The 557,218-nt window shown below is 46.4% G+C and overlaps 18 protein-coding genes, 4 long non-coding RNA genes, 1 other non-coding gene and 1 pseudogene across 45 annotated transcripts; 11 read left to right on the top strand and 13 right to left on the bottom strand.

Moving 5' to 3' along the window:
* The first annotated feature begins 651 nt into the window (after positions 1-651).
* On the top strand, positions 652-75,108 carry fbn3 (fibrillin 3). The gene is made up of 65 exons (XM_088621669.1): positions 652-781; positions 3,445-3,748; positions 12,375-12,457; positions 13,049-13,147; positions 19,414-19,509; positions 20,579-20,674; positions 28,383-28,580; positions 29,113-29,238; positions 33,773-33,898; positions 37,543-37,695; positions 39,117-39,308; positions 39,740-39,883; positions 40,105-40,224; positions 40,737-40,862; positions 41,633-41,755; positions 41,940-42,215; positions 42,905-42,958; positions 43,784-43,909; positions 44,105-44,230; positions 44,568-44,687; positions 45,759-45,896; positions 46,379-46,429; positions 46,850-46,975; positions 47,535-47,762; positions 47,935-48,060; positions 48,276-48,404; positions 49,013-49,138; positions 49,643-49,768; positions 50,129-50,251; positions 50,911-51,036; positions 51,588-51,713; positions 51,898-52,020; positions 52,588-52,710; positions 53,160-53,285; positions 54,303-54,425; positions 55,342-55,464; positions 55,928-56,089; positions 56,190-56,258; positions 56,662-56,787; positions 56,923-57,048; positions 57,199-57,348; positions 57,920-57,991; positions 58,287-58,412; positions 58,555-58,680; positions 59,153-59,278; positions 59,794-59,910; positions 60,075-60,203; positions 60,336-60,455; positions 60,997-61,122; positions 61,944-62,096; positions 62,452-62,517; positions 62,738-62,863; positions 63,759-63,878; positions 64,004-64,126; positions 64,303-64,434; positions 65,172-65,297; positions 65,802-66,008; positions 66,356-66,481; positions 67,259-67,381; positions 67,993-68,109; positions 68,689-68,817; positions 69,394-69,513; positions 69,850-70,081; positions 70,622-70,799; positions 71,201-75,108. Exons 2-65 carry the CDS (start codon positions 3,573-3,575, stop codon positions 71,576-71,578), a joined length of 8,634 nt encoding a protein of 2,877 aa, XP_088477795.1. The 5' UTR covers positions 652-781; positions 3,445-3,572; the 3' UTR covers positions 71,579-75,108.
* A 1,375-nt stretch (positions 75,109-76,483) lies between these two features.
* ctxn1 (cortexin 1) lies at positions 76,484-100,002 on the bottom strand. Of its 5 annotated transcripts, XM_088621675.1 has the most exons (3): positions 88,280-88,518; positions 86,125-86,208; positions 76,484-79,106 (listed from the first exon to the last, which is right to left on the bottom strand). In XM_088621675.1, the coding sequence occupies exon 3, from the start codon at positions 78,004-78,006 to the stop codon at positions 77,743-77,745; it is 264 nt and encodes an 87-aa protein (XP_088477801.1). In that variant the 5' UTR covers positions 78,007-79,106; positions 86,125-86,208; positions 88,280-88,518; the 3' UTR covers positions 76,484-77,742. The 5 variants fall into 5 exon arrangements, with proteins under 5 accessions (XP_088477801.1, XP_088477798.1, XP_088477797.1 ...); XM_088621672.1 differs by lacking the exons at positions 86,125-86,208; positions 88,280-88,518 and adding an exon at positions 99,758-100,002; XM_088621671.1 differs by lacking the exon at positions 86,125-86,208 and having other exon boundaries at positions 88,280-88,510.
* On the top strand, positions 88,936-97,996 carry LOC148639173 (uncharacterized). Its single transcript, XR_015930758.1, has 3 exons — positions 88,936-90,523; positions 90,872-91,157; positions 97,720-97,996. It is a non-coding gene; the product is annotated as an uncharacterized LOC148639173 (long non-coding RNA).
* Positions 100,003-100,220: 218 nt separating the features above from the next.
* On the top strand, positions 100,221-100,347 carry LOC148639174 (U4 spliceosomal RNA; annotated as a pseudogene).
* Positions 100,348-110,418: 10,071 nt separating this feature from the next.
* timm44 (translocase of inner mitochondrial membrane 44 homolog (yeast)) lies at positions 110,419-121,867 on the bottom strand. Its single transcript, XM_088621670.1, has 13 exons — positions 121,777-121,867; positions 120,718-120,825; positions 120,064-120,240; positions 119,481-119,561; positions 118,847-118,996; positions 118,146-118,282; positions 117,613-117,698; positions 116,010-116,102; positions 115,576-115,700; positions 115,118-115,168; positions 114,685-114,774; positions 114,346-114,456; positions 110,419-112,412 (listed from the first exon to the last, which is right to left on the bottom strand). The coding sequence occupies exons 1-13, from the start codon at positions 121,804-121,806 to the stop codon at positions 112,293-112,295; spliced, it is 1,359 nt and encodes a 452-aa protein (XP_088477796.1). The 5' UTR covers positions 121,807-121,867; the 3' UTR covers positions 110,419-112,292.
* A 1,820-nt stretch (positions 121,868-123,687) lies between these two features.
* Positions 123,688-128,399, bottom strand: LOC148639176 (heterogeneous nuclear ribonucleoprotein M-like). Its single transcript, XM_088621678.1, has 13 exons — positions 128,259-128,399; positions 128,086-128,179; positions 127,539-127,748; positions 127,117-127,270; positions 126,226-126,275; positions 126,054-126,114; positions 125,829-125,936; positions 125,678-125,719; positions 125,450-125,521; positions 125,265-125,366; positions 124,436-125,022; positions 124,213-124,264; positions 123,688-124,020 (listed from the first exon to the last, which is right to left on the bottom strand). Exons 2-13 carry the CDS (start codon positions 128,149-128,151, stop codon positions 123,857-123,859), a joined length of 1,668 nt encoding a protein of 555 aa, XP_088477804.1. The 5' UTR covers positions 128,152-128,179; positions 128,259-128,399; the 3' UTR covers positions 123,688-123,856.
* A 574-nt stretch (positions 128,400-128,973) lies between these two features.
* On the bottom strand, positions 128,974-132,861 carry LOC148639177 (heterogeneous nuclear ribonucleoprotein M-like). The gene is made up of 3 exons (XM_088621684.1): positions 132,598-132,861; positions 131,639-131,808; positions 128,974-129,149 (listed from the first exon to the last, which is right to left on the bottom strand). The coding sequence occupies exons 1-3, from the start codon at positions 132,633-132,635 to the stop codon at positions 128,974-128,976; spliced, it is 384 nt and encodes a 127-aa protein (XP_088477810.1). The 5' UTR covers positions 132,636-132,861.
* A 1,358-nt stretch (positions 132,862-134,219) lies between these two features.
* LOC148639178 (ras-related protein Rab-11B-like) lies at positions 134,220-140,521 on the top strand. Its single transcript, XM_088621679.1, has 5 exons — positions 134,220-134,419; positions 136,632-136,827; positions 137,781-137,974; positions 138,263-138,343; positions 138,679-140,521. The coding sequence occupies exons 1-5, from the start codon at positions 134,380-134,382 to the stop codon at positions 138,822-138,824; spliced, it is 657 nt and encodes a 218-aa protein (XP_088477805.1). The 5' UTR covers positions 134,220-134,379; the 3' UTR covers positions 138,825-140,521.
* Positions 140,522-141,280: 759 nt separating this feature from the next.
* On the bottom strand, positions 141,281-155,764 carry marchf2 (membrane-associated ring finger (C3HC4) 2). Its single transcript, XM_088621680.1, has 5 exons — positions 155,532-155,764; positions 151,766-152,022; positions 151,229-151,424; positions 149,673-149,882; positions 141,281-148,781 (listed from the first exon to the last, which is right to left on the bottom strand). The coding sequence occupies exons 2-5, from the start codon at positions 151,939-151,941 to the stop codon at positions 148,623-148,625; spliced, it is 741 nt and encodes a 246-aa protein (XP_088477806.1). The 5' UTR covers positions 151,942-152,022; positions 155,532-155,764; the 3' UTR covers positions 141,281-148,622.
* A 1,509-nt stretch (positions 155,765-157,273) lies between these two features.
* LOC148639180 (ras-related protein Rab-11B) lies at positions 157,274-165,455 on the bottom strand. The gene is made up of 5 exons (XM_088621683.1): positions 165,274-165,455; positions 161,521-161,716; positions 160,374-160,567; positions 160,005-160,085; positions 157,274-159,654 (listed from the first exon to the last, which is right to left on the bottom strand). The coding sequence occupies exons 1-5, from the start codon at positions 165,311-165,313 to the stop codon at positions 159,509-159,511; spliced, it is 657 nt and encodes a 218-aa protein (XP_088477809.1). The 5' UTR covers positions 165,314-165,455; the 3' UTR covers positions 157,274-159,508.
* Positions 165,456-165,508: 53 nt separating this feature from the next.
* Positions 165,509-174,649, top strand: LOC148639181 (uncharacterized). The gene is made up of 4 exons (XR_015930759.1): positions 165,509-165,726; positions 167,903-168,270; positions 168,533-168,874; positions 171,767-174,649. It is a non-coding gene; the product is annotated as an uncharacterized LOC148639181 (long non-coding RNA).
* On the bottom strand, positions 166,180-175,133 carry LOC148639182 (uncharacterized). The gene is made up of 14 exons (XM_088621677.1): positions 174,834-175,133; positions 173,520-173,610; positions 173,007-173,152; positions 172,790-172,886; positions 172,078-172,229; positions 171,822-171,918; positions 171,268-171,404; positions 170,798-170,989; positions 169,490-170,441; positions 169,114-169,222; positions 168,491-168,866; positions 167,971-168,140; positions 167,351-167,475; positions 166,180-166,489 (listed from the first exon to the last, which is right to left on the bottom strand). Exons 1-14 carry the CDS (start codon positions 174,894-174,896, stop codon positions 166,422-166,424), a joined length of 2,775 nt encoding a protein of 924 aa, XP_088477803.1. The 5' UTR covers positions 174,897-175,133; the 3' UTR covers positions 166,180-166,421.
* Positions 175,134-176,285: 1,152 nt separating this feature from the next.
* pip5k1ca (phosphatidylinositol-4-phosphate 5-kinase, type I, gamma a) lies at positions 176,286-230,064 on the bottom strand. Of its 6 annotated transcripts, XM_088622422.1 has the most exons (19): positions 229,623-230,063; positions 202,352-202,383; positions 201,928-202,020; positions 201,411-201,541; positions 200,491-200,608; positions 196,962-197,114; positions 194,300-194,599; positions 193,407-193,612; positions 193,054-193,137; positions 192,739-192,787; positions 192,258-192,342; positions 191,902-192,063; positions 191,488-191,626; positions 190,814-190,846; positions 190,494-190,592; positions 188,269-188,410; positions 185,006-185,080; positions 183,588-183,671; positions 176,286-180,655 (listed from the first exon to the last, which is right to left on the bottom strand). In XM_088622422.1, the coding sequence occupies exons 1-19, from the start codon at positions 229,753-229,755 to the stop codon at positions 180,653-180,655; spliced, it is 2,121 nt and encodes a 706-aa protein (XP_088478548.1). In that variant the 5' UTR covers positions 229,756-230,063; the 3' UTR covers positions 176,286-180,652. The 6 variants fall into 6 exon arrangements, with proteins under 6 accessions (XP_088478548.1, XP_088478549.1, XP_088478553.1 ...); XM_088622423.1 differs by lacking the exon at positions 185,006-185,080; XM_088622427.1 differs by lacking the exons at positions 183,588-183,671; positions 185,006-185,080 and having other exon boundaries at positions 229,623-230,062.
* Positions 230,065-234,338: 4,274 nt separating this feature from the next.
* tjp3 (tight junction protein 3) lies at positions 234,339-262,027 on the top strand. 3 transcript variants are annotated; one of them, XM_088621746.1, is made up of 31 exons: positions 234,339-234,505; positions 244,149-244,205; positions 245,355-245,479; positions 245,990-246,092; positions 246,606-246,882; positions 247,435-247,538; positions 247,756-247,948; positions 248,615-248,696; positions 249,217-249,317; positions 249,458-249,551; positions 249,653-249,756; positions 250,475-250,562; positions 250,867-250,970; positions 251,124-251,214; positions 251,561-251,658; positions 251,932-252,016; positions 252,473-252,558; positions 252,718-252,802; positions 253,037-253,107; positions 253,262-253,331; positions 253,547-253,703; positions 253,968-254,076; positions 254,462-254,681; positions 255,271-255,470; positions 256,458-256,553; positions 256,690-256,766; positions 257,406-257,616; positions 258,789-258,889; positions 259,342-259,872; positions 260,031-260,083; positions 260,269-262,027. In XM_088621746.1, exons 2-31 carry the CDS (start codon positions 244,158-244,160, stop codon positions 260,399-260,401), a joined length of 3,897 nt encoding a protein of 1,298 aa, XP_088477872.1. In that variant the 5' UTR covers positions 234,339-234,505; positions 244,149-244,157; the 3' UTR covers positions 260,402-262,027. The 3 variants fall into 3 exon arrangements, with proteins under 3 accessions (XP_088477872.1, XP_088477871.1, XP_088477870.1); XM_088621745.1 differs by lacking the exon at positions 234,339-234,505 and adding an exon at positions 239,815-240,132; XM_088621744.1 differs by lacking the exon at positions 234,339-234,505 and having other exon boundaries at positions 253,553-253,703.
* An 865-nt stretch (positions 262,028-262,892) lies between these two features.
* On the top strand, positions 262,893-299,906 carry arhgap45b (Rho GTPase activating protein 45b). Of its 5 annotated transcripts, XM_088621821.1 has the most exons (24): positions 263,210-264,115; positions 268,542-268,917; positions 276,775-276,918; positions 278,494-278,578; positions 282,076-282,148; positions 283,381-283,459; positions 284,116-284,250; positions 284,918-284,979; positions 285,957-286,067; positions 286,998-287,078; positions 287,874-288,050; positions 288,567-288,704; positions 289,417-289,607; positions 290,288-290,409; positions 290,633-290,734; positions 291,233-291,331; positions 291,731-291,894; positions 292,144-292,332; positions 292,770-292,907; positions 293,261-293,499; positions 294,375-294,627; positions 295,886-295,994; positions 296,858-297,252; positions 297,292-299,906. In XM_088621821.1, exons 1-24 carry the CDS (start codon positions 263,978-263,980, stop codon positions 297,331-297,333), a joined length of 3,642 nt encoding a protein of 1,213 aa, XP_088477947.1. In that variant the 5' UTR covers positions 263,210-263,977; the 3' UTR covers positions 297,334-299,906. The 5 variants fall into 5 exon arrangements, with proteins under 5 accessions (XP_088477948.1, XP_088477950.1, XP_088477947.1 ...); XM_088621822.1 differs by lacking the exon at positions 263,210-264,115 and adding an exon at positions 262,893-263,182 and having other exon boundaries at positions 296,858-299,906; XM_088621824.1 differs by lacking the exon at positions 263,210-264,115 and adding an exon at positions 262,893-263,182 and having other exon boundaries at positions 268,557-268,917; positions 296,858-299,906.
* A 3,366-nt stretch (positions 299,907-303,272) lies between these two features.
* On the bottom strand, positions 303,273-307,743 carry polr2eb (RNA polymerase II, I and III subunit E, b). Its single transcript, XM_088621825.1, has 8 exons — positions 307,575-307,743; positions 307,187-307,361; positions 306,574-306,689; positions 305,998-306,078; positions 305,182-305,240; positions 304,109-304,187; positions 303,881-303,956; positions 303,273-303,490 (listed from the first exon to the last, which is right to left on the bottom strand). The coding sequence occupies exons 1-7, from the start codon at positions 307,629-307,631 to the stop codon at positions 303,891-303,893; spliced, it is 633 nt and encodes a 210-aa protein (XP_088477951.1). The 5' UTR covers positions 307,632-307,743; the 3' UTR covers positions 303,273-303,490; positions 303,881-303,890.
* An 850-nt stretch (positions 307,744-308,593) lies between these two features.
* On the top strand, positions 308,594-318,362 carry gpx4a (glutathione peroxidase 4a). 3 transcript variants are annotated; one of them, XM_088621826.1, is made up of 7 exons: positions 308,594-308,750; positions 313,628-313,722; positions 314,363-314,507; positions 314,721-314,872; positions 315,507-315,531; positions 316,795-316,854; positions 318,050-318,362. In XM_088621826.1, the coding sequence occupies exons 1-7, from the start codon at positions 308,685-308,687 to the stop codon at positions 318,080-318,082; spliced, it is 576 nt and encodes a 191-aa protein (XP_088477952.1). In that variant the 5' UTR covers positions 308,594-308,684; the 3' UTR covers positions 318,083-318,362. The 3 variants fall into 3 exon arrangements, 2 of the variants coding, with proteins under 2 accessions (XP_088477952.1, XP_088477953.1); XM_088621827.1 differs by lacking the exon at positions 308,594-308,750 and adding an exon at positions 312,448-312,627; XR_015930777.1 differs by lacking the exon at positions 315,507-315,531 and having other exon boundaries at positions 316,770-316,854.
* Positions 318,363-319,633: 1,271 nt separating this feature from the next.
* sbno2b (strawberry notch homolog 2b) lies at positions 319,634-391,775 on the bottom strand. Of its 6 annotated transcripts, XM_088621812.1 has the most exons (32): positions 391,623-391,775; positions 372,571-372,784; positions 370,290-370,375; positions 363,983-364,082; positions 343,618-343,785; positions 342,240-342,320; positions 341,773-341,872; positions 341,511-341,671; positions 341,055-341,188; positions 340,839-340,929; positions 339,867-340,010; positions 339,419-339,536; positions 338,799-338,904; positions 338,438-338,591; positions 337,771-337,947; positions 337,251-337,348; positions 336,012-336,094; positions 335,019-335,201; positions 334,740-334,861; positions 334,503-334,634; positions 333,933-334,068; positions 332,767-332,879; positions 331,137-331,208; positions 330,686-330,794; positions 330,506-330,577; positions 329,388-329,531; positions 328,988-329,082; positions 328,067-328,159; positions 327,086-327,217; positions 326,273-326,349; positions 325,661-325,851; positions 319,634-325,263 (listed from the first exon to the last, which is right to left on the bottom strand). In XM_088621812.1, exons 2-32 carry the CDS (start codon positions 372,685-372,687, stop codon positions 324,431-324,433), a joined length of 4,422 nt encoding a protein of 1,473 aa, XP_088477938.1. In that variant the 5' UTR covers positions 372,688-372,784; positions 391,623-391,775; the 3' UTR covers positions 319,634-324,430. The 6 variants fall into 6 exon arrangements, with proteins under 6 accessions (XP_088477938.1, XP_088477941.1, XP_088477940.1 ...); XM_088621815.1 differs by lacking the exon at positions 343,618-343,785; XM_088621814.1 differs by lacking the exons at positions 370,290-370,375; positions 372,571-372,784; positions 391,623-391,775 and adding an exon at positions 365,464-365,608.
* A 4-nt stretch (positions 391,776-391,779) lies between these two features.
* On the top strand, positions 391,780-396,014 carry LOC148639189 (uncharacterized). The gene is made up of 2 exons (XR_015930779.1): positions 391,780-391,915; positions 395,370-396,014. It is a non-coding gene; the product is annotated as an uncharacterized LOC148639189 (long non-coding RNA).
* LOC148639190 (uncharacterized) lies at positions 393,983-395,374 on the bottom strand. The gene is made up of 2 exons (XR_015930778.1): positions 395,213-395,374; positions 393,983-394,594 (listed from the first exon to the last, which is right to left on the bottom strand). It is a non-coding gene; the product is annotated as an uncharacterized LOC148639190 (long non-coding RNA).
* Positions 396,015-399,218: 3,204 nt separating the features above from the next.
* On the top strand, positions 399,219-414,211 carry tm6sf2b (transmembrane 6 superfamily member 2b). The gene is made up of 10 exons (XM_088622354.1): positions 399,219-399,724; positions 404,089-404,192; positions 406,819-406,916; positions 407,340-407,443; positions 408,581-408,663; positions 408,811-408,935; positions 409,652-409,753; positions 409,980-410,072; positions 411,897-412,016; positions 413,090-414,211. The coding sequence occupies exons 1-10, from the start codon at positions 399,633-399,635 to the stop codon at positions 413,297-413,299; spliced, it is 1,131 nt and encodes a 376-aa protein (XP_088478480.1). The 5' UTR covers positions 399,219-399,632; the 3' UTR covers positions 413,300-414,211.
* A 4,751-nt stretch (positions 414,212-418,962) lies between these two features.
* trnaa-agc (transfer RNA alanine (anticodon AGC)) lies at positions 418,963-419,035 on the bottom strand. Its single transcript has one exon. It is a non-coding gene; the product is annotated as a tRNA-Ala (tRNA).
* Positions 419,036-419,444: 409 nt separating this feature from the next.
* Positions 419,445-428,934, top strand: hapln4 (hyaluronan and proteoglycan link protein 4). The gene is made up of 5 exons (XM_088622353.1): positions 419,445-420,148; positions 421,670-421,775; positions 423,033-423,395; positions 424,165-424,467; positions 426,359-428,934. Exons 1-5 carry the CDS (start codon positions 420,146-420,148, stop codon positions 426,718-426,720), a joined length of 1,137 nt encoding a protein of 378 aa, XP_088478479.1. The 5' UTR covers positions 419,445-420,145; the 3' UTR covers positions 426,721-428,934.
* Positions 428,935-433,074: 4,140 nt separating this feature from the next.
* On the bottom strand, positions 433,075-535,978 carry ncanb (neurocan b). Its single transcript, XM_088622352.1, has 15 exons — positions 535,433-535,978; positions 510,475-510,554; positions 500,681-501,052; positions 496,699-496,873; positions 495,512-495,639; positions 494,910-495,203; positions 492,212-493,522; positions 486,990-488,879; positions 474,561-474,677; positions 460,565-460,678; positions 452,562-452,720; positions 450,466-450,548; positions 449,656-449,800; positions 444,133-444,315; positions 433,075-441,814 (listed from the first exon to the last, which is right to left on the bottom strand). The coding sequence occupies exons 1-15, from the start codon at positions 535,543-535,545 to the stop codon at positions 441,696-441,698; spliced, it is 5,283 nt and encodes a 1,760-aa protein (XP_088478478.1). The 5' UTR covers positions 535,546-535,978; the 3' UTR covers positions 433,075-441,695.
* Positions 535,979-557,218: the final 21,240 nt, after the last annotated feature.

Consider the following 557,218-nt stretch of genomic DNA (forward strand, 5'->3'; position numbering starts at 1 on the left):
CCCAGCACTGAGAGGCAGTAATGCCAACCACTGCGTGATCATGCCACCCAACACTGCAGCAGTTTAAAAATGTTAAATTTAACCACCGATAATAGTTATGTGAACTACGCATAATTCCTCCACGGTTTGTACACCTAAATTCGCTCAATTGAAAATATATAATTTTAAGGTTTTAATAATTGTGTATGAGTTAAGTCTCCACGTGTCCCATTTTTACAATCTGTAGACTTATTCATGAAAAGAATACTGATGAGGAAACCAACAAAATAGCTGTGCCGAGAATTATCTTGGCCTCAACATATGTCTTTTCCTCTAACCAGCCCCGCTGGATCGGGTCTGCAGGCGAGGATGTGAACGGCGAGATGGACGCGTCGCGGTCTTGAGATGTCAGCCGCGACCCCCGCAATATCTGGGGTCACTCCTGCCGACGGTGTCTCGAGCGAAAACGAACTCTTGAACAGTTCTGCGTGGCGTGGCGTGGCGGACCAGCTCGGCCCGCGTTAACCCCATCCCCCTTCGGAATTAAAGAAATTTGGCGAGTGTGCCTGCGAGAGAGGGAGACTTGAGGAATGCGGTGGGTTTGTCCTGAAGACCGTTAGCGAACCCCCCCCCCCCACCTCCCCCCTTTCTCTCGTGCGCAGAAAAGGGACCTCCCTTCTCCCAATATGGGTAAAATGTTGCCTTTTTTCCTCACGCTGGGATGGTTTAATTCTCCTCTCTGAAGCCCATTCCCCATTACAAAAAGAGACTCATATACTCCGGACACTCCGACAATTGCAAGGTATCGTGCTCTTTTATGCAAATTCTTTAAACTTTAACTATTTTCCTCTTTTAACCTAGTTTAGCGTGTGCTCAACACAAGCATTCTTGTGCAAGATATGCAACAGTTAAATGTTTTTGGAACTTATTTGGAAAAGTCTATGGAAAATATATCTTAAGTGGCTAAAATTCCTAGTAATGAATGCGTCTCCTTCGTGGTGCTACGGTTAGCTATAGATATTGCTTAATCAGCAGATTATTTTTGCAAGAACTTCTATTTTTTCACGATCCACTCATCGAAAACGGCATACATCTGTTAAGATGATCCTATTTTTTAACCTATGATGAGATATGCTTTCGGTTTCAAGCTAATTAAATTATAGCCACCACTTACTTCTCACGATTCACACTAGTTCTATTATAAATTCCTTAACATTGAGTTAAAGTTTATCCGAGTTTATTATAAATCAGCCAGCGCTTGTGGGAGCTTATCTCTTGCAATGCCCGGAATCTATATTAAACCTTGTATCTTTAAAAAGAACCTGGAATCTTTTCCACGGTTTCCTGTCTGACGGACACGACAGAATATAATGCAGTTTCTCAAAGTTACCCTGTGATGAAAACTCTTCAATGGTGATAACCGTCGCGGGTTTTTTTTTCCACCTAGAGTATATGAACGTTTTTAGTGCGGTTTCCTAACTTTTTCTACGGTCAGTGGTGCTGGTTTCCAAAAAAAAAATAAAAATAATTGGGCAGTCAATCTGAACCTGAACCGGTTTGAAAATGACACCTTGAAAGCGGGCGGCCAGGATTGAATGCGGCGAGAGCCCTGTGCGTGTGCTTCAGTGACGTACCTGCGCCCAGCGGAGGGTCGAGTCTGTGGACTCTCCGCCCGTCCTTTGTTAGCTCGGTCCGCCCCCAGTGCAGGGGCTCAGAAACCCGAATCTATGCTCTCCGCTCCAGCCAGCTGTCAAATAAAGGCTTCACTCGCGAATGAAGACCTCTGCGTTTGAGCTGAATTCATTTAATGCGATTTGAGAACAATTTAGAGCGTTACCCAGTGGCTGGACCGTATGTTACAGTGGTCACTCTATGTGCAGAAATAGTTCAGGTCAGTAGCGATGCGTCAATTCGTTAAAAAGGCGTTAAATCTAATTGCCGACGTCTTGAAGAAATCGCACTTCCGAAAGCTACACCGCTCCAACCAAAACTTCATGCACTGTAAGATCGCGCAGGGGCCATGCCAGGCAGTTGTAAAAACTTCAGACCAAAGCACAACTGCGTGATGTGCGCTTTTGCAGTTGGTTGATCGTCCTGTTAAATAAGGTAGGAGCGTAAAATAATTCAAATAAATGAGTACATTGATGGTTTCCATTCCAGAGTAGTAAAAAGATTCCACTACAATACATATCCAGAATTTACTGACAATAGTGCGTAGCTTGGGGTGGTAAGGGAAGTTTGGACATACATTAATGAAACGGAGTCTTTCATCTGAAATTCTGTCAAACAGCTGGGTGGATCCTTCCCGACAGCCAACAGTCTCTCAGCCTCTGAAATCGTTCCCAAATATTCCTCCGTCTCTGTGGCCCCTAGTGTTGAACCCAAAATGTATCAGGGTTGTAAATCGACGGTCTGTCGGTGCAGAATCCTAATGCTTTGTTCTGAGGAGCACCAAAAACACACGCCAGTCCGTCCGAACTGCGCGTTTTTCAAGGTAATAAATCATATATATCAAAGAAGGGGGTAACTCCAAGCGAACGGTTTACTCCTGACTGTTATTGCCTTATTGCTTTGGAAACCCAGGCTGTGACAGTTGTAGTTATTAAACTTAGGTAAACAATAGTATTTAGTTGCACTTAGTCTCAAACAACCTCACGGTGCTAAACAGCGCAGAAGCCGCCTTTCCTCCACGGTGTCTGAAAGGAAGTGATAAACTCAGTGAACAGGAATGCAGACTAAAGAAAATATGAATGTAAATAAAACGGGCGCAATCCTTTCCACCCGGCTCCCCTCACACAGAAAGAGCGCTTCGGCAGGGCTCAGTTTTGGGCTGCAGCACAGCACAACCCTGCTGAAGGGGATTGGCTTTGCTGTTTGTACAGAGGCCGTGGAAAACCTGATGCTCACTGTCACCCAGCAGATGAACACGCTGACCTTCTCAAGCCCCCTGTCCAATTCTAACTCTGCTCCGAAATTTCTAACCTGAAGCCAGTTGTACCTCCGTTCAGGAATGTCGGCTGTCTGGGTCTGTAACGTGTAATGAAAGGGCACTGTCGCCGGCTCTCCTCCTGGTTCTAGATAGCCAAACCAGGGCCAAAATACCAGCCTCTCACTGCCAGGAGCTGGGGGAGTAAGAATCGCTCTTATTTTACACGATTATACTGTTATACTTTTCAGCTCTAACATCTCCAGAGCGACTGACGGGCATCAGTCTCATTGATCTGAGTCTCCTCAAACCTTGATCAGGCTTGTCTCTGAACAGCCAATCCACAAACCCTTGAAACCTCCTACTTCAATTGGCCAGCCCCTTACCTGCAGACTTGAGAGAGTCCCGGAGGAGCGATTTCCCCATACTGTAGCTGTCTCACTTTACGCTGTGAGGCCCATCGCAGGAGTTTTGCCTCCTCCCTCTGACGGAAACATCCCTTGCTTCCAGTCATCTCTTGTCTTTGGTTTTCTCTCTAGCCCCTCAAGCTGGAGTGTACCGGGACGGGAACCATCGTTAACCGCAGCGTGTTGCCGGGGGAGCAGCAGGTGGAGGAGCGCAGATTGGCGTGAGGGCACCTGGAGAGAGAGCACGCAGTAGGAAGCCAATGGCGGCTTTGCAGCTGGGGAAGCTGGTGCTGGGATGGGCCGCCGTCTGTTGGGCGGCACTCCAAACAGCGCATGGCCAGCTGGACGGGAACCTGCAGGCCAGTCGCTTCACGGGGCGGGTGGACGAGAGGGAGTCCCTGAGGGTACGAAGAAGGGGCCAGGAGTCCCTGAGAGGGTAAGCTGCCCGATTGGAAACGGTTTCCTGAACTTCGTAGAGACGTTCAGATGGGGGTGGAATTCAGCCGGGAAACTTGGGTGTTTGCTGCAAAGCCCTGTGCCCGTGTGGCATGATGGGAGTGTTGATGTGGCTGCGACAATGCGAGTAAAATCGGACTGAAATAAAATGGTTCAAATTTGTAAGCGAGTAGCCATTCTCCATTGAGCAAGGGTTTCCAAACGATCTGCGGCTCCCAGTCTTTCACTTAGGACACATAAGGGCCACTTACATTTTTTACACAAGCACTAGCAGAAGACTAACCCGAATGTGAGGCCGTGGGATATGGTAACAATATTGGATTCACACGCACAACTGCTGCAGATATCCCAGGCGGTTGGCACATTGGTGTTTCTATAGTTGATAGCTTTGAATGTTGAGAGCAGAGGAGCACAGTTCCAGTCCTGGAGCTCTTACCTAATTGATCTCCTTATTTGCTTAATGGCACAAGCTGAAGCCATGTTCTTGGGAAGCTGGAGATTTAGACAGACCTATAAAGCCTCCTGGGCAGCAGCTCTTGAGGGGCCAGAATTGGGCTCCACCATGTTAGAAGTGACCAAAGGAATGTGCTTATTTGTTCACGGCTGCTCTGAGATATGACCTCAGTATGTTTCAGCCGGTGATGTAAGCCAAGCCTGGAAGGTCCAGGGACAGGCTGCTGTAAGCTAGGGTCTGATTGAGGCCGCCTTGTCGGTGTCTGCGTAATGTTAGTGCCTGCTTGGAGTCTGTACGTTGATCGGTCACGGCATCTGTGATAGGCATCTATTGTTGCTGGACTCTTTTCCACCTTCTTGGATCACAGCCCGGCTCTTTGCCTGTGCTCTTCCGTTTCGAATCGAACGTTCGCACTGTCTGCCAAAGTGCAGCCCTTCGGGCTCACGTTTGTGTGATGGCTTGGAAGGACTCCCAGAACCTTTGGTGAAGCGAAGGACGTTCTGCCCTTCCAGCCAGCCACTTGCACCATTGTTCCTGCCAGCGTGCCAGCCGCAGCAGCTGACAGGGACACGGGGCTTTCTGTTTCCAATACATGACCCAAGGCCCCGTACACTGACCCGCGTCAGTCAGGCCACCAGTCCCACAGCTAAGAGAGATTCCTCACCGCGCATAGAGCATGGGATGAAGTATAATGAGGGACGGGGCTTTAAAGAGGTTTAATCCGAGATGGAATTGTGGTGGAAGGAGTTTAGGGGCATAAGAGTTTGTATCCTGCACTGTTGTAAGAATGGGTTTAGAGCAAACTGGTGTAGCCTGCCTGTCCCCCCTCTCCTATGTCCTGAGCAGCCAGTCCTGCTGTTTGAATCACCTGGAGAGTGTTACTCTGGAGGGCCTGCGCGGTGCTGAAATGAGTGATGTCATGCTGCAATGGTTAGAGGCTGAGGTAACATGGGGTGGGGGCTTAATTCTTTATTTCTGGGTGGTGGTGGTGGGGGGGGTTGAGTGCAGATCAACCATAGCAGAGAAACCACAAGTGCCCCCCTTTCTCTCTTCACCCCCGACATACACACACACACATCCTCCAGGGACCGAGACGGGGAGTGAGCGCTGTTTGGGGGGGGGAGGTCGCCAGCAGTCATTTTCTTTAATTTTCCCCCAAAAGAAGAAAACAAGGGATGTTTTGTTCCGCAGGCGGAGTGACTTTAACTCCAGGTTTTCTTCAGAGTCAATTATTCCAATCAGGCCCCACGTATTCCAGCATATGTCTCCCTCCTCGCACACGTCTCAGGAAATGATGTAGTCTGGCCAACAGGGGACGTTTGTTTCCAGTTCGAAAGGCGATAAAGTGCTGGAGAGATACGGCTGGCGCAGAGCTGCCACACAAAGAAAGCCCTTCATCTGCGTGCTTTCGAAGAAACAAAATGTCTGCTTCTAGGACAGGAAGAAAGGCTTGTGATCTTTGTAAAACAAAAGTGTTTTTTGAACAAATATTAGGTTGTTTAATGTAATCTCAGACAATCCACTGTCGTTCTGTGGGATGGCTTGTCATTTGGATCACATAGAGCTTCACATAGATCTCTCTGTGGAGCGATGCAGTTGTGGTAGGATATCTATTAAGTAACAGCGAAGCTCAATTTTGTCTCACCTGTTCAAACACATCAAAAGGACGTTTGGCTTTTCTTTGGTCCTCTGCTGTCTGTCATGGGTGTGATATTCAAATTTCTGGGATTGATTCAGGATAACCTATCCTAGGGTTCCTGGTGTGACAACCCCACATTTCAGCTGCAGGAATTAAAATGGAAAATGTGGTCAAAGACATCTAGAGTCCAGTCACATAGGACCGGTTTACATTAGGATATGAAACTGTCTTGCATGTGTTTAGGAACTGTGCTTCCTCAGATAAATATTGCTATTGTTTAGCCTGGTCCAAGGCGGGGTTACAATGTAGACAAAGTTTTCCCTTCAGTTTAAGTGTAATTAACAAAATTATATGGCTCGCAAGTATTTCCATCAGTTAATCTTTGTGCATTAAACAAGTGACTTTGTGCAGCCAAATTCCGCTGCTTCTGGAACCTGACCTGTGGTTCTTTTCAAGACCGTTGTTGTCAACCAATTGTTTACCAGTCTAAAGTAAATTTGCTGGTTTTTAGTCACGATCATTGTGTGTTGACGTCAGCTCTATCTGTAAAAGTAAACTGCATCTTTTTCTGCCACAGGCACTCCTGGGTAGGCATAGGTTCGGTGTCACTACAGTGTTCGAACTGTAAGTGTCTTTGTCTGACAGTCTTGGAGTCATGTTTCCAGGGCATGATAACCCTGGTTAGACTGTGTTCGATTGCTGTTCCAGCCCTCAAATTGGGAACATTGAGGAAGCCATGGACCGACATTACAGTACTTGCTTTTGCTGAGTCACCACTTTTTTTGGCTGCCCCAAATGCATTTGGCTTATTGGCGTCAAGAGCTAGGCCAAAACTGGAAGAGACGTGGCAGAAACCCAACTGCAACATTTCTGGGGACCTCCACAAATCCCATTAATAAAACCGTTGATAATTGTAAACCCGGTGGATTTTGGGAAAAAAAACCCTCATTTGTCGCGCCTAGCGGCCAGCCAGCCATTATGATTTATAAGATGTAACAGCGCTTGAAATAATAAGTGAGACTGAGTCTTTGTATCTGAAAGAGGCCCAGGCTTGTGGGTTCAGGAGCCAGCTGTGAGCTCAGGGGAAATGTTTTGGAAGTGGCTTGCCTGACTGAGTTAGTCAAGACAGAGGATTGCATTCAGCGGCTCATGTTTCTTCCAAAACCATGTCAATTCTGCTTTCTAGCCAACTGATGGGCTATTTTGGGTCCCCAATGGTTCGCCATAATGGATGTCACACATGGCTCATATGTACAAACTCCTTTTGACCTTTCTAAATCCATACCATATAAATATAGACGTATGTAAATAGTTTTTATGTTTAATGAATTTTTAAGTTAATCTGAAACAAAAATTGATGTGTTAGACATCCAGTTCTTTTTTTTTTAGATGTATCATATTTTTGTGTGTCTGCTTCTAAGCGCAGTTTTTCAGAAACCATACGGGAATTTTTCAGATCTCCACATTTCCTGGAGAGTGCTTTGTCTGATATCCCTCCTCAAACGGATTGCCGCCCCAGACATATTTTTCAGGAACATAAAATGACACCCTTTGTAACTCCTGCCCAAAACTGCAACTGGGAAGAATAAGGAATCTGTAGGATTTGTTTGAGGTTTAAGTTTATTTTTCTTTTTTTGGTCATTAAATCAAAAGCGCTTAAAGATGATCTTCATAGCAGAGAAATAAACCCTTTAAAACCAAGAACACTGACAGTGTTAATAGAACTTTTCTTTTACAAACAGGCTAGAATGAACCTTCCTTTATGAAGAGAATTTCCCATAAATACAATCAGCAGGAAATTTAATAAGCAAATTCCTGACAAGTAGGAAGTAGGAAACAGTGTATTAGTGTCTATCTGAATGGTACTGACTTTCTAGCAGTCTCATTGACCTCCAGGAATTAAGCACAGCTTATGGAGCAGCTCATTAGGCAGCCAGAGAGTGAGGTATGCTGGAGCTCTTGTCTAGACAACAGTGATGAGAAGTAAAGAGTTTGGAGCAGAACAGTGACAAAGAAAAAAAACAGGCACACGTGATCTGGAAGTCTTTCAGACTCTTTCAAGACTAAGGCACCACATCCTATTAATGTCAGCCTTGACAAAATGAGGCACAGCCGATCTCTCAGTGGAGAATTAGACAACAATCCAGGCATCGACAGGGGTCAGATGCCAATGAGTTGACCTCTGACCCTAAGCAGTGGAGGCTGTAGGGTAATGATTGCCTTGGCAGTCTGAGCTTGCCTGGGGAATTCCCAGCTGATTTTGTTTTCTGCATCAGCGGTGATTTCTTTGTCCTTTAAAGACCTGTTTTCTCACTGCCAGGGCCTGACCCCACCCAGAGCCTCTGGCACTCATCCTGTCGAGACCGGAGTTTGTTTGATCCTTACGTTTTTTCTGACTCGGAATACCGAGGAGCTTCAGCACATGTCGTGACTCATGTCATGTCATGTCAGCTGCCAAACCGCTTTGTACCAAACGGTATCGCGGGAAGCTGGAGCCTACCTGGCAAGCAACAAGTGCAAGGCAGGGTACACCAGTCCATCACGGGGCAGGTGCAATCTGCCCCCATCATACATGGGGACAATCATACATGGGGACAATTTGGAGGCCACGGTAAAGGTCGAGGGGGGAAATTTGGCCCGGACACTGGGATAACTCCCTACTCTTGTCGAGAAATGCCTGGGGATCTTTAATGACCACTGAGAGTCAGGACCTCAGTTCAACGTCTCATCCGAAAGATGGCGCCCACTACAGTATAGTGTCCCCGCCACTATACCGGGGCATTAGGACCCACACAGACTGCAGGGTTGGGCGCCCCCTGCTGGTCCCACTAACACCACTTCCAGCAGCAACCATAGCTTCCCAGGAGGTCTCCCATGCAGGTACTGACCAGGCTCAACCCTGCTGAGCTTCAGTGGGGCTGCCAGTTGAGAGCTGCAGGGTCACATGGCTGCTGGCCCAGTCAGGAATGCAGCATTTGTATTCTGATTAGTCATCAGTATCACCATGCTTTCTGTTTAAGGATCTGATCTACTATTCATCCACTTGGTACTCACTTGGATGGGTGGAGGAGGCAGTACTGGAGAAGCAAGGGCCTATCCTGGCAAGCAACCCTGAATGAGACACCAGTCCATCCCAAGGCAGACAGACACAACAGGGCCAGTGTTCCCAAAAGCTAGTTAACTTAGCATTATGGAACTGGAGCTCCCAGAGGAAACCCACATGCACATGAGGAGAACATGCAACCTACACACAGACAGCACCCCAGGATTTGAACCCAGGGCCCCCATGCTGCAAGGCAGCGGAGCTCACCGCTGTGCCACCATTCTGTCACCGTGTGCAGCCAATAGAAGAGTTTGATATCCCAGAACTGCAAGAGAAAGAGGGTGGAGTGACAATTTTTCCTCTCTCAGTTTTAGACGTTTTCACATATGTGAAAACATTTGTTATTATTGTTATTTATATTGGCGTTAATGAGAGAGACCAGCACCTGAATGGGCTTATCCAAGAGCCCAGGGAGTGACAGAAACAGGAGAGTTCAATTAGATGTTGAGAACAGTTTGTACATTGCTAAAAATCTTTCAATGTATTTTAGCCAAGGCCTGAACACACCTGCATTAGTGAATTCAAATTTGAGTCTGTATTTTAAATTATATCTCAGGCCTGTGGCCTATGATTCTGTTGTATATGAAGTCAGCACAACCGATTCATTCAATGACATGATGTGACCCTTTGTTTTTTTCATCTGCAGCTCTGTTTTGGCTGTCGTTCCCTTTCCTACTCCTTTTCTGGCTTCATCTTCCCCCTCTTCCCTCTTCCTGTCCCTTCTTTCTGTCCACTCCCTCTTCCTGTCCACTCTTTCTGTCCACTTACTCTTCCTATCCACTTTTCCTGTCTAGTCTTTCTGTCTACTTCCTGTTCCTATCCACTTCCTCTTCCTGTCCACCTTCTTTTCCCTTTCTCCCCCTTTCTGTCTGCTTTCTCTCCCTGCTTCCCATCTCTTGCTTTCTCCTCCTTTCTCCTGATTTCTCTCCAACCGTCCTCACTCCCTCTCCCCACCCCACCCCCTCACCGTCTCTCTCTCTCTCTGTCTCTCTCTCTGTTTTCCTGTTTCATCCCCTCCCGCCATCTGGTAATGTGGTTAAGTCCAGCTCCTCCTTGAAGAGTTCATCGAAAGAAAGGAGTCCTTCGGCAGCTGGGCTCTTGCTGGGCTGCATAGGCTTCAGCCACTCGTAACATTTTTAGCCTTGAGCAGAATGTCCAGAAGAGGACAGCAATTCTGAGAGAAAGGGTTCAATATCTACAGGGCACCTGAAATAAAAGCAACTTTCCTTAGCCTGAAATTCTGAAGAATGATTAATCCCATATGTAGACGTGAAGTTAACTCCCATCATTTTTCCATAGCTTAAGACACAGGTCTTCTCAGCAAGATAGCTCAGTTAGTAGTTTGGACTAACACCATCGGGTCAGTCACTTTTGGCAGGCAACTGCGTGGGCAGGCCTCACCAGTGGAGATATGGTAGATCAGCAATTTGGCAACCAATAGTCTGACATTTTCTGGCAGATCTGGCAAAAGTATACTGTACTATTTTTATAAACATGTTCTCGTTAAACAGGTACAGTACTAAAGGGAGCATATTGTACTTTGCATGGAACAAGCTGACGTAATGCACTGCACAGCCCTGTTCCTGTAATACTGTACTGTATTTGTGTTGACTCCCCACATTATTTACAACATTTTTATACAGGAAACAATTTCCAGACACTAAAAACACAAACTTTTATTACAGAATGTGCAAAAATAAGATCCTGTGACACTATGAATTTTTGACGAGACCTCTTCCCCTCCCAGATAGGCATGTAATTTATCATCAGCTGTAATTAGTCATATTGTGTTGCATCTGTTAAAATACCAAGAGCACACAACACGGAGAAAATTCATTGAAGGAGAACTTGCCCAAGAAATAGCATAGTTCTTGAGCACACGGTCTTGAAATCTTCATTTTAAATAGGTTTTCAGTACCAAGGTGCTAAAGCTTTAACCTGAAGAGGCTTGTCATAAAATGTAGAATGTCAACATATTTGATCAATGACAATGACAACGAAAATGACATTTTCAACCACTTTGGTAAGATCAGAGTAATCAAAAATAAACTTGATGCAGTTTTCTGTGCTGACAGTGAAAGGGGAAGGAACAGTTTAAGACTAATTACCTAAGTCCAGGTGAAGCTGGACTAAGGTAGTACAAATAGTGTCGTGTACCATGTGCATAAAGAATTCCAGAATGGCTTACGAAGGAGATCTTAGATTTGGGGGGGAATTAAAAGAAAAAATCAGTCACGGAGTGGTGCTTCTTTGGGAGAGAACGTGCCAAACATGCGATCAAGGGACTCTGTGTTACTGAAAATGTCAGACAAAACAGAGCCAGGGAGAGATGAAGATGTTCCCCGCGAGATGCGTGTGATCTGGAAGGGCTTTGATCTTCACAATAGGACGACCCCTGCATGTGTCAGGGGTCGGAAATTTCTCTCGCTCCGTCAGGAGGAACGGGGAGCTGGGACCGTGGGGGCATGGAGGAGGATCCCAGACTCTGTGGGACTCCAGAGTCACTGTCAGAGAGTTCCAAATATTTCCAAATTTGTTTTAAAGATCAGAGCAGAGACTAAGCCGGTATGTCCATAAATATGCCCCCTTCTGGGATCTTAGGCTATGTGGTAAGCAGACTGGAGCTTCTGCCTTAACATCCTTTTAAATGTCCCAACCTATCCCTTGAAGGGTAGCAACTGAAGGTTTTGGCTGAAATATTTGTGATACCCATTCACAAGCTGCTTTCATTACTCTGTAGTGGTGTTATAATAGTAAAAGCAGTATGGGAGGTGTTGTTTATGGACATAATGGCCAAACTGTAGACAGTGTTATATCAGCCTGCGAAAACACAGGCATCTGCTCCCTTCCTAGAGGATAACATCTACTCAAGCCGTTGCTTCCAGAGCAGAAGAAAAATTCCACCTGTACGTTGTGCCTAACTTAGGGCAAACATGTCTCAACATACAGTATCTGTCTTGCACAAAATCAGAAGCTGCAGCATCAAGCATTGGAGGAAAGGTTTAGAGACAAACTAGACTAGTGGTCAAGAGCTCTGGCAAATATTGGGAAGCATTTCAGGAATCAGTCTGGGAGAAATCCTAAAATGGCTGTTTGCTATAAACAAGGCGGCACTCCAGTTTGTCTGGGCTCATGGGAAACAGCTCTATCAAAAAATGATGTAAGGTGCAGGGAAGCAACAGCCTTCTGTGTGTCTGAAATCGGGACACTTTTCTGCTTAAAGCAAAGCATTCTGAATACAAAACCTGTTCATTACATAGTGGCTCATGGAAGTGTCCTATATGTTGCCTATAGCATTGGTGCAGAAAAGTGCAGTAAAAGGACAGTACATTGTGTTCTAGATACATAGTTTGTCAAAGCAGCACAATGAAATAGCTTTTGAGCTCACATGGCCTCTCTCTCTGACACAGGCCCAATGTGTGTGGATCTCGTTTCCATTCCTACTGCTGTCCTGGGTGGAAAACACTCCCAGGAGGAAATCAGTGCATCGTCCGTAAGTATCCCACTTTCCTTTTCCTTCAGCAGAATCTCCGCGCCTCAGGGGAGAGAGGGGTTCGTTCTGGAGCTCCACTCTCTTTCTCTCCTAGTCGGAAAGTCTCTTTTATTTTTCTCCCCGAGAGATGAAAAGAACAGATCTAGCAAAAGATGACCTAAGTGCAGCAGAATGATTTGTCCGCGTAACGTTAGAAGAACCAGCTGGAGTTTATGTGTTGAGGGGTTTCGAAATGGGAAGCACCTTTGACCCCGGAAATGTCACGGATTCTGTTTCTTGAAAAGCTCCGCGCTGCCTCGGTTGTTAAAGAGACTCATTTCCAAAATTAATAGCAGTGTTAGCAGCAGTGGAATGTTTAATGTGGAAAATTCTTAACTCTTTTTTCACTGTGACTCACGCATCAAAGCGTGCCCTGGAGCGATCGCCGAACTGTGCAGGTGTTACCGTGTCACGCTCGGCTCTGAAATACTGTCATTCCGGTAACTGCCCCCTCCACCAAGACTGCTGTTGACTGTGTTGTCTTCCTGCTTATATTTTTGCATCCGACCCCCCTTGCTTGACGTTCCTTCTCCCTCCCTCTGTCCCGTGCAGCCATCTGCAGGAATTCCTGTGGGGAAGGCTTCTGTTCACGCCCCAACATGTGCACATGTTCCAACGGACAGCTGTCCCCCGGCTGTGGGGCTACGTCAGGTGAGATCTCACTGTCCCACGATGCCCCTGGCATGGCTGGGAGACGTGGAAATGTATTTCTGTCGGTTTTGGCTCATGCCATATTGAAAAACGTTGTTCCATAAACAGTCCAAGACCCCCATATCTCCAAACACTCATTTGCAGTCCAGATGTTTTGATCTTTCATTTTTGAGATCGGCATTGTGAGTTGTGTCGAACGACGACTGATCGTCTGTCTTAAAAGCTTTTTTATGCAGGCTACCCACAATGCCGCTTTCAAGACAGTGCGTTGCATTGCTCAGCAAGTGCTGAAGCAGGCCGTTGTGTGATCTGGGGTTTCAGGAAAAGCTGCATTTCTGTGAAACCGCTGTCATTTGCGGAAGCCCCTTCACGATGCCTGCCAGGAAAAAACAAATGAACTGAGCGATGAAAACCAATTGATAGCATGACTTGGAATCTGAACAACTTTCCTGTTTGGAGAACTTTTCTGATTTGTGTTTCTGGAAGAATTACACAGGATCATAAGAAAGGTTACAGATGGGAGAGTTAAGATAATTAGTAGCTAACTGATCAAGCTGTGTCTTGAATGAAGCTAGGGTATGGACTTCAACAACCTAGCTTGCTTCATACTGCCACAATGTCTCCTACAGTGAAGGTAGGTGTGAAGGTTTTATCGTCCCAGTCTCCACAATTTATCTACAGATACTGATCGTCTAGAATTATTGAAAGAAGAAAGAGAAGAACAGTTCTAAAAATATCTGTAGCCACTAGAAAAAAATGTTTTTTTTTTAAATAAGATGGTTATTTTTCTCATTTCCCATGCAGGGTTTAACATTTCTTCATATCACTGGTAATTAGCCACTGATGTACTGTAAATTACTGTACTGTGTGTGTGGGAGTGTGCTGTTTGTATGACTGTGTGCAGTAACGGCCTGTAGGAGCATGGGTCTCTGTGCATTCCTCTCCCTTTCTGCACAGAGACACACACCTAGCCCTGCCTGGTCACACACAAGCGGACACACACATACAATTCACAGCTCTGGTTGTCTGAGCCTCTAGGGTGTAAAGAGGGACGTCTTTTACTGCCATGAAACTCGGGGGAGGCCCTGCGCAGGATTTATGTGCTGGGAAGTAGTCCATAGTCCCTGAACGGAGAGACCAGCCTTCATGCAGGTCTCTACTGTCAAAGAGGGCCTCTTTCTGGCTGGGAGCTGGAAAACCCTATGAAGTCATTTTCCAGAAGGCAACACCTCACATAGCTATGCCTAACTGACTATCCCCGATCAGCTGCCCACAGACTGTACCAAAGATGCATTTTAGATATATATTTTATATATATAGTTCAAGTAGGGAGCTGCGTCAGCGTGCGTAGACTGTGAAGGTTTATTCCTGCTGGAAAGAGAAACACAAACCTTGACACCCGAAGAAGGCTCCACAGCCAAAATGTTGTGTTTCTTTTCTTCTCTTTTCAACATGGAACAAACCTTTACTTGTTCCTCTATTTTATATATATATATATGCATTTTATATAATGCCATGCAAGCGCCTGTAATGCATCATATATAAAATGCATCTTTGGTAAAGTAAGTCTTAAACCAAAGTCAATCTAAAGTAAATCTTTACCAAACATGCATTTTATATATAATGCTCTACATGGGCTGGTTTTTGCACGACGTTTCAAGCACTAATTCCTAACCTGCCTGAAAGGCACTAGTTGATGTGCATGTGTTTGACAGACAGGAGAGCTTAATCCTCAGGTTAACTCTCCAGACACAGTGTTCCCTCTTTGTTATAGTCATCACTTTTAAACTTTCAAACACTTGTAGCAGTCCCACCAGCTCTCTTTCCCAGAACGTCGCGCACGGCATTAGGGCGTCCGTCCTTTGCCATCTTTGAGACCAGCCGCGAGGACTTTGCAGTGCAGGGACTGGCTCTGGTTGTAAACATTTCCCAAATGTGATAAACATCCTGCCGGCACGTTTATGTACCAGTTATAAACAAAACATCCAATGGACTCTATGTGGAGTTGTGGCTCAAAGAGATCTCATCACTATGGATTGATTCCCAGTTTTTGAAGAAACATCTGTGGGTTGCATTGCTTTCTGAAATTAGACTCTGGTGCACTTCTAAAACAAGGTTTCTTGGTGCGTTTAAGTAATGTTTAAGCTGCATTGTTTCCTCTGGCTCTTCTTTGGGTATTGGAATGATAGGACAGGCTACAGTTAGTTCCCTGATGTTCTGTCCAGTGCATGCAGGGAACCGTAGACTGAGGCTGTGCTTTTATTACCCAGAAGGGAAACCGGAATTAGCTCCCGAACAACAAACGCCGTGCCTCCTGTTCACTGGGCACAGCCATAAAAGACTTGCAGGGCAGAGAACGTGGACTGACTACCCCTCCTCCTCCTCCTCTCCTTCGAACTTTAATTGTCCCTGAGCTGCTGTGCGCATTAATTTTCGGTTTCTTCAAAACAGCTGTCAACAAACAGCAGTCATGTGTGTCCAATAAATACGTGGGGCTGGGGCCAGCTGGCGAGGAACAGGACCTGGAAGGGAGCACAAAGTTGTGTCAGTCCTGGGGCACTCCTTTTTGGGCTAATCCGAGACACAGTACCGCATTGTTCCTCTAGCTCTGCGGCCCGTGAGGCCTAAACATCCTTAACACATCGGCATTGTTTCTGGGCACCGCTGGAGAAACGGGGCGCTAGCTCTGCAGACGCTGTGTCGTGCTGGAATGAGAGGTGCTTACGTAGGAAGCTCAGCATCGGAGAAGCTGTATCTGCATTTAATTATTGTGAGCTCTGGGCAGTAGCCTCTTGAAAACGGCGGTTATATTGCTCCCTTCAGGCAGACAAAGTTTTAAAGAATGGCATCTGCTTAAAGGATGTAGAAATATAATATTAAATATGAAGTAGAAAATATTATAAATATAAAGGTGGATACTGCACATTGGTGGAGGAGAATCCCCATTACCTGTAAGGTGCTTTGAGTGGAGTGTCCAGGAAAGTGTAAGTGTAAGCAATTATTATTAATTATTAATTATACGTGGAGACCAGCTGAGGTGACATGCTCGTGTTTTAAGCTCTGCTGTAGCCAAGGCTTTGCTTTGTGATTTTTAAGTTTTCCGCTTCCTGGGTAAAAAGCATCATGTTTTGTGCTCCCTGGCTAAAAAGCATTGCATAAAAAAGTGTTACAGAACTGTATCACAAGGAGAAGGTTTCTTCCCCCAAAAAACATCCCGGGGCTGCGCCGTTGTGAGCAGTGCGATTGCATCCCAACTCTCCAGCGGGGACGAAGAGAATCAGGCCTTGCTAAAGCTCGCGGACTCCCCATGGAACGGTTTCCTGTTTACAGCCCGGCTGGAGAACGTGACCCCGGTGTTGCCTCTCCCTGCTAGGGGCCGTGTTCGGCCGCAGCCAATGGGAGGGCCGTGTCAGCGCCCCGGCCAGCGCCAGAGGGGTGTGAACCCGTTCTCATCCCAGTGCCTGAAGCCAGGGGCTGCAGCACTGTCTTCTTCAGCGATATTGTGTTCTAAATCATTCCCTTTCCACGGCCCTAGGGAGCCTGCCTGGTTGTGTGTTTGTTTAAAATCTAATTTTTTTTTAACCAATTGCAGGCCTTGTTATCCTGGGCGCCTGTGATTAAATTACGTTACAGCATTCCAGTGGATCTTTGCCCTGACTGAGAGCTGAGGGACAGCTTAGTCAGAGACTTAGTCATAGACTGTACTGATGCTAATGTTCTGCCTGTGCTCATGACTAAGACAAACCTGTTTGGGTCTTTAGGTGGATTAAATCCGGTTATAAATGCTGCTATCAAGTCCAGTTCTTCAATAGGAGTGAGCTGTTTTTTTAAGCCGACATCGTGATATTCTTGCTATTTAGAAACATGAGAGTGGCCTTTGCTCACGGCACTGCTAAGCAGTGAAGCGCATTGTGGTCCATCAGAAGAGCAGAGCTGCAGTCGACTGAGGCGAGCCCCAGAGAGCGCAGGCTGGGACCGGACGAGGCTCACCCAGTGAGAGGGCCTGTCGTTTTCCTTCAGTGCGCATTAATTCGCGAACCGCCGGCCCCGAGACGGAGCGGGAGCACAGTGGAAAGATGTTGATGTTAAAGAGGAAAAAGGAAAGGAAGGTGTGAATATTTTCCAGGGACATGGGTGTGATGCGGGTTCCACCCAGAATTGGGGACTCTGGAACACGTCGCTTCCTGTGCCAATTTGCATGACTCGCCAAATCTGTGAGAGGCGGGAAAAATCTCAGTTTCTCCTTTCCTGTTCAAATTGTTTTTCTTAGGGACGCAACAGGGGCATGGAGCCAATTCAGGTGTGTGCAGAAACGCCCCTGGGGTGACAGCTTCGCCAGGTGGCTTTAACAAATGTGTAAATAAAAATCCCATATTTCACTAATGGTCATAATTATAACAATGTACATGTGCCATGACCTCATATGCCATCATGTCTGCATGTCTACACTGGACATTACTCTACCGACACACCGTGACAAAACTCAAACCATTAAGTCATTTTTAAAATCCAGCTGTTCTGCTGCCTCCCCTCTCGTGATGCAATTGAATTAATTTGCTGGAGAAAGACTAGGAAAGCAGTATTTCTGGCATCACTTGAGTTTCCTACTGTTGCACGTACAGCCTGACACGGGGGAACTCCAATATATCCCATCTTACTTTGGGGATTTTATCATTTTATCTCAATTTGGACTTTGTTGAGGAGAATGACCTAACCACTGTTACACGAGCTATTTGGCAATCAATAGTGTCACCACCTTGTAGCTAGATCTCGTCATTTTCTCAGAAGCTAAGCAAGACAGGGTTCTGGTCTGTACTGGGATGGGAGATCTCTTAGGAAATCCTCCCAGTGGACCAAATTAGTGGCACTTTCACCTCTGGACCAGTTTGTCCCATCTAATTCTCTAGTATGATGACTGAGGACACTGCTGTATGAGGTGCTGTCATTTAGACAGAATGAAAACAAAGTCATTAAAGGTCCCATGGCGTTGTTCATTAAGAGCGTGGTTGTTGCTCATGCTAACATGCAGTCTTTTTGGACACTTTTTCATTTTTCATTTAGTTAAATTATGGACTCCTAGTTGTAACGTCTGCATCATGTTTTTGCTCTTGGCCTTTGTGCTACTGGTTTCAACTAAAGAGTTTTACTGTGATTAAAACTACATGTCTCCTAGAACACGCTGTTTCACTGCACGTCTTAGTCTGCACAGGTAACGGCATTAAAGGCTGCACAGACAATAAAAAGCACCATGTGTGCTTTTCTACCGATAAAATATCATATTTTAGTCTCCGGTTTTGCTTCATGTCCTTGAAAATTGGAACACTCAGTGTCCTGACGGTGTCTTGATGGAGACGAGGAAACTTGGCCCTGCATGTCAGCACAATCCCGATTTTATCGGAACCACCTTTGGCGTCTGAATTGAAATTGGGCCTCTTCCAGTAGGTGTTGGTCCACCCAGAGCATTCTTGGCTTTCCTGCATGGCTCTGACTCGAGACAAAGTTCTGCAGCTCCTGGTTTGGTTTAGGAGTCTGACTGCTTTGAACCACACCTGACCAAAACCTCCACGTTCTCCAACAGGCCCTACAGTTACGAGCCAGCTGGAAGGACATGAATGAGCAAGGAAGTACCAACCTGATTAGCAATTTAATCATTGTTAACAGTCAAATTGAAGACTTAAGGAAGCGCCAATTCAATTTTTTTTTCTTCCACGCTTTGATCTGCAACTTTCGGAATGCAAGCAGTTTGAACGCCGAGCATGAGCTTATACTTCTTGTCCCAGTAAAATATCAAAACCATAGTATGGTAGGTGTGCAGTCATTTTTTTCCCCTGTGCAATACTTTTTTAAAAAAAAAGTTGTATTTAACCTGTGGAAGTAAATGTATATACTGTATGTCTTATGCTAGCAAGTGTGTGCTGGCTTTGAACGGTTAATTCTGTGCTCAAAAACAGAAAGTAGAAACGCAACGTTCTGCTGTTCTTTGGATGAAGCCTTTCTTTGGGTTGAACCTTCTTCAGCTGAAGAAGACTCACCAGTCGAAATGCTGTGTTTTCTTCTGTCTCCTTCTTAGCGTGGAATTAACCTTTTACTTCCTCCTTAAGTCTGTTGGCTTGTTTCCTCCATTGCGAAATGAAAATCCAAGAGGATTCCCCTGCGCGCCCTGTTGTAAATGCCGACCTCTCGTCCCCCTGCCCTGTCCTGTGTGAGGCTTTGGGCCGCCGTGATGCCGACGACCTCTGACCCCTGTGTCTGTGTCCTCCCTGCAGTGCAGTCCTGCAACGTCCGGTGTATGAATGGTGGGAGCTGCAATGACGACAGCTGCCTGTGCCAGAAGGGCTACACTGGAACTCACTGCGGCCAGCGTGAGTATTTCTTGTTTTTCCTCACCGTTGTACAATTCATTAGGGTTAGGATTGGACTGCACGACAGCACGGGGGTGAGCTCTGCTGCTTCGCAGCGCTTGGGGCCCTGGGTTCAACTCCTGGGGTGCTGTCTGCATGGAGTTTGCACGCTCACCCTGTGTTTGCAAGGGTTTCCCGCCACGGTCCCACGCATAGGTTAACTGATTCCTGGGAAAATGTTCCCTGTTGTGAGTGTTTGCGCCTGTGTGTGTCCTGTGATGTATCCGGGTGTATCCAGCCTTGCTGGGATAGGCTCCAGCTCCCCGGCAACCCCGGAATGGGATAAAGTGGTTAGAGGATGGATGGATCAATGGAGTTAAAATCACATCTTATTGATAATCCCAGTCTGTGCGCCTGCCATGTTGGAGTGACCCTAAATTCCAGTTTATCGCCATGCACCCTTCTTCAAGCCTGCGTCCTCCACAAATTCTGCTTGTCCTGTTCAGAGCTCTAGATAGCGGTTTGGACGGGGCTAACACAAGTCTCTCTGTGCAGCAGCACAAGCTCGCAGGCGCCCACGTATCACCCCTAATGAGCCAGTCCTTTCGGAATCCCTTTCCCCGTTGGCATCATCGGGGCTGGCCGCAGGTTGCAGCACATCATCCTCTCGAAAGCGAGAGATTTAAGAGCCTCGTCGTATTTTCCACACACACACAAAAAAACAACAACAACCCTTTCCATTCCCTGACATCCAAAACTTAAAACCACGTTCTGTGAGAGCAGGCTACTCTCCAGTCCCATCTGTGTGCGGCCCGAATGACTAGATCCTACCCCCCCTGGTGCTAGTCTCTGGTTCATGTTGAAGGAGGCCCTACTTATTGAAAGTTATTCTGGGCAAAAAAAAAAAAGAAAGGTGGGCATAACATAAGAAAAAAACAGCACCATTACGCATTCAGAAGAGTTACAGGCCTGCAGGTAGGTTCTTAGCCCTGCAGGTGTGTGTTGTGTTGTGTTGTGGGGACCGGCGCATGGTCCGAACACGTGGTCGCTAACCCCGAGCCCCCGCGGCTCTCTCTCTCTCTCCCGGCAGCCGTCTGCGAGAACGGCTGTCAGAACGGCGGGCGCTGCATCGGCCCCAACCGCTGCGCCTGCGTGTACGGCTTCACCGGCCCGCAGTGCGAGAGAGGTAAGGTCAAAGACAGGGCTTCCCCGCCTCTGCCAGCTTCCATCCCACCGCCGGCTGAACGGAAACCTAAAGGCGATGAGCGTCGCCTGGTTATGCGTATTATGACCAAAACCAAAAAAAATGTCCGGTCCAAATCACGAAAAAGTTGGCCTGGGCGGGCTTAGTCGCCAGCTTTTGGATAAGACTCGATGACGTTGAAACCGCTCTCCGAAGTTCGGTTCTTTTTTTAAAAAAAAAAATGTCGTTTAGACCCGAAAATGCTTCGTGTTCCTTATTACTGGGCAAAGCTAACGGTATTTATAACTGACTTTATGTATCAACTTTATTTACAGACGGTAAAATGCGAGAGGAAGAATAACGGATTTAACCAGAAACGATACGGAGAAGTTTGGACGATGGAGGTTTAAGACTCCCATCGAAAGAAATGGACTTACAGTATGAGACTTTGCGCTATTGCTTAACATAGCGGTTCTCTACCGTGCAAAGTACGCAACACAAAAGTTTCTTTCCTTCTCTGGAGTCTTAAACCTTCATTGTCCAACTTCTCCGTATCGTTCCTCGTTAAATTATTTTTTCTCCCATTTAACAGCCTGTAAATAAAAACTTAGGAAGGGTTGCTGTCATATTGTTGGTTTAATAGTTTGTATTTTCACCGTTTTGATTTGTGTTGCTTCTGTATCTCTAATCGTTATTTCCTCTACTCGGTCAGAGCCACTGTTGGAGAGTTTTATACCCAACACCTAGTAAAAACCTCCACAAGATTTACAGGCTGCTTGAATTTCTCTTGTTATCCCCTGATATTAGCTAATCCCTTATGTCTTTGTACATTAGAGTTGTGCATCCAAGCACTTTGAATGCATTCAGCAGACCACTTAGTTTATCATCATTTTAAAACTGTATTAGCAGGTTAGCGGTTATCTTTGTGGAAGATTAAACGAATACAGTTGAAAGCGTACAGTACAGATAGATAAGACTTTATTGATCCCGGAGGGAAATTGATGAATTGATAAGGGATCCTAGTGTCTTGTCCACATTTCCAGACATTGCTGCTTTACCTCTGATACTGCCAGTGCTGCCAGCCGTGCCTGAAGGTGATTGATCTGAATAACCAGAGTGTGGTATTCTTATCAATAATACAGGATTTTTACAGCAGATCAATTGAAGTTGTATTGTTCAAACCCAGCGGGAAAAAAAAAAATCAAGCCCCAGATCTTCAGACGCTTCTCACCTGCGGTGTGTGTAGACATGCGTCTGCGTGACCAAACCACCGTTCTGTGTTTCGGTGCACATGGTGACTTTGCCAGTCGGTCTTTTGTTTCCCGCCCCCTGGAAGTACAATTCCTAGACAGGCCTGCTGGCGGGAGAAGGCCGCTCAGCTCAGGAAGTCGGCTCTTCTCCCTCGATGGCTGTGCCATCGCTTGTCTCCGGGAATACAGTGCAGGCTGTACCAGCCCTGTGTGTGTGTGCTTTCCTGTGCGCAGGATCACACACTGAAACCAGACGTTTCCTCTTGACTGGTGGCCTAACTCAATTTAGGGCGCGGAGTAGTAATGAAATCTTCAACTGAAACCGCGGGGGCAAAGGGGGTTACTGGAAAGTAATGAAAGGCAGAGTTTTATTGATACCAGGGCCAGAGCTTCCTTGAATGAACAGGGTCGCAGAGCCCTGCCAGGAGCAGGGAGAGACGTGGTCTGAAACCGGCTTCAGCACTCTCCAGCCCCCCCCCCCCACCCTGCCTCGCTCCCCATCCATTCTCTGGGGCTTGTTTTCTTGAAAAACACGACACTTTGAGAGAAAACGTGCAGACATCTGGCAATAAATAAAGCTCCCCAGGAGTGAGAGAGAAAGCGATTCTTTTAGCGGAGCCCTGTACATTTCCTGATGGGGATGGGGAAGGCGGAGGGGGGGTGGTGGATGTCTGAAGAAAATGGCCTCCCCAGCTGTGTACACACAGCCAGGACCAGGCTTGCACAAACAGTCTGGTCTTCATGCTGAGCCAGGACGAAAGAGAATAAAGCCCTCCACCAACCTCCCCCCCACCCAGTCCCTCCAGGCCCCACCTGCGCCCCCCCTCAATCCCCCCCCCCCCCACACAACCTACAAACAAACCAGCCCACTCGCATTTGGAACAGTCACTGTGGAAGGAGTTCAGTCAATCCCTCTTTCTTATTCTTGAGGTTTTCTTTTTGAGGCCTATTGGAACAGACTGCCCTGCAGCCTGCTTCAGAGTAGCTCTTCACCCCTCACGTATGAAACCACAAGAATGTTGCGACCAGGGGGGTTGGGTGGGGTGGAGGGGGCGTTCAGCTCTCTGTGCACCCTTGTGTCTTGAGCAGTTGTCTTTTGATGGTTCCCATGGGAGTCGGTTTTCGACACCATGCCTTGGCCATGTGGGTGACAGCTTGTGCTAAAGCTACCACACTGGCAACACTTTGAAACGGATCTGGGTTGGGAATGAAATTCTCTTTGAAGTTATATGAGGCAAATAAGAAGGGATTCAAGTGGTAATGCTGTGCAAATAACGTCACCCCCCCCTCCCCTTCCCAAGCTATTTGGGTGTTTTGTACTGTAAACAAGGCATAGGGCTTTCTTCTGTTTTTATCCTGCTCTTAGGTAAATATTGGAACACTTGACTGCTCAGTCAGTCAACAAAAGGCAATCTCCTGTGACTTAAAATAGCTTTTTTCCATTCACCTGACCCCCCTGGAGGGCTGCCCCATTGCTTCACACTGGACTGCAATGCCGCTCAAAGTGTGGATGCAGTACTACCGTTTGGGGTGCTGTTACAGCCCACACTGTAATTCATGCACACAGGCCTTTGGAGCATCGGTGGAGATGCTGTTTCCTCAACAAGTGGCAGAATCAGCCATGCTGCTGTCTAGTGCAAAGCTGAGCCACAGCATGATACCTCCATAAAGAGAGGATTACATACAGCAAATCGTTACAAACAGTATGTAATTAAAAGATGGTCTGTCGTCTTCAATTTGGGTCAAAACATTTACAGCTAGCACCTACTGATTGGGGAAGGGATCTCACGGCTATATTTGTGCATTTCAGTGTGCATACTCTTTTTTTTTTCCACACTTTTAGCTGAAACGGGAAAGCAGTAGCTTAGTGGCAGATCTCTTCCCTGCGAGGATGGCATTGTTGATGGGTTACCTCTCCACCCAGGGAGGGCTGGGGCTCAGCAATCTGCTGTTGGAGCTTGACTCAGATCGTTGCAGTAAGGCCTTGCGGTAGATGCGGGAGCTGTCCAGGTTGTCACTGCGAGTGTGGTTTTGTTTTCAATTGTCCCAGCTTATTCAAGAAAGGATGGAAAAAAAAAGAACCACATTATTGTGTTTTTCTTATTAGCTGTCCCTGAAGTCTCACAGAAAAAAAACTACAGAGCAGTACTTGCTTTAGCCACAGGGTTGACTATATTAAGTACAAAATGGAAACGAGCTAATCATCGACACGTTTTTACTTAAGGGCAGTGGGTCTGTGTGCCAGTTTCCTCAAACAAGATGGCCACGGCGCCAGAATTTGAGTCTTCGTTGCAACAACCCGTAAAAAGTCAACAATGCGTCCTGTGTACTAAGAGCATGTGTGTTCGTGCAAAGATATGCTAATTGAAACATCTGTTGCATCTCTTCGTTGGCCAAAGCATTGTTTGAGCTTTGTGATAGTTTATCAAATAGCAACAAGTGACACGTACTGTATACCACCTGAGCCTGTATGATATCGAGCACAAACTCAAGTCTCCTGGAGCAAAGTCTGTCTCACTGGGATCTCTTGGAGAAGGCAGGGAGGGAAATTCCATATTTCCTTTCTACACTTAAGTGTGGATCCTATACAGAAATATGATTTAGGATCCTTTAGAATGTAGAAATGCAATCTACTATAATTCATTATTATTACTCTATAAATACAAATACTAACATTTGTTTGATGTATAACTGTTCAAACCCCATTTGCACAAAACAACGTAGACTCTGCTCCATGCTTTTGACTTTCAAAGGTGATGTTGTAAGTTATAAGAAAAAGGTGCCAGCCACTTCAAAAAGGTGCTCCAAAAGCATGTTGCTTTCCCTGCTTGAGAGAGTTATCATATATATTGGCTGAAAATGCTCTTCCAAAACGCCCCACTTGGTGGTGGGAAGGACAGTTGTGTTGCACTGTGCTCTGATGTGAGTTGTTGAATGTTTATGCATCTAAGTCTGTATAACCAGCAAATTCTTCCCCATGTTTGTCAGCCTTGAGGAACAATTTGGTAAGGCACCACTAACAATTAGCAGAAACATTAGTGTAAGAGTATACCCAAGAACATGCACAACAGGCAAGAGGTTGCACAGCATGTGAAATAAAGGAATGGGATTAAAGACTGACATCAGCTACTAATTTTTAGTGGCTGGTCAAGAATGTGAGGCCTTTGCTCTGGCTGCCCTTGAAAAGAATACGTTCTCAGGAGGAGGTGGTGGGAGGGGGGTCATTGCTTGTCCTGTTTAGGTGTCTTATAAATCACTCTGCTTTAAGAGGCCAGGCTGTTCAATACCGGAAACATTAAACTTCTGTCAGGAAAGCCTAGGAGTTTCTAATATTTCCTTTTTGCTAGAGAGTGCCTTGACCTTTTTCTTTCAGAGCACATTCTCCCCTTCCCCACCGTGAAGAAGATAGGCTGTTGAATTTTGCTATGATATCATTTAATTTGGGGTCAAAGGTTCAAGATATTGGTGGAAAACCACACTGTTTGGCTCTTTTTCTATCTTGTGACAAGATAAAGGAGCATCCAGCTCTATTCTAACTTTTATTCTGTTTAACTTGGCACTTGTGAAACCTGCACAGAAGGCAGATACCTGACCCTTGTAGAGTATCAATACTTGATCCTGGGCATTGTCTAGAATGTTTTACCTGTGTTACAAGGACTCCTCTTGTTGCTTTAGTACAAACACCAGTTGATATTACTCCGCTTTGCAGATTTCCATTACTTTTGGAAAATATAAACCTCTTCTGATGTCCTAAAAAATTGGATGGTTAATGATGAAATATCTCTGTAGGAGGTGATTAGGTTTTGCAAGATTTTCTTGGGAAGGGATGGCATTTTTCTGTAGAGTATGGAGGAGCAGGCAGCGTAGGAAAACTAAGGATAATGGCAGGGAATGGAAAGGGAAGGGATTGGTTTGAGTGACCAAACATCCCACAGAAAGAAAGGACAACAGCAGGAGGGGTACACTGTCATCCAGTGTGATCTGTGCAGAGTGTAATAAATGTAGAAATTGCTTCCGAATGTTGCCAGCGTTCCTAAACTCCCAGTTGGCCCCTACACCACCCATTTCTAGCTCTCTGGAGTCAGAATGGGAATGTTCTCAGGCTACAGAGCTCACAGGAGTTTACCGGTTGGTTTTCCAGCTGTGTACAGAGGCTGCTTTCCTGAGCCCCTGGGGTCTGAGGCTGTGGCTTTGTAATTCCTAGTCAGCCTATTACAACCACACTCATAACTCAAGAGTCTTTTGTTTGGCGGGTGCTGTTCTGAGTGTGAGTCTCAGGGCCTGCAACCAGATCAGCTGTGCTGCCCAATGCTGGACCAGCACTTTGTGAGCTTGCTTCTTTTCCCCCTGTTTCTGCATTATTCTTGGGTCATACTTAATGAGCACAACACATTGTGCAAAGGTTTGGGAGCACACATTTCAGCATTTTTTTTTTAAGATCAAAGTATTGCAATATGGACTTTTTCCCAAATTCAAGCAGCTTTTCTTCCCATTCATGGCTCCTTTGATGCATTAGCACCGACCTGGTAGAGCTGGGTGGCCTTGCAGATCAACACTGCATGACCTTCTTATCTGTTCATTTCTGTAGGTGTTGGTTGTAATCTTGCACAGGCCAAAAACTTTTTTTTACCGTCTTAGGCTCGGTGAACTGCAATCTTTCTAGGAAACAGCATAGTCAGAAGAGGCAGTGGAGCAATCAGGAGATAGAGGAATGATTTATTCTGACTGTTAATAAAACCATATGAAAATGCCTGACTTTCTTACACTATGCTAGTCTAAGCAGTATAATACAGTAAGTATTATATTATCATGTTGGGGTGGCATCAGCCTCCAAAGCACTTAAGAGCACTGCAGCTCCCTGCAGCAAGAGAGTAGTGTTTTGGCACAGTGGGTTGGGCTCTTGTCTGTATTGTCTAGGTTGGAATAGGGGCTGACAACACAATATCCTTGATTTGAGGGCACATATCCTGTGCAGTACATCTCGCAGTGTTAAGCATGCAAGGCAATCCATGCCCAAATCAGAGTGTAGCAGAGGAGCACCAGAATCCTTCAGTGGGATTAAACAGTAATTAAATTCTGGATCCAGATGTTACAGGTACAACAGTAAGAACATAAAAAATGTCAAGTTTAAAATAGGACAAGAGGTCCCGATGTGCATAGCATTGAGATTGGTCTGGTTTACTTTAAATTAGTTAATTTGAGAGACCGGGGGGTCAGAAGGTGTGGTTGTCTGATTTTGTTTCTTGGCATTGGAGGATTGTAGTATATGGTACTGTATATGCTGGGAGATGGACAAAATCAGAGTTCCATACACGTCGGGGCACATTCAGCCTGGAGACGGTGTCTCTAGCCTCGTCTCCAGCCAGGCGGGATGATCAGTCCCAGATGTTTGTTGCTTTGCTCAGCGGGTCTTTGGGCCTCAGAGGAGATTGACATGCCTGGCCTCAAATTGGCCAGGAAGATTGTGAGGTCACGGGAGTGAGCAGGGGGAAGGGGGGTGCCCTGGGGGACTGACTGCCTCCGGCTCTCAAGTCTGTCCTAGTTTAGGTGCAGCGCCGTTTTGTTTTTCATCAACCACAAGTCAGCCACAGGTTCAGAAGGGTTTACCTGCCATTTTGAGGGAAACATTTTAGGTCATTGAGAATAGCGATCTATTACCTGCTGCAAACTTCTGTACAGACTGTACTGAGGGGGCAGAGCCATTATGCATCTGACTTTATTTTAAATGCACACATGTGGCACTTGCACATGTGCATTGCAATAGGCAGCTCAGGATAAGGTCAAATGCTTGTAATATTCCGCACCAGTTACCCACAGTTCATTAGACCACAAACAGACCTGTAGGAAATGTCTTTTTTATTTCCCCGAAAAGTTGATAGCAGGTTTGATACCCTTTTTGTGGTTATTTTACTGTTATTTTTTTCATCGCTGGTCGTTTTACTCAAAATGACCCTTATACAAAGTTTCAAGTCACTGATAAAGTTAGCAATGAAGCCGTCTGTAGGAATTTCACTTTATATGGGATTGGATGTTGGATGTTGCAAAGCACTGTTGAATTCACTGTTCACTGTTTCGCTCCTGGACTTCTGAAGTGCGGTTTACTCAATTGCATACTACTTCCCAGTAAACAGCTCAGTCAGTGGCCAATGGTCCCTCACTAATTCCTGAAAACAAAGCCACACTGGTGCTGTTTGAGCCCAGTTTGAATTGGTTCTCTCTCTGTCTCTCTCATTCACATCAATCAATTTTCTTAAAGATTTGTATAGAGTGATGCAAAATGGCCTATCGAAACTCAGATTTTTACAATTCCTTTCAGAAGCTGATCTCTGCTTTGATGCAGTGGGCTTTGTAAACCCCCCTGCAGAGACTTCTGTCAAAGGCCTTTGGTGAGCCCTTTAGTTGGATATCAGACGACCTCATTCTTTTTCTCTGATTTCTCTTGCTTTCGGTCTCTCCTCCAGATTACCGCACTGGGCCGTGCTTCACTCAGGTCAACAATCAGATGTGCCAGGGTCAGCTGAGTGGCATCGTCTGCACCAAGACCCTCTGCTGTGCTACCATTGGCCGTGCTTGGGGTCACCCGTGCGAAATGTGCCCAGCCCAGCCACACCCCTGCCGACGTGGTTTCATCCCCAACGTTCGTACGGGGGCCTGCCAGGGTGAGCCTAACATCTGCGGGTCAGCTGGGGTTCCAGTTGAATTCATCAGTCCAATACCTTTCCCTGTTTGTAGAGATATCCCTGCCTACATGTTCCCTGCATCACGGCACCATTTCGGGAGCTTTGCAAAACACTCAAACGAGTCTCTTGCAGAATGTCTTCTGGAGCATGTCTTGAAAAGGTCTTGAGCAATTCATGGCTCCTTGTGTTCTTTCTGTATCTGCTAGATCACAAAGAAAGGAACAGTAACTGTAACTCCAAAGTATTACAAATAAGATTTCCATGCTGTGTCACTTAACATTCCCAAAGCTTTTATTTCACTGAAGGTTAATGATACCACCGTGGTCAAAAGTTTAATGTACCAGAACATGAATGTGGCTTTGAAACAAAATTTTGAAGGGGTGATATTTTAAAAATATAGAGATTGGTTTTTCCTGTAATCACTGATAGCTCTGAAAATCCTTTGGCCCAGTTTGTCCACATTCCCTAAATCCCAGGCATCATGGATTCTGTCTCTGTCTCTCTCTCTCAGATGTGGACGAGTGCCAGGCCATTCCGGGGCTGTGCCAGGGTGGGAACTGCATCAACACTGTGGGGTCCTATGAGTGCAAGTGCCCTGCTGGGCACAAACAGAGCGAAGTCAACCAGAAGTGCGAGGGTGAGTGGGTGCACGGCGCGGGTTCGAGACTGAACGTTGCCCGGAATGTTTTCGACTTGTGCATTAGGTCTGTCTGGGCATGGGGGTGGCTTCAACTGGTAAACAAGCTTTTTCTCTCATGGCGCTTCCATAAGGTCATATGGTTTTATTTTAACATTCATGAGTAAAGACTGATTAAATCATTCTAAATATTTTGCTGACATATCACAATGTACACAATTAAGAGGGTTTATATCATGCCAGAAAGATTTTGTTATGTGCGCCATTCACTTCTAGGACTCTGAAGTTCTGCAGTGTTGCCAGCAACGGTTCCTCTGTATTTCCCATCCTAGACATTTGACCATTCAGACCCTAAATTGTCCTTGGACTGTTCCTGTATAAATTGCCTTTACCTTGTCACGACTCCAGTCCCAGCGGTCAAGCAAAATTGTAGAGAGTCAGACCTGGAGAATACAGCAGTCAAGATCAGAAGTGTCTTCAGTGCTTCTGTAATGATTTGAAATCACTCTGCTCTTTTATGGTAGAGAAACCATATGAAGCTCTCAAGTGGTGGCAGATATATATGAGGCAAAGCTAATTCTAACCATGAATTGTTCTGAAGGTTCTGACTTCACACTTCTTAAAGGAATAAAATGATGATTGTGTTTCTTCTTTAGTGTATTAGTCTGAAAACATACTGGTAGGTTAATGTGCGTCTGCCCTGCGATGCACTGGTGTCCCATCCATGGCGTACCCTGCCTTGCGCCCATTGCTTGCCGGGATAGGCTCTGGCTGCCCTCTGACCCTGAATTGAAAGCAGCAGTTAGAAAATGGCTGGACAGATGGATAGGCTCATGGCTAAGAACCCACAACCGCACACAGGAGAATGAGGGAGTGCAGGGTGACACCTTCCAGCCAACAATAGATGTTCGTGACGTGCCCAAAGCACCGAGTGGTGCTTACTGGAGTTTCTGTACTGTAAATTTATCCTTTACAACAGCCCAAGTGACAGTCTCAATCCATCCCATTTCAAAGCTTTCTTTCCTATTCTTTGGTCCCTTTTATAAGGCCTCCCAACAAGTGTTTGCGTTACTGTTGTGCAAATACTGACTGTAGTCCTGTGCATTGGTGTCTTATGAGCACTGATCAACGGTTCAGGTTTCAATCCCCTGTATATGTGCTGCATTCCTTGGCGCTGCTTCAGCCAGAATTTAAACAATGCAAAGTAAAAACAAACAAGGACCTTTCAAGAGTCATGGTGAAAGTTTGTATGATATCCTGCTCTTCAGGAAGATATGTGGTCTCATTCTTGTTGCTGTAGCTAAAGGAATTAGAGATTGCTTTTATTATCATGCCATTATTTATGTGTGTGTTTGTCCCACGCTAAAGGGGAGGAACATGTCCAGTACAGTGCTCTTGTGTTTCTTTTTTTGGCTTGCCGGTACTGGCCTGAGCTAAGAGATTAGACTCAAAATCCTCACGGGAAGACATGTAGAGGAAAAACTGAGGTTGTGAAGCCGTGGGTGTATTTGTGTTAAACACTGTTATGTGAAACCATCTGTGGTTGCCGGGTCTAGCTAAGCACATGTGAGGGTCATTCAGAAACCTCTGAATCTGGTGTCGAAAGAATCACGAGAGGCCATTGCTTGTGCTGCTAAAAGGACCAGGGTGGGATATTCTCTATTGCTTTGTTTTCTTCTTTGTGTTTGTAATTTTCAAATCAGACCATATCACATGCTGGAATTTTTTTTAAAAAAAGCCTTGTCCTGCATTCAGACTTCTGCGTGCATTTCAAATTTGCTTTAGCACTGTGGTCTCTAGGGCCACAAAAGACGAGGCTTGCATTTTCTTCTTTCTCCTTTGCTAGAGCGGGTCTCTGAGATAAGAGATAAGTACATGCCTATACATAGAAACACTTGGCAGATGGCGTTATCTGTATCACTCCTCCTTTCATCACCGTCCGCTGACAAAGGGGATTAGTAATGCTCAGCCTGAAGGCTTGGAAGGCTTGAAATGGTAACTTAAGCTGGGAAGAAGCTCATTGAGCGAGGCTCCAGTCAGAACTGCGTGGATCGGAATCACGTTAAGTTGCGTATCTGTCGAACTGGGAGTGGGGGTGTTCTTTTTTTTATCTTTGTGTGTGAGCATAGCTGCTTCTGAGAGTCCCTGGAAAGAGCTGATCCATGCTTTTGGGGGGGGGTGAGTCCATTCCAGACAGCTGAGGTCACCTCTTAGTAAGAGTCCAGGAGCATCCTTTAATTAAAATGTCAGGTAGCGCTTGGCTTCTGGCTCCTGAACAGCGTGTCAAGCTTGTGAAAGGGTGGGATTGTCTGAACTACAAGCTGAACGAACACTCCTTAGCCTTTGACTGCCAGAAAGGTGCTCTCTGTCCTTTGAAGCACAGTATTGCGAGTGGGGGCTGGGAAGAGGGGTGGGGGGGGGTCGAAGTGTTAATTGCGGGACAATGAGAGACTGTAGACTTAAAGCCCCTGGGCACTCAGATCCATGGCTGTTTAGTCTCCCAGCTGGGATAGCGAGGAAAAGGGCGGGAGGGAGTGGGGGAAACCTGGGTTGGTGAGATCCAAGAAAGTTTTCTGGGACGAGAAGGGCGTTGTTAACATCTCAATAAGTTTCCAAAAAAGAAGCTGGAGAAAAACCTAAAGTTCGAGGTGCAAATCATTGGGGTGAGGGGTGGGGGGAATCATAAGCTATAAATTATGTGTAGGGAATCTTTTATTTCATTTACAAATAGCTGAGGGGTTTTGGCTGATTGCCGAAAGAGTGGCACTGGAACACCAGGCTTCAAAACCCATCCCGTAGGAGGAGTGCACTTCAGTCTGATATTAGAGCATGGAGGTGTGCTAAGATTAACAATGCTTCTCCCGTGTGAATGAAATTGTGCTCCTTGGAAGCAGAAATATGTTGCATGTGGGGCAAGAGTCAAACTTTTTTTCATTTCAGTATCTTTTGATTTAATAAATCCAGTTCTCTGGTCACAGTTCCAGGTGTTAGCATCTGGACAAACCAGGGGAAAAGAATTTATGAAGGAAGAGAGAGGACCATAGGCTAAGATTTGCTTATTATTACAAGAGAACCTCTCAAAGTCCCCTGATTTACTCTCACACACACACACACACACACACACACACACACACACACACACACACACACACAGGCTTGCAGACCTGTGCAGTGGCCATTTATCCAGATGGCAGACATTTCCTTTTCAATACAGCTGTCTGTCTGCTGTGAGTAAAGTCTGGGCTTGTTCATGCGGAATGCTGACTGCAGGTTTTGTTCTGCTCTTTAACAACGTTGGACGTCGTCTTACAGAGGTTCTCAGCTGGGTCACGCAGTGCCCCCTTTACAGGAACGGCTGTTCCAGCAACAGGCTTTTTAAGTTTTTTAACCTACTGCATGCAGATGGACCCTACTGTACTTTTTGTTTATAATATGATCGAATCTCCAATGTGCCTACACCAAATCTGCATTTTAATGAGATTTACTGAGATAGAATCTTTCCTATATTATATGTATGGATGAATGTGCACAACGTTATTGAGCTTTACGTATATAATATACTGTATACATAACATCACATCCTTATCAGCCTTTTCTGATCCACCCCTGGATCAATCCCTTAGCTCCTGGCTATCCATGTCCATCCTGCTCCTCTAACCATCTGGATTTTATCACATCATCTAACAGGGGGTTGGTGTCATCTTTCAGTTGTTTTTTCTTTGCTTGTGGGATTCAGCTTAGTGTTTCCTTGGTCCAACATGTGCAACATTATAAAGGAAGACAATGGTTTTTTGTCACAAGCGGTTGGCCGACTGTTCATTCCAAACCCTCATATCTTGGGCAGGGATTTCTGGTACAGATCTCAGGGAAGCAGGGAGAGGTGGGCGTTGCAAATACACAAATCAGAAAGCAGTGTCTGCCTGCACAGGGGTGTATACCTAAGGCAGATTTTCAGTTTCCTACAGTAGATTTCTGTAGCGTCGCAGTATTTTACTGGCTTCAAGAAGAAAAACTAATTCTGCCAGCTCTGCTGTGTTCTAAACCAGTTTAACACCTAGAGTAAATGCTCCCGATGTATTAATATGATGTATTAAAAAGGTGGAAGGGATTTTAATCATAGAGGAGTCGAGATTTTACCTTGTCCTGTTTACTACAAGCAGCTCTGAAGCAATACGAAATGAGAGGGTCAAAATGAAATGCTCAAGCTGCAAGATATGAGATTTCAGGAGAGCTGATCCCTGGCTCCCAGTTAAGGCCAGAGCAGAGTTTCTCAGATGGGACAAGCCGGTGGAAGAATCCTGCAGCTGGATTCCGAGATCATGTGGTCTGGGGAAAGGATTACGCGGTAGCCTCCTCTCCCCAGCGAGGTAGCCAGGCCTTCTCCCAATCCAGCTTTCCCATGAGGCCTGGAAGGCTGACACTGCACTGAGCAATGGCTGTAGCTGTGCTGTTGTGCAGTGATGTATGTTTGCCTTGAGAGTTCTGACCGGGCCCGCCTGGCCACCTGACTGCTCTGTGCTCTGTGTGTATTCAGACATCGACGAGTGCAGCACCATCTCTGGAGTCTGTGGCGGTGGGGAGTGTACCAACACAGCGGGCAGCTACGTCTGTACTTGTCCCCGTGGCTATGTCACCAGCGCAGATGGTTCCAGATGTGTGGGTAAGTGGCTTCCTCTTGCCTTGGCTCTGAGACCTAGGCTTATGGAACATTTCATTTGCATGAAATAATTGCATTTCAGAGGCGATTGTTAAATGCCTCTCTCAGGGGGGACTTGTTGTCAAAGAACAGATAACCAGTCCAGCTTTTGTGAAGAGACTTCTTCAGCGAGCTCGTTTCTTTTTGGAACAAATGGACACTTGTAGCCCATCCTGCAGGAACTCACAAGAATCCATGCCTGTCGGGGTGATGTCATGAACATGTGGATTTGAATTAAAAGACAGGGCGTTTCCCCTGTGTGTGTGACCTTACAAGTCCACATTTAAGCATCCATCTGGACGTCATTCAAGGGGTGCCAAATTTAAGCGGGGCTTACAACAGACTAAATTATCCAATTCCATCCAATGAGAAAATCTGAACACCTTTTTCTTGGCCAGTATAGTCGGGAACTTCAATTGGAAAATCCTTCCATTGAAGAAGTTTGGAAGAGTTTCCCATGTTAACATACAAAGATTTGCTTATTCATTGTCTACACTTTGCCATTCTGACACCTGTGTGCCGTTTTTGTTGTTTGTTTATTTTGTGTGAAATGTAAATACCTGTCTTCAAAACATCAAACCAACTTGACGTTGATCTCACTTGGATCTCTTAGGCGTTCACATTGGATCATTTAGTGGTAATGTAAACGCATCTGGGATCACTTATAGGCGGAGGCGAGTGATCGAATTTGACACCAGAATAACAGAATGGGCCAGGGACATCTAGAAAATTGCGGGCTCTGAGTTTCATACAAACTGTGCCAACGATGGAAAATATTACGCTGTGGTTATAAATTTTTGTTAAATACAACAAAGAACCTGCCAGTCAGAAACGTAGGTGTAGACTGAAGGAGAACATGGCTGGAAGAAATGAGCTGTTCGGCACATTCGGGTGAGTGAGGTCTCTCTTTCAGAGCCCGGCTGGACAGCCCTCATGAACATTCACCATGGGCGATCTGCGCTGTGCGTTCACAGACATTGCCTACCTTTTCCCTGCTGTGCTATTTCCGTCCCATCGCACACGATTTTCCGAAGTTTGCGTTTCACACCTCCCTGTCCTGAGCCGATGTTGCTACGCTCGAGAGCACTTTCCTCCATTTTTACGGAGGTGGACCACAGTCGCTGCTTAAGATGCATTTTGGTTCTTTTCAATAACACAGCAGCAAACGAAGTGGGGGCGGGGCCAGGGGGAGAGAAGGGGGGGGGCTCACACACCAAAAACAACAGGGAAAGGTGGCTGGTACATGCAACACCTTATTTAAGATAAAAAAAGGCACCTGACTGCGTGCTTGTGCTGGCAGTGCTTGTGTATCGCAGTGCTTGTGCTGGCAAAAAGCATCCTACCCGTACTTCTTTCTATAAGAACGGTTTCTGCAAAAGAGACTGTCCAAGCACAGTCCAAGGGTACGTCAGTCTCTTCCTAGGGTGGCTGGGGTTTTCAAGAATGGGCTGCCTGCTCTGTGCTGTACCTCCTCAGCATACCCCTCTGTCAGTCCTAAACGCCAAAGTGGACACATCATGCAGAAGCTATTTCCCCCAGCTAACGTTTCAATATTGTTTCTGGCCGAGGGGCCGTTTTTTTTCCCTTACTGCAGGGGTCCCGCCTGCTTTCTCGCATGCCCTCCCTCTCTTTCTCCTGCTCTCTTTCTCGTCTTTCTCCTCTTCCTGGCTTTTCAGACGGCTGGATGGTCATCGGTCCCTTCCCTTGCAAACCGCAGCATCCCAGGGCGCCAATAGAAGAAAAAATAACACCCTAGAGTTAGATTAGGGTTTTTGATAGGTCCCTGTTGTTTCTGTGTCACGGCATGACTGTGCAACACCCCAGATCGCTGGGCGTGTATATGCGTTTTTGTGTTTTCACATCGCTTAAAGGATGGATAGATTTTTCTGTCTCCGAGTACTTGCTATTCTAAGGAAGGTTTCCCAATCCAGACATAGTCTTCAGTCTCCAAACTGCCCCTTGCTAATGTGACCTAGATTCTTTGAATACAATGGGGGCCCCTTAACAGCAACCCTTCCCTCACAGAGGTGAGCCAGGAATGGGGGGCCGGGGGGGGGCGCTCAGAATGCCAGTGGCTTAATATTTGGAAGGGGCCTGCTCCTGCGCTGGCTCTGAACTGTGTGTAGAACAAGCCCTGGGGGAGCTGTTCAGAGCGACACTAATCAGTTCTAATGCCCTGTCGCAATGTTAAACCTCAGTCTGTAAAAGGGTCTGCAAAATTAAAGCATGCATTTGAGAACAAGGTCTGTTTCTAATTTCTTTCATGCCCCCCCCACACACACACACTTCAAATCTCCCCCCTTTCTCTCCCTTCCTGCCCCCAGCTGGTCTACTCACAGGGGAGCAGTCCAGCACTGCTTAAAGTGTACTGCTGCAGCCCCAGACGAACAGCTTCTCATGTCCGATGTAATTGGCTGAGATTGCTCCACATGGAACTGATTAATTCCAGACTGCTGGCTCGTTTGTCTAGTTAATCACCTAGCACCCCTTCCCTCTCCCAACCAGACGCACACACCCCCCTTGTTTCATTCAACCCCACTTACCAAGAATGGACCGGGGGGGGTTCCATACACACCATCCCCAGCTGATCCCAGACTCCTGAAAAAGTCACATCTGGAATTAACCGATCTAAAAGTACATCAAATACCCATCTGTGGCCACTGGGTGCATGCTCTCCACCTTCAGAAAGAGTCCCCTATCTAAATGCCCTGGAGTTAGTTAGAATAGCCCACTTGACATGTCCCTGTTTCTTTTCTGTTATGGCTTGTAGGTTTTCCAATCAAACTACCAAGAAACAACAGCGTTCTCAAGCTTTCAGCCAAGTAACAGTCTTTCTTTGGCATTTCAAGATACTTTGCTGTAGATTTGCCTTGGGCTTCATCCCTTCATCTATCATTCCCTTCCATTACAATAAACCTGTCTGTGCTTTGGTAACTCTCATGATATGTTAGAAAATGGATTTATTCTGGGATTATCAATTTAAATCAAATTGATTCTCCTTAATATGTATAATTTGTTCTTAAACTGCACAGATTCCTCTCTGTTATGTGGTATGCTTAGGCGAGTATTATACAAAATGTGCTCACGATAAAAATATCCTATGGAGTCAGTGTTCTGTGTAGCCCTCATAGTTATTATTATTATCACGACTCTGATCGCTTAGAGGGTTAGGAAATGGATGGATGGATTAACTCCAGAAAATAAATGTGGTAACTGATGCAGGTTTCAGCTCTGTTCCTTGAAAGGAAGCATTCTTAGAAATGACAAACGCTCAGTTAGAGCTGGGCATAATCCATAATTTTTTTACTTTGTTCTGATGTTGAATGTCATGTTAAGTGTCTCGTGTGCCTCTCTGCAGGATTTTCACATGATGTACATGAGCTGTTACTGCATGCAGCTAATATTACTGCAACAACCAGGCAGTCAGCCTGATCTCAGTTTTACTGCAACAACCAGGCAGTCAGCCTGATCTCAGTTTTACTGCAACAACCAGGCAGTCAGCCTGATCTCAGTTTTACTGCAACAACCAGGCAGTCAGCCTGATCTCAGTGCTCCCGTGGGACACTCTGTTATCTGTGTGATCAGCTAACTCCTCTTCCCCTGTGCAGACCAGCGGGTGGGCACCTGTTTCTCCGCCCTGGCAGGCGGGCGCTGCGCAAGCGAGCTGACGGGACAGTACACCAAGATGCAGTGCTGCTGTGACACGGGCCGCTGCTGGGCCGTGGGGCAGATCCCCGAAATGTGTCCTGTCAGGGGTTCTGGTGAGTGTCTGCATCCCTGTCCGCACCTTTACACCAGCTTGAGAACTTTCCTAAAGACAGAGAGCGATGCCACTGCCATTGTGCAGGTGCCTTCCTGTTCCCAGAGGGAAAATGTGGGCTGTACAGATTGTTAGTCATTGCCTTTATTTCAGGGGTGCTTAGTCCTGGTCCAGGGCTGGGGTGTTTCCACATTTTTAGTTCTCTTTAAATCATCTTTTACGCCTATTTTTAACTGATTTAGCTCATCTTAACCCATTTCATCATCTTTTACGATAAAGCACCTGCCAAATAAATAAGAAAATGTATTCCTGGGAAATACTAGTGGTAATTAACACGGCCCCTCTGCCTTCACTCATCCTCCTCCGGTTCTCCCCTTGTGCGGTGCAGTCTTCAGGGCACCGGCTGGATTTTGTTCTGTTCAGTCCGTTGTGAATGTGCAGCTATAAATAGAAATGATCCGACTGTCATTTTTAATGCAAGTCCCAGTTCGTGTTTCCACAGAGTGGCCCTGCGCCTGACTGCTTCTCAGACGAGCTCCAACCCATTCGGGACAGGAAATACTGGTCTAACTAATCTGCTGAGGCCCCTGTAACGTCACCGATAGCCTGATTGCCACTCATTTTCCTGAGAAACTAAGGAAACAAGCATACATTAAAAGGATTGGGGCCACTATAATAACCCTAATGCCACTAAATTTGCCTAGAACACAAATTCCACTTTTCCCCTGGCAGTCTGAAAGAGGACTAGCTGGCCTCCTCATAATTCTCAGTGTGTGTTTAACCCCCCTGTTCCTCATCAGCAAAAGAGGCCTCTTTTAGGCTGAAGCAGACCCAGGCTGGACACTAATTCAGTGATCAGCTGGTGTGAATACCTAAAACCATTGCTGATCCTAGTAGCGATTTCAGGTTATATCCATTGCACATATTCTATATACCAGATATTTACTTTAAGTAGTAAAGGCTTTTCTCCAACCCAATCCATTACAGAGGACTCACGGAATTGTGAATTTTTACCTTAGTCACGACTCATTTCAAGATGACTAATAGAATTGATCAGATACGTCTTTTGTGTTGGATAGGGGGCAGCAGAGGTTTATAGTGAACAGTCTTTCTTTGCCTCAGTCCAGATCATAGAACACGTACATAGTAAATCATAGAAAATGAGTTTTAGTTTTAGTTTCTTTAGTGGTGTAAAAAATCTTCATGCAATGCGGGGATGGTTGCTGTAAGTCAGGGGTCTCTGATTCTCTATGGCCATAGTGACTGCAGGTCTTCATTCAGCTCCCTATTGCCTTAATTGGACCAATTTAACATTTTTCTCCCAGTGTTCAGGTGCTGCTGCTTTAAAGAGAGGCCTGCTCTAAATCAGTGTCCATGCTCTTGTGGTGCACTAGTCACTTTGTTCTCCATTCTCTGTTCTAGATGAGTACCGCCGCCTGTGTATCGCAGGGGTACCCTACGGGACAGGAAACAACGGGGGCTTCACTGGGGGGGGCATTAACTACAGACCAAACACTGGGTGGCCAACTGGCAATGGAGGTCACCACGGCAACGGAGGAGGAATTATAGGGGGCGGAGGTTTCGGAGGAAACGGTGGCCCAAGCCCTAACATCGGTGAGTGGTGCCATCACGTCGACTTGTCTTCTACCAGGGTGGCCAAAACTGTTTTGCTTTCCAGGGCATTTGGAAAAATAAATGGTCTTTTCTAAGAATCACTGTGCTTTAAAAGAAGAAAGAAATGTTTATTTGTGCTTTTCTCTATCCATCAAAGATTTTTAAAGCACTAGCTGACATTTCTTGTTGTGTTGCATCTCATTCTTCGTGAGAATTGTATTTGTGATGGTCCGAGGTCTCCATTATTTGTCAGTACTGTACCCATTCCCTGGCCGTACAATTTGCTCTTCATATGTATTTTCTTTTATCGTTCCCATATGGCTTAGAACATGGTTTTGCATGCTTGTCATTTCCTCTCAATGGTGCACACATGAGTTTGAAGTTTTTTAACAAGACTATTCTGCTGTCTTTTCACATGTGTGCCTGTGCAGGCACAGTCACACTGAACGAGACCATCGATGTGTGCAAGCATTTCACCAACCTCTGTCTGAACGGCCGCTGCATCCCCACTCACTCCAGCTACCGCTGCGAGTGCAACCTGGGCTTCCGCCAGGATGTGCGCGGGGAGTGTATCGGTAGGTGCTCCGCTGCACTGTGCCTGCTGAGGCGCTGTCTCTGCTGCCACCTTCAGGCCACTTGGAGGAACACCTTGTTTTGTCTGAGTACCAGAACTCCGGTTCTGGATTTCCTCTGCATTGTTTATTGAGCCCATAGTCGAAGTATTAGTAAAAAGCAGGAAAACAGTGGAAATGCTCACAACTCTGTTTTTTGCTCTCTCGTTTTATCCTGCCCTCAGATGTGGACGAATGTGTCAGCAATCCCTGTGTGAACGGCGACTGTGTGAACACCCCAGGATCATACCACTGCAAGTGCCACGATGGTTACCAGAGCACCTCTACCAAGCAGGCCTGTATTGGTATGTTCCTATTGTTCTGCCACAGATGGCTGAAGCTTTCTCACCCAATCAGCTCGTAGGTCAGAGATGGCTGAAACTTTCTTGCCCAATCAGCTTGTAGATCAGAGATGGCTAAAACTTTCTCAGCCAATCAGCATTTAGGCCAGACATGGCTGAAATTTTTTCTACCAGTTTGGATGTAGTGAGTGATGGTTCCCAGGGTATCAAAGTACAAGTAAAATATTAAAATCCCTTTGGTCAACCTCACTGGGATTTGTTTTAACATGGAATACATATCTATCTTATAGTAATATACAACTCAGCTATACACATTGTGTACAGCGAGTGTACTACAATTATCAACGAGAAGAGGCAGTTTGTCCCATGTAGCTCATTTGGTAGTTAATTGAGTATTGACTTCAACCACATGGCTGGGTAGCTTGTTCCACACTCCCACCCTTTGTGTAAAGAACTATGTTTTCCTGTGTCGGGCCAGCAGAGGTCACCCTTCAGGCTGCCCCTCTCTTCCTCAGATATCGACGAGTGTATTGTCAACGGCGTTATGTGCCGCAATGGCCGCTGTGTCAACACCGACGGCAGTTTCCAGTGCATCTGCAACGCCGGTTTCGAGCTCACCCCTGACGGCAAGAACTGTATAGGTGGGTACTGCTGCAGCGTCTCCACCATTGCCCTATAGCAGCAGCACTTCTGTCTCCTCTCGCTGAGGAAAATAAGTGCTGTCCTGTCGATCGTCACAGCATGCAATTGCTGACGCAATTTAACAAAGACATGCTTGGACTATTGCATGGCAGGGTGTGCCAGACTTTTGGTGTTTGTTCCCGTTTTGCTTATTTTTAAATTAACTTTTAAATTAGTCACTGCCTGGAGCCACGTCTTCATTACCGACTTGCTCTTGGCTAGTAATAACACAGGACTCTTTGCAAACGTGAACCGAGTCAATGAGCCTGCATTAAGAGTGCAGCTAAGATTTTGGCTATTCTTTGGCCAGATTTTAAAAATCTGACTAAGATCAGACTTTGTTTTAAATATTTGCAAATAAACGCATCTTCTAATGGTTTGTTGCTGTGTGTTATGTGTTTATGTGTAAGAGCGTGTGTTTGACCCGCTAAAGAAAGTATAAAATGGTAAAATTAGATATATTTCTCCTATCATAACAAAGCCACTGTTAAAATCTTCAATGTAGAACTGCAGCCTGATGAATTGTAGTTTTTCAACCCCATTTTTTGCAACAACAGAATGAAACCACGAATTAATTAAACCTGGATGTAGGATCCATTGCACAGCCATGAATGTCAGACACCACCTCTGGATGTGGCCATCTACTGTATGATACATGACTTAACAATTCCCAATTATTCACAGTAATTGATGTCATAGTTCATTTAATCTTCCCCTGTTCTTCTCTCAGACCACGATGAGTGTGCCACCACCAACATGTGTCTCAATGGGATGTGCATCAATGAAGATGGCAGCTTCAAGTGCATCTGTAAACCAGGCTTTGCCCTGGCGCCCAGTGGCCGCTACTGTACTGGTATGGGGCATTTCTTCTGCTCTTCTCCATGGTTATTTATTCATCACAGATAACGTCTTGTTGTGTTTAACGTCTGATTTCTCTGATCTTACCAACCTGGATGCCCTTTTCCTCTCTCTCTTTTCTACTTGTGCCGTCTTGCGTGCCACACGTTTCCCACAACCCCCGGGGCCGGGTTGCTCAGACATCGACGAGTGCCAGACGCCGGGGATTTGCATGAACGGGCGCTGCATCAACTCGGAGGGCTCCTACCGCTGCGAGTGTCCGCCAGGCCTGGCCATCGACGTGGACGGGCGCGTCTGCGTGGACACGCACATGCGCAGCACCTGCTACGGGGCCATCAAGATGGGCACCTGCTCCCGGCCCCTCCCCGGAGCCGTTACGAAATCAGAGTGCTGCTGCACCAGCCCCGAGCACGGCTTCGGGGAGCCCTGCCTGCCCTGCCCGGCCCGCAGCTCAGGTGATCACACTTGTATTTCACGCCTTGATGTCGGGATGTTCCTCTTGTCGTGCAATCCACCAAAATACAAAAACAAAAGACTAAGCTGCTCATTTAAGACACAGTTGTGAGTTATATCTGATGCATGGCATTGCATCGACACACAATGTCAAATGTAAGCAAAACAATAATATTTAAGGAATTCATACAGTATTGACTTGTATACAAACTGCCTGCATTTGACATCTGTACTCTATCGTTGAGGTGAGTTTACGATAAACACCTATCTTACCTGTGGATGTGGCGACATAAGAGCATGTTAGAAAGGATAAGAGCTCATTTGTCTCATTTATCACTCTGCTCTTGTGAACTTGTCCATGTTAAAAGTCTTCTACTTGTGTTGTAATTTGTCTCAGCCTCCGCCCAGGACTGAAAATGTAGTTAGCTGCTTCTCTGTTCTTCAGGAATCTGTGCACCACAGATTGTATTTCACTGCTGTTGCAAGCCCCGTGTTTGTCCTTTCAACTGTGCCTGGCTGGATTCCGCCCTTTTCTCCTGTGGTCAATAACTTGTTGCAGCAATAAAAAAAACAGTCAGGGCGAACAATTTCCTGGAGTCACTCGCTGTGCTGAAGAGTCGGGGGGCGGTAGTCGAGGACTGGGAGTGTGCGGAGCTGCTGTGTTTCACTGTCCTGCTGTTTCCTTCCGCAGCGGAATTCCAGGCTCTGTGCAGCAGTGGGATTGGGATCACGGCAGACGGCAGAGGTGAGGACACAAACACACAGCTCTTCCAAGAGAAGCTGGCAGTGTGGGGAAAATTAGTGGAGATGAGTCAATAGTGAAAGTTTTTGTGTGTGCCAGTTATCCTATAGCAATCTAGGATTATATAGCATTATGTAGTCGGTGATTTATATGTAACCTACTGTATAGCTGTAATTTGTCTCACGATTGTCAATCAAAACGTTAGGTGAAAAATCATAAAAGCACAAGTATGTGAACTGGTGATTATATATATTTTAAAATCTAGAATCGCAGCTTATATTTTTTAAACCCCACCTATTTGGAATCGCCCACTGTATGCCTTTCATGTCTCAGCTGAGAGGTGTGGACCCCACTACGTACATGGGAGAGAATGAGGAAGTGTAGGCAGAGTCCTCTGTCCTGCCCACCTTCTTCTTAACGCATCACAGGCTGCCCAGCTCAAAGACGATTGGACGAGAGGCTTGTCCCTCCCCAGCAGGAGATTGCTGTGCTGCAGGGAGAGCTCAGCCAATAGCACACTGCCGCTTGAGGAATCCCATTCAGTGGCTAGTGATGTTACCCACGCTCAAACACACAACACTCAGATCATAGAACGCAGCCTGGTCTTGGGTGAACACCTTGAGCCATTCAGGGGTCCCCTGTGATTGTTCCTCAACACAAGTTCTGTACAGGTCTCTTTCAAGTTGCATTTTGGGAGGTTAAACTGCAGTGTATGTTTGTCCACATGGCTTATGTATTTGGGAGCATTGGATGAATTGTCTTTATTATGGCATGAGGGCAGCTTGGAGAGGAGTGTTCCTAGAATAAAGTCCTTCTGCTCTTCCTCAGACATCAATGAGTGTGCCTTGGACCCGGATATCTGTCCAAATGGCATGTGCGAGAATCTGAGAGGGAGCTACCGCTGCATCTGCAACATCGGCTACGAATCTGACACCAGTGGGAAAAACTGTGTCGGTGAGTCTATAGCGCCCTCAGCAGGCAGCGGAGGGAATGAGCACACTCCTCCCTCTTCCCGCCATTCTAAATTGTAAAACTCAGGTTTTTTGATGTCTTCCTTTATGCATGTGAAGATCGAAGGTTGTTCCTGAATAAACATGTATCCCGAACATGTCTGGCCCTGTGCACTTACGCGCTCTGTCATTCCTGCAGACATCAACGAGTGTTTGGTGAATCGCTTGCTGTGCGATAATGGACTGTGCCGCAACACCCCGGGCAGCTACTCCTGCTCCTGTCCCACAGGCTTTGTCTTCAAGGCAGATTCGGAGACCTGCGAGGGTGAGTGCCCCCCTCCGTGCGCAGGGGGGATGCCATCATTGTGCGTCAAAAATAGGGGCTGTTTTTGAGAATCACCCTATTGAGAATGCACCCCCTGACCCTATTTCCCCCCTCTCCCACCCACTGTAACCACATTAACATTTGCCTATTCTTGTCAACATGGAGGTATGGTAGTTCTTTCCATTAATTAACTCAGTATTTATTAGGTACACCTGGAATGGTCCCCTTTACTAAATGATTAAACCAAAACATTCAGAGTCTCAGGTGCGAGTCTCAGGGGCTGCTGTGTGTCTCCCACTGGCCTGATCCCGTGCCCTGCTGTGTGCTTTCCTCTCAGACGTGAACGAGTGCGAGTCTAGCCCCTGCGTCAACGGAGTGTGCCGCAACACGGCGGGGTCCTTCAACTGCGAGTGTTCCCGTGGCAGCAAGCTGGACTCCACCAACACGGTCTGCGTGGGTAAGGGCTGTCTTTCCAAGTGCCTGCTTGTAAGCGTTCACAAACATTGAGCCGGGGCCTTTTCTGTGCTCTGTGAGCCCATGAGCAGCTTTTCTCCTGCGGCTGTGTCTTTTAAAAATTCTTGACTTGGTAAAGCGGCTTAAGAAAATAGCAACCAGTTTAGGTCACACTGAAAGGTATCATTGATTAAATTTCATCCCTGCTGTTCATGTCTTATTATTGGAAGTGATGTCATAGTTGCACATTTATTATGTTTGGCTGTGAACTTCGAAGTGTCTGCAGCTGGACAACCACACAGTCCAGAGAGTTGTTAAATGAGCCAAAAGAGCACCGTTTGTCACGCACAGCTTTATTTGGCTTACTTTTATAAATCGCGTTTGTCTCACTCTTCTTTTAAAGACATTTAAAATGTTATAATGCTAGACGTTTAAAGACGAGAGAGAGCACACAGCTCTCCTAATGTGAACCACATTGTGGCGTGGGTGGCCTAGCCATTTGGATAGCAGATCATTAAATTCCCTGCTTGTTACATTGCTGTTAGTCAAAATCAATAGTGAGTCTGTGAACTTCCTGTGCACACACATACTGTACATGACTAGTGAATTCATTGTTAAAACTGAAATCTTTTTGAATGCATCACAACATTTTTTTGTTTTGCTTTCCTTTCATGCTGTGTTTAACAACGTTACAGTGTTCCCACATACGTGGTCTCTCTGAGAGCAAAAATTTAACTGTAGGATGGCTGGTGCTTTTTGAAAATGTCAGCGATATTCTACGTATATCATGAAGGGACACTGTATTCCAAGAACGGACTGAGATTGAGTGCTGCGCCCTTACATACTGAACTACAGTAAGAGAGAGTACTTGTCAGAGGCAGCCACTGGAGTTGATATGTCTTAAAAGCAGATCCCTTTCCCAGGTTGTATTTAGTAAAACCTTTGAACAATTACTGTGACCTTTTATTTAATTCAGAATTTCTTTTTCTGCATACTGGAGCCTATTATTTTACTTAAGATTGCCCAGATGTAACAGTACCTGAAGGGAGTCCTTTCTTGAACTCTCTCCCTGCAGACAGCATGAAGGGCACGTGCTGGCTGAACATTCAGGATGGGCGCTGCGAGGTCAACATCAACGGTGCCACTCTGAAGTCGGAGTGCTGCTCCACCCTGGGGGCCGCCTGGGGGAGCCCGTGCGAGCGCTGTGAGATTGGTGAGTGGCGCCCTGTCGGCCCCAACAGCTTGCACCCCTTGTCCGCCCTGTGCTCCTGTCCACCTCCGCTAGGCTCCACTGACACCGTACCCCAGCTTTTCAATGTACCCAGCTTTGCTGCTTTTCTCACGTGATCCGAAGTTGTTTTGCCGCAAAGGCTGTTTTCCATATTGAGTTCTTTGCTAATAGAACCAGATTCCACCACAAGGCAGACCCACATGTTCTTTGCTTATAGGCTGCAATGTCTCCCTAACTATGAAAGATCTGTGCCTTTGTTTTTTTTTACCAAGTTTCCTTTCTCTTTCTTTCTTGCCACTTTGCCTTTTCTCTTTTTACCCTCATTCATCCAGATTAACTCAATCAATGTGTCACTGCAAAGACAAATGAAAAAGATTGTAGTGGCTGTCTAAACCATTAGTTTCAAATCAAAGGCCATTTAAAATGAACAACCGTCCCATTTTTCTCTTCCTCTTTCTCCACAGACGCAGCATGTCCCAGAGGATTTGCACGGATGAAGGGAGTCACCTGTGAAGGTAAGAATACCATCGGTCATCATCAATCCCTGCTCCTCTTTGCCAGGTGGCTGAAAATCCAGGTGGCTGAAAATTTGACTGGAGCCAAATGCATGTGTTATGCTTTGGTATCACAGAAGTATAAAAAGCAGTTGATCATGAGCTTGAAGATAAGTTAGTTAAGTGGATCTGACTCAAGTCGCTGCTATATTATCAGTATCCCTAAGTCAGACACAAGCTGCTCCGTAAGTACACACAACCCAGTCTTGCACCTCCTGGCCAGATTGAACAACACATTGCTGTAGAGTCGTGCTTTGCACAGGCAGAAGGAATTCTAAAACAACCTGTAATCCAGGGTCGAGCAGTTACTAGAATGATAAAGAAAATCTTGTTTAATTTGCCCTTAACCTTTCTTATGTTACCACCCCCCACCTTACCCAGATGTGAACGAATGCGAGGTGTTTCCCGGCGTGTGCACTAACGGGCGCTGTGTGAACACCCCGGGGTCCTTCCGCTGTGAATGCACAGAGGGACTAACCCTGGACGGGACTGGGCGCACCTGTGTGGGTAAGAGACTGAGAGACACTTTGTGCTGAAACTTAAGTGTGAAGTCGCTGTTAAGACTGGAGACTCCTGATCCAACTGCGTGCAATGTCAATGATTGGACAGTGTGTCCAGCTGTGTTTTGTGTGGGTGAGTGATCAGTGTGTCCAGCTGTGTGTGGTGTTAGTGATCGAGCAGTGTATTGTCTATGGTCAGACAGAGTGTCCAGCTGTGTGTGTGTCTGTGATCAGACAGTGTGTCCAGCTGTGTGTGTGTCTGTGATCAGACAGTGTGTCTGGGTTTGTGGTGTCAGTGATCAGTGTGTCCAGCTATGTGTGGTATAAGTGATTGATCAGTGTGTCCAGCTTTGTGTGGTATTAGTGATTGACCAATGTGTCCAGCTTTGTCTGGTATTAGTGATTGACCAGTGTGTCCAGCTTTGTGTGGTATTAGTGATTGACCAATGTGTCCAGCCGTGTGTGGTATTAGTGGTTGACCAGTGTGTCCAGCTGTGTGTGTGGTGTCACTGATCAGTGTGTCCAGCTGTTCACAGTGCCATTGATGGGAGAGTTTTGCCCTGCAGATGTTCGTAAGGAGCAGTGCTATCTGAAGTGGGATGAGGATGAGTGTGGGGAGCCCCTGCCAGGGAAGTTCCGTGTGGACATGTGCTGCTGTTCGGTGGGCTCAGCCTGGGGCGTTGACTGCGAGGAGTGTCCCAAACCTGGGACCCCTGAGTACAAGACCATCTGCCCGCGGGGCCCAGGCTTTGCCAGTCGAGGGGATTTGTTAACTGGACGGCCCTTCTACAAAGGTAACCTCCCCATACATTACACTTCTGCCCAGTCACAGATCAGTTTGTAATTGCTGATAATATTTAATGCGCTGGCATACATGCTAACGGCCCGTATCTCCTTTTTATTATGTGAATCGTCTTTGACTCATATTGCCTTTTGCTAATCTTTTCTCCAATCTTTGCTGCCCAGATGTGAACGAGTGCAAGGTGTTCCAGGGGCTGTGTTCCCATGGGACGTGCCAGAACACCATAGGCAGCTTCAAGTGCCGGTGCAACAGTGGCTTTGCCCTCAACATGGAGGAGAGAAACTGCACAGGTAAGGGTCTGGATGGAGAATGGAAACAACAGGAACCAACACAGAAGGCTTCTTTAATCAGGAAACCCTAGTAAAGCAGTACCTTGGACAAAGCACGAACGCCGTCAAATTTTAGTTTTCTCCAGTTGTTGCTTAGTATACCTCCAGGATTTGAAAAGTTTCAAACTTTTAAGTTTAGTTTTCCAACCCGCACTGTCCTCTGTCTCGCTCCACAGATATCGACGAGTGCCGGATCTCTCCAGACCTGTGTGGCCATGGGACGTGTGTGAACACGCCGGGCAGCTTCGATTGCGAGTGCTTTGAGGGTTACGAGAGTGGCTTCATGATGATGAAGAACTGCATGGGTAAGACAGCGTGACCCCCAAATCCCTCTATCCTGCATCTACCTCCAGATCCCCCCTGTCATGCCTGTCTAGTGCTTATTCCTGCGTGTGATGGATGAGTCAGTCACCTTTTTTAACATGGCAATGCTGATCCAGTTATGCACCTCTGCTTGGGGAGTCCCAGTCACAGCAGGCTTGTGATATTACCCAAGCTCGAACCCGTGACTCTGCCTTAGAGCTCCCCGCAACACGGAGGAGCATGGATCTTTGTAAGCATAACTGTCCACACAAAAGTATAGATATCTTAATTAAAAACACATCTGAAACTTTCCACTCCTTCCTTTACTAAACACGTGCCGATCTGCACTCCACAATTTGCTCATGACTGCAGTTGACTGCAGCCATCGCACAGTCAGCAGTCCCTTCCTGAGGCGACTGCAGACAGATTCGTTGGCAGTAGCGTTTCCAGTTGGGGCAGAGGACATCAGTGTGTGATGTACCACGCACTGGTCAGTGCACCCAGCTGCCATTACGCAAGAAGATGAAATCCTGCGTAGCCGGTCAGCTCTCTCATGCTTTCCCGCTGTGACTACTGTACATGTGTTTATGAACCTCTCTCCTGGTGGCAGACATCGACGAGTGTGAGCGAGACCCCCTGCTCTGTCGCGGTGGGACCTGTATCAACACTGAAGGCAGCTATGAGTGTGACTGTCCCCCCGGCCACACTCTCACCCCTGAGGGCGCAGCCTGTGTGGGTGAGTCACATGGTTCACATGTCACATGGATTTTCTCTAGAAACCTGCATGGATGTCCGCTGTCCATGACCAGGAACAGGTGTATATGAGTTTGTCTGCAGCAAGCGTTGTAGTCACAAAGTCTGAGAATTTGGCACAAAAGTTACTGTACATCTGTATTAGCCTGTAGCCTATATAACAGGTAACCTTGTAACCCTGGCGCTGGTGTTTTTTAAATTTTCCAGTTTCTAAAGGCTCGGAAAACTTGGCTTAAGATTAATTACGGGTAATGTGTTAAGTGATGTCATTTGCAGATCATTAGGAACATCATTCCTCGGCTGTCAAGGATTTGTTTCTGCATTTAATATGGTGACAGTAACAGACTATGAGAATTTTGTTCTGCTTTTTTGTACTGAGGGAATTCCAGTAATTTTGGTATAAATCGTCTAAGAGACACCAATAATCCACTGTGCAGCTGTTCCCTAGCTTCAGTGCTGACCTCTGCACATCTGTTCTCCTTGCCAGATGTGAATGAGTGTGAACTCAGTGACAACCTCTGTCGCAACGGGCGCTGTGTGAACGTTGTGGGCACCTACCAGTGTACTTGTGACACCGGATACCAGGTCACGCCGGACAGGCAAGGCTGTATAGGTATGTGCGGCCACTTACAAAATTGTGGACCTACAGTAGTCCTTAGCCATTTAGATGTATTGTATAAAAATGCTGGGCAGCAGAAAACATAGTACTTGTAGTTGCTGTATGTCTCCAGTGTGACTCCCTAACCTTAAAAAGTATGTTTTTTACTTTTTGTATTATAGTTTTAGAATTTGACACATTTTCTTTATCAGACATCAGGCATGTGTATTTTTATTAAGGATATACATATCCTTCTAGTTCATGCGTTATGGACTATGTGATCTGGAGTGAAGATTTAAAGTAACCTGTATCAGGTGGCAGACACTGTTTTTCTGCTGCAAAAGCACAGGTGTGACCTACTTTGTTCTGTTGCAGATATCGATGAGTGCACCATCATGAACGGAGGCTGTGACACCCAGTGCACCAACTCGGAGGGCAGCTATGAATGTAGCTGTTCCCAGGGCTACGCCCTCATGCCCGACCTGAGGACCTGTGCAGGTGAGACTGGGTATAGAGCAGCATTTACATGCTTTCTCTCACCAGCCGGATTACACCCCCAGACACTTTGGAACCCATAAAAATAAAACAGAAACATGTTACTTGACTCTGAATACTGCTTGTCATCCAGAAGGATTGCAATTTGACCTATTAGGGCTGGGAGGTGGGACGCACTTCGGCTGCTGCTGAAGCTCAACACCCATCTGGGTGAGAGACAGCCCGGGAATATTTAGGAAGGACAGACTAGGAGATGTGGAATTTATCCAGGATGCCCCGGTAACACACCTAATGCCAATGGATCTTTAAAAGCTCGGTTTCTATCTCATCTGGAGGACGGCACTTCTTCTGCACAATGTCACCTGCCATCATACCATAGAAGCACGCTCATAAGAAATGAAAAAGCAATAGTCCATTTTCTCCTTCTGAACTCCTTAGATCACTGGCTGCAGCTATGACATATAGGTACAGTTTAATGTAGAATATATGTTTTTAAGGTTACTTTAAAATTTTGATTACATTTTCCTTTTTCACAAAAAGAAATACGCAAGCTGTCATGACCATTCAATGTCTACTCTTGGCATTTAAAAAATGCTAACTAGCAAATGTTTTGCTAAAACAATCTGGCTTACTTTTAATCCGATTTTCTTCCTCGACGGCAGACATTGATGAGTGTGAGGAGACTCCGGATATCTGTGACGGAGGACAGTGTACAAACATCCCTGGCGAGTATCGCTGTCTCTGCTTCGATGGCTTCATGGCGTCCATGGACATGCGGACCTGTATCGGTGAGACACAGATAGATAATACCATGTTAATACTATATTAATACCAAGTCAGTAATTCCATGTTAATACAATTTCAGTAATACTATGATAATACCAAGTCAATAATGCCATGATAATACCTTGTCAATGATACCATGTTAATACCATTTCAGTAATACAATGATTATGCCATAATAATACCATGTGCGTAATATCATGATATTGCCACGTCAGTAATATCATGATGATACCATGGTAATAATTCCATACTGCACAAAGAGCATGGTATTATTGAAAATCTGAATAATAAAAGAAAGCTACTTCCCGTGGTCAAATGTTCACAAATGTAAGAGCAGATATCAGAAGGCAGTGTGACCCCTCTCTTAGTGATTTTCCTTTTTCTCTTTCCTGTTGTTCCTCCCCTCCCCTCATTTTTAGTCTTAAACACTTGTTTCACAACGTTTTCTAAAGATCACACTTCGATGCACAACTCCTGCTCAAGCGAGGCCAAGCTGACCTCTCTGTTTTTTATTTGTTTTGTTTGTTTGGTTATTCTTCACAAATATGTCCAGATGTCAATGAGTGCGACCTGAACCCCAACATCTGTCTCCATGGAGACTGTGAGAACACCAAGGGCTCCTTCATTTGTCACTGTCAGCTGGGTTACTTTGTGAAGAAGGGTTCCACAGGCTGCACAGGTAAAGCAAAACTTCCAGCTGCTATTTATGGTGTTAATGTACTACCATTATACAGTGAGAGTGACACTCTTTCTCCTCTATACTGATGATAGAGACTGATCAAACAGAGACAGACCCTTTTCAAGAGCAATGAGCATTTGGGCCCTTCATGCAGTATTCTGACTGAATTTTCTTGGGGTTCCAGACATTGATGAATGCGAGATCGGGGCACACAACTGTGACATGCATGCGGCCTGCATCAACGTACCGGGGAGCTTCAAATGTCGCTGCCGAGATGGCTGGGTGGGCGATGGAATCAAGTGCGTGGGTAAGTGTGGGGAAAAGACAGCACCAGGGTCTGAGCTTGTGTAGGTCCCGACAATGGGATCTTTATTCCTTATGAACACAGGGGCGCATTACACAGAGGTCACATCTTACCTGAGCTGTTTCTGTTAGAGGTAGAGGGTGAAATTGAGCTGTGAAGGAGGACTGTGAGACCCAGACAGGGAGCAGAGACAAGCAGATTCCTGGGTGTCAAGACGTTGTCCAGAGAAGGTCAGAGGTCAGGTCAGAGAAGCTAGAAGATGACCAAATATGGGCGTGATCTAATTACCCACCTCGAAAAAATGCAGCTTTAGCATGAATTCAAGTAAACATGAAATGCATATAATTTGTGTATAGTTACTATGTAAAGTAATATCTCTTAAAATCAGGTTTCACAAGTAATTGTGATGGATTACTTCTTAAGTATCATTCCTTAATGCTGTCTCAAAACACTAATCAATCTGGAAAAAAACCTGTGTGTGTTTTTTTGTTATTAATGCTTTAATGGAGTGTCTTCAGTGGCATGTGATGTGCACGGATTCAACTCATCATTGCCTGTGGTGCTTTGCAGACCTGGACGAGTGTGCAACGGAGGAACACAGCTGCAATTCCAACGCTAACTGCGTGAACACGCCTGGCTCCTACCGCTGCACCTGCAAGGAGGGCTTCAACGGCGACGGCTTCTCCTGCTCAGGTGAGCGATTGCAGCGTCCCGAGTTTCTGGAGAGACCCCCGCCAGCAACAAGGGTCAGTTTCTGACCAGGTTTGGGCATCGCTTCCGAACTCCGTTATTTAGGCTGTGGTGGCTTATCCCGGCAGCCATCAAATTATCACCAAAACTGCCCTACTGTACTGCCTACTATAGAAGGTTAAGTAGTATCAGGCTTTTGTTGAATTGACTGTGCTGCCACCTGCTCTTAAATTCATGATCAAGTTGGTCTGCTTTTGCCGGACACTCGGACGTCTTCTGTTAGGTGGGGAGGTGTGTGCGTTCCACATGCATCAGAAGAGCCTCCACAGCCACGGATTTTCATTTCAGCAGGCTCCTTCGTCTTGTAACGCTTGTCTATTTGAAGTGTTGTTAACCGGGATGATTCTGTCCGAACTGACCGATGGCCTGTCTGTCCTCTCCTTGTTGTGCAGACGTGGACGAGTGTGCGGACAACGTCAACCTGTGTGAGAATGGGCAGTGCCTCAACGCCCCTGGAGGGTATCGCTGCGAGTGTGAGATGGGTTTCACGCCCACAGAAGACAGTAAAGCCTGCCAGGGTACGACTGCGTCACCTGTAACGTGAATTCCTTATGTAGCAGCACTCTGAGTCTGTTTGCAACCACATAATACGAATACTGGGCCCTTCTTAGTATTAAATATATTAGATTAAATATAGATGCAAGTTAAGCAATGGGGACAGCATTGTGTAGTTGGTGAGCCTCTGGATTCCTACTTCAAAGGTTGTGGATTCGAGTCCCTGCTTGTAGTCACTGCTGTTGTACCTAGAGGGAGGGACTTCACCCCATTTTTTCTAGCCTCCTCAGCTATATAAATGGGTACCAGCACTGCCAGGGAGTCATCCCTACGACAGACTGGTGACCCATCCTGGGGGGTGCTCTCAAGTCTACCTAACAGTACAGAAAACACGGTGAACTCTGGCCCAGTGATTTGCTGTACTGTATCTCTGGTCTGGACTTTACCTTTTTTTTTACAAGGTATGCAAATTCTGTGTGCATATTGTACAGTATACGGTGTGTGTCGTGGGAGTAAAAGTTTCCATGTATAGTATTAGTATTTCACCTAACATGCAGGTCAGTACAGCAAATCAATTTTACAGCTTAAGTAATTATAGTACATCTGAAGCCACTACTTATCTGTAGACACAGATCTCCTTCATCTTGTGATAGAAATAACAAACTTTTACCACCCAGATTAATGCTCAGTCTGAATCATTTACAATTTTTTAAGGGCATTAGTCTTGGCAGTTATGTCTTTCATGACAGTTATGGATGCTACTGTGTATGATTAATTTAGATGAGCAATGTTAGATAAATTCAGGGAATTAAAACAGCTAAGTCTCTTTAAAAGGTTGTACATTTTTCACCCTTGATTTGATGAATGGCTCTTTTCATTTTCCGTGCAACGGCTTGTTACTTCTTGATGTTTTACAAGGTAAGTGGTTTTCTTTTTTTGGGGGGAAAACAGGTTTTAAAACATCTGATCTATCTGTCCTGTCCGAAGAAGGGTTGGCCGGTGCCATCCGTTCTGAAAATGTCTCTCTCTTCCCCTTCCAGACATTGACGAATGTAACTTCCAGAACATCTGCGTGTTTGGCACCTGTCAGAACTTGCCGGGCATGTTCCGCTGTGTGTGTGATGATGGTTATGAGCTTGACCGCAGCGGGGGCAACTGTACAGGTGAGTGGCCTGATGATGGGTTCTGTGAGTCCCTGAGCAAGGAAGGCAAGGCAATACAGCCAGCAAGCACCTCAAATACTGAACACATTCCATATTAAACATTTGACTTCTGAGCTCCAGGTACCTGTTTGCATCTCCTGTAAACTAAAGGGGAGTACTTAAGGGGAAGGTTTAAATTTAAGTTCGGTTTATTTGTCAAATGCACAAGTGCAAAGAAAGGGGAGAGAAAAGTGAGAAACGAGGATGACTGGTGTCCTAAGTATTACCTCCAGCATACCTGAGACAGTGAGTTGTAATAATGTCCACATTATATCTTGCATTCCTTTGTGAAACAGTGCAATTTGCTTTTATAGTTATGATCAGCATTATTTAGTGTGATATTGGGTGCTTTGAACGTTGTAGTCCATTTTCATCTTGTGCTTGACCCCATTGCTGGCTGATCTCAGAAGGATTATACCATAGCTTTAGCTACTGAACCTGCTATAGCTCTTGTGAGCAATATTGGATTAATATGTTTGTTGCACCAGTGTGTTTCTCTGCATGCCTTCTCTTCATTCTTTCTCTTTTATGTTTTGTGATGTGCATTGTGTATCTCAGAAAGAAGCATCTCGTTCTATAGCGGGGATTGGGTTTAAAAAGATAAAAATATAACAGCTGTTCAGAAGATTAAGGTGCTCATGTCAAAGACGGGGTGGAATTCTCCAGGTTTTAATATGAGTTGCAGCACCATCGCGAAGGAATTGATTGTAATTGTTTTGACAAAACCAAACAACAAAGTATGCATCTTGATAGTTTTACCCACTGTGTTATAGGTTACCCCATTCCCATCAAAAATAGAAATGTCCACCATAACAACTCAATAGTCACTCATCTCACCTGCTTTCTCTCCCACATCCCCTTGTCTGCTGCATTTCAGATGTAAATGAGTGTGCTGATCCAGTCAACTGCATAAACGGACTGTGTGTGAACACACCGGGCAGCTATCTGTGTAACTGTCCTCCAGATTTTGAGCTCAACCCCACCGGTGTGGGCTGTGTGGGTAAGTGTGCCTCCTACTGGAGTCTTTCTGTACTGCACCACTTGGTAGCTTGATCGAAGGGCTTTTCAGGATGCAAGCAGTAATTCATTTCAGGGAGATGATTATTCATTTTTTGAGAGGAGATTAAAAGTTACAGCTTTTGAAAAATGAAGGTTTTTGAATATGAAATACAGTAGTGAGCAGCAGTGAAAAAAACACAATATCACCTTTATTTCCAACATTCATAGCATTAAGTGCTTTCATTGACACTGTCAGATTTCATACTTGAGCAGATTGCATGTTTGGAATTAAAATAAACGGAAGAGAAAGATCAAAGAATGAAGCAGAAAGCAGTAAATGTTTCATAAGTTAATTTATTCTTAACAGGGGCATTACAAATTCAAGAGTAGTAAAACTTGCTGGATGGAATGGATTTTTCTGCCTGAGCCCATCTCACTCTCTCTCGCTGTCTGTCCCTGGACAGATACCCGCGTGGGCAACTGTTTTCTGGACACCCTGGCGCGGGGAGACGGGGGCATATCCTGCAGCGCGGAGATTGGCGTTGGCGTCACAAGGGCGTCCTGCTGCTGTTCGCTAGGGGGGGCCTGGGGGAACCCCTGCGAGCTGTGCCCACCTGTCAACTCCAGTACGTACCGTCGTGGAATTTCTTGTGTTGACTCAACTCTGAGCTCCGCCTCATAAGAAGTCTGGAGGCTGGAGGTAATGAAGTGTTTTCTCTCCTGTAGCGGAGTACAAGACTCTCTGTCCGGGAGGAGAGGGGTTCCGTCCAAATCCCATCACTGTCATCCTAGAAGGTAAGAGAACATGGAGGCTCCTGGTGCTTCTGAAGGCCACCTAACCACAGAGCTCTGGAGGGTTTGTTTGATGGCTGTCTTGAAATATCTTGCAGCACTAGTTTTCATGAAGTGGTAGAAGTGGGTCACAGGGTATCAGTATTGTTCATTAAAAGTATGTATTTAAAATGTGTTTTAGTATATTTTTCTTTTTTATTAGATTTTATTAACTTCCAGTGTACCACACATAGTACTGCCATCTCAACGTAGGACAGCTTCAGTATCCTACTTTCCTTTTTAAGACACCCCGCTATAGAATGATCTGACCTGAATTCAGAGCACATGGGTTGGAGGGAAACGTTGACAATATAGGGTCCCTTTTTCCTGCATGCTGAGCGCAGTCCTCCCTGTGTTTGCGCCACAGATATCGATGAGTGCCAGGAGCTGCCCGGCCTGTGCCAGGGAGGAAACTGCGTCAACACCTTTGGCAGCTTCCAGTGTGAATGCCCGCCTGGGTACTACCTCAACGAAGAGACCCGCATCTGTGAGGGTGAGTGGAAGATCCCAGATGAACTTATTCAAGAACAGGCAAACAGTGCCCTCCTCTACAACACTTTCATAGTTCCAGTCTCTGTTACGATGCCACCTGTAAGCAGAAGTTCAAGATCTAATTGTTTTCTCCCAGATATCGACGAGTGCACAGCCCATATTGGCATCTGTGGCCCTGGCACCTGTTACAACACGTTGGGCAACTACACGTGTGTCTGCCCACCAGAGTACATGCAGGTCAACGGGGGTAACAACTGCATGGGTAAGTGGCCATTATCTTGAGAAATAAATTGAGATGTTTCCTGCCCATCATTTTGGAGTGGCTGATCTAAAAGCATGATGCCAGTGATCAGTGAAACTTATCGTCCCATTTTCGGCAGTCTCACTGGTTTTTTTTTGCTGGTGCTTGCAGACATGAGGAAGAGTGTGTGCTATCGCAACTTCAACGACACCTGCGAGAACGAGCTGTCCTTCAACATGACCAAGAAGATGTGCTGCTGCGCATACAACGTGGGCAAGGCCTGGAACAAGCCCTGCGAGCCCTGCCCGACGCCTGCCACCTGTGAGTCTTCAGCTGTGTGGCCGATTTGTCCCTCATGCCAATCCAGATCTCCAGTCGGTTGGCATACTGAGGCATGCTCAAACTGGAGTTTTTTAATAGAAGTTAAATTCTACTCTTATGGTTGCTCTCTCCAACATAAATACTCGGTAGCTGCCCACTGCAAATTCGGCCAGCGCTGGTATGTCATTAGCCAGGCGACTTAACGCCAAAGTATTAAGTATGCTACCCCTTTATATGAATCAACTAATTTTGTTGTTATTGGAATTTGACTGAACTACAGAACAGCATTTGCTATCGTCAATACAGTAGGATAAATACAGTAACATAAAACAGTTTTCTAAGAATACCAGGGTGTTCCCAAGTATAGAATTAAAACCAAGTAATTGAGCCTCTGAAAAGGCTACAGTCCACTCAAGCGTTAAAAAAAAAGCTCCACAGTGCTTTTGATATTTAGCTGATCAACTGTGTAGGATGTACTTTTCTATAGTTCTGCGGCAGGAAGGATATCTTCACTCTTCACTCTTTTGAAAGTATTGCAGCTTGTGATTTCCTTCTGGTTTATTTTGTCTAGCGGAATACCAGCTTCTGTGTGGAAACCAGGCACCAGGCTTCATCATTGACATTCACACAGGAAAACCCATCGGTAAGATTAACTTACTGTACTCTGATCGGAGGCAGAAAATCCACATCTAGTGCTAGGATTAGATGTAGGATCACTTAAAGTAATGATTATTGTCAGGGTTATTGCAAGGCTTATAAGGGTTACTATATGTTTAGGGTTGGGGCTAGGTTTCAGCAAGTATTTTTAGATTAGTATTTAGCAAAAGATCTAGTTAATTTTTAAGATAGGGAACAATTAAACGTGGTTTATTTTTAAACGGGAATAAGCTCTATAAGAAAAAAAGCCCCATTCCTGAAATGCTGTGATTGTTTTCCAGATATCGACGAATGCCGCGAGATCCCTGGGATTTGTGCCAATGGTGTGTGTATCAACCAGATCGGCAGCTTCCGGTGCGAGTGTCCCATGGGATTCAGCTACAACAACATCCTGCTGATTTGTGAAGGTGCAGATTAATATGGAAACCGTCCAGTCACCTTCGTATGAGCGATGCTTCATTAGAAATAAAATCACAATATGACCGTGTTACTTTTTGAATGCGTTTTTCAAGGCTTCAACCTATCTGCTCCTTTTTTCCTCTGTTTCAGATATTGATGAGTGCAACAGTGGGGAAAACTTGTGCCAGCGTAATGCCAACTGCATCAACATCCCTGGCAGCTATCGCTGTGAATGCTCGCCCGGGTTCAAGCTTTCCCCCAGCGGAGCATGCGTAGGTCAGTGAACTCTTGTTCTTTTATCTTACAGACTACACTGTAGTAAGATCCTGACAGACCATATGGTTGCGCTGAGATTTCCCACTTCCTGGCAGAATAGCTACTTTTCTTACTGCCAAACACAAGACACTTGAGGGCTGCACAGCTTCTTGAAGGGTTATTCTTGCACTGTATGTATTAATTAAGGAGCAATCACTTTATAGCAGATGGTAAATTGCAGATCTGAACATTCCAGGTTATGCGTGCTCATGTAATTTGCTCATGTAACAGATTAATTCTCTCACTTTGAAGAATATTAATCACCTGCTCTAGCCTAAGCATTATACGTTAAAGCTACAGCGAAAGAGGCCCCTTTCTTTCGATGTTCATCCTCTCTAATCACCAAAGTTATATCTGGCCCCTCTTTGCAAGCTTTGTCCAGCAAAAGTCTCACTGGGCTCCACTCACCCCCCCCCATCCTCTTCTTCTGCAGACCGAAACGAGTGTCAGGAGATCCCCAACGTGTGCAGTCACGGAGAGTGTATTGACACGCAGGGCAGCTACCGCTGTCTCTGTCACAACGGCTTCAAGGCGACGGCCGATCAGACCATGTGCATGGGTGAGGAACCAGCCACATGTCCCGCGATCAGCTGAACATGTGTTGTGGGTAGACATGGGGTCATGTAAGAATGTAACATTGACCAACATAATCCTGTAGTTATCGCAACTGTTTGCATCCTTAATTTGTTTTTTCTTTATTCAGGGAAATTACTTCCTCTGGCTCACTGAGAGCGGCTGCTTTTTGCCACTGTATGGACATGCTCTTCATGTTGTTAGCGGTCTGAGTTTATAGAAGGTCATGTTTCATGGAAGAAACTGCACGTGGTGTTTATGTAAGAGTAGTCCCCACTAAATCTGAAATAATCTGAAATAATTGGGAATAAGATCAAGGGATATTTTGTGCACCAGTGGTGTCCTTCCCTTTAAGCAAACAAGTGGCTTTATTCAGGAAGTCAGTTGGAGAAGGCAGTATGGTGATCGTCTATGAGACCCCGCTCGTACACATAAAAGAGACTCATAGATAGAATGTCACCAGACTCATAGATAGGATGTCACCATCCTGTCTCTCCCCAGACATCGACGAGTGCGATCGTCAGCCCTGCGGAAATGGCACCTGTAAGAACACTGTGGGCTCCTACAACTGCCTCTGCTTCCCCGGATTCGAGCTCACCCACAACAATGACTGCATGGGTACGTGCACAGCTCTCTACTCCCAGTTCCTGGAATATGACGCAGTACATAACTTGGTAGGCATGCATGCAGCGCAGAGTCTTCATGAGCCGGGCTCCTCCACTGTGCCGTACGGAACAGTTTCCAGTCTATTGGGAGTCAGCGTGTTGTGTCTTTTGTTACAGATGTGGACGAATGCACGGCGCTGGTGGGCCAGGTGTGTCGGAACGGCCAGTGTGTTAACAGCCAGGGCTCTTTCCAGTGCTTGTGTCAGGAAGGCTACGAGCTCACGCTGGATGGCAAGAACTGTGTCGGTAAGTGGCCTACTGGCTTCAAGCGCCATGGCAAGAAAGCTGTGACCACTGCCTTTCATGTCCATGAGACCGCGGCTCGCAAAGGCCCTGCTAGTGGCAGTGTGTCCTAACCTGCTTCTGCTCTTCCCTCAGATGTCAATGAGTGTATAAGTTTACCTGGGACCTGCTCTCCCGGGACCTGCCAGAACCTGGATGGCTCTTTCCGCTGCATCTGTCCGTCTGGATATTCAGTGCAGAACGACCAGTGTATCGGTAATATAGTAATTTCCTCCTGCCTTTACCAATCATGGCCTCCTATTGTTCCCCATCTGTGAACTGGCTTCATCACTCTGCTCTCCTTCCCACTGAGAGCTGGTGTGGTCAGGAGTGTACTAGTGCACTATGGCTGCCATCACATCATCCATGTGGGGCTGCACACTGCTGGTGGTAGAGGGGAGTCCCCATTACCTGTAAAGCGCTTTGAGTCGAGAGTCCAGAAAAGTGCAGTTTCAGTGTAAGGAATGGTTATTATTAATTAAAAAATAAATTATAATTGCTTACATTTTTTGTACTTTAAATCCCAGAGCCCCCTACGTATAGAATGGGTTTGGATTTTTCCACCACTGAAGTGCAGCATCCACCTGGGTGATGCATGGTAGACCTCATCTACAAAGCCTGTATCTCCTTAACGGTGAACACCAGAGCAGGCTCGCCAGCCCCCAGGGGTGCTCAAAGCCACTCCCCTTCTGGGATCAGTGCAACCAGGCAAAGCTGCTAACACTAACAGCACTGTCCCTTTGCTTGCCTCCCACAGACATCAACGAGTGTGAAGTGGAGCCCAACCTCTGCCTGTTCGGTGAATGCACCAACACCCCAGGCAGCTTCCAGTGCAACTGTCAGCCAGGCTTTGTGCTGTCCGACAATGGGAGGCGCTGCTTTGGTAAGACCACAGCCTTCCTGGGCTGTCGGGGTGATGCTCATTAACCCCCTTCCCACTAATCCAGAATTAAATGGTCTCTTCTTCCTCTAATGAGATTCAGTTTTTTGCTGTTGCTGTAAACATGATATTTAGAAATCTAATATGAAGTCATAATTTGTGAGAGCTGACACTACTCTAAATACTGGCTAAACAATATTCCGGTAAAATCTTTCTGCCTTATTTCTTTGTGCAAACTCAGTGATACGCATTATTTTGTTTTACTTGGACTGGTCTCTTCATTGGAAGTGGCCTGAATGTGTTCTCCTAGTGTACACTGCCAGCTTATTTGTGGACAGCCATGGTACAAGGCAGGGTGGCTGAATTACATAGTTATATTTCTATAAATAATATACTTTAAAGGTGTCAGTGTCTAGAAATGTATAATAAAGTCTAAGTAGCTGTGTATTGCAGTGCTGTTGTAAGTAGCACAATGCATTTTCCATATAATCAATAATAGTAAATGTAAAAAAAAACATCTAGAATACTTGCAGCCATTATTGGATGTGTAAATGGAAATAAGACAAAGTATCTTCTATGTATTTCCAAGCTTTGGGTTCATTTGATTAAAATTCTAGAGTTACATTAATAATGGTGCATACTGGTACATATTTATGGAAGAAATTATATATAAAACCGACACTAACGTAGTTGCAGGGGTGTATTTTGGCTTCTGTGATTAATAGTAGTCTTTCAGAGCAGAGCCTGTCGTCTCCACGCCTGGCTGGCGTGAACCACCGTTGGCACTTCCCTCACTATGCCCCCCTGACCTCTCTTGACCTCAGATACGCGACAGAGTTTCTGCTATACCAGCTTTGAGGGCATGAAGTGCTCCGTGCCCAAAGCCTACAACACGACTAAAACCAAGTGCTGCTGCAGCATGATGCCAGGGGAGGGCTGGGGCGATCCCTGTGAGCTGTGCCCACGCGAGGGAGAAGGTGAGTGCCAACCGAGCATGACCGCATCATCACGCCATTAGTTCTCAACTTTCTGAGCCTGAGACGGCAAGAAAACTCCTGAGCCTGTTGGCTGTTCCAGCTGCCTTAGAGCCCGTGGTGGTTCCCCTTAAACTAAGTTGCAGTATTCTCAATAGTTTTGCCATTGATCCATCCTGTGTCTTTAACTGGCGTACCTGAAAGGATGCTACAATAAAATAGAAACCACTGTCCTAGCTATCTATCATGTAAATACATCGCAGAGGCTCATGTACAGGCGTCCAGCCTCGTAAGGACTTTGAATGAGGACCTTCTTGCGTTTGTAAAAGAATCATGACTCTGCTTTCCTGTTTCCCAGCCGCCTTCCTTGACCTTTGTCCCTACGGCCATGGAAGCATACCTGGCATTGGAGACACCCGTGAAGGTGAGCACAGAGAGACACCAGACAGCACGAGCGTGGCGGAGCTAGTGCCTTTTCAAACGGGGACTGTGGAGAGCCATCCCAGCCTGCGTTCTCCATCTCTGGTGCAGCCTGACTCCGAGTTTAGCAGATTAACGATTAACTATTAACACGGTGGCATGTGGGCTCCTGCACGCTGATGTGTCCTTTTCACTGCTGTCCCTGCTGCGCCTCCCTCTTCCAGACATGAACGAGTGTCAGGAAAACCCTGGGATCTGTGTGAACGGGATATGCATCAACACGGATGGCTCCTTCCGCTGCGAGTGCCCCTTCGGATACAACTTGGACTATACCGGCGTCAACTGCGTAGGTAAGGAGGGCCGCTGACCGGGAGGAGTGGACGTGGACACAAGGCAGCTCTGACTCGGAGTTTGGGGAAAGGGAATTCTGTTTAAAAAAGGGAATTGGAGGCGGGATTGTTCCCAGGCGTTCACATACTGGTATCAGGCAAAGGGACTCTAAAGGTAAATAGCTATTTAAATATTATACTTTCTGTTTTCTGTATCTCTAATTCTGTTGCACACGTAATACTGTAGTAAAATACTGACTTTTTTTAAAGTTAATTGTTTAGGGCAAGCTGACTCTGACACCTGATATTAGCTTTCACAGTCTGACCAGGAATTGGGAAGTTTTCCCATTTAAATTGTTATCTGTTGGTTATTAATGAGCTGTTTTCTGCACTATTTAAAAAAAAAATAAGACACCAAATTCGGTGACAGTGAGAGATGCTTTTCTCTATGACCTTTAAGAGGTTTTCATTAAGTTTTGCTGAACATATTTAACTTCCATGCAACAGTGCTTTGTGGTGTGTTATTAGTTATCGGTTTTAAAAGATTTTGACCAGCTAAGGACTTCTTAGGACAGTTAAATAACAGGTAAAGTAAGCAGTTCAGACTGAAAGGTCAGTGTTTTTATGTCAGACTTGCATAAAAATCTCAGAACTATGCAAGTCTGTATATAATTAATGTGGAAGCTGATACGATTGCGAAGTGCTGCAAGTAACCGAGTATTAATCTTGAGGACACCCACTGAGAGTTGGGCCCCTGCCTGCATTCTGATTCAGCTGTTCACGTTTTTCATTTTGCAGCAGAAAACGAGCTGCAGCCCCCTGGTTTTTTTTAGCGAGTCTCTGCGGCCTCAGAAACAGGGCTGCGGCGGTTTTTAATATCTCACCCCCTCCCCCTCCTCTCCCTTCTCTGTCCCAGACACGGACGAGTGCTCCATCGGGAACCCCTGCAGGAACGGGACCTGCACCAACGTGGTGGGCGGCTTCGAGTGTGCCTGTCAGGAGGGCTTCGAACCCGGGCCCATGATGACATGCGAAGGTCAGTCCATGACAGACGCACGGTTCGTCTGCACCTTTGCATTGATTGGCGCAACGGGTGACGTCTGATGCACCGATCTGCGCGGGCCCTTCAGTCCTGACCGCTGCCTGTCTCTCTGTCCTCAGATATCAACGAGTGCGCCCTCAACCCCCTGCTCTGTGCCTTCCGCTGCATCAACACCTTCGGCTCCTACGAGTGCACCTGCCCAGCAGGCTACACCCTGCGAGAGGACAACAGGATGTGCAAAGGTAGAGCGCCAAGGAGCTGGGAGCTGTGCAGCGGTAAAACCGCAGTGCCATACTTGTCATGGCAGGATGGCGAATGCTAAATATCTGCTTGCTGGGCATGTGCTTTGTATTGGTCATGCCCCTATTCTCCTCTTCTCACTGCATCCCTGTTCTCTCCTCACCCCACCCGACCCCAGACCAGGACGAGTGTGCCGAGGGGCTCCACGACTGCGAATCCCGAGGGATGACCTGCAAGAACCTCATCGGCACCTTCATGTGCATCTGCCCAGTGGGCATGCAGCGCCGGCCGGATGGGGAGGGCTGCATGGGTGAGTGCGGGCGCCGGGAGGGGGCGAGGGCGGCACTGCCGAGTCCCAGAGAGGGCGCCTGGCGGTGAGCAGGGTGGAGGAGAGAGATCCCGGAAGAATGAAGGCTCCTGCTCAGGGTATTGAGCAGATCACCAGAATTACAACAGGGACACGTTAATCAGTGTATGCATATAGCCATTATAATACAGAGATGCAGGGAAAGTCTTCCTGCTTGGAACTGTTATAATGAGATGAATAAATCAGTATTATGGCTTATTTATATATTAGAATACAAAATTAATCATTGATTAATGAACATTGTATTATACATTTTGCAAGTTATACTTCATAAGTGCATAATTAAAATACACTTGATGTATGATGTATAATGTTAAACTATACATCACCACATGCATTTGGGAGCTGTGTGCCCTTTTGTTAGTCATGTAATAAACTGATAATGCTGTAGGTCAGCTACAACCTTGTTAATGTCACTCCTGTAATACTAATACAATACATTTCTGGTTACAAAGAATTTTTCAATTCTGCTGGCAAATTCTTGTCTGAATAGCAAATAAATCCCCCATATCATTTGTCTCCACACAAAAACTAAAGTAGCTTTATCTTAGCTTTAAAAGGAGACAGGAAGAGACATGGAGAGATTATCCTACAGTCCCGTATGTCCTTGATTCTTGCCAATGTCTGACCTCCGCAATCTGCCCTCTCCTCTCCACCCTCCCCGTTTGCATCCCTGGCAGACACCAACGAGTGCCGGACCAAGCCTGGCATCTGCAAGAACGGGCAGTGTGTCAACACTGTGGGGAGCTACCGCTGCAACTGCAATGAGGGCTTCCAGGCCAGCCCCACTGGCACAGAGTGCATCGGTGAGTCTGTGACACCAGCACTGGCTCTGGCACCGCACCCTGACACCAGCCTGGCACGCAGGACTGACCCGGAGCGTTTCCTCCCTTGTTTTAGAAAATGAGCTGTCTGAAAGCAAAGGAAACCAAGAACCGGTTTATTCTCTTTTTTACCCAACTGTTTAATGCTGGAGACAAAAGATTTTATTGTGTATAAAACACTGTACGTATGAGGACAGTTGTATGAGGCTTTAGGGATCTGTGCAGTTTGCAGATGTTTTGAATAGAAGAATTTGAATTTGTTATTGTACTAGAGCATTGCAATCACCAATTGCTAAGATGAATGAGAGTTAAATAAATTAATGTTTATTTACAGAGTGATCTTTCAACATCCTAAAGACTGAACAGGTTCACAGCTTCTATTACGGCAATACTGAGTTCTGCAACCCCGTATACACACGAAGAAGATCGACCGTGTGTCTGTGGCTCTTGTATCGTTGACACGCTGTCTTCTCTCCTTCTCCACAGACAACAGGCAGGGCTTCTGTTTCACCGAGGTGTTGCAGACCATGTGCCAGCAGTCGTCCACCAACCGCAACTCCGTCACCAAGTCTGAGTGCTGCTGCAACGGAGGCCGTGGCTGGGGCTCCCACTGTGAGCTCTGCCCACTCCCCGGCACAGTCCAGTACAAGAGGATGTGTCCCCTGGGGCCGGGCTACACCACAGATGGCAGAGGTAAGCACTGCACGTTCAGAACAGTCTTCCTCTTGCCTCAGCTTTTTTGTGAGGGCGTGTCCTGCCTGTTCAATCAGGACCGTGCCAGTGAAAGAGAAAAAGAAGCTGTCCCCGCCAGACCCCGGGTTCGAATGCGAGTTCAAATAGGTTCGAAGGCCAGCCTTGCTCTTCGAGGCGAGACCTGCATGTCAACCACACATCTGCCAGACGCTGTCCAACCCGCTCGTTCAAACCCACCTGCTCAGGGCATCCTCAAACACTTCAAAACCGCCCGCTGCATGGGCTGGGGCTGATGAGAGTTGAACAGTGTGAATCTCTAAGACACCCCCTTCCGGCTGTCGTTTCAGATGTGGATGAGTGCCGGGTGCTTCCTGACCTGTGCAAGCATGGCCAGTGCATCAACACCCGCGGTTCCTACCGCTGCCACTGCAACACGGGCTACACCACGGACCTGACCAGCACCACCTGCGTCGGTAAGGACCCCTGCCTCCCTGCTCCAGCTGGCAAGCACACTCAGGGCACTGTCGCTCTAGAAAGCCCGTCAGCAAGTACAGAACAACACAGGAACAGTTACAGAGCAGAGCAGGCCAGTTTGACCCATCTGGCTAATTTCATTACTGGACTTCATTCAGTACTGTTTCTTAAAGGATCCCACAGAATCTTCTTCAATAATGTGACTGGCCAGTTTGTTTCAGACCCCCACAACCCTTTGTGTAAAGAAATGCTTACTGTCTTCAGACCTGAATACACTCCCTCTCAGCTTACACTTGTGTCCTCAGATCCTTGGTTCAGTATTGGTCTTGCAGTAGTGTTCTGTGTGAACTTGCTCAGTAACTTTCAGGATTTGAAATACTTGAATCAGACCCCCCCTGACAATCTCATCTGAAGCAGTAGAATTGTATTGCATGAGAAATGAGAAATGCTTAAGATTTTCCCAGCATTCTGTCTTAATCCTGACTTTGTTCCTAACTCCACCTTGTGTACCTTATGTTCCTACAGGAAGAAGATGATGTTTGTCATTAACGTGAAAATAAGTTTCATTTGTAGCTGCTGTAGTTCTATGCAGATATTAAGAAGATATGTTATGTCTCAAACCCCTCGGTGGCCCATATCCCAGTGTCTGAAACATCTAGCTTCACTGACATCAGACTAGTCTTTCTTTGCCCTCTTATATAGCTGCCACCCTGTTTAGTAGCTTGTCATGTCTGGTGCTTTAGCTCCCTGTTCAGTTCTGTTCCTCTGATGTGCAGATTTGGACGAGTGTTCGCAGTCCCCCAAGCCGTGTAACTTCCTGTGCAAGAACACCGAGGGCAGCTACGTGTGCTCCTGCCCCCGGGGGTACATCCTGCAGCCTGATGGCAAGACCTGCAAAGGTAGGCATCCCTGAGCTGCGAGGGTCAGTCTGGTAGGGGGTGCGGGACTAAGACCAGCGCTCGGGAAAGTAACTCTGAGGTGTGCTCAGTCTGACCAGCACAGGCCCTCACAGTAAATCAAGCTAAACCGTGTTTTTTTTTTACCATGGCAAAGTGATTTAATGTCACACTGGACCAGCACTGAGGAATTTCACTTTGTTCTCAACACCGATACTTTCATCAATCTGGCAAATGCAGAAAATCAACGCACATGAATGCAACCCCCCTCTCCTGTTCAATGCAATGCCTCCACAGAAAAAAGTTTGCAAAGAGAAAGCAGGTAGCAGTGTGGCGCAGTGGTCAGTTGTGGGTTCAAGTCCCAGTTGAGACACTATTGGAGTCCCCTTGAGAACTGATGCACTAAAATACCCTGCTGTTTGCACTAAAATGTTTGCAAATCTAAGTCGCTTTTGATAAAAGCGTCGCCAAAATAAATTAGTAAAAATGACATACTCCTGCCACACACCAAAAAAAAAACACATTAGGGTTCTCTAACTCCTAGGCTGGTCTGATGTTCTGTGCTCCAGTCTGGTTTGGTCAGATGTTGTGTTTTGTCCACCTCTTCCCTCTAGACCTTGACGAGTGCTCCACCAAGCAGCACAACTGCCAGTTCCTGTGCATCAACACCATCGGCAGCTTCACCTGCAAGTGCCCTCCTGGCTTCACCCAGCACCAGTCGGCCTGTATTGGTGAGTGAGACCTGTGGGAGAGGGGGCCTGGTTCTCCACGCTCAGCTGCAGACTGCAGTGCCCCCAGGGGGGTATTCAGACTTTGGATCAGCACAGATTGGAGAACAGCACGCTGCTCCAGAGCAGCCTGCAATAAAGATAGTCATGTCCTTGGCATGTGTCAATGGATAAGTTAGATCAATTTGGTCCTCATATTTTAGGATTTGACAGTGATACAATTGTTTTCCACCTAGTGACCCAGGTAACATAAATAGTTATTACTATTTAGCTCACTGTTCCATCCAAGGAGACTATATTCAAAACAATTGCTGAAAGGCAGAAAATGAACAGTGCAGGAACAGAGTGAAGGAAGTTTGCAAAGTAACTCGGCACAATACAGTAACTAAACCAATGCAAGACAAGGTACAAAGTATGGTCAAATACAGACGTTACAGCTCTACAGTGATGAAATGTAAGCTCTGAAGGGATAGTCTCAGTGGGTGTGTAACACCTGTGTGTTACTCATGTATTCTCACTTGCTCGAGCGAGGCGTTCTGAACGCTTGTTCTCTGAGACGTGTGTCCCGGCTCTGTCCTGCAGACAACAACGAGTGCACATCCCAGCCCAACCTGTGCGGCACCCGGGCGTCCTGCCAGAACACGCCTGGCAGCTTCAGCTGCGAGTGTCAGAAGGGCTTCTCCCTGGACGGCACGGGCCTGGACTGCGAAGGTGGGTGCCCTGCCCTGCGTGTCGCGGGTCGGCGTCTCATACTGGGGTTCTACTGCAACAGCACACCGGGTCGCCGTGGGGCCAGAGGTCAAAGCAGCGCTCTTCACTGGCTCTGCGCTTTGAACACGATTCGGGCTTCTCAGCCTAAAACTAAAACTTGATAAAAGGAAAAGCATACGTCTATAGGAACTGTAATTCCGTGTTTGTCCGGGCAGTTTTCCAAGTGGTTTCGCTTGGTCCTGGCTCAAACGTGGTTTGAAAGCCAAAGCGAACGCTTTGAAAATAAAAAAAAAAGAATATAGAAACAGAAAATAAAAAAGAATATAAGGTAATGAGAAACTCCAGCTATGCAAACAAAACTCATCTGTTGGAATGGGGTGCTTTCTTTTAATATGAATATGAAATCGATAAACATTTTAAGAAGACGAATAATAGAGAATACCAGACACATGCAGCAATAAAATCACAGCATTGCCATTCCTTTTATGATATAAATTAATGAACGGGCTTTCCAAACGAAACCGTAATAGAATATCTTCACCGGACTGACGCCCCCTTCTCCCCCTCTCTGCCCAGATGTGGACGAGTGCAGCAGCAACCACCGCTGTCAGCACGGCTGCCAGAACATGCTGGGGGGCTACCGCTGTGGCTGCCCCCAGGGCTACGTGCAGCACTACCAGTGGAACCAGTGTGTGGGTGAGCACAGCTCCGGTCCTGATCCTGCTGACTTAATTGAACTGATTTATTTGAGTGTGGAGGGCAAGTCAGGCCTCCTGTATCATGTAGATCTTAACCAACTGCTAAAGGACAGTTCCTGTAAAACATGTCCCTGGAAGGGCAGGTGTCTAGTTTCCTTTAAATTTGCATCATGTGTAGAGGCACCTCCAGGAGCAAGGGCCGGACCCCCCTTGTTTTAGAGGAGGGGTAAACTAGCTTTAGAGGTCCTTCACGGCCCCCAGACAGACGTCGGCGTGCGGCTGTCTGCGACCGTCCTCTCTGACGCGCCCCCTGCCCCCTCTTTGTCTCGCCCAGACGAGAACGAGTGTTCCAACTCCAACACCTGCGGTTCGGCCTCCTGCTACAACACCCTGGGCAGCTTCAAGTGCGTGTGCCCGTCGGGCTTCGACTTCGAGCAGAGCGCGGGCGGCTGCCAGGATGTGAACGAGTGCTCCATGGGCAGCAACCCCTGCAGCTTCGGCTGCTCCAACACGGATGGGGGATACCTGTGCGGCTGTCCTGGAGGGTACTTCCGAGCAGGGCAGGGGTGAGTGTGTGGGGCTGGGGGGATCTGAGGAATGGGCAAGACATTCCCAATTCCAGCGACGCCTTACTCGCTGGGGTATCTTAATTCCACATGGAAGAAACTTCAGTATGTCCAGAATTTGGTAGCCAGAATCCTGACCAGGTCACATGCAAGTGATCGCATTACCCCTGTCCTGGAGTCCTTGCACAGGTTTCCTATCAGGTTTTGTGTCACCTTTAAAAGCAAACTCCTATAAGGCTCTTCAGTACCTGTTCATCTGATTTTGTCCCCTAATATCTTTTACATACTATGGGTGACGGGGCCTTCTCTTGTCATGCCACATAACTCTGGAATTCTATCCCTAAGGATATCGGAGAGTCACCTATCGCGAACGCATTCTAATCCAGACTCAAAACCTTCTTCAGACAGGCTTTTAATTGAATTGGCGTCTGTGAAGGCGGTCCTGTCTCTGTGAATGCAGCTGCTCAGTTAGATGTTGAACTCGTCCTTCTCTATTTCTCTGTTCTCTCCTCTTGCGCCCCCCCCCCCACCCCTGCCCAGGCACTGCATCACCGGGCTTGGGTTTGGCCAGGGCCAGGGCCAGGGCCAGTACCTCATCCCGGAGGAGGACGACGAGAGCGCGCTGTCCCCGGAGACCTGCTACGAGTGCAAGATCAACGGCAACTACGACAAGGGCGCGCGGCACAAGCGCAGCACTGGGGACAACACGCTGCAGCAGGTACAGTACCCCTCTCCTGGGCCCAGGACACGTGGGCACTGGGTATGAAAAACTGAGCATTGCAATCTGGCATATCAGTGCCAGTCTGCTTAGGCCAGTGACAACAAGTCTTCTAATGCCTTCTTTGCCATCTTTGTTAGTGCTTCTCAGAAGCTTGCACTTAAAAATACACAGCTTCAGTTCTAAATCTCCTCAGAACTGTACAATCCACTTTACAGTCTCGGCATTCGCAATGGGATTTCTGGATCAGGGGTTAGGGTTGTTCATGGCCAAATGCCATTAATAGCAGGTTACTATAGAGTGGACTGTAGTATCACAAATGTAACCAAATTCACATTTAGCAAAGTCCTGATTTATTTCAACTGACTCCTGCCACCTTGTCGTTGGCCTTGCCTTCCCAGGAGCCCCGTGTGAGCCTGGCCAGTGTGGACACCCAGGCCGCCATTCCCATGAACCTGAGCCTGGCCATGCTGCAGAACAAGGAGCCCATCCTGGAGCTGCTGCCCGCCATCGAGCCTCTGGAGCACCACGTGCGCTACGTCATCACCCACGGCAACCAGAACGGCCACTTCCGCATCCTGGAGCGCCGCGACGGGAAGAGCGTTCTGCGCCTGGGGCGCAAGGCCCCCGCTCCCGGATCCTACCGCCTGGAGATCGCCAGCCTGCCCATCTTCGGCCCGCGCCGGCTACGCCAGCTGGAGGACGAGCACGACGCCAATTACCTCCTGGGGGAGATTGGGGACGCGCTGCGGATCAAACTGCACATCCACCTTCACTAAAGAGCCCTCCCCTGCCCCCGTTCCCCGGCCAGCTCCCTTTCTCCCCCTGCCCCGCCTCTCCCCTGCTCATCCAGGCCTCTCTTTGAAAGGAAAAGCTGAAACGTTCAGGAGCCACCTTTTGCCTCGGCGTCCCAGCGAAGAGGTTTGTGAGAAGACGCGCGCCGTTCGGGCCGCGTTTCCTCGGCAGTGCCTGGAGCCTGCGCGCACAGCAGGCTGGGGCAGTAGCGCCGGTGCTTCTCCGAGGCCCATTCCAGCGCCCTCAGCCCCTGCTCCGCGTGCCAAGATGGAAGTCTGGGAGCACGGGGGAGCTCCGGAGGCAGAACTGCAGGGTCTGGGAGAACTACAGTAAGTCCAGTCCTTGATGCTGACAGGCCAGCAGCATTGCTAGGTCTCCTTTAATCAGCAGCAGCACAAGGCCGATTGGCTACAGGCTTTAACTGAACCAATCAAACCCCCCTGCACAGGTCTGCTGCCACCTCAGAGCAGGCATGTCGAACCCGGTTCCTGCAGGGCCCGCTATCTTCTGATTTTTATTCCTCTAGAGCTCTCAGTTACAGAGCTGGCCTAATTAATTAACACTTAACCAGGCCCAAAGGTGTTTCATAGGTAACAGTTTTATCACTGCAATGAGTAGAATGAAGTGAGTAGTATAATTATACAGTATATATAGTCATGATAATACATCAATAATTATCAGTAAAAGACCTTGAGAAAACTCCATTAATTTATAAGAAAATAATTAGATTACTTTTTTTAAATTGAACACTCAGAAAGCAGAAGACACCAGGCCCTCCAGCAATCGAGGCTGAAACCTCTGTAAATGAGACCTACAACCCTAATGGTCTTTTGCTTTCCACATCAGGACTTGGAGCCCTGAGCTACAGCCTCACGAGAATTGCAGTCTTATTGTTGCCAAACCCTTTCTTTGTACAATGTAGGGCTTGCGTCTCTCCCTTTGTGTTCCAGAAGAGGACTGGGCAAATTCTCCATCCTGCAGAAAAGAGCCCCAGAGAACCCCTGTCAGTTTGTACTGTATATAATGCAATTTTGGTGAGTAGTAGAAAAACTCCCACAGCTTGTTTTAACTCTTTCCAACACCTGGATCTGGTCCATCTTTTAACTCTGTCTAATGTGTAGGATGGTACACTTCTTGTCTTCCATCTTTCCCTCTGATGCGGGGGAAATAGTAGGCATGCTAGGAGCAGGCTGGTGAAGACGATGAGGTGCCAGATTGGGGAAAGTAAAAGGCCACGAGTTTGAGTACCTCGATCCACCCGCTAACCCAGACAGCTGTGGTGCAGACTGTTGCCCACTTTCTAACACTGTCCCGGCGCTGGGGGGCAAGGGAGGGGGGGCGTCCAAACTGTGTGAAGGGTCGAGGTTCCGCTGCTGCCAGCAGTATTCTTTGTAATCGTAAATGTATCATATTGTTAAAAAAAAATTGCTCACATGAAGGACTGCAACACTCAAGCAACCTTTCAGATCTTAAGAAAAATGAAGGTACTGCGCTCAGACATGACATAACTGGCTACTAGGCTACTACTGTTGCAATCATCTCTCAATGGAGTGGGAGTTTCGGTGCACCAATGTGTTTGTGTAGGTCACAGCATGCCTCTACCTCACCCCCCCCCCCCCACCAGTAACTGTACATCTGCAACTGTTCCAACCACATGATGCCTGACTGAACCAGAAACCTGTCATGCTACTTGTGTGCAGCAGAGGGAGCTATTGGGTTAGGTGACTGGTGCGGAACTGGAATTTGGAATTAAGACCATTTACTTGTTTACACAAAAGTAGACCTCTTTCACAACTGGAGGAGGTACAATTTGAGCATGTAGCTGCATGCTTGTCACAGTTTACAATAAACGCAACTTTAAGGAGAAAAAAATGTGGGACAAAGATGACCACAGGGCCTAAGGTGCTTTACAAGGATGTTTCATCTTAATGCATCCTACTAGGTTCTTGATCCCTTGACAGGTCTTAGGGCATAGACAACCAAATAAAGCTGATATGATGGCTTCCTATTTCGGTGATTCATCACCCAGTCAAAGGACAGATTGCTATTGACAGGTTGTACACTGTTAATGCATCATTTTTTGTATACACAATACTCATGTACAAATGAAAGATGCATGCAAACACAAAGAAATCGTGCACTAAAACTCACAGCTTCGTTAAGAACACAATGTATCAGGTCTTTTACTTTTTTTATACAATGGTGCTAAACAAATCCAAAATCCATACTGTACTAGAAGTGATACCGCAGTCTCTGGGAATCTCAATTGCAGAAGAAGAGGAACTTTTTTTTATAGTAGGTACATTTGAATATTTTTGTTTTGTGTACTGTTTCAATGCTGAAAAACCCAATAACCTTAAACTCGCTTTTTTTGAAAAAATTGTATATTTTTAAGTGAAATGTAGATTTTGTTTTATTATTATTTTAAGGAGCATCAAAGGCTGTCAAACCAAATGGGATTGAAAACCTTATGTGCTGATCCAAAGAGTTTGTTCTGCTCAGTTACAGCATTAGGGCATTGATAAAGGAACAAGCCTTAGTAGCGTACCCTGCCCTCCCTGGGACTGGTTTTGATCACTGCTGCTCTGCAGTCTAACCCATATAAATATCAGCATGTAGCCCTTGTGCTCTCTCTCCTCGCTGTCTTTACATCTTCATACTGTCTGATAATGGAGGGAAGGGGGGGTTATATGTTGGAGAATGTAAAAATTCCCAGGATCCAAAGAGAGCCTGGCCTATGCTACAGAAATGGCTAATAAAAAAAACTGGTGGGGGTTAGTCTGCCAACTGGAAAAACCTATCCTTCAAATGCAGAGCTAGGAGACTTCAGAGGCAACCAAAAACCTGCAATAAAGCACAAACAGTGTCTAAAGAGCAACACAAACTGTTCTCAGTACTAAGGACCTTCAGTCACCTACCTTTTAAAAAAAAAAATCTTCTGGTGCTAAATACCCTACAGTGGTTCTGCTATCTAACCATTAGTGGATCCTACACTGTTACCAGCCTTCAGCTATATTTATGCATAACCGTTTATTTTCAGCTCTTCTAACATGTGAACGTGTATACTTTGTATCTCTTTTTGTCCTTTTGTTTTACTTGCCACTACATTGTAAAAGTAAGAATGTGTGTGTACTGTATCTCCGCTTTGGTTTCAGACTTGAAAAACACGGTTACCAGTCAGTCTGGATTTTGTTTTGTTTTGTGGAAAAACAGGCAAATCATCAAAGGTGCTGTGAGGAAGCACTGCCATTAACCCCTCAGGCCCTGGATTCTGATAAGCGGTTATACAATAATTACCTGTTGAGGCAAACCAGTTGTAAATGGGGGGTTTAATTCAGCTTGCTTCCTTAATACTCACTTAATGTTTTTGCATTGTACTGGGAAAAAAAAAAGATTGTTTGCTTAAGGTTTGGGCACATATATCTGAAAACTGTAATTTTCAGATTTGTTTTTCCACTGTTGTCTCAAACATTCATGCTAATAAAAAATATTGTGGGTTATATTTTTAAAATCATGGGCCAGTTTTCTCTTTTTGTTTTATCAAGAACAAAATAGTGGCAGAAAGCACAGAGTCTGCAACGTTGGTTCAAAGTGTCAAACCTGAGTAGCTCTAGGAAGATCCCTGCTGCCATGCAGGCTTGGGAAAGGGCTGAAACAAGTTACCCCTTTCCTGCTCTCTCTGCCCAAATTATTTTCCTACTTATTTTCTTAAGGTCTTTCACACTATTACTCGAAGATTCAGTATGTGTAAATATACTTACAAAACACCACTGAGCCTGGATAGACGTATTACTGTTAATGCAGGTAATTACCAATTAGACAGATTATGTTGTGGGGAACAAAAAAAAAACACCAGGTCCTGCACATTTGACTCAAAACTCCTGCAATGGGAGGCCAACTCAAGACATTAGCTTATAAATCCTGATCTTTGGGTTCCATATACCTGTTTTTGTATTTGTTTCATATGGAAAAATAATCTCAAACTGCGGAGGCGACATAAACCTTGTAAATATTCCAAAAGGGCATTGTGTTCTTTCAATGAATGCTTCAGGCAGTCAACCTCAGATTGAATCAAAAAACAGCAAAGGAGCACAACTGGTAAGCCCTGTCCCAGACTGTTCTCCTAGAGACACTGGTGTGCTGTGTTTGAAATAAAATGCATTTTTCTCAACCAGCAGGCCTGTGTCTATAGCCCTAATGGGTCTCTCTCCACGCTGGCCTGAAGGTGCTCGGACACAACTGGAAAATCCTCAGGATAAAAGATTATTCCTACACCTTTTAACCAGGGAACTATTACAGCTGAACACAGATGTTTTGTCACAGCTGTTTCCAATAAGCAGGGTAAAACACCAGTGCTTTGATTTCAGAGACCGTGTTTTTATGACAGCATCAGGAAAGTACTGTTGTAACGCCATATGACAGAGGAGCCCAGCTCCAGTTCAGCATGGCCAATCAAGCAATTAACGAGTTCAATCGGATATTTAAGAGATGAGGTACAAGGAAAACCAGAGAAGCTGTGCACCCCTGTCATACAGAGAGCAGATGTAAATACACATGATCTCACATGAAGAAACAGATGAAACATTCTGCTAGTAAAAAACCTTAGCAAGCTTTCAAGATGAAAAATGCATTTGGTATGACTTGTGAACATTAATGTTGTAAGGTGCAGTGTCTTGTTTTGTTTAAGACTTGAGAAATCACAAACTAGGTCAGATTCGTTTTTCTGATTCTCAAAAATGGAAGCGTGGGAAGGCCGATTCTCCTTTCTCTCTTGGCGTAAGCCAGCAAGACATGTGTACAGATTCCATAACTGTGATGATAATGACAATTAGAAATCCTGCTGTTAGTTATTCACTTCAGAGAATAACAGACTCTAAAGCAGAAGGCAATGGAAGGAAAAAAAAATCTCCTTTATTTCATAGAAGTCACCCAGCTGAATAAAACTTGTGAGGATAAAATATCCAGACTACTTAGAAATCTTCCAGTCAAAGCACAAACGTGTCCTCACCTACATCTCCCACCTCTTCTCCAAAGCTTGGTAACTCCAACAAGACTCCTTTAATAGAGTCTAAGAACTACATTAAAAAAAATAACTTTGCAAGCATTTGCAAAAAAAAAAACTGACCCATACAAAAAAATTAAATAAAAGCAGATCTAACCTTTTACATGTACACAACGCAAGGTCGCCAAGCTTTGAAGACCAAGGTAAGGTTTAAGGACCTAAACATTGATACACACACAGGTCTAGAGATATGGCTTTGAAAGACAGAGAACAGACTGTCGCAGCTTGCCAGGGTGTGCAGTGAGGACTCTCTCAGTGTAGCTAGCACTAAGGACTGTCTTTGCAAAAGGCTCTAAGGCTGTAGTAAAAGCAGAACCCTTTGGCTCTTTATAGGAGTGAGTTTGGACACAGGTGTCCAGTTGGCAGGGAAGGACTTTCAGTTCCTTGTAAGTATAAATCATTCCCTGCCAACTGGACACCTGTGTCCAAAATCACTCCTATAAAGAGCCAAAGGGTTCTGCTTTGGCTCTTTATAGGAGTATGCTCACCAAGCATTCAGACTTATTCAGCCAATCTCTGCACCCCAAAATCCCCACCTTTCACACCAACCCCCCCTTTAATAAAAAGGTATCCACCCAGACTGTCACTGGATTGATCAGTCAGTTGTTCCACGGCTCATCTTGTTTCAATAGGTCTGTCGTCACTTTAGTTTTTCCTCATCAGAAAATTAGTCAAACGTTTTGTATTTAACAGGCACAGCCTTAGAAGCCTTCACTGGGACTATCCTTCTGTAATAGGCAGAGCCAGTGTCAACCGTGCTTCGGCCAGCCAAGGGAACACAGCAGCTGCGTTCTAGATTTTGTCCAATAGTCTCGTTCCTTAACCGCTGCAGCCTTGTAACCTTGATACACGTGACACACTCAGACACGAAACGGTCCTCACCTTTCCAACCGCATGCACCTGTTAACAAAACTGGGAGCTAGCTACCTCCAATACTCCTTCTGCTGGCAAAGGATGGCGTCCACTAGGAGAGGGGCTGCAGGCTGGCCACCTTGAAGCTCTCTTGTGAACGGGGGACAACGGGACGAGAACAGGGAGGGTTTAAGGCAGAAGGGCGTCCCTGGCGCTCCCCTCTCTCTCTCCGGGCTACACCAGCGCGTAGTCGAACTGGCCCCTCTCCAGCCCCTCCTTGTGGTCGGTCCAGGAGGAGGCCGGCATGCGGCTGTAGGGGTCCAGCAGGATGCGGAAGCAGCGCACCACCAGGAAAACCAGGAAGACGAGCAGGAGGCCTACGAAGGCGAAGGCGGTCTTCTGTTCGGCGTCCCCCACCAGCGGGGGGCCCGTGGGGGGGCTGGTGAGCGGAGCCCCCGGGGAGAACAGCTCGTAGTCCAGGGTGGGGGCATCGCTCATGGTCCAGGGGGCCAGACGGCAGAACTTGCAGACCGTCTGGATGGTGGGCGTCCTGCTGAGGGCGAACAGGCTGGCTGATGGCCTGGGGACTGATCTGGCGACCGGTCAGTGGGAGTCTGTGCTTCATGCAGTGCGGTCCAGCGCTGTCTGGAACACAGTTTGCAGGGGATGCACTGTACACAGCACTCACTGCAATGCAAATCTCCTCACTATGTACAGTCTGCTTTATGAGGCAAACACCATCAGAAGTTAAAGTGAAATGTCATTACAAGTCTCCCAAAAAGCATACCTTAACTGAGAATATGCACTTTTGTTTGCACAGGTGATGGACCCAGGTTAGCCGTCATCAGACGCACAGTTTTGGAAGGGAAGTACATAACAATTACAGTCACAAAGAGCAATTTCTTAAATGAGCCGACCTGAGAGTGTGCTTTGCATTTCAGTGTATTACAGGATTATGGATTGGGCAAACAGTAAAAAAAAAAAAAAAGACATTATATATCACTTATAGAGATGGACTGTAAACTCTGCTTGTTTGTGTGTGACAGATCCTAAATAAGTGGTCGGCATTTGTGCCGACTGTGCACACTCTGGTCAGTGGGACTGTATTTATTGGCCGCTGTATTGTGGATTTAATGAGATGATTAGCAGTTTGAAAGCATTGTGTTTAATGCATGGAACGGAGTACAGCCTTTCTCATCAATCCTTTGGAGTTCTCTAGATTCACACTTTCCAGGGATGTCATCATTTCAGTCTGCAAACCCGTGCATGAAATTGTCCCCCCCCCCGCCCTTTTTATGAATAGCTTTTCCAAACCTCCTATTTGCACCGTGAAGAAAGCAACTTCCCCCAAAGTTCTTTTTGAGGTCTCCCGTCCTGCAAGTGAGTTAGGACCCCGAGTCCAGGAGTGACCGGTGCCTTCAATAGAGCACTGCCCCCCTGAGATGTGAGGGGAGGGGGAGGGCTCCTGTTTCGTGCTGCCCGGAGCCAAGCAGGGTCTCGATCACCAGTGAAACAGTGCAGTCTGCAAGAATCCTTCAGTTTTCTCGTCCCAGCTGGCTCCGCTTGATAGTCCAGGCTTAGGTGTATCAGGTGGAGCCCTGAGAAATACAGAACGACACTGTCAAATACCAGGGAATTAGCAGCTATCACTGTCTTGTCTGGCAAAGACATGATCAATATACTGTAATACAAGCGCCTCCTGTTTTGTTGAGCCAAAAGGTTAGTACAAGCACTGCTTATTCCAATGGAAATCAAACATATAGATAAAACCAGACTATAAGAAGGACCAGATAAACTACAAAAAGAAGAGGCTACTCAGCTTATCTAATTCAAAGATGCAAATTGATCCAAGAAACTCGTACAACCTGGTCTTCAACATAGCTGGGCCAGCCTGCTCCAGAGTCCCACAAATCTTTGTGTAAAAAAAAAAATGTTCTTTTTAACTTGTTCTCAGTTAAAAATATACCCTTAACTCCCCCCCACCTTGCGTAATTAACTTGGTAGCTAATGACAAAATGAATAAAAAATCAATCTAGAAGTTCAAACGTTTTGAAAGTAGAGCTAGGGCTGGCAGTATGCGTCTTGAGAAGATGAATGAGCCGGCTGGCACCAGCGATGCCCAGCCATGGTGCTGCCAGGGCCCGTTTTCATTTCTAGGAGCCTCCTAGTAATGAGTCAGAATCACAGTGGGTGCACGTCACCCGTCAGGCCAGCGGCTCTCCAGTCCCGGGGCGCAGTAAATCAGACAACTACTTCAACCCCACTTCCTCTCAGCCCAAAGAGAGCTCACAAATCGGCGCTGGCCCGGCTGGCGAGAGCTCCCAGAACCCAGGCAGAACAGCGGCTTCCAATAAATCCAAAGCATCTGTCAACAGCCCACGACAGGCGCCTGAACCAGCTGTTTCGTCGCTAGGGAATGAGTCTTCCAGAGAGGTTTGACGGAGAGGAGTCAGTGCGTGGATTACCCGCCACTACAATTATGCAAACAAGTGAAAATGACCGTTTTAATTAGAAACAAACTCCTGGGCAAACAAAGATAAGGAATAAAACAGGATCGGGGGAAGTGGTTAGGGTGCAGGACTCATTCGCTCACTCGCTGTGTGGATCAGCTTCTCTTGCCAGGTGTGCGCCGATGAATCAGAACGGAGCTGGCTTCCAATTCGAGTGTCAGTGCTGCCCCCCCGAGAGAGAACGCCACTCAGACAAGCGCACAACCGTTCCAAGGGGTCTTTCTGGTGTGTGCGCACGGCGTTCAGTGCAGCTGAGAAAACAACGCCCCCAAGGGGAGAGTCTGTGGATGACTTCACTGGGCCCACTTTCAACGAGATCACTTCGTCTCCTTTGCTCATGGCTGGGGTGCTCTCTGGCACAGCTTTGGAAGCACAGGGAGGAGGAGGGGAGGAGGGGTCAAAGAATAGGAAAATAAAATTCAGAGAGGGCATTTATAGAACAGTTCCTGCAGGACGACAGCGGCAGCGGGCTGTGCCAGGTTGATGCCAGGCAGCGTGACGGCCTCATGCCTTCTGGCCTGGACAGTGCCAGAGAGAAATCTGCTGGTGAGGGCCAGATGGCAGCGCCGCACGACTGAAAACACTATTACATCACATCGGAGCACCAAGCACCCAGGGCTGACAGGACCAAATGTCTGGTGATTGGGACTGCTACCACAGCCGTCTGCAAACCAAGGCCCAGCCCAGGCCTCTCTCTGAATACCTACAGCGTACGCAGACACGTACGGAAACAGAGGTGCCGCCCACGCGTCCACAGCACCCCGAGATCCACCAGCACACCTGCATCTTCATGCTGTACAGCTCTCCGACCCCTCCCCCCTGCGAGGCCCACCATCACAGGAGAGCCGCAGGCTGGGGTGCCCGTGGGACCCCAACCAGTTCTGCACCTGGAGCTGGATGACGGCGGCGGCACGGCTCAGCTCCCGCAGCCAAAGCCAGGAACAAGGACAAAGCCGGAGCTGCCGGTCTGATCCTCCTCTGGGAGAAGGCTCTTGCACGGGGACGCTCATTGCTGCGTGGTCAGCAGGGAACACGGACAACAAATCAGTGGACTAGTATCTCCCCCCCCCCAGCTACAACTGCCCTCCGCTCCCACCTTTCCTCGGGAAAGGAGAAAGGAGGTCCTGGGCAAACTGTACAACACTTGGCAATCCGAGAATGCAAGTCAGCAAGTCAAAACTGCAGCAAAGACGCACTGGGGTGAAGCAACGCGCACTTAAAACGAGACCGACATTCGTTCACATTGACTCTACGTACTGTGCACTGTCCAGGAAGCAGCTCTATGCGCAAAGAACAGGAAAAGATCATGTTCATATACTCTGTATACCAAGGCTGTCCAGTCCTGGTCCTGGAGGGCCAGTCTGTTCCAGCTCCACTCTTAACAACCTAAATCAGCTCACTGATGGTTTGTAGACAGGAAGCCACAGCTTCATGCTGCTCTTCAGGTGTTTCTGCTTTGAAGAGACTTAGAAAATCTGCAGATACACTGACCCCTCCAGGACCAGGACTGGACACCCTGCAGACACACTGACCCTTCAGGACGAGGACTGGACACCCTGCAGACACACTGACCCTTCCAGGACCAGGACTGGACACCCTGCAGACACGCTGACCCCAGCAGGACCAGGACTGGACACCCTGCAGACACACTGACCCTTCCAGGACCAGGACTGGACACCCTGCAGACACACTGACCCCTCCAGGACCGGGACTGGACACCCTGCAGACACACTGACCCCTCCAGGACCGGGACTGGACACCCTGCAGACACACTGACCCCTCCAGGACCGGGACTGGACACCCTGCAGACACACTGACCCCTCCAGGACCGGGACTGGACACCCTGCAGACACACTGACCCCTCCAGGACCGGGACTGGACACCCTGCAGACACACTGACCCCTCCAGGACCAGGAGTGGACACCCTGCAGACACACTGACCCCTCCAGGACCGGGACTGGACACCCTGCAGACACACTGACCCCTCCAGAACCGGGACTGGACACCCTGCAGACACACTGACCCCTCCAGGACCGGGACTGGACAACCTGCAGACACACTGACCCCTCCAGGACCGGGACTGGACAACCTGCAGACACACTGACCCCTCCAGGACCGGGACTGGACACCCTGCAGACACACTGACCCCTCCAGAACCGGGACTGGACACCCTGCAGACACACTGACCCCTCCAGGACCAGGAGTGGACACCCTGCAGACACACTGACCCCTCCAGGACCGGGACTGGACACCCTGCAGACACACTGACCCCTCCAGGACCGGGACTGGACACCCTGCAGACACACTGACCCCTCCAGGACCGGGACTGGACAACCTGCAGACACACTGACCCTCCAGATCTGGGTCCAGGGACACCCCTGCTGTATCTGAACAAATGCATCTGTGCAGCAGCGACTGAAGAGTAAGCGTATGCTCCCAGTCAGCATGCCCTGCAGTAATGGAGATTAAACTGCGTTTTTAAACATCCAGCCTTCGGGACTAAATCACTTTCTCAGCTGGCAGGACTGACAGGACTGTGACCTGCAGCAGACTGGGAAGACAGATTCAGTCTCTTTTCTTTGTTTTTGCCAAGCAGACAAGCAGATATAACCCCACACTGTTCTTTCAGCTAAAACAAATAGGAGAGCTATCCTTATCACAAAGTCACAGACACATGAAATGATGGTTGCTGAATAACTGAACTGAATGATTTCTACTCCGTATAAAGAAAAAATAACATTTTCCGACACTTCTATGTCGTCAGAAACAGACGCGATCCACCTTTGGACAGGCATTTGTTTTTGGAAAAAAATACGTAACTGTGCAGGCACTTCACATACAGTAAGCAGTACTACTGATCGATTGTTACAACCTGTTTTGTAACAGCCAGAAGAGCAATTAAAAGTATTTATTTTATATGTTGCATATATTATGGAAAGCAGTTTTCAATTAGGGAAAATGAAGTAACATAGTCCCTCAGAAATTACAACTGTACAATCACAAAATAGTTCATCAGAGTAGCGCGTGGCTGAGGCATCTTTAGTTAAATAAGCCAGGAGTGAAATGAATTGGCAATTGTATAACCATTTTCCCCATCAGCTCAAAACAGCGCTTTTCTCTCCAAGACCTCAGTGCCAGGCTCTGATTAAATGTTTTTGCAGTTTTCTCCCACTGATCCACTGTAGCGGGCCCTAAGGTAAAGAACAGCCACAGAACACTGGGGACCTGCTCTCTGCACCCCAGATTCGGTGGTGATGTGCACAGACCTTGAGCTGAACCTCCTGAGAATGTGGACTAACCCATTTCCATAGAGGGCGGGGGGGGGGGGGGGGGGGGGCTGACCATCCTACCACCATGGCAAATGGAACAGCGTGAAAGGTTTAGAAACTGAAGTATAAAATAAAGCAAATAAAATACACATTTGAAATGAAGTGAAGTTTCACCACATTAACTCTCTGTGCTTCTGTTACATACTGTACATTTATAACCCACCCCTGTTTTCATTATAGACATGCCCACCCTCCGACTGCTCCTTAGAAACCTGGGGAAGGTTTTCCTTCAACAGTAGGAAGTAACTTCAAGAACTTCCCTTCAACTCTAAAAGTGGAGACTCAGCTTTGCGGTATCGGAACAGGAGAGAAGGGGGAATAAAATATAAAAGCGGAGAGTTTTCACACAGCAGCAGTTTCCAGAGACCTGAAATTTATATTTCAAATAAAAAAAAAAATTTGAAAGAACAAACTGCTCAAATCCGCATGGGATTTGGAAGAAGGTGTTGCTCACATCTGTTACAAGCGAAAGAGCGCTCCATCACAGACTGCAGCCTTCAGGAAACCTGGCGCAGGGAGCCAAGGCTGTATTGAAGAGAAGGCAAAACCCAGTTAAAGCCTCTACAGAGAAGGCAATAAAAGAGCAGCACTAATCCTTCAAAATATTGAGGCAGGTATTCATAAAGAACTCAGATGACATAAATCAGGGGAACCTGGGAGCCAGCACATTCAGCAGAATATGGAGAAGTCAGCACGGCAAAAACTCAAATGCCAGCATATTTATATACAGCACAGGGGTCAGACTCTGGAGACAGTTTCAAGTTCCTGACTGGCACAAAATCTGACATTGCGAACCATACACGGCAAAACCGTTCGGGCGATTTCCTCCGCAGTTCCGCGGATTCAACCGCTTTCAGAGAATTCTGGGATTGGCGCAAAGCTGCCGCCAAGCTGCAAGACACCCAGTTAGATCGGTGCTGGAGGCGCAGTGCGTCAGGGTCGCACACAGGGGGCGCTGTGCGGCAACGTCAGAGGTATCGGCTCTACCACACTCCTGAGAGCTGGGTGTAGAAGATACAGAGCCAGACAGGGGGAGATACGGGTCTTTAGATTATCCTCTGGAGCATATTTACTTGTTCTCACACTGCAGAAAGACTCCCCCTGGGCTCACCCTGTCACAAGCCAGGTCCGTCTCCTCCAGAAGCCCGAAAGAGAGCGTCATGGAGGAACAGTGCTATTAATCAGCACTGACATACAACAGGACCCCCTGAAGCGAAGATAATAAGGGCAGGCAGAGATCGCCTGAGCCAGGCTCCATCTTGCTTTGTTAATAAGTGGGGACACGTTTAAAATTAAGCTGACTGTGCAGAAGGAGTAATGGCTGATGCTGACAAAGGGAAGGAGGAATGACTTGTGTGTATAGCTCCCACTCATTTGGGGACTAAAACAAGACAACAGATAATTCTAACATGCACGTAAACATCCAAAAATGCACATGGCACTGTTCCTAGAAAACCATTTTACTTACAGAGGTAAACATCAATAAATTTCACAAAAGAGATGCTGATGTGAAACTGAGGATGGAGCAATTGTCAACCAGCAAACCACTAGGAACAGAGAAGCCAGAACATTTACAACATTTTGGGCACTCAGAGTTAGCAATATGAAAAGCATCGAGTTAGTGATACGAGAAGCAGCAATTTCCAAAGCACTCAACTTAAATATTCCCATACCTCACAGATTTAATAAAACAAAATTCACTCAGCATCACATTTTACTGTTAATAGTTCCTGTCCTGAACATCTACTTTTATACTGCACAGGCATTTCAACAGCTCAGGTTTCTGGACAAGATACAGTGGTAAAAGTGCTCAAAAAGACAAGGAGAAGCCAAGATATAAAAAACATTCGGCTCTTTAGGTGTCAGGTTATCAAATGGTCTTAGGGATTATGAATATGAACAATCGAAGAGTGTTTTTTAAAGGCATTTTAATGCAGAAGTAGTTCAGAAAAGGCCATGTGATCAATTACTTTAGACAGTGGGGAGAAAAAAAAATCACAGGCTTTAGGACCTTTTTATGAACTCCAGAATTTATTTTTTTGAGAAGCTTGATAAAAAAACATATCTTTATGCTCTTCTTCTGGGGGAATCAGATCAATTGTAAGCACAATCATAGCATTTTGCCATTCTTTTAGAAGTAAGGGTAGTCAAAATGTAACAGATCAGCCAAGAAATGCTTACTGGCTGAGGAAGAGCTCCGAGACAAAAGACCGAACTTGGTTCCTGCATGAGGTTTTTATTCACTGGTATTTATGTACGTCAAACTCACATCCTGTAGTAGTGCATCACGCTTTCTGCATGAAAAAAAATGAGGCTGCATTTTACACAGATTCTGCCATTAAACCTTATTCCAACTGGCATCACTGAAAGAAAAAGTACAACAGCTACAATCGTCCAGTAAATCAACAGTAAACTACTGTGGACAGGCAGAACTCAGCCCATATGAAACAGAAATGGAAAATACAGGATTATGAATTCTATTTTTCACAGGGAATAAATAGAGGTTGGAGCAGTTTTTCCAATTCAGTTTGAAGTTTAAATTTAACCCTACGGAAATAAAACCACACACTTGAATGCACGAGACTCCTAGTCCCCCTCCCAGGTTATTTCAGTCCAGGAAACTCGGATGCTCAAGATGTTGCCATTCCGATGGCAACACTGAAGGGCAGATTGTTCCAGCTACACAGGCGACCTGCAGCCTGGGGTCTTTCAGAGGCGACCGCAAGAGTCTCCTGAGCCTTCCACACCGCACCCTGCAAACTAGAAGGGCAACTCACGTTCCCAGTGATGGATGTGGAGGATATGAAAAAGAGCCCAGAATCACCCCTTAACTGTGGCGCTTCCTAATAGATCCAGGCCTCCTGTAAAATATTTATTACAATATCACCTTGGCAAGAGCTTAGAAAAAAAAATCAATTTGGGGGAAAAATGTCAAGCATAAAGCAGGAGATATGAACCTATTCCTAATTATAGGGATGTGTGATATTTAAGATTTTTTTTTTTTAATCCTTCATCTGATCATGTCAAAACGGTGCTGGAAACCAGAATGTATTGGATACCATTTGGAAGTGGCTTCATCCATTTAAGCGTGTGCTTCACGGCATGCAACATCACATACATCACCACCATCTGCAAGGCACCCACATTTAAATATGCATATGTGCATTAATGTGTCACACATGGAGTTTTCACTTGGATGAAAATTGCGTGATCTATCAAATGCATAGAGCCTGAAGCATTTTATTCAATTTCTTTCGCCGTTTTTTGTTAAATCAATTCAAAAAAAAAATTAATGGTCCAATTTTTCTTGGTGATGTTTTTTTTTTGAACACCACAATGTTGCTACACTGTTGCGGTTTCGCAAAATGCGAGCTGAATACCAACACACGCTCCACAGTTTGGAGAGCAGGGGAAATTGCTTTGAAGTACCACAAAGGCCCTTGAAAGAAATTTGCATTAATGGAGACCTCAGTGTTAATAAACACAACACACAGAGGAGCTCCTTTTTGGAAAAACAGAAACCCTTTAAAGTGTTGCAATGTGTTTAATACAGCGCAAATGTTCTCTGCTAAAAGTACATTTCATACTCCTCAAAATATTATAACAGACCATTCATAAAGTCTTAACCACAATTAATTACATGCTTATTAGCTCATTTCAGATTATGCAGCTATGTGACTCCATTCTGATGCTATAACTGTTAATAGCTTGTTTGATCTACACGTAAAAAAGGGACAATTTTCCCAGCAAAAAAAAGTGAAACCCAAATCTTTTCAACAATTTTAGGAGCTTTCTCACTCTACTTCTGAAGATTGATCCGTCTATTTTAAGACTGTGCCCAGATTCCTTAATTAAGGAAATGCGAAAAGCGCAGCCCAGCAATCCCATTGCACTAGGAAGAACATTAAAGCTCACGGTTGCAAAGGCGTCCGATAACAACAATGACTGTAATAACTGGGCTTTATGATATTAAAATTAGAACAGAATGTACCCGAACAAGAACAATGCACAGCAGCTATTATCGCTCTCACAGAAGGTATCCGTCATCAAGAACAGAAAATGGATACACTTCTGTTTATTTTTCTTGGAACTTTTTCCCCTCAGCAATTAAAACCTAGAGTATCAGCCCTGCCTTTGGAGCTTTTCCGTCCGGAATTTGGCATAGAGACTCTGTGATTAGCTAATAGGGATTTGGCATTTTTTGGATGAGCAATTACGAGGGAAAACAACTTCAGATCAACGAGATGTATTAGTGCTGCAATATTGTTTATATTCTAGCGATTTTTTTTTGTGCGACGCAGTGATTTACAATAATCTATTGAACAGAACTAAAACACGGTAGTAGAGGAACTGGACAAATTGCGTCGTTGAATACCAAGAATGTAAGTACGGGCTAAAAAGCAGTTGCATTTTTTAAAAACAGCGGGTTATTATAGGGAATGCACAGAAGTATTTTATCTCTCGATGTGAGATATTAGTATTTGATCTCTTAGTGTGAGATAATCTACAGTAGTCAGAGTTTTAAAATGAACACAGACACAGCCGGATATATTTGCATATACATTTACAAACGAAAAAGGACGAAAAAGTATACAAAAAAAGATTACACTGAAATTTCCGAAATGTTCAAACTTTAAAAGCCTTTAAAAGTCAGTAAGACACCAAGCGACAAGCGTCTCTCCAAAATACGGCAGAAAAACGAAAACGGATTAATAACACATCACGATAAACGCCCTCCTCTCCGAATAAAATTGCATTATTGACTCTTACTCCGTACTCCGTGCCTCCCGCATCTCCGGTGCTGCCTTTCCGAAACCTGTAGCAGATTCTGCCCTCAAAAGAAATACACAAGGACTGAAACCCTAACCACGCAAAAACTTCACCTGCACCGGCAGCACATTCATAAGAGACCAGTCTGTACGCCGCACCTACCTGAGGCTCGGGGGGTTTGTAGTGGCTGGCCGTGGGGATGATTTCTCGATATCCTCAAACAGAAGTCCCAAAACTTCTCCCTGGGCAGCCCTTTATAATAGAGCTGCACTCAGCGTGCCTGCTTGGGGCGGCCATCTGCCTAACCAGAGCCCAGTCCAACAGCCAGCCTCTTAAAGCAACCCGGGCGCTTTCCACGGAGGACAAAAAAAAACCCCAACAGAATCACGGGCTGGGAGAATAAAGGAACAAATAAAAAAACAGGTTCAACCATTCTGCTGGGTTTGTACTTGACGCGCTTGGCGCTGCGCCCCTCACTGTGATAAGTACGCTGAATATGGATGGAGGGTCACAAGCTCGGTTGTGCTGTAAGAAAAAGGTCACTCCCGTGGTTAACATGGGGTAACATAATCAATAATCGGGGTTTAAGACAGACAAACCGTTACAAAGCTTCAGAAAAGTGCGTTTAAATACATTTAGTTGTTGGTGGACCAGTAGGGGGCACACTTCCCTGGGCGACTTGAATTTCCAAACCAAGACCCAATTATTATTATTATTATTATTATTATTGAACCCAGTGGTCGTGTAAATTCGGAACCTGCAGTTCACAGTGGCTGTGTACTGGAGTACCATTGGTGGGGGTGGAGGGGAGTCCCCATTACCTGTAAAGCGCTTTGAGTGGAGTGTCCAGAAAAAGCGCTATATAAGTGTAAGCAATTATTATTATTATTATTATTATTATTATTATATTACTGCCAAGTGTGAAAGGTGTAAAAGATGCAGATCTCGTCTTTACGCACTTGAATCCCAAATTCCTCTCTTTCATCCATTTTCTAACCGCTTCATCTTGTTCAGGGTCGCTGGAGAGCCTGAGCCTATCCCAGCAAGCACCGAGCGCATGACCCCTGGGCGTCGCCCGTGAATCCCAAATTCATATTTAAATAAGATCTCATATGCGCTGCAACACTGGCGTAACCAGAACTATTAAAACAGCAACATTGGGGCGCTGTCTGCTGCGTTTTCACATTTATAAACATGAGGTTTGTCCAGTCTGTACCGAGACACTTCTTTGCTGGGTCGTTCAGTCTGTATTTGGACATCTCTTTGCTGGGGAGCATTTGGTTGTTTGTTAGCACTACGTATCCTGTGCCCTTTTAAAAGTCACTATCGCTACAGTGAACAACTCTTTACTGAAAGATTCGAGTACGCTCTGTACTGTAATGAAAGCTTTATGTGAAGCACTCAGATTCACGAATCGCTGGCAACTCCAGCCCTTGTCTGGGTCTTGGACAGTGTGTCCTGCCCACACCGCTAGACAAATCAGGAATCCCAGCGCCGTCGATGTGGTCATCATCATCGTTGCTGTTGTTGTTGTTCGGCTGCCATCAACACCGTTGCTATGACTACAAAATGCACCTGCCTCGCTAATTAGAAGATAATTGATTGCGCCTCGTGGCTTTCCCGAAAACTATTCCCCTCAGTGAAACACTGGCCGGCTTTTTAATGTTTGGACCGCAGCCTGCGGTATTAGCTAATGGCTTTGTAGTAAAGGTTTGTTTTTTTGGTGGTTGTTGGTTTTTTTTTTAAGTTTGAGACATCTTTACTCGTGCAAAGTCCTGCATTCCTGATTGGCACGCTATGCGATTGTCCCGGAACGGCTGTCAAATCCAATCATAAACACATCTTTTCTCGCACACGGTTTACCAGAGTCTATACAGTAGGTGCTGAAACCTCTACAGCTGTCGCCCGCTGCGTGCTCAGCCCACGTTCCCCTGTAACCAGGGCAACAGACTCAGGCTTATAGTAAGGCTTCCTTTCATATGGTACCCCTGAAATGTGTGGCACCCTGTGCTATGTTATATCCTAGACATTCTTGCGGACTTGTTATTTTTGCCGATATAAAGGAAAGACCCCATTTGCCTGGGCGTTGGTAGTATCCCCCCGCGAGAGTGCAGAGTGGGGGGGGGTCGGCGAAAGACACGTTTAGCAGGTGGTTCCCTCTGGAGGAGAAATGAAACCAATAACAAACAAAAAACAAACAAACAAACCGGACAGCACCTGCGGTCCACGGACACGCTGCGTTACCCACTGCCCCCTGAAACGGACCGGGCTGCCCATCTGCCGGCCTGCTGCCGGGAGCCCGAGCCCCGTCCTTCCTCTCCAGCGGGATTTTGGAGGAGACGGGCGTCACCGGCTGCGAGTGACAACGACGGGATGAAGACTTGGAAATACGCCGTTGGGAGGGATGTGAGTGATTTTATTTTGCCCCCCCGAAACCGTGCAACCGTGTCTCCTCTGCCGGTGACGTCCGCTCACATCTGACCGTTTAATGAGCTGCCGCCTAGCTGACATAAATTTTTTAACAAGCCACCCAGACGTCTTGTGCTAATTATAAAAGGGAAAGTGAGGGTGGGGTGTACGTGCTTTTCGCCTAATTCCACAAATAGAAGTCAAATTGAATTTCTAATGATCGATGTAATAACCCCGCCTGGTGATGAAAACGGCCGGTCGCCTTGATCATCGTGTAGACGTGATGGTGTTTGTTTGCATAGAAAATACCGTATAATATGTAAGTGTTTTTAATCTACACACAAGGTGGAAAGACCCGAAAAAGGGCAGCAGCAGCGACCTTGACCAGAGGGCCGTGTGTTCGAAGTCTCGAGTCAGACCAGCAGAGTCCACGGCCCCTCACGCAGACGGTAATGATTCCTGCCGCACCAGACGAGAAGCCGGGCTGTATTCCTTCAATCGCCGAAGCACTTTTCAGTCCACATCGACCTCTGAAACCCTCCAAGAAACTGAGGGACGGACTGTTAGCCTGAGCAACAGCAGCGCGCAGAGCTCTTGTCTCCTTCCATCTGGACATTAAGGTACTGCCCAGGTAAGCCAATGGAAAACAAAGAAGGATACAGCCGCCACCTTTGTACGTCTTCAAGCCCCGAAAAAGCCCCCTTAATAGTCCCAGAGCAAGGACACTGACAAGTGAGCAGACGACCCGCCATCATCTCCAGCCCTGTGGAGCTGCATCACCTGCGATACTGACAGCAGGCGCTGTACGTACTGCAGCCTGCGCTGTGCCCTGTCCAAGGTGAAGCAGTGACGGGCAGCAGTTCAGGAGAGAGGCAGGAGGCAGGACAGATGGCCCGATGACCACCTGCCTCGCACAGGGGCTTACTGTGGGTGGCTCTCTGAACCCAGGCGCAGGTCCGGAGAATGAAGGAGGAGATGCACGTGGGGTGTGAATTGAAGATTTGTCGCTTGGAATTTGGAAACCATTTGTAACATGCCTATTTTTTTTTAAAAAAAGCTACAGAAATAACCCCACCAAGTCTGAAAACCGAGCACCTGGAAAGGCACAGACACGTTTATCACTGAAACAATATCGAAATAAGTGGCGTGCAGAATGTGGTGGAGGTCATGAAGATTTTATAATTAAATACATACAATAATGTATCTTACAAAAGCAACACGTAGTCCATCCAAACTCACCTTTGCCCCTCCACCCCTTTGATTTACTTGATGACACTAATGTACTAAACAAGCACAGCCTATGTGTCAGTTCACACAAGCTGCTGACAGGGGGCGCCGTTGAGCGGTCAGATGACTAACCTTCACCCAATCCTGAGGAGCGATGGCGGCAGGGTATATTAACCTCGTACATAGAGGATAATCTTAGGAAACGGGAAATGGAAGATTTCTCCAGATCAGCCTGGGCAGATGCCCTTTACAACAGCCTGTCACTTCAAGAACAAAGCGAGCTTTCTGTCCTTGGCTGCTTTTAGCCTGCTGACTCCTTTATATGTGAGCACCTGCATAACAGCAAGCGAGCACCACTGGAGCTGTATCGCCACCTGTCTGAAATTGCGCATTGTGTGCACTCTGTGCAAGAAGTACATGTGACGAGCACACCTCTCCCTGCTCCGGCCGGGACACAATCCTGGTTCCTCCCGGGCTCCGGGTTCTGGGCACACATGGCACCACTCCCAAGACAATGGATAATAATAATAATTTAATCATTGCTTACACTTATATAGCGCTTTTCTGGACATTCCACTCAAAGCGCTTTACAGGTAATGGGGATCCCCTCCACCACCAGTCTGTACCCCCCTCCACCACATCCTTGTACTCTGGATGATGCGCCAGTACGCTCCCACACACCAGCTCTCAGTGGGGAGGAGAGCAGAGTGATGAAGCCAGTTCAGAGATGGGGATTATTGGGAGGACATGACTGGTAAAGGCCAGGGGGAAATTTGGCCAGGACACCAGGGTAACACCCCTACTCTTTCTGAGAAACAGCCTGGGATTTTTAATGACCACAGAGAGTCAGGACCTCGGTTTTACGTCTCATCTGAAGGACAGCAGCTTTTTACAGCATAGTGTCCCTGTCGCTATACTGGGGCATTAGGACCCACACAGACTGCAGGGTGAGCGCCCCCTGCTGGCCCCACTAACACCTCTTCCAGCAGCAACCTTAGTTTTTCCCAGGAGGCTCCCACCCAGGTACTGACCAGGCTCACAGCTGCTGAGCCTTCAGTGGGGCTGCCAGCTGGGAGCTGCAGGGTGATATGGCTGCCGGCATGAAATTGTATCCACCACAACCCACTAGACCACCATAGACCTGGTCCCGTGTCACCGCAGAGACTTACACTGTCAAGAGTTCAGACTGGGGGTGATGTCACCCCTGTAGCTGGCTCGGCGCTCTGAGCCCTGCTACACAGGCCGTCTGCAAGCCAATTCCCCAGGCGCCGGCCCACCCACCTCTGCGCCCATTAACCAGGGAAAGCAGGTGGCCCAGTCGAGTCAGTAACCCCGATAATGAGATCCGAGAGGTGTCATTACCCCCCCCGCCGCCCTCGGGCCCTGAGCAGCTCGTCTTCCGTAAAGAGCACCGTGTCGCGCTTTGCTCTTAAAAGCAAGCGCAGCTCATTAACCTTTACAGTTTCCAAAAGACCTTCCTCCGCCTAACTTTTCTCTGCCCTCTAAGAAGAAAGGAGTTGTGGCCCTTCAAGAAGAAAATCGAGCCTGTATTTCTGGGTTAAAACTAGTTCATATAATCCTAACATCTCAAAACACAAGAATCAGGTTGATAAGATACTGTGCTTGTATATAGGATAATAATAACATCACTTTATTAACCCTTTACAATTTCTTGCATTAGGAATTGTCTTTTCGCATACCCCAGCTTGCTCTCCATGAGACACAGACAGGGAGAGGAGCTTGGGGTCAGAGCGCAGTGTCAGCCATTGTACGGCGCCCCTGGAGCAGCTGGGGTTAAGGCCCTTGCTCAGGGGCCCAACGGAGTAGGATTCCTCTGCCGTCCACGGGATTTGAACCAGCAAATTTCCAGCCACAGGCCCAGATCCTGAGCCACAGAGCCACCGCTCCACCCAGGATGTTGTACTGCAAGCCTCTTCATCCAAATACATTTTAGCCCAATAGCAATCAATCTGCCAAACTGCCTACCGCACCCTGGTGCTCTATCCCTCAGACACACTAAAAAAAGCATAGGTCCAACATTATGAGCAGCAACAGAAGCTGAGAGCCACAGAAAGCCGGTGCAATCTGCAAGTCTAAGCAGCAAGCGGTGCAACATACTGTACAGCACATAGCAAATAAAACAACATGACTAAGAAAACAACTATATAAAAAAACAGACCTTAAACCAATTATGAAAGCAACAGTGGGCAATATTTAAGGCGGCATTAAAAAGAACATGCACATTTGCATCAGGTGGAATGATCCTACAGAGATTTCGAAATTTCGGGAGTCCAAGAGACAAGGAAGCCCAACAAAACACCATGCTAATCCCCAATCAGCACAGTGCCCTTCAGAACCATGTGCTCCTTTTGTCAGAGTAGAAGAGTACAGTGGATCCACATCCCCAAAGCCACAGGGTTCTTCTTCTGCCTCCGGGGGAACGGGCTGAGCAGAAGGCAAGGAGAGGAGACAGGTTCATTTCCTCCTTGTGCCCGGCGAAGGTGATTGAGGTTGAATTCTTTCTTCCTCGGCCGTCCCGTATCAAGCACAGACACCACTGCGCTGTCGATATTTTCTCTCCTTCCATCATCCTTGCTTTTCCCTTTATTACCCCGAAAGTGAAAACCACAGCCACAGGTCTGCTCTAACTGGCTGCAATGTCACTCCAGTTTGACAAATACACAACAGTCGCTCCCCTTCCCTGAATTTAGCGCTGACACAGGAGAGATTCTCTTTCACTCACTGCGCCTCTGCTAACTCTGGCTTCAGGCACTCATTTAGGGGGAGATTAATGAGGTGTTTTGATACCCTCTGTGTTGTGGGCTACTGTCGTGCATTAGCACCAAGATGGACAAAATACACCAGAACAGGGAATCTTCAATTCTGCTCAACTAAACGTGCAGATCAAAATTCCCGTCTCAGCAGCATGCAGCAGAGTGATTTAATGCCGACTATTAGCTTTGACATCAAGGACTACCTTTGCTACGTCTCTGTACTGAACTGCAGATTCTAACTCCACCCCACTATTAACCCTTACACTCTTGCACAGTATGCACCTCACCGACACCTGCCCAGTTCATCCCCATGAGAGCAACCCAGATCATCAGGCAGCACTGGAGCCCAGCTCTCATGACACAGCTCCTTATACACCATCAGCACCAGCTAAGTGATTGTCTGCAAGGGTATTTACTCCTCCATTGGGTCACAGGTACCATCACATTTAATTTGAGCATGTTAAATCAATAGCAATTACTGCAAGAACATAGTAAAAACAGACTAAGAGCAAAACATTTGACACACTGCGATTGTGGAAAAAAATAATCCCAGCACAGAATGCTACCTTGTTAACATAGTGCTACAAAAGCCACAGGGATTCACTTAGTTCAAGCAGTACTAGTCTATTTATTCACTGCCGAGCTGGGTTCAGTTTCGGTAACTTAGTGTTTTGAGATATTGGTGGACCGAAGGCCAGAACCCAAAGGAGTATGTGGTTGTTATTTGATTTTGATCTTGTTACTATTCAGACAGACCTGTCTGATGTAAACCTTATTAATTTATCTCTGCTGCACGCAGACTGGAGTGGAGGAACCACAGTGCACCGGCACGACCTTAAGTAAAGGCACAGTTCTAGCAACACAAAAATCCAGCAATCGATAGCAGCAGTAAGGAGCGCGTGCAGTGATCCCCTTCAGAGAGGTCTGCAGATAGGAATCCGAAAACACAAAGACAGAGTGGACAGGGGGCATGTTTTCCAAAATAAATCCTGAGAGACACTTGATTAAAAATATATATGCACAAGCATTTACATAAGAGCTGTATTAAGGTAGTGGAAAAAGCTTTGGTTTACTGCAGAGTGTAATATTTATATACTGTCAGTTGTTCATAAGTAAACAGCTGTAAACAGTTACTTTATGCATGTTTACCAGAGGCTGCTGGCTGGCTGCTCAGAGGCATTTCTGCGCTCATTTAATCCTGCTAGAATAAATTACCTGTACCCTTCACTGAAGAACTATCACATCTTCCCTCTGATCATCTCGGGAATACCTCTTTTAATTGATTCCTCCCAGGAACCAAGGGAGATACACTGCCATCGAGAAATACAGTTACAGCAATAACTTAGGACTGAAGCAACCATCGGAACAACAGAAGAATGTTGACAAATAAGGAGAGGGTCTTGGACCCATCTAACTAATCGATTTGAGGATCTCCTCTGTACATTTTGTATATGGAAGCCAGCTTGGCTATCAGCTTCAGCAGCTTGAGAATGTAGGTCATTCTTTACTCCTAAACCTAGGAATGTAAAAAGATTTTAGCCGGAGAAGTAATTTTAAGAAATTCTGTAAGTTTACTGAAGTCAACCATGGATTTGGGAAGCATATTCTGATATGCCAGTTCAAACTGGAAATCCGTCTGGCTTCCAGTGTATCCTAATACTTCTACGCACATATCCTAAAGTAACTATCCAAAAGCTACCCCAGACTCTAACTTTAAGTGAATCCTAACCTAGTTTTTACAAAGCAGAGGGTGTGAATAGGCTTTCAGGATCCACAAACATAAAATTACTCCTGAAAAGAACCAAAGTGATGTTCGGATTTGTTACTTATTCCACACAAGGAGATCTTCTCAAGACAATATACCTTAATGGGGAAAGGAAGCCTGTTTTTTTCTGCTTCTTACTTAAAATACCACTCTTAATTAAAAGGCCCTCTGTGGATGATCTCAAGCATATAAACTTGGGAAGCTGTAAAATATTGAGAACAGTTCTTTTGAAAACAAAAATAAAAGTAAAAGTAAAGGCAAAGACAATTGCGCCAGAGACACAGTCTGTTATATTGCTGTAGTATATCATTTTTATCTGCTCTCATTAAAAGTGGGGATAGCAGTAACGAGAAAAAAACATTGCTTCTGTTTTCAATCAGAATCTCCATCCCCATCACTAAGCCAAGAGCCTTCGAAATTAAACCACCCAATTAGAAACTCCTTGATATCTTCTCTCTTCTGGTCTCATGGGGGAAAGTGGAGATTTAGTTCTTTGTTAACTTGAGTTACCAAATAATTATTAGGAATCTCACATTTTGCCCTTTCTAACCGCAGTGACTTAATTAAGGACAAAACTATAACTTCTCACAGACTGTTCAACAGTTTGAACTTCACCAAAAACCTCAGGAGTGTTCTGCCAGCAGGATTTACAGCTATTTAAATTAGGAAAAAACAGCACAGCTCCAACCATCAACACCTCATATAGACCTCAGGGGTTTCAGTGGATCTGAGAGCACTGTCACGCTCACACGCCAACTCCCTCAGTCACACCCACCAAACTTCCTGAAACCTGCTACCCAATTTTGCAAGCCAGGTCGAAAGCAATTATTTGGCTTCTCATTAAAATGGCACTTAAAGTAATTAAATGATACTTCTGGAGCAATTACTGCCACTTCAAATCAGGAAAGAAGAAATCAATCATCCTATTGCTCTTTAAAAGAGCAAAATAAGTACTAGGACTTGACGAAGCTAATATAGGGGGATGGGGCTCCTTTGAAACCAACTTAATTGGCTTTTAATTGATGGGCTTTTGACGAGGGCGAGATGGTGGGGCTGGAGTGAGTGCAGTTGCCTCACAGTTCTTGGGTCTTGGGGTCAATTCCAGGCGGTGCCACCTACTGTGTGGAGTTTGCATGTTCTGTTTCCGCCATGTCTTTTGGTTTCCTCCCACAGCTCAAAAAGGCGTGGTGTCGACGTTTACTGCCGTCTCTCTGAATTGGCTCCCCCCTGCTGTGCGTGCCCTGTCCAGTGCCCACGCCTCACCGTGATCAACTAAGCAGTTACTGAAAACCGATGGATGGATTGTTGCAATTACTAGCGGACAGCTCTTTGTGGAGAGGGCCTTGGGATATGGGGGCGTTCCTTTGTGCAGGCAAGATCCTTAAAATACCCAGAATGACTTTTCTTCTCCTTCCGTCCTCCTGTAGGCCAGCGCAGGCTCGCTTCCCCATTTGCACAGAGACTGGGGGTGCTGCGAGACGAATCCCACCGGCCACCGCGGCGGTAAGGCTGGGTTCGCCTGCCAGACCTGACGCTGAGCGGTGAAGGGAGCAGTGTACAACCCAGGGGAACGAAAATGAAGTTAAGCGATACGACAACACACTAATCTTCAACTAGCCTCTCCATAGAGGCAAATGCATTACAAATGCAAATTGGTTTGGATTTTTCATCACTCACCCCCCCATAATAAAATGTAGATTTTGAGATCTTGGCCCGAGTTTTAATTTCCTTGCGCTCATACGTTATCGGGACACCCCCCCATCATCTGTTTGGTTCCCTTTAACCAACCCAACCCCCCCCAGCACCTACACACACAAATCTCCGTGCCATCCATCTTCAGAGCGGGCTGTAATACGCTTTGCCGGGGAGGAAAGCTCATTTATCACTGAGCGAAACCGAGGCGCCGGCGAACTACAAATTTCACCGCCCAGTAACCAGCGCAGCGACCGGCTTCCATCGCTCTGATGCTCCCGTTAGGTCTTATCAGCTCGGATCCGCCGCTTGGTGATTTAGTCCCCACCAGCAGCTGAAAAGCAACATACCGCTGTTTTTCTATGGTAAATGAGAAACACGCCGGAGCTCAAACTACCAAAGTTACCAATGAATACTGTCCTCCATGTTAACCTAGGTCATCCCCCTGACCTGACCCTGTCTGCCGTTTGTCTCCTGCCCTCTGAACACATAAGCATTTACCGCAGCACCGCAGAAAGGGTCCATACTAGTGGCATCACTGTATGGTACGGCAGTACTATCTTACATGGCAAAATGCGCGCTACAAGGGGATTTGGCTACAGCACAGAGGACTACAGGATGCGACTTTCCATCGATTGATGAGATGCCCTCCATCCGCTGTCGCAATCAAACCCGATCCATTATTTAGGATCCCAACCACAAACTAGTTCTCCCCCCTGCGCTCTGGCCAGCGGTACCGCACTGTTAGAGCACTGAGCACTAGACTCAAGAACTGCTTCTACCCTACTGCAGTGCGCATCCTCAACAGCTAATTGTGCAGTGCCTCAGAACAGAAGCACCGCTGCGCTCTGGACTTTACACTTGGCTACAACGTATTGTTCTGTTGACTTATTGTCTGTACATGCCGTTATTATTATGTACTGTTTTGCAATGTACTGTCTACCTTGTGTGGGGTTGCCTGTTGTACTGTGCATGTCCTGGAGATCGGCGCGAATCGGAATCCCACTGTACATGTGCAAACGGCAAATAAACTACTCCCGACAGCCTGGCGATCGGTAGGAGAGACCTACAGCCGCTGCTCTTTCCTTCTCGCCCGAAGCAGATGTGCCTTTAATTTGTTAATGAATTATTTCGAGTGAAAAGACAGCCCTGGCACGCTGGGAAAAGCTGATGGATTTCTCTGACGCTTTCGGTGAGATCGGGTGCTTTGAAACGTGTCATTTTTTTGTTTTCCCGTTAGCCTTGGTGATTTCTGTGCTTCAACAGGTTTAAGACAACAGGGGCTTTAGTTGTTTTTTTCTGTTTCAGTGGCTTTTGCACACAACAGTGCAATGCCGGTACAGAACAAAAAAAAAAAGGCCGAGAGACATTCAGAGCGCACAGGACGTTCGCCTGCATTGAAATGTCCTTTGGGTGCTGGCTGAGGTCTGTGACATCGTGCCATCAGCGCTCTCTCTCTCTCTCACACACACACCGGGGTCGCCGCCACTAGTCATTCAAGCTCTACTGAGAGCGCAGCTCCAGACGCCGGCATTAAAACAACAATCACATGGGAGCACTTTTTAAGACAAAGTCTTGGCTGGCGTCTGCAATGCCCTGATCTTTGAGATGTCTGACAGCGCGTTATTACATTTCAGAGTTGTTGTTTTTTTTAGTGCCAGTGACATTTAGACATCTCATTATATCGGGTTTTGCAAACCAAAGTTCGCAACCAACAACAATAATAATAATAATGAATTAGTTTAGTTATAAGACAAAAGAAAATGCACTTACATGTGGAGAAGCTGGAAGGGGTCGACACGCCTAAATAATCATGAACAGGACAGAGGGGTGGTCCGATACATCATCTGACACCTTGTCTCATTAAAGGCAGCGTGCTTATTCCGCCCACTTCGACACTTAATGAATATATTAGTTGCTGGACGCATTAATCTCTGTTATTTAGAGCGTGATTTGCCATGCTAAACGACTGCTGCAGCAAACACTAACTTCAGGGGGAAAGATGTGTAGGCCGCCAGTCGGGGGAAGTATTTTGGTGTTGCGCAATGCTCTGAAGCTCACTGATGAAGCGCCGAGCTCAGTGTGACGCACGTGTTTCTCCAACTCAGTAACGAGCTCAGTGTGACGCTGCGATAGTTAACTGGTTAGAAGGGAATACTACATTTTGAATAGAAACAGCGATAAAGAATTAATGATTTAACTTACAATCCAAAGTGCGATACGAACCGGTGAGGAAATCAAACAGAAAGGTGGTAGTATTGTAGCCTATGGGGTGTATCCGAGGCGCGATGATTGCTAGTTGAAAACTTTTCGAAAACTTAAGAAAAGTCGCGCTATTCTTAAACTATTTAAACAAGATGAATGAAAAGTAGTACCAACATAGCAAATAAGGCTTCGATTGTAAAAGAATATTAATGTTGAATATGTAATCAGATCCTAACTTGAGATGACTGAAAATACTGAATGTAATATATGACATTAATTAAACAGAATTCTTGCCTCGGGGAAAAAAGATGAAACGATTGTATTTAATAAAGCCATGAAAGGAATCTATGATTTAATTAAATACAATAAATCAACATGGAATAAAAAGAAAACAGAATTTGGTTCTTAAGATCAAGCTACTTTAAGGAGCTAACCCACTGCTCACAAAGCAATAACCTCTCAAATAAAGGAAAACGTTTTTGTATAATAAAAGATACAAAGAAAAAAGAAAAAGCTTGACATCAGCCTACATTAAGGAAAAGCATAAAGCCTAAAATAACTCTACATATTCACAATTTTGTATGTTTTAAAGCATTTTTTTTGGTAAAAAGAGCATCTACTGAATGATAACAATTCAGTTTTTTTTATGGTGTTGTTTATTTAGAAAAAAAAACCTGTGTACTGTGGGGAAAAAAGGGTTTGTTTGAATATCTTACACCTCCTAGAGAGGGAAGCAGAGGATTTCAGCATTGTGTTCCCTTTCACACTGTAGCTTGGATCATAGAGAAAGCCCTCCCTCCTAAGTTTCTAAACCCAGCATTTTAATCACCCCTGGTCCTGATTAGCAGCAGACTGAAATGGAGGCAGGACATCCTGTGATCAGTCACTGGGCTGTCCTGTCAGCCTCCTTCTCTTCCTGCTTATTCGAAATCATTCATCGTTGCAGAATTTATCCCCCTCTCTGCCACTGCCATTACCCTGACCTCCATGAACACAGATCACAGGGCAGCTGTTCGGATCATGTCTGTCAGTTCCTCGTCCCTCCAATGACAGAATTCCAGGACACCACCACTTGGCACCCCTGAGACACGGCCCTGGCTCCCCAGATCTGCGGTGTGCGTCCCCTGACAAGAGCCTTCAGTTACATACACATAACATTGATATAATTCATGCACTTCCAATAGAGCACTACAGCCAGCTGTCGTCTGACCCACTTCATCCAATTCAGGGGGAGCTGGAGCCTATCCCAGCAAGCAATGGGCACAAGGCAGGACACACCCTGGGCGGGACACCAGACCCTTGCAAGGCACGTACAGAAACGCCCACATCAGGGTCAATTTGCCCAGAAGCCAATTCACCTACCAGCATGTCTTTAGACTTAGGGAGGAAACCCATGTGAACGCAAGCAGAACATACAAACTCCACACAGACAGCACCCCCAAGGATTGAAAAGAGAGGCCCAGCATGGCGAGGCAGAAATGCTGACCACTGTTAGTTAGCTTTTCTGTCAGCCAAAACCAACCCTGGCTGTGAACAGTCTGAAGATGTGAAGCAACTCGGTGGTGATCCATTTAGCAGCTGATTTGTTAAATAAAGGAGACATATTTTGGGAGAAAAAGATCACCCTTCAGTCCTCAAAGACCCAAGTTCTCTTCCCTGTTTATTTCAACACCTTACACATGTTCCCAGTCTTTAGGAACAGCTGATCTATAAGACTGGTGGGCCTGCAGGACCAGGGCTGCTGAGCCCACGACCTTGAACCGTAGCCTTCAGCTCACTTCTAGGAGTAGAGAGCCTCCCGCTGAGCCCAGGGATGGCACTAGTCCTCATTACAACCCCACTGATGTGCGTCACTCTGTGGAAGAACTGCACAGCTGGGACTGATGGCGGGAGACAGAAAAAGAACCGACATGCAGGTTGGCGACAGGTATTCCCAGCGGCCCTGTGACTGTTAACGGTATTGATTTACCCCGCATGAACATGGGGGCAACCAGGCACTGAAGAATTCAACATGACAGAGCGCCAGCAAGATAAAACCACAGAGGTGACGGCCGGGGGAACGCAGTCACGCCAGAGCAGCCGCGCACAGGCCCCGTTCGGGAACAGCAGCCCGGCTCTGCGCAGGGCCTGATGCAGACGCACACGCAGCAGTGCCCGAGTTTACAGAGCGGGCGGAGGAACACGGTCAATAAAAACTGCGAAGGCTTTCAGCGGAGACACTCCCTGCGTTTTCCCCCAGGGGACACACTTAAGGGTCCTGGGTCATAATGGATGGTTTTGTTCAGTCAGCCTGGGTGCTGGGGCCGTGATAACTAATAGGCTGCTGCCGCACTGCGAAGGTTAATTTAATGGGAGCTCCATCATCATTACCGTTATTGATAGAGCTCCAGGGACAGCAGGAGGCTGCCCTGCGTAATCACCAGCAGGCCCATCGCACGCTCCCTGCGCCGACCGCCGCTCATCGATGAAACGTTGCTTCCTCCCAAAACAAACAGGTGCTCGTGGGAAACAGCTGAGTCCCTGGCCTGGCTCTGGGATAACTGCTTCTTTATTCCAACAGCACAGAAAATTTGGGGGGGGGGGGTGGGAATTGATGAGATCGGCATCCCAGAGAAACAGCAGCCATTTCAGTGACCAGCATGTCTTTGGACTGTGGGGGGGAAACCCACGTGAACACGGGGAGAACATGCAAACTCCACCCAGACAGTACCCCGAGGATTGATTGCAGAGGCTGCGTCTGGGCCCAAGGGTTCAGAAAAAGGGCCAGAGCAACACAAACCAGGAGCAGGAGGAGCCTTCCCTGAATAGACCTGCCCAACTGGGCTGCGTCTGAGGGATTGAGGGGCTTGTAAATACTTGACAACAACTAACCCTAACCCTCTGGTTGGAGCGAAAATTTTTTTTGCTTGATTTGCATAAATTAGGCCATTTTTAGTCATTTGGGGGGGTAAACTTTGTATGGAATTTTTTTCGGGGGGGTCAAACCTAGTTAGTTGCTTGTAAATACTTGACAACACTCTTTTGTAACACTTCCTCCAATCTATCCCAGCAAGCAATGGGCATAAGGTGGGGTCCAGTCAATTGCAGGGTGGACATACACACACACACACACACACACACACACACACACACACACACACACACACACACACACACACACACACACACACACACACACACACACACCAGGGCCTGTTTCCCCAGGAGCCCATTACTGGCACTACTGTAAGTGTGTGACTGCAGGCTTCACTATGAAGTGTTTGGGTAACCCGATTGTGCCTTAAGGCACTACACAAAAATGTCAGCCACACACTTAGCTAGACAAGCTTAAGACCCATGCAAAAACACCCAGAGACAAATCACACAGACACTTGTTTACTTAATTCCCTCATCTTGTTTCAAATGGCTTTATGATATCACAGGCTGTAAAGAGGTATCAATCATGCAGAATTAATTTTATTTTATCTGCTCCCCGATGCCAGCCAAGCATGGCAAACCGTGGAGGGAATTGAAGAGGGAGACATCCTCCAACAAAAATAAATAAAATCTGGGAGATTAATGGCATCTTCAACAGCAGCTCATTATTGCTAAGGAGGCCGAGACACCTCTTCGTAGTGTAACGATGTACCAGCACAAGACAATCTTAAAGGTTGACAATATCAGTTACTAAAAGCAGTTTTTCTCTGTTGTGCATGTACAGTAACTGACCGGAGGCTCGAATCCCTTTTAAACCACAGATCTCCAAACTGGATCAATATAATTAGGACAAATTTACACTGTCTCTATACAAACAATCCCATCTACATTTTTCTGTTAGTTTTCCATGATGGTTTCAGGCCTGGAAACCCTCCCCAGCATCCTCGGCGAGCTCCTTTATCCTGCTGGTGGTCAGGGGAGCCAGTCCCAGAAGCAATGGCCACAAAGATGATTACCACCGCAGAGTGGACACATGGCACACAAACAGCTCAGGGACACCAATCAACCTGGGCTGCTTCCCTGTTAAAGGTGAAAGGAAAATGAAGCACCAGAGAAAACTCACAAACCTTAAGAGGAGACATGCACACTCCACACAGAATGAGCCTCAGTCCAGAATCACCCAGGATCCAAGAGCTGTGAGGTAGTGTTTTCAGTAGATTTGAGTTTTCTAGATTTTCCGGTAATAATACTAATAATTGCTTACACTTATAAATGGCTTTTCTGGACACTCCACTCAAAGCTCTTTACAGGTAATGGGGATCCCCTCCACCCCCACCAGTGTGCAGCCCCACCTGGATGATGCAACGGCAGCACAATTGCACCAGTACACTCCCCCACACACCGGTTCTCAGTGGGGAGGAGAGCAGAGTGATGAAGCCAGTTCAGAGAGGGGGATTATTAGTAGGTCATGACTGGTAAGGCCAGGGGGAAACTTGGCCAGGACACTGGGTTGGAGAGTTGGAGAGCCTGTCTGCATCTCCTCCTGCTGCCTGTGTGGGTACTGGGGTTGGAATGTAAAAGCCACAACTGGCAACTCGAAATTGCAAATTGCATGGGTATATAATAAGAAATAACTGCCGATTCTTAAATTGTAAACAAAGAAGAGGTAAGAGTCTCTTCACAGTTTTTATTCTGTATAAGATACTTACCAGTTCTTATTTTCTTGGAAAAGAGGAGTTCTTAGTAACAGCTGGATGGCTCACACAACTGTCATGGGGAAGTTAAATCCCAAATTTAAAGCCACCAAAAAATATGAAGCCTACAAATAAGCTAATATTCTCTACAGAAGGCTCATGTCAGCAGCACCTGACAGCTTTATTCCAGCAGAAAAGGTACACAGCCTTCATCCGCTGTCATTACAAATATATCACATAATATATAATCCATTTACTCTCCCACACCCCACAACCAGTCCAGGAAGAGAAATGTTCTCACTTCTACCCACTATTGAAATGACTTTGCACTAAATCTTAAAATTAATCGCTTCTCTAACCAGCGCTAACAGGGCAAGATGAGAACTGCACGTTACTCAAAATCAATATAAATGCCTTTGGTCTTTTTCAAGAAGGCGGCGGGACCACAGAGGGACTCTGCTGCCGAATACGACCCCCGCAATCAGAGGTCAGCATGCGTGCCTTCCTCCTCTGCCAGAAAAGTGGGCAATCTGATTAAAAATAATAACCGGGCCGAGAAAGCTGCTGGATGCCCAATCTATACTGTCCAGCAGTCAGTGTGATTATCAGATCAGTATTTGCAGGCTCACGTATGACTAATCTGGGCGGCTGTAAATAGCCTAGTCGCTCTCCTAATTTGCAGCTCTTGAGTAATGGGACATCAGCCTGCGCCCCCTTGTTTCCAGGAACAGATGTCACGATGTGTTAACGCAGGTGGCCAGTAGCCACTCACACTGCATTGACACAGAGCCCCTTCCACCAAGACCGAACCCAGTCCAAATACCAGAACCAGCCTGTAGTCTCTGCCCATGGTCAGATCCAAAGTGAATAACTGTATGGGTACTGTATCTTTCGGGGCGATTGGATCCCCTCACTAGAAAGTGAAATAAACCACTGGTTCTCACAAGGTACAGGTCGGTCACACACCTCTTATTTAAGTGCTTGCTAAACATTTCTTTGCATCGGGTTCTTTTCAATTTGGGGGGAAAAAAGAGGTGTTAGTGTCTTGTCAGGACCCAAGTCTTGTACAGATGAGATCTGGATTGAAGGCTGAACAAACAAGCCAAATTTAGCAAATGCAAATAGAGAAAGGGCACAGAAATGACAAGTGATGACAGAATAACATATCACTGGCAATTAGTTTCATTTTGACATGAAGCTGTTGTTACAGGAGACTTATAACAACATAAGAAAGGTTACAGACAAGAGGAGACCCTTCTGCCTTTCGAGCCTGTTTGGTAGCTAGCAGCTAATTGATCTGAGTACCTTGCCCTGTCATTTAATGAAATAATCCAGACTTCCACAACACGGCTGGGTTGCTTGGTCCATACTCACACAGCCCTGGGTGTAAACCATCTACTGTTCTCACGCATTACTTTGAATGTCTACTACCAGTAATTAAAAAAAAAAACTTTTTATAAGGGATTTTATCAAAAGCCTTCTGAGAGTCTGAATAGACTGGATGAGATGCTCTGTTCACGTCCATTGCATCTGCTGGGCAATACAAGTTAGCAAAGCAAGACAAAGCATCCTATTGTTCAGGGCTAATTATCATTTCCATAACCTTAGACAGAAAAGGAGTAAGTCTACAATTAGTCGGTTCTGTTGTCACTGTTTTATACATACGTGCGACATTAGTAATTTTCCAGTGAGTCAGAATTACCCCCCATCGCAAGTTAATTTTGGACAATGTTTGCTAACAGACAGTACAACATTTCAATTTGTTCAGTAGAATTTAGAAAATACAACACAAAAATACAAGCCACATAGACTTAATATCTAAAGTGCTTTCAATACCTGTAACACTTTTTTCTGTTCTATGCTACCATGTACAGGAACCTGAAAAATGTTTATAGATCTGGAGTCTTTGCTCAGCCATGGGCAAAGTGGCTGTTTCTTTCTTGATAAAGAAATACCAACTGAGGAATAATTCTTTTCACACAGAGCACTATCCATTTCCTTTTTATACACTTGACATCATGCACTGGCACCTTATAATGTATTAATGAAATATCCATAAAGAGAGACTGCAATTTCTTTTGATTCTTTTGACACGCAAAAGAGATTTGACTGTTTTTCAGTTTAGTGTGATTAACTGCAGTATGTATGAACTGGAAAAAGAATATCTAGCCTTGCTGTTGTAAATCCTAAGAGGATTGGAATGAGAAAATCTTGTCCTACTGCGAAGCAGTTGTTTGAACCCAAAGCACCTATCCTCCAGTGGAGGAGAGCCCACATTAAGAAGGGAGCTATTCTTGTGCAGTTCAGTCACTGTGCAGTCACCTCTTCACGCCCACCACCCCCAGAGTGTGCAGAGAACAATAGCACAAGGGTTAGGGAGCTATTCTGAGTGCGGATCTGCTTTCGTGACAAGACGCAAAAGGGTGAGATCACTCATCTCACACGCCCCTGGACATCTCCATGACCTTCCCTTTGAGGTATTCGCAGGCTACATTCACAACAGAGCGCACTAACACCGAACTAAAACTCACAGCTTAGATCTGTCCCACAACACAAAGCTTCCTTCTTATTTACTGCACTGTGAGAATACGGTATAAGATAAGATCACTTTATCGGCCATATACAATTTCTTGCATTAGGAATTTTGCATACCCCAACTTGAGCTTGGGGTCAGAGCGCAGGGTCAGCCATTTATACGGCGCCCCTGGAGCAGCTGGGGTTAAGGGCCTTGCTCAGGGGCCCAACGGAGTAGGATTCCTCTGCCGGCCGCGGGATACGAACTGGCAACCTACCAGCCACAGGTGCAGATCCTGAGCCACAGAGCCACCGCCACCCCAGTATAACTGTAAGGGCTGCAGGTTCAAGTTACCCAAACGCCCTTCCAAGGAGTCGTCAAGTTCCAAGCATTCAAAAACAAATGAAAGGCTTGGGACTCTACCATCAAAAAAATTAAAAAGAAAGCAATATACCCGAAAATCAGGGATTCCTAACATCCAAGGTGCATACAGATCGATGTAACAACTTTCTCTTTCAACTTAAAAGAAAATGAGTTGCAGGATGGGTAGGAAGGGTTGTGATCCACAGGTGGCCAATTTACCCATCTGCCCATTTTCTAACCACTTTATTCAACACAGCAGCGAGGGGGCAAGCAATGGGCACAAGATGAGGTACACCCTGGAAAGGACACCAGCCCAGCGGAAAGGACACACACACACACACAGACACACACACACCAGGGCTAATTTTCCCAGAAGCCAATTAGCCTACTAACACGTCTTTGCTCCCGGTGCTCCGGTTACCTCCCTCAGTTCGAACACAGGGAGAAGATACAAACCCCACACAGATAAAACACCCCAGGAATTGAACTCTCGGCCCCCAGCGCTGTGAGGTCATGATAACCACTGCGCCACCGTGTCTCTGAAGCAAATCGAACACCGCCATAAAAAAGGAGTAAGATAAGCAAAAAAAAAACAGTTCACTTGTTCCTGGCCTGTATTTGAACTCGGTGACTGCAGAGGAAGCACTTACGAGAATCAGTCCTAACGGCACTGTGGGCTGGGGAGAAAACACTCGGGAGCCGGGGCAATTACACAGAAGTCTCAGTGATCGCAGGGCTGACGTGAGCTGAAGGTTTTGCTATATAAAGTTTAACTAACGTCTGCACCGCCTCCGGCCCTTCAGGCTGAGCAATCTCAGCTCCTCTCTGCAAGCGGGAGATCTTCAAGCACCCAAAAGATTTCACAGCTAATACTCTCCCCAAATGTCTTCTCATTTATAAAAGCAAAGGGAATATTTTCTGTCGCTGGCGTCAGTCAGTAGATGGCCATTTATAAGTAGAGGCATCCAGTAACACAGGAGAGGAATTTAAGAGTCAATTTGAAACCAATACTGTACGCTTGCAGAGGATGCAAGGCCAGGGCATCTCCAGCTGTTTGGGCGAGCTAGTTAAGGAAAGGGATCGTGGTCTGTACAGTTAATACCCTAATTTACCCCTTAATACTTGTGTGCAACGTTTCTCCCACTTGAGGACCTACAATTTGAAACACCTCAGGAAACCCCTGAAGCGGGCACAGTAAAATAACTAATCCAGGCTCGCTCAGGCAGACTTGTGAAGGTCTCTTTGCGTGCCAGACGTTTGGAAAGTCAGGAGGATGGTGAAACACGCGAGCAGGGAGCTGTGGAGCGGCGGCGTGCAAGGGTCTGGAAAAGTCAAGAAAATACTGGAAGTCAATTCCTCAACAGAGCCAAAAGCATGGAATATAAATATAGGATTGTCCCACATCCTTCAATGAAACAAGCTGACTTGGACAATGGAAACCAAATACTGTCAATTAATTTACTGAGGCATTTTATGCATTCACTGCAACACAGAACCACAATGAGATACAGAATCTGGACAGTAAAGGACTGGCATTTGCAGAAATGATCTGATTCATAGTTTCCATGGTCACACAACAGTTTCCAGCCATGATCAGCATCAGGCCTCATATATTTGACACCTATTTATTTACAGGCCCACAAATGTTTTATGAATACAGCCCATTGTGTTCATCTGCCTACTCTCATTTCTGTTTTGACAGATATGATTTATCCTGGATTCGTTCTTTCTCATATCTGCACAGTCTAATCCCAGTGGAAAACTCTCAAGGCTTTGACTTTCCCAGTCTTCCGTGTGCACGCACAGTGTGAAAGGGCAGGGCAGCGCGGGCACAGTGAGCGATGAAGACCGCGCCAGACAGCAGGGGAAAGAGCCGGGAGGATTCATCACGCGGGACAGCCGCTGAAATGGGCTGGCTAGTCAAGGGGGAGGACGAATCAATAGGCAAGTGTTAAGCCAGTTAATTAACACCCCCAGCCCCTCCCCACCTCCCCAAGGCCTGCACTATCAATCTGGGGGCAGCCACATGGGGAGTTTCCTGCTGCAGGCTCCAGCGTGCCTGCGGATCAGCAAGGGCTCGGAAAATGGACACGTTCTGCCTCCGTCTCTTCGGTCGAGAGCAGGGGTGGTCCACTCCTTTCCTGGAGATCTACAGACCCTACAGGTCTCTCGTCACACCCGGTCTGTTCCAGGAGAGCAATTCTAACCAGTTAAGCGAATGTATTGACTTATTTCTAAAGACTTCAATGAAAGGGATGAAGGGGCGACTCTGAATAAACCGGATGAGACCCCAGGCAGGCGCTTGGCTCACAGAGGAAGGGAAGCGCAGGCTCGGAGCTGATGATTCGGGAAGCGCGGGAGGGAGATGTTGACGAGAAGGGCTGGATGAGGGGGGAGGCGGTGCGGGCTGGAGACGACAGCCGGCCGATGGGGAGAGCAGGAGCCAGAGTGGGCTCCTGCTAAGTGCCGAGAGTACCCCGAAGGATTAGGGGCTATCTGTTCGCAGGCACTTGACAGAACACACCACTGCACGCTCCCTGAGGGTCACAACTCCCATCCTCACCTTCAGGAAAGCAATCTGAAATTCTTACTTTCCCAGTGACAGAGCAATCCACGAGCTGTGAGGGCACACGGCAGCCTCTTTTTTTTTTCTTTTTACTTGCAGATGCAAAAAAGCAAAAGATTTCAATTCAAAGTTAATAACGCAATAAAATACCACAGTAAACAGACTCTAAAGGCAGTTAAAAAGACCCTTTGACTTTTATTTGACATAACTTGCATTCAGGGTGTGCATTCTCCCGTTCTAACAATACTGCTGTAATGCTTGTAGTACCCCAGATGGCCACCAGGGTGGCACAGTCCTGACTGGACTCTTACAGCTTGTCGAGATGGACAAGATGGCATGCCATTACCACTGTCCTTTTACATTTAGTGTGGTATAAACTCATCATCTCCCATCACCCACCCAATTCGATTTCTATTCCAACTAGCAATTTCAACAGGACACTCCTTCCCCTCTCTGCACTACAGAAAGGCAGAGCACGCCCACCAGATGCTGACTGTTCTTATTTCAAGGCAGAAGGGTCACCTCACGTTTCCAGCTCTCACACTGCATCTTGTTTGTGGTGTCAGAAACCGCTGCTCATTGAAACATTTAAAAGTCTCAAACAACTTATCTTAAACAACAGGAATGGTCAAAACAGAAACGGATGTTCTCCAGAACACCGCTTAAAGACAGCAGCACAGTGCAATGCCAGTCTGCACAAAGGGCTTGTTTTGACTTGGCTGCAAAAGCTGAGGTGAGAATAAAGGACATGTCGTTCCCCAAGGCTCAGTACAACACCAGCCTGGTAATCTCTGCAAAGGATGGAAGATATTTTAAAATCTTGTCTCGGCGGTGCCAGCTGAGCAGCCGTGATCTACAGCAGCTTGTCGTAAACACAGATGAGCGTCGCTATTGTTGCCATGAGTCTGTTATGAAAAAGCCCAACAGGTCAGAGTAAACATCTGAGGGGCTTCGGTTTACACCAGCGAAGACTAAAACACACAGCAGCTGGCCACAGGCAGGATTAGAGAAGCCTGCTCACTCCCCAGCAGACTGGGTGGCCTTTTCACGGAGATAGAAATGCTTCTGGGGAAGAGGTGGGTATGACTGGTAGGACCTGCCTATTCCCCAAAGCTGCATCTAAAAGCAAGTCTTCAGACGCAAGGGTGAAGTGTATCAGTTGGACTGTTTGCTACAAACAGCGCAAGATTCTTCAGGGTCCTTAGGGGTACTCCTGATGTATGATTAGTTACATAATGAGCGATTTCTTTAAATAAAAGGACAGCACGGGAAGCTGTTTTTACAAAACGTTCCTTAATTTATGAACATCTACTACACGGCATTTAATGAACTGAACAGCTCTTGCACTGGAAACTCTTGGTGGTAATTATACCCGATGGTTAAGGCAAGACATATCTGCAGCAAGTTTCCCGTTTCTCTTTTGACTTTCTGCACCATAATCACAGCGAGCGCATCCACATGCTAGAATGACCTCTGCAATTAAGAATGTCAGATGGGCTAGAATACAGGAAAAGTAAGATACCCTCCCCCAGTTTGTCAAATAAATATGTGGAGTTGTCTTCTATACTTTCCACGTATCCTTAAGATTGGTCCTTTTCACAACACAGGAGATTATGGCACTACCTGCTCTGGCCCATCGCCCAGAGAAAAATTAAAAGTCCTAGTTGATCAGATAGATTCCTGCCAGTGGTAGTGGACAGCAGAAGTGCAGTGCCCTAGATAGGAAAAGGTCTCCCTCCAAATGGCCAGTCCTTGGTCACATGTTAAAAAAAAAAAAGAAGGCAAATCTCCCTGCGCTGGTCATACCGTCCAACTTCATCCCCCTGTTCCCTGCTGCCGAAGCCGCCCTGATCCAGGGGCACTGCAGGTGACCAGAGCAGGGAGTGTGAAAAGGAAGCAGCCGAATCCCAGGTGTCCGCTGGTCTCTGTGGAGGGGGGGTGCCGAGGAATTAACTGGGCCCCACCCCCCACTTCCCCGGGGCTGCGTATGCACACCCCCCCCAACCAGTTCAGTGCTCGAGCCCATGCCCCTGCCTCTCTTGGTGCCTCTCAGAGGATCTGCTCAGTGCTGGACGCCGAGATGTCCAGGAGTCTCCAGGCTGCGTAGGGGTTGAGCTCGTCCTGATCGCGGCACAGCGCCCACACGTACATCATGCGCAGGACCTTCTCCTGCGGAGACACAGGCAGGACAGGGCCTCTTTCAGACCGACGCTCTCGAACAGCAGTTTTTAACCAAGTGTCTGGGGACTCTCGACAGACATGCACTGACAGCACCTGCAGTTCATCTGTTTACGTGCAGTTCTGCTTTCAATATTTGATGTTCAAGGACAGCACTGCTTTTTAAAAATGCATAAGCTTCAGTCTGGTTTTGTTTAAACGGGGGGCTCCCCAGCGAGGTGCATTTCAAGAAAAGACAGGCGCACTCAATCGGAGGACTGACACAATTAACATTTTTTTCTACAATTTTTAAAACGTTTTAACGATAACACCTAAATTCCACTGACACCAGTCATTCCCCTTCAATACAAGTGAATATAAATCTTTTATTTACTGTATTTAACTTCAACACAGTAAGAAGAAAGCTTTGTGTACAAACACATGCAACGAAACTGACAGGGCTGTGTCAAAGGTGAAGCCTCCTACTATAGCCCATGAGGAGGTAAAGACAGCTTTAAATGATGCACATAAAAAATTCAGCACATAAACAATACCAAAGGAGAACGGATCTGAGGATCTCACCCAGGTGTGTTTTTAAAAGAAGTCTGGGTCCCGACTTCAACATCACAGGTGGGTGACTTGTCTCAGACTCCCAAAACCCTTTGTGTCAAGGTCTCCTGCCTTTGGATTTAAATGCCCTTCCACTTAGTTACAACTGTCCTCTCCGGCTCGTGTTTCATCGTTCATTCTGAAAATCCTGAATCCTAAGGAAATTCTGAGATAAAAGCTACACAACTGCTCTGCTAAGCAGCTTCTTTCCAAATAATGCAGCTGCAGGACCAGGCACACGAGACAGCAATTTGGTCTCTTTATAGCTCCCTGAGTTTTTGCAGGGTCTCACCTTTTATGCGGAGGCCAGCATCTTCCATTCAAATGGACGGGGTCCAACTTTTTCCTACTTCTTTTAATTAGCTCAGCTCCCAGGGGTCACTGCCGCAACATGTTCAGCACAGAGCGAGCAGATTTAAGGGCCCAGCAGGGCAGGAACACAGACAGTAAATGGACTTTTATGAGCTTGCCGATAATTATCACATCAATGCGTCTACTGGCAGCGTCTGAGTGGTGTGTGGACAGCAGCCCCCTGCCCCGGGTCACCCTGCTGGTGATCAATCACACGATTACACGGCCATTACTGGAGGCGACAGGACGGGCCCAGCTCCTCCGCGAATCCTTCGCGGATAATATGAAATAAAGGGAAGGGCGTGCTTTTAAGGATCCAGATTAATCACGCTGCCTTGACACTCTTCAGCCTGCAGCCATTTCCTCCATAGCGACTTCTGTGCATTCGGCACTGGACATGACGCCGCCATCTTCCATCGCCTCACAAATCCAGGGCCACACCAACACTCTACATAATGAGTGGCTAAAACATGGCCTGGAACTGCACATTGCTGTTTAAGAATGTTCTTTGGGCGATGTGTTTAAATCAAGGGATTGGCTCGATTCCTGAATTACGGATTGTGATCAATTCGGTACGATGCGGAAAACGACCCCAGAAGGGCCAGTCACTACCAGTCGCTTCGCCGTGAAGCGCTTTCAGAGCGATGTTTCTAAAAGGAGAGCTCAACGGGGCCTTCGTTATCAAAAGGAGCAGGCCCCAAAAACAGACGTATCCGCCGCATGTCCGCGTCCACGGTGTGAGTATCAGCCCTTCACATGAGGCTCCGAGGGGGGGCTCTGCATTAAACCGAAAACCTCCGGATGCCCATGTTTGAGTCAGGTGCGTTTTGTGCTTTGTGTTATGTCCCGGCGTGATCCGGGCTGCCCGTTTTAATTCAGCCCGGGCCCCCGCGGACTCACGCCGACGTCCTCGCATCAGGGCGCGCGCGGGTTCAGTAAGACCGGACCCCCCCTGCCCTCTGCCCACCCGAACCCACTCACTCACCGGGTCCCCTTCCACCACCTCCCCCTTGGGGCTGCGGATGACCATCACGAGCTGGGCCTGGAAGGTGATGATCAGCACGGGACCCTGCTCCATCATCTTGCCCATGGCCAGCTGAAACGGAGACGGGGAGAGAGAGAGAGCACGTGAGGACCCCGGCTGCCACCTCCAAGGGGAAGAGTGGTGGGTGGCGTTGAGGGTGGAACGGGGAAGGACAGAGAAGACAAGGAGAAAGAGCGTTTTGCCGCTGCTTCGACTTAAGTCCTCTCGCCGTCCCCGCTGGAGGGCGGAGCCCGGGCACAGCGGCACAGGAGGCGGGGCGGGGCGAGGCGCGGGACTCACGTCAATGTTGTCAATATCCAGGATCTTGGAGTGGAACTGCAGCCCCATGGCTTTGGCCTGCTGGATGGGGTGCGCCAGCTGACTGTACGTCTGGAGGCCGGAAGACAAAGACATAGAAATCAGCCGGGGCTGCACCACAGCGACCCCTGCTGGCCAGGACGGTCATCTCCAAAGACCGCTATCTCAAACAGAGGATAAGGACTCAAAAGTAATAACCATTTTCCTATAAAAGTAACATTTCTATTTAAGAGGGCAGGGCTATTTTCCTTTATTGTTCTTTGACAGTGCTAATATTTTTTCCATGCACGTTTAACAATTTGAATGAGAATACCATGCATGGAGAGCCTAGTGGTAACTCTACACAGCAAACATGCAGCTTTTATTTTTTATGCAAAAACCATACAGTGGAAAAACCATTAACATGTCTACTCACAGCTTCATAGCACCAGTCCTTCAGGACCTCAAGGTCACCACGGATCATGGCCTGGATAAGGAGAATTCAGAATTTTGACCGCAGAAGAACAGGCACACATTCATTTTACTGATGTGTGGTGAAGTATTTGATCATGATCGATTCAAGTCATGAATCTATCTCCCCTCACCCAGAGATTCAATTCACAATGGCATTTAAAAATAGTTTTCCAAAGAATTAACTTTTTTAAAGATCACATTGACCTGCACATCCGGCCTAGCTTCCATTGAACTACAAGAAATAAATATTTATGAGTAGATCTGATGAAATTGTCCAGTTTATGACAAAACACCTTGAGAACTTCTAACGCGTATACCCCCATGAGCTCCCGAACAACGCAGCGACTTATTAAGAATGCAATCTGTTCGTGTACGTTTCCAATTCCACCACGGGACGTCCCACCAGGCAGACCCTCTCACCTCCAGGATGTTTGGAATGATGTCCTGCTCGCACTGCTTCAGAAAGGAATCTTTGTCAAACCCGGGATCCACCTTCAGGATTTCTGTCAGGACCTCCGACATTTCGGTTTTAGAAAACAGGCCACCTGTCCAGACAAATCGGGCGTTCAGCAAGGGGGACGGCGCAGTGGACACCCCTTTCCACTGCAGGGTCTCCATCTCTTGACAACGCAAGTTTATCTTGGGTAAAATGTGTTTTTTTTTATTGTTTCATAGCAGAGTACAGTTAGAAAACCAGTGCATGTTACTATCTTCTTATATGATAAAAACTCTGCCCCAAGAAGTGAAACTCCCCAGGGACATCAGTGTTTAAAAATTCCAGCTCAACTGGCGACAGGCTTCTCTGCCCTGCAAGGTCAGAGGTTAAAGCCAGGGGGAAGAGGCGAGGTCGTTACCGATGAGGTCAGTGACTTTGTCCGTGACGGCGCGGGAGGCTCTGATGAAGGCATTGTCGCTCTCGTCGTATTTCATCTTCATCTCAAAGAACCCTGGCGGAGAGAGGGAGAGTGACGCTATTTGAGTTCAGACACTCAAAACTGCAATTTCCAAATTCACCTGAAGCCAAATGTTGGACAATCGCACCTTTCAGTTTAAAAATGTAACCTGATCAGTATCACGGATGAAATTCACTCTTTAGATTTAGGCTAAATTACTACACCTGCTTTCTCAGGCAGTCTAACCAGCCAATATTCCCCCAGCACAGAGCACCACAGCGCTGCTTTGGGATCTGCATGGCAACCCTAATACCTGCTGGAGATGAACAGACGCTCCAGCACGCTAAAACAATTACTGAGCTAAACAGAGCTCGGAACAAGGGGCTCGGCAGTCTCCTGGTGAAAAACACTCCTCGCACTTCTGTTAAAACGATTTCCTGAATCTTTCGAGCCCCATCTACACAGACTTCCTCACAATGCAGTTAGGTGCAACTTCCAAAAAGCTATCCAATACTCATCTAGCCTAAAGGAAATGCAGAAGTGCTTTAGTTCTGTAAAATAAGCAAAAATTATTGAACTGTAAACTATAAGACATCACTTTAACTGTTTAGACTCCAGCTCCCCCATGACCCTGTATCGGATACGTGATTAGAAAATAGATGGATGGATATTTATATTGTCCATCCTTGACTGGGTTAACACTACAAACGCAGGAGATTATGCTGTTTCTGACAGACTCGTCAATTCTTTCCCTTTCCCCACCCCCAGAGACTCCCAGGGCTCTCATTACTCTGTGCTCGTTATACAGGCTCATTACCTTCAAGGTTAACGAGGTTCAAATTGGGACAAAAGACTCCGTTTGGCTCCTATCACAGTGGCCTTGCAACCTCATGGGGCTCCGGGCCTCTACTGGGATCTCCAGGGCAACTGTTTGTCTGTGGTTATTTATAGCCACCTACTCCAGTGGCTTAACAACAGCCGCCCCCACGTGCCTTAGGATCATAATGTTGCAATGGCTCCTAGCACGACTTAGTGGACAGAGGAGGTATGACACTAAACCCACTAAAGCAAACAGGATTTGGAATTCCTTTTATAAGAGGTGTAGGAAAGCTTCTCCATTTCAGTGTACTTTGCTGCATGCCTGTATTGGCTTCACGACACTACTTGAACGCTGCAGATACAGGATTGTGGGGATGTTACAGAACACAACTGTCTTAAGGAATTTCTGCGATGCAAGGTGCCGACCACTAATCCAGTTTTGATGACCCCAGTGTGAAACCTCTTCAGGGTCAGGGGGTCAAAAAGATTAGGCACTAAAAATCTAATCTGAACCCTGAATAATACTGTTTTAATCAAATTATTTTGAACAATTAAAACCTTTCCTTCTGCTTCAACTGCCATCCCAAAAACATCCCAAAGCTTTTGCTTAAAAAAGCACACCTGAAGTATGTTTCACCTCTATCTTTTTAAACTCACAGAAATATCACTGATCAAAACTGAAACGAAAGCGCCCTCTGCTGGCAACACAGGAAAAGACACCCAAAAGTGGGGAAGTTGACCTTACTGTTGAAAACCACATTGTTGTCCTTAAAGTCCTTCCACTGCTGATACCACTTAGAGTCCTTGTGCAGCACAACACCCATCGCCTCCCTGGAAGAGTAACAATGAGTCTGAACAATGAGTCACCTATCCAACCTAGAAGTAAATACAACAGTCATGTTCTCAAACTTAGTAACATCCGGCCAATCATGCTCCTAGAAGCACAATACTATAAAGAGTTACACATTAAAAAGTCAAGATGAAAATAGCCTATGAGCTCTGGTTTCCAGCATGCTGTATATGTTGTTTTTGTCCTGCAGTCCTGTTGTGAAAAAGAAAATGTGTTCAAAGAGGTTATTTTTTTTAGCATTATCATCATTTAGTGAGTATTGATTTACGCAGAGGAAACAGCCCAGCCCATAACCTGCAGGCCAGCTGTGCTGACATCGTGTGCACATGTGTGGCTCGATGTGGGGGTGTGTGGGTTCGAACAGAAGGAAACACGGTCTTAGCCATTCAAATCAGCACACTGGCCGGACAGAGGAATGGAGGACCTACTCATTGGGCTCGAACACCTTGGCCTCCATCTCCCCGCTCTTCCCCAAGAACTCGGTCCTCTTCCTCAGGCGGGGAGGGGGCCGGTAGGGACCACTCTGCCCCATGTCATCGATCTCCTTCTTCACCGTCTCTACGCCCTGCACACAGGCCAGCGCACGGAGAAAACAACGTCAGAATGGTCTGAAGGCAGGGGGAGGCCAATTTGGCCCTCCTCGGCTTCAACAACATGGCTGGGAAGCTTGCGCCACACTCCCACAGCTCTTTGTGTAAAGAAGTGGATCTTAAATACACTTCCACTTCTTCCTATGGTTTGCGTTTCACTGTTCATACTGAAGCTGTACACTGGGCTGACTGCGACAGGAAATCCTGTTGCTAAAAGAGGCCCTGATCTTTAAAGAGACGGATCCCTTTGATAGCAGAATGAGGAAACGTACTACATGACAAGCTCCCAGCCCACTGTCTTCAAGAGGACCACAGTGGAATAATGGCAGAACAGAGAGGTTTGGTAAAGCCTTCTTCAAACTGGGAGAAGACCGCAGCAATGTGAAGTAAATGACCGGGATAAGCGTGACAGAAATACTGTGTGACCTAGACAGTAGTGAAAGCTCTCAGGGATAGTGGTGACCCCCTGAACCCCCAATCAGGAATGTAAGGATAGTATGGGTCAGGGTGAGGTTTCAGGGGAGGGACGGGGTGCTCACCTGAGAGATGGCACGGAAGGCGCCGGACTTGCCCAATTTCTCCCCACTCCTGGACACGGACTCCGCGGAGTGCTTGGCCGTCTTGGTGGCCTCCTCCACTCCCTCCTTGATCTTCTTGCCCAGGTCGGAGCGGCTCACCTCCTCCAGGCCCTGCCAGCACAGAGAGAGGCCATTGGGATCTTCCGGGGCTCTCGGAGCTCACCGACATAAGCACGTGAGAAAGATTACAAAAGGAAGAGAACTTTCAGCCAATCTAGTCACATAGAAAATCTCGTCCAGCGGTTTCTTGAACTCAGCGAGGATATAACTACATAGCTGGGTAGCTTGTTCCACTCTCCTACAACTCTCTGTGTAGAGTCGCTTTCCTGTTGTTGTTTTTTTAAATGCACTTCCATGTAGTTTCCACTTGTCGGCCAGACCGATGGCATTGCCACACAACTGCCAAACCCCTTACAGCGGAACCACAGAACTGAGCCAGGAGAACATGAAACCAAGAGGACATCTAGCAATCTAGCAACACAGACAATCAATAATGCTGGCACAAAAACCAAAAAAGAAGCAAAAACCTTGCACTCTCCAGACATACAGAAACAGGAGTACAAGCCATGTGGCTTGGTTCTGTAAAAAAACCCACCTCTTTCACAGTTTCCGAAATCTCCCCAAACTTCTTCCTCAGCACTTCAGACGTCTTCACCGTTTCTGACTCAATTGTTTTCTGGACATAAGGGAGAAACAGAAATAAAACCCCCTGTGAACACCATGACCTCAGACATTCTCGGTCGGACTGACTCCCAATTAAAGTGCTCAGACCATTAGGTGCTCAGGACCAGTCCTTAAAGGTCTGTTGTCTTATTTCTCTGAGGTCCCCTTGGTAATAAAGCACTCAAATAGGAAATGATTGATATTTAGAAGATTGTTCATCACTATTGAGAGCCCCAGATTACCTACTTTTGCTGCCATGCCTTCTCAATCTAAACAACAATTATAAAAAAACAATGGTTGATATATGAAGATGGTGACAGTGGGTTAATGTTACTGCTAAAAAATGTATTGTCTTATTGAGCTCTAGCTAATGTCTGCTACAATCTCATCCTCCCTACAATCAGCTTCACTCACAACCAAGTGATCAGCACCCAGCACCTAGCGTTGGCTAATACACCAGACCCCGCAGCTTTCAAAACCTGAGAAGGATCAAACTGCTGCTCGGCGAGACTCACGTATTTCCTCCGGGCTTGTTTCAGAGCCTCCGATTCCTCCAGTTTCTTGGCCTCTTCCCGGAACTTCCTGATGTTTTCCTTCATCTCCTTGTTCTTGCTCAGCTCCTGCTTCAGGCCGTCGACGAACTCCGAGAGGAAGCCCTTCCGCCCCCCACCGCCCTGAGACGCGTACCGCACCTGGGACAGAGACGTTCGGGTCACAGCCGTGGGAAATGAGATGACCCCAGCTCCAGAGAACCAGCCATCAATTTAAACTGGCTCAGTGCAGACAGAGCCCCCCAGGGATACAGAAAAATCTCTGCTAAATACCAGCGAGGTGCCAAAATATCTTAACCATCAAACACCCTTAAAGTAGCTACAGACCATTTATATGCCTTCTTAATTACTCTGTCTGTCGAGTGTTCAGCAATCCTCGAGGCTGTTTGAGGGCCAAATATGTTGTGCGTTCATCCCTGTTTTAGATGCCCATCACATCTGCACAGCACATGACTTCACAGTAATTCTAGACCAATGCCTTTAACATCAATCCATTTAAGCTGCATTCTACACCGAAAGATCAGATGAAATACTGTATGTTGATCACAGCAGTCCTTCAAGGACTGTAGAAAATACGGGTCAGTCAAATGAACAGGTAATAATAATATTTTGAGTCACCTGTGGTGAAGCTGCAGGAGACCCACATATCCTGTACACGTAGGGTTTCTGGAACGAGGACACACAGGGTCGACTGGACAGGAGGAGCAAACTCCTTCGGGCACAAAGCTGTGAGAAACAGAAGCGAGGGAGAACGCCGTTCAAAAGAAGAGGCGATAGATCAAGGAATGTATAGATGGTCTTATAAAAACCTTTTTGGTACAGTAAAAAAGCCTCCTTTAGGCTACAAACCACCTGATTTGAAACCCAATTTAATCGCGGTAAGAAATGGTTTAACCTGCACGCATTAGGGAAGGTTCTAAGTCAGTGTGGTTAGGATTCTGTGCTAAATGTATTTTCCTTTACATTATAAGGTCAGCTGAGATATTAAAGTTGGATTTCATACTCCGAAACCGCAATAGTATTGCCCTTTAAAGCATCTTTTATTTGATTTCTGTCTGCATCATTTGGGTTCAACCCCTACATGCATGTGCAGATTGTACTCGGTACATACCTGGGAGCCGTAACCTTTTCTGATTAAAACGTACAACAGCTAAAGTGAAATAGGATGAACGTCGACTGAGAAAGGTGTCGTTTGTCTTAAACGCCTTTTCTCAAACTTTTCATTCTGATCGAGTTTCGGATTAAACATTGTATTGAATACCTGTGCGCTCGCTGGGTCATAGACCTTACCCCTCGCTTACTCAATCTCACATGCATTCGTGATAAGTCAGACTATTAACTCAGGTACCTTAAGAAATCACTCGACCGCACTGCGCTATATTCAAACACATATTGCAAGTTCTTCACTACATCTCAGAACTTAGTTACAGTTAGCTTAATCTTTTAAAAGGCCCAGTCGAAGTAACCGGCATGTTGTCATCTCTTGAAATTCATGAGCTCAGGAAAATGCTTTTTCGCGCTTACGACTTCAATCATCTTTTGCTAAAAGGCACGGCGCTTCAGCCAGCGCCGTGTTAAACACCCACTCGACTGTTTTTCCCATTTTAAAAAATCCTTTTTCAAAGAACAAAAGGTGCTAAAGAGTCAAACAAAAAAAAAAGTCTTGTCACATCTCACCCGATAACACTGACACAAGGAGGCGGCCATCTTGGATGCAATGCGTGCTACCCTTTCGGCGGCTGACCTTCGACGTCATCAAATCGCGACGGAGGAACAGAATTTCGGTCGAGTAACTCCGCCTCCCGTGACATGTCTCTTTAACTCATCTGGCAATATACCCAGGCGCGGACTTCATGCCCGACTTGAAAAATAACCTCGCTTGTTAACTGTTCCCCTAAAGTCTTAACTTGCTTTCCACGAGGTTTACGTCCAAAGAGATTCCAGGGAAATATTCACACCAGACAGACCGGGGGTAAACTCCAAAATCTCCGCAATAATCAGAAAGGGCGACTGCCCAGAAATAATCCTGTATATTTTTTTGAAGCTGAATGTCAGGGTATTGGTCTTTTGGTGCCCGGGCGTTTTACACATTTGTCAAATTCCGCGCTACACACTGTATGCAAGCAGCAACTAATTATAGAACAACCTTTAAAAAAATCCGTCAAGTATTGTGTACATCAATTGAAACTTTCAAATTATTCCATTGCATATCCATCCGGACACGGGCGTTTACCTTGTTATCCGGTTCTTAACCAATTCTGCTTATGTTGCCACAGAATTAGTCACTTTCTACGCCCTTCCTGGTCGTTTTCCAGCCCAAGATGTTCACCCACAGTAGGTCTCTCTCCAAAGTGAATTCAACAGCATGAGATACTGATGAACCGGGATTAATTCCACACAGTCCACATGTGTAAATTTTAAAAATCCCTTTTAGTTTTTCGTCTATTGCAATACAATTTTAGTGGTTTGTGCTTCTAATAGTTTTAAGAGGTGTGCCCAGACTTGAAAATAGTTACTAAATTAAGGTCTTTTCAGACTTAAAATAATTTGCATTGCTTTGAGTATACTGACCAAAATTATGACGATGCATTTAGCTTCCCATTATCAGGGTTTTCCTTTATCAAGAATACCACTGTTCATCCAAAGCTATGCCTGAGGAGACCACAATCTGGAAAAACCTAGAATTTAATGAAGACTGGAAGCAATTTTCCACAAAAACTGTGCAAAGGGATTTCTTTATGCATTCCCAGTATTTAGGGTAATATCAGAGGGTTTTCAGTGAGAGACCTTGCTCTGACTGCCCAGGAGGGAAGCAGAAGCTCTGCTATACACCCATTGCAGAGGGGATCCTGGGTTACTTTAGAATGGTCAATTCCCAGGATTTTCTTTAGGAACTTTTTGAACAAAGCTTCTGAAAACACCCTGAAAAATGTGAAGGGGTAAACACCGAAGGTACGTAATGCATGATGTTTGTTAGTCTTGCACCACCGTGAACAACGGGGGTCCTTTCATCTATCAAAGGATATTGGCATTTTCACCAATATCGGCTACATAAGGTTTTAGATTTATTCCAGAATAACTCCTCCAGGGGACCATTTAAATGGGAATACTCTTTTCGACATACTTAATGGCATTGGCACAGCCTTCCCCCGGTTAATTCAAGTCAGATAGGTCAGTATATCTGTAAAACAAGCCCAAGATGGTTGTAGATTAAAAGGACCTGCATGAAGACTTACTTTAACAGTCTGACTACCAATACCTTTATATCTTGCTTTTTACCATTTGCTCCAAGAAGGCTAGCAAAGTAGCAGCTAGGACAGACCAAACACCCCTGGCATATTCCACAACAGAAGGGAAAACGCATCCAATGTTCAGAAACTTACACACACTCTTCTATGCTGGAGAATCCATGTTTCAACACCAGTGGTCTCCCATCAACATGGAGAAGGCATTCCGTTGTATAAACTTGTTCAGAACCCTTCAAGACATTGGTTTAGGAGCCTACATTTTTTATTTAATAATCAACAGCTACAATATGCACAAATTCAGAGAAGGCTATAAGAAAAATAAAACTAGGAGAGGCACAGGTTTTATATATTGGAATTTAATTATCAAAATTCAACATAAGGCAGTGAAATTAAAAAAAAAGTTTGGTCGCTAAAATCAAAATGAGATACATAATTCTTACTCTCACGCCACCTCATTTTACAGAGAGCTAGAAGGGAACAGACTAAGTACTCCACATGAGGAGCAGAGATTATGCGTTCCTGTCAATCCTGACATCGATCTCTCTCCCATTCAGCCTGTAGCCATTCATCGTGCGACAGGCTCTCTCGGCGGTCTCTGGATTCTCAAATCGCACCACGCCACATCCCTTTGACTTGCCGTTTTCCATTTTAATGTCGGCATATTGCACATGACCTATGTAGGAACAGAAAGATGCAAAATATCAGTAGGAGCTCATGAAAGTAGCAATGAAAGCCTATACAGCCCATTTTACAAAACATAAGAAGATTAAGACTCTCTGCCTTACCAAATCCCTTTAAAACTAGTGGACAAACACCTGAGAACTAAAACGAGGGATCAAGTTAAATGTTCACAAGTAGGACTCACCACAGGAGTTGAAGGTGTCTTTCAGCATCTTCCAGGTGAAATCAAAGGGAAGCTATAAAGGAAAATAAAAATAAGATTTAAACAGTTATTTTTCTGCAGGGGTGAAAATTAAAACTACAATAGAGCAATCAACCTCAACACACACACGTACCATGAAGCCCAAAAATGCCAGATAAATCAATGACACCCTTCGGACAAGTTAAAGGATCATTGTATTACTCACATTTCTGACAAAGATCTGGCAGCCCTTCCTGGCATTCATGCCAGAGCCAGGGCCTCCTCCACCGGCTCCACCAAAAGGGGCCCCAAAGCCTCCGCGTTCCAGATCCGCAGGTCTATCGAACTGGGCTCCCACTCCACCAGAGCCCATCCGATCCAGGCTCGAGCCCATGCGGTCGAGCCCAGAGCTGGGGAAACGATCAAGGCCCGTGGACCCGAGACGATCATAGCTGGAACCCATCCTGTCCAGGCCTGAGCTCATCCTATCCATGCCCATTGGGGTCATGAAATCCATGCCGGAGCCCATCCGATCTAAATTGGACGGGCCCAGACGGTCGTACCCGGCGGGGCCAAGGCGGTCCACCTGGGAGCTCATACGGTCTAGGCCCGATCCCAACCGATCCATACTGGGACCGAGCCGGTCAAGCCCGGAGCCCATCCGGTCATAGCCAGAACCCAGCCTGTCCATGTCAGAGACACGGTCCATCCTGTCCATTCCCATCCCGACCCGGTCCATCCCTGGCATGCGGTCCATTCCAGAGCCCATGCGGTCCAGATTAGAGCTCATGCGGTCCATACCCATAGAATTACCTGTAGATGGGGGAGGAGGGGGAATCAGGCCAATATTAAAACGGTCCTTCAACTTTAATTTTACAAGTTTGCTAGCCTAAGCAAAAGCAGTGCATCCTGCACGCATCACGAGGATTCCTCAATAAAAGCACATGGAGCAATAAAGCATCGTGCCTTGTACGAAAATCTGTCCTATGTAAAAGGTGTCATGTGTTTCCAAGATGGAGAATAAAAGTACAAAGCTTTACTGAAAATATACTAACCCATTCCCCTTTCGAAGGAGTCTCCAAAACCACTGCGTGACATTCCCATCTCACTCCTGCCAAACTCTCGATCATAGCCACCTCCTAAGCCACGTTCCATCTCTGTAAAAATCATACAGGAATTAATCAAGGAATCAACTGAACAAAAAACAAACAGAATAACGGAATACGGTTATGGTACTTACCGCTCATCCTCCCCATTCCAGAAGGTCCATAGCGGTCCATGCTACTCATACCCCCCCCAAAGTTATCCATTCCTGTGGTTAAGAAAAAAATGAAAGGATGCTCACTCACTCATTCTACTGCACCCCTGGCCAGGGATGACCCCCAGAATACAGTACTCCAAGATCAATCCACGCTTTTCAAGACCAACAGGACATGCGACCAAGTTTAGATAAGCACACAATACGTACCACCCATTCTGCCCACATTGCCATAACCCATCCCATCCATTCCTGTGAAGAAAGACCGAAAAACTCCTAAGTTTATGTATCAACTTATAAAAATCAATGCACAGTCTTTAGTCCATGTGATATAAGTTATGATAAATTTGAGTGCCCTCACCTCCTGGGCCCATGTTTCCCATTCCTCCCCCACCTCCTCTGTTGAGCTGGTTGGCATCGATGGGCTGGCCACCTGGTCCCAGTCCCAGCCCAATACCACTCAGGCCACCTGGCGGGAGAAGAGTCAAACATTAACTTGCAACGTATTCTAGCTGCTCAAAATAAAGTTTCACAATTCAAAAACAAAATTCACAAGTCTAGTAACCAGGGAGGACCACCAACTTACGGGGAAGCTGTGGTGGTCTCTCTGGTGGTGGGAAGTCACCCTTCGGCAAAGACTTCTCATCCTGCAAGGAGAGAATTCACAAAATCACTGCCATGTTTATTTTATATACAGCCGGAAAAGGGTTAAGAAATGGCAAGAAAGTCTATCAAGAAAGATGAGGAAAACTACTTACCAGTTTGACGTGCATGACTCGGTTGAATAGGAGCTGTCCATTGAACATTGCTGAGTTGCCACTAAGGAAAACTGCATAGAATTGATTGCATCTGTGACCATACAAGACCAAGTCTCTAATTTGAATTAATAATAATAATAATAATTGCTTACACTTATATAGCGCTTTTCTGGACACTCCACTCAAAGCGCTTTACAGGTAATGGGGACTCCCCTCCACCACCACCAATGTGCAGCATCCACCTGGATGATGCGACGGCAGCCATAGTGCGCCAGAACGCTCACCACACATCAGCTATCAGTGGGGAGGAGAGCAGAGTAATGTAGCCAATTCATAGAAGGGGATTATTAGGAGGCCATGATTGGTAAGGGCCAATTGGAAATTTGGCCAGGACACCGGGGTTACACCCCTACTCTTTTCGAGAAGCGCCCTGGGATTTTTAATGACCACAGAGAGTCAGGACCTCGGTTTTACGTCTCATCCGAAGGACGGCGCCTGTTTACAGTATAGTGTCCCCATCACTATACTGGGGCATTAGGACCCACATGGACCACAGGGTGAGCACCCCCTGCTGGCCCCACTAACACCTCTTCCAGCAGCAACCTTAGTTTTTCCCAGGAGGTCTCCCATCCAGGTACTGACCAGGCTCACACCTGCTTAGCTTCAGTGGGTTGCCAGTTGTGAGTTGCAGGGTGATATGGCTGCTATTTGAATTCCAGGCAAATATCAACTAGGTATTATGCTGTTAAGTACTCTATATTTTACAGGAAAACAATGCAGTCCTAGACCAGACCTGCAAATTCTAAGCTATAAAAGAACCCAATCAATCAATATTTGAAACATTTTATATCTCCCCTTATCCAGACACAGACAAGTGCTTAAAAAGGATACACACAGCTTGGACAGCCTCAATGGGCAACTCAAAAGAGATTGTTCCCATTCCACGGCTTTTTCCATCCTTGTCCTCCAGGATATCAGCGCGTATAACATTCCCAGCCATTCCAAAGACCTCTTTCAGCTTCTTCCAGCCAACCTTGTAGTCAAGCTGATGAAAACAAAACGAGTATTTACTCCTAAATTGCTATTTACATTTAATCATATTGATTGACAGTCATGAAAAATTAACACCCCCATCATGTAAACCACATGCAACTCAATCACAGTCCCAAAACAAATACTCAGAGTGTGCATTCCATAAATGTTCAATCAGCTACAAGCAGTTTAAGAGAAAAGCTTTTTTCCTTTATAATGAGCTCAAACTGTCACACTGGACATTAAAAACAAAGTAGTCGCAAATCAGCCCCCCTTCTTACATTAGCGACGAAGACTGTGCTTCCTATTTTGCCAGCCTGTAGCCCATGGATGATCTCGCTGGGAATGTTTGGGTTATTCATGAGGCTGGGGGGGATATTGACCATCGACGGACCACCAGGTCCTGGGCCCATTCCCATCCCCATGCCACCAGGAGGTGGGCCACCTCCAGCTCTCTGTGCAGCACGACGAGCGAACTCCCCATCCACATCCTGGGGAGACAGGGAGGGAAGAACACCTTTTTACTCAAGTATAACTGCAATATAGGAAATGAAACCATTACACAAGTTATGAGTTAAACATTAAGGGCTAAAACCATTTAAGTTGATTAAAAACCAGAAGGCAAGCAATTCACTCACAATGCACCCAGGACTACTGCTAATCAGAGTCACCTCACATTAGAGCCATCATAGTAAGCACATTACACTGTAGGAATAAAATAGGGAAATGTTCATTCTACTTAGTGAAAAGTAGTTTAACATTAAAGACATGGAGTTGTGCAATACAGATTCTTCACTAAACTCTTTTCAACACTGCCATCAGGCTTACCTCTTTGACTTTTAGGGGGCGTCCATTCAGAACGTGCTTATTCACCTTCTCCACAGCTTTCTTCATTAGCTCTTCAGTCCTGAACTCAACAACACTGTTGAACATAGACAATGTTACTACTTTCGCCGAGGAGTTAAAAGATATAAAAAGTTTAATTTTAAAAGGATACTTACGCACAGCCCTTTTGACCACAGGAGAGGCCATTGAAAGGGGCAATGGGAAAAGGAGAAAAAACAAAATTAGACAGTGAAACAAATCTACCGACCCTGGAAAAAAAGCAGTAAAATGTGGAGCATGTTCATTTCATTTTAACCACATACCCTAGAGGTAACCATGCACAAAGTCCCCTGAAGCCACTACCTATTTGCATAAACGTGTCCCTTTTTGAGGAATGACATCCTCAATGTCTTGCCATTTGAGTACAAAAAGAGCTGAACCAAATTTCAGAACCAAGCCTTGCCCAAGCCAGCAGCATTTCATAAATGCAAGGAAGGCATCTTACTCTACCTTGAGAGCCTAACATTTCACCTTTGCCACATCGAGTACAAAAGCACCCAGGGTAAACTCGACCCTAGAATGCTTGAATCAAAGAGTGGGACACATGCATGGGCGTACCTTCAAAGTATTTCGACAGCACCATACGATAAAGCCATTTAACCACCCAACTGAAGGGTGTCAACTGCTTTAAGGAGATACGGACGCGCTAAAACTCCGCCAGATCCAATCCAACGAGAGAAACTGTGCCAGTTGCCAAATTCACAACTCCCACAGGACTGGCAGTTCAAAGCCCACATTCTCAAATGGATACATTCCCCACAAAACTCAGCATTGATCAAGACTACATTACAGAGAAGAATTTCACCTTCTTTCACCCTGGTGAACAGGGCCTTATTCACCAGTGACAAGTTTTTTCTTCTTTTCAAAGATAAACCCGTGATTTCCACAAGTCTGAACATCCAAACATTGACAAAAGAACTCAAGCTTACGAACAAATGTTCGTCTCTCACTTACCCTCGACTTGCCTTCTGCGTCCATTAAGTGTTCCACGTATGTTACCTCACCCACTACAAATCAGATTCCAGACGACACACACCAAGGGAGAGAAGCCAAGAAAACAATGGGGGTTTAGAACAAACAGACAACCGTGCGATGACCGTGAGCTGGGTTATCAAATTCAGAGCTTCCCAGTCCCTTAACCACAACACTGCTGGTACAGGTGTACAAAGTAAATGTGCTTTTAAATGCCTTCTTAACTTTTCCTTGACAAAGTAGTCCTCAACCACCTGAAATCAATCCGGACCAACTGAAGACCGGTTGCACTCAGGGCTTTAAAAAAAAAAACTATCCAATTTCGTAATACCACCACCATTTTAAGCTAACAGCAGGGGATTCTTCATGGGAAGAATATACAAATCTGAGAACAAAGCCATGAAGATCCACGACATTTATGATCAACCAGTTTACTGCTCACAATCCTGCTGTATTGCAACCTGTACAACTTCAGAAGAAACGCATATCTAGCATTAACAACTCCTATTTGACTCCTATCCACATGTCAAGAGCTTTAAATGTGCAACTCCCCAAGATCTTATAAATGGCCGTCACCAGTTCAGCTGGTTGCAGTGCAATTCCTCTCAACTAATTTAACGTGCCAATTTAAAGAATACCTTTGGGTAGTCAAAGAGACGAAGTTGGTCGATGAACAAACAACTTGAACACCCCAGCACGGTCCAATCCATCTTTATGCTTGGACAACATTCCTACAGTTCCCTACAGCGGCCCAACCACAAAGAGCCCATCAAATTAACAAACAAGCGTTAGCCAGACCTGAACCATCCAAGGCTGAAACAAGGATAAGTTTAAGAAGCAGCTTTACTTTGTAGACCTGTACCCCCAACAAATCCCTAACATGCGTCTGGACATGTACAACGTGACATCTGAAGAACATCTCTGCTCTGCGACATCAGCCAGTAACCACACACTGTGGTAAACCTAAAAAAAGAAAACGCAATTTAATACTACACAGAATGATTACAGTTTTACGCCTTTGGTAGGATCTTTGTGCTGCACAGATTTGTCCCAACAGCATGGCAATGAGATTTCAACATCTGCATCACAGAAAATGGACAAGAAAAAAAACCACAGTGGACCTCCTCCTCTATTATGGCTTGGATAAAGGATCTAATCCAAGAGAACCCAAGCTGATTTTACAAAGGTTGCTTAAAGAATTTGGGCAATCACAAAACTTTGACAACCTTAAATACAAATGACATTTTCAAGAGATCCACATCAGAGGTTGCCCGGGTTCCAAAAAGCCTTTTATAGAAGGCCAAATGTATTTCCTAACCACATTCACTTGGTCATTTTCTTGATGAAAGCCAATTAATAGAAAACCACCAACTTAAACAACTGAATCATAAGAGTGATCTAAAGGCTCACTGAAGATTCAGCGTAGCTTTTGAAAATTTGTAAAACATCAAAATCGCCAACCTGACTTCCAATAACCCAGTCGATCGACAAAAAGCCTGCACCTTCAAGAGAGCAGACTGTGATGCTGACCCCTGCCGATAGTCGACGCACACTTAAGTGTGATTTCCCATTATGGAATACCTGCTATAAAACTTAAGGTAAACAGTGAATTTCAATATAGAATTTAGGCCTCTCAATCTGCTTTCCAACTACAGAAAGTTGAAAGCTAACATCTCATCTCCGAAACACTCCATTTCCATGCGAGAAAACCAAGGACGTCTCTTAAATGGAATTCTCAACTGCCTTCAACTTGTTGAAACAAGATGGTTCCAACTCATAGCAATATCAAAGCAGTCTTCAAACAACAAACCAGCGTTTTCCTTGAACCAAGTTCAAGATCTTAACCAAATCAGGTTGGGAGCACAACAAATCACTGCTGGTAAAGCTTTTAGAGCAGTCCAAAGCTTTGAACAATGTGTGCATCAGGCTCTTGGCCGCTAACCTTTTGCAGCTTCTGCAAAGCACCAGAAAGTAAGTTCTTTTGAGGCATCAGATTTTACATTTGATTTAAAAGTTTGATGCTGCATGCTTAGGTTTCGAAGAATAACCAGCATATGCAAAATCACCACTTGCAAAACTCCCTGTGCAAATCAGTCGATCCAGGAATGTCCACAAAGATCCTACTACATGCGCATAACAAAGCACGTCTAGTAAAACAAGACGCCCAACACACACAGGAATGATCCTTAATGTTCCAGGTGGGGGAAGGATACGTTTTCAAACATCACCCTCCTTAAACAATGGGTGCCCAACAACAGTCCATTACAAAACCGAAACGAGAAACGCCGGACTCCAGGAAGTTACGTGGCTGTGGTACCACCTTCACAAAGACGCCCGCGGTGTGGAGCCTTATGTTAAACTTTCTTTTGAGTGGGGGAGAAGGGGGAGTGCAGGAGATGTGACCACAACACCCGTAGCATGCCGTCCAGCGATAGCTCTTCAAGCACGGCTTTCTGGGGGGGTGGGTGTAAAAAAAAAAAAGACTATCCACCCCCGTGCTCCTTACCGGTTCAATAAAAATTACCTTTCTCCTTCATGAGGTCCTTCAGCGCCTGCCACTTCACGTCAAAGGGGATGTTGCTGACGAACACCCGGTATCGCTTGGAACTCCCATAGGGCTCAAAGCGACTGCCGCCGCCCCGCTTCTGCGGCCTCTCCTTCCGGCTCTCGTGGGTGGGCTTCCCGTTGATCTCGCTGCGGGGAGTCGAGAGGGAGAACTGGGGTTGGAAACAGTCGCTCGGGTGGCAGCAAACCAAACTCGCGTGGAGAACCGACAACGAAGGGACGACTGCACGTCTTCGATTGGCGGGGGACAATGTCTCTAGGGCAGACACCCCCCTCCCTTTGCCCCCTCGTGTCTGTTGCTAAGGGCAATGGGCCGACAAGGGCGATATTACTCGGGGTGAACATAAAGCCCCTGACCCCCCAAAATGGCGCTCAATTCAAGCGGAGTCCAAAGCAAACGCAGATGCGGGCTACTTCTGAATCACACTGGAAAAAAACGCCGGCTTGTTAAATATTTCGACACCCATTCGTCTTGGGCCCAGTTAAAAAAAACAGCGGCGGAGTTTGAAAGCAGATAATCGCCCACGTTGCGGCCTAGCTCCACTCTGCAGCCACCAATACAGATACCCCCCCCGCCGGCCTCGTTTTCTCTGCTTCTCGCGAAAAAAAAGCTAAATTTACAGGGGGAGAAAAGCTATTTTCACTGCAGTTTCATAACGCTGTCTTCGCGGCTTTTAGGAGGGAAAAAAACTCGCCGGATACATTTCCACCGATCGGCACAACGCGAACAGCAACCTTCCGGCTAACTGCGTGACAGGGCTTTAACGTGGCTTAAGATTATAACGCAACGCGCATCACTTTCAATCACGACTGAAGATCAATCCCTCTCCTCACATTACACAGGGCTAGTCCGAGATGCATAAAAATCACCACCGGCTAAGAAGAACAACAAAAAAAAAACAACAAGAAAGTACTTACGCCTGGGCTGGCTTTTCAGTTGGCGTTTCAGTCGACATTTTGGCGCAGTCAAGTTTTACACGTTGCTTTTCGGAAAACAAATGGGAAAACTGCACCCGGAGAAGAAAAGGGCAAATACAAGCTGTTTTTTAAATACGATGCCTTTCGATGTTGAGCTAATAAAACCTGGATTCGTAGTTTTATTTTACAGTTGCCCCCTGCTTAACCATTAGCACACACCACACTCGATCTCCTCCACTACTGAAATGGCGGCGGGCGAAGCCAGTCTATGTAGCAACGCGGAGCATGCCGGGAAAGCCTTTGTGTTTTTATTGTTCAATTTTTTTCTTCCGTTAAATATCTATTTTTTTTTAAAACAGAAATGAAATCGCAAACCAGCCGCCTCTAAAATAAATAAAACCTCGTTGTGGCGAAAGAATGGAAAAAATAATAATAATCTGCAGTGGTTTCGTCAAAACAAAACCTAAAGGACTGTTACCATAACAACGACAACTTTGCCTCTTCGCTTGCCTCAAAACAACCGCGCCTGACCCCATGTCTCAATTTCTCATCTTCTAGAACTGAAACCATCAGTTTTTCTTTTTCATTTCATGTTTCGGTAACCCCTACCTATGCTAAATAATTAAAAAGGTGTATTATGGCCTACTTTCGATACATTTTTAGCAAGTGGAATAAAGATTTATTGATCGTGCAATAAAGGTTTATTGAACTAGAGATGGTGTAAAGGTTGTGTGCAACATACATGGCTCTATCTGTCGTGGAGTGGCACGTCTCACAGCCATGAAATGCAATTTTATCTCAATAACTCTCTTGCGGTTGAATTGCTACATTAGGACCGTAGACAAATATCAGCACGTGTGTTACAGAACCCAGCCTACAAACAAGCACGAAGCACCACCTCTTTGCCCCTTTCGTGCCAACAATAAAGCACAAGAGCTTCAATTTGCCTTAAAATTTTCCAGCCGTGAAAGCGTGCTTTTCAAACACGAAGTAGCTTTGACGCAGGAAGAAAGGTTCGGTACTGACGGTTAGGGAAACTATGGAAATACAATTTACTGAGCTAAAATGAAGACAGTATTTTTCCCTGGTGCAAACTGCACGTGTTATTCTATAATCTAAAACACACATTTTTGCACTCGTCGCTCCAGGCGTTGCTAGCGTCAGAGACTCACCCGACACTCCCAATACAGATATACACTAAGGTTAGGGGTTACCATTATTCCTGAAATAAAAAAGAGGACACTCCGCCCGACGGGGAATTAGGAGGAGAGGTGGGGTCGGTGGCGCCGATAACATCTGTATCTATTATATTTATGCTTATTTGATTATTTTACATATATACGGTTATTATATCTATGTATTTGTATAGGCACGAAAAAAGGCCACCCCGTCCTCCCATAATTCCTAAGGGACGGAGATTTGAGGAGCAAATATGAAGACACGTCCGGGAAAATCCGGTGTGGTAACCCCGATAGACAGTATATCCCACGGCCCCACAGCCCGCTCGATTTTATGTCTCCCGTATCTCCTACGGAAAGTGAGGGGGCACCATCGTGTACAGTACGGGATGGGATGGGAGAGGAGGAACTCCTCCCCTTCTGCAGAGTCAGGCAAATCCCTTCTTCCTGCGGTCGGCTCTGTGACAGCCAGCCAGCCAGCCAGCGCATTGTCTCCTGCCCGAGTTCGGCTCCACTCGCACCCGGCATCGCTGCGGAGCCCACACCGCCACACCGCACGCCTGCGCCGCGACGGGGGTCGGAGCAGCCCCGCGTGTCTCTTAACATGGGGAACAGAGACGACGAGTACGATTTCTTGTTCAAAGGTAGAAATCTGATTTCTTCTGTGCGATTCCGACATCCCCTCCCCTTGTGCTAACCCCCCGCCTCTCACACCGTGTGCGGCTAATGTGCGCTATGTATTGTTTGCAGGGTGTCCTGTAAAAAAACAACGGCGAGCCACTGCTTTTATTGATTAGCGACGCCTACCAAGAACGGTCTTGGGCCCTAAAAAAGAGTGTATAAAGTCCTCTGTTTGCGGCATTTGTTTAAGCAACGCATATATATAACGTAATTGCAAGCCCCACCAAAGAGCTGTGTCTGTATTGAATCACCCGTTCGCTTAAGAGACAGCTTATCACGTACAGTAGCGTTGAGCACCAAAGCGTAAATATTTTGTAATATTTTCATCAAGGCCTGAAAAGAGCTTTGAGACGGAGCCGTTCCTGGGTGTTTAGCGATATTGTCTATGTTTGCGGAGGAACAGCCATTAAATGTAGCGGTGATTTCCCAGATATCGGCTGTGCCACATGTTGTACGATGGCGCATTCGTTTTTTAAAATCCTTTTTTTTTGCACCGCAATGAAATATATTCTAAGGAAACCGAATTGTGATGGCAAAAAAACAGCGGTGAAGTGAGTAGGAAAATAAAAGATTTGCTAGAGACTTAAGTGACAAAAGGTGGATTTTTCTATTTGACATGGCTGATGATATCGCAGGAACCTGGCAGCAGTGCTGTCATTGCAGATGCCTGTACTGTATTATCCTGCTAGGATACCAGGATACCAACCTTGGACTTTCCAATATCTGGCATCCTCTTTCGTGGCCTTGAATTATGACATCATTTACATTAATTCAAGAATACAGACGTTAGCATGCTTCGAAATGCAGTATTTGTATTTGATCTAATCTGCACATATTCATTAATAGAATATCACACTGTCCCGCTTTTGTTTGTCGATTGTTTGGTGAAAGGCGCAGGTCTGAAATATCACAATTCTGTTGCTATAGTCAGGCATATCGGTTCAAACGCGCTTTCGAAATTGCAGGGATCTCTAACCCCCCCCTCGCCTCCTTCTTTGATAAACTCCCTGGAAACAGGAAAGAGGCCCAATACTGTCGTTTCAGATTTCCCATTGACCAGGTTATCAGCTTCCTGCAGCGTGATAGAACAGGGACCGTTTCCTGTCAAGAGCAATGAACAATGAGAGCTTATTCTTACTGCAAAACTGCAGTTCAAGCTTAGACCAGCTCCTCTGCAGCCGGGTTTTCAGGTTGGCGATCCTGCAGATTTTCATTTTGAAAAATACCACAATGTGCCTGAAGTACCGCTGAGGCACAGTTTCAGAGTGACACCTGACCATACAGCTGGCGTTGCTGGTCTTCGAGCAAACTCTGCTGTCGAAATGGAGGGGGTTCATTTCACATACATGTTTAAACTGGCATACACTGACCCCATGGAAATCAAACAGGAGGTCACACGCCAGCCCCGTGTGGCACAGCATCATTTAAAACGTTGTCAGACTTCAGTGCATTTGGTTCCAGTATACTTGTTACTGAGAGCACACTGTGTGACGTGTGTCAGTAATTTCCAAACTGAACAGGACTAAACTAAACTCAGGAGCTCCTAAGCTTTATTTCACCTTCAAGTTTATGTACCCATGTACAATGAGATGCTTACTTGCCTGACGTAAAAGATGACATAACGTTGACACAGAAGGAGACACCACAAGTGACATCGCAGTCCCTGGAGACAGGAACAGGGGGAGCAGCTATCATTTTTAACCACCATTTAGATAGCAGCTGTGTGCAAAATTCAGTAGTGGCAGTATTTTGAGTTCAGCGCAAACACAGAGGGGTGTACGTGGGGGAGGTTTGAAGAGGTGGAGTCTTAGGGTTGTGGGGTAGAAGCTTTCTTTGAACCTAGGGGTCCGGGATTTGCTTGGATTCTTGTTCTCAAGGGGTTAAAACACACAGCCACTTGCTCAAAGACACACATTTGCTCACCAGCACAAATGTTCTACTGTCTGTGCTGTCCTACAGCTCCAGTAACACATCCGCCCCCCCAGCCCGGCACAGGGAACCTTTGTTCTTTCATTCCATGTGCAAATCTGGTAGTCTTTAAGCATTTAATTGATCTCCAGGAGGCTGATCGGTTTAGCTAATCGAGCCAATCGAGCAGTAGACAGGGAGGTCCTGGGAGCTGCGTGAAGCAGGGTGCACCAGGGTGGCCTCTGACCGTGTCTGTGTTGGCGGCAGTGGTGCTGATCGGCGACTCCGGCGTGGGCAAGAGCAACCTGCTGTCCCGCTTCACCCGCAACGAGTTCAACCTGGAGAGCAAGAGCACCATCGGCGTGGAGTTCGCCACCCGCAGCATCCAGGTGGACGGCAAGACGATAAAGGCCCAGATCTGGGACACCGCCGGGCAGGAGCGCTACCGGGCCATCACCTCCGCGTGAGTGTGGGGCCTGGGGGTGGGGGGAGGGGGGTCAGACAGCCACGGCTTCCTGCGGGAGCCACTTCTGGAGCAGCTCCGCAGTGCGGCTCCCTGTGGGCTTTGAGGAGACTGGCGGAGAAGTTGGCGACGGGCTTGTTGTCATATTGGACTGGGGACGTCATCGTTGTGTAGTGTGTTCCTTAGTGATGGAAACATCAGGCTGCTGTAGGGTCCTTTCCACCCCGAGGCCTTAGTTCAAGACTGTGGGATCTCAGGAATGCGAGGTATGTGATCCAGGACCTACCAGGAATTCCAAGTGAATGTTCATCCTGGTTTTTAACTTCCACGGAAAATGATAAAGCTGGGAAGTGTTTTTCTCATTCAGGGCTTTCATTTGTTGGAGTTTTCAAAGAACTTAGAGTTACAGTATATTTCCCAAATAATACAGACATCGCTCAGTTTATGAGCAACCGATTTGGGAATTTTCACTGCTGATTCTGTGCAAATTTATATTGGACCCATTTTATGAAATGCAAAGCTGTTTTTAATGTCCAGAGCATAATTTCTGTAAACATCATTTCACATCTTGAAAGTGTTAGGTGAACTTGGCTTTAATGGTGAGTAATGAACAACAAGTGATACTGTTATACCTGTAATGTCTCTGTGATGCTTTTGTGCTACATAAAAATAAGTTTGAAAATGATTGTGATGTTTCTGAAACTTTGGGAATCAATCAAATTTGCCAATAGGAGTTTTTGATTTACAAAGGTTCACTTTTATGAGCACTTTTCATGCAGTGAGTTACGTTCAGAAATCGGGGCGGGCCTGTGCTGTGGTATTTGGGTGCGAGTGTGACCGGAGACGTGATGTTTTGTCTGACGCACCTGAGCTTCAGGAGCCCCCCGCGCTGGGCCTGGGGAGGGTCCTCGAGTGCTGGTCCTCTGACCTCTGACCTGCCCTCTGTGTTCCAGGTACTACCGAGGGGCCGTGGGGGCCCTGCTGGTGTACGACATCGCCAAGCACCTGACCTACGAGAACGTGGAGCGCTGGCTGAAGGAGCTGCGGGACCACGCGGACAACAACATCGTCATCATGCTGGTGGGCAACAAGAGCGACCTGCGCCACCTGAGGGCGGTGCCCACTGACGAAGCTCGAGCGTTCGCAGGTAGGCACGTCCCTGGCACACTGGGAGCTATGGGAGGGATCCTGGGACAGACTGGAGGCAGGGTGTCTGTCCTGAGCTCTGTGTGGAAGGTGCGAGTGGCGAATGACCCCGGAGTGTCGGTTCTCAGAACTCATGAGCTCCTGAACGAGGCCAGGCCGCATGGTGGCGCCTCTCTTCTGAAGATGAATTAATTGGCGGGGGGCTCTTCGCAGTGCTGCAGGGCACTCCTGCATTTTACTTCCCCGTCTCTCAAAGACTTCATGGCTTCTGTCCTTTTCTTGTCCACAGAGAAGAATAACTTATCATTTATTGAAACATCTGCCTTGGACTCAACCAACGTAGAAGAGGCTTTCAAAAACATCCTCACAGGTGAGAGCTGTCCCGTAAAAGAAGCAGCATGCTCGCTGTCTGCTGTTCTCTTACAGCACATTCGGGGAGGAACTGCATGAATTCAGGAGCTGTAGTTTGTTTCATGTTTAGAACTCATAAATATTGAGTTTGAGGTGGAGCGTGTGCTGGATCGTCTGTTAGTCATTCAGTCTTCAAGAGCTTTTCCTGGTCTTGACACAAATGTTTTAGGGAATCACACTTGACCTGTCCAGTAGTGTCCGTCTCTCCCAGGATGTCCAGGTGGAAGAACTGTGTGCTGGCCTGGAGGAGTATAATTCTCCTTTCTAGTGACTGTTCCCCTTTCTCCCCCACAGAGATTTACCGGATTGTATCACAGAAGCAGATCGCTGACCGGTCAGCACATGACGAGTCTCCAGGCAACAATGTGGTGGACATCAGTGTGCCCCCCACCACTGACGGGCAGAGACCCAGCAAACTGCAGTGCTGCCAGAACCTGTGACCTCCGATCTCTGCGGGACCCCCCCTCCCCATCCCACTTTCTCCAGCCTTCGTCTCCGCTTTTGGCCCCCGAGTGTCGTGCAGCTGCTGTCCCGTATTCCCTGTAATTTCCGTGGAATGTTTATATTGTTTTCTGTTCTCGTTCTCAGCTGTTTTCTTCTGCCATGTAATTCTTTAGCAGTATTTCTTTCAATCTGTTACGTCCTGGACTGAACTCTCCCTCCTGCAGTGCAGGAACCCGTGGAGTAGTTATGAGATCCATTCCTGCTACTATAGCGCGTTAGTGGGTATGTAGTTTCACATAATGTCCACTAGATGGTGCTCTGTATATAACCACCTACAGTAGCTCTAAAAGAAACATCCAGAAAATAACAAAACAGTATTAGTTCTGCTGGCTTCAAGCATGGTTATCAGAGGTCAGATTTTTATCCTTTGTTATTGGTCCTAAAACTAGCTAGACTGTTTATGAATTTTAATTTTATTTAAATTATACTGGTATAAAACATTGAATATATAACCTTTCAGTTTTAGATTCACGTTTTGGATGTTTTTTAAAGTTCTATGTAAAAAAAAAACACTGACTGACCTTTGAATAAGCCTAGGCATCACAGTTTCATTCAGTTAATTTTTGTTTTTTAAAAATGTTTGCTCGTGTTACGTCAACAGAAGTTGCTGTTCTCTGCTGCGTGGAGCTCAGAAGGGTTTGGTAGAAATCTTTAATTCAAGGGCTTGACTTGAACCGATGTTCCTGCACAAGCCCACAGAGGAGTTTGTAGGTTCTTTTGCTTGATGTTTTACGTTAGGGAAACTCCAGAATTTGCGAGGAATAAAAAATAAAAAAATATGCATGGTAGAGTCTGGCCCAACACTAACCTTAGGCTGTCAGCAGCTGGAGATCGTTGCAGGAGAAATGCACTTATGAGCCCAGAAGTTGAGAGAAAAGAGAGTAGACAACTATTACTGGGGAATACTTAATGGGTGTAGAAACCGATGGATCGTTGCATGATGTCTGACCACCACTATTCTCAGAACTAAAAAGTGAGGCTATTGGGTGGCATTGTATCTAGATCTCTGTCCCATGTTGGAAAAAAAACGCCTCTGGATCACAAATGCTGGCTTCTCATTGGCTGGTGAACCAGGTGGGCGGGGCAACAGCTTATCTACAGCACCAGGAATGATGCAAACTTTCTTTTCCACAGCTGTAAAATAACATTTTGTGTATTTCTTAACTTGGAGGTCTGTGCTGCTTCATTAGCCATCTGCAACCTTAAGCAGACACGTTTCGTCTGAGGCTGCATTACCTTAAATGCTGCTACTTAGTCCCATACATAAAGTACATGCATGCAACGTTCAGCCTGGTTTTGCCAAATATGTAGACAACTCCTATGGAGATATTTCAAGGCTAATTACCAATGAGAATATCGAATCACATTAATATGCATTGTTCCCCGGCTGGTACACTAGATGCTGCCCCCTTCGCGTGCAGAGCTTTCTCTTCAGCCCACTTCCAGTGGGGGAATTTGGCGCTCGCTGGATACGTCGGGCTTCAGCCTGTGGGTTCTCACGATGACCTGCTGCGCTCGGACCCCCGGGGCTAGAATCTCGAACCACTGCCTCCCTTTCTTCCACTGCTCTCCACCGCACGCCACACAGAGAGGCAGACTTTAAAGGCCAGTAATAAACATCCTTTCAAAACAAGGGAACTGAATGTGCGTGTTCTTTAACATTCACACAAACACGGCGGCATTGACACAAATGGCTTTAGCACAAACAACCTAGCTGGTTCAGGCAGCTCTACCATGTGTAGTGCCAGCACTGAGTTTATGATTCCATTGGTCTTTGGTTTTAGCGTCCATTGAGAAACATCTGACTTTTTTGGGTCACTTCAGTTGGGGGTACTGGCTGGGAAACGGCCATGGGTGGAATCACACCATGATTCACCCTGTCACAGGGTAGTTTTACACCCCCACAGTGCAAACGTGCACCTCCAGGGGAAACCCAACCACACTGAATTGTCCTGCGACACACTGATCAGTCTTCTGCCACACTGCATCATGGGGCTAGCGTGCACCTGGAGAATCGGGCTCGAACCCCAGCTGGGGACCAGCAGCGCACTACGGCAGCCTTTACTGCTTTTGCAAAGAGAGGGGAACGGAAAACGCATTTCAATGCATGTGATGCGCAATCAAGATCTTTAAAACGGCAGCACTGGAAAAGCTTTACTCTGTAGCCATGGTACCATCAGTTCACGAATGAGCGACCGGTAGCTGTTCAGAGCTTATAAAAACCACAGGGTCCTCGAGCCTGGTCTACACACGCTGTTTGGGTACACTGATGAAGACAATTAGGGAAGAGCACAAAGAGGAAGAGGAAGTCTGGAGTTTGAGTGTAGGGGTGGGTGAATTGTTAACAAACGCATATAATAGGAATAAAAAATAAAGGAAAAATGTACAACAGTTTAAGGGGACATTTAAGTGACTTTATTAAATACCATTCCCATCACAGCCCCCTCCCCAGACCAACCAACCCCACACACGTCAGGTAAGGTCATGGCCGTACTGTCTCTTGGGCACGCTGGCACGCGCCCATGGCTAGGTTTAGTCCCACAGGAGTCCGTGGTGGCTGATCATCGCGAACTCTTGTCTTCCACCACAACCATGCATCTAGGAATGAGCGGCTTGCTGTGAGTGCACAAGGCCTGGCAGCAACAGGGACAGAAAAAAGCCAGGCAGGAGGGGAGCGACAGGCTTTTGCATACGATGGCTAATACAGGAGACAGGCCTTTTTTTTTTTTGGGAGGTTCCTGTTCAGTTCAGGCTGCGTCACAGCTGTCAGTGTTACTGCTCATTAGATGCGTCACCTGCAGGTGACACAGTGCACCTCCGCTGCTGAGCAAAGGGCAGCCTTCTCTGCGTGACAAACATGCAAGCTCCCCCAACAAGCCCCCTGCTCAGTGCACAATAAATTAAGAGCACAGCCTTCCAGAGAACAAGACGCACCTTTTACGATGCCATGAATTTCTAAGAATTCCCACTTTAAATACAATCTGCTTCTTCAAAGCCTGTGGGGAAAGCAGCAAAAGCAAACCCTCATTTCCCTCTCCTCCACGGAAAGCCACACAATGTTGCAATAAACACAGATGCTGCATATGTATTTTACGTGGATCGTGAGATACCCATTTTTGTGACCCGTTGTTCCTAAACCCTTTTAACAATAGTAATTAATTCGGACAAGTTTAAGGTTTTTTTGCAGCTCTTTAGAAAGTTGCGGACGACACTGGGATCCGAGACCCACCATTCTCCAATTTTTTGGAGTGATGCGTTGCTCAGGAATGCCGGACAACCAGCGGTCATTTTTACCAAGACAAGGAAATAACCACTGAACAACAGGATCCTGCCGGAAAAGAACTGCGCTGGAGCTCACGAGAGGAAGAGGGAATTTCCTATATGGAATGCTTCATTAGCTAGTTTTATCTCCCCAGTGTGTGATCTTTCTGCCCGGTTTTCACTAGACCTCCTCTACATTTACTAAGAGTGTTGCAGACACAACATTCATTCTCTTCTACCGCACATCGATAACACAGCCAAGTATGTCGCAGTCTTTCCTCTGCGATTTCCAATGTGCCTGGCCTCTGTGAGCCGAACTGCTTAGAATCACACAGTTAAAACCACGAGATCTGTGAACCCCCCACCCCCCAAAAAAAAGAAATTCCATAAAAATGATGTCATTTATTCCTTTTACAACAACAGAAAAACAACTTTGCATCAGTCAAGGATTGGGAAGCTTGGTTTGCACGTTACACACTTCACATTAACGCGTGACAGAACGACCTTCTAAAATCCACTATGCACTTCCATTGAAAAATCAAAGACTAATAAAAGATTTAGAAAAGGAATCCCTTGTAAGGTTTGGATTATGAATTTAACAAGCATCTGGACTTTTTTTTAAGTCTTAATAAAAGTGCCATAGGTATAAGAACATTAAAAAAAAACATGCACAATTCTTTGGAAATAAATACCTATCCTAACTAATATAGCCTCTCGTAATACTGAAGATTAGAGTCTGCTCACCTGGAGTCTGAACCACTACAATCTCTGTCAGCCACAGGGACAGAGGTGAAAGTTATTGGCAACAGGCCCTGTGCAGTGCATTAGCACAAATGCAAGTAAACACTTTGGTTTATACCTGAAAGCACAAGCTTACAATACAGATGGATGACCCTGTACTTCACACACTTAGGGTGCTTAAAATCTCCACAGGAAGCAACAGGGATTTAGGCACCTAAGTGCTCTGATACATAGCCAGGAGAATGTATTTCAATTGACTTGCCTAGTCTGCTTATATCTTGGACACACTTAAGCACATAAAATATTTTTTTCTTTCTAAAGCATTATCTTAGTGTTTTGTTTTTTAAATAAAATAATATTATAGGCATTCATTGTTTTAATAACAAATGCACGAGAAGCTACAGCCTACTTTGCAGTTTTGGCTACACATCAATGTGAAATCAGGTTATTAAGCACAACCCATATCATTATATCGGTTATGGGTTCGAGGACAGAATAGTATTGAATACTGTACTGTATATAGTGTACAATATATAGTATTGATATATTAAAGGAAAAATCTGACTGACACTCTCCAAGGTACTGAGTGTGCGTCATCAGCAGACAACCAGAAATAATTTAGGGTTTGTTCCTCAACAGTCTGTATTCTACACCCGTCATCGTTCAGCAACAACAACAAAAAAGAAAGAAACACACCCTAAGCAAGGAAAGATAAACAAAATTTGCAGAAAGCAAGATGACAATGCCTTTTAGTCGAGTATTTTCTATGAGTGCTCTCAAAATATTTGCAGGAAATATTCTGACGCACGCATCTGTCCATCTTCAGCAGGTTTACCCAATATCAACGAGCAGTTTACCATGTAATACCACTCCACAAGCCCCAGGATGTCTATCCTGACAGGATACAGCCCTGCTCTGCCAAACGCCAGGTGCCACTACAGATGCCCATCACAGCTTCATCAGCGCCAGGGGACTGATGACCAAGACATTGGTAGTTCCTCTCAGGTGTGGTTTTGCACCCTAGTAAATGAATCTTTGAGTCAACATCTCTGCTTTCTAATTTGTACAACAGGTGGATTTACCAAATGCCTTTTTCCTATTCAAACTGTACTGCCTATATTTTTTTTACAGTCAAGTGATATTTTTTTAAACTAACTGACATCCGAGACCTGAAACTACTGTTCTGGAGCCAATAAAACTCCAGACCTATGGCTCAGGCACCAGCAAGAAGGATTCTCTCTCCCCAGGGCACTGTGTCTATGCCAACCCTGCAAGCATCGGTGCTATCCCTGGCAAAAACTGCTGGCACAGACAAAGGGCAGCAGCTTTCTGGTGATCACGGGGCATCCCTAAATATGCATGCACACAGGCCAACCTTTCAGACATTATCAATCAATCTCCTATTTGCGGCCGAGCACATCACAGATTTGTATAGGAGTGGATGGTATTGCACAGACACCGCTGACCAGGTGGGTGGAGAGAGAAAGAAAGCACAAACTCCCTGTAGAAATCAACAATCACTGGGGGTTCCAGGCCCGATGGTTGCCCTGTGTCTAGGTAATGGATTTGTGTGGCACCGATTGCAGTGGATTGTGCAGAATCTCTGCAAGGGATCATGTGTGTGTCATCGGGGTTATCTCAAGGAAGCAGCTGAGCCTTCCTGCGTCTGCCATCCTGGATCCAGGTTCGAATGTCACAGGCAGCCAGGACAAGCATGCCCGGCATCAGATCCCAGTGCCAGGACCTGGGCAAAAATACTGTGCCAGGACACAGTACGGTACGGCAATACTACCATAATAGTTTCTGCTACTGAAACTATTTGGAAAAAAAAAAGTTTTTCCTCTGTGAAACTACATTAGAGTGAAATTAAAAACAAAGAAAACAATTAGGGAGGAATAGTTATAATTCCTCCTATTGCTACTCCCCATCTGCTGAAATTAAAAGGTAGTTTCTTTTAAAAACTTGACTCTGGAGGTTATTTCGTGCTTTTGACCTATTTACACGCATAAAATCCAACATGTTTGTGGAGACACATATCACCCAAAGTCACGGACAATTATCTGTACACTGGAATTGAGGGGGAATACACAGTAAGTGCTAAAAAGGAATGCCAGAATTTGAGTCTCTCTGCATCCAGTTCTAATTGCACTGGACCACAGTAATTGGGATGCACTGCTAATATTCTTTTGATTGAACTGAATTCAATATAATCTAACTGTCCACGCTGACTTAGATCAATGCACCGCTGTGTCTGCATTATGCAACAAAATTACTCAGGCAGACAGATCTGACCGTGGAGACTCAAAGACAAACAGGACCCCTGTGCAGCCTTGTGGAGTTTGAATATCTGTATAAGAGGCAACGGGATCACAAACAAAGAGCCCAGAAAGTGTAACAACAGAGCCCTATCAAAACACAAACAAACTGCTTTCAAAACCATTTCTTCCATCCCAGTGAAAGTTGTCACAAACTTAACTTGTTTACCGTCAAGATGAACAGCGGTTTTCACACAGATTAACACCCCCCTCTATTATTATTAGAATTAATTAATAGAATGAAGGGTCAGCAGATTGCTCATTTTGCATAGCTGATACAGGGAGATGGACAGTATTCTCCATGATGGCAGTAAGATCTGTGTGCATGAGAAGACAATAACGGAGGGATTTACTTGCACTAGTAACTGGTTTACACATCCAATAAACTCCAAGGACTTATCCTTCAGAAAATGGGATAATAATGTTTTATAAAATTAACACCCCCACCAGTAGTAATACTAGTAGAACAGAATGCTGGTATTATTGAACAAATTCCAATGGGAAAGACTTATAGAGCCCCCCCACACACAAAGCCTATATTTTTTATTTACAGTGCGTACAAGGATTCAGGAATTTCAAATTAAAGTGCTAGATGAATCACTTGTTTTGAACGGAGGAAACATTAATGCTTTCATTATGTGAAACCCTTCCATGCAGGTGAAGTTTGAGAGTTTGAAGCCTGTTTTACAAATTGCATGTTGCTTCCCATCATCTCTGTATTGGCTAAGGGAGTCAGTAGCCACAGAACACCTCAAACAAAACTGATGACGAAAAGACAAGATGTGCAACTGCTCAGCTCAAAACAGACCGGATGGGGATGAGTCTTGATTTAGAAAACAAAAAAACATAAATTCCGTTAAGGTTCAGTTTACCCACAGAAATACTCCGACAGGATGAGCTCGCAATTTCACAGAGAAAGCAGAAACAACAGCACACTGAAATCTGGCATTCTCCCGCTTATTGTAGAAAGACTAAAAAGCAGACCTGATAACTGTCTCAGACTGAAAGGCCAGTTTACTTGTCTCTCCAAGGTACGCGAGTTTTGAACCCTGCAATGTGAAGGAGCTTCTTGCTCATGTTTGGCCACTGCCCATGTTTTGATGCACCTCTAGAAAATACGTCAAAGTATACAGCAGAATCCTGTTATAAGCCCTCGATTTCAGGAACCTGGGCGAAACTCTGCGTCGATGAAAACGAATCACGAGCCAGCGTTTCAGGGCTCACTTTTCACCCCTTCAAAATAAAACAAAAAAAAACCAGCGAGAAATATTAGCAGAGCCAAATGCTTTCTTCGACAGTACTCCAGCAGCACCAAAAGCACATTCCAGCACTCTGGCGAGTACAGCAGAGTGTGGCTGACTGCTCAGGAGTTTGGCTATAGGTTCTTTGCAGATACATACATACCTAGCCCACAACATGACATCTATAGCCTACAACAATTCCATCCCTGTTGGGTTAACTGCCTGCTTAGATTCTGCAAAGCTGGAACGCCACAGAGACGCACTTGTTTCTGACACTTCTTGTCAAACAGCAATTCCACCTTTTGAATTCTTCATGCATGACTGCCCCTGGCTGTTAATCACATGCCCAAGTCACGCCGGGCATTTGTGCTGAACTTAAACATCAACAGGGTTCACTGATTATTCAGTTTATGCAGTGCAGGACGGACACACAGGGGTTGCCCAAGCAATGCCAAACTTCAATGGCACCTTTGCCACCCACAGTACCAATATTAACAATGGGCCAGCTGCCCACCACCAGCGTATTTCTGTCCGGCGGAAAACAATTCTAATTGAAATGGATGTCATTAGATTTAGAAAGGTATACATAAATATATAGATATCCAGGCCTATATTTAATATTTGTCATCTAGACGCTTACAAAAGCTTTTATAGTTTTGTCCCACATTTCGAACTCAAAGCCTGTGGCAGACCCGGTTACAAACGAATGAAATTAACAAGCTTACATTTCCCGCGCTTGTATTATGGCCGAGCAGCATGGCAACGAGAGCGTTGCTGCCACATTGCGCTGGGACCCTGGGTCCGATTCCAGGCCTGCGGCACTGTCTGTGTGGAGTTTGCGTGTTCTCCCCGTGTATGTATGGGTGTTCTCTGGGAGCCCCGGTTTCCTCCTTCAGTCCAAAGACATGTTGGTAGGTTAATTGGCTTCTGGGAAAACTTGCCCTGGTGTGAGTGTATGTATGTATGTTTATATGCGCCCTGTGAGGGACTGGTGTCCCTCCCAGGCTGTACCCTGCCTTGTGCTCATTGCTTGCTGGAATAGGCTCTGGCTCCCCAGCAACCCTGTACTGGCTAAACGGAATAGAAATTGATGGATGGATGGCTGGTATGGCCATCGTGACAATACGCCAGAACCGCTAGAAAATGGTAGCACCTCCGTGTTAAGAGCGAGTAAGAAACTCCACCTTCAAGGCCTCTCCATCTTGCCCCCTGGCTCTGTGCGTCTTCATGGTGGAGACAGGCTGCCTTCCTTCCAGCTCTCCTTTGTTTTCCGGTAAGTCACGGGTAAGATGCCGTCGTTGGCCATTTGTTTCTTATCTTTTTTTTTCCATTCTTCGTTTCATTTTTTCCTCCAATCCCCACCGACCAAAAATAAAAGTAACAAAAGAACCCCCCCCCCAAAATAAAATGCTTTCTGTGCATGCATGCAAAAACTGCGTGATGCGTGTGTCCCATTGCACACCGTAAGAAGGACACAGAAGGTCCCCAAGTGTCTTTTTTATTGCACACTGTCACTCCTGCTTTCAGAGGAGGGTAGGGGGTGGGGGCAGAACTCTTTTTTTATCCCGCAAAAATCCTTGGCTAATCTGTCTCCTCATTGTTGTTCTCCCCACCCGGTTGGTTCTGCAAAACAACAGCAGAGATCATCTTCAGCTGTTCCGAATCAAGCGACGTGGCGGATAAGCTTCTGTTCGGCTTTGGGTACAGCAGGTTCCACACTTTCGTACTGTTCCAAGACTGCCGAAACCACTGTCCACGGCTGGCCGGCCCGATGGAAAGAAGCCTCTCAGAAACACATCCTGCCTCGTTTGACGATAGCTTCGTGGATAATGAAGAGCTGCTCCTTTCTTCTGATGCAAGTAACACAGCCCCTCATAGCTCAATCACGAGCTGGCCTGGGCTCTCAGACATGACTGTTCCATATCCTTGAGACCCACAAGGAGGCTCAGCACTGCAGTCCAGCTCCTTTGGATATTTGCTGGATTTGTTTCTAAAGGCAATGACAGGGTAATAACAGTAAAGGGATTTGTAAAACGACTTAAAAGAGGTGGGAAGGTTTGGTACTTGAACGCATCCAGAATCTTTTCATTGTTCAAGACTCGGTGACAGTGGAGATGTCCCCTTCCCCCAAAATAAAAACCAAAATTCCCCCTTAAACCCTCCCCTTTCACGTAACTCATACAATGGTCTCGTCGGCCGTTTTCTTCATCAGCTTCGTGGAGAGCAAGGAATGCTGGGTAGAGTGCACGCCCTTGGCATCGGGAATCAGCAGGCGGACTTTCTGATTGGTTCTCCTCCACTCCGAGTAGAGCTGGCAGTGGTAACGGAATGAAACCTTGGGGAAGAGAGATTCAGACAGAGAGGAACATCACCCTCTGGCCCTGTCAAAATTTTCAAAACATATTCAAAACTATATATATATAAAAAAAAACATTTGCACTCCTCATGCCCTCACTTTATAATAAAGACACTCTAAAAAAAGTAGAGTCGACTTGCAATTTAACGTGGGGGATAGGGATTTTGAGTAGCACGTAAAGCCAAATGTGAATATAGTCAGATTTTACCCTCCACTCACAGCGCTTTACAGGTCATGGGGATCCCCTCCACCACCACTAGTGTGTACCCCCACCTGGACGATGCACCAGTCCGCTCCCCACACACTGGCTCTCAGTGGGGAGGAGAGCAGAGTGATGAAGCCAGTTCAGAGATGGGGATTATTAGGAGGCCATGATTGGTAAAGGCCAGGGGGGACATTTGCCCAGGACCCCAGAGTAACACCCCTATACTGTTCAGTGCCCCCGCTTCATACATAGGTAGGTAGGTCCCCTTTTCAGGCCATAAAGGCCCATGGGGAATGGGGGGGCAAGATCCACCATTTTTCTTGACCATCCGACACTGGAGGTGGAGGTGATGCGTCATAGGCTTGCAATGAACGTTCTGTTGCCTTGTTCTGAATTGCAGAACAAAGTGCTGCATATCCCTGGAAACGGAATCTATTTTGTGATGTAAATTGGAGGTTTTGCACGATACTGTGCGCATTTTACTTTCATTGACAAGTGTATGAAACGCGCTCATCGACGCCGATTCTTTCTCACTGAAATAAGAAAACTGAGCCGCAGTTCCCCTGTCAGTGCGCGAGCAGAAGAAAGGCCGCCTCGCGCCGCTGGTGGCGGTGGCAGCGAGGTAGGGAGCGTGGGCGCGCGCGGGCGGGCGGGCGGGCGGTTACCAGGGTCCAGAGGACGTAGATGGTGAAGAGCGCGATGGTGAGGGCGATGAGGCCCACGGCCTCCAGCCGGCTGTTGAAGTGCAGGTGGTCCTGGGCGCCCCGCAGACACAGCCAGCCCGAGATCGCGGCCAGCGGGGTGATGAAGAGGAAGCACACCATGTCGCAGAAGAGCGTGCGCTTCTCGTTGCGGGGCCCCGGGTCCCGCAGCCACTGCGGGGGCAGAGAGAGGGAGAGCGGTCGGCGGGCCCGGTCCTGCTCGGCCCCCGTGAGGAGGAACAGGCCCCAGTGAGCGCTCAGGGCCGAGACCCCCCCCCCCAGGGCACCCAGGAATGGCTGGTTTTAAGGTTCCTGCTCTTACAACCAGGCAGGGCTCCTGCACACAGCGAGGCTGCGAGCTGGCCTTTGTCCTGGGTCAGCGTATAGCCGTTTCCCCCGGAGTCTCCAGATGAGACAGTAAAGGACACTGGCCATGTGGGAGAGGACAGTTCACAAACGCCACTCCCGGCAGCTCCTGTCGCCCCAGTTAAACTCGTTTTGTTAAATAACCTGGAAAACAGGACGTTTTCAGCAGATCTGATCCGACCGGGGATTTAACGGACCCCAGTGGCATTCGGGCTCCGCTGTGCCCCGCAGGGACAGCTGAGGTGCTGGGAGACGCAGCGCCACCCGCAGGCACCAGTGTGATGTGGAGGTGCGGGTGTGGAAATTTTAACACTTCCACTGAGTTTCCTACAGGGCTCCAGAACACTCGAATACCATGGGCGACGCTTGACCTTTCAATAAAGCAAGCAAGGATCACTTTAAAAGTACATATACATCCATTTTCCAATCCACTTTTTGTAGTACATGGTTGGGGGGGAGCCAGAGCCTAATCTGCCAAGTGCCGGGCAAAAGGCAGGGTACACCCTGGATGGGACACCAGTCCATCACGGGGCACACACAGACACACACACACCCACACCAGGGCTGGTTAAACTACCACTATGTCTCTGGACTGTGGACCAAAGCACCCAGAAAAAACCAATGCAAACCAGGGAAGAGCATGCAAACTCCACACAGACAGCACTCCAGCTCCGGAACTGAACCCGGGGCCCAGGCGCTGCAAGGCAGCAATGCTCACCACTGGGTTTCACATGCATATACGCAAAAAGTCAACTTATTTACATTAAAAAGGACATGCACACACAGGTTTGCACTATGATACAAGCCCCACATGACAATGAATCATAACGGATACGTCTCAGTTTATCTTATCTTGAAGAATTATTGCCTCCTCATAAAACATTTTTCTTCGTGAACCGTTTCACCTACTGGAGAGCTCAAGGAGCTGTCATACCGCAGCACGCTTTTTGCGGTCAAGAGGATTACTGGAAAGGGACAAGGGTATGATTCCATACAGGTATGGAGTCACAGCAAACATCTTTTTCGGGGACAAAAAAAAAAATGTTTTCACAGCTTGGACAGGCCGGCAAAGGAAGAGGCGTCCTGCCGAGCCCCACAGAAGAGAAACGGGAAAAAAAAACGAGCCCCCCCTGCAGGACGAGGCGGGGGGGTACCTCTGTCAGGGGCCTCGGGCGGCGCTCCACGGTGAACTCGGTGTGGCACAGCTCGCAGTAGCTGGTGTTGGAGGAGGAGAGCCACTTCTCCAGGCAGCTCTTGTGGACGGTGCCCAGGGTGCCCGTGCAGTCGCAGGGGGAGAGCAGACCCTCGCCGCTGCCCCCCTCGTGGCAGATGCGGCAGATGGGCCCGTCGCTACGGAAACACGGCAGAGCACCCAGTCAGGCCGGCCACCCAGAATGCACGGCGGGTCCCAAACCCCCCAAACAGGTCGGATAACGACTTCACGACTGTCGCAAACTCCCGAGCCAATCGGTTGCCCCTTTTTCTGGGGGCGGAGTCTCACTGAAGACCTGGAAAGAGGAGCTTTTGAGATCGTTTCATGAGCACTTTCCGGCTTGACGGAGTAAACGATTCGGAGGGACGACCCCTCCCAGCTTAGGAGGGTCTGTTCCTGTCCCCGGGACAAACACCCTGCCGGCTCCAGGACGGGCTAAGAGGAAAGAAGGCAGGACTCGGCCGGAGAGCGGACTGACCTCTGCGCCCCCAGAGCCTTGATCACAGTGGACAGAAGGCGGCCATCCTTCGCGGTGACCTGGGTGATGTACTGCGCCCGCTGGATGTCCGACTCCTCCACCGTCTTGGAGAGGGCGGCGTTGCCCGCGCAGTCGCACAGCGACCCCGGCAGGTGGCAGCACTCCCCCGTTGTCATGGCGACGCCCGGGCGCGGCAAAGGTGGGGCCAAGTCAGCTCCCTCTAGACACCGAACCCAGAGGTCAGGCGTGACCTAGGACTGGACACACCGCCAGGCCGTTAGCACCCGCGCGAGGAGGCCGGGACCCGACGTCGCTGCCGCTTGCAGATGAAACCATCCACAGAGAGAATTTACAGTCGTTAGCTTTTCAGGACCCTCGTGCATTTTTCTCCTGAACCTGAAATCCCCACCGCCAGGAACACGATCGCAGCTTGTGACGCCGGGCACATCGCCCAGCACACCCACACCAGCTTCTTAGGAAAAAAAACAACAAAAACTTCTGAGTCATTAATGATAGTTACGAAGGAACACTTGGATCACAAATATGTATACGAACTGCCAGGCATTTTTTAACACAAAAGGCCGAGCCGGTATAACAAAAGCAATGGATTTAACAATACCACAGCTCCACTTTTACATGCAACTCTCCCCACGCCACAGAAGGTGGTTATGCGGATTTGTATGGGTTTCTTTTCCTCCAAAACTAAAGTAAGAGACATGATTGCGTTACAACTGTCAAGTAAAAGAAGTGGTAAACAGGATCACCCGAGCCATGCAGTTGAGTCCGGGGTATAAATATAGGCAGGCAAACAATAAGAGACCGTTGGGCCCCCTCTCTTGTTTAGTTCAACCCTGGTTTTTATCTCATTTTGAGAGCTCTATCGGTGTCCGAGCAGACACAGCAGGACTATCAGGAAGTCTGCGTGCTTGTGCAGTAAAACAGAAACAAATGACTGAGCTGCTCTGAGATCTCACAAGAAGACACCGGGCTTATCTGTGCTGATTAGCGTTTCAATCTTTATTTCATTCCATGAGGCCAGGAGACATAGTCAGCCTTCTCAGCGTCGAACAAAACCATAAGCAGTTCGAGAAATAAAAACTGTCTGAGTTGGTTTTCACAAACTCTGGGGGGGGGGGAGTGGAGGAAGTGGGGGGTGTAATTGACTATCCCTTCCCTGAAATTCTGCCAAAACCAATTCTTCACTGTAGCTGCAGGAGAGACAGGAAGAGGAAAGAGGGGATTCTACTTTGCTCAATGGAAAAAAAAACACACACAGACCAGAGCCTTTTCTGGATCCAGGTCCAACCATTTTCTGACTGCCTTATCCAGCTCAGGAGCCTGAGGTAGCCAGAGCCTATCCCAGCAAGCAGCGGGTGCAAGGCAGGATACACCCTGGACAGGACGCCAGCCCATCGCAGGACACACACAGACACAGACACATCCAATTGTCCCAGAAGCCAATTAACCTACCAGCTTGAATTCTGACTGTGGGAGGAAACCCACACAAACAAGGGGAGAACATGCAAGCTCCATACAAATGGAGCATTATAGGAGCATAAAGGCACGTACGTCCAGGTTCAGAGAGAGTTTCTTCCCACAAGCTGTCAGATTACTGAACTACACCGCAGTATGTCCAAAATTCAGCAGCCAGAATCCTGACCAGGTCTAGTGCAAGTGTTCACATTACTTCTATCCTGGAGTCCTTGCACTGGCTTCCGGTCAAATTCCGCATAGACTTTAAAATCCTCATGCTCACCTATAAGGCTTTACATGGCTTGGCACCTCAATACCTGTCTGAACTTTTATCGCCCTACTCCCCACCTCGCAACCTCCGCTCTTCAAATTCTGCCCTCCTTACTGTCCCCCAAGCCCGTCTACATTGTATGGGCGACAGGGCCTTCTCCTGTTATGCCCCCAAGCTCTGGAACTCTTTGCCCAAGGATATTAGAGAGTCACCTTCTCTAAACTCCTTCAAATCCAGACTCAAAACCTTCTTCTTCAGAAAAGCCTTTACTTAACTGGTTCCACTCTTCACCCCTCTGCTCTTCTTAATACCACCTTCCACGGTCTCCTCTATTGTTATTGTTGTAATTATAATTGTGTCCTATCTTGTGAAATCTTCTTATTTATTGTTGTAGTCTTCTTATTTATTGTTATTGTCATCCTGTAAAGCGCTTTGAGAAGCCACCTTTAAAGGCGCTATATAAAATAAAGTTTATTATTATTATTATTATTATTATTATTATTATTATTATTATTATTACCACTGGCTCACACTGATGTGTTTTCTTCTAAGATGTATGTTAATTTAACTTCTTGTTGCTGCTGCTGCTGGTCTGTGTTCGTTTTTGGTGTTCCCTTAATGTGTTCTCTGTATTGGAGCAGACATGCAAATACACATTTCATTGCACTTGTGCGTATGACAATAAACTTAACTGAACTGAAATGGAGTTACTTCAAACATGTTGGAACACAGCTGGAACTCACTGCGAGAGTGTCTGAGAGCCCCATCACTCCCACCAGCGTCAGTTCAGAATAAACTGATCATCCACCGAGAGCCGTCTACCCAGAAACAGACTGCTCAAGTTGAGGAGAGAACACACGCTCGGTATGTTGAAGTAGAATATTTTTTTAAAAACCGATTTGCGTAGCGTAGGACACAGGGAGGAGTGACATGGGTAGACAAGAGGCTACACCAGTAAGCAGATCAATTAAAGACATCAGCTAGTGTCAGTTCACTTGAAACAAAAACCAGAAGACAAAGCAGTCACCCAGGACCAGTATTCAGAGCCACAGCTGTAGAGAATGGGACATTCCTGCAGATAAACTAGCTTATTTTCATACGGGGATGCTCCTTATTTGGGAGTTGTAATGATTTCCACCTTTCAAAGAAAGGGGCCAGCAAGTCTTTGGAAATTAGGAGAGAACTGGATCACAGAACAGATCCGAACCCAGAACCCAGAACAGAAATGAACCCAGGACCCAAGAACAGCGCTAACGCCACACATCGACCCCACATCAGTAAAGGAAACAAAACCTCCCGTGCCGAAAACAGGAGCCAACGCAAAAACCCCTCACGATTTAAGGCGCTTTGTGGTGGAAGAACATGTGATTGATACCAACCCACTGCTTCGGCATTTTCTGCTCCCGACTATTCAGCAGAGCGGCGAACTCCAGTGTTAATCAAATATTATCCCGCCGATGGCGTCTCTTGTTGCTTTGCTTTGCACGTTTCTGTATTGCAAAAACCCCACGTATAGCGCAGAGTCGCGCAATATTTCATTGTTTCACTACAGTGAAGCCGAATGGAGCAAACGGTAGCAGAAACAGCTGTAACAGTGCCTGCCTCACGCCAACACAGAGACACATTACAGAGCCCATGGCGGCCTGTTTGAACACCACAGGCGTCTCTGCCCCAGACACGACTCGTCCCGGTCCACCTCATTCGGGGGGTGACATCGGTTCAACGCAGTGCTACTTAAAGGTCAGAGTGGACGTGAATGTGCGTCCAGGCACCAGAGTCAGCTCGATGGTTGTGACGGGACGCTGTCACCCCCTACAGCCCACCCACCCCGAAATCGTCCCCACGGGCCGTGTGGTTCAGTATTGATGTTGGCAATGCTGGCTCAGCCTTTTCAGCTGTTTCGGGGAAACATTTTAGCGCAGGGCTGGCGTGCGTGACCCTGCGCCGATCTTAACAGGCACACATATCTGTCGCTACGCGAATCATATGCTCCAGGAAACACATCTAAAATTGATAGCTCACCGCTTTTCCCCCTTTTCATCTTTCGCCGACGTCATCTACCGCGATATCAAAGGCAGGGGCACACGACATGAGTCTTTCGAAATCCACTGGTGGCTGGAAATTGAGTAACTCTCGCCGTTCCGCCTGCCTTGACGCTTTTATTCTTCTTATCGTTTCAGACGACAACAGCCTTCTCCTGCCGTTTGCAACCATCAAGCGGCCTACGCTGTTGCCGCAATTTACCACCCTTCACACAGAGGGTGGACAGCACATTGTTCGTAACCGCGTTGGAGAATCCCAGTATTTGGCGTATCCGACGGAGTCCCCCTGCGAGCGGTCTATGACGGAGTAGCCAATCAGTAATCAAGAAATCGAAATTGACGTTACCCTTGACCAATCAAATGGCAGTAGGCGAAACCTTTGTCCCGAGCAAACGGGAACACTGAGCCGATTTTCCGTCTTCATACTAGGCATTAAAATGTCCATTTGGTAAGATTGTTGCCATCTGTTTAAAAGACAGTGTGGCCGTGCTATTAACTTGCTAAACTGCGCCTCCGGAGGACGAGCGCCGATTTAAAATATGTGCCGGTATGCTTTTGTCAACAAAGTTAATTTGTTAATAGCTTGCACGGAAAAAGGGAAAATACGACTCTTTACTGTGATTAACGGGAAGTGTAATTAACACTTCATTTTAAGCCACATCCTCAAATGCAAGGAGGGACGGGAAACTAATTTTTGCCCAGTGGACACACGGCAAGCTGGTTTTGGAAGAAAAAGGTGTCCAGCCCAAGCGAAATTTGAGCACTGCATATTTAAGACACAACGAAAGGTTATTTCGAGCTCGGCTACGCTGGTATGAATGCAGAAGGTCTCTGTACGTCTCTGACACGGTAAACATCATCACCGTGGAATACCCGTATGTCATCATCTGGCTGTGCATCTTTGGAGCAGGATGCACATTTAAGATAAATCTGGATTACTGTGCAACAGAGCAGGCTGCATGGTGGCACAGTGGTTTCTACCTGGCAGTGCTGGGGCCCAGGATGGCACCCCAACTCCAGAACTGAACCCATAATTCCAGCCTTGGGGTGCCATCTTCATGAAGTTTGTATATTCTCCCTATGTCCACATGGGGTTCCTCCCACAGTCCGAGGACATGAGGTTCATGGGATTCTGGGGAAACTGACCCCGGTATGAGTGTGCCCCGTGATGGGCTGGTGTCCTGTCCAGGGTGAACCCCAGCTTGTCTGGAAGGCTCCAGCTTCCCTGTAACCCTGGACTGGAAAGAGCAGTTAGAAAACAGATGGATAGAATCCTGAACCTAAACACGTGGTGGAAGCACTTCTTAAAATACTGTGGGAACCACTGGGAGGTAAAGTTCACTTTATTGGCCCTATACAATTTCTTCTATTACAAATTTGTCTATTCGCATACCCCAACTTGCTCTCCATGAGACACACAGACAGGGAGAGAAGCTGGGGGTCAGAGTGCAGGGTCAGCCATTTATACGACGCCCCTGGAGCAGCTGGGGTTAAGGGCCTTGCTCAGGGGCCCAACAGAGTAGGATTCCTCTGCCGGCCGTGGGATATGAACCAGCAACCTTCCAGCCACAGGTGCAGATCCTGAGCCACAGAGCCACCACAGGACTGAGGACTGAGGAGGTGATGCAGGACTAGAGGGTTTTCACACAGCTGAATAATAACGTAATGACGTTAAATGTGCATGCAAGTAGAGGGAGTAAATAAACACACCGACACAGTATCTTTACTTAGGTTTGGCAACATATTTATGCACCATACATATTATCCATGCAGAAATTAAGTGACGCATATATATTTACATAGTGGATTGCACTTAACAGAAATACATAAACAACTGCAGATAAAGGGAGTGAATGAAATCTAGCAAACATAAAAACTGTCATGACTCACTTTCCAGTGTTATAGATGAGAATTTCAAATCTAGATCTTCAAATGCACTTCAGACTTCATTTAGTATCGCGATACCATTAAGCACTAGGTCGAAGATGCCAGGTATAAATACAAGGAACGTGATTGATTGAAAAGAAAATTCATTAAAAAATTGTGGTGGTGCTCAACTAAACTGTTCATTACGATATGCTGTAAATACAAGATTTGAATCCACAGACACTCAGTTTAGACTTGCGTTCTAAATGGTTTAATGTTTTAACTACTTTAACACCCCAAAAAGCGTAGAATGTCTGAAGAAGTCAGTTTGTGTTGCATATGAACATAGCTTCTCCTATCACATTACATTTTCAGGTCTTCTTTTATGTTCTATTTAAAAAAACTGTTTTAAATAAAAACACTTGTGGCTTTTTCTAAGGCAACACCAAGACCATGGAAGCCTGGAACAGTGGTTGCAATGCCACTAGTCGTCACTTTGGGAAAACATGACAAAAGTCAGACCCTCAAGGACAAGAGAAACAATGCCATTTGTTTACAAAGCTGTAAATAGTCAGAAGATTTGAGGTTATATACATGATGGGTATTGCTTCTATATTAAATCTCTAACATGTCTAAGATTATACTTTACAAGGAATAAAGTAAGAGCACTGACATGCAAAAACTGAAAGGGTCAACCAGTCACCCCCATTGTCCACTGATCAAAGGCCATCGATAGGAAGATACAGTCTATCGCTGTGAGCCGTTGTAAATGCAAGCGTTACAGAGCGTGAAATTTTGCATTGTCCGATGCAAAGCCACAGGGCTTCAGAGAGGATTAAGTCATTATGTAAACATCTGGGTTGTCACATGGAGCAAATTGTTTTTAGTGTATTTTGTCTACTTGTTTCTTGAGCAGAAAATCAGCTGTAACCAAGACAGACAATGCTAGTAGACAAGATAGTTAAGAAGATGATATGAAACGTCCTGGTATTACCAGGTTTAATGAGCCAAAAGGGGGAGTATAACTGAAGGCTGCTGTAAGGCCTTTTCTTCTCACTTCGAAGGAACGTTTTATGGTATTTTATGAAATGCAATTAAAACACCTTTCAAGTGACAAGAAAGGCAACCAGAGTTGACTAACCATCAGCAGGATTCAATCCAGGTAATTTTGCAACCAATGAAGCTTAAGCCAACCCAGATATCTTGCCATTAGGTTCACCATCTCTGTTCTCCAATACAGAACAGAACTTGCAAAAAGCTCCTCTTCACAAAAGCTGCTTTTTAAAATACATTTCGTACGATACCAAATGCATTGCTGCGGTATATAATTAACTTTATTGACTTTATTACGAAGTTTGATTGGCGAAACAATCCGCCATACAGTGCAGGAGAAAACATTTAAAAAGCACATTCACAAATTCTCAGGAGCACTGGTGAAGACTGCTAGACTTGAGGACAGTGTACTTAAATGTCATGATCACACCCAGTATTACCAGTGCACCACTGGCAAACAGTACATAACTGTACTGCTCTGGTAACTTGGTCCTCACAATTAAGGCTGCCAGTAAAGCTAAACTCCTGCCTCCTTTCTGGTGCCGTCACAACCTTATTACATGATCCACTTGAAAGCATCTTTTGAAAGACCTTTGTACAGGTAAATTTATGGAAAGATTCCATTGAGATTCCTGCTACACTTGCTCATTTCATGCCCTGCTTGGAACAGGGAACCCGAGGAACTGACTTCAAGAGAGGCAGCACCTGACAAGACTGATCCCTCACCATCCCTTCACCAGGAGTGGGTCACGTGATCAGTGCAGAATTTCCCTGGACTGAATAATCTTGTTACAGTAAAAGGGGGAAATTCAGAGGCTCGAGGAATAATGGGGAGGGGAGAAAAAAGGAAAGTGAAAAATAAGGAAAAGACGACAAAAAGGAATGTTAGCATTAAAGTTACAGCTTTGAGAGATGAAGGAGATCCACGGAAATCACAGGGAATACGGGACAGCAGCTGCACGACACTCGGGGGCCAAAAGCGGAGACGAAGGCTGGAGAAAGTGGGATGGGGAGGGGGGGTCCCGCAGAGATCGGAGGTCACAGGTTCTGGCAGCACTGCAGTTTGCTGGGTCTCTGCCCGTCAGTGGTGGGGGGCACACTGATGTCCACCACATTGTTGCCTGGAGACTCGTCATGTGCCGACCGGTCAGCGATCTGCTTCTGTGATACAATCCGGTAAATCTCTGCGGGGGAGAAAGGGGAACAGTCACTAGAAAGGAGAATTATACTCCTCCAGGCCAGCACACAGTTCTTCCACCTGGACATCAACAATTCAGAAATCCTGGGAGAGACGGACACTACTGGACAGGTCAAGTGTGATTCCCTAAAACATTTGTGTCAAGACCAGGAAAAGCTCTTGAAGACTGAATGACTAACAGACGATCCAGCACACGCTCCACCTCAAACTCAATATTTATGAGTTCTAAACATGAAACAGACTACAGCTCCTGAATTCATGCAGTTCCTCCCCGAATGTGCTGTAAGAGAACAGCAGACAGCGAGCATGCTGCTTCTTTTACGGGACAGCTCTCACCTGTGAGGATGTTTTTGAAAGCCTCTTCTACGTTGGTCGAGTCCAAGGCAGATGTTTCAATAAATGATAAGTTATTCTTCTCTGTGGACAAGAAAAGGACAGAAGCCATTAAGTCTTTGAGAGACGGGGAAGTAAAATGCAGGATTGCCCTGCAGCACTGCGAAGAGCCCCCCGCCAATCAATTCATCTTCAGAAGAGAGGCGCCACCATGCGGCCTGGCCTCGTTCAGGAGCTCATGAGTTCTGAGAACCGACACTCCGGGGTCATTCGCCACTCGCACCTTCCACACAGAGCTCAGGACAGACACCCTGCCTCCAGTCTGTCCCAGGATCCCTCCCATAGCTCCCAGTGTGCCAGGGACGTGCCTACCTGCGAACGCTCGAGCTTCGTCAGTGGGCACTGCCCTCAGGTGGCGCAGGTCGCTCTTGTTGCCCACCAGCATGATGACGATGTTGTTGTCCGCATGGTCCCGCAGCTCCTTCAGCCAGCGCTCCACGTTCTCGTAGGTCAGGTGCTTGGCGATGTCGTACACCAGCAGGGCCCCCACGGCCCCTCGGTAGTACCTGGAACACAGAGGGCAGGTCAGAGGTCAGAGGACCAGCACTCGAGGACCCTCCCCAGGCCCAGCGCGGGGGGCTCCTGAAGCTCAGGTGCGTCAGACAAAACATCACGTCTCCGGTCACACTCGCACCCAAATACCACAGCACAGGCCCGCCCCGATTTCTGAACGTAACTCACTGCATGAAAAGTGCTCATAAAAGTGAACCTTTGTAAATCAAAAACTCCTATTGGCAAATTTGATTGATTCCCAAAGTTTCAGAAACATCACAATCATTTTCAAACTTATTTTTATGTAGCACAAAAGCATCACAGAGACATTACAGGTATAACAGTATCACTTGTTGTTCATTACTCACCATTAAAGCCAAGTTAATCTAACACTTTCAAGATGTGAAATGATGTTTACAGAAATTATGCTCAGGACATTATAAACAGGTTTGCATTTCATAAAATGGGTCCAATATAAATTTGCACAGAATCAGCAGTGAAAATTCACAAATCGGTTGCTCATAAACTGATTGATATCTGTATTATTTGGGAAATATACTGTAACTCTAAGTTCTTTGAAAACTCCAACAAATGAAACCCCTGAATGAGAAAAACACTTCCCAGCTTTATCATTTTCCGTGGAAGTTAAAAACCAGGATGAACATTCACTTGGAATTCCTGGTAGGTCCTGGATCACATACCTCGCATTCCTGAGATCCCACAGTCTTGAACTAAGGCCTCAGGGTGGAAAGGACCCTACAGCAGCCTGATGTTTCCATCACTAAGGAACACACTACACAACGATGACGTCCCCAGTCCAATACGACAACAAGCCCGTCGCCAACTTCTCCGCCAGTCTCCTCAAAGCCCACAGGGAGCCGCACCGCGGAGCTGCTCCAGAAGTGGCTCCCGCAGGAAGCCGTGGCTGTCTGACCCCCCTCCCCCCACCCCCAGGCCCCACACTCACGCGGAGGTGATGGCCCGGTAGCGCTCCTGCCCGGCGGTGTCCCAGATCTGGGCCTTTATCGTCTTGCCGTCCACCTGGATGCTGCGGGTGGCGAACTCCACGCCGATGGTGCTCTTGCTCTCCAGGTTGAACTCGTTGCGGGTGAAGCGGGACAGCAGGTTGCTCTTGCCCACGCCGGAGTCGCCGATCAGCACCACTGCCGCCAACACAGACACGGTCAGAGGCCACCCTGGTGCACCCTGCTTCACGCAGCTCCCAGGAGCTCCCTGTCTACTGCTCGATTGGCTCGATTAGTTAAACCGATCAGGCTCCTGGAGATCAATTAAATACCTCAATTTCTTCTTCTTTGGCTTTTATAATCTCTTTTCTGTTCTCCCTTCATTTACGTCAACTATTTTTTTTATCACAGAAAAAAAATTAATACATTAATTCATAAAACAGTCAGTGAGAGACTCAAATACTTAGCTTTAAAAAAAAAAACAGAACTTTCACGTGTAAGTAAATCTACAATAAAAATGTTCTCACCTGCTAACATTTCAAAACAGAACACTGATCCTTTTAACACGAGCAGAAGGAAGTGGTTCACTACTTAAGCAAATAGCAAAACATTATATTCAGGGTTAAATGCACATTAGGCAAAAAATACTTGGATAAATCCCACACTTTTATTGTTGTTATTTTCGAAGGGTGATTGAAATTTTAATTCAGTATTGATTTATTTTTGTTATAGCCAGATGATTTGTAATAAGCACTTGAATAGCGGACATCTCCACTCGGGGGTATGAACCCCATGACTGCAGAAGGCAGAGGAAGCAGAAGTGCAAGCAGACTGCTACAGCTCACTCATCTTTTGAGACATCACAGCCCCATACTGGAAGACAGGTGCACCCCCCCACCAGCAGGGGTCACTGCGACGCTGAGAGCACCCTGGCGGACTAACCAGCACTCCACCAAGCACACAGCACCCCGTCCCTTAGAGAATCTCCACCAGTCAACTGGTGACATGACCCAGCCTCGAACCCATGATCACAGAACTCAACCTGAACTTGAACCACCGGGTAGGTCTTGAGGTTCCATGAACAGAAACCGCAGTAAGCGCTCAGTTCAACCACAATAAAATAGAAGTCAAAGAATACACAAAAACATCTCCACCAAAAATTAAAAATGGTATTTTTACCTTTAAAATAAAGTATTTACAAATAATAAATCAGGATGGCCCGCTCTGCAACGCTACTGAATACACTCGCCGCACGATTCGCTGAAAATTCCCTTCTTTCCAAATGGGAAATTTGGAGAAAGAAAATCAGAGACACCCTCCACTTCTGCTTTTAGCCATTAGTCATTAAAAAAAAAAAATCACTGACATTGTGACTGAAAGTCCCTTCGGAAATGATCTCAGCCTGTTTGGCAGATTTTGGTTTACAGAAGAAGTCTGTCAGTCCAAGGCCAAGAAAACACTTGGACTAGTACTGTTATGCTCTGAAACTCAGGACGCAGTGAGCTTTACTCGCTTAGTCAAAACAGCTGAGCCAGCACAGTCCACGAGTTGTTATTCCAATGCCATCTCACACCTCTCTCCCCCTCATCTTCCCAGCGTTCGGTTTGTATCGGCTCTCGACACAGCCCTCTCTCTCCTCTTTAAAAACCCAATTTGTTCTTTTCAGGAGATTACCAGCTGTCGAGAAGACCTGAAGCCCACTGCTTAAAGGCAGCAAAGAAATTAGTATGTATTTGGGTTAGCAGGAGATTTACTGAACCATGAACTCCCCCCCATGCTTCTATCAAATCTTAAAAGTTCAATCAAACGATGGGTTGTCAGATCGGTTCACTCTGTGGTATCATTCAACAGGAGAAGCACGACTCCTTCACCGTTAATACATTTAAATGTGTTGACACTGCTAGAGGAAAGTGATTATTTTTTTTTAGATGTCACAGATTATTCACAATTTCGACTCATGACAGAGACTCCTGTTAGTCTACATTTCTAAAGAGCAGGTTGCACGAAAGGGGAAGCCAAGAGGGTAAAAGTCTTGCAAAGGCAGGAGAGACCTGACCTTTGAGCTCCACTCAGCATTTTTACTGCCGTCTCAACATGCTTACAGCATTTTTATTTATTTTTTTAAATTCCAATATCACTCCCCCACTACCACCACGGCAACAGCATAACATAAGACCTTTTTTTATATTAAAACAGCAGATACCAACTTCAGGGTTAAAAGGGAGAAATAACTGCAGCTCAATTATATTTCCCCTATTCTGTTTCTCGCTCTGAATGGGTTGTTGCCGCAAAGAAAAACAGGATGTTCTTTTCAGGCTGTGTGTAAAAGGCACCGATTTAAAAGGCTTCCCACAAGGCACAATGCTCCTATCTGAAATCTCCAAGCATGCTCTCTGAAAAGCAAAGGTGCCTTGAATCTCCTCACCAGCCCTGAAGTTTCTACGCTACAGCAGACGGAAAAGCACACTGACGGCGTCAGGTTGGTTGTTTTTTGATGGGGTCCTGTAACACGACACGCCAGGAGACCGCAAGGGGAATTAAAACCTTCAGATCGGTGGCTCCGAAAACGGACGCAGACTGCAGGAGGCGATGGTTTGCGCGAAACCAGGTCCCCAAATCGGCGCTGCTACCTCCAGCGACTGAGACACCTGCGCAAAACGCCGAGTCCGCGGGCAATTCAAAAACCGTTTAATTCTACAGACTGGAGCAGATGTGTGAGATTGCGCTTAAAAACGGTATTTCCGAGCCACCGACGACACCCTCCCCGCTTCTCCACTGTAAACTTCGTTCCAAGATCCTTGTATAAACAGCAACGATCTCCTATCGTCCATTTATATTTGTCCTGAAACTAAAGTGATAGCAACATGCAAGGGGGTAAAATGCACGTTCATCAAAAATTCAAAAGCAAAGGATGAAATAAAAACACACGCACAAGTTTGCCTCTAACACTCATATGTGATCTTTAAAACCCAAACTTCATTCTGAACATTTAATTCATTTATTTTTATTGGGGGGGGACGGACGGACATACGCAAGGTAACGGCTATGTCTTCTGCCCTGCAGGTATATTTGAGGGAACTTCTGTGTTTCCCCGACGCATCTGCACCAATCCTTTCGGACCAAAATAAAAAAAAATTAAATTAAACCACAGACGGCCGACTGGGTTTCAAGGCTGTTTCAACACTTGAGAACCTCTTGCTGGCGCCGAGAGCGCCGCTGTTGTGAAAAGGGTGCGCCGGGCTCGGCTTAATCATCATGCCCGGCTCCAGAGAAGAAAAACACCCGGCGACATCTCTCGGCTTTCTGAACGCAAACCGTGCCCTACACGACCAAACCCGCACCTCACAGCAAACGCTCACGGCGCCGTCCACCAGATGCACAAAGCACGTCGCCCTTTTTTGTTTGTTTCTTGTAACAGACTCCTTCAAGGCACATGACCGTCTCCGGGGTCGTTCATGCCGCTAAAAAGCGGAATTACGGCGTGCCCGCCGCCTCCCCAGCCACGTCGTGTCCGACAGGACGGCACAGGCCGGGAAGGAACGAGCCGGCCAGGCGCTCCCCCCCTCCCCGGGCCCCGGGCGCAGATTCCCGGCTGGGCGTTCGGGGCAAACCCGAGGCTTCGAGGGCCGCGGCGGGGGAGGCTGGTACAGTGCGGCTGCAATGGTCGACCGACTCCGCTTCCTCCTCGGAACCAGCCCCCCGGGTCCCCGCACAGAAACACAGTCCTTACCCCCCCACGGACGACACGCACTTACCCTTAAATAAATAATCGTACTCGTCGTCTCGGGTTCCCATGGTGTTGTGCTTTGTATTTCTCGCTGATCGTTTTTAACACGGTTTCTCTCTCTCTTTTTTTTTTTAAATTATGCTCTTCCTTTCCTCCACCGCCGCCACCACGGACAGAGACGCTCGCCCCAACCGGCAGGAAACCGAACGGCTCCCAGCGCTGACAGCGAGCACAGACACGTGAGGCGAGTGACAGGCCCGGCGGCCAATGGGAGGCGAGTGACTGACTCGGCGGCCAATGGAAAGCGCGCATTTCACAGCCGGGGCCGCCGGGGCCATTCCCACCCAGATTGATCGCTCGCTGACCAATAGCGACTCATAAAGCCAGGCGATGGGTCACCGAATAAATAAGAAATGTATAAAGTAGGGATTGAATTGTGTGGAGATGGTAGATGTGCGGGTGATAAAACTGAGGGGGAAAGGTAGCGGGAGCCAGACTGATTTGTATGCTCAAGGAGGGGACTTTTTCTTGCGTTTGTTGAATGGCTGTTCAAACTCTGACCGGGCTGAAGTCCTGACAACTTTATGATTTTTACCTTACTGACGACTCAAACTGTTCGCTGTGCTTTGCTTCCGTTATTACAAAGCTAAAAATGAATGTACTCCTGTCTATGATACTGTTATAAGCCGTTATGTCGACGCGCTACTTGAAAACTTCTTACTTTTTAGAGTCGTTCTGATGCATGGATATTCACTTTACAAAAATGTTAATTCTTTTATGCATTTTTAGTATGTATATATGCATTAAACCGCAAACAGTCGAAATATGGATCGTCTGTGCTTCAAGCACTGTAACCAAAGGCTAGATCATGCATAATACATTAAACTACGTCCAAATTGCTTCATAATTTTTCATTTAATGACGGAAAACAAGACGACTTGTTATGAAGTATTTATTAACACAAAGACTTCAAACACCATGCGTGAAATAATAGCCACAAAGCAATACAGGAATGCATTCAAAACAGATAATTACGTTAATTTTGAAATTGTAATTCAAATTCCACAAAATAAAAGATGATGAGGACATTTTCCTCCATTTCAGAATTAAGCTTCCAGTGTTGTAGCGATTTCAGCGCCTTGAAACAGTGTATGTTGATGTGAAGTGCATCACCGCTCAGCATATTCCCTTGGCGTTCAGCCGGGACACTCCAAGAACGTCCTTGACACTGTTCTGAAAATTAACTGACAAAATAAATAAAAGAAAGCAAATACTGATTTAATATACAAAATCACCACCACACAGATAGTCAAAATAATCTTACCAGTTTGAATTGGGACTGTTCAAGATGCAAAGTATCTGAGACAATGTTTAGAAACAAGTAACTTGAGCTGTGCTCAATAAAAAGGTCTACAGTTACAAGGCTGGTATAAAACTGCAGCTTATTGGTTATCATTTAATCTTGGTTTTCATCTAACGATTTAAATATGTTCTGTCATTACGAGGTAATTTTGATGCATTCCTGTGTAAAACACACAAAACAATAATGTAATGTTTAAAAGGATATTTACAAAAGAACTGTTAACCAGTGTCAGCAAAATTCAATTACACTAATACACAGACTGACACATGGCTTGAAAGACGTTTCTAAGAATGTCTTTCTACTGAAATACAAGCAAAACACCAGCAGCCAGTGCTGGTGTTCAGCATATTCCTCTTACATTCTTTGATTGTATTACCAAGGTATAAAGTATGTTTCAGGAGGAAAAATAACTGACTAAACACTTAATTAAATGCAATCTAATGAATGTGTTGTGTTTGACTTGTGAGAAGCTTTCAAACTACACTTACAGCCAATTACATAATTATGAGTATATTGACTTCAGTGTTTTGTTACGTACTGATGCTTTCAAAAGCACTACTTTTGTGTATCAGCATCATTCCAAGAGTCTGAAAATGTACTCATCGTCTGTTGAAATGTTGGTGGTAGTGATGAAAGAATGATGAAATCCTGATGAAATCACAGAGAGCCAGATTTCTGTTCTCCAGTTCATTCTTGGGTTTACAACCGACAAGACTAGTAGCTCCTTGCAGGCTGTTCCTACCTGACTGTAGTCCTTTTATCCTTTTCTGGACAGTCAGTAAATGCTGGATGTAGTCAGGCTGTGGCTGTTTGTAGGCAGATGCTGTCAATGCTACAGGCTTGCTGCTGTCTTGGGAATGTCTGAGCCTGCAACAAATGAAGGCAATTGAAGTTAGACTACTAGAAACACCAGCTGATCTTGCTTATATATGCATCTAGTTTTTGGGATGGCATCTTTCAGTAGAACGTAAAGAAAGAAAAATATTTTGTTACTAAGTGGCAGTACTGACAAATTACTTTTATTGTACTTCTGCAATTTGCATAATATATGGACTATCATGAAATGAAGAAAGAATATGAAAACTCATTTTCTATTTTATTTTACCAAAATATTACTTTGATATATATGTTAAAGGAGAAAATAAGCTTTAAAGGTCAAAGATTTTTCTCTTGATATTCCTCAATTCAGATTATCCAATTTGTGAGTCAGGTGACTGTAGGTGACTGTTTTTTTTCAGTATTTAAAACATTTTTGGTATTAAAAGTTTTACATTTTTATTTTGTGCTGTTTTAGGATACCAAAGAAGGAGAATCAATATCTTTAGTTCCCCTAGAGGTATGGTGGCTGGAGTGCACGTCTACCTGTGGTGAGACTGGGAGCTGGACAGCTGGGATTGGGCAAGGGGAACTCGGTTGGACGCTGAAGTGTCCCGGGACGGAGGGGAAAAGGATCCCACAGTCCAGGAGCGCTCTCTTTCACTGCCCGTTACCTCGGAAACCTGACAACACTGCTTAGAATCCAGACCTTCCACCTAAAATTTTATAACAGAACAGGAATGAAAGAAGTCATCATGGGGGAAAGGAAGAATGGCTAAGAAGTGAATTAACATCATAATCTCATTTCTTCTTATCTATAGATGTTTGGAGATGTAAAGAAAACAGGTAAGGCTTAAACAGTAAGCAAATGAAAAATATCAAACTGCATAGTATAAAACTTCAATTTGCATTTTGCTGTTTACTTTATTTCAAAAACAGTTCAGAAACCCTGAAATTTGCTGCTTCCCTACTGTGCTGTTTACAGTTTGAAGCAGAAGAGGAATAACAAACATGAATTTGCCTAAGCTGCTGGTTCGCCGTAGGCTTCACGTTTTGGGGCCCTCACCAATTTCACTGCCTTTCTCTCCCACTCCTCTGTTTTCTCCAGGAGCTTCCTCCAGCCATGCCTCCTCTGCTCCTCTCGGTCCCCCTCGCTCTCCATCAGGGAGCGCAGGCTGCTCCGCAGATCCAGGTACTCCTCCCTCAGCCTGGCTCTGTGTTGGTACTCTTTTCCCATTGATGGGAGAGGCTGCTCTGGCTGATTCTGCTCCGGGGGGCCCGTGTTTGCGGCAGCTGCTCCCAGCCGCTCAGGCAGAGTCTCCTGGCTGCACCTCTGGGTGTCAGCCTGTAGGTGGCAGTGGATGTCCTTCTGCTCCTGCTGCTTCTGCCTGAGAGTTTCCAAAGCGATCTCAAGCTGCTCCCTCTGATTCTTCAGTATGATCCTAACAGGGTGAGAAAAATATCAATAAAACATTTCAGTGAATTCAGTGTATGCTTCTGATGTGCAAATTGATTTTTCAAGGCAGTTAGTGCTAGTGTAACTGTTCCAAAAGCACTGATTATGGGTATTGTTGCTTCCATCGTCCATAACTCTATATAAATATTGGCAAAACAATTACAGTACAGTCATAATAATAATGTGGTTGTCTAAAATCTGCAGATGAGTGTGTGGAGGGAATTAAGCAGTACCTCAGATTTCTGATATCTTCCTGCATCTCCTTTTCAGACGCCACAGATTTTCTCAGCTCTTCGTTAGACTTAGACTTCTCTTGCAGAAGCTTAGTTTTCAGAGATATGACTAAAACAAGAATCACACGGACGTATTAAACAATGAACGCCTACACAGAACTTTCTTTTTCTGAGTGTTTTAAGGCAATAAAGAAATAAAAAGGAAAAGACAGCAAAGAAACTACATACAATTATATAATGCCTTTAAAAAAATCCAGGAATTTGTTTTATGGACATTATGTAGATCATCACTCAAAAAAGTGTTTTCCCATTTTCCCTATTGTTTTGCTCCTCAAAGTGAGAGCAGAGTCTTGCCTGTTTAAAATCTTTCTCTCACCTTGAGTACGGAGTTCCTGCTCCTTTGTGGCTCCCTGCTGCATGGCTCTGTCCAGCGTCTGCTGCACGTTCTGCATTTCCTGCTCGTGTTTCATCTCACACTTATCCAGGGTCTCCTGCAAAGCTTGCAGCTTATCCTGAGAAGCCTCCAGTGTCTGCTGCAGTCCACCCATTTCCCTCTGGTATTCCATCTCCCGTTTGTCAAGGGCTTCCTGCAGGGCTCGGACCTTCTCCTGAGAATGCTCTGAAGTCTGCTGCACCACGAGCATTTCCTCGTTGTGCTTTGCCTTGAACGTGTCAAGAATTTCCTGCAAAGCTTGGACTTTCTTCTGAGAAGCCTCCAGTGCCTGCTGCATTTTCTGCATTTCCCTCAGGTGCTTCACCTCGTACGTTTCCAGGGTCTCCTGGAAAACCTGGACTTTTTCCTGAGAACACTCCAGCATCTGCTGCAGTCCCAGCTCTTTCTCCTTGTGCTCCTCCCTAGACTTCTTTAGGGCCTGTATCAACGTCTTGACCTTCCTGCGGTGCTCCTTCTGATAATCTGTCAGCGCATGCTGGAGCTTCTGTACGGTGGCCTTGCTCTTGGCCTCCGACGCTTCTAGGGTCTTCTGAAGTGCTTTCACTTTGTCCCGAGAAGACTTCAGTGTTTGATGTAGAGCTACCATCGTGTTCTTGCACTCATCTTGTGCAGTGTCCAAGGCTAGCTGGAGACCCTTCATCTTCTCATCATGCTGGAACTGAGAGTTTCTCAGATCTGTCTTGAGTTGATCAATCTCTGACAGCAGGCATTTCCTACTAGTCTGCTCCTCCTGGGCGGTCTTCAAAGACTGCTGAAGACTTTCCACAGTGTCTTGATGCTGAAGTTGCACATTTCTCATTTCAGTCTTAAGGTTCTCAATCTCTGACAGAAGGCTGTTTCTGTCGGTGCTGATCAGGTAGCTCTGCAGTTCCTCCTATTGTAGGTAAATCCAACACATTATAAGACAGAAAAAGATTTTGCAATGTTAATTAACATGCATAATTAAATGCTATTATTTCGAATCCATTTGGTTGACTGAGTCATGATAAGCATCATGTCCCAGCTCCATGTAACAACACTACACATTGAAAGAAAAGTGGAAGAGCAGGAAATATTTATAACAAGCCTGACACAGGTAGAAGGAAAAATAAAATTATATTTTATTGCAAATGTAATTTATCCTCTTAAATTACTAACTGTAGTTAGTTACTTTTTTGTCAGGTGAAATTGGCTTCACTAATGCTAGCCTTACAAAAATGAAAAACAGATACATCACTGTTGAACACGTACCATGTTCTTATCAAAAACCAGTTTGGAAACCAGTTCCTTTAAGGAGTGAATCGCATGAAACAGTGCTTGTCTGTCCTTCTGACAGCTTTCCCCATGGGAGCAAGCTTCAGTGCGAAGAGCTGTATGGGAGATAAAGCGCTTCGAAAGACCCAGTATTCTGGACACCTCATTGGAAAGGCCTTCCAATAAAGCCTAGCATGAGAAGGGAGATTTCAAAAGATCATTTTCATATCTAGACATTTTTTTAAAATGCATAAAACATGTAGATGCATTATAAGTTACAGGAGTTACAGAAGGAGCTGCATATTTAATCAGGGATTTTGTTAAATCTCTAAATATTTAAGGAAATTTCTGATTAAATATTTAGGTGTTTCATGAAGTTCCTGGCTTCACATTCTTTTTGTTACCTTGTTACTATATATACATACTCCTTAAATGTCTACAAAAAGAGCAAGAGCCAAAAAGAGTACCTTTAGTGAAGGTGACACCACTTCCTGCCCGGCGACTGACTCTGATTGGTCCTCTGGGTCTTCAGAAGTCAGCTGACTAAGGTGCTCACACTGTTTCACTTCATGGAGCAGCTGAGCCCACAGATGACTGTCAGTTTCTGAAAAAAGAATGCAACAGGCAAATAAGTGGACTTTTATTAGTTATTGTTTTTGTTTGAAGGACAATCATCGATTATGCCAATAAATGTCTTTGAATTTGACGTAGGATTAGGAAATATACGCCTTCCAAATGTTTTACTGTTGTTGTCAGCAAATGTTAAAGTTTATTGGTTTTTACTTTTCTAATGGAAATGATTGCTTTGTTAATAGTTACAGAAAAACAGCCCTGAAGTACCCTTGAGTCTTTATCATACAAGGTGCATCAACACTCTCAAGCTTTGTTTCTTAAACATCAGTCATGATTACAATGTGGGAGTACTGTCAGGAAATCTTATTTTTGTTTTGTTTTTGCATCTCAAAGCTAACCCAGCCCAGTTCAGACCTTCGACGGGAAGGAATAAGTCCCCTGTTCTTACCAAAGGTGTGGCTGCTGTCAAATCCACCGCTGAGCAGCTCAGAAGATGGAGTAGATGCTCGGCAGTCTTCTTCAGGACTCTGGCTTCTAACACAACCCTGAGACAAAACAAACCCAGCATTGAAAGTGCAGTATTCATATTTATAAACACCAGTTTGAAATAATGTCTCAGTTATTACACATAGTATTGCTGCACATCAAGTGTATAATTGATAAAATATAAATTCATGGCTTAGCTTTCGGAATGGTAAACTCACCCCTGGTTCAGCTGGGAGCACACCTACACCCAGGGCTCCTGACCCAGAAACAGGCAGATTGAGCTGAAGGAGGTAGTTCCTTAACCTGGAGTCCAGGTGTTCAGATCTCTCTATCTCACAGTGCAGCTGAGCCCACAGATCACTGCTGTCTCCTAAAAAAGAACATGTAGCATGTAGCAGGTAGGCCATTATGTCTAGAAAGAAAGACAGCAGTATTGTACTTATTCCTGCCATCTACTATCTTGTTACTGTTTTTTGTTTGTTTGTATGGGAAAGCAGTCAAATGCTTTGTTTGAGCTATTGATGTTAATTGAAATACCACACTTAAAAGTTACCAGGGAATTCTCTGACTTACAAAACTCCTATCTTCTTACTTACCAGTCTCCATATTCTCAAGTTTGTGTGTTTTTCTTTGAACTGCAGCATATTGGTAATAGTCATGAAGTTGGAAGAAAGTCAGGAAAACATTCTGTTTCTCCCAGGTGAGTAAATTCAGTTTACAAAACTGAGAACAACAGGATCATCTTGCAAAGGTGCAGAAAATATGAATACACAAGAAGCTGGCATCAGTCCTGGCAATTTGGGTTGGTTGCTGAAAAGATATTCATTCAAGGACCCCTGCAGGATTATAGCAGATCAAGGTCTTCCTATTAGTGGGAATCGGGGAAAGACTCGGCACTGGTTTGGGAAGGAATGAGTCTCCTATTCTTACCACAGGTGCAGCTGCTGTCGTGTCCATCGCTGAGCAGCCCAGAGTGTGGCGTGGGTGCTTGGGTACCTGCATCAGGGCTCTGGCTTCTGACACTGTCCTAAGACAAAATGAAATCAACAGTGGAAGTGCAGTTTTAGTTTTTATACATAAATACGTGAAGTGCAAAGCCTCATCTTCAGCCATCAGGCGTCTCTGGTTCAGCTGGGAGTGCACCTACCCCCAGGGCTCCTGGCTCAGACTCTTTTTCTGCATTGCCAGAAACAGGCAGATTGAGCTGAAGGAGGCAGTTCTTTAACCTGGAGTCCAGGTGTTCAGATCTCTCTATCTCACAGTGCAGCTGAGCCCACAGATCACTGTTGGCTTCTAAAAAAGAACACAAAGCAATTAAGTGGGTGGCTGGGGTTACAGATCTGATTTGACTATAAATCATACTTCCAATGTATTCTGTCTCATTGTTTTGCTATAATGCACAGAACCTAATACTATGATAAAAAACTAAGCCCTGCACTAAGACCTACATGTTCATGACCAACAAAGCTTTGTTTCTTAATACATTCAACCAAGATGATTCCTCATTTTGTTAAAAAATACAAGTTGTAAGATGTAAGACAGAGATCTTTGGCCTTTCAGATTGATATGGCATCTTATTACACCAAGTGATCTTTTTGTGGATTAAAGCAAATTTGCATCTACAACAAGAACTGATACTCTAGTCTATTGAGATGCTTACCAGTACTGGTGCTGCTCTCATACCCATTACTTAGATCAGAAAAAGGAGTGGACACTCGGGTGCCTGCTTCTGAAAGCTGGCTCCTGACACACTTTTGAAAACAAAAGAAAATCAAAACTGATACTGAAGAATGGAGTTTTATTTTAAATATCAACTACTGCACAAAAGAAACACAATACTGAGGTCAAGTGGATTTAATCCTAATCATTAAACACTTATTCAACATGAAATCAAATCAACACAAACTGTGGACAAGCAGAAATCATAGAGTAATGATAGTGTACTGATAGAATTATCCTTTTGAAATGTGGTATACTGTCAAAATGAAAACATTATACAGTCATAGAATATGGCCTCCTTGAGCATCCTGATCAGCTTTTGGACAGACTGCTGTGGGCTGTAAGACTGTAATCTTGTGCACTCCTGGGTTGTCTGGCAGGGAAATTTGATCATTTCAGATTGGCTTGCTGGATACTTGGTACTTTGTTGACATATCACTGAACACCGTTTGCCTTGCCTCAGTCAGATGGTCGTGTATTAAAGAAGAGTCCTCTCTCCATCTTCACTCCTGTTGCCTTGAACAATGCAGCAGTCAAAATAACGATCACCATGGATCTTCACAAAGGCTTTTCTTAGTCATGCCCATTAAGGGCAAATCAGCTCAATTTTTGAGATTCTTCAACACTTTATCAGCTCAGATTGTACTGGCCTGCACAAGATGTCAATTTTGTTTCTCATCTGTGAATGTTACTCCTTAACAGTCTGCAGGCATGAAGATATTTTTTAAGTAGGCAGTGATCCACAGTCATTGTGTTGCTGAGCCGTTGGATGTCTTCATGAAATTTCCTGTACAGCAGCTAATGCAACCTGAAACAAGATATGCCCTGCTGGTGGATCAGATGGATTTGTCCATCTTGGGCCAAGAGGTGGTCTGTCCTGGACTTCACTGATCGTTGAATTCAGATTTGTTATCAGCTCCGGTTTTGAGTTGTTTTAACATACCAAACAGATACCAAACATTGAGCACCTGGAGTTTTTAGCACATCACAAATTCTTGATCATATTGTGATTTCAAGAAAAAAACACTATCTGCTGATAGTATCTTATAAACTGATATTATCAGTTCTAAATGTGGGTGTTGTGTTTTCATTGTATATCAAGTATGTATCAGATTTCTACATCTCAGTTCCAGTTTGTACAAACTACACTTTTGGATGTGATACACAACGGCTTTTATAACCAACCCTGAGCCTACTTTCATCATTAACAAAAACGGGAAGAATTTATTTCAAGCTGTAAATTTTTAAATTGTACCTGCTTGGGTAGCTCCTCCCACATCCGGTCACAGGAGTCCTTTTCCTGCTCCGTGGGAGCCATGTTTGGAAATGGTTTCGATGTAGATTTTGTCAATTTTGTAGACTTTAACGGCCTGATCCTATTTTCCTCTATGTCATTTACTGGTAGTGACAATTTCGGAATAAAAAAACTATACTACAGAATTACAGTTAATTATATTTAACTTGAAACTGTTGGGGAGCTCACGTATTTTCGTTAAGTAAGATGGCGCCTGGTTTCCACGCGGAGCTGCAGCGCGTTGGTGTCACGATGGCAACCAAAGGCCGTCTCCAAGGAAACAGCGGAACGTCTACGTAAAGCGCTAAATCGGATAAAGGTTTCGCAGCCCTGTACGCATAAATTAAACATGATTTACTCTGTTTTATTTAAATACCTGCGGATTACGTGCGAATTTTAAAGTTTATGTAAATATATATAGTTATATTAAGGGAAAACGATTTTAAAATCTGACAAAAAATAAGGATTTTCTTGATTTATAAACTGCATCTAAATTGATCGATTTAAATTACTAGTCAGATGACGTCACAGATATACTCGCATATAGCACCAGGCCCACAGGGAAAACTAATAGAACAAACACACAAAGTGTAAACAAAAAAGAATAAGGAATATGTCAAACCCACTAGGCAAAGCAATACGAAATATTTTAGCTATGTTCTGCTGACATGCGGGTCACGCACAAACTACTAAACTGCATCCGCATTTTCAAGTTTTAAAGTGTAACTTTTTGTCGTTACACTTCATGTCCACTAGAGGGCACTCAATTCAATTCAAGGTGCTTTATTAGCATGACCGATGGGTACAATCAGTGTTGCCAGAGCAAATAAAATAATGAAATTCACATGAAACAAAACAAAAAATAAAATAAAATCTACAGACATATTACAACAAAGACATATTATAAAATGTTGACATATACTGTAGACAGAAGGAGCATTATTGGGAGACAGGCTCACTGTTCCTCAGGCTGTGACAGGAGATCACATACTGGGCTGCCAGTTCCACTGAGTTCCCTCCTCCCTCTCCCAGTAGGATTGGGACCTGTTGTGATTCTGCACTCTCTCTCTCCGAGGAGAAAAGCGATTCTGTCACTGAAGGGTGTTGTGCTACAGCGGCATTGCAGGTCTGAGATCTATGATGTTTGCGAGCGTAACAGCGTGAACGGTAACAAAATTGAGAGAAAACCGATCGAGAGAGATGCCTTTGGTGGGGTTGCGGGCGGCAGATACTAGTTTATTTTTCTCTTGAATTTGTAAAAGTGTTAATTTTTAATATTACTAAACAAAACTGAGCAAGTGGTCATGTTGCAACCCACTTTTATATTTTAAATGTCCCTTCTGTCCGCTCATTCCTGAATTATGGCTACAGTAACTCGCGGTGGATGTAAATAAAAGGCGAACACTTCAGCCATTCCATTTAATATTTTTATTCTTTTTTTCCATTTATATTTTAAATGTACATTATACAGACACTTTATTCAGAGATAAAGTCACAAACTTACATCTTTCATTTCAGAACTTAAAATGATCCTTCCCAGTCAACAGAGAAGACCGGTTAAATCACGGATTCTTTCAAAGATAATAAATAAATAATATAGAGTGAAGTCACTTTTACTAGTTTGCAATCTGAACCGTCAGCTGCTGCTACAATGTTTCGTTTACAGAAAAAGGAGCTGACCCGATGGCATTAAGAGAAAATGAAAAAAATAATTTAAAAAAATCAGAGCTATTCCTTCCTGCTTAATGCCCCATTAACACAAACTTTAATCTTACAAAGAAGTGAAATACATGATATTCAAAAGAGATAACAGTGATTTCATATAGTACAAAAGCTTAGATGATATACCCAGCTACAATATGGCAATAAACGTCACACATCCGAGCTACTGTAACCTCAAGACTTATGCAGGGGAAGGTTCATGTGATCCCAGTAATCTGGACAATCGAACTATATCACTCCTTGAGTTTGACCAGTGCATGATGTGCAATCAGCAGTGAGCAATGATGACAAACAGAAAGGACTTCATCTGGATCTCATGCATTCACATTGCTTTGACACCCAGCTACGGTTTGTTAGTGTAGTGTGATTTTTAATATTCCTGCGTTATTGCATACCCTTTTAATACAGAGTAGGCAGGCTTACACAAACCTCAAGCAGAGGTAATGTACAGTACATACAAGAGCCTCATTGATACAGCAACCTCCACCCTCTGGTCTCATTTCCAATGGCCTTGTGACTGGACACCCCATGAAGGGGGCCAAAGGCAACTGGGCACAGAAGAGTACCCCAAGATTGTTGAGCCAGGTAAACCCACACCTGAGACACACACTTTGTACAGGACCCCAGTAGATCTGGGCGGTTTCCCAAAGGAAACAGTTTCCCAGCTACCAGCTCTGTCAGGCATGTCGTTTTCATCAAGGGCAAAACAGATTGTGGTGTATACCTCACATTGCACACAAGCAAAATGCTTATTTCTCTGTATGTCACACCCCAAGCACACAATTCTATGTATGTATTACACATACATAAAGATGCACAAGATGAATGCACAGAACCCTGTGGTATTAAAAGGAATCAGTGAAGCAGCCCCACATTGTCCCCAAAACACTTTCACACTGGTGGAATGAATTAAATGTCTGATCCCATGCGAGTGCTCACAATAGGTCACAGCAGTACTCTTACTTCAACGCAGTAGGGTTCAAATTATACACCGACATCGGGGTGCATTTATTTACATTGAAAACACGCTACTTCTTAAGGAAATGTATTAGCAGCAATTAAAAAAAAAACCTGGGCAAAAGTCACAAACAGGATGCACAGTTCCTGCACCTAGGATCGTGAACAGTATGACTGTACATCTCTGTCCCAGGCGTGCTCCCTCTAACCTTTTAACTCCAAAACAGCTCCGATTTTCAGACAAATCAAAGATCATTGCAAGCATCACTCCGATATCAGCATGAAGTACAGTAGATCAGATATGGTTTATAAATCATGTCTCACTAGCAGCCTACCAAAAATAAAATAAAAAATATTCTCCAATTCAAATGGAAAATATATTTATATATTTATGTACACGTCTCAGGAACTGAATCATGGAACCTTCAAATAAATAGAATCATCACTACACTGGAAACCTAACAATGCTTTTATGTGTCAATTCTCAATAAGGCATTCAAATATCAAGTAGCTACACATTATAAATACATTGCTGTCAACACCTTTTTGTTAATTCCAGCAACTAATTATAACTGGCCACCGCACATGGGAGCAGTTAAAAATAATTTATCTTTCCTCTTTGAACACCCCCCCACCATCACCACCACTCTTTTATGGAAGGACACAAACGGAACAACGAAAGAATGAAAATAATTACTGAGAAGCTGAGGGAGCTCATTACCGTCCCCTCTCCTCCGGAAGTATCTTGTTATTACGAACATGTCACACTACACAGCATTGTACAAAACAGACAGTCATGTGCTTATGAAAAATAACTTGATTGTGAAAGTGCTTTCCCTATATACACACACGAGGGGGGAGGGCTCACTGTCTGAACGTTTCAATGGCATTCCTATTAAACCCACAGATGCAATGGGACTGTCCCGTTTCACAAATCGTTTCTCCCTTTGGGATCTCACCTGTGAGGTTTCCTATTGGCTTGCCTAAACCACTCCCTGTTCCTTAGCCCCAGCCCAGCCTCAGCCTTGCCAACCAATCAGCTTCTCTCTATGAGAAGTGAACAGCCAATCGTCTTCTGGCGGAGCCTGGAGGTTCCCTGGCGCAAGGCAGTCTGGGACATCCGGGGGGGGGGGGGTCACGGACTGGTATGGCCCAGTAGTGTGCCCTGCTATGATATTTTCCCACGTGCCGACACGGGCGATCTAAGACGGACGTCGAGGTGACTGGAAAAGGACAGAGCACACAGAAAATACGACACGCGAGCTTCGAGCCGTGCTTTCATACAGAGGCCGAGGAGAAAACGGAGAAGGGGGCCACACCTCCTAAGCAGAAGAAGCCAAGTTTGCTTGATAGAAATACGCAGGCAGGCTGCCCAGTTGTGGATACAAAGCAGGACACACTATAAGGACCCCTGAAGCCACAAAGAGGGTTCCCTGCATGGCTGCAGGAATCTAGAACTAACAGTTACACCCCTGAAATAATCACCCATTGAGCAGCAAGCCATCCTCCAATGATGGATACTACACAGAACATCTATCGGGGGATCTATTTTTATCTAGTTTTATTGCGTTAATAACATTCCTTCAAAGGTCAGACAAGTTTTGCTGGACTTCTCCCTCCTATTCCCTCAGCTCTTTAGATGGATAATGCAGTTTCAGTGGAATATTAAGTACCCGGTTTGCTCTTGCATTGTCCTGCTACAGAAGCAGACCAAGGTGACCACATGTTCCGTTCTTACTTAGTGGTCAAGTGCATCGCCCACGTCAATGAGTGCCCTGCATGTCCCAGTCAATCACAGTGTCTGCAGCCCGTCTTCATTATCTCCGGGCCCCGGGTCAGCTGCGAGCGAGCACAGACACCTCCCATCAAGCCTCCTGCAGAGCTACAGCTTGACCTCAAGAACCCCTGACCGGCGCCCCTTGCTACACCCACTGCGTCACCGCAGACGGGACGGTTTCTGTCCCGACCGCGGGCGGCAGGATCGCCGAAACGTAGCGAACTCCAGCGAGCAATGGAGCAGTAAGCATGGTCAAGCAAACAAAGACATCGAAAGCAAAGAATGTTCACAAACTAACACGGTATAGCAAAGGACTGGGCCAAGTTATCAACAAAATCTGTCCTGATTGAAAACCCAAATAAGTTAAAATATGATTCTAAGAAAAGCTGTAAAGAATCCCGTTAGAAATAATGAACACTAGATTTCCCCCATGTGAAGCTCCATGTCACCTCCATGCTACGCCTGTGCTGGAGTGGCTCTGATCAGACGGCTGGTCAGAGATATTTCTTGCCTCGTCCCCTGCTGAACGGGTGTCATCGCATCAGCAGGGGGGGTTAAAGGGGAAGCCGAAAGTAAATCTGGGGCCCTGACAGAAGACAAGGGGAGACTGTAGCTGAACCCCCCAGCTGAGCAGCGCGAGCAGCACCAGGGAACGAGCAGATCACAGGCCTTGGCCTCAGGGGGTTCATCTTTCTTTTCTTTTTAGCAAAGAAACGGCTACGACACCAAAAGAAAAGAACAAATGACCGTTTGGACCAAACGGAGGAACAGACCATAAAACGAACAAAACGGCAGCAACTACCTGTAGCGTGCCCTACGCTGTGATTTTTTTTCTTCTCTCTCTCTACGGAACGCTAAGCAAAAGTGAACAAAACCAGTTTCACAGTATTTAAAAGGGTTTTAAAAAGTGCAATAAAAACATAAAAAGACAAAACGATCCACACGTAAAGACTGAAACGTTAGAACTTTAGTTCGCTCTTTTCCAACGAAGTTCCTTTCCACCGCCATCCCTCTCCTTCGGCCCAAACTGGGGCTCACGCGTCTTCAGTCTGTGAGGTGCCTTTCTCCGTTGGAGGGTTTCTGCGTTGCGTGGGGGAGAGTGGATGGAGGCTGACGACAGGGCGAAGGGGGGACCTGCCGATGAGAAGGAGGCCCTTCTGCCTGGGGTCGCCCCAGTTTGTGGGTCTGGACACTCATCCTCATCCTGCTGGGCAGGGAACTCTCCGATGCCACATACTCCATCAGAGGGGAACCCCAAAAAAATCAATATAGCCCCAATGCTCTCCACTCCTCTCCTCTCTTCTTGTTCCGGCTTGCATAGAGTTTACTGCAGGGAGGAAAGAGAGGCAGGATTAGAGGATGGCGTTATCTCGTCTAGAAACCAGCAAGTGCAGACTGCTGTTAACAGAGGCTATTCTGTAGCACAGCTTGTACACTGCAGTGTGTGAGGAGTACAAACTAATGTGCTTCACTGCATTGGACTGACTCACAAGGGGCAAAGACGCAAGGCAATCTGAGATACTTCGTTGGTATGGAGAGCGGTATAGAAATATAGGCTATATACAGGATACTAGAGAAATATGAAACAATTATATACTAGCAAATGTCCTCCTCTCTTTTGTACCCTTTCTTTATGTTCTAATATGAAACAGTCACAATGATGTTATTTAAGATGGAGAAATTGAGATTCTCTATATCCTCAAAGTGGGTTTGACTATGTCTCCTCTCATCCAGGTGAGTTTCACACTACAATGAGTTTCAGTAAGTCAAAAGAGCATCTTGCATCTGATTCTCTGAAATGCTCTGGATCAGGCCCTGTAAAAAATATATATATAATTCAGCTCTACTTCCTGGGTTTAATACCAGCTGCGTCTGGGTTGCCACTGATTGGAAGGATAGTTATTGATCTTAATTTACTATCGTTACTGAATTCGTCAGCTGATTCCAATTAAGAAAAATCCAGACCATCATTACTGAATTCATCACCTGATTCCAATAAAAAAAAACTCCAGATCACACTTCATCTTCACACAGTTACTGATCCACCCTGGACAACGAAAATCTACTCTCCTCCTTCCTAGGCAGGAAAGCTGCTGTCCTCAGCTAACAGCACTTATACCAGGATACTGGAGGGGGCACGGACTGCAAATTGCATGACTCAATCCCATGAAGTACACCTCTCCATGGGGCGGGGCGGTGGCTGTGTGGCTCAGGATCTGCGCCTGTGGCTGGAAGGTTGCCGGTTCAAATCCTGCAGCCGGCAGAGGAATCCTACTCCATTGGGCCCCTGAGCAAGGCCCTTAACCCCAACTGCTCCAGGGTCGCCGTATAAATGGCTGACCCTGCGCTCTGACCCCAAACTTCTCTCCCTGTCTGTGTGTCTCATGGAGAGCAAGCTGGGGTCTGCGAAAATACAAATTCCTACTGCAGGAAATTGTATACAGCCAACAAAGTAATCTTATCTTATCAGGCAACCCTTCAGAAGAGCTCCACTCCATTGTGCTCCCACAGCCCTGATTGCAACCAAAGTGCAGTTCTGTATGACAATCGGACAAGCTATCGGGTCCTTCCTGCAAAGATTTCACTTGTAGCCATTCAGGGAAGTGACAGATGTGATTGTGCAGCTTTTTAAAAATAGAACCCATTTCATAAGCTTCTTCGTATTTATGTGAAAGAATCAAACCTTTCCCCTTGAGCTGCTGATGACTGGCAACAGCTGCTCAGTCACTGTGGCAGGAGACACCTTCAGTCGGTGCTTTCCAGAATTCCTTAAGCTTGTATCCCAGATCTGAATGTCGTAATGCAATGCACTCATTCACCCTGTAGTTTTTACTCTTAAAACAGCCCTCAGTTTGAAACAGCAAATTGCTTTGCATCTCAGTGAAGTTTCCCCATGGACTCCAATGTGGTCTTGGGCAGATGGTCAGTGTTCTACCAGACATCTACCTAAAACCTACAGGAGGACAGAAGAGACATGAAAGAGAGCAGCTACAGCTCATAGCACCCAGACAGCTGGAGCTGAGCTATAACCCTGTGTTACCCTACCACACACCTCCAATGACTCTATAACACCCCAACACACGATTCCTGAAAAGAGTTAAATGAGTTTGCAATCTGGAAACTGCCCCCACCTCCAGGAAGCAAGATTACTCTGACAACTGGACAGAAAAAAAGCCGTTCATTTTCTCTAAAGCCAGGACAGATATCTTCGGGAGCCAGGAGTGAGGCGTTCCTGAAGTCTGTTCCAGGTGTCCCATACACACCTGCGGCTTCAAAATGCAACCCATTACCATCGAGACCAGGCTGGGCCAAGAAATGGAATCATGTATCACTGCATCAGTTAAAATGAAAGAATGAGCAGCTGCTCCTGTCAGCCTAACAGCGGCTAAAACTGCAGAGGTAAGATAATTCCCCCCCCCCCCCCCCAAAAAAAAAGAGCCTTTTCTCTGCTCAGGTTTACGTGGACTGAAATACGTGCACCAAAATTCTTTTTTTTGGGGGGAAAAGAACAAAGTGCAATAAGAATAGTGTCCTCAAAGACACAGGGAACAAGACAGGCTTTCACAGGGCGGATCTCATGAGAAGCTCTGGGGTCAAACTACCCACAGAGCAAAACTGGGGAATTTGCTAGCTCAACACTACAGAGCACACCACGCCAGGGCTCCCACAATGCTACACGGACTGTTCAGACCGGGAATTTCAGCAGGTTTCCCCGGCAGATTGCTCTCATATAAGCGTCGACTGCACGGGATGTCAGGACATTCAGCTTTCTACAACCGCAGGAGCTCCAGGACCTGTGGGAACCCTGTGCTGTTAATAATGATAATTATTAATAATAATTGCTTACACTTCTATAGCGCCTTTCTGGACACTCCATTCAAAGCACTTTACAGGTCATGGGGATCCCCTCCACCACCACCAGTGTGTACCCCCACCTGGATGATGCGCCAGTCCACTCCCCACACACCAGCTCTCAGTGGGGAGGAGAGCAGAGGGATGAAGCCAGTTCAGAGAGGGGGATTATTAGGAGGCCATGACTGGTAAAGGCCAATGGGATATTTGGCCAGGACGCCGGGGTAACACCCCTACTCTTTTCGAGAAACGCCCTGAGATTTTTAAGGACCACAGAGAGTCAGGTCCTCGGTTTCACGTCTCATCCGAAGGACGGCGCCTGTTTCGCAAACTGCAGCCCAAAACCACGGAAGGCGGGAGGAGGGGTGGGGTTGGGGGGTGGGGGGGCGTGGATATCTGTCACTTACGGTTTCGCTCTCCCCGTCTGACACGGAGGGGGGCGGGGTCCCATAGTGCAGAGGGGAGTACACCCAGCTCCTGTCCTCGGGAGGCTGTTATAATACGAGAAGCCACCAGGGGGCGCAGCAGATTAGCCACAGACGGAAAGACAGCCCAGAAAGACAGGAAAGAGAAAAGAGAGACCTGCATGAAAAAAGGGCTCATGAAAGAATAAAAAAGGCGGAAAGGAGAGCAAAACCTCCAAAGAGGAGTGAAAATATGGAATTCACCACTTGCCTCCTATATACCTCTGTTAAGAGCAAGCCCAATACCATTGACATTTGCTTTTATTTCCCTGCCCAAGGGTACATCCTCCCTACCAGGGCAAAACATTTCACAAGACCCAACAACCACCTGATGGGATTTTCAGCTCTCTTATGCTCAGCAACTGCACTGAAAAACTAGATTTTTTTAGGTTGGAAAATAATGCAGACAGTCCTCCCTTTTTTCTGTCTCCCTTTTCTTTCAAAAAACACTCCCCGACATCTTGTGTGAATGTGAAATGAGACGGAGCTGAATTATTGAACCGGACCCCTCTGGGCAGGAGCAGAACCCCGGGGCAGTTCTGGAACAGCGGTCCACTTCGGGGCACTGGAGGAGCCTGTTGGTCTCATGAGCATGCCACCAGAAATGGGCCTCTCCTGATTAAAGCACTCCACAGGGCTGAAGACAAGGAGAGGACATCTCTTACAGCACCATGTGAGTGGCTGAGGTCTGTTTACCATGGGATCTGCTTTTCCTACAAGATATTAAGAAACTGCTGCTCTGATGCCATGACAATCAGTGCAGTACAGTACCACCCAGAGGTGTCTACAGCTATTCCCTGTTTCTGATGTCCATTTCCACCACAGCTGAAGGCTTAATAAAGTATTAAGCTGGGCAGGCATGAAGTGTCATGTCTTCTCCTGCACATCTGCCTTGGAAACTGCAGCTCTTATGGGTCTACATAATTGACGATGCAACGGTCTTCACACTACTGTGCCGCCCTCGAATCTGAATGAATCTTTACCGCCCCTAGGGGAATCGTGTCTTTCACATCAAGAGCTCATCAACACAAAATGTACACAAGAAGATTGCAATACAACAACAGTACCAAACTATGATACAAAACAGCACTGGTCAAGATTAGAACTCTTCAAGGAGCTTCAGATTAAAAAAAAAATACAGGCAATTAGTTGCCCTTACTTGCTCCTTTGCCCCCCTGCCTTGCTGTTAGATCTGAGAAGCTAGGAGGCTATTTTTGGTGGAATAGGCCGCCAGCGTGGCTCAATCGCTCTCCGACAAGGAACATCTAGGAATGGCAAGCATGACAGGATGGGGTGCGAGCTAGATCTTTAAGGGACCTAGAACGGGCAGGGGTTCGAGAACTGTTTCCCTCGGAACTTACGCTAGAGGCGCTGCCCGCCTGGCGCCTGGCACGGCGCAGCACGGGGGAGTACACCCAGCACCCGCCGTCCGAGAACTGACGGCGCCGCAGAGCGAGAGGAGGAGGAGGATGAGAGAGAAGCAGAAAGACACAAACACAAAATGAAACACAGCATGAACGGAGCAGGGGCACGGAAGCAAACCAGGAAATGAATTAAATTAAGAGATGAATGAATGAATGAATGAATGAATGAATGAATGAATGACAGGTTAGCTGCCCGTCCCAGCCTGCAAACCTGCACCATCTCCCCAAGGGTCCTCTAGGACGCACCTGCCCCAGCCACCATTAGGGGGCGCTGTGGTTAGAGCCGAAGAAAAGGTTGGATCAGGGAAGAAATGAATAAATGCAGTGGAGGAAACAGAGCTGTGATGCAGGCATGGGTGCCCCTGGAGAGCCTGGTGTTCCGCACAAGAGGCTGATTATGCTCATTTTGATTATGCTAATGGCACAACGAGGCTCTTAACGAAGCTTGCCTTCTCCCCGCCATTCCCTTCCTGCTGCTCAATGAGCCCGACCGGAGAGTCCTGGATCCTGCCTACGACACACCTTGGGGGAGCAACACATGGAAACGTTTCAGCAGCACTCAATCTAAAGCACTGCAAAATGCCGATACAAGAACACTATTCCAAACCCTCAGATCCAGCGGGCTTCTTCAAAATGAGCAGCAGACACACCAGCCAGGGGACACAAGTGGAAACTACAGGGGAGTGTATTTAAAACGAAGAACCGAAGCTACTTCACCCGAAGGGGGGAGTGTGGAACAAGCTACCCAGCCATGTGCTTGAAGCCGATCTGCTGCATCCTTCAGGAAACGGCTGAATGAGATTCTCGGCTCAGTTAGCTACTGACTATCAAACAGGGTAGATGGGCAGAGTGGATCTCGGATCACTGTTTGTAGCTGGATCATTATTCAATGAATGTATCTCAGTAATGATCCTTGAAAAACTCTACATCAGAATGATTAACATATTCCACACAGGAGCAGAGAGACTTCCTGTCTCCTTTCTGGTAAATATCGTTGGGCGCCAATGAAAAAATGTCCGTGTTATCTTTCTACCAAAGGATGCATTCCTATAATATGAGCACATCTTAGTTTTTTTAACAAAAAAAAAACAAAATTCAGGCCGTAAAGAGTTTAAATGGGAAGAGGGGACAAGGAACATGAGTGTATTTTGGGGGGACTGTGGTCTCACAACTGACTAGTCTAACCGGAAATCTGTAAAACAAATTGAAGATCCCATACAGGCCCTTTATTTGTATCTGCAAGGATGGATAACCGTGGTCCTAGAGACAAAATCCAGCAAGTCTTTATAGGTTGTTATTATTCTGTTGATTTCTAAGTGCTTGGAACGATGGAGGCAGAAGGTGAAAGAGCTGCCATCTTTCTAAAAGCCACTGGCCTTGAAGGAAGACATCACTTCCTCGTCTACAATGTCACTTCCTGTTCAAAACCATCTTCACGTTCTCTGCCTCCACAGTGCGAAAATTAGGAACATTTTCCCCTGTTACACCTGGGGGCGGGGGAATGGAGGGCAGCTGCAGTGTAACCAGGTGGATGTGCAGAGTTACACACATTTAGATCTTAAGTCAACAAAGGAAATTACATTAGAACAACACAAAACTGCCCTCAAGACAGAACTTAGCACAGGTTTGCTGGCTTTACAAAGAACCAAAAAACACAAGGCATTCTGGAGCATTTCAGTACCCGTAGACATAACCTCAGCCAAAACCACTAGACGGCTGTTTCTAAACAGGTGTCTACATTCAAAAAAGAAAACATGCAAGAGAAAAAGCATCCACACAACCACAACAGAGCAGGGTAAAGGGGCATGCTGTGAGCGCACTGCATTGCAACATGCTGTCTGTCTACAGCTTCCCTCTTTCAGCCTGTGCCTTTGAAGCACTTTGTTTCCGTGACACCTCGGCTGTGCCCAGCCTAGAGCGAGCGTCTGCGTTTGTTTCTGCAGCTCGACTCACAGGGGCCCAGATAGCACCTTTATTTTCAGTGCACGGAAGCTGAAGAAAGACAAGCCTTGAGCAGCCCTGAGTCCAGGCTGAAGTTAAAGAGGAGAGCGGAAAGGTAAAGGAATTATTCTGGGGTTAACTAGGATTCTAGTCGCCATCTATGCACAAGACAGAGAAATAGAAATCCATACAAGAAACTGCACACTGTCGGTCAAACACGCAGTTTTCTCACCCTACAGCTCCACAGACTCATCCAGACAGCTGCCCTGAAGAACAGCCAAGTGTTTATCCTCTGATACACAGCCAGACAGCCGCCCCCAGAGCTACAGGTATCTTTACAGAGGGCTCTTCTGGGATACCGAAGAGGAAACAGTGAGTTTACCCGCCCCTACCTTGTCAGAGAGGGCTCATTCACTACCCTCCACCTCACGGTCTGATCTCTGCACCACTGTTAAATAATTTAAAATAATTCATATCTGTCTTGCAAGAGTGGAGAGGTTTCTGCTAAGACCTAACATCTCAGCATCTCTGTTCAGCATGGAAAAAATGAAGACATTGCATATGTTTCTTGAAACCCTAGCAAAGAAGTCTTCAACACAAACATGGACCTTGTCCTGTTGTGTGGCTTATTTAAAAGAACATTCCAGAACCTCGTGCCTGCAAGACCCAAGACTCCTGTGTCAACTCTGACATGTGGCTGTTTGTTTCTGAAGAGCAGGTCTTAGTCCATATTCCACACAGCCTGAGCTCTCTTAAAACAGTCACAGAACACAGCTGTGTCGCAGTGCTGTGTTTTGCGAGTGGTGTATCAGTGCCCTTGAATCAGTTAACCCAGTCTCTTGTCCTCAGAGGACTATAGGGTTCTCTGGTGAAACCCATTAATGAACTCAACCAAATCCTGATTATTTTAATTACTCAGGCAAGTAAGAAATGCCTAAAGGTTCTGAGGCTCAATTCCAAGATTGCCTCAAAGAAGGACTTTTTTTTTAAATCCAACCGAGCTGTGGAAAAAATCTTCTCTGTAAAAAAAACTAGGAGCCTTATGCCAAAGACTTGTACAAGCCCTCCTCTCCTGCACCCTCAAAGACATTTTGGCGATAGAGAAATGCAGCAGCTTTGAAAAACTGCAGTTCCTTTTCAACATGGATGACCTACATTTTTTTCAAACTGAATGCGTAGTTGCAGGGTCTTTCAGTGGATAGGAGGGGGGACAGTTAAAATCAAGTACAGATCAGGCCTGTGTTAAGACCCGGGCTTACAAAGTAGATGTCGGTGATTGGCACGTCCTCTTCATCTTCTACAGAAGCGTGGCTGGTGGACTCAGACAGCTGGCTCGAAGCATCGGGCTCCACCACCACCTTCGGACTGGGCGGCACGGAGGACGAGGCTTCTGGGATATAACTGGAGACAAAGACACACAGGAAGACATGGACATTAGACATCCAAACTCCAGGGGGGCGCTGTGGTGTCACTGAAGTATTCCACTCTCAGCCAAGGGGAACACAAATGTCCTTCCAGGTCTTCCCACAATCACTAAATCTCCATTTTCCTCTTTCCTTCTTGAACTTTCCCCCCCTATTCCTTGGTAAGAGAGACATTCTGATGGTATTTAAAGATTTTCTTGTTTAAATTTAGGATAATGCAGATTTTGGCCTACTTCAGAACATTGTAGCCTATGGATGAAGTGGTCACAGTGAAAGAAAGAGTTGGGGAATGCTGGAGCCGAATTATAGGAAGCTGCACGTTGATGAGCATTCTGGTTTGCCGCAGACATTAACCTTCTTTTGTAAATTACCCAGTAGGCTAACACTCAGGCGACGAGTTTCAGAGATGGAGCAGGACAGAGTTTCAGCGAGAAGGAAGCAGAGCTCTTTCGTGCCTACTCATGCCTAGGCCTCTCCGGCGCCCAGCGCCAGTGCAGATGGCTCTCCAGGCCTGGGAAGCAGGAGCTCGGCCCCGAGGCAACCCTCCAGACTCTCACTCCCTCACTCAACCACCTCAAGCCTCGCATATCCCCGACTGTCTCTCGTAACCTCGCCGTGACTTGAATCTGTTTGCTTTCAGCAGCGCCACCCCAAACCCCAGGCTCTTAACCTAATCGCGTCGCTACTCCAGATACAGTCGTCTTAGCTGACAGCAATCCTTGGAATAATGGGTCAGCAGACGGTGGACTGGTGGGATGTAGAGTAGTGGGATTGGCATTTGGAGTCATAATAATAATAATTCCTTACACTTATATAGCGCTCTTCTGGACACTCCACTCAAAGAGCGTTACAGGTACTGGGGACTCCCCTCCACCAGTGTGCAGCCCCACCTGGATGTTGCGACAGCAGCCATAGTGGGCCAGTACTCTCCCCACACACCAGCTATTAGTGGGGAGGAGAGCAGAGTGATGAAGCCAGTTCAGAGATGGGGATTATTAGGAGGCCATGATTGGTAAAGGCCAGGGGGAAATTTGGCCAGGACGCCGGGGTAACACCCCTACTCTTTTTGAGAAACACCCTGGGATTTTTAGTAACCACAGAGAGTCAGGACCTTGGTTTTACGTCTCATCTGAAGGACAGCGGCTTTTTACAGAATAGTGTCCCCGTCACTATACTGGGGCATTAGGACCCACATGGACCGCAGGGTGAGTACTCCCTGCAGGCCCCTCTAATATATCTTCCAGCAGCAGCCTTAGCTTTCCCAGGAGGTCTCCCATCCAGGTACTGACCTGCTGAGCTTCAGTGGGGCTGTCAATTGTGAGTTGCAGGGTGATATGGTTGCTGGCAAGTAGCGACTGACAGTTTGTGGGTTCGAATACCTGCTGCAGACACTGCTGTTGTACCCATCCTAGACATTTGCTCTCTAGCCCGCCTAACCCTACAGAAACCAGGATGAGCTCTGGCCCACTGATTCACTGTATCTCTGGTCTGGACTCAGAAGTCACTCAGAATCCTGTGCTGCACACAAACAGGATGGATGTTTCAAGTGTGTACGTGCTTCATATTTACACAGGAAGGAAGCTTCTAAAGACAGCTGGCATAACTGAGCAACGGGACGCTGGTACAGATGCAAACAGCATCATGGGGAGCATGACCGGCGCTGGCTGACAGGAGACACCAGGGGGCACTGCACTGGCCTAGGCTCATCTCTGTGTCCGTGATGGTTGTGCATGTGTGAAAGCACCTGGGTTTAAGCTGTATGGCACACCTCAGTGTCCACGGCTGCTGTCCACAGGGGTACGTGCCGCAAAGTCAGTTTTGCGCGTGTTCTACCATGTTTTGCCACAAGGTTGCCCGAAAAGGCCAGTCAGCTTTGTATGCAGCCTTTGTTTCGAAACGGCACCAGCAGCTGCGTACTGCCTGCGGTGAAAAACGGGTTTTGACACGTGCTGAGGTTTCCGAGGATGGCGCCGTCAAAGCGTGTCGCGGGAGGGCTGTGGGCTTGCGCCAGGCCCGGGCGGGCGGGCGGGCGGGGAGCTGGTGAGGCGGTGAGGGGGTACCTCCTCTCCAGGGAGGGCCGGGGGACGACGGCGGGCTCGCTGTCGTGTCTCTTCAGCTCCACCTCCACCGTGATTGTCTGCAGGTCCTCATCGTGGGATCTACGTGGATAAAAAAAAAACCCTCACAGCGCTGTTTTCACCAGCCCTGCGCCCTCATTTTTCACACTGGAACTGACAAGGGGAGCCTGCCCAGGCTAACCCTGAGCCTGAGGAGGACACAGCAGCACGTCCCTGGAGGTCTGGAGGCGAAGGGGGTTTATTTTTTCGGTTTATTTTTTCATTCGGTTGTTAAAAGTCTGGTTTTCTGTGCTCGTGCTCACCTGCCCGCGTGTCCACATGACTGGGTGTGTCTCCTGGAAAGAGAGAACAAGCCCAGTCACCATGTCGAACTGCAGCCACACCGCCTCGAGTACAACACTTTAATACCTGGGCCCGCTTGCTCCCTGCATGAAACACACATGTCTGTGCTGCTCAAGTCTCAAGGTGCACCTGCAGGTTCCTCAACCATACAGGCATTACTCCGCCCTCTAACCCTGAGCCAACCCTAGCCCTACCCCTCATGGGAAGTGCAGGGCTAACACAATGAAACAGCTGGCCATCTGATGCTAATTTCACCCGAATCCAAGTGTCACCCCAAAACTCCTGGAGTTGACAGTGTTTATGTTGACAAGACATTTCCATCTCCTGAACAATGTGGGGGAACCAGTTCAAATGGCAAACAGATTGCTAGAATATACAGTTAAAAGTGCAGAATCTAACCCAAGGGATGCTCAAACTGTAAAAGGTTTCAAGTGTTCTGACAACCCTCTATTATAGTCTGGTGTGGGAGCTTGCAAAAAATTGGTGGCTGTGAACTCCCTTCTAGCTCATCTCTCTACTCAAGCTGCACCTCCAAATCGTGCCAAGAAAATCATCTCAGACCCCCCTCACCCAGCTCATTGGTTAACTGTTGGGGTGCCCTATGGCCCGTATTGGGGGTTTGTGCTGAGGTTACCTGTAGCGTGGGTGCTCGGAGGAGTCCGAAGGGGAGCGCTCCGGGATGGACAGCGAAGTCGAGGAGAGCGTCGTTGCTATGGACGCCGTGGTCGCTTCTTCGAAGGAGGGAGGAGTGCAGGGCAGGTGGTCCGGCCGACCTGCAGGAGGCGACAGAGAACGGAAGCTCGGCAGAGTTCGGCGCGCAGCTTTCAGACTTCGAATGACGTGCCGCTACCTAGCCACGCCGCCCAACAACGACGCCAAAGAGCATGCTGGGAAAAACGAAATGTTCCTGCACCCCGTGGTTTTCAGAATCAAACACGGACATTTGTGGACATTTCTCCGCGACATTTTGCTTTTCTATTATTATTGCCAGCCAGTTCCTAGCCAGGACCAGAGGCCTGGCCTGAGCGGTCAGGGCCTGCACGGTTACCCTCGTCGTCCAGAGTGGGGAAGCTCCTGGCCCCTCGCAGGTCGTAGATGTTCTCATCCCTCTCGGAGGGCAGCTGGCTGGCAGAGAAGGCGGCTCCCGGGCCAGTGTACTTGGGCACAGTGAGGGGCCCGCGGATCTTCTTGGAGGGTGAAGACTTCAAGGCTACAGTCAGAGAGGACAGATCGACAGAGGAAAGGCAGTAGGGTTCAGTCTCTGGAGCCAAACTGAAAAACACACCTCCGGCCCAATTTTAGGATGCCTCAACCAGATTTCTACGGTTTTACTTTACAAAACCAAAGTTGTGCTCAGAATACAGGGCACATCCACCCGCCCACCTCGTGCAGAGAGACACTCACAGGAGTTCTTTCTGAAGACAGTGGTGCTCATGAATTTGAAGAATCTGTCAGCATAGAAGCTGGGCCTGTGGACTGATACCGTGTCCTGAAACAAAACACAACAGCAGGGACGCAGTGTGAAGATCGCAAAAAGAAAGAAACCCCAGGATTAAATCTGATATATTTGCCCTGACTACTTTTAAAAATGGGTGTTTGTTGCCTTTTTTCCCCTCATGAAGGGAGACTGGGGAAATTACAGAAGCCCTGAATTCAAAGTGTAACCAGACTTGGGGTCAGACCGATGACGCCCTGGCACACAGCCTGTGTTAAATAATTCAGTTTAGCTGGATCGACTCCTCTCCCAGGTTGTAACGATCTGACCTCGTTTCCAGTGTGGCAGCTATCTGCGGCCTACATACTGCCCAGCAGGAAAGCTGTGAAAGGAGGGTAGCATTCATCACAAAATATAGCACTACTGAAGTACAGAAAACGTTTTACTCACTCCATCGTGAACTAGAGCTTTCCAGGTGTGCTCCAATTTTTTGATTAGCCTGTGAGGGGGGGGGAGAAAAGATACCCCTTTAGAAAATCAGACAGACTATATGGGCTATATACAGACTTTATTAATTATTAACTTGCATGAGTGAGTTACAGAGCCAGCTCTATAATGTCTACAAACACAGAGAAAAAATGAAAAGCTGTACAGTCATATCACATAACCGGGTATGACCACTCAATGCCATTTTTACAACAGTGCTCAAGAGGCAGTAAAACTGGACTGAGAGCAGTAAAGCGCATGAAGTTACTGCCATCCTACCTGTATGACTGCAGGATGTCTATGATTCCAATGTAGAGTAAAAGACGTTCCCCTTTCCCATTTACGGCTGGGATACCTCCCATCCTGCCAGGAGAGGGAAAAACAATCGCCACCACGTTAACAGAGTCGCACACAACCTGACCCTCTCTGCCACTGTGAACTGCAGCCGGTCCTCGTCTCTGACCAAGGATCTATTTGGGTTTGTTCTACACACCAGACCTGGCGTTGACAGCTCTGTCTGTGCTCGGCACTTGTGCCAGGAGCATTATGGGTACGAGGGTGGAGCAGACAGCGGGCAGCTCGCTTGTGCGTCGGACAGCGGCGCGGCGGCGTGCTCGGGGCGGGGCTCTTACATGTCGTCCGTGTCGATGGACTCCCCGCAGGCGGCGCCGCCCTGGATGGACTCCATGGCGGTGGAATATAGCGCCTTCTGAGCCACCGGCCTCTTCTCGTCGCTGGAGCCCCCGGGTCCCTCTGTCTGGCGTTCCCGCTCCGCCTGGTCCAGGTTGTGCACCCCCAGCAGCAGGCTGTAGTCCATGATCTTGAAACTCTCCAGCACCTGCGCCAAGCAGGAAACACGGCAACGGCCCGAGAGAACATCAGCCGCCACCTGCACCACACCTAACTTCAGGCAGCGTCGAAAACAACAGTCACACCCCAGGGGCCAATCAGCTTCCCTCATCTTAAAACACACGTGCGTGGCTATTGTGCGCAGTTACCTAAAGCCGAGACCAGAGCAATTTTGCTTGTCACCCTCAAAAAGCACTTGGGAAACTTCGAAGTTATTGCCCTTGGCAGCTCTGAATATTCTTCAGACAGATCACAGAATGAGGTCAGCACACAGCTGTCCACGCTACTAAGGGAAGAGGGGTTTACTGTATAATGGAGTTGATCATTCCCAGCTCGCAGCTGAACTGCTTTGGAGGCAGAAGCAAAAAATGCGAGCAAGAGAGGAAGTTCCCTCTGGGCACTTCTAGTTTGTAGTTCGCTGCCTTTAAACACACATTGTGTCCAGGTCTGAGCGGGGAGCCGCGCCAGATTGTGATGGCTGCAAAGGAACAGGTAAAGGTTAATTTCACGCTGAAAGGAAGTAAGGACACTGAAGGTGGCTGAACAGCAGTTCCTTATTTCTGCTTTTAAGTGTGAAACTAACCCTTACTTGCCAAATCGCGCCCCGCCAATCAAGATCGAGGTCACGGCACAAGGAAGCATTTTGATCGCTCAGCCTGAACCCCCCCGTGCTCACCAGGCAGTCCCTCTGCAGGGTCTTCACCAGGGCGTTGTAGGTGTCGATGTCCAGCATCAGCCCGTCCTGAAGGTCCTGCATGAAGTCCAGGTCCTTGAAGGTGGGGCTGGACTTCTCCCGCTCCTTCTTGGAGGCCCGCCGCTTGTAGGTGGAGCCCTTGAGGTCGTACTTGAGGTGCATCCTCACCACGCGGGGAAGCACATTGTTCATCACCACCATGCGGATGTTCTTCCCCCCCGACTGGACGCAGTACAGCCCATAGAACTTGGGCAGCAGGGTGCGCGGGTTCTGGTTCAGGTTCTGTTCGTTAGCAGGTGCCGGGAACGAGAGAATGCAAGAGGAGGCCAGCACGGGTCAGCAGGATCGTTATAGTGCGATACGGTCAAGGCACAGGCTGCAGTAGTTATGCAGTTGCACGACTGCAGTTATGCACGCTATCCTTTACAGCTAGGGGGGCCAGCAATGCAAAGCTACTGACCACACTTGCAATACATCCAATAAATCCATGAAGTGAACTGGAAGTGATCTATTCTGTTTGCTATAAAACCCTGTCAAAGTAAAGTATTTGATTGACTACTTGCAACAACGGCAATGGCGCTCTGCGGTACAGATCGCTCTGCTGCAGGTGCATTCAGAAAGAAAACAGCCTGGGAGAACAGAGACAGCAGTTACATAAGTATATCTGATAGCATCTATGTAGGAAGTTCTTTCTTCTCCTTACTGAAAATCCATTTCCCGTCATTGACAGCTGACTTAATGTGAAAACACACTTTCAGAAGTATGGATTTAATCACCTCTGAGTGGCCTGCAGATACGAGGCAATGCACGTATGTGCGCAGGAAGATAAAATTATACTTGGTTGTTATATTAAAAGGCGCACCAAAAATAAAATTTCAGCAGATCACGCATTCACGAAAAATCAGTAACATTTGTGCTCTGTGAACGAAGATGCGATGGCTGGCTGAGTGGTGCGAGGGTTCATGGCAATTTAGCACAAACAGGATGCAAGAGACACAGCCTCTGACTGCACAGTGCATTCAAGCAGCACGCTGGAGGTGAGTTAAAGAAGGTTCAAGACAAAAGGGTTGCATGCTGATAGTTTAGCATTCCTAAAACAGAAAGAGAGCTAGCACAGCCATGTCCACTGCAATCTGGACACCGAGTTCAACCCGTAGGGAGGTCAAAGGTCAAAGGCCTTTGCATAATAACTACCCAGACTCCCTCACGGGGTCACCTCAGGACTGAAGTTTCTGAAACCCTCCCACCAGCTAACATGGCACCCTTCGGCAATAACACAAACCGAAATGGTATTTTCCAAAAAATGTAACATTTTCAGGAATCCCACTGTACTCTTGAGCAAGGGCACCAGATATGGGTAACAGATTTTGTGTGTTAAAAATGGGAAAGTAACTCCACTGCAGCACAACGTCAATCTTAATCATTTACTCTTTCCTATCTCCTCTTCGCCACTTCCAATGTTGTTCATGTTCGCTCTGCAGAATGGTTTCCAGTGGTGGCCCCCTGCCCTCGAACCCTGGACTGCCTGTGCAGCTGCCCCCTACTGGCAAGCCGTCGAATCGGTGAGACCTGCTGCCGCTCTCCTTGTGAGAGCAGAGCTGGAGAGGCCCGATCGCCATCGCAGCCTGCCTGCAGGACTTGCTCCCCTCAACAGCCGGCGCCTGATGAGAACGGCCTCGGCTCACCAGCCCGCTGTGGAAGGCTTTCGAAAAGCCACCGTTCCTGTTGCACGTGCTTCCTGTTTTTCATGCATGCTCCAAGCGGGTTGATGGCGGTCTCAGAGCCAGCTTTCCGAGATTACGGCCCCCAGGGCATAGCTGGGACTGAAATAGCAAGCTGGATTTGCATGGTAATACTGCTGTTCGCTCTTCCTTCCTCTTTTGCTTCTGGGCTGACATTAAGCGTACAGTGAAATGAAACCATGCTTCGGCAGTTCTCAGATCTCTCCTGCGCTCCTGTGACCATTTTCTCTTGAGCCGGGCTGTAGGCTAACCCGTCGAAAAGCTGCACATTTGTGCAGCCTGTAGCTCCGTGGTGGAGAAGAAAAGGAGAGCAGAAGGACGCTTTACTTAACCAGGACCACAGGGGCAAAACTACCAAACAGCAATTACAGGCCCGTGCCTCATAAGCTCTTGTGCACCAACACAGTGGAGCAACCTGTGTTTGTGCCACATTTGATTCCAGGTAACCTTGATTCGGCTGAAAAGTCTGCAAAAGCTGTCGCAGGACTGAAAGCAGAGATCGGATCCTGAGTCACTGGCTAGGGCAGGACCTTGGCAAACACTGGGAATCGGAACAGGGTGTAAGCGCAGGAAGGCAAACATGCATTTAAATCGGTGGATTTGTTAACCTGTTAATTGGTGTCCCTTACTTTTGCCCTGCATGTCTGAGTCTGTGTCAGCAAGGATCAGTTCCAATGGTGCTATTGGTTCTATTAGTGTGAACTCAGTGTTCTCCAGCCCTGGGTCTGAAGAATCACTTAAGCCTTCTGGTTCAGGCTAAAACCTAGCTCTCAGCTACTTAACTGAACCAGTTACTTGCTTATTTAATCCACAATGACCCCAGTCTATGGCTACTGATTGAGGGCGCATTCAAAAACCTGAAAGGCTCTCCAGGACCAGGGCTGGAGCAGTTGTGGGCTCACCATGTAGTATCCTGGCAGCAGCTTCTGCAAGAACTCAGCCTCCTTGTGCATGACAGTCTTGATGATGAACTCGTCGTCCCGGGTGACGTAAAAGAGGGACCCACTGGCACCAGGGTTGGACAGCTCGATCAGGGGCTCGTTACACAGGGAGTACTGCAGGAGCAAAGAGAGACAGCCACCGTGTAACTGTGTGTCCTTCAAACCTCCCCCCACAACAACTCCTAACACACACTTTTTACCATCTCCTGCATTTTCATGCTTTATGAGAGACAAAGGGCTTACTGTTTTTTTTAAATACATTTATGGGGTCCTTTTTTCAAACCAGGAAAAATAAATGGGGTACAGAAACACTGTGACAAAGGTCAGAAATGTCATCACTACTTTCATGTGACACCCAGGGCACAGATTAGTGCTAAAAGGGACTATAAGTTAAAGCTTTTGGTAGATAAAACCACACGCTGAATTTGGACTTAATAATAACCCAGTGCAGGCTATGACAGAGCTGAAATACCAACAGATGCATGTTTTTTTAAACTGTTTCGAATCTTATTATTTCTGTGAATTTGCCCAGAATAAGACACCAAGCATGAAACATCCAGCATTTGCAGACAGCATATTAAAAAAAGTGACAATAGCTTTTATATTCTGAAAGGCACTACACTGCCACACAGCATGGAGTCTTCTTTGTATTCCGGCTGTCTTGTATCTTGAAGCCAAACTGCCGTGCAAAACCATGAAGGCAACACAAGACTCAGCACAGGCGCGAGCCTTCGGAACAGCGCACTGCAGCTCGCGACAAGCCAGAAACGGACCAGCAGGAGTCTGCCACTGCACCCCTTCAGCACCTCGCAAAAGTGTGACTCCTCTGCAGCAGGGCAGAATAGCAACACAATAACCGCCCTCCTGTTAAAAGCAGCTATCTGCACAGCCATCTGCTCTGTGGTTATGCTGTTGAGGACAGAGGAGCCTTGTCACGCTAAGCTGAAGGCGCGCCTGTTGTAGCTCCGGGCGGCTCCTGAGAAGCACAAAATCCAGGGTCCATCAAGCGTGATTCCATGTGGAAAGCAAGGATCGTTGCTGCTTTTGCTTGCTATAGAATCTTCTGTTTAGTACACTGTATCCCATTACTGTCACGTCAATGTCAATGCTAAATGTTCTCTTCAGCTTGCAATGGTATACACACCACCAGTGGCTCAAAACTGAAAAGTTACTAACAACACACTAAAATCCATTAACATCCTTCAGTGCAGTACCAGATATTTGGAGCTGACACGAGAAGTGGCGAGTCCCTCCCTTCCAGAACTGCAAGGTCCCAGGAGGCCACAGGGGGCGCTGTTACGCCAGGAGCCCCCAGATTTCTTCACTGCTTCTGCTCTACAGCGTTGTGATCGAAGCAGCTCCAACACACTTGCGCTCAGATTCTTGAAAGAGCCTAGGTTTTAACAATGCCATTACATGACAGACAAAGTATCTGTCATGATACACGCACCAGCCCCGACCCAGAGATAATACAACTGCAACCACGAGCAGGCACAAGCATTCCCGATCACGCTGCTCGGCATCAGCAGGAGCTGATGCAGACGGTCAGGCAGAAACGCTGACGTTCACACTGTTGGCGCTGCTGAAAAACTGCAAACCCCCTTTGTAGGGGAACACTTGCTTGTTTTAACGAGGCAATAATAAATAATAATAAACTATTTTATACAGCGCCTTTGAAGGTGGCTTCTCAAAGCGCTAATGGCTGTTAGCTAACGATTCTCTGCCTTGCATCCTCTGATATGCATCTGTGTTACAGCAATGTGAAGCCCTTTTCCGAAGGGGACACACGTGCCCATCGTCAGTGCCCACGATTTTCTCTTCCTTTCCTTCTCTTCGTGCTCGGGCCAGCTGGTGTCACGACCGGAGTTTCCTGGTCGCAGAGGACAACACACAGCCTGTGGCAGCCCCACGAGAGACCGGGCCAGCAGTCGCTCTCGGCTCCGAGCTCAATTAGGAGAGCATTAGACGGTAATCTTCTTCTGGAGGAGGAGGCAGGAAGCCTGAGGCTTAACAGGAGGGCTACTGTATCAGCCTGATCGTGACAGGCGGCAGAGGGCTGCCACTGTACCAGCACTACAGATGAGCGATGTAAAAATAGACACGGCTCACACACTGCTCTGCGCCTTCGCACCAACGTACGTGCGGCTCAGCCCTCGTTCTCCTGAAATGAGAACGGGTGCTTTTTTTTCTGCAGTCAAGCAGGGGTTTTATTTTTGACAACTGTTGGTTTCACTTTAAAAAAAAAAAAAACGAAGCGATATCAGCAGAACCTGGCTCAAATGAAAGGCTTGAAAAGCACGCTGCGAGAGCGCTCGTCTAGGCGAGGCGGGGGCCAGGCTCAGAGAGCGGGCTCGGCCACAGCAGCAGTTAAACAGCCCGGAGTCCGCAGTGCAGACGGGAGGCCATTCTTGGTTCGTTTTTTTTTGCAGACTTTCTCCTGTGATTCCCGGCAGGTCTGGAACGCACCGGGGCTGCTCTTCCTGGATCACACGTGGGCGGCGGGGTTTATTTTTGACCAGATTGAGCAGATCTCCAGCCCAAGGACCTGCTCAGTCAGGCCTGATGTGGGACACCAGTAGACTGTATTAAACACAGGTGTCAGGATAGCAAGCAAGCAGAAGTGTACTGCAGCAGCTAATGAGAAACCACACACTCATCAGTATTTGAGGCACTGCCCATCAAGACTGCTGACCTCACTCACGCACACACAGGTGCAGTGATGACCTCTGACCTTGTTCCCCACATGACCTAACCTTCCCACCCACTGGTCTGTCCTACTCTGAAGTGAGTTTCAGTTGGGCCAGTTTAGAGCTGGTGTCCCTGTGATCTGCAGCCCCAACTGTAGAAAGACTAAGCATGGGATCTGGAACCATCTGAACCTCAGAAGCTGAAGTCTGACCAGTATAACACTGACTTTTTTTTTGTTGGCAAAGGGAAAAGTGCTTAACAAAACCATCTCCCCTCCCGGCTGCCATGTCATTTTTATGGTTGCATGAAGTTCTCAGTTCTCTTTTTTTAATTTTATAATTGCCAGTTATTTATTACATACCACCCAATCTGGAATAGCCAAGTGGGTCTCGGCTCACAGCTAAAAACCCTGCAAACGCACACGGGAGAATGAGGAAGCGCAGGCAGACTCCTACTACTTGGCCACCTGTAGATGTTTGTCCTTCCCAGGCAGCACCAGAGGGGGCGCTGTTTTCCCGAGAGCCCTGACTGACAAATCCCACCCCACCCTAGCCACGTAGTGCTCCGCCACCCGGGGGATCCCAGTCCCAGTCAGCTAGTGACACGACCCAGGTTCGAATCCATGATGTCTTGATCGGGGAGCCCTGTGCTCGGGCAAGTGGGGTCACCTGGGAGCCACCCCCTCCCCTTCCTTCCCGTTTTGATTTTAAGAGGAAAACGTGCAAAAGGATCCTTCCATGGGGATCCCCGAATCCCTCCCTGCTCGGCCGCCAGGGCGCACCCCGGGCCGGCCTAGCCTTACCAGGTAGTCGTCGGGCCGGATGCCGAAGAGCTCGCGGAAGTAGCGGAAGGCGACGGGAGCGTAGGTCTTGAAGCGGAAGTCGGGGAAGTGATGGGCCGGAGTGAGGTTGCTGCCTTCGCTGTGGCGGGGAAAGCGGAGGGGAACAGGAAGGAAGGCTATATTATTCCTGGCTGCGTCTGACACAACGACAGAGAGAGCACAGCCATTTTCACACGAGACACCCGAGAAAACCCCTGCAGATGAACCGTATTTAAAGACCGAATTGCCTTCAGGTACGTACAGTATACACAGGCAGGTCGATGAAGTGGTTCGGGGCTCCAGAGGAGCTGTTTTCCCTCACCTCTATTCTTAACAGCCTACAGTAAGTGAGCTTTATTAGTCCATTAGCTTAATTGGACCCATTAATTTTTTATTTCATCTCCACAGAATTTGGAATTACCGATTGCGTCATTATATATCAAAGCGATGACCCACTACAATCTATATAGGGAGAACGAGGAAGCACAGACGGGCTCCTCCATTCTGCCCTTTGTCTTGTGACACTCTGTGAGTTCCACTGGAACAGGCAGGAGGTTCGGCGCTGATTGGATGTCACTCACTGATGACACCATGAGCCCCAGACAGCGAATCCTAACTCTACACCACCTGGATGAGGTATAGGGTGAAGAAGGGGAAGGGGACCCAAAGGGGAAGAATCGCAGTCACAGTCGTCTAGTAACACAACTCACAGGCCTCGTCAAATACACAACCTGCGCTCAGAACGCGAAGCCCTTTAACAGCCCAACCGCATCTGAACACTTTTCAAGGCACTGTTGATCGGAAAAGACCCCGATACAATGACCGGATTGCACCCCCGAAGGACCAGAGTCTCGCACCCGCGCTCTAGGAGAAGCAGCCCCCACGGCCCCAGCCGTCCTCACCTGGGGAAGAAGATGCTTTCGACCACGTAGAAGTCCTGCATGAGCACGTCCCTCTCGGGCTTGGAGCTCAGATTGCCGACCGTGTAGCCAATCCCCAGCTGGATGGCGCCCTTCAGCGCCGAGGACGTGGTCTGCGGGGAGAGACGGACGAGAAAGAGAGAAGGGGGGATGGGACGGAGGTGGAGAGAGGCGACGCGGCAGGGAGGAGACACGACCAGGACAGGGACCGGACTCTCCACACACGACACAACACAGTACTACTGTAGGCCACCATGCGCCCACGCTCACTTCCACACCGTGCTGGCCAAACGTGCTACATTAACTGCCTCTAATTTAGCAAGGGACTAAATTACGGGGTCCGGACAGCCAACGTGACTTGTCGTTCCGGCAATCGGAGACGCGGAGATCCTGGAATATCCTGCAGGACTGTGGCTCTCCAGAAGCAGGATCGACCCACTCCCGGATTCGGTCTCCGTGACCGGGAGCTGGGGTGCATGGAGGCTCTGGATGCGTGTACCTTCTTGTAGGTGGTTTCTCCGGAGGCGTCCACTCCCCTGTGGCCGATCTTCTTCCCTGGGCCTGAGCCCGGCTGTCCGGAGGAGGAGGGCATCTGGGGAAAGGAGGATTAACCGGATGGAAGAAGACCGACAACGTAACCATCTCCCATGGGTGTTTCGGGAATGCCACGGATCTCGTGACCATGCAATTCTTGCCTCTCTGTCCCCTCTCTGCGGTGGCAAAAACATTTCAACAACTCCGGAGGGGGGGGAGAAAAAAAATTAATATTGATCGGATTGGTCAGTCCTGCTGTGAAGAGGGAATGGAAGAGGAAGGAGGATTCCACAGGGAAGGAGGGAACTCGGAGACCCACATGCAGGAACAGCCTGAGACTTGGGGAGTCGGCAGGATTAAGGGGGGAGGGAGGCGACACCAGCTCTTACCTCGGTGATGAACGCTTTCTTTAAGTCGGCTTCTGAAAGAGACGGGAAAAAGGAGGAGGTGTCACATGGAGTCCCCACTGTACAACCTCGGCTCTCAAAAGAAGAGCTTCACATAAGCCCCATTAACAGCATTAGTGTTATTGTTTAAAAGAATTAAACGTTACAACAAATAGGCTTTTGTTGCAACAGTAGACCATTTGAAGAAAATGCTAGTAGGACTAGACTAGTAATTATAGTCCAGGATTGCGTCCTTAAAATTATCCCGCTCATGCATTTATTGAAAGCAATTTAAATAAGACATACAGTAACAGGAGACACAGTGATGTAGGAACTTCTGAACTTTTAAGTGACACATTAAACTTAGGTCCTGACTTCTTGCTCATTAACAATCCTATGGCGCTGTTCCCAGGAACAGGAGTGAGAACTTCAGAGTCCTGCTTAAACTCCACTCAGTTCTCATTTTTCTACCTGCACTGCTGTGCAGAATGGCCACTGTGTGTCTCCCAGGTGGGGCTGCTGGTGCAGAATGGCCACTGTGTGTCTCCCAGGTGGGGCTGCTGGTGCAGAATGTCAGCTGTGTGTCTCCCAAATGGGGCTGCTGGTGCAGAATGTCAGATGTGTGTCTCCCAGGTGGGGCTGCTGGTGCAGAATGTCAGATGTGTGTCTCCCAGGTGGGGCTGCTGGTGCAGAATGTCAGCTATGTTTCTCCCAGGTGGGGCTGCTGGTGCAGAATGTCAGCTGTGTGTCTCCCAAATGGGGCTGCTGGTGCAGAATGTCAGCTGTGTGTCTCCCAGGTGGGGCTGCTGGTGCAGAATGTCAGCTGTGTGTCTCCCAGGTGGGGCTGCTGGTGCAGAATGTCAGCTGTGTGTCTCCCAGGTGGGGCTGCTGGTGCAGAATGTCAGCTGTGTGTCTCCCAGGTGGGGCTGCTGGTGCAGAATGTCAGCTGTGTGTCTCCCAGATGGGGCTGCTGGTGCAGAATGTCAGCTGTGTGTCTCCCAAATGGGGCTGCTGGTGCAGAATGTCAGCTGTGTGTCTCCCAAATGGGGCTGCTGGTGCAGAATGTCAGCTGTGTGTCTCCCAGGTGGGGCTGCTGGTGCAGAATGTCAGCTGTGTGTCTCCCAGGTGGGGCTGCTGGTGCAGAATGTCAGCTGTGTGTCTCCCAGGTGGGGCTAATGGTGCAGAATGTCAGCTTTGTGTCGCCCAGGTGGGAGGTGGGTCCCCTTCTATAAGAAAGTGCACAGAAGTGTGCAAATGATTATTAAAATAAATCTTTGGTACCATAACGGACAAAGAATCAAGCATAAAAAATAAAGGCAAATAAGTCTAAAGTAAGCCAGTTCTGAAACACTGTCCTGGAAATGATTGTATTATGTTATTACTGAAACACGGCCAGCAGGAACCCGTGCTGAACAATCGACAGGGGGTCGTGAGCAGAAAACGGGATTCTTGGAACAGCCGACGGTGTGAACGACGGCCCCACCCCCTCCGGAGGCTCCGGGTGAGCGGGAAGGGGAAACGCACAGCGCAGACAAAGAGACAGAAACGAACGAGCTCTTTCTTTTTTACACCGACAACATCCTCCCCTATAAAAGAGAGAGACGGAGAAAATCACTTCCCCCTTTTCTTTCCCCTACATCCCTTTCCCTCGGGTGCCAAACAGGGCGAGCCAGTTTAAATTTTAACGCAGCACAAGAGTCAATAAATGCAAGAGGTCACGGTTTTTATTCTCCAGAGCTGAAAATAGCCATTTAATTGCGGAGCACTTTCCACACTCCACATAATGATGGACTGGATGAGGTTTAAGCACCAGACCATGATTAATGTCCTGACAGAGGACAGGACTGTACTGAAGGCCAGGCATGGCTGCAAAGGGCCTACATACGTTCAGGGTGCACACCGCGCCATCAGGTGTCCATTAACATACCATCGACCCCCCCACGCCCCCTCCATCTGGACAGCAGTGGGCAGCACCAACAAGAGAATCTTGCAATGACCTGCTATGATGTCATTCAAAGTTCTAAAAAGCCACAGCTCTGGAACTCTCTCCCCAAGGATATCAGAGAGCCCCCTTCTCTAAACTCAAAACCTTTATTTAACTGGTAAAGGCTCTTCTAAACTTCTTTACCCCTTGCTCCTACTGTATTTAGCCCCCCCCATCTACCATCTATCGCATTGTGCATTTGTTATTGTTGTCATTATTCTGTAAAACACTTCGAGAGGCCACCTTTAAAGGCGCTATAGAAAATAGTTTATTAGTCATATTTTACACAGCCTAAAATATTAGAACCCTTCCCTGCATTGAACAGAGATCAACTCCGTCGTGTGCAACAACAGCTCCCGTCCCCCATTAAGAAACACCAGCCGCGGACGGTTCTGACCACTTCCTGCACGAAGGGAAATGTAAAACGGTAACAACTCAAGCCAGTGCGATCTGCAACAGCAGCTTCAACAGGTGGGCCACATCCCGAGTCCCACAGAGGATTTTCGGAAAGATCGGCAGCCCCAGCCCCATCCTGTTTTTCTAACGGGATCACCTCCGGCAGCACCTCTGACCTGACTGACCTGCAGAGTCGTTCCTCAAGCCCAGTCACTCATTGTAACTTCAGCTGGGGACTAGGAGCAGGCCTCTGGTGTTTTGGTCAGTGAGTACTTACTGTGCACTGTATTTGTATACAATACTCAGCTCACCAGAAGGGAATCAGGCAAAATTAGGGGGTCCTCTATGCCTCCCCTCGTGCTTTGCAACCCCAGTCTCTTGCAACCTGGCCTGAACTTCACTTCTCAGCTGAAGGGCAGAAGCACAAGGAAGCTCACAAACTCTCTCAGCGGGGTGCATGTTGCACCAGCGGATTTGAGCTGGGAACCCCCTGGACAGGGACAAGTCCTAGTCATTATCAGTGGGCGCAGATATAGGAAGCTTTTGCTCAACCACAGACAGAACAGCTTTCGCAAGTCAGGATTTTGCAGTCTGTCTGGGTGTGTGGATACAACGATTTTTCTGCCCAGGAGGCCCTAAAAGTCTCTCTCTCTCCCCCCCCCTACATCCTGACGGGCTGCGGACCCCCGCAGGACTAAACCCAGCGAAAAGCCCCACCTGTCCCCCCTCGCCACCTGCCCCAGCCCGCCAGCCCCCACGCCACTCTCTGACGCAGTCAGCGATACCCAGAGTGAGAAAGCGAAAATTAATCCTTGCGAAGGTGAGAAAGGAGAAGGAAAAAAAGCTTGTCTCTCCCCACCCCACTCTGCCGTCGGTTTGAAAGGTGGCGATGAGAAATGGCGAGAATCCTTCCTCTCTTAGCGGGTTTCAAAATGCAGCGAGCTAGGCTTCAGGATCAGAGCAGCTCCTCTGCGGTCTCGCGGGGATCAACACAGGTCTTCCATTTCATTTCCTAGCCCGAGTCCTCGTGCTTGCCAAGCTCGGGCATCTCCTCAAACACAAGCACATCAGCCAGCTCCCCTCCAAGACCACAGGAAGTGCGATTACTCGAAAGCAGAGATGAAGTGGGAAAGACTTCCGTTATCTGACCCGCACCCCCGGGGCACCCCAGGGCACTCCCGGTGAACAGCCTGCTTCCTCTCCTCGGCTCGCCCGACCGGTCGCTTCAGCTCGCGCTGGCTCAGGTGCAGAGGAGGTTATAATAACCTCCCCCATTAAGAAACACCAGCCACGGTTCTGACCACTTCCTGCACGAAGGGAAATGTAAAACGGTAACAACTCAAGCCAAAGAAAAGTGGAAGGGACCTCCCTTCTGCCATCTGGTTCTGATGTCGGCGGTTTCCGTGCCGAGAGCCCACAGGGGGCGACTGACGGCCGAGCGCGGCGTGCAGGAGGAGTCAGGTCTGCCGGGCCACGAACCGCATGGTTATCTGCAGCTAGGTACAGCCACCGGCCAAAATATTAGAGCCTCCCCCTACACTCAGCAGAGTTCACCTTTGGTCAAGTGGAAGAACAGGTGGGCCACATTACAGTGCAGGTTCATGACAGCACCGTAAGTTACTGATAAGTGCTGGATACCTCATGTGCATCTCACAGGAACAGAGCTACAGAGCTAAACCTGCACTAGAAATACAGATGGCCCCAAAACTGTATGCGTACAAGTGAACTGCATCGACGATGGTCTTATTAGCACAAAACTGACAAGGGAGAGGGTTTAAAGTCATTATTTCCATGAACTGACATTCCATTACGAATCATTTATTACGAGGGATGGATACCTGCAGTGCTCAAGGTGTGCATTATAATCATTTCAATTGTGATCTGAATTACCCAACTGAGCTCATTTAGAGAAGCCACATCACCGGCTGCATCTCCAAGGACTAAAGCTGACAATCCCTGCTCTCAATACCTCATTTTCAGAGCTTGTTTTCTGAGCTTGGCTGCTGATGCACAGTCCACTGAGGTGCATGATTCACATGCTGACTAATGATGGGACATCCACCCCTGTGCAGCTGTCCTGTCTGCTCCAGTACTGGCCCCTTCACTCTGGCTGCAGCCCCTCCCTCCTCCCGGTTGGCATGATGACGCGGCTGCGTCCACTATTTATTATTCACGTGCTGATGGACTCAACAGGCAGGCAGGTCGGCGCACAGGCGAGAAAGGACCCCTTGCTGGACACAAGCAGAAGAAAACCGTCAAGCGGCAGGCAAACTATGCTGACAAAACGCGGCGCAGGAAATGAGCCCCATTCAGCGGGGAGGTCGTTCATGCCACACCTGGAATTAAACCTGCCTGGCTCATGTGCACGAGGCAACTTGGCCTTCCTGACCCTTTCCAGGAGTAAACAACAACGCAGCGTTAAGGCTGCATCCCAGTTTGCTCTCCTAACACTGGTTTAGCTTCTTTTCACGACCGCTGAAACGTCCAAGACTCTTCTCAATGCAACACCTAGCTGTGCAGTGGAGCAGCTGCAGCATGAGAAATTGCAAGCCAGGACCACACTTTAGCCTATATTCTTTTTGCCTGGCTTCTCTTAGATTGACACAAAAGCTGACAACGGAGATAGCCTTGCTCTTTAAACCCAAACCAATGCGCCACCTTACACTACTCCAGGCAGAAGCACTGGGCCTCAGGAGGCACAATGCCAGAAAACGCCAGCTGGACAACAGAAGGCCATAGTATTAGCTAGGGCCAGAGGGGAAGTCGTCATTCTTGACAGCACTCTCACTGCTCTGGTGCAGAGCTCAGTGTTCATGCTGCAGGGCGTACAATCTCTGCAAACGAGAGAAAGACGACTTTCACCGAGCGAAATGCCAGGCAAAACCTTTTAAACTCTTCCAAATAAGAGATATACTTCTGCGCCTATTGCAGAGTTTTTCCCACCAGAAGACGATAACGCATGCAATACTGCTGTCCCAGTGGGAAGGAAAGAGCACCTCAAGTTTTCTTAAAAAATAATCTTTTATTTTGCATTGTGGTGCACATACCCTTGCCCATGAGTCAGAGGGAAGAAGTGGCCCACCTTCATCCAGGCTTTGTGCAAGTGGGCAATGTTTGAGCTTCTTCTCCTACATGTGCCAAGATAACCCAGTACAACTTCAGCCAACCAGCAGCAGGCTGTGCTCCAAGCTGGAATGAAGGCCTGTGGCATTGAGTATTGTCTGCTGGCGGTTTGTTCACGACTGTCCGTCTCGCTCTCTCTTTTATTTCAGACCAACCAAACAACCAAACCTGTCATTTAGGACCCAAAAACAACGGGAAAAAAACCCCACAATTTCAAAACCTACTCAGCTGAAACCAGCAAAATACCCACCTTCCCCAACCATACAAATCAAAAGTAGACACTGTCCAGGACCTTCGGCAGAAATAATGGCTATATTTTCCAAAACACTCTTTAAGGAATCTCAAAATAGCGACGTGCTGCTGTGAGGAATCTAATGTGACTGGATTAGCCGCTTTTCTGCATTTTTTTTTAAAAGAAGGAAATTACTCAAAATAACATCAGATGTTTATGACCTAGTCAATTAAACTGAAGGCTGGACACCAGGAATGACCACAGTGGATCAGAACCTCTGGATTTCTGGATGCAAAGTACTTCCTTATGTAAGATGCTAGTATTGGAAAAACAGGTGAGAACCAGATTTATAATCTGTGAATCACACTCTGCCAACTAGAGCTTTTCTGTTTGCCATCTTGAGATTCATTACCCGAGCTGAAAACTGAAGTGCAAGTTAACGCGTTTGAATTCACAGACATGCTCTCCGACATCTGATTTGATTTAACATCTGTGCTTTGGGGAGAAAAAAAAAACACAGCATTTTGCATTTAACAATCCCTCCTCACTGCAGCATTTATTTTACAAGGGAATGGGAGGACGGAGGATTCATTATTCTCTAATAGGATTTAGTTTCCTTCACTTTGGAGTGCAGAAGAATCAATTAGAAAAAGCTTTTAGCTACCCCAGAAAGCCAGCGAATGTGAGTTTGAGGCCCTTTAATCAGCTAAATGCATTAAACAATCAGCCCACTGTTTCAAACTGAAATGCAGATATGAATAAACCCATATCAAACATAGAGGAAAAGAATGCAGAGTAAAAAATAGCCCTTTTCAAGTGGAAAAAGTCAATCCACATAAAAATGAAATATTGTGGAGCTTAAGTCTGACCTCATCTATAGAATATTTCTAGGCAGAAGACGCTACTCTGTAAGTTCTATCCAGCGTATCAATACACAATTAAATATGACATATTGAGAGAGACAATATTCTAGCTCAGTGAAACCCACAGAAGAATTAAAAGAGAGAAAGAGAAATGTCACCCACTGGCGGAGTTCAGAGCTTCCGAACCACGCAGAGCAGGAAATGCTCTTCCTTTGGAGAGGGATGGCGAGAAACTTCAGGCGAGAAAAACGCCAAGAGGGAGTCCAATCAGACAGCAGCCTCTCGCCGACACCGGTAGGCCCCTGCGACTTGTGGAGAGCTCAGTCCTGAGAGAACAACCTGGGGTGGACCGGCTTGAATCCCTGCGAGCTGCAGCTACCCCTCCGTCCAGCCCCTCGACAAGCTCTCACTAAGCCATGCTGAGCCCGCGGCCCCGAGCCAATCAAAACCCAGTCGGTCAGTCAGGGGGGTTCTGATTGGACCGGCAGGGCTGAGACGCGCACTGTGCCAAGCACACTGAAGGACAAGGGCTCAGTGCAAGGCAAGGACCTGGAAGAGAAATAAGCCCACTCTACTTTAGCCCTTCGAGCCACCCCAAGTGCAGTAAGGGCCTGCAAAATACTTGTATTTAAGATTATCAGAAAATGGACAGATTCCCACCTGATTCTGTGTGAAGCAGCATAGGCAGGGTTGTCTAGAAAATAATATGCAAACGCAACAGTATTTGCTTTCCTGTTGCACCGTGGAAAAAGGGGCTGCAACTGGCGAAATCCAACTTGGATCAAAGTGCTATGTAACTGAGGTCTGGAGACAAAGGGAATAAACCTGTGAAGAGTATGGGAGATCAACTGATAAATTGTGTGTCCAGATTTTGTCGTCTTAAAATCTGCAAGATGTTTTGTTTTTTGCTTTTGTTAGGATTTAGAACTGTGCATGCCAATCTAGAGTGTTGCGGAAATGGACAAGTAAGATGGATTTTCTGCAAGACCTGCAGTCGTTAAAAGAAATAGAGTGTCTTATTGCACAGTTCTAAGGGGGTCAGGGCCACTGATCAATTTTGCATATCAAGGTACTAAGGCCCTGAAATAAAGATTTACTTTACTATCCGGTTTACAGACTGGGTTATCGGATACTGGTTGTCTAGCTTCAGGTACGAACAGGGAATGCAATCCTTTCGATAAGACCTAAGAGATCCGTTAAGCAACCCTGCTTGCAAAGATCACGGCGCCATTAAGAGTTTGGTTTCTGCTTCTCCGAAGCGAGGCGCAAACTGTGCTTCACCGTGCAGACGAGATGCAGAGACACCCTGGGCTTGGCTCCATTAACACCTCCACACTCCAGTCAACTCGCTCATTCGCACCCCAACCCTGAGTCTATTTAAAGCTCGTCCAGAGAAAATGTCATCTGTAACGCGCAGTAACCACAGCCAGCGTGGAGATACAGAGGTGCAAAGCAGGGAGATAAAAAAAAATATGTTTTCCCCCAGCGGTTTTATGAGATGAACACCGACAGCAGCTACCAAGAACAATCAAATCCATAAAATCAATTTGTTGTGGAGCTGCCTTTGTGAAGAAATAAAAAAGAATAACCATTTCCTTAGCACTCCTCCTATTTTGTGCACAACGGCATGATTGACATCTTAGTATTTCAAGATTAGATAAAAATAAATAAGGGAAAGAATACAGAGGAGGAACAAACCTAAAATGAAAAGAAAAAAACAAATGCAGGGGGCTATTTTGACTACATTTTGAAAACTGAAGAAGATCTCTGTCCGGGCTGCCCTTTCCCACTCTAGAAGAATATACAGAGTGTAGAAGCTCATTCAGTGGTTTAATGAATTCATTCTAGAAACGAGTGCAACCATGTGAGATGTAATGGGATCTTGGGCTCGGCCCAGGCCTGCATGATACACGGACTGCGACGAGACCCACCCGCAAGAGGTACAGCACAGCTGGGTGGGAGCAGTCTGGTAAAGATTCCAGGCTCTGGTTCCAGTGTTCTCCGGATCAACATCCCAGATGGGGTCGAAAATCTTAGAACGTCAACCCTCCGCCCAAACACTATAACGTCCTTCATGGTTGTAATCAATTTGTAGTTTTTGGCCACTCACATGGCGGAACCTTAAAGAGTGTTTCTGCAGTGGAATGGACAGAAAACAGCCCAACTCGCAAACCTGAGGAACAAGCTTTCCCAAACGCTGCCGAGGTATCTGCGGAGGGTGTCCCCATGCTGGTGGAGCCCTCAGCCGCACAGGAGAGATGTGGGAACACCTGTGGCCCGGATCCAGCCAGACAAGAATCCCGGGAAATCTTTTCAGGAATGCAAAAAATGCAACACTGGGAAAGAGGGGACACGACCACGCGAAAGTGAAAGGAACGCTTTTCAAGCCCCAACGCGGCTGGGTTCTGGGAAGACTGGCATTTCCGTCTGTGCTACTGAAGAAAGGACAGAGTTACACGCCCAGTAGTCAGCAGTCACTCGCCAGTAGATGCAGTAGCAGTAGGAGTAGCTGTAGCAGCAGGAATAGGAGCAGTAGGTTAAGCAGTAGGAGCAGTAGCTGTAGAAATAGGAGTAGCAGGCATAGCAGTAGGAGCAGTAGCAGTAGGGGCAGGAATAGGAGTAGCAGGAGGAGCAGTAGGAGCAGTAGCAGTAGGGGCAGGAATAGGAGTAGGAGTAGGAGTAGCTATAGTAGCAGTAGGGGCAGGAATAGGAGTAGGAGTAGGAGCAGTAGCAGTAGGAGCAGGAATAGGAGTAGGAGCAGTAGCAGTAGGGGCAGGAATAGGAGTAGGAGTAGCAGTAGGAGCAGTAGCAGTAGGGGCAGGAATAGGAGTAGCAGTAGGAGCAGTAGGAGCAGGAGTAGCAGTAGGAGCAGTAGGAGCAGGAGGAGCAGGAGGAGCAGGAGGAGCAGTAGGGGCAGGAATAGGACTAGCAGTAGGAGCAGTAGCAGTAGGGGCAGGAATAGGAGTAGCAGGAGTAGCAGTAGTCACTGTACTAGTCAGAACAGTGGAGCACCAGAGGATTCCAGACTCCAGACACTCAGCCCACTGGATTGAAGACTCTTCTGGAAGCCCGCAGGTGAAGAGGACACACAACTGCGTTTCCGAGGCCCAGATGTACACATGATGAAGACCCAGCACTGTCGCGTCAACTCACACCCAGCGCAGCGCCGATCAGCTCCCACGCTGGGCGCGGGGCTTCCAGCTGCCGTTTTCCTGATGAAAGCGCGCGTGGGTCAGCCGAGCCCCCCCCCCCCCCAGCAGGGATCACGCGCAGCTGAGGGGGCCCCCGGCCAGCACTGTGGCCCAGCCGTCTGGACGGCCTCGTGCTCCCGCCGAGAACAAAGGGCCGTTTCAGGGCCGATGGCGGCGTGGAGGGGGGCAGCCAAAAGGGAAGCAGGCCCCACCAAAACACGGGAGGGTGTCCACAAGACACCAAACGCAGCTTTCCGTCATCAACCATTCCATATCCCGCTTTTTTATTTGGAGAGGCAGAGGGCTTTAGCATTTTTTCCCAAATTTGTTCTCCCAAAGTTATATCCTAAAATCTCTCATACGTTTAAGAACCGGATTTGAGAAAAAAACAGACAGATTCCCATGGGGGGTAGATGTGTGGTACTGTCAGTACTGGAGATGAGGCCCTACTGAAAGGGTTCTGGGAGTCTGGAAGAAACGGTCAAGTTGTCCGGAAAAATCAAAAGAAGTCTTGATGGGATTGTGGGATCCTAGTGGTGATCAACACTTCACTTTATCTGGAGCCTTTCTTTACTGTATGTTCTATGTTCAGAGATGTCAGAGAACAGGTGCAGCTTTCTGTATTAGTCCATACCGTGAGGTCAGACAGTCCTGAACTCCAGCATCATGTGTGATCCGTGCGTGACTGATTCAGACCCACAGATCACCGTGGTCAGACCACTACAACTCAAACGCTTGCTCATTTCTGTTCACTTCAGAGGGCACTTGTTTCTAAATAGCACCCTTTAGGCTCCTGTTGGGTCTGAAGTCGGTACCCATCAGGACTTGAAACAGGTTCGCGTGGGGATCTGTGTTATCACAGTACAGGCTGTAGGAAACAAGTAATTCAGGTGGAGAAGGCTCAACCCTTGAAATGCTGCATTACACCTTTCTGCTTGTCAGCATGGAATTAACCTTTACTTGTTTCCCTGCAGGAAATGGCTATATTAAGACCACTCATAGCCTCCTCTGTTCAAGACTGAAGAGATGAGAAATAATCGAACTTAACGCATCCTTAACGCAACAGTTCAGTGATTTTAGCTATTTAGCACACAAAAAAGAAAAAATCTCTTGCTGTCCATCTAGGTAGGTGCACACTCCTGTGCTTGGCTGTCCTTGTTTTTCCTTAACTGAGGTTGTCTAGGACTCTAAACTGGCTGTATGATGTTATTAGTTGCATCTGACCCAGCTGTCAGAGAATCAGGCTCCAGGCACACGGTTTTAAGGACAGAAGATGTTTTGCTCCAGAACTGACAGGTGCAATTTAATCAAATCGATTTAGAAGTCGTTCAAAAGCTGCCTTCTAAAACACAAACGTTTGAAAACCGATTGAGATGTATTAAATGAGAAAGCTGTGGGATACAGCCTTAAACACTCAAAAACTATTTTTTTAAAAAAAAGAGCTAACAAGAAGGGCATTCTATTCTTTATATAATATATCTTTATATAATAGCAAAATGCTTCTTGTGTCCTTGTAACAGGCATTTCAGAAACCTTGCGGGGGAGGAGCAGCTGGAGGAAATTGAAGACGACAATGTGCAGTCAGATCAGGGGCCTCTGTGTTTGTGTGCCTGTGGGGCCGTGTGCTTCCCTACAGCCCCTCAGAGCGGCACACACACTCAAACAGACACTGGGGGAGCACCTGTTTCCCCCAACAGCATAGCGACCCACAGCAGCAGCCATGAGCCTGACACACACGTCTGCACAGCTCCTATTTTCTACGCTGTTGAAAACCCACTGAAATCACATCACCCCCACACACACACTCTCAATGCCATCATGCTTTCAGCAAACAAGGATCTGACAGGACTTCAGAGAGCAATGACTCTCGCCCATTCCACTGTAAAGACCGCAAATTGGAAGGTTGCGGGTTCAGATCTTAAGTGGGGCACAGCTGTTGCACCCCTGAGCAAGGTACCACCATCACATTGCTGTTATGATTTTACTGGAAAAGAGACAAAAATACAATTTTCTTTATGCGAGCTTTTCAAGAACCTCAGAGCACAGTACAACAGCATGGATCTAATGCACAAGAGAAGCAAAAGGTCTGATGGGGAGGTCTCCATGAATCTGACAGACAGGTCTTTTAAGCACGCTGTGAAGGTTCTGGCAATCGCAGAGTCTCTGCTGGATTTAAGAGCCGAGTTCCATGGATGTAGAGTTGGAGATCAGAAGAATGGCGCCCACCGTATGGATCCTAGACTTCGGCAGAGAAAAAGGTCCTGGATCAGCAGATCTCAGATTAAGAACTGGACTTGAATTGCTGAAGTAATCCTTCAGATAAACCAGAGCTAGGTAGTACCTCAAGTGTGAGCAGGGGAACGTTAAAGTCCACTCTGTTTCAGCAGAAGGCAGTGAAATTCCCGGAGGGTGGGAGTTATGAGCTGATGTATAGCACTTCCAGTTAGAACGCAAGAATTCTGAACATACCGAGGCCTACTTGTACCTTAGAAAATACCCCAGGAACTAAGGCATTGCAGTCATCTAATCTTGATTGCTGTAATCAGTAGTCAGTTATTATAACGGTAAGCTCTGAATTTGGTCTGCAAGTAAATCAGGGTCATCAACATAACACTGAAACCCAAATCAGCAATGATGAATGATTTCAGGAGGAGTTGACATTTGAACAATAAACACATTTCAACAATAAAGGCACCAACACAGAGCCCTGCGGAACACCCTGAGAAAATAGGACATCGGGTTTAAAACTGTCAGTACTTATAATCAGGCTCCTGGTTGTCAAATTAGTGCCAAAGGAAATAAATTCCCAGTGACAATTTTCCATGTGCTCCTGTAGGATGCTATAACCAACAACAAAAAAACTGCATGCAATCTAAAAGGAGATTTTTTGGAAATTTGTAAAAAAAAAAAAAAAAGAATTTGTTCTCATGTGATATCCCTGGTTGAATAAAAGTTTATTATACTGTCCAAAATCCTTGTTTATGCAATTGAGCTGCAGCTAATCTGGCAAAAATTGCCACCCAGCAATTTCATCTAGTTCTCCAAACACTCCTCTGTCTTTGGTGTAGTATAGAGACGAAACAACAACAGGCCACATTCTACTTCCTTAGTTTAAAACCTTCTGCAACAGCCAGTTATTGTCTGGGCTGGCAGGGGATAGCAGCTCTCGGCTGCCGTGGGAACTCCCCACATTCCCACAACCGACCGCAATTGTCCTGGGGCCATCAGAATACAATCAGGCCGTTGATCAGTGCCCCCATCACCAATGAGTTACCCCATTTCAGTCCCCTCATGTACACCAGTTAATGCCCCTGGAACAGTGCTCCGTCATTGAGCTACCTCTGGTAGCGCTACGCTCAGTTCTGATCCGAGAGGAACTCCAGCCCGAAACTCGAAGCCCAGAAACCTGAAACCTGACGAATTCCTGGTTATCAGCACTGATCCAGTGGTGTCTTTCCCTGCCACTGTCCACCTGTCTGCATCGGTTGCCTTCCGCGTAACTCTGACTCCTGCCTAACTTTACTCCTCGCTGTCTCTGCTCCTCTCTGGCTGTTTTCGGTGAGCCCCCAGCTTTCCCTGCCTGCCCCTGAAGATCACCGAGACACCGCTGTGTAACACTCTCAACGGGGCAGAATGGACAGCTGGTGCCCATTGAACTTTTCTCCCCACCAAGAGACACTCATACATGGTCACAATTGACTCCCACTGTCTCCGTGATGGCGTTGAGTTCACAACAGGGCTTCACTAGAAGACCTACTGCACCTCAAAGAGGGAGCAGGGACTCTCAGTGCTACTCTGGAGAGAAGAGTAACCCCTGTCCTTATCACTCTTTAGCTCTTGAAACACGTCCTTGCGTCACGTTTCATGTTGCAATAACGTTTTTGTGCACATTTTCACAGCCTATATTTGTGCAAGGAAATACAGATTCACCTTTCCCAAAGGTGATGGATATATAGGATGCTAACAGAACAGAGGTTCCTTTCCCTAGAATACCTGGAGGAAATTGAACTGTGTTTGTGTGCCTGTGGGGCCGTGTGCTACTGTCCACCTGGTGGAATTTATTCCGGCACTGTGGAAAGATCTAGAAATGTGTGGTACAGCCCAACAGCCTCTGGGCGGCAAAAGTCATCCTTCAACCCACCCGACACAGATACAGATTCTCATTTACAACAGCGGCCTCGCCCAGGGGGCACAGAGAGAGAAAGATATGAACAGTCAATAAAGCTGTTATAGGACGTGGCAGTGATACCGAGTGTCCGATTTGGACACACAACTGAAAACACCTTCAGACACAAAGGTGGGCAGCTCCAGCTGACTCTGCAGAGTGTTCTCCAGTCCGAACGGAGGAGCTGAAGGTTAGACGGGCTGTGCTATGCTCTGGCCCTAATCCCTGCAGACACTGGAACAGACGTGGCACTCAGACATCAGCCCCCCCACGTGCACCCAGGCTTTCACTGGGCCAGGATTAGGGTCAACAGGTAGTGCTGCCCTTCTCTGCCAGGTCCTGTAATACCCAGGCATCTTAACAAAGACAAACCAAACAAAATTGTCAAAAAAAACAACAACAACAGCAACAAAAGCCAAAGAGGAATTACTCTGCAATCACATTAGTCAAACATTACAGGATAAACACCGGTTCTGTCTGTGCACCGCTGGGGAGGAGATTAAATCGCTAGCCGTGCTGCTAGTATCACTTGCGTTGGGAAGGCTGTCGCCTGCCTGCTCGGTGGTTTGAAATTCCTCTTCTGACTCTTTCGCATTCGAATTGTCCCCCTCTGAACGACTGAAAGCTTGCTCGTCCGGTTTTGCTTCCCCATACGAGGTCACGACACTTGAAGGGCCGCAGGCCTGGGGTCACCACGGGAACGCCAGGACAAACCCGTTCCCAGGCCATGGCTCTGGAGCGACAGCCTGCATAGCACGATCAAAGAGGAAAAAAAACTACTAATCCACAGGCCACTTTCCCCACATCTAAGAATCTCCCTGTAAACATTACTGGCTCACCCAGGACGCTTTGTAATAAGTACCTAATTAATCCCAGGATCTCTTCTGGCTGGTGTTTGCAAGAAGCCAGGGTATCGGATTGAACAACATGGCTGGGCAGCTTGTTCCACACTCCCACTGCTCTTTGTGTAAAGAGGTCCCTCCTGTTTTCAATTTTAAGCACACTGAAAGCCCACACAGATTACGAGACCTCGATTCAGCTCTGCTATGTTCTCAATCTCATCACACTTCCTTGCCGAGGGGGGGGGTGGGGGGTGGGAGGACGTTCTCTGAGGCGCTGAGGGCCTGTGCAAGCTCTTGGGTTCGCCCTGGCACGTGTCCAGACATCACATGGCACGATGCCAGAGCCCTGCCCAGAAAGGGCACTGCGTTTCGCCTGACTGCTGTTTCCATTAGCTCGATTTAGTGTATCAACAGCCCACCACCCTTCCTTTGTCTATCGCAGAGGCAGATTCAGGCCAACCGCGATCCAAGCCAGTATTAACCTGGGGCCAAAACTATGCCGACGAAATAGAAACACAGGAAAAACAAAAAGCGCAACGAGTCTAGACGAGCTGCAGGTCAGCCCTCTTTAATCCTGCAGCCAGCAAAACCGTGTCAAGAACTCTTTTATTTCCCAGTCTGCCTGTTGCATACGATCTGCAGATCCAGGTAATCAGTGTTCATACTCTTGCCACCTATACAAGTGTTGGACCTAAACAAGTGAATAAGATGTTTTAATGCCGCTGCTCTGTTTTTTTTCAGTCCATGCTAGTGCATCAGATCAGCCCCGATACATGGCATATGGCTGCAGAGGAAGAAAAGCATCAGAGCTCAGCATGGCCTGGGATTTAAAGCTGATGTCAACAAAAAAAATCATGAGAGGCTCGATGGTGAACCGTGCTGGGGATTTATAACTGTAATTGCGAAGCTAGCGCTCTCAGTCAAGAGTACTTTTTTTGCATTGCCCATCTAGTGCCATGGTCGTCTCAGTCTGTGCTGAGGCTCAGCTCCCCCCCGTCATTCTGTCCCTGGGGCCTCGGCGGATCCTCCAGTGATTGTGGTCGGATTCTCTCCAACGCCGTGATTAGCGTTCTTTTCCAAGACGCCGGCCAGCCAGCGCAGGGAACTTGTTGTTCCAAAAAAAAAAAATCGGGGACTTTAAGATCCTGCCGTTTCTGTTCATTTAGAAACCAAACCCCTGCAGGACTCGTGTCCGCTCAGACGAATCTCGCTCCCAGCTCGCAGCAGCCGAAGCAATTTTTCAGGTCAGGTCTCTCACCCGTACCTTGGGTAGACTGCGCAGGTACAGGGCAAACAGACGACCTGCGAAACTCCATTTCCAAGCACACCGGAGAGTGCAATTAGAAGTCAAAGCTCCTAAATAGAAGCTTAAGACCTGTGTGTTTCATGCATGATCACTCATTTTTTTCCCCCTGTCTTTCCAAACAGTAGGCGCCGGGCAGGACATCCAGGAAAGAAACTGTCGATTCGAGACAAGGCAGTGCTGCACTGAAGCAGAGGCAGGCAGATTGCGAGTGGTTGCTATGGCATCATCGTGAGGGCGATCTGCACGTCCCCCAGGGCCTGCCAGGGTCCCTCTGCCACTCCTCCCCTGCAGGGGCAGCACCATCTGGGGCAGGAGTCCAACTCAAGCTCCATGCCTCTAGGCCGCAGTTTCGAGCCGCACTGATGTCGCATCACATCATCTGTTTTTCTCAGCTTTCTGGCAAGGGGCCGCCGCACACACAACACATTGTTTTTTCAAGATTTTTTTCTAAAGGAAAAAACAAGAGAAGTCTGCATTTTGGATCTTCTCAAAGGACAGTTAGTCTGACATCCTCAAGAGACTTGAAAGGCCACTGTGAACCCTAGGCTCCCCCCCCCCCCACGCACTCCCACACAATTAAAACTTCCACTGGGTCCCTATATAACAACCCAGTAAAAATGACATTCCGCCAGTGCTGGTTGTCATGGTATTTCCAACATGGAGGTCAAGAACTCCAAAGGTCAGGTCATGTGACAATGTCATCATTAATCTCAGGTCATGTGACGTTGTGTTGTTTAATTCCTGTCTGAGAAGGCATATTGAGGACTAATAAATGCACGGTTAAGAAGTCACTCGGAGACAAAACACTCCAAGCCATAAAATACACAGCGAAAATAATCTTCTCTTCCCCCTTTACTTATGTAATAAGCTATAATGTGACAGTTATATAACATCCAGCATATCCAGGGGGATACAGGGGCTGCCAAGCTGCTGTCCACAACAGTTCCTAACATAGAAAAATAACATTTGATGCTACTGGGCAGAATCCGCACCGTGCACTGAACTTGTCATCAGAAATGACATCAGCCGTGCAGCTCCCTGAAAGAAAGGAGTCTCTAATGAGAAGCCCAGTGCGCCAACGCCAGGCTGAACTCCAGACAGGATCCTCACGTACAAAGCGAATCCCAGCAGGCCGGAATTAACAGGACTGTTCACTTGTTTGCTTGGTCCTGTCGGATGTCTGTTTGGGTTTATGAGGTGGGATGGGCGAGAGAGAGCTGGCTGGACAGTGCTTGGGAAGAACCGCCTCCTTTGGGTCTCCACAGCTGGGATTCTGGGTAAAAGGGCCGATCTCTCAACCAATCTGCCCCTCTGCGCTCACCCATCTCAAGCTTCACCGATGGCTACAGCTTTCAGTAACCACAGGCCGCGGTCTCAGGTAACCTTGGCTCTTTCCTTGCAGTAACAAAAGCAGGCAGAGCCTATTGAACAACGGGATTATACTCCCACTGCTTCCCTGCCCCAGACAATTACATTTTAAATAGGCATCCTCTTCTGACGCAGTGTGACTCACACTGGCTTAAGCCATTTCTGCCAAAGGGGCCGATTTAGCAGGCTTGATCTATAGCAGGCAGGTGAGACGCTGATTAACAAGTGGAGGCAAGAGGCCACACCGAGCTGTTCGCATCGGAGTGAGAACCCAGTTTAGCGAACACACAAACGCGGCTTGGGCTTTGTTTCACTCCAATGTGCCCAAACTCTTCTCTCTCATCACGGTTAGGATTTTTGCATGGCTCCTTACCTGACGCCTCAAGATACCCGATGACGGCTTCTTAACTTTTTGTTTTAAAGCAAGAATCTAACTTCCAGCTACCCAGCTTGCGTTTTCCCTGGGTCTCCTCTTTCTGCTTTTAGATATTAGATGGACCTAATATTCTCATCTGTAAACGCTGTTGTATTAGCACACAATTTGCGAATCCACATCGGATGGACAGAATATATATTATAGATGGATATATTTAGATGAGCTCACTGAGTCATTTTAATGCTGTTGCTTCGGCGATTTTCAAAAGAAGAGCACTTCAATGCCCAAGGACAGAGAGACTGCAATTCATCTGGCAATCCAGTCACTGACAGCAGGGCTGTCAGGAATCGATCCGCAGAGATGTGCAATTGCGATCAGGTCCGCAAAGGAAGGCTGTAGTACTTCATCGAGCCAGGCGGAGGAACGGAGGCAGAGAAAAGGCAGCCATGTAACTGTGGAGTGACAGAGATGACTCCTGAGCCCTTCTCGCTGCTTAATCAATGCGGCTGCCTGCGCACATCTCAGTGGGATAATATTTGTAAATTGTGATAGAAAAAAAGAAGACAAAAAGCTTAGTAATTGTTCCCATGGGTTATTACTATCAGAACTGAAGACTGCACCTTTGGTTATAACTAGAATAAACCTATCAATGTCTTTGCAAGAAGGAAATGCACTGCTTTGCAAACCCAGAGGCATGATGATATCAGCTCCGCCCCCCCCCCCCACACACACACACACACCACCATCAAAGGTTAAAGGTCAAGACAGATTAAGTAACAGGACGGATGATCAAGAGATGGGTCTTAAATTTTGCAGTTAACCACTGGGCCTTTAATCTTTGGTTAACGCCCAGTACAGCAGACTGGTGCCCAGTTCACAAGTGGGGCACACCTGCTGGCCGTTATCAGCTGAAAGAGGAATGAGGAAAATAACCCATTTTGGTGAACCGCTGCAATCTAAAGTTCTTCGAAAAGGGAAAATAACCAAGAAACTCGAAAGTAAAAGCATTACAGTGCAGCATGCAATGCAGCAGTCAGATTCCTGCGCCAAACAGCCACGAGCTCCAGCCATCAGGAACACCTTGTGCAGCCCAGAGGAATAAAACAGGTTGTTGTTTTTTTTAAACCTGCTCCCAGAACAGGAAAGCACCAGATCCCCATCTCGTTTCCGGAGAAATTTGTTTAGTCTTGTTCCCACTGTATAAACAGCTAAAGATAAAACACAAAGAACAGGCACAGACAGTTCCTGTCATTCACACACACACACCCATGACCACAATCACCCGCAGGTACACGCTCACAGCTCCCCATCACGTGGTGCAGAAGAAGAAAAAGGAAAAAGACAGTCTTGCTTTGTTACAGTACAGGAAGAAGGAGAGACAGCTCAGTCCATGTGAGTTAGGATAGACTGGCATAAGGCAGGAGGAAGGTTACTTTTACCCTGCTGATGATGTGATGTGTGACTGCAGCAGTGATCTTGCTCATTATAAGAAGAACCGCAGGTGTCTGTGCTTGGCTGCGGAGCTCTCATCTGCTGGGATGCGGCTGAACGCCTTAAAGTCACAATCCTCCTGAAAATTGTGGTCAAAAGCGCAGATCTGACCACTGGCCTCTCTGGTGGCCCTGCTGAAAGGGTCAGAGGTCACCAAGCGGACATCACGCTGCCCCAGACATTTTCCCCCAGGCCCCTCTCAGCCAGGTACTGCAAAATTACCACCCACATGGAAATCGCTTTCTAGCTTCCGATCGCTGTCTTCCCCCTCGCAATTTCTCAACACCGCCTCTAGAGCCAGATCAAAATACACCACCGCCAAACAGCCCATGCCGTTTACCAGGGGGACCCCGAGTTGTGTCAGAGCCGTCCCGTGCCTGTCACTGCTGCTGCTGTTGCCGGGAGAGATCGATCCCCAATTACGACGCACGGCAGTTTCTGCCCTGCTCAGCACTTTCGGCGGGTGTGGAAGGGGGGTGGAATGACCGCCAGCTTCATGGGAGCGTGCACGCATAGAGATAAGGCAGGGGAATTCTGGGAAGCTTGACGGGGAGGTGTTGGGCATCATTCTGAAAGGGGGCATCTCGGGCGACGGATCTCGATGGTGCAAAAAGAGCCTGGAAGCACACTCATTTGTGCATTCACAAATGTGTGTAAAATATCAGCCCTGCTGGGTTTCACAAACATTGTTTCAAGAACGCTCCTGGTTAAAGGAGGATGAGCTCTTTCTTTGCATCTCAGATCTCACCTTTTGAATGCATTTCATCTTCATCGACATCCTCACACTATTGCTGGTTTTGGCACTGATGTGACTGTGTATTTCAGAGACGGCTGAGCTTTTTCCCATTTTGCGGACAGAAAAATGAGCCTTTTGCTTTTATGCAATTCTGATATTCATGTCAACCCAGATTCTTGTTTGATGGGCAGAGGATGTGTGAATACTTGAGACTGCCTGGGCTGTACAGAACATGCTAATGTCCCCACCCAGATAGCCCTTTCTATCCGAGCTGGCCTTCTCAGCCTTCATTGTACTGCACCTGGCCCTGGCTGACAGCCTGTTACGTGCCGATTTCCCACTAAACTTTGTTAAATCCACAAGTAAGATTGCTTTCAGAAATGAAATCCCTTACATTAAGAGTGGCTCTCAAAGACAACTTTGCAGCCATGTCTTTGCAAATCAAAGTTCTTTCTCACCGACTGTCAGAATTTCAGTACGTTAGAGCACCTACGAATACGCACTGGGAAAACCACAAGACCCCAGCTATACAGCCTTCACCAGCGTCGACACTAAAGAAATAGAGCCCCCCCCACTTACGGAAAATTCTCTCAGGCTGTTTGAACTGGTGAACTCCAGTGGGCCGAAGCCACTCCACCGCCATTGTGCGGCCTGGTCTCTGCATGCATCCCGACCGCCCTGCGACGCTTCGACAGAGGGAGGGTGACGCCCGCGGTCTCTTCCTCGCCCCCCCCCCCCCCAACGACAGCCCGATTCACGCAGGGCGCTTGATGCAGGCCGGCCCCCTCCGCTCTGCGGGTTTCGGCGAGGTGGGCTGCTGCCAGGTCGCGAATGGGCACGAGGAGGGAAGGCACGAACGCCCCCCCACTGGTGTCCCGCCTCACAGAGGGCAGCAGGATAAAAAACAAAAGACGACAGCAATGTGCACGCGCCCAGAATGGGCCACAGACCAAGCCATCACACACACCCATCTTTAGAGTCAGAGCAGGCTCAGCTCCCTGAAATGCAAGGCTACAGCTGAGGGGAGGCCATTCGGATCTTGTCCAGCGTGAAGCCAATGTATCGGCACCAACGCTACTGGCTGGGCCTTCCGCCCAAGAAATCATTTTTCCGTAGACGGAAAACGGAACGGGCGACATAAATCTTCTCGAGCGGGCTGTGCGCTCTCCATGTGGCTGTTCTCCTGTAGACTTTCAAACAAAGAGATGGCTATGCCTCATGGGGCACGGAGGCATATTCAGAGGGTAGACGATGCAAAATAACTAGAGACCCCGAGGCGTTTGAAAGAGAAAACAAAACCCAGCCTCTATGTCACCAGCCACACCCAAGCGATCAGGAAAAGCAGAACAGCACACACTCACAATAGGAAGTTGTGCACTGACACAGGAAACCTGCACAGTTTCTTTTCACAGTGTGTTCTTGTTTCTTCTGGGGTTTTATTTTTTGTTTCAAAGAGAGAGAGAGATAGAATCTAAAGACCTTCAGTTATTTCTGTAAAGCTAAACAGTAAGATCAAAACCATAGTAACCACACAGTGAAAGGGAGTTCTACAATTAGTCACTATTTACACACCCACAGTGTTACCGTCTTGGCCTCCAGGCCGAATCAGCATCTTCCCCACAAATTACATAATTACAAATTATTTCATTCAGTTGACTCATGTCTTTCGCCAGCCAGCACGTTGTACAGTGTTATGTGCAGCAGACAGGTAGGTGACTATAGGACAATTTCCAAAACTAGTCCAAAGACATAGAGAGCATCAATGCATAACCTCTCTGATGTGGGAATGGTTTTAGAAATGTCAAGGAAAGGAGACAATATGTCCCCCTTTTCGTACTGTCCAGCAATTTTCTCATTTCCCGTTTTTGCCGTGAGCCATGGGGAACCAAACCAGTTTGTTTTTTTTTAAACTTTTTTCTGTTGGTTACGGTCCAGTTTCCCCACACTGTGAGGCACAAACCTTCACGAGCAAGATGCAGATCTGGCGTCTCACCGCCAGAATGTCTCCCACACGGCACCCGGCGAGCAGCGCGTTGGAGCAGGCCGAGCGAAAAACAGAACGATCTGGAGCCAACGCACAAACCCCCCCCCCCCCCAGTGCGCTCACACAGCACGGGATTCTGGGACTCACAAGCCTCTGATAAAGAACAGAGAGGTCCCGGGGGGTGAGCTCGCTTACTGAAACAGCCATTCATTACCAAGCTCGGATTTCTAAACCAGCACACAAAGGATCAGTTCATCTTCCTCATGCACCCCTGTTCAGTGGATTTTGGCAGTACAGTGGGGGCTGCAGAACAGACACTTGAGATATTTGATGAATTTATTCAATAACAGCGGGAACAAATACTAATAACGTAAGACCTGATCTTGACAACTTCACCATGTAGCCTATAGCTAAAGGCAAACACAGCCCCGGTCATGAATCTCTTCAAATATGTTAACTAATCAACTGCACATGTATAATCACGCTTGGAAAACATTAACTGATGCTGCCTGCAGTGCAGAAGCTCATATACAGTCCCCAGACTTTACCACCCTATTATCCATGGAAACACCAGAGCAACACGGGCAAGGACAGCAAACAATCCTTTAGCAGTGCGATCCATTTTTACATTTTACCAGGCACAGGCTTTTAAACACTGCGGGCAAAAGAGCACAATATATAATATAGAACGATATATGCAAAACCAGATCATGAACTTGAAAGCTCCAGCACGTGGATCTGTTCATCAATCTTCTGCTCATACAACCTGAAAAGGCTTGCAGTGCCAATCAATGGCAGTTTGATTAGCTTCCCTGTTGTAGCACTGCTCCAACAGAAGTTCTTTTATTGTTCCCAGCACAACGGTCTCACAACACATCTCGCTTTGAGCCCAGTCGCAACGCAGAAGCCATCAACACGGACTCTCCCAGCCAACAGGTGAAGCACTTGAGACGGAAAGAAAAAAAATCAAGGGAGGCTGATCGATCAATCGCTCGATCAATCTACACAGCCGGGTTCAGCATCTGCCTTCCTTCTCTGTTCTCAAGGCAGCACTGTGTGGGCTCCCAGGCAGAGCTCTCTGGGAAAGACCAGTCCCACAGCCGTGCCTGAGGAGGCCCGTGGAATTTCTCTCCAGCTGGCTGGACAGAATTCACCTGGGCCTCGCTTCAGTGAGCTTTGTTTCCCTTGACCGGGGGCAGGTAGCTCCGCTGTAACACGAACCCCCACTCCCTCCCCAAACCGACCAGCTGATGAAAGACTCTTGTTTGGATGAGCCCTCTCGCTCAGTCATCTTTTCTTTACCCCCCAGTGTCATGGCACTGCCCAGCACCAATGTGCTTGGCGCACATTAACGCGGACCCATGACTGGTCTAGAAACACCAGCCACCAGAATGGCCTGAGAGATCACCGGCGTGCAGCTCTCCCTGCTGTGATCCGATCTTCAGCCGGGGCACAGTCCCTAGCAGGCCCAGAGCCACGCGGCACCAAGACCGCGAGGAATTCCACAAGAACGGATCCTCTGTTGCTGCCAAGTTCTACACTGTCTAGATTTCGGAGGGCGGTGATGTCACTCCCGTAACTAGCTTAGGCTGCTGAGCCCGCCACACATGAACTGTACAAGCGCCCAATTTGTTAATGAAACCCCCCGACGCGAAGCAGAGTCCTGATGCTCGTGTCTGTAGAGCATGCTCCATACTGCGCTCGCTCTATAGGACGAGCCCAGAACTGAACTGTGCTCAGGGCTCTGGACTCCAAACCAAACACAGTGTAGTTTCAAGACGCCATTATGGACAGTACTGGTGGACCACGTTTGACTCCCGCTCTCCACCCAGATGTAGAAACAGCTGTCGCAGCGCTGTGGGGAGCTAGCACCCATACAGAGGGACAGTCCTGTACTCTGTCTGCTTAATGTTACTGAAACTGGGATAAACACTGAGACGACGAGCCACTAGTCCTCAGTGTGGACTTTTATTTCGGCTTTTTACTTGCTTCACACAAAGGAAGCGCAGAAGCACAGTAACAAACCTTTAGAAACAGTAAAATCGATAATTAATAACGTTAATCAACTCAATATGGAAAAGGTCCCAGAGGAGAAGGATGCGATGTTATCACACTGAGGGGAACAGGTGTCTCTCCCTCACTCACTCTGTCCCTTCCAGCCTCTTTAACAGCTATCATCATCAGAACAAAAATAACTTTCCAAGAGCCCATTTGGAGTCCCTATTCGAGCGCCCTTGACCTAGGCACCATCACAAAAACGTTAAATTAAACTACTCATTGCAGAGATAATTAATCGGCTTTCTGATACTTCGGTCCAAAAGCACTGAATAAATAAGGAGCTACTGCGGTCGGGCCTAAGTGCCTGGCAAAACAAAACACTGGAAGAGATCCTGGCGTCGTGCGAGTTTTATTCAGAGGGCAGCCAAGAAGCCGGCTCCCTCTATCTTTCTCTTCTTCACCCTCGTAAAACGACAAACCGCGGCACACAGCTTCCACGCCGGGCTGGACCGCGGGAGTTTTTGCAGAAGAGGGCGGCGTCGATCAAGAAAAGAGCGAACAAAAAGGCGGATCGGGGGGCCACCCGGGTGTCCGCCGCTCTGCGCCGATATACTGTATGTGTGCACTGATTCATCCCTGCTGCAGGGGCGCTCCTGGGGGACCCGGACATCACACTCCCCGATAATTACACGGTGCGCAAATAGCACATGCATTACGGTTCAAGCCCCCGGCCAGTTTGAAGCGCCGCAAGAGGCTGGAGCACGTTTAATGACCCAGGAACGAGCCCGCTGGTGGAGCCAAAAGCCCACTATCGCGCAGAAACCGACTCGATGTCAGGCAAACGCTTTCCTCCTCTGCTCGGCCTCCCCTCTGGCTCCACAGCGCACTTCGAGAGCTAGGGTCTCTGCGGGACCCTCCTGCTCCAGTTGAACTGGTGCATCCTACTGTAGCTGAAGGGTTCGGAAGCAGAGGAGTCCCAGGCACACACAGAGGGCAGACGGGAAACAAACTCATCTGGATATATGGATGAAAAAACCTAAAGAGGGAACCCCCTCGAACTGCAGTAATCTGAGCCCAGATCTCTCCGACAGGAGTATTTGCCCCGTCAACAGAAATCAGAAGGAACCAGCCATGTCATCCAGTGGTGATCTGGTGATTATAATAATTAATATTTAAATCCCTTATTCTTTCACAGTCCTTTTCTGGACACTCCACTCAAAGTGCTTGACAGGTAATGCTGATCCCCTCCACCAACACCAGTGTGCAGCCCAACCTGGATGATGCACCAGTCCGCTCCCCACACACCAGCTCTCAGTGGGGAGGAGAGCAGAGTGATGAAGCCAGTTCAGAGATGGGGATTATTAGGAGGCCATGACTGGTAAAGACCAGGGGGAAATGTGGCCAGGACACTTCTCGAGAAACACCCTGGGATTGTTAATGACCACAGAGAGTCAGGACCTGGGTTTTACATCTCCGTTCCCAGGTCCTGTCAGTAGGTTATTGGCTACTGGAGGTTGCCAGCTTCTTCCAGCGCGCCGCTGGTTCTGCGGACAACAGCGATGGCCCACTACTGACCAGACCACAGCAGGGAGTCCCCTGTATTCACACCAGACACGAGTCCGGGCTGTACTGCACACCCAGGCCTGAATGCAACTTAACCCCTCGGAACAAGAGCAGACTCCCAAGAACCGCAACAGGTCAGGGGCTGCACTGTGTCAGGGAGGACAGCGGTCACTCGGCGTGGCTGTCTGGCTCCATCATCACGGCTTCTGTATCAGGGACCACACACGTCACCTCGTTTCGTAAAACACTGCACAACCGACGTTACGCGCAGTGAAGTCAGCCATCCGAACAGCTGCCTGCGAAAAAGCAGCGAGGCTGCTGGGTTTTTTTTTTTAAAGGCGGATTTTTGAACGAGACTGATGGTTAATATCGAAATATCTGCCCCGGATCTGTAGTGTCTTGCTAAAAAAAACAACCTCTAGTCTCGGCCAGTTTCTAGACGTGCGATTTCACAAAGATGAGCTTTGATTTATCGTCATGAAACTCAAAAATTGTTTTTTTTGGGGGGGGGGGGAGGGGGGGTCCGTGCGACTCGACTGAGTTTTCCCGTCGCGCGGAGAAACGGGGGTTACAACGCACCCCCCCCTCAATTTCCGTGAGCCCCCAAAAGTGCCGACCCAACCAACAGCTGTCTTCATTTAAAATACAATAATCAAGGAGCTGAATCAGCAGTTCCGAAGCCACTGTAACTAACGCGATGGAGATCCGCACTAACTTATCTTGCACAAAAAAATGACCTTAGTGAAGGTTAACCAGAGAACCGTGGAAGAACGAATTTCATATTAACGTGCAATTCTCCAATTTACCAGGGCTCCAGAAAAAACACAACAACAGATAAAGACGACGGTAAATGAGCCCTAATTCCGGTATGCACTTCACACCACAACAAGCCTTCCCTTTCGGCACCATCGCTCCCAGTAACTCGGCTTTTACCGGCTGCCATAGCTATTTGTGCGAGTTGTCACCGCGTTAACCCCAGTTAATAACATCACATCACGCGTTTATTTCAGGACGCCAGACGGCAAGCGCTGCACCTCGCGTTTCTCCACGGGTGAAGAGCTGCAGACGCCGCCGAAGACGAGCCTCTCTTGGTTTTTTTTTGTGACATTTGCAACGAGCGGGACCGCTTATTCAGTCACCTCAGACGGCCACAGCTGTGGGCTGGGGAACTGGGGGGGCTGTGCCGATATTATTTCTGACCCCCCCCAGGCAGGCAGCTCGGAAGCGATCAAGCCGGGGGAGAGGGCGATTAGCGCACGGATTAAGCTCCAGCAACATCTGGGCGGAAAACTCCGGGCAGCATCGCAGGACACCCCGTCCCATCTTCTATAAACAAGCGAGGCTCCGGACAGATGCTTTCCTTTCAATTCGGTATCGGGTGGGCTAAAATCATAATCCCCACCCCCTCTTACTCGCTGTGCACATAGCGTTAACAAAATACGAGCCTCAGCTGCAGTCAAATGACATTTAATCCAATTAAGACGTCCCGAGTTAACCGCTGCAACGATCGTAACGCACAGCCCCAGAAAGGAGTCGTCACATCGGTGATTAACATCGTTGCCTTTTTTTTTTTAAAAAAAAAGGAAATTCACCCCCCAAAGCAACCCCTCCGGGCGTCGAGCTGACAGCTCCGCAGAAAACGAGCGGCACCCCTACCGGTGTCCCCGGCGTCCATGCCGCAGCTGACCCCGATGACCGCCTCCGTCTCCTCCGGCGCCACAGCCCCGGAGATCGGCTTCCCTTCCCCGGCCTCGGCGAGGCTCGTAGCTCCCTCCGCCCCGGCGTCCATTCAGGATCCCGACACAGCCGAGCAGAGCAGAGTAGCCCCCCCTCCAACTGAGACGATGGCCGTAGAGGCAGCCTTTCTGAAATCTCTCTAAAAATGAAGGGGAAGGGGGACTTGGAGAGTTCCCACGCGTACGGCAGATGGGGGACACGGGGAATGAGACATAAGACGCGAGCCTCCCGAGGTGCTGTTGTACAGGTCTTCTACATAAACCCGACGCCAGCCGTGCAAAACAGTACCATCAGCGCCGGGTGCTGCTGTTTGTGTCTCTCCTCCACTAGTCTGATTCTCCCCCCACTGCACTCCATGGGCTGCACGTCACGTATTCCTGGGTAGGCAAAGCCTGTGTGCAGCGATGACGTTGCGCGGCGTCTTTGTGATGACGTCACAAAGCCTGTTCGCTCGATGATTTTCCAAACGCTTTAGAAATGTTAAAAACGAAAGGCTGGGTGTATAGTTATTAGGTTTATTTTGAGTTCGAACAACGACTAGTACTACTACTAGTAGTAATATTTGGCTATCACGTAGTTATTTTCTTGTGTGTTTATTGTTCTGTACTACCGGTTGCTTCAATGTTCATTTATTGTCATTCTTTTATAGGACAATTTTTCCACATTACTTCACAGAAATAGCACATTACTTCACACCAGTTCTCAGGGGGGAGGAGAGCAGAGTGATGAAGCCAGTTCAGAGATGGGGGTTATTAGGTGGCCATGATGGGTAAAGGCTCTGGGGAAATTTGGTTAGGATGCCAGGGTTACACCCCTACTCTTTTCGAGAAACCCTGGGATTTTTAATGACCATGGAAAGTCAGGACCTCGATTTTATGTCTCATCCTAAGGACGGCGCCTTTTTTACAGTATAGTGTCCCCCTCACTATACTGGGGCATTAGGACCCACAGAGACCGCAGGGTGAGCGCCCCCTGCTGGCCCCACTAACACCTGTCTCTTTCGACCCATGTGTTATAATCTCTGCTATATTTGAGTGAAGGGGTTCCGTTAGTGTTAAGAACTGACCTGAGCCAGCAGTCCGGTCAGTACCTGCTTATCGTCTATCCAGCTCTCTTCTAAACCACTTTATCTGATAGAGGGTTACAGGGGAGCCAGGGCCCATTCCAGTAAGCCTTGGGCACAAGGCGGGGTTCACCCTGGGTGAGACACCCATCCATCAGGGCACACAGACACACCCACTCACACCGGGGCCAATTTTCTCCGAAGCCAGTTAACCTACTAGCATGTTTATGGCCTGCAGGAGGAAAATGGGGAGAACATGCAAACTCCACACAGATAGCAGTGGTTACCATTGTGGCCACGCAGCACTGGGGCCCTGGGTTCAAGTCAGGACCTGGAGCCTTCCTGTATCTTGATGGGTGTTATTCTGTGGAGCCGGGATGGGCTACCTAACTCCTCGGGGCTATACACCAGTACTATAATCTCTGTATGGGTCTGGATGGGTTGATAGTCCATTTCAGGCATGTCCCCAGCATAGCCAGGGCCGATTTACTGTACACAGCTGGATGACTGCGATAAAGCCCCAAGCTCAAGACTGTCAGCAGTATCTGCACGGCAAGGCTTGGAGTTGTTTTAAATTACCATCCGATTAAGCGATTGGAGTGCTTCTCCACATAATTAGCTCAGGAAGGTACAGTAATTAAGATCAGAGATGGAATAGAAATCAGAGGATCCTGAGCCCCACGTGGACTGGAGTTGAACATCTGTACTGTAGAGGTTGAACAATTAACTACCCGACACTTGGCAATTAAGTCTGTTGAATGAGAAACACTCGTATTAAGGGTCTCTGATGAGAGTAAAAAAAAAAGTCCTGACGTCTCTTGAAACGCCAGTGTGCACTTATTAAGCACATCCAGGTGGAAACCACGTGAGTATAAAGGTACAAGCTCACACATTGATTTCGTTTCTCTTTCTCTTACCGCCGGGAGACGCCTTGAGCGGCTGGTATTGTTTGGCGCAGTGACAGTTTCACATGTGAGGCCGCCCTCGTTTGTAATCCCGGCACGGACCAGCCCCGGTTTCGGGCTGACAGCTCATCAAAACCCCTGACGTGATCAGGAGGAAGGGCAGCCAGGCTAATGCCAAAGTATAGTGACGGGGACACTATACTGTAAACACGCGCCGTCCTTCGGATGAGACGTAAAACCGAGGTCCTGACTCTCTGTGCTAATTTAAAATCCCGGGGTGTTTCTCGAAAAGAGTAGGGGTGTTACCCCGGTGTCCTGGCCAAATTTCCCCCTGGTCTTTAACAATCATGGCCTCCTAATAAGCCGCATCTCTGAACTGGCTTCATCACTCTGCTCTCCTCCCCACTGAGAGCTGGTGTGTGGTGAGCGTTCTGGCGCACTATGGCTGCCATCGCATCATCCAGGTGGGGCTGCACACTGGTGGTGGTGGAGAGGATCCCCATTACCTGTAAAGCACTTTGAGTGGAGTGCCCAGAAAAGCGCTATATATGTGTAAGGAATTATTATAATTGTCTTGTGGCTTCACAATAAATAGGGCTATAGGTTTCCCCTTTCCGCTCCCTGCAGACTGCAATAGTCTGACAGCATAAAATCAATAGCAGTGGAATTGAGGTCGCAGACTGCGGCGCAGTGCTCTCGTTGGGATAGAGACTCGCACGGGCTCAGCGCGTATGGGCAAGGTGAATCTCATTGATCCTCCTGAAGCCTAAATGAACATCGATCTGGTCGGAACACACAGATGCGGTTGATACTGGATTGCGAGTCCATTTTCACAGTCCTGTGAAGCGATTTAGAGCGCGTGAAAAATAATTGCTTTTAAGCTACTTAATTTAATTTGAACGTCATAAGCATAAGTGACGCAGCGACGAGCGGACAACATCATCCGTTTCTACACCCTCATTGTAGCGTGTTCTAAAACTGGCAGAGAGAAAACTACCTTATCTTTCCAGCAGAGGGTGCTGTTGGGATGTTTTCTTCAGAGCCGTGCGCGTTTCTCTCTCATGTCGCTGTCTGCGATTCTGTTATTCCAAGAATGCGTTTAGTCTCGCCAGGGTGTACCTTGGCAGTACCATGTTTTTTCATTACATTACAGCTAATCCTTATCTAAAACTGAGAATGAAGAGGCAAAATGTTTGAGATGAATGAGAAAATACATATAGTATTACATAATAATACATTATACAAAAATACATTATTTATATTTATACGTTTAGCTGGCTATATTCCCGTTGGTGTTCTAATGTCATAGGTGCTAAAACGTGCACCTATGGGACAAAAGTGAGAAATAACATCCAAATTAAAACCTGCGCAGAACAGCGATACGTGAAGGTGCAGTACGTTAACCTCTATTGCAATACATTTATATTTATATTTATATTTATATCTATATTTACATCTATATTTATATTCATATGTGCAATACGATTTTTCTGCGTACTGTTCTGTTCTAGTTTGTTCTTTGTGTGTCCGGACTGTGAGTAACTCTTTTAGTGCACCCCTCACCGTACTGATTGTATTGTATGTATTGTATTATTATTATTATTGTATCATTTGTTACACTGTGGCTGTGTTGTCTGTGTTAAGCTGCTGTTGCACTGCAATTTCCCTCACGGGGTCAATAAAGTATCTATTACATTACTAAGGTGCAGAGATGTACAACAGGTTGACTAGATTCATTCTGGAGACACTACTCCGGATATTGCGCCATAACTAGGCCCAGCCCTTGTGTGGGACAAAGGAGCTCGTAAACCTTAATTCCACGGTGAAAAGTAGGAGGAGAAACACTTTTTAAGACGCGAGAAAGCCCAACAGACGAAATTCTGCGTCTTTTTAAAATAATGAACACAACTGGGGTTGTCTGAAGTTGGCATTTATACAGTATCTGACGCACCCATCTTGACATTTTAATCTCCCTGAATATAACAAGGACGACTTTTGTCAACTGAAAGCCTTATCCGCGTCTCACGTTTTTCTTTTCGTGCGAGTATTCACAGGAGAAAGAAAACTCCCACAATGCCGTTTTTACGCCCACTCTTTTCATTTCTGGGTGGATGTGGTTCTAATTCACTTTGAATGAGATCATTCTTCCCCGAGCTCACTCCTGGGCTCGTAGCACACTATCTATGGAGTTTGCATGTTCTGCTCGTGTCTGGCTGGACTTTCTACGGTCTCTTCCCACGCCCAAAAGACGTGCTGGCTATGTGAACTGGTGTCACTAAATTCTGTGTCCCTAGAAGGGAACAGTGTCCGTCCGGGGTATAGCCCCAGTTTGCGCCCTGTGTTTATGTCCTGTATAACGTTCCCGGCACGGATGGTTAGTCCCGCTCCTGTATAACATTTTTTACATTTTTACATTGGTGGTGGTGGACGGGAGACCCCATTACCTGTAAAGCGCTTTGAGTGGAGTGTCCAGAAAAGCGCTATATAAGTGTAAGCAATTATTATTATTATTATTATTATTATTATTATTATTATTATTATTATTACTCCGTGCCTGAAGAGTTAATTCTTTCCACGCCTCAAACGTGTGTGTGTGTGTGTGTTTTTTCCTTTCCCGACATTAATGATTGGCCACCTGTAAGGAAATGCAAACACGAAGGTCTTGGATACCTGGCAGCTTTAAAACCTCCCCTTTAAGGATTCCACTCGCTCGCTCAGTCGATTGAAAGGGTCACGGGAGACGGATTTCGGAGTTTCTCCACGGGTGATCCTTGCCCCGCGAGCGGGATTGAGTGTTTATTTACCTGCGCACCTCGCGGCCACGCACCACACAGGTGAGTTTACTTACTTTGTTATTTTTGTTCCGAGTAACTTACCTTTTTTTTTCCCCAGTTGTTTTGTCTGTCGTTTCGCCCTCCGTGCGAAACCTGGGTAGATTCGGTACACCCGAAACGCCATACCAGCACTGCATGTGTGTATGTGTAAATATCCGCAGGGAAAACTATCCGGTATCACTCCTGTGCCTTAGCCGAGGTATTTGTTTTCTTTCTCAAGCGCCGTTTCAGTACTTTGTTCGCGATTAACTGCTTTTATGAGTTTACAACCCCCGTGCGATTAATAGACCTGGGCAGTTTATGGTGTGTGTGTGTTGATAACGCACTGGGGTTTCGTGTCGTGGGTGTCGAAGTATTCCTGAGTTGTCGCTCTGAGGGTGATTTCCTCGGGGTGTTTCTTGTGGACCAAGGCGTCCTTACAGTTTAGGGAGTTTGTCCAACAGCAACAAACGCAGACTTGGGTACTTTATGAAGGTGATTCAGATCAACACGGCGCTTGCCGTGAAAGTTCCACGGGAGTATGAAATGTTCTCCACAACGTTTACAGCAGTAAGTCACCTTATAAATGCGACACGCTAAAATCTCGCCTAATCTATTAAAGTGCGAGGATATGAACCTGCTTAATCTGGGCAACTGTATATTTTACTTTTGTGTTTTTGTCTTTCTCATCATACGTGACCGTCTCTTATTTGTTAATAGTTGGGTTTGTGTTGTGAAGGTACAGTATTGTCTTACTGGCCTGCAAAGCAAATTTCCCATCAGGGACAATAAAAGTCAGTTTCACAGGCTTTTTTTTCTTCTTTTGAGGAGATGTCTTGGCACATCTGCAGCCGGTGTGAAAGTAGAAATGAAGGTTGAAGGCGGTGCATCATGTGGCCAGTCACACTCCGGGGCTTGTTCACTGACCAGCCCTGGACAGAGTGTTGTCGTGGGAGGTGAGGGTGGTTCAGTCTGCAGCTGTAGGCCAGCGCTGGGACCAGACTAGCTGTCGTACCTGCCGCCAGAGGCCAGAGTGCTGGCCGTCGCCTGCACCCTGACGAGGTGAAGGTGAAAGTGGACATGGAAATGGAGAGGCAGCCCTATGGCAATGTCCTCTGGACCCCCTGTTGTTGGATACCAGGGGCTGTTCCCCCCTGTGTGAGTCACGGCCTTGGGCTTCTGCTTTCCATTTGTGCCGATGGTTCTATCCCATGATGCTCGTGACGCCCTGCTGGGCTCGCAGGCTGCCGGCACAGACGGCCCTGTGCTGGGGTAAAGACCTGCCCCAGACAGCACGCTGCTCAGCGGGCAGGATGCTGACTGCCGAGCTGGGAATCCTGGGTGTGGGTTGTGCCTTGTACTGCGTCTGCTGTCTCCAGCACCCCGTCTCTTTCATGTCTGTTTCTGTCGTGAGTGCACGGCAGTGTTTTCCGAGACTCGCATTTTAAGAGCCACTAAACCCTTCACCACCACCACCCCCACCATTGCCTGAGGCTCCTGTACTGAAATCTCAGATTGGGGAGGTTCAGGATATGTCGTAAACAGATTCTTGCATAACGCAAATCTTCTTGCCTCGCCGAGTTCTTACCCCTCACTGACCTGTTGTCTCCAATGAGCCACCGACAAGGGGACTGGGGTCAAAATGCTTTTGTAGTCGCCGTTTCCGATGGTTGAAACATTTTGTCACGAAGAGGGGACCTGTCTGTCTCGCATCTGCCTGGCAGCATCCATCGCAGCCCATAGGTCTCTCCTGTCGGGATATTCCCAGCCACCCGAAACTGCCGAGTGCAATCCGGGACTGGCGAGTTGGAGTGGAATGGACGGCTTTTATGTTGAGTTGTGATTAGCAGGTTTCTGTTATAATTAGGAATACATCGTTAAAACTATTTGTACATTTGCAAATGCATGAGAACAACCAGTTGGCTACGGGTGCCAGGTTTTGGTGTTTAAAAACAGGATTTTGAGACGCACTCCTTCACACACACACCCTTTGATTCCATCAGCTTTGTTTTTTTTTTTAATTGTGAGATGACACACACTCGCCCCAATCTTTAGAATGAATTAGGCCGGAGGCTGAAGGGAAACCGGTCTCCAAATTCTCATCGTCTCGTTGCCCCAACCTTTGACACAGTCGTGTCTCCCCCTTGTTTTTCTCCTGGCTCGCCCTGCTGTGGGTCCGAGAGAGGGGCTGGGGCGTCCTGCTCGCGGTCCGGGAGCAGGGAACGTGGAGCTGGTCGCCGACTCGCATTCTCCTGGACTCGTCCTACTGGTTCTGCTGCTACAGCAGGTTCCCACCTGCCCGCGTGCCAACGACTCTCGCTTTCAGCTCAGTTTCGGCTCAGAAATCCCCTGAAGTGCATTTTTTTCCCCCCTCCTTCTTCTTCAGCTTTAAATATACGTTTCTGCTTTCAGCGTTGTCCTAAGTCTGGTTTTGTTCTTGGTGAAAAGGTTTAAAGCCCTGTTAAAAAAACAAAACAAACACCCCAACCAGCCCCAGACCGATGCTGTAATTGAAGAGGAGGCTAGTCTCTGAGGCTCTAGTGCTCTGAACACCGAGGACTGGCGCACTTCTGACCTGGAAACTGAGCGAGGTCTCGGGTTCACATCCTGTCGACTGTGCAAATACCTCTCGTCATTCCTGAGCAGCGGTGAGGGCCAGGGGGCCTGATTTCAGTTCCCAGGTGACTCTGTGCTTGTGCACCGCCCTTAGACTTAAATTGCGCTGGAAACAAATGGCCAGAAATTGCCATATAAATGGACAGCACTGACTGAAATCGTTTTCAACTGACTCACCTGCCTGTATAAGGGATTGAAGAAAAATTAAGGGGGAAGACCGATGCGCAGAGGAGGTTGGAATCTGTCTTAGCGGGGGTTGTAGCCCCTGGATGTTTTGTTCCGAGTCGGATGCATTTCACTTCTTTGGAAGTAGAGGCTCGGAGACCGGGGAAAGTGTAATTGTAGCCTCGGGCTGGTCTTGGGAGTACGGGGGAGACTGCTTGGGAAAATACCAAGGGACTGTTGACAGTGTATTTTAATACCGCCCGGAACTGAAAACCAGGAAGAACGGGCATCTCAGGATTTGCAATCAGTCGAAAACCGGCATCAGTCCTATCCCAGGATTCACAGCAAGTAAGAGATTTGCTAAGAAGGTGGGGAATTCTGCCTCGGGCACCTCTTTATATACAAACGATAGGAAAAAAGAAACTATATCGGAGTTTTTATCTTGAGATAGGAGGTTGGCGCACCTTGGCTATCTGCTGATGAGTGTTTACACTTGGCTATGCCCTGCCTGCATTTGTCCATTCTGTTATTTTGTGCCAAGTTATCTCTAATTGATTGGTTTTCAAGGTTTTCGTTACTTCCTGGTGTAACTGATTTCTCTGCTTTTGTTCTGTATCCAATATGTTCCTGTAGAACGTTACAGATTAAGTTGGCCTTTGCATTTTTACAGGATCTTTCTGTGTTTTGTGTGTCTCTAATAAACAGAAATATAGAGCTGCAAATTCAGAGCTTTCTGGAGTGCATAAAGACATAAATTTAATATATAAATTCACGACCGGGAATCACAACCTGTATATGACAGTGAAAGCAGTTCTTTTATGAGAAGCGGTGACTTCTGTCTCTTGTTAATTGTGACTCTCTTGTTAATTATTTATCAGTACTGAATAACGGTTATTTAAATAATTGAGGAACTGCTGGCAGACATTCTTTTAAAATAGTTTATTGTACCTGCACTGCTTTCTTACTGCAGCGAAACCTTTCAGAGCCACATTGCAGAGCAGGTTTCACTATTAATTCCAGGAGTTCCAGCCTCCGACTAATCTGCATTATTTCATTTGGTTTGAAATGGTTAAATCTGTGAATGCAGTCTTTTTTTCTGTCTCTCCATTTTAAGATATTGCAGGTTATTCTTTGCTGCTGTTGTAGTTTATTCCCGTTTGCTGAGTCAGTTTTGACAGCAAAACCTACCAAACAGGCTGTTGCAATGGTGAAACCATTCACATGAACCATCAGTGATTCGGACCATCATGGATATGCTGTATGGGTGATACTCCTCCAGCAAGCTATGTAAGGTAGTGTGTGAGTGTTTATGTGAGAGAGAGAATAGTGAGCAGTAATGACTCTAGTTACTGAAGGGGGACAATTGGAGGTGGTTTCAGTGTGTTTATTGTGGGTACGCTGAGTACGCCAAAACTGGCACAGTCCCAGCCTCCCTCTCTTGGAGTCTGTCCAGTGCAGTCTGGATCACGAGGAGACATCATGGCAGTATGCGATTTTTCACCATTTCCGCACGAGAAAGCTTGTGAAAGAAGGAGTAGCGTTGAGTGTCGTAATCCAATTCCTGTAGAGCGTCAAGATCAAGGTTTCCAGGTGAAACAAAATCCATCCCCCCATTTTGTTGGGGAACCCAGAGCCTATCCTGGCAAGCAATGGGCACAAGGCAGGGTATGCCCTGAAAGGGACACCAGTCTATCACGGGGCAGAGGGACACAAACGCCCACACACTCGCACCAGACCCATTTTCCCAGAAGCCAGTTAACCCACCAGCGTGTCTTTGGATTGTGGGAGGAAACCCATGTGAACAAGAGAACATGCACACTCTACACGGATAACATCCTGGGAGTTGAACCCGGTGCTCCAGCACTGTGAGGCGGTGATGCTGACCTTTGCACCCCTGAAACAGAATGTTTTGGGGGTGGGGGAATGCAGCTATGCTCAGTCTTGGAGGCTCAAGTGTGCATAAGTGGTGGAAATCCCAGTTCCCCCCAGCAGGTGTCGCAATAGCACCACCTCGATGCAACATTCAGAATACCCCACAGAGCATTACAGCCTGAGATAGGGTGCTGCTTTTCTCTGAAGGACAGTACTTGGCTGTTTGACATCGTAGCTCTTTTCTTGATTTATATAGAACCTGATTCTTGCTCAATTGTTTCGTCCATCTGTAATAAGCTTTATTTTTATTTTTTTTGCTTCTTTATTCATTGATGTTCAGATTAAGAGGGCTGATGACTAGATCAGCGGTCTGTGTCCCTTCAGGTTTTTAGGTTAAGGACCTGGCCATTAGTCCCGGGTAATGATTATCCAGCATTCTGAAGCCTGGAATTCCCTTGTGAATGGCCAGTGTTAATTAGTTATGTCCAGCCCCTCTCTATATACCATATTAGTTATACCTGACTTTTCTTAAGGTGGCAGTGCTTTTCCATGAGGCACTGAAGCTGTGGCTTATGCCCAGGTGAGTTACCTCCACCTTAAAACTTCCGCAAACAACTATCAGTGTATGAACAATACAGGGAGGAGCTCAGGGCCTGGAGGAGAGAATTTATTTCCCCCAGGCGAGTGCTTGGTAAACGCAGTGGGCTTTCACATCTTTCACCTTTTACTCCCAGCAAACTCGGAAGACCCCCTTTACACCCTGGCGTGGCTGGCGCAGTCCAGCGGACGTGGACAAGGACTCGGGAATGAGCTCTCCAGCTTGCTTGCAGGCTCAGGGGGAGTAGTTGTTGGGAGTTTGTTTTTGAGGATGTAGTTTTAAAGACTTTTACAAACGGAATATGGCATTCCGGTGAAAACTGGCCCACATTTAGAGGGGGCGACAGCTTGATGAAAAAGGAACTAACCCCAGGATGGCGGTGAGGTTCAAGGATGTGGTGAGTGTATTTTGTCTGTAATTGTCTGTGTTTCTACTCATTCTTTAAAGCAAATAATTCACTTGTTGGGGGAATCGGAGGAATCCTACTCCGTTGGGCCCCTGAGCAAGGCCCTTAACCCCAGCTGCTCCAGGGGTGCTGTATAAATGGTTGGCCCTGTGCTCTGACCCCAGGCGTCTCTCCCCATCCGTGTGTCATGGAGCTGGGGTCTGCGAAAAGACAAATTCCTAATACAAGAAATTGTATATGGCCGATAATCTATTAAAGTGAGACAAGGGGTGTGGAGAAGGAGCTCCTGGTACCGTAGGTCTCCTAGCGCTGGCTGGTGTCTGTTTCCTTGGATATCTGTTCTTTCAGTCTCTGATCTCCAAACACTCCGTCATATGTGTGCGTTTCACTTCGGAGATACAAGCAAAGATGATTCGGAACCAGATGCTTCCTGCACCTGGACAAAGCATTCCTTGCAGGCAGAACAAAGGAAAAAGGTCCCCTGTTATTGGAGGACAAGCAGCAGGCAATGGGAGTTACTAATGGGAGTTATGTGACTCCTGTTATCTGGGCCTTGTGTACATTCCAGGCTTGCCTTTGCTTCTCAGTCCCAGATTTTCCATTGTAGTGCAAATATTTACAAGCTCTCAACCATGAAGCTGTCAGCCTTTGGAGGAGAACCTCTGAATGGCTACAACTATGACCCTGGTGTATTTGTCCTATGAAAACCTCTTTTAGTACATATAGGTCATGAAATGAAGTCATTCTGGAAACTGTTGTGTATTCAATTTGACTGGAAAGATTCGTTCCACGTCGGGGTTGGGCTCCTGTGTGTTGAATTGTTTTTGGTAAATGGCGGAACTTTGTTTCCGAGCTGGTGTCGTTCCTGCCTGGCACAATCTGGAGGTAAAAGGCTTTCAGCCCTGAGCAGGTGCAGTGAAATTACATGTGTAATCCATCTGTCTGCTGATCGCAGGTGTCTCTTTAGTTTTTAGATCTCCCATTCATGGGCATGTACGAAGTCTTTTCAATGTGACTGTGAAGGTAAAACTGACCTTGGCCCTTCCATTGTCTCTTTTCCGGATGTCCATGATTCTTCGATGAGCACCGATGGTCGATTTCTCATGTGCAGCTGCTGATCTGTGTTCTGGACTTGGTCTGGCATTGCCTTAGCTTTTTTTAAAAAGACCTTAAGAGATCAAGACATCGTGTGCGTCTTCTTCCCTTAAGTGGTCTGTTGTGCGACTGAGCTTTTTGGGAAAGGTGACAGTAAGAGGAATCTTCTGCAGAGTGCTCCGGAAAGGGAGCTGTGTTTATGCGTGCAGTCTGCTTCATCCTTCATCCTTCGGCTGGTCTGCCCGTCACAGACATGGCTTCTTGTGAACGAGCTCAGTGCCAAAATGTTTTGCATTGCAAATGGGGAGCAGTAAAGAGGATTTTCACATTACTCTTAATAGTGGCGGCAAGTATTCAAGTCCAGCCCTGGTCTGATGGGGATGAACCTCCATATCCTTGTGTTATGGGTGAGCTTGTAAAAAAACCCAGCTCATTTCAGTTTCATTCCCCCCTCCCCCTGCCAGAGGTACATTCGAATCCTGTGCCTCTCGGTTTAGAGTGTTATTTGGAAATACTGCCACATCTGGGTATTTAACGAGCAGGAAGAATATAGAATATATACAGAATAAATACATTTGGCTTGCAAATGAATCCCCGATTGCTCCCCTAAGCAGGAAGTATACTGTTGTTCTCTGTGGCATTAAAACCCATTTTTCCCTGTAGCAGAGAGTAAAAATAAAAGAATTACCTTCATAAAACAACAGGCACACAGCAAAGGCATGGTTGGAATTGGTGGTGTGCTATGTCTTGAAAAACAGAAGGAATCTGGTGGTGAGGTTATTCTGGGGCACAAACACTGTCGTTCTGACTACAAGTCCTTGAGGATCTGCCCCTGTGCTCCAAGGACAGGCCTGCTTTCCTGTAGCACCGATCTCCCCGCTGCAGTCTCGGGTAGAACTGGGTGGGCTTGCCCCCCCGTGCCAGGCGAGCTCCTGGGCTTCTGGCCTGCGCCTGCCCTCGCTCGGGAGATGGGCAGCAGGCGCGAAGGTAGAAGCTTTGATGTGAAACCGAGCTGCGGCGAAGGTGGAACAGCCCACTTATATCTGAGCCCAAACTGGGTGGGAAGCATCGTGTAGTTTGTCACACTGGATTTCGGTGCAGTAAGTGTCTAAGTGAGCAATTGACTATAGGAGCAATAAAGCATAGGGAACTCATTCAGAACTTTTAAACAACAATAAACTACACAGAACTATGAAAGCTTGAGGTTTGTGTCCTTCAGTCTCCCCTCCTCCTCCCTGGTGCTGGAGGGCACAGAGGTCTGTGTTCTCCACCTGCACGCTTTCCGTCTCGCCAATAGCTGAAAAACAGAGATTGGAAGAAACTGGCTGCGCAAGGTAAAATTCCTGACGCAAGGCTCTGACTAAACTGTGTGCTCATTGCCATGTTGCCATGGCAAAGGGCGGTCTGTTTTGAGGAAAAACAAAGTCCTGAACAACTCTGGGCGAAACTCATTCTTTCAGAACAGCAGTGCTCCCGGATGAGTCTTGTTATTTACCTGTAGGCTATATAGCCTTGGTTGTGGAAGCTCTCCTAAACCATTGAGTGACTGTGCACGAAGGGCAGCACTTTCTCTTCTGCTTTTATGATTCTGCTTCATTGTAGCTTTGCATCCCAGGTTATTTGCAAGCGGAATTGAGTTCATCCTGGCTTTCCAGGCTACAGATGGCAGAGTAACAGGGATGGGGACCACGTGCATCCTTTGTATAGACTATTGTGAATGAATGAGGGCATGAGAGCTCACACTTTGTTTATAGAGTGCCCACTCCACTTGAGATAGTTGCTTAGGTGAACTTCGGTACACAGTGGCTTAAGTAGCTGTTATTCGTTTAGCTTTGGCAATGAATACATTTTCTGATATGTATTCTGATAAACAATCCTGATACAGGATGGTTTCTAAAAAGCTGGAGCTTAACTCTAACAGTAATGGGCTAAATAGCCCCAGCTCAACTGATACTTTATGAGTGCATGTGTCTCCAAAAGCTAGGTGCACCCTTAAGGGACACATCCATTGGAATGTTTCTGCATTATATTCTGATGCAACAGTGAGACTTTAAACAAAATGTAATGACATCTGGTGAAAGGTATCTGTGGTATGTTGTAGTGAAACATGGGTTGCAATTATAATGTTATTTTGTTTGCTTACAAAATGAGTTGCGTATTAGTAATGTGATCAGTCAGTAAAATGGAGCTGTCGCTTTGTGAATGGATTCTAGGAGTTTGAAATGTACTGATGGCTCTGCTTAATGTGAAAGAGAAAGCATGCCTAGCCTTACACCAGTATAAAAACAGCAGTTTCAAAAAGCAAAATGTCGAATATTATGGGCTTAACATGACTGTTCTTTAGGCTAGGCCTGCGTACTGTATAAAATCAGTGTAGAAGTTGACTTCATTATCTAAGCAGGGGATTTTGGGTAAGAGCCCTGCACTAACAAATATGGTTGATTTCGATTGGGTGCTGAGAAATGTGCAGTTCTTGCATTTCCCCTACAGGTGCATTTACCCCCCCCATACTGCTTGGCTGGGCATTTAGTGTTCGACTTAGACAGGCGAAGATCTGGTCAATTTTCCACATGGCTGCATGAACTCTAGAATGTTTTACACAAGTTAAGTACTCCTGTTTTTCAAAAAGTTATTTCTCCGTGCTGCCTTTCACCACGGGACATGGGACACCACGGGTGTGTTTCAGTACGTCCACCGAGGTGGAGCAGTACAGGCCTCTTCTCCACTGTTTGAGCAATCTCTGTTCAGTGAAAGAGCAGTACTGTGTGCACAGCTACTCTGCGCTTGCTTATCTTAACTAACCTCCCAGCCTGTTTTTTTTGGTTTATCAGGAATGCTTCACCGTACCATACTGTACAGGGAAAGGCACGTTTTAAATCTTTTTTTTTTTTCCTCTCCTTCTTATTTTGTAGAACCCAGAGATGGAGGAGATGACAATATGGGAGCAGTATACTATCACAGTGAACAAGGTGAGTCTGCTGCAGTCTCCCTTCAGAAGGAGCAACAGGACACTGTTTATAGAGACGGCCTTTACTGACGCTTGCTATCCTTGAGCTGATCAGCTGCCCCTGTTTCACCTTCAAGGATACTGAGCTTGTGGGTGCATGTTCATTCTGAGCCGTGTGGTGACTTTGTAAAGCTAAAGACATGTTTCCACTTTACACCACTGGGTGGTCAACATCCACCCATCTCTGCTGCAGTGCTACCCTGATGGAAATTCCTTTTTTAAAGAAAGCAGTGCCGAAGCTCGGAGCCCCAGCATTTCTCAGCTTTCCAAATAAAACCATAAGCGACTTGGTTTAATGGTAAATGTTAAGACACAAACTGGAGGCGATGGGTAGTGTATTTAAAATGCAGAGCAGGAGGCACATCCTTACGCAAACAGTGGTGAGAGTGTGGAACAAGCCACCCAGCCATGTTGGTGTTAACCAGTACCCTGACTTCTCTCAAGAAAGGGTTGGATTAGATCTTCAGATCGGTTAACTGCTAATGACCAAAAATGTGTGTAATGGCCTCCTTTTGTTTGTAAATGTCGTGTTTTTTCACTTGGGCAAAATGCTTGCAGTTTTGCCATTTTGTGTTGTATGAACAATTGGCTGCCCAATTCCGAACTGTTGTAGTGGTACGCAGCTCTGGTCCAGCAGTATGCAGGAATTTCTCTTTTAAGTAGATGGACTGCAGTGGAGTGCGGCGCTGTGGTGAAGTTAAGCTCCAGACCTGGAGTGCGGTCTGTGTGGAGTTTGTGTGGGTTTCCTTCTGGTGCTCCAGTTTCCTCCCACAGTCCAAAGATGTTGGTAGGTTAGTTGGCTTCTGGGAAAACTGGCTCTAGTGTCTGTGTCGGTGTCTGTTGGCCCTGCGATGGACTGGCGTCCTGCCCAGGATGTGCCCTGCCTTGTGCCCGTTGCTTGCCAGGATAGGCTCTGGCCCCCTACTGGGCCCTTAACTGGATAAAGCAGTTTAGAAGATGGATGGAAGAACTGCAGTGGAATAAAAGACCCTATTACCCTCCTGCCTTGGGGACCTGAGTCTGGTCTGCTGTAACGTCCTCGTGTGCAGTACAGACCCTTGGGCCACACCTGCGTGTTTGCATAGTATATCCGGCTTCCCTGTTTTTCCAGGATTCCCGGATGGGCTTCGGACTGGCCATATCCGGGGGGCGCGACAAGCCGAACCCCATGACCGGCGACACGGCGGTGCTGATTTCGGACGTGGTGAGGAACGGGCCAGCAGCGGGGAGGCTACAGTGAGTGCTGTTGCAGAAGCTGCCTTTATCCGATTTTCTTTTTTTAAGTGACGCTGAAAGAGTGAAGAAGACCTTGGGACCTCCGTGCGCCCATCGGGGTGCCAGGCTTGCAGGCAGCCCACGGAGCCTGAGCACGTTGGCGGGGTGGGGGGGGGGACATGATAGAAAGTAGAAATGCCATATGCACAAATGAAAAAGCCTACTCTAAACAACCCAACGGCAACTACCACCATGATTCCCTTTATATGCTTAAGTTGTCTAAATTAATCCCAAGAGAGAATGTGGGTCTCAGCCCTTCCTCATCTAATCTAATTAATTAATTCACCTCGTGTCACCCAGTGTACAAACAGCAGAGGCCTCGATGACCTCTAATGCTAGCTCATCTGCAATGGGTTACCGCCAACCTGCCTCTACCTGCTGTCGCACGTGCCCGTCGGAAGAACGGCGATGCCCGCCTTGTTAGACTGCCGCCCGCCCCTGACCGCTCGTTTCTCTCCCCACCCCGTTTAGAACCCGGGATCGTATCGTCATGGTCAACGGCATCGCCATGGAGAACGTCACCTCCAGCTACGCCATCCAGCAGCTCAAGACCTGCGGCAGGACAGCCAACATCGTGAGTCTGACCAGCACAGCCGCACGGGGAGGAAGGGACTGGAAAACGGACCACGCCGTTCCCAATTATCTACTCGTTACCCAACATGCTCGGCAGCCTCGTCTCGCTAGTACCTGTTCTTAGGTTTTCGTTCCCCACCTGTGGCAGATCCCTCCTCCTGTCCGTTTGGCGGATCTGTCTTTCCGGTGGGCGTGGCCGACGGCCCTTTTCCGTTTTATAGTTTCCGTTTCCGAAGCTCGAATGGGAAAAGACCTCGGATTTGGAATTGGGAAGGCGCGGGGTCAGCCTGCGTGTTCCTGCTTCGTTCTCGGGACATTCTCGAATCGCGTTTTTTTGTACGAAATCGTGCTTTTTTTTACCTCCCTTCTGATTATTGGTTGGTTGACAACAACCGTTCAGCCCCAATTCAGCCCAAGTTTCTGATCTCTACACCCCAGACACCGAGGGCCTGGGCCTGGCAGTGACTGGCGTTTCTCTCTCTCTCTCTCTCTCTCTCTCTCTCTCTCCTTCCAGACGGTGAAGAGGCCTCGCACCATCCAGATGCCCGTCGCCGCCCACAAGGCCCCGCTGTCCCGCGCCGCCTCGCGGGGCACCCAGCTCTCGGACTCCGGCAGCGAGGGCAACTACTACGGGCGGAGCCAGGGGAGGCGGGAGCGCGAGGCCCGCAGCGCCACGCCGGACCGCAACGGGCACGCTCTGCCCCTGATGTCCGGCATGAAGAGGCTGCCCAGCCAGGACGGCCCGTACAGGCCCATCCGGGCCACGCTGCTGAAGAAGAGAGCCACAGACGGTGAGCTGGCAGGACCAGCTTATTTACCCAAACTAAGGACTCTGGCCTCCTGAAATGGGGATTATAGAGTCATATAGAGTCTCTACGCTGGATAATAAATGCCTGGATTTTTAAATATTAAGGACCAGTTTCCCAAGCTGACTTTCGCTCGCTCATTTCCTGGTAGAGATGGCGACGAGGAGGGAAGGATTTGAAACTGTGGCAGGAAGTCACCCAGGGGCGAGGCGGAGAAAGGTTGGGCTGGCTTTGGAGCGGAGTTTGGGGAAAGCCGGCTCGTGTGTTTTTTTCTCCTCCCGCTGGAGTCTGGCGGGTCGTGTCGAGGACGCGAGCCGCTCCAAAACCACCAACCGCAGCCACAGCTGGCTCGCAAATCCAGCAGGGACCGAGTCGCCAAGGAGACCGCATCAGAGCAGCTGAGCGCGTCTCCTTGGAGCTCAGCCCCGGGCAGGGGTGTGGGCCATGAGAGCTCTCCAGAGAGGCGGTGTCTCAGCCTGTATGTGCTTTAGGGAAATACTAATACAGTATCTTTGTTTATTTTTCACCTCCTACCAGAATACGGCCTGAAGTTGGGCAGTCAGATTTTCGTCAAACACATGACCCCCACTGGACTGGCAGCAAAGGAAGGGACCCTGCAAGAAGGAGACCTTATCCTGAAGGTCCGTGTGTGTTTGTCTGGAGCTTTTAACACATTTTCTGATGGTCTTTTCTGGTCCCATTGATGAAGTGGGACCCGATGCTTTGCACCCGAGTAGATTTAGTGCAGGGTATACATAGCGTTATGTCCTGGGATGGCCCTTCCAATCCCACGAGGCTTTGCTGCACTTGACAAACCCAGCAGTCGTGCCTGACCTTTGACCCGCACCCTGTCCACAGATCAATGGGATGGCCACCGAGAACCTCTCCCTGTTGGACACCAAGCACCTGGTGGAGAGGTCGGAGGGCAAGCTGTCCCTAGTGGTGCTGCGCGATGACCGTCAGTTCCTGGTCAGCATCCCAGACATTGAGGACAGTGAGCCCAACAGCGACAATGATGAAGGCAGTCGCGGCGACAGCTCTGGGATGGACGGTAACAAATTTAACGGCATTAGCAGAACAAGTGGTTAGCAGGGAGTTTTACCCTTGATGTGAGCACCTCAGATTTGTTTTGTTCTTATTGACCTTGCCTATGCCGGGACTGTTGTATCAGGGTCCCTGGTGTCTTATTTGCAATGTTGAGTTGCAAAGTCGCCATTCTAACTGCAAAGATAGCATCTCACCCAAGGCTTGACCCCCATAGACCAGAGTACAGGGCCCTACCTACTGTTCTACACTTACAGAAATAAAATGCATTTCTCTATCAATATCTTTCGGCGGGTTTTCCAATTACCCCTCATTTTCCAGGGACATGCTGGCTCATCAAGTTCTCTGAATTGTCCCCACATCCCATCCAGGGTCGTGTTCCCTGGCCTGTGCTTCTGGGAATGCCACAGTGAGCGTTGTTGTAAAAATCAAGTTCAGGGTTGCCATGACCCTTGACCCTAGGAAGAGGTGGCTTTCTGATAAAGAATGAATTGCTGCTTTGCTGACTAAAGGCTGGAACAAAGACTTTGAGATTTTGTTTCCTTTTTCTTCTCAAAAGGGAAAAAAAAAAACAACTCTTAAGAATCCTTGCAGTATGTCTGGTCCAGAAATCACCGAATCAAATCCCACGACTAGTGGTTCTGTGTCCGATTCTTGCGTCTCTTCCATCCAGATATTTCGGATCTGGAGTCGGAGCCCCCCTCCTCCACCAGGAGAAGGAAGATCTCGGGAAGAAAGGAGAGACGAACCGGAAGGTGAGCCCACCTCACCAGAGCAGTTTATTCCACTTGTAGTGGCACAACAGCACAGTGGATAGCATTGCTGTCTCGCTGTGCGAGAGCCCTGGGTTCAATTCCTGGGGTGCTATCTGCTTGGAGTTCTTATTTTCTCCACTGCTGCAGATCCTGCCTTGCGCCCATTGCTTGCCAAAATAGGCTCTGGCTTCCCTCCTTCTATATTGGATGAAGCAGTCAGAAAACAGATGTATTCAAGAACCCACAGCACAGAAGTGTATATATCATATCTGGCCACCCTTATTGTGTTTGTGTTTGAATGCAGTGTGTTTTTTTTTTATAATAGCCCTTCATGCACCCAGTCCTTGTTCTTCTTCACCTCCTACAGGACAAGACCCCCCACTACTGTCCTCATCCAGCTCGTGCCCTAACCTGCACTCTGCTGTCCTTTCTAAAACAACCGCTTGTGTTTGGCATTGCTGCCTGCTGCATCCTGTTTCTTCCACGTCATCTCTCCCTCTCTCTGTCTCCGTCTCTGCAGGAATCACAAGCCCAGCTCCACTCCGCCCGTCTCCCAGGACTTGACCCCCCTGCAGGTAGTGTCTCTGAAGTCCTCTGTGCAAGCTGCCCCTCTTCAGAGAGGTGAGTCTGGGATCTGTGCCTGCCTCTGTGCACGCTGTCACCACTGCACTCAATCTAGTGTAAAAGAGGACAATACGGATGATTCGAAAGTCTCATCTCTTTTTTTTTTTTCCCCTGCCCATCTTTTCTCTCGTATCCAGAGCCATCGGATACGGATTCGGACCACGGCTCTCTTCCTCCTCCTCCTCCAAGGCTAGACACTCCCGACAGCAGAGCGCCAAGGAGCCAGTACAGGTAGAGCCCGGGACTAACCCGGGATTGCAGACGGCACAGGGATGATATTCCAGTTGGTTAGACTTGCTCCGATGTAATTCTTATCCCTCTCTCCCCACCAGGGTCTTTCCCGAAGCCATTCCTGCCAAGACCCGCTCGTCTCCCCTCGCTCCCAGGCATGACTCTCCTCAGTGGAGCCCCCCTTCCTCCAGGCCGTCTCTCCGAGGTGAGTGCTGTGGCGAGGAGGGGGTTCTCCTGCGGATATGATTGCCGACCTGCTGCAGGACAAGCGCAGGCTGTGCTCCACAGCGAAGGGCTCAGAATAACCTTGATTTGTCTATAAAATAAGAGGCCGATTTTGTCTTTTCTAGGATCAAAAAGACTGATTTGATCGTCATTTCTCCCTCATATTAAACCAATTTTAACTAAAGCTTCGCTTCCTGTGCCAATTTCCTTGTAGTGACACATCCACAAAAAAACTTTAAACCAAAATGTATTTAACATTAAATAAGTAATTAGATTGGTGCTGTTGCTGCACAGCATGTGGGTACAGGGGTTTGGGTTCGAATCCAGCCTGGAGCTAGGTTGTTGTTTTCTGTTTTGGTGCTCTGGTTTCTGCTCAGCTTGCAGAGCTGGCTTGTTCAAACTGGCAATTTGAAATCATCCCTGTGTGGTTGTGCTCCTGGGATGAGCTGGCCTGCTCTCCAGAATGTCACATCAACCTTGAGCACTATCCCGCATTCAGGAGGAGCTCTGGATACTTACCAGGAACATGGAACTTTTTGTTGAAATATTGTTTTGTAGCTTAAAACAGATATCCCATGAAGAGCAGTGCTTGTGGTTTGAAGAAAAGCAGAATCCTTAGCTGCTGATATGATGACACCACAGCATCAGCCTCTCCAGAAATCCTCCTCACTCCTGCTCTTTGTCCGTTTTTTTTCCAGGGGATTTGGAATCCGAGTCGGACCGCAGCCTGTCGCCCCCCTCCCTACAGGACAGTCCAAGTGTGACAAGCCAGTCAAGCAGATACAGGTACGGGGTCACGGGTCAAAGGTCAAAGTGTGAGGGGGAGGCTGAGGGCAGTGATGTAAAGACGCAAGCGACACATCGTCGGACTCTCACTCCGTGCTGGACTGAGCTGCATTGCGCTCGGAACCAGATGGGTGTTCATGGTTAAAACGGAGCATCTTCATGTTCTCTTCCCATCCGATTGAGCGTTTCGGCCAAGTCTGAGTCTTCTGCAAGGGGAAGTTTATGGGTCAGGTGATTCTAACAAGGGGCTCAGCTCAATTGGACGGTTCTACTTTGCTCTTTCTCGTTTTGGCTCGTCTTCCAGAGTTCTTCCCGAGGTGACCCAGCCTGCTCTCCGGGCGTCGCCCCTCGCTCTCAGGCAGGACCCCCCCCGGCGGGGGCACTCCCCAGGTGCACCCCCTCCTCGAGGTCAGTCCGCCAGCCGCGAACGCCCCGAACTCGGTGTCAAAGGGGGGGGAAAGTACTATTGCGTTTCTGGGGGCCGTTTCTTTTCAACACCCTCCTAAGAGACGGAGTGGGGCAGTGGCCGTCACCAATCGGTCTCGTCCCTCTGTCCTGCAGGACCCTCCGACTCGGAGTCGGACCACAGCTCCCCTGTCCCCTCCAGGTGGACGGACACTAGCCACAGCATCGAGCCCAGGAACAGATACCGGTACGTCGGAGGAGGTGCCCGTCCACAGAGCTCTTCGCGATAATTCGATCTTGGCCTGGTGCGGCTGAACTCTGCAGTCGCTCGTTGTGCCCTGCAAATTGGGCCCAATCCACTTGCCCTTTATAGGAACGCTCATGCATGAACAAGACCGTCTCCTGTCCGTTTAAAATGTGCAGGTGGTGATGTGATGCATGTGGTTGTTCTTATTTTCTTGTTATTCGTATGGTTCCCATCGTTGTTCTGCACAGTGGATTGCTGGAAAGCTGCTGAATGAGATGCTGCATTGTATCTTCTTTTGAAACTCTTCTTTTGAAACTCTTTTTGTCTTCCCGTTCCTCTCCTCCAGGTTGCTTTCTGACGTCTCTCAGCCCAGAAGCCACGAGCCCCCCCCGTCTCTTGAGCCCCCTCGCTGGGTCGCGCCCACAGTCCAGCCCTCACTCCGAGGTGGGCCTAACTCTGCCTGTTCTCCCTGCCCCCCATCTTTTTCCCCACAGTTGATCACAGCTGCTTGTGTGAGGGGGGAAATGCAGTGATGAGCAGCTGGTTGCCACGTTCTGGGTCAGCAAAAGCTTTTAGGAGAGAGAATTCTGGAAATAAGACGACCGGGAGCTATAAAGATTGTACCGAATCAAACTGGCTCAAGGAAAGTCTTTTGTACTCCTAAAAAAAAAAAAAGAGGTTTCCTGAAATTCGCCTTCCCTGTCTTTTCTCGCTCAGCCCCCGAGTCCGACTCCGAGTCAGAGGTCAACTCCTCCATTCCCCCGAGACATGATGATGCCCCCGACGGCAGGGGCAAATACAGGTAAGATCGCTCGGATGCAGGAGAGGGGTATAGGACGGAGACAGTGTGAGATTTCGGGCATTTCCTCATCGATCGCTTCAAGGTTGGTGGAAGGCCAGTAACAAAAAGTGCTGCTTAGGTAGAAGTCAGCTAGACACGAGTTACACTGTGCTACGCCTGCCGAAAGGTGTCCTATGAACTCTCAAAGCTTTTGGCGTCTCTGACACAAGCGAAAAGTGCAGTTTTATTTTGTTTGAAAGTGCAAGTGCAGGGTTTGCGTTGCAACATGCTGCGTGCCTCTCGGATTTCATTGGCATGCGGATTACAAACCCGCATGATGACTGCAGTGATTCGCTGCTGTCGTGCTGATGGGCTCGGCAGTGAAGTGAGTGGCGCGCTGCAGAGGTGTGTGTCCGCTTGGATCAGGGGGATTTAACTCTTGCTTTGACTGCGATTTATTCCCTCTGCTCTTCCCAGAGCTTTCCCCGACGTGGGCCAGCCCGTCGGCCCCGGACAGGACTCCCCGCCCCGAGGCCACTCTCCCATCAGACCCCCTCCCGAAGGTGAGGCTCCTCTCGCCACCCCTCTTTCAGGGCTCCCCCTGGTGGACGAATCTTTAATATTATCGGGGTCTGGCAGAGAAGAGGCCGAGATTCACCAGGCTGGCAGAGGAGGATAAATTCCCAGCTCATCTTTCCCTTCCTCTCCGCCCTCTTTCTCAGACTTTTCCGACTCGGAGACAGAGAGCATCCCTTCGCCACCCAGGAGATACGAGAGCAAGGGATACTGGGAACAGAACAGCCGGGGGTAGGATAATTATTCTCATTGAGAGACCAGTCAACCACTTTAAAGGGGTTTGTGCTTGCCTGGAGAGATGAGAAGGAGAGGGTAAGAATCGCAGGGTGGAAGTCAAAAGAGTTTACCTAGAAATCACTTTGCAGTACTGCAGGACTAATATCTTAACCCTGCCATTACCACTGCGCCAACACATGTCTCAAGGGTACTGTCCCTGACCTGCTGTTCTTGGTCTCTGAATTACAGCAGCATAATACCGCCCAGTAATGGCATGATCCGTCCTGGAGTGCCAATGGAGGATGTCTCCGAGGTGCACAGTAAGTACATAGTTTCACCTCTGAATTGATTTTGTACCATTTAGTTCACTGGCGTGATGCAATAGTCAGTGGAAGAGGGCGAGGTGTGTAAGCTGTAGTGCAATAGCGACACCTTGTGGATGCTGGAGGAAGTTTCACGGTTTGCTTCTTCCAGGCAGGGCAAGCGAAGAGCCCATCTATTCAGTCCCCCCGGATTCCCCTCGTGTGAGGAGAGCAAATTCAGGGTAAGTTCATTTTCTCAAAAAATCGCACACCTTCTGGAATCCTGTACGTACACTTTATACACTACTGAGAGTTTTTGGCAGTTTTCTATTCAGATCCACAAAAACCCACATGTCTCGTGGTTGGCCGTGCTGTGTTTGAGAATGGCAGACCTCTGCTCGCTTTGTCAGTGCTGGTAAAAGAACAGGTTCCTCCCCCCCCCTCCCTCTGCGGACAGCTACAGCTCGGACCTGCGGACGGTGGACTTCGTGAAGGACGGCAGCGTGGGCCTCCGGCTGGTGGGCGGCAACGACGTGGGCATCTTCGTGGGCGGGGTGCAGCCTCAGAGCCAGGCCCACCAGCAGGGCATGAGGGAGGGCGATCAGATCCTGCAGGTGAGGCGTCAGGGCGCAGGTCACAGTGGGGGGGGGGGGGGCTGGGCACTTTTACTGCGAAATGTGCAAAACGAGCGGTAAACGCCAATTGAATGATGTCAATTGACATGATACACTTTAAACTACTGTACCGACTGGGGCATCCGCATGCAGCTGGTGCCTAGTGGTCATAGAGCTCCAGGGCTCCCAGGCACCCCAGGGAGTTCGGGCTGTGCTGTGCTGGGGGGTGTGCTCTGATGGGGCTGTGCCCTCTGGTGCCGGCAGGTGAACGGAGTCGATTTCGGCCACTTCACCAGGGAGGAGGCGGCCATGTTCCTGCTCAACATCCGCAGCGGGGAGCAGGTCGTCATAGAGACGCAGAACAAGATGGACAGTAAGTGCTGCCGGGGAGGTGGTTCAAAAAGACCGGGTGAAAGGTGTGTGTGGGTGTGGGGGGTCTTCTAAAACGACTCATGGGTTATATTCTCTTTCCTAATTCACCGAAACTGGGAAACAAACAGCAAATAAACATATTGTACCTTTCCTACCTCTGGGAGGTTTTTTTAAGACTACTGCTGTATTCCCATTACCAGCGAAAGCGACAAATTGCACTGGTCAAGTGCACCTTTCATGGTGTTTGCCATCTTGATCTCCCCCTGCCTCTTGTGTCTCTGGACCAGTGACCCTTGAGCTGACCGATCACCGCCGCGTGAGCTGACCAGTACAGGTCTCGCCACCACAAAGCACAGCTCTGCCAGAGCCTCCTTCTTGAATTTCAGTCTACAGGAAGATTATGCAGTCCAACCTGGGAGACTCTTTCTTCATCCGGACGCACTTTGACCAGGTGGCAGAGGGGTCCCACGGGCTCAATTTCACGCGGGGGGAGGTCTTCCGCGTGGTGGACACCATGCATCACGGGAAGCTGGGCACCTGGCTGGCAGTGCGCATGGGCAACGACCTGCACGAGCTGGACAAGGGCACCATCCCCAACTTCAAGAGGTCAGCGTGGTGGTCCTGGGCGGAAGGGGGGCTATTGACAGTGACCTGGTCAGTTAGCCGGTCAATGTCAAACAGGCTTGCAGACTAAGCAAGGTTGCCAGTTCTCCTGGTAGGCAATTAACCTACCAGGTTGGAGGAAGCCCTAACCCAACGTGGGGAGAACATGCAAACTCCACACAGATAGCCTCAGTCTGGAGATAACCCGGGTCTCTAGTGCTGCAAGACCGCAATGCCACTGTGCTTCCTCTTGTCCCTATTTTTCTTTTCTTTTACTCGTAATTTTAAAATATAGATTGTATAACAAAGATGGCAATATTAGGCATTAATTAGACAATACGACATTCTTGCATAAGTACACCATCTCAGTAGAGAGTCATTAAAGCTATAAAAAAGCAGATTCTTAAGGCACTTAAGAATTAATGTAACTTGGTGGCCCAGACTGTGATTATCTAATTATTACTTGAAGCTACAGAGAAAGCGAGTAAGTTGCAGTTGCATTCTGAATCCTAAATCTCTTTGGATGACCGTGGACCTGCGCGTTAAATTGCCGTCTCCGTCTTCTCTGGCGCCCTCTCTGCGCCCCTCTCAGGGCGGAGGTGATAGCCAATATGGAGAAGGCTCAGAAGAGCAGCGCCGCGTCCTCTCAGGTCCCGGGGCCCCGGGCCGAATTCTGGAAGCTGCGGGGCCTCCGGGGGGCCAAGAAGAACGTGCGCCGGAGCCGGGACGACCTGCTGCAGCTCACCATCCAGGCCAAGTACCCCGCCTACGAGAAGGTCCTGCTGCGAGAGGGTGAGAGGGCGGGGCTCTGCCTGCACTCTGGCACAGCTGGCCGTCAGTCATTAGAGGCGTTATTAGTTAACCTCCTTGCGCTTTTCCGGACCCTCCACTCAAAGGCCTTTACAGGTCATGGGGAATCCCACTGCCGCCACCAGTGTGCAGCCCCACCTGGAGGATGCGCCAGTCCGCTCCCCAGACACCAGCTCTGAGTGGGGAGGAGAGTGGAGTGATGAAGCCAGTTCAGAGAGGGGGTTATCAGGAGGCTATGATGGGTAAAGGCCAGGGGGGAAATTTGGCCAGGACACTGGGGTTACACCCCTTCTCTTTTCAAGAAACATCCTGGAATTTTTAATGACCGCAAAGAGTTAGGACCTCGTTTTTATGTCTTATCCGAAGGATGGTGCCTTTTTTTTTTTTTTACAGTATAGTACTGTGTAATGCTCCAATATACTGGGGCATTAGGACCCACATTGACCACAGGGTGAACAGAGATAGGACCCAACAGCTGGAGAATTGTGCTATTGAAAATAGAGATATGTGGCCTACTGGTCCCACTAACACCTCTTACAGCAGGAACCTGATTCTCCCAGGTTGCACTGCTTTCCCAGCATGTCTCCCATCCAGATACTGGGCGGGCTCACACCTACTGAGCTTCAGTGAGGCTGGAGGTGTGAGTTGCAGGGTGATGTAGCTGCTTTTTATAGCTTAGCACTATTAGACCAGATTACACATAACCCTTTAAATCTTTCCTTCCGCCATTTTAAAATATGGCCGTCGGCGCACTCGTATTTTGTTTAGTTAACGTCTGGAATGTTTATGGTTACTTGTCTGAGGGTATGTGCTTCTCTTATTCTTTTTAAGTCTACCATCATTCACACCCCTCAACTTAATCTCTTTCCTGGTGTTATACACACAGTGTGTTGCCCCCAGACTCCACAGGTGTTCACGGGGCTGTGTATCTCCTCCCTCACACAGCCTCCTGCCAATTCTCTCTTCCAGCTAGTTTCAAACGCCCCATCGCCATCCTGGGTCCTCTGAACGATGTGGCCATGGAGAAGCTGGCTAGAGAAATGCCCGAAGAGTTTGAAGTGGCCCGTAAGTCAAGCGCAGTCGGACCCGGCCTGCACTGGGCTAAGAATTTCATACTTTACTGGGATGATCTGAGCTATGATGTTGGATCTAGGTAACTTTTTCTCTCTCTCCCGTCCCCCTCTCGCCCTTCTGTACACAGAGATGGTCCCCCGCAGTGGAGGAGAAGGTTCCTCTTCAGTGATCAAACTGGAGGCCGTGAAGCAGATTTCAGAGCAGGTGAGGAGGTGTGGCAGGGCAACACGAGAATTTCGTGCGATCGGCAAGATGGAGTGGCTTTGTAAAACTTTGTGGGGCGTCTGTGTGGCTTGATCAGAAAAGACGCTGGTTTGGGCCTGAGTGTAAATTGGTACCACCTGTGTAACTGGGATTTCCAGAGGTGCAGTGCACAGTGGCTGGGATGAAGATGGGGGAATTTTATCTCCTGTGTCTCACTCCCTGGGACTCGTCGGATGTCTGTGGTCTTGCAGTATTGTCCCCAAGAAGCACAGCGCTCCTGTAAGCTTGCAATACGTCCGTGAATCCTTGACCTCTGACCCCTTCTACTACAGAAAGGGCTCGGCAGATGTAAACCGAGAGGCTTCCATTTACTAGGATCTGAGCTGCTTCCTAGGTGGTTATTTGGAAAAAGTAGTTCCTTTTGGAAGTAGACGGCCAGACGTTCAGCTGACCAGTTGAAATCAATCGTCTGGCCCAGAACCGTTAAAGCTGGTTTGCTGTAGTTGTGTGAAGACGGGCAGGGAAGAGAACAAGGTTTTGTAATAGTTGGACGGAGCTGTCCGTCGCAGCCCGATCTCGGAGCTGTCGATTCTGGGGCTCGGCGGACCCTCTCATGTCCTCCCTCTTCCCTTCCCTCAGGACAAGCACCCCCTGCTGGACATCACGCCCACCGCGGTGGAGCGGCTCAACTACATCCAGTACCACCCCCTGGTGCTCTTCCTGGACCCCCACAGCCGCAAGGACGTCAAGGCCATGAGGAAGAGGCTGTGCCCAGACTCCAAGAAGAGCTCGCGCCGTCTCTACGCGCAGGCCCTGAAGACCCGCAAGTACTTCGCCCACCTCTTCTCCGGTAGGCGCCCGGCGTGAGCTCTCCCTTTCCACGGCAGGCTCCGTCGCAGAGCGGGGCTGAGAACCGAGAAAACGCGATTCATGCAAGGTCCTTCGTCACCATACAGCAACGGCGCCTTTACTTCCTCAGACGGTCGAGAGAATTTGGTCCGTCTTCAACGGTCCTTGCCACGTTTTACAGGAGCGCTATTGAGAGCATGCTCATGTGTGCTATTTCAGTGTGGTTTGGCAGCAGCTCGTCGTCTGACTGGAAGGCGTTGCAGGGGGTGGTCAGGTCAGCCCAGTCCATCACTGGAGTACAGCTCCCCTCTATCTTTACACCTCACTGTCTCAGGAAGGCTGGAATTATTGCTAAGGATTCCAGTCATCCTGGTAGCTACATAAAGGCACGAACCTCCAGATTGAGGGAAAGTTTCTTCCCACAGGCTGTCGGATTACTAAACTCTACCCATACCACTGACTCATGCTGAAGGGGGTTTTTTTTCTTCTCTTCTCAAACTGCTGGTCTTGACTTATTCCGTTATAAGTTGCATGTTATTTAACTTGTTACTGCTGCTGTTTGGGGTTTGTTTTTGGTTTTGATTCCTTAATGTCTTTGTATCGGCCCATACATGTATGCAAATAAGCATTTCTTTGCACTTGTGCATATGACATCTGAACTGAGCAGGATGGCCAAACGGCTAGAAAGTAACCTGTTGTTCCATGCCCTGCCGTTTAAAACCTCGAATGAGTTGCTCGTGGTTGAAGGTTTCTTTGTCACTCCCTATATCTGGCTGGAACTCCATTCCTGGAGCTGTAAAGACAGTTTAAATGGAGGATAAGATAAGATCACTTTATTTGCCCTATACAATTTCTTGCATTAGGAATTTGTCTTTTCGCATACCCCAGCTTGCTCTCCGTGAGACACACAGACAGGGAGAGAAGCTGGGGGTCAGAGCGCAGGGTCAGCAATTTATACTTGAGCAGCTGGGGCCTTGCTTAGAGGCCCAACGGTAGTAGGATCCCTCTGCCGGCTGCGAGATACGTACCGGCAACCTTCCAGCCACAGGCGCAGATCCTGAGCCACAGAGCCACCGCTCGGCCCTAGGATGTGGAAAAGGAATCCAAGACGCTGGAAACCTGGCGAGTGGCTCCCAGGTGCCCCAGCTGAACTGCGCCTCTCCCCTTTTTCAGCTCGCATTGAGCTCCAGCCCGGCTCGGACATGTGGTACGAGGTCCTGAAGGACCGGATCTGCAGCCTGCAGACCAAGCCCGTCTGGGTGTCCGAAGTGACGGTAAGGAAGCTCTTGTGCGCCAGCGGAAAAGCTAGCAAGGGAGGAACGTTCAGGGCCCTGTAATCCTTTTCAATCCCATAATCCTCCATAGAGGTTTTGTCTTTTCCTGATCCGCGCGAATGTTTCACTTGCCCTGAACTCGATGAATACTATTCATTCCAGGTTTTTTCCACCAATTTCTTTTAACCCATAAACACATCCCTGGGCAGTATATGGTGGGACATGGAGATCTGATGGAAGACTTCTGACATTGTAAAATGCTTAAAACTAAAATACCTTTGCCTATAGTGCTACATCTGCAACACCTGTTGTGTAAATATGATGTTTATCTGGGATCGTCTGCATCAGGCCCCGCTGTTACAAGCAGCCATGTTCCTGCGTGCTCCTCTCTTGTGTCCGGCGCAGCTCTGTTATTTCCCGGGTTTGTGATTCTCCCGCCTGGCGTTCCGCAGCTGGAGAGCGGCGGAGAGGAAGAGCTGGACGCCCTGAGCCGCTCCCACTCCTCCGACTACCTGAGCTGCGACAGCCGGGCCACGAGCGACTACGAGGACACGGACGGCGAGGCCTACACGGACGGCGAGGCCTACACGGACGAAGACCTGGACGAGCCCTACAGCGGCCGGGAGGCGCCGCGGCACGTGGGGGTTTCCCTCGCCCGCTCTTCGGAGCCCGCCGCCGGGGAGGAGGGGCCCCCCGGGTTCGTGCCGGATGACCCCAGGGCCTCCCGGCGCCGGCCGCCCCTCCTGCACGTGCCCGAGCCCCGGTCCCGTCGCCAGGACGACCCCGGGGAGCCGTCCCCCACCAGCTTCTCGGAGGATGACCCCTCCCGTTTTGGAACCCCCGAAGCGTCGGCTCCGCGCCCCCGGTTGGAAAGCCCCCCAAATCTCAGGGCTTCGGATTCCCTTCACTCTCTCCCAGACCCACCCCCTCACGTGACCCCCCCCGGGGGCAGCCATCCGGAAATCCAGGAGGAAGCCAGTCGGGTAAGTTGGATCTCCGGGGATGGCACTACTTGCTTGGAAGACCAGGATGTTTGTGTGGATTTTCCTCCTCTCACAGCTGAATCGCCTTGTTTTTATTTCTTTCTGTGAGTTTCTGGATGGGTGAGACGTAGCTAACGGCGGTACTGTGTGTCTTGCAGGCTGTCGTGGCTGAGCCTGAGGAAAAGAAGCCCCCGCAGCCCAAATTTGTGGTGTAAGTAGAGAACCGTTAAACCTGAGCGCCGCTCGTTAGAGAGAGCGGACTTGTTCTCCCTGACGTCCCAGCAAGAGCAGGAAGTGACTCCAGGGGAAGCTCGTGCCTGGTTTCCGGGGGGCGCTGCTGGGCGCCAGTTTCCAGCCCCCCCCCCCACCCCCGTTCTCTCTCTCTGTGCCCGGCAGGCTGGCGCATCACCAGGCACTCCAGTGGAGGCGCTCTCAGATCCAGGGCAGCGACAGCTCCGACGACCACGCGGAGAACGCCGTTGCCGCCGCCGACGACGACGACGAGTGGGGCCCAGCCACTGAGCTCTGAGCCCCCCCAGAGCAGTGGGTGGGGGGGGCGGGCGAGGAGAGGAGGTGAAGATCGCAACGGGGCCTCTTCTGGGACACGCGGCCACACGGAGACCCCTGTGGCCCCCCTGCCTCTGGCCAGCTCAGGTGGTCTTCCTGGCTCCTGCTGAAATCCCCCCCCGGAACGACGCGGACAGGGGGGCCGTTGTCGGACCCCAGTGGCTCTGCAGGTGTCGCAGAGCTGTTGGAGTGCGTTAGTTCGTGTGTTTTTTTTTTTTGTTTTGTTTTGAAGGGCCAGAAAAATATTAGTTCTGGAAACAAAAGTCTCAGGACTTTTTTTTTTAATTTGTCAATGTTTTTTTTAGATTTTTTTTTTTTACTTGCTTTCAAGAGGATTGCGTCCGGCGCAGGTACCTGTGGTGCGCAGGTAGTTTGGCGTGGAGTCCGGGACATGGTACCGGCTCCTGGGTTTTCCCTGTCAAGCTGGTTTACGAGGGGCGATCCTGCTCTGGGCCAGCCGCATCTCGCCTGGTCTGCGAGACTGGACTGGACTCCTGCTTGTCTCTGGAATGGGTTTGCAGTGTCATGACCGAGTTGCGTGGAAAAGCAGAAACGGATCGCGCCAACAAGAGGGAGGACTTTTGGCGCCCCTCTGCTCATTAATGACCTAATCATTCCCAGGATCTTGTCTTATCCAGAGGTTTCTCAAAAAAATCTCAGGTAATCTCCTCCAAACTCGGACCTGGACGTGTGGTTGCTGGATACCAAGGTCTGCTACAAAAGAACGGAACTTTTACATTCTTTCGATATTTTTTTTTTCTCGTTCCAAAAATCGTCTGCGCTGTGAAACAACCTGTACTACTTCAGTTGCAGTTGAACACTTTTTAAAATTATTTTAGACCGCTTCTTTAGAATAAACTACCATAATGGCACGTAAACCAAGACTGGTAAAAAATGGAGAACACCAGTCGTTAAGCGTTTCATTTCTGGAAGATCTGTGGCTCTTCTATGGATTGTGACTGTCCTGGCCTGGTTTTTTTTTTTTTACAATCACATCAGTCTGTATTAAGTATACAAGTCTAGTGGTACGCAGTGATTTTTTCACAGCCTTCGCTGGGCGTAAGAGCCTATCGGCATCAATATCACGCCAAGTTTTTTTCTATATTAATGCTTTTCCTTTATCTTTTGCCTTAATGGGTGAGGACGGGCTGGACTGACCCCCCCCCAGTGGGTGTCATCCCGAGAACTCGGGGAGACTTGAGGGTGATCTTAGGACGACGAAGAAACCAGGGGGTGAGGCGTGTAGGACCATCTCGGGCAACGATTGGTCAAAGACTATGGCCGTTTCTAAACGTGCTACAATTTCCAGCTCAGGCTGTGATTTGACCTTGTTTTCTGGTGACCGATCTGGACAGCGAGAGGTTTCTCCCCTCCCTAAGAAACGTGTCCAACGGAGCTGCCGGTTGGGATGATACACTACCGACACTGGAACCAAATAGTTGGGGAGAAACAAAGGTTACACTTACATCAATCAGTACGTTGATGAGCATCTTGTCTGTAACACCAATTATTTTTAAACGGAATAAAAATGCTGTAAATTTTAAAAGGGAAACAAATGTTTCTAATAAATATTCAGCCTTTTCTACAACTTCCTAGCTTGCCCGTTTTCTGAACTTGTCTGCGCTGCCAGAAATGTAAAATGTACTTGAGGGGCTTGATACAGTAGGTCTGCCAGTGAGGCAGAAACTTTTTTTTCGGTGTACAAAGTTGATTCATAACATGACTGGATCATATGCTGAGACGCGTGAAAAGCCCCAGCACGTGCTGTTTATTCTTGTAGTCGGAGTTTTAATGCCTCTCGGTACATATGAAGTAACAATGGAGGAGTCGATTTCACACCCTGAACTGTAAGAGCCGACTGGCAATGTAATGCAGATCGCTACTGCAATACAGAGCTACACCGCTAGGGGGCACTGCTGCGGCATCGAGTTAAGTTTACATTGACCTGTACTCTCGTCTCCTATTTCCAATCGGTACTTTGATAAATGCAGTTTTGATCAAAAGTCTAGCCTCCGGGGCCCGAGTCGCATGATGTTGTTATTTTGTTTAAAATACATGTATTAGAAATGGAAAGGAAGATCAAATTCTTTAAAAGTCGCATAATACCGAAAAATTGACATTGTAATATCAAAACATAACTAGGGCATTCCTAACCGAAGGCTTAGAGTTTAAAGCTCAATCCTTTTAAAAATGAACGCTTTGGTCTATTCAAGGAAGCGTCGCGCACTTAAAGCCCCCTAGTCGTTAAATTTGCGGTACAAAAAAATATACGCCACCCAAACGCCTCCTAGCCAAATTGCCGAACCAAAAAGCGAATGTCTCTCCTGTTCATTTCCCCTCATGTCACGGCACAGAAAAAAAAAAACCACAACGCACCGACATTCAGTCCCCCAATCGGCTGGTGTCGGAAAAGTCACATGTGGTGCTTTTTTCTTCTGGTTAGAGAAGGGGGGGGCAGACTTGAGCGGATACGAGCAGCTGCTTGGCTCAGGGCAGAGAGGCGTCGAGCGTCGCCCGACTGATGCTGGAATCGACCGGAGCGCGCAACCCCACGCAGCGCGGCGCCCCACTTGCTACAGAGAAGCCCACAGTCTGGGGTGCTTGGGGAGGGCGATAAGACGGGCAGAGGCGCACATACACACCTAAGGACAGAATGTTCTCCCGAAAGAAACGAGAACTGATCAAAACCCCGTCGATATCAAAGAAGAGCCGGGCAGGAAGCCCCGGACCACAGAACATCTCCGTAAGTTGCAAAGCGTCTTCCGCGATTTCCGAAGTGCAGCCGGACGTCAGTCGGGCACCCAGCGAGACGGCAGGGCCAGGGAGAGATTGCTCAATTATCCGCACGGACACATTTATCCTGGGGCCGGTCTGGAAGGAAGCGCTATACATCTTTTTTTTCCCCTCTCCTTCTTCGTGTATTTTTAGAAGCCTCACAATTTTATTTAGGACCGACCGTGCATGAGCCTTAGCTTAGCCAGTCCCAGACCGTGTTCTGGTGCGCTTCTGAAAGCGAGCGATTCCTGCAAGATAGCTAGATGATGAAATTGCCTTTTAACTTAGTTCGGGTACTCTTTTTAAGATTTGCGTCGAACTCTTTTCCGCGACATTGTGTCTGTGCATAGAGGGGGTGAAACGCTACTTTTTTTTTAAAATCTTTTTTTAAATGCCGATTTACTTTTTCTAAATGTCAGTTTTAACCTCTGCTTGTAGTTACCGCTTTCTGGTAGCGTTTAATGGAAGGGTCGGATGAATGTTTAAAGAAGTGGAAATCTGCACGTTTTGCAGGAGCAGATGTGAAAGGGTCTACAGTCTTTTTTTTGTTATTTTTTTACTGGAGATCGTGGGCAAAACAGCTTGAGCCATATCTGGTCCCGGGGTGAAAAACGTCAAAATTGAGCGTGCTGTGCATCTAAAAAGCCGGAGCGCTAAGCTAGCTGGCATGCGATATTACGACGCCCGTATCTCGTCCACACGGTAACCGAGCTCCGGTGGAGGCGCCTAGTTCTCTTCTCGGGGTGCTATACATTGGGCGAGGATGCTGAAACGGGGCGCAGGGGCGAAAAACAGCTACAGCCCCTACTCGACCGGCCAGAGAAATAAGAAAACCGTGCAGTCTAAAGCGAAAAGCAAACTGGACATCCTGCCCAACAGACCCAACGTGTGGCTCAAACAGGTAAGAGCTCAGCACCCGCCCAGCACCGCCCAGCTCGGGGCAGTGGGAAGGGAAGACGGCCCATTGTTTCAGCCTGGGGGCGACTCGAGTGACACGCCGTCTTGCGTTCAACACGAAGCTGTCATTAATGATGACTGTTTCTAGTTCGAGGGATGGTAGCGTGAATTGCACGGCGTGGTTCTCCGTAAAATGTTTTTTTTTCTTCAAATACGAGACCGTTAAAGCATAATGATGTGTTCATTATTATATGCACCACATTCTGCGTGTATGAATTGCACTAAAGGAACATGTCGAACTTTATTCTGAACAGTAAGGGCTAGCGGACGTTGCCGATTTTAAAACCACGCGTTTTGCAAAGCGTTTTCAGGATCGTAGAAGCGGTGGACACGGTAGTCGTTTCTCCCTCACGGTTTGGGCGTTTTCTGACGTGTGGCGGTTTCAGATGATCGCCTGAAGCCGGTCGCTGGGGATCTGGCGATGACAGTCTGAGTCAGTCCTGATGCGCTGGGCACCCGTTACTACTGAAAACGCCCTGTGATGTCAAATACGGTGCACAAAAAAAATCCCTTTTTGCTCCAGTCATTTTCAGGGTGGTGGGTGGGTGGTTACATTTTTATTGGAAGATTAAACAACAGCTTTTAGAGTTACGGTTCAATGTTTATATCTTGACGTGTTTTTTTTGTAAGCATCAGTATTAATGACTTCGCTCACAATCAGTCTTCACTTTAGAAGTGCTACCCAGTGTCAATTCCTTAAATTCTTATTTCCCAGCCGCGCTTCCATCTCGAAATTAACTATTAACTAGTACAGTCTAAGAGCGCTTTTAGGTTCCCGGCAATACATTTATAAGATTGAAAACTTTCCGACTTGTTTCAGTGAAGAAAAGAGGATTACAATCTCTTATTGGGGCGAATTCGTGGGGATGGCGATTTTGTGTACTGTAAGTTGGAGGAAGTGATGTTGTCTCGGAGGTGCAGGTGCCTCCTGCGGTCACCTCGGCAGCGCCGCCTGCTGGCCAGGCCGCTGTACTGCTGGGTGGGGATTTTCCGCATCTTGCCACCCAGACACGCCAAACAGGACGAGCACGCAAGAGCGCTTCCGGAACACATGGCGTCCTGAGTGACTGAGTGTGATGGTTGTTATCTGTGGGCTCCCAGTGCAACGTCCTCTTTCGCCTACAGTTTTGGTTTTATCAGTTTTCCTTTCTCTGAGCTGCGAAGCCAACTTGCCGGTGATACAAGTAGAATGAAGGGGTAGGGGGGATGAATGCTGACGTGAACAAGTATTTCATTTATAATATTGTAACGCAACGGGGGCTCAGGCGGGCGCCCTTGCCGCATTAGGTCGGCCCCCCACCGTCGGGGGCTCGAACCCGGGACTCCCGCGTCTCTCTGCAGTGACCCAGCCCCGTGAGCTAAAGAGAGATCTCTCTTTAGAGAGCCCGGCCCGGTGAGCTAAAGAGAGATCTCTCTTTAGAGAGCCCGGCCCGGTGACCTAATGCGGCAAGGGCGCCCGCCTGAGCCCCCGTTGCGTTACAATATTTATACATGCCTGTCCGCAGTTGAGGAAATGACTCCGTGCAACTCCTGTGGGGGACAATTCAAGTTTTGTTGCAGCTTTCTAAAGCAGCAAAAAAAATACGACTCTTCTGTGTTGATCATAGCAAGAAAAACGTCCGTTAAGTCAGGGCGAAAGGACACAGATACCATTTTTGTATCTGTGGGTTGTTGCCATATCATTTCAGGTGGATGGATGGGTTATGACAGATAAATGTTTGACAAACACGGTGGAGCTCTGTACAGAAACAGGGGGGGCAGGGCTGGTGTTCATAGGTTGTGTGCAATTAATGTGAAGTAATCTAGTAATCTCCTGTCCTGGAGGGGTCATCACCTTGCAGGTATTCATTGCACTGGATCTCGTTGATTTAAACAGTGGTGAGACGGGACAGAGGTATCGCCTTTCAGCCACTTCTTACTTGTCAAAGCTGGGAAGAGCCCCGGGAGACTGGCAGGATTGTGAGTGTACAGTACACGGGCTGTGCACCGCTGTCATCCGCTAAGATCAGAAAAAACGGGAGCACAAGACATGGGATTGCTGGTCTCGGCAGCGTAGGTTCCCATGCCGCTGTTGTGATCCTCTGTTCTCTGGCCGCTGTGGGTGCAGTGAGCGTGATCAGGAAAAGATTGCACCACCGAGTCTTGTGAAAGTGCGTCACCCAGCAGCTGTTTACAATCGGGCGGCTCTGGCTGTCGTAACGTCCTTTCGTGATCGGAGGGGCAGCGTTACAGAAGGCATCTTGCGGCTCATGCGTCAGGTCAGGGTTTTTTTTGGGGGGGGGGGTTTGTTTGGAGCAGGAAATGGCAGGCCCGGTGGTGCAATTGTTAGCGTTGCAGCCTCGCAGCGCTGGGGTCTCGGTCTGAATTCAGGATCTGGGGTGCTGTCTGGGTGGAGTTTGCATGTTCCCCCCCGTGTTTGCTGGGTTACCTCCGGGTGCTCCGAGTCCTTCCAACAGCCTATAGACCTGCTGGTTGGTTAATTAGTGTCTGGGGAAAATTGGCCCTGGTGTGAGTGTCAGTGTCTGGCCTGTGATGGACCCGTGTCCTGCCCAGGGTGTACCCTGCCTTGTGCCAGTTGCTTGCTGGGATAGGCTCCAGCTCCTCTGCAGCCTTGTTGTGTATGAAGTATGGGGCGGGGGGGATGAAATAGGAGAGTCTTCAGCACCAGAACCATCTCTTACTGGTTCAAGTCTTGTCAACAGGTGTTGAGGTATTCAGGGGGTTACTGGAGTATGGAGATGTGGCTTAGAGGGGTGCTTTCAGTCCAACTTGGCTTCAGCTAACCCAATTGCATGACAATCCCTGGGAAGTTCTGTTTACAGTCAGCAAGTGACACGGCCTACAATGAAACTGGAAGTCTACTGATTCTAAGGCTGCTCCAGCTCTGTGATTAATGAGCTTCCCGCAGGGCGTGTGGTGAATCAATTGAGCAGGTTCCTCAGAACAAACTCAGGACATTTCGCCTCTGGAATCCACCCAACTCTCCACTTAATGGCTTCTCCCTTTAAAGCCTTGTTTTCACTTCGTCCATCAAAGTCTTCCAGAAAAACTCCCATTGCATCACAAGATCACAACGCGCAGTTGTGCTGGTGCTCAGTGTCCTGTTTGTGGCTGTGCATGACGAGCAGATTGGCTGGAGGGGTTTTTTCCTGCTGGTGAATTTGTTATGCTTGGATCAAAGATGACTCGACTGTGCTTTCTCACTGTGTGTGAACTCCACTCTGCACACAAAATCAAACCGTACAGGACAGCTCAGTGTTAATACGAGAAGCCTGATAGATAGATACTTAATTGATCCCGTGAGGGAACTTTCAGTGCAGCAGCAGCTTAACACAAACAACACAGCAACAGTGTAATGAATGATACAATAATAATAATACAATACATACAATACAATCAGTACAGTGAGAAGTGCAACAAGAAGAGTTACTCACAGTCCAGAACACACAAAGAACAAACCAGAACAGAACATGCATATACATAAGCATATCAAATTAACATTTTCAAATTTGCAAAATGCCTGAGCTGACTGTTTGCCTACGTTTTCAACATTCAGCGACTTTCAAAATGTTTGACAAGGGTTTTATAACCACACGTTTTGTAAAAAATTTCCAGCAACTTAGAAACACTATACACCTGACTGACTGGAACATTGCAGTCAATGCATTGCAGTCTCTGTAAAATGACGGAGTTGTTGTTTGACCCAAACTGTGTGGTATGTCCACATCAATCACCTCCTGCTATCAGTGCAGCTTTCCCCACAATATCCTTCCTGCTTATATATATTGTGTGACTGGTGCTTTCCATACAGCTCACACTATACTGCGTCTGCACAACCTGAGGAATGGGGGCGTTTGAACGAGGAAAGGGACAGGGCAATTATTTTTAAAAACAGGACATAGTCATTGCAGAATCTTTCCATCATGGGATGCATCACTGTGTTCATAAGTTCTCCATGCGAAGGAGGAAGGAGAGTTTCTTCCAGGAAGTGATACCCCCAGCACAGCCTAGCGATTTAACTTTTGGATCTGACAGTATAGTGGCTGTAGCTGCAGTGAGCTCTTCAGTGAGGTTTACGCATCACATCGACAGCCGCCCATGAAACGGGCTGAGGAGACTTCAGATTGGAGGTCCTCATGCCTCATTTGCCCTGATCTGCATTCCATTGCTAATAACCCAGCCTGCACTGCTTTGCAAGGAAAGCAGTGGCCCATGCTGGCGCCATAACGCCTGTTCTTTTTAGCTTTACTGTTCCGGTTCTGCACAAGCCATTTCTAACCCCTCATTGGAATGTCTGCTTCCATCCTCCCATCACCTCCTCCATCTCATTTCATCTCTCTCTTTCTCTCCCTCCTGTTTTTGTAACCCAGCTTTCCGTTCTCCAGGAGCAACCCCGCAAGGACACCGGAGATGCCCCCACAGCCACCGCCTCCCCCTACCTGGACGCCTCCGCCTGCTCTGGGACCCCTTCCCCGCTCTCCAAACTGGCCAGCTGCCCCTCTCCGGTGGCCACCCTCAAGCGGCCGGCTGCCCTGAGCCGCCACGGCAGTGCGGTCGGCTTCCCCCTGCAGGGCACGGGCACCTGGGGGTTCAGCAAGGCCCACAAGGGGCCACTGGCGCACAGCCCGACGGCGGAGCACGGGGAGGGCACCGTCATCGAGGTGGAGGACATCTCCCAGCTGCTGCGGGACGTGGCGCGCTTCGCCGAGGGGGTGGAGAAGCTCAAAGACGTGGTCCTGGGGGAAGGTAGGCAGGGATGTCGGCTGTCACTCTGCGCCAAACTCCTTTGCACTGTCGCCAAGCTCGGACACCTGGAGCGTTGTCCTTGCCCTGGCTTTTGTGCGGTAGATCTCTAGCTGCGCAGTTTTTGTTAAGTTGAGGAATGACTGGGGTGAGAGTGTAGTCAATCTGGGAGATGGTACTGCCTTATGCACAGGCTCACATCAATCTATGCTGTGTGTAGTTCTGTATAGTATACGTTTTTTTTTTAAGCCAAATGTCTCATCTGTTATGTCACACTTTAAAGACCTGTGAACTGGCCACATGTGTGTGTGTGTGTGTGTGTTCGAGTTTCTGTGGGCAAACGTTTGTAAGAATCTTTGCACGTATGTGCTCCTGTGATCCCCTCGCTGACACCACGTGCTGTGCGCGCTGGAGTCAGGGGGTAGGGCTGACACGGCAGGTTAGCTCAAGCAACCTTCAGCTTCCTCTTGTGTTTAGAGCTTTGCGGTCAACCGCGCTCTGGCAGGAAATGAGACTCTTGTTTTTGTCAGCGATGAGAATCGTCTCTTACCATGTTTGAGACGAAGTGAAGGTGTGCGTCTTTCTCTCTCCCTCATGGTGCTTTTTGGGAAGAACAAGGTGCTTAGCAAATCAAAATTATTTTTTAGGGATGGATAGTGACTCAGAACAGTAGTGTTTTATGTGTGGTTTGGCCTGAAGAGGGAGAGGATGAAATGTCATGCCACTAAGATGTTTTTTTTCCAGAGCAACGTAAATGCAGATTAAAAATCAGATATCTTGCAAGTCTAACTTAGAAGAACGTCACGTGCTGTAAAGGTTCTGGGACACCAAGCTGCACATGCAGCAGAAACAAAGAGTCCATCTGGGGCTTTCGTGCCTGTTTCCTCATTGAAGTACAGCTGCTTTGAACCCGAAGAGAGATTCTTTACCGCAAATTGAGTCACCACAATGAACGAACCTGGCCTTTGCTTTGTTGAAAGATTTCTGCTTCGAATAGAATTTCCATTCCAGAAACCTTTATCGAGATGGTCTTAATTAAGCTCGAGGGGAAATGAAGCAGAGTCTTGAGTGGTGGGAATGAGGGTCACAATTCTCAGACCAGAAATAAACTGAGGAGGTGAGGGAACATTGGCTCTCCTGTGTGCGATCTACCACCTTTAAAAGACTTCACTGAATGCCTAACACTACCACACCTGTGCTTGGTTAACCTCATTCACATGCGCGATGCCCAGTTTAAACAACGGGCAGTCCTGTTGATATATGGAGAGTACAGCGCTTTCACTGACCTGAGAGAGAACGGTGACTCCTTTTGTTTCGTTTTCCGAGTTCGGAATGGGGGCTGGGGAGGGGGTGAGGATGCCGGATGGTGGACTCCTCATAAATCTGTTCAGTGCCCCACTGCCAGAACACAGAACAAGCTGGGGAGGGATCAGTTGTCAGGATAACAGAACTTCCTGTCAATGCGGCTATTTTCATCAACGTGGCTTCCTGTTTACAATCTCCAGGCAGGGCTGACTGTTGGTGGTTTGTGAGATAAGCTGTATGTAACATCTGCCTTGGGGCCTGCTGAGCCTGGGGCCCTAGTTTTTGGCAGTCCAGGAATTGGGCTCCTCTTTTCAGGGAACCTCCCTGTGCTCCTCCTGGTAGAGGCAGAGAAACGACCCTGAATATGCCATTTCTTTTTTTAAGGTGCTTACTTTATAAGAACTAAAGGTCTTGCTTTTAAAGAGGGAGAGGAGCTGTATTTTTTCCATTTTTGAACACTTGCATCGATGGTTTATTTTTTATCAGATTTTAAAGCTTCGGAAATTATCTACATCCTGAATCAATATCGAATCGTTTTTTTTTTAGGAACCAGTCTATTAAGAGGACTTCTTCCTTTCCATGCTGGTTTCACCAACGTGGAAACATTTGTCAGAAATATGTAGATCTTGGAAATATAAATTAATTGAATCGAAAAAACTGAACAGTTTTTGAGAAAAGTGTTAAATATCAATAAAGTATACACACTTCAACAAAGATAGATTTTAGTAAGATTTAAGGTTTGAAAAATAGCTGAGAGGTTATAGGGGTTTTATATAAATTTTAACTTGATAAATTTAAAAGATTCAAGTCTAATCATCAACTAAATTGAGGGTCTTAGTGTCTGATCCTGTAAGGCTGTCTTCTGGGTTTTTTTTAAGCTTGAAATTTAACCTAAGTTTTGTCTACATTAGACATTTAGGATTGTTCAAACGTTCTTTACACTGTCTTGCACAAGACACTCCATTCATTAAAGATGTAGCTACTGATTATTCAGCTGAGAGTCTAGTTATGAGTAGAGCAATTAAGTTCTTACTGAAATGAGAATGTGGAACAAAACCAGAAGACACTGGGACCGTTGATCTAAATGAGTGGTTAGACACATGCTAAATCTACTTTTGTGACACTAAATACACAACAGGTAGGGTTTTAGTCATTGCTCACTTATTCTGTAAATAGATTTAAAAATTCCATCCCTTAAGCTAATCAAAATGTGACCTGAGCACCTTTCCCTATCGTTCTGCAACCACATTTAAATTCATCTGTAGCAAGAAGGTGTGTCTTTTGAGAAACCAGTCAGTGAAGCCGTTGTGGTCAGACAGGTGACTCAATTTCAAGACAAAAAAAACCATCTATTGAATCTGTACCTGATGTACTTTCGTTTCTGGTCTAGTAGGAACTTATAAACAGCAGAAAAGTCCAGAAAAAATACTGCAGATGTGCTCTAAGGTGGGGGTTCCCAATATAACCCCTGGGGACCCCCATGCATGCCGGTTTTCATCGCTGCCGAGCTTTGCTCAGACGTGCTGGTGACTGAACCAGCAAGGTGTTTGGATGGAGCCTTTGCGATGTGTTTTTTGTCCCCTCACTCAAAGGTTGGGGGTCTCAAGCCACTTCAAAAACACCGCAGTTAAAAAGCACACCCCTACAGCTGAATGAACTGAACGCAATTAAAAATGTTCAAATGAAGCCGGAGCTTTGGTCAATCAGGGGCTCGGTTATTTCATTGAGCGCTCGGGTGGACGGAAAACCAGCAGGTGTGAGAGTCCCCAGGATTAGGAGCCCCTGTTGTAAAGGTGTTTTGGGGTTCAGTTTCAAGCCTGTTGAGGCTACAGCTGAGCTCTGAGTGGTGAGGCAGAATGACAGGGGGGCATTTCAGCACCTCAGTCTTGCAGGGCTCGGTACGGAGCGCGCTGGGTTTCAAAAGCAGGAGCAACCTTAGAAAAGCAATAAATCCCTATAATTGATGGTCTGAAAATGTTGTGGAAATCAGGAAGAGGTGTGCGTGGGGGTGGCGGGGGTGTTAACCTAGTTTTGCAGAGAACTCTTCTGAGCGCATCCTGCCCGAGTTCATGCCTGGAGATCTTCCGATAGCTCAGGCCTGACTCAAACATATCCTGTCTGTGAGGCTGGAGCAGGAACCTGATGTGCAAATAAGAGCCACTGCTGTTGTTTTTTTAAATCTTTATTCTTGAAGTAACTTGGAGATGGTTTGCCTGGTCTTATATGATGCCTGTTATTTTTCGTCTGGTCTTGACACACACGTCGGGAACCATTCTGCAGCCCCAGCCTCTGGGCAGTGAGGGGAATTTGTTTTACGCTAAAAGCTGAGCAGAGCAGGGAAGCCACCTTATCTGCCCTCTGCCTGATGGCACCGATTCCGGAAACTGACTTTGTGTGTGTGTGTGTTTGTGGGGGTGGGGGTATGCCTGCTCAGTCTGCTCAGGGAGTGAGTGCCTCTTGTATCGAGAAAAAATAATAATATCCTTTTCGTTAATTAAGGAAAATCCTCTTGTGAAGTAAAACATGTTTATAACCCAGGTGGCACAGGGGTTAGCCTTGCTTCCTCACAGTGCTGGGACCTTGGGTTCAATTCCTGGGGTGCTGTCTGTGTGGAGTTTGTATGTTCTTCCCCATTTATGTGGGTTTCCTCCCGGTGCTCCAGTTTTCTCCCACAGTCCAAAGACATGCTGGTGGGTTCATTGACCTCTGTGAAAACTGGCCCTGGTGTGAGTGTGTGTGTCTGGCCTGTGATGGACTGGTGTCCCTTTCAGAGTGTAGCCTGCCTTGTGCCTGTTGCTTGCTGGAATAGACCCCCATCCCTCAACTGAAAGGAGTAGTTAGAAAATGGATAGGTGTGTGGATGTTATAACCCAAAATAAATGAATTAAAAACTCTGTTGCTTCCTCAACCTGAAACACGAACCTGACTCTGACGTGTTTCACCTGTCACACGTGGGTGACTGAACATAGCACCATATTCCTCTTTTTTGCAGCCTTTTCTCTCGTTTACTCATGTTCAAGTATTTGTATAGAATTTCCGCACATGCTTGCATTTTACGGATGCAGTGTTGTACGTCTTAACTTTCAGTCTGGTCTGTGCTTCTTTTTTGCCTGCCTTGCATTAAGATAAATTCAAATAACGGTATGTATTTTTAAAAAACATCTCTCACCTCAGCTACTGATACAAGGCTTTGAAATGTGCTGGGAATGATTGAAAATCCACTGTGAAGCAGTACAGAGCCTAGGGCCGGCTGTACAGTTAGTGTGCCGAAGTTGACTAAGTCCATGGACCTCTTTGCAGTGAGCTGTGCTCCCGGGAGGGAGGGGGCGGGGGCGGGGGCGGGGGGGGGGTTCTGAGTGATTGTCTGGACCACTGGTGTGAGAGCTACTGAGCTACAGACAGGAAGAGGAAAGTAGCAAGTTACAGAGCTGCAGCAGGAGATGAGCTCACGGCATTAACAGGCATTTCAGAAATCCTGTGGCGTTAGCCAGTCCTCAGAGACACGCACAGCCGCCTTTGCTTTGAAAAAACGAAGCTGCCTTTGGTTTTCTGGCGTTGTAGCTCTTGGGTTGTCTCGTGCCTTAGCGTTGAGTGTGCGTGCATGAGGCTTTCCTGTAGGGTTCTATGCCAGGACTTCAGCTGCATGGTTAAGACAGCCCTGACGGCCAACCAGTCGAGTTAGCCAAGCCAAGTGTGGTGGAAACAAATAGTTTTCTGTGCATCTGAACCCGAATGTCCATGCTGCTGCAGCAGTATTGACATTCCTGCTGAGATAAAGGGGGGCAGTATTTTATCTTATGTGCTTGGATCAGCCTAAAGTCTTTATCCCAATGTGCACGACTCTCAGAAGAAAGTTCCCAGTTGTCACAGCTGTGCTCTCTCTTCCCCCAAGTTCTAAAAAAAAGCCCCGAGGAGCTCTGTAGCAGATGTTTCTCAGCCTTGTTCACGATGGCAGAGCTCTCAGAGTTGTTCCGTTCTGAAACAGCGAGATAAGATCCTTGGATCAATGAGCTCCTGCAAACTAAATGAGCTAGATGAGCCGAATTGATTTTTCTGGTTTTAAAATGACGATGTTATGTTCTGAGCCCATCCTTAATTATGTATCTGCAGTAATTATCAGCCATTTAGAAGAATCGGCAAGCTGTGTCTGCCCCAGTCCTGCTGTACTCTGGATTCAAAGGCAACAATAACATATGGGATTTCAATTTGAAGTGAAACTATTCTCTAGGTAAACCATAGCCCTGGAGAATCACCAGGGGACTACAGTATGTATTTATAGATGGACGGGCGGATCATATCACTGTGCCCTTTGTAATTGTGTTTAGCACCTGTCCCCTGGTAGTGTGGTCGGTACACGGTTCGCTGTTCAGAATCTGAATTGCTGTGGAGGCTTGAGTGGTTGTAATTGTAATGACTTGCTTGCACGTTGCACTAGTAATCAGTTGACCATGCCCTGCTTCAAGCCAATGATTATGTTAGCGCTCTCACTGGGACGATCCCACAGCGCCAGAATAACTGAGAGTGCCCTCTGTGCTTGGAATGGGGGTCACCCACATTGCGTTACCATCATGGTGCCTTAGACTGGTGCTGGTGAACTTGTGCACTTGCTCAGTCAGGTGTCTCACTAATAAACGTCCCATGGAAACCCTGACCTGTGGCAACATGTTCCGCCAGTGTTGTATTCGTGGTCACAGGTGAAAAGAAAAGGGATTCGGGAACTGAAATTGTTTTAATTTAAAACACAGGATTAAAGCTCCAGTGGGGGGGTTGTATAAAAGCCTGCACTTTGATCGCTGTAACATTGGACATCTTTGACGTTTTGGATTTTAATGTCATGTATTGTCACACAGCTTTGTTAAGTGCCTTGGGGCCACCTTGTTGTGAAAGGCGCCATATAAAAATAAATTAAATTGAACTGATCGTTGTCTCCATTTGAAAATAGAGATCACTGAAAGAAGGCCTGTGTATAAAGACATACATGCATACAAGGGATACATGTTGTGGTAAGAATGTGAAAACGGATTTCAGATAAGGCATAAATATTTAATCAGGGATTGCAGGCTTTTACATCAATGCCTCACTCAGCCTACGGATGCTAAGCAAGGCAATTGTAGCCTGGGTTTAACTGTTGTGCGTTCCCAGGAATAATATTTCTCACATATGAGTAGCATATGAGGGCTTCTTTGGAGTGCTGCTTTAAAAATACCTTTGAAACAGAAAGGATTTAATTTTTAAAATACTGAGCAAATGAATAGCATTTGGCTCTGCCCCAACATTCAGTCGGAGTTTACCACAGAGATTAACCACTCTCTGTAGCTCATTCTCAGGGTCTTTAAACTTCTGTTTTGATCTTGTGAGTTTTGAGACTTCTTTTTGAAGACAGATTACTGGCTGTACAGTGTGCAGTCCTGCCATGCTCCAGTTGGCTGACAGATTGCACTGTTATTTATGCCATTCTGCCTTTTGCACAAACAGTAACAGGATGTACATCTACAGCCTATACTGACTGTTCTCTTTCTGCCTCTGCCTGGCCAGTAAGCACTATGGTTAAAAAGTGCTAAGAGAACCACTCTAAGCAAGGCATTGCTGTGTTTCAGTATTTCAAAATGTAATAACATCATAGACATCTGTGCATAGAATGGATGTAACCACACATTTGAATTTATGCTTTCTAAATCTAAACAGTATACAGTGTTCTAACCCCAAAATCTGGTTGTGAGTGTCTCATACGAAACACACTTGAACCTGACCACTACAGTAGCTTGCCTGCAAGAGACTCTTATTGTTGGCACACAGATACGTGAGACACACGTTAATGCAGACTATTAAGTGAACCTAACATGTCCTTGGACTGATAATGGCATCAGCTGATGTCTTATTGAAGGATATTTGCCAACTACAAGAGCAATTGACTGTGCAAATAATACCAACCAAAAAAGGAATTGGGAACTGGAAATTGGTTTTATTTTGTACTATGTCCTGCAATCTGACATTTATTTGTAGGTACAGGATGAAATCTTTGTGACGTTTGAATAAATTGTCCATTAGCCGATTGGCATCAGTGTTATTTTATTTTGTGTTGTGATGTCTGGTTAAAGAAAGGATTTACCGAATGTCCTTCATGCTCAGTTCTGAACTCTCCTGTTATCTCAGCACCTGGGCTTTGAAAATCCCTCTTTATTACCTCATCAAGCAGATAGACGCTCTGTTTTTATTGAGCTGTATTTGGATTGATTAAAATAATGTCCAGGGCACTGAGCAGTATGTATAAATGTTCAGAGCACCACTCTGAGCAAGGCTTTGATGTACTTGGAGTAAGTTCCATTGGTGAAGCAGTTTCTCATTTCTTTCCCTGATCTGCTGTGCACTGTGGTACCAATACCTGTTCCCAGTCTGAATTTTTGGGGTGTTTGGACAGACGTCCAGCACTGGTGGCTGAGCAATGGCTTCTTTACCGCTGATGTGCATCCGTGATCTAGATGGGGGGTTTTCAGGTTTCCCAGGCTGTGTTCCAGTCCCAGCTCCTTTGACCTGGTCGGTCTTCCTGTTTTGCAGATAAGCAGGAGAACAGGAGGCCTCTTGCCCATGAGTGCCTGGGTGAAGTGCTACGGATCTTGCGCCAGGTGATCAGCAAATACCCGCTGCTGAACACGGTGGAGACCCTCACTGCCGCCGGCACCCTCATCTCCAAGGTCAAAGGTAACGCACCTCACACTCCCTGCCGGGCCACCCTTCGCTGCTCCAGTGCAAGAGAGCTCCTGATCCATCACCCCGATTCACAGATATTAAAGCAAGGCACATGGGCTGCACCACGATCTCTCAAACTGGACATCAGCTGCTTGAGCTCTGCGAATTGCCTGTTCATTCAGGCCTGTCCGCTGTAGAACGGGTCTAAACCAGGGCCCATCCATGTACTTCCCTTCCTAACCCCTTTTTCTAACTTCCTGATTAAGTTGATACTGGGTGGAAGTGCGAATCACTTCAGTGGAGTGTATTAGGATAGCTCTGGGTGGAAGCTTCTCTCCATTAGGGGGCAATCGGAACAAGACTGAAGCTCTGCTGTGATCTTATCCATGGCTTATCAATGGGATGGGTCTGTCTCACAGATCATTGCACTAAAGAGTCTGGCTCATACTGTGCCTGTTGTCAGAAGCCCATTAATGGCACAACATGCACTTACATACGTTAACAGGTTCATAGAGCAATGGCACTCATTACCCTGAATGCCTACTGCCTGCAATGTATGAGTAGATATATATGGAACTAAACTGAAAGCCTTCTAAAACTCTATGCTGTATCTGTATGATCTCATTATATCATTTACTGCTGTTGCTTAAAACAACCAACACTCTTGGCTTGTATTAACTTATCTTCCTAAAGTTCCCCATTAGTTCCATTGATGAAGCAGCTTCTCACTCCTCTCCCTGTGCTCTGCGGCTGTGGTAATATCGCCCAAACCGTTTTCTAGTTTATTCCAGTGCACTTTTCTTTCCCTTTCCCTCTGCCATTCTGAAATCCTTATTTGTCTGTGCTTGCAGTTTATCGCACTTAAAGTTCCTCTAGCTGGATGTTTGTCTCTTTAAGGCAATTTAACAGAGTGCATGCAATATTCGTAAATCGTTTTGTGTATAACAGATGTCACAGTGTGGAAAGGACACTCCTGCTGTAACACCATTAACCAGGTCACACAGGAGGATGTGGAATACCCTGTATAAATCACTTACACCTCCAGCACAGATGTTATTGTTATGCCACTGCAGCATGTTCACATCAGCCCTGGTGTGATTCTCCAGTTCATTGGTTTTCCTGTTGCAACTCGTCCCAGATGGCCAAATAAAGTTACAGCCGCAGAAGCAGAATTAGAAGAAAGTTCTGACTCACTACAAAACATGGCGATCCAAATTGAGACCACTCCAGGGAGTTCTGTCGAAACATTACGGTTATATCCCAGTGTTGTCATAGGCCAAACATAACATCAACGCAACACTGCTGCAACACTCCCCTGGCGGTTTGTGATTTCGCAATATTCTGACATCTTGAAAATGTGCGCTAAACATCCACCCACCGGGTCATCTAAAAACACCATGCAAAGGTGAGGGACTTTGAGTCTGAATGTCTCACAGAAGCAGAACTGCTCCCTTCCAGTAACGTTGTAAGAACGTTTTCTAAAACACTGTGTCTGACGTAGGCAAACCACAACCTATTAGGAAATGTCGGTACACTGTTCTGTGTTGCCTGGAACAGAGAACTTGATGACTGTCCTCTCTATGGCAGGCTTCCATTATGAGACCACTGTGGAGGCGGACAAGAAGGACTTCGAGAAGGCGATTGAGACGATAGCCGTGGCCTTCAGCAGCAAGTGAGTGGCCCTCCCCTGTTATTCCACTGCACTCCCATTCAAGCTTGTTCCATCCTTCCACCATTGGCACATGGTTTTATTCAGTACAGGGTCACCAGGGACATCAGAGCCTAACCTGGCAAGCAATGGGATGCCAGTGCATTGCGCAGGGCATGCACACACACACACCAGGGCCATTTTTCCAAGAAGCCAATTAGCCTCCCAGCATGTCTTTGGACAATGGGAGGAAACCCATGTGAATACGGGGAAAACATGCAAACTCCACACAGACAGCACCCCAGGTTGAACCCAAGGATGCAAGACAGCAATGCGAAACACTGTCTTGCCCATACCTTCTGTTCCATTTATCCTTATTTAATTAAGCTACAGCCATTCAGTCAATTTATTTACAGATCAATTAAACAATTAAGTGTCACACTGGATCAAAGACCTACAATAGAACTAAACTGAAGTGCCAAGGTTGTATATTGTACGGGAGTGATATTAGACTCTAAGATCCAGTTTTGGTGGAACAGGCCTAGATTAGTTTAATTTGCTACAGCACATAATGTCTTGGAGGATTAGGGATGACGTTCACAACAAGTTTGTTTGAGCCTATTGCCGAAACACCAAAAGTTTGCAAACTTGTGTGGTGTAAGTTAAAGGCGAAATATCAATGTTCCAAGCAAAATATCACAAAATATTGTGTCATTTATCCTTTCCTGATTAGCAACAATGCACTGCAGCAGGCACCAGCATGCTAAACCACAAAACCTGCTCTACAGCCATGCTTTTGTGCTTAAAAGCACACATTTCCTTATTGATCCCTGTATCTTATTAAGGCCTTTCTTGAAAGATCTTGGGACACTGGCTTCAACAACATGGCTGGGTAGCTTGTTCCACACTACGAACACCCTTTGAATCGTTGCCTGTGATTTAGCCAGTTCCTTTCCGACAGATCACAAGTGAAGGCAAAAAGAATTCTGCGTGCCTACAAAAATGCAGAGCTGAACCAGCAAAAAAGAACTCGGTCCTCTTTGAAGCGAGCTGAGTTTCTTTTGCAGTAAAAGTTATGCATGACCACATAAGATACCGAGTTCATTTCTGTTTTCTTTATAGCGCTTCTTTCCAAGTGAACCAAGTTTGGCTAAGAGGAGAACTGTATGTCACAAGGCCTCTAATGAAGCATTAAAACGAATTGCCATCCCAATAGGGTTTCTGAGCAGCGAGTTAATTTCATTTTGCTGTGGCAGTAGACTGCTTGTGCAGACAGGAAGTGCCAAGAGAACAAACCTTTGAAAAGCTATTTGCATGTGGCTGTTGCTGAAACAGGAAGGTAGTGGATGGGTGAGAGGGTTATACGTTGTGTTGCTCGAGCAAGAAAGAGATTGTCAGGACAGAAACCTGAGTGCTGACAGTTACTGTACAGGAACCTCTGAGTCCGATGCTTTTTCGTTTAGTGCTGCGGGCCCTGTTGAGCAAGCCACCATATTTTTCCCCAAAAAAACAAACCCGAGTTGATTTATGAAAACTGGGAACGCAGAGTTTCAGTTCAATTCAGTTTAATTCAGCTCAAAACTTTGTCATATCAACAAAGCTGATTAGAATTTGCTCCAGCGAAGCCCAAATAAAAGCAACAGAAACAACGTTACACTTACACAAACACGGTGCAGATTATTCAGTCAGTCCATCTTCGGCTCGAAGTTTCATGTTGGCTTAATGTATGCAGCAGTGCCCTGATTTCTGTCTCTGCTTAAACTTCAGTCTGGCAAAAAAACCAAAACGCAGCATGCTCTCAGGATGAGGGAAATGGGGAAGTGAGATCACAGGGTGATAACTGTTATTGTCAGAGGTAGGGAGGGTAGTTCTCCTGGCCAGGGGGATAAAAGACCAGAGTAGCTTCCTTGTCTGGCTGGTGAGGCAAGTAAGGGCATACTGTTCCAGTTCGGGCACCCACAGTGTGGTTGGTGTCCTGAGGCCGATGGGGAGAGACAGGGGGGCAATGTGGACCTTACAGGTGCCAGAGCCTGCAGTGTGCAGAAGCAGGAGGTAGGGACGGCTCTGGACCAGGGCTAGGGGGCGCAGTCCCAGCTCTTAGGCCCTGCTGGAGGCTCAAGGTAAACACTTGGGTTACCATTGTATGCAATTATTCTGAGCTTTTTCTGAGCATTAGCACGGTAGTCAGCAAACGATTGATTTGTCAATTTTACATGTTACAACATATAACATTTTAACTTTAAGAATGTTACAGGAACTAAAAGGAGAATCCTCTAAACTATACTTATTTTGTAATTGAAAGCCTCATTTATGTCTGTTGTCACAAATAATAATCATAATGTTCTTAATGAGTCCAATTATTTGAGCCTTTAGTGTGTAAAATAAATATAGGACGCAGATCACCTGCAGAAAGTTTATCTGTGGAGATTTAAGACCTGGATTGAGGGAGGTACTGTGTAAGTGAGAAATGACAGTCACCTCAGTCGGTTCTTCCTGGCCTGTTGCTCAGATTGTCGTGCTCTGTGCCTGTCTGACAATGTAGCACTGATGTGCTTGGAAAGTGGAGTTTGTGGGATTTCTGGATGAAGGAGATGGGAAATACTTGCTCTCCAGGACTTGAGGATTGGCATGTAATAGATGTGTTTGGGAATTTATGTAAAATTCTTAAGTGGTGGAGTTCTTTCTTGGTGTATTTTTTAACTATAGATTGTAGAATTGCATATCACGACTCGGTTCTGAAAATTGAGAGATTCGTAGTTCAGCAGATTTGATAGGTTTTGTTTTTAGACCATCAGTCTCTTGGCCTGAATGATTTAATGGTGATCTCTTAAAGGGGTGAGCTGGTAAATTGTTCTACATGTTATTTGGCACGAGACTGAATATCTTTCAGCCCTCAAGCTTCATCGAAAACTTAGGTTTAATCTCTTAAACAAGTCAGTTGATCCAATCAGTCCACCTAAAGGGTACAGTAAGGTTGTATAGGGTGACCCATAAGACTGTCTCCACTGGGGCTCCCCAAGAACAGGGTTGGTGACCCCCTGACCTAAATCATTTTAACACAACTGTGCTATGTGAGGACCTGGGATATAGATCTAGGCCTTCAAGAAGAGCTGAGCTCATCTCTTTCTCCGCCGGACTTACAAAGCAGACACGTGTTGTGTTCCTTTAGATCAGTTGAAATCCTTGCTTCTGGTGCTGGTGACTTTTAGCTTTGCCCGGGTTTTATGACTCAGAATGTGATTCTAATGTATGTGTTTATGTGTGTATGTTTCTCTCCCTTGGGTGATTTCCAGAAATCAGTTTTTCCTTTTCTGATGTCATTGAGAAACAAAGTAAATATCTAGCCCAGCCTTATAGTTCCCCAAGCCCTGATCGGTATTGAGCACTAAAGCTCCGTTTGAATGTTTTAAAAACTGTTACCAGTGATTTCCCTTCCTCTCTCCCTTTGTTAGAGCAAAGCTGTGGATCATATTCAGTTCCTGTGTGTCTCAGTCTTATCTCGTTTTCTCTCTCTCTCTCAGTGTGTCGGAGTTGCTGATGGGGGAAGTGGACAGTAGTACCCTCTTGTCTTTACCCCCTACGGATAAGAGCAGAGTAAGTCTGTTCTTGCTGTCTTGGTGTCACATCCTTGCCAAAAACGTATTCTCCCTTTCTCCTTTTCCCTTTCAGTTTGAGCACACGCACGTAGTTAACTTAGGAAACCACTCCACCTACATATCAAGTGCTTTTCCTGTTGCAGTGCAGGTTGCACGGTAAATACCCACATTAGAAAAGCCCTCTTCGCTTTCTGACAGGATCCCCTTAGTTCACTGCAAACATATCTTGCAACGCTAGCATGTTAAACCACCTGGACTGTCTGCTGCCCTTCTGCCTTCCTTGTTGCACAACATGTCCTTTCTGCGTGAGTCTCGGTCATGTGCTGTCATGGCGTATCGCTCCTGCATGAAATCTCATCAAAGGGGAATGAGAGGAGAGGAAGCGTGGGGTGGGGGGGGGGGTATATTGGTGGCGCACAGTGCGATTCGGATTTTTGTCCGACATTGATATATGCCCCCCCACGGTGCACATCCTGCAAACACAAACTATTTTCTTCTTTAGTAGCTTTCTTGCTGGCTTTTTTGTTTGTCTTTCTGGCTGAATGAGCTTGCACTGTCGAACACAGCAGTCGTGGCAAAGGAGCGGCACCTTTGCGATCAGACCTCATTGTGCGCCACTCTCCCCAGACCGGATGCTGCCAGGTCTGTGTGTGGGCAGCTTCCTGGCACCGACTCTGCGACGCTTTATCTCTGCTTCTGCTTTTCCTCTGCGCGAGCTGCGGTCGAGCAGCCATGTAAACACAAGCCCCGTAGTAGCTGTGGAATTTTTTTTTGGTTCTTAAAAACCCAGAAGATCAAATTGTTTAAGTCAATAGATTGGAAGTATGTCTCTTCATTATGATTCTCAGCAACTTCCATGTTGGTAAGAGGACATGTTTTATCGGGCCGGCTATTTTTATATGTATATATTAGGTTTTTCCTGTGTGTGTGGAGTTTCAGTTTTGTCATTACTCTTTTGAAAAATGATCCCGCCACATGGTAAAGAACAGCATACTCAGTTCCTGCCTAACAAGGTACAAAGCTCCAGACGGATCTTTCTTTTTACTGACTCCATCAGCAAGACTGTAGCTTTAGAAGACCCAGGGAGCGTGGTTCAAAAGTTAAAAAGTTTAATCATTTCCTCTATCCCCCCTCCCTGATCTCCCAGCACCTGCTCTGTTAGTGCTGTGGTTACCCTGTGGTTGCCGTGCAGTTCCTGCTGTCTCTCACACTGTGCCCTCCTTCTCCCAGTCCATGGAGAACCTGTATGGAGGGCTGCCGGGACACGGGCTGGACGTGACACTAATGAGGAGCGAGCTGCAGGATCTGGGTAGGGAGCCAGGAGCCCGCAGAGCTGGAGGCCGGAATGACCAGGATAGGTGCAGGGGTCACAGGGATACATTCTAGTGTCCGGAAGAAATTAATCTGATGAGCAGAGGTCAAGAATCTAGAACCCATGCCAGGAGTTCCCAATTCTGGCCTTGGTGGAGCAGCATCCAACAGGTTTTGATTCATCAACTTTGAGTCAGAAGCAGCTCTACGCCTGGCAGAAGGGTTAAATTGGTCAAATTAATGTTCAGCTCCATGTTTCTCACTTGAGATGTTAACAAAAAAAAAAAAGAGAAAAGCTGCTGGATTCTGGACACCAGGTTCCAGAGCTGTTTGGAAGTTTGGGTCTGCTTCAAATGGTTATGAACGTTCAGGAAAACCACTGGACTTGCAGATAAGGCAATTTAATACATTACATTTGGACCCTAGATGTTAGTGTAGGTTCAGCTGCTATGAGGTTTAGTGTTTACCCAGAATGAAAGAAAGGGCATTGGTTGTGTGTTCCTCAGTGCTTGTGGGACATTCTGAGCAATGGAGGGGGGGGTATGTTTAACCAGCGCACTTTAAGTGCGGGGATGTACAGAGAAGGGAGGGATTGTATAGGGAATGTTCTTTGAATGTCTAAAATATCTGTGCGCTTGTCCGTGTGTGGAACAGTGTTCAACGTGGAGGAGGTGGACATCATTCTGCAGCGCAGTGAGGGGGGCGTGGACTCTGCCCTGGCGTACTCCAAGAACATCTCCAGATACATGAAGGACGTGATGAGCTACGTGGACAAGCGACTGTCGCTGGGTCAGTTGAGCCACATGGGGGCGCTCTCGACACCAGCTTCGTCAGGGGTCCCTCAGACCCTATCCCCACCCCAGCCCCCCACAGGCCCACGATGGCCTTGAAGGGGTCTCCCCTTACTAATCTTTAATATCTCATCAAATATGCATAGTACAGGCCTGGTGAGGGTGTTGAACTGAAGGGCACCCCTTGTACTTCAAGGTTGAAATATAATTTGTACATTTTACTCAGTATTCACATTAAACCAGAAAATGTCCAAGGTCAAACACAGAAAAAACCATGAAAGACATATTCTCTGGTTGTAGCACATGTGGGAACCCAGGATTTTTTCTCCCAGTGTTTTCCCACTGTGTCTACTGCTTTGGATAAAAAACTGTAATTGCTAGGATCCAGAGACCACATTCCAGAGCTCTCTGGGCCTCTCCAGACCTCTCCAAAATGTGAAAATGTGCAAATCTTTATGGCTGGTCATACACTTGTATTATGGACACATTGTATTTGGCGTGTTACCTTCTGGTATCTCAGATATTATATGCTTTCCTTCTAGCCTTTATATGGAGGAATTATAAATGCCTAATGCTAAATAAAAAAATAGAGCAAGTGGTTTGGAAAACTGAGCCAGGTGGCAAGACAGGAGTTCTGACTCTCGTGTGTGTATCTCTTCTTGCAGAGATTGAGTTTGCCAAGGGCCTGCAGAGACTGTACCATTCCTGCAAGCAGAGCATTGCGCAGGTAACCCAAACCGGCATGTACTGCAGCCAGGAAGTGTTTGAGTGGAGCGTTTCCTGGGAAGGACGGGACAGTGTAGTAGATTTTCTGGTTTCGAGGAACTGAAGTGCAGCATAACAAAAACGAGTATTTTGTTGTTGTTGTTGCTTTTACCTAATCCAAGTCCCACAGGGCTTGTCAGATTGGTAATAAAACCGTTTAATTTTCATTGTGGTTTTTCCATATCAGTGTGCATTTTCACATGCATTGTGTGTTGGTACCGTTGAAGTACCGCAGGGCTTTCAGAAGTTTTTGGAGTTCGACAGGGTGAATAAAAGTCAGCCGGTGGATCCTTCAAAGGGGTGACAGTGGACGGTCCATCCTCTTCTGTCCGCCTTCAGGCACCAGATCAACTCGGTCAAAGGCGGGATTTTAGATGTTGTTTGAAACACTCTCTGTGGCTGTGTCCTTGATCCAGGCGATCCTGTTTAACTAAGCTGCCAGCAAAAATTACAACCAGAAAGCCCTGTGACACCTTGAGAGTAGGATATCATTCCCCTGTAAAATCATATTGATAACTAATACCATTGATGCCAGGGCCTGGGAGGGTGTGAATGACCACTGAAAGAAGGTTGTGGGTGTTGCAGTTAGGTGGGCATCGTAAGATCAGTTACAAACCGTCCAAAAGAGAAGTTTCAGCCCAGTGGGCCCATTTGATAGTTAGAATCTAACTGGCGTGAAGATCTCCAGCCGTTTCCGAATGAGAAACCCGGGGTGCTGACTTGAAAGACAGGCTGGGTATTCTGTTCTGTTCTCCTTCCACCCATTGGGTACAGAAGTGTCTCCTGTTCTCTCCTTAACACACGCTCCTGTGCGATCACTGATCCTCCCCTGAGCCCTGCGTTGGTCAGGTTTAGCCGTGATCAGGTGATAAACAGGAGCCACCAGACCCTGAGATCTGTGGCTCCTCACTGGCGCCCCCTCTCTCCCGTCCTGCGCAGGTGCACATGCCCTTCTTCTCCATCTACTCCCTGGCCCTGGAGCAGGACCTGGAGCAGAGTCACGGGGTCCAGCAGTCCATCTTCACCCTGCACAGCCACACCTTCATGCAGGTACAGCACCGGGGGGGGGGGGGGTGAGAGGTCTTACTGAATGAACCTGTCCCACTCCAGCAGCAGCTCAGAGCTCGGCAGTAAATCACTGAGCTGCACAGAGCCTGTGCCGTTTTCACACGCCGCAGACACCGGAAGTGCAGTGCGGCCCGGGTTTCTCAGTTTCCTGCCCCAGAGACACATGTGGTTTCTGAATATTTGCATACAGACCTGAGGACCAGGTGCAGTCGTAGTGCCCGGTTCAGGTAGGAGTTGGAGGCCTCTTTTGCATGAGTCCCTCCAAGAACAGTCCCAGAATATGAGCGAGCTAAGATGTGTTTTGATTTTTCCTTGACCGGTCCTTAGATTCACTAACAGCGCACTGGACTGTAGAGTGTAATAATCCCTTACACTTCTATAGCGCTTTTCTGGACACTCCACTCAAAGCACTTTACAAGTAATGGGGACTCCCCTCCACCAACACCAGTTACCGCCCCATCTGAATGATGTGATGGCAGCCAAGGGGAAATTTGGTCAGGATGCTGAGGTAACACCCCTACTCTTTTTGGGGAAAACGCCCTGGGATTTTTAATGACCACGGAGAATCAGGACCTCGGTTTTATGTCTCAACTGAAGGACGGCGCCTTTTTTACAGCATAGTGTCTCCGTCACTATACTGGGGCATTAGGACCCACACAGACCGCAGGGTGAGCTCCCCCTGCTGGTTCTTCTTACACCTCTTCCAAGGCCATGATTTTAAGGAGTCAAAATTCTATTCGCTGCCTCAGATATAAACCTTTAATGGGGACAGTGTTCGTTGTGGACACGTTGACATCGGCGAATGGGCTCGTCAAGAAGGGCCATCCAGCCACTTCAGAGACCCCTGCAGCTGCTGGAACAAGATCCAGCCATTAGTAATGCCTCCCTGTTGTTCTTTGCTCTTGCCCGCAGCCTTTGACGCAGCGGAGGCAGGACCATGAGAAGAAACGTAAGGAGATAAAGGAACAGTGGCATCGGGCACAGAGGAAGCTGGTGAGTGGCTGACAGTGCCCCATGTGACCCCGCTGCCCTGTTGAAGGGTGCAGTGACAAGACTCCGCCACTAGTGGCCGCTGAAGAGTCGCCAAGTTACCTTTGACAGGAGTTCGGTGTCGTACATTCATGGTTGCAAACCTACAAGTTAAAGTTTTTTTCCGTGCTGAAAAGAGAAGAAAGGCTCGAAGAAGGCTCCATGACCGAAACACTGTGTTCCCTTTCTTCTCTTTTCAGCATGGAATAAATCTTTAACTTGTTCCTTTGCAGCCTACGCATGCTGACGCAGCTCCCTGCTTGACCTACCTGAGCTAGTATATTTATGGTTCCTACTGTGTTTGACGGAATGGTTTTGTAATTGATTAGTATGTCTGACAGTGGTCGTGGGATTTGTAGTGGTACTGGCGTCCGTCTTTCACTCTTAGTGAGCAGAAAAGGTGGGTGAAGGTTTCTTTAGCCTGGGAAATGAGGGAAAACAACTGCCCGGGTAGGGAGAAGGGGGGCTGCCGTATTTAAAGATGGGGAAGGTCGGCAGATTTGTTTCCAAAGTGCCTCACGAATAGATCGATTGACGTGCGGAGAAGCCAGGCTAACGTCTGTGTGTCTGTGTGCCTGTGTGCCTGTGTGCCTGTGTGCCTGTGTGCCTGTGTGCCTGTGTGTCTGTGTGTCTGTGTGTCTGTGTGTCTGTGTGTCTGTGTGTCTGGGTGTCTGGGTGTCTGGGTGTCTGGGTGTCTGGGTGTCTGGGTGTCTGGGTGTCTGGGTGCCTGGGTGTCTGTGTGCCTGGGTGCCTGTGCAGATGGAGGCGGAGAGCAACCTGCGCAAGGCGAAGCAGGCCTACCTGGTGCGCTGCGAGGAGTATGACAAGGCCAAGGCGGTGGCCAACAAGGCGGGCGAGGAGCAGCAGGGCGGGGGCAGCAACACCACCAAGTCGCTGGACAAGAAGAGGCGCCTGGAGGAGGAGGCGAGGAACAAGGTGAGGACCGGCAGGCAGCAGCCGGGAGCTTTTGCCATCTGACGCGTTTATTTCACTTTGCAAATCTGATCGTGCCCACCTTTGATGACGTACTGTCAGGCATGGGGTTTCCCCCCCCCCCCACCCCATTCGCTATCGGTGGGGAGGAGAGCAAAACCATCTTTAAATACATCCGTTTTAATCCAATAGAAATATCGCTCTTGACTTCAGGATGGTTCTGCTGACGAATACCACTTGTTAACTCTGCGTGGAGCTGACGGAACATCTCACTCTTATCTGATCGTTCGGTTCCTGTCAGGTGAAAGCAGTGGTATAGGTGTGAGCTGCAGAGTGTCTTGTCTTATAGAGACCGTCTCAGTCAGGCAGTCAGTGGAGATTCCTTGCCCTCTGGGTACCGTTATTAAAGTACCGTGGAGTCTAATGTCCAGTGCCCCCCGCCCCCTATCCCACTCTCTTTATTCCCTGTGCCCTCCTCCTGCGCCCCGGTCTCGGCTCGGACTCTCCCTGTGCGCTCAGGCGGAGGAGGCCGAGGCCACGTATCGCACCTGCATAGCCGACGCCAAGACGCAGAACCAGGAGCTGGAGGACGTGAAGGTGAACGTGCTGAGGCAGCTGCAGGAGGTCATCAAGCAGAGCGACCAGACCCTGCGATCCGTGAGTCTCCCGCACGTCGCCCCCTTTTCCCATCTTCCCAAACCCGCGCTGAAAACCCACATTGATAGGATTCTAATTCTTTATTGAATTGTGTTCAATAAAGCAATCGAGAAAGCAAATGTCGATTGGCAATCAAGAAAGCAAATCAATCAATCAATCATCAATCGATAGGTCAACATGGCCAGTGCAGCCCAAATAAAAACTGCAAACACAGCAACAACATAAAAGAAACCACATAGTACGCAGCTGGAGATGTTACATTTAATGGGAAATGATGTCCAGGAAAAAGTACACTGCGGTATGATGAGGGGATCTGCACTGAGCAGATGGCTGAGGGGGAGAGCAGACAGGTCTCAGTCCATCTACACATCCTGTTAAAGACGGTGCTCTTGTTTGCATCGATAAACATGGGCTAAATCCCAGGATCCTGGACAACTGAAACGGGGGGCGTGTCTGGAGCACCTTTCAGAAGGTCATGGAAACGTCCCCAGCAATATAAGCCCTGTGGGGATGGTCAGTCATTTCCTAATGTCCTGCACTGATGAAAACCATTGCATCTGCTCCTCCCTGCAGCCCACATCGCCCACTCCCACTGCGCTGCACCCAGCCTGTCCTGCCTGATCTCTCCCCCTGAAAGCCCCCATCTCCCCAGCAAGACCCCATTGTGACCACGCTGCCCCTCTCTCTCTCTGTCTCGCCTCTCTTCCTCCAGGCCACCATCTCCTATTACCAGACCATGCACATGCAGACCGCGGCCCTGCCTGTCCACTACCAGACCCTGTGCGAGAGCAGCAAGCTGTACGACCTGGGCCAGCAGTATGCTGCCTATGTCAAGGACCTGAACATGCAGGAAGAGCCTGAAGCCCACTATGACTTCGAGCCCTACGCGGCCTCCTCCAGCCTGTGGGTATCCGCACGCACGGGACCGCAGAGACAGGAAACCCACAGGAGTTGCTCTCCCTAGATAAGCTGGCACTGCACGGACTAGTCCATTTTGAAAAAAAACCTAGGGGCGGGGGGAAAGTTTTGTTTCCAGTCTGAGTTGAAGTCGATTGGCACATTTGAGCCGTTATTGCTTTTAGGACTCAGATTGGACTTCCTCTCCTAGGTGTCTTGCAGATTTGCTATTTATATGTATAAATGGCGTCGTCGGTAGCCATCTTTGCAAAGTGGTCACATCCCGTGCAAAAACTGGAATTGTCCACTTCCTTTTGCAGTCGATGTCTAAAGTTTAGTGTAGGTCTCTATCGTTTTATCTCTGGAGTTCTCTTATCTTGGGCAGTTCTGTCGAGTTTGATCTTCCAGAAGCTGTGATTTCTGTTTTTATTGAGCTTGAATTTCAGTTGCATCTGTGTGGATAGCGTTTCAGAAGTTGGGTTGGTCACGTCAGCTGTCCTGAGCATAAATAGCTGACTCTGTCGAATCTTAGTTGAGCATTTGCAGGGTGCCAGATCATTCGTCCAAAAAAAGAATGAATAATGAAGTTAAGTGATAAGTCAGAATTGCTGCCGATTTTGCATGGCCTACAAGACGTGGTTACTGCACTGTGGAATAAAGCGTCTTTGGTTATTTTGTTTTGTCAGGTTGCCTGTCCGGCCTCGCAATGACAGCTTTAACACCGACTCGCATTCTGAATCCACGTCCGCTACCGATGAGGCGGGGCCAGCGGAGGGGAGCTCCGCCCCAAAGGAGAAGCAGAGGCGGGGTGAGTGGGAGGGGGCGGGGCAACTGGAAACAAGCAAAGAGAGCAATCTTTTTGAATTAGGAAAGCAAACCCATTCAAAACCTGGCGTTTACTTGCAGTGATTACTAGACCAGTTTTGTTTCTCTTCAGAAATGTCCAGAAGCGGTATATAGCAGCCGTTTTACCCCCTCATTCCTCGTCGAGATTGAATGATTGTTAATTTCTGATGTGTGTGTTCTGCCAGGTGTCCGAGTTCATCATTCCCACAAGTCCTGGCCCTCAACTGTGAGCGACACAGACAGTGTGGGGGGGGGGAGTGGCCTGGAGTCCCCCTGCACCAGCACAGGTCCTTTTCCTCCACTTGATCTTTGCTGAACGAATGAGCTTAATTAGATCTCAGGGCCCTGGTTAAAAGAATCTGCCCTTTGGCAGGATGGGTTTCAGTGTCCATATTTATTTTTATGCAGTAGCCATGCAAAACTCCGAGGCTCAAACTGCATCAGAGTGTCCAACATAGCTGAGAATGGTGCAGGCTGCGTTATATATCATCATTATATTACGTAGTTATGTACTTTTTTTGGACATTTGATAGAATTTTCAATGCATTCACTGATGTGCCTCAAAAATAAATAGTTTAGCCAGCACAGTTCTTCAACGCCTTTAAAAATGATCTGATCAGCAAAGGGGCTTTTCAATAGGAAACTGTGGGCCTGATTGGCGGTGTCCCGGTCAGTGACTTGCAATGCAGTGGGCTGTCTGGCCACAGCTTGTCCCTGGCGGCGGGGACTCTGGTGTGAGTGTCCTGCGTGTGGCGCTCCAGTGATGCCACGTGTGTGTGTTTCAGGTGACATCCGGAAGCTGCCCAGAACCTCCTCCACTGGCACCATGTCTTCCAACGAGGAGCTGGATGAGAAGGAAGAGAGCGTGCCCTCTTTCGAGCAGAGTACGTCTGCTGCTGTTACTGCTATGCGGTCGTGTAACACTGGGGGATAGAACACAAGTTCCTTAGAAGCAGCACAGTTCAATTCGGCAAGATGCTACCTGTTGGAGCCCCAAGATATTGTCCATGGAGCTTTCGTTTATATAGCTACTGTATTGACAACTGAGCATTGATCTAATCGCTTAGCTACACATCCAATACTAGTAATCTGGAGGGGACATTCCAGAAAGATCGGTCTGCTGATTGAGTTAAAAGGGTGTGCTTATTTTCTCTTGGTTAGAACACTGTCCGACCTCAGGCAGCGAAATACAATTGTTGTGCTGTTGCATGAAACTGAAGCACAATCCCCAGTTCCAGTAACCACCTTACAGCTAAGACCAGTGTCCGTCTGCTGTGTGCCAGGTATGAACGGGATCGAGCCGGAGATCGCGGTTTCCACGGGCCCCTTCAGGAACGTGGGCCTCTCCAAGGCTGCCCAGACGCATCGCCTGCGGAAACTGCGCGCCCCTTCCAAGTGCCGGGAGTGTGACAGCTACGTGTACTTCCAGGGGGCGGAGTGCGAGGAGGTGAGACGCTGCTGGCCGGGAGAGACCGCTCGTCATTGGAACGGAAATATAGCGACAGGTGGTTTGGGGGGGGGGGGAGATCAGAGGAACGATTTGTGCTTTTTTGGCTTGGCGTGGCATTGATGCAATAGCACAGGTGCTGGTGTTCACCTTGATGAAGGAATCCGAAGCACAGATTCCTGCTGTCGTGACGCACTGAGCGTGCACGAGGCCACACCTCACTTGCTTGCCTTTCCCGATCCCCTGCAGTGCTTCCTGGCCTGCCACAAGAAGTGCCTGGAGTCGCTGGCCATCCAGTGTGGACACAAGAAGCTGCAGGGCCGGCTCCAGCTTTTCGGGAGGGACTTTGCCCAGGTGTCCCAAGGGAGCCCCGAGGGCATCCCCTTCATCATCAAGAAGTGCATCTCGGAAATTGAGAAGCGGGCCTTGAAAATGAAGGTGAGGGGGCAGGGTCGGTGGGGGGGGGGGGATCCTGGACTCGGGTCAGAGCTGGGGAGGGACGAACGACCTGGAGCCGGGCAAGGGGGTCCCACCTCAGCTGTTTGTCCTCGCTTGATTCTGGAAGGAATCCACGCCGACGAAATTCAGTGAGGTCTGCTGCGTTTGCAGTGGAATCATCGTGACGTTAAAACTCCCGAAATAAGTAGGCAGTGTGTGGGAAGCTTATCTTTTAATCGCCCAAGGAGACCCAGTCCCTTGTGGTCATGCATTTACTAAAACATTCATGCAAAACCATGTAGTCTTCGTCGTCAGCATCATGGAGGATTAGCATGAGCTAATGATGAAATGAACACGGGTGCCATTGTCTCTGGGAAGGTGGGAAGGACCTGTGAAAAGGGAGTGACGGAGGGGGGGGGGTTCTCTGTCATCTTTAGGGCATCTACCGGGTGAATGGGGTGAAGACGCGGGTCGAGAAGCTGTGCCAGGCCTTCGAGAATGGCAAGGAGCTGGTGGAGCTGTCCCAGGCCTCGCCCCATGACATCAGCAACGTGCTCAAGCTCTACCTGAGACAGGTGCGACCCCGGCCCCATCCCTACCCCGTGCCCCTGCTCGGCTGTGTGGGAGCTGTGCCTGCAGCCTGTGTTCTCGGACTCCCGGAGCTAACGGCACAGCTGCGTGGACCGGGGATGGCCAATACTGTACCTGGAGAGCTGTGGTCCTTCAGAACGCTTGCCCTGATGGTCACCAAATACCTGGAACAGGCATTAATGTTGATAGTAATGAGTCGATGAGTGTGTTTGGATTGATCCAAAATCACAACCAGAAGACCCCAGGTCTTCAGGCCTAGTGTCAAAGAGGCCACGTGAGGCCAGGTTGGTTTCCAAAGGTGCAAGCGCAGAAATCGAGCCTTCTTCCTACCCCACAGCTGCCGGAGCCCATCATGCCCTTTCGAATGTACAACGACCTGATGGGGCTTGCCAAGGAGAGCCTGCAGGGCGGCGCCGAGGGGGCGGAGCCCCCCGGGAAGGCGGCGGAGCTGGCGGACCTGGGGCCCGACACAGACAAGGACCTGCTGCTCTGCGTGGACAAACTGCGGGAGCTGCTGAAGGAGCTGCCTCCCTCCAATGTGGCCACCCTGCGCTACATCGTCCGCCACCTGCGCAGGTGAGAGACCCCATACACACACCCCCCCCAGAATCACCCCGGCAGGACACGGCAGGAGCAATCACACTCCCACTGATACACTCCCACCCTCCTTGGGGTCATTTCCCCATTTTTAAAGCACTTTCACTTTTTAATTTCCATTTTGGCTGTCCTTCAATTGTTCATTCTGCCGCCTCCCCCGCCTGCAAAAATGAATCCTGCTTGAACCAACTTGTAATAATGGGAATGTGTTTCAAGTGTGAAAGCGTCTGTGGCTGGGAGGTTGCCGGTTCGTATCCCGCGGCCGGCAGCGGAATCCTACTCCGTTGGGCCCCTGAGCAAGGCCCTTCACCCCAACTGCTCCAGGGGCGCCGTATAAATGTCTGACCCTGCGCTCTGACCCCCAGCTTCTCTCCCTGTCTGTGTGTCTCATGGAGAGCAAGCTGGGGTCTGCGAAAAGACAAATTCCTACTGCAAGAAATTGTATAGGGGCAATAAAGTGATCTTATCTTGTGATGACCCCTGAGATATCGGGAGCTTCTAGTAAATGAGCTGTGGTCTGGTCCATTGATTTCCGTCGTCGTGATCTGTTGATTGTTCATTGCTAGCAGGAAGCCGCACGCCGTCCGAATCTGCCTGTGTTGTCGCGTTTTATTTCCAACAGCTTTTTTTCCCCCCCACCATCAGCCCTGTGATTGCTCTGCTGCTGCCCGCCATCTTAGTCAGCGCTCAGCAGTACAAACTGATGTGGGATTATTTTAAAACAGAAATAAAAACTGGCCTTGGAGATTTGCTTAGCAGCTGGTTCCGCGGGAGCCTTTTTTCCTCTCTCATCCGATTTATTTTTCCCTCTATCCCTCTCCCACCGTTTTCCGCCCCCACCCCCTGCGGTCCAGGATCTCGGAGTTTGAGCAGGACAACAAGATGAGCTCCAGCAACCTGGGCATCGTGTTCGGCCCCACGCTGATGCGGCCCCGACCCACGGGGGCCACAATATCCCTGTCCTCTCTGGTGGACTATCCCCACCAGGCCCGCATCGTGGAGACGCTCATCGTCTTCTATAGCAGCATCTTCGAACCCCAGCCCGCCGGCCGCCTGCCCTCCTCCTCCTCCTCCTCCTCCGCCGCCGCGGCGCAGAGACACAACCAGGTGAGGGCAGCCCCCAAACACAGCCATGTGCTGAGCTCCGCTGGCCCCAACGCAGCTCGGCACGCGCCCCACACTAAAGGCGACCTGCAGTCCCGCTTATTAAATCTTGGCGCCAAAATAAATTCATTGGCGGTATCGCAAACTTTCACCCATTCCAAATTCTATACCAAATCGGGAGTGCTATGTTGTCACAAGTTGACGGATTTACAGAGTTTTGTTTGCAGGCAGTTAAAGGTGTTTTTTAGATTGAAGGATTTTGACATTTTATTGTACTGTTTAGTAGAAAATTTGGAAAAAGAGCATTTATTTATAGTCAATTTATTAATCATTCTTGGTAAATTTCACATCCATAAATCCAAATGGTCTAATAATACTCCCCTTTTTAGTTCTTTTGAGGTGGAGCTGAAACACTATTTAAATTCTATTAAAAATGTGAGAAATAATAAAGCACGGAAAACATATGATATATGTAAAAAATACAAGTTAATTATATAACTTACTTATTACCTCTGGCGGTTAACTGTTTATTTTTCTGTTTGTGTTTATTTTCTTGTACCTAATTTGATCCTCTGATTGTATTTGTATTTGTAAATTCTTTACAAATTTAATAAAAAATTATTTTAAAAAAAATGTTGTCACAAGCCCCTGACTCAGGTGGTGACGTGTGAATAGGTAGAGGTTGTGCAGGAGACATTTCACCCTGGAAATGTTCCGTGACCTGCATGCAGAGTAAACAGTTAGTAATCGTTGGCAAAACCATCTTATAGTCAAGAGCCGTATTTCTGTTGGATTAAACGGATTTTTGGTGCCGCGTTCTGAATTCGCAGACAATGACGGCAGTATAACACTTGCGCGTACCTGGAAATCGTTGTCGGTTTTGAGATGTACACAGTAACGTGTAAAACCTTCAATTTACATTTTAACTTTCATGGTCGTTGGAAATGCACTCATCGACGCCGATTCTTTCTAGCCCGGAAATAAAAAAATAGCGTCGCAGTTTCCCTTTAAATGTGGAACCTGTAATCAGCCTTCAGTCGACATTCATCCTAGAATTCGATATTTCGTTATATAGCTGGGCTCCATGTTTATCAGTCACAGGCATGAATACACAAGAATACAAACATCTACCTCCTGGGGGGGTATTTAAAGTGTGCCTTTTTCTCTGCACTCTAATCCTTCCTCCCGGAAGGTATTTGTCCCCTGCATGAGCGCACGACCGACAGCCCTCTCTCGCTTTTGTCTCCCTCTGGTGGCGCAGGACGGTAGTGCCGAGGGGGCTCCGGAGTGCAGGACGGCGGCGGACGGTCGGGAGAGCAGGGAAACGCCGGAGAGGCTGGACTCGGATGACAGAGGGGAGGGGCTGTGCGGTGAGTGACGGGGCGCCTCTAAAGATATCGGAGGCCCCCGCTGATTAATTAAAACCAGAAGAAAAAAAGAGTACAGTCTGAAACGACTGCCTTCAGAAGGGGACGTGTCCTCCTCGCCTGTGGGCAGAACAGGGCCTGGGACAGAGGGGCCTGGGCGAGACCATCGAGAACGGTCCTGCCGTAGTTTGTCCAGGTTGTTCTCGAGGGTGTAAAAAATGAACATGCTGTAATTCCTTACACTTATAAAGCACTTTACAGTCATGGGGACTCCCCTCCACCACCACCCATGTGCAGCCCCACCTGGATGATGCACCAGTCCGCTCCCCACACACCAGCTCTCAGTGGGGAGGAGAGCAGAGTGATGAAGCCAGTTCAGAGATGGGGATTATTAGGAGGCCATGATGGGTCAAAGCCAGGGGGAAATTTGGCCAGGACACTGGGGTAACACCCCTACTCTTTTCGAGAAACACCCTGCAGTATTTAATGACCGCAGAGAGTCAGGACCTCGGTTTTATGTCTCATCCAAAGGATAGCACCTTTTTACAGTATAGTGTCCCCGTCACTATACAAAGGCATTGGGACCCACACAGACCGCAGGGTGAGCGCCCCCTACTGGCCCCACTAACACCTCTTCCAGCAGCAGCCATAGTCTTTCCCAGGAGTCTCTCCTCCGTCTACTGGCCAGGCTCACACCTGCTGGGCTCCAGTGGGGCTGCCAGTGGTGAGCTGCAGGGCGAGATGCTGTAGACAGCCGACAAGCCAGCCCTGTGGCTGATCATGACACCACGCTGTCCCAGGCGTCGTGTTCCTCTCCCTGCCCTGCCGGATCCCGTGGTGCGAAAGCTGCCTTTTTCTCCCTGCAGGGAATTCCCTGGGCTCCTCGGGCTCCCGGGAGCGCTCGCTGGATTCCGATTCGGAGCTGGAGGAGGCGGGGCCGGAGCCCGGCGCCCCGCCCCCCGAGGACACGCCCACCCCGCTGCTGAAGCAGGAGAGCGAGACGAGCACCGAGGACGACCAGCTGAGCCCGCGAGCCAGCCTCGACCTGTCGGCCCACGGCGGGTGCGCGCCGGCCGGCAAGGCGGACAACGAGGAGGAGGAGGAGGAGGAGGAGGAGAAGGAGGAGGAGCCGCCGCCGCCGCCATTACTGCCGCCGCCCGCCCTGGACAGTGACGCCAATGCCGCAGCCGGCCCGGAGCCAAGCTCCTCCCTCTCCGAGCTCAACACCAACCAGTCAAACAACGCCGCTCTGCCGGGCCCCGCGGGGCGGCCCCGGGAGGGCCTGCAGGGAGGGAGGCAGGCGGCTGGCCATCACGAAGACAGGAAGTCCCAGTTCATGTAGATCCCCTGAAGGACCAGCACTCCACAGGGTGCGGCCTCGTTGCTCTTTCAGTGTAGTAGATTTGGAGAAATTGCACTCACGCGTTCAGCCAATTTTCTCTTAATCGGGAACTGCTGCGTTTTAGCTACTTTTTTTTTACTTGTTGGTATTTCATTCAAACCCAGGTGACGCTGTTACGCCGAAGCTGGAGGTGAATACCTTTCACGCCCGTTTTCAGTTTTTATGTTAAGGGAAAAAAAAAGGCACCGAGGAGCCGATGTTCAATGCCTGTAGCAGCCTACCCTGCCACAGAGGAGCAACACAAAGAAATGCATTTGAGAGCTCCTGACGAGTAAAGTGACAGGAAACCACTCCTGACGTCCCTGCAGTGTGGAAAACAGCAGCTTTCTCCTCAGTCCAATAGATCTAGATTTAAAGCCTGCATTCCTTAAACCTGTATGTGAATTTCCTTAGCTGGCTAGCACGTGATGTTGACTGAGATGAGGTGCAGATGGGATTTAAAACTGAAGAAAGTTTCTCCCAGTGGATTTTGGTACAGACGTCTGTGTGTATATGTCTGTATATACACGCTCGCGCAAGTGGGTAGTTACTTCAGGTTTCTCTACTTTTTCTTGGTGTGTTTTTTAATGATATCAGTCATCTTTATTGAGAGATTGTCTAGACTTTTTTGCATTTGTGCACAAGGAGCCCCTCTTCAGCTGTTTCCTAATCGAACGAAAACTGCCTCAGTTGTGACCGAAACATTTTCACGCGTTTGTCTTTTGTTAGATTTGCACTTTTATAACTTTTCCGAAAGCTTGGAGCAATCGGCAACAAATCAAGCCGAAGTGAAATCTGCAGGTTCCTCCTATGTGTGTCAGAAACCCGTAAAAATGTAATTCATTCCATCCTCTGGAATTTCTCGCAAACAAATTTCTGCTTGCACTGTCACACCTGTGCCTCGGTTGTCGTGATCAATTTTTTTCCCTGGTCCTGGAGAGTTCATTCCTTGCTGTTTGCACTGTGCTGCATTCAGAGATCATCACATTCTGAGCTGCACAGACAGTACTCAGGATACTCACCCGCTGTACAATGAAGTGAATTTTGCATTGCACAGAGTACAGAAATTGCTTGCGGTCTTAAAGGTTTGGCTGTTAGGTATGAGTTTTGCATGGGCTCAGTTACAAAGATAAATATTATTCCTTCACAAACCACAGCAAAGAACTGTGCTGGGCCCTGTTGAGTTTTATCAAAGCTGTACTGTAAAAAATTGATCATTTTATTGATATGTACATCAACAAGGCCTTCAGGTGGGGAACTGAACATAGGCTGTATATGTGTGTATAGAGTTGTGTGTATATAGAGCTAGTAAAGGTTACTGCACTGCAGTAGAGCTGGTTACCACATTATGGGTTTATTCAGTAAAGATAAATTTATGTTTAATAAGTAGGACATTTTTTAATTATGATTCATGCATCAGTGACCCTGCTTGCTCGGGTCTGAGGTTATTTCATGTGCGTACAGCTGTTCTGAGAGATTCTCAGAAGACATGATCTCAGGGACTTCACTAGGCTACACTGATCTGATTTTGTTTTATGTAGGAGTTATCATAATTTTTTTCCCCACCATGCCAAGTTCTCTCTGGGTTCCCTTGTGAGCGGGAGGACAAACTAGGAGATGGGGCATTTTTCTCAGTGAAGATCTGGGGGATAATATATTACTATAGGCTGCTTTGGTATTTCTTTTTGATTTTGCTACTTAATTAAAGTCTTTTTTTTAGGGGGGGGGGCGGTGAAGGAGGACTTACAGTGTGTTAGCGAAAGGTGAAAAAACATGCTGGAATTGCCAATCAAATAGAAAAGAGGGAATGGACTCTCTGGAATGGAGTGCTTAAAACCAACAGTGTTTAATCCTGATCCAGATGGATTGGAGACCACCAGGTTTTACACATTACTCATAATCCTCAATGAGAAAAGACCTGGAAGCAGTGGTAATAAAGAGCAAGCAAGTGAACAGCTGATGCACGTCAAGTCCTTAGGAGTCCAGGATGGAAAGAGATCCTACCTAAGATACCAGATCCTAAGGTGAATATCAGTGACTCTGGAAATAGAGGACAAAGAAAAGCTGTTTCAGCTGAGCTGGAATGGTTGCCTGACCAGAACTGATGGCTCTGTAAAAGGAGCTCTTCGGGTTTGACTAATGGGGATGGGGGTTGCAGATTTCCAGTCCATTGAAACGAAGATTGCAGTCTGCGTGCTGCATCAACACTTTGCGATGTTGCCCCTTGGTGTTTAAAAGTGGCACAGAAGACAAGGAATTGCCAAAGTGTGACTGGTCACATAAAATACGGCTTCACTGTGATTCGACAATCCCAGCTGTTTCAGGTTGTATTAGTCTTGTTTTTTGGAGATGTCTGGAATTTTTACATTTGTTTTTCGCTTCATCTTGAGTCCGGGCCACTTTAAAAGATGTCTTTCATGCATAAGAAAGGGCTTTGTGAATTGTCTGTAAGTTATATGTATATTTTTTTTTAACTGGAAATCCAATGTTTTTACTGTTGTACAAACAGTAATAAAAAAAGATTTTAAATGTTATGTTCAGGACTTGTGGTTTGTTAAGGGAAACGAGTGTCTTCAGACCACAGACAAGCCCTGGATTTGCAGGTATCCCAAGCCAGTAAGATAAGATTGGTCTAATCACATTGGTCTAAAAGATATTTTAGAACTGCTAACCCCTGATGGTCTGACACAGGGTTTGGATTTACGATCTAGTAGTGGAATCTGCCGGCTGATGGAACTGTTAGCTCACTTTTCTCAGTGAGGATGAGGAGTGATATTCGCACACCAAGATCAAACAGGGAGATGACCAACTGGACAGAAGGATGTTGGTCAAAATGTTTTTTTTTTTTTTAAACGGAACAAAAATCCACAGCCAAACACCAAAGAGTAGCAGCAGGGAACTATTATATGTCTGCTAACATGAGGGTGACCTGACCAGTTTTTGGGGTCATGTAAGCACTGTGGGTCTGCAAGATCAGCTCCTCTAGGAACCCCTAGGCCTCGCGATCTTGCCCAGAAGCTGAGCCGGCTTTCCAGGCTTCTCTGTCAGCTTTGAAGGTGCTCTAAAACTCCAGACACGAGCACTGCAGCTTGTCTTTCTTCAGTGACCTGCTGCTGCAACCACAATCTGTCACAGCCTTGAGATCACAGAACACTTTTATTAATAAGTGCCGGAACGTTTCTAATCCTTTGCCAGCAGTATTTGTATACCCAAAGGCCATTTCCGGTTGCAATTTTATTTTCATGCTTGAGATTTCGGGTTGTAGGACTCGCATGGTTTTCTCTCGCAGAACAAGGATGCTTACCCACTCACCTTGCATAGCTGTGAAACTGTCCTGCCACTGCCTATCCAGGGATCCCCAGTGCTGATGCTGGAGGGCTGATGTCCTCGTGGGCTTTCAGGCCAGTTGGGTTCGTAACAACCTGAACCAGCTCATGACGGGCTAATGAGCCAATTACAGTTTAAAAGCTTCTCCCTGTTCATCCAGCGCTGGTTTTGAAAAAAGACTTTTAAAGGAGCAGGACTGTCAATTCAATTCAATTTATTTTTAATATAGTGCCTTTCACAACAAGGTTGCCCCCAACTGTGGGACCCCTGCCTTAGTGTACACAACATGAAACCCCCATTAGGATTGAATGTGCCTGAAACACAAGTGTAAGAAAGACAAATTGTGGGGAAAAAAAAAAGGCAGACAATTTGCAAAAGTGACTATAATTCATGCCTATAAAGGTATGCTTAGACCTTTATGTAGAGAAAACCTTTCCAAAAACAATTGAATAAAAGCTGCATAATAATAATAATTGCTTACACTTATATAGCGCTTTTCTGGAAACTCCACTCAAAGGGCTTTACAGGTAATAGGGATCCCCTCCACCACCACCAGTGTGCAGCCCCACCTGGATGATGCGACGGCAGCCATAGTGCGCCAGAACACTCCCCACACATCAGCTCTCAGTGGGGAGGAGAGCAGAGTAATGAAGCCAATTCATTGATGGGGATTATAAGGAAGCCATTAATGGGAAATTTGACCAGGATGCAGGGGTTACACCCCTAACCTTTTCAAGAAATGCCCTGGAATTTTTAATGACCACAGAGAGTCATGACCTCGGTTTTTTTACGTCTCATCCGAAGGACAACACCTGTTTACAGTATAGTGTTCCCGTCACTATATTGGGGCATTCGGACCCACACAGACTGCAGGGTGAGCGCCCCCTGCTGGCCCCACTAACACCTCTTCCAGTAGCAACCTTAGTTTTTCCCAGGTCTCCCATCCAGTTACTGACCAGGCTCACACCTCCTGAGCTTCAGTGGGGCTGCCAGTTGTGAGTGGCAGAGTGATATGGCTCCTGGCCCCACAAAAAAAAAACAGCATTTGCATAATTCAAGCAAATCATTCTTTCAATTCAGTCTACTGCTGACTTTGAGCCAGCAGATCTGTACAGTACCTCAGTCTGCAACTGCAAATGACGCAGTACCTCAGTCTGCAAACATAGCAAATGACGCTGTACCGCCATCACTGTCTGGGCGAGAGGAATGGCGTTTTTCACAAAAAGGAGAACAAAGACGGTAAGGGAATTTTAACTCGATTTACATTCTCGATGACTAGCTGTGCCAGAAGAAGGTCTGTTATCTCAGATGAGTAACTGCTGTGTGCTCTTAAGGGATAATATTTCTTCTGGGTAAAGCAACTTGTAACTGAACATGTCATTACAATGTCAGCAGTTATGACAGCACCAGCGCTGGGGCCCTGGGTTCAATCCTGGGCCTGGGGTGCCGCTATCTGTGTGGAGTTTGCATGTTCTCGTCTGGTTTGTGTGGGCTTCCTCCCAGAGTCCAAAAACATACTGGTAGGTAAACTGTCTTCTGGGAAAACTGTCCCTGGTGGCCTGCCCTGTGATGGACTGGTGTCCCATCCAGGGTGCAGCTTGTGTTGTGCCCATTGCTTGCTGGGATAGGGTCTGGCTCCCCTGTGACTGAGAATTAGAAAATGGATGGATGCATTAATGTCATTTAAAGGTAAAACAATTTTTTGGTTACTATCAAAAGACTGGTAGTAAACAAGAAACTTGTAACAGCCCACAAATCCATAGTTGGCAGAGTAGTGGAAGAAGTTAGCGTTAATAATGCCCAAACGATGATTGTAGGCAGAGGGCAGGCCATAGGTTTCAGAAAGCTTAAATCTAAATCATGCTGGGTTTCTCCATTTTCTTAGGTGGTGGGAAAATGAGGAGCCACTTAAATCACGATAAGATCAGAACCGGTTTCCACAACCTCCTCTTTCTGCCTGTTCATTTTTGTTCCTTAAATTTGTGTGTGGTGCCCAAACATTTTCAAAACCTGACCCATGACCATGTTCCGAGAGAAGTTCAAACACACTGCTTCGTTGATTAATACTGTGGCAGAGGGGCTGGTGGGGATAAGGGAGAAATATGGACAGTAGTGAGTTAAAAGTTTCAAGCTGCGGTCACCTATGATGTAGCCATAATAACCCGGATAAACGTACACAAGATTTACATAACTTGCATGCATGCAAATTGCTGCAGGTCATGTGTAGTAAATAAGAGTCACTGAATCAGTTTGTGTTAAAGAAGCAAAAAGTGTGAACAGTAAGAACTGGTAGACTGGAACTACACATTCTTCTGTCCAACTTTGTTTAACGCTTATTTGCTTTCTCAGTCAGTGACAAGAGACTTGTCTGTTTTTTTTCCCCAATTAATCTTGACTGACATAATTAAGCAGCCCACTTCATAGTACTGGAGAGCAGGAGACTGGATTCCATAGGCAATAGTTATTTTCAGTGAATTTGACATGAAAAGTATCAGCATCTGGAACATGTAGCTCTTTCTTTCCTTTACATTGTTTTTTAAAACAGCAGGTAAGGTTTTGAAAGACGCAATCAATAAGTTTTAATATTTTTTTATAAAAACAATGACAATACACAAGACCATGAAAATCAAAAGGGGCTCAGAACCACCAAGCCTTACGATACACATTGCAGTGATGCAGTATTCAGCTATATAACTAACTGAAATGGCTGAGGTCTAGACTGAAGGGGTGTGGCCAGATGGGCATCTGGGCAGCTATCACAGCAGGGAGGTGATGACAGGTGCACCGTGCCCTGAAAAGAAAGTAAAAGCCAACCATAAGTGACATAAGGAAGCAGACAGAAAGCACAGACTGAAATCCCCATGATCTTGAACTAACCAAGCCAACACCAGGTCTAGTTTTGTCACTCTGGAACATAAGTTGGAAGATGCTGTGGTTCCTGAGATGGGTGCTCTTGAGGTAACTCCAAGGCTGATAGATCATAACTGATCTAGATATACATTACAGCACTGTACCTACTGCCCTCTGACCAGTGAAAACAAATAGCAGATAAAAACTCTATTTCTCTCTAATAAATCCCTGCTCCTTGTCCCTGAATTAGGAACAGAAAAGAACAAATGTACCAGAAATAAGAAATGGCCCACTTATTTTTTATCTTATTAATTTCTGGGGCACAACTTACCTAGGTGCCTCTACTGTACCAGCCTGTAGGTGATGTATCTTCCTGCGGTCTCACTGGGACGAATAATCTTCACGACCTGATACACAAGCAGGGAACAAAAAAGACTTGACTTTTTACACTGGATACTGTGCAACATACTGTAGAAAGAGGCAAGCGTACTGCTTTGTGATCAGCGTGGTCATGTCGGCCTGCTCTCGTTCGTGCCGAGTAAGTGGGACAGACCCTCACCTGTCCTCTCTTCAGCCCAAAGTAGCGAGCTACCGGGTCACCGGCCTGGATCCTGGGTAGCTGGCTCTCCTTCAGTTTGCTGTGTTGGGGGGGGGAGTTCAGGAAACAGCAGCATGGCTTGGGTGGGCAATGTGGCTGCCATGGTAACCGAACCCTGCTGGGGCTGGGGGTCCACAATGCTTTCTTTCTTCAGCCATCAGTGCTACAAAAACACCTAGTTACAACTATTTTGCAGTACGCTGTATATCGTCTCTACTAGTTAATCCACCCATCTAACTGCGTCGTCCAGTTCAGGGGAGCAGGGGAGCAGAGCGCAAGACGGGGTACACCCTGGATGGGGCGTCAGACTATCGCAGGGCCACATACAAAACACAGACTCACACACACTCACGCCACGGCCAGTTTTTCTAGAAGCCAGTTTACATTTTTGGACGCTGGAAGGAAACCCATTTGAACATGGGGAGAACACGCAAACTCCACACAGACAGCAGCAGAGGTCCAGAATTGAACCCAGGGCTCCAGTGCGGCAAGGCAGCAATGCTAACTGCTGCACCACTGTTAATAAGATAGGATCACTTTATTGGGGCCATATACCATTTCTTGTATTAGGAATTTGTCTTTTCGCGGACCCCAGCTTGCGCTCCATGAGAGCAAGTTGCATAGAACACTGGCCTTGCAGAGTCTCTAATGGACCTGCGCAGTGAGCTTCACATAGAGCTGCTGCACGAGAGGCTCTGCTGCCCATCGTGTAGAGCCTAGTATTAAGAGCAAAGGTCCGAGGCAGCAGAACACAGTACAGGAGTGTTCAGTGTCGCCTTATACCTGAGCAGGATGATTTGGACGTCCACTCTAAAGGTCACAGGACACCAGTACAGTGTACAGAGAACAGGGGTTAAGTATCGAGGCAAAGCAGTGCTAATTAGCAGAGTCTAAGAGACAGACTTCTGTGGCGATTTGTATGTTTTGTGATATTGTCAGGCACAACTCCCAGAACATCCAGAAGAAAACGTTCTCTGCACATGGCGAGCTGAGTGTGAAGTAGACATGTGGGTCAAACTGCGCAGGAAGGATACTATCGAGCCAGCAGCTCCGTCACCTCTTCTTTAGTCATCACTATGTGCTCTGGAACCAGCTGCAAGACAAGCAGAAGGGAAACCAGCTCATAGTCCTGACAGCACAGCAGAACAAGAAAACACAGCACTAGCAAAATCAAACAGCTCCGATCCCCGTTTTCTTACACTTCCTTTGTTCCGTTATATAAACACGTATGATTTTTTTCCCTGCACTTGATAATCCAAAAGGTACACAACTGTAAATAATACACGTCTCTTATTGAACCTCATGCAATTTTACTCAGGAGTTCTTTTCAAGCAACCCAGAGTGCTGTACAACGGCATGCATATAATAAGCAGCAGAAACGAAAAGAAATATTTAGAAGAACACATTAGGGGTCACAGGACGTGGGGCATTGCAGTTGTGCAAGATACGACTTGCACAAGATACTTCACTCAGACCGCTCTTGTAAAACACCCTCCTGTACAAATTGGCACAAAAGCAGCTTTGGCTAAAAGCATCGGCCAGTTCATAACTACATTTATCCCCGTCAAGAGACAAATGTGATATCTGCAGTTATTAACTTAAAAATAATAGAGATCAAAGTCTCTTCCAGTTACAAATAAGAGGAGGCCATTCTGCATGTCTAATCTGTACAGTGTTTAGTAGCTAAATGACTGACGGATCTCATCCAGCTGTTTTGTGAAAGAAACCATGGCGACAGCTTCAACAATAAGGCTGGGTAGCTTGTTCCAGAGTTCCACAGTGCTGTTGGCAGTGGGGGCAGCCGCAGCTCTGGGGGCAGCTCGCCATGCCTGCGCTGAAGCTCTCCTCACCTCGTGTTCTGTGATGTTGATGAGCAGCTCCTGCTGGAGAAACTGCTCCAGGATGTACTTGGGGGCCATGTCTACCAGCGACTGGAGAAGGACAGGAAACAATGCAGCTGAAACACCACACCACCGTCAAAACCTTCCCCCCTCCCCCCTCTAGTGGGCACTGTGTGCTTCTTTTACTCACACGATGGGTACAAGTCTCAGATCACCGATGTCATCCTTCATTGGAAACAAAGCTTGTGTCACCTTGGGCTTACAGTTTCTACAACGTTACTGCACATTATTCATGTTCGCTGTTTTCATCTCCCGCTTAACTCTGCGTGTTCACTGAATGAGAAGTCTTGCTAATTTAAATTAACTTCCATCCCTTATTCTGCTAAAAAATATCAACCTCTATCGATCTAAATATATAACTGCATGTGGACTTGAAAGGATCTTATGTCCTCACCTCACAGTGCGAATGTTGCAGCAGGTTAAACATGTTATGTTGGTTTAACGGAGGATCAGGTGAAAGTGAACATGGCTAACTGCGATGTCTGAGCGATACTGGGGGGTTTTTAAGGGGGAGGGGGGTCGTACCTGTTTGGCAGAGGGTGTCATGCCCATTTGCACCACGATGATTGCTCGTGTGATGTTCTCCTCCTGCATGCGCTGACAGTACATCTTAATAGTCTTGATGCCAACTTTGGGCTCCTCTGTGGAAAGAGCACATGTGCCTGGTCATTCTCAAAGTAAAAAGAGGCTCTTCTGAAGTTAACACTGGACGAGATCTGAGACCCTCCCTTATACATGCCAGAGATGCTGAGGTTTCAATTACAGTTCAAGTCCTGTGGACAGTTTACTGAACACATGCAAAGTCCCTGGGGCCAGCGATAGCTTCTGGTGCAGCTGTGCTGAGGAGTTCTCCACTGAGTGTGGATCCCCTAGGATGTGCTGCACAGTTTGTTCCATCTCCCAGGCACACAGAGGGCTGAACTGGTTCCCCATCTCGAGAAGTCAGCAAGGCATGGACCCTGACGGCTCCCAGAGTGATTAAGATTGGACACGAAGTTTCTAAACGTTGGCTATGTCGCCAACACTTGCATGTCAGAATATTTGACTGTTGCCTGATGATCTGCTTGGCAAACGTTGGTTTAGACGTACGTGGCGCGACTATGTGTACATGTGGGTGTGAAGCACTCCGAACTCCCACCTGGGAAAAAGACGAACATCTGGTCAGTGGGGTCATCGTTGTGAGCCACCAGCACGGTGAGGTCCGTCCGGCGGGGGCGGCCTTCGCTGGGCTTGTCCCCGAACTGGCTCTTGAACTCCTCCAGGGTCTGATCCAGCTCGTCCTGGGTCACCAGGTAACCCCGGTCATGACACAGCTAGAAGGCGATCAACACAGCAGCCGTCACCACGGGCTGAGAAATACCTTTTTTTTTTAATCTTTGAAAAAACTTTTTTTTTTATGGTACAATTCCGAGATCGTGAAAGGGGCTAGACGTGTCCCACGGAAGAGCTACACGCGAACACCGGCGCATACCCAAATTATCTTCTTTTTTTTTACGGAAAGAATAAATGACTCGCTCCATTCTTACCTGCATGATAGTTTTCCTGATTTTCCATAATCTGTATGTCTCCTCCTCATCATCCATTGTACGTTGTTTTCAGAAGAAACAGAAAAAAACTTCAATCGCTCTCCTCCAACACGCTTCCTCCTTTCGCGCAAACAAGCTGACTTCCGTCGCTCCGTCGCCACAATGGACCCCTTGCTGGCATCCAAGCATTTGCCTGTAATTTTCACCATCAGCTTTCGTACTTACCTGAGAATATATTTAAATCGTATTATTCTTAAATAATAGCAATACGTTTTTGACAATTAGATCAGTAAATCGCTTATGACCTATTTTAGAAGCCCATTTGAGCCTAAAGGTGCTATTAGCTATTATTTCCACGTACTACTGAGTTCTCCATTTTTTAAGGTCCAATAAAGACCTAAAATAATCGTTCAACATGGTGTTAGGGTGTTAGTGGGGCCAGCAGGGGACGCTCACCCTGCGGCTCATGTGGGTCCTAATGCCCCAGTATAGTGACGGTGGTGGTGGAGGGGAGACCCTATTACCTTTAAAGCGCTTTGAGTGGAGTGTCCAGAAAAGCGCTATATAAGTGTAAGCAATTATTATTATTATTATTATTATTATTATATTATACTGTAAACAGGCGCCGTCCTTCGGATGAGACGTAAAATCGAGGTCCTGACTCTCTGTGGTCATTAAAAATCCCAGGGCGTTTCTCCAAAAGAGTAGGGGTGTAACCCCGGCGTACTGGCCAAATTTCCCATCGGCCTTTACCAATCATGGCCTCCTAATAACCCCCCTCTATGAATTGGCTTCATTACTCTGCTCTCCTCCCCACTGATAGCTGATGTGTGGGGAGTGTTCTGGCGCACTATGGCTGCCGTCGCATCATCCAGGTGGGGCTGCACATTGGTGGTGGTGGAGGGGAGTCCTCATTACCTGTAAAGCGCTTTGAACTGCTGCCATTTTGGCTCGGGGACAGCGCTAGTTTCTGCGCGTCCCTTTGGAGAGGAACTAGGTCCAAAATGGCCACCCCAGTGAGGCAGTTGCTTGAACCGGAAATAGCCCAAGACCCCAACGTCTTCTTTCCGGGGCGGGCCCTGGCCGGGAGAGTTAAGTCTCCGTGGGGCGATGCAGATAGTTACACGGTCTCTGTGTTTCGGACTGGTGGCGAGCAGAGCGATTGTACGAGCTATGGTAAGGCATTCGCGTTCTGTTTGTAATCTGATTGCCTGTGTGATTATCTGTCTCTTTGCTTGGTCCTACACTTCGTTGCTTTCGAAGTCGATATTTTTAGATACGCTGAGTCAGTAAGCAGTACTTTTTTGAAGAAGATCAGTGAAGCTTCGTACGGTCATTTTCTGTCACTGTAGGGTTTGCAATACTCTGGACTGTTAAACTATTAAGTAATGATATTGGTGCGCACTAGCCTAATTCTTCCAGGTGGATGCTGCACATTGGCGGCGGTGGTGGAGGGGGTGTCCCCATTACCTATAAAGCGCCTTGGAGGAGTGTCCTGAAAAGCGTTATATAAGTGTAAACAATTATTAATTAATTATTATAATTCTGGCAATACACACGCCTAATACTATAAGACATGAATCACGTCAGTGCACTAAATATACTTTATTATTGGTTCCCCGTCATTCTGCACATGACGGAAACTGCGGTGTTGAGAGCAGATCGCAGACTTGGTCGAGCAGGTGGCGACAGTATTGTGAGAACTGGGCTTTACTGCTGTGCTGCTTTTCAGGCAGACGGTGGAGCGGGCCTTCATTGGTGTTTTCTGCCGAAACCTCTGTCGCTCGCCTCATGATTGTAAAGATCTTGGGAATTTGTTTGGGTAGGTTGTGTGTAATCCGCAGGATGGTGATGCACCAGCAATGCTGCGTGCGATTTAGAAACCGCAAGGCAGCAAAAACAAAAAAAAAAAACTTAACAACAAAGCGGGAAGAGCCTTGTCCTTAAAAATCTTTTTATTGCTTAAAATCGCACCTGTATTATTAACATACGTCATTGTAGCAATGAATCAAGTTTAATTAGGACTGTGATGATCTTTCTGTCTCAATCCATTATTTAAAAACGTCATTTAACGACAATAAACGCGACAAGTACGATTATATTACATTAGAAAGGCGGTTTTATGCGATTTAACTATCAAGTAACAGAATGAGTTACAGATTATTCGATCTGTAACTCATTCTATCTTGCGTGCATACAATGACACGTGATTTCTCCTACTGCTTCTCAGTGCGCCCTTTGGTTCATTTACAAGCCCTTACCAATCGCACAAATGAAGACCTGCCTCAAATATCAGGCTCTCGAGAGGCAGAATAGCTTTGCTGCCCAGAGACTCTTCGATTCTAATCCAACTGCTGCAAAACAAATGGCATGATCAGAGCTGTGGGCTTTGCTCCTAGCCCTGACAAACGAGTGGAACAGGAGAGCATTGTGAGAAGCGCTTCATTTGCATAGAGTCAATAGCTCTCAGAAAACTGATTTATTTATTCCGCCAGCGCGCGCGCGCCCTCGCCCTGACGTCAGCTCAGTCGCGCGCTTGACTACGGCTGTTCTCTGCAGGCCGAGAGCGTGCGCGTGTGTGTGGGGCAAAAGTCAGTGTTTGGAGTCTGCCATCAATTAACCCCCTCTACATTTACGGTTCTATTACTCCCACCCCCTCTAGTAACTGAATAAATGTCTCAAAAGAAGGCCAAGCTGTTTTGAAACGCCTATTAAATTAAATTTTCGTTTAAAGACGGACATCAGAGGTTGCCCTGCAGTTGCCAGTTACACACACACACATATGTGTTTAAAGATAATTGGCTTCCTTGTCTTTCTGGGCACGCTTATGAAGTGTGTAAGAACTCGTGTCTTGGTTAGGCGGTAGAAACCGTTTTAGCCCTGCGGTTGATACTAAACTGGTTTTCGTGTCCTGCTGGTGCGAGTTCCCCTTGTTCAAGCGTGTGTTTGTGTGGACGACTCGGTGAAATCTGACAGTGGTTTAAGCGTCCGTTACCCCAGAAACGTTTAAAAGGGGTTTGCGAGGCTCTGGTTTTCTCGGGTCACGAAGATGTAATTTTCTCAGTTACACGCAGGCAGCCTCCGATCTTGGAATTTTTCAGTCTTCAGCTGTGTTGCAAGCTTATTGCATGTTTGCTTAACTTTCCTTCAGTATTAATAGCAGCAGTAGGCTTGGTGTAATTGCAGAACTGTGTGTGTGTGGGTCTTGGGCAACTGAGAAGTGTCACAGAGTGGAAGAAACCTCAAGTTTCAGGGACAGACTGAAAAAACATTTTTATTCTCTGACTGCACTTTTAAAGCTTAGTGTTTGTGGCGCTTGCAAACAACCGAGATTACTTTTTTTTTAAACAAAAGGATGTGCAAATAAACTGCATTGCAGCTGGTTTAGATTTAATATTAAAAATGAACTAGAGGAATTCAGGTTGAGACTCTCTCAAGTCTATGCCAGCTGTGCCCTCATGTTGGATTTGAACCTGCAATCCTCTTGTCAGGAATCCAGAGTCTTAACTACACCTTTGCCCCAGTATGTCTAGCATGAGATCCTATGAAAATACTTTTTATAACAAGGAGCAATCCATATCCTTCCCCAACACTACCCAGGATGCAGAATGCTAAACATTTGCTCTTCGTTATGACACCAGTGCGGCTACAAGCCAAGGAAATGCATCATGATGGAAGAGCATTGAAAACTAAAAATGGGAGAAAGGGTTGTAGGAGTGTTGGACATGCTACCCGGCCATGTTGTTGAAGCTGATGCCCTGCTAATTTCAGGAAACAGTTGGGAGAGATCCTCGGATCGATTACCTGCTGATTACCAGATGAACTGGATCTGCTGAATGCCCTTCTCTTTTTTTTGTAACCTTTCTTATTCATCCACCACTTTTTCTAACCACTTCATCCAATTCAGGAGGTCCAGGTACCCCCCTAGACAGGACGCCAGCCCATCGCAGGACACACCCCGACACGCACACACTCACACCAGGGCCCAGTCAGTTGACCTCCCACTCCGTGTGAAATGTGGCGAGAGATCGGAGCCCCCAGAGGGAACCCACGTCAACACACGGAGAACATGCAAACTCCACGCAGACGGCAAACTCCCAGGAATTGAACCCAGGGCCCCAGCAGTGTGACACAGCACTGCTGACACCTGCGCCACTGTGCTGCCCTTCCTTTTCTTATTCTGCCACGCCATGTGGTACAGCTGAATGTGCCACAGCATCTCTTACACAATGGAGTTTCAATATCGATAATGATGGATCGGCTTGGAATGGGCATCTGTGCTGCTCAGAAGGGAGACGGGATGTTCTAAGGTAACAGGACATGACTGTGAGCACGAGAGTATTTCACAGGCAGGTTCTGGATAGGTAGACTTCTCGAGAGAAGCCGGCCCAACTGCAGGAGGCCAGCTGTGGCTGAAACAGGCTTTCAGGAAGAAGCGAGGAAGCATTTTGACTCTTTAGTCCAATTACGAAATATCCCCAAGAGCCTGTCTGCTTCCTCAGTGCTCACATGATTGGATTTTTTTCCCCCCATTTTCTCAGAACGCGAATGTGAGACGTGGAGACGTCTTGCTCTCCAGTGTGCGTTTGTGGGTGTGGTCTTGTCAAGTCAGCGCTGTCCAGTGTTATTTAGTGTTGGGACATCTTCCTAAATATGTATTGTAACCTTTGTCCTCGGTTCCAGCAAGCTTTATGACTTGTAATGTGTTTATCTTGAGGCTGTCATGGCCACAGGAAGATAACAGTATCTTTTCTTATGTTTTGCTCGCTGAACTGCTTGGATCCTCTGCAGTTACATGGGTTTAGTCCACACACAGTGCAGGACATTGATCAGCTCTATCAGCTGGGCGAATCCGGTTTGAAGTGGTGACTAATGCGGAGCTGTATGGATGGGCAGGGTCCAGAATAAAACGGGTTGAGCTGGGGATTTCTTTGAGTCAGCTGTGGCTCCTTGGACTAATCGAATTTACTGCTGCGTTAGTAGCTGTAAATCCAGGACTGTCATGCCTTGCCTGAGACGGGTGGCACTGCTCTGCGTGCTCCTTCAGAGTGTGGTAAGACACTGCAGCTCTGCGGACCAGAGACTGGGATGAAAGTGTTTCATTCCTGTGGACGGAGTGCTTTTTCCACACGGGAATGGGTTTCCTCTGGGACTGAACGGCTCTTGCTTCTGGCCTGTTGCTTTCTGTCAGACGAGGTGTAATGTGCTTGATTGTGGTACTTTGATTTCAAAATGCTAACCTTGTTTTTCTGCAGATTTTGCCCTGTCTCCGTGTAAAGGGGGTGATGGGCTGCACGTCTGGGATGTCAACAGGAATGCTTGTGCATGCTGTATCAGCCTGGAATCCTGGGATAGTTAACGGCACATATTGGGCCTTTTCTAAAGGAAATGTTGCAGAAAAGAATCTTATTTTTTAATTTCAGGTTCATAATATACAAGAGCTTTAGACGTCTTATACACAGACTGGAGATGCAGTATGTGCATGTTATGATCTTTAGCACTTGATTCAGTTTTACTTTTTTTTCTACTGTTATTACTGCTTTAACTGTTACTAGAGCTACGTTTTTGTGAGATCCAGCTTGTCATTTGTCAGTCTTGAACATGTTTCTTTTAACACACCTGGGCAGCCAATACAAAGTGGTGCAGTAGCTGATCCATCTCGGTCCCTAGTCGGATATTATGAGCTTCATGTGTAGCGCTATCAGCTCGTCTAAACTTGTGGGCTGTGTGTGGAGCTGAAGCAGTTCCAGATGGCAGAGCGAGCGCTAATCCTGACTGATCCCAGGGTCAAGGTCCTGATCAAGTTGCGTAAAGAAGGGCTCGTTGGCTGTTTGGTTGATTGTCAGTTTACTCCAGTATATGTTGAGGTTCTTTAGAATGGTAGTTGTGCAGCAATGATGAGGATGGATTAGAGCTGGCTTCTGCAGTCTTGGCTTCTGCGCTGGTGCTCTATTAATTTGTCTTTTTTGATCATTACTCGAGTGTCTGTCAAACCCCTATTTGTGCAGGTGACTCTGCAGTGTTTACCAGCTGTGGTGTTGCTCTCTCCTCAGTCTGCCCAGGCGGAAGACTACAGGGCAGCCAAGTCCATTTACGAGTTCACGGCCAAGGACATCGATGGCAGGGAGGTGTCCCTGGACCAGTACAGGTGGGTTGGGTTTGTCTGGGGGGTGGGGGGGGTCCACTTCTTTCACACCAGCTGCAGGGCTCAGGAACACACCACCCTTCCAGCTGATGAGGCAGCAACACAAGAATCCGCAGCTCAGCTCGGGGAAATGTGGGAATAAGTTTAATTACAGCTGGGCCTTTTCCTGGAGAGCAAAACCAGGGACTTGGAATGCTGTGCTCTGACCATGAGCGACACAAGGTACTTTTTATACCTTGGCACCTCCTTCCCATTAGTGTCACGTTTAGGAGAGAAATTCTTGAGTATAATATTTCGGCTCAACTGAAAGATCACCATGCATAATACAGCAGTATGTTTGACACAGACTGTTTCCCACTTTCCAGGGGTCCTGAAATGGCACATATTGTACTCTCTCTGCTCTTAACTCCACTCAACAGCAGTCTGCCTCTCTTCTTAAGCATGCACAGAACCTAACAAAACTTAGCATGAACCCCATTGCACACCGAGGAAATCTGCCAGTGGCAAGGTGGTTCTTGAGCCCTGCCCATAGCTCAATTCTTTATTCCAGTCCGGTACGTTTCTGGGTTTGCCGCGCTGGTGCGGCGTGCGGCTCCCCTCTGCTCCCTCCCTATCTGACGCTGCGGTTTGCTCTGCTCTGCAGGGGCTACGTCTGCATCATCACGAACGTAGCCTCCAAGTGAGGCAAGACGCCCGTAAACTACACTCAGCTTGCGCGGATGCACGACGAGTACGCTGAGAAGGGTTTACGGATCCTGGGCTTCCCCTGCAACCAGTTCGGAAAACAGGTGAAGCTCGGATTGACCCCGGGATGAGTTGTAGTTGAGATGCACCTGGTAGCTCACCCAGCAGACGGTTGATCGAGGATAAATAGCCTCATCCGTCACGTTTTGAGCTGTAAAGGAACAAATGCAAAGGGGGAGTGGGATGTTCATGACTCACCGGGGACGCTGGGAGCAGATATGCACGGCCTAACGGAGAGCATTCCACCCTTCTTCCAGGAGCCGGGGACGGAGGGAGACATCAAGGAGTTTGCGAAGTCCTACAAGGCCGAGTTCGACCTGTTCAGCAAGATCGATGTGAACGGGGAGGGCGCGGACCCACTCTGGAAGTGGATGAAGGAGCAGCCCAAGGGGAAGGGGACGCTGGGAAAGTGAGTCGGGGAAAGGGCGCAGGCTGACTTCCTCTGGGAGGCCGGAGGCCGGGGAGCTGTCCAGCCGATTCGGACGGCTCGAGCAGTTGGGGGGGGGACGAGGGTCTTTAACGCACCTAAACCAAACTCCTCTATGGCCCTGCAGGACTTGAGTGGCCTCACTTCATAATGCGAGGAGTTCCCCAGTGCATTTCTTGACGCACTGGTATTGGACTTGACCTATTAGAGGGGAGTACGGCACAGGTGTCTATCCCATCATTCCATCTCCGAAGTCCTTTTACTGCCTCTTCATTTCCAGCCCACGATCACTGTCCGACGCCTCCTTTCTTCCTTATTTTGTAGACAAATATGATCCAACTCTAGTGTTCCTCCGAAATGCTGCTCCAGTGTGTAAATTTAGGAAGCTGCAGAGGTGCTATGCCATTAATAAAGGATTACTTTGAACGGTTTAAACATCTGGAGCTTGTTCTACATCCAGCGCTAATCTTATTATGATATGACATGAGACTCTAAGGTGCCACACACTATAATCTCGGCCCAATTTGCAGCTGACTGGTAATAAAGTAAACTGATATGAGATTAACAGCGCCTTGCATGCTTCTTGTGAACATTTTTTCTTCTTCTTTCTTCGCAGTAACATTAAGTGGAATTTCACCAAGGTAAGAGTTTCACTTTCTGTTGTGGTGAAGTGAGGTTCTTGAGAAAGTGCCGACCCGCAGTCTCTCGTCCCTGATCTGCCAGCTTTGTAGGCATTAGCAATGCAGTCAGATGCCCAGTGGATCGTTGTGCATCAGGTTTCATGGCCATGCATGTCCAATCGGCGCACAAATTGGTTTATAACCGTCTGCTCTGTATGGTCCTGTGACTCGGCTCTTGCGCTCTGTTTTGCACTGCATTAAAGGGGAACTGCAGAGCTATCTTTAATTCCAGGGTTAGAAAGAATCGGCATTGATGAGTGCATTTTAAACCACAGTGAAAGTGAAATGTACATAGTAACTTGTAAAAACCTTCAATTTACGTCCCAAAGGAGACAATTTCCAGGTATCGCAGTGCTGTTTTTTTTTTTTTTGGTGGCTTAGAATGAGGCAACCAAACATTTGTAAACCAGCAGGCTTGTGAATGCATCTCTTTTAATCCATTAGAAATATCGCTCTCGACTTGGAGACGGTTTTGCAGACCAAATACTGCTTGTTAATTCTGGGTGCAGATCATGTTGGGACATTTCTGTGGTGAAATGTCTGCTGCGCAACCTGCACTGTATTCGCTCGTACATCACAGGGACTATGACAATTTGCACGGACACTCTCGCCCGTGGTGAGGCCAGGGGTTTGCGATAACATGGCGACTTACAGAACTTTCACAAATTTCCCGATTTTATGCTTAATTCGGAATTTGTCAGATTCCATCAATTAATTTATTTTATCTAACCGGTCTGTAAAATTGGAACTGCAGTTTCCCTTGAAGTGCGAGATAATCAGGTTACAAACTGTTGGATAGAATTCTGATTTCCACTTCCTTTGAGTGACACGCTGCTGAATGGGTAGTAGTACAGGGTTGTACACGCTGTTCTGTCACAGGCTGCTGAGCTCTACAGTAAGAATGTTCTGCTTGACCCGAGTCCCCGGTTGGCAGTTTTAAGGACTGCGAGTGAGCTACACTGCCTGCTGGACAGGAAACGGGCCACACTTTTGGAAGCAGTCCGGGCAGCAGTGCAGGGTGAAACTGCTTTCATTTGGAGTGTGTTAGTGTGTCACAGGAGTGCGTTTGAGGTACATTGCACCTAAATGCCATTGTAATTTACACGACGAGTGCAACCTTGAAAATTGTTATACAGAATTGTGCCCGGTTTATTTCTCTGGGGTCAAGTTTCAGTTGTGAGATTAAGGCTTTGAATAAGTTCACTTCTTTTTTTCTTTCACTAGTTTCTTATTGACCGAAATGGGCAAGTGGTGAAGAGGTACTCTCCGATGGATGATCCAGTTGTAAGTAGAATGGATAACTTTCTCGGCACCAGTGGGGTTTGAACTGGAGTCCTCCAGTGTGTGTCCTCCTGCTTTCTGTATCTCAGTTCCCCCCCCCCCACCTCCTCTGCACTGGCAGTAGTGACTCTTCAGCCTTTCAAAGGAGCTGAGAGCTACAATGCAGAGGCTGAACAGGGAGGGTGGAGATTGTGCAAGGATTATGAAGTGGGAAGTCATATGAGTGTTTGTAATGTAGGCTTGTGGAGTTAAGAAAACGCAAAGTATTCTGTTGGAGTCAATCCCCCCTCCCCCAGCCCATTCGGTTACACAACTGAAGTGTGTCCTAATTCCTGTGGGACCTGCACCTGAGGTCCCATCAGCTTCACGGGCTCCGAACTGGGCTGCAGCCCAAGAGGGGTGGTGCTGAAGGGCCCGGCTCCGGACGAGGGCAGGCTCGTGATTGTTGTGGTGTGCTGGCGGGAATGAGTCACGCGGAGACAGGGCCCTGTTTGTCAACAGGACGTTCCAGCTGTGTTGGCGGGATAACAAGGGCTTTGTTTCTGTTCACAGCAGCTGAAACCAACCCTTCACCCAAAGCTCGTGGTGCCAGGGACGCCTCTTCCCTGTGCTCCCGAAATCCCCTGATGTTTGTGGGTCTGCTTTTAACCGCTGAGGCTGACCGCAGTAACCTGGATCTGGCCTCGCTGCCTGACACAATAGAGGAGGGGGGGGACTCAGACTTGTACAACAATTCATTGTCCTTCTAGAAACGACCTAGGCCCTCCCCACACCTGCTGAGCTCATTTCTTTAATTAAACCCTTAACAGTTATTTGATAAGACCTCTTGTAAGATTTATTCTGCAGAAATGGGTGGTTCATGTTCCTTTTAAAAACGCAATTGCTAAAAGGCCAACTCCAGGATGTTTAACAGCTGAATACATTTGAATGTTCCAATAAGTCCTAAATTGCAGCCAATTAAGTATTCAGTTATGCAAATGATAACTTGGCTATAACAAGGTTTACCCTCAATGTTATTTTGGTACATTACTTTCTCCCTAAGCTGTATTGTTTCCGTTTGCTTGTTGTTCCTCTCTCGCCAGCTCAGGGGTAATTTCAGTTCCAGGTCCACCTCGGACTGCAGCTGGGCAGAATTCCTGCAGGTGTGTAATGGGCCCCTGTTGTGACGTTGTCTCTGCTCTTCCCGTCTCTCCCTCAGGTGGTTGAAAAGGACCTCCCCAAGTACCTGTAGGTGGTCCCGGATGACCTGGAATCCCACACGGTCTCCATCCTTCTCTCCTGTCCTCGCCTGTGGAAAGCTGGGGGTCTGCTGTCCCCCCCAGACCAGTGACGGCCTGCCCCTAAACCCGTCTAACGGGGAGGGCAGGCCTGATGAATTACGGCGTGCACCCCCTCCCTGGGAGGAGCTACAACCCCCCCCAGCTGTGCCACACGAGAGGACACTTCAGTATAAATATGTATATCCCAAGCCATGTTTATGCCATGACCAACAATAAACACAAAACATTTGATCTGTGGCTCCTGTGTTTCCATGTGACATGGGTACGCTTTCCTGTATCTGTTTGATTGGGTTTTAAATGTTTTCTTGAGTACTTTAATATGGGTATTGTTTTTTTTTTAAGCATCCCACCATGTTTACAGAAAAAATGTTACCGCTTACTATTGAGTTTGAGCAATAGTTTTAGGCTGCTAATTACAGGATCCTTTGTGTTTTTTTTTGTCTGGTGAATAAAGACACCAGTCTTGTACTCAGTCTTTCAACCAGGCTAGTCCCTAAACCTAGTCTCAGCTACATCTGTGTTTTTCAAAGTTGATCAACTAAGACATTGTTATTAAAGGTACAATTATAAAACTCCCTTAGGGTCTAGTTAGAAGTATTACAATTCCATATTAAATTAGATCAGACCTCTCATTCTGGGAGCCTGTTTTTCAGTCCACTGTGAACTAATAACCTCATCAGACATTCACTTACTTGGGCCATCCTATGACTTTCTGTAAGTCTTTAGTCTTTACCTATTAAGAATTGTTGACTTTAAAACTTCAATGGACTACAGCCCTAGTGAATATCTGTACAGCAGTCCCAACAGGAGCCGAGTATCAGTAGGGACTATGCTTTCCAATTATGAATGAATTATTGATGTACTTGGTCTGTTAAGGCATACTGCCTTAATTGGAATGAAAAGCAGGAACAGTCACAGTTACAAAAGTACTCAGGTACTGGATCATGTAAGGCTTCAGTTATGAAGTTGGGGCTGAATGATAACCACCAGGCCCAGGATTGAGAAAAACACTAATGGAAAATTTAGAAATCCCAATCCACGTGAGCTGATCTTTTTAATTAAAGCCTTAATTTAACATTTAACAAGCTGATTTGAATACTTGGGATTTTTTTTGACTCAGAACCTAAGAGCTTTGTTATGAAATGTACAAGTTAAAAAAGGTTTCAACACTTCTTAGAACAGGAAACAATGAAAAGGTTCAGATTAAACATTAAGTCAACTTAAAGTGTAAGAGAATTTGGCTACAACAAAAAAGCAGGTGTGGGACAGCAAGTTCAGGATTTGGGGAGTCCAGGCCAAGATAATCTGCAGATAGCTGCCCACCAGTATCAGGGCACACCTCACCTGGAACTAAAGACACGGTAATACATGAGAATTAAGTTCAATGATCTAATTAAGCCATTAAAAGTTTAGGTGCAGGGGGGGTTGTGAAAGTTTAAAACAAACCAATGTAATGCCCACCAGCAAAATATGGTAACAATTTAAATCATGTCTGCAATCCCTTACTTTTTATTGACTTTATTTTGTTAACAAAGACCAGATTGCAATACAATATATTCCTTCAGATATAAGTAGAAAACCTTTTAAAAGAATTAGTTAAAAGGCACAATTTGTACAATATATACACCGATCTAAATTATAAATATATAGAAAACAAAAGCAAACCCAGGATAAAAGTGCTAAACAGTTTTACAGAAAAAATAGCATTTTTTAAAAAATACATACAATCAGTAGCATGTTTCTTTTTTGTTAGCAATAATTTATTTTTAAATGTGACACTCTGAAAACTGCCAGGTCAGGAAAGTTTATATATATATATAAATTTAATTATAAAACACAAACCGGTAAAAGGTTAGGAACACGAAGGATTCCCTTGCTTTGAGTCATACAAAATGGGCTCTTAACTTTGTTTGGACGATAACAGAATTATGCCATTCTTAGTACAAATCACTAAAAAAGAAAGTCCCAAAAACCACAAGAAAGTTTAAAATGGGATTTTTCAGTAAATGAGCTCCACGGGTCTCTTGCCCTGTTGTCACATTTCATTGTTTTCACTGCAATATTTTTATCGAAGATGTCTTTTATTGCCTTTTTTTCCTCCTCTTTCCACTGAATAAGAGATGTGCTTTGCTATGGATTTTCCCCACAAGGAGCCTTAAAATTCAAAAGGGTGACTATTCAATATTTAATCTACATTTCTGTATTGTATCCTGGTTTTTTATTGAATGATGCATTCAGTCACTTGCACAGGATAAAGTGTTCTGCCACCTCCAAACAAAAAGATTAGCATAGCTGTTTGCATGCAGCGAGAGGCACCTATGACCTCTGCGTACGCTGCATGCCAAGAACCAGTCATGAAGCAGGATGAGTTAATGGCCAGTGAGAGGAGAAAGCAAGTCACTGTGCGATTCTTGGAGATGGGCAGGAGACCATGCAAAGGAACTCCAACTAACAAGCAAAGCACACTTAGTACTAAACTGTTCAATATGTGTCAGTTTAGGTGAGGGCTGATGCCAAACCATTAAGCTTTCTCAGTTTAGATTTTTTTTCCAGCCTTGTTATCGTACACAAAAACAACTGTATACACAAACAAAACCAAACGAAGTTAAATGTTCCCATTTGGAAACGAGATTTGATCTGCACCCTAAGAAGGCATAAACATTTTAAATGAACAAAGCTTTACAATATTGAACAATGGCATCCAAGCATCAAGTTAGAGAAAGCCAGTATCTCTTTTTTGTCTCAACATCACAGTGCTGAATTTTTAAAATAATTCAGCACTGGTTTTTGTGATCTTGAAAAAGGGATACTGCTTCAACATTTTATCAACATATTTGAGCACATGTACACATACATGTACATATACATATAAACAAATGCTTACATGTTTATACATATATGTGTATATATATACATGTTTCTTCCTGAGATTTAGAACAGTTTTAGCAGGTAACTTCAGGAGCTGAACACTTTGGTATCACTTCGCATTCTAAAGCCCTAGGTGGAAAAAAATAACTATTACTGAGAATAATCCTAAAAATCAAAACAAAATTACAACAGAAAGGAAAGAGAAACGAATACAGCGATCCTGTACAGCAGTACAGAACAGTGCAATATATTTGGTGGCAGGTTACAATATATATATATTTTTAAAGTAATTCTTTTTGTTTTCTAGAAAAGTCCCTGACATAACATTAAGTATTATTAAACTACAGAACAGGATTATATTCTAAAAATTTCCTCTAAGAAGTCCCTTAAATATAAATAATAATAACATCAATGACAATAATAATCTTAACACAATACATTGCTTTCACCCCATTTTTACAACATAGGACACAAGCCTTATCGGTCCTAAAATAAAGGACTCCAAACTCGTATGTCTGTTATGTACAAAGTTTGTATGCAGCAGGTGAGACGTTCTCAAAGTAATCGATTGAGATAAAACTTTATTCTGAACATATTTACTTTTCAATTTCCTTTTCTGAGCGTAAACAACATTTTTGAGAGGTTTTTCAGCATCAATGCAGATGTCTCGTAGGATGTCTTATTGCTAAGTCACACGCCCTCTCCAGGCAGAGGCAGGAGACGGGCTACTCTGCTTGGGCCTGGCCTTCCGTTAACCCACTGGAGTAGGGTGCAGCGCGGGCTACTCTCGTTCGCTCGCCCAGCTGCGACAGGGAATTGCTGTTCGGGTAGACAGGCTGGGATTACATGAGAAGCAAAGGAGGCTAATGCAGCATCAAAGACTGCAGACTTACCTGAGTATTTAGGCAGGCCTACAAGAATGTCCGCTCAAGCCGTGTATGCTGTAGTGAAAGGTCACACTGCATACAAGAGCCAAACACACTGTTCACCACACAGGACGATCACCACAAGTGTAATATTTGTGTTCATTATGGGGGAAGGCAACTTTTGACTTTGCACTTCGTTCTATAAATTCCGCCCATGAGGACGTAACTGCCCCTTAACTTCTTTCATTGATCCTAATAGCCACGATCAGTCGAGTGAGCAGGAATCAACTGCATGTTTTAAAGAAATGACTTCCAATTTATTGGAACAGGATCAAAGCGCCAAGGCAGCCTTACCCCCCTGTATTAATGCCGGTCAGAAGTACAACAAAGCTAGAATTGTAAGTCAGTCCTCCTGCCCTGTCTGTCAGGGAAGAGCCACAGTCCTGCTGATCTGGGGGGTACTCCTCGCGGGTTAAAGGAAGGTCCCGTGTGACGCAGGACATGAACAGACTGCCGAGCACCACAGCCGTGTGGCACTGCCATACCGAGGCTGCTGTTCAACCACAATGTGGGCTCAGCAGTGGGACAGTCTGGACACGAGGCCGCAGATCTGTGCTGTTCAGGCAGTGCAGAGGAGATCAGGAGGAATTGTTTTTTTTTTTAAATCAGTTCTAAGAAATTAGACAACCACTACTGGAGTACAAATGTATATACACGCATAATAAAAAGACTGCATTTCTTAGCATGTTCCAAAGGCACTGTTGTAAAAGGAGTCTGTTTTCTTTTTTCCAGCCGTGGAAAAGGACTCCCCCACCAGCCCCGCCTGATGAGGGACAGAGAGGGGAGGACAGTGGTACAGCACTGAGGTTATGGGGTGAATACAACCAGAACAAAAACCTGTGTCTTTCTCTGGGTGGCCTTTCCTTGACTTTTTTTTCCCGGAAAAAGAAAAAAAATTAAGCTTAACACTGCTTCTTTAAACTTGAAAAGCTTCTGACCACTGATGGCTGATCCGATTCAGAAGCATCTGTTTTACGACACGCTTATTTTCTCCTGTGCTTTAAAGTGGAAGTTGTGTATTTAAAAAAAATAATAACTGCAGTGTGTTGGAAAATGTTAACCTTGCCACGAAATAAATCTCAGTTCTAGTTTATACATTGAGGAAAGGAGACCAAAGCATTTTGATGCTAATAGTACCCTATTATATAAGAAAAATGTGCATGAAACCTTTATAACAATTTATAAAAGTTTTCAGAGAACATTGCAATGTCAGCATACATTGAGGGACTGCATATGGCTCTGGATCCTTTCCAAAATGTGCTGCTATAGCACAGTGTGGACAGCAGGGGGAGACATGCTCTCACCAAAAACAACATGAAAGCAAAAACTAGGTGCACAGCAGAAAGGAAGCAAGGACAGAGGAGCACCAGCTGACAGGTCACCTGTGCCTCTTCAGGTGACAGTTCTAAACGCAGCTTAGTTCAATCAGGTTTTGCCTTTCTGGTCAAGGACAAGCAGAGACAGCTCAGTACGGAGAGGACACCATTTCAAAGGTGTGGCCTGCTCCAGTTTCACGTGCAAACTGAACTCGGTATTCCGCTCCCATGGTAAGCAATGCATCTCAGGCACCCTGACCGTTTTCTGCAGGAAGCCTCGAGCGCCAGATCACTGCGAGGTCAAAGATGCAAACCAGTCTTTCGAATTAACAGCACAGGGGATGGCGACTCCTGAAGCCTCACCGTTTTGAAAAAAGAAAAGGAAACAAGAACATCCACAGCTTAAATACTGGAGCTAAGAAGACAATAAGACTCTAAGCCCACTTAGTATGAATTACTAAGCCACAGACTGGGATACCAGGTCCTCAAGGCTGGTACTCTTCATAGAGACTGCCTACATTTGACTAAGTATGCTAATGCTTAGTGCAACTGTTCAGCAGAGAGCCAATGTGGAATAAATACCAGAAGGCTCTTGGACTCCTGAGCACAGGCTGCCCATGTTCAGCCGCACTGCCTCAGTCCCTCGGTCCTGCTGGATGTGCAGCCCTCTCTCTCTGCAGACTGCAGTGAATCTGCTGCAACCCAATGGCTATGATTCACAGACTCTGGTCCACTCAGATCCCTGTACAGGACCACGTGCACTCTCCAGCAGGGAAAATGGCCAATGAATTAGAGATGACTACACTGTTTTGTTTTGTTTTTTTGGGGGGGAGGGGATGCAGACTCCCAAAAAAAAAGTAAAAACAACTGAAAGGACAGGAGCCTCAGAGTTGAGATTTGAGTTGACTACAAGTAATATTGTTGCCATACATGTCCAATTTCTCTTTAGCTAAAATACAGATGCTTTTGTTAATTTTAACTCCTAAACGACAAAGAGAAGAGCCTTCTGTTCTTCTTTTTGTAGAACTTGTAAAACAGATCTGAACATCAAAATATAAAAATCAGAGATAAAAGAATACTTCAGGCAAGGTAACGTCGAGGCCTGAACTGTGGGGGGGGGAGGGAGAGAGACAGAGAGAGAGATGCTCATTGCACCAGGAAGGGATGGAGGGTGCCACTAGCCAGCCACTTAAAACTGGTTCATACTGTACTGGATAACAGACTGGCGTCCCGGGTTGGTCCGCAACATGCTGTCCAAAACCTCACGGAAGTTGATGTCTGTGCTGCAGTGCCCGTTGGGCAAGGAGAGCGGCTGTTCTGACGGGACTAGAGAGGAGGAGGAGAAGGAAACCAAGGAAGCAGTGGGGACAGAGCTGGGCATTGTCGTCAAGGGCAGGACCGCCTGGGCCGACAGAGGGTAAGACGGAGGCAAGCTCAGAGAGGAAGGGGGCTCCTGGAAATCCAGGAAGTCTGACTGCATGAGGGCCGAGTGCGCCGCCTGGCTTTCTTGATGTTGCTGCTGCTGCTGCTGCTGCTGCTGCTGCTGCGCCTGTGCGATGCCAAGGTGTGCGGGCGAGATGAAAGACTCCAGGCTGAATTCCTCCTGCAGGGAGGCCGCTGTGCTCCCGGCGCCGTCCATGCACGGCCCGGAGTCGGCCGTCGGCGAGGGGCTGCTGGTAAGGTCCACTAGCATGTCATCCAAGGAGCTGAGGTGGTTGCTCGCGGCGTGTCTGTTGAACTGCAGCATGTGCAGGCTGGGCCCAGGGGCCATGCCTGGCACTTTGTTCAGCAGCGGCGGCTGGCCGGACAGGTCGAGGGGCATCGGGGCGGTGAAGTACTTCTTCAGCTCCTGGATCTGCCTCTGCTGGCTCAGCAGCTCCTGCGCCCGCAGCTCCTGCGCCCGCTGCTCCCGCTGCTCCTGCGCCCGCTGCAGCCGCTCCATGCGCTTCCTCTTGACCTCCTCGTCCATCTGCTTCAGCTCCTCTCGCACCCGCAGCACACAGTTCTCTGGGATCTTGATGCCTGCGGGCACAGAGAAAGAGGGCACTGTTCGCAGAGCTGGCTGGGCATCCTTTAGTTGCACGCGTGCGCATACGATCATACAAGCTTACCTGTGATGACTGTCAGTCATGCAGTTACACTGTGCAACTGCTAAATAATACACTGTGGCAGATATACACAGCACATGCCCCTACGTCAAACAAATTGACCATTCGTGATGTGGTTCTCATAATTCTGACAGTCCTGCAATAATATCAAGCTTCTTTGCCCGTAACGTTAGCTTTATACTAGGCACACTTGAATATTTTAAACTAGAAGGTGGTCGAGGTGCCTAACTCCGCACTTTGACCGTGCTTGGCAACAACGCACACTCACGCACTCCCCCCATGCCAGCGGCGGCCCCGGTCCCGGGACTCACCGACTTGCTTGGTGTTCTGTTTGGTCTTGAGCCGGACGATCTGCAGGATGCTGGAGTTGGTGATGTCGGAGACCACGTCCGCCACCCTCTTCCAGACGCGCAGCAGGGCGCCGCACAGCATGTGGTACTGCCGCAGGCGCATGCCCTGCCAGCACTCGTGCCCCTCCTCGATCTGCTTGCACTTCCCGTTCCTGAGGGGTGTGGGAGGGTGCAGGGGTCAGAGCAGGGCGGCCCACTGTCACTTCAGCTACACCTGCCGCGCTCAAGTAGGCAACTGGACATCACACGCTTCACAACTAACAAGAGGGACCCGTCAACAGCTTCCGTCAACAAACACAGGGAGCTCAAAAATCCCTTTCCTAACTATTCAGTTATCTAGGTGCTCGATCTCCCCAAAATGCAACACTATTGTCTGCTTAAAAGACTTTAAGAAGCTGCTCCGACTTCTCAGCGAGATCTCAGTGACTGACAAAGAGAGCCAGACCCTTTCCATGACAGGGGAACGGCACATTTGCAGGATACCGGCACGCCAGCTGGGTTTGCTTCCTGTCATGACGGCCGCAGCTTCCCAGCTCCCGCTTGCTCGGCTGGGCGCCAGCCCTGCACACTCACCAGTTGGCATGGCTGCATTTCCGGAAGGAGAACTGGAACTGATTCTCCCAGGGATCCTGGGCCTCTTCTGGGGTCACCTGGAAGTCAGCACAGCATATCAAGTCACACGAGCAGGAGAAGAGGAGTATCCTTAAGTCCAAGACCTTGAAATCTGGCTGGTAGGGATTACCAGCTCCTTCGATTTGAATACACTGCCCAGACTTCTCCAAACAATGCCTACCATGTTAAAAAAACCCAGGACCTCTCTCAGGACTGTTTGTGTGAAATGCTGTACATTAACAGCAGAATTTAATAATTTTGTTCTCCCTGATGTATTATGCCAGCATTATGTATTAAACTTCTTTTTTATTAGAATGGATGGTAATGTAGACGTGAGGTGCATTTATAAAATGCTGTCACTAGGTGTCAGTATAAACCTGTAAAGGTATCTTGAATGAAAAAGCAGTGCTAACAAAACAATTCAAGCATGCAAAACCAGATATAAACCCCATCCTTACTTCTTATCACCAAACTCAATATTCAAGGAGAAAACAATCCCATTTTTTTCAAACTTTGCATTTACAATAAGAAGGATTTACAGGTAAAACATATGCAAAGTAAAATAATTTACTGCTTTCATCTTTTATTTAATCAGTCTTTTAAATGGCAATGTTCAGTAACCCCTGACGAACTGCAATCTTTTCCCTTCCCCAGCGGCTTTTTACTTGCTGGAAAGTCTAATAAAATTAGAAACTAAAAAGGAAGTGGGCGGAATAACTCAAGAAAGTGTTTCAGCTGTACAATGCATGACAAGTGCTCCTAGCAGGCCCTCACCTTGCGGTACTTCTTGAGCAGGTTGTCCAGGCTCTCGGGATGCGCTTGCTTGCCGATATTGGGCTTGTACAACGTGAAGTTCTTGCCCCGGCCCTGTTCGGCCAGCAGTACACACGGGTGACTCCCCCGCAACTGTGGAGAGCCGTCAAAATTGAAGAGTGAACACTTAGAACAGCAGCAGGCAACTGGCTTCAGCTCTGCCAGTCTGCATCATCCCCACTTCAAGGTTCTTTAGAGCCAGTAAGATTGTGGGAGATCAGGTTTTCTTTGATTTGGACTATTCTGAAACGCAATGAGGTGTTTAACACAATTCGGGACAGATGATAGCGACCAAGGTGACGTTCACCTCTGCTCCTCTTATGGCCTCGCTTCCGGAGAAACTAGGAAAGCCTAGCGAGCCTCTCACTCTCTGGCCAGTCACACCAGTCTTCCTTCATCCCTCGTCCAGTCCCTCTCCACCTCCTCTCCACCTGGGGAGCTCCCCCCTGGTGAACATCATTCTCTGCGGGGTCCTGTCTTCCTGGTTCTGTGGCCATGTAGTTCTCAGCCAGGAGAGTGAAGCCAAAGATTCCTATAGGATCTTCCCAGATTTTCCTAGGCATTATCTTTTTGAAAGACGTTATGCTTCGTGAAACTGATTTGGTTAAGCGTTTTGGTATTTCTTTTCTTTTCCTGAATATGCAGGATCAGTGCTCCCTTGCGATTATTTTTAATGTCTTGCAAAGACAACTGACCATGATCGTCTTTACTTAAAAAATGCTTGGGTTTACACAAACACTTTTAATAAACTCTGCCAAAGTTCTCTTGTAATTTGAAATCCAAAGTAATGCAATGCTCATTTATTGAAAAGACAATAAATAACAGCACTACCTGTCAACTAATGCACCAGGAGGAAGTGGGGTGAAGAACAGCCAGTCCTAATAAATATGCTAAATTGCATGCATACACAAGAATGAGTTTGTGTTCACGGTATCTCCTTACCCTGTATGAGAGATAGAACCCTTCGTCGGGGCCACTGAGCTTCTGAGATTTACTGTATGCTTCTTGCCAGGGCATTCCTCGGTCCACACTGATCTGGGGACACAAAAAGAACAGCTCAAAGTTAGACCCATCAATCAGCCAAAGCGCTGAAAGATCAATCTGGATGCTGCAGATAGGAGTGCCACAGCTCTAAAAATATAACTTTATATCCACTATGGCACTTTGGCCTCTGCGAAGTCTAAAAGAGATCCTGTGTCCTTTGCAGTTCAAGGAAACAGGCAGAATCACGAAGAGCAGATCAGACTCATTTAAGCAGCTAGACCAGTTTATATTGCGTCAGATGGCATTCGAGTAGTTGTCTTTAAATTGGCCAAAAGCAAGGGCAAGATTATAGCTGTGATTCACTCGCACTTTCAGACTCCTCTCACCTAGTCTAATTCAGAGGCTTTTTCTTTGAGGTATTTTTTAGATTGCTTGCCACGAGTAACTGCAAGGCTTTGTGATGGCTCTGTCAGCATGCAATCAGCCACAGCTACCTGTTCAAAGCCAAGGGTGTGGTTTTGCACTGAGCACCACTGAATCAAACTGAGTCCCATAACAGGAACCAAAAACAACAATCATGACGAACGACCTCAAGGGAAATATTTGAAGATCAGGTCTATCCTTTTGCACACAAGCAGTGACTCCTGAGAACTGAGTAATTCTCTACCAATATTCCTCTACCTTAAAAACTGTTACAGAAATGGTAGCTGGAGATCAAGTAGTATTTTAACCTCCGCAACAATGTATCAATAAATTGAACCTCCAGCAGCGTGAGACAGATGTGAAAAAATGTGGCACAGATCTTGAATCATGAATACATCTTACTACCCAAGTGCAGTAAGAGAAACCTGGAGTGGACCCACTGTCTGAGATGCCTACCTTATAAAGTATCACCTGCCCATCCTGTGGGTTTCCCAGTGTAAGGAACTTCTCCTGAGTCTCTTCGTAGATCTCATCGTTTCCTGGAGCCAGGTCTGTAGAGAAAGGAGATACAACACTTGCAGCATGTGTATTCAAGCTGAGGCTACTAAGACCATCCTAGCAAGCATAAAGTCTCTTCATATACAGACCTCTTTTGTTACAATAAGGGTGCATTGAAAGCCGAAGCTATGATCGGGTAAAGCTGTGAGGAGTACCCAGACATAACCACATACCATAAAAAGTGACTGCAAACGGTGTATTTTGAACACTTTATGTAGGCTTGCACATGATCCAAACACTACTTCCATCGCTACAGTGAAGCCTAGGCCTTAAAGAACACAAATACACAGCTCTGTACCTAGGATGCCCATGTCATATTTGCCCTCCTTCTTGTCCTTCTCGATCAGGTAGTCAAAGTTGTCAGTGAAGTACTGGAAAAGAGAGTTCTGCTTGTGCACCTCCAGGCCAAGGATACGGTTCAGGAACTTGGTGATGCTGCAGTCTGGAGAGGCAAACACAAACATCATGAGGAACTGCAGCTGGAACTAGCCTAAGGGAAAGGGCTGTAGATGGTGAAATCTGGCTACGTCAGCACTTAACACCCTGACCGAGCCAACACAACACGGAGCAGACCTGTGCTGCCGTTTCAGAATGGTGGGTTTGTGACCGTGCTGAACCTTACAAGCTTCTGCACACAGTCTACATCTGGGGTCACCAACCCTGGTCTTGGAGAACCGCATTCAGGTTAGTCTCGCAAGAAAGCTGTTGTTACAAGAACGACATGGGGATGAACATTGTCCTGATGGACTGTTATCACATCGGGAGGAACCTGCAGGAAGGGCAGCAAGTGAGGTTCTACGATGTCATCAATGTAGCATGATGTAGTCCCATTGCAACAAGAGGAGTTTGTTAGTGGCTACACACTTAGACCACCAGACTTGGACCTATCCATTCATAGTCCGTTGTCCAGTGTATTATGCACACCTGCATCACACTCACTGACATCAATGAGGATAGCCTGCAAAAAACCTTCATTCACCATTCAAGAAGATGTGGTTCCACTGCTACCAAGTCTGGAGGGACAAACCCCAGCCTCCAACATACCAGGGGCAGAAGGGCATTGCTCTTTTGATAAGTGGCACCCTTGGATTCCTTTCTTGAGCTCTATCAACCCTGTTGGGTTTCAACAGGTTAAATCACCCCATTAAATGTGCCCAAAGACCTCTTTCACCCAGTGAGGTGATTGAGTTTTTATGCGATCACAAATGTGCCTGTAAGTCATGAATGATCAATCCAAATGAAATAATCCAAATAAAACCAAAAGTATATAATCAATAAGCAAAACTGTAGACTTTGTTCTTCGAAAAGCATTGGTGGCATACATATGATAAGTACATACTGTATATATGCTAAGCATCAAAATGAAATCATCTCCTTGTCATATTTTACCAGTAAAAATACAATGCCTACACTCACCTTTTTCTGTACTGATGCCAAATCGTGGCTCCTTACAGAAAATTCCCACGTCAATCATTCCTCGCTTCATGTCTGAAATAACAAGGCGGATTCACCCATCACACACAATAATGCAATGCCATGAACCTCAGTCCTCAGATCCCTGGCAGGGGCACAGTGGTGCCAGCAAGCAGACCTCACCTCTGAAGAACATGGCATCTCCACCCGGGTAGCCTTTAGGAGGGGGTACCTTGCTCTCGATCTGCCCCAGGATGGCTTTAGTAATCTTGTCCAGAGCCTTGGTGCCATACTGCAAGAAAAAAAACAACAACCCATCAAGTCTCGGTGACTACACCAGTTAGCAAAATGAGACATATCATCAAAATGAAACAGACCTTTCAATTCAACCTCAAGGTTCATTTCAATGCAATACTGGGCAAAAAATTTCAATTAACACAAAAGCGGTTGATTAAGGTTGTCTACTAATTATATTTTTCAATATTTTTCTTTCAGTTTAGAACTGACCTCTCCTACAGAACAGCAGGGAATGATTTTCTTTTTCCAGTAGGATAATGATTTAATACCAATCATACCGCCGTCAGCCTGGCGTTAACAGAGCCAGGGTAACCCGAGGCCAGAGAATCACTCGTACCTTGTTCTCAAAGTTGTACTTGCTCAGGTCCCTCGACTCCGTTGCTCTCCTGTCGCCGTGAGTTAAAGCTCCCTGGAAAGCAAGGAAACGTCTTTAAACCAGCACAACACTCTTCAAGGCAGCAGTAAATTAGAACAGTACACAACTGAATCTTCAGTTTCTTTAAAACCATGGTATACTTGGAAAGTGGCTTCCATAATGCTTACGTTATCAGAAACGTCAGAGTCCTACATACTCCAGATTTTCAAATCGTGCACTGAGAACACCATATTAAAGTGTCAAGTAGTGCAATTTGACGATTTTACAATCAAGGGTAATCTGTCCGTTATGTACCCCTCAAAACCCACTCTTTCTCCAGCCAGACCTCACATAGCTCCATCCCTTGCTCTCCGTTATCCCACTTCCTCACCCCTTAGCCACGGAATAAAGCCACACCAGAGGTCAGAAGTGCCTTTGGAATCGCTCAAGACGGCAAATGTAATCTTTCAGCTCTCGGCACTCTTCAGTCACTCTTTCACCATAACGCACTAACACTCCCATCTCTTAAACCGGCAGAGATCTTGTGCCATAGGAATATTGCACTAACATTCCTATCTCTTAAACTGGCAGTGACGTTTGATTGTTACACTTGTCCACTGCAAACACGAAGTAAAATGCAGGAGGCTGCACTGCATCCACACTCTCTGGGTACTGTTTTGAGTTTTGCCATTTCCTTAAGTCCAACAAACGTGCACTGTGCTTTTAAGTTTGTGCAAGCCTTTTGGTCATTTCATCATCTTTATACAACTTCATACATGTACAAAGATAAGGGCAGATGCTAAACAAATGACAGAAAATTGGTAAAATCTTACTAATTAGGAGTGGTCTTTAATCCAGCAGAATATTGTTCTACCTTACTGAACCTCAGGGAAAAGCAATTTCACTGCCAGACAATTCCCTGAGTGTGTGTGTGCGCACAAAGGTTGCTGAAACAGGACATGATTAGGTTTGATTCACAGAGCTGATTACAATACAAAGGCTGCTTTCACAGTGAGGTATTCCAGAACTCCAGGAATTAACTCTTACATGTGCAGAATGTGCTCAGAAAACAGAAGAAGTCATAAAAAATACAAAAAAGATTCCCTGAGCTGTCAGACATTTAAATTTATTTAACATACTTACACACAAGAAAAACTATTTTTATGTACCAAGACCCATGTACCCTGTTCCCTGCTTAATACACTTCTATCCCAGTCAGAACAAAGAGCTCTTCTTTGATCAGAAGCTAATGCTGAACTTAGTCTACGAGTCCCAGAGCAGGTTTAGCAGCACCTGTGACATAATCCCTTTTTAGATAACAGATGTTTTTCCAAGTTGAAAGGAAGCATGCACCAGAGCCGATCAAGGCAGCGAACCAAGGATAAAGCACACCTTCTACCCTTCGGACAAAAGCAACTACAGCACACAGGCCAACCAAGAGGCAAGCTCCTTGTTTTAGCTTTGGGGAAAAAAAAATCCTATATATAACATCAACTATTTCTAAATAGTGCAGGATCTGCCAGAAAGCTGTCATGACTTCATGGGAGCCCAGAGGAATGCAAGATTATGACGGCTTCAGGGTGTCGGGGTGGCGGGGGTATGGACCACGTACCAGGCTCTCCAGCCGCTTGGCCACTATGGAGGCGAAGCGCCTCTCTCCCGCCAGCTCCGAGATGAGGAAGATGTACTCGGGGGCAGTCACCTGGTTGGAACGGTGAGTCCGACCTGAAAACAAGCAGGAGAAGCATAATGAGCACTGCACACCAAGGGTCACCTAACAGAAGCTCTGGCCTTCATGCTAAAGGACCTTTACTTATTACCAGCACCACCCCTGTTATTTACGACACAAACGGGATGATTTTGATGGCATCTAATTTTGGCACGTGAGTCTTTTGATTTCCGTGACTGCATTAAGAGGCCTTGTAACAATCTCACCCACCTCTCTGCCAACCCCCCAACCGGTGGTGAGCCAGAAAGCCCATACAAGGCAAATAAGGCAGAGTCACATCTCTCACAGGCAACTGAGCTGTAACTCAGGCAGGCACTGAGCCGATTTCAATTTAGGTTAACTCTGACGGCATCCAGTGAAGTTTTAACCAGGAGGATGAATGATAAAGGTCACCAGACTCATTCTAAACCGTAGGTTCAAACACAGCACAGTGCCACACCATCAGAGGCTTTGCATTGCAACATTTAATCACATGCATTTGCGCACAAGAAACCTTGTAAGAGAGAAGCTATAAATAATTGCTTCACAGTACAGAAGTTCAATCCACTGCCAGTGTGGTTTCACACCTTGGGTTTCTTTTTAAGTTTCATTTTTTTTCACAAAACAAGGCAGTGGAGATGCACCGCCCTGCATCACCAGCTACTGATACACATCTGTTGAGAAGTTTCACAAGAACTCGTCTTTAGTTTGAAGTCAAATGCACCTTCAGATAAATCGTCAGCAGGTCATTTACTAATTACTCTTGGGGTATCTGAATTTTACTGTTTGCACTGAACAGCTTTGCCCTAGGTTATTGTCTTTATTTGCTTATTTTCAGGTAAATATTAAATTAAAAGCATGAATGTGCATTCTTTTGGCATTTTAGATTCAGATCACAATGTACCGGACTACACATATATGCAAAAAGTAGTGCTTGTTAAACAACAGGGATTTCCATATCAGTATGCCTTTCGAGGCGCTCTGAAGCCTGGATTCGGAGTCTGGGTCCCTGAGCGCGGATGCAAGCTCAGTCATGTATATGAGGGTCTTTGTCAGTGAGCTCCACTAACCGAACTGCTGGATGGCCCGGTCGGCGCTCCAGGGCAGCTCCAAGGTCATGTGGACCCTCCGTCTCTGGTTCTTCACGCGCTTATCAGCCTGCAGAGAGATCCCAGAGCTGGCGGCTTCGGAGATGATGGCTACCAGCTGTTGAGCAGAGTGAGGAGGATCAGACAGGAGTGCCACGTCAACGCAGGGGCAAGCAGGGGCCGACTTACACTACGGCTGCACTGAAGTTCATGAGGCCACACCACTGCAGGACTCCTCCTTACGCAGCCCGGGGGAACTCAGCTGTTCTCAGGGTCTTTCATTAATGACGCAGAGGAATGACAAGAAGGGCTGGCCAAGAGCTTAGAATGAGACTCCTGAACTGCACGCTAATCCTTCAGGAGAGATAGGAACCACAAGCACGGCACTGTGGGAAAAGACACTTCTTAAACAAGGGCAAGGGAGCTCTCATCCCGCGCCTTTCTGCTGCATGCCACGCCAACCACCACGAGCACCCGGGGGTGAAGGATCAGCGGGCTCAGCCGGCGCCCTGATCAGACCTCTAGGGGCCTAAACCCCAGGAAGCTGCCCACCTTCTCCCCGTTCATGAACCGCTCCTTCTCCTTGATGTTGACGTGGTCGATGGTGAGGCCCTGCTCGGCGCGGGACTCGTACCGCACGCTGCCGTCTGGGCGCCGGACCACGCGCCCCTTGCGTCCCGTCATCTAGAGGATGACAAGAAACGCGCGTTGGGGTGGGGGTGGGTGTCGAAGAAACGTACAAAAAAACACGTGCTCTTGCACACGCCTTTGGACAACTCGCGGGGCTACCTCAGAAACGCGCTCAGGTCCGCCGAACCGGTCTATCAGTTCGTCCAAGGTATTAAGAGGTAGGTCCTTTCCCAGGTCTTCGATCTTTTTTAGGAGGTCTTGCTTGATTTCTTCTAGTTTCGCTGTCAAAATAAAAGGCAGGAAAACCACACAAGACAAATGATTAGCACGCGTTTCAGTTCCTTGCAACAGGATTCCTGTACAAATCCAAACAAATTAAAACCCCCGGATCCCCGGCGTACATGCGGCACCCCATCAGCCGGGCGGAGGGGGACGTACCAGTGTGACAGTTAGTGTGGTTGACAAAGATGACGTCGTCGTTGTCCAGGAGGGACTCGGGGGACGAGTTGGAGTCGCTGTCCACCCCGTCAGACTCGGTGCTGCTGTCGTCGCTGATGTTGATCACACCCCCAGCGTCCACGCAGTGCTTTGGGAACTTCGGCTGGCGCCCTTTGGTCTTACCTGAAAGGCCAAGAACATGCTCAGCACCTGTAGTACCAGGTCACCTTTCGGGACCTTGACACCTCACGGGCGGGGCGGTGGCTCTGTGGCTCAGGATCTGCGCCTGTGACTGGAAGGTTGCCAGTTTGTATCTTGCAGCCGGCAGAGGAATCCTGCTCCGTTGGGCCCCTGAGCAAGGCCCTTAACCCCAACTGCTCCAGTGTAAATGGGTGATCCTGCACACTGACCCCCAGCTTCTCTCCCTGTCTGTGTCTCATGGAGAGCAAGTTGGGGTATGCGAAAAGACACATTCCTAATGCAAGAAATTGTATAGGGCCAATAAAGTGATCTGATCTGATCTGACAGGGGCAGATCCAGAAAGCGACTGGGGTGGGGGGAAGCCCCAAGAACCAGATGACAATGTCTCATGCATTGCAAATAGGTAAGTCTGACAGGGAGGAAGGGGAAGATCTGAATGCCCAGGAAAATGGTAAGCAGCTTGATCCACCTACAGGGCTTCTGGATTTCTGGAAACTGGAAATCCAGGATTTCTGCCTAATTTATATAAGGGGTCTCTCATCTTCACAGGTGACAGGTGGCGTCTTGTGCCCCTGTTTTAACACATTTGATAACAAGAGCATTATATAGTAGTAATTAAGTAGACAGCAATTAAGTTTGGTTTTGGCTACAACTGCGATTATGTTTTTTCCTAGTAAACCGCAATTATTACAACATCTGTCTATCGGGCTTTTTCATGTTCTTAACCTGCAGTACTTCTGAACTCCTAAATATGTTTTAAAAAAAGAAAAAAAAAAGGATTGGTTTTCTTACGTTTCCTTTTGTTTCCAGCCCCCTTTTCTCTTTTCTGCTTCTCAGACGGGAAGTGCTTCAGCACCAAAGACTGAAATACACCCCTGTGGAAGAGGCAACACGAAATATTCTTACAGCACAGCTCAATGAAGCTCAAGAGAAATATGAATAACAGCACACGCATCTCGTGTGCAATAAAGCAAATGCCAGAATTCCACCAAATGTGGCATTGAACCAAGAGTTAGGGAGTTGTAATGAGAGAGTCCGATCTCTGAGAAGATTTCTTTTACGCACACAGCTTGTGTACCCTTTCATAAAGTCAAACACAAGCTGACTGAGGGCTACACATGACAGAAGACTCAATTCAGAATCCAATTTATTCAACAGCAATGACCTATGAAATGTTTAAATACCGCAGCTACTTTCAGACACAGAAACAGAGGCACATCATACTGCAAGCCACAGAAACATAGCCATGTGTAATATATACTTTGATAACATCTCATTGAGCAAGCTTTAAAGGAAATCTTCTGTCGCTACCTCAGTCTGTCAGGATGAAATGAGGGAAGAAAGAACAAGGAATTCAGGGACTCCTGATTCATAACCCACAAAGTCACAGAAGTCTAATATGAGTCAACAAGTAAATATTATAAAATGCTGAACAAAATGCCAATAGCTTAGTTTTAATAAATGCAGACAAGAAAATGTTTTCATCAGCATACTAACTGACTAATTATACAGTAAACACAAGCATGAGTCTCATGTGCCCTTTAGCAAAATATTGAGAGATTCAAGTAGATTCTTGGTATTCTCTGTGTAATGTATTCCATTCCAATGGTTTTTAAATTGCAGTCCAGGGACATTTGAACTTGAACTTGAACTTGAACTTGAACTTGAACTTTATTGCCATATGTAACCGGTACTGGTACAATGGAATTCTTACTTACAGGAAGTCTCTCGATTGTAAAACAAGTGTAAAAAACAGGACAAAGTGCAAACAGTGCATCAAGACAATGTACAAACAAAAACATTTGGGGATACCTAAAGAGTTGCAGGGAAGAACCCACAAAAACCTGAAGGCATCTTAGAAAATATAAGCAGTTTCAGTTTTTTATAAGCAGTTTTCATGTTTTATAATTGATATTACAATTATTCTACTGTGATTTACTTTCCTTCCAGATCATACAAGAAGTCAGCGTTAAAAAGTGCCCGACTTGAATAAGGCTGGCTAGGACCCCTTCAGCTCTCCGATTTACTCACTCTGCTGCAGAGACGAATCTGTCCAGATGGCCATCGTTCTCGTCCAGGACCTCTCTGGTGCGGGCCTCCCCGGTGGACTGCAGTCCAATCACGATGCACTGTAGGAGCAGGGGTACAGTGTCCAGGTCAGGGCTCACAAGCGCACCACACTGTGCACCACCCAGAGGGCGCGTTCGCACAAACTCGGCCTTTTTTATGTATGGGATTCTTATGCACAGAGAGAGAAACTCCTACAACATTACGAGCGATCGAGAATCGAGATTAGATTCTCCAAAGACTTTCTTGTTTTGAACCCCTGTGCAACCTGACCTCCTGCCAAGAGAACATCAGAAGTCCTTAACATATGTATTTTTCCAGCGCCAAATGGCATCGATGGATGGATCTTCAGATAAAGACGTGTTTATTGTGGACTTTATTATGATGCCGTGCCATGTACTCTAAGAGGCAGGCAGAATCACGCATGACGGGCGCCCCCACACGCCACGCTGCCCGAGATCCCACGCCTGCGGAGGACACCCACCTTGCCACTGAGCAGCTCCTTCTCCGCCAGCTGCACCAGGCGGCGCACTTTGGCGGCGATGCAGAGGTATTTGAAGAAGCGCTGGTGCGACGACCAGAACTGGCCCCAGAGGGACTTGCGAGAAACCAGGCCCAGGTCGTCTGCCGCCCGCTGGAACACCATCAGGGCCTCAGCCCACTGCAAGCAAGAGGCGGACAAAGGTCACATCTCAGGAAGGGTGGGGGTGACTGGATGGCTAAGGGTTGTGCTAAATGGAACCTGCAGAGGCAGCTCTTTCTATTGCTAATCAGTTGGAAAAGGGCCTGGCAGTGGAACGCAGGACAACAGAAAAGTACTGGTAGCTCATTTCTTTTCAATGAACACAGGCAGTGCAGGTTATTTCTATTGCATCATTCATTTGCCATGGCAAAGCAACACAAACCAGATCAGATAAAGAATACCGGAAACCAATATGGAAAATCTGATATAATCAGCCAGAAATCGCAAGTTGACGTGATTTTGGGCTCGGAAAAACTTTTAACTCTGCAGAAACAACGACAACAATAAACAGGGGGGGGGGGGGGGGGGGGGAATAAACCCAGCCAGCCCATTTTAGTCTGTAGTAAAGAAAGATTGGATTTCATTTACTTTTGTTAATTGGTTTATGGTAAGTCACGGGCTTCCTCACCAGTTTTGCAGCTTTGTTGTAGACCATCATGAAGTCATTGTCCAGACTGATCTCCTCTATCCGGAATGAAACTCCTGAAAAGCTGAGCTGCCGTGCGATGTACATCCCACTGACTTTCATATCCATGGCAACAATCTCCATGGCGCCCACCCCTCTGTAGAATCACAAGGACATTGTACACAACTGGATAAGCAGCACATATTGCCCAGGTCACGATCGGCAAAACAACTGTTCTGATAAGGTCCTGAAATTCAATTCCATCAAGCTAAACTATTTCTGTTAAAGACAGAAGGACATATCTCCCATATTGGGGAAAAAAAAAACATTACATAATAATAATACAGAATTTACCGCAACAGACCTTTTCTCAATGGCGTGCAGGAAGTCCTCAAATGTCTTAAAGGGGGTTCCTTCCCCCCAGATTCCCAGCCGGCTCATGTAGATCATGTTCTTTGGCTCAGAGGCACCTTGAAAGGCAGGAATAGAGAATAGAGGAATAGAGAATAGAGAAAACTAAAGTCAGGCAACTGCAATGGATGCCCTGCGCAATAAGATCTGACCAGCAGCAGCGCTGCTCTAAGCTTTCACTGCCTGCCGCCCCGCCCTGCCCTGCAGATCTCAGCTACAAGGAGCGCCATACAATTCATGTCAGGATCAGACAGGATCCAGTGATGCCGGGAGAGGAAAAATCTGTCTAGCAGAGGCGGGAACATCCTGCTAGATCTGTTATTGTCGGAGCAAGAGATCATGAATCGAGTACTAAGGGAGCATAAAGAATATCCTTGCTTAAAAAAAAAAGTGGACAAAGAGAGGGAAACCTGTCGTTTCCAGAAACTTAACTGCTTCTGGACACTCCCCGAGCATGTGAGAGAAGGCGCCCACAGCAGCTGATGGGACTAGGGGGTCAAGAACACTGTGGAAAAGGAAAGATCTCCGAAGTGTCTCACGAACGCAAATTTATCAAACTATACGATTCCTCACCTGTGGCACTGGCGTAAACCACCCTGGCATTGGGCAGCTTGTTTTGCAGGTCCAGGACAGCCTTGCCCATCTTCGTGGACGTGGCGTTTTTGGCTTTGTGGCATTCGTCAAACACGATCTGCAGGGGAGCGGCCATTAAGGAAAACAAACGACACGTTGCGCGCCAATGCAGCTCAGATGCTGCCATCTGTCTCTGCTCCACAGTTACTGCTTCCCATCGCACTGTTATAGCCTTTCGTATTCCCTGTGACTTGTTTCACAGTGCTTTATCAATAGTCTTCAGAGCCCTGGACAGTGCCGTTATGCTTCCCCAAACCACTTGGCTGCTTTTAACCAGGAACGTTGCAAGGCCAATGAGAGAATCGGGAAGAATATGGGAAAAAACATTCACTGGGGACGATAAAAACACGTCTCATGAACCAATGCAGAAAAGCAAATGAAAGGATACAACTCCATCGAAGTCCGGTTTACACCAGTCCAGGATCTGCGTCAGTCTGGTACGGTGCTGCCCACCAGCCTGGCTCTCCCCAATCAGCGCAGAGTATGTAGCAAAAAGAACTCCTTCTGAGGTAGCTGTGTCACCATACTTAATCTGAGGAGAGGAGATGAGCATCAGGTGCACTGAACACTGACCAGAACAGCTGCCTACAACCAGGGTCTCAAACCCTGGTCCCTGAGAGCCGCAGTCAATTATATAAACTTTTAAAGAGTAAGATATTTGTTTATAGTATTGATCAATCAACGATTCAATGAAGTTCAGTGAAGGGAAGTCTCAGCCTTGAGAAGCAGAAGGGTATTCTGATACAAGTACTTTCACTGAGAAAAAAACACTTCTTTAATATATAGTGGGTAAACTGATACAGGTCTTTGGAAATTAATGATTTGATGATTATCTATAAGACCTGCTGGACTGGGGTTTCCAGGACCATCAGAGAAGACCCCCATCCTAGATTAATGGGACACATAATTGCTCAGTAGCCTGTGACTAGATATTTATAAGCATTTATAAGATAAAGGAGTAGAATAAAATTTCTGCTCCTATGATTAGGTTTTATAAAGGATTATTTACGTGACAGTTATGAAATGCAAGTATTAAATTCAAATTAAAATATGAATTATATCTAGAACCTATACTGTGTAAATGTTTCTGGTCTCAGTAAGTTTCTATTACACAAAATAAATAATCATGGTGGCTCCAACAGTTAAATCATCACTACGTCATCTCCTTCAAACTCAACAGTAACACAATTTCCATGTTAACGAACGATTGGGTCCTTAACAGAAACAACTGCTTGGCTCACAACAGGGCCTTGGACAGAGCAGTGTCCTTGAGAAGAATTGTTTATTTCCTGTGGCATCAGACATTAACAACACAGAGCCAAGAAAAACTGATTTCTCCTCTTTGGGTCTTCAGTCTCACCTTGTTTAAGGCATGCACAGGGATATTTGGAGCATCAATGTCTTTGAGATCTCTCTCAGCATCGTACTTTAGATCATTGGATACACTGAACCTGAAGACAAAAGTATAATCCACATTAAGAAAAGAACACTACTTGAACCATAATTTAACAGAATTGTGGATACTCCCAAACCTGGGAACTGAACACTAGAGTTTGCCTATCTCTTAATCCCTTACCACAATGCCTTTTTTCTTCCCTTTAAGTAGTTTTCCAAGATAATGCCTGCTACAGTTCTGCCCTTTCCCACTCCTGCTCCGTCTCCGATTAGGAATCCTGCTCTTTGTCGATTCTGCAGGATCACCTCATGTTGCTGGGAATCAAGATGGAAAAGAACAGAATTGCTGAACATTGATTGGTGTTGCTTTGGTGGCAGCAAAAGGCACTGCTGTCTACAGCATCTAATGTTTCTAAGATAACCCTCATGTGAAATAAATATTCAATGCTTGGCTTTTAGAGACAATTGTTTTAACTCATCACAACTGTGAAAAACACATATATTAATCTAAGGATGTTCTGAGGCAAAAATGGATTAGAAAGGATAGTCCACTGCACCAGGCACACATTACAGCAATCAGTGCACAACACAGCAACTGCATGAAATCTAGACACACTGCAAACAAAGGAGAAATTACCTGGCAGCTATATATGACGGCCTCTAGCTGTAGATCAGAGAGCAATCCGTTTTTGATAGTGGTTTCAGGAATGGACAGCGTATACGTTATGTCAGGTGGGGGAACGCTGGACAATGTGTTTGTTTCAACAACAATATCAGGATGAGGGATGCCTATTTTAGCTGCAGAGAGATGAAAGATGTTTTGTTGTTGTTTTTAGATTGTTTTACTAAATGTTTTGCATGAGTAAAGAAGCACAGATAAGTTGAAAAACTGGTCATACATTTGGATGGCTTGTAGACCGCGTAGGTCTCCACGTGGCCCAATTCCTCAGTCTCTTCTTCCTCGGCATCCTCCTCTTCTTCAGCAGGAGGCTGGGGACGCTGGAGTGGAGGGGAAGAGTGCACAGGGAAGTGATGTATGGGTGTTTAGCGAAGATGCGTTGCAAACAAGAGACTCTGTAGACCATAAAACTCAAACACGCTGCAAGAATAACATCTTTGACTGGGAAGAAGAATAGAAGACTACAAAGGTATTAGTTAAAAGAACTAAAAATAAATGGTAGGATCAACAGGCACATTTTAAAATACATTTGGGCAAATCTCCTTGTGCATGACGATGTAAGCGTCAAATAATTCATAAAAAAACGCAGTGGATCTCTATAAAGAGAAGAGTGGCCTAATCCCTGGAATCTTAAGTGAATCAGAAGTTTTCTTTGGATACATTTACAAACAGAGGCCCACAGTCTACCTGGTATCCGCCAAGAGAGGGGGTGATAATGTCAGAGATGTCTTCCAAACTGTTTAACCCCTGAAACCTGGTGGCACTCAGCTGCAACACAGAAAGAAAAGTTTGAATAAACTCCTGGCATGGAAAATGTCTAAACACTTGAAACCCAAATATAAAAAATAAACAGTAAACATGGTGAAATGCAAGATTCCGTTCTTCATAAATGCAAATGTCATCTTTATCCAGTACACACAGACACGAACTACTCCACATGCACTGTTGCACAGGTCTTTTAAACAGTCCAGAGAAAATGTCATTTCTTGGTTAAATAAATGCACATGCAGGGCAAAGCTCCCCCCCAACACCCTTAGATGACTGCATGGCAGAGCCTTTTGAAATTATTGACTGAAATGAATTAAAATCAGGAAAAGGGAAAGCCTGGCAGGAGGTATTGGTCTTCACCTCTTACAAGTCTCCTTTATTTTACACAGAACTGTGCCAAAGACATGCAAAAGAAAATCAGATTAACAGGGAGAAGGGTGACAGCACAGAAAAGGTCAAGGCAGTGGCTTACTATACAGGCCAGTACATTCATACAGTAGTGTCCCCATGCAAGAATGTTTAATTAAGGTGTCACTGTAAGCAACACTGCAGCACCAAGAAAACCTTCAGACTAACAAATCATCCTAATCTAGACTCTCTCCCTCACCCCAACATAAAAAACACTAAGATGTACACACAACCAAAATGTTTCTGACAACATTGTAAAGAGCGGTTTCTGATTTGCTTTGTGTGTTCAATCTAGTATGTCAGTATTTTGTAACACTAGCTCACACAGGAAGCTCATGTATCAAAACCCGCACCCCAGAGCTGAGAGGCAACAGTGCTAAAATGCCAAGGTCTGTAGTAGCTGAAACTGTTGACAAGACAGATCACGATTCGTACAAATAGCCAGTGGAAACTGGGATACAGGCCCCCGTCAATCCCCACTACCTGCAGCAGGAACCACAGCATGTAAAAGACATTTATCTCTCACAACTGGATCCTGCGATAGATGGACGACAGAGGAAGACTGCCAGGCTTTTTTTTTTTAACGCCGAGGCTATTAAAAATTGAAGAGGTAATCAACGTGCATTTTAAAACTTAACGATGGCCCCAGGCAATCAATCAACCCTTCTGTGAGAAGCTGATTAATACAAGTAACATTTGCAAAAAGCCCAGAGCGGCTAATTCAATCTGGAAAGATTCTTCGAATGCCAAAGAGATACTTTTTTTTTTTAATAAAGTGAGTCAAAATAATCAACTCTGCCTTTCTCAGAGGAGTGTATCTGTTCTGTCAGCGTGAGAATGTGACGCCTACGCGCTCCTGAGGGTTAAGGTCTCTCTCCTGCAGACTAACCTCCAGAGGGTTCTGTGAGGGCGTGTTGATGTCCCATAGTGTTGGCACATGTGGCAGGTTATCCGTGCTAGTGTTGAGGAAGTTCGGTGCGTCTGCATATTCGGACAAGGAGTCGGGGGGCGAAGAGAACAGAGAGGGGTTGGAAAGTTCATCGATGCAGGAGAGGTCCTTGTGGAGAACAAGAAAGATAAAACGGACGTTAGTTTGCTTTTTTAAGAGACTTTTTTAAGAGACTGCCAAATCCAAATTTCGATAGGTAAAACTTGCGTACATCTCAAATCAAATAAAAAAAAACCATGTTAGAGGTGTAACATGCTGTTTCATTTGACTAATTTTACTATATACTACATTTGACTTCAAAATCATGAAAGAGGTGAATACCATCAACTACAGTTTGAATTTCATTCACACTGCGAGCTAAAGAATGCAAAATGAAAAAAAGGTGCAAAATGAAAAAGTCCCCACACTTAAATTGTTTCTAAAAATGAATTTTCTTAGAATTGTTTTGAGAGGGAAACAAACAAGTCTGGTCTTCATTCTTTAAAAATAAACCTTGCCGATGAGGTCACACAACGTACATCTAGATAATGGCATACCTCTGTGACATCATAGAGAGACCTGAAATGACTGTTTCTTTGTTAGAAGCTTGGCTAATGAGGTTTTCTCACGCAGATATTCGCAATATTTCAAGCAGCAACTCTGACCTGGAATTCAGTCAGCCTGGCGGATGTGCAAAGCCATTTGCAAATGACTTGAGCTCAAAACCTATCTGACCTTCAATTCTTTCGTTTTCTATTTGACACACTGGGTTCAGAGGAGCCAACTGCCAAAGCTGGCAAGTCTATCTCTGCAGAACTTTTGAATGCTAATCAGAATGTTAGTCTACAGTGCAGTGATATGAATCTGTAATCTCTGAAAGTGTTTTTAATTTAATATTGCGTAATTATTTTAGAATAATGTAAAAAAAAACCTAGGTGAGTCTTTGATGATATCTCCTACTGAAGCACTGGGGTACACTATGAATCACTGAATCATGCACGACCTATGAAGAAACAAACCCTATGCAGTACTACGAAATTCAGCTTCCTGAGTAACTGCATGACTGAAGGTATTTATTGATTTGTTTATTGATTATTGCATCATCTGCATTCAAGCTAACTTTCTAAAAGATAAGCTTGATTTATTTCCCATGTCCTTCACACTGCACGTTTACAGAGCAAAATCCTTTTTTGGTATTTAATGCTCCTGTGTCATAACCAGGAAATGGAGACATGGCGATAAGCACAAGCAATGTGCACTTACCAAGCAGGGAGATTAAGATTAACTGGGCGTCATTCATAGAAAATAGCACTGGAAAGCATTAATTAAATGGCAGAATGTTCGGGAGAGAGGGGTTAAGTTTAATCTCGCTGATGTGGGTTGAGTCATTCAGAGCACGACTGATTTCCAGTGCCCTTCGTATTATCCATTCTAAAGTCAGACACAGCGGAGCAACAGCTGTCTCTAGCTGTTCTGTAAAAGCCACAAACTGCCACAAGACCCAGAGGACGGGGGTGGGTGGAGGAAGAGGAGGAAAAATTCAAATCAAAGTATCGTAGGGGAGGTATGGGGGAAAGGGTTCTTCGCCGTTTGAGTGACACTGATAACTATTTTAGCTGCACAGTCACATTCTTCACCGCACTGGGGCCCACACAACGTTCAGTCGGTGGGGCCATCAAAATCCAAGGGGTTCAGAACTCACCTGACAAGCTTGTGTGAATGTACCTGAACACTGAGCAGGCCACCAGAGCAGCAGACAAATCAACACAGATGACAGTATCAAACTTAAGGGCACTGCTGCCCCCGAGCAAAGGCTCAAAGAGCAGAGACAAAGTCCTACATGACAATGTGTTCCGGCAAAGAGTCCTGAGGTTTCTGCTTTAGCCTACAGCATAGGAGTCACATATGAATTCCAACCCGGTTTGCAGGGAAGAGCAATGTGATCACAAATTACAATTCGCAAATAAAGAAGTGGCTTACCTAATGGCTTTCCAAAAACAGAACACAAGACATTCTGTCATATGAATTAAGCAAGTCCAGATTTAGCAACTACCAAGCAAGAAAAGGTTGCAAATGCCATTCACCAAAAACAGAAAGCAAACTAACCGCAAAGATTTATTCTGTAAGTTACTGAATGACTGTGAGACTTTTCAGTTCACTCATATAAAGCTAATTTTTAGAAACCTACAAAAAATAGTCAAGATTATTATCTGTTTGACCACCTATTCTACATCCTTAAAACATATTTAAAAATTTAGCGTACAACAGTTCTAAAAATGCAATCATTTTTCTAGAAAGACCCAGATCTCTGTGGGCACACTAACGTCAATCCATTGCAGCCTGACTGAATGTACTGGTAGTCACACCTTTTCACACATTCCAAATCCTGTTTGTTTGGAAGGACCAATATTCAGCTGCAAGGTGGCTTTGTCCAGTTTGGAGAAAAATACTTTTTTTCGAGGAGGGGTAATAATATATTAATGGGTTTCCCAGAAGCATAACATTGTCTGCGCTCCTGTCAATGAAATAACATGGGACAACAGAAGAAAATAAAGTCAAATATTTGTAATACAAAGTCTGAAATGTATGTGTTAAACTAACATCACAAGAGCAAACACACTATAACCAAAGGGTCCAAATCTGATCAATCAATGCAACGTCATCCAAAATACTTGCGATTTCATTTAATGAATAGCGCGTTTGATAACAGAATCTGTCTTACATGTGCAGTGGACTCTAAATAGTGAACCAGTGCGATTTGCCATTCAGTTCAAAGCATTTACAACTGCGAGATGTGGTGTGGTAGCTCTGTGGCTAAGGATCTGCGCTTGAGGCTGGAAGGTTGCCATTTGCCGGCCATTGTATATGGCCAATAAAATGATCTGATCTATAAAAAAACAGCACAGCTCACCAAGACAGGGCACTGAGGCAGCACTTCTTAGAAACATGACATTGAGCATTGAAACAACTACGTTCATTGCAGCTGCAGGACAGTATACCCTGTATCAATTAATCAGTTACTCTGGTGCACACTGGAGAAGGGGAGATAAAACACTGTCGCCACCGTGCAGCAGCATGTCTAGGAAGAAGTTCACTGAAGCAGCAAAAGGGTTAAAGTGGGAGTCAATGCGAAGCCAAGCCCTCTTGACTCTCCGCCCTCTGTGCTCAGTCAGGTAGATGACGTTGCGATGTGATGTGGCAGTGACTGCCAGGCAGGCAAGCTAGCTAGTTTCACTTAGAGGCAGCCCGTCCATCTCACGCTGAAAACGACGGCTTTCGGGGGGGTCCTGCATCGCATCAGGGCCTACCCTGCCTGGAGAGCTGGAGGTGGTCTTCCTCTCCACCCCCTGGGGACAGCTGAGTGGGGCAGTTGTCTCTCTCAGAACTGGGGCAGCACTGCACAGCCAGAGCTCTGCAGGCAGCAGCGAGGCAGTCAGGCAGGGAAGACATTTCCAGGAAATGCTTCTTTTTTTTTTTTACTGTTCCAAGAAATTCTTCAGCTCCCTACACTGAATGCTTTGTAAACAAGGAGATAAGCAGGAACAGAGTGTAACCAAACACAACCTGCTGTCCCCTATCTATCAGAGGATGGGATTTTTACAAATGTGGAGTCATATCCAAACTCATGCCTACCACCAGTTTAAAGCTGCTAAAACAGCTCATTAACATTTGGGACAACCCAGCGGCCCCATGGTTTTGTTTTTACAAATCTGCTAGCTCAGGGGGGATTGAAAGCCCAGGTAGGCAGACCTGAGTAATTTCCTGCTCACACTACCTACGGCATGATGACAGGAGTGAAAGTCACCAGCAATGTTCCTGCAGCAACAGATTACGCAACACTCAAGAGGCTTGAACAGAGTGCCAGCAACACACCCTTTAAGACCAGGTCTGTGTCAAAACCAGATTTGAGCTCGGCTTCTGATTAGCATGGCCTACCTCTAAGGCTCTGACTCCCTTTAGACAGCTGAATTCATTCGCTATGCAGACATCTTTTTTTGAGACCAGCACCGATAAAGAAAATTCATATTGGGGCACAATCGGAAAAACAATTCAATCAATAAACCTGGACAGAGGGAAATCTGATACCTTATCAAGAGACTACATCGATGATCTTATACCGATTAAAGTCAGTATGTAGAATTAAATATTTAGGACTTTAAAAATCTGTTCCAACTAGGATTTTAACACGTGGAGGCTTTAAACAGAAGCGTTAAAAACAGAACTGCTCAAACACACTATTCAGTTGTACCTCTGCAATACTGTCTTTTTGTTAAACATGTCTGTCAGGCTGCACATTTTCATTAGGCCAGACTCAAACTGTATTACACAGGAACGGTCCCACTACCATTTTCTTGGTAAATCAGCTTAAGAACTGCAACTAAGGTGCAAGATAAAACAACTTTACACTACACAGCTGTTAATCCTTAAAACTGTGATCTCGTTCTTCCTCCCCACTGCGTGTCAGAGAGAAGAGGGGCAGAAAAAAGAACCAAACCGAATGTCAAATATTTCAGCTGATAACAGTCAGGCAACACGAAAATCAGACCGAAATGTGAAGTTGTGTGGAAGCATGACAATTAAGCACAAGGGTGCTGTTTTGCGATCATTCTTAAGACTGTGATCTTAACATGATAAGCCTGCTAGACAGAGATGTCTGGAATTTAACTCTAGGAAAGTTCATCTACAATTGTCACAATAAACAGAAGAAATCGTCTCAGGTACTCGTATGTAGAGAGCATATAATCCAGAATCCAAACACTCCCACTTTTCTGCTTTAATCAAATCATCCAACACGAAGTGAACAATGTCAAGCACAGGAAAGCATCTGGTGCTCAGATCATGATTTGCTCTGATCATGCACACCGGTGAGTTTAAAGACCTTGCTATTGTCTCCTGTTATTTACTCTTTGAAAAGTATTGGGAAAAAACCCATCTTTGGTGAAAGATGTGTCCTTGCACGGAGAAGACAACAGCATTCATGCACCTGTCTAGGCCTTGTTCCTTCTAATTAAAAGGGATAAAACTGACTTGTTTTTAGCTGTGCATCACCCCAGAAATACTAAAACAATTAAATTTTCAGGCTAGAAAGGCAGCAGAGAACTGCAGAAGTTTGGATTTTGAAAAGAGGGAAATTGGTCTGGTTCAGTGAGCTAAGAATAGATTCACCAACACAAGTAAGGCATTAAAATACTATATCAAAACAATCCGTTTAAACTGTAAGATAGAAACTAAAATTAATGAATATGGATAAGAAGATTAAGGTTATGCAACTGAATGTGACATTTGGATTATGCTTTGTTTCATTATTAGTCACAACTGAACACTGCACTGAAAACCAATAATCTATCATCTTGACAGGTGCAATTCCATTTAACAAAAAACAATCCAGCAACCTGCATCTTTAAACATCAGACAGTACGACAGCGAACTGAAGACATCATAGCCCTCACTGTTAGTGGAGATCTAGAAAAGTAAACAGTGCAGACATTTCCCCCAATTTAAATAAAAACCAGAGGAGCTAGAATGCATATTTAAAGCAAAACAGCTTTTTTGAGACTAAAATTAGAATGTATGTAAAGACTGTTAACTACAGAGACGCTTAGGGGCTTTAAAAAGAGAGTTGATCCGGCACTTAACATTATTCAGCTGTAAAGTGCCGAGCAGGATTTGTGGCTTCTAGCACACTGCTATAAAGCAGTCGAAATGACAGAAATAAAGGAAAGAGGGAAGGTTCTGTTTAAGAACGCGACTGTTTAACAGCCGTTCAGAGTAACCGTAGCAGTTAGTTTTCTGAGACTCCTGCCAACACTCAGATGGAACGTGTTCAAGCTTCCTCCATGCACTGCCGCCTCTCTTCCTCAAAAGGGTCTGACATAACAGCCAGGGAATCCCCTGACTTCCCAAGCTGGGAAATCGAGAACATGGTTTCAGCAGTTACCGTCATCTCCTTAGGAAAAGCAACACTGGGTGTTACAGTTCTCGTCGACTTTTGTTGTAAACACTGCGGATTGTTTGCCTTTGGTTTGATTCCACTGCTGTACGGCAAGATTCTGTTTTGCAGCTTTTGAGCCCTTATGAACCGAGCTTCGTAAAGGCTTCAAATTGAAAAGTCGAACATTCACAGAGCCACCCTGTACAGCCTGCTTAGTCACTGTACAGTCATTGCTGTACAGACGCAGAACAACGTCTTTACTTTTATCTTCCATACTCCACTCCACTAACACCGCTTTTCGCTTCAATTAAAGGGCCCAGAAATAGATTATTTCTGTGCAAAGTATTGAAATGAAAAGGTTGAAATAAAAAAACCCAAGAAACGTCAGTTCCTGCAGGTCAGGAAACACCACACTTGGGGTTTCCTGAATGACTTCTCTTATTTTTTTTCTATCCCATCTAAATTCCTTAAATCCCTTCTTCCAGCATCTCTTAATAAGCAGAAGTTAATGTTGAGCGATTAAAGCTTCCTTCAGTCGTGAATGCACAGTGGAGCATTGCAGCTGGGGGGGACAGACATGGAGTTCTGTCAGGCCCCCTCATAGCTGCTTATTCAACACTGCTTTGAGGAATGAGCTTAAAAGTACATAGAGGGCATCTGTGCAGGAGGAGCTAGCTGCCCGTGAACTCCATCATACAGGAAATGAAAAGCTGTCACAAAAAAGAGGAGGTTGTAAAAGCCTTCTTTTTGTCTTGTCATGAAATAACTCATTACTTCAGAACCTTAAATGAAGTCAAACTCTGAATAGCTATTGTCTCAATTCTGCCAAACAAAACTATAAACACAGGCAGGAATAATTATGCAGGCCGTCTTTAATCTTAGAGCTCTTTCACGCAAAAAGGGTGATACAGTGTCATGCAGAGGCCAATATTTAATGTTTTAATTGATGCTAGAAACAGGCAATTTGCAAACAATTTCAAAAGGTCAATAAAAAAGTTCACCTAAGCTTGTTAAAAGTTGAACTTGAATATTACATATCCTCTTTAAGTACATCTGGTGTTCACTGCCTATGAAAAGCATCAGAACTCCTGCGAGTTTAAAAAGTTGAATTAAGGACAAAGAATCTTAGAATGACTCAACCCTAGAACTAGTGTAGATTTTTTATTTCCATACAATATTTGCTGTGTCTAAATGACTAAACCTCCCTCAAAAGCTGCTAGGTTGGATGTCTGAGAGCTATAATTAAAAACAACAGATTTGAAAGCCGGCTTGAACCAGCTGAGAACGAACTTGGATCTGGAAATGGTTTGCGGAGGTTAGGCACAGCTAAGTTCATCCAATCTGAAGCTTGCTGGCGTGGCAGTTAGCACTGCTGCCTCACAGCTCCAAGACCCTGGATTTCACTCTGGCCTTAGGCAGCCATCTGTATGGAGTCTGCATGTTCTCCCCAGGTTTGTAGGTTTTTGCCAAAGGTCTTCTGCTTCCTTCCCATTTCCCAAATCCATGCTGGGTACATCTAATGGGCTTTTAATTTTTTTCTTTTCTCCTTGGACTGGCAATTCACTGTGATACCATTCAGGAGAGAAAGCATTCAGGTTCCTGCCTTATGTCCTAATCCCATCCTGCTCAGAAAGCTAAAGCTCACCATGACTCTCACTGGGGATGAAAAGCTCTCTGAGAACAGATGAATGGATATTTCGCTTTATAGTCATTACTGTGCTCCTAAAATCTTTCATGCTTCCATGTGAAAATTAATAAACTCCAGAACCCTAACAACCCACAAATGAAGGGATGTTGGCAAAATGGGACGAAATCAACAGATTAAGAAGTGCTCTGTCCCTCCTGTCACCACAAGGAGTGTTAACACACAAGGGCCCATTTTTTTCCATTTAACACTTTTTAAAAAATGAACACCGACATTAGACCACTAAAAGCAACAAAAACCTTCCCATAAGCATGTCATGATTTAATTGAAAGTAAAGAAGAGATGTTTTGCTGTCCCCTTTATCCTAAGTGTGCCTACAGCCAAACAGCTGTTTAGCCTGAGAATCGGATATTGCAGGAGATCGCAAACCACTGCAGGCATTGACGTTTATTAAGCAAACCTGTATTAAATCTCAAGTGCTCCCAAAGCTGACATCATGCAGGTTCAGCCAGGTCCAAGGCTGTTAATATCTAAACGGAAGTGACTTTCAGAGCAGGAGAGAAAGCAGAATCTTTGAATGACTGAATGAAAAAGAATGATTCCCCATAAAAGGGAACGTCTATGCATGGCCATTAAAATACAGACAAGGAATAAGAAAGGTGACATACATTTGAATGCGTGATGCACGGACGTGGAAGTGAATGTATCACTTGTTAATTAAAAAATCAATACTTAATAATTATATAATAATTGCTTACACTTATATAGCCCTTTTCTGGACACTCCCTTCAAAGCGCTTTACAGGTAATGGGGATCCCCTCCACCACCACCAGTGTGTAGCCCCCACCCATGATGATGCGCCGGCAGCCATAGTGCGCCAGAACGCTCACCACACATCAGCTCCTTTCTGTACCTGAACACTGAAGCCACAGAACGTAATGAGCGGTAACATTTCTTGAAGTCAGCAGTCCGCTAAAGGCATTCTGCTGCAGATCTCCAAATGAACTGGCAGCAATACGCAGCACTTGCAGAATCAAGCCACTGTCGCACCAGTATCCCTTTTGCCTCCTTATCAAGGGGACAGATGTGGTGCAAAACCAGAAGCACTGTCAATAACCAGGGCTGGGCACAGGGCCAGAAACGATCGCTCACCTCTGCTCTCAGGGTCTGGACGTAGTGGGGGGGGGTTATGTTTCCAGTAAGCACGGCAGTACTGGTGAAACCAGAAGAGGCGTGCCGACGTGAAGACCCCCCTGCCATCGCCGAAAGGGAGTGTGAAAACACACGTGAAGAAACAAGAGTCAGAGGCATTACTGGGAAATGAGGCTGATTTGACAGTCGGCCTCAGAAGTGTCTGACAGCATTCTAACCATAAACTGACGCAGCCTCTGATGCAAGCACCTTCTGTGCCACAGTACGCCAATTAACTATTTCACACGGCGCTTCTAAAGGACATCCGCACTCTCAATTCTAAGTATTTTGAAGAATCCAAGTACAAGTGAAAATATACAAAACGGTACATCTAATCTGACTACACTGGTCAACCCCAATTACCAGCTGCTATCTTAAAACTGGGAAAAAAAAACACTTGTCTCCTTCCAAGATACAAGATGGGTTACAAAGGGACTGAGAATGAAAAAGTCGAATTCTTAAGCTTTTTAGCATTTTTTGCCTAATTTCATTCAAGACTCTAGCCATTCAATTAAACAATAATAGCAGTGCAACAATATGCAATTTATAAACAAGCCAATTTATATCATTACTTCCTGTAACACAAAATGAAGTACAGAACTCAAAACTGCGCTAGGAAACCCTATTAAAAAGCTTGAGTAATATAAGTTTCTCAAAGGCTACTCAAAGGAACTACACATTTGTCACTGTTACAAATCCAAACACCACAGATAGATGTCAGTTTTTAATTATGTTTTTAAAAAACTAAGCAGAACTGGGAAGAGGTGCACAGTGACTTTGAAATGAGAATTGTGAGAGATTATATCGTGTACTGATTTGGTCATGGAACTTGAAATTGTCAGGGAAAACTTAAAAAATTCTATTTAATACATGACTATTTGCATCCTAAGTGGGAGAGGTATTTGTATTTTACTTGCGCATATGTGAAGATTCTTCAACATCTGAACAGTGTATTCACTGCTTTTTAATCGATATTCTTTTAGAAAATGAAAAGGTTTTGTAAAAAAAGTCTCCTGCACTTATTTAGCCTCATTAGAAAAACCGAACGAACGCATGTGGGTACTGCCAGCTGCTCTGCTGATGGACACCTGCGGCACTTTACAGAGAGGGCCTGCAGACGCACTGGCAGCCACTGCTGCAGAGACCACAGGACCACTTGGTCTCTGAGTGCGAATGATTCAATAATAAAGGGCTTTGATGGAGAAAAACAGCTTCCTGCAGGAGACCCTCAATGGCCTAACAAACCCATTTATTTTCTAACGGCTTCTTCCATTTCAGTGGCGTGGGGGAGCTGGAGCCTATCCCAGCAAGCAACAGGCACAAGGCGGGACACACCGTGGATGGGACACCAGTCCACTGCTGGGCACGCACCCAGACCAGGGCCAATTTGGACAGAAGCCAATTAACCTACCAGCGTGTCTTTGGAGTGTGGGAGGAAACCCACACTAACACGGGGGGAACATACAAACTCCACACAGACAGCACCCCAGGTCTGGAATTGAACCTGGGCCGCCACGCTGTGGGACAGCAAAGCTAATCACTGTGCCACCAACCTCTCAGAAAGGGTTATATTGTCAACAGCACAGCTCACACAACTGCAGACCCGATCTAACAATGGCGATTACTGTCACAGTCTGAGTGGTAAGCCGACCTTAGCAGATGATACCACTTCCTTGTATACACACTTCCAGTAATAAGCTCACCCTGCCTCAACCTACCTCCCAAAATACTATTCCTCACACTCTTGCATATGTGACATCGGAATTCTCTATTCAGAGCCTGATGTTGGAGAGTTTAATAGCTTCATGAAATAAACATTATGGCAGAGATATGGTAATATGTTTTAAAAGAGAAAACAGAAGCTTTTCTTACTGGTCCTTTATGACAACAGCCTTACTCCCTTATTGTCTAATCCACGCTGCATAATTTACTATATCCATCAGGGGAAAAGTTAAAAATAAAAGACAACATTAACACATATTAAGCTGCAGTCTACGCACAGATACCAAGGTGACCATTACGGTAGATGTTTACCACCTAATCACATTCTATGTATACTTACCAGAACTCCAAGTTTATCGTTGTTTTGTGGTAAAACACTGCATGACCTTGCAGAAAAAATTTGCTGCTGTACTTTTACTCAATTTCTCTCATACTCTTTTTACTTTATCAACGTGCCTGATCCATTTCTGTGCAATAAATCACTTCCTGCAGGGTTTGCCAGCAGTTGTAAGCATCGTCTTGTACAGGGCGACCAACAAAGCCGTTTAAGTTTTAATTTCTGAACTCTCCAAAACTGTTCAATAGCACAAGTCAAAAAAAAAAAGAGGAAAGCTCCAAGGCTTGTAGAGTTTACTCTTTAATTCCCAGCATGGAATTAACCTCAAGCTTGCTCCTCAGCAGTGACAAAGGATTAATCATTAGAGTCTACATTTCTATATACCAAGTCTGAAGTTCACCTTTCAAATGTATACAGAATTTCAACACAACTGAATGGCAGGCTAACAAAGCCTCCACAAACGGTTCTTACATTTGAGACATTCTCTTAAGACACGTGCAGTCCTTGAATACCCTAACTATTAATGGCAGAAACCTAAATGGTTTACACACGACTACAAAAATAAATGCCCACCACATTTATCTGAATAATTAAAGAAAAGGGCAAACTGGTTTACCAGACAGTTTTAGCCTTACCCAGCTGATGCCAAGGTCCTGAAATAATTCTAAAGCGTGACTTGGTAAATAAATGACTAATTAAAAGCGGCAGTGCAGAAAAACGGATCTGTAGAGCTCTGGTAGTGCGGGGAGTGCTGCCGCAACCTATAAGGTTTAGGACCTAAAGCCCCAGGACTAAAGCAAAGCAGCCACTACCTTTGGAAGGGGCCGTCCCAGTTGTGAGTAGAAATTAATCCAAAACTGCATCAGAGACATCAAGTCAAAGAGGTCCGAGTCGATCACAATTCACCTCCCAAAAAATGAGCTTCCTTTCAGCTGATCTCCATGGACCTAACACAGGTCGTGCTTCATGACAGCAGCATTGCAAAAGAAAAGAACGAAAAAGACAAGCAGAAACAGAGAGAGAGAGAAATGTTCACAGCCCCACAAAAATTGAGGAGCAACAGGAAAACAAAGACACAACGGGTACTCGCTCGATCTACATACTTCAGACAACTGTAGCAGAGCAGTCTCTGCTCGAGAGGAGTGACCAGGATTTGCATAAAGTTTAGTCATATTGATTGTGGTTAGTTCCTCAATGCTAAAGGTGGAGAGGGAGGGAGGATGGGAGGGAGAGAGGGGGAGGGCTAGCTTTCAGGAAATGATGCTTTTGTTGGTAAGTGACTGAAATTACTGGCAGTCAAGCCCATTTTACTGTACATGGTGTAACTCAACCGCATACACAGAGTAAACACTACAGCCTGTTGGTGCTCTGTCTATCAGGAAAAGATACAAATCTTTTATAAAAAAAAAAACTTTGGCAGATCATCATTTAATGGTCGTTGTAAATATAGCAGATCCCTCTCGGTTATATTATTTTGGTTCCAGCAATTTTTTTTCAGTAATTCCCACTCCCTGCTTTGGGCAAAGAAAGACTACCCCTTGTTTCTAGTGAGATTGCTGCAAGAGCCTGGGATTCCAAGCAAGTGCCAAGTGGTGAAGGGTGCTGACAGAAACATACGCCACTGCCTTCTACACGGTGCCCTGCCCAAGTTAAAATGTCATCACTTGTGTCTTCAACAAGCTGCATGAAGCCGATTCTGCACAGAGCCGAAGAAGAGAGAAGTTGAAACTGTGGTTTGCCATTCACCCCCCACCAGGTTAGGAGCTTGGTAAAGACAGCTGCCTACACACACAGCAGGTCAGTGCCCCATGATCTCATCCTCGCGCAATCGGTGGGTGGCAGGAAAGTATTGGTATCGATCGGAGACGGACTTAAGTTTGACCCATTTCCTCTTGGTATCGCTGGGCCTAGGATTGTGGCCGTCACAGTACCATGACAGATATGAACCCATTTCCTCACGGTGCCCTAAAGGCTGTGGGGCGTAGCACTTGAGCACTCAGCTAAAAAGTGGCCACACTTGTTACGCCTGTGACCCAGGCCACAGACTTCCTGGTGGTATGGCTCATGTTCACACCACATAGCTTGTCGATCTACAAGAGTGACTCAATGGTGAAACAAAAAAAAAGTATTTTCCTTATAGGGAAACGCAGGCCTTAATATTTTTCCAAAAGACTGTTTTTTTCCCTTTAATTTTACCACGTAATGTCAACTGAAAAGAAACCGGTCCCTCTTACGCAGCAGGGCACTTACTGGAATGCAGGAGACATACTTTGCTCAGGGGTACAGTAGTACCACCTGGGATTTGAACCCACATTCCTCGGGACAAGAGTACAGAATCCTAACGAGTGCTCCATGTCGCCACCTAGAGTGGGTGTTTATAACTCAGCCCTACACTGCTGTATCTCAGGGTGATTGCTTACATAAAGGCTTTGTTTTCTGCACAGCTCAGTTCCCATAAGGACTGACAGCATTTCCTCCTGGCATTTCAGAGACATTACTAAACACCAGCTGTGAAATAATATATGTATGTAAACACTTTGTACATACGTTGACATTAACCCTATTTTTGCCACCTCAACTAAACTATGGAAAAAATTCTGCAATACGACTGTTTAGTTTCGGAATTCTTTAAGCACTTTGCATTCATCGAAATATCAGTGAGTGGAATAAAATCTTTATTAAATCATCTTCAACAAGTGACAACTGAAAATGTTCCACTAAACAAAACAAAAAAAAGACTTCAGTAGCAAACCAAAGCACTTTTTTATTACTCATAAAAAAACTTTGTCTTTCATCTATATAATTATACTAAAAAAAATAAAGACTGTTGTTTTGGACCTCTTCAAAAAGTGCAGCCCTTGGTCTGTGGTTGACACTAAATAACTTACTTTGCACTACACATTCAAAGAGCTCACTACAGCTCGTTCTAGAGCGCTACATTCAAACAGGACGTTTAGTTTGATTTCCTGCCAAAATAGAATTCTAAGACTCTTGCTGGTGTGCAGTATTAGTACCTAACTTCTGCAAACACAAGGGAGACTCCAGTTTTGTTCCAAGTCCAATACCCCCTAAAAGGTAAAAAAAAAAAGCAGTGATCTGTTTAACATGAATGAAATTGACCAAATCGAATGTATAAATACATTTTAATTAGCAAAATCCAGATTATTTAGCTGCAGAGCTCTGGTGTGTGAATTCACACGTCTATGCAGCACAGTAAATATATATTGGTTGCTTACGGAGTGATGTGCAGCATGCTCACACCAAGCATATCAAGTGCATATCTGAGACAGGTAGGGGAACACAACTCTGAAGACACAAGAGGTGGAAATATCTTTAGGATTGCTTAAGACCTATGACATGCAGTTAATCTGTGGCCAGCTCTCTCCTCCGAAGATTATTTTGCTTTGAGGTTTCTCAGACTGTGGTTAAAGTTACACATGTGGTTGTGTATTCAATTTCCCAGTAAGTTCTTTTTTTTCCCCTTTCGGTATATATTTTATTTTACCAGTGTTGACACTTGCATATCTCCGTTCTCTTCCAAATTAGTTTCAGATTAATGCTGCCTCCTGAATGACCACTAGGATCTCTCTTTATACTTCACAGCATTATGCAATAACTCTCCACTTTCCTGGAAAAACGATAGCTATCTACATGGAAAGCAAACTGCCCTTGCAACACCTCCTTGCCTAAGCAATCTAGTTAAATAAAGTTTGCTCCAACAACAAAATTGTTTTTGGAAAAGATCTATTTTAAAGAAATACATTCTTTAAGATTCTTTTAAGAACTGTACTAAATTCTCATTTTTCTGAAAGCTCTGAAAAGAATCGATTTGGTACACAGCACTGGACTGTTGATTGCCCAAACTACTCAAACACTTGCTTCATTACTGGTGTGCGACGGCGAGCTGTTCAATAAGAGGAGACAGCCACCCTTGAGAATATTAAGCCTGGATTTACCGAAACTCTACTGCCAGAACACAAGGATTTACTATTCAGGCCTGAAAAAACACATTAAAATGTCAGGGAGGGTCAACATCCTAGGCATAATTTTGCAAACACATTTCTGTGAAGAAGCTGGATAGCTTAAATTTTCAATCTTTTACCTCCTCAATAAAAACATCATTCACAAATCACAACCTACCCAATGTCTGTCATTGAATGTCTATTTTTTTTTTTACTGCACTTGGCATTTTAGATTTTTCATTTTAAAGCCAAAGTAGTTTGTGTTTTCTTACAATCAGCTGAAGAGAAACCAAAGGAAAAAAAAAAACAGAAGGAATATTTTAGGAGATCCCTGCCTAGCTTTTTAATTTGTAAAAAAACCCTGTAAAAGTAAAAGCTGTTTGTAATAAGTCATCCTCTAAACATCTTTTAAACAAATTCTAAATCTGAAAGTTCAATATTTTACAGGAGTGTTAGCAAATGTTTTTCACCCTTTTGAACTGTACTTCAGAACCACTGACTGTCAAGATAAAGTGCTGCTCCAGTGTTAAAGAAATAAACTGCTGCAACAACCAATGGAGTTTATCGAAGACTTCTTTCTTTTTCATCTACAATCACATCCTGTAAACAGCACACATAGCACTTTAACACAATGCAAGGATATCCTGAATCCGTGCCGAAGACAACAAAGAAACAGCCCTGAAATGCTTCAGAAACAGAAATCAGGTTCTTAGCTTGTGCTCTTAACTAAGTAACTTAAATCATTAAGGATGCAGATCCACAGTCCCAAAACATTACTAATTGGCTAGGTGTGTCCGTTCTTCTGTAATAAGAAAGTTTTGGTAAGTTATTGAAGTCTTTCAAGATGCCAGATCTTCTTGAAGATCTTTTTAATTTGGTAAATTAGCAACTCATTTCATTTTTATGTTACAAAATACAGTGCTGATACTTCAGCTGTGGACCTACTCTTTAAAGTCTTTAAAAAGGCCTGTAGGTACACACTGAAAAAGATGAAGGAAAAAGCAGTGTAAAGTGTATTAAGACACAGCAAAGGTCTGATGAAAGGAAGGCAAAGCATTCATTGGTGTACTGGAGCATGACACAAATTAAAAAAACAAAAGGCAGTGTATAAGCATACAAACACGATATAAAATTGAAAAGAAATATTGCACAAATGAACTACCATTAACTTTCTCAAGGCTTGGTATGCAGAATGATATGGATCGCTATATCGCTGCAGCGCAGAAGCAGAGCACTCCAGTTGAGCCCTGCTGGAATGACCAGCTACCCTAGGGTTCGAGTTCAAGTCAATGAGGGTGGATAAAAGGTCTCATGCGTGCAGGAGTGCTTCTTAAAGGAACAGTGCTACGATCTGACGCCACTGCGTGACACTGCAGCATGCTTGACTGTTTACCAAACAGATCAGCGGCAATGATGCGCCAGGCAATCAAATCAACCAAGCCGTTTTTGAAACGGAAAGGCACTCTTAGACAAACGTATACACTGTATGGGGACACACTAATGCACTAAGGTCAATTCTCCAGTGCCCTGGTATAAAACCATCGGCACCGAGGGTGGCTCTACAGCTCTGATGTCGTTCAAGTTCTGCTCACTAGATTCCTGTCTGGTTCTGTGTGGCACGGCCAGCAGGCATGCCAGTGTACTGCACTGTGGAGTGGACTTTGGTAGCACACACCATACCCTGGGCGCTGAAGGGAAGTATTGCTCACGAGCACATGACTTGAATTTTCTCTGCGTGTCTCATGCTGATGCTCTGCCTCCACAAGCCACAGGGGAGACAGGAGGTGATGGCCACTGTAACTGAGGGCCTTGTAGGTTTATATTCACAGCATCAGCAGTGAGACTGCATTCACAACCTTGTGACTTAACAGTGCAATACTGGGCAAATATTGGTAAAACTCATGTAAAAGAGCTGAAACAGTTCCTATGTTTTTTCTGGTAGAAGTAGTAGGATCTTTTAAGGCTAAAAACACTTAAATATATTACGTGCCAAAGCAAGTCTGATGTCCTGTCTTACACCAGCCCAAGTAGACACAATCCATTTGATGGAAACTTGAGGAGCAAAACGGGTTTTGATAGAATACACGCTTATGTGGGACCAAGCCTCCAGTGATAATAAACACCAACAGTTCTAAAACAAACACCTATTGTTCAGAGTTGCAAACATTCAGATCACGGATAACCTCTAAATCCTGTTTAAATGTAAACCCAAACACTAGAAAAACTCATCCTTAAGAAGACACCCGAATTTGACAGGGTTTTTTTTTTTCCCCGTTTTAATTCAAATGGACAAGCTAATGAAAAGCAGAGAGGCCTATTTTTTTTCTGGCAAAGCGTACCACGGAGCTGAGTCAGGAATAAACAAATTTGGTTTGCGGCTTGTGTGCTTGTCTGACAGGCACTGCCACAGGTGCGAGTGAATAAGAGCAGAGCATGACTTCATCCAAAACCAGAGCCGCACACTGGTATTCATGCAAAGACAGACAAAGGCAGCAGAACAGTGGTGGCTCAGGACATTAGGCTAGGAACTAGTAAGCTGTACACAGATCAAGGATATGTATTCAAACCCTTAAAAGCAATCAAACTGGAATCCATGAGATTCCCCACTTTATCAATCAAAACCTAGCTAAGGTACCCCACCAATAACAAAACAAAGAATAACAATTAATATTATCAACTGAAGTCTATACCAAGATCATCTTCAATCACCGCACCCTGCACAGTAACCTTTTTCAATTGAGATTCTATGCAGATTTCTATACGGACAGAACTGTACAGTTCTACAGTGAGCCCTTATATACGTTAGAGATTAACAAAAAGGAAATCTACAGCAATACTTTGTCACTTGCAAATTGTCACGTAGTTCTATTGTCTGAAAAACTCCATTTTTGGGGGGGAGTGTGGAAAATTTGAAGGTGTTTATCCTTAAAAAATTAGAAGTTGAACACTCAATGCTACGTGGACACAGGATGGAATGAGGAAACTTGTTTCTGCCACTCACCAATCTGACCTGCCTTTGAACCTTCTGTACCCTGAAACTCTCCGATTCCTACAAGGCACGATGTGCAACACGATGACGAAAAGAATGAACATACAAAAAGGCCAAGGTCTACATTTCAAATGAAACTCTCACGGGATGCTTCTCTCAAGCCTTCTGCTGATACTCTGCACAGACTGACAACCAAGGAAGAAATCAAAGAATCCCATACACTTATTTGAAAAATTACATTTTTCAAATAAGCTCCTCGTTTTTATTAACTCAATACCTGACCTCTTACAGCGTATTCAGAGGCAAGGGGTGAAAAGTTCTCTTGAACAAATACAGCTTGCCTCCATCCTCTAAACACCAAACAACACTACTGGCAAGGCATGGAGAAGGATAAAAGAAAAAGGCCTTCATATCAGTAACTAAAAGGCAAAAATAATAATTAAAATATTAACGTCTTCCTCTCTGCCAGACAAAAGATACCGTAAGTAAATCGGTAATCTGCCAGGAGAGGCGAAGGAGAAAGACATTTGGGTTTAAACATTCTAGAATAAATTAGAACCGTGAGAAAATTCAGAGCCTTGGAGATGAACAGCTCAGCTCCCAGGGTCTGCATCTGAGAACGTGCACATGGTTGCGTAGCCGGTTCTTCCTGGCAGGAATACTGTCCAGCCCTCTCTTCCCAGTGGCCTGACTCACTGGCAGACCATACAGCTCAACCCAGTACAACTTACTGCTGAGCTAAACCGAACGAAAAACGTCTAGGTTTTTACGCGGGCCGCGTTGCTCCTAAGTATATTATTCTTGTGTTGTTAACTTATGAATTTGCAAGTCTGCATCAATCTGATAGCCTTGTGTGCAGCTGGTAAGGTAAGAAGGCTCCATACATGGGAAGACTTAGCCATGAGAGAGATGTGAGACATGGTGGGGAAAAAAAAATTCTCGTCTAAAAGAAGACAGTTCATAAAATACACAACCACCCTAGATGTTGCTGGATTCACCTCCGGGTCTTGCCAAAGCCTTAACAGATGATGATTATCTGTAATATTCTTATGACGTGATAAATGCCCACAATTAGGTTATTGCAATAAGTTTGTCCCGTCCCAGTTTCCTTGCAGCTCCATTAAAAAGGCAAAAGACAAAATAATCTCCTCTAACATGCATATGAAAGAGGGAGCATTATGCTATACCGTAATACCATCCAATGAAATCCACATGGATAAAAAAATTAAATGCAAATCAGAATTCTGAAGAACAGCAGAGGAGCATGATAAATCAGCCATACATTCGCAAAACAACGACATCAAAACAGCATTCCAGATATGCAAAACAGGAAAAATTCTCAGAAATGTAGAAATGTCGTGATAAAGAAAATAGGAAAAGGGTATAAATCTAAATCTCTTGGTCATGTTGAAATAAACACTCAGCCCTTTTCATTTGCTTTTCATCTACAGCCTGAAAGCATGCTGGCGGCAACACTTCACCTCAGGCAGACAGTCTGGATTCAAATAAAATCATTTTGTTTAATAAGAAGGGGGGGGGGGGGCTGCCTTTTAGCTCTAAAACCAAAATGACTCAGTTCAGATTCCAAGGCCTACGTTTGCTCTGCATTCCCAACCCCCACCCGCCACCCCCGCCCCTTCTCCTGCAGCTCCGGTCTCGAATCCGAGCACACCTACAGCCCGAGGCCGGTCCCCGTTCGGATCGCTTTCAGGTACTTTCCCATGATATCATCCGGCAGCGCTGCTCCGCCTACAAGGAAGCACAGCGCTCCGTCTGGGCGCACCCTACGCAGCAAACTGAAAGGGATGACCCGCCCCAGAACGCCACCAGCCCCGATCGCAACGCACAGGGCAACTAAACCTGAAACTCACCTGCCGCACGATACGCGCCGGATTATCCGAAAATGGGAAGCTCCCATTCCCAGCAGCACCACCACACACACACACAACACAACACAACACAACACAACACAACACAACACAACACAACACAACACAACACAACACAACACAACACAACACAACACGTTTCTGGCCCTGGAGACCTGAAATCCCTAAACAAACGCCAATATCAAGAAATCCTGTGCCTCTACAGCAACAAAAACACTCAAGACAATTCCCTAAGATTTTCAAGCGTGAGACAATTAATAAAAGCCCAATGTCAAAGGCTCTACACGATACTACATGGTATGGCATGTAAACGTTTTGCCCTTGTGACACGCTGACAAAGCCTCTCATTGGACCAACAGTAATGCGTTCACATCCCACTAGGTCCTTTAAAATAGCATTTCCCAATAATGTTTTTTATAAACTGTGTATAAATGCAGACAACCTCATAATAACAACAGCACACTGGATTTTTTACCAGCTGGATTTACACTGGATCTTTGATCCCTAGGCTCCAGCTCCCCTACAACCCTGTATAAGATAAAGCTGTTAGAAAACAGATGCATCTAAAATCGCTTCCTGCTTATTTATTTTTCTACATTAATGCATCTCACATCTGAAGAACATTAAATGTATCCCTTGGGAAAAAGACCAGTCTTTACCTGAGGAAGTTCTCCATTTCTGGGAAGGTGAAGGTTTAATAAGTCTATGTCCGAGAAAGAATGACAATTGAACATTTGCATATCTGAAGTGGTGTATTGCCTGCAAGAGAAAAGAACAGGGACAGTAAAGTCAGTTACAAACATTGAGTTCCAAAAACAGCACAGACATAAAATATTGAGAATTCATGTAGCTGAAAATATTTCTATAATGGGAATTTTGAAGACATTTTTCATCTCATGTTTTGTCATTTTCATTCGGGGAGAGAGACACCCCCGAACATAAGAACCTCACACAACTAAGGCAGGCGGAGTTCACGCCATGTTTCAGCGTTTCTCTCATCGTGTCCAAATCCAAAATCCAAAGTAAATACTGACTCATGAACCGCACACAGAGGTAGCACAGCTTGAAAGTAGCACATCTTTAAGCAAAGGTTAACGCATTCTTGTAAAGCTCTTGAGTTCTTGCAAGAGAGCACAAGGTGCCACAGTGTATGAGGTTCAGTCCTTCCATGGACGTGATTTAGAACTGAACTGAAGATACTTAATGAAGGCACAGATTCTCTCCTTAGACACTTGCTCTATTATTGTCGGAACAACATGCAGAAACTTCCTCATTACTGCCTGTCAACACTACAGATTCAGTTTGAACCCTGCCCTGTATAACTTCTGCAACAAAGTGAAAGATTTTCTGGTTTCCCTGTAGTTTTTTCACAACCCACTCACACTTACAGTAGTAACGAAAAACCAATACTATACAATTTGCCCAAACTGAGTTCTCACAGCATGATGAACAGGAGGCACTTCTTTACCCAAAGGTTTGTAGGAGTGTGGAGCAAGCTACTTAGCCTTGTAGTTGAAGTTATCCTGGATCCCTTCAGGAAAAAGATGAGATCCTCAAACCAATTAGCTACTATCAAACAAGCTATACGAAACATATGCCTTTGTCTCATTCATAATTCCTATGCTCTACGTTTTTGCACATTAAAACACAAACCAGAGCTCACCCAGGAGACTACAAACCTGGAACCAGCTCCCAGATTCAGAAACTCTTCATCTGAAAAATTCCGTTTCTAACAAGTGAAAGAAATGACTTCAGACTTGCGATATCACGTAACTGAAACAGCTAGTTTGCCTAAAGGAGATGACAAACAGAGGTTTGCCAAAGCACTGGTTATATACGTCTAGGGCAAGTGATGACATTTTTGACACTCAATTACAGAGAACTGACGACTATTACTTAAAATGTAAATACTAATGAATAAACATATCCTGCGGTAACCGACAAGTTACCATGTATAGTAAAATCTTTTCTATGTAGTGATCTGAATGGATTTTTCGCCATTAACAAACGCGTTCAAAGCACATTCTAATCTTCACAGCTTGTTTTCTTTAAACGGGAGTATCCTGAACAACAGAAACAGGATATTTTTAGCTTAAATAACACCGCATTCCGTCTTATTCATACAAAAAGAGCTGCCAACCTTTCATCCTTGCTCAGCGGTAATATTCCACAGGACTGGAATGTCTCAGACTTGATCGTGCCCATCATTGTCCCTCTGCCACTCCTGACCAAAGTGAACTAAGGGATCTCAGCTCTCAAACACTTCTCGGTATAACCATATGATCTCATAAAAAAACAGCTTTCAGTTTTGTCTTTATCTCAGGACAGAATCACTTCCTTGTGGAAAAACACCACACTTTTACATTACACTTTACATGTCCTCCTGTGTCTTTCAGAGAATAATCAACTAACACCCTTTTCGAGTACCTTTTTAATTCACTTAAAACAAAAAGAGAGGTAAATTGGAGATATAAGCAGTGTTTTTATAGAGGCCAGCATGTCTTTGTTCGGGGTTGTTGGGCATTTGTACTTTTAGTTTCGTTTTGAGTCAAAAACACAACTGGCTAACTAGAGTTCAGATAAAGAAAAAAACATCTTTCACCTACAGAACGAAAGAAAATACATAAAAAACACACCCTGGATTCTGGGATTTGTGTTGGGTGTCAGGAATTCTGAAACATGAGATGCACCCAATGAGACCAACAGGAAGCCTGCAGCTTGGTCAATTTTGTGAGGAATTTCATTTCTAATTTAAAGCTTAATAAAACTTGGAAAGTGGACACTAACACAGAATGAGATTCTTCAACACCCAGAGAATGGGGGGCCTGTATGTCAGAGGTGAACCTGGACAAACAGATGCTCAATCACTGTGATGGGGATTTTCATACCGCTAACAATCGTATTATCACAGCACAGCATTTAACAGATCATCATTTAAAGATGGTACCAGGTCAGCTGAGAGAGCAGTACCAAACTTTCCAAGTTCAGACCGTTTGTAACTGAATCCCCCCCACCCCCACCCCACCCCAAACGAAGGCAGGAATGTCTTGTGTGCACGCCGGGAATTTGTTGCAGTCACGCTTTCCTGCCGGATCCATGAGCTCGTTCGACAAGGCCGATGCCGTTTCAGAGAGAGACGAGAGAGCTGGTTTCTGACGTGAAGCGATCAGATCGCTTCTGCTGACGGGAGGATATGGTTGGAGGTCGCACGTACGATAAACACTCGCACCACGGGGAAGAAAAGCAACAACACCTCCACTCTTAACACGGAAGGCACGCCATCATGCACACAGTGTGGTCAAGCGTCTCTTCACACAGCCAAAGTGCACTCACGTCTCAACCCCGAGACTGTGCTTCTGTTCCTCTACCTGACTCAAACTGTGCTCTACAGACTCAAACTGTGCCCTTCACACTGTCCAAGCATTAGAAAAATAAGGGCAGAACTATTTAATTCACTAAAACATTAACATTTATCTTGGTTTTACATGACTGGTTCAGGCCTGGCCTAGGTTTAACCAATTCTTTGGTGCAGGAGGGGTGCAGGCGGGGGATGTGGTCTATGATGTCTTCCTGTGTTTTCCTATCAAAGCTGTCCTTTGAAATAAAAAGAGAGACCATTAAGCCTCTCTCCTTTAAAAGAAAGCAAGTCTCCTGTCAAGCCCTCATCCAGCCATGCCACCAACGGAGATAAAAAACTACCCTCAAGTCTAGAACAACTGTCTGGGTAAAACCTTGCTGTAGCTGCTGCTGCTCCAGCTTTGGAAATGATTATTTTGCAAGTGAGCAAAGAAAAAAAATAATAAACAGTGCTCAACACTGGCGGTGCGGTCTGGCGACAGCAAGCTTTTCATTCCCTGAGATGAAACCCCTGGTTAGGGTCTTTGGCTTCACCACAGGAGACAGAGGCACTCAAATCATGCACAGAAATAAAATTTTAGCATGAGATGAAAAGGCTAGAGATTGTGAGGGGCTGATGCGATTAAGAGACAAATTCCTGGAATAGAGCTTTTGTTCCCTAGGGATTGCAGGAGATGGGAATGGACAATTTTACTTAAAAACACGTGACATAACACTACGATTCCTTTTCCCCTCATCCGATTCAATACAACGTATTGACCGAACTATGGATTCGCTTTCTGCTTGCCAGGCACAGTTAACAACCGATCCATCACTCGATCTTCAGGAGTTCGGGAAGAAAGCGGGCGTTGTAGGCCAGCCCTTCCACCCCGGGTGCCTTACGATGCGCACATGGACAAGCTGGACGCCCAGATCCAAAACCCTGTGAAAGCACCAGCTCCCCGCGACAAAGACAGAAAAGGAGAAGAAGATGTGGCGAAATCGCACTGATAACGAGGGGGCACAGAGGCAGAAGATGCCGAGAGGAAGAGATGTCTAGGGGCGTGCGAAAGTGAGGCAGGAGTAGCTTAACATGCACACCTTTCATACAACACCATAAACAACGAGCAAGCGTTTAAAGCTCCTAGTTTGCAGTTTCAGATTCTAAATCAAAAGTAGAGGCCTGAATTTTTCATTGCTGGAAATGTGGGGTAATGTTGAAACCAAAAGCATTAAATCATGCTTACTGCATTATATGGTACTTCAAAAGCAAAAGTGGTAGAGCTCTTGAGTTCTCTCGTGCACAGACCCAGACTATGACTCTTGTGCATACATACTAATATGATATGTACAGCAGGACGAGCCTTTTTCGGCGAACTCTATTAATAATTAAATTATATTCCAGAGATCCACACCAGCTGGCACAACTTGACACTATCATGTAGAATACTCACTAGCTTCATGGGATCTTTTCTTATGATGCTGGCAAACATTTCATTTTTTAAGTGTCACTGGGATTTAAGGCAGGAAATGCCCGATAGCTTTTCAAAACGGTGTTTTACGGAACAGTAGACTGAAAAATCGACTGCCGTATACACATCACAGAGCCCGTTACTGCTCTAAGGAAAAAAAAACTCATCTTTCTCTGGGATCTCAAATCCCCAAAACAGTATCTATGAAGATGGAAATGGAATCAAGAGACATCGGGAAAGTTTAAGAGAAGCTGTAAGCATCATATTTTCAGATTACTAGAAATTATATCTCTGAATAAAGTAATACATGAGGGAACAAGCCCACAACTCCAGGAGCCTTTACATTTTCGTCCAGGAAATGTAACAGAGGCTACAATGACTGTAACAACACATCTTACTGCTGTACATTTTACAACTGTAAAAAATACTGGCAAAAGGCTGCAAACACAAGGGTGGCTTATCTCTGCTGCCAGTGTTTTGCAAGTTCACGTCTGTTTTAGCTACTTTATCAGACCAGCACTAAGAAGTCAGTTTTAAGGAGTTACAAACGAGAGGAGGTCCATCAGCCCATTTATAATAAAATAATAATAATAATAATAATTGCTCACACTTATATAGCGCTTTTCTGGACACTCCACTCAAAGCGCTTTACAGGTAATGGGGATCCCCTCCAGCACCACCAATGTGCAGCATCCATCCACATTTAGGCCAATTTGTAGTTTCTAGCTAGCTGATAACATGGAGCCGTTTCTTTCTACAGCACAGCTGGGTAGCTTGTTCCAGCCTCCCACAAGCCTTTGCGTAAAGATGTGCCTGCTGTCCTTGGTTTTAAATGTATTTCCATGTAGTCTCCACTTATGTGCTGTGGTACAGTTTATTAGGAAGAAGTCCGCATAGAATATATAGGAAATACTTTCGTACACTTTAGATTTTAAACTGGGTAAATGATGCACAGCTTAGAACTGTGCATGAGATAACCAGCTGAAGACTTCTGCAAAAGGTTTTTTTCTGGAAATTATGTTCAATAAAGATGTACAAAGGAAAACTAGCTTCCTTCCAATTATGATTACTGCAGATATCTATGACAGCTGCAAGGACTCAATTGCATGATTATGCCAGTCCAGAAAGCCCACTGTAGCTGTCTATCAGTCCCACATCTTCAGATCTCCATGGCTAAGAAACAGAAGAAACAGATGGCCACAAACAAAATAAAGCATGAAAGACACCTCTATATCTTTTCAGGAAGGACAGCTAATCAAAGAGTGCTTGTTTCCTTCCATCTATTTTCCAATCACTTTATCCAATACAGGGTAGAGGGGGAACAGGAGCCTATCCCAGCAAGCAACGGGTGCAAGGCAGGATACACCCTGGACAGGATGTCAGTCCATCGCAGGACACACAGACATGCACACACTCACACCAAGGCCAGTCTTCCCAGAAGCCAATTAATCCCCCAAGCATGTCTTTGGACTGTGGGAGGAAACCAGAGTGCACTGCGAAAATGGTGATAACTACTGCGCCACCATGTCACCCAAAAGAGTTTTTCCCTGGCAGCTAGAATTCAGCGCTATCTTGTATTTGCTCTGCGTGTCTCTTCTCAATGTGTACACACACCTCAACAAGACCCTCTTTAACCTCTGCCAGAACCAGTTTTAGATTAATTACAAGGACAGATCTCTTTTAGGAGGCGGCTGTCAGCTTTCAGCTTTTATTCATTCCAAAACGATGCAGCTTTAAAAGTCTCCCATTCTGACAAAAGAAAATGTGCAACAGTGAGATTGTCTCGGACAATTTTCAACCTTGCAGGAAACGCATTTCTGCTCTGTTGTAATGCTCTATACTTCAACAGAGGCCTTTTTAAAGCAAATGCTTAACTAATACTCTGTGAACCTATTAAGTAATCCTTAATCAATCTCCCTGTTGCTTCTCTGCATTTTAGGGCTGAATTTAAAAACGCCACCAGCTTACAGCTAGAACACGGCAATCATTAAGGCAAGATACAACTAGAAAAATATCAGAGCTTGATTTCTCAAGGTTTCTTTTTTAAAAAAAAAGAAATTAACATCATTAATTGCAGATTCAAGTAAGAATGAACAGAAATAAAGAAAACAAGTGACCCAAAATATAACCATTCTTTCTGGGACAATTGTGTACTTACTGGTTTCCAGGTTGCATAGAATAGTGCAAGTTATATGGAGATGCATGTGAGAATGATGGCCACGAACTGGGAGGATACATTTGGCTCTGAAAGAGAACAGAAAATAAATTGAAAAGGCAGAAGGAGTCCCTTAAAAAAAAAGATTCCTGATGCACCCAGAAGGAAAGTGACTGTTAAACACTGTGATCCCAAAAGTTACTGGTGTCAGCACTTGTTTTGTACGTGAACCTGAATATAAAACACCAAGATCTATAAGCTTAAGATTCCTGACTGAAATGACTCTGCAGAAAACAGTGATAGCCCCCTGCATAGGAGTACAGAATGTCATTGCATTGGCATTCCATTATTGACAGCCATTCTTTAAGGGATGCATATTCTGCTTTGGCATGATATCGCTATCTAGTTTGGGTGGGACAAAACTGATTAGGCTACAGACTGTCTGACTCATCCCAAAAGTCAGCCATAAACCACAGAATATTTTTTTTTAAAGATAATAATCCAGGATGCAAGGACAGGGAAGGAACAGGATTCCCAGACTGACAGCGTTCTCCCTTTTTCCCCTGCATTCCATTCCCAGCCCTGTGCCGGTGTGGTGACCCCCAGTGGTTTTTACAGTGCATACAGTACTTTACCACCGCAGAGTTTCAGGAAGAAAAAACAGCTGACAGCAGATTCAGGGTTGCCACTGAACTTTCAGCCAGGCCAAGGCACACAGCGCTAGATTACAAGATGAAAAGGCTGTGCCGTGGTACGCAGGCCATAGTTAACCTCTGAGTCATTAAACACGCTCAGCAGGAGAGATTCTATCTCCCGGCCGGCGCTGCGCTGCTGTGCCACTGTGCCTGTCACCAGTCTGAGACAAAGAAAGGATATCATAAAATTAGGCAATGCCAAATAAATAGTAAACCAAATTATCCCCACCCCAGCACCCCACCTGCACTTGCGAGATGTGCAGAAAGTTGGCAGGGTGATTGGAAATGCAGTTCAACACTTGACAGTTTTTATCCACACTCTAAAGCTCTTAGAAAAGGTGCTTTTTTCAAATCAATGATAGCGTTTTGCCATTAATTTTTTTTTGTAAGTGTTGCACGTAGACTCACTTCTTTAAAACTAAGTTTGATTTGTTTGTGCAACTGGGAAAACCTGCCAACTGACAGGACGTGAAATTAACGACGATTGTGCGACGAGTGATTGGCATTCTGTGCCAGCAGCCTCACTGCACAGCAGGGCAGGTGGGGAATTGAGCGAATTAAGGGGGAGCTTCAGAGAAGCCAGTTCGCACGAGGATAGAGCGGAAGGTAGCTGGACACTGTTGTTAACAGGTCTACTGTTCCACAAAGCGCCGAGGGATTTTTAATGACCAAAGCAGTCAAGACCTCAGTTTAAGGCCTCATCATAAGAATGGTACTTCTTAAGGCACAGTGGGGTTTGAAGGGTGGCTGCTTTTTTCCGTATAGTGTCCCCGTCGCTATACTGGGGCATTAGGACCCACACAGACCGCAGGGTGAGCGCCCCCAGCTGGTCCCACTAACACCTCTTCCAGCAGCAGCCTTAGTGTTTCCCAGGAGGTCTCCCATCCAGGTACTGACCAGGCTCACACCTGCTGGGCTTCAGTGGGCTGCCAGTTGCAGGGTGACATGGCTCCTGGCAGCCATGTATTTAGAATGGTTCACTACAATTTTCCAGCACCCCCACAAATAAAAATATTCCAATAAGATGAGAAACATGAAACAGACAGGGAAGCTACCGCAACGTCAAAGCCCCAGGATGAACAACAGAGCACTGCGGCCTGTGCAACACTAAAAAAAAAAAAACCTTCCCCTCCTACTTTTTACCCACATTCAGCCTACAGGGTAACCTTTTAGATTTGGTATGCGATTTAAATAGCAGACAAAAAAAAAATAATTAGTAAAAAGCCAAAAGAAAGGTCACACAAAGTCCATCTTGAAGAGTTATAACTGAGGAAGTATTTTGGAAAATTACAGTTGACATCCAGGTTTAACCAGACATTCGCCTGAAACAAAACCGCCCTCCATAGGCACATTTGGTATTGTTCTTAAGAGGACTAACAAATAACAGCTTGTGTGTGTTTTTTATTTACTTACCCGTGTGGTTTTAAACCGTAAAAAAAAAACGGAAGCATTCATACACCGTCACGGCATATTAGTACAGATAGAATCTCATTTAAAGTAAAAATATACAGGTCTAAATCTAAAATATACAGGAAGATGCCAAATATACGGGGCTGGTGGCAAGCAGCCCTGGGAAGATGGTGCCCTACCTCCATCGCGGGGTGGGGCAGTGGGGCTGTTGGCAAGCTGTACATGGTGCTGTCGTGCTGGGGACCCTCTGGGTGCAGGTAGTTCTCCCCGTCCATGACAGGATGTGTGGAGAGCATGGGTATCAGGCACCTGTCCGACACATAGCGGCTGACCCACGCTGCTTGCCAAATAGGACACTGGAGCCTCCTACTGGCGCGTCTCTTCGCCCATATCCTGAAACAGGAGACCAAGCAGAGAGGTGCTGGTGTGATCTTTTAACTCCTCTTGGCAGCGAACATCCTGTCTCCTGCTTTTGTTCACGGCCTAATATGATGGATGGCCGTTGCACACAGCCATGACGCTGTGCGTTATAGCGTTACACAGACCACGTCTAGCGATGTTATGCCCATTGATGTGTAGCCCAACTGATGCACTGTGGCAAGGTAATGAAAAACAAAAATAATGATGACAAATGTGGCATCTAAGCTCATTTCAGATATGTGCAATAGGATTTTTTTAAATGCTAAGACACTATGCAGTATTTTGCAGGCTAATAAGTAGCCCAGGCAAAACAAAACTCTTAATGCTCTACATCTGTACAGCTTAATATCTGGTAATAGTACAAATATTAATCAATAATCAATATTAAAGACTTGATATGAAACTTGCATAATGTTACCCATCTGTTTCCTATCTGCTTAATCCGACACAGGATTGCAGGGGCGCCAGAGCCTATCCCGGCAAGCAATCGGCACAAGGCAGGATAACCCTTGGACAGGACACCAGTCAATCACAGGGCAGACACAGACACACACACCAGGGCAAATTTTCCCAGACGCCAATCGACCTACCTACAAGTCTTTGCACTGAGGGAGGAAAGCAGAGCACCTGGAGGAAACCCACATGAAGAACATACAACTTCCACGCAGACAGCCCCCCAAGGTCTGAAATTGAACCCAGGGGGCCCCCGCGCTGCAAGGCAGCTAGGCTAACCACTGCCCTGTCGTGCCCCCAGCCCCCCACAGTTGTAATCTTTTCTATTACAACTTGCTTCCACAAAAGAAAATAAACATGTCCAGGGAGCCAAGAGATGCTAGAAAAAAGGGAACCAGACAAGTTCCTGCACACTTTGGAATTCGTTCTGCTGCTGCCACTATTAGTAACATCATCACTATAGACGGCTGGCCATTCATGACACTGACAGCCTGTAGTGAAGACTTCAAAGTTCAGAGGTGGGGGAGAGGGGTCGGGCCCAGCAGAAGAAATAAAAGGGGTAGAAATTGCACCTGCGCTGACAGGGAAGCAAAGGTTGGCATTAACGAACTTCTCTGCTCTTCTGATGAGCTCGAATCACATGGTGTTCTCCACCGAGCAGTTCTTCATCTGATCACACCGTTTAACGCATGAAATCCAATGCCATTCGAAGTTCAGGGCCAAAATTTAACAATCCCTGTAACGGATGCAAGGCAAAACTTGATATCCAGCTGCATTCAAGAAGAATGACAAATGCAGAGGACCTATTTAAAGAACAAAGTGGGTGAATATGATCTGCAAATTAGTCCTTCCCATGACAAAGTCAAATTCATCTCCCAAGCAATAACACTTCCCTACATTACAGTTTACAGCAGTGTTACACTGTAGTTCCTCCAAATGCTATCAGTCTTGAAATTGCTTGTAATTTTCGTTTGTACTTCCTTCCAGGCACATACGGTCTCCTCAGTTAACAGCAGAGAAAATTAAACCCAAAAGACATATGGCGCAATTACAAAATTTTACCAGGGACATAATTAATCTGACAGAAGCAAGTGAAGCTACTTTGCTCAAATGCAATACTGAACTGCGCTTGTATAATTAGCCTTAACTTTGGATTCTACTTGACTTCTAGCCTATGTGGCAGGAAAAGCCACATGTGCTAGCCTATAAATAACATACAGAAAGCAATAATAATAAGTTGCTTAAAGGCACCTACAGTTGCTTCAACAGCTGCCAGTTATTTCAACAATCTGAGGAGCATTCTTCTAAAACACAGCCAAGGGTTTTTATCCAGAGCGTTTAAGAAAACAAGGGTAGAGCAGAGGGTGTATCTTGGTTAGACAGAATAAGCAATAACCTCCCACAAGCTGACTGAGACAAGAATTCCCGTAACAAATCACCAGTTGTAGGGAACAGAGCACAGGCGCACTCCCAGCCAATAATCTCAATAACCCTGGAGTGCAGTTTTACTCATCACTCAACTCTGCTGCCTCACAACCAGCTTTTTGAAGGCCGTAGCTGGGGCCTGGTGCTATATTCTACTGGAATACAGTCTGAGTACACCTTATTACTTTCTTGAGGAATAAAATAAAATGCCAAAAAGGACAATCAATTACTACAGTCGATTACTACAGCCCATTTTGTATTTTTCTTTGGAAGTGTTAATGATCTCAGATCAATTGCAAGTTCATTAGTAAGAACAACAAAAACACAGAAAGCCATCTTTGGGTTTCTTTTCCGCAGACCTGCAACAGATGAGCAACATCAGGCTTTCCCTCAGTGACAATAAAAACTGCCAATGTGGGAATTGGTTTAGGAGCTCAGCATCACGCCATGAGAATGCCTGCGTGGGCGTTTATCAATGCTTTATAGTGTTTATTCCATTCACCCACAGTCATTCAACTCACTCGCTACTGACACCCTCTGATTCAGAACGCCTCTACCTCCCCCCCCGCCCACCCACCTGCCTGCCTGCCTCTGTCCCATCCGAGAACTCCAGCGAGGGCTTCCCGACAAGACACACACTGCAGCCATCATCTCTCACCTCCACATTCGTACTGCACCCTAAGTAGCTCTTAGTACAAAAAAAGGAACTCAGGGAAGTGTCACTCCAGGCTTTCAGATCGTGCACAAGCAATCAATATTTTGCAATGATAATTATTTGGCTTAGAAACTTCATCTTCCTGTAAGTGTCATTAACACTGCCAGGAAACCGAGGGGGGGGAAAGACTTCACAGAGTATTCAAAACAGTAAACACTTTGCTGTACAGGACAACTACATAACGGGTTAGAAGCAATTGTGTTTCACTCCTCCCTCCTATTCTGAAAAGACATACTACTATGGCCTCTTTAATGATAAGTACTAAATACTTGTAGAGAGCAAAGTTCAAGCATTTTACAGTTCAAATGAAGGTTAGAAACTGCGTGAGGGATTTGATTTTTAGAAATGCCTTAACTTTTAATATGGTCTACAATAAAAAAAAATTATAGGTCTAAAGCATCCGTTTAGCTTCAGCATCACGCAAAACAGATTGGTCCCTAAAAAGCTTTCAATTCTGCCAGTAAAAGATGTTAACTTGTGTGGCATGTAAGCCGCAGGAGATCTTTTTCAAACAAACCCTGTTTCTTTGCTCACTGGAGCGTCAGCTCATCAGATATAAACCAGAGCCGGAGCTGTGGCGCTCGGCCTGTGCCCTGGCCTCACGCAACTCCGTTCTCTGGGTCTGTCACTCATTTCATTTCACAAGGAAGCTCGCCTCTTCCAGCACTACTGCCTGCTACCCACATCAAGGCCCTTCGCAGGCTGATACACAAATCAGGGCTTACAGGCATGTTTTTTTAATTGTACACGAATCCAGTACCACCGTCTACCCCCCCCACCCACACACGCAAATCAGACAAAGGTGATCCTGCATTTTAAATCTTCTGTGCTTTTCTTATAAAATGGGGTGGGGGATAATCTTAGTATCCAAATCAAACAGGAAAAAAAAAGCATGAAGGAGTCTGAGACAGAGGGGATTTTTCTTAGGCGATATTTTGGAAATGAGCTTCCTCTCCACCGATAAATCCCACACTGCTGAAGGCGAGTGAGCTGATGTGCAGAAAATTACATGCAAATCCTCTCTCACAGTCGTGGTTATTAATAATTCTCTCACCTAATCCTAGGTTTTTTTTAAATACTGTATATAAATTAGATTCTTTCCAGCCTCCATGTGGGTCTTCCAGTAAAACCCTTCCCCCCCCCCTCCCAAGTGCACTGTGAATCCTGAAGTATGCTGGCTCATTCCCAGGAAGGAATCAGAGCCCGGGCGCAATTTGGGCACAGGTCTCTGGTCACTGGCACGCACCACAGAGCCGTCCGAGAAAAGGCTGGGCTTGCAGCAACCTTGAACAGGGATTTCTCGGCCTAATGAGGGCGCTCTGTGGACAGAGGAAGGCATTGGGGACAGGCAGCTCTGGTTTTTCTGGATCAGGGAGCTGACCCCCCTGTTCTTATTCAGCACATGGCACCGAGACCATTCTGAATCCCAGTTCTGAAAGAAACTTTCAAAGAAACATTTCTTCATTAAAAAGAAATGTCCAGGATTCTTTCCCTATAAAAAACTCACAAATCACTTTAACTTAACAACTGCGCTGGGTACCGCACCTGGCCTGCCAGTGATGGAATGGAGCGGTAGTGTCAGGGAGAACTCTTTAAGTAATTCTTCCAGCACCAGTTGATGGAAAGGTACAATTCTTCAATGAGAGCCTCATCCTGTGAGTAATTTGTCCCTCAGGGTAGTGTCCTATAACCTGGAGGTTATAGTGTAAAACTATAGTTAGAACTGTAGTTCGGCAACAGAAGATTTCAGAATAGAAGGCGATGTGTTTTCTGCCCTGATCCGCGTGGGTCATGAGGGATCCACAGTCCTGCAGGGCCAGTGGGTCTCAAGGTTTCAGTCCAGGCGGATCCAAAATGACCTCAATAGGTTCACAATAATAGTATTTATATTCTAAGGGAAAAGGTAAAAGTTCTTTCCACGCTAAAAAGGAGAGAAAAGAAACAAAACGTTTTGGCTGTGGAGCCTTCTTTAGGGTCATCACTAAGCAACCTCTCCCAGCAGGTCAGGAGCTGGTGCTTTAAAGAGAATTTGCAGACAAGCGGGCCCAGAGCCACACACACGGGGGGCCCCTCCAGAGCCACACACGGGGGGCCCCTGGGCCTAAAGCCTTCCCCATGTTGCCAATCCCGCTGAAGAAGGCCGGACGACAGGCTGGGCACGCTCGGCTGCGTCATCGCGTGGTGGCATGCCAGAAGAAGCACATGGAAATCACCGAGGGAAGTGCAACTCCTCGATCTGCTTAGAGCCAGCCAGACACCAAGAAGGCTGATCACGGCAGCCAGAGGGAGGAAATAACAGCCTTCTTTCATGGAGCCACATCAAATTCTCTCTCGCAAAAAAAAAAAACTCCACGCGGCCGCTGCCAGAAATTCTTCCAGTACATTCCTCGATCGCTGTTTCCTCACAGAGCAGCTTTAGTTTAATATGACAACAGAGCTCCAGGAATCTCTTTACAGTCTTCGCTGTCACATGTGTAAGTCCGCACTTATTTCAAAGCCAAAGGTTATAGCACTAATCCATCTTACTGTGGAGAAAATCCTTTTAACAGCCAGCTCTACTCCATCTCCATTAAAGTAATTGTACAATCCCGTCAGCTGCAATGGTGTGTACTGTAGGTACTCTATGCATAACACACACACAAACTGGATAAATATTGTAGTATAAATACTGCACAGATGCAGACAGGTAATTATCCTCAATCAATTATTTCACTAATGCACCTTAACTACTGCAACAGTTCAATAAAGTCAACATTCAGCAGCATGATCTCCAACTATGTAATGAAGAAAAGCCCAGGCACACCACACCTGTTTTTTTTCTGCCCATTTACACATATATTATAGGTACATCAGGTCTTTGCCTCTGTGTTAGGATTTTCTGATTCTGATAAAAACCTCAAGATATGCTAGTGCAGCTAAGTGCAAAAGTCAATGAGAAAAACCTGTAAACAAAATCAGAGCAACTGATACTATTTAAAAAATGAACTTCTAAAAACTCTTCAAATGTTCAAATGGAACTTGTTCCTTAATAGTATATATATATACACAAAATGAAAGAAAAAAATTAGTAATGTTAAATGCTGTCTTACAGCCTTGTTAAGATGGCCAATAACGGAAATCAACTCGCAAAAAATGAATAGATAACTTCACAGCTGAATGCTATGGTCATTCAGACATTCGGCATTATTCATCAGTAATTTCAGATTAGTTTAATTAAGTCTTCCCTTTGAAGAAATTTCACATTCTTAAACCAAAACACAAACACAGAAAGAGAGATTTAAAGAAATCTTAAACACAGATGTAATTGTTACATGCATCAATGTTAAAACCCAGACCCAGACTTCAAACAAACCCAGCAGGTATGCTTGTAAAGTCCCTGAAAGTCAGATGAAGATGACTTCAAAATAATTTTCCTTGTGGCATTTTCTTAAAAAAATGCTTTCCTCTGTCATCTCCTTTTCACGTGACTCACAGTAGTGACACTAATTCCACGAAGATCTCTGCAAGAGAATTAAGCACCAAAACATAAGCCCAGTGTCTGCATTTAATTTTGAATTAAAAAAAATAGGTTTGTGTTTATCAATCAGAAAAGAGGTTCCGTTTTATTTTTCTTCAACCACTCCTGTTAGCCGCAGTTTGAAACGATGGCACTATGAACCCTTTCATGTATTTATATTTAAAGGGCACTCAGTTAAACAGCAGGGCATTTAATGGAGAAATCTGAATGAAATACTTAAGAACACATCAGCAGCATTCCTCCTAGATTTTGAACCCAAAACGCTCCAGTCAGGAGTCTAGACCCTTTAACACTAGAAACCAGTGCTCCTCTGTTCCCCACATAACCTAAACAACCATCAAATGTTTTTAAAAACACAAAAGAGGGATAATATATATATAGTCTGTACAGAGGAAAGAATAAGAAAGCAAAGCTACAGAAAGGATCTGGACTCACTAAGGAAAATAATCCACCCTGATGAGAAGAGTGGACACAAGTAGATTAAAGAACCCTGTTAATTTCCAGAGTGATTCTGATTGTTTAATTGAAGCCCTCTGTGCCAGCCCGCTCTGTGGTTCTTATTCTGCTAATCACAATTATCTGGAAATAATTAAATACCATTTAGTGTGCATAAAACATGCCAGCAACAAGATTTAAAATGCCAAGTAAGAATATTGATCAGGTCTACATCTATTCACAATCGCTATAGGAGACAGAACTGACTTATGACTTCTTCTGCCTGTGTACATCCAAAACTACAGCTGGCAGCTACAGACAGCTGCTTTGACCTTATTAATCAAACTCATAATTTACAGCAACAGCCTCTCTTCACTCCCACCCTAACCTGGAAATACGATCAACTGTATTTAGATGCAAGTGAACGCTGAACTGTAGAGTACATAAAGTAAGTAATTTTTTTTGTTTTTAAATTAGAATAATCTAAAGCAAGGTTTCAAAAAAATTAAATACACGTCTTTGAAGACAACAGCTCAGCAGTGTGAAATGAAATCAAGAAATCCAAACAGATCATGGGACACTTCCTGCTATTCTATGCATGATGAATGCCCAGCACTTCAGCGGAAATAATCAAACCCACTGCAGAAGAGAACTTCTGAGAAATAAGTCACAGCTCCAGAAAAAGTCCTCCTGCAAAGAAAAGCAACGGGAACTAATCTGTGAGTCAGGATCTCTGGAACCTCTTGGAATAAGCATTTTATTCTGATTTTATCACACTGTGCGCAATTCCCCCTATCTGTTTTCTCACCTCTTCTTCCAATTCAGGATGGCGGCGGAGCCAGAGCCTATCCCAGCAAGCAACGAGTGCAAGGCAGGGTACACTGTGGGCAGGACGCTGGGCGCACACAGAACAGACACGCACACACTCACACCAGGGCCAATTTTCCCAGAAGCCAATTAAACTACCAGCATGTTTTTGGACTGTGGGACAACACTGGAGCACTCAGAAGAAATTAACTACTCTAGTTTTGTCCTGCTAATTATCTGCTCACCACTGACCTAACTGGACAAATGCTGACATCTTCCCACAGCTCCTCAGGTGCAAATGTTCCAAGGAAACTTCAAGAGAAAACCTGCAGACCCACTGACCTTCCAGAACAAGGGTCAGTACAGCCCTGATTTAAACTTTGTGTAGTTTTAAAGACACTCACTTTACTTTTTCAATCTTGTATCTATTAATGCTTGGCACAGAACGACTACAAATCCAAGATTAAGATCTTCATTTAAGATATTGGTTAGTGTGGGAAAATAATTCCAAGTCGTGTTACAAAAGCAAATCACTCTGAAGTATTTTCTGCTCTGTCACGGCTCTTTCTGTATCTGCAGACCAAATATTGCAAGCACTATATTGCAATATTATATTGCTATTAAAGAAACACTATATTGTTATATTGCTTTAACTATAGAAACACACACTTTACTATGCATGTGTCACATCTGTCAAAATAAAAAGATTCTTCATATATTCAAATATTTTTCACAGATGCCACTTACACAGCATGCACAGATATTTATTAGTTCATCTCCAGTAACACTCTCTAGTATGTTTAACTGCAGGTGACCCAGCAGGCAGCGCAATTAGTAAACCCATCCGTGTCTTGTGCAATTGCTGTAGAGACCCAGCCTTCACCCCAGAAGAGACCACGTGAGAGAGGATTTGACTTGTCACCCCACCAAGCCACCTCGAGGAAAAGAAAAAAAAAGCCTTCATGCCACATGCACAGAGATCTCAGCCAGATTAAGGAAGATTATCCAGGGAAGACGAACTACACATGGAGACACAGCTCTCCACCTGCGACAGGCCAAAAAGTGATCAACTGAAGGAGAACAGGAAATCACCAGCAGGGACACCCGAGTGATTACTCTGTAAGACACATGGGTCCGAGTTGCACTCTTCTAGGCATGTTCACAAGTGAACTTTGGCCTCACTGATATTCGGTTGACATTTTATGAGGTTTCCCTTACACTAGAAACATTCTCAACACAAAGCTTACCTAGAACAATATCTGAAGCATTTCAGCAGAGAGGCTCCAAGCTTTTGTTTTTTTCTCCCATGTTCAACATCACTTACAGTACGATTGTGAACCCAATGAACGGAAGAAACTGAGGAAGACATTTCCACAAAAAAAACTGAACCACAATAGCGACAAGACCTCGGGCGACAGTGGTGGTCAAACCTGCTATACTTGAAACTTTTTAAGCACAGTAGGGAAATGCTACAGCGCTTTTTTTTGTCATCAAATTTAGCATTTTTATTCCCACCCTACATACAAGGCAAAAAATAATCTGTGGGACCACAATGAAGACGGCATCAAAAACCCTACACAACACAGGAGCCTTCCTAAGGCTCCCCCACTTTGGGAGAAAAATTAATTTGATAGATAAGCGATGTTTTGAGGGCTATTCGGGAGATGGGAGTGGGGGAGGGAACGGGGGAACAATACCAACTACCAGAATGGCAAAACCAAGTTATTATGCGCACAACGAGGACTAACCTTTAATCCCAACAGTGACTTCCCTAAAGCATCTCTGTCTGGAGAGGCAAATCGAAATAAAAAATTATAGTTCTCATTTGCTTCTATTTAGCACAGTGTGATGGCGCATAGGGGTGTGGCTCGCGAGGTGTGGCTTTTTTTGTGGTTTTCATTTTTATCTTTTTCAAAGCTTCCCAGGACACCAGCCATCACTGTAGCGGGGATCAGCTGCGCATCCTGCTCCAGACCGGATAAATGGAGCACCAAGCATGGAGTTACGACAAGGAGCAGAGTCCAGGGACTCATTGATCACCCCAGCCTCTGCCCAGACAGGCTGAACCCGTCTCCTGGCTGAAGGCTTTTTTCCAGAGAGCAATGGTGGCTTATTGTCCTTGACAGGCAGTCGGAAGAGCCTTACACTGCAATGGTGAAAGGCTGCTATATTTCCCAGTCCAGGTAACAATGATTTTCCCCAGTGCGGGCTGTTTGTTTCCCAGGGCTGGAATAGCCCTTTTCTGCCACAACACAGGCCTGTTTATTTTCCCAGCATCCTGCAGGGAGAGCCCTATTTTTGCCACAGCTCAAGACTGTTCATTTGTAATAAAAAAACTTATTTTCCACTTTCCAAATCTTGTGTGTGGGGTGTGTCTGTGCTCGGGGCTATTGTGAGGGCATAACAAAACAGGCAGTTTTCCCCATATCGAAGGCAGGACCACAGTTTGGCAATCAGTGCAACTTACAAAACAAGAGGGGGCATCCAGCCATTTCTTGGAGAAAGTCAAAGTCTAAGCTTCAAGTACCTTGTTCCATACTCCTAAAACCCTTTGTGTAAAGTGCCTCCTAATTACGGTTTTAAATTCACCTGCATGCAGTTTCCAGTACTACATAAGTATGCAATTGTACGTATGCATTACGTAAAAATAACTTCATAGACACCTTTCTGAACAATAAAGTTCTCCTCCGGACTGTATTTATAATAGGGAAGTTTTGGGAATAGGCTGAACAAATGCAGCAGTTAAAAACAATGTATTCTGTACGTATTAAAACATATTTTAAAGAGGCACTGTGTTATCTACATGGTTTACCTAAATAATATTATAAAACTAACACTGGATGCTTACTATGCTTTGTAGGCAGGCAATGAAATAAGATGTGCTGTGTATTTCAGTACCCAAAACAAAACACAACACTTCCAAGGAAGTAATTCTGTTCAAGTGCAATTCAGGAGAAATCTGATAGAGCTGTGCTGCGGCTACTGTACGTTGTACCACATCACATTATTATGCTGCTGTCAGTCCCGAGAGGAAAAGGCTCAGAGGTGCCTTGGCTGCAAAAAAAATGAGAAGCTCAACGACTGCAATTTGGGATTTTATGCTGAACTACGAAGTCGAGTGAATTCCGTTTATATACACACACACACAAAACAAAGAGGCACCTCGGTTTCAACTCCCTTGCTCCTGCAAACAATAAAGTGAGAACATCAAAAGTCTACATTCCACTGGGACAGAAAGGAGTACAAGATTTAAAAAAACCCCGCATGACAGTCAATTACTTCAACCAGTTCCTTGATTCCAGAACGCGACGTCGTGACTCAGTGCCAAGTAAAAGTTACGATGCAGCTAAACCCTGCCATGACTTGGCAACCAGTACAGTCTTTTTAAGATCGTGTCTGATATGGAAAAAAGAGAAAACCGTTTCGCTGCGGAAAGAAACGAACGTAGCCCACCCACTTTAAAAAGTACTGAGCATAAAGACAATCAAAGCTGAAGCTAGGTAAAGTACAGTGCAGTTTCATTCTGAATGCTCTGAAATTCTGCCTCCGCTCTGATTTCACAGAAGGCATGGTCTATACCCTCGCATTACTCGTCTGCCTCGGCCAGGACTTCACACCCTGAAAAGCCCCCCAGACCGAAAAGCTTGAGAACTGTGCAGGTCTGCTTCCAAATTATCTTATGGGAGGAGGGGTGAGGGAGTGGGCGGAGGGAGATGGAGGCCAAATATACAGGAGAATATGGGAAAGCCGGGGGCGTTTAATACTCAGCTCAGAAACAATAAGAACACCATCAACCTTGTATTTGCCTAGCCACTTAACATGCCCCTGAACAGCTGCTGCACACGATAATTCTACACAAGACCCAATGAAAAAAAAAAAGTTTAAAATGATCAACACGTGTCGAGTCCAACAGAGGCGGCACGCACACGACGGGTATGACTCGAGATGACCTGCTTTCTCCGGAGCACGCCGGCTCAACAAAGCGACCTTTGACATTAATAGCTGTTCTGAAGAGCTGGTGCCGCTGCCGTTTTTGGATGTCCCGAAGTGATACCGCCGCTCCCCTGCGCGCGCCGGAGGAGGACGGGCTGCAGCCGGGACGAAGCGAGACCCGATAGGTGGAAAAGCCAGGCCACCCGCTCCTCGACGCCAGGCGGCAGGTTCACAGCTGCACTCACCCACGAGGGGTTTCGGCTGCAATCCTCGACAGCTTCAAGCAGAGATAAAATTAACAGGCTTTCTTAAAGAGCCGCCGTCTCTGCCTGCCCCCGTTCCACACCCACTGAACTGATCGCCTCTCGTTTCTGTGCTCATTCTGCTTTGAGCACAATCAGACCTATTTTTGACAAACTAGCAGGGCTTGTGCCTTACCTCTGCAGTGAACTATTCTTATAATAAGAAAAATGGTAACGATAACACTGTATTTTTTCATTTTTAAAAAGTGGCTAACAGCAAACAGCTTTGCCACCTCCTCTCATCATCATTCAATGGAAAACTACACATTGTTCTGGGGGGGGGGGTTCTGTAAAATGTGACTATTGTCATACTTGTCTGTGTAATTAGATGACTCTTGCTCATTTAAACCCATCGTGGTTGATATAGGGAATTTGTTCTTACACACTAGAGCCAGACCTCTCCGATACAGTCTCAATTGCAAAACCGTTTAAAGCAGCATTTTCGCAAATGAGCCAATTCTGGACATATAACCTCCACTGCAACTGTGCTGTTTCCACTACAGAATTCCCCTGATAAAAACAGCAACAATCTAAAGGCAGCATATTCGACGTGCTGACAGTCTTAGAAGAAACACAGAAGAAGTCCACCATACACACACTTTTTTCTTTTAAGTCAATGGTTTCATGCGAGTGAGCCTATGTTTAATACATGAACCATTACCTAATGAAGGCAGGCTTCCAAATGGGATAAAACACAGGGGCCAGCCCATCCCCCAACCTGTCTATGGTCTCCCCCCAACCAACATCAGCAATCAACCTAGGAGCAATAAATGAGATTTACTGTCAGAATGCAATGGACAGCAAAGAATGCATTTATGCGCAAAGAAGCATGTGTCACAGAAAATGGAAGAAGAAAGGAAGAGCTGACTTGAGTGATTCTGGCTGCTGGTGTACAGTACAGTGATTACACACGCTTGGGCTCAGACTACACTCTTCACTGCTGAGTGCTTCCTGACCAGACCAGAACAACCATACCAAGACATAACGAAAAATAAACAAAATCAGATAATCTCCATCTCAGTAATTCAAGTAGGTAGCTGCGTCAGAATGCGTAGGCTGCAAAGGAACATGTAAAATAAACCTTTACTTGTCCCTTTGCAATCTCATATCGAGTGCATATGCACACCGCCCTACATTTCCCCAAAAAAGCAGCAACTCACTACACACAGGCACATATGACCATCCCTTGATTAGGTGAAGAAGTAACACCACCAATAATACTATGGGTTGAAATGCAAGGAGGTCAGACTGTGCAAATGCAAAGTGGAATTGAGCCAGGGCACTGGGGTCAACAACCCTAGTTATGAACAGTGCCATGGGATAAAGGACTCATCTCCATGGTTTAACGTCTGATCCAAGGAACAGTACCTCGTCACAGTGTCCTGGGTCATCATACACTAGCATAAGTTCTGGGGAGGGGGGAGGAGCGCCACCTACTGGTCCACCAACGTCACTTGCAGCAGCAACCTGGCTCTCCCTAGGTGTCTCTCATCCCAGTACTGACTAGGCCCAGCCATCCGAGATCTAAAGAGATCAGATCAGGCTACGGGTGGTAAAGTTGTGTTCCCCATGATAAAAAATATTCTCATCAGTATACGATAAGTAAATGTCACTCATTAAAGAAAAACAAAGTACTATTAGAGAACCACGTCATTCTGATGTACCAGAAATACACTTCACTCCTAGAGTACTAGGATGCAGATATTAATTGCGGCCGTAATTTATTTAATCAGGGGGAGTGCTCAGCTCTATCGATTGAAATCCAAGGTAAACGGTAGTGGAAATTTAAGTGAAGTGTGTGGTTTCAGTCTATTGCAGTTCACTCCAGTAGTTAACCACTCTGCCTACTGTCATTCAGCAGCAACAGAGAGACAGAGGCATTGCTTTAGATGAATTAAATAGTGTAGCACACTGAGCCACGGCACTGGGGCTGCAGAATGAGAGTGTGGTTTAAACATTGGGGTCATTCACCAAGCAATTTACAAATGGAATCTAACCCTCAAGGAAATGACTTAATTGGAAAAACACTAACAAAATCCAATTGGCTGCCCAGGATTCTGTGGGCTCCTAGCCGAATTATGACTGCCTCAATTGAATCGAAGTGATGGGGGGGGAGGTGGTCTTAGGTATGCCCAGTGGTCCCGTACATCAGCCAGACGAGAATCTGTTCCCATTCCCTTCGTGGGTCCCTGGGGGAGCAATAAGCAGCTGAGCCCAGCAACAAGAACTAGGTTACTCTGCCATAGTAGCAAAACACAGGACTATTGTATAATCTATGCATGAAACAGTAAGTATTCAGCGACTGAAGGGTCACTATTCCCCCTAAGCATTCCTACAGATGACTGCAGGCTGAGAGCAACCCCCGACACTCAGAGGAACTGAAGCAAGCACAAAACAGCACATCCTTTGTGCTAACATTCACCTACACCACATGTTGGACCCAGAACGGCACTGCCTTGCTGGGATCGTGTGACATCAGAGAACTCCACACCCTCCCCAGCAGTCCTGGGCAGTGGGAGACGACAGAGCTGGGTTCTTTCAGTTTCTGCCGACGGAGACAAGCAACGCTGGTTTAAAGTATGTTCAACATAGCAGAGGCACACACAGGCATGCACATGTTAAAATGGGCTAAAAGACTACCAGAGAAACAGTATCCCCTCACTGTGCGCTGCTTCTTTCCTTAAGGTTGAGTGAAACAATACTGCACACGCCTCCCGAACTGAGATGTTCTGCTTCTCCTGTTTCATTTCATTTTTTTTTCTGTCCCCCTGCAAACTACAGTGACAGCCTTATAGGGTCACAAGCCCCAAGCTCTTAACCTTTATTAAAAAAAAAGCCTTTACCCTGAAAACCAAGACATGAAATGAGATATTTTGAAAGTGTGGTCTTTAGCGATTAGCGAGGCATATTTAAAACAAATAATGCAACTGAAAAACAGGGTTTGGAAAGTCCACAAAATGCCCAAAGAGAACAAAAAAAAAGAAAAGAAATAGGTGTAGTTGTATAAATACATCTGAACATGAAAATTTTAAAAATATCAGTATAACTTCAGACTTTCAGGGTTCGGGCTGGATTCTCAATGGCTTTCTGTTCAACATTAGCCCAAAAGAAAGGAATCTATATCACTTTAAGCATTAAGGAAAGAATTAGACCTACAAGAGTGAACCATTTGATTCCTTCTTTTTTTCCCCCCATTAATACATACACAAAAGAAATAACAAATTAGCTGACACAGAAAGTTTCTGTCTGCGTACAATATCTTATTCCAAACATGTTGGCAAGAGTTCTTAAACAGATAGCTTGGATATTACATAGAACAAGTAAAGGTTAATTCCATGCTGAAAAATAGAAAGGAGAAACAATGTTTCTGCTGTAGAGATTGTATTGGTTTAGATACTAAAATACATTAATTCTTATGTTACATGACTGTAGATCTTAGATCTCATTCTTACAGAAATAGTAAATGTCAAGTACTTAACTAACAACTACTTAACAAAGTTGGGGCTTAATCCAACTTTATATTTATCCAGAATGCCTTTCATGTAAGACACAAGTAATGCAAATACATATTGAAATGTGATGATGAAAATCTCAGGGGTTCCGATGCGAAGTGATTCTAATAAAAAACACAAAATGTGTGGGATCACTTTAATTCCAAAAACACAAATGAACAAAAGGCACCTGATTATTCCAACTTTTTTTTTAACTCACCTGAAGTGAAACATGTCTTTTTCATTTACATATTCTATATTCTGCTTTTATGTGGAAATTAAAAAGGCACATGACTCAATAATATACAGTAACTAACCCACAAAAAAATTAAAAAAACAGCAAAAAGGTAGCCTACATTAGTTTCAGTTCACGTTATTGTTCAGACATTGTCTTTTCAGTCCTCCAGAAATGCTAACTTGCGAGTAATTTAGTGATTTACAGTGAAGTTCAGAAATTATGATACCCAAAATTCATACGTGTTTTAAAAGGGAGATTAAGACTGTAGTGCAAGACAATCAGTACTGCCTTTCCTCTTTCAATCCCAGTAATGTAAATGCTATTTGCTAGAGAGGTCTCTACGTTCAAACTCAAAAATATCACACAGACTTAAAATTAATGATTTTTCAGAGAAACAGATGCAGCCAATTAGAGGAAAATGCAGATATTTCACACATACTGCACTTTCTAAATAAATGTGTTCCTATAACTTGAATCATTTTCAGATCGGACTGACAGAATTTCTATCTTGCCCCCTCACTGAAACCATTGCTAAGCAACACCTCAACACAAAGTATGAAGGGTATAATCTCACTTCCGTGGGAAGCGAAACTTTCAAATCAGGCTTTAATACATTTACTGCATATTCCTGGGCAACAACCTGAGTCTTAAATTCACATCTTTATAAACTACAGTGAAGCACCAAACACAGACCGGGGAAAAAAATTAATATGCTTTCTATGCCATGCACAAGTCCTCACTATGGCCAGTTTTTACTGCCTAATAACTAGGAAAATCACTGTCAGACAAGGACAGGTTCTGTAAAGTGATTAAAAGCCTTTGTGTCTCAAGACACCACGGCAAAACAAAAATGCCTACAGAAGGCATTGGGGTTCTCGACACAGACCTCTTTTATAACAGCATACATGTGACTTATAAGGCCAAACACATGTTTGGGGGGCATTACCAGTTCAAAGCCTGGCAGTGCCAGACTGCCATTTTTTCCTTTCTAAAGAATGACCCAGTATTCCCAGCAGGCTTTGCCTTCCTCTTAGGCGAGGGATGGACAAACCTCTGCATTGATCCCTTGCCAACAGGCACGTTTGGTGTGCCAAGGATTGACAGTCTAGCGAATTAGGTATCTGTCAATACCCAGGGCTCAGCAAAAGACTGGCATGAACCGGAGGCACCGGGCAGCATGAGAAAATGGAAACAAAAACCAGAAAGCCAACATAAGACTTAATCAATAATGAATTATTCTCGACAGCACGCTCAACACTGATCGCTCGCGGTTTACAGTGCCGAAAGGGATGTTAATCGTTTGAAATAGGGATTATTAGAAAGGCTGCATTAGGGGATCAAAATGTATTTGCAAAAATGACCATCTACAAGAAGTTATCAGCCAGTGGGCGTATAATGAAGTAAACCAAAGCTCAAGTCACATTTGTGGCATAGCTGCTCTGCAGTCTGCAAGCAACAACAGTAAGTTGTTCGGTAAGGGTAAAAGCTGGTGTTGAACCTTCACCAGTTTGCAATGGGATAACATCACTGATCAGAGTGCGCCATCTTTAACCCCAAGTAGACAACAGCTGTCTACGGCAAAAAAAAAAACAGCTAAGTATATGCATGCGCCTCTATGTCTAATGGAATGCAGAATCTGTTCTCCCTCAAAATAATTTAATTTACTAGGCCCGCATCAGACACATATTCAACCCCTTTCTATAAATTATTCACACAGCTATCATAAATATTCACAAGGCAGGGCACATCACGCAGAATGTGAAGTCACATGCCTCAAGACCAGATAAAATCATATACACACGTACACATAAAAAGACACTTAAATGGACTTGCTCCTACTCATCATGCAACTATGCATCCTTTAAGATACATTTTTTTTAAATGCGTTTCCACAAGCACCTCACATTTTAGCTATTTCTTATAACCTGTCTCTCTGATTTCACTGAGAATCGAACAGTATTTGGAAACCATAAGACCCCGCTACACATTATTACGCCTTTTCCATCTTGTAATTCGTTAACTTACTCATTATCTGGCATCCAAAGCTCAATGTCTTACACTGCTCACACACCGCTGAACACAAAAACACCAAAATTCCTTTAGCGCCAACTAAAGCCCAAAACAGCATTCATTTTCTTACAAATATGAACAAAGAAATGAAAACTAAGGTCTGCATATTTCGTGCAGGTCAGGATATTAATTCATCCAGAAGACAAGCCCTGTTCCCCGGCTCTTTCATGTCCTACCTATGGCAGACCCAGACTAGCACAAATGGGTAAGAAACCCACCCTGTCTGTATTCATGAAAGACAAATCTGTCTTGTTTCTTGGCTGCTTAGCAACAAATTTGACCAAAGAAACTCAACCAGACACTTCTTGAAAGCAGGAACCATATGAACTTTGACAACATTATTGGGTGACTTATGTCCCAGGACCCTAGTTTATCTAAAGAGATACCTCCCGTTGAGTCATTTGAATTCACTTCCTCTTAGTTCCCATTCGTCTCCTCTAATCTGCATGTCACTGCTGATCCCGGAGATGTCCAGTAGGCTGCTTTTGTCAGTGCCTTCTGTAAGTTTTTAGATACTTGAACAAACCTCGGGCCTTGAGCTACAAATATCATCATCTCTAAAGAGAGAGAGATCCGAGATCTCTCTCTTGGAATGTCTATTACCCCTGCACCGAATCTAAGCACAAATAAGCAGTTTAAAAAGAAAAATACACACCTTTAATCAGTTCTAAACAAAGGCAACAATTATTCTTCCATAGTGTAGAAGCAAAATATATTAATGATCCCCGCAGTCAGGCTGTCTGACCGTATTCCTGTGCATTTATTTTACCCATGGGTACCTCTCACCCCTGCAACTTGACGACTTACAGAAAAGTACTCTCGTTACAGAGTTCACTGTGCAGATCATCCACAAGGACGGATCAATCTGTACCAGCCAGCTACTTAAACTGACCCCTCGCAGACTTCTAGTATTTTACCGAGATTAATGAGACAGCGCCTATGCTAGGATTAACTTCAGATACTACCTACACGGAGGTACACACAATAATTAGAATAATAATATGATATGCAGGGGAAACTAACAAACAGAACTCAACCCTATCCGTCTCAAGCAAGTTCCTATCCTCGACACTGTGCTCCCTCTATACTGCTACAGGGCGCTCAGCTCCAGCGATTTTCGCCAGTAACTTTTCTACACAAAGGGACCGGACACACTGCGCTGAGGCCACCAGCACAATCCCAACAAACACCACGCACTGCCCCGCAAACACGACCCCATCCGCACACGGCTACTCCAGCCGACGTGCTACCGTGGCCGAGTGTGTTCTACTACACCGAAACAAAAAAAAGGCACGCTCTGATATTTCACAGTCGCGACCGAGTCGAAAATAAGGGGGGAGCCCATAATTACTCAGCCTTCCCGGACCACTAATAAGTACTGCAGGGATAATTTGTCTCCGTTTAAGAGACCCGGAAGACACTTACCGTGAAAAATAAACAAACTTTATCACCCCTGATGGCCTTCAGCTGCGGTCCTCCACGATAGCAGTATTTTAATCGACCGAAACAGGGGTTTTATTTAGTATTTTTCCCATCGATTGTTTTTCTCACTTCCTGATATTTGGCCGCCATCTTGATTTAGGCATACTTCCGTTGTGACGTCACTACCCTCCTGGTTTCTCGCAGTGATGTTTGTCTTCACCTGGATTGGGTTAGCATCGCAGCCGATTATAAAGAAATCTGAAATATTATAGGTAGTGCATGCTATTAACAACAAGGTAAAGGATATCCAGTTTGTTTCCACCTTTAAAAATCTTCTGAGTATCCTTTTATCGAGAGCTTTTTTTTATGCTCACTGCTTACGGTGTGTAATTTCTGAAGGGACTGCTCCGGTTTTTGATTCCTTGTAATAAATTAAACTATCTGGGACACATTCAGACATTTTTGCGCCTCAACATCAAAGGATCCAAAGCACCCGTCTAATTTAACCACATGAGTGTAATCCTTCTGTACAGTGATCAGTACATATTGTTGTTACTGTAAATATTACTGTAATACATATAACATATCACAGTCTTCTCAGTTGATCCCTACAGTTTCAATGTACAATATAAACATTTTTAGCAAACGGACTTTTATGAGATGGAATGCAAGAGTCTTGTTTTCAGCTGTTTATCCTTTGTTTTTCAAGATTTCGTAACATCTGTCCTAACGTCATAATCATGTGTCTTATGACTCATGGATAACGTATGCATTCACATACTATGGATTCAGATCCGTCGCTGTGTTATGTGGAAACATACGTCAAAATGAGCGTGATCTATCGCCGATGTCTCAACATGCGTGTGAACGTCACGCGTGGAATCGCCTTAAAATGTGACCGAGACTCTCCCTTTGAGGTTTCCACTCCCCTACATAATCTCACAGAAACTGTCCAATTCTGGACGTGAATGAAAATGCAGGAGTTATCGTCTACAGCGATATCTCCATGAGAAAGGAATTCCAGAATGGGAGCGATCTCTTGCATTGGCTTGAAGATTGCGCACCATCTACCGGCTGCGACTTGTTCCAGGACACCCCCAAATTGCGCCCCCCCCGCGGGCGCCTGGCTCAATTTCTGATGTTTTGCGAAGGAAACCACTTCTCTACACACCGTAGGGAGTATGAGATATTTGCTTTTTTAACACAAATAATGAATTAAACCATCGAGAGCCCTCAACGATTTTACATACATTCTTAAGAACAGCATCGACCGATGGACCGTGTTCTCTCAGGTTCAATATCTTTACCAAAACATTTTGACGTTATTATCTCAGAATAACACCGGGGACGCTGAAGTCTGAAGATGTTTCAGTAGCTTACTGAGCAGTCCGTTCAACGCAATGATAGAGAGCTGTTCAGCTGTTTATTAGGAGATTAATGATCTTGACTCCTGCTTTTTACACGACTTTAGACGCTACCGGTATCATACAATAATAAAAAAATGGAGAATAGTTGCAGAACATACAAATCTTTTGTGAAATAATGCATTAATAAGTAAAATGCACAAATGATGTTACACGTAAGTGCAACATAGGAGATATTAAATCCAGTCTGGGACTATTTTTTTTTAAAGCGTGCTTTTAAAAAAACGAAATCAACCTTAAAATATGAAATCAACTTGCTGGACACCTGTGCTTGAAATTGGGCAGCTGGTCTGGTATTAGAAGGGTCATCCTGTACAGTATGTACTGTATCTGTCTGTCCCTCAGTGGAAGGGTATGGTAGGCCTTAAGTGCTTACGTTTTGAGAGGAGATTCTGGAAAGCCTAGTCTGAAATGTCAGTATGTGATACAGTAGGTCTTTGACGACACTAAAATTATAACATATGAAACCGTTTTTTTTTACATTTAAGATCTGCATTCCATTTGCAAACCAGCTCTATGCCCACTTGATGGTAGTAACCTGAGCAAGACCCCAGCGATTTCCAGTGTCTGGCTCTCCTGTTGAAATGTTCAGTTCCCCTGTGATCAATACTGTTACAGCCCTGCCAAGCCATGGAGAGGTGGCACAGAAGGTGTTAAAAACCACTGCACCTCTCCCTCTTCTGACATCAACCACAGGTACACTGTAAAACTGTCCCGCAACACTCTGCCAATTGTGGCAACATGTCATAACCTCTGCAGGGATTTAAGAACAACAAAAAAAAGCATACATAAGAATATCAGGAAGGATGTATAAGAGTCTATTTGACACAACAATTGGAAGTGTAAAAAAGCACCCCTTGTTCAGAGTATTAAATGCACCTCCCTGTTTCCACTTGTGTCCTGTGGTAGCTCTGTCTCTTCGTTCTCAGGACCTCCCGATTTTTCCATTTTTAAGAACTTTATTTTCATTTTACAAATAAATACAGATAATCACAAAATAGAAAGGTTTACATATATATATATATAAAACAGTATATACGAACACATCTCATTAGGTTTAGACAAGGTAACAGTTACATAAGAGTAATTTATCTTGTTCAGGGGCATTTTTTCAAGTCATTTTTCATCATTTCCAGAGCAGGACAAATCCCAGTTTACCTTTACACGATAATCTACATCACAGATTCTTGAGGTACAGTCCTCTGCCCTCTATTTTCCACAGATTTGCTGCTTCCTCCTTCCTTTCCCTCCTCAGATCTCTGAGGTAATAGTTCTCTCGGGTGATGGACAGGGCCAGGCTCCCTGTTGCCTTGACTGGGGCCTCGATGCCTTTGAACACCCCCATGTTCCTCACTCTCCGCAGGGCGTCTTTCCCACTGTTCACCAAGGCCCAGATCACACCAGAAGGAGGTTTGACAGGAGAGATGCCGTATATAACAGGGAAAAGTGGGGTGGAAGGGCTTGCAACCAGTCTTCAAACTGGGCGTGTCAGTTCCTTTGAAGACTTTGAACATTTGACTGAGGACCCCTTGAAGTCTTCTCTCTTCCAGGCTAAAAGATTAGGGTGGTCGGGTTAGGACACTGCTTCAAGCCTCGTGATGTTTCTGGTCACTCATCTCTCGACTGATTCCAGAGCAGCGACACAGTGACTGAAAGTGTACACAATACTGTAGTTCCTCCAACACAATCAGTCCACATGAACAAGTTCTCATCAAATATTCATGACCCCAGGGGTCTGCATGTGTACAGATTTTGTCAGTTAAGAGGTCAGGGTGGCGAGGTGGATGAAGAATTGATACACTGCAGTTCATGTCCATACAGTCAATATCACAACGTGTGCAAACCTGAGTTTTCAGACCAGCCATGAAAGGCAAACATTCTTTTTTAATACACGAAAAGGAAATTACTTGGGTTTTACAGTGTACGCATGTCCTACAGCCAGGCTGTCCTACTATATTTTCCCTTTTTAGTTGATATAAATAGTATCTTAAAGCCTTTTTTTTCTGCACCACTTTTTTAAAAAAAAGATTCAGTTAAAACACCTGTTCTGTCACTGCTATGCTGTATATAAAACACAAGTGGATAAGCAGAGCAATATCCAGTATGGTTCCACCTTTTACTAATATACATAATAGTATTTTTGTTATATTATAGAGAACAGCAGCTCACCAATCTTAATAATCATGCAGATGGAGGTTGTTAATGGAGTTTCAGGAAGCGCCCATGTCCTTAGAAGGCAGTCATACTTCCTCTTTGTCTGTAAACGAAGTAAACGTTCAGCAGGCCCTCACTGCCATTGTCATCTTGCCCGTTGTCTTCCCTGCAGCAAAATTGACCGTCGGACCTGGAGACAAGCCAGTTACTTCCAGTAAAGTTGTCTTCCTGGTGCAGCCTCTTCCAGAAATTCCCTTCAGCGGAACTCAGAGGCGTGAAGCTTGACTGGAGGAGGTGTTTCAGCTCACTAACAGGACAGCTGTCATGCCTGACATCCCTCCCTAGAGGGCGCTCCACTGCTCCCCTTATCGTTCCTGTGATTGTTGCTGCTGAGCTCCCCAGGTGTACCTTTTTAGGTGTCTTATTTAAAGACCAGCTCCTCCAGTGCTGGGGCTCATCGTTAGGGTAAAGATGTCGCGAGGCCCGCCTTGCACCAGGAAACCCTACGTCCATCTCCTGAGGGCACAGGCCTCATCCCCGACACCTCCCGCTTCCTGAGCCCGGGGTCTGGAGGATCTCGCCCCGTCACCCTTGGACCTCCATGTTTCGTCCGTCTTCGTGTTTTCCCCCTTCCCGGGGGATTTTAACCTTGTTGGGTCCCAGGATGGATTACTCACCGCTGGACTCCCGGACTGTCCCCTGACCTGCCTTTGGACCCGTTTGGATTTGGATGCCGTTCTTTGTCTCCCCCCTTCACTGTCTCACGGACTGTCACTATTATTTTGTGCACTATTAAACCCCTGTGTGTTTCCTTTTACCACGCCTGCTGTTTTCTCCAGCTCTTACCTCATCGCACAGGGTCTACTACAAGACCTGACACGGATCTCAGGCCGTGTCCGTAACATCAACGTCGTGCACAGACAGGCAAAGGTTTGCATGCTGGGATAGCAATCCACCCAGCCTATGGCTAAGCTGCTCAAGGACTTGTCTGTGGACTCCAATGATGGGCCCCTAGTTTCTGCCCCAAGTAAGCTGTGAATAGTGCACAACTTCGGCTTTCAACATTTTCAGTCCAAGGCATGCCTTGTTGATTTTTAGCAGCTCATAATGAGAACATCAGAGACGGGAAAGCTAAGAGGACGTTGCACAGGGCAAAATTCTCCACACATCCAGTTCCAGTGCTGTATATTTGCCAGCTTGCGACTTTTGTTTATCTGATTTAGTGTCATCTGGTCTTGTGCTCTGCAAGCCCAGGCTATCACCGAATTTAATTCCGTGCTTCCTGAAACGTTTAGTCAGCAATTCTCCGATGAAAGGGGGGATTGTGCTTTACTGATGAGCAGAAAGTCCCTTCTGCCCTGGCCCTGTGACTGAGCCTTTGCAGAAACCTTGACAAACACTCTGGCGGTTGCGTGTAAGGAGCCTCAGACGGCGTTCTTTTCCACTCTGAAGTACTGAAAAAAAAACCCCAGTTGTTTCTTTCCTGTCCTAGAATAGATGGTGGGAATTTAGTGTGGAAAAACACAACACAAACCTCGGTCCTGTTGTGGGAGTTGGAGTTGTTTTATAGTTCCTCAAGGCACTGGGATATTGACGGAAATAAACTGTTGTTCTCCGCAGAATTTCTGCGAGGGCCTGGAGAGAGAAGAAATGACTAATTGAAGTGGCCGAAGTAGTGGGTTTGGAGGTCAGAGGTCAGTGGAGGAGAGGCTGTCCAGTTGGAAAAAGGGACTGGGGTGGGTGGGGGGGGTCTCTCCGTGTTTTTATGCTGTTCTTCTGAGGTTTGCACAGGTTGGAAATCCCTTCTCCAATCAGTTTTTTAAACGGCGTTTTCTCACAGTCAGGATGCACGCCGTGCCAGGATCTGAAATGAATCGTCTGTGTGGGACGGCATCCGAGTTGTGTGGGGACACCTTAATAAAGCAAAGTTTCAAAGCACTGCAATCTGGCAGCGTGCTCTGCTGCCTCACACATCTCTGGTCCTGGCCCTGGGGCACCTTCTGTGCAGAGCTTGCATGTATTGCACAGTCCATGTGTGTGTGAGACCTGCGGTGGACCAGTACAAAGCGTGTAGTACCATTACCATTTTTTTACTCTGCCCCCCCTCCCCCCCAGCATAAAGCGATTACAGAAATTGGATCTCCTTCCTCATTTGTCAACATAGAGACGGACGGATCTTGTGACCCTAACAGGCTTCAATGAACACAGCATTAGATTGTATTGTCCCATAAGTGACTGGACTCCATTTCTTATATTGCACATATTACACTGCCTCTACTCCAAAGGCATACCTGTTGGTAGTGTGTTAAATTGAATTTTAAATGAAGTCAACCCCCCCCTTCCAAAGTCAGTCGCTGGTTCCAGTGAACCGTGTTTTGACTAACTGGTGACATCACCGCACACCTCGACTTCCCCTTTCCAGCGTTCTGGAATTCCCCGGCGGGGGGACGAGCTTTCTGGCCGTGGTTGACACTGTGAAAGACGCCGCTGTCCTGTCCCTCTCACACCACACACTGCGGGACACTTCCACGCATCCGAGCGAGAGCCGCCCAGACACATTACATATAAGGCGCTGAGGATGTCCCTGCGCTCTCACAACGCCAAGTTCGGCTGAGGTTTTCCAATCCAATCCCTAAAAATAAAATCCTTCATTCTGGAACCTTCCCGGGACTCCCACTTTAACCTTCACCACCCGTACGGTCCTTCTGTGCTCAAAACGAAACAGCCGTGTAACCAAGCTTTAACGGGCAACTTCAAGGCTGCTGGGTGCCTTTGTCGCTTGCGTGTAATTCCTAAAAAGAAATCAGCTCATAGGAATTATGGCGCCGTGTTGCACATCGTTGTTGAGAACCTGTTCTAAATCTACAGGCGTTTACATCAGGAATTACGTTACTCTCCCGGGAAAAAAAAAAAACTAAGGACCAATTAATGCTGTAGTTGGAGCGTCCCAGAACCATTGATCTCAGGGCAATTGCTAGGAAAAGAGCGTCCTCTGGTGGATTTAACTAGTAAATGAAGCTACTTTTTCATACCAATACCAAGCTCACACCTTGATGTGTTTTATGGATCAAAAAGGTTAATTTCGTTCACAGCTACGTCAAAGTTTAAAAATGTATTCATCTGTAATAGTTCTAATGAACTGAATACTTTCTTTAAAATAGATTAAAGCCCGAATTAATCAATTAATCACAATAACAGATACTGTTCTTTCGTACCAACGTGTTCAATGCAACGTAGTGTGTTTTTCATATTTATGTGTAAAACATACAGATGTATCGACTGCTACCAATGAGATTAGAAGTATTTTAGACACTAGCATAATCTGTCTGCGATATAAATCTCATAAAGATTATTAAAGTGCACCGACGCGCCGTGATATAATTTTATCTAACTTGTCCGTTAAAGAAATGATTTTGCTTACTAATAACGCCTTTCGATTAAACAAGAGGTTCGGTGTCACCTAAATATTTTACGATACGATAACAATTTGTCTGGCTTCCCAGAGATTTGCTTTGCTTCCAAGCAGTTGTGTTTTACACAGTCATTGGCTTACAAAAACATAGAAACAGTACAAATAAGCACGGCATTCCAAATATTACATAAAAACATCAACTATTCAAAGTTGTTATGCCCCACTCCCACAGGAATCAGGTTACCAGAGCCTGTAAATTAATCCTCCCCCTTTCAGAGCCTGAGCACCATAAGTGCACCAGACTTGTTCATTTTTGCACATAACCACTAATTAGACTTGTCCGCTTAAGCCACTACTCCTTAATCGTGAACTCATTTGCTGAGTAGTTTTTTTTATTTAATTTTGGCACTTGAACTATGAATTATGTGAACCCGCCATTAAAGAGTCCAAATTATATAAGCAGAATGAAAAGGGTCCATTGTGTGTCTTGCTAACTCCTCGGGTGTTTGTAAACTGCAGCTGGCTAATCCTTAGGTAACTTGTAGCAACTGCATTTCTTGTAACAGAAGACCCAGGTGCGTTTCTGTGATCGTGCCTATCTTGCAATACCCACGGTCAGCGCTAGATAGTAACCTGTCGCACACCTGTGCGGACAAGCGGGCCGAGGCATGGCGCTATCGCGAAATGGTCGAGGTTGTGGACTTTGAAAGCTAAGCCGTGTTAGAATCTGACGCGGCATCTGGAAAGTTGCTCAACCTCGCTGTGTAACAGCTACAATACAAGTCACTCACACACGGCTATTAGTTGAGGAAGGAGAGGCGTGTGAAACTCCCATGCCCCACAATGCGATTTTTAATTTAAACGTCGGTGAACTCATCGCTCTTTTCCTGATTTGTTTTCGTGTGTCTGTGTGGATACAGTCAACGGACGTCGCTGGCTCTCCGGGCACCTGACCCCCTTCTGCGCTTTACTGGCAAGAGAAACCGGCTGTGATTTTGCACAGGTGCCGCGGCTTTGGCAAAGATGAACCTGCCTTCAGAAATCGGCGTCTTTCTCCTCTCGCTGTCTTCCCTGGGGGTCATTTATGCCATGAACAACATGCCATCCCTCCAAGAGTAAGTTGGGAATTTTTCTCTGTATTAAGTGCGCTTTAACGCACCCGCTCTGAACAGAACATTGCCCTGGTCGCCATCTTTTCCCCCACCGTAATGTTGTAATCCTGACCGCCCACCGCTTCAGTCGGGCCACAGATCTTCAGATCTGTTTGCTGCGTGCGAAGCTGAGTTTAGTAATGCAACATAACCTGTTCGGGAATACTACCCTTTAGGTAACACTGCGTGAAACAGCTTTTTTTCCCCCCACACACTTAACAAAGAGTGGATTGAAGTACTGCAGAGAAGCAAAGAAACAGACATTGCGATACAGCAAAAATGATTATGAATAAATCATAGTATAATAGTAATAATTCTTCATCTGTACAATGAATTGCTGTGACGATGCAAGTGACCGAAAGCGTTTCAGCGCAGATTTACCTTACAGATTGTATGAATTAATTTTTACGTGCATATTTGCATAAACGTGGTAGTTTGCATAATGTACGTTGTAACTTGGTGAATTTAAACCAATTTTTAAGAGACGTTTGCTTAGGCGACATAATTTAAAATCTCATCAGATGAAAGAATGCTCGTAATTATAGTGATAATCTGTGTTTGAAATTCCCTGTTAAAGATTTGATCATCATTAGGTTCTGCCTTTTATCTGGCATAAAAATTAGTCTCGAGTCTGAATTTATTTTAGTAGTACTGTTACTATACTAGCAGTTCATCTACGGGCATTATGGATTAAGACCGCCAGGGGTCACTAGCACTTCATCTCTCAACATAAGGAATACCGTAAGGCTGCTTAAAACGAGCTGCTTCCTCTCCGAGGAAATTACCCAGTGTCTGACAGAGGGCTTTAATTGGCCAGGACTTTAGAATCTATAATATGCACCTGAAGAAGGCTCTACAGATGAAACGTTGTGTCCCTTTTCTTTTCCTCTCAGCACAGAGTAAAACTTTGCCTGTTCCTTTGCAGTCTACACATGCTGAGGGCAGCTTCACACCCGAATCCATTATTCTGTAGAAATTATAGTACATACAGTACAATATATTTATATATTCTAATTACAGTATATACAATATTATTATATATTCTACATGATAATATTCCTAGAATAATTGCTATTACTATAACAACATACTAATTGTAATATTATTCTTCCCTTGCTATAAACATCCTGTACTACAGCGGTAGGCTATCTGCAGCGTTTTCCTGCACAATCATTCATGTAATCTTGTATATCTCCTAATAATACTGAAAGGCAGTACCCTGTGCGCAAAAAGCACTTCATTGTGTCAATGTTCAATCCCAAGAGCAAAAAAATTAATGAATTACGGTTTTGTCAGCGCAATAAGTTGTCCAAATTGTACAGAACTCCTGCTAGACGTGGTATTTCTGCTAGGCAGGGAGAATGGCAGTGGCCTGACCATCCTTTCTCGAGAGCTGATTAAAAGTGATGAAATCAAAGGCCTGAACTGGTTCTCGCTGTGCTGAAAGCTGCTTTCGGCTTGTGCTCGCAGGGAGCGAGGAAAGGCACGCTACTGATTCGCTTTATTGCCGGCAGTGTTTTCCCAGTTGTGGCCCAGTGGGTGTGTAATTTGCAATAGGGAAGATGTTTTCCAAACATCAGCTTATCCCGCAGACCCTTGCATTCCTGTAGTTACTGCGAAGCAGCTTGGTGCATTTCAAAACATCGAGCTCCTTCCCTGGACAGAACACCTGAAGCCACTGGGCAATAGTCAGTTGTCACACACACACATACAGTAATACACACCATCTTCCCCGGACTATCTCCCAGGAAGCACTGGCACAAGGCAGGGTACACCCTGAATGAGACGCCAGTCCATCACAGGGCAGACATAAACACAAACACACCCACACACTCGCACCAGGCCCATTTTCCCAGACGACAATGAACAATCCTGTATTTTGTTGGTCCGTGGGAGGAAACCAGAGCAACTAGGGAGCACATGCAAACTCCACGCAGACAGCACCCCAGGAATTGAACCCAGGGCCCCAGCGCTGTGAGGCAGCAATGCTCACCACTGTGCTAGTGCGCCGCCCACAGAAATACATCCACGCACAAAATCTGGTTTCAGGAACAAAGGCAGCCAGAGGCAGACAGCAAAATCCCTGTTCCGTCTTGAACACCGACATTGCCCATCCCTGAAGCATGGAAGGAAAACTGAGCCGGAGTTGCCTTTTCCAAAGGTTCCTTGCCTACGTGCCCCCTGTATTATGCATGGAGCTTGGATGGGGGATGCTGGGAATGGGGGGAGGGAATGTCACTCCTTAGACCTTTGAAAAAGACAGGAATGTTAATGCTTAAATCTGTTGTATTGTAAAAAAAAATCAGTACATGCCAGTATAGTTTTTCACGATACTCACATCAGATTCCTGTAGTTACTGTCATGCCTGACTAGAGCTTACACTTCTGGTGTAAAAAAGCTCATTTGTCACAGTAAACTGAAGCATTTGCACATTGCTAACACATTTAATAGCCATCAGTGAGAGCAGGGTGTTTTGGTTACTAGCTCAAACTTTTGTTGTGCATTGTATTCTGGCAGTTTGCTGGCACTTAGCACTACAAATTTTAATTGTCCGCTCTCGGTGGATTTTACAGCTCTAGCAGTAAAGCTTTGCCCGGTTGTCATTTTGTGGTGCATTTTAAAAGCTTTCCCGCATCTCGGTCTCAAGCACAGTGCTGTTGTCTTGGGCGGGGGATTAGACAATTGCATGTCCTGCCCACGGACTCCGTGCCCAGCTCCCAGATCCCGTCTTATAACTCCTTCCTCATCTGCACCTGGGGTGGCACCTTTTTAACCCAGCCAGCGGGCTCCACCTCCTCTGAAAGAGGGCTGCAAGGCTGACTTCACACGCTCGCCTTCAAGCTAATGGAAACAGCTAGCCACCAGCGGCTGACCCCAGCCCAGTGCGCGGTAATGGACCAGCCATAGCGGGACCCGGGCACAGACACAGATGTGTAAATGAGCCCCGCGCAAGCCAGCGCAAAGGACTAGGCAGTAGAGCTCTGTCTGCGCCACAGAGGCAGCAAGCAGCTGTCTCTCCCCTCCTTCAGGCTTCCGAATGAGAGGAGACAGACGCCCCGGGCGGTATCAGCCCATTGAGGACAAGCTGCAAAAAACTGCAAGGATCTCGACACCAGCTGAGCTCAGAAAATGCATTTATCCTTCAGTGCCGCGAGCTAGTGAGATAGAAGAGTGCCATCTTGGGCACTTGGCTCTTTAACCTTGAGGATCTAGCTGACATCAACACTGAGGTGCTTTTGTTGTGTGTCTCATACCTTGCAAAGTGCATCAGCGGATCTTCCCTCTCCTGCCTGCTGCGTTTATTTTCTGTCATTTGAAAGATCGTTTCGAGCGCACGTTGTTGCTAAAGCCGCACTGAAAAACGTTTAGGGTGACTCTCCAGAAGTTAAAATATTTTTGATTTTAAGCCTAGGACCTAATTACAATCTTTTGTAAACCCCTTCTCCCACCCTCCTAGTTATTTTTATTACAAAAAAGAAAGTTATTTCCTAGAGCAATTTACCATCCAATCGCATATAATGTGATGTGGGGTAAGGGGTCCTTTTATGTCGAAGTTGTTTGCTTTGCTACACAACAGGACAGTTTCAACCCCAGTCCAACATGTGCAGAAGTACCGATCCCGTGGTGAAATAGGCTGGAACTGATTTTCTGCTGTAGCATGTGGAGGGGAAGCAGAATTGTGGCGCACGCAGCTTCAGAGCAGTGGGAGGAGGCTCATTTGATTCCCATGACCCTGATTTGGAAGCGAACTCCAAAAACAGTTGCGCAGGTGGATCCGGTAGATGTGGCAGTCCTGAGTTGTTGTGGCGCCTCCCTGCTTTCCTTCCAGGAAGTGCTCGGTCCCTTGCAGAGAACTTCTCGTTCTGCATGCAACTCATATCACAGATGGGCAACCTCCAATCATCTTTATTCAAGCAGGGCACGGTTGCATCTTTTGCTGTTTCTGTGTCATTTAACACGTGTTTTTTAAACATCTGTGTGCCGAGGTTCGTGATCAGCTCATTTTGTCATCTTTAACTCATCTGAAACATCAAACACTTAGAAACTGGGGCTCGCTATTTCATTATCTGGGGAAATCATATGACTGAAGTCATCAAACAAATTGACTCATGCTTAAAATATAAATAACTGTGTGGCCACAGTCGCTATTGATGTTGCATTTTAATTGTACAGCAGTGCATATTTTGTGATTCAGTGGTTATCTAATCTCATCCACTTGAGGAACTAAAACGTGAAGCAGTAGCTCTGCAGGAGGAAGGAGGGGGAAAACAAATTAGAAACTGTGTCAATAAATGAAGCAGCTAATTGAGGATGTGTCTTTTTTTCAGTCCTGTATCCATCCTGGGAATCGGCGCGGCTGTCCTGGTGATGCTGTATGTTCTGGTTTACTATTCAGTCCGCAATAATTCACCCAAAGACCCCCTCTTCTATGGTGAGTACTGTCATATGCCCAATGTTGGCTTGTTTGGTACCATGGTAACGGGGTTACATCAGAACACAGCAGTAACTGGAGGAACATTAAAAGAAAGCTCAACTGGCTACAAATGTTTCTTCGCTTGTCTTCTTTCAATCAATGAACATTAGTGCACTGCGCTGAAAATGAGTCCTGATTATAGCCCTGAGAGCTCTTAACCGGGATCGATGCACAGTGAACCTCCATCTCTGCAAAACCCATCTCTCTACCAACCTCGTTCATGCAAAAGATGTTGTTTCTTCTACAACCAAAGTCGCTCAAGGAAACAAGAATTCATTTTAAGTCATTTTCATTTCTTAAGTCAATATTCCTGTCTTTTTATGAACCTAAAAACCCTGTTGAGCAATGTATATTTCAGGCAACAGTTCCTCAGCCTTTAACACTACTTCCTGTCTACATCTGTCTCAGCTTCCTCAGAGCAATAATCCGGATTAAGTCTATAAATTCACTGGGATGGTGTGATTTCATTGCAAACTCCGAAAACATGATTCAGGCATCCTGAATGCTGGTTGCGTTTCCAGATGCAAGGTGTAGAATTGTTTTCTGTTTTTGAGAAATTGTTTCCGGCAACATTTTGCCTTCGGCCAATCAGGGGAGAGTGTAAATTCATCAGTCATGTGGTCTTGCTGTATGTCAAGTTCTACTGATGAAGTGCTCCCTGCTTTTTGACGTTTAAGACTGACCCCCTTCTCCACACAAACCTGTGCTTCTTCCTCTTAATGAAGGGCGAAATCAATTTCAGGTTTGGCCACGCTCCTCGCAGTAAAGCTTTCGTTCATTTTAAGTTCTTTTCTTTTCATTTTGTGTGGCAGGAGTGGTCACACACTGAAAAAGCTACTCTGCAGTGTTTCAAGGAAACAGAATTCTGGGTTTAACATCCTTCCTTAAAAAAAGAAATCTTGCTATAGCCAATCTGATCTTCCCATTGGCACAAACTCATCACCATTTTGCAGGCCAGAACTGAAGGTCACCGAAGCCATAACTTCATAAACTATAACCCCTGTCCCCACCATCTACCTGAAGCTTAACTGAGCTCTGTGCCGGATTAACATTGCTATCCTGGAGAGCAGCTGAATCATTATGCTTCCACATATCTGTCTGACAGAAGCTTTCCTTTGCCTTTTCCTTCCCTTCCTCTGAAACTCTGGAAAAAGGGGTTTGCTGAACTGTTTCTACACTGTGTGCGGTCTAGACTACACATGATTAAAATATACCTTAGGGATATAGTGTATAAACAGTAGATCAAGTTATTCTTTCTTCTCCTACAATGGCAATTCTCTGCTTTTTGCTGCTTATCCACCAGGATAGTGCAAAATGATTTTCAAGTTTCTCAAAGCCCTTATGCAGTGCAGCAAACTGGCTTGCATTTCTGCAACTTCACCAGTGAGCTTCAGAGCCGTGTTCTGCCTTTAGAATTACCCTCCCTTCACATTCACTGACCCTCGGCACACACAGAGCATTAATAAGAATCTTACGCCATGTTACAAAGGGAGTACTTAGTTAGGCAAACACCAGTGAAGTGGAATAAAAATGGGCCAGATCAGTGGTGCAAACAGGCTGCTCTGGGATCACAGAGAAGCCGAGGAGAGCTGGCGAGACTGGAAGCTGTACCTTTAAAATGGCAGCACAGAAACCAGTTGGAGGCAGAAGACATTGCAGCATTTATGCCAATCTATCTCCGTCTTCGAGTGGCTTTGTCTCTCTTCCTCCCTTCATTTCTTTCCCCCAGCTCCTGCCCTGCGACACGAGGATGTTTTCCGACTTTCCGACTGAAAGTGCCCTTTCAGCACAGCAGCGCTTTTAACCTGAGGTCCGAGCGGCAGGCATTAGGAAAACTCAGCCCGCAGCCCCCCATATAAATCTCCTTCAAACCTGACAGCTTGCAGACATCATTATCTTTTTCCACAGCAGAGAGATCAATAACTGGTTAGAAGCAAAAGTTTATATACAGACAAGGTGGGGGGGGAGTGTGTATGTGTCGGGGGGGTTGTGGTTCCAGGGTGTTAACTCGTTGCTTGCCACAGTCGTGCAGGTTTCAGCAGCTTATAAAACAAAATTCTCCATGCTGCGTCTGCAGACGGATGATTACATACAGGAGCTCACAGCAATCAAACACCATCTGTGCCACATTCTCTAACACTCCTGATCCTTAGAGAATCTTTTCTTTTTCTTAATATATGCTACATATGTCAAGAGCGCGGAAGAGGTCTATGTTTCATTAATATTTACAGATTTAATTACCATGGTGAAAGCACAAACACAAGACTGAATGTACTGCCTTTCCTTCCTCAGGCCCTGGAATCGATAAATATCTCGGGATTTCCCAGCAGCCCTCGCTTACACCATGTGCCAAAGACTTTTCATGAGACAAGATGCCTCACAAGAAATAAGGAGCAGAAGCATTCCTCCACTTGGCTAGGAAATCTGCATAACCAATGTGTACTGGATGTTTAGATGGAGGTTCACTGCAATGAGCCAAAAATGTTTTATAGACTAAACTGAAATAGGATGCTAGATTCTGCTGCATTGACCTGATGATCAGTAGGGATAAGAAACATCCTAATGCCTTGTGTTCCTCTCTTAGTGTTTGCAGTGTTTTCCTTCACCTGCGTCATTGATCTCATTATCGCTGCAGAAGAGGACGGCTATGTGTCTGGGTTCATGGAGTTCTACATGAAGGAGGTCAGTTCCACACCTAGGGTCACTACTTACCCCTGTTGACCAGTATTATCTCCACATGCTCTTATACATAAACACTGTGTACAGTTTTCCCTTTGTAGGACTAAAGGTACAGGTCATATATCTATACACAAGCATTCTGCTCTCCATGCAACTGAGAATTATTTCATATGGACATTTTTCTTGAGCACATCAAAAATATGACCAATGCAAATTTGTATGTCGTGGCTTATTTTATCTAAAAAAAATGCTTGTTCTTATTGTTCTTAACATATACCTATTCTTCTACCGGCCCAGCGCAGTGCAGAGTCCAGAATCCGTACCTTTGCACATCAGGGAACCTCATCGCCAGTGCCACTCACAGACGGCTGATCCGCCGGTACTGCAGCTCCCAGCAATGTGTTGTGTTGTGTGCTCTGTTGGCAGGGGGAGCCCTATCTGCGCACAGCCTTTGGGATAATGATGTGCTACTGGGACGGCACAGTGCATTACTTCCTCTACCTCGTCATGGTGAGGAGAGTGGCGAACAAGTAGGTACACAAGGCTAGAAAGTTAGAACAATGTGTTATCTGCAGAGCGCTTTGTCTCTGTAAAACTAGCTGAGTTACAGCTAGAGGAGAGGCTCCACCCCTTGCTTACCGCAATCCCTTTGGTATCCTGGCAAACAGCGACACTGGAAGGCCAGCAGGGGCGTGAATGAGACCACTCCTCTAACTAGCGCTGCCTCTCCTGTCAGGCGCCGTGGGGCTTGCGGTGTGTCAAACGGCATCTGGCTCAGCAGCGGATCAGGTTGGAGGAGTATGGTCAGGTGTCTCGTTCTCTCCCAATTGACACTTCAAAGCAGTCGCACACGGCTGCCGATTCCAATTTGGAGGGGAATGAAAAGAAAAATGATTGGCGATTTCACAATCTAAACAGAAATACCTTTTCCAGGCCTCGTAACCTAACCTAAACCTAACCTGTTTCATTAATATTTACAGATTTAATTACCATGGTGAAAGCACAAACACATAAAAATGATTGGCGATTTCACAATCTAAACAAAAATACCTTTTCCAGGCCTGGTAACCTAACCTAAACCTAACCTGTTTCAATAATATTTACAGATTTAATTACCATGGTGAAAGCACAAACACAGGACTGAATGTCCTGATCTGCATTCTGATCTACTTTTGACATTTTTCTAAGAAAAAAAAGTGCATGACATTTATTAATGGACAGCGCTGGGGCACGGGGTTCAATTCCAGACCTAGGGTGCTGTCTGCGTGGAGTTTGTATTTTTTCTCCTGTGTTCGCGTGGGTTTCTTCTGGGTGCTTCAGTTTCCTCCCACAGTCCAAAGCTATACTGGTGGGATAATTGGCTTCTGGGAAAATTGGTCCGTGTGTGTATGTGCCCTGCGATGGACTGGTGTCCCGACCCAGGGGTACCCTGCCTTGTGCCCATTGCTTGCTGGGATAGGCTCCAGCTCCCTCACAACCCTGTATTGGAAGAAGAGGTTAGAAAATGGGTGCGCAATGTTTTTTACTGCTGGTGAAGAAAGTGGCGTGAAAGCGTTTGTCACACACACAGAACGAGGGCTGCCTTTGAGCTAACAAGGGCAGCTGTCTAACCCAGGACAACGTGTGTGACAGTTCACTGAAGTGACTCTGTGACTGTTGCCCCACAGGCGGCCGTACCGCGGCGTGGGGCTGTTCTGGATAGGCTCCCTCCTCGTCAACATGATCGTCTTCGTGCCAGGAATCGTCCTTGGTAAGGAAAGCACTGCGCCCCCGATCCTGGGCACGCAGCCGCAGGATCAAGGAAAAATAATCCGATCAAACTCTGAATGACACACAGGGTCAGTAGCGTCCGGTCCGACTCTCCAGTGTGACTAACCTTCTCCATCTCTTCCCCCAGGGAAATACGGTTCTGAAATTCGTCCGGCCTTCCTGCTCAATGTGCCCTACGTGCTTGTGCCCATGTGGGCGGCGATCACACTGTTCCACCGGCCCAGGGAGCTGCCCATTATCCCAGCAGATACGGTAAATCACTGCGATTAGATTCCCATCTTCTTTCCTACGGCAAAGAAGTAGTGGAGAACTCAAGAGTCTGTTTGAGTGCAGTCTTTGTTGATAAAGGACTAGTGGGATGCAGCAGGAAGAAACTGCCACAAGCTTTAATTTACTTTATTTTAGTTGGAGGGCTGGTTTCTTTGGGCCGTTTAATTGGGTGGTAGGCCAGGTGAATGCATTTTCCTCATTGGGTAGGCAATGAGTCACTCAGCAAATATGCAGCATTCTCATTGGTTGGGCAAGTCAGTCAGTGAGTACGCATTATTCTCATTGGTTGGGCAATGAGTGAAAAGGCTGATCATAGGACAGCCTTGAGGCATTAAAAGGGACTAGGGCCTAATTTAAAGTTAAAGTGAGAGAAAGTGCTGTTTTATGATTTGATCTTCTTCCACTTTGAAGTTTCTGCATTTTGTATTAATCTGTTTTGCTCATAAAAAAACAACTTTGGTGATCATACAGTAGTTAAATAGAAAAACAGACACTACCTCCAAATAGAACAAAAGCTGGTATTCTAAAAATATCTAATGCTTTGTTACCATCAGTTCATGCCATAGGAAAAGGTAGCCAAACTAAAAAACGCAAAATGTTTAGGCTGCTGAGCAACATGATTTTGACCTCCAGCCTCCAGTCCCACTGGACCCCCATGGAGCTTGGCCAGCGACATGTTGACTCTGTTTCTCTCTCAGATTGCAGCAGAACAGAGAAAAGGGCTTCTCCATCGCCCCCTGGACATGATACTGCTGCTCTTCCTCCTGTGGGCCATGGTCATCGCCATCTTCAGGGGCTTTGTAAGTCCGTGGCACCATGTGCCCATCTGCCTGCCTCCTCACATGAACAGAAATTCACTGTCTCCGAGTACACCCAGTTGTCTAACCTGAAGAGACTGGGGCACAATTCCAGTTAAATCTGAGATGTTACCTTGACACTTTCTGAATGCATGTAACCCTGAGAGACGTAGAGTATTGATTTGTCTGTAGCCCTCGCTTTCTTATTTTCTCTCTTTCTGTCTCGCAGGTTGTTCTCGAATGTCCCCTGGACTTCTGTTTTACCTACATCTATCAGTATGAGCCTTACCTGAAGGATCCAGTGGTCTTCCCCAAGGTTCTGGTGAGTGTGAGCCTGTTAACCTTGAATTCGCGAAAAGAGACTTCCATTCCTCCTCCATTCCTCCAGTTCCTCACCGTGAGCAGCAGCTGCTCCTAAAATGTAGCAACCAGGCTGGTACAAAATCCTGGGAGGCTGGGAAACAGCATCAGGCAAATCCTTAGCTTTGGGCTCCACATGATTTTCAACCCTTTCTTGGGCTATATAATAATTGCTTACACTTACTGTATATAGTGCTTTTCTGGAAACTCCACTCAAAGTACAGTTCATGGGTATCCCCTCCACCACCACCAGTGTGCAGCCCCACTTGGATGATGCACCAGTCTGCTCCCCACACACCAGCTCTCAGTGGGGAGGAGAGCAGAGTGATGAAGCCAGTTCAGAGAGGGGGATTATTAGGAGGCCATGATTGGTAAAGGCCACAGGGAAATTTGGCCAAGACACAGGGGTAACACCCCTGCTCTTTTCGAGAAACGCCCTGGGATTTTTAATGACCACAGAGAGTCAAGACCTCGGTTTTACGTCTCATCTGAAGGACGGCGCCTTTTTACAGTACTGTGTCCCCGTCACTATACTGGGGCATTAGGTCCCTACAGACTGCTGGGTGAGAGCGCCCTCTACTGGCACCTCTAACACCTCTTCCAGCAGCAACCTTAGCTTTCCCAGGAGTCTCCTATCCAGGTACTGACCAGGCTCACAGCTGCTGAGCTTCAGTTCAGCCATTTGTGAGTTGCAGAGCGATATGGCTGCTGGCACAATGGCACCATGGCACCAACATATGGAGGTTGGTTCTTAAGCACCCAATTTGGAATCGCAAATGGGTTCTTTGCGTCCCGGCTCACTGAGACGACTCCCATATTGCACAAGGGAACGCGGTCCCCAGCTCCCAGCGGTGAGAGTGAGCCAGCAAGCCGCACCTAAACAACGTGGCCAGACTCCTGGCCCGTCTGCTCGCGTGCTCAACGCTGCCTCTGCTGAACGAGGAAAAGTTAAAGGAGAGCCCAGTGTGACGGTGATGTGCGCCATCCGTCTTTCTGCGGCTCAGTGCGATCTGGCTGACGGCACGAGCTGCCCTGTCTTTATTTTATGCAGGGCCTTGCGTTTTGTTTTAGTGTTTTGTCTTGCTGGCTGAGTCGATAGGTTATCAAAAGTCCTTGTTATGGCTGGCTTCCTGGCAGCGTGGAGCGCCATCGATCAGCAAGGAATGAACCAGCGAGCAGTTGATAAGCTAATCCTTGCCATGAGTAATGGGATCTCAATCAGCAAGACGCAGGGCTGGGGGGGTCAGGTGCTGGCGTGTTTTGTAGAGGACACGCTTTCTGGATTCTGCTTCTCTGCCCGCTGACCCTTCTTAATTATTGATGCCGATTAACAAAAGGAGACAGTTGATCCCGCGCTGTAAGTCAGAGCTGCGCAACACCACCGCAAGGACACTTTAATGAGCTCTGTGATCTGTAGGAAACTACAAAACAAAAGATTTATCCTGGAACTTTGGAATAATAAATGCTTATAATTTTTGTTACACTTCTCCACTTTAAATGAAAATGTCTGACTATACTCGTCTGTCATGTTATGTACTTTATTTCCATTTAGGAGAAAAGTGTATTTTGTAGCACCCCCATGATAATTTCTAGTGTAGTACAGTATTTTTGCTAGTAAATAGATCCTTTTAGCTCTGTGCATTCAACAGGATGCATGCCCAGGACTTCTTCATAGCTGCTTTGCCACCTGTGCTGTATATTAATGTCTTATAGGAGTGTTTGTACCTGTATTTCAAATACGCACCTGTACACCATGTCCAAAAGGAGCTCCCATTATGTTTTGCAGATGCTGTTGTACCTGTTCTACGGCCTGCCAATGCTTGCTGTGTTCACCTACGGGCTGGTGAAACCTGGCTGCACCTGGATGCTGGACTGGACACTGTTCTTTGCAGGAGGAGTAGCTCAGGTACAGACCGATCAGTTGTGCAGCTTCCACATCCTGCATTATTTAAATGAGACTCCGAGTCAAGCTGCTTGTAATAAGATAAACCACAACACCCACACAACTCATTTCTTCCTAAGGCCATTATTGAGGCCACAGCCTAACTACTCTATAATGGAGAATGCATTCTGCTATCTAATAAGAGTCTCTATTATAAAGGCTTTTTGGCAGCCTTAATTTGGGCTCTCCCTGGCACAGAAATGGACTCTTTGAACTTCTCAGCTCATTCATCTAGTTAGAGAACAAGGCAAACGTGTTAATGCCTGTGTTTCTCCTGGTGCAGGACTCAGTGCCATTTGCATTAACAGCACACAAACATCAGTATGCCTGTGCTCCCTCTGTCCTTCATTAGAAGATATCAAACCCGCTGTGGCTTTTCAGATCTTAGCGTAAGATCCTATGCCCCAGCTTTCATTATTTTCCACGCCTCGGGAATGGGGCTGCCCATATCAAACAGGCCTTTGATATCAACACAGTGCTTAAACACGGTGTCTTCTGCCCCGTCCCACTCAGCATGGGGGCTGAACCATCGAGGAAGCCTGCGTTCCTCATCAGTGTCTCGGAAAGGACAGTAACGAGTCCTCCCTTCCTTTTTGCGTGCAATAGTGCTGCTGATACTAAGAACAGCTGTAGCCAAGGGGAATGCGACACTGCCTTTGGACTGCCTTCACATCAGAGTATAAACAGCACATATCGGAAGTACAGCCCCTTATAACTGTATTTTGCAAGAGTGTAAAGTAAATAATCTGGATTACTCATTAGCCTTACAATAAGCAAAAAGCAGTTGCCTATCAAATTGATTGAATTTGCCTGGGCTGGCACATGTCTCCCAGTCTTACCATTTTCTGTATTATTTCAATACCCCTTGCTGTTTTCTGTCTTCTTGTGATGCATCAAAGTGGGTTTTACTGTGGAATAAGGAGAAGCTTCCATAATTAAACTGCTACAACGGCAATAGACCCCAGTGAGTGGTGTTAATAATATGGCTACTTGACAGCATGTCCCCTTTCTTCCACCTCCACCCTTCTCTCTCCCAGGCCCAGTGGTCCCATATTGGCGCGTCTCTGCATCCCAGAACCCCCTTCACGTACCGGGTCCCAGAGGACACATGGTGGCCTGTGCTGCTGCTCAACCTGCTGTTTGCTCTGGGGCCCCAGCTGCTGGCCTGGCGCTGCCACCGGCACCCCGAGTTCTTCATGAAGAATGTGCCCCAGGGGCAGACCAACCAGGAGAAGAAGCAGAATTAAGACCTTGCCAGCTGCCCACTGTGATACTGGACCGCCATCGACACAGCCCCCCCCTACCCCCCAGCACTGCTGAGACCGCTGTGTCATACTGAGTGAGAATAACTCCACTGACCCCCAGAGACTGTGAAAGGACGCTCATGTGACTCGAACACCCCACTGGACTGAGCAACTCAATTTGTGCCACAATCACATCTTGGCATGTGAGACTCCTGGACTAATAAAGCTTCGCTACCCCTGACCTTGGAACTCAATTAATGCAACAATACAGCTCCCCCGGACTTTCTGAATGAGCTCGCAGCTCGCTCTCGCTGCGCTGAGAAACCTGAATTGCAGCTAGCGCCTTCACCTCCCCCTCGTCATTGTGTAAGTGAAGTAATACGGAATGACATGGCTCATTCTGCCTCCTGAGCTTTGAACCCGTGCTGATGCAATGACTCAGCTCTGGACTGTGAAACTGAGATTGATGCAATAACTCTCCTCCTGGGGGGAAAACAAAAGAGCAACGCGATTAAGACCGCTGCAGCATTCTAGAATTCTGATCACAGGGTTCATAAAAGTACCAGGAGTCTTCCTGCCACAGAAGGGAAGGAACAGCTCCTATTCAACCAGTAAGGATTTGTGATGAGGATGATGATGATGATACTGGACAACAGTCCTGTTCAGGCTGCTGCCCCCAGGACAAAAAAACAAAAAGAGAGGTGTTGAGTCTGGACCTTGGCAAAACAAAAACTCCCTCGAACAGGAGCTCGCAGTGAAGCATTTTTAAGCAATTAGAAAAGGTCACTTTTTGGGTTTCTGAGATTTTAACTCTCTATGTTAAGCAATCAGACAAGTTAGTTAAAAAAAAGTGCACGTATTGATGTCTGTCTGCCTCCTTTCTCATTGAAGTTTCATAAAGTTTCAGTTTCCATAGTGCTGTGTGAAGTCTTCTTTCAGTTTTCTAATGATGCTATTCAGCTAAAAAGCCGTTAAAGTTATGGATATAGTGACGCCACCTGACATGACGAATTTCTCTCCGCTACGCTTGACCGTTTGTCTTGGTTCACTTTGGGTCACTTGGTCTTTCAAAAACCAATACATTAGTAGGTCAATAATAAGTGAAACACTGCTGAAACTGCACTTTGCTTGCTATGATATGAGTTATCCAGCTTGGGCGTGTGTTTGTCTCCTAGAATGATGTCATCTTCACCTGTATGCAACTGCCCTAGTGAACCCTCTGCTTTCAACAAACTGCAGTTGGAGTAATGAAGGTCAACTTGCTTATATAGTTTTTTTTTTTCAGAACGTTTTTCACTGTGAATCAAATAACTAGAGGCTGTCAACCAATCTTGATTATTATTGCATAACTCCTTCCATAACAGTTGGCCGTAGAGCACTTCACAGATTTGTATAGCGTTGGACAGTATTGTACAGACACGGGTGACCAGGTGGGCAGAGAGAAGAGGAAAATACAAAGTAAAAAGGTAAAAGGGTCAAGATCTGATGGCTGTCCTCTGTCTAGGTATGATGGGGTGGAGGTAGGATGCAAGAGACGGGCAAGAGAGAGAGAGAGGGATCTTGTAGGTATTTATAGCACTTGGGAGAGGAATGGATTGTCAGGAGCGATTGCTAATTACTGACCGCTGAGTCTGATTGAGCTTGGTTGTTGTCATACCTCCTGAACTTTTGTTATAAATACCATTTGTGGTGCATCAGTTATGATATATTTTAGTCGATCTATTTACATTTGCCCATAATTTGGAATGTAGAGAGAGAATCAACCCAGCCCCTCGATTCTAAACCTTTCTCTCCAAGCACGCTCTCTGTAAGAGCAGGGTGGCTGTTTGTCGGGCTGTGACAGGCTTGCAGGCTAGGCCGCAGTCAGTTCAGGCTGCAGCTGTGTGCTACGATCTGTGCTAACGGCACACTGCAATGTAAACGGCGTTCCCTCACTCACCGAGAGCGTGGCAGGACGCGGACGTTGACCGTATGGCCAGTCATCGCTCATCACAAACACATCTCAAGCCTGGCGAAAAAGAAGTCTTGAGCCCCCCTCCAGCATGATCCTACCAGAAGTAGGTCCCCCCCCCCAGACTATAGGCTGTAGGCAGCCTATAGTCTGCCTACAGCCTATAACAATGAAACAATGAGTGAAGACATCAGTGCAGAGAGACGTTTTCTGTTTGTCTTCTGTGACTGCAACTGAAAAATCAATGCCTTGCCTCACAAAATGGGTCTTCAGCTATGTTCTTCAGTAAAAAAGATCCGGAATGCCATTAAAAGATCCAGAATGGAGGAACTAGCACTCCTGTGTACACGCTATAACGGGCTAGTGCTCCTGTCTCTGGGCCACATCCTCAGTGCTACGCCAGGCATTTGCCGCCCTTAATGGAACAAAGTATTTGGATAAGATGCCAAATCACCTGTTTTTTTTTTAAGCCACAGTGAAATTGCTAATTGTACAAGTTGCAGGGGCCTGGCGCCAGTACAGCTGACAAGTCAGTAGAAGCATTCAAAGCCATGCTGGCAGTCACAATGGGGAGCTTATGATAGGTTTTAAAAACTGTTTGCTCTCTGTTCATATTGCCTCCCATGATAATCCACCACAGGTGTTTTATATAAGATATCTCTATATATATGACATTTTCAGCCTAGGCGATTAAGGTTTCAAATCACTGGAATGCTGAAGGGATGGTTTGTGTAGCCAGGAGAAAATGTGAACCTTCCTAAGCGAGCTCTACTTCCTGTTCAGCCACACATTTGTGGGGTGTGCCGATTAGGATTTGTCTGCTGGTTTTGTCAAAAAAAAAAAGAGGCTTGCTTCTGTCCAGTGCAGCAACTATGACTCTATAAAGGCGGTCTATTCACTCAGGACTGCATGACCTACGGAGCGAATGTATCAATTTATGTCCAGGCTTGGAAAGCCCAGCACCAGGACCAGATTTAATAACATTGTCCTGAAAAAGCAATATACAACTGACACTGCTGCCACCTTGTTTAGTTTTAACCCATTAGGTCCTGAACACAGCACTCTGAACACAGCTGTATCTATCACACAACATCATTCAGCATGGCTGCCATTTTGCTCTTTGGCTAACATTAAAAGTTTTCGGTTTGTTGCAAGCGTTGTTGGACTTTTGCAACACCTCTCTGGACCAGAGGGTAGGTCACACCTAATATGTGTTTAAAGGAAACAGAATGGACTTTAAACCAAGAAATTAAAACACGCAGAGGAGTTGCCAACAATTTGCATGGCCAATGAAGAAGATAAGCACATATCATCTGCAAGGTACAGGCTTCCAAAGTCCACATGAGTCACTGCACCAGTAAAATACTCATCTGTATAAATGGACACATAGGTTTCTTTGGATAAATGTCAACCAAAATAGTAATAGTGAAACCCACACTAACAGGCTGAGGGAAGTTAAAGTAGGGTTCACTATTACTTTATTATCAAGTAGTAATGGTAAGAAGCAAGAGCCTTTTTTAGTCCTGAGCAAACTATGAGGAGCCTGATTGAAATATTCAAGCTCCTCAACAACATCACCGACAACATCAACCTAGTGCATTCCTGCATAATAAAAACCCTGAAATGTGCACCAGAACACCCAAGTGGAAACGACATGGAAATCTATGTTCATCCAGGATCAGGAGGCCCAGATAAACATGGGTCTTTGCACAGAGGATTGTGGGAAGCTGGAGAAAGCAACACAGCCATTTTGATGAGGTCAATACCCTGGTTTCTTTCACTAAACATCTGGATGAGATCCTGGGATCAATAAACTAGTAACCGAATGGCCTTCTCTCATTTGTAACTGTTCTTAATAATAATGACCCCTTCCTGGGAGGGCTGTCTTACTCGATGTGTGTAACAAGTCAAACTAGTTGTGGTGTGACAATCCCAGAACTCCCAGAATGAAAACCAGTACTCAGAATGCAGTTTAGTGTCGTTTAAGAACTGCAGATCCAGTGCGTGCCTAAAAATGATATTTTCCTGGCATGCTGCAGATAATCACAGGGCCAGCAGCACATAGTGTGAGGATCTAACTATGGTGTCTGATCTTCAGGCAAAAGGCTAAGACATTAGCCATATTTAAGCTGGCATTGAAGCACACATAGCCGATCAAAAGGCTAGCAAAGGCTTTATCTTTAATATTAGATTATTGCAAGACAGCACAGTGGTGCAGTGGTTAGCATTGTTTACTCTGAGTGGTGGAGCCCTAGGTTAAATTCCTGGAGTGCTATTACTAGTAGCTATTTGTGTGAAGTCTGTATGTTTCCTTCCACAGTCCAAAGACATACTGGTGGGTTAACTGGCTTGTGGGAAAATTGGCCATGGTGTGAGTGTGTGGGTCTGCCCTGCAATGGACTGGTGTCCTGTCCATGGTGGTGCATGTCATGATAGGTTCTGGCTCTGGATAAAGATGTTCACGAATGGATGACAAAATGCATAAAGGTTGTGCTAGAGATTTGTACATTCCTTTAACAACTGGTAAATAAGCTTGGTGAATTTGGAAAATTCTTTGAGAAATCCCTTTTTACCTATTACAGTGAAAATCCAATGGATAATTACCACCTGCTCCTAGGCAGGGACTGCTACACTGATTCAGATTTGAATAGCAACTGACTGAAAACTACAGCCCTGTGTGAATATTGGTTTCTTCCCAGCTCACAACTCCCACCTCCGCTGTTTGTGATGTCAACTGAACCACTCATCCACAAAGCAGTCCGACTGTGAGTGTGAAACGTGTGCAGTGTGGTGTCAGATGGTTTCTTCACAGAGCTGAGGAGACAACTGATCGGGCACATGGAGCCCATTCCTGACCGCGGCTCCCAGTTTCACTGAACAAACACACGGCCCTGGCCGTGTTTCAGCGAGCACCAGGGGCAGAGGGCAAAGTTCAGGCCAGCGTGTCTCCCAGGGCTGTCAGAGAATTAAACAGTGAACTCTGAACCCAAAGGGTCAGTCCTGGGCGTGCGGCCCACCGGCGTGGTGTGTTTATCAAACACAGGAGACCTGGACTGAGGTGTTTGTGACCAGATCCCCATGTCTCTCCTGGCCAACGGGGCTCAATTCAAATACAAATGATTTTGCACGCAAAAATAAACACAGAGATACCCTGTAAACTGACTACGCAGCAGAATCGGGGAGAACTGTGCTGTAAAACATCAAGATTGTTTTACAGCACAAATTTAAAAATGTCACTGGGAGTAAGTCATGAACTGTTACATACTGTACTACGTAACTACTACCATCACTAAGGAACGAGACACAACTTTTCGCAGCACAACACAACTTTTCGGCTGTGGAGCTTTTTTTAGAACTGAAAGGTTCTCTTTTGTTTTCCTTTCAGCACGGAATAAATCCTTACCTGTTCCTTTGCAGCCTACGCATGCTGGTGGCAGCTACTGTATTTTCTAACTTCAACTAAGGTAAACGACGTGCTTTTTTTCGACTCACCAAGAGGGGGCGCTGTAACTCCGGTTTCTTCATGCACAAGCGCCGTTCACGGCATATGGTCAGTACTCGTCACAGTTTGCCAAGAAGCCTACATACAATCCAAACAACAGTGGGCAGGCGTGAAGGGAATATAATTTTAAAAACCACAATTAAAAAAAAAAAAGTTTTGGAATTTTACTGTAAATATTTACGCGAATATTATAAATAAGGAAAAATCAACCTTTGGAGAATGCGGGCATCGATCCCGCTACCTCTCGCATGCTAAGCGAGCGCTCTACCATTTGAGCTAATTCCCCACTCGACTATAGTGTCTCCTCCGCTCGGTCATGTTGTTGCAACCCACTTCTTCCAATAAAAACAAATCGAATCTCTAGCCAAAAGGAATTAAATCCGTGCATTTTGTTTCTGACTAAAATGCCATGGCCCTAGTTCTTTCTTGAATACGCTAAGATAGACAATCTGCGAGGATTTGAAAGTGGAAAACCCCTCAAGACGTTTGTTAGGCCCTGCTCCTTCCTAGAGAGCAAAATTGAAACGAGCTGGTACCAATCTTACAATAAAAAAAAAGCGCTGTACTGTAGTTCTGAAAAAGCGTGGCCTGTTTTAACAGTAAATTCGCGCAGGGCAGAAGCGTGCTTGCAGGACGGACATGCTGGTGCCCGTGACGTCATCGCACCTGCGCTCCCCGCTGCGTCCTCGCTAAGCGCCTGATTTCATTTTGCCAGACCAACCCGCTCCTCTGCCCTAGCATCCCGACACCTAATTCATAGAAAAGTTCGGATGTAGCTTATTTTTAACTCTGCTTTGCATTGTAATGAACGTTGTCTTTAACCACGTCTGTTGCTTGTAATTAACGCTGAACGACTCAACCAGAAATGCCCGCGTTTGCATTTTCTTTTATCGGTGCAGCAGGGGGTGTCCGTTTTCAAGAGCTTTACGCGTGGATACCGAAAGGTGACCCAGTCCACATGCCAGCACCTTACAAAACACCACAGACCCCTTTTCACACGAGGTTGGCCTTGAGAGGAGCAACCTGAAAAACTACCAAAAATAATCTGCTGCTCTGGGGGGATTTTGACTCTGAGCTGCGATGCGGCGCATCAATGTCGTGAGATGCTGCGTGTGAGAAAAAGGCATAGCGCAGTCGGGCCCGGAGGACCGTCAGCACTTTCTCCTGCACTGCCAAAAAAAAAAGGGAGAAAAAAAACCTGAGGGGAGGATTAAGAGTAAGAGAGAGAGAGAGGGAGAGGAGCTGAGAGGACAAGAGTGGCGCACTAAAACCTCCCTGCTGCTAGCGCGTTGTGACTGTTCCTGGCCAGCGCCGCGACGAAAATAACTTTTCGCAACCCGCAGAACTTTGTCGTTCATCTTGTATTCTACATCTACAAATTGCACCAGAGGGGATAATGGTAAGTTGTTTGGGGTTTTTTTTCCAGCGGGACGGGGACGGGCTGTAACTGACGCAGGTCTGTTTGCCGCAGGCTCAGCCTGATCACCTTGAGAATGCGGGGCCTCGCCGGAGACGCGCTTGTGCGGCAGCACGCGTGTCAGGAGAGCGGGTGGGCGAAGTCAGAAGTGTGTGTGGGAGGGGAGTGTGTGTGTGTGTGGTGTGGGGCTCTTTAGACGCTTTACATAATGTGCCTCGGAGGCGCGATGTTGTGCCACACGCAGGTTTAAGCGCTGTAAGAGTGGCGCTTTTGGCACGAATACCCTTCTGCAGGGGGGACGGGACGGTAACGCTTACCTTAGCAGCGATTTTGATATCTAACCCTTTTCCCTCCGTCTGCCTGCTGTAATGCACCGTAATTATTCTCTTCTACCACAATCATATTCTGTCGGCATTAAACTACGTAGATCTTGGAGCCCGCCGTGCGCGGTGGTTGGTGGACTTGGAAGAATGTTAGCGCTTTGTTCCAGGCATTAACGCTGGGCCCTGACCTCACTGCGTTGTGTCTTTCTATACCTGACCCCCGGCCCTCACAGGTCTTTCAGAGCCTCAGGTCCACCCCTTCAAAGGGCAGATTTGTGGAACAAAAGAAGACGTTCACCTAGCAACCTTCTCCATCGGTCTGCAGATTGGCGCCCACCTCTGTGTCATGTGTACAGTTGTGCGTATTGTGCCTCTTGTGTTGTAGAGGTGAATTTCCAAGTGGACAAGCCGGGCGGATCGCTCTGCAGGATTGCTGCTCGAACCCTGGTCTCCCTGGGTTCCTCTTGCCCTCCTGCACAAACTCACCAGGGCCTGTTGCACAGGGCTTGCCAATGCTCAGGCACGTGGACAGTGGAGCAGTTTGCGTCATTAGTGACAGCAGAATTAAGACCTAAAGCTCTCCTTGCTTGCAGCCTGGCTAAGCTCTCATTAAAATTCCTGAGGAACAGCTCCAACAGCTGTCAGATTCGCTGGCAATGCCACTGTCGGTTCCCTGCTGTGCCTCGTTCCGATTTCTTTCCTCAAGCCTCCCGTTGCTGCCAGGCCTCACCTGAGTACCTGACCATTAGAGATGGCATGATCACCAGGCCCAGATGACACTTATTTTCAAAGCCAAAGAAAGGCAGGGGACAGTAGGGCCATGAGGAGGCATAAGCACATATAGCAGCATCTGTTCCAGTCAGATCAGGGCTCGAACCTGGGACCACCCTGGACTGATCGGATTTCCAAGACCAGTATTTGCAATGTGGCTCATTCAAGGCCTGATCTAATGTCACTCACAGCATGGACAGGGCAGTGCGCATTTCCATACAAAAGCCCTGACAATTACAAACCAGAAACATAATGGCTTGTCTTCCCCATTTGAATCTTCTGGAAAGCTAGAATCAAGTTCTGGGTTTGAAATTTGCGTTCAGCAGTGTAGTTCTATGTTTTGAGCTCATCCTAGCTAGGTTGACATCATTGCTGCTTATACTGACTTGGCTGTGCTTTTTCTGTTCAGCTGGGGTGGCTGACGGTTACCTGTGTCTTCTTGGCTCTGGCCTTGCCTGTGACGTCACGCCTTGCCGAAGCAGACAAAGGAAGGAGAAAGGTGGTTCACGTTCTGGGTAAGGCAGCGTCCCCCACGCCCTTTTGTTTGCAGACCTTTGCTGAAAAAAAAGCAGAGAAATCGAATCTGGTTAAATCACTGAAGCATGTCCTCCTCGTTTCGTTTCCCAACTCTCCTCCGAGCCACAGCTGGGTGCGTTTGCATGGCAAATATGCACAGGCCTTCAGCAAGCGTGGTTTTCAGTTCCAGCATTCTGGAAGCCAAACAGTCGCTCCCCTGCCCTAACAGCGCCGAAAACTGTCTTCCGTGTAAAATATCCAAGAAAGCTACGTGCAGAAAATGTTGGTATTATCTGTCTCTCCCTGTCTTTGCCTCTGTGCTTTATCATGTGAGTCCTTTTAGGAAGAGGGCAGAAACAACCAGACATCATCCTTCCATGCTGACTGCACGCTCCTCGGTTGCAAATGAAACAGTGCATGCAAAGGAGTTCCTCCAACCCCTCTAACTACTGTAGGTCTGTTCTCATTGTCCAGGCCTGTCGTGAGAGGTGTATTTGCTGCACATGGGGGGGTTTCTTCCCGAAACAATGCTGCTTCTGATCAGCATGCAGCCCACGCCTGCTGCCTCCTTAGCTGTGAAGACAAAGTCTTCGAATTTGGAAATCTCCAGGCTGGCATCTCTGTGGCGGCTGGCACTGGGGCCCGGCCACACTCCTCGGGGGTGCAGCTGAATGCCTTGGTGACAACCAAAACACCAGCTACATGCCAGCTGCCCAGAGAGGGCGGAGAGGTGGCAGCCCGAAAGAGACTCGAGTCGTTTTTGAAACTGTAGTTGGTGTGAGGTTGAATCGGCCCGAGGATGTACTGTATTCATGTCCTGATGCCCTGATATCACAGGAGCTCTGCATGGCCGCATCACAACAAGGTCTGTCATTTTTGAAAAACAGAAGTGTTGATAACGTGTCCAGGGAAACAAAACAAAAGCAACTGCCTTAGTTAATTAGACGCACAGGGATTATAAATACCTTCTCTTTCACAAAACTGGGCATTGCACCACATCAGTCTCTGAGCTCCAAATGTTATCCTGTCTTCCCTGGCATCTAAACAGTGTGCTTGTATTTAGAGAGCATCTAAAATAAAAATGAGTCTCGGCTGCTTCCGGGAGCCTCCAGGTGTCCTGGAGCGCCAAGGCAAAGCCTCCTTTCTCCGACCGGGCGGATGGGACGTGTCCCCTGAGCCGTGCCGCGATTCCCGGTGGCCGCCGCGAACGCGCGGGCCGGTGTTCAGCTCCCGCTGGTTTCTCCCCCTCCCATCAGAGGACGAGAGCGGCGCCGTGGTGGTGCAGACGGCGCCGGGGAAGGTGGTGACCCACCGCGGCGGCTCCATCACCCTGCCGTGCCGCTACCACCACGAGCCGGAGGGGCAGGAGCCCGCCCGCATCCGCATCAAGTGGACCAAGGTGACGGGCGCGCTGCAGTTCGAGGACGTGTTCGTGGCGCTGGGGCGGCAGCAGCGGACGTTCGGCGGCTACCGCGGCCGGGTGTCCCGGCAGGGGTCGGGCCTGGGGGACGCGTCGGTGGTCATCCACAACGTGACGCTGCAGGACTACGGCCGCTACGAATGCGAGGTGACGGATGACATGGAGGACGACACCGGGTTCGTCAACCTTGACCTGGAAGGTCAGAGTTCGGGGGAACAGTCAGCAGGGGGGTGGGGGGGTGGGTGATGGGGTCCAACTGACTTGTAGTAGGACCTTGGGTTCACCTAGAAGGTCAAAGGTCAGGTGATCAAGCAGCATCATGGGAGACAACTTAGGGCATGGTTGGGAGGTGACGGATGACATGGAGGACGACACCCGGTTCGTCAACCTTGACCTGGAAGGTCAGAGTTCGGGGGAACAGTCAGCAGGGGGGTGGGTGATGGGGTCCAACTGACTTGTAGTAGGACCTTGGGTTCACCTAGAAGGTCAAAGGTCAGGTGATCAAGCAGCATCATGGGAGACAACTTAGGACATGGTTGGGCTCGCCTGCCTCGATCTCGTGGGTCAGAGGTCAGGGGATCACTGGTGTGCAGGATTTGCTTCCACTATGCAGTGCAGATTGCGTCACGCACCCATTAGCAAACATACTCCCAGAGCAATACTAAATGCGTGTTTCCAGCTACAAGAGATCAGGGGTTCACCCATGCATTTGCCTAAACAGAAGCAATTTCTTTCCGTGAATTGAATTAGCACAAAACGATTCTGTATAACTCAAAAAGATGAATTTACTGAAATCAGAACTGCCCGTTCATTAAAAAGAGCTTCAGCCTCAACCGGTATCCGAGGACTTGAAATTGGAAGTACCTATTCAAATTCCTCTAACCTTCTTCCAGTAGTGCTCACAGCCCATTCAGCAGCTCTCCCGGCCCCCCACGCTCATGGTGATCCCACTGCACTTCTGTCCACAGGGGTGGTGTTCCCTTATCACCCTCGGCTGGGCCGCTACAAGATGAACTTCCACGAGGCGCAGGAGGTGTGCGGGCAGCAAGACGCCATCTTGGCGTCCTACGGGCAGCTGCACGCCGCCTGGCTGGAGGGGCTGGACTGGTGCAACGCCGGCTGGCTGGAAGACGGCTCCGTGCAGTACCCCATCTCCCAGCCCCGGGACCAGTGCGGGCGCAAGGAGACCCCCGCCGGGGTGAGGAACTACGGCTACCGCCACAAGGAGGACGAGCGCTACGACGCCTTCTGCTTCACCTCCAACCTGAACGGTGAGCTGTGGGCTGGGGCACGGCCAGGGCTGGCCCAGGGGAGGGTTCGCGAGGAACGGCCACACCCAAGAATCACATGCGTTGAAAGGGCTATAGAGCCCTTTGAACACAGTGAGTTGGGCTGAACCCACTTGGCTGAGGGCTGACCCCCTGGCCAGAGGACAAGGAGGCTGGGACCCCCCCCGGTGGAGGGGTCAGAGGTCAAGTTGGAGGTAGAGGAGGGATGCAAAAAGATATGTGCGAGGGAGCGAAGGGGATTGCATGTAGCATTTAGTGCTTTTTAGGTGAGAAACTGACATCTGGGATGATTATAAATTACTGATGACTGAGGCTCATTGAACTTGGCTGCTGTTTATAACTTCCGTTAGAAACTTCATTAAGAGTCTGTGAACCGCTAAGCGGTTTTCAAATGCCCGCAAGAATTACTCCAGATGATAAAGTACCAGGTGTACTGCAAATCAGGTCAGTGGTGTTATCGAAGTGTGGGAAAGAGGGAGCCGCACGAAGAAAAACAGCGGTGTGTTATTTCAGCCCTGAATTTCGCCTTTTCTTTTTCCGCTCCACTGAGGAGCAGAGAATGTTTCTTTAGAAGCTCCTCCCTTGCGCGCTATTGCAGGAAAGTCCGGGATGTGGAATACGCCCAGCCTGAACCACGGAGAACGATACAGCTGCTGACCAGCTGCGAGATTATTTATTTTGCTCAACGGCCCGCAGAGAGATGCTGGACGATATTCCACGCGAACAGGTGGCAGTAATAGAAACAAACAGAAAATCAATAGCAGAATTCAGCACCATACGTGGAGTTCAATCTGAGACGGTGCTCAGCTGCTTGCTGTTCTCTGGAATTCGTTCTAGATTTCAATGGATGTGTATGACAGGGACATGCACATGGTTTTCGGTGTCTGCTCAGATTACTGCACAAAAAGGTATCAGGATCTGCCCTGCAGAGCTTTGAGGCTTCAGGTCTATATCCCTGGCCAATGTCTCCCTCAGCTGACCGCAGTGCCCTGGGTGGTCACCCTGGTCACCTTTGTGTAAGGCCAGTCCTGTTCACTGTGTGGACTGATTTCCAGCTGGACACACTGGCCAGGGATGAAGAGCTGAAATCTCAAAGCTCTGCAGTGTAGGCCCCGATACCTTTTCATGTGGGCAGGTGACTCCCTCCTATAGTAAAATACTGAGCCTTTATCATTTAGCACCCTGTGGTCAAGTACATATTTGTTCTTCACCTTGAATAACGTTGTCATTGGTTTATATACTGTATTTCAGATTAAGAGGTTGGTTAAGTGGAGTGCAAATATGAAATCAGGTTGGAGTGGAAGTGTGCAGCTGGGTTTTTCTCCCAGATCATGTAGTGCTGGGTCATCATGTCTCGGATTCTAAGAAGGAGGACACTACTCACTGCGTCTGTCAGCAAGGAGGAGGGTGACAAGATACAGGTTCGCCCAGGTAACCTATCTTCCCTGAGGTCAGCCAGGACAGCTTCGCCCCGCCAAAAGACTGGCTCCTCTGCTGGGACGGAGCCCTCCACTGTCAAGATCTTTGAAAGAGGGGCAGTGTCACTCAGACACAGTTGATTTAGACCTGAGCCCTGAGACTCATGCGCCTGTCAGGATGTGTAGTTCTGTCAGACAACGCTGAGATTAAACCTCCATCACACAACGGCATTAGAGGAGTCAGACACCCTGTACATCTTCTTGCAGCGAGCCCAGAAAGATGAGATTTTTTTGTCGATCGCGGTACTGTTGAAATGTCTCTTGTCAACTCCCTGATATACCAAAATCGGCATATTTCAGTAATCCAGGCCCCTAAATTTAAATGTAAACGTCCATGCAATTAGGAGCTGCCAGAGCGTATCCTGATGCCCAAGTGTGGCTCCTCTCTCTTCCAGGCAAAGTGTATTTCCTGAAGAGACACAAGAAGCTGAGCTACGCAGAGGCAGTCAAGGCCTGCCAGCGGGATGGCTCCACCATCGCCAAGGCGGGCCAGCTCTACGCCGCCTGGAAGATCCAGCTGCTGGACAGATGTGAGGCCGGCTGGCTGGAGGACGGAAGCATCCGCTACCCCATCGTCAATCCGCGGAGGCGCTGCGGGGGCTCCGCGCCGGGGGTGCGCACGCTGGGCTTCCCGGATAAGAAGTACCGCCTGTACGGGGCCTACTGCTTTCGCCAGGACTCCGAGGGTCCCGACGGCACGGCCGAGGGCCAGGAGAAGAGCAACAGCACCACAGGCAAGAGCCCGGCGGGGCTCTGAAGCCCGGGAGGAGGAGGTGCGACTCTGGGGGAGCACTGCTGCACGGCACCAGTGCGCCCCCAAGACTTGCTCCCCCCAAAAAATGACTGACAAGGTGATCCGCAGCACTTCGACCGGTACGAAGCTGTCTGCCTTTCAGAAAGGGGATGTCAGTCATCTTCGGCGCAAGTCTCGAGTCCTCTTCTGAAAAGGGAAATGAGCTCCTGCTGACGCGGCTCATGAGCAGCAGATAACAAAGAGCTTCGTTAGGTCCATTGTCTACCATCCCAACTGCCTCCACACTGGAAGATCAGCATTTTTCATTACAGTCTCCGTTTTGCTTAGCTTTGCCAGGAAAACCGTCCGCGACGCAGACGCCCCTGTCGGTGACACACTAATTACATTTAGCTTCTTTATTCATATTTCCTAATGAATGCAATGCATTAGTCATGGTTTGTCTCCCTCAGGCCTGGTTATGAGTGAGTGATGAGGGAGGGAAAGCAGCTGATTTTGATCTGGGTCTCTTTGAATTCTAACCAGCTTCATCTGTGCTTTACCGCTGATTTCCTGCTCACGGGAATGGTGGCAGTTTTACTTTGCCTCTGAGGTTTCCATCAGATCACCAGGTTGGGTACAGAACAATTTAAAAGGAGAAGACCACTCATCTGTTGATCACTGGTGATGAAAGCATTCTCCTTTTTAGTGCCCTATGCTTGCATAATATTATCTAGAGTATTTACCAATAATACAATCAGTGGTCAAGTGTTAGGAAACCCTCCAGTCCATCGAATGACTCTCAGTGGCTGGGAGATTTCAGCAGAACAGGAGGCCTCCATCATCTTCCCCAGCCAGAGCAGTCCTAGGTCTCCACCGTGTTCGGTAGCAGCAGGAGTGGTAGATCACACAGATCCAGCCCACACATCTAGACAGGACAGGCCTGAGCTGCAGATGGTTCTGAACCCCCTGGAATTTTGCATGTCAAGCTGCTTGCTTCTCATAGAGGTTCAGCACACCCGACATTGGATGAAGGGGGAAGGTTCCTAATATTTTGACCATTGAGCGTATTATCAAATTGGAACAAGTAAAGGTTTATTCTGTGCAGAAAAGAAAAGAGACGCAACGTTTCGGCTGTGGAGCCTTCTTCAGTTGTTCTGGTTCTTCACACACCTGAAGAAGGCTCCACAGCCGAAACATTGCAGATACCTATTCTTTTCTTTTCAGCGCGGAATAAGCCTTTACTTGTTCCTTTGCAGCCTACGCATGCTGACGCAGCTCCCCTACTTGAACTTGATCTAATAGGATGCATGTTTTGCAATGAATTAGGTCCTAGTGAGATGCAGCATAACCTAAATGAAACTTATATACTCCAGTGTTAACTACTTACTATCTAAAGGACATACAGCTCTCCTTTGTGCTTTTTAATACATTTTGTAAAATGAAAACATCAAACTAAACAAAGTAGTGAGCTAATCAATGAGTATTACTCTTTGATGATCAGAAGCAGTAACCAATACTGTAACAACCTGGTCCCCCCCCTGTGAACTTTCATTTTATTAGTTGAGAAGAGAATGATTTATGATTCAGACTAAAACTATCATCATTTGGACTTAAATTGCAGGGCAGAAGTTCAGCGCAGTCCAGCGGAATTCTCATCTGCTGTAACAATCTGTAGTTGACTAGTGTGGCCTTTTGTATGGGTTAAGGGAGAGGCCACCTCCTTATCTTCTGTGCAACATTCCTCCCTTCTACCGTATGACCTGGGATAAATAATGCGCTGTGCCTCTCCATCGCAATGACTGCATTACATCCATCAACTGATTGTATTTGCAGTGGAATAACATTTCAGCAGTATTAAAGGGGGGGACTGCAGTCCCATTTTCTCAGACTGGTTATTAAATCTTGGTACAAAATAAATTGATTGTCAGTATCGCAAACTTTTGTGAATTCCAAATTCAGCACAAAATTGTGAACTCTGTAAAAGTCCTGTACAGTCGCCATGTTGTCAGGAGTTTGCAAGAATTGTGATGTGAAGCAGCCCTTCCTGCTCACTAGTCCCCGTGATGACTAATGTACTGTGATGTAGGAGCGAATAAGTACAGGTTGTGCAGCAGACATTTCACCACAGAAATTTTCCAACGTGATCTGTATGCAGTGCTAACAAGTAATATTTCTTAGCAAAATTGTCTGGAAGTTGAGAGTAATATTTCTATTGGATTAAAAGAGATTTATTCACAAGCCTGCTTGTTTACAATGTAATAGGGCATCACCTCACCTAAAGTTTTCTTGCCTTGTTCTGAAACGCAGACAATGACAGCAATATGGTGCTGCACATACCTGGAAATTTAGTTTATTTTGTGATGTAAATTGAAGGGCTTCCACATTACTGTGTACATTTTACTTTTATTGTGGTTTAAATTTCATTAAAGTTCCACTCTGGCTGCTGTCACATCTTCCAGGTGGGGCTGCACAGTGGTGTTGGTGGAGGGGAGTCCCCATGACCTGTAAAGCACTTTGAGAGTGGAGTGTCCAGAAAAGCGCTATATAAGTGTAAGCAATTATTAATATTATTATTATTAAAAAATGCACTCATCAATCCTGATTCCTGACCCCAAAATATAAAAACAGAGTTGTGGTTCCCCTTTAAATGCCTTTTACTAACTTAGCCAGAATGACCCTGGGAAACAAATACTAACCTTACAAAGCTCGCTTTTACAGCTGGTCCTCTGATAAACAGTCAGGACTTTGTCGCGGAATAAGATTTGCATGCATCAGCCTCTCTGCCTTCAACAGCACATTTCTGCGTTAGAACAGGGCCTGAGTCCGAGCCCTGAGACCAGCCCTGTGATTGGATGGACTTCCTCACCAACAACACAAGGAGCAAAGGCAGCACAGCTGTTCCATTTCCTCTCAGGCTTGGGATTCATCACGGGGGGGGAAAGGCCAAACACACGTATGCACTGAAATAGTATTAGTCATTAAGAATTGGTGAGACTTCCTTTTTTATGGTGCGTCGTCGAGCCTATACCCACAAATGGGTGAGGGAGAGTCACCTTAGCATTTTCTGCCTGAAAAGATAAATATCTGATTTTCGTTTCTTCAGCTTCTGTTCTTGGAGGAAATGAGATATGGAGAACACCACCCTCCCCACACCCTCCTCCCACATCCCCCTCCACCGTGTTTGAGTGGAGTAAATACGGAGCAATCAAGGTGCAGGGCCTCTCGTTTGCAGGCTTATTCATCAGCTGTCAACAAGGGTCACCTGCCAAGCAAGGCTTCCAATAAAGGAGGGTCTCCTGTCTGCACACGGTGCAGGACGGGTGAGGCGAGCAACAATTTCAACGAGCTAAAGAAAGGATTCGCCGATTCAAAGGAACGAGTCCTTCATCCTGGAGTGGGTCTACTTAATTAATCTAACCCTCTACAGACTCTTTTTCAGGATTTCATTTACTAAAGCGGCTCTTACTGTAGTGATTCACACCCTCCTCACCCGCTGCTCAGTAGAGCCAGTTAACACTTCAGCACTTCAACGGCACCTAGTTTTAGACTGAGCGCACTGCTGTAGAAATCAGCAGAAATCAAAAGTTGAGAAAAACTGTGAAGGCACCCATTCAAAGTTTCCGTTTGTACTATCTCGCAGGGCTGAGGAACACTGTCAATGGAGGCACGGGCAGTCAGCAAAGGGAGACTTCAAAAGCTCTGCTTCCAGGCTCTCCCACACTCCCATCAGAGCCATCTGTACAGCAGGAACAAACAGCATTCGCGTTGTCAATTTCTGCACGGGCACTTAGGATTGCTATTCACGTACGTGTCATGTCACATGCTCTTACCCAGGGAGAATGGTCCCAGAAGCCCAGGCAGCAGAGTCCGAAGCCAAGAAGGGAGAATCTCTGAGAATTTTATCCAAAAATTCTGAAAATCCAAACACGTCATATCATCAGCACTATTGGTATCTATCACATTGCTCGTGACACAGCCTGCGAAAAGCCGTCTGCGATGTCAGCAGCCCAGACTGAGATGGTAGACATCGCTGATGATGGCTTCCTTAATCCATTTGTCAGAACTCCTACGAGAGGGATAACCTGCAGAGATCCATTCCTTTCAAACAATCAAGGTAAAGTGAGGAAAACAAGAGAGAGAACCAGCAGCAAACTGTGATCATAGTATGGTGTGCTTTGAAGCATGTTTGAACACTCCGGGAAAGTAGACTCTGAAGGAAGGAAACAGTTTAAGATGAGATTAAGATAAGTAGAATGAGATGGGATGGATACAGAATCAGTAGAGAATCTGCAGGAACAGTTCAAAGATTTTATGACCGAGGTGCTGAATATATGCATCCCAAGAGCAAGTTGATCAGAGGCTAGAAAGCAGGTTTAATAAATCGATTAAGAAAACTAAACAAAGTAAGGGAGCACCTTGTGGAACGACAGAAACAGAACAGGACGCAGAGACAGAGAAAAGGAGTGTAACAAACTGCAGACACAGAGAGAATAGCTGAAAGAGAATGAAAGCTACAAAATACTGCAGTGGAAGTTAAAATAAATCATCAAAGGTGTTTTCAGTATTGCATCAGGTTAAAAGCATTAAGGGATGGACTCAATGAGGTCTCCCAGGTGCTCACCATCATGCCTCACCTGAGGAAAGATGAAGTTCTGTGCACAAGAGTATAAGATAGGCAGATTGTTGCAACCACTGTTGCAAGGGTTTTAATGAGAGACATGGTATGTAGATTTGGGACCCCAGGGAACATTTCTAGTGACTAAGGAACTCTTTGCACTGGACAAATCATGAAGGAAATGTCTACGGCCTTACAAATACAACAACACCTACACTGCCCGTATCGCCCGCAGTCTGCCGGAGCAGTGGAGAGACAAGCTGGAATCCTGAAAAACAAATTGTATCGATGGCCATGCGGTCCACCACGAAGCAAAAGACTGGCCGCTCACCACGAGGTCCTGATAATCTGTCTGCCCACACAAACTCGAGTCACGTACCCTGTTGGATTAGGAAAATCCCTTGCTCCGATCAAGTGAGAACGGCACCCACTTTGGGAATTTCAAAAGGCTCCCTTACCTCTTATGGCGCGCTCTGTGGTCTCCTGTCGAAATCCCGCTCCACAGGGCTCGCTGTGCCGAGAAATTGTCGAAGAAAACTCTTCTCTCAGGCTGGGTGTGGTTCAGCAGAGTCCTTTATTCACGCGCATGGAGAGGATACAATCATACAGATCTGAGAGCAGCCTCTCAGTGATGATGGCAAAGGTATTGGGTTTGATACAGAAAATTCTGGGTCGCTTTGTAGAGAGAAAACCAACTCCTAATATGGACATTTAGAATGAACTAATTACACGTCTTTGTAATTGACCACTTTATTCCTAAGAGGCAATTTTACCTTTTATATAGACAAAAGGAAATTGAACTAGACATTCTGTGGTTACAGCATAAGCATCAAAAGGTCAAATAATGTGATTGCTATTATCCTTTCATACTGTTGCTAGGTAGAAAAGGCAATAGTTACTATTTGATACATTAAAAAAGGTAAATGCTAAAATTGTTCCTCAGAGGCAGGAGTGTTTCAGGTATTAAAGCCCTCCTCCTCAGGCCTGTGAACCATGCAGTGTTCTCCATGAGCAAGAGTCACAACAATCTTCCTTCTTCAAAGCTGCAGATGAGAGAGAAATGCTGGAAGCTACTTTAAAAACTGTGAGCCCCCCCCAGAACAGTTTGAAGATGCTAGTTCAATCCATCAGGGAGTCTGGGAGGTGCCATCTGAGTGGCAGGCGCAAGTTCAGGGCTGTTTCCACATGGGGCGACCCGCCAGGGCATGGATGACAAAGAAAATCGTTGTGACCGGCCCTGAGACGCAGTCGAGGCAAATTCTGCTCCACCACACCACGCCGCCGTCTCCAGCTTGGCAAACATAGGGGAAGAGAACAGCAGCCTGTGTGTTTCAGCCCATTGCGTTGGGCGACACATTGTGTCCGATACATTCTACAAACATTCTACTGCATGTGTAAAACACCCAACAGGCTAATTAATTCAATTAATGTAAAAGCAGATTTGTTTTTTATCATGGAAGGAAGCTTTTCCACTAGCATGTACCTTGTGAAACCATTTACTTTAATCCTTCCTAGTGCCGATTCCCTATTCTGCGTCACACATCTTTTCCTGACTAGGCCCCAGCAGGCGGAGGTCGTCAGAGCCGAGCCCTCTCCTTGCATGCCAGTCAGGGAGCCAGTATCTTCTCTGTGCTGCATTAAGGGTTGCTACCTTAGTCATTTTACCTTTTATATTTGTTCCCATTATGTGGAACTCTCCCACCGTCCATCCCACAAAACCCCACAACACAACTGGGAGAAATCTCTCAAACTTTAGACGCTGATTTTTTTTTTTAGAAAAAAGGATTTTATTAAAATTGAGTAAAGCAGTACAGAGATGCACAATGTTCAAACACTAGAGTTTCACAGCACACTGCAGAATGTCAACACGGAAGAGTAGCTGACACTGAAGATGAGGAAAAAATAAATAAAAAACACAGAAAAGAGGAAAGGAAGGAATAATCCATCAGTCCACACCAACACTCTTGACCACATGACTTCTGACTTCTCATTTCCTTGGTTATTGCAAAATGATTGAAAAGAGAACATTGTCTCTGCAGCTGAACTGGAGTTACACAGAGTCTACAAAAACACCTCCCACACACATTTTTATATTCTAGTTTTCTAAACATTTTTTTTGTTCACTTCAGTGCTGATGTCCTTTAACCCAGAAATTCCACCTCTATTAAGGCAGGGATGGGCACGATACTCAAAGGGCACAACACCTTGAAACAGATCAACTTTATTTTATTTTTTTACATAACTAGTATTTGAAATCACTGAATATGAAAAGGAAAGTTATCTTACCTGCAGAAATGTAGGCTAATATGTCTCTCACACAAAACATTTTAATGCAGCCATCTGGCCACTTTATCTGACAGCTATACAGTAGCTCATATTATGTTGACACCTGAAACCACTCTTTGACATGACTTTTTCACTTATATGCAAACTGTCCCAGAACTGTACACTAACAAAAGAATCAGTGAAAGAGTCTGTCCTCGCATGCAGCGATCCGCAACAGGAAAGAATTTTATCTACAAGAATGACAGACGAGAGCTCAGGTAAACTTACAGTTCAAGATAAATCTAACTATTAGCTTTGGAATTTTATTTTTCTCTATTTTCCATAACAAACCGAGTGAATGAACAATATGATTAAACAGATTCAATAAACATAGTACAATTTTATGTTTACAAACTCTTAGAATGAACGGCCTTTTGAAAAACATTCAAGATTTCACAGGCTCTCACGCAGTGGTATTTGGAGGATCACCAATATTTCTTTGAGTTAGAAGCTCAGCTGTGCCCCACTGTGTTTTCAGCTTACGACCCAAAGACATGGATAAGAGAGGCATCATTTCTCATGCGTGATAAGCTGAACTGATGGTACGCTGAGTGTCATCTGATCTGATACAATGAGCAACACAGGACAAGTAAACCCCTCGCCTTAGGAGAGAGCCAGGAATCACAACTATCGAAACACTGCACACAAATTCAACTGAGACAAGCCTACAAGACCTCAAGTGTCTGATCCTATCAGTACGATAACAGAAGCCACAGAGTCCTAAGAAGCTGCTGCTTCAATGGATTTAAGAGGACATCAAACTGAAGGCAACTCCTAATTTATGCAAGTGACCTAACATCCCACTGGCTTATAAATTAACTCTTGCTTTCCAGATGAATCCACTTTAAAGTTCCTTTGCCTTCCCGATCACCGTCCTCTCAGCTGGTGTTCCACAGCTACCTGTGTTCAATGGCCTATCAATATTTTTCCGCACCGATCAATAAACCTTGAATCCGCAGCACGCCACAGAGTGCAATTTGTGTTCAAGCTCAGTCTTGAAAATCACAAGCCTTTTTCATGCATCCTTAAAAAAAGAAGAGCATTACTTATTTTGATCAAATGATTTACTCCCGGTAAAGAGCATTATAAAAGCCTCACGTGAAACTCCCCTCTCCCCAGCCTCATGCTGCCTCGATTCCCATCAGTTCTTAAACAGAAGGAGCATCTTACAGCACAAAGAGACTCATGCTTCTGGAAACATCAGCGTTCATTGCACTTGCCTGACAGGTGTAAGAAAACGCCTCTGGGGACCAGCTAGTCCCACCACAAGTGTCCCAGATCTGACCAGAATGCTGTGAGATGGAGCCCGACACACTGCAAATTAATCAGCTTTGAATATTTGGGGAAACATAAGGTTTTCTCATTTTGTTTTAGCTTAGTTTATGAACCAAGATAAGATTATTTTCAGTTTCACAAGAGACATTTTAGACTCTTCTGCTATTACGTGATGCATATTGGGCTGTCTCAGTTAAGATCCTGTTGTTATGTCGTCTTTACAAGGGCCAATCAGTCAGCTGAGCACTGAATTGGACCAACTGTGCACTTAATGAGTAAAAATGAATACCCCCTAGGAGTCTACTCAGTGTTCCCAATGCATCCTGCCGCAGAACTTATATAAAACTCCACCCTCCCACTCACAAATAGTTTAGACTGTAACTGCACAAGGTTCACTTTAAGACACACTACCAAGTGTCCCAAGTGGTCAAGTGATTTGAGTTCTTCAGAACACTGTTACAGGTACAACTGCAACTCTAGGAAGGCTGCAGGGTATGGGGCACTGGGGATTAGGTTTAGCGTAGCAGAAGGGTGGTTCTGCAGTAACTGGGACACAACTCTGGTGTAAGATGCACTGACACAAACCGAGGCTCTGCTGAGACCCCGAGATGAAAGCACATGGTTTCAAACTCTCACCTTCAAGCAACACACCAACAGGAGGGCATGCTTGTTTTCTGCATACACAATATCATCACTGGGCGAAGAAGGGATTTTAATACTTTTTTTCCCCCTTTTTTTTGTAAAGCTTATAATGCAGTATTAGCAACTTAATTCACAAGAACATCGATATTAATACCTAGGGAGCAATATTCATAAAATCTTTTCCACCATTTCCATACTGTATCATAAATCTATTCCAGTTTTAATTTTACAATTAAAAACACGAGACAATGAAGTTGTGTGGTGTCAAAACATGTCAGACCTCAAACGCAAGGATCTCCTATTGTGGTACAGTACTTGAAATTAGGAGCTAGTTTTTCCCCATTTAAAAAAAAACAGTTTTATGAATATGGAAAAGGGTGTCTAAATAACACACACATTTCAAGGTTTTCAAGGCTCTTCAGAAAACTACACAAGATATGTAGATCACATTAAGTAGAAATACTGTATGTCCAGAGTCTAATGTCTGGTTTTTGTTTGTCCTGTAAGGAAATGATCATTTACAACTGTTGGAAAGGTCTCAAGATGACAGTCCGTGTTTCTTCAATGTCTGCCAGAAAAGTGAAAGAATGTGAAATTTAAATGAGCATGTACAGTAGCACAGTGAGGTCAGGAGTCATTTGGTGGTGTGGGCACCACTGACATTATTACTTGAAGGAATAGGAGGACAATGGGAATGATATCAGAGAGTATTTTTGGTTGTATTCATTCCAGAGTTCAAAATTCTGGCTGACTGAGCAGTCTGACTGGCAGACGAAACCACTGAGCATCACACTGTTAATGTAAAATGCAGTGTGCAGGTGGGTTTACAGTTGCTATGAATAAGACACAATGTGAATCCAAAGCTTTTTAGTGGGTTAAAGGTACAGAGCATAAAGCGTAGCATCTACTGTAATAGCTCCATTCCAGCAGGCAGCTGAAAGACAGGTTTTATAATGACTTTGGATAGAATGACTAAAGAGACATGGGTTCATGGGCAGCTACTGTTACCCATGTTGCCAAGGGTACAATATTGATTACGGTTAATAATTCTGCTGTCTCACAGTTAGCACACGCACTGTAGTTGACATTAATTTACTGTCAGCGCATGGCATTATACTTGACTGTGTTCCAGATACTGCAGGAACACATTTACCTGAGTTATTTTCAATTTGAAACTGAGGCATTGACCTTGAAATAAGGGCATAAGGGTTATTGTAAAACCATTAGAGGTCATTTCAAAATTTGTCAAATTTGAGGCTGTACTGTATTTTCAAGCACCATAATTGCTAAGGCCAATTTGTTTTGTGATGGTGCAGAGCCTAATACTAAGACAGGATTAGCCGGGAGAAACTGGCAGTGCCTGAAACACAACAGTAGATTTGTGTTCCTCAGCAGAGCGACCGGGGCGCCTTACTGGGAGGTGGGGTTGTTCATGCTGGTGTCACATCCCAGTATCTCAAGACGGCTTTGCAACTCTCAGCTGGCTTTGGAAGCAGGGCTTATACCCCAAGCCGAGCTGCAGCTACGATAAAAAGCTCCTTGTTATGTGGATAGGAAGCTGTATTGACTTAGCGGCAGGATAATCATGGTAGAATGAATTTATCAAAATGAGGGCAGACTATGAAGAAAGGGGTTTCAGAATCAGGGTGGCAAGACAGAGACTAAATATTAAAAGCTGCACTTAGAACAATCCACCGCCAGTAGGACTGAAGGATGAACAGGGCTGTTATATTAATCCCTTCAACTCGGATTTTTGACCTACTACACTTTCTCTATTTAAACTTTCTTTTTTCAATTCAGAAGGTTTTTACATCCAGTTAGTACTTAACAGGAGTACTGTACACATCAAGTCAAAAAGGAAGAGTTGCAGTCAGGACTGCATATAACGTAACACTCATTCCATCATTAAATGAATATCATGTCTTACTGCTACTACCTTACTAGACAGAACGCAAGTTCAACGAGGGCCAGTATGGCTGTTTTCCATACCTTGTTCACACTTGTTTCAATAGATGTAAATGCCCCAGTAGTGTCAAAAAGCTGCTGAAACAGACTCTGTTTCATTTGCCCTATTAAATAAAAGCTCTCGTACACAGTATGCAGTTTGTACTGTGAAGTACTTTGTACCTAATGAACTCCAAAATCCAAAAACACTGCAGTGCAATCAAATTTATTTTGCAGAAATAACGATTTAGAGTTTTGTTTGTTTTACTGCTAGATCAGACAGGATAAACATGATCTGTAAAAGGAAGCCTGACCCTGCCTGATCTTGAGCATCAGCTGACTTCAAATACTGTGCCTCTAGGCACGCCGGATGACAGTCATTGGTGACCCCAGAGGGCACTGTGCCTACTGCGTTTAGATCCTCATTCATGTAATTAAGGTTCGCAATTAGCAGCCACTTCATCAGCTGCTTGGCTCTTTCTCTCCAAACGAATCGCCCTCAGAGTGTCTAAATTTGTGAAAAGTCTGTCAATTAAAACCTGGCTGCAAAAGATCACTGGGCAAGATGCCAGCCTCTTATACAGGACTGGGAGTGGGGCACTGGTTACCAGTCAAAACTGTGCAGTGAACCATAGACAAGCATTCCTGTATCATGGGTAAGTGAGGCTAACAAATAAAGGAATGGCAAACGTATCCTTATTCAAAAACGTCCAGTCCTTGAATTTCAAGGAAAAATTGGAGTCAACTAACCCTAAAAAGACAGATAAGCATTCTGTTGAAACAAACTGTAGCACACCAGCACCAAATAGCACCATAACGACAAGAGCAAACACAAAGAATCCCCCCACACCTCCTTCTGCTCATTTTAAGAGATGGGGACCTGGAAAGACACCCGTGGAAATCTATGAAGTACCCACTGCGCCCTGACACCACGCAGTGTACCCCGCTCTCTGGCAGGTATTCTGAAATTCTATTTCGACCCAAGAGCACAATCAGCAGAAGGTTGCATTATGCAAAAATGAAATTTAAATGTTGCCTGGTGAATCATCTCAGGATGTAATCTGCCTTACCCCCACTGCTCTGGATCGCCATGACTGTATTGGATTAAGCAGTTATTGAAAACAGATGAGCGGGTGTTGAATAGTTCTCTTACTTTTAAAAGGACAACAGCTGGAGTGCATTACGAGAGGCCTATAAGCTTCTGTCCTGGTCAGCCTCTTCTGCACTGAGGGTCATCAGGGGTGCTGTCGCAGTCAAACAGGGGGTTTGTGAAGAGCCGTGCTGACCATGTCTGTGCCCTGCCTGGCCCGTCTTGAGCACTGCTATGTTTCCATGACCACACTGCCAGGGAAGGAGCTGACCTTTGCATTGGTCACGACTGGAACGCTTTCTTATTTCACTGTCTGATCAGCGGGTTCCTGGCTGCAAACGGTTCAAACACCCATCAAGGCCATGACATCTGGGCCAGTCCCCTTCCAGCCATAATGAACGCAGGCTTCCCGTGTGCGACATAGAGCGGTAGGCCAGCAGACCTGCTGCACACTGGCTGGACTCCCAGCATGATGGAGTGAGTTTGCTTCTTCACCAAGCACAGCACTTGATGCTGGCCTAAGCACAGAGGACAAACACCTTTCAATCTTGGCTCAGGCAACAACAGGTTACTGTATGTTCTGGTTCTGAGCACTAAGCGCAGGTACACCTAAGGTCTCTCAAACTATTTCTGTGACCATATTATACTATGTTTTAGGCACTACACGTAATTGAACATGTATTAGTTACACACACTGTCCAGCTTTATTAAAACGAACGAGCGTATCCCTACACACCCCCAAAATACAGTGCTGGCGCACATGGACAATCTACCAGATTTTGCTTTCATCATCTCTGGTCCACAGAGAGCAAACCGTTGCATCAAAGATTGCCTGCACAGAGCCTGTGCTCTGTTCCACATATCGGACTAGATAACTGCAATATTCAACAGAAGTGCACAGAGCTCACTTCAAAGCACAGATCCGTCTCTGTAACACTAAACCTATGGGTGTCTGATGACTGACAAGGGCTGGAATGATAACCTCTATTCATTAATTAACCATGCTTAAGCAAAAAAAAAGATGGCTTGTACTGATATCATTCTGTTTCTCTTTTTTACATGTCCTTGCCATTCACAAGGTGGATAAAGTCTGCCATTAAAGAGAGACAGCGGTGGATGGGTTTGGGGGGGCTGTAATCTCTTTACACACCAGGCAGGGAGATAAGAGCTGCAAGCTGCACTGCTCGTTTTCTTAGCCAGTCTGAAAAAAAAGAGCCGGCACACAGACTGCTTCTGCTGAAGGAGACATGAGGCAATGCAGACGCGTTAATCCTAATACAGCCTGCAGGACCAACTTTCTCTCCGGATTCTGTATGCACCAGGATTACTTTCAATACATCACATCGCACTGTTTGTCTTCCATTACCATTAATCTCCATCTCCACTGATGAGGTCATTCTCACAAGCAGCCTGCTAAACACCAGTCTACCCCAACAGCACCCGCACTCTCGCCATCTACCCTGGAAATGAATTTGCTCAAAATCACCGATTGTTTATTTCTCTCTCTCCCTCAGATGCCAGATGAATTATTTCCAGACAATATATCATCGCAGGGAAATGCTTGAAGCCCTGGCATCTAGAAAAGTCTTGCCTGTGTACAGTGCTCTGTCTTATTTATAGACTCCTTTCCTTAAGACATAGAGCTCGACTGCCTGTTATAAAACGCAGTGCAGCACCCAAAGGCTTCTGCAAATAGCTTGTCATCTTCAGTTTTGATGTAGTGCGAGAGTTTCCACACAGCAGACGCCAAGGATCCAAAGAGCTTTTGTCTTGCTGACAGAAACCGACAAGGCTCTGGCTCCAGGGTGGGTAGCAGGACGTTGCCCTTGGCTTCGGATAAAAAAGGCCAATAGCTGAGGGGAAACGGGGTCGGAGAAAGGACGCGAGTGTCTCAAAATAAGAGGTAAGGTGTCTGCTTTGAGTCTAGATTTGTGTGAAGGAAAGAAAATTGGAACAGGGTCGGAGATGCTGAACTAAAGTTGTAATATTTTCCGCGCCGCCTCTCAAACCTGCAAGAGGGTTAAACTCTCAGCAGAAAAAAAAAGAAAGGTTTTCGAACTATCAGTGGAAGGAGACACATTACGGAGCATGCCATTCCGAAGAAAATACCGCAGGACTGTGTAGGGGGGAGGAAACCTCTTGTTTGTAGGAAAAAAACTGAGAACAAGGAAATCGAACTTTTTGGAAATGGATTCCATAGCACACAAGAGCGGTTAATGGGAAAGCACCCAGCAGAGTCTCCACTGACTCCTACCCTGGCCTCCATGTGTTGACATGGATGCCCATCTCCCAGCTTTTGCACGACACAATCCTAAAATCCCATAGCCCCGTTGAAAGTTCTTCCCATATTTGATCTGCCTCCTTCTAGAAATAAAAGCCCGTGCTTCCAGTGTCGGCCCAGGAAAGTGAAAATCTATATGCTCATTCATCACATTCATGAATAAGGCTTCCAGCTTCGGACACCATTGTGAAATTATCAGTAGTTATTCAGCAAAGGCATGTGGACGCCACCGTACCCAAATAAATATTGTTCAAATAAGAAGAGGACCTAGTTAAAAGGAACATTTTTTAAAACTGAACGTAACATTTTTCTGAAAACGTTACGCTTGACTGGAGGTTCAAACAAAACTGTGTACTCCACCACCGTGGCGATTTTCACACAACACTTACGACAGCGCAGCAGATATTTACAAATGACTTCGTTATCAAAACCCCAAAGCAAACGAACAAGAGCAACACAAGAAAAAAGGTAAACAGTGAAACATATTAGAAAATCTGAAACAATTTGCAGTTTTGGGGGAAGGTGGGGGGGGGTTTGAACACACAAGATAAAATACAGAAATCCCATAATGGGGGTGGGGGGGGTGGGGAGGGGGTACGTATAGTTATGGGGAGAAGGGAGAAAGAAAGAGAGTGAGGGCCCGAGAGGAGGGGGGATCAGGTATGTTATTGTCTCTCAGTGTGGCCCAGCGAGGGTCACCCGAGCCTCAGTGTCGAGTACGAGGCTCCCTCAGTCCCAGCAGCCTCGTCTGGGGGGAGGAGAGAGCCGGTTGCCGGGTGGCGGTGGGAGGGGCTGCTGAGTCTGGCGAGTGTGGCGGCAGCTCTGCTTCAGAAGTGGCCGCGGCTCTCCTCCCCGGCCCGGTGCCCCCCGGCCGCGTGCTTCCTGTGCTTCCTGCGCTCTCGCCGGGACTTGTGGTGGTGGCGCCGGGAACGGTGGCCTCTCCGCGCTGCAGGCCCGGGGGGGGGGGGGGGGGGTGGAGGAGAGAGAGACATACACAGCCGGTCAGTCCACTGATAAGCTCCTGCGCCAGGCTCGTGTCGGGCTCGGGCCAGGCTCGGAACAAACTCAGGTCGGGCTCGGGCCGGGCCAGGCTCGGAACAAACTCAGGTCGGGCTCGGGCCAGACTCGGAACAAACTCAGGTCGGGCTTGGGCCGGGCTCGGGCCAGGCTCGGAACAAACTCAGGTCGGGCTCGGGCCGGGCCAGGCTCGGAACAAACTCAGGTCGGGCTCGGGCCAGACTCGGAACAAACTCAGGTCGGGCTTGGGCCGGGCTCGGGCCAGGCTCGGAACAAACTCAGGTCGGGCTCGGGCCAGACTCGGAACAAACTCAGGTCGGGCTCGGGCCAGGCTCAGGCCTGACTCGGGTCGGGCTCGGGCCAGGCTCAGGCCTTAAAAAAACAAAACAAAACTTACGACAGCGCAGCAGATATTTACAAATGACTTCGTTATCAAAACCCCAAAAACCAGGTGGATGCTGCACATTGGTGGTGGTGGAGGGGAGTCACCATTACCTGTAAAGCGCTTTGAGTGGAGTGTCCAGAAAAGCGCTATATAAGTGTAAGCAATTATTATTAATTATTAAAACAAAAAAAAGCCTGGCACTTCTCCCTCAGTACCTTCGCTGCCAGGTCAAAACTCCCAGATGAGCTGATAGTCAGATCATGGTAGGTGTAGCTGGATTGTGTGCTCCAATGTGTTGTTGTTCAGTGTGAAGTGGTGCTGGTTTCCCTGTGGTCTGGCTTTCTTCTAGAAGACCATGACTCTGGTCTTGTCCAGATTGACTGTCAGCCCCCAGGTCTGACAGTACTGCTGACACACTCTCACACAAGGAAGGGCTGTAAGAATTTAAATGCAATGTTTCATAACGCTGGGGAGTCTGGTATTGACCCCAAGCACAAAGAGTGCCGATTCATGGGAAATCACATTCTGAGCTTTAGATATTCAAACCGGGGGGCGGGGGGGATACAAACTTGAAGTTTGTATGACTATTCGAGTAGCTGCCCGTGCTATAGACACAGGCCTTATGTTTGATGTGTCACTTTGCTGTGCTCGGTACCTTCAATCACAATGAGAATCATTCAAAGTGAGCAGGGGATGTGCTGAGAGGTGTATTCACACAGTGGAAGACATAGCATTGGGAGAGGAAACCGTGCACACCTAAGGCAAATGGGACTTACGTAGACAAAAGGTAAAAATGAATCGCTTCTGCTTGCTCTACTTTGTTGTTTCCCTCATCACGAACGTTACTCGAAGCAGCAGTAGTGGCAGAAACAACACTGATAGTAGCAGCAGTAGCAGGTCTCACACATGTCAGCAAAATCATGTCTCTTGCTGATACTGGCTGAATGTTATTTTCTTCCATGTGATCCAAGACTGGGAAATATTGAACCATGGGCCAGTATGGTTGAGTAGTGATTAGAATTGCTGCCTTGCAGGGCTGGGGCCCTGAGTTGATGCTGTCCGTGTGGAGTTTGCATGCTCTCCCTGGGTTCGTATGGGTTTCCACCAGGTGCTCTGGTTTCCTCCCACAAACCAGAGACATACTGGTAGGTTAATTGGCTTCTGTGTGAGTGTGTGTCTATGTGTGCCCTGCGATGGACTGGCGTCCTGACCCGGGGGTACCCTGCCTTGTGCCCATTGCATCCTGGGATAGGCTCCAGCTCCCTCATGACCCTGTACTGGAAGAAGAGGTTAGAAAATGGATGCGCAATGTTTTTTACTGCTGGTGAAGAAAGTGGCGTGAAAGCGTTTGTCACACACACAGAACGAGGGCTGCCTTTGAGCTAACAAGGGCAGCTGTCTAACCCAGGACAACGTGTGTGACAGTTCACTGAAGTGACTCTGTGACTGTTGCCCCACAGGCAGCCGTACCGCGGCGTGGGGCTGTTCTGGATAGGCTCCCTCCTCGTCAACACGATCGTCTTCGTGCCAGGAATCGTCCTTGGTAAGGAAAGCACTGCGTCCCCGATCTTGGGCACGCAGCCGCAGGATCAAGGAAAAATAATCCGATCAAACTCTGAATGACACACAGGGTCAGTAGCGTCCGGTCCGATGAAAAAAAATCTCCAACGGGAAAACTGGCCCTGGTGCGAGTGTGTGTGTCTGTGTGTGCCCTGTGATGGACTGGTGTCCCGTCCAGGGTGTACCCCGCCTTGCTCCCGTTGCTTGCTGGGATAGGCTCCAGCTCCCCGCATGACCCTGGACTGGATGACTGGACGGATGGGATGCGTGGAGCTCGGTAGGGGACGACGGCGCTGACTCACGCTTTGTGCAGATGATCTTGGGGTGGTCCCACCTCCCGTTGCTGCGGCACCTGGCGGTGGGGACGTGGCGCTGCAGGAAGCCGTCGGCGCACTGGTACCGCACCACCGAGTGGATGTCGTAGTGCGTCCGCTTCCGGCCGATCAGGAAGGCGTTCTCCACGGTGGGCGGGGCTCCGCACAGCACTGCCAGGGGACAGACAGACGGACATTGCGGTCAAGCTGGGCTCTCGAAAAGATGCCGACTGTGCACGAAAAACATAAGGAAGGCGGGCGCCTTCAACTGACGGGCACCACGTACTGGCGTGACCCTGACAGTGACTGCACCCCACTGCGCACAGAAAGAGCACGTAAAGGCTCGCTGCACAGTAAAGAGCAGAGAGAAGAAACAACGTTTCAGCTGTTGAGTCTTCTTCGTACCTGCAGAAGGGCTGGTGTGAAGATCTGAAGGAGCCTGACGGGGTCTCAACAGCCAAAACGCTGTGTTTCTTCTTCTTTGTGTTTTTCGGCGTGACTCGTTGACTTTGCAGCCGACACACACCGACACCTCGCGCAGCTTGAATTTGATAAAGAACCTGGTTCGCCCGCGCAGGTACAGTGGTGGTGTACAGGCGTGTATTTCAGACACGGGACTCGCCCGGACTGGACGCATCTCACGCCACACAGCTTTCTGGGTTATTTCGTCTCTGTTGCAATGCTTGGCAACGGTCAAGTAGACTCGGGCTTGCGAGACTCGAAGACGAGCTCAACAGGAGAAACAAACAGAAATCACAGCATCTCGGCAGCAGGAACGAGAGAAAGCCACTCATCGGGTGAGCCCGGGATGGGAGAGGGACAGGCTGAGACTCAAGTATTTCTCTGAAACAGCATTTTCTGCGACGTGGGAAGGCAGAAAATATTTTTTGGGGGAGGACAGGTGGCGGCTTCGGGGGCAGACTGCGAAACTCTGCTCTGCCCGCTGCAGCGCGTTTGAATGTCAGCAGTGGGGTCTTCCGTTTACCTCTTTTAAGGGAAACTACCACGCTGCTGTTATCTTTTGGTGGCTAGAAAGAATTAGCATTGATGAGCGCATTTCAAACCACGATAAAAGTAAAATGTACACTGTAAATTACAAAATCCCCAATTTACCTCCCAAAATAGACTAAATTTCCAGGTGTGCACAGTGCCATATTCTGCGATTCAGAACTCGGCAAAAACCGTCTGGTGACGTGGAGCGGCCTTATGACATTGTAAACCAGCGGGCTTGTGTATACTGTACATCTCTTTTAATCCAATAGAAATACTGCTCTCGACTTCGGGACGGTTTTACCGATAAATAGAACTTAACAATGCATGTTGATCACGTTGGAAACTTTCTGCTGTGACATATCTGCTGCATAACCTGTACTTATTTGCTCATACTGTACATCTCAGTACATCAGTCATCACGGGGACTACTGAGCAGGAAGGGCAGCATCACGTCACAATTTGTGGGAGCTTTCGCTCTCGTCCGTAGTGAGACTAGGGTTTTCAACAACATCTTGAGTTACAGCACTTTCACAAAAAATCACGATTTTGTGCTTTGTTTGAAATTTGAGATTTTTCTATGCATGTAATGAATTTATTTTGTTACTGAGATTTAATGAGTGGTCTGAGAAATTGGGACTGCAGTTCCCCTTCAATTGCAAGTATTTCAGGTAACCCCTTTCCTTTGTAAGGGAACATTGAAGCTGGCTTAATTAAGTCATTAAGGTGCAATTAAGCAATGAGGTGTTTGTTGATCAAAGCCCTACAGTGGCACACAGTGTCACCTGCAAGGCCAATCTCGATTTTATTAATGCAATTAAAACGAACCAAAACCCGAAACAAAAACATCAGGCAGGCGATTTCAAAGGCTTGAGCGATTTCTCTCTACTGAAAGGCAATGACATCAATTACATTTCCCTAACATGCTGAAAATTCAAAAAAAACTTTCCACTTGAGTCAAATTCTGGATGATATTTATACTTCTAAAAAGTATTTCAACTGGAAAAGATGCTGAACTGAAAGAGATGTAAAGTTGTTTTTTTTTTAATTGCAGATCAGTTTTTGATCTCTGTGTCACTTGATATTTTTTTTACCTGCTTGTCAAGATAACAGCATTTAAGGCTTTAAAGCCACCGCGGAGAAAAACGTGGCTGTTTATTATTCCACACAAGACCCGTTTTAATTTTTCAAAGAAAAAACAGATTTCTGCGTCTCTGAAACCCGCAACCGTCCCATACATGCAGTACCACACATGGTCCCTAGATGGCACCCTTGTTGCTACAGAACAGCACCATTAGGATTCCTGACTACACCGTCAAATATGGAGACTGACTTGTACAGTAAGGTCCTTGGCTGTATGATGTGATTTTGAGCCTGCAGACTGCAGATGACCAGCAATTAATTTTAAGACAGTGCCTTAATCCCAGGAGCCAGAGATGATCTTCCACAAGGCCCAAATACAGAGCGTTCCCGCCTACGACACATTAGCATTACTCTTTATCAAGCCAGTCAGGAGAGAATGTCATTAATCCAGGAGCTGGATTTCACGCAACATTTGCGGCCAAATTAATCCTAAAAAGAACATCCTGGGATGTCTGTCACACAGACTAATTGTGGGAATTTAGTCAGAATTGATCTGAAAGCACTCGGTAACAGCCTCATGCCCGAGTCCTTCCCAGGTGGCAGGCTCGTCTCTTCTGCTGTGAGTCGGGGTCACAGCTCCATTCATGCTGGGCGCCGGTCAGGGCCTGTGTATGAGGTGGTACAGTACTGCACAGCTGGCGTAAGGGGCTGCTTTAGCAGAGTGTAAAGATCAGATCACTTTGTTGGCCATATACAATTTATTGTATTAGGAATTTGTCTTTCCGCATACCCCAGCTTGCTCTCCATGAGACACACAGACAGGGAGAGAAGCTGGGGGTCAGAGCGCAGGGTCAGCCATTTATACGGCGCCCCTGGAGCAGCTGGGGTTAAGGGCCTTGCTCAGGGGCCCAACAGAGTAGGATTCCTCTGCCGGCCGCAGGATACGAACCGGCAACCTTCCAGCCACAGGTGCAGATCCTGAGCCACAGTGCCACCACTCCGCCCTTCTTATTAGGAGGCCATAATGGGTAAAGGCCAGGGGGAAATTTTGCCAGGACGCTGGGGTAACACCCCTACTCTTAGTACCCCTAGTCCCTGGGATTTTAAATGACTGTAAAGAGTCAGGACCTCAGTTTTTTCTTATCCAAAGGACGGCACCTTTTTACAATATAGTGTCCCTGTCACTATACTGGGGCATTAGGACCCACACATACTCCAGAGTGAGCGCCCCCTACTGGCCCCTATTATTAAGGGTGCAACCCCCTGCCACCTGTCTGGCAATGCCCCTGCTCGTGAGTGGTAACACTTACAGCAAACAGTGATGGAAAAGCACGATTCCAATTATGGGATAATGCCGCACAGGCTTACCCTGCTGAGGGCTCTCTTACCTGGCGCCAACACAAATGGCAGAGCATGCTGGGCCTCGGGATCTTGGGAAGGGAAACTAGAAGATTGAGCGAGATCGCGCCCCGCGGAGAGAGAGCGAGCTGGACCCGCGCCCATCTGGTGTCGTCATGAACACGCTCGCCACCCCCCCCGGCTGAGACTGCGGCTTGCCCCCGCCGCACCGGATAACCGCAAGGCAAAACCCGGCGGGGTGGGGGAGCAGTTACGCCCCCCGCCTGGTGCCGCTTGCTAAAGCTCTCAGCATCCGCACACGAGGCCTCGATTGTGTGCCCCACCCAGGGCCAGGAAGTCTCCCAGTTCATGAGCTGGGGTTGGGGGCTGGGGGAGGGGGGGTTCATTACCATTTCTGGCAGCGTCTCAGTGTCGCAGTGGCAGGTGGTGCCACACAGGTTAATAGCCAGCTGCCTCCAGGGCAGGAAGACAGCTGGGCTGCCTCTTCAGCAGGAGGCTCCCCCGAGCGACTTTACTGCAGGGGGCCACAGGGGTTGCAGAATGGGACACTGCACCATGCCAGACAGATGTCCTCATAAAATCAACGCTGTGCCCTTTTTTTTTCCCCTCTCCTGAAATAATTGATATATTTTTTTAAAAAGTCCCTTTACCTTTTGATCTGTCGGCTCACACTGAGCCCCGGGACCCGTGAATAGGAAACACTTTTAAATCAGTGAAGTCATGCAGTCGGTGGCTATTCTGTGTCCGGATTCTGCTAAAATAAATAAAATGAGCTCCTGATTTTATGTTCACCGTCCTTTTTCCCCCCCCTAACTTGTGTTTCCATTCATCCTCTGTCAGAAAGCTGCGTATTGCTCCTGGCGAGAGCTGTGGCAAGACAGCCAGAGGTCCAGCTGATCCTGGAAGCACATGTGCAGGGCAGGACTGTGCACGGACACACAAGGAGAGACCACTTTACCCTGCCAGTCTCCGAGAGGTGGGAGGAAACGTGATCAAAAGTAGATGCAAACACAAGGAGAGCTTGCAAATCCCACAACCTTAATTGTCAACACAAAAAATGGTCAAATTCTGTGGTAAGGACAGTCAAACTCCTTTTTGTTTAATACAAAGATCTAATTTAAGTTCTATTTCCAGGCTGAGCTCAGTTAGATCTCTATTACCCTGTTTATACTGTACCATACATGTCCTTCACTAGAGTTGCACCTCTCAAAGTTATACCATTCTCCTATTCCGATTTCACGATTTTAGTATGCTTTATTCTGCTTTATGATAGCTCCTCTTAACACAACCTTGTTTTTATTAAGGGCTAGAGCTCTCTGCCTATCTAGAAAGTGAATAAATCTTGACTGGTATATCCCTCACAAGTATAATTATTTCCAATAATTTCTATCTGTGTGCATCACAGTTTCTTGCAAGAGCGGAGGTGTCTAATCTATCTAGGGCAATGTGCTGGACATACGGCTCACTTTACTCTTCCTGCTATGCACTGCTTAAGACAGGCACACCCCGGGCCCTGGGGAGCTCTTAAGCTCCACTGTTATTAAATGGTCTTTTAGAAAATGCAAACGCTGGGACAGAGATGGTCTCCTAGCTCACGCTTTAACAGGAAGTGGTGCTTAAGCATCGATCCATCCATTTTCTAACTGCATTATCCAATTCGGGGTCATGGGGGAGCTGGAGTCTATCCCGGCAAGCAATGGGCACAAGGCAGGGTACCCCCTGGACGAGATGCCAGTCCATCACAGGGAACACTCAGACACACACACTCACACTAGGGCCAGTTTTCCCAGAAGACAATTAACCTCCCAGAATGTCGCTGGACTGTGGGAGGAAACCGGAGCCCCCAGAGGAAACCCATGCAAACACTGGGAGAACATGCAAACTCCATGCAGACAGCACCCCAAGACTTGAACCCAGGGCCCTAGTGCTGTGAGGCAGCAATGCGCCACCTTGCACCACGGCCCTGAAGCAGCCTATTTATTGATCCTCCAGCCCCCTTAACAAACCAGGTTTCCCACCTCCGAGAAATTCCCCATCCAGAAATCAGTGGTTGCTCAAGCCTGCAGGGGGCGCCATTACCTGTGCCTTTCTTGCAGATGTAGGGCAGGTTGTAGTTGCAGGGCACATCGTTCCACTTGCCGTGCTCGTGAGCGATCATCACCACGCAGTCCTCGCCCCCGGCAAAGAAATTATCGGGCTGGTTCTCTCGCCAGTTCTCGTATTGCTGCGAGCCAGAAAGACCAAATCCTATTTCAGGCCTTCGTTCTTGAAAGGGGCTTCTTAAAGACTTTCACAGCCTGGACGCTGATGTCTGTGTGAGACTTAAATCACGTGGAATTTCTCTTTAAGATTTAAGCAAATATACTTTTACCACACTGATGGTGACTATAGTTGCAAATACAGGTTGTACTTGTGGTTCGGAGCACCCACTATACTGAGTACTCTGGTAAATGCAGAGGGACCGCCTGTGCAAAACTGATGGTGAAACTCCATTTTTTAAATTAACACCTATTTATTACATGCCTGAAAAAACATGGTTAATGCAGGAAAAACAGAATACCTACATTGCACTGAAATGTAATATGAAAAAAATCATATGAAAGAGACTAAACTACTCTGTGGCCCAAGCAGTTCATGCACAGAACAACCATGTGCCACTATGGCTTGTAGGGTTGCTGTTTTCACCACACGTACAGTACCTGTGTAAAGTTAAGCACATCTGTGTATTAGTCAAATTTCTAACTCTAATCCTACACCGTATCAGCAACCTTCACCTGCAGATAAGTTGCACATAAAATGCACTTAATGTGCATAGACAACCATGCAAAAGCACCATGGGCCTTAGCGTAAGCCGCAGTTCCACAGGAAGACCTGTAGGGGGCGCCTCACCACAGCCATGGTGTCAGTCCACTGGAAGTCCTCCTCCACAGTGCGGTCGTTCAGCCCGATCCAGGCATTCTCGCGGCCCAGCCCTGAAAAACAGCGGAGGAGTGAGAGGGAGTGCAGAGTGTGTGTGGGGCACCGTGCATCTGAAAAAAAAACACAGCTCGCCTGCGACGATCTCGGTCGTGCTCTTTGTATCACAAATCCTTTATTAATACCTTGGATGCAAAACGAAGGCAGCGTCCTCCTCCTATGATTATAATTAGAGATTTAACAAGTTTACCAGTGGGTTCCCTCTAAAGGTTTAGTAAGCCAATCTCCTTATTATAATTAATATCATAATGAGGTGATCAGATTTGTTTGACCCTAACACATCATGAGAGAAAACTTTGCTGCTTATCCCAACCTTGCTTTGTTTGCTGTGCAGCAGATTCACAGCTGAAGCCTGACCTTCTGATTGCTGCTGCAAAAGTTCTCAGGGCTTTGCTGGTGATCACACGGAGCTGCGGTGTTCGATAGGGTTATTGCCAGCCAAAACTGACCGCGTTTCTTCAGCAACACTGTTATTGCTGACTAAACTGGACTGTGTTTTGTCAGCTAGGATGACTGTAGGTCTAATGCATTTGTGAGAAGCTTTTTCGGTGGCATAATTGAATTTCAATGATCCCGTTGCTTATTAACATCGTTATTAGGAACATTAATCTCATTAACGTCCTCGGACCATTTACTGCAGGGGTGGAGATGTGCGTTTGCCAGGCAATTAGGCCCACTCCTTTTTTTTCCCTGTTGCTGTTGTTTCTGAAACATTCACTAAAAAACAGCTGCATTCTTCGCCTAGGCTTTGCATGTGCTGCACGACTGCACTGACGCCAAGGCGATACCCGAGCAACGGAATCAACAGCAAGACAAACCGGAGAGAATTGCATTTCTGGATCGTTTTCAACTCCTCGCGCTTCATTTCAACCGGGCTGTTTTTCAGAAAGAGAAACATAACACAGCGCAGCTGAAAGAAGAGAAGTCCTCAGATCCCTGAGAAGGAAACGTTCGCCCCCACACAGCGAATGGACAATAAGGAGAGATTCATAACGAGGGATGGGATCTTTGATCTGTCAAACTTTCTTTCTAGTCCTTTTCTCAAGGTGACACTAATACCACATCTTACTGACTCCTGAAGGATCCTAGAGGAAAGCAGATCACAGCTGGAATACACAGGCGGCTTCAGATACTGAGGTACTCGGTGTGCTTCAGAGTAGTGCTATACTCTGTTTTGTTTCCAGAATAGCGCTACACTTTGCTGGGTTCAGGGGAGTGGTATGCAGTGCTGTGTTCAGGGCAGAGCTACACTGTGCTGTGTTCAAAACAGTGCTACATTGTAAAATGTTGAGAGCACTGCTACACTGTGCTGTGTTCAGTGCAGTGGAGCAACACTACGCTGTGCTGTGTTCAATGCAGTGGAGTAGTGCTACACATGCTGTGTTCAGTGCAGTGGAGCACTGCTACGCTGTGCAGTGTTCAGTGCAGTGGAGCACTACTACACTCTGCTGTGTTCAGGACAGTGCTATACTGTGCAATGATCAAAGCACGTGTGTTCAGGGCACCAGGACACTGTGCTGTGTTCAGGGCACCAGGACACTGTGCTGTCGTTAGGACAGTGGTTTGCAATGCTGTGTTCAGTGCTCTGCGCAGTACTACAGTACATTCTGTGCTGCACTACAGTGTGATGTGCTATACTGTGCTGTCTTCTGTGCAGTGCTATACTATGTTTCTGTCCTGTGTCAGGCTGTTTTTTGTGCTGCACTACAATGCAGTGCGTTTGTGACCGTCGCAGGTCCTGGGTCTCCAGCGTAATGCAACAGGGGAACCAGCCAGGTGAGCTAAAGGAGACCTCCCCCAGCCCAGGCGGCTGAGGTCTCTGCTACGCGCAGGGAGGGCGATGACGTCACCGTGCCCAAACTAGCTCCGCTACACATTCTGTATGGGGCTATGCTATGCTGAAATATCGTGCTGTCCTGTGCTGTGCAGTGCTGGGCTGGGTTAGAAACTGTGCTGTGCTATTCTGCACCGCGTCACACCACATCCGTGCAATAACAGCTGCAACAGACCGTTCACAAAGTCCTGCTCCTCGGGGGTGTGGATGCTGGCCAGGTGCCCGTTGTGCTCTCGGCAGTCCTTCTCCGCGTCCTCCCAGGTGTGCCGGTGGGTGAAGTAGCGATAGCAGTGCCCGTGGAACTTCCTCCAGTTGTGCTCACAGCCCTCAGTGTCTGCACAGAACAGAACAGAGCAGACCCCTTAGCCAGCAGAACCCCTCCGTGTTCTCAGGCTCCACTTGCAAAAGAATCTACCCTGCCTTTAGACTCTCTTCTCTGCCAGTTTTTGATTTTCAGTTCTGGTCCAAATAACAATGATCCCTTACACTTTCTGGACACTCCACTTAAAGCGCTTTACAGCTAACGGGGACTCCCCTCCACCACCATCAATGTGCAGCACGCCCAACACCCACACCCAAAGAAGGCCCTTAGCTGCTCAGTTGTCTCTGCTGGATGAGTTGGGGGAGCTTTCACTGTGTTGGAATTTGTCTTTTCGCACACCCCAGCTTGCTCTCCATGAGACACACAGACAGGGAGAGAAGCTGGGGGTCAGAGCGCAGGGTCAGCCATTTATACGGCGCCCCTGGAGCAGCTGGGGTGAAGGGCCTTGCTCAGGGGCCCAACGGAGTAGGATTCCTCTGCTGGCCGCGGGATATGAACCAGCAACCTTCCAGCCACAGGCGCAGATCCTGAGCCACAGAGCCACCGCTTCCTCACCTACTACTTTAAGGCAATAAAGCAATTATTGGTTGTTAAGAGAGACTTGGCTGGGGGACACATTTGAGCTTCTATTATTGTGAAATAGGAATTCCAGACAATTAAACAATGTTAGTTACAGAACAGAGGTCCTCTGTGGCAGCAGAGAACAACGCTAATCCTCACTGAGGTGCAGCTGAGCCACTTCTGTCTGAGATGCACATAACATACAGTAGCTCCCCTTCAGCCCCGAGCTGCTCAGCAGTTCCCCTGCAACTTTTCCCTCTGTCATATAATATTCCCCGTCAATCCCGAAAGCACTCAGTGATCCTTCTTAATACCAGGTGCAACAAACACGAGGCAGTGGATCTTGTTTAAAAAGCCTATTCTGCCCTGCCCCTTATTTTTTTTTCGGGCTGCGTCACGCCGTTTCCTGTTTTTTTTTAAATCGGATACAATACAGTTATAACTCTGAAAACAAATCTTTGCACGGCTAATACTCCGAAAATGGCCAGAACCCTTAATGGGGAAAACCTGCTTTAGCTCAGGCAGTGTTTGTTAATTATGCCTGGTCAAACACCAGTGCTGGAGGAATATCTTCCTCTCCCCACAGAGGCCGAGCCCCAGCCCAGGCAGCACGTATAATTAGCCAGGAGGCAGGGGAGGTTAACGGTCAATGAAGCCCACCCCGCTGCCCCCAGATGCGGGCCTGACGAGTGGCGCTTTGAATGCAGAGAGCAAGGCTGCCCCCTTCGCAAATCTGAGGCGACACCTGGCAAATTGGCTGGGCGCAAACTGGCCGGCCCAGCGCTGCTTAGCATGCAGATCGATGCAGGGAAGACAGAGAGGAGAAAGCCCCTGGCAGGGGGAGAGAGGCTGGCAGGAGGCTCTCCGTATGGAGGGCTGTATTTCGAGACACCAGCTCTGGGCGTGTCAATTATAATATCGAAAGCAGTGGCAGATTGTCACAAGTCCCGGAGACGGGGCTTAAAAACAAAAATCGGTTTGGTCATTTTACAACAGATGAAAGCAAATTAAACACTCATTTTTATTGCTACTTTTTTCCCTTTCAGCTTTGGGTGGCAGCATCGGATTGAGGCTTCTCTGGGCCCTGCTGAACTCCAGCAGATCTATAGTCTGTGCGGGTTGCTCTTTTACAGTGTATACAGTACATGCTCAAGATTGTGCCCAGGAATCTGTGCATGTGTTTGTTTGCTGCATGTGTGTCTTTTCATCCCGGACAACAGTAGGGAACAGTGTGCAGCAAATTGCTTTCTGCCCCTGTGCTAGACAGCCAGTGCCTGGAGAACGGTCACAGGACTTGAGCTCCCCACTGCCTCCCTGCCTACATTTAGATCGGGATGATAGAGCAAGGACAGCATCTGCAACACAGCCACTTAATCTACACACTCCTCCCAGCAGGCAATGCCTCACACAGACACGGTGATGGTGATTCAGAATCTCACTTCAATTTTCACCCTAAGCCCCCCCACACCTCCTCGGCCATGTGTCTGGGGCCCGAGGCAGGCAGTGTTCGAAGTGGCGCTTAATACCGTGGCCGGCGAATCTGCCAGGTACCCCCCCATTGGACCTGGACTCAGTGCTCTGGGAGCAGAGAGGCCCATCTCCGGCCAAATTGAGTTCAATTACAGAGTCGGGATGAGTGACAGGGAAGCAGAAGTGGGAGGCTGTGCACAATGAGATGCTCTATTGGGTTTTCACACACCATTCCACCTTTTGTCTCCTTTGAGAAATCAGGTTGGCAGCACAGATTTCTGCATCCAGTCCTGGGAATCCATTTCGACAAAAACTGATGCCTGCTGCTGGACATGCAGCTTGTTTAAAGCCACATTAACAGAGATACCTGCCAGACTGGGCCTTTGAACGCAATGCACTGCACAGACATGGGCACGCATGCATTAATATTCATTTTCAGTTTGCCACGCCGGAGACAAAACAGCAGTTTAGTTAGTATCAGGCTTGTGAAAACCAGCTCCACCATGCTTCTCTAATGCTCTTTGTCCTTTAATGTGGGATTCTACCAAAAGTCGCAATTAGATTTGCTAAGCTGGACATGAGCTCCTATTTGCAAACACAGGGACAATTAAAGCAACTCAAGGCTTTTCAAAGTGCGCAGGGTAGTGCTGGCACAGCGCCCAGGCGGCGTGTCTTGGAGTGCCAGGGAAAGGCCTGGCTACTGTAGGGCTTTGTACCTGACAGATTGTGAGTGAATCTCAGGGGGCTATTTCTATCAAGGAAATGGGCTTAGCAAAAGGGTGGCACAAAACTGCAATTATTCTGTATCTAACCAGCCATCTGCAAGAAGCTGTCTTTGCGATATGCGCAGTCTGCACTGTGTGTGTTACATTTCCCATTGAAACACAGGGACTGTTGCTGGGTGATGAAGTGGCTCCCATTTTTGCCTCTATTCTGATTTCCTGCAAAAAAACCATGTTGTTGTTCTGACAACCTCCCATTCCCTCGATCAGAATGCTGTCCAGCTGAGAAACCGTCAGTTCTCTTGGTATCTTTAACAGAAGCATTTCTCCTATCAATGAGGTAGAGAGGCTCAATGATCTTGTCTCATCTGTAACCTTTTTTTCTATTTGAGTACTTTTCCAATTAAAGTCTTTAACGAGCAACATTTTACAGGCTTTCTGCATTTGTCAGGCTACAAAAATGTTGATTGGACGCTCTAATTAACGTCATAATTGATAAACATAAGAATATCGTCTTACACAACTAATTAGCAACCGCAACTGAAGACTATAACATTGCATGTGTTAATATATCATACAGCCAGTAAATACACATTAGAACACAGCAAACTACACAGTTTCTGCTCTTATGAAAAGAAAAAAAAATTCTAAAATCCCATGAGCACACATCTAAGACATAATATAGACACCACCTTCAACCTTTTACTGAGAGAGGGAGACAGGGAGACTCAAAGATGGAAATAGGGGAAGTCTCTTCTTAAGCCCCTGATTAAGACAAGCGCAGCTTGTTAATCCGAATTCAAGCAGACAAGGCCAGTCCTGCTGTATTTACAGACCTGCCAAGAAGACATCAGCAAAGCAAACCTCTGTTTATAAAGAGGCAATTACAGATATTCCCCAGGGAGCCCATTAAAAATCCTTAAGAAGTGCCTTTGTTTCATCCTTTACTGTACGAACATAGAAGGTCAGACCCATGTTAAGCACAAGCCAGGCTTGCTTGTTAGAAATGTGGCACTGTACTGCAGGTATGTCGAGATATTATACTGCTTCATCCTACTACAACAGCTGGTGCTGACACTGTAGATTTCTCACCTGACCGTCCTGAAGGAGGCATGCAATTAATTATTTAATCATAATTAAACACCAAAAGCTTCCCCCTTAAATCAACAAAATGTATAAACTAGGTACTTTGTCATTGAAAAATGTATATCACGAGCTGTGCATCACAGCTGTACGAATAAATAAGTGTTCCTTTATCTACCAAGATATGGTGCATTGAAGCCCCTGGAGAATTGTGTTGTACTATTTCTGTATTTTAAACCACATTGTAGTTAACTACAATAAAACATTCCAGATTTCAAAAATAGCAGCTTGACTTACTTTAACAAAACTATCAGATCAGATAGCACTGTTGAGCCTTATTACCGTTTATCAGAGATCCTGCTATTTTAAAACGTTGATATTTTCTGAAATGCCAAGGCTAGGCTGTCATTATATTAAGTCATCTTCCTTTTAATTTTTAGGAACTGGTTCCTCTAACTGTGTTATTAGGTATAATAAATCTTCATTAGTTTTAATAATGTCTAAGGACCCAGCGGAGACAAGAAATTTAGCAACTGAGAGAAAGTCAATTAGATTAATTTCATAGCGCACTACTGAGATGCCCTCTCCCAGCACCCTGTGTTCTTGCAAGTGTTTGTTACATCTTCACAGCAGGACTGCTCCGAAAAAGTTTTCGGGACAAAATTTCAGTCTAAAGCCAGTGTCTTCTGGCCTTAACAAACTCCAGCCTCCTGTCTAATGCAGATGGGTTCAAACGGTCACTGTCATACTCACCTTTCTGGCAATGGTAGCGAAGAGTATTGTACTCGTGAGCACCTAACTGATCTCGGTCACTGAGTGCTCTTGGGTAGAGGAAGTGATGTCATCGGCGCACATGCAACATTCTACCCAGGGTGGGGCTGAAGTGGATGAGATGCTATACACCTCACCGCAAGCATGGAACCTTGTGGGAGCCCCAATACGTGACGTCCCCCAGCAGCTGGTTTCCTGGCCATAGGAGACTCAGAAACTCAAATCGCTCAGACGTGGCCCCACGATGCTTCTGCACTTGACCGGGTCAGAAACTTTGGCCATGAGGCTGTCTCACCGGACCTCTGCCAGAGGCCAGGTTCAGTGAGGGTGACCCTGGTTTTTTAAGTCTTCTTACTCAAGGCCCCAAAAATAGCCTAGAAAAAAAATCACCTAGTTTTCCAACACAAATAGAAGCCACTGCATATCACTGTTGCTCCTGTGCTGTTAACAAGCTTGTTTGCTTTCTTCCTGCCAGTGAGCATTCTTTGCTTTGCTACAGCATTTTCTTTCTAACCCACAGCCAGGCTTACATAAATCAGCAGACAAGGACACCTAACTACGCACTGGGGATTCAACGCCTTCATCCTAGTGTGTTTTTTCTTGGTGCAGAGCAAATATTTATGCAGCTTTTGTGAAAGAACCAAAAATACGCTATTGCTGAATCTCCAGAATACTGTATTATAATATAAAGTAATTTAGCAGGTGATGTAATAACCGGGTTTGAATTTACAAAGTGTTCATTTTGAGACACGGAAAGGCAGCAAAATAGATAAATAATACAGCTCCTGTTTGTCTGGGTTTTTAAGTCTCGCTTGCTATTGTTTTATCTGGCAGAGGGAAAACATTTGAAAACTATCTGTGAGCAAGTGAAAGCAGGGACTGGCAGCCTGCCAGCCAGACGAATAGGCAGGTACTTTTTATAGTGCAACAGGCAGACAAGTGGGAAAATCAAAAGGAAGCTTCAAGTTCAGATGACAGCTGCTAAATAAGACATCAATCCCAGAACTGTCACAGCGGAAAATCAAGCCCAATTTGTAATCAGCGTTTTGAGAATGATAGTAGAGCAGATCAAAGCTTAAAAAGTATGGGAGTATCCTTACAAAACACCTGCCTGTCACCATTTATTTATATTAAAACTATCCTGGCTCCAGAATAAGAGCGACATGGCAGGAGCCTGTAGCGATTTCACTCCCGTTATCAAATCTTTCCCAATCCCCCCTTCAAAGGAAGAAAGACGGTTCCAATTTATTTTGTAGTTGAGTTTATCTAGTTTATTCGCTCCCCGAGCAGGGCTTCAGCCTTGGCAGTGGGCGAAAAGCTGTCCGATGGACTGGAGCCTTCCGCTCTGGTCATTTAACAAGTCTGGCCAATAATCCGATTGACCCACCTCAGGGCGCAGGGGGTGGGGGGACTCTGTAAGGGTTCAGAGCAGCACACTTCATATAGCAGACAGGAAGCAGGCAGAGACTGTGTTTCTCATTCGAATTTGGTTTCCTCCGTGCAGGGGAAGAAGGACAGGTCACTCTGAAGGAGCAGAGTCTTGGCATGGTCAGCAGGAGAGGTAGATTGCTTTAGTGGAGACAGAAGGCGGCATGCAGAGATTGAGAGGCCACTGCTGGAGACTGCCAAAGACAGCAGCCAAAGGCTCTTTGTTCACAGTTTGTAAATTGGGTTGACACTGTTTGCTAATTGCACAGTATTGTTCACGGTTTAACATGAGGTTGTGCTGTATATAAGGTGCGTCTTTACTCCTCAACGTGGCTGGCAGACAGGATGAGGATACAGAGCTGGTTACAGCTGTTGTTGTATGCCGTGCACTGCTTGTATTATTTTCTGTCTTTAGACTTGTCAGGGCCCCAGAGGAGCTCAGTGTTCCATTACTCCTTTTCAGCTTGGTTCTGTTTCGTGCGTTAATAAAGCCGAGAGCCCTTGTTGACTCCCACTCTTTTATTCTTGTGTTGGAATGTTTCACGTGTGCCGAGGCCCCCAGACGGCCATCCGCGAGGTGTGAAACTTCCATAAAAATCCACTTAATTATTTATTTGCCCCCTTATGTATGGAACGCTTTAAGGGAGCATAGCTGCAGGAGCACAGCCATATATTTAGCTGGCTCATCACGCTGGCCCAGTTCAGCCGACAGAGCAATTCAACAGTGAGATCCTGTTCAGCTGACACAAACAGATTTAAAGGAGAGGAAAAGTTCTCTGCATGCAGGTGTGTGTGTGTGTGTGCGTAGATGGCAGGAGTTGGAAGAAAATGTATTTATCCGTACACTCATCAAAAGTAATCATAAAAATTGCACTCCCATTGCGTGGCATTTGGAGATGCAAGGTCTGGGGAATTTGTGGAAAGCTATAATTGACAACTGGTAAAGCATTAACAACTGCTTGAGGAAAAAATATTCATTTTCCATGTTTTTCTGCTTGGACCACTTGTACAAGACCTGCAGCTGGTAAAACCCGAACTGGATCAAACTGGTCCACAACAGGTGGCTTGCACCCCAGTCTTTCCCCTGGGGATGACCTGGATCGGCCTGCACAGTCCACACAGAACAGAGCGCCTGGAACTGGAACTGGAGCAACACAGCACAGCGTCACCGAGTTCTCCCTGGCCCTTCTACTGCGCTCTGCCATAAAAAGGACTCCCACTTTCCTCTTATCTGACTGGGCAGGAATCGATTGCCCATGCCTCATTAGCCCTGCCGCTTGTGAGCCAGGAGTCCAGCACACTCTGAAATCGAGCACAGACATGGCTAGCTGGCAGGCTGCAGGGACAGACAGGGAGCAAGGGGTCCTGCCTGCTGCCGATTACTAGCAGGGGAACTAATCGGAGGAAATTCTTCGGTTTTCCTGCAGGGCTGCCTCTCACACCACGCTCTGCTTTTCACGGGGGTGTCTGACAGAGTGAGAGACAGGTGCCACGTGGAAAATTAACAAAGATGGATACTTTTTTTCACAACAGGGTGACAATGCAGCTTGTCTCGTTGCTTGTAATCTCAAAAGGAATGACAGGGCTCATACACATCAGAAAGAGACCTCTGCATCGCTGGCTGCTACAGTAAACTTGATGGTATCTTTCATCTTCCATCCCATTATTTTGCCATGTATGCAGTATGTATTTGCTTTCCTAAGCATGACCATTGCATTACCATGACTGTGCAGTACATGGGACAGGAAACATTCAGCTTGTATTTGTCAGGTGAATGGAGGTTTTGGGGATATTTTGGGGGGACTATAGCACTGCTTCTACCTTTTTCACAGGTGGCCCCTCCATAGCTGGGCAGGCACAGGCAAACGAAGGAGTTGATCTCATCGATACAGGTGCCTCCATTCTGACAGGGGGTGGATTGGCAGTCATCAATGTCTGCAGGAAGACAAGGATACAAACAGGGAGTTAGCGGAGATGGCCTTAAATCTTCTAACAGCCATAAGTTACTCAGCTTTGGTCTGGGAACCATTCGTTTCTGATCGCTGCTTTCACTTAAAAAAAATACTCATGCTACAGCTTTTCTGATTCCTTCCACTCCCTAAACAGCAAAGTCATCCCCACAGCCTTCTGGGGAATGTAGTTCAGACAAGAGATGCCATCTTGTCTCAACCTGCCATTCTATCATAGCACACATCCCTCCTGGGACAATGTTATCCACCCATGGAAAAACACAGAAGCCACCAACTGTGGCCATGAGGACAGATGCTGCATCCAGTCTCAGTGTTTCAGGACGTCCTGTACGAAGCACCACTGCGAATTTCAAATGTCATTGACAATCAACTGCACTGCACCTAAGATCATGTATTTATTTCCATTTCATCCTTTATTTAAGCAGACAAGTCAACTGAGAACAATTTGTTGTTGGTAACAATGACCTGGCCAAGGGACTTATGTTAACAAATTGCTGAAACCAGAAAGGTGGGCATGCAAACAACCCCTACACTCCAGAGACTGCTATCAGCTCTGTGCTCCACACTCAGAGGAGTAAGCAAATCTGCTAGCTGCAAAAACTCTTCAGCTTCCTGTGGTTCACATGAGAGGTAACTCAGTAGAGAAGGTATTGAAAGCAATCAGAGGGATAATGGACTGGGGCTCACTGGGCTTTTAATATTTGCTAGATTATGCATGCAACCAGAGGGTTGCTAAACACTTATGCCCATTGGAAGCTGGGCCATGCACAGATAGCAGAGAGCAGGCAGACAGGTCTCTATAAATAAACAGGCTGATATTTAGCACAAAAAAAGAAAGTATAATTCTAATTCCCTCCACCACTAATGCCTGCAGGCAAAATCGATTAGAAACGCAGCTGGTATCCCAGCATCTCCTCAAGAATCGCCTGACCTAGCCAAGTCTCCTCGAGGCACTGGGGATGGGGGAGGGCAGAGCAGGTGATGTGGCTTCATGCATCTTCCAAGCTAGGGGGGATGTCAAGAGCCCTCAAAGGATTAATAAGCTCCTACTGTATGAAAACATGTGTTTCAGTGTGTAAGCACTGCTCTTTTTTCTCAAGCTGGAGGGGTAGTGCTAGCCCAGTCTGCAGCCTCGGTCAGTGGTGTGGAGTAATGCAATGCATACCACATTTCTGCATCCTTAAGTAAACCAACTAATCCAGTCACTCCCAGCTATACACTGTAGATGGGGAACTCTGTTCACTGGGAAGGATGGGGTTAAACTGCATCCTCTCCTTGTGTAGCCTTGTACTCTCCCTTTCTTACCCCCGCAGACATCAAGGTACACTCTCGGAATACTCAGCTGCTTAAGCTTGCGTGGGACTTGAATCTCACATCTACCCACACAGCTGAGTCAACCTTCCAGCGCAGTCCTGCTCACATGCCCTGCGTGTCTCTCTCAGACTCGCGGAAGTACAGCTTTTTAAAACGGAAAGACTACAGGGACGGGATACTGTGAGAAACTAGGGAAAGCTGCAGAGCTCTGACTGCGGAAGACGAAGCCAGAAATCTCCACACTTAATCTTGCATGCCTGTTTGCCATTATCGGGCTAGGGGAATGGACAGCGTCTGCAAGACTGCGTGTTCGGACAGTGGAATGCTCTCCTTGAGACCAATTTTTCCAGGTTAGCATATCCTGTCTGAAACCAGAATGCGGTTTTATTCTGCTCTCCATCTCTACAAGTCCTTTCTATCCACGTACGGCTGATTTATTACCTCCACTGTGAGGTGCTTCCAGACGTCTCGACGAAAACAAAAAGGAGCTATATGACATAAACTGTATTATTACTGCTGCCTCCTCGTGGCGATCCGAGCTGACAGGGGCTCGGTCTCTTGGATGAGTGGCGGAAGCAATGGGGCTGAAGAGCCAACCTCCTGCAAGCGAGGGATGGTGCCCCGGCCCCTTCGTTACACAAATCCAGAGAGCGGGGAGGTCGTGTGTGGCAGCATCTCAGGTTTTTCTTTTTCATTTAACCCAGGTTAGTACAAAGAGTGGCAATAAGGAAAAAAAATGTAGTAAATAAGAATGAAATAAAATACATTATTACAACAATAATATTAAATTATTATTATGCATTATTATTTCAAATGCTTAGCACCTAATTTTGCCATTTTGACACCTTCGGTCTCAGGTCTGAGGTCCAGGATGCTGCTGGCCTGCACACTGCAGCTCTGAGCACATGCCAGTCCGTCCACTGGGCCAGCTGCTCTGCAAGTCCTACGGCTTCCTTCAATGACAGCTTCCATGAGGAAAACGAAAGGGCTCATTTGTCAGTTCACAGGCCAAACCGCAGAAGCGGAGGGAAAAGCAAAGTTCTGAGAGGCCTGAAACTGCACGTACTGTATGCACAGGCAGTGGCAGAGTCTGAAACTGCACATACTGTATGCACGGGCAGTGGCTGAGCCTGCTGGAGCATATAGTGTATGAACAGGCAGGAGCAGAACCTGTCGCAGTGCATATGCTCGTGGAGAACATGGAGCGACCTCTTATCTGTACAGCTTTTGCCTGCTGGAATCGGTCAGGCACAGAGGACCACTCTCTCGGCTGCTCGGGATAAATGCCTGCTTGCAACGCTGCCTTTTTAATAGCAGGCAATTCGAGGCTTTTTACTTCTACCAAACAATGTCTGATTTATTGTTTCAATTACAGCTCTTGGAGGCTGGCGCAGAGCTGTTTGTAAACTTGAGTCAAATAAAAATGGAGATAAAAAACTCAACTGAATATGTTTTTCTACAGGGGGGGAAACAATCGCTCAAACAGAAGCAGCTAGTTAACGGTAATGAATTCCACTCATTTGTCTACCAGATCAGCGTGAATAAAAATAGCAAAGTAGTCCAGTGCAGTTCTGGGCAAGAACTACTTTACTCCAAGAAAAGGCCAGTGTCTGAGTTTGAAGAGAGCAAACTTGTTTAGAAAACATCATCTGGCGTGCAAACATGCACAGGAGCTTAATGATGGTTTGAAAGTGTCTATTGAAATTCAGTGCCGTCTTTGTCTATACTGTATTACTATTAATGTTTGAAGGATAAATTACCCTCTTTCACTGTAATGCGTGTCACGTTCTTGTTGATTGTCTTTATTGTAATTGCTTTGGCAAACTGTGAATAGTCCTGTCTTTTCCATAAAAGCGCTTTATGGACTGAACTGAGAAAGAGAGAGACTCTCAGACAGGGACGGAGAGAGAAAACATGCAACGCAGAGGGACACCGAGAGACAGAGAAGGAAGGAGAAGAGAATCTTTTCCCGCAATTTAATCATGTTTAATACATACTTGCTAAAAACATCCACCCATTTTCTAACCGCTTCTTCCAATTCAGGGTCATGTGGGAGCTGTGGGAGAACAGGGAGAACATGCAGACTCCACATAGACAGCACCCCACGGCCCCATAATGGGAGGCAGCAATGCTAATTACTGCGTCACCGTGCCTTCCCTTGCTAAAAACATTCTAAGCCGAAAATAGCAATAAATAACAACAACAAATAATACTGTATATTAATTTAAGAAAATCTGTCTGATCTTGAACAGCAATGAAGGGGTTAGAGGAGAAATAGAGCACTGAGAGGAAGGACCCCTTGCCTTACGGAGTCTGTGAGATGCTTCTAACCACTGCTAAAAGCTCTGCTTGTCATAGCATTAACCACAAAGGGCCTATTAAAGCAAACTAAATGCCAGCAGTTTTTAGATCAAACACTGTTTTGATCAATTAAATAGAGCCCCTGAAGTTCAGAATGCCAAGGAGGAAATTCATTTAAGATGAAATGCATGAACAAGGCAGATGAAAGGAGGAGAAAATGAACTCTTTCTGCTTCAGAGCAGCATACCGGGCCCTGGAGCGTGTCCAGAGAAAGTAGCAGGACCAGAGTCTGGATTACTCTTTGAGGTCTGAGGTTATGCTAGTCATTGCAGTTGTGATCTAAAGGCATTTATGTTCTCCCTCGTGAGAACATAAATGCACCCCCATTAAGTGACAAATATCCACAATCAGGTGGACAAGTGAATTCAGTTCTGCACATTCTTCTGTGAGGCAAGACTGTAGGACACTTGATTATAGAGGTGGGCTGCTGGGAGGGAGGCCAGGTGTTGAAATTGCTCACAGAGTGGGAAAGGAGAGGACTTGAGGGGTGAAAGGAGCTGTCTGTACTCAGTGGCTGACATAAGGTGGTACAACTGATTGCAGAGACCTTCTTGTTTCTGATGAGTACTTATCCGAGAAGCTGGGCCCTGTCCAGTGGAGATGCACTGTAGAGGATGTTGACAGACGATGGCCGCCTGGATTAGGTGTTGTGCTGTCAGGTGCTCACGCAGTGCCTCTGGGGTTAAGAGCGCTGCACTGTGGGACGGAGGAGAGTGGACCCTGCTCAGGCAGCCGAGGGTAGAGAGGGCTGGGGAGCGACTTTGAGATTTTGAACTGCGGCTGCTGGAGAGAACAGACAGTCCTGGCCGCAGTGCACTGGGCGCAGAACAGCCGGCGAGGGAAGATGTCAAAACATGTCAGACTCTGCCCACTCCTCCAGTCGCCTTGGCGAAAAGCAGTCTGGCAGGTTGCTTTCTGTTCCGCCTCTCAGAAAGCTACGTCCAAGTCCGCGGAGCCCTAGGGGGGCGTCTGAGTCTGTTTCCTTCAGCTGTCAGAGAGGCCTGGCATGAGGAAGGAGGCCCAGAGAGGATGAGGGGGATCTGGTTGATGGCCAGCTGTGCGGACAGACCGGTGGGCACCACCCACTGCTGTTCCACGGTGCACTGCTCCAGTTCCTGTGAATTTTAATGTTTGCAAGTCCTGAACTACACCAGCAACGTGCTCCATCACGTGGAGGACATTCTGTCCATATAACAGCACATGCTGAAAGGCCACAAGGTATAATTTAAAAATGAGCTGGATTAGATAGATAAAAAAAATTATTGCACTTGCTGCAAGCATCCTCACTGACTGCTGAACAGGTGGGGTTTCAGGAGCTGCCAGAATCCTGCTGGACTGAAGGCAGCTCTTTACCTATGCCAAAATACCAAGGCCTGGTTCACATTCCACTTGAGCTACTGCTGGCGGTAGGGTGGAAATCTTAAAATATTATATAAAACAACATGTTTTAATTTCTCTCCTTCTTACGGAAACGGGAAAGATTCCCCAGTGTGCTCCGACCGTATTACCGTTTTCTTGCTAAATTCTGATGTACTTTTTGCAAAGGTTCTAACCCAAACAGAAACACACACGTGCCGGCAACATTACGATCACGCCACAGACAAGCATCCTGAGAGGCCTGTTTGCTTCTGACAATGTGTGCTGCTTTTTCCACGGTTTCTTGAGCGGAACTGTCATCGGGTAGAGCACAGGAGATGAACTGTATAGAAAATAAATACCTATGGATTGTCCATAACCATATTGGTTTCGGTCAATCATTTATTAATAAGGTTCACTCAATACAATACCTCTCTTGGCATGAGTTCAGACAGGGGCTTTACAATGCTCTCAGTTTAGCCTTGGCTGGGGCCGTTTGGAGAGATGTTCGTCAGGCTATTTTATACTTTTATTTATTTTAATTTGATGCTTTTGATTAGTTTGGCTATTTCTGGCACTGTTTCCTGTATTCTAAATTTGTTAGGTACATCTTCCAAGGTTTTCAGGATACAAAAGAAACAGGTTAAAATCAGTTCTTATACCTTTGAAGTATGCAGCCATTACCGCCTCTCTGCCCTCGAATGTTTCTCTCTGTTCAGTTACATTCTTCAGGGGAAAAATTACGCTGATCATCAGCAGATTTGAAAAGAGGACACACTTCACGATCTGAACAAAATCAATGCAGATTTGATTAGATGGTCTTCTTCGCAGGTGGTAAGACCTGCGTTATAAGAATAAATATTTCTTGCATTCATTTTTTATATTTTCTATGTTCTTTATTTCGCTCCCACCAAATTATTTGGAGCCGATTTCCTGCTTTATAACTCATCTTATTTGGTCGGACAAGTAGCCTAGAGTTCAGCTGATGTAATGGCACACTTACCTGATCTACCTAATTTGAATTATTATTGCGCTTTTTAGCTCAAGGTCTTAAGGATTCTGTTGGATCCTGATACATCAGTCTCTTGGCACCAAGTCGAGGAAGGATACATTAAATCAATAAGACTTCAACAATTTCTATATTCTGTCATTAAGTACATTGTCTTTGAATGAGATCTATTATAGCAAACTCATTGGGCATTTGGAAAAAAGTCAACTACTTTCTCGGCACTACACCAAAACTTCCCAAGCTGTCATCAGTACAGAATAATGTTTTCTTACTGATTCTCAGCCTGTCGTTTAACACAGTCTATCACCATATTTTAAGCACAAATGATCATACACTTGGGGATGTCATTGATGATGATAGACTGTGCATATTTCGGGATCTAAAAATATTCTACACACTTTCCCAATTTTTACATTGGGGCTGTGCATAGCCCTTCACAGCCATACAGGGCTGTGGGATTCTGTCCTGTCTTCTCTGATAGAACTGTATAAACCTTCTTCAAAATGTTCTGGTCTCATCCCAATATAAATGTTCCCTTAAACAGAAAATCAGTCTTTTCTCAGTCACTTTCAGAATGTACTGTACAGGTCAGGGAATTCGACAGCCTGGTAAGTAGTCCTGAGTGGGCTTCAGGACAGGGAAATTTTCTTCTTTGGACAAACCTACTGTAGCACCTCCAGTTAATACGATTAAGAATATATCTACAGAATCCATGCTAGACCAAGCCACTTCCGAGAGTGCTGAGGAAGTCACTAAGACCAACTAACATATGTTTTTGAAACGCCCTGTAATTCAGATCTTATGGCTTCATGCAACTGGTCTTCCACTGGATTTACATGATGGGACCATACCAATGAGCCTCAGACTGCCCCCACCCAGCTACTGTATACGTCTTGCTTGTGGGTCTCGTAATGGTCAGTGCATCATACAGACATGGGTGGAGCCCGAGATCCCTTTCAATCTCACTTGGTTGCATTTATAGATAATATTCTATAGATAATATTCTATAAATTTCTATATATTCTATAAATTTCCCATTGGTCCTTACCAATCATGGCCTCCTAATAATCCCTACTGTATCTATGAATTGGCTTCATTACTCTGCTCTCCTCTCCACTGAGAGCTGGTGTGCGGGGAGCGTTCTAGCGCACTATGGCTGCCGTCGCATCATCCAGGTGGGGGATACACATTGGTGGTGGTGGAGGGGATCCCCATTACCTGTAAAGCACTTTGAGTGGAGTGTTCAGAAAAGCGCTATATAAGTGTAAGCAATTATTCATTATTATTATTATTATTATTATTATTATTATTATTATTACATAATTATATAATTCTTTATATTTAATATTCTTAAAGAGCTCTCTTCAGCCAAGTTTGATTCTGAGCTTTCATCTTTTCACCTTCTTCTGATATTATGGTCATGGAAAAAAACCCAATGAAATGGAAACTGCTGGCCTGAGGGTTATTTTTATTCGGGCACAACTTATAGCCCAAATCTTGCAACGGCAGAATAAAAAATAAAAAAAACTGGAGAGTGCCAGAAGACTGCAAGCTTAGAAGCACAAGCAGTCCAAACAGACAATGTGATCCAGACACTCAATGAGACAATGCACGGAACAGGACTGGCCCTCACTGTAAGCATGTCTATAACAGCAAAGCGGTTCTTTTTTCTTCATTTTTTGGAAGAGCAAGTTCAGCGTATTTCCTGCCTCACTGCCAGTAGAAACCATTCCCTGCACCTCCGGTCTCAGGGTGGAAAAGTGTGATTAATAGCATGGGCACAGAGGGAAAACCACACTTGCACACTCAGTTGTCATGAAACAGCGCAGTGTATCCTGAAATATGACATGCTGGCCGGTTGGAAAAGGCGTATCTCCTTCATTACTCACAGCCCGGTTCTGAATGAACAAGCCATGCATCATGGATAGCGGCCTACTCCTGTGATCAAAGCAGTGACTTATTACACTATAGCCAATTAAGAGGAGAATCATAGATGCACATTATTATGTTGCATAGCTGTAACTACCAAAAGGGCTGCACATTCATTAAAAAGCAGCTCTAATAATTTATACGCTCTGCTGATGCATAATGCATATTTCTTTGTATGTCTGCAATGTTTATTTGTCTTTAAGCATGTGCTCTACTCGGAGTATTGAAAATTCACACATTAAAAATGCATGATCCATTTGCACCATATATAAAAAATGCAGGCATACACGACTCAGATACTAGCTGTCACGCAGGATAAATCTATAACATCTGCTCCTATTGTACCCCAGGGCCTGAGGAGACACGAACTGGGACTTAGGTTGTCTAAATCTTGCAGCGTGTCCATCCCACAGCCTGGGCCCAAGGGCACTGCACTGAAACATCACTGGCGTGCTGTTCTTTTCATTTCGGCTGGGATTGGAGAATCCGGAAGGGAAGGATCTTATTGGCTGATTACGAGCTGGCAGTAGAGGGATGATGGATGTTTAATATAACAGGAAGAAGCTGAGGTTAATTCCACGCTGAAAAGTAGGAAGAAATAATAATAAGTGCAACATTCTGGGCACGCAGCTTTCAGCATGGAAGTAACCTCTACTCGTGCATTGGCAGATCGCTCGCTGACGCAGCTCCCCCAACTCCAACCTCATTGAAATAACAAGACCCTTACAGCTGTGATGCCATTTGTCATCATTCATCACTGCTGCCTGTGCAGCCTCTGTCAGACTGGGAAAGCACCCCAGCCGATGTGAAAGTGTGCACCACTGGTGGCGGTGTCATAGATGCCACCTGCAGAACCCACTTCCGGACGTGTTAACGAGGGACAGAAGGAGTTAACGAAGCCTATGCTTTGGGAGAGCCGTCCGTGCTATGATCCCGAAGCCCTGGCAGTCTGCACCAGCCACGTGATCAGTCTCGCTGCCTGGGGAGGTGTGGATCTTTCCAGAGGGTCCTGCTGCAAAGTCTGAGCCTGTGTTGCCCACAGCAACAAACAAGAGTTAGTCCCACAAAGTCAAGACTGGAAACCAGGAACTCCAAGAGCCATGAAGGCCCTGTACCACACACTGGCCAGGCATTGTCTTGGAAATATCAAGATGTCTTCCTGGAGCTCCAAACCTGTGTGTTTGGTCAAGAAATTACTCGTAGAATAAGCAGCGTTTTACAACGTGCTCCCAAACAAATAAACACGTTATACGCAATCAAATTGGCTCTTTCTGCAAAAATATGAACTTATTTCTTCATTTTGTCATACAAATAAGCATTACTGAGATTTAAGAGATACTTTATTTTTCCCCAATTATAATTTGAACCAGACTTCCATTCACTGTCTTTTCACTTTCCATTCACATTTGCAGTCATGCGATCTGATGTCAACTCCAAAAAGTCGAAGCACTCGTTTTAAGAGCAGCAGCTAGTCGCAACGTTCGGGGCTTTAGCTTGGAACACGGGTTTTGCATTAACCGGTCTGCCTGCTGCTCAGGCCAGAACAACATTTAAAGAGGTCAAGGAACAGAGGCTTCACGGAGGCGTGCTGTGGCGCGTGTGTTGGTGCTGTACAGCGGCGTGCAGTCGGAAATGTACTGCAGGTGGAAGGGTTGGGAATAGACGCCTGTGCTTGTCCGCTGCAGTGCAGAGCAATTTCCATAAACCCTCTGTAGCAAATAACAATGAGCAGGGCTAGGAGGATGGGCAAGAGAGAGAAGTGGCAAAGTGACAGAAGACGTGGGGGAGTGCGAGGGAAGAAGAGAGAAAAAATCAGAAGCATCACGGTTAAAAAAAAAAAAACATTTTCATATGCACATTCCTCCTACCTATCAGCAAATCCTGCCAATCTAGTTTAACACCTGAGATCACATTTACCTTTGCATCTGTTGATAGTTCTTCCATTTCTGTTTAGGTATAGCTTTTTTTCCCCCACACGAGATTTTTGGTTTGTACATTGCGAAATGGCCATAGCAAATTCATTTGCATTTTCTCATAATAAATAAGGATTTCTTTGCCATCTACCTCGCGGTCTCTCTGATCCTGTGCCTGCCTTGTCTTTGGTCTAATATAGCTTCCAGTGGTTCAGCGTGCATCAGGATGTCAGTGTGTATTGTGGTGTCAGTCAGTGGGGGGTGAGTTATTCTTTTTAATTTGCCAGGTGAGTTATTGGCACGCTTGGCAGGGAGCCTGGAAGTCAAGTCCGAATCATTTCTTCATTATCTGTGTACAAAGCTCAAGGCAGCGGAGACAATTCGCCTCTCCGACTTCCCCGCCTTCACGGGCTTTATAAAACTGTCGTCTTTTCATTTTCTGTTTTGCCGGAGAAAAGTAATTGCTGAGAGCAGAACAAAAGGTTTCCTCTCCAACAACCCTGTGCTAAAAGGCTTGACAGATGTCTATTCATTTCTATTGACTCCCCCTTTTCTCTGCTTTTCATGTGTTGCCTTTCTGTTCTCCCTGTCTTCCACTTCGTGCCTGTCTGTGCGCACAGCGGGTTCTGTTCTGGTACCGCAGGACAAAAGAAAACCGAGAGTTGTTCAGAGTAACAAATTATTTTTTGTGGAGAATTGTATTTCCTCACAGTGATCCCCTATCCCATTCCCAGATCCCATGCCTTCCCCCCGAGACACTCCGAATTACCATCCTGCACGGGCACAGCTCATTCCAGACCACGGATGGACTCCTTCCACTCTTACCTATGGAGAACTGCAGCCTGTCCTGAAGAGGGGCTTCAGAGCTCTCCAGTGGAAGGGCTGAAAGCGCTTGACAGTCTGGCTGACAGGGCAAAATGAAACCCAAAGACCACGGTTTCCCCAAAGTGCTGCACACAGCCGCCAAGAAAAAAAAAGTTCACGTAACGCTCTCTTGTCCTGTTCCAACGATAACTCAAGATCTCGAGGTGAACACATCAACAGCTTGACTTTTTTTTATGGCCCGCACTGTAGTATGCACTGGCACACACAGCGTAACTTGAATGCTTTGTTTTAACCTTCCCACAGCCCTTCATTTTCCTCACCACCACCTCTTCCTCTCCAAGCGCGAGTAACTGTGCCACGGCAAAACACCGATGCCCGCTGTGAGAGATACCCTGAACGAAAGAGCCAACCAGCCACCAGAGCCTCCGTCTTCAGGACACAGAGACGCTGCCAAAGCCTGGAACAAGACAATTGTCACTAGGACTTCCCGATATCAGGAGAACAGTATAAGTAAACTATAAGTAAAGTCGAAATTTCTCTGAAGTACGGGTTTGGGCTTCATCAGGGCAATCCTGCAATCTGTCTCTGAAGCCCCCCAGTCATCAGAGTTGAAAAAGTTCCTCAAACCGAAATATATCAGTCTAAGACAATCAAAGCCGATGAAAAAAGTTCTTAGAAACCGATCGTCTTCAAACTGCGTCTTCTTTAGCACATTTTTAGCCAGCGGAAAAACGCAGCGAAAGTCGCACATCTCAGGCCAGTGTAGAGCATGGGTTAGAAGCACCATTAAATGTTGGCTACAGTGACACATCTAGTTGCGCGTGAAATGCCAAAATGAAGAGATCTGACCCAGGAGAAAAGGTGCTCCGGCAACTTTTGATCTGATTCAGTTTTGGAACGATGAGAACAAACCTAACAGTTCAACTACAGCTCCCGCTAAGCGAATACAGGGCCTCGGAGCAGAACAGCGGTCACCCAGCCCTGAGATGGAAGCCCATACTGTGGCTTCCTTCAGAAAAAAAACCCAGCTGGACGAGATCCTGGGATCAATAAGCTGATAACTACCAAACGAGCTCATATGGAGCTCTTTTTCCTTCCCCGGCACAGCTGGCTGACAGGAGGCCAGGCTTCACAGCAGCTGGAAACACAGCCACCATGCGCGTCCTTTCACGCTCTTGTGAGTCTGGCTAACTTGCTGGATCGGAGACAGGATCATCCGCACAGGAGAGGTGCTTGAGTGAAAGGACAGGAGCTTATCCTGTGGAACTGGGATCACCCTCACACCTGTCAAACAGACCCCCTCCACCCACCTCCTCCGCCAGAACAGCGCTTTGTACTTCGTAAATGTTTTATATACAGTACGTGTAGGCTCAGCTACCCATACAGTACTACATACATTATGCAAAGGGTTTTAAATGCTCTCGAAATAATTGCAGATACAACATCCATCCCAGGGGGGTGCCTTTGGGGAATTTTGAATTTCTGCACTGATTCTGCTTAAATCATCATTTTAGGCGGGTTTGTTTTTCAACATTTGATCTGCCAAATGGTTTCTGAGGATAATGATGCTGCAGTGGCTGCGCACTGCTTCCAGGGAAAGAGGCGCCATAAAAAAACAGGGGCCGAAGGGGGAGAGGGCAGGAGGAAAGGAAAGAATGATACCCCCCTCCCACCCCCGCCCCTGCTCGTCTTTCTGCCCTGGCTCGAAAGGCCACAGTGCAGTGCGCGCAGACCTGAACCGCGTTCTGGAAAGGCATGTCGTTAACCTGCCTGCCTCGAGCCTTAATTAGTGCTGTGTACATCACTGGGATAGATTTCACAGTCCAACCACATCACACTCAAAAACAAAAAGAAACCACTCATTTCATACCAAAACACATCTACAATACAGCTTATTCAACTATACAACTATGACTATATACTGTACATTACTGTCATTTAATATCTTGGCTGGATATAGTCAACTACAGTTATCTTCACATTTTCACGAAACAATTATTTATAAATGATTCATTATGTTCATTACGAACATAGAAGTTAACATCTGATTGCACTGAATGATAGTTTAGGTCTTTCCTGCTATAAACCGGGCCAAACTCCGACTGGACAAAGCAAGTCAAACTCTGACCGGACAAACGAGGTCTAACAGTATTAAGACAGACGTGAAGTGGTCTGCATTTCGGGTTATTGCAGCCTGGTGCTTCAGTCCCTCTCCCTCTCTCCTTGCCTTTCGGCACTCAGAACCCCTCTGGTGCAATGCAGAGCTACTGTATCCCCACCCTCTCTACAAGGCCCTGAGCCCGCTCCACAGTGCTTCTCCAAATCAGCCTGCCTGCAGCCACCTGACCACCTCGCGGTTCTCCCCAGGTGTTAGTAACAGTGACCCACAGCAAAACACTGATGCCTGCTGGCAGAGATACCGTGAACAAAAGTTCCAAACAGTCACCAGAGCCTCCATCTTCAGGACATGGACACAGAGACACTGCCCCACTGGGAGCAACGCTGTGGCAGACAGTCGTGACTAGGACTTCCCCACATCCGGAGAGCAGGAGGTAGGTAGGTACTTTATTAATCCCATGCAGGAAATTCAAATGCTACAGCAGCCAGGCACAATCCACATGTAGTAATACAATACATAAAAAATGGAATAAAGAATTACAAACGAAACGGAAAAAGCACACACACAAAAAAAAGTATGAATGTACAGAACACAAGGAAGATGTAATACACACTGTATTATGTATTGTGTGTATTGCACACTCCCAAGCAACTACTGCAACTATTGCACGGTTGTGAATAATAAATAAATTGCCCATTCCACTTCCACGTCTCGCACTTCTATAAACCAGATGTAGACAGAACACGCAATATACTAAAAGGGTTGTGGCATTTACAGTATAAGTAAATACGAGCAAAGTAGAAGTTTCTCTTATTTTTCTGCATCTTTGTAATAATGAGTCCCCGAATGAACAAGGATTTCATTTGGCGCAATGGACTGGAGAAACTGGCCTTGCTCATTCCTGCTGGACAGGAAGTCCTACGCTCAACCACCCTTCCCCCACGACCCTTTTAGTGTATTACGACCCTTGACCCCTTAACCCCTGTTTGCAAAACGGCAGCCACCCCGGCCGGGAGCTCACCGATCTCGCAGTTCTCCCCAGAGTAGCCGGGCTGACACTGGCAGCTGTACAGGTCCCCAGTGGACAGGCAGGTTCCTCCATGAAGACAGGGGTTGGTCTGGCAGGGGTCATTCTCAGCTGCAGGAGGGACACGACAAACATGCTAATTAGATGCTGCCCTCCCCGTCACACAGAAACCCACTTGGGCTCAGAGCACTTAAGACCAGATGTTACAGAATGGGTTTAGGGAGATAAGAACATTTTATTTGCCAAATACAATTTCTTGCATTAGGAATTGGTCTTTTCGCATACCCCAGCTTGCTCTCCATGAGACACACAGACAGGGAGAGGGGGTCAGAGCACAGGGTCAGCCATTTATAAGGCGCGCCTGAAGCAGCTGGGGTTAAGGGCCTTGCTCAGGGGCCCAACGGAGTAGGATTCCTCTGCCGGCCGCGGGATTTGAACCGGCAACCTTCCACCCACAGGCGCAGATCCTGAGCCACAGGGCCACCGCACTGCCCCAAGAGTAAGTGAGAGATTCAACAGCTTTGCCCCTGCTGCTCCAATACAATTGTCCAGAATGAAGATTAAAGAGGACCCCCCGAGAAACACATTTTCACAAAGTCAGAGACAGGGGGGCACAGCACCGGAGCCCCAGTTTATCGACACCCATGCTCTGTAGGCGGAACACGTCTTGGTCTGAAATCCAGAACTACAACCCAGATCACAACACTGATTTTTACATCTTTTGATTAGGAAATAACTTCTGATTTTTCAGTTGGACTATTAAGTTCTTCACTTGTGGCTTTTAACATTTTTTAAAAAAAATTGTAATGATGAAGTCAGGAGTTTAAATAATTTTAAAGATATAAGGAGACTCATGGCAAAGTGGCTTCCTTGTGTTGTAAGATCATCACAGAGGGCTGCATAGTCTAGTATCACTTATTAACATGCCAGGTTATAAGACATACTAAGCAAGAGATGCCTTCGCCTTCTACAAAGGGTCATTTGGTGTGGCTTATCTGGGTGGCCTTCAGCACAAATTACTCTTCATTCTGGACCTCAGAGACAGTGTCTGGATCTATAATGGTGTGGGTAGAGGTCATGTCTGTGTAATGTGTGCAGACAAAAAAACCCTGGCAGGCATTTATTTATGCCATGCATTTACAAATTCCACGAGTAAGCCATAGCATATAATTACATTATTAATTCCTATTTATAATATATTACCACTATTAGTTGTAATTAGCATGCAATTATCTTTAACTAGATATTATTATGTGCGATGGTCAAGAGTTACTGTACTGAAATGTTACAGGGTTTTTCCAATATGGCACTAATTTGTTATAAATGCCATTCAGTGTGAGAGAAGGTGACATTTAAGATACTTGTGCGATAAAAAGGAAGGATGGTGAGGTCAGGCTGGCGAATATGGATCATAGCTCTGCAATGGTTGCATGCAGTATTAATGAAGACTGCGTATAGCCTAATGTAGGTGTGAAAGAAATACCATAATTTTCAGATTTTAGTTGACGCGTGGATGTTTTACACAAACTAGTGTATTTTGTGCATCACTGGGGATCTTTGATTTGTCAAGCTTTTGTGTGATGTGTCTACAGGAACACTTGTAAAGGGCACCATAACACACATTTCAAATCTGCATCTCTCTCCAAAAAACATTAGAGAAAGAAGATTGACCACTAAATAATACACTTACAGTACAGTCCTTTGAACAAGTGAAAGGTCTCACATTAAAACCCTGAACATTGTGGTGCCGTATTTTTCAATACTGGAATGTGTCTGGCTGTAGGAGGCCCTGAGGAGATTTTGTGCTGCAGAATCTTGGATAAGAAGAGTATAACACAAACCAGAGGCCGTTAACTGCAGATATGCTCCGCTGTGGGGGAGAACCACAGAGCCATGGGTTTATTAAGCTGGTCTACTGATGGAGAAAAATGAGCCAAGATTAGGGGTTGCAAATGACATTTCAGAAACTCTTCATAACCTGAAATATATCAAGAGTTTTAATAGAGTGTCATTACCCTACCAGCAAAAGACCACAGCAGGTGATTGATTACCGTACATCTCATTAGCAAAAGTTCAATCTTACACCTATAAAGCTTTGCAAAAGTATAACCGACTGCACATAACTTGTGTATAAAGTGTCATTTACAAGGAAGCCATCTGAGGGAGGGTTCAAAATCAGAGTATTTTTTGTTACTCGGGCAGTTCTGCTTTTACTGTAATGGTAACAGCATCCAGAACGCTGGAACCCAGGCTGACCCTTCATAGCCCCACTGCACTGGAATCGAACAGCAGGGTGATTTGAACGAACTCGGCAGGCACACAAGGACACTAAAGGCTGCTGAGAACGTTGGGAAAAGTCCCACAGAGTTCACACAGTATATCCTACATGCATGTCTTCTCCACCTTAATTCACTCTAATGATTCATGAAGAGATCTTTAACGCTCCCATTCAAGTGCAGCCAAGGTAATTCTCCAGCCATTGCCTGCTTCGAGGTAAGGACTTTATTTAATTCTCACACAATTAGTCACGACTTATTACACACAAATGGGATTCTGTTCCCCACCATCTGCGAGAAGGCAGTAAACATGAGCAACGGCCGGCAAAGCAAAGGGGAAAAAATGAAAATATGCAATAATAATAACAATAATAATTAATGCATACTGACTCGGCATGCATGGTTTCTCCTACAGCGGTAACGTAACCGGAGCCTAACTGGACACCCCCGCCGCAGCCTCATCTCGCCCCCGTGAGCTCGCTCGGAGTCGCAGGCCTGCGCTTCTGGAATGTGGGGAAGAGCCAGGTGCTGGCACATCAGGGGAGGGCTTCTGCTGTACGCAAGGTCTTTATAATTAATTACGACCGCTCTTGAAATAGCCTGTCTCTGCCCGGCGCGGTGGCGGGGAGCGGAAACGAGAGCCGACACACGGAGCTCTGAGTCTTCCGTCTGCGGCTGCCTGAGAGGTGTGAGGAGAGGGAGGGCACACGCGGAGAGGCAGCGTCCCCGCTCGAACCCCCTTCGCTTTTGTCCTTTCTGGTGCGGAAAGATGCACCTCGTAAAAAAAAAAGTATTAGAAAAAAATAGCCAGAAAAGAAGCTCTCTACGGCCGCGACGCATTCTAATGCTTGCAGGACAAGTCAGATCCTACTGCAGAGACGCTCTTCATGGCCCGAGGCGCCGAAGGGCAGAAGACTGAACCGTGATCTGAGAGGACGAAGATCAGAGGCCGGGTGTCTGTCTCCCGGTGCCAAGAGCTCACATGTGCGAGTGCACAAGCCCTGCTTGGAGGAGATAAAGAAGCGAGGTGATGGGGTGGGACTAGACTAGACTTCGACGCTAAAATTAAAAAAAAAACAGACAGGTGGGGATAGGATGTTCTCAACGCTGACACTTGCTGGGAGAGTCATGTATCCAGCCACAGTGCTGACATTTTTGTGAATTGTAATGCCACTGCAGGACAACGCAATCGTAGCGGCTCACACGTGTGGCGGAGCCTCATAAACGCCAGCTGACCCAGTGCAGGGACTCAAGAGCCACCGGCAGTTTTCAAATACAGCCCTCCGTTCGCGCTCAAGGCTTTTCGACACCAGGAGAGAGTGAATGTGGACTCCCCGGAGTGTGTTACTATTGCCTTTTCTTAAGATCTCACAAAAGAGTACAGATCGGAGCCTCCGGGGAAAGTCGGGAACCGCGTGTGGAAACAGCTTTGCTCGAAGTACTCAGACGCACACAAACTCACCTAATTGCTAGAAATATCAAGGTGCCTCATAAGTAATTTGTTTCGAGAGATGGCAGTTCCGAAAAACTGTTTACACGAAATCCCGCCCCCCTCAGCCGAGCATCCAAGATCTATTCCTCCCCCCGTCCCAGAAATTACTGAGCCTTGTAATAGGTTTCCATCTCTTCCATCCAGATAAACTATTACCCCCTATCACGGGAGACCCGCATGAACACAACAGCACAAAGCACTGCCAAATGTACTGCAGAGACAAGCCCCAACACACCGAGACGAAGCTGGCGGCGGACAGCGAGGATTAAGGGTTTACTGCAGTTCGACACCAAAGCTGCAGGAGAAATCCTGCAAAGATACACAAACCTCACAGGGAACCTGCTGGAGCCAGGGCATTCTGCACCATTACAGCAGTGTCAGAAATCGCCGGGAATTCTGCCATTATTTAGGCGGAAACGTTAGGAGCATGTCATGTGAATTCCAAGCTTCATTTGCATTCCCGATATTGCGTCTTTGCTCAATTCAAGTACTCAAACATACACAAACTCACTTAATTACTAGAAGGTGCCTCATAAGCAATTTGTTTAGAGAGCAATCGACATAACGATATACTAGAGAACTCTCCGACTTTCCTTTTTTCTGTACTTGCCCTTGAATTTTACTTATGTTGCTCCGTGGCGATTTTTGATTTAGATTTTCTCTCCCCTTGGGCTGTCTAAGAGCTTCACCACCTTCGAAACAAGACGGCAAGAATGGAGAAATAAACTGCTGAAACGAGAGTCCTAACAGGCGGTCTAGGGGTGACCTGTAAGAAGAACTAGACAGGGGCTCTCCAGCATGGATTTGGAGACCCCTGGGATAGGGTTTGGGCTGTGAGGTACGTGCTCCTCCTCCTGTCGAGCTCTATGGATGAACTGGAAGAAGCCGTAATTCTCCATCTTGAACTGCAGAGCATGTGTGTTACATACAGGCAGAGTCAAATAATAACAAACTTTAAAAGCTCATCCACAACCTGTACTTACATCCTTCACTGCAGTAAAGGATGAGAGCTGAATTTACTCTGGCGTAGTCATGGTAATAAATCAAAAAGCAACTGCAAAGTGGACGATTTAAACGATCTGAAAACAGGCAGATCATTCATACTGCCTTCATTAAAAAAAAAAAGAACTTGACAATACAGGAAAATGTGCCGCACTAAGCACAAGGATGGAGCTCGTTTAGTCTCCCACTACTGATGCTCGCCAGCTCAGCCAAGCTGAGGCAATGTGTCAGATGTCATGATACGATTTGGAATGGACCAGGGCTTCTCCAAGCTTAATGGTCCCTCGTCCCAGAGGGTTCCTGATTGTCCGCTGGGCAGATAACTCCCTGAGCCTGGATTTCAAATTGCAGAATGAAAATGAGTTCCCAAGGGGGGCTTAGGAGGTCCATGACCCTAAAGGGATTCAAGCCAAGGCATGCTTTGGCAGCTCGCAAAAAAAAAAAGAAAGAAATCGCGACTAAATAGAAGAATGCAGATGGAGGTGCAATCGAAAGGAGACCTTCGAACCACATAGCTTGTCTGGCTGCCAGCAGTCGAGCGATCTGAGGATCTGGCCCAGGTGGCTGTGCTGTCATTTTTGACAGCATGGTTGGGTGGTTTGTTCCAGACTCCTGCAGGTTGTTCTTTTTTTGTCCTGTAAAGAAGAACCACTGTTCTCATTTTTTTTTTAAACACACTTCCATGCTTTTTTCTTCCCCCCACTTGTGTCTCCTGGTGTTGGCGTTTCCCTGCTCGTCCTGCGGGAGGTCCGCCGGATTGACCCCCTCGGGGCCTTTGGGGATTTTCGGATCATTTCCACCCGGACCCCTCGTAGCCCCTCCTGCGGAAGACTGAAAAAGATCCAGTTCTCGGAGCCTGTCAGGGTGAGGATGCTCTACCTGCAGCAGCGGCTGGTCAACCACTGTGTCTCCTAGGGGTTCCTGCAGGTGTGTTTCTGTTTATCTGCCGCTGGAGCCCCCTGTCAGGGATCCATCAGTGGTCAGCAGCCCACAGCGTGAGGGGCTACGGGCACAGGGGCACAGCCAGCGAGTGGCCAGGATGGAGTGACTGACTAACGAGATCTCGGGAAAGGAAGAAGTTCCTTTTTTTTTTCCCCTTTCTTTTCCAGGAATTTGTCACGTTTCAGCCAATTATTTTCCTCCCCCGGCAGGGGTGCCGGCCGCACACAGCTCCCTGGTGCTGCCGATACGTCCGTAATGCGACGGAGCAGCGGCGAGACGTCCCCCGCGGAGGTGCCGGAGCCGGCGTCCTGCGCGTCTCTCGCAATTAATTTGCAAACGCGGGGAAGCTTTTCCTCGGTCCTCTCACTTGACTCATGCATTCTCTTTTTCTCAACACTGAGAGATTAACTATAATTCACACGGCTACGGCGTGCGATAAAGAATATCATTAAATTGCCTAATTTAGAATTTTTATTCCTTCAAATTGAAGATACATGGGGGCTAGCTGTTCTACTTTTTCCAGCTGTGGCTGAACGTTCCTTTCCTAAACTGAGTTAACGGTCTGTGGACACTAAGTTTTTGATGGTATAATCATTATTCCTTATTGTTTACATTTGATTATGCTCTTTTGCGTTTGTTGAAATGGTGTTCTGCAGACAAGTATCTCATAATTATGAACAGCACCGACACAAAGGACTTTTAAAATCCAATTAAACTGCCCTGCACTGTTGGTGGAGCTGTGTGTTGGTTTTATGAAACCTTTCACAAGGATGAGATAAGGTTTTTGTCCTTTACATACTGCTACAGATTTCATGGAAAGGATGATCTAGCCTCTACCTGTTGTTGCTATGACAAGCTCAATGATTTATTTGTTTTCCTGGGGGGGGGGGGGTTTGAAACAAACTGCCAAAATAAACCCATAAAAAAGTAAGAGTATACAAAAGGAAGAACAAAAGTGAGGGAAAAGGCATGGGACCGCTTAAAAACATCCACTTCCTCTGCCATCAAAGAAACAACATGCATCACTTTCCAGAAGGACATGGTGAAGTCTGCTCAGCTGTTGCCAACTATTAAGCAAGATGGAGTGGCGTGAAATAGCATTAAATATTGTAGAAATATTGCAGTAACATGTACTCGTTTCAAACTGTCAGTGCCCATCCCTTCTGCAGGTACTGCACTTCTATCCAAAATATTTCAATCCTGCTCCCTCTTTCCTCACCCCAGGAATCTCAAATTCTTGGATGCCTGTTTACTGAGCACTTAGTTTTAAGCCAAAACTCAATCTGCCGATCTCAAACACCATGCGTGTTCGTGTAACAGAGTAGTAGTAAAGCAGTAGTCCATCCGTTTCAATGATCATAAGAGGTCTTGAAAACTCAGAACATATACTCAGTAGGGAGCAACTGTTTTTGGACAGGGGATCAAGATTTCACTAAGTTCGGATCCTTAATTTCTAGGCTAAAACAGGCTGAAATGTACAGTATTTCTAAAAAAAGGCTGGCAGTGCTGAATGAAAACTACGAAAAGCAACAGATTCTTTCTGTAAGAGAGTTGATGGGAATAAAGCTTCGATTTGCTGCTAGAGACTCCCCCACAGCAAAACTCTGAGAGGGGTCTTCAGGATGGCATAGGTGTCACTGAATTCATTCTTACAAGACGCCAGTGCTTAAGATTTTCACAGGCAGAAAGCGCTCTTGGTACAGAAAGCCCTTCAAGGGAATGTCCACCGCATCCACACAGTTTTGTAACAAATGAGAGCGCCCTTCTCCCAGTTATTGATTACCACCAAGGAGGTCATTAACGATGGTCAGCTCGGGCTTTCAGAGCGAAGCTCTCTTCACATAATAAACCCATCGGGGCGGTTCTGGGAGAAGACTGGCAGGTCAAACCCATGCAGACATGCCCTCACGCCAACTGCGCTGATCCTGTCTCTGAGCTCCAGGCATCTGTCTCGTTTCCCTCCGGCCCAGGTGAGAAAGAGCAGTTTCCCCACTGCTGCTAACGAGATGCTAATACAAAGAAAGTACACAGGGTTGCGCTTAGCTGTTCCACTCTTCAAGAGGAGCAGGAGAGCAGAGCAGCAGCGCTAGCTGGCTTTAACTTCTAGCAATCAGGCAGCCTTAAACGATGCCGGAAATAAATGAGGGTTGAGGGGAGAACATCCATAAAGGATGAATCAGTTTCAAGTCAAGAGAAATTAGCCAGGGGGAAAAAAAAAACCTAGGTGCCATTTCTCCTACATTAAACTAAGCTGGCAGGGTGGCTGAGGCTGGACGAGGGGGAAAAAGCTCTTTCATCGGAGCCTGATGTAACAGTCTAGTTAACGTCCTGAAAGCTCATGACAAGCTTATTAATAAGAGCCTGCGGATGAGCCGGGGCCAAGGCTGAGTAATCCAGGGAGAAGGCACGGAGAAAACTGACGAGATGCTCTTTCAAAAGCCTTCAACGTGCCAACCGCTGTGCCCTCTGCATGACAAAAAAAAAAAATACTTCTGCAAATCAAACCGAATAGCGAGAGAGGGAGAGCAGAAGTTGATTTTTTTCATCGAGATGGCTTGCTTTATTTATCCATTTACCATATTAAGACGCTAATTTTCCACTGTGGGCTCAACCATCCGCTAATGAGCTGCTGCTAATGAGAGGGAGCAGCGTGCCTACTGTGCAGATCCTGCTCCTCTAAAACTGGAGTGTGCCGAGATATTTCTGTAAGAGAGATGAGTTCGGGCTGAACTGTCCTCCGAGAGGGGGAAACGGCGAACTTCTCTTCGGCGTACAGATAATCTGGCGCGAGCGCATTTTCAAAATGGTATTTCCAGGTTGTAGCTCCTCTGTGTGCAGTTTTAACTGCGCTCGACGTTTCCCCTCAAGCATTTTATTATTCTATCTGTGAGGCAGCACAGGCAGGGGTTAGGGCTCACAAGAGAGCCCCTCATCTATCCCGGGTGTTGCTGCAGCCCCAGACACAGCACACCGGGGGATCAGCAGGCCCAGTCAAGACAGGGAAGGCTGGGCGGATGAGATTAGGCACTATCTACCCGGAGCACGGTGCCAGAAGGCAGAGCACAGTGGGGAATATGGGGAAAAAAAAAGAAATAAATAAAAAGGTGTCTTTCAATAACTTGCAAATGTATTTCCAAGTAAATCCCAAATCCTCTCGGAATGCTCGGAGCACTGGAGCAAGGAAGGAGCGGAAGAAGGGGGGGGAGGATAAAACACAAACGAGCTCTCCTGACCCCGAACTGCGCAACGAGGAAAGGGAATTAGGGGAGACGGGCCTGTGGATTGCAACGCAAGGTGCACGGGGTGGAATGAGGGGGAGGAGGGGTTGGGGGCTCGCTGAGTTGCTGATAAGGAATTACAGGAGCAAAAGACTTTCACACAGGGAAAAAACGGCGCTGCTCAGTCAGACGAGATGCTTTCTCTGTAGACTCAGTCCCGGCAGCTCAATTCTTCTGCGGCACATTGTCACGCACAGACAACCCACACGCATTGCACTGCAAGAAGGACTGCCGAGGCCAGCCCACTTCGAGACTTAACTGCACCATTAACCGGGCCTCAGACATACAGCACGGGCCTGCCAGCCCACAGATCCACTGCCGCCTCAGCAGAGGTAGGGTCCAGGACTGGGCAGCCCCACTCCTGGAGGTATGAAAAGTCCTCAGTTTTCATTTTCACCTCTGATCTTAAATGCTTCATTGCTTCATTCAGCTACATGGACAGAAAGTCAAATCATCTGTTTCTTTATTAATTGGAGGCTAACTTATAAGCACCTGCAAAACCTGCAGGAGTGCAGTCCCCCATCCATACCTAAAGAGTGTTTTAAGGACTGAATGTGGATGCCTTCTCCCTTTAACTAAGAAATATGCTCACATCTATCACGCTTTTGATCTGTTTGTCCTTTGTTTGCCCTTAGATAATTCAGCGGTTCCTTAAAGGGGGGAAATTAAAAGGAAGTTTTCATGTATTTTAAGTATTTTACACCAGTGTTCAAAGGGACTCCCATCTGACGCTTATTCTTTGCTCAGTAAAACTATTTACAAGTCGCGGCCGTCTCCTACAGAGGTGCATATACCTAATAGTGTTTTGGGATATTTTGGGATAGACCAAGCTGTGAGCTCTGCAAGGTCTGCAGAGCCCAAGGAAGCAGAAACTAGGTCATTCTTATGGGAAAAAAAAAAGAAACTCTCTGTGCATTCTGATAATGTGCCAAAGAAGCATTAATACAAGTTTAAAAAAAGGGACAGAGATAAAAACCAGGTTTGTGAATCCCTGGTGCCCAGGAGACTCTATTAATAACATAACATAATATGAAAACCACACAATCACAACCAAAAAAGGGCTATCAAGATATAGCATGTGAAAAAAAACACATTATCAGACCAGTATAAGACTAACAGCCAGGGCTACAGCTTTCCCTTTTCAATACATTATGTTCCTGATCAGACCCTGCAGGACGACCATCAGGGCATCCAAGAGTTTATAAACATTATTGTGCAGGCAGAAATACCACCGACGACTTTAAGATTAATAAAAAACCATTTGTGAGAGCAATAAAGTTAGAAGAGCTACAGTCTCAATAAGGCAACTGAAGCAGAAAATCGATAGCCACTAGGAATGCAAGATAGCCTCCCCTTCGCAGCATGGCACAAGGCTAGCTCAAGGTCTCATTTGGAGCTTAACATTTTGAGGAAAAAAAAATGTTTGCTCAGTTAAATTTAGCAAAGCCTCTCTGATTAAAATTCGTATAACAGGCATTCCATTGCCAGCAAGCCACCTTTCACGCAGTATTTAAAATCCAGTTGTCAGTGTTTCCAGCTGAAAACCAGCAAATTGCTCTTTCTAAAGCCTGTAATAAAATAGCTGCAAGGCCAAACTTTGATGCTGTGCTGCTTTCCTCCCTCAAAACCTTGCACAGCAGTACGGAAGAACAGCATTGTGTCGGACGCGGTGGAAAATATTTTCTTTTGTCGAAGAAAAAAAACAAAACTCCTGGTGTGTGCTGTGTGGTTTAATTTCACAGCAGAATGCTAGAGCCTGCATGCTTTTAAGAAAGTGTAGCACGAAAGGCCAAGATGCTAACTCTATAATTATGCGTGTCTGTGTTAGGCTGTGGTCATAGGCTCATGCGTCAGAATGACTGCATGTGTCCGGGAGTGTGTATGAGCCTGGGTGTGTGTGTCTGCGTCTGGTCTAACTGTGATCCACGTGAGGGTCTTACATGCTCTCATCTGTGTCTGCAAAGATGAGATGAGGAACCAGCACCTGAGGAGACAAAGAGGTCTGGACACAGAGATTCGATATGTGCTTAATTAAAGGCCCTCTGTCCTATAACACTGCTGTTATTAATAAGGCTATAAGGAACAGGCTGGTTTTCAAAGACGAGGCCTCTAATGTTCAGAGGGGGCTCCTGAGATCCTCTTATTGCAGTCAGCCACTTGAGCAGCTGAGCACTGATTAAAGGGGCTTATGAAAGTCGCACCTGGGACAGGAGGCAAGGCAAATCCTGCTCTCCTTTTCTGCCAAAGCCATTCAGACCTGTTATTACCTCTCTCAGTTCTAGGGTCTTGTGTGCTCCTTTTGGTTGATGTTGGACAATGCTTTTGAAATTAGATTCAGTGAAAAGTTCACCAGTGCAGGTGGTGCACATGCTTTGCCATTCAGTCTGTTGCTGTATAAACAAGGTTTAGCAGTGCCCAAGAGCTCCTCACTTTTCCAAGGTAAAACATTAATCTATTTACATTAAGTCCTCCTTATTGTCAAAGGATCAGATGTGCAACTAGTGCAATTATTAACCAGGGTTAATTAAAGGTCAAGTACAGCACTAAGTCAAAGCTGCAGGTTATAGCTTTAAGTAACACCTGCTTAGGACAGTCACTTTTTATAAATCATTTTTGGACAAACCTGTGGAAGAGATGTTTGAAAACCCACTTTTATTTCTGTTTAACATCGTCTTTTTGTCTCGTCTCTTTTAATAATTTTATATGTACAGCATCTTGTGATGTTAAAAAAAAATGCCATATAAACCAGGCACTTACACTTATGATCTGCGATTTATTTAAAGAAACTCTGATGGAAAAAAAAAACATTTTTCCTGACCTACTAATTAAATCTCCTACACAGAGTCTGCATGGCAGTCAGCCTTTCAGAAAACACAGGGTATGCCTAGGTGAGCCGATTCCAGAGTCATGGAAATGAGTTTTATGATTGTGATGCTCCCATAAAATTTGAGTGATGCTCCCATAAAATGAATGTTTGTGATGCAGGAGCCCACTCCAGAACATGAATCTGAGTTTAGAAGTAGTCAGGGGCATCATTTAAGATAAGATCACTCTATTGGCCATATACAATTTCTTGCATTAGGAATTTCTTTTTGCATACCCCAGCTTGCTCTCCATGAGACACACAGACAGGGAGAGAGAAGCTGGGGGTCAGAGCGCAGGGTCAGCCATTTATACGGCGCCCCTGGAGCAGCTGGGGGTTAAGGGCCTTGCTCAAGGGCCCAACGGAGTAGGATTCCAGCCACAGGCGCAGATCCCGAGCCACAGAGCCACCACTCCGCCATTAATTTGTATTTAAATACAAGGACGTGCACCTAGACCAAAGAAAACCTAGGGGTCGCAGGGAATGAAAATGTTAAAGATTTAAATTAATATGGGCATCAATTCCAACAAATAAAAAAAGGGCATGAGCTAAAAGAGTAATGATTCCTACCTGCGCCTGTGCTGGCTGTAAGCCCACTCATTGCTGTTGAAGGTGAAAAGTCTGGTCCAGGGGTGGTCGTGTTCTTCCCCTCCTCCTCATTGTACCATGTGTGGCTGCTCTGGTGGCTCTCCATCAAGGCAGAGGTGAGCACCTGGCTCTGAGAGGTGGCCGAGGGAGGTCCCTCAGTGGTTGCAGCAACCATAGAAGGCCTATCTTCCGGGCCTGCCGACTTCTCCACTGGGGAGGCAGCCAAAGTAGGCTTCCCAGCTTGGACTACTGGTGTATAATCAAAGAACACTGAATGGGTTATAGCCTCTCCCACAGAATCCTTGAAGTCCAGGCCTGCCACTGCTGGCGGCTCAGAGAAAGAGCTGCTCTCCGCTCTGTCTGACCAAAGGGGTGACGACTCCTCAGTGTGGTTGGAGTCCACTTCCCCTTGTGTCACTTTCTCAGGTGACCGCGTCACTGAGACTGCTGGCAGCTCAATGGGCTCATCAAGGTCTTCTGAAGGACCCCCAGTAGGAGCAGAGAGCCCAGACTGAGCCGGGGACTGACGCACCACCGGAACGAGCGTGGTTTGCGATGACAACCGACCCTGAGCCCCGTCTGTTTGTAGAAGCTGCTTCTGGGTGGCCAGTGGCACATCGGAAGCATAGGCTTCGGCTGTGGCTGTCCGAATGGTGGCCAAGGGCTCAATAGGGACGAATGACAAAGACGTGGCCCATGTGCTTGGTGTTGTAGCAACAACTGGGGGGTGAGGTCCAGCTTCGGTCACGTAGCGATCATGTAGGATTTCTTTCTCCTCCACAGGGTGCAAGGTTGACTGTCCACCTGTTAGAAGAAAACCATCCGTGCTGGAAGGTATTTCTGTTACGATGCCTTTGGGTTCTGAAGGGACAGGTGATTGAGTTGGATGCCGGGCATACAATATTTCCCCTTTTGCCTCTGCAGCACTGACCTCCGAGACCAAAGCAACTACCTCTCTGGTGGGCTCAGAAAATGAGTGTCCACCTGCCGTGTCCTCTCCTTGTATCTCAATCCCACTGTTAACACCAGTGGAAAATGTGGTTGAATGTCCTTCCTCCAGCTCTCTGACAGTTGTATGCTGATCCATAACAACCTCACTGGTTGGTGGGGGGGTTGCGTTTCCTAAAGACACCATCTCTACGGGGGTTGTTTTGCTTGGGATGGCAGTGGGAGCCACTGTGGTCACAGTAGAACCATTAATCCCGTTAAGTCCATCCATCCCACCAAGCAAATCCCTTACTCCACTTCCTTCAGCTTCCTTATCTGCTTCTATTCCAAAAGGAATTAACTCTTTCACTGATGAAGCTGGACTGGATGGGGGTTTGAATGCTACATGATCTTTTGCGTGAAGGAACGGCACCAGATGCAGCGAGTGTTCCTCCGGATCTTTGCCATCTCCAGAGTAATTGTCAGGATTTTCCCTAGAGGCTGGGATAGCGAGGAGGTCCAATGCTGCTCTCTTGGCTTCCTGGGAGCTCACCGACTCTGAGGAATCTGCTGCAACACTGCCCTGTGCAAGGTGTGGGTAAGCTTCTTCCATCAAAGTAGGCAGCTCTTCTCCTGACGTATCCAGTGCGGTGTCAGACAAAGTAGAGGATGTATTTTCTAGGGCGGATGACTGGCTAGTGACTGCAGTGGTGATAGCCTCAGGTGTAGAAACCTCTTTCCCCATTGATTCTGTGATGGCAGTCTGCTCTCCTACAGAAGCACGGTAGCCTGGTGTGCTTATATCCGTGGTTTTCAGAGTCCATTTGTCAAGGCTATGTGGCACTGTCGGTGAGGCTGGCACAGTGCTGGCAGCTAAAAAGCCTGGTGATTCATTACCAGCTATTGTCGAATCCACTGTCCCAGGGTGTCTTGGTACAATTAATCCTGCAGGGACAACATACTGTGATTAACTTAGCGAGCAAGAGCATTAGCTTTAATTAAATGCACGTTAAATTAGCAATCAAAACACAAGCTCAAGAAAACTCCAGCGCTGGAGTCATTATTTTTTAACGCATTCAGCCAGCTCTACCTTTCACTTATTTATTCAATCTTTTTGTTCAAATTAATCCGAAAAAAAAGGGGAAATATTCTAAAGCTGTTCGTCAGTCCCGAGGAAAACCTCATTATTTATTTGTACACTCACAAGGATTCCAAGAGGCAATTTGGTGTAATTCCCTTAAAACTCTGTAAATAATTCATTCTCTTTGCAATTCCAATAACAAAAATGCATGTTTACATATTTATGTATTTTGTAGCTGTGAGGTGAGCCACTTCTCAGCATTCACTCAGACAAAAGACAGCTCTTTCCACAGCTCTTTCATGCACTGACTGTCAGATACTTTGTCTGCCTTCCAAATTCAAAGGAGCCACTGTCACTGTGGAAGTCAAGTCTTTATGCGTCTGTACAGTAATAAAAAGAAAGATGGAAAAATTAACAGTGAGGGTTGCCAGATGGAGTACAAAGACAGGTGTTGGGCTTTCTTCTAAAAAGATGAAAACCACAGGAACAGGAACTGGTAGGAGGCGATCATTCAATCGAGTACAGCCCCGTAGGAGCAAGCGGGCGTTATGGAGAGGTTGCTGATCAACCGCATTTTACCGTGAGTGCAGACGGGACAGTTCCCATACTCTGCAGTACTGTAGGGTGATTTATTAATACGCTCTCTTCCTCAACGCTGTGCTTGCAGAGCTCTGCCTCTCGGAATGCTTTGTGCTGTCGGCTCAATCTGTCTTCCGCAGGGGGGCCGCGCAGGCACAGCCCCTGGCTGACAGAAGGACTGAGGTGAGAAGGAGATGCCTTCCCATGGCAGAGCACTACAACTGCAGGGAACCCCTCTGTGATAATCATATACCTTCTCCACGAACCAAAACCATTTCCCATTTTTCCTCATGGCATGTTCCACATTCGGCTGCAAAACTGTTTCAGGCGTGGGATCTCCTCCCCTTAATTATTTAATGCCAAGACTGTCTTGTAAGTGGTTACAATTCCTGAATAATAAAAGCGAATGAATATTAAAATAACTTAAAAGACGTTAAAGATAAATATATGGAAAACAGCAGTTCAGATTCCCTTTGATTTGTGGAGTACACTTTCAAACAGATTTTTTTTCCCAATTAAACAGTTTTGGGAGATTTGTATGTAGATGGAATGAACACCATTTACTGTGTATCATATAGAGCCAAAATACAATATTTCCTAACATATCTTAACTGCTTCATTTGCAGCTGTATTAGAGGTCCAGAGAAGTTAGAGGAAGAATAGAACAGATGAAGGCTTCTCAGTTTTGGCAAAGTGTAAGCGCTATCGACCCTGTCACCCCTGTGTGCTGATTCAGAGCAGTTAAACTGAGCACTTTATGTCTCTGTACGATATTCAACAATGAAGTCTTATGACAACTGTGCTACAGTATGTGTTCCTTGTACTGCAAACCAAATGTCAAAAATTAACTTGAATGAGCCACAGTTTGCAAAGAACAGCTGAATGCATTCAGTAAAGCCTTTCCACACAGCAAAACCATCCTAATAAACAATCGCAATTCAGTGTTTTCCACTGAAAGGGCTTTGAAATGTTCCTTGTGCGTTTCTAACCATGGATCCTCGACCGGGATTCTTAGAGGCTGCACTCAGCAACGGACCCGAACTGGGAGAGATTCCGAACACCAGAGCTCCAGTAACTGTTCATTAAACGGACCGTGGGATTGATTGGAAACCGGGCCCCCGCAGAGCGCACGGAGACGAAAGCTGAATTTTGAACCCAGTATTAAAACACTCAAGCCCCAGGCTGAATCCGGGTCGGGGGGGGAGGATTCGTAATAATGAAGCACAGGGAATGGAATTTAAAAAAAAAAGCTGACCTTTATTGATTTCCAACCAAAGCAATTCATCACAAGCCGCCGCCCGGCCTGGACAGTTATTGTTTTATTTCCTCCTGCGCTCGCTGTCGCGTAATCCCGAGGCGGTGATGAATCCGTACCGCAGCAGCGACACAGAAGTCTTCGGCAAGGTTTCTAATTTTAAGCCGCAGTGCTGTCTTAGGGACATCCATTACCATACCCCCCCCCCGCACCTGCCAGACATTCTCCTCACCTCCTTCCCCCATCTCCCCACTGCCAGCCTTAAATACTCAGGGAGCTTGATGATCTGTTCCCCCATCCTTCCACCTGATCCAGGGAAAAGGGCCCCACATCTACTTCCACCACAGCTGTCCCACGCAATTGATGGCCCTCCTCTCACTTTATTGTGCTCCTGAACTACTCTGCCGCTTAACGGGACGTGCTCTCCGTCAGCGTTGCGCTTAATGTGATCTCGGCTCTTTCTCCTGTGGATTCTGGTGCGGTCCGGGTTTGAAGGATCAGCTGGATGGAGGACTGGGAATGATATGCACGGAGCATGAAGACAGAATGATTACACTCCTCTCGTGTGCAGCCCCTCCTTTTTTGAGTGTCCTGCAGGAAGCTCCCAGGAATTTATTGCTGTTAGGCAGGAGGGGGCGGGTGTCCTCTTTACTGCCCCGTCAAGTTGGGAGTGTAGATTGCAATGAGATGCTGCTCAAAAGATGACACCAAAAAGTCAGATGGCCAAATGTGTAAGCATCATTGGGAATGTCTTAATAACACGCTAGATATTGTCTGTTCCTCCTTATCTCTACAGTATACGCATGTCCTGCCTGCTGAGATTTATAATTCAATGATGTGTCGATATGAACAGATTAATGCCCACCCTGAAGGCTATTGTGGGAAATGAGCTCTTGCTTAAATAAAGAACTTCGCTTCGCGTCACGCTTGATTAGTATTTAGACTGTAATTGCATTTTTCAAGTAAACAGATAAACAACGGAAACCATGTATAACCATCTCTGCTGTAATTTTAAAATTCTATAATTCTATTATTAATGTGATTACAATCCTGTTTATTTGGGAATGTCTGGGTAAACATCGACAATATGAGCGAGCAATTCAAGATTCCCTTCTGAATTAAAAAACATATTCCAATACATTAATATTCTGCAACGACAACAACAGCATTCTGCAGAACTACTGATTTTCAGCAGACAAAAATGACTGGTGTAGCACATCTAATGGCTAGAAAGCACTGTAAATTTCAGAAGGATTTAAAACCATTAGTTAAGAATACAAATGTTGTGTAAGATAGAGGTGAGATCTCTATCAAGCCCTTCATGATAGAGTCTGGTGAATCCGTAGCACTGAACTCTCTTACCTGCTGATGGATCTGTGTCTGGGATAGTGGTGGGACTGGCTGCAGTGGGCTCTGCTCCTTGCTGTGCTAAGACAGCTCCTTCAGAGTGTGGAGGGTGCAGCCCTGCGGAGCTCTGTTGAGAAATGGCATCTTCCTCACGTGATTTTGGCTGGGGGTCTTCCAAGCCCAATGCATCTGCATCAACATCTGCATCCAAATTCAGTTCTTGGGCCTCAGACAGAGATTCTTCGGGAAGCAGCAGGCTGTTGGATTCTGCACCTGCAGCCTTTTCTGTTCTGGTCTTATTGGGGATGCCAGTAGGCTCTGGGTGGCTCAGGTGCACCGCCTCTTCACTGTGACCTTCTTTCAAACCTAGTTGTCTCGTTCCGCCAACATCTGGGTGACTTACAGGCCAGCCGCGGTCATCAGCCTGGTCTCTTTCCGCAGCTGCATTGCTGTTGCTTGACTCAAAGAACGTTTCCCTCTCCTGATCCGAGATCTCCTTATTGGAGCCTGTGAGTCCGTCGCCAGCAGATGCGCCATGCGAGGGCTTCACGCTGATGTGCTCCAGTATGGCGTTCTGAGTAGTGAAATGGCTCGTCTCAGGCTTAGAATCTCCATCAATTGCTTCTCCTGTAGGTTCTGCAGCAGGTCCCTTTCCCGGGCTGATTGTGGACTGTGCCGGTTCTCTTGTCCCGCTGGGTAAAGTAGAGGAGAAGGCTTCCTCCAAGTGATCCGTCAACAATCCCCGCATGTACACAGGGGAGTCAACCAGATTAGACAGCAGGCTGTTGTTGTCCAAAGCCTGCAGACTGGGGGAGACGGAGGTCCCATGATGGGACTGTCCTGCGTGTCCACCAGTCTGCTGGAATAACCCCTCCACTTCCTCCTCTGCCCCCTCTTCCTCTCTGGCGGATCCCCCCTGCTGCTCCAGGCTCTCCAGGGAAGGCTCGCCCTCCGGTGCCGGGCCTGGGGAAGCAGCCCGCGGGCGGGTCCCAGGAGGGCCCTCCGCGTTCTGCTCCGCCGGCTCTCTGAGCCGCAGGCTGGACGGGCCCACGTGCATGACCACGTGCTCCCCCGACATCTCGGCAGAATCGTTGGACGCAAGGGAGCTGAGCTCCTGCAGGCTGACAACACCGGTCCAGGTGGACGGCTCGAGGGCCAGCTGGTTCGGGGCTCCGGCCTGGGCGTCCTGTTGTGCGCTGTGACCCCTGCTGCCCGAGCTGGCCTCACCGCTCCAGGTCTGCCTGACCTCAGCAGAGTTCGATACCTCCGACTCCTTGGTTAACAGCAGCGCAGCAGCCTGAGCTCTGCTATCTCCTGCTGGCATCTCTGGGTACAGAAGAATATAACCAGGATTAGAATTTCATTTACACATTGATATATGCGTATATAAAACATTAACGCCCGCTTATGCATTCTTCAATGAATACTGCATAACATTCGTTTTCAGGAAAATGTGAGCTGTTTCTTTGCTTTCACCAAGACATAACAAAAGTGCTGGATATGCTTGTTTCCATTTCTATTTGTATTTATAAACAAACATATTTTGTAGTTTGAGATTTATTCAAAGGCTTATTACTAAGCATTTAAAACTCATGACAGTGGCTGCATCAGGGGATTTAAGGAAGCAAATGAAAAACACAATAATCTTTCTCTGAAGTCTATTACATTTCTCTAACACTCAGTAAAGCTAGACTCAATAATTTCATTCTGTACTACCAGTCCTCTACTTCATTATACAGATCCTAAAACCCCCAGAGTAAAAAGCTCCTGAAAAATAAACACAGTAAGTCAGGAATAAGTATTTGAGAAAATTAGATACCGAAGGGGCATTTAAGACAAACACCTTCTCAGGAGTACAAATCCAAACACCAGACAGAAAGATATATTATTTACCAGTGATAAACAAGTGGTTTGGGTATCTTTACATCAATGGCTTAAGCAATTGGAAGCAATGCTAATCTGGATGAATTAAGTAATAAGATGACTTAATTAAGTAACTGGGTGGCACAATGGTGCAGAGTGTTTTTTTCCTCGCAGCGCTGGGCCCCTGGGTTCAATTCCGGACCTGGGGTGCTGTCTGGGTGGAGTGTGCATGTTCCCCAAGTATTCACATGGGCTTCCTCCAGGTGCTCCGGTTTCCTGTCACAGTCTAAAGACATGCTGCTAGGTTAATTAGCTTCTAGGAAAACTGGCCCTGGTGTGAGTGTGAGTGTGTGCCTGTGTCTGTCTGCCCTGTGAGGGACTGGTGTTCTGTCCAGTGTGTATCCCGCCTTGTGCCCATTGCTTGCTGGGATAGCCACCAACCCCCACCAGACCCTGTACTGGATAAACATTTCCAGAACGTTTCATGAAAAGAATAGGGGTGTTACCCTGGCAACCAGGCCAAATTTCCCTCTGGCCTTTACCAGTCATGGCCTAATAACCCCCATCTCTGAACTGGCTTCATCACTCTGCTCTCCTGCTGAGTGGGGAGCTGGTGTGTGGGGAGCGGACTGGAGCATCATCCAGGTGGGGCTGCACATTGGTGTTGATAGTGGGATTCCCCATTACCTGTAAACCACTTTGAGTGGAGTGGAGTGGAGTAAAGCGCTATAGAGGTGATGGTGATGGTGATGGTGATGGTGATGGTGATGGTGATAAAGCAGTTAGGAAACGGATGGATGGGATAAAGTGACTCGGAGCTCTGAGCCGGGAAGGGAAGGAAAGAGAGTACCACTGTAGCAGTAGGCGTCGAAGAGCGAGGTGGTGTCAGGGAAGCCAGTGCGATTGGGGTTCTGGTAGACAGTCCTCACGCCGGGCTCGTCCCCGCCGCAGTTCCGCCGGGGGTGGTTGATGGGGTAGCGCACGCTGCCGTCCGCCAGCCAGCCGGGGTCGCAGCGGTCCAGCCCGTCCTGCCAGGCCAGGTAGAGCTGCCCCACGGTGGCCAGCTGCATGCCCAGAGAGTGGCAGTGTGTGGAGGCCGTGGCCAGGCTGAGCTTCTCCGGCACCGCGGTGTGGAAAACCTCCCCTGCTCAGAGAGAGAGAGCGATAGGCTCATCGTGGTCCAAAAGCCATGAAGGTGAGGCACAACGTTTCGGAACCTGGCGAAAATAGCGAACCCATGGGATCATATGGTGAAACAGTTAAAGTATAGTGTAGGTATGAAAAAAATGTATTAAACTGCAAAAAGACCTTATAATTTTTCCATGGAGACCTTAGGAAAGCTCACATTTGCCTGTCCTTACAACTGTTACTTGAAGCAGAACCTTTCCTCCTCTTCTGACGTCACCCAAGGCTTTGAAGGTCCATGTGTCAAGCATTGTAGGAAGAGCCTACCTTTCATCTGCCTTGAAAAACAGTAGACATCATACAGCTCAGCGGGGTCCCTGTCGCCATAGTTCCTGACTCCAGGTTGGTCCTCTCGATCTCCATAGCAACCTGGCCTGGGGGACCTGATTGGATACCTGCAGAGACGATACAACCAATGAAAACACACTTACACCTACTGTACATCACAGGTTTCACAACATGGGGAAAACTGACGAGACCTGACATATAGCACCTCCTGCAGTCCAGAGTCCCATCACCGTGGAGGGGCACTAGTTTAAAAACAACTCTGGTCAAGAGGGAGGAGCGCCACCTACTGGTCCACAAACACCACTTATAGCAGCAACCTGGGTTTTCGTGCAAGGGCTTTCTACAACTGACTAGGCCCAGCTCTGCCTAGGCTACAAGGTGGTAACCCTCTGCAGGGTTAAATGGTGGACACGAGAAAATTCACCATGCATGTGAAGCACAGAAATATTCACCTCTCCAGTAATATTTAATCCCTAATGAACCCCATCGTCTCAAGCTGCCTAACACGTTAGCCCTCCTCCTCCTGTGTTGAACTATTCCCATTGAAATACTTTTAAAACCTATTCCCCAAATTCCCCAACATCTGATGTCTCTATTTCTGTGATCTAATTACAGTTTTTTTTATTCCACCACTAAGTGTGTAGCCACGTTGCTATAGAAACCGTACAATTAAAGTCAGCGCAGGCAGCAAATCACCACGGTTATCTGCGATAACTGGTAATCTGACTGTTCTGGCCTGGGGAAGATCTGAGGAACGCAGTCACTTAACCAGGGCTAAAAGCCCATGAACTGCTTTGAAGTCATTTCAGCACAATTACTAAGCCAACAGGAAGAGATCTACTTGAGGCAGGGGGTTCTCTTAATCATCCATTCATTTGCACTATCACTGGATCGTGGCTGGTGCTGCAAATGTATCTTCTGCATGGTCACTTGCTTCATGCACAACCTCGAATTTGTATAAGCTGATGTGTTTGTGCCTGCTCTGTTTCGTGCTTGGTGCTTTATCGCCTTGATGAGACTACTTATGTTATATACCTCTCCAAGCACAAGAAGAGAGCATGGATTATCACAGATTACATCAGCATGGCCACCCAGTTCCTGAGACTCTTTAGCTCTCTTGACAGAAACCCAGCAGGCTCCATGCCTGATAAGCGCACACGCCTTGCCTGACAGTCTGGTCCGAGAGCCAGCCCGCATCACAGTTGTCGTAGCCGTCGTCAAAGGTGGCCTGGAGCTGGGACGGCGTGGCGATCGCAGCTGAGTTCTCCAGGCACACCCGCTGGGCGTCTCGGAAGGACAGGGCATACCGGTCACTGGGCGCCCGGTAATGAAATACCACACCTGAAGAGCAGGGGAAACGCACAGACAGGAACCGGCTCAGCACAGAAAGAGACAAATCCAACTTTACCAGGCCGGTTGGGAACATTTCAAAACCATATGGGAATCTCCAGGCCTGTTAAGTTAAAATTTATTCTATAATTCTATTAATTTCACCTTCCGAATGCATTCCCTGAACAAGAAACAGCGAAGGCATTAGCAGGAGAAATTGCACAGACATGCACTTGGATGCAGTTACTGTATGTACTTCTTCAAAGCATTAAGTAAGCACTACTGATAAATTATGCAGCAAATATTGTATCTGGGAGGAATACGTTTCAAGCAATCCCATTGATTTGATATATACATTTTATGGCTGTTTAATAGCACTGCAGACAAACAGCAAGTTATTTGCTAGGAGAACAGGTTACTTTAAAATATATTTAACCTGCTCTTCCCAAAACAGCTTCTTCGAAGTGTTGAATTTGTTTCTTACTGACAGATTTTATATGAGAATTTCAGCGGAGCCGCTGTTTGCATTTCTATCATTTGTTGCAGATATGTCTTTATAGAACAGGGATGCCCAATCCTGTCTAAAAGGTTTTCATTCCATCTCAGCTCTCAAAGGGCTAAAACTGGCTTAACTGAACTTGTTTAACATCTTTTCTGGGCTCTTCAGGTGCTGCTCCTGTAAAGAGACCTTGAAAACCTGAAAAACACCGGCCTTCCAGGATCAGGCCCGGGGAGCCCGCGGACACACCAGGGGCCCGGGGAGCCCGCCGACACACCAGGGGCCCGGGGAGCCCGCCGACACACCAGGGGCCCGGGGAGCCCGCCGACACATCAGGGGCCCGGGGAGCCCGTGGACACACCAGCTGTCCAGGACCAGGACTGGATACCCATGTTGCAAACTCAATAGATACTCTGCAAGGCCAGATTTGCCAGGCTTGGAAACCGTGGACGGCCTGCCAGGCAGTGACGGACTGAGAACACAAGCTATGAGAACACAGACACATTCCTGCGATCCCCCTCCAGCCACACATGGGCTTAGCTCCAGTGATGGAGAAAGATTCTCCACGGTGCAGGAATTCTGCCTCCGCCAGTCTAACGCTAGTGAGCTACTACACTAAAGAGGGAGCTGGCTGTATATGGCCAGGATACCAGCACCATGCTCTTTCAGGCACGGGGCTTTCTAAAAAGCCTTGGGGGCCAGAGCGAGGAGCTCGTCGGTGGAGCCGTGCTGTAATGACTTCACACGACGAGCTCGTACACGGCCCCCTCCGTTTCTCAACGGATCCGACACATGGGGAGCGCTGCACCATCCACACAGGCCACTACGAAACCACGGCACTGGCTGGGCCGCCGTTCCGCTCAGGAGGGCTCTCCGCACTGCGAAGTGATGGCTCGTGCGGAAGAAACCAAATGGGGGGGAGGAGGGGTGGCTGGGGCTTCAAAAGCGGAAATCCAGCTCCTCCCTTAGCAGTGATGGGAGCCTTCCCACCGATCCGACCCCCCTCCTCCCATTTCTCAAAGGAGACCCGCTCTCCAGGGACACAACAGCATGAGAACAAGGTGAAAGGGAGCCTTTCCAGATCACTGCAGGGAAATCCTTCAGACTAAGGGCCAATTTCAGCAATCACCCCCCATGCTAGCCGAGGAAAACGAGATCCACTTCATGTTCCATTTCTTTGTGTTGATCTGTGCTGCATCGCGGCCTGCGACTATTTAGCTAGCCGCCACGTCCTCCCTTCCTCCCTCTCTCTGTTCTTTCTCTGGCTCGAAAAGGCGGGGTACTGTGCCAAGCGGTCAACCGCGGCTTCTTTGCATTGTCACAGGACAGAATCAATTCCACATTCTCACCTACGGGCACTCCTCCCATCCTCAAACAGAAAGGCCATCACTCGGAAGGTGGAGGGGACAGCTCGCTCTGTCAAGAGCACTCCACGTGAAAGGGAATGGTCCTGCGTTTTCAGACAACATCCGGTCTCACACTCAATTTATCCTCTTTATTACAACCTGACAGCCAGTTTACTAGATGAATTCATTGACTAGTAAACGGAACGAACCTTTAATTTTGAGTTTGAGATACACTGTATAGCATTTTTGATCTTTTGCAGCTGATTATTCAAAACATTCACTTCATTAAAGCTACAGTTATTTATAAAACACTTCAGAGCTTAGTTAGAAGTATTACAATTACACAGTTAATTCAATAATTAGACTATGTAACTGAGAGCTCTGGAGGACCAGAAACAAGATTAGAATTTGAGAACCCTTCCCTAGGAGAAGAATATAAAAACTGATAAAACCAAATGGCAGGAAAAGAAGAGGAGAGGAGGGTTCATCTTTTTTATTTCTTGTTTTTTTTAAAATATTTTCATTGTCCTGCTGCAAGAGTGCACTGTGACTTTAACAAATACCTTTCAAAACCCCAGGTACATTTATAGATGTTTTTTTTTACCTTCACTGTGCTCAACCAACCTTTTTATTTTTCGGGCCACAGCTGTCAAAGATAACTGATCCCTAGACACTAATTGGAGAGACACAGACAATTGACCACGGTATAGGAGAGTAAAAAAGGTTAGCTGAAGCTCCATATCCTCTCATTTTAACTCGCAGTAGAATACAAAAGCTCACTGGTGCCCAAATTATCACCTCAAATCCCAACAAATGAATATGATATTGATATAATCCTTTTCCATCAATAGCAGTTAATTAATTCATTAGCAACACACAATATTAATATTGAAAGTGGCGCGCTGTGCAACGTTCCGTGACTCCCAATTAAGACCAAGCCCTAGAGATCATTTGTCGAGGAATGGGTAATAGGTTTTTCTCAGCGAGGATTTTTATGGCATGTCAATCGATTTGCCTGCATTTCCAGTGGGAAGCCGGCTCTCCTGTGGAATCGGCGTGAGGTTTCGGGATCCACGCTTGCATGGATGCAGCGCCACAGCAGGAGCTGTGGGGCGCAGTAGCTCTCCCCAGGCGAGCACGCTGCTGTCCAGGACTGCATAAAGCAGACCTTCGACACAAATAATGCAGAATGGAAAGAAAAGCATTCCTGCACCCCCTGATGTGCAGCTCTCACTTTCTTACAGAAGACGCTAGTCTTCAGACCTTGGATTGAATACTAAACAAATATGCGAAACCCCTGACATTAACTACTGGAGCAATAAATCACCATTAGCAAAGCATGGAATGTTTTCCTTCTGATTCTTTGTTTGCAGCCTTCTCCAACGCCCCTGGTTTCTGTGTGATCAAGGGTGGTGGTGGGGGACGGGGGACGGACAGGGGCTTCTGTTTGTTCCTGTGATTTGTGCTTGAGGTCTAATTTGTATAGTCTGCTTAAGGAAATGGAATATACTTAAAGAGTAAACCAGAGATAAAGAGGAAGGTGTCAAGAGCTTCATCCTGCAAAAGAAAAGGAATCTCAGAAAGAACATTTCTGTTGTATTAAAGGGACTAGGAGAACACATACTACCCTGCTGCTTTGTATTACCATACAAACAAAAGCTGTCACTCAGAATCCCCTTGCGTAGCAGGGATTGTGTATTTAGATTAGTCAGAGAATGGAACAGCCCAAATTCACTGTCATGTTCCATAATGAAGAGATACCCTAGAAATCGGATGGTGACCGTGAAGGATATTAAAGCTCACACTTGAGTTACTGGGTGATGTTGGCCTGACACAGGGGGGATGCACTCAGGGGAAGAGAAGAATATGGAAATGACACAAGTGGCGATCCATGTGTTCTGGCCAACAATGGCTGGGAGCCGCTCTCACTGTCCTCGCCCTTCACAGCCACCCCAGCGGGCGTAGTGCACTTACCGGTGACCTCGAGGGGCACGGTGTCCTGCTCGTCGTCGATGCCCACCACCACCTCGCAGCGGTACAGCCCGGAGTCACTGGAGCGCAGGCCGGTCAGCGCCAGCGTGGCGTTGTAGCGGTTGTCGGGGTACCCGGGGAGGGTGACGCGGCCCTGGAAGTCCTTCTTGACCTTGATGACGTTGTCCTTGGCCACCAGGACGGACTGCTCCCGCCCGCTGAGCATCTTGGTCCACTTGATGCGCGGGGGCTCGTGGGAGGGGCTGGGGCGCAGGGTGAAGACGCAGGGCAGGAAGGCGACGCCGGCCAGCTCCTCCCGCACCATGCGGTGAGTCACCTTCCTCATGTTGACCAGCTTGTCGCCTGCAGCCAGTCCTGCAGGGGGCGCAAGAGACACAGGGGTTGACATCTGCCACCACTCTAGACCAACATCCAGCTGCCCAGTAATAACACAACAAGCGACCTCGCATCGCCTGATGCTCAGACACCCTGACTCTGATGCTCAGGGTGCTGACTCAGGAAGTCCTACAGAGAGCGCAGACACTTATTTTTTCCTTTTTAAAAAAAAATAAATGAAACCGCTGTCACAAATCCAAAAAAATCACAGGTCCATCCTAAACAGGAATACTCTTTTGTGTATTCTTATTTTACATAATTAATATCACCTTAATTAGTTCACTGTTAATATTATTTCCAAGGTCTTTAATCAGAGACAAAACGATAAGGATTCTTACATTACCTGTAGGGCTCTGGCTTTTAAAGATCAAAGCATTTTTGATCTGAAATATCCTGGATTATCTTTATTAGCTGTTATTGATGTTTCTAAATCACAAGACCGTGGTCACAGGTACATGATTTCAGACAAGGTGAATTGACGTGTCAGTCATGTTGAGGGGTGAGACATCGAGGTGAAACTTGTGATGGTTCTCTGCTTGAACACCCACAGATGCGCTCTTTAGGTAACTCATCATGACTCAAATCGTCAGGTTGAACTCCACATTTGTGTGAATGTGTCAAGAACTTTAGACACCAGGAGATAGAAGGTACACATAGCAGTGCAGTGATCAACACCTTTACTATACAGTGAACAGCATGGATGTATCTCCTATGTCACATCCAGCTCCTTTTCATGCAGACTTGGAGATCAGTTCCTTCTTTTCTTTGTACAAACAAGTTACAGATCCTCACACACTTCCTTAGCAGTGTCAACTAATCTGAGACTTCCCTGGAATCAACAGACTGTGCCAAGGTTTCAGAGTTGATGCACAGCAGCGCTTGCCGAACTGCTGAAGGATGTCTTGATCTCTCAGGCAGCTAACAAGTCTCCATGGACCCCCCCCACACCCCAGTGTTTTTGCTTCACAGAACTTCCTGTTAGTTTAATTGGAGGGTGTCTGGGCAAAACTCCCTGCTCATCAGGAATTCAGGAAGCACAGAGTAATTTCCAGAGTGCCCCTCCGCTGTCGGTACACACCTGAGATAGCATCTCATTCTCAGGCAGCTTGACAACTTCAAAGCAAAAACGTGATGCAGGTGTATTAAGAGGTGGTGTCACCACAGACTGTGCGGCAAGTTCCCCTGATCCATCTCTTATTAATCACAATGAGCACAGAGATCTGGTGAAGATAAAAGTGTGATCAAAATCAAGTGCACTTAAAAACCTCTTTTTTACATGCTGAGGATGAAATTTCATTTCAAGCTAATTTTAGCATAGTAATATCCAAGAGCAGTGACATTTAGCTGAAAAGTGAATATAAATATATAATGTATTGATTTATTTTTCATTATGTACACTTTTGCTACACCTACAGCCAATTCTGGTATTTTGCTTGTAGAAGAGTTTAATTTGACAAATGGCAGAAACTTTGGGTAGTCGCAGAAACTGTGTCCCCAGCACTTCAGTTTATCGACTCTCCAAATTGATTAACTTGCTGCTGTTTCAGGAATAATGCAGCCATTACGTTGGGCGCAACTGTTTCCACTACGCCTCGCAATTGAACCTGCCTTTCCACAGGCAATAGGGAATTGGTGCTCGTGCCCTGGCTTTTTTTTTGTGGTTTGTTTGAAATTCAAGCTAGGCAGTGCTGCATTAACATCAGATTTCATTCAGCCTTCAATCTCCCGGTGCAATTCAATCACAGCTCCACTGCCTCACTCCTGATCCCAGCCACATTTGGCCCAGTACAGAGGAGAGGGGTTTCTGCAGCTACCTGAAGATGTTGTGGCTCCCTCTGGGGAATGGAGATTGCAGTCTGCATGCAAACTGTCATTTATCATTTCTGCTACAGAAAATATATAGGGTATATATATTAAGCGACATACATGAACTAAGTTCTTTTTCTGTATTAACATTTCACGTTTGCAAGTGCACTTCAATGCATGACAGGCAAGACCTTTTTAAGCACACAATGTTCAGTGTAATTGTTAGCTATTATAAAACCAAGAGCAGAAAAAAGAGTCATAAAAATGGACATTGTTTTAAGTCGAACACTTAGTTATTATCACTGAAACATGCACCTTTTCTCATCGCCCTACCACATGTGGGCACAGTAGAGATCATGACTGATCCCACTGCCACACAACAGCCCTCACTGGCTTGCTTCCCACCTCCAGCCCTTCACCAGGCTGTAAAATTGCCTCTAGTGAAAGTCATGCCTTTGGCAAAAAACAAATCAATACAGAGCAACGTTTTGTGAAATGACTGCTGCACCCTTAAGCCAAGCAAGCAGATACAGAGGAACATGAAGAATCTGTGTGCATTTCAAGACAGGGGAAACACACTGAAATGTTTTTAAGTTTTCATGATTTTGGCATACTGCATTTGTGAGAGTGTGTTCTGCATATGTATAATCCATTAGGATTATTGTTCTTGTTCTACCCTTTAACTCCTGTTTCAGCAATGCTGAATGAACCCACAAGTCTCTCTTGCTGACCACGTCCTGAGGGCTCGAGATTTCCAGTCCCAGCTTTCTGAACAGGGCAGTCAAGGAACTCTTCCTTTTCTGGGACGATGCAACTTGAACCTGACTCGTCTGGGGCTTCAAGCGGGATGGTGACAAAATTAGAGCACACTCAACCACCTTCAGCCCTTGTTGTTGGTAGAATTGAGATTTAGAAGGGATTCAAAAGTCACTGAAAGAATTCTACACCCATCCCTTTTCAGACGGTCCTTTTTCCGAGACGGTTTATTCTGCACAAGTTTTAACGCAGAGACGGAGCTTTTTTCCTTTTAAATGCATTCCATCTCTTATTCTTGCAGTTCTGAAACTCCATTAAAGAAGTATCATAAGTCCAAACCCTAACCTCGAGCAGGGTGAAAACACTTTACTTTGAAACCGAACACATTACGAAGCAATACAATATTTACCACACCGGGCCTGCTTGAGTGCCGCAAATAGATGTGCAATTTCATTCGGCAGCGTATTACTTTTTTTTTACAAAAGCACTATAGGTAATGTACCTTATTATCCAGCACAGTACTTAATAAAAATTGATAGCTCTTACAAGCTGTGCTCTGTTGATAGCATCTTCCATTTTTCAGGGCCAGGAATGGCACCCAGAAACTCAGAACCAAGTGGAGCAAGTGCAGATTGCCTTTGGAACAGGGGTAGATTGGAGTGAATGAGCTTCCAGATCAGGCAGCATGAAAGCCAGGACAGGGAACCGATCAGTTGTCACAGAGCCCTCGCTGAGAACAGACACCCGAAAGCCCTCACACTGCGAGGGGCGGAGCCTTGCAAACATATGTGGTGTTTTTGTTTTCCCAAGTTCCATCGGGGTGAATCATAAAACGGAAACCACACAGAGAGAGAGAGAGATCTAGGCAAAGCCAAATACAGGAAAGCTGGCCAAGCCAGAAATCTGCTTTGGTTTTAGTGTTCAAAATGAACACGTTTCATATTCTACCTTTCGCAAGCTCTGAGCTCAACAGAGAACTTTTTTTAAGTATTACTATCATCCTTGCGCTTATTCATACAGTGCATTGCAGGCTTAGAATCAGGCTTTGCTGCCTTTTGCTCGCTATGTAATACCATGCTGATATGAGAAGCAGGGCTGCTCTCCAACTACAATTTCATGATTTCTCTGGTACTCAACCTGAGTGGGTTTCGCCAGTCCATAGCTGTAACACGCATGGCAAACAGCAGATTAAGAAACCGTCAACCTGAGATGCCTTTTTTCATCCAACTAGAACAGATGTGAAACGAATTAATCAGTGATAAAGACATGCATCACTAGTTTCCCCAGTCCCCGGTCAGCTTTGCTACAGTACGGTTGTTTTGCGTGTTTTCACTCTCCCCTATTCAATCTCTGACGCTAAATCAAAAGGAATCAATTGAAGATACTTTTTTAACCAGATTATATTTTAAGGGGGGCGGGGAAGAGGGGGGAAAAAATGGCTTTATTCCCACATGGTAAAATAATGAATGTAAGCAGCAAAGGCTCTCAGCAGTAGAAATTGCAAATCTGCATTTAGATGGAAATGTTTTTACAAGCATAACCCTCAAGAGACCCTCGCTTTGTTTGAAAATCCACCCGCCTTTTTTTTTCCCCTAAATGAGACGCAATCAGACAGTCTTGCAAAAAAAAAAAACAAGACTTTGCAGGGCAAACACTGGGCATATGAGAGAGAGAGCTCATTTCTACAAGGGGGCGGGGGGTGGGGTCGTCTTACATGATTGCCAATTTTTCTGCATTTCAAAGAACCCCTCTTTTGTTCTGAGGTTTTCATTATTCACTCCCATCGGAAGTCTTTATCTCCGCATAGTGGCGATGAGTGGACACAGTAAAAAAAATACTAATAATTAATTACCATGATAGAGCACATTTGCCAGTCATTTTCCACCTGCTCTTCTGCCTGCTTCTACCTGTAATGAATTTATCATTGACAGAAGTCCTCACCCTTACCCTTGACTACTGGTTCAATGCAAAATGCCCCATCAATCCCCACCAAACAGAACTTGCACCAGAGTTCTGTTTCCGAGTTATAGGACTGGCGTGAAACACAAAGCAAAACGGCTTTGAGCCGGGACAGGGAATAAAGCCGTGCACAACAGTGAATGGAGGGACCTGAAGGGAGTCTTTTATTGTGCAAATCCAGCCCCAGAATCCACTTGCATCAATTGAAAATGGACAATCGCCCGATTGAGAATGTTTTTTAATTGAGTAGGGTTTTATGGTTTATTAAGAGTGTGTACTCATTGTAAGACATCTATTGTGGAGTAAAGTTTGATTAAAAAGAAACACAAAGCAGTAAGGAGTCATTTGAAATAAGACAGGTTTGTCAGACAGTAAGGGACCAAAGAAGAGTCTACAGTTTACTGGTACCTTGTGTAAGAAGGAAGGAAGGTGATTGGTACAGTTATATCTACACCTTCCAACACAAGACCAAGTTCTCCCAGGCACATCCTCCATCGTAACGTATCCTTCACTTGAAGGACGCCATATCCATCATCCAACTTTTTTGCTTAAACGTTTCTGCAAGCATGTCCTCACAAAGCGAAAATTTCAGCAGCATCAGATCCACAAGAGGCAAAAACGTCGTTTTCAGGGACGACCACACAGGTGTCTGATCACTGGGAGAGTGATCTTCCTAGGACAAGCTTTACGGGTGCATTTCTATAGTGCACACACGTGTGTGTGTGTGTGTGTGTGTGTGTGTGTGTGTGTGTTGGGGAGAGATGGGGGAAAGACTGCCAAGAGCACACTGGCTGTCCAAGGGACTCGGCGGTCTGGGCACTGGGGGGGGCCGTGTTTTGGTCAAGCAGCAACAAGCAGCTGTGAATGTTCCGGACTGGCCAATGGGGGTGTTTCCTCCATGTGACCAATATTCTTTTCACTGACGGACAAAAGAGGGAACTAAATAGCAAACCGTGCATTACGCGTGACACGTTTCACATACCCTGCACTTGCGTCGTGGGGTCTGGAGGGATGCATGTTGCATGCATCTGTGTCAGCTGTTCCAGGTTTTACAGTGGCTGCTGTAACAATGTCCATGAGCATAAAAGCACTGTTGAGATAGTTTCTGTATCTCATGCCCCTAAATAAAGTGCGTTTCCTAACTTGTAGCTGTAATTATTTCTCATCCTCTGCACACGGACGGTGGAACAACTAGGTTTTGTCGATGGTTTTGACACAGCAGATTCTGAGCCCAGCTGATGTCTCTAGCTAACTGGGATTTCCCAACTGGTGCTGCACTGCTGGGCACAGCTGGCTGAGGTCCAGGTGACTGGGATCAGCCAGGACGCTCAGGGCCCCCAGCTAAAAGGTCACCCCTGTGACGTCCAGGGCGCCGGCTTGCTCATGGCGACGTCACGGAGGACCGTGCCTCTCCTCCAGCGGGCACAGAGGGGCGGGCCAAGAGTCGGACGGCCCCACGGGCGGGCCGGAGTAGTCTGTCTGCGCTTCTTCATTCCCGCCGCGTGGGCGCGGGCGGGCCGAGCTGTGGAGATGCAGCTGGCGGGTCCTAAACTGGGCGGGCAAATTTCAAACGAAAACAAAATAACTTTGGTCTACGTCAAATTGAGAAAAAAAAGCGATCAGAGGGGGGGGGGGGGGGGGGGGCGATTAAAGTGCCCTGATAACAGCAATGCAGAGCAGTGCAGGTACAGAATGACCAAGCGCACTGCTGCACCCAATTAGAGCCAACCACCTGCCTGGGAGAGCTATGTACTGACCGGCACCTGAAAACAAAATGATTAGTAATAATAACCATGGCAACAGCAACACAATTGATGGTGGGGGGAGACCATTGTTATCAGAAAAATGGCAAACCATTCAACAGCTATCCATTTCATGGGCTCTCTATGGAAGATCTCTGCCAAGCATTCATATAGGTATTGATTTAAAGGCCTTATCACCACTCCCTAACACTTACAGTACACATAAGTGCCAGTTTCACTACAGCCATATGCTCCTCATTCTTGTTGCCTGGTGCTTTTCTGTGACAGCTGTAAGCGCACTACAGGAACAGTAAAATGCACTTGGCTGTATAATTGAAAAGCTATTTCTTGAACCCACGAAAATTAATCTTTCCTATTGACTCTCATGCTATGCCTTCAAATATTTTTAAATATGACATTTTAACGAGCTTATTATGGATGGGGCAGCCAGGCAATTCCTGGCGATTTCATTTAAATAAAGAGCAAAGTTTTTTTTTTCCCTTTTTTTTTGGCACCTGTCACATGCACAAAAAAACAAAACAAATGATCTGGGCTCATTTTCCCTGGTGGTTTTGCTTTATTTCGGCTGAAAGAGGCAGGGATTGCCCTGACTTCACGTAGATATTAAAAACAAATAGACGCTGCTGTATATGTGTCAAACTGGTTGCAGTATGCAGCGGTTTGTAATGACTTTCCCATGGTAGAGCTCTCTTGTATGAAATGCTCTCTGCAGGCTTTGTTTTGCGCTTGGCTCCTCTCATGAATGATGAATATTAATTATGACCCATGCCATGGATCTGACTGTGCCTGCATCTTCACATGTTTTAAATGCACACAGAAGGCACTGCTGTGACTAATTCGAATGCCATCTTGTCGTGATAAAATTATCCTCTGTGGCACAGGATTGCTGCTTGCTGTTGAATCCAACAGCGGAGGCCTAACAGCCAACAGATATGCAGAAACCGTGCAATGTATCAATTGAGAAAGTAAATGAAATGTGATATTTTCAAGCATACTGTAGACTGTAGCTGTCTTTGTGCAATATGGGCACTCTTAAAAGAGCTTTAAAGCTGTCATCAGAAACTCTCTCAATCTCAAGTATGATTTCCGTTAAAGCAGGCTGCACCTGTGGGCTTTTCTAACACTGCTGCAAGATCGGCCTGTGAGGGGAACCAGTTGAGGCTGCAAGCTTGTCGCTGTCTCTGGGTGACAGGACACAAACATCCCACAATGCTTCCCAAAGCACGGCTGTGCAATTCACTCCTTGTAAAGAAAATGGGGCACAATTACAGGCCGGTGGCCCTGGGTGCCTTTTTTGATGCGAGAATCTAATAATAATTAATAATAATTGCTTACACTTATATAGCGCTTTTCTGGACATTCCACTCAAAGCGCTTTACAGGTAATGGGGATCCCCTCCACCACCACCAATGTGCAGCATCCACCTGGATGATGCGACGGCAGCCATAGTGCGCCAGAACGCTCCCCACACACCAGCTCTCAGTGGGGAGGAGAGCAGAGTGATGTAGCCAATTCATAGAGGGGGATTATTAGGAGGCCATGATTGGGAAATTTGGCCAGGACACTGGGGTTACACCCCTACTCTTTTCGAGAAACGCCCTGGGATTTTTAATGACCACGGAGAGTCAGGACCTCAGTTTTACGTCTCATCCGAAGGACGGCACCTGTTTACAGTATAGTGTCCCCGTCACTATACTGGAGCATTAGGACCCACACAGACTGCAGGGTGAGCGCCCCCTGCTGGCCCCACTAACACCTCTTCCAGCAGCAACCTTAGTTTTTCCCAGGAGGTCTCCCATCCAGGTACTGACCAGGCTCACACCTGCTGAGCTTCAGTGAGTTACCAGTTGTTAGTTGCAGGGTGATATGGCTGCTGGCAATCTAAGGCAGGGGGTTACAAAACAGAACACCTCCCGCATGGATCCCCACTAGCTAAACTGTGCAACTCCTGTGACTGACACTGTGTGGAGACCAGTAACAAAGAAGATGACTTCAGCGTCAACCAGCGGAAATGTGACTCCTATTCAGGTCTTGATTCCAGGTTTGGCACAGCTTCATCTACAGCAGGACTGAGAGAGAGCAGTTGATCTCCCTCATTTGAAGATGGGAGAAAGACATCTGTTTGCTCTTCAGATGAAATATTTCAGGCTCTCCAATCTGCGAGTTCAATCAAAAGACCGTGTCACCATCTTCGGAAGTTTCAGCCCCATTGCCCTGAGACTGGAGCACTAGGAAAGCCCATTTGCTGGCTATCCACACACTGTTAGTTTACCGCTTGGATGTTAAAAAAATCAATATTTCTTAAGTGTTGAAGGAGCCTTGGAGATTAAAGAATTATCAATCTGTCCTTCCTTTTACAATTCCACACAAGAAATAATACTGGTCCAAACTTTCATACTAAAACTGAACAAAGATGAAAACAAAAGCAAAGATTTTCCATAGGACTTTTAAAGACTCTAAATAACCAGCAGTCGATTGGATTTGGGCTCAAACAGGCCTTTTTCCTGCTGGTTTGATTTCAATCGTGCGCCAGAGACAGGGCTGGGGGCTCTGCTGGACTGGGAATGTGTTAATCAGCTGCTCAACATTATTCATCACCCCTCTTAAAAATTCATCTCCCAAACAGCCGACAGATGAAGAAAGACGATCAAGCTCCTGCCAACAACCGCTCTTCGGATTGCTCTGCATCTCGAAGATCTGCATAAACAGCGTGGGTAATTGGCACGCCTGGCATGCAGAGCCAGGAGCCGCGAGGAGCCCAATTACTGGGCACTTTGCTCCGTTGCCACTCCGCGCTGGCAGGCTCTGCAGCGAACACTGTATTATATTAATCGCTCCCAGACACCAGGGTCTAATCAACTCATCTGTGCAACAGAAAGGCCTCCATCCAGACAGCGTTTAGTTAATATTAAGAGGACGGTGGTTGAGATCCAACATCAGACACCATGAAAGCCTATAAATGACTAAATGACAAATAAAATTTTTCCAATCAACTACATGGAAGAAACCAAGCACAGGCTTAATGTCCTGTTACAGTCTCGCCAAGCCTTAGGGGGCTGAGATTTCCGAGGCCCTGAGGAAGGCTGTTCTTTTCCATGTGGGATAGTAGGGACTCACCAGGTTCCAGGCTTTGCAAGAGGAAAATAGAGACCAGTGCCCGCAGCCCAGTGCCAGTTGCTGGATTCCCCATCCTTGACCTGGAAGAGATAAGGAAAGAGGATGTGACTACAGGAGCAGGACTGAGCAGGAGTTAGTTTTGGTTTTTACTTCTGAGAGCTTAGAGTTTGACCACGTTTGGTGTATCTAGAAAGTGTTGTGAATCAAATCCTTGAAAGCAGGCGATTTCACTGCAGTTGTTTGTTTGTTTGTTTGTTTCTGCTTGTGACACCTGCTGTATCTATGCAAACCAATCTCTATGAGTTCTGAAATATTCCTTTCATTTTTTTGATTAACCATTTCGGAGTTTTCGAAACCAGATTCTGCTTCACACACAAACAGCCAAGGTAAGCGACCACAGACAGCTGTTTGGCCCGATTCGTAGCCTCACCATCAACAAATTTCACCAGTCAGGGTGCAGCTATGTCAAACTGATTGGCCCTAATAATGACATAATCTGGGATTGCTTCTTTTGATTAAATATGCATGAGGTAGAATTAAAACCCCGTTTTAGAAGGGTCCTTTTCTAACAGGCTGAGACAGTCATAGCAATTACATTAGCATATTTCCCATAAGTGCTTTTTGGCTTTTCTGGACACCCTAACTCTGAAATGGCATCTGCTTAGCTCAGACTATCATATGAGGAAGAACAAGTATGAACCGAGGGTCTTTAGCTATGGGACAGTATGTGTGTGAAGTACATGAAGCATTCTCTTTACAAAACAGCTACTGAATTCCCAGCCAGGAGCTGCTTCTCTTGATCGACACCAAATACCTGTTTAAATAATAGATTTTCGTGGGTTTGAGACACTGCAGCTCGGGGCGAAATGTGAACCGCACTTAGAGAGATTAGGCACAGAGAGCCGGTCTCCATTACATTACACACACACACCTGCTCAATGGCAAAAGGACATGACAGAGAATGGTTGATTATCTAACCCTTACACACACACAGCCTTTTCCCCTATGGTTTAACAGAATATTAAAACAGAGAGGTTTGCTGTTCGTTATTCACCAGTGAGACTAGGACTCCTTAAGAAAAACTAAGTACTTTTTTCACCGAAGGAGTGTAGGAGAGATGTGGAGAAAGTTAAAAAAGCCAGGTTCTAGATACTAACAGCCTGCATCTCTTGCAAAGCACCCTGGAGAGATTCTCGGATCAGCAAGATACCAACAAACAAAGTTGGCCCAAATGCCTCAGCTCGTTGGTAGTCTTTCCTTAAACAGGTGTGTTTCACATGTGGAATACCTGGTCAATCAAAACTCAGTTAGGAACCAACAGCATTAAGGAAATGAGGTGATCTTTCACTTTAAAAATAAAATATTTAAATGTTTTCACCCAAACAAATAATGTGATCAGTTGTATTCATTCCATAGCACATCCCACAGTCACTTTTGTTTTTAAAGCAGCCTCTGGTTAGTTTACCATTTGGCCTGCTGCACAAAAACAGATTTTAGATCATGCAATCCAAGGCAGGAAGGCATGCTGTGATAGTTCTGAGTGCTTTTCACAATGCAGGCTTTTGTATGTTTCTGTACAATGAAATGATTGCAATAATAAATGCTAATTAAATCAGTGCCAAAGTGAGAGAGAAAAATCCTATACACCCAATAGAAGGCAACACTGCGCCTCTCCTAGCTCAAGCAGAACATGATTTTTATTGGGAAAAAATGTCCATCGAAATTTTCAGATTTAGTCAATATCCAAAATAGTATTTAATGCATCGTACATTGCAAGAAGCCATTATATAAGCAGTGTTGACTCTTAATTAAAGTGTTTTAACATCACATCATTCAATTCGGCATCATGGGGGAGTCAGAGCCTGTCCCAGCAGCCAATGGGCACATGGCAGATGACAAGCTGGATGAGACGCCAGTCCGTCGCAGTGCACACACACGCGCACACCGGGCCCAATTAACCTCCAAGCATGTTTTTAGCCTGTGAGAGCACCGGGAGGAAACCCACACGAACATGGGAAGAACATGCAAACTCCGTGCAGACAGCCCCCCAGGTCTGGGATTGAGCCCAGCTAGGAGGCAGCAATGCGCCACCACGCTGCCCCCATTAAAGAGGTTTTGCTTTCCCGTAATCAGGGCTTTCTGAAAAAAAAAATCAGGGCTTTTCCTATCCAACTACTCCTTTCACATGAGGTTGACTTCAGCACAACACCACGTCTCCTTTGTTCCTTCTCTCTCTCCACCCCCCCTCCCCTCCATTCTCTCTCTCTGCCTCCCCCCCCCGCCAGACAAGGCACAGCGCCCCTCTTCTTTCCAAATGACCTCTGCTCTCCGAGCCCGGAACCTTCCATCAGCCCCAAAGCCGGGGAGTCGATCTCTTAATTGTACCTCCGAGCGGCGGCTCGGCTGTGGTTTCGTGGGGCTCGGCGGAGGACCCCTCAAATTCCCCCTCCAATCACACTCGCATATACACGCAGCTCGCACAGATCCGAACCCTCTCTCGGGCACAGGCTCGCACTTATCACGATTATGGGCGCACGGACACACAAAGCGATTGTAAAGCTGTAAAACCCGCGACATGCTCTTGAAGCATCCCAGCGAATTTCCCGGCACCTTTTTATAAAAGGCAGTTGCAGGCACGCACACGGAGAGAGCTCTCGGCAAGCACTTACTGAAGTCTATTATGCAGGAGTCATGCCGTCGTCTTCATTTTTATTTTTATGACGAAGCAAATGCATTATATACCTCCTTTTAAAAGTGCTGGCGTACCAGGAGTGCAGACCGAGGGTTCAGCCCGTGCGGCGCACTTCTCTCTCTCATTAATTGCGGAATTTAAAAGAACTTGCCAAATGATAAAAACACCTGCAGCTCCTGTCACTTTATTCATTCTTTTGCGTTACACTGGATAAATCAGGCTAAATGCGTTTCAAGAGAAATGTACGCACAAAGGCGCTTCCATATCTTTTAACTCCTCTGATTTTCCTCTTGTCTAACTGGTCTGTTCTTATGCTGAAGAGACTTTGCGTCACCTATAAAATACCATCCTTTGCGACATCTACGGTTAAGGGCAACGTCAGAGCTGATTGAAGGAAAAGACGGGGCCTACCAGTGGATACTACAGTAATCTTGCGATTATGGATTTCCATGTTTTTTCCACACAGAACTGTCTGTCAATGTGGAGTGACAGACTATGTGGAATGTAGACCAGTGGTGTTCAGTGACACTGCTTTGTTTTTGTAAGGACTGTGATTTTACTCTGATTTGTTACCCAGATCAGGGTGATGCAGCAGTCAGAGTGAGTCACCAGCACACCGGTGCATCTGCATATCTAATGATCAGATTAAGCATCAGTAGCCCATGCTTGCTGTCCCTCCCCCATATTATCCTTTATGGTGTCTTTTTTTCCCCATTCTCAGACCAGGGCAAAAAAAAAAAACAGTGCATTGCCAAGGTGATCGTTTTCTCCGTACAAGCTCTTCAGGAATGGAAAAAAAAACAACAAAAAAGAGGATAATGACAGTGGAGAGAGCTGTGCTCTGGCACGCTGCATCAAGAGTCTTCCTGCTGAGAGAGCCATTGGTCTGTGCACATCATCCATAAGGCAGATGGGCAAATCGCCCTGTAAATGCGGTTTGTGCAGTACATTTGCAGGACAATCCGGCACCTTTACAACTCTCTCCCCAAAGTTTATAGCTTCACTGCGGCGAACTTTATTTCAAAAGGCCTTCACTTGTTCGAACATGATAATCTCCTCGCATGCAGCGAACAAAGATCCTGGGCAAGCTCTTTTCTGAATTGCCAAGGCACGAGAACGACTGTAAAACTGCAAATATTTGTTGGCGCCGGAGATATATTTCGGTCCATTTTCATCAATCTTTTATACTGCGTACTTTGGTGTGCTTCTACCAGTGTTAACAACCCAGCATACAGTGATAGGCAGCTGCTTTACAAGCCCCATGAAAACATGAAACTGTCTTTACAGATGATGCTAACTTACACCTTAAGTACCTATAAATTTTCTAATGCGCTCTGTGCATGTCTGACCTTCAGTCGCGGTGTTAAGGATCCCTTCAAGAGCTCCCTGACTGAGTGATGAGTTTTCATTTTGCCAGCTGTGCTGTACATCACCGCAAAAGAACCATCTGGGGGAGATGCTGCACTGGGGAGCAATTTTTTTATTTCCCTGTCCAGCGCTGAAGATGCATGCAATAACAGTCTGCCATTTGCATTTTAAATCAAACAGCATAATAATGAGGACTCACTGCTGTGCGTGTGTGAGGCGTCACAATTAAGAGAGATGGGCTCTTAAAAACACTGACACATTACCGCCCCAGTGCTGAAAGGGTCTGTCAATTACACAGGAGAGGATTGCATTACCCTGCCTGTTGGTAAGGAGCATTATCTGTTTTCATCCTCTCTGATTGTGTTTAATGTTGCTCTTCCCTTCAGCAGTATGTGATCTGGGTATAGATTGTGCAGTTGTTGCTGGTTTTTTCCTTTTCCCTGATAATGTACCAGGTATTAGGGGAGATGCACACTAACAGTGCCATTAGCAAAGAAACTAGAAAACAGAATTTCTGATGAAAAATGTCAGGGCTGTTTATATGTAGCTGATGACACCAGCCTCTCTGTTTTTGTGCACCTTTGTATTATTGGCATGACTTGCTTGGTGCTTGGTTCTGGAAGGAAGCTGAAGAGACAGGAACTGAACCAAGCCTTAAAGAAACCTTCATGGTGCCAGTGAACTGACTTCCTAACAAGGCAAAATCATTTCTTCCCGCCCTGCACTTGGACCTTGTGAGGAAAGCAACAATTTCTTTTTCCACCCTTCTGCAAAAAGGTTTTTTTTCCCCCCCAAGATCAGAGAAGGAGCAGATGAGCAGATTAAAGTTAACCTGTCAGTGCACACAGGGTTTCAGCAGGTACTTTAAAACAAAAATGCACTTACACACCATTAGATGTTGGCATCCCACAGCTAAGTTGCCTGTCACAGTTGTGTTGGTGAGCGTGGTTAGATCAATAGCAACCTTTTCTAGAAAAGTAAGTGACAGAAGCAACCTTAAGATAATTCTGCTATATCACCCCAATTCCAGCTGCCTAGACTGATATTGATTGGCCTGCTGGGTGACAGAAGCTGGGCCCTGGTTTGGTACTGCAAAGGGACAGATTGAATTCCAAGGACATGCCTTTCAAAGCAGTTATCATTCGGAGAACAAACTGTGATGACTGCAGGAACAAAAGAAGAGGCATAAGACTGTGCTAAGCAAACAACCAATAATGTATATACAAAATATCTATACAGGCCACATGATGGGTAACACTGCAGCTCCACATCTCCAAAGTCCTGGGTTTGTTTCAGCCTGGGAGCTCCTGTCTGTGTGGAGTTTGCATGTTCTCCCTCTGGTTCATGCCATGCCATGGCCTCCCACCTCCCACAGATATGAAGTGTACAACCGCGCATGGGGAAGTCAGCTAGGGACACAATGCAGACTCGAACCTGTGACTCCTAGATCACAGAGCTCAATCTGTGCTGGTCCCAGTGCCTTTATCAGATGAGCCAGTAGGAAAACCCCAGTGATATTGGAATTACTGATGTGCACGTCATCACAAGTTTGATTTATTGGTCACTTTGGCGACACTGTACTGAAGTGATCTCGTAAGCTCTTTTGAATTCGAACGCGGTTGTGCATCAGCTTAATCAAATTTGTACTAAATAGGGCATTTTTTTCCCCCCAGACCAAAGGCACTATCTCCATAGGCAGAAAAAAAAAAACAATGGATAAGAACATTAACACCCAACCAATTCTTTCTATCAAATAAAAGCCCTGACAAATTAAATAAGCTACTCTTAAAATGTATCTACGAGTGGATTTATTTCTTCACTCTGGAAAACCTCACCTCCCCAAAACTCCCCTCGGCTCAAGCTGTGCAAGGACTTCAACCTACAGCCTTCGAGAATTACAAGAAATGGATTATTAATCATTACAGGCGATCAACCCTGGAAATTGTGCCTGATATTGAGATATGAACGGAGTTATAAAGTGGCGCTGTACCTTTGGTTTGGCCTTGAGAGTCTGATGCAGGAGCATTGCTCTTCCCTCGGTGTGAGACTTTAAGTGATTGTAATGGGGGAGAAACAACGGTTAGGAATGGGGACCGGCAAATTACCTCTCCCCAGACAAAATGAATACTGCTGCCTCATCACGCGCTCTTGATTATCTGAGGCCCTGACCCGAGCAGCGAGGAGAGAAGCCCATCCAACTAGCCACCACGCGGGGGAGACGGGAATTGTCTCTTGTCGGGAACGGGCGAGTCAGCCAATCAAGGGAGGAGAGCCGGGAGACCGCAGCCAAGGCAGGGAGCCGCCAGCAGCACTGTTTTAATAAGACTTAACTTTCATATTGCTTTTACGAGCCTCTGGGGAGCTGGGGAGGCCCTGGTAATGCGTTTCCAGTGGTGAAAGGCTGCTTTTGTTTTAATCATCCCTTAAAATGCAATTACCAGCCGGATTGGTAATAACATCTCACTGGCTGGATGTGTTCACGACTGAACAGAACTCGGAGGGGGAGCGCGGGTGTGTGTGTGTGTGTAGTGTAGTGTTGGGGGAGGCAGCAGATCAAGAGAAGAACAATAAAATACACCCGCTTCGCAATTTTATCAATACGGAAAGATCACAGTAGCCCTGCTCCCCTAATTAACGGTTCACCCACTACCACAGCTTCCGATAATTTGACACAGTGCCTTTTGTGTTCGAAACACTGCAAAGCTCTTTACAGTGAAAGTGCCAAAAGCAGAGCAGAGCCTATAAAACGACACGATACATCCTAACCCAAAAAAAAGGTTTGAAAACATTTTTGATGACCTCCTTAACTTAAAGGCTCCAATGGTAATTTAGGTAGAAGGACAAATACTGAGTCTCGAGACCAAAGACCACGGTGGGCTCTGGCTGTGAACCAGACCTCTGAGACCACGTTATTCAAGGCCGTGTAGGTCAACAGAAGGAGCAGAGACTGGAGGAGCTGGGGAGCGGGGAGGTCTAGGCAGGGCTGGACAAAGGGAAAGATGAGGGGTTGTTAACGGAGGAAGGGAGGGGAGAGAGATGGACGGGAAATAGCGACACGTGAGATCCAATACAGTATGGGTGAGCAGCCCGCAACCACAGGAAACCCAACACACCTGAGTGGCATTTTTGAAGACAAGATCAACTACCTGCTTTGCTATCGGTAGAGACAATGTTACAAAACATGAAGCCGTTAGAAATGCTTATGCAAAGTTAAGGGGGCTCATGCTACTATTTCTTGTTTGTCCTTGTGGCTGCGAGTGTGACTCTTAGGGGTGCATCAGAGCGATAATACTCACATCAAAGTCTTTGCTGCCAAGACATTGAGTTTCAGTTTCCTTTTCTGGCTAAAAAAACATGAAGACAAAGCAAAAAATCAGAGGTGGCCAGTCCTGCTCCTTCAGAGCTAAATCGCTCATTTCTAAACACTTGGAACAAGTTAGTTTTTAGCCCTAAAGCAGGCAAACTGTTCGATTCAGCAGTCTAGAGATTATCCTAAATGCCCTGTAGCTCTCACAGAGCACAGCTGGCCCTGCCTGGGAGTTTGTCCCAGTGTTTTGCAATAGCAGGCTTTATTCCAGGCAGAGATGAGTAGAGAAGTAGAGAGTAGAGGAGTCATTGCCATATGTAGAAGTATATTGGAATTCTTACTCACACTGATCTCTCGGGACACACACAGTACAGCAGACAACACCACACAATGTCTGCAATGTACATTACCAACATAATAAATAATAACAACAGGAACAATAACTATGTTGTGGGACAATAAATACATAGTAGTGAGAAAGAAAAGTAGCAGACCATGTAAAAAGTGCAGAATGCAGATTTGTATTGAGTGCACTGCAGTAGGGTAGAAGCAGTTCTTGAGTCTCGTGCTCAGTGCTCTAACAGTGCGGTACCACTGGCCAGAGCGCAGGGGGGAGAAGAGTTTGTGGCCGTGATGGTTGGGATCCTGAATGATGGATGGGGCTTTATTGCGACAACAAGTGGTGTGAAGCTCACAGATTGATGGTCAATCACATCCTATAATCCTACAGTATGTGCCGTTGCACAAGCCTTTGTAGTGCATCTCTGTCATGCCTGGTAATACTGCTGTACCACACAGCGATGCCACTAGTGAGGACGCTTTCTATGGTGCTGTGGTAAAAGTTCATGAGGAGCTGCTTCCCCAAACCACATCTCTTTAAGGCCGTTGTGCCTTTTTCAGACTGGCCACAGTGTCATAAGACCCAGCCAAGTCGCACAGTGAGAAAGATGCCAAAGATGCACAGTTAGAAAGAGTTACAAGACAAAAAGAGTGGTTGATTTCCCCTTGTGAGGAAAGTGGGAGAGAAGAGGAAGAATGCAGAGTTTGCACAGAGAGGGAGAGAAGAGAACCGGAGAGTTCTTGGAGAAAACGGGAACGACTGACTCCCAAGAGTTTTCCGGCGGGGGAGCAGAGAGGCCTAGAGAACCGAATGTGACAGACGAGGATGGAGGGAGTGACAGCAACAGGGTCTTGCGCAGACGGAGGAGAGAGAGAGAGAGCAAAGAGACATTCAGAGAGGAGGTGGAATAAAAGATAAAAGAAACATCCTTCAGGCATCCTGCTACGCTCTCTCCCCCTCTGGTTGTTTTTAAATATGTTTGCTTGTTAAATAATCACACTTAAAGCAATTAATGAGTCATGAAATTCGGCAGATGTTGCCATCATGGGTTTGTGGAGGGCGCAGGAACAGCAATATGAGCTGTGGGGGGGTCAGGGGGGGGTGGATGGTCTGTACAGTGACGGAGAGAGCTCTTCTGGCGACCAGCGAGAGCCGAGCGCCAAGCGAGAGGCGGTTTGGACAGCTTATCAAACATCTACACCCTCCTTGCCCCCTCTTTACCAGCAACACATCTCCCCACGTCAGCTTCAATCAAGCATGCGGCGGAATTTATACAGGAAAAATAGGTTTAGGAATTTTTTTTTGGGGGTTGTTGTTGTTGTTGATGTCGTTATGTTTTTTAATGAATATTTTTGCAAGCCGTGGCTGCCCTTTGACAGCTGCCTGTCTCATCCAGTTTTTCAAACCCACTCTCGGGAACATCTGCTGCGATATCACAAAAAAAAAGTTCTAAGGTCAATTTCTGATGAGTGGGGAGGGGGGGAGGGAATCAATTCAACTCAAATGGGTTTAATACTGTCCAGAGAACAAAATAACTGTATCTGTTTGGCTTGCGGTCTCTGCTTGGAGCTCTGCTAAAGAGTGTGTGCCTGCTGGACAACAGAGGGATTGGACAGACAACCTACAGACCGCCACCTACCTGATGCCTTTGCATTAATTTATCTCTCGTCTTCAACGTTCCTCATTTAAAGAAATACTTACACTTATATACTGCTTATGTGGACACTTCCCTCAAAGCGCTTTACAGGTATTGGGGATCCCCTCCACCATCACCAGTGTGTAGCCCCACCTGGATGATGTGACGGCAGCCATAGTGCGCCAGAACCCTCCCTCCACAGTGGGGAGGAGAGCAGGGTGATGAAGCCAGTTCAGAGATGGGGAATAATAGGAGGTCATGATGGGTAAAGGCCAGGGGGAAATTTGGCCAGAACACCAGGGTAACACCCCTACTCTTTTCGAGAAACACCCTGGGATTTTTAATGACCACAGAGAGACAGGACCTCGGTTTTACAGTACGTCTCATCTGAAAGACGGCGCCTTTTTACAGGCGCCTGTCAGTATACTGGGGAATTAGGACCCACACAGACCGCAGGTTGAGCGCCCCCCTACTGGTCCCACAAACACCTCTTCCAGCAGCAGCCTCAGCTTTCCCAGGAGGTCTCCCATCCTGGCACTGACCAGGCTCACACTGCAGAGCTTCAGTGAGCTGCGAGCTGCAGGGCAATATAGCAATGCTCAATCTATGCTGGTCAAGCAACAGCATTCATTTTCCCCACAACATGATTTTAGCTGATTGGCAAGACACCTCAACTTCTATTATCTGGGCTACGAAATGCCAAATGCAATGTTAATGGATTATTGAACAACTGTTACCCGTCTTTCTCTCTCTCCTTTCCTGCCTGCTGATAACTTGGAATTATATGTAATAACAAAAACTTCCTAGTATTATTCTTTATTTATTTGGAGCAGCTTTCAATTATACTTACTCAGCAATTCCCATCTTGTCGTTCAGCCTAGCAGAATACTCGCAAGGCACAAGAGCCCACCTTCACAAATCTATTCCATCTTAATGAAATCTAACTCCGCCAAGCAGCAGAGCATTCATTTCCCCGCACCTCGGCTGTCTCCTCGGTTTACAGGAAAGCTCTGTTCTTCCAGTGCCCCGGGTCCTTTCCTTGCAAGCCAGCCCTGCAGCCCCACAGCAGCGCGTAATTGAATTTAAACAGATAGTTCACAGAAAGCCGTAAATCAATTAGAGACTAAAAAATATATATATCAGATGCACGCCCTCAGACATTTATCAACGTCGAGGGCTTGTCGGAAAAGGGAGTGGGGGGGGGGGGGAAACGTTAAACAAATTGTTAAGGTGTGGGACAGCCCAGCTGTCACATTGTCTCGCTCGGTCCATCTGGTCCGTTTCAGGACATCCGAGCGACTTCAGCCCCAGTTTCTCCCTGCCTCTCTCTCTCTCAGCAGATCGATGAGCTGCTTTGTCCCTCGACTTCAATTTAGTGACCTCGAGGAACTCCTGTTGGTGTTATCTAAAGAAGAGCCTACACAAAGAGGCTGTGTTTCCACCAGTGTCATTCTAACAAAGCCAGGCATTTCCAGCCCCATCTCAGTCAGACGTGCTTTCATCAGCTATGCCGTTTCATATCTTATCAGTAGAAGGAGTGATCTAATTCATGTGCATTTTGCTGTTATTTGGTAGACTGTGATATACATGTGTTTACCGTGATTTTCTGTTGTCCACCTGTCTTCGATCTGTCTGTTAGTGCAAGATATCTCTGCCAGAAATTGTACTGCCACAACTTTCAATAAATGTTAACAATTAGTTTTGCACAATATGTAGCGATGGAACACAGACAACCTTCCTGGCTTCATTTCTTCTCTTTGTGCCTGGAATACTGCCTTTCAACAGCGAGCTATTAATACCTGAACTCTTATTTCTGTTAGTTAACACGGCGGATATTTCATTGATACGAGCTGTTCTCTTGAAGACTCGCAGTAAATTTACTGTACACCTGAGAACCATCGTACCAGAGGTGGCGTTTTAGCAGGCGAGATTTCAAACTATGCTCAAAAAGCACAGGCTCTCCTAGTAACTGGTCTTCCATTATTAATCACAGACTTCCACTGCACCCCTGATGAAAACATTTTCAAAAAGCGCCTTTTTAAAATTTTTAGAAAAATCACCACTACCTTCTTACCTTCTTCTTTCAATAGTACTTGAGCACAAGTCAGAAGCTAAAGTGAAATGGTACCGTTCCACACCTGCTGGTGCGGAGCAGGCCTTGGGTCTGTAACGAAAATGACCTTCTCACCTTCCACAGCCTTGTACAACTGCTTTACTAGAATTGAGTCATCTGCTTAATACCACTGAGAAGCCAAGGAAGACAAAGGAATGTCCTGTTTTGTCCCAATTCTTCGACTTCCTGATCTGTTTTAAGATCTTCATCCTTTTGCCAAGAGCACACACATATACTGGCCTACATTTTCTTTGCACTTGGAAAGGATTGCAGCACACATTTCCCAGAGATCATGAACTGGTTCACTTTCTGTACAATTTAAAAATCATGCAGGCAAGAATCACACTGTGTGACCACTGGAGAAATATTTATTGTCATGGAGGTGGTTCAAATAACAACATCAAAAGCATCCAAATTCAAATTAAAATCCCAGTTGTCTGCTAGACCATAATTGTGACTGTAATCAAATCATTGCAGATTCCAGTCGTGATCTATGCAATATCTTCTTACCTACAGCATAATTAAAGCACTTAGCAGCTGTACATTCATAAGAGCACATGCATAATCCTTGATCAGAAGAATGCAATTATTCATTCTTGCTTAGCAGGATAGGGAAAGCAGCTTCATTCATATTTAAAAAATGCCTCTGCAACAAGAGTGATCTGAAATAACATGGTTTCATTCTTTAAGCACTTGATTATCCATTGTCCTGCTTTTGTAGTAGGTCATCAATACGTTTAACAGGGGAGTTTGAATAATCACTATAAAATTACTGCGACCTTCAGCTTAAACACCTCACAAAAGGTTGAGATGTACCCAAGCACACAATGCTGCACATTTCCTGTGTCAACGGGTTCTGTAATCTTCGCGTTGCCACCCCTTAATCAATCCTTACATGCCACTTGCACTGGAAAGGGAAAAACGGGGAACAGGATTCTTCTTGCGTCTCATTAAAGATTCTCATCAGACACACAATATAAGCTAGGTTATTCAAAACCATTACTCTCCTGCTGATGAGCACAGGATGTTCAGTAAAGGTAGGGTCTGTGGTTTAAAGTGGCTGCTGTCTTTTCTGTACATAACACGCCCTCACTGCTTTATTTCAGATCTGGTCAGGCTGTCCAACGACGCAATGTGGTTTTTAAAAAAATGACACGGAGCCGGGAGGCATCGCCAGCGTCTGGATAAGTTCACTGGGAGGCCGTCGGATCACAATGCCAAGCAGAGCCCCACATGGTACTGTATACCTTGTTGACTCTGTCAGGTGTGACGTTCTCTGGATGAGGGGGTGAGTGCTGTCAGTCAGACTGAAAACCGGAAACGCGTCACCTGGCAAATTCTCTCTTTTCTGGGGCAAGTAAAATCCAAGAAGTATGATTGTGCAGTTAGAGGACGACCAGTTAAAGAAGGCAAAACAGACCAAGCAATATGATAAGATCAGGCAATGCAGGAAAGACACTGCATCAATAACAGACTGAAGATATTTACCTCATGTTGAGGGAACTAATGCCTATTAATGGCTACCATTGAATTATATGAACAAGATCGGGAACAATGGTTCTGTCAGGCTTCAAGTTGCAGGCATAGATGTCTAGATCTCCATGGTTACTGTAGAACTCTACATCCAGATGTTCCAGACCATTCCTCACACCTAGTCCGGATGTAAGCATCAGTGAATGCCACACAAAAAACGTTTTGTTCTGTGCTTTTGGAAAAACAAGAACTTGTGTTTTTTTTGTTTCCTCCCCTATTGACTCTTCCAGTTCCTGGCTGGGAGTTATGAGCTACAGGATCACGTTCTTTCACTGAAACAGTTCAGCTTTTACAGGCCTGATTAATGCCGTCTTGTCAGTATAGCCAACTGTTCTGTTCCTTGAGGAACTGTCCGGGATTTTACTGATGTTTCGTGCATCATAAATTAATTAATAACAAAGCATTTTCTAGTCCTGCTAGACATTATCGCTGGCTTTAACTACAACTGCAGATTTACTTCAGAAGGTGGCTTTGCTGCGGTGGAACAAGCCTTTGGGTTCACTTGGTCAATATACAGGTCAGGCTCACTGCCCAATTGGAAAAAATAAGAGCCCCTAAGAACCCCCCCACTGAAGGCAAAGCACAGGCCCTGGGGACCCAGTCCTCCCGATAAATATTCCCCTGATCCCACAGCGTGGACAGCTCACTGTTTCTCGCATCAGAAAGCATAAACAAATGTTCCACAAAACATGGTAATTATAATCTTAGAAACAAGGCAATGCCAAGTCAATATCGCAAGTATTTCTTTGTGTAATTGGAAACTTTTTTGAGTTTGTACCTCAGCCAGTTAAATTAGCTCATCTCATCACTTTGACCCTGTGACCTCATTACAGGGGAGCAAGGGCTCAGACACACCAGCCTCTGATACACCCACTGCTTTAGCTGCTGAGCTTGGGAAACACTGCGAGTCTCAGTGTCTTAGGGGAGATGGAGCGCCACCTGCAGGTACATCTATGTCAGTGCAAGCTCCTAGGTGCCCTCTGGACTCTCAGGGATCACTGCTGTGTGGCAAGCCAAGGACAGCCTTGTCTGCCCAGGCCTGCCACACCCCAGTGATTCTTGGTCAACTTGTATAGCACTAAGGTAGCACTGTGGTGACACAGTCAAGACTGACATAGGGACATGTCTCAGAGAGAGGTCCTTAACTGGTTAAGCCACTTGCGAGTCCCTGTCTGGCAGACCCATAGTACAATCTTAGCCATGACCCCCCTCATCAATTGCAAATGACTAAATCTGTCACTGATGTTTGGTGGGCCTGTAGGGGGGCGCTGGCTGCTTTGGACCACAATTTCCAAACCAATGCCCCCAGTATGAGGACAAGGGACAGTGCTGTAGGAGGTGCTGTCCTAGTTAAAAACGAGGTTCTAATGAACTGGTCATTGAAGATCCAATGGAACTCGTCCTAAAAGTAAGAATGGCAGCCCTGGTGTCCTGGCTAAATTCTAATCTGGTCTTGTAAAATCTGGCCTCCCTAAAGTTCCCCCTTAATTCAGTTTCTCACTCTTCCACCTGATCTGCTGGTGCTGAATGGCCACTGCACATCCCACAGGTGAATGAGAGTGGATGATCACTCTGGAGGATCATCTGCAATTGCACCGATCCTTTCCTCCCATATAATTCTTCAATTATTACTACTGGGTGGCCGCTGTTATCCCCATCCCTGTGTCATCATGTGCTAAGATAGGAGCCTGTGTCTGGGACAAAATTTGGATTGATTTTCAAACCTACATTGGGCTTCAGTTGACCATCGTGTTCAGGACCACGTGCTTTATTACAGGGGCTGACGGTGGTACCGAACATTCACACAGGGTATTACTGCTGCTACTACTTATCATGTGCATGGCCCAGCCACTGTAGGCTATACAGCTGAATCAAAGATTGATACCGCCTTATTACACATTCAGTCATAACTTGCTTTAAAGGGTTTTATTCATCATTTACATTCTGGACAAAGTAACAGCATGGTCATCGGGGTATATTAATAAAGGCCTTTTCCGTGGCGTAATTTCACTCCAGTGCGTTGAAAAATGTAAAATAAAACAAGAGGAAATATGCAATATTACCAAATCATAAGGAAACATTTGAAGTGCCTAGGGGGACTCTGCAAACAACATTTTGAAAGATTAATACAACACTTTAAAAATGTCATTGTGTTGTTGTCTTATTAAGGGAGAAAGAGCAGGCTGAGACTCAGAGCAGTGGTTAGAGCTGACGAAAAAGGCAGCAGTAGATGTAACGGCCTGGATCTTGTGTTGTATAGGCTGCAAACATACAAGTATATATCATAAGGGCATACATTTACAATGCTTTCCATGGCGAGCTCAAAACGTTCACATTACTCACAATGCAGGATCCTTTGCACTGCCGATTTTTAACTGTTTGATAGTGTTCCTTTGCAAAACAGTCATGTAAAAGGCCTGTCGCTTCATTTTTAAGATTACAAGTAGCACAGATTTGTTTCTGTTGCTGTTGCTTCATTTGTTACTTCATTTAGCGAAGAATCACATCGGAACACATAGCTTAGAATTCATGACATAACACTTTAATCCTCTTGTTGCAACGCATTATTCCCAGGACGAGACAATTAAACTTTCGAAGAGAAACAGGACGAGTGGTGCTAAGCACATCCAATAATAACAAGAGAAGGGTTATAAGTGACAAGAGGCCATTTGGCCCATAAAACCCGTTTGCTCGTGAGTCACTAGCTTTCTAAAGAAAAATCTAAAAAGATATCATTTAAAATATAAAAAAGTGCTCAGATTTTGCTACACTGAGCCTTTCCTGCATCAGGTGTTGAACGAGAGCACCTTGCGGTTTATTAAATATTGATGGTGCACGGTATCTGGTCCTCTAACCTGTGACCTGTGACCAAGAGTCACCTCTCCCCTCCAACCCCCCAATGTAAATTCCCTGCCTTCCTTTCCCCAGAAAGAACAGAGCCTAACAGCCACCACACCCCCAGTTTTCATTGCAACCTCGCTGGCCTTTTAAAATCACAACTCGGCTCGCAGAAAGCCAGAAAGCAAACACATCATTTATCTGAGGAAAAAAAAAATGCAAAGTTGAGCTCCCACTGGGATTCTGCCCCTCTCTTGGATAAACCACATGACAGAGCCTGCCGGCACTGTGCCCGCATCAAGCACTCAGCAATAATACAATGGCTAAAGCAGGGAAAATATTCATTTTAATAATGATTAATGAAGTGTTAATAATAATATACATTTATCCAGTACTGGAATGTGGGGGGAAACAGCACCTATCCTGGCAAGCAATGGGCACAAGCAGGATATACCTTAGGAGGGATGCCAACCACAGGGCACACACACACTCTTACTAGGGCTAATTTTCCCAGATGCCGATTAACCTATCAACATGTCTTTCAACACGTGGGAGGAAACTGAAGCACCTGGAGGAAACCCACATGAACATGGAAGAACATGCAAACTCCACCCAGACAACAACTCGGGTCTGGAATTGAACCCAGGGCCCCAGCACTGCGAGGCAGCAATGCTAAAAAAAACTGGGGGTCATGTGTTTTACCTACAACAAACTATGGTATTCCGAGCCTGAGCCTTTAGTCTTTTTCATATTCCTGAAAGACTTACACCACCTGGAAAGGTTAACATTTTTTCCCCTAATTGTTAGTGTTACCTAAGAAACAGAGTATAATTAATTAATACAGTCTGGCCAGTTAAATTGCAAAGCTTCTGAAGTCACAGCGGTTAATGGGTAATATAATAACACCAATCCTTTGCAAGGTATGCAAACCCTTTGGGACGCAGAGCCACGCTGTCACTTGAGCTATCACTGCACAGCAAAGAAGCTGCAAGGTCTTTAGAGCTGTGGATTCAGAGCATCGTTTCCCTTTTCTTGTGTTTTTTTCCCTCCTCTTGCCAGATTAACCTCTAAAGAAAAGTAAGAGCCCGAGGAAGGTGAGGTAGATTAATTGTGCTCTGAATAATCACCTCCGTCTCCTGCGCAGATCCTGAAACTCGAACCCCTGAGGGGCTCAGCCTGCTGTCTCTCTTTCTGCGTAACGCAGTAGAGTGAGTCTGCAGGATGGAGTGAGGACATCAGAGGGTAGCACTGCACCCGAGCCTCAAAACTGGGCCAGGAAACAGAAATCAAAAGAAAAACAGGGAGGTGGGGGGGAAGGACTAGGGACTACTAAATAATTGCCGTTCATTATTCTCATCTTCCAATGCATCAAAAAGTCAAGTTAAAGAACCTTCTCTGATGTTTTTGCATGAAAACAATGAGGGTTGTGTGAGAGATGATGGCCAATTAAGTATCGCCAACTCCCGGCAGACAGGATGCAAATTGAATTTTGAAGGTCAAAGAGGAAAAAAAAAAACATGAAAATAAACCCTACTTCCCGTGAGAAGATTGCTGATAGGGAAGGACAGTCATTAGACACCTGTATTATTGTTCCTGCGCCCTGCTTGGTTGTCTTTTGCTGACTCAGACTTTCCCCGAGCTAAAAGCACTACTGGATGTGCTTGCAAAAGATAATACCTCTGAACCGTCAAATATTTAACTGCAAGTGCGATTATTGTTTCCTTCTGCGCATCTGAACTATCTCGGAGATCAATATGCATGGCAACTGATTCTGCATCCTAGGAGCGTGCATCCCACACCAAAAAAAAAAATTATAGCTCTGGGCAGTAGCTAATTAAAAACGCAGTACAAACAGAGGCAGGCTTTTTAACTAAACATAAGGGGAAAGGGTGGGAGAAGCACATTAACACATGGCACGGACACTGTGGCACGGAGAGGGGAGGCTGGGATTGTAGGTGTGATCCGTCCGAGGTCACCAAGGGGTCGCACCCGCCGTTTGGAGGCATCGTGTGCCCTAATGAGGTACGTGGATGAAAGAGGGCAAAGACGAGCTCAGCGCCGCGTGGGCGGAGATGAGGGTGTCTTTCAACACGCGCCGCTAATTAGGGAAAGTCCTCAGCGGTGTGGAGCTCCCTACTGTAGCCTGCAGCTCACTTTTTCATGCCATTATTTATTTATTTCACCTGGAAGGTAGTTCATTTCAGATGGGACAGCCCTGCCAGTTATTAGCGCTAACCTGGCACAAAAAAGAAAAAAGCACTTTAAGCACAGGGCCGGAAACGGGCCCTGCTCTGAGCTTTTGTTTTGTATTCTGCAGGTGTGTACGGTGTGTTCTTGGGAAGAGTACGCTGGGGCTTCGGTACGGAGGCTGAACACATCTTGTTAAGAAGTAACAAATTAGACTTTCCTCACTGTGGTTTTGACGTCACGTCTGCACTCACATGCAGAGCAGAGCAAGTCAAAGGAGGAGGACAAAAGATTTTCAGGATTCACTGTACGTGTTATTCTTTCTCTACGGATATTTTAAATTATTGGTGTATTATATATGGAGATATCCAGTATACACATCTATGACCTCCCAGGTAAACCTGGTTGCTGCCCAAAGTAGTGTGGCTAAACCAGTATGGGGAGCTCATATCTACCATTCATTAAATTCCCTCCAGAACCCCAGTATGGCGACACTGTGCTGTAGGAGGTGCTCTCCTTTGCATGAGATGTTAAACTGAGGTCCTGTCTGCTTTTAAAAAAAAAAACTCAGGGCTCTATTTGTAAGTACATTTGGCATGAAATGTGTGACATACTGTAAATGCCATGTATTATTAGTACTGTTGTTATTAGAATGATTTATAGAGAGTGGAAGGGGTTTATCTTTGCACAAGTACTGTCATTAATTTCTAGCACACATGTGCTCCCTGACCCCTCAATGCATTCAAACCAAGCTGGATTTCCAGCAGATGCAAACTGTTATCGCATGTATCCCTTTTTCTTTCTAAAATTGCTCGCGTACATGAATTAGAAAACTCATTCCATACAGAACGCATGCAGCACATGCAGAAAGACTGCATGACACTCACTGAATGACAAAGTCTCACCTGTAATAAAAATCCAGAAACGGAGAGACCAAGACATTTAAACTATCAATCTACTTTGAGTGTAAAAGTCCCTTCCATCTGGGAATTTCTAACATGCCTTCAGATATGAATCTCCTAAATCCTTGTGGGATAAAGTAAGGCTTAGAGCATGTTGTGAGGGAAATGAGATGTGTGGTTTCCAGTCTGCTCTTCAGTCCCACGTGGTCTGGCAGAGTTGAGCTGTAGTTCAATGAGACAAGCTGCACTTTCCTGGACAGCACTGAGGGCACAGACTCATATATCAATGTAAGGGGAGGTCACACAGCTTCAGTAACTCTACAAGCAGGAAACGCACCCATTGGAGAAACATATGTTGTTTGGTTTTTGCACCTTGTTAAACAATGTCAAGTTCATTTCAAGTGAGTATATAACACAAAACGAAACAACCTGCACCCTTGGAGCATGTCCTGTTTGTTCTTGAAGGAACAGTGGATTTTCATGTCACTGCTCTGTTATCAATGAACACAGAATCATATCAAGGCAATTGAGGTTTTAAAGGAGTTGTATACTCTCAGCACTGGGACTCTGGATCCAAGACAACACCATGACCACCATTCCCTGAATCACACATTTCATAAGAACAAAGTTCACTTCAACAACAGACAAAAAGTTGGTGTTCGCTTGTTTCTTATGAAATCCTTCAAAGAAGTGCGCGCTGAGCTTTGGGTTAATTGCATTTCACAAGCTCTCCGTACAAGTTCCTTAACTTTCTGTTCAACTAAAGAAAACAATCTTGAGAATCAAAAACATCTTTAAAAGGCTTTTATAATCATCAGATAAAAGACTAATCTTAATTCAATAGAACCCACATGAGCTAGAAAAACTTCTATTAGCATATTAATGAGCATGGCTTGGAATCATTTGGAAAAAAATGATAATAATTAGGAATTAATATCTCCTGACTTGAAAGATACCAAAGAGTTTCGCAAGATCGTTTGCACAAAGGCACCAGATACAGTTGAGAAGCACTGAGGTTTCCTGGGATTCGAAAGGAATTAATTACATTTCAATGATAAAGCAGTTCGGCCTTTTCATTGTTTTACAGATCAATCCGATTCGCACTACCTAGGAATAAAACGCATATGGGATCAGGGATTTCTATAATGCCCTTAATAGATATCCTGATGCCTTCAGAGCTCCAGTTTATAAAGGAAACTCTCCCTGGGTTTTCCGTTTTGTTACACGGACAGGCTGAAATATCCGTTTGTAAATATAGACCTTTCTTCTATATTTTTAGACCTTTCTGGCACCTCAGTTGGCTCCCAACCCAAATATCGTTTGTCCCAAACACTTAATTCTTAAATCACACCTCTGATTTAACTCCATTGATGCAGCACCACACACCCTCCTCTTTGGAACAAGTCATCATAGACAAAGCTGTTTCTAACCTCCAAAGACCAGAGGCTATGAGAGAAGAAGCAGTGAATAACAGTTTCTTTAATGCTAAAGCCCTTAATCAACTCCAATGTAGATTGACTGTGAAGAGAATATTAAATTGTGACCATATCATGCACTTTAAAGCAATTAATGTAATTAAACACTTATTCCACGTGTGTCTAGGACCCTATTTAAAGCTAATGCTTACTTAATATGCATAAGCTGAACAGCCACAGAACACAAGCCCCATATAAAGACCGATGCTGGAACTGTCCAGTGCTGAAAGCCTGGGAAGGAGATTTTACTTTTGCACTAGACTGCATCTGTCAAAGAGCAGCTGATTCAGTTACTAAGAGAAGACATATTTAACGACACTTTGGTTTAATTACCGGGCTGGGCTTAATTCCGATCTTTATGGCGGCTTTAAAAATATCGTCGGAGAACTTTTAAATTTAATGATTTTATCCCAGTGCGCGATACCTTCCCTCAAGCAATTTGCCCAATTTATAGTTGGCACTATAAAAAGAAATGAGGAAAAATAAATGACATTGCAAATTCTCACAAAGCCGCAATAACCGGGACCTGACAAATCACAACGCTTTAAAAATATTTTATAACTGTAAAAAAACACATGCACACATTTTCACCGGAGTGCTCCAAGTCAGGTCTCTTTTGAAACACAACCCATCATTTTTATATATATATAGTCCCATTTAGCATTCAAGAAGTGGTGGAACTAACTCTTAACCTCTTGGTACTGTTTACTCCTGCAGTTGGTTGTACCATGTCTGCCAGTAGACTAGTCAAGCCCCCTGTTCCTCTGAGCAGTCACAGCTCAACATTCATTACAGCTATTAAAACATCTCTCTGATCTCACGCATCGAGGGCTGTCATGAAGGCGAGTAATGCAGGCCCTAGACCTGTGTGCACAGCCACACAGAACTCAAGACACAAGCCTGCAGGGGAGATGCATGTAGCTCTGCTTCTATTGCTGAATCTCACTGCATAAGCCTCCATGACGAGACAATATCAATGTGTAACATCTTTACACATCGCAAAGAGAAGAGAAAAGACAGATTGGCATGGCACCTTCAAAGCCCAAACCAGCAGGAGAGCTGACGAGAATTATATTTTAGCGCATTTAACATGTTAGAATTACATTTACAAACAAAGGCTCTGGAGAGCGTTGCTGGACCAAGGCCACATCTCAACTCATTAACGCTGCAGTACAAAAGGAACCCTCTAAAATAACATTGCTTCCATTCAGAATTATGACTTCTTTTGGAAAACACGCACACAGACAGCGCCATTTGAGAATCCGGATCTTTTCTTTAATGAAAGAGACGCACGCGGTTTTGAATGGGCGTTTTGTTCAGCCTTGGCATCGGAAGAAATACGGTTAGAGACGAGAATTAAAACGGTTGGGAGATCATGTTAAATTGGCGAATTAGATGTTACAGTATATTACATTAAAAGGTCAAGTAGGTAAAATGTTTTATAGAATTACAGCAAACCCGTGTAACTGTACTTCAAAACAGTTCTTTCCTATGGCCGGCAGCACTGGGATAATTCATGAATATGACAATTGTGCCGGTCTAGTTTCATGGCGGGGCTTTGTCTGTCTTTTGTAGCGGCATGCATGGATTATTAGAAGCTGAAATAAGGCACCATAAGGTAGCAAACAGGTTGTAAGCAGAGCTGTTTCCATTGTGCTGCTCCTTTGTGGTGTCTGTGAAATGCACAAGCCCATAGATAAAGCAGTTCAGCGTCCCTATAGCCTCTCAGGATGCCACATGCAGATATGCCACCCGGGAAGATTCGAGGAATCAGGCTAAGGCTGATTAATTGATAGCGAATCACTGGCTCTGTAAGGATGTGAGCTGGAGAAAGAGAGGTCTCATTTATCACCGCCCGGGGACCGCGAAGAGAACATCTCCCGTTAGATCAAAATTGAGCTGCTGTTTGTCGGTATCCGAGTCAGTAGATAATGATTCTCAGCCTCACGGAATCAGGTGTCTCCTCGATTTTATTTATCCCTGAAGATACGGAAAATGTGCTGAAGGGTGTGCAGGCCAGACAGCGCGCTTCCTCTTTTGAACAAACGGAGCTGGTGGCGGTGGGGGATCGCTTTCAGCTCTTTGCAAAACACGGAATTGTTTTATGGGCGATTTCCTTCCAGAAGAAGCCTGATTCACTGCAAATTAACTATGTTTGTTTTACATAACAATTCTGTCATTTCGTTAGGCCCCCAGTAGGCAACAATAAATAAAATCTTCGAAACCATAAAGCAGGCGCTTTTACGTGTGTTTGTTATGCGCTCCGCAAATCGCTCTTTCCTCTCTGTGCCCACAAACAGCTGTCATTCTGCCAGCCCATCTAGTCATGCTGGTTTGAGACGTTTAATTTGTGTTACCGTATTCAGCATTTTGTATTCTATGTCCCCATTTAGGTTTAATGTTTACTGTGGTAATCGGTTTAGTGGGAGAGAAGTTGTATCTGATCTCTGACCCAGGGGAAAGGGTGGTGTGGACGCCTCAGGAGAGAATGCGCTGCGTCCGTTATTCTTCTGCCTTTATTAATACTTTCTTTATTTTGGCTCCCAATGAAGTCTGACAAGCGGCCAGTGAAAGCTCTGTTTTTCACTCATATGAATGCCTCAAACTCTGAACTGGGGCGGGCAAGAACAGGCACCCACGTCCTTGAAGGGAGAAACCACAGATATTGACGGAGCGAATGACACATTCTGCCGACGCGCAGGTCGTTCACACCTTCAGAAGCTGCCCTTGGAGAGGGCTGGTTTTCAGTCCCAGACCCTCACCTTATGGATGAACTTTGCAACTTTCTTCTGTTGATTAGGAGGAGTGGTGGGGCGGAGCGCCTTGCGTGGGATCCCAAAGTTTTTTTTTTCTGATTTTACGCATCTAAACTGAGGCTTTCTGCCGGCAGACAGCTGGCAAACCCTGCTGTTCAAGAATGAGCGCTCCATCAAGCTCAGACGTACAGTATGAAGGGAGTGCTAGCGGTGTTTTAGAGATGACAGGACCGACGTATCCTACCCCATCCCATCACTCTGGCAGTCTGGACCGACTGGATGTGTTCTAACACTCCGTGTGTGCAAGTCGGTCGCAGAAGAAAACAAAGACAGTACTGTAAGATCTCCCTCCTCCGAAAAAAGGGGGAAAATCCATGCGAGGCAAGAATGTGACGGGTCTTGGGGAAGACGGATATCGAAGTGTTCGATATCTGCCCAGGACTTATGCGGATTTCTAAGTTTCAACAAATTAAAACATAGCACAAACGCTAAGTCTGTCGGTTTTCACTCCTCATTAAACCCTCCGATTCCGTTTTAGCAGGATGTCTGCGGTCACTGAGACCAGCAGATATTTAACAGAGGCGCTCTCAATTCTTCCGGCTGACGTTTTCCTTTTAATCACCATTTAAATACATTAAAAAAAAAACACACAGCCACCCGAGAACTCCTCCGATATTAAGGCAATTGTCTGTAACTGCCCTGGGTCTGTCCATCGGGACAGATGGCCCTTTAACTAGGTTGTCAGCGTTCAATTAAATCTACCACTCTTAAAAAAAAAACAACATTCCTTCGGGGAATGACAAGAAAATTGCACTGATCATGAGATGCAGTTCTGGGCTCGGCGGTATATCATCATTCAGACACGCTTTAGTAATATCACATCACGTATCGTGCAGTACATTCAAATATATTGCGAGAGTTCAATTATGTTAATCTTGTTTCAAGTTATATTGGCATCAATCCGCATGTAACCAGGTATATTAAAGGGTGTTTGCACAGTAGATGCCGGGGTAGCAGGAATTCTGCTGTAACGCCGCAGTTAAAGACAAAGGTTGCAGCTGGCACGCTAGAAAAAAGAAAAAGATCCTATCGGACTTGGAAACACACATTTCAGCAGGCGTCTGTAAGCACGGAATACTACTGAGTTGTACGATTTTAGATTTCTTACTTCTGCCATGCACACAGCTCATAAAATAAATTATGGAAAAGACCGGCGACTGCCGAAGCACTACAATCACCCAGCTGCACTGTACCACACGCCGCCGGCTCCACTACGACCCTTAAATACAGGATTCGAGAATTAAACTAGCTGTCGCTTGCAAAAAAGAAGCTCAGGCATAACTTTCGAGACATTCAACGTAAAAAAAGAGAAAACGACTGTATGCACAACGCATGCATAACATTTCAACCATTTGAGTAACATCCAACAGGACCTCAAAATATATCTTTTTTTATCGCGACTTGTTTTGCGCAACTTTTAAAAAAATACCCAAGCGCGTCCCCGATCTACAGCAGACCCAGCGAGATTCCGATACTAGAAAGCAAAGTCACAAACACACAACCCGCCCTCTCAAGACCGCCGAAAGCACTACGCTGCGCTGCTGTGCACGGGGTAGCTGTTCTGCAGCTCTGTAGCTCCGTAAGATTCCCCCCCGGCGTTTTTAGAGATCTGCACCCCCGGAAAACATAAAAAAAACAACAAAAAAGACCAGACACAAGGCCGGCGGAATCGTGCGAGGTAAAAAAAAATAGAATAAAAATCAAGTAACTCCGAAGCTAATTGACAGGAACAAAACCCACAACGTCCGTACCTTTGTTCGGAGCCCGCCGCGGCGTGTGCTCGGGTCCGGGGGCCCCGGGCGGAGTGGAGTCGGGTCTGAGCGGAGTCTAACAGCTCAAGTGCCGCGGTCCCTCTCGCTCGCATCTGCTGGAGACGGAGGCGGCGCGGACGCCGAGGAGGAGGAAAAAAAATCAGATGGTGCTGCACCGTTCGGCGACAGAACAATGACCGGTGCAGAATGTATTCTTCTTCTTTTTCTTTTCCCTCCCTCAAAATAAATGCGTCAGTCAATCAATCAATCGAATCAAATCAATCAAGAAGGGAGGGGGGTGGGAATAAAACAACACGCGGGCGTCCAAAAACCGGGGTTTCGTTCTGGGCTTCAAACGCTTGAGCCGGATCCGAAAACCAAAAAAAGTCCTGCCACACGGGGGACGAGAGCGGGGATCGGCGGCGGGAAGAGCCGATCTGTACTTCGCCGGCAGCACGGAGCTACTGAACAAAAGAGCGCTGGCAGACACAGCCGCTCTCCGCAGATTCCTCCCTATTCAAATCAGAGGAGACCGGAGAGGGAGACAGAGAGGCGGGGGGGGAGTGGGGGGGCTCTGACTTCTACAATTTATAGCCCTAATAGATTCCGCCTATTATACAAAACAGCGAGCGAGTTTTCCCCATTGCCCGTTCCAGCTCACCCCGAGGTACAGCGGACAAGCGGGATCGGTCCGTATTTCCTTGCTGGACGAGGAGGGCACGAATTTTCTCTCCTCACCCGCGGTCGTGCTGTGTACTGTGGGTGGGGGACGTTAAAAACTCCGCTTCGAAATCCTAATTTTTTCCCATCGCACGGAAATAAGAACAGATCAACCCCTTTATCCTCTTAAAGCCATGAACGCGGGATGGACAGTACCCATAACTTTCTTACAATCGTGCGTGCGTCACGTCGGCAGAAGGGCACGAATCGGATCAGTCTGGATTCTTGCTTCAGGAAGGGGACTTGGGCGTTTAACGCCCCATCTTATGCTAAAATCAAGGAAATAAAAATTCCTAACAGCATAAACACCCACACCAGTCTGAAAACATGTACCTGTGCCTTGTCGTATCCTAACATCAATTTTAATTTAGGTTGACATAAATTCCACCTCTGAAATTACCACACACCTGAAGAAGACTCCACAGCCGAAACGCTGCGTTTTCTCTTTCTTCTCTTTTCTGCCTGGAATAAACCTTTACTTGCTCCTTTGCAGCCTACGCATGCTGACGCTGCTGCCCCACCTGAACCACCTACATTTCAATTTTTGCCTTTGAATAAAAATGAGAAAGTTCAGGACTTGCCGCGACCTCAGCGAGAGTACAGTACAATCACGTGCACTAGTCCCTATCGTCTCAAGAACAAGCTCTGTCTGCCCCAGTACAGGTTCAGCTCCACCGCGCCAGCCGCATTTGCAATCTGCTGAGTCCACGCCTCTTTTTAAGAGAATCTAAGCACTACACAGTGAAACTTGATGTTAATGAAAATGCTGGATAGAAATGACTCCAGAAAACCCGTTTTCTAGCAAGACAATTCAAGACTACATAAAGAACTGTCAAATTCTTTGACGGCGGATCATATTAAACCTAACCCCGAAACTGCTCTGTCCCAGACACCAGCCGATTGCTTTGTTTTCTGAAACAAGACGCAAGTCCTGTTGTTTTTATGTGCACTAGGCGGGGTTAATGAATGTTTCTCGGTCGCCCGTGTCCAGTCCAGTTGCGGTCAAGATCATGCGAATCGATCTTTACACACACGGCCGGTGTTGGAGTCTTCCCACCCCTCCCACAAATTCCTTCCCTTGAGACAGTGTGGTTCAGGCCCGTGCCCAGTTTTTCCTTTGTGTCTGCATTAACCTCTTCCGATTTTAAGGATATCCTAACCACGGTCTTTTCCTTTGGAATCGCCGGGCTTGTAAGCCCCCACACTGAGCTACATATTAACACTCCATTACGAGCAAAGAGAGGCTGGGCGGCTTCATCTGATGGTATATCATATTAACAGGCTCAGGACGGAATGTTATTGGTATTAGATTGGATTGTGGCTGTCTGACAAATTTAATTTCACAAAGCTATAGAGATGGAGTGTCGTGCGGATCTGTCCGTGGTCCTGAACCGAGCCGCTGTAATAAACGCACTGCATGGGACTGCAAATACAGCTCTCGGTAAACTTACATGCAACTCAATCAAGCGCAAATGACCTAAATGCGACCTGCGGAAGTCATGGAAGTATGCAGAAACCTTCCTCCAAAACATAGAAAGGTGATTTTCCAAACGCTGATATGACTGATACGGTTTAGACAAGGAAGAGCCGTGTCATTGAAGAACGTGATTCCGCGGAGAAGAGGACATTAGTCTTTCTGCGATTACTGCTAGTATCAGCACTGCCTATTCTGTGTGCCTGCGTTAAAACCCCTCCGCTATCACGATCCGTGTCATGTCACGCATGCACTAATGTGTTGCCTAGGTAAAGGAAGGCTACTCTGCGGGGCTTTTAATTGCTTCCCTGACACTTGCAGAAAGTGAGACTACCGTCTTCATTAACACCAACAAGCAAACTTTTTTTTCCCAGGTGCTGCTCTGCTTTTCCACGCGGAGATGACGGATAAAAAAAAACAGACTTTTCCTTGCGCCGGCGCTGTCCCCCGGCTCAGCCGATGCGGCTGCAGTCAGGCCCTTGAACGCGAGGTTGATGCGTTGGAATGGTGAGGGTGGCACCTGCTGCACCCCCCAGGCAATCAAACGGCTCAGTAGCCACCACCCAGCGGGGTCCACCACCTTCTGGCCCGTTCCCTGGGCAGAAGGTACCACCCTCACCCTTCCAGTGGCCTGATCATAAAACAGGTGACCCGCTCCAGAATCGATCTAGACCAACCCTTTCAAAAGCATCGGGCTGGTGGAGATCAGATCGGCTGGTTTTCATTCAATCCCTCGAGAAGAGTTCGGTCTTCTGTAAAGGACAGCAGCAAAAGGGCTGTGGGAGTACGAGACAAAACTCACCAGAAAGAAAACGTCAAATGAAGCCAATTAAATCCTAAACTGCACCAACTAGCGCAATTTAGACAAGTTACAAGCGGCAATCGTGTCCTAATGCAGTGCACGAATGAAATACAAGTTCTGATTTATTATAAGAACACAGGTTTACAAAAGAGGGGAGGCCCCTCAGCCCCTGTAGTTTACTTGGCTGCTGGGAACTAGAAGATAATTGATTCAGAGGTCTTGTAATAAGCCAGGGCAGCAGCTTCAGCCTTGCCTCTCTTTCAGAGAATCAAAGAACCATCAAAAAGTAGCCGATCATTACTGGTACTTTAGATGTTTGAGGCACATTCAGAGGAATTATTCTGAATATAGTTTTACACTGCAATATCTGCAACCAGCATTTCAGAAATATTAATCTCCTCCCCCCTTCTTTTTTCTGAATCATTATGTGCATGTTCTACAACCTCACTTTCATGTTTTGTTATCATGTTTCAAAATTCCCAGGAATATTTATCCTAAGTGGAATATTACAGTTAATAAAAAGGTCTACGTTGCCCAAGGGTCAAAGGAAAGACCTCCTCCACACCACTCCTTCTGAGTAACTGGAGCACAGCAACTCAATTGAGTCCACATCCTATTGGACCCAGGGAAAAGGAGAAAATCGATGTGGAGCTGCAGCACCGCGGACTGATCTCCCACAAATCTGAGTACCTGAATTCAGCTGGCACTGGAGAAAAGGTTTTTTTTTTTTTGAGAGGCTAAAGCTTTTTTTTTGGCCTCTTCAGTGAAAACACCAGCGACACGTGTGCGTTTGTGGTAAGCACTACAGGCAGGGAGCAGGGAGGTGAAATTTGAATTTTCAGTGAGACATCCTTCAGTAGTAAACAGAGGTGGGAACTCTCAGGCCCAGAGAATGGAAGTAAAGTGCTATATAATAAAAATATTATATCGTTAGTTTAATTATGTATGGCTTTTGATAATACAACCTAATCCTTCTCTTCATACATAGGATTCTCTTGTCTACTGGTGTTTGGGGCTCTTCACCAATTGCTTTGAACTGAACACTTTCACAGCCTTACAAGAGGCTTATCCAATTACTTTACAGCCAACCAACTTGAAGACAAGCCAGGTTGGTTCAGATTTCCAGGCACCTCAGACGCACATCCAAATTATCCTTCTTCACTGATCCACTATCTGAGCTGATATTTACTGAAGCTGTTTATGACAAACTCAATGCGACAAGTGAATATGAGGGACCTACTGGCTTGTGTTCAACATGAAGGCTGATTTGATAAAAGTAATGCCTACATTATAAGTGCCCGCATGACAAGTTATTTTCCATTTTCCTCTCTAGGACTGTCAGTCACATATCATTTATACATATCATACTGAGGCACAATGCTCTCCATGTGCATCTTACACTACAAGACAAGTAATCAGTATGTCAGTTCTTCAATGAATTAAATTACTTGTAATTGGCTGATGCTCTTGCCATCTTCCATTTGAACCCATTTATACAGTTGAGTATTTTCACTGGAGCCATTCAGGTGCATCGGCAACGTCTCACCTGGGATTCAAATCCACATCCTTCCAGTTAGAAATCTGGAACCCAGACGCTGATAAATGCCTATCTGATTATGAATTCGTCATTTTAATTTACACAAACTATAATTATATTTTCTTTTCTTCAAGTGGAGACCTGTGGCAGCCTTCAGCTTGTCTCGGCTGCAAAAGAACAAGCAGAATGTGGATAATTCCACACTGAAACAGAGAAAGAGAAAAGACATTTAAACCGGTATGCTTTCTTGTGGTGTTTTTCCTTTCTGCTTTTCAGCGTGGAATTAACTTTTCCTTTATTCTATTTTTTATTTACATTAGTAGGACTATAATTACCATAAGTACAGTATCAGACATCTCGCAGAACAAAGGGAGGGAATTAATGTTTTTACAGCAGCCATATCACCCTACAACTCACAGCTGGCAGCCCCACTGAAGCCCAGCAGGTGTGAGCCTGGCCAGTACCTGGATGGGAGACCTCCTGGGAAAAACTAAGGTTGCCGCTGGAAGAGGTGTTATTGGGGCCAGCAGGGGGTGCTCATCCTGTGGTCTGTCTGGGTCCTATTGCCTCTGTATAGTGACGGGGGACACTATACTGTAAAAAGGTGTCGTCCTTCTGATGAGATGTAATACCGAGGTCCTGACTCTCTGTGGTCATTATAATTCTCAGGGCATTTCTCGAAAAGAGTAGGGGTGTAACCCTGGCATCCTGGCCAAACTTCCCATTGGCCCTTACCAATCATGGCCTCCTAATAATCCCCATCTCTGAACTGGCTTCATCACTCTGCTCTCCTCCCCACTGAGAGCTGGTGTGTGGGGAGCAGACTGGTGCATCATCCAGGTGGGGGTACAGACTGGTGGTGGTGGAGGGGATCCCCATGAACTGTAAAGCGCTTTGAGTGGAGTGTCCACAATAGCGCTATATAAGTGTAAGGGATTATTATTATTATTATTATTTTATAGTTTATTTTGATCTGGTTGGAACTGCTGCCTTGCAGACCTGAGGTGCTGTCTCTGTGCAGATTGTATATTCTCCTCCTGTTCATACAGGTTTCCTCTGGATGCCCTGGTTTCTTCCTACAGTACTGCTGTAGACATGCTGGTAGGTTAATTGGCTTCTGGGAACACTGGTCCTGGTGCGAGTGTGTGTCTGTGTGTGTGTGCTCGGCGAAGGACATGTAGTCTCCTTAAGTGTTTATCCTGTCTTGCAAACATTGCTTGCTGGGTTAGGCTCTGGCTAGAAGCAGTTAGAAAATGGCTAGGTGAATTGCATTGTTCGGTTTTCAAAACTGGATTAAAATAAATGTTTAAAAATTGCATTATACGTGCTCCTAATGACATCAGACAGTCAAATGTAAAACTCATCTGTGAAAAGGGTGCACATTTTTCTCTAACATTAAACACAAGGTGTAGAATGCACCACCAACTTCAAAGGGAGTCCGAAAAACTATCCCAGAGGAACAAAACTTAAAAAGTAATTTCCTATTAATAACCTCCAGCAGAAAACAAAGACAGGCATTTGAGTAGAACTTTTTCTTGCTTAACAAGCTGAACTAAACGTGTCAGTTTTCAGTTTTTCCTTTCATGTTTTCTTTTTCATCAGCAAAAAGCTGAGAGGAACGTCAAACCTGTCCACAGCTCTGTTTACTCCACTGCTTTCTAACTCGGCGATTAGTCATTAAAGGAAAAACCCATTAATGTGTAGAGTGGGGGAAAAAAAAGAAAACTTTCACATTTTCACAGTGATTGACAAACCTGCAGTTAAGATATTCATACATGTATACACCCATTCCAATTAGCTGGGGTCTGCTTCTGAGGACTAATTTACCCCTGTTTCTTTAACGAAGCCTATTACTTCTAGCAGATCATGAAGCAAAATGGTTACAATTAAGCGACAATGATGAGGCTGCAATGGTACCTATGGCAGCTCTAATTGCACAACTTACAGACAGACTTTCTCAAGATGTTGTCATTTCAGGACGATTTTGCTCCTCGAATGTTTTGGTTTTCTTGGGCTGCCAGGGGAGCTCTTAAGATCATCGCCGCTGACACGATGAGCCGAGGCTCATAAAACATTTACACCGGCTCCAGTTGCAGGGGAAAAAAAAAAAAGGAAGGAGAATTCAAACGGCTGAATTTCAGAGCTCCAAACCCAAAGGCCACTTTTGCAGTAAGTTTACCGTTTCTGTGACTCCAGCAAAACGAGGTGTTCAAAAGCACGCAAGCAAAACTCAGGGCTGCAACCCGGGATTAACTGGGTGGGGATCCCAAACGTGATCCTAGGCTCTAACTCGCTAATCAGAAAGCAGCCCTGCATACAATTCGGATAAAGCCCGAACTGGCAACGGGGTGCAGAAAAGACCCTAAAAACCGGGGCGCACAAGCTAAATTTGGACACCCTGTTTTGGAGGCCTTGTGAACAATCCTTACTGCTGTTCCTGGAAGTGGCTGGGACTCGCTGATGGAGCCGATTGACCGAGATCCATAAATTCCCTCTTAATCCATTTATCCCCTGACATGCTGCAGTGTACAGTCGGAGAGGAACGGCGAGGACGTGACTTCCACAGCTATTCCTCCTCCGCTCCTCGGGGGTGGGGGAGCTGGCAGCAGGCCAGGAGTGGCGTTCATTGACCAAGACGACTGACATCTGCACTTAAAGGCAATCAACGAGCCAACCCTGGGGGGGCAGGCCGCGGCCCGAGCAGGAGACAAGTGAGCAGGCCATGGCGGGGAACGAGCCTGCCGAGAGCACAAACGCCTCCTTCAGCCTTTTTAGGCCCCCCTTGGGGGAACCTCATCACAGCTTGAAAGCAGCAGGCCTGGGAGGACAGAGTCAGCAAGGAGCTGAAATCCAAACACAATTTAGACTTTCCAAGGGGGGGTCTAAAAGGCGAGACTGAGAAACCGAGACTGATCAGGCCGGATTTCACTAGAGCCCGGGCTCCGCCTGTATATACATGAAAGAAGCTGCAGGGGGAATGGGTGCAGACGAGGCAGGTGCTAAACAGCTGCTTGTATCATGGCTTTGGATCCTGCAGTTCGGAACACAGCTTCAAACTCCGCACCTGGGAGTCAAACCTAAACGCAGAGTTCACTCGCTTGCCCACAGAACAGAGCAAAAGCAAATGAGCAAAACGTGCTTGACAAAGCCGCACACGAGCGCGAAGAAACATTTCTTCCACAGCCCCATCAGAAGGAAAGGGTTAATAGGCTCAATGCCAAGTGCTTTAGCTACAAGGCAATGCCGCTCAGAAATGATTCACTTTTTCTTTTAATTTGCCAGAAGCCGAAGCTATATTTACTGAGGTGCTCAGCAATCAAATTACATTTTTTAATGTCAGTAGTCGGATTGGTATAATATGAAAGAACAGCGCAATAACAACACAGAACAATAGACGCAGGAAATGTTTTGATCCTTTCAAATCTCTGCCAACACGCCACGAACACCCCTGGCTCAGCTGAGTTTCTCAGATGTGTGGGCTGATGTTAGCTTCCAAAGTTTTAAAGATGGAATGTATATCAGTAGTTCCCAGCCCTAGTCCTCGGGGACCCCTGTGTCTGCAAGTTTTCTTTCCAATTAAGCTGGTAATCACTGGTGCTAATTAATGCCGCTAATTGATCTGCTTAATTGTTTAGACCTTTGTTTATTGGTTTCTGCACTCGGTCCTTGGATTTGAAAATCCTCTACTTGAAGTGTATTGTGCCAACAACTTGCCATACTGATCTTGACGCAGTTGTGCCTCAGCTTGCTCATTAAGGGCTTGTATCCTGATTTCCAGCTGTTTAATTAGTGATTGTTTTATGATGAACAGGGAGGGAATGACAGTGCATCAAACACCCCCACAATGAGAATTTCTATTTCTCATTGTGCAGAGGTTCAGTTGCTTACATTTCAGCTAACATACCTGAATAAGGGACGTTGAAATCGGTAGAGGGTTACCAATGTCATTCAGAGTTGAAGGCACAATTAAAAACATGCCTAAAACGCAACATTTAAAATCAATTAGCCAACAATTACGAATGTAATCAAAATCCAAAAGACACAGGGGTCTCTGGGGAATACGGCTGGGAAGCACTTACATATGATACTGGAAGGAAGATTTTATTTTTCCTTCAGAAATTAGTACATCGTCCCAGCTGAGTTCCCGTTTCAAAAAAAATAAAGAGTTTTAACTGGATTCATTCAACGTTGTGTAGCCTGCGCCGAGAGAGAACACCGAGGAAATTAAGTACATTTGCGGTGTACGGTATGTTGTCTTTGAAGATATTATGTTTTTTTTTTTCTTTTCTTTCTCATGCCCAGCTGCAATCCCATCCACGGATCAAAGGAAATGTTCTCGGCTCTAAAAATAAATTCCTTAATGCATTCAACAGTCACCCCACACACAGCCAAAAATTACCAACGCCTTTATCTAAAAAAAAAATAAAAATAAACACAACCTTCAGCTTTTACTAACTCCGTCAGTAAGTCCATTAAAGTCTCCCCTCTGGGGACATGATGTACAAGCATGGTACCCCTGTGTAATTGTGGGAATAGGGGGGTGCCAGCCCTCTCCACCGGGCAAGGAAAGGAACCCACTTCTTGACCACTGCTGGCAGCTTCGGGAATGCCCTCCTCCTTAGCCTTGGAAAAGAAGAACCTCCAGCCCCCAAGTTAAATTCAGGTTTTACAGCTCAATACCTCATGGGCACCTGGGGTTGCTGCTGCATGAAGAGAGCAGAGCCAGCTCTTGCACTTGGACTGTATGACGAGAGAGAGCTGCCGTTTCCCTTTGTGCAACGTTAGTAGAGCTGATCTTGTTTTCCGTGCCGAGAAACGCTCACCTGTTTCCCTAGGGAACATATACTGTAATAACAAGACGCAAAAATCATTTTTAAAGGTTAGTTCCATGGGGAAATACTGGTAAATCGTTTCAAAACCCTGATACACAACCAGTCCCCTACAGCCTCAGGGTTTTTGTACCAGCTCTGTTCTAAATGACTTATCTCAAGTAATTACTTGCTTAATAGAGCCAATTTAACTCCATTCTGAGTGACAAACAGCTCATTGTATAAAATGTCCTATAAAATAGACTGCCACTTCAGAACCAAGGTAGTGGAACGGGGTCTTAAAAGGGGGTGGACATTGTGACACAACCCCATTTTAAGACAGCGGTAACTCAGTAGTTCCAACCATGGAAGATATGGAACAGACTTCCTGTTCAGCAGCGAGTAGCAATGCTTCAGAAGGGAGCTAGGATCACAGCATCAGGACCACAGCCTCAGACATAGCCGAACAGTGTTCTTGTTCCAGAAAGTGGGCCTTCTGAGCCCTGAGAAGGTCCCGACTGGACCCAAAGAAAACCCCTAAGATACACAACAATCTCAGACCTCTCGGGCCACTAACAAACTTTTTCTTCCTAGAGTTTCACTACAGCAAGGGGTTCCTCTTAACGCTCATCTGTGTCTAACAATCCCAAAGTCAACAACACCTTTCTATCCAAAACTCAATTCCTCCACATCAGACACAATCGCAGGCCTGGCACAGAGCAGGCCGGTGACCCACAGGGATCACATATCAGCCACCCCATTTGTCACCATTACCTCTTAATAGCCCTGCAGGCCTCTGATTGCCAGGTCTGACGCAGGGATATAAATTATATATGGTAACGCGTTCAGGAATAAAAGTCAACCATCGGGTCTTCAGGCGAGAAAGAGATAAAAGTTTCAAAGCACACAAAGATCAACTAATTACTGCATGGATCATTACTAAAATATTACAGGAAGATATATTTTATACCACAGCTCCCTCAGTTTAGCTCAGTGCTCTAAATCGATAAACATCATTTCTGCATTATTAATAAAGGTATCTGGATGGACGCACTCGGCTCATTGAATCACTCAGCACGCATTATCCTCCCAAGCCCTGACACCCTTCTTTCATTCCAGAATGTCATGCACATCGCATACAGTGACTTCTGGAAATGTCAAAAGCTCATCACACAGGGAGAAGCAGAGAGGGAGCCCTCAATGACTGTTTTTTTTTTGTGTGTCTGCAATCTGTTGATTCTAGAGAAAAGGAAATGATAGAAAAGAGATTTTAAAATTAAATTAACCTATGCAAAAACTTAGCAGAAATTAAAACAAAAATAAAATTGTAAACGCATTAATGCCTGTTCCGTTTTCTTTAATAATTAGGTATAATTAAGGTTTGATGCAGCAGCCTAATTATGCAGCTATAATCACTCAAGGCCTAGATACAGATACATCATGGTACATAATGGACTGCAATACCCACAACAATTGGATTTGTATTTCAGAATCCTTTCAGAAGCTCTTTACAAAACACACTCAGGCCTGAGCACCTCTTCTGCGCTGTGTCTGAATGATGGTTATGGGGAAACCATCAGGCAGACAAACAGGGAGCTCTTCAATCAGTTATGCTTGGCTGGCCGACAGCAAACAAATTCTAGGACGGGTGATCTATTCTTCAAAGTGCGTTTCCCAGCCAGCGTGTTCATAAAGGTCTCGGAAGGAGGAGCAGTCTGCTTTGTAAGCCAAGGCCTTTAAATAGCCTGCCAAATGTTGTTTACACATTATATTTAACCCGTAAGCTGAACGGTTCAGCCTGCCAAATCACCTTTTTGGCCATGTGTTCCATTTTATGTATTGGTATTATCTTTCCATGCAATAGCCTTTTTTCCCATTAGTGTAAGCCTATTGCCTGCTTCCTCATTTCGGTTTAGCAAGCTTCAAAATGGCTTGGCGAGGGAGAATGCCTGAACCCTGAAAGGCCAAGGACAGGGTGCACGTTCCTCTCCCACGAGGAGATACAACTTCATAAATTAAAAGCCTATTTCGCAACACAGTCCCGGATATACAGGCACAGGAGCATAAAGGGGATATCTTACTGTGTGGATGACCCAAGGCAAGTTGCTGGCTATGATTAACGGGTCATATCAGGCAATACAGTAAGCACGGCACTCTGGGACCCTTTCATTACAGGCGGACGAGAACAAAAGATGAAGAAACCCAGTTTAGGTTTTGGTTCCAAGTCCCATCTGCAAAGTAGTTTGCTTTAATGGTAGCTGCCTCCTGTCTGGAATGATATTCAGAGAACTGGCGTCTAGAATGGCAATAAAATTAGGATGCTCTGCAAAGCCCCCCTCCTCCCATCTCTTCTTCAGGCTCAGCACAGATCTCAGGACCAGAGGGCATAGCCAGGGGCAGAATGAACTGCATCTCCAGTAGCAAGCAACCCTTCCCAGGGAGGGAGGCCAGCACCTGCACAGAACAAAGCGCCCGGCTGCTTCCGATTCCTTAGCATCTTCCCAAAATCGTCCCCGTGATGAATACGATCAATAAAGCACCAGCGGCCGGATGACGGTTTAGTTTGTAGCCACTGCCGACAGCCTTGTGCTCAACCTCACCCCTCTCTGTGGTGTACAGCACCGCACTGGGGTGATCGGCACCCTGGAATCAGGCATTCTGGATCGGCCTGCATTTTTAATGTCAAGTTACAAAAGCATGGGATTCATGTATTTTTTAAATCGGACTAGTTTAGCTCCTGCATGCAGAAGAAATGGCAATGATTTTCTGGGGAGTACAGAGCACAGAGAAGCAATGAAACTATGTTTCCGTTTAACAGCATTATTAACTTGTGTTTCCTATTTTACATCAAGAAATATCTTCCCTATTGACAGGTTTATTTCATTTAGTTTTAGTCTAACTCCCCCACAGCTTTTTTCCAACATTTATTTTAGAATTTGATTCACCTCATGCTCGGAGCATTAAAGTCCCAATCCTTCAAATATTTTGACTGGTTTCTTCCCCCCACAAACTCTCAAGGTTCCACACGCGCCATAACTTCAAGCGTCTTCACTGTCAATTAATTCTTCTCCTGCACTTAGGAGACAAGAAGACGAACAGGGGGTCACAGAGGACAAGAAGAGACAGCGAGATCTCTTCTGGGGAGCTCCCACCAAAGCAAACTGATGTTTCACCATTTGAAGTTCACATCTGACAAATCTCTGAAATCATGCATTTTTAATGGCTGCAGTGTTTTTTCTTTTAATTATTGTATTATTTCTTCAGAAGGCAGGGTGCAGTTAGGAAACCAGACTCTCTTATACACGGTTCATTAAATATCACCACTTTAATAGCATGAAGAATAAAAGATTGCCGTCCCCCAACGCAACTTGCCCGTGTTTAAGATTCCGCTCATGTGTCAGGGTAGCTAACGAAGCCGGTATCAGTGGAAATGCTACACTCATTCTCACATTCTCTAATTAATGATCCCGCCACATCACCAGCTGTGGCCACATGTCACTCCCACACCCCTCTGCTGTCTTTCTTTTCCCATCATCCCCGGTTCTGGACCACCATCCACAGGCCTGACCACTCGCAGCAGGCCTCCCAGACTCCTCTCACAGTGGCCGGACTTGGAAAACCGTTTCGTTTGGGTTTTGCTCTTTCCCAGATTGTCCCGCAAAGGTTTCTAACCACTCTGTTGTTTTGATTCTCTCCCACGCCCTAGTGGGTTAAACAAAGAGATCCTGGATCATCCCTCTTCTATTTTTTTTTTTACGTTGTGTGGAAGCTTTCCGTTCAGGATATTCTTGCCGACGGAACCACTTGCCTTTAATTTAGATTTAGGATCAGCGCCAGCTCGATTTGGGAAAACGGGAACCTCGTCTCGACAACACGCTGGCTCATCTTTTGCGTTTGTTTGTTAACATTTCGGGAGAACGTATCCACGGTACTTTCATTTTCACAGGCCCGTTTTTCTGACAAACGCCTCTTAATTGCTGGCATTCGAATGACTCCTGGATGCGTCGTCTTATTTCATTAAAGGCCGCTGTAGTCTATTTTTAAAACCCCATCTCCAGGCACAAGAGTCTGTGTTCTGTTTTGTGTTTTGCATTTCCTTCCCGGCTACCCAGACAGAGATTTTTTTGGGGGGGTGGGTGGAGAGGATTATTTCTTCTTTAAAATTCTCCCTTGATTCTCTTCCACAGCATCTTCAGACAAAGCAGAGACTTCAGACTTTAAAGCAGAGCTGCGCTGGGACTGACTGTCTTGCTCCTTCTCCTCCAGCTGAGTGAGAGGGCTCTGGGCTTCACAGCAGTTGGAGAACAGAGTGGGAAGCTCTTGCTCTGAACTAACACTTTGGCCGTGAATTTGATGGCTTTTTGTGACCCTACCTCCTGGAAATGTTGTGCCATCACCACCATGGTAAAAGTGCAGTAAAATAATCCGTCTTAAAGCACTCCCGTGTGCTCTGGAGTGTGCTAAAGCGTAATGCAAGCTGTGGAAAATCAGGTATAAGCATGATTAGATCAGAAAGAAACTGGAAACTACACAGTGCCAATTCGGGGTTGACCAAATTTATCAAGGAAGACTCTCATAAGGAAGGCCTTTGTGACAGGCAGCCAAATGTCAGTTTATTCCATTAATTCCTTGGGTGAGGAGCCATAAAGCAATAGTTTTGTTGTGCAAATGATGTGCACTGGCTGCAATTTTCATTCATCGTGGCTCAGCTGCACAGCAGAGAAAGGTTAATACATCCAAAATACTGCATAAAACAACCTCTCCTGCCCATCATAAACGACACACCTCACTCCTGATGGCTGGTTCCCACAGGGTAAAGGCAGGAGGCCTCTGTCAAACAAAAGGACACTCTCAAGGCCAAAACTGTATTAGGCACAGAGCAAGGGGTGAAAAACAATTCATCCAGACCTACACGACAGTGTTATTTACACCCATCTTTTCCGAAGAAGAGCTTGTGCAGCTCAAGAAACCCTCTTGTGAACAGTGGGCTTCAGCTGCTCGTAAACAGCACAGCAGAACAGATTTTAGTGGGTAGTGTGGCTCTCCTGAATGCAAATCCATGTCTTCACCTCAGGAGGCATTTCTTATTAATGGGATGGTCACTTTAAGTCCATTCCATTATAGGACTTTGATTAAGCCAGCAATTTAATCGCTTAGTTGATCCTTAATTACCTGACCCTGTGACAGGGGATCACTTAAATAAGAATTTAAGCTGGGAAGAAGGCCTGCAACAGAATGAAAGACTTTTCTCCACACAGTTTCCTGGGGTAGAAATACTGGTTCTGAGAGACTGTTTTATTATTAAATTTTACTAATCCATTCAGCTGTACTCAATTGGTCAAATATTTGCACTAGTTAAACTTAAAAAAAAATTACAGAAATGGAAAATGCTTGCTATCATCTACTTTCTTTTTTTTTTTAAAGATTTTATTGCCGGAGTGTTTGAACTTGTGAATGAATTCCCTTTCAAGCATCACCACCCTATACGACTAAGTGTCTGATGCCGAGGATGAGGACGATTAAGGACACTTTCCCCTCCCTGGAGGCTTCCCAGCGAGAGCTTCACGCTAATCAAAAGATCCCCACAGGAAAGACGTGCGCAGCCCCTGGAGAATTTATTCAATCCCTAATAGCTGGAGAGAAAAAAAACAGATTTATAAATACATATACTGCAAGAGCAGACCAATCTTTCCTAAATGAAAGCCCGACTTATACTAAAAAACTCAGCAGCACAGCCTCCACAGATAATCAAAAACCCATTAGACATCTATTTATCCAAGACCCCTCCCTCCACGTACAACACACCCAGATAAACAGATGCTTCTTATGTATTTCTGGTGTTAAGGGGGGAATTATGTGCTACTTCCAGCAGATACTCCACGAAACACACACACACACAGCCTCCCTCCTATCTTTTCCAAGCTACCTTAATTTGCCTCCGGGCAAGGTACAGAACAAGGGGGGGGTACGAGGAGCTAAGAGGAAGAGTAAAATAAGAGGGCTCTCCTCGACAAGGTCTCTTTCATGCCTATCAAAGGAGCCCGCGGCACGGCGTGAAATAGCTGTCAGGGCCGGCAAGCGGCCAGCTCGAGTCAGCTCCCCTCAGCCGCGGTTGCTATAGGAATTGCTGACAAGCTTTCAGCTAGCAGCTCTGCCGAACAGCTATTATAGCCCAGTGCTGTTTGTTTTCTTACGTTTGTGGCGTCCAAGCGTTTCATCCTGACGGCGTCTTGACATACTGTAAATATCCTCGCTAAATACAAAAAGGAGCGCTAGTTTTCCTTAAGCCTAGGTTATGAAACGGCAACGCCGTTAAATAGTATTAATTTCCACTTGGCTGCAGTTTTTCCTCCCCTCTTTGAAAGCCCATTTTGTTTGTCCTGTGAAAGCGATGAAGACCGCAAATAAGTGCCGTAAAACCCGAGCCTCGCTCACTCGCTCTCTCTGGATGCGGCGAGCCTGCAAATCACAGCGACCGTGTGTTTCAAATTATAGTTTGTCCTGCTGCACTCGACACTAATGGAAGTTCCAACCGCTGCGGGAGCACACCAGCCAGCCAAAACAAGAAAGCCGATGGAAGGGGGGAACATTTTAAATCATTTTAAAGAACTAATCTAGGTGTCTACTTTTCCAGAGGCATCAGTGCACACTTAAGAGGTCTGTGCATGCGCATTTTGGGGGACACTAGCGCGGTAAGTGCCCAGCACAAATGCAGATGGATTGAGTTCCTTTTACTTCCCCTGTAAATAGCAAACAAATTGTAATCAAGGTTTGCACAGTCACAAACTCTACTACTTCCAGATTCTCCAAAGCGCTTTCCCCTGTTCATAGTGGTGTGTTTTTTTTTTAAAACTATTTAGTGATGAAAGGGTTTACAAACAACACAACCAAAACAGCAGAATAAACATTTGCCTTCATGTTACATTTCTGCCACATTGTATACACAAAATGAACTATTTACACTATGCCAGCAGGTATGGAGGGCCGTACAAAAAATACAATTGTCTGATAAGAAACACAAACAATAAAAAAAGTCTACACATAGATATCATTGCATATTTTTTCATAAACTAGAATCAGGTCCCTGTAGGGAGATCAGTTGAATCCATGTTTCCCCAGTATTTGCTAAAGCTCTCTGTCTGCAATCTGAGAGAAAAAAACATAGTGGTGTGTTTTAAAGAATAATATTTGGGAAAGCTCTGTGCAGCAAAACAATCGACGTCCTCTGAAAATCTGTGCAATTTAAAAATGACACAATCTACCGAGCCGTCAACAGCCGATTTCGAAAAGGGTACACTATGGTGATAACCACAGAAAACTCGAACCTCACAGAAAACCTCACTGCCTTGAGGCCTAGGGGGGTAAAAGTAAATAAATGAATACTTGTCTTCAATTAATCTATAAAATAGATCAGGCTCAAATAGTAACAGTGATCTCAGCGAGAAAAAAAAATGCTGCAATACACAAGCACTGACATTTGAGAACTGCAGTCTCACACATGGGTTTTCGAAGCTTGGCAAACTGAATGAGATGAGTAATGTCTCTCTTGTGCTGAAACATAAAGGAAAACCTCTTTTACCCATTTTAATGCAAACAGTGTCTCTTAAAGAAGACGTATGGGACATTAAAGTTTTTATATATATATATATGAGACATAAAATACTGCATTAGATTAGAAACTTTCAAAACTCACTTAGCAAGCTTTAAAAAAGTCCTGTCCTGGCAGGGAAAGTTGAGTCACATTGGTAAGCTGCGAGGATGATCACATTCATATTCCAGCGTTATCTGCTCAGCTTCTTTCACGAGCACTAAAATATGCCAAATGTATTAAAAGCAGAAGATGTAAATGTCACTGCTCAAAAGAGCAATTTGATTGAGTTAATTAAAGAGGGACAGCTTAGCACCCAAGCACATGGGCATACGAAGGTGAGTTAAGATGGAATAAAGAAAAATGTAGGATGCATAAGAATAATTTGATAGGTTATCATGTAACGACTCAATCAGTATCGGTCACTGGAAGACAGAATTGTCCTCACCGCTGCAAAGCAGACTCGAATCAGACTGTGCTTTTCATTAGATCTGAAATCAGATGAACCCAGTTCACCAGGTCTGGTTCTTGATCATTTTAAAACACCTTGCTGACAACATCTCCTCTGTCTGATGAGCATTTCCCCCCCCAATAGTGTTCCCTCCATCTGCAACATTCCCAATTTTATTATGACTGACTATTTTTAGAACCCTGTTCGTTTCAGATCCCCGATTCCCAAGCAGCCAGTTTCATTGGAGTGAACTCACATACTCATGTCTTAAAGCCGCACGCCAGTTCCGTGAATACAGACCACCCGTAAGAGTCCCGTCAGCACCCAGATTGTCTCATCTCGTTACCCTGCAGACACACTCGGCACATCTGGAGGCTGACGGCCAGCTGGGGATCAGCTGCCAAAACATCAAGGACAAGAGTACCGGAACGCCGAGCATGCTGCTCTGATCAAAAACAAGTTGCAGATGATCTTTTTACAGAGGTGCTGCAGCGTCAATGTGCACTGTGGTGGCCTAAGCTCCCATCACAATTGAGCTCCGTCAGCAGATGATGTCTCCTTCTGTGCCGCATTCCACCATCTCCGCTGATTAAAACACACCGCGCCATCTCGGCTCACGCAGGGCGAAAGCTGCACCGCGTCCCTTCTGCGGCTCACGAACGCCCACGGACCCGCCACCGCCGTCCTGCGAGCCGGCACCCCGCTCTTCAGACAGGGAGGCGGGGTCCCTGACAGGTGCCGAATCTTCCAGAGGCTGTGCGAATCACAGCTAATGAGAATTAATTCCACTAATTGGAGGTGCAATCATTGAGGTAAACACAATTTGCCAGTTAAACTAAATGCGCCAGTTAGGGGTGTCTAGACAACAGATGAGCAGCACTAAATTGCAGGCAATCCACATGTGAGTTAGGCCCCTTGACACGCTTATGCCCCAGGATCGGAAAAGGTTCTTCCCTGAGACTGACTGATTTTCTACACTTCTGTCCATTCTGCTGTCCATGTACCTCCTTGCAAACGTATGTGCTTAAGCTAGATTGTTTCTTTCCAAGGTCACAGAATCAAAGAGTCAAAGTGCACATGCAGCTCACTGTAAACGTTTCAGGCTACACAGACCGAAACCTACTGCACATTTATGAGTTCCAACAGCTGTACTGCAGAGAACCCATGCATGAAACAAGCCCGACTCTCCCACTGCCAGCCTCACACTAGCTCCTGCACAGAGCCAGGCGCAGTCCGGTAGTCGTACCGAGCCAGAGGCCTAGACGGAGAGAGAGGCAGCCTTGACTTTTCCCTTGCTCCCGATCCGGGACTGGGAATGAGATTTCCACCGGCAAACTGCACCGACAGGCCCTCGGTCTTCTCGGCCCATTACGATGGGACGATGCGACTTGCTTAAGTGGTGGACAAGAACAAACGATAATCTGAAGTACAGGACGTTCAGCTTCCTGTAACGTCAGCCGTTTTTATTTGGCGACACAAAGATCCCAGCTCATCATGATGACAACCGGCACGGCATTTCAGGTTGACCCTCTCCCCCTGCAGCCCCAGTCTGTCTGAGATCCCTGCTATTCCCCAACCCCCTCTCCCTCCCTCCCCTGCCCACTCTCTTCCTTGCCCTGCTACAGTTCTGAAGTGAAAATCATTCGGCCCTTTCTCGGATTCTCGCCGTCACGGCCGGCTGGTGATCTAGACCCGCGGAACGCAGTGCTGACCGGGCAGACCGCGGTGCCCGCTGATTCCCGAATCCGCCGGCACTGAGGCGTGTTGGCCACCAGGCCAGCACCGGGGCGCTTCACACCAGCTGAATCCCCACCGGGGCTACAAGCATCATCTGCTGCCCACTGGGGGCCCACACACGCGCCCCTTTGGGTGAACAGCAGGCAGGACACAGGGGAAAACATTCTAGCATGAGCAACGCCACTGCCTTTGAGAGGGCTTACTGTACCCCACAGCAGCCAAATGAATTCTCCGTCAGTGTCTCTTCTTCCTTATTGACCTTGCAGAATGAGCAGCAGCAGCACCGACAGCGCTCAGTGCTCTCATAAAGCATGAGACAGTCAAAGCACATTATTAGCCCTCTACAAGCAGGCTTAAGACTGCTGCCTCCTTCTGTATTTTAGCCACATCTGGTTAGCATTTTAATTCGATTTACCGCTCCTTTTGTATTCGGTATTTTAATATGATTCGTGTTTGTTGTTGGGTTTGTTTTTTTTTGCCAGCTCTTTGGACTGATTTAACTTGTACATTTGATAGAGTCAGAAATTGATTCGCAGTGGGTCTACGAGAAAATGAAGTGCAGTTTTTATTGGGGGCGATTTACAGAGGGCCAGATTCTCTGCCAAAGCCCCAGTCACACTCACTAGGATGGCCTGTCAGGCCTTCTGTGAGCTGAATGAACAGGAAAAACCAAGAGTGAGACCGTACTGATTGAGGACACCAGGAATCGGCCCTTTCCTGTTTGCAGACCTGCAAGCTTTCTTTTACAACAGCTTTTCTCTCTCAAGTTAAAAAAAATAGTGTCGAGAGATACAGAAATAATAGAGTAAAGAAATAAGAGTTGCAGATGACAAGAGAGCATTCAGCACCATCAGCAGTCCACTGGGTTGTTAGCATCTTCATCTGAAAATCTCCCTCCAGCCATTACTCCTAAAATCCTATTGAGACCAGCGGCCCTCAGTGTAATGAAGTGGTACCTGCCTTTTAGTCCTCCTAAATGCATTTTAAAAAAAAGTACTTTACATTGCACTCTAAGCACCAAAATGTGCAGGTTCAGTATTTTGGAGCAGCCTGCTGAAGTTTGAGTAATTTAACAAATATATCAATGACAGGAATCAGCTTTTCTATTTCTCAAATCAATGAGGCTCATGTTTCTGAAACTCATCTGGAGGTAAAATGTCCCTGTTTAATTAACTCCATCAGCGTTTGGCATTTGACTTTTTGATGAATTGGAGAGGACTGAAGTGTGATGAATGTGTGTGACTCACAGCCTGTGGAATGGCACAGCCCTTTGTAGAGGGTGTTCCCAGCTTCTACAAACTCAACAAACCCTCATGAGCAGGGCATGGAAATACGACGATTTCTCCACCTTCCGGCTTTCTCTTGAACAGTAAACAAAGCAGAGTGGTTTCCTCCCCATTGCCAGTCTGCTTTCCAAACGTGCCCGGATGAATAATGAAAGGAAACGTATTCCTAACCACAAGTGCGAGCAGACGATGATTTAAATCTGTTGTCTGCAGATGTAACTGAATAAATTAACAGCAATTGTGCTTTTGTAATGAAGGCAGCCAGCCATATTGTGCAAACGTTTTGCCTCCTAATGGTTTAATTAAGAACCTCTGCCAGCCCAGAATGTAAGATGCAGTGGCTGCAAAATGGCAAAGTCAAAACTCACAAATCAAAGCTGCCTCACAGCCTCTCGGCTGGAGACAAGCGTGTTAAGAGTCACCTTTTAAAATGTTGCCATGTTCCAACCCGCTGGGATACCAAAGTTGCAAGGCTCTGCAAAACACTGTTTAAAAAGATCGATCCAGCAGGCGGTATGAAATCCGAGTGTCCCGTTATCCCTCTCAGTCCCATCCATCAGTCCTTCTTAAAAAAAAATCAGAAATGATGAGGAGTGTCGCGGAGCTGCCAGAATATGCCTGCTTTAGATAAACCTCCAGGATTTAAAGTCTGACTTTAATCTGGCAGCACCATATACAACAGGAGCTCGTGCAAACCCTGAGCTAGTGTGCCTGCCTGTCATTTAGAGAGTAAAGCCTGTTTACCACATGAAAGCATTTGGCTGCTTAGTGAGCAGACCTGGTGAATACATGCCTTTTAAACCCGGCAAATGCCTTTTATCTTATGACACGACAAAAAGAAGTAGCTTATATCAGCCCGGCGGGGTTGCAATTCATACAAGTAAATCTCCACCGCTACACAAAAACCTTCAGCGAGCAAGACCGTACATGAGTGCCTATACACAAGCCTAGTTTACAGTAAACATCTTTAAAGAAAGGTGAGCTTTGTTTGCATTTTAAAAGAATTAGGTTGGCCAGATATAGCATCAACACTATTAAAACATGGCAGACTTGGGTTATTACTTTTTTGTAAGTTTCCAGGAATTTTTCACAAACACTCGTAGTAGTGTGAAGAATAGTGGCATTAGCCAGCGGAACTGTTTGCACTATTAGGCCACCATGTGTGCTCACTCCAGAGTTCTAGGGAAAGATAGTGAAAATCCCTCCCCCCCACCTCCTGCCACCTGCATTTTCTTACTGTTTGGCCCAAATCTGGGCTGGGGAAGAGCCAAAGCCTATCCTGGCAAGCAACCAGCGCAAGGCAGGATGCATCCCGGACTTGACACCAGTCAGTCAGGTGTGAGCCTGGTCGGTACCTGACGGGAGACTCCTGGAATAAAACTG

This window comes from Lepisosteus platostomus, chromosome 27 (assembly GCF_059453375.1).
Source record: "Lepisosteus platostomus isolate fLepPlt1 chromosome 27, fLepPlt1.hap1, whole genome shotgun sequence".
NCBI lineage: Eukaryota > Metazoa > Chordata > Actinopteri > Semionotiformes > Lepisosteidae > Lepisosteus > Lepisosteus platostomus.

Bases quoted from the DNA above. Each gene is read 5' to 3' on its own strand.
- fbn3 (XM_088621669.1), top strand. From the start codon at position 3,573: ATGGCGGCTTTGCAGCTGGGGAAGCTGGTGCTGGGATGGGCCGCCGTC. The intron at 40,863-41,632 runs GTGGGTACTGCT...TTCTTCTCTCAG, and splicing joins TGACGGCAAGAACTGTATAG to ACCACGATGAGTGTGCCACC. The intron at 66,009-66,355 runs GTAAGCACTGCA...CTGTCGTTTCAG, and splicing joins CTACACCACAGATGGCAGAG to ATGTGGATGAGTGCCGGGTG.
- ctxn1 (XM_088621672.1), bottom strand. From the start codon at position 78,006: ATGAGCGATGCCCCCACCCTGGACTACGAGCTGTTCTCCCCGGGGGCT.
- timm44 (XM_088621670.1), bottom strand. From the start codon at position 121,806: ATGGCCGCCTCCTTGTGTCAGTGTTATCGG. The intron at 117,699-118,145 runs GTAGGTCCTCCA...TTACTCTTCCAG, and splicing joins AAGGTGTTCGAGCCCAATGA to GGAGGCGATGGGTGTTGTGC. The intron at 114,457-114,684 runs GTGAGTCCCGCG...TCTCCGTTTCAG, and splicing joins TGGATATTGACAACATTGAC to CTGGCCATGGGCAAGATGAT.
- LOC148639176 (XM_088621678.1), bottom strand. From the start codon at position 128,151: ATGAAGAAAGCTGTGGAGAAGGTGAATAAGCACGTTCTGAATGGACGC. The intron at 126,276-127,116 runs GTATCCTTTTTA...GTGGCAACTCAG, and splicing joins TGAGGCTGTCCAAGCTGTGT to CAATGTTCAATGGACAGCTC. The intron at 125,937-126,053 runs GTAAGTTGGTGG...TTCTCCCGCCAG, and splicing joins GAGACCACCACAGCTTCCCC to GTGGCCTGAGTGGTATTGGG.
- LOC148639177 (XM_088621684.1), bottom strand. From the start codon at position 132,635: ATGTCGACTGAAACGCCAACTGAAAAGCCAGCCCAGGC. The intron at 131,809-132,597 runs GTAAGTACTTTC...GACTCCCCGCAG, and splicing joins ACTGAAAAGCCAGCCCAGGC to CGAGATCAACGGGAAGCCCA. The intron at 129,150-131,638 runs GTAATTTTTATT...TCTGATTTGTAG, and splicing joins GGACCTCATGAAGGAGAAAG to TGGGTGAGGTAACATACGTG.
- LOC148639178 (XM_088621679.1), top strand. From the start codon at position 134,380: ATGGGGAACAGAGACGACGAGTACGATTTCTTGTTCAAAG. The intron at 134,420-136,631 runs GTAGAAATCTGA...TGTTGGCGGCAG, and splicing joins GTACGATTTCTTGTTCAAAG to TGGTGCTGATCGGCGACTCC. The intron at 137,975-138,262 runs GTAGGCACGTCC...TCTTGTCCACAG, and splicing joins CGAAGCTCGAGCGTTCGCAG to AGAAGAATAACTTATCATTT.
- marchf2 (XM_088621680.1), bottom strand. From the start codon at position 151,941: ATGACAACGGGGGAGTGCTGCCACCTGCCGGGGTCGCTGTGCGACTGC. The intron at 151,425-151,765 runs GTCAGTCCGCTC...GTGTTTCCGTAG, and splicing joins AAGGCTCTGGGGGCGCAGAG to CGACGGGCCCATCTGCCGCA. The intron at 149,883-151,228 runs GTACCCCCCCGC...CTGCCCCCGCAG, and splicing joins GCCCGAGGCCCCTGACAGAG to TGGCTGCGGGACCCGGGGCC.
- LOC148639180 (XM_088621683.1), bottom strand. From the start codon at position 165,313: ATGGGAACCCGAGACGACGAGTACGATTATTTATTTAAGG. The intron at 160,568-161,520 runs GTGAGTGTGGGG...TCTGTGTTCCAG, and splicing joins TACCGGGCCATCACCTCCGC to GTACTACCGAGGGGCCGTGG. The intron at 159,655-160,004 runs GTGAGAGCTGTC...TCTCCCCCGCAG, and splicing joins TTTCAAAAACATCCTCACAG to AGATTTACCGGATTGTATCA.
- LOC148639182 (XM_088621677.1), bottom strand. From the start codon at position 174,896: ATGGCTCCCACGGAGCAGGAAAAGGACTCCTGTGACCGGATGTGGGAG. The intron at 169,223-169,489 runs GTGAGAGAAAGA...TTCTTGTTTTAG, and splicing joins GCAGGAACTCCGTACTCAAG to TCATATCTCTGAAAACTAAG. The intron at 168,867-169,113 runs GTACTGCTTAAT...TCACCCTGTTAG, and splicing joins GAAGATATCAGAAATCTGAG to GATCATACTGAAGAATCAGA.
- pip5k1ca (XM_088622421.1), bottom strand. From the start codon at position 229,755: ATGGACGCCGGGGCGGAGGGAGCTACGAGCCTCGCCGAGGCCGGGGAA. The intron at 202,384-229,622 runs GTAGGGGTGCCG...CGTCTCTTTCAG, and splicing joins CATGGACGCCGGGGACACCG to AAGCCGACTTAAAGAAAGCG. The intron at 192,788-193,053 runs GTAGGATGGCAG...CCCCCCTCACAG, and splicing joins GACATCCTGCAGTCATACAG to GCTAATCAAAAAATTGGAGC.
- tjp3 (XM_088621745.1), top strand. From the start codon at position 240,109: ATGGCGGTGAGGTTCAAGGATGTG. The intron at 255,471-256,457 runs GTGAGAGGGCGG...TCTCTCTTCCAG, and splicing joins GAAGGTCCTGCTGCGAGAGG to CTAGTTTCAAACGCCCCATC. The intron at 257,617-258,788 runs GTAGGCGCCCGG...CCCCTTTTTCAG, and splicing joins CTTCGCCCACCTCTTCTCCG to CTCGCATTGAGCTCCAGCCC.
- arhgap45b (XM_088621819.1), top strand. From the start codon at position 263,978: ATGCTGAAACGGGGCGCAGGGGCGAAAAACAGCTACAGCCCCTACTCG. The intron at 284,980-285,956 runs GTAACCCAAACC...CGTCCTGCGCAG, and splicing joins GCAAGCAGAGCATTGCGCAG to GTGCACATGCCCTTCTTCTC. The intron at 288,705-289,416 runs GTGAGTCTCCCG...CTCTTCCTCCAG, and splicing joins GCGACCAGACCCTGCGATCC to GCCACCATCTCCTATTACCA.
- polr2eb (XM_088621825.1), bottom strand. From the start codon at position 307,631: ATGGATGATGAGGAGGAGACATACAGATTATGGAAAATCAGGAAAACT. The intron at 307,362-307,574 runs GTAAGAATGGAG...ATCGCCTTCTAG, and splicing joins TCAGGAAAACTATCATGCAG to CTGTGTCATGACCGGGGTTA. The intron at 306,079-306,573 runs GTACGACCCCCC...GTCCTTCTCCAG, and splicing joins TGACACCCTCTGCCAAACAG to TCGCTGGTAGACATGGCCCC.
- sbno2b (XM_088621812.1), bottom strand. From the start codon at position 372,687: ATGCTCTCCACACATCCTGTCATGGACGGGGAGAACTACCTGCACCCA. The intron at 364,083-370,289 runs GTAAGTACACAA...TTTCTCTTGCAG, and splicing joins TCTATGCAACCTGGAAACCA to GCAATACACCACTTCAGATA. The intron at 325,264-325,660 runs GTGAGTCCCGGG...CTGTGCCCGCAG, and splicing joins ACAGAACACCAAGCAAGTCG to GCATCAAGATCCCAGAGAAC.
- tm6sf2b (XM_088622354.1), top strand. From the start codon at position 399,633: ATGAACCTGCCTTCAGAAATCGGCGTCTTTCTCCTCTCGCTGTCTTCC. The intron at 406,917-407,339 runs GTCAGTTCCACA...CTCTGTTGGCAG, and splicing joins TGGAGTTCTACATGAAGGAG to GGGGAGCCCTATCTGCGCAC. The intron at 408,664-408,810 runs GTAAGGAAAGCA...CTCTTCCCCCAG, and splicing joins CGTGCCAGGAATCGTCCTTG to GGAAATACGGTTCTGAAATT.
- hapln4 (XM_088622353.1), top strand. The intron at 421,776-423,032 runs GTAAGGCAGCGT...CCCTCCCATCAG, and splicing joins AAAGGTGGTTCACGTTCTGG to AGGACGAGAGCGGCGCCGTG. The intron at 423,396-424,164 runs GTCAGAGTTCGG...TTCTGTCCACAG, and splicing joins CGTCAACCTTGACCTGGAAG to GGGTGGTGTTCCCTTATCAC.
- ncanb (XM_088622352.1), bottom strand. From the start codon at position 535,545: ATGCGAGCGAGAGGGACCGCGGCACTTGAGCTGTTAGACTCCGCTCAG. The intron at 510,555-535,432 runs GTACGGACGTTG...TATCTCTTCCAG, and splicing joins GCGGCGGGCTCCGAACAAAG to GTCAAGGATGGGGAATCCAG. The intron at 474,678-486,989 runs GTAGGAATCATT...TCCCTCCTGCAG, and splicing joins TACAGCCAGCACAGGCGCAG to CTGAGAATGACCCCTGCCAG.